This window comes from Mustela nivalis (assembly GCF_964662115.1).
Source record: "Mustela nivalis genome assembly, chromosome: 12".
NCBI lineage: Eukaryota > Metazoa > Chordata > Mammalia > Carnivora > Mustelidae > Mustela > Mustela nivalis.
In genome coordinates, this window is record NC_139031.1 from 3,920,615 (window position 1) to 4,350,570 (window position 429,956).

Genomic DNA, 429,956 nt, shown 5'->3' on the forward strand with positions numbered 1-429,956 from the left:
AGGGAAATGTCAGTGTCCCCCTGTGGATCCAGGAATTGCCAAGTTGCCTCCCGGGATAGTTGCTGCTCCTTTGGCTGATTATCTGGGGAAGCTTCCAGAAGGCAACATCATGGTATGATTTCCAATTAAGTCCGAACCCCTCCTGAGACTGAACCTCCACAACTCCTACTTTGGGGAAAGGCCCGGTTTCCATGGCAAAGAAAAGAGAAGATCATCACATTGGAGCACTTGTAATTTTCTTCAAAGTGTTTTCTGTATCTATTATCTCATTCTGTCCTCAGAACAACTCTGTGCGGTGGCAAGGGCAGGCTTTGTCCCCAGCTGCGAGAAAGGAAACAGTGAGTTTGCCTTTTGCCAGTTAGAGCCAGGAACACAATTTGCTCCTGGCTCTGAAATCCAGCATCAGAATCAAGTCTTGACACCAGATCAGATTTAAATTCAAGACAGCAGACGAGGTCATCAGACTGTGCACTTCTAACTCTTCCTACGCCTCCCATGACTCCACATGGCGCGTCTGGCCACGGACTCTTAACTGCCACCATCCCCTCCAGGGAGCAAGTGAGTACCCACCCCTGGCCCTTGGCTAGCGCTGCTCCCATCACCCTGAACATTTGGCTGTTTTTCTCCATATCTCTAAAGACGAGCTCAAGTCTGACTTCCTCTGTAAGTCTTTGTACCCCTGCCTTGCTGCCCAGAGCGATGTCCACTGCTGGAAGCTGAAGGCAGCCCTGGCCCAGGTTCTACTCTTGTTATTTCGGTGTTGTTTCAGAGATCAGGCAACCATGTACGCACTGCAGGATGCCCCGATTTCCTTAAAGCACCGGGATTCCAAGAGGGTGGGCCAGGGACCTTCTCCATAACCTACATACACAGAACAATTGTAACAGTTTTAAAAAGTATTTAAATAAGTGCTTAATTGTGTGGAACGAAAATTATGATCTGTAGAAGTCCATAACAGAGGAGAAGCAGTGAGCCATGGTCCTCCGGGAAGATTGTGGGGAAGATGACGCTGGCCACACGTCCCTGTCCGCTTGGCACACCGAACACACCAGCCTCTCCACCAAGAGTGGGCGTGAAATGCCAGTCATTTATTAAACACCTGGCCTTCTCGGATGCTGCAGTCGACACTCATAGAATAATTTGATTGATCCAATAATGACACAAGACAGATAATTACAAATCCATCTCAGAAATAAGGAAACAGAGGCACAGAGAGGCAAGCAAATAGATCAAGGTTGCAGAACTGGTCTGCTGATTTGAAAATCTAACATCAGGATTATGATACAGTGTGAAGTTTTTTTTGTTTTGTTTTACAGAAGGAGAGAGGGAGCATGTGAATGGGGGGCAGAGGGAGAGAGAGAATCCCAAGCAGGCACAACACCCACCCCCAAGCCTGATGCGGGGCTCAATCTCACGACCCTGAGATCATGACCTGAGCCAGAACCAAAAGTCAGACGCTCAACTGACTGAGGCCCCCAGGCCCTCCTGTGAAGATCTGAAATAAGAAAAGACACTCTTCGTCCATTGAAGGGCATCTTGTTTCTTTTTACAGTTTGGCAACCATGGCCATTGCTGCTATAAACATTGGGGTACAGATGGCCCTTCTTTTCACTCCATCTGTATCTTTGGGGTAAATACCCAGTAGTGCAATTGCAGGGTCATAGGGAAGCTCTATTTTTAATTTCTTGAGGAATCTCCACACTGTTTTCCAGAGTGGCTGCACCAACTTGCATTCTGCATAACTGTTCACCGCACGTCTGGCCACTTCTCACTCGTACGAGATCACCACAAACCTGTATCTCCAGGCCTGATTCCCCTCTGATTTCCACACACAGGAAGGAGACAAGACTTTAAGAGTCAAACAAATACTGGTTTGAATCCCAAATCTTCACTTACTAATCCTGTAATCTGAGCGACAGGTTGGAGTTCTGTGAGCCCCCATGTCCTCCTCTGTGAGATGGGAGTGCTGACCGCTTACAGGCTCTTCCTGAAGGTTAATGACACGAGTTCTGTTCCCGGTACCGGCTACTGTGGGTGCGTTCTCTTAATTACTGTCGCTAAATGTGGGTAGATATTTTGGTGTGACTGTTCCATTTGAAACTTAAACCCAGAATATGGAAAAGCAAAATGATTATACCTCTAATAAAACCATAGGTGGGGTGCCTGGGGGGCTCAGTCGGTGAAGCGCCCGACTCTTGGTTCCCGCTCAGGTCCTGATCTCAGAGATGTGGGATCGAGCCCCGCGTTGGGCTCTGCACTCAGCGCAGCGTCTGCTTGAAGATTCTCTCCCTCTGCCCTTCCCCCCACTCTCGTGCATGCTCTCTCTCTCCAAAATAAATAAAATTTTTAAACAAACAAACAAAAAGACTACAAGACATAGAGCAAAATGGTGTTTCTATATCCCACGGGATACACTAAGAGATGAGCCATCTGACCCTGCTCTTGGTGACACAGGACCAAGCCTGATGATTGTCCAAGGAAGCCTGGAAAACCACCTGTGCTGGCTGCCATCCCCAGGGGGTCTCTCTCATTATTCTGAGATGAGCCCGGCACCAGGGCCCCAAAATTCCAGATGCCGATCGTCATTCCACAGGCAGAACTGATCCCACTGAGCGAAACCAGTCATTTTTACCAGGAAAAAGTGCTAGCTGAGCTCCCTAAACACCCGTGAATGGTCTTTACATATGAGTCTGAAAGAAAAGAGGAAAATACGCAATATTCTAAAAGACTGAAATCTCACTAAGAAAAGCAGATGTTCCTTGAGCAGGAGAATCGGGTTTTCTGTATGGTTTTCTCTGCTCTCCCAGCCTGCCCGCTGGGGTCCTGGGATAGCCACGGTCACCAAGCCTAGACACAGCTCGCTCCATCTACATGGCCTTAGATGGTTCTGAACATCTTATTTTCATAAGCTCATCACGGTTTTTCCAGAAGATGTTCAAATAGATTACCTTTTAAAGATGACTTCAGCTTTTTTGGATCCAATTTAGGGGACATCTTTGGTGTGATTATTTTATAAACCAAGATTTAGGGGGGAAAACCATGCTTTAGTAGAAGGTGTGTATTTCGTGAGGAGGTAGGAGTAGGGTTTATGCAGTTACATCATCACCTAGATAATTGCCCTTCTACATGCAAGGAAAATGTTTTTGTTGGTTTTGGTTTGGTTTTGTTTCGTTTTGTTTTACACAGTGGGCAGACCAGGTCAGACATGGACAGATCTCTGAAGGAAACCCTTCACTGGCCAACAGTTCTTCCTGATCTAAACAGAAACCGCAAAGTCTGGGGGTTTGGGAGAGGTTCTAGAAACTTTTGCTCAAGCCTCTTTAAATGTTGCACATGCAACAGCGTCAAAGCTTCTGCAGGCAAGTCAGGAGTCCAGGCGGGACCGGTCTCTTCTTTCCCCAGACTATTCCCCGTCTAGCTGGGCGCCTCCAGGTAAGCCCCAAATTATGCGAGCTGTTTGTGTTTTGAAAGGGAATTCATGATAGACCTCTCTAACTTACTTAGACATGCGTGTGGGGTTTGTTTAAGAGAGGAGATTTGCTATGAATAATGTTCGGTCTTTTTCTTGAAACTGCTGGAGGGGAGGCCCCAGTTTAGATCCAGCCAAATCCGAGAGCGAGTCCCATCAAATGGGGCAGGGAGGGACATGGCCTCGTTTCTGAGCTTGGCGCCGTACGGAGTAGCGCAACGCCTTGCCCTCGGTGGGCACATCCCTTTGCTTGGCCACGTTTCGTCCAGGATCAGGCAAGGTCGTGTTCATGCGCTTCGGTAACGGAAACTGTTTCGGGGCGTGGGGAGGGCTCCGCCGCAGCGGATGCAGGAAGGCGCGCATCGTCCTTGGCTCCTGCGGTCCATGCGGTGGGGGTGGGGCTCGCGGCGCCTGCGCCCCGGGAACAGCGATGCTCGCCTCCCCGGATGGACGCCGGCGTGGGAGCCTGGGCTCGCAGACCTCCCCTGCCCGGGGCGCCGTGCCTCTCACCCCCCCGGAGCAGCTGCTCTTCGTGCATGTGACGCACGTGGGCGAAGAGACGCCAAGCCCTGATTCTCCCGTAGCGGTCCCCAGGCCACTGCCTACTGAGACTGCGTTTTCTCCTTCAGTACGTTGTTGGGTTTCCTTCCAAACTGCAGAAGCGATACAGCCTACTGGTTGCACCCCGTGAGCTCAGAGTTCCCCTGCGGAGTCGCAGAGTCAAAGTCCACCCCGTCTCCGGCTCGCCTCCCCTCCCCCACCGCTTCCCAAGGTCATCAGCGCTGGCCCTTCCGTGGACGCCTGCCCTGCGGCTGTCCGTCCTCACTCAGATGCTCGCGGCCACACACACAGAGCACGGAACACACACACGCCCCAAATGCAAAGACTTCTCTTTTAATTCGTACGTATTTCTCAGCAAATTGCCATTTTCCCAATCGTATGTCCTTTGTAGCTGCGTGGTGCTCCACACAGGGTCGCACCAAGGTTAGTCACGGGAAGTCCCAGCTTCTCTGGTCGCCGCTGTCAGTCGTCCCTCCAGAACATCGTTGGTCGCATATTTTTATGAACTAAGGCTCATGTTTCGGGGGAAGAGCGTCCCCAGAGGTCCTTCCAGCGTCAAATTCAAGTGTGATTTTATCTTAATATATGGCTCGGTCAAGTGCATCCGTTTACAGCCCTACCGACAGCATAAACACGTTAGCCCTCCCCTGCCCTAACAGCTCCCCGCTCACTGTCCTCAAGGTTTTAGAAGGATTCAGTATCTGGTTTTGGAAGGCGCTGCTCGTAGCCAGAAAGACAGACAGAACTGCAAACGCACCGTCCCTCCTACTCGTCCCGGCCCAGGCTCCACGGAGGAGCAGCTCTGGTGGGCACGAGGCTACAGCTTGGCTCAGCCAGGAACCAAGGCCTGGCCTCACTGCCTGGCAGCGGGGTGTCCAGACCCCACAGAACCCCCATCAGTTCCCTCCCACCAGCCGTGACATTGACTGTGGCCCCTTGTGCAGTCAGTCCGTGTGCAGCACGCTGGACAGACTACCTCCGTCCTCCCCGTGTGCCCGGGGCAGCACCCAAAACACAGCGCAGACGACGTGGTGCCCACACACCGAGCGGGTTGTACTCCAGGTTTCCATCACAGCAACGAGTCCCTCGGAGCTGATCCACACGACAGCGCGCACGAAAGAATCTCACAGGACCTACTGAAGGGGACAGAGTGCCAGGCCACACCACCGCCCTCTCATGAGTGCAGATGGATCAGTAAAATCAACAAGAGGAACAATAAACAGGTTCAGTGGGGCTCAGTGTGGCCCCACGTCTTGCCCTGTCCTCGCCTCAGGAGCAGAAATGAGGAAAGGTCAATCAGAAATCTTAAAAATTCTCCTGAATCACTTACGATTTGGAGCAACCCTTTAAAAAGTTCAAGGGGAAGATTAGAACCGCAGCTTACGGCCGGGACAGCTGGAGACCAGAGAAGGGACCCAGGGCACGCCGCTTTGCAGAACCCCGGTTTGAGTGGGAGGAACAAGGTTATTTACCATCGTTATTTTTTATATTGAGCACTTACTGAATACTAACATTAAGCACCATTTAAAGGTATTGGGATCCTCTCACTAACTCTCAGCTTGGAAGGAGTCGGACATCCCACAGTTTCAGGAAAACAGAGTAACTTATGCAACTTACTCATGCGTTCATTCTGCAAGTGTTACCTGAGCTTGTCTCGGGCACGGCTGCCGGGCCCAGCGGGCTGGGGGACCCTGAACCCCCCTCCTCCACGGAGCGGGCCGTCTCCCAGCAGGGGTGGACACACACTAATAAACACTCAACTAAATGATGTCTCTTGTTAAAGACCGTGCTGTTCCGACACTTCCTAAATATAAGGAGGCCTGCTCCAGACCGTGGCGCTGCAGACACACTGCGTTCAACTCCGAACAGGCGTGGGGGTTACCGCCAGGCCGCAGTGGGTGATGGAAAATCGTTAAGGGAGACATCGAAGGTAGGGGGGTTCTTGCCAAACCGACCTAACAGGAGACGGGCTGAAGGCAGTGAAGGTGGCGACAGCAGACCTTGACCTTGTCAAGGATGGGGAGTTCCCGCTAAGCGGACTTAGCAGGATTCTCACTCCGTCAGCCCGTGCAGGCGGCTGGGAGGGCCCAAGGACAAGTCCTCCTTGAAAAGAGGGTCAGGGAAGTCTGTGGACAGTTTGCTCAAGGCTGAGAGAGAGAAACAACAAGTTCTCCTAGGCCACAGAAGAGTAGCGGGGAGTCATCCTCAGCCTTTAACTATAGTTTGTTGGAAGAAGCAGAGGATCTGGAACAATTTTTTTCTCTTTTTCAATTTTAATTCCAGTAAAACTAACACACAGTGTTACGTGAGTGTGTACAGGAGAGCGACTGGACACGTCCGTACGTCACCCTGCGCTCATCAGGACACGTGCTGTCCGTCCTTCCCGTCACCTGCCCCCCGTGCCCCCACCCCACCCCCGACTCCGGTAACCAGCCGTTCGTTCTCTAGGGTTAAGAGTCTGTTCCTTAGTCTGTGTCACTCTCTCTTTAAATCTTCTTTGTTCATCTGTTTTCTTTCTTTTTTTTTTTTTAAGATTTTATTTATTTATTCATGAGAGACAGAGAGAGAGCCCAATATGGGACTCGATCCTAGGACCCTGGGACCAAGACCCAAGCCAAAGGCAGCCACTTAATGGACTGTGCCAAACCTGTTTTGTTTCTTAAATTCCACATATGAGTGAGATCTTATGGTGTTTGTCTTTCTCTAACTGACTTACTGCATTTAGCATTATGCCCTGGAACCCATCCACATCATTGCAAATGGCAAGATTTCATTCTTTTTCATGGCTGAGTAGTATCCCACTGTGTATGTGCGTGTGTGTATGTATGTATGTGTGTGTGTGCGTGTGTCTCTGTCTGTCTGTATCTCACATCTTCATCCATTCACCAGTCAAGGAACACTTGAGCTGCTTCCATGATTCGGCTGTGGTAGATAATGCTGCAATGAACGTAGGGGTGCATCTTTCCTTTTGAATCAGTGTTTTCATATTCTTTGGTTAAATACCTAGTAGTGCAATTCCCAGATCATAGGGTACTTCTATTTTTAACTTTTTGAGGAACCTCCCTATTGTTTTCCACACTGGCAGCACCCATTCCCAGCTTGCATCCCCACCAACAGTGCAGGAGGGCTCCCCTTTCTCTGTGTCCTCGCCAACACTTGTTCCCTGTGTTGTTGATTTTAGCCATTCTGACAGCTGTGAGCTGATGACTTATTGTGGCTGATTTGCATCTCCCTGATGATGAGTGGTGTTGAGCATCATTTCATGTGTCTGTTGGCCATCTGGGTATCTTCTGTGGAGATGTGTCTGTCCATGCCTTCTGCCTGTTTTTTTAATTGAATTATTTGTTTTTTGGGTGTCGAGTTGCATCAGTCCTTTATACATTTGGGATACCAGCCCTTTATCAGAGCGGTCATTTGCAAATATTCCTCCCATTCTGTAGGTTGTCTTTTAGTTTTGTTGATTGTTTCCTTCGCTGTGCAGGAGCTTTTTATTTTAATGTCATCCCAGTAATTTATATTGGCTTTTGTTTCTCTTGCCTCAGGAGACATATCTAGAAAAATGTTGCTATGGCCGATGTCAAGAATTATTGCCTGCGGTCTTTTCTAGGACTTTTATGATTTCAGGTCACATATTTAGGTCCTTAATCTATTTTGAGTTTATTTTTGTGTGTGGTGTAAGAAAGTGGTTCAGTTCTAGTCTTCTGCATGTAGCTTTCCAACTGGAAAGTCTCTTCCCTTGAGGAAACTTGTCTTTTTCCCCTTGGATATTCTTTCCTGCCTGGTGAAGATAAATTGACCATATAATTGTGGGTTTATTTCTGGGCTTTCTATTCTGTTCTGTTGACCTGTGTGTCTATTTTTGCACCACTACTATACTGTCTTGATCACTATAGCTTTGTAGTATAACTTCAAGTCTGGAATTGTGATGCTTCTAGCTTTGTTTTTCTTTTTCAGCATGGCTTTGGCTATTTGGGGACTTTGGTGGCTCCATAAAATTTTAGGACTGTTCATTCTAGTTCTATGAAAAAATGCTGTTGGTATTTTGATAGGGATTGCAGTAAGTCTGTAGATTGCTTTGAGTACTGTAGACATTTTAACATAATTTATTCTTCCAATCTATGGGCATAAAGTACCTTTCCATTTCTTTGTGTCATCTTCACTTTCTTCCCTCAGTGTTTTATAATTTGGGGAGTACAGGTCTTTCAGCTCTCTGGTTAAGTATATTCCTAGGTGTTTTATTATTTTGGGTGCATTGTAAAGAGGATTGATTTTTTTAGTATCTCCTTCTGCTGCTTCATTTTTAGTGTATAATATAAACTATTTCTGTATGTTGATTCTGTGTATATGGAAACTTATTTCTGTATATTGATTTTGTATCCTAAAACCTTACTGAATTCATTTATCAGTTCTAGTAATTTTTGGTGGAGTCTTTAGGGTTTTCAATGTATAGTATCGTGTCATCTGCAAATAGAAAAGTTTTACTTCTTCCTTGCTGATTTGAATGTGTTTTATTTCTCTTTGTTGTCTGATGGCTGTGGCTAGGACTTCCAGAGCTGTGTTAAATAGAAATGCTCAGAGTGGATATCCTTGTCTTGTTCCCGACCTCATGAGGAAAAGCTCTCAGTTTTTCCCCACTGAGTATGATGTTAGCTGTGGGGGTTTTTCATACAAGGCTTGTTCCTTATAAACCTACTTTGTTGAGGGCTTTTATCATGAATGGATGTTGTAGTTTGTCAAATGCTTTTTCTGCATCTACTGAAATGATCATATGGTTTTTATCTTCTCTCTTAATGATATGGTGTATCATGTTGATTGATTTGCAAATCTAGAGCCACCTTTGTGTCCCAGGAATAAATCCTACTTGATCATGGTGAATGATTTTTTAATGTGTTGTTGGATTTTACTTGCTACTATCTTGTTGAAGAATTCTGCATCTATGTTCGTCAAGGATATTGGCCTGCGGTTCTGTTTTTCTGTTGTCTTTCCCTGGTTTTCATATCAGAGTAACAGTGACCTCATAGAAGGAATTTGGAAGTTTTCCTTCCTTTTCTGTTTTTTGGAATAGTTTGAGAATAGGTATTATCTCTTCTTTAAATGTTTGGTAAAATTTGCCTATGAAGCCATCTGGTCCTGCACTTTTGTTTGTCAGAAGTAGATCTGGTCCAATTTAAGGTAAAAATTGTCAGGGTCTGCTCGTGCACACCATGTCAGACTCTCAGAAAGTTTTAGACAAAGTGACTCATATTAAGTTTGCAGAAAATAAGAACAAATGTTCTCATCTTGAATTCAGCAAACAAACTATGGCCAAAACAAAGGCGAGAGACTGAGAGAAGGAGCAAGAGGAGGAGGACGAGGAAGGAACCGTGGGAAACGAAGAAGCATGGTCCATAAAAGAGAAAAGGAGTTAATTCCTTCTTTTTTATGACTAATATTCTCATATATATATGCACACCACATCTTCTCTATTCATTCCTCTTGTCGTTTGCCCGGATGTGGATGGAGCCAGACAGTATTATGCCAAGCAAAATAAGGCAGTGAGGGAAAGACAAACACAATGCAACTTCACTCATATGTGGAATTTAAGAAAGAATTCAGATGATCATAGGTGAGAAAAAGGAAAGGAGCAAAGCATAAAATAGATTTCTAACAAAAGAGAGCAAGCGGGGGGTTGCTGGAAGGTAGGTGGGGGGATGGGCTAAGTGGGGGATGGGCATTAAGGAGGGTACTTGTTGTGATGAGCCTTGGGCGTCACATGTAAGTGATGGGCCACTAATTCCATCCTTGAAACTAGTATCACACGGTATGTTAACTAACAAGTTTAAATAAAAAGTGGAGCACTGGGTGTGGTACATGAACAGTGAATCTTGGAACATAGAAAAAATAAAAATAAAGTTGAAAAAATAGAATAAAAATAATAGATTTGCGGGGGGGGGGGGCATAGAATTAATGCTTAGAAAAAAGTATCATCCGGAGCAGATATTGCAAGAATAATGGTAGCCATAAGGGTAGCGTAAAACATAGAAAAAAGGAAGATGTCATAAAATAGAAAATTTTGACTTAATAGAATCTCAATAAAATTTAAAAATCACAGATTAAGTGATCAAATGTATAGATGAAGTAATTAAGTGATAGATTAAATCATAAGAATATGATGAAAAGAGAGATAATAGAGCTAAGGAAGTAAAGTGAGAACACAAACTTCATATCTAGTCAATAAACTAGTAGATTCAAGTTCTCTACTTTTGGGAAAGCAGCAAGGCAAGAGACAGGTATCCTTCCCATTCCGTGACAGTAGGAACCACGCGTGTGCAGTCTTGGCTGTTCCGTCTTTAGAGATGTTAACTTTGCACACTTGGTAAAGGTGGTGTCTGCCAGGTCTTTCCCATATGTGACTGACTTTTCCTTTTGTAAGTAATATGTAATTTGTAAACAAATGTTTGAAGATGATACAGATATTTCTAACTTATCAAACTCTCACAAACTTTAATTTTAGTATCAACCGATAATTCTTAACTAATTCAATATTTACTACGATGTCCACAAAATGATTATTTCCTAATTCCACGGCTCCCACACGAATCAGTTGATGTCCTACTGTCAGGAATAGGTATCACTCCCTCCCTTCCTTCTTACTATCATGGAATCCTGTTTCATTCAGTGGGTTATGATTATGCACCAATATTCTTTCAGTGAACACGTGCCCCCAGCTTTGGCCGGTGATGGCTCCTGTGTTGGCAGGACGTGGCCCCATTTTCCTCTGACCCCTCCTTCCTTGCTGGCACAAAAAGCTGTTTCAGGCTTGTCTTGGACTTTCTTTGCTCCAGACCTGGAATAAGTGATTTCTCCAGGAAGCCCTAGGTAATTTAAATGGTAAATAGTATTCGCAGTGATCTGGGTTTTAGATGTGTGGACAGAGCTGTTAACACTTTCCCATTCTGTAAGTTTGGACGTTTCTAGTTGGGAAGTGCATGATAAGATCAGTGGACCCCACTGGCTTATGCTCATCACGGCACTTTATTGGCTATGAACCCTCCCTGGGACTGTGGTAAGGTTGCATGGCATATCAGGAAGTCTATGACACAGCAGTGCTGGTGGCAGAGAAGGAGAGAAACACCCATATCCAGAGTAATCCTAAAAGCATCTTCTTGGCCACCTCCAGAATGGAAGAGTTCTGATTCGATCTACCTGCCACCAAATGGCTCATGGAGAGAAGGTACCATCTCAAGGGGTCAGCATTGGTCTCAGCAACTGACAGTCTGGGCATTCAGGTGTGACAGTAGCTTGACTTGCCTTAGTGAGATGGAGCCAACGGTCTTCTTTCATCCGAAGTCTCTGCAACCATGGCTGCTGCATTCATGGGCCCATTTGCAAGTTCTGCAGTAGTCAAAGAAGGGGTCTGGCGGACGTCCCTTGGTCGGACCATCATGTTCAGTAAGTTGTGTTAGTAGCTCTTCTGCAGCAAGTCCTCTCTGGTGGGTACTAATGTGAGACACAAAACTCTACACACTTTGGGTTCGTTTCATGCGCCCACACACATACCCCAGAATTACTTTTTCCTAACTTCCAGTCATATTCCTTCTAGGCCCCATCATGGTTTAAGGCCTACAATTAAGATCGAATACTATGTACTGTCTTGACATTTGAATCTATTAACCATCATAAGAGATCTTAGAAGGTCAAGGCACTCTTCTTACCCATTATGGTAACTATATCCACTTGGCCTCTGACCATACATGCTTCCAGTAGGTCTGTGCCATTCTGGAGTTATCCTCCTTCATTCTATGGAGTCCACGTTCACGACAGCACTTTCCACTCTTGCTTAATGAGAATAACCATGCAGAAGAGCTTCTGAAAAATCCAAGTGCCTTCCTGTAAATGCTTTCCTTATTACCTTAGTGAAGAAAAATGTCCTCTGGGTTCTATTGGGAAACATTTTTAGTGCCAGGTTCCCAGATCTTACATAATAAATCCATCCTAATATTCCCTTTCCCTTTTATATTCTGACTCTTCTTCCGTGCTAAGTCAACATCTTCATCTCATTTACTGTAGGATATTATCATTCTCAAGCTTCAAGGAGCCATCTCAACAGATGACTACATGACCTACAGATGTCCTCGCCAGAGCATTGTCTCCTGTGGGTTACAAGCATCCCCAAGTCAACAGTATTTTTCCCTAGCCAGATTGATCCCACCCACAATGGTTCAACATCCTCAAGATCCACTCGCACACACATTTCCCCAGTTTCTGCTGGGAAAACTAGCCGGCTGCCATATTCCCTTTTAGTATATAATCCATTCACCTCCTCCAGACTTATTAGTCCTTGGCACAATGCAATCTAGGAAGCACAAACACTGCTCTGCAATGTAGGAAGAGAGGCGTTGCCTGTTTTAATAAAACTTCAGGGGGAGTTGTGCTGTATTCTTCCGGTAAGGAGAAGCTTCTTTTCTCTGACAGTTGAGAAGATGCTGCTCTTGCATCCTGAACATTTGGGTGGGTAGAATTTAGGATTTAGATGTCCTTAGGCTCATCTATCCAGATGTCCTCACCCTGGATCTCACGGTGCCCCTACTTTCCCTTCATCGACTTGTCAAGATTGCACATTTCGTCTCTTTTGCACCCGGCCACTTCACAGTGAGATTGTGGACCTCGTTTTCACCCATGTCAACTGTTCTGTCCTAAGACCACAGCAGGTGACACTTACCAGGTGGAATGTTACGGACATGGTTTAACTTTCATCTCTGTGACGCTCTCACATCTTAAGTTAACATTTTGCTGTCCTGGGCCTATTATCTACTTTTTGAAATGTTTCCAATGTGGTTAATAAATCTGGACCACTTCACAATTCTCAGAAACGTTATTTCCCCAATACTACATGCTACAATCCCCACATGGGCCTATGACTCCCCTTCCCCCATGCCTTATCCCAGTTAACCTCGGTGGGGCCGCCGCATGCCTGGGATTCCGAGCATATGCCACTGAGATCCTTCCTGCCACCAAGAAGCTCAAAAACACCAAAGCACCATTTTGAGGATCAGCTTTCCTCATGACCAAGGGCCACTTCTGGCACCCATATCATAGAATGAATCCAACATTAAAAAACAAACAAAAAAACAGAAAACACCTGAGGCCAGAGCTTATGCGCTATTACTGTCTGAAGAAGTACACTTCCAGAGAGCTCAAGTCGGAACATGATCAGGTAGGGAGGGTAGGGGAAGACAATGTACAAATGTGTCATCCAGCGGCCTATTTCTAAGTGCGAATTCTTGCCTGATTCATAGGCATGTGACCCCAAGAAATATATAAACTGCATCTCAAGATCACCCCTGTTCAGAGGATGGTGGGAAAATAAGGAACCATCTAATATTGGCTCTTTTTCCATTGGTCAGAAATGGAACTCTCCAGAAGGTTCACTTCTTGCACTTTTGGGTCACGTATGTGCCAAGTAGGATCATTGGTGTCATCTGCAGAGGATCTGAGACTGGGAGCTGAGATGCACAACGTGACAAGTAGTGACACACGGTCAGGTTATTTCTTCCCAAGATGGATCCCAGCCAACGCAAAACTGCAACAGGGCATAAGTGAGGCCAGATAGATCTGAGTGGACCGTAAGAGCCGCTGATTCCCTGATCTTCCTTGGGCTTTGAATAAACACAGAGAAACTAGTTCCTAAGGAATGAATGAATATGTATCTGAATTTGAACTCTTCCTTAACTTTTTTTCCTCTTAATAAAATCAAGGATCAGAAGCAAGACAGAGGATCACAAGGGAAGGGAGGGGAAAATGAAACAAGATGAAACCAGAGAGGGAGACCAACTGTAAGAGACTTTCAGGAAACAAACTGAGTATTGCTGGAGGGGAGGGTGGGGGAGGGTGATGGGGTGATGGACATCAGGGAGGGCATGTGCTATGGGGAGTGCTGTGAATTGTGTAAGACTGACGAATCACAGACCTGTACCCCTGAAACAAATAATACATTATATGTTAAGAAAAAATAAAATTTTTAAAAATGTAACCCTTTGGGGGCACCTGAGTGGCTCAGTGGGTTAAAGCCTCTGCCTTCGGCTCAAGTCATGATCTCAGGATCTTGGGATGGAGCCCCGCATCAGGCTCTCTGCTCAGCAGGGAGCCTGCTTCCTCCTCTCTCTCTCTCTCTCTGCCTGCCTCTCTGCCTACTTGTGATCTCTCTGTCAAATAAATAAATAAAATCTTAAAAAAAAAGTAACGCTTTTAAAATTAAAAATTATATATATGGTCTGAACCTATATTTAAAAATCCCTAACTTCCTCCTCATCCTTCTATTTACATATCTGAATAGGGAAATATGTGAAATGATATTCACAAAATGACAACACTAGTGTTTTTGAGGACTTGAGGTGATTTGTGACTTTCTTAATACTTTTCTGAATTGCTCAAGTGTTTTATAGTGAATATGTATCATTTTTATAAATGCAATAAAGTCATCATTCAAATAATAATGTTGGGACCATGATCTTTGACGTCGCCATGGGTAAGTGAATCTTTGTTTCATTCCTATCCAATCATGAAATTCACCCAAATTCATTCAGAGCAGGAGAAATTCACCTACTACATACAGTAACAGGTAGTGTTGCAAGCAATTTTCCAAAATTCGCCCCAAATGCGTAGAAACTTTCTGTGATGTTGGGGCAAACAGCCAGACTAAAAGGTCAGAATGTGTGACTTACAAAGCAAATACCCATTATTCCAATTCCTTAAAATGCTCAAACTTAGGATGGGAACTACCTAGTAAGCTTATTAGAAGAACAAAGTTGTATCCAGCTTTCCATTTGATGGATGGAGTTAAGACATATGCCAAATCTGAAGGGATAGGCATCAATTTCAGAGTAAGGGAATTCCTCTTTGAAACCAAAATGTATCCTAACTACATACCAACTAGTCTCAGAAGTGCTCATCATCTGTATCAGCTGGATATGGTGGCACAATCAAGCCTAAACTTAGTGACTTAGCTACTCACTTGTTATCTCTTAGAGTCAACAGCCACCTGGGGGTGATGATCCACAGGGTCTCATGCATCTGTGATTGGCAAGGGCCTTGAGTTGATCAGCTGCTTGCTTTAGGGGGGCCTGGCTGGGCTGATAGGGCTCTGCTCCAAAGGTCTCTCATGCTCCAACAGGCCAGCCTGGTGTTCTGACATGAAGGGGAGAAAATCAAAGCATGCAGATTCTCTTGGGGTCCAGGTTTGGACCAAGCACACCATCGCTTTCTCCATTATGTTGGTCAAAGCAAGCCCCAAGGCTGGCCCAGAAGCAAGGGGGGAGAATTAGACTCAGCATGTTAGTGGGAAGAACTGTAAAGATGCAGTGTACCAGAAAGGGAAGAATTGAAGACACATTTACATCCACTCTACCGTAAAATGTGAAAATTGGAACGCTCCGAAAGGGTGCCATGGAAAGGCCATTCCATGACAGATGGGGAAACTAAGCACCAAGTAGCTCTGTCGCTTCTCAGCATTACAGAGCTAATGAGGGAGAAGCGGAACAGCAGTCGGTTGCCCTACTTAGGTAACAACACCAGAAGGCTGAACTATCTTATGTTACTTAAAACACGGATGCAGTGCCCAAACACCCAAGTCCAAGTAGATGTCCTAATAATATCTAATGAAGAGAAGTCCTTGATGGCCCCCACTCTTCCAAAGGCTCATTTATTTTGTTGCCTGGCCTTCTGCAGGCCTTCACCTTACTCACAACTGCGCAGAATTCTTACCCCCCTCGGCACGCGTGGTGACCACTTAGCATTGACCCATGCTCCTGACTCTCCTCCCCCATCAGTGTCTGTCTCTCCGTCTCTCTGTGTCTTCAGGACCCTGTTGTATGTGTGAAACAGCAATAGTGCCGTGAAATCAGGGCATGCCTTCAGGCCTTGTGGTGGTCGAGGACACGAGGCTGTGGGCCAATGTAAGGTGGTGGGTGACTTGTTCTTGCTGGAGAGCAAGTCCTCCTCCCTTGAAGCAGCAGGATTGGCAGAACCATTCTGGAAGATGTTCAGGAAGACAGCATTTCACCGCAGGAGGGTCGAACAGTGGGAAAGGGGACTAGGAGTGTGGGAGGGGCACGGGATAGGTTCAGAGGAAACATGTTCTCTCCCTGGGAGGGAGCCCAGGGAATACTTCCCCGCAATCCTATCACACTTTTCCGTGCTGGTAGTAAACAAACCCAGAATTCGATGATTGTGGTCTACCCATTCGAATAGCAGATTCGAGACTGGTTTGTTTGTTATTTTGAATTCCATTCTCTTTAATGGTAGGTTTGATAAATGGCGACTTCCATAGATACTATAAAAAAGGATAATTGATTTTGTGATGGTTTTTAAAAGTAGTTCATTCACATGCAAATTAAAATGTGTTACAGCTGCTCTCTCACAAAGAAAACTAGGTTCAGAGAATTCAAACATTAATTTCCTATTCTGCCAGTGTCTGGCAGAGGCTTTGACCTCGGCCCCGACCCCAGCTGCCTCCCACAAGCCATCAGGACAGAGGAAAGCTTCCCGTCCTGCCCTGGGCCATTCGGGAATCCAGAGCTCCTTTCCACTGAGGACACTGCCCTGGGTCGTCTCTCCTTCCCCAGCCGCGAGGCCGTCCTCTACGCATCCCAGGCCCCTTGTTCTGACTTTGGCAAAAACAGACAGAGGGGAGGATCTCTTTACTCAGTGTGGGAGAGGCTCAGAATCAGGCTTTGAATGAAAAAAATGAGTGAAATGTGCAAGCAAGAGCCATCGTATGTGTTAATGCACAACATAGTCTAGGCGTAAGCAAACACAACAGGCTCCTAATCTCCTGGGGTTTGTATTCTGTTTGGGAAGACTCTGAAACTATGAAGAGAGGCTGCGATGTTAGACAGTGAGATGTTAGATAGTGACGTTACGACTAAGAAAACAGAGCAGAGAAAGGGGACAGAACGGAAAAGGTGGTAGGAGTTCCCTGCAGCTGGAGGCCTCTGGTTCTCGGATAGTTTTCTGTGTCTGTAGGGGGGGTGGTGTCCACCCGGAGATGAAGACATAAACCCGTCTGTCACCCAGCCCTCCCCGTGGGGCTTCCCTGAGGGACCATGTTTCCTCACAAATGAGGTGCTAGGGAAAAACCAAACGTGCAGGCCATTCAGAAAGTTCCCCCAGATGGACGTGCCTGCAGTGAGAATGGGGTCGGGGTGTCAACAAGATGACCACGTCCCAGGAGGTGGCTCGTGACCGAAGAGGGCCTGGGGTTCAGTGAGGGTCTTCCCTGAACGCCTCCATGTCCTGGTACCTGCTGGTCATTACGGGTCACGGTGAGCTGTCCGCGGGTTTGTGTAGGACAGAAACGCCACAGAAAACAGCATCCCCTGTTGCAGCGCCAGCTGTTCGCACGAGCGTCCTGGAACGCGAGCGGGGCTGCTCCGAGCTTTCCCCAGACGAGTCCGTGACTCGGGCTGGAGGCACCTGCGATCTGCGAGCACCCTCAGAGAGAGAGCACGCATCCAGCCGGAGGGGTCGAGCCTCAGTTTCCCGCAGGCTCTTCGGAAAGCTCAGAGCTGCCGCCCGTCTCAGCGCACAGACAGGCCCCATTAGAAGGGGTGGGGAAGCATCCCGTGAAATCTCTCTCTTCCCCATGAAGTATACGTGACATTTCTAAAAATACATCAATTTAAAGGTAACGTGTTGCTAGTGTGTCATCCTTTCTAATTTGAAATAACTTCAGATCTACAGATTCCAAGCTTCGATGTTTGCAGAGAGACTGTCTGTCAGATTGTACCTCCCACTGCATCTCAGGGACGGTCTTGAGCCGGGGACCCACGGTGTTGGGACTTTCATTATCCCGGAAAAGCCAACCGCGCTGACCTCGGCTGAGTGATAGGTGAGGGCAGGGGCATCGGTGCTGTGTGACGTATCACTCTAGCCCTTTGCACGAGCATCTCCCAGAGGCTTATGATTCATCTTATTTGTACAGAGGACCTGGAGGGGATTATGCAGAGTGAAGTGAGTCAAGCTGAGAACGACAATTGTCACATGTTCCTCTCATGTGTGGAGCCGACAGAAGAGCAGGGAGGACCACAGGGGAGGGAGATGAACCATGAGAGACCGCGGACCCCGGGAGACAGTCTGGGGCTTTCAGAGGGGAGGGGGCAACGGGGTGATGGGCCTCCAGGAGGGCACGGGAGGCGCCCCGGGTGTCGCGTGTAACTGATGAATCCTCGACACTGCATCACAACTAAGGACGTCCGGTACAGCGTTGGACTGGACGTAATTAAAACAAACAAAAGGGCACGGTGGGGGGTACAGAATTTGAATGAAGTCCTACAGCTAATCAATGGTGGAGCCAGATACGAACTCCAGCAGCCTCGTGTCAAGGATTCGTGCCTCCTCCCCAAGCCAGACCAGTGGACAAAACTACTCCTCAGGGGGAGCGCCGGAAACCCCCAGACGGCACCCGGGACCGCGACGGGGTTGGGGCTGCGGACAGCAGGGCAGTCCTGACAGCAGCGACGCAGGGAAAACAGCGACTTCTTTGGTTTGTTTTAGCAATGAAGTTTCACACAAAATTTGATTTTTTAATTTGTTTATTTATTTATTTGAGAGAGGAAAGAGAGAGCAGGAGCCGGAGGGGGCAGGGGAGAGGGCGACACAGGCTCCCCGCCCAGCAGGGAGCCCGACGGGGGGCTCGATCCCAGGACCCCGGGATCCTGACCCGAGCCGAAGGCAGACTCTTAGCTGACTGAACCACCCAGGCGCCCCCACACGATATTTTATTTGAATAACAGTTCTAGGACTTAAAAAGTTTGAGAAAAGTTGGAAAGAGCTAGAGAGCTGCATTTTCTCTGACAATCCTTGCTTATGCTGCTGTCTATAGTGACTACATATAATTTTAAGTTGTGTTAAATTTAGTCAGTTGAATTGTTACAATTTATGTCCTTGAAAAGAAACCACAATAATTACGTCAACATAAAATGCCATTTTTTCCTTTATTGCACTGTCCCGGGAGACACGTTAATTTCCAGTTAGCAGCAAGCCTTGCCTGGAGATGTTAGACTCCTATTGTTCGAACCCCGACGCATCTGCCATTTGAAAAACCAGGGGGCTTGAGTAGGTGGACCTTCTGGTTGAGTGAACATTTTGCTTGATGCAGTCCTGGGAGAAAGGCTTTTGTCTAGAGCTTTTGAATTTGTTACTCTGTCTTCCTACATCAGAGCCCAAACCCAGGGACCTTAGGGACATGGGACTTGCTGCCCTCAGCACGTCCCCTCTTTGCCAGAATCCCAGGGGCAGCTGTCGAAGGCAGAGATCTTGCCCAAGGAAGCCTAAGCCCCGGCACGCGGCCTGGAATGTAACGATGCTGGTTTATTTCATTTGCTTTAAACACGTGCCCGCTATTTGCTGCTTTAGGAAGTGCCACCATCATAAAAACAGAGTTCGGTTTTAGAGAGAAAAAGCCTTTGGCTACACGACAAGGTCAGCTACGCATCCACTTCCTTCCTGGATGGCTAACATCTGGTCTGTTCGCTGTTCCTGGCCTTGAGGGGCTCCAGGCTTAAGGATCAAGGGAGGGGAGCTCCCTGGGGAAGCTGGAGCCTGACCCCTCTGCAGCCCCCCCCACAAGAGGTCCCCGTCCCTGCTGCACACCGGAGCCCAGCTGATGTCAGTTGTAGACTTGGGCCCTCAGTAGACAAGGTCAGGAAGCAAGGGCAGAGGGAGGACACCAGGGGCATGCTGGGAAGATCCCTGGAACATCCCAGACAATGCCGTCCTCCTCATAAGAGTGTGTGTGTGGTTGAGGGCCGTGGCCGGGGTGGTGGGACTTCTGTAACAGAAGCGAGAGAGCCACGTTCACCACGGTGGCTGATGCCGTCTCCGCAGAAGCTCATCTATCACGAGAGAGGTTGGTCCCCAACCAAGACAAGCGGAGAGCTCCTGCTGGCCACACGACAGACAGACATGGCGCGTTTGCCACAAAAGCTCACTCTGAGAAAACTTCCCTCTTTCTGCACCTTTCTCATTGGCACGGACACCCAGGAACGCCCCGGTTCTGGGGCCCGAAGCCACACTCATTTTTTTCCAGGATCGTCTTCTCTGATCATCTTATTCTTGTAAGAACAAGCCCCGAAAGAAACGCCTGATATTCTTGCTCATAGAGATAGACTCATTAGCAAACGAAATGCTGTTCATTAAAAACAGAAGAGGACCACGTTAGGAAGGAAATCATTTCACTTGCTACGTTTTGCAGGAATATTATTATTTATAATACAATTCAAGAGAAACAAGAAAACAAAAGCTGCGTGCTTCTGGGGATTGTTGTGATCCCATAGGTTCTCTCAGAGAATCCCATGATAAAGCCCATGATAAATGCGGTAACAGGTAGGGGGGTGGGGCTGGCCACAGGCTTCTTGGGTCTGAGTTTTGTGCATCGAGGTGGCCGGATGGCACTAGGCCTCTTCCCGCTGTGGGGGTGGACCCAGAAATGAAATGTGGGGATACTTCTTGACAGAGGCTCTGGAAGACTTGGAGCCACCTGGTTCTTGTTTTTCCCTGGTGGTTGATTTCTTGACCTATTTGGAAGCACGGCCAATGGTCACATTAGGCTTGCTGGACGGTAGTCTTTCTTCGTGGTTAGGGACCAGAGCCCATAGGAGCCACGACTTGGCGTGATGGCCTCCGAGGTGTGAACGGGCCATCTTGGGCTGATGCAATCTCGTCCCTTTCCTCCATGCTTCCCACAGGCTGATGGCAGCCTTGGTCTCTTGACGGGTCAAGGGAACAAGTAACACAGAGAAAGCATTTCCGACAGGGACACGGGAGGCTGGTGACTCAGACCTGCTGTTCTCAGTGTCCGTCCATGCCACCGTGATGGTCACACCTGAGTTCACACCCATCAGCGGCACAGGGAGGTACAGACAAGATCAAAGGGGTCAGACTGCCACGTAGACGGCAGATGACGCTCGCAGAGAAACCGTGTCCCCTGCAGGGTAACGCAGGGCAAAGCTCAGGCCTCACGCACAAGGGATGTCCTGAGACACACCCCTGTCCCGCAGATTGATCAGAGAACCGGAAAGGGCGGGCTGTCTGGGGTGAGGTGCTCCGGAGTGCGGGGACGCACGATGGTAAGGGCTTAGGGGACACCAGAGGGTTGCTGGGCCCCTCGTGGGCGGGAGGCCCGCCTCTGACTGCATTTCCATTGCTCAGCGCTGCCGAGGCTCGGATGCACATCTAGCCGAGGAATTCCTTCCCTGAGCGACGTGCCAACATGTGTGCTTGCTTCCCTCCCGAGGTGTGGTTCCCGCAGTCCAACAGATACTATGGGGTTGTAAGTATTTTGTCTTGGTGCAGTACAAGCCTGATTTGTTTTGTTTTGTTGGACTTAAGATATTTCCCTGTAACATCAAGCTTTCACCAGGAATTCACCTTATATAAAGAAGCACCTTGCGAAATAGCTGCTTCGGATTTCCATAAATGATGTGTAAATATCTGGTGGGTGCGGGACGCTGTTCTACCGGCTCCGGAGCCGGACTCCTGCAGAGATGGGACCAGGAGGGCTCGTGCCATCGGCCACAGGGGAGTTCCCTCCTGCCCCGGTGCCCTGCTCTTGCCTTCTTAGAGCCGTTGACCGTGGGTCAGGGGGTCCCAGGGACATCTCTCACCCCCTCCCCGGAGCACCATGAACGCCTTGAGAGCAGGGGACCTGCCTTCACCTGCGTTTCTGTCCCTAACTCCTAGCGCAGCACTAGGAACCCAGTGGAGACCAAAGAAATGTGTTTTAACTTGAAACGAATAGAATCGTGGCTGTTAAGAGAATATTTCAAAAACATATGAAAGTATATGCTAAACAACGATACTCCACATAAATTATATAAAGTATGAATAAATGATCTAAAATACCAAGTGTCATAATGATATGTAATTTACCCGACTTGTAAGGGGATCTCATGTGGCTGGAGATGTTCCTTCCTTTGATATTTCATGAATGCGCACGTTCGAGGTGCAAAGGCATGAGCCGAGAGAGATCACCCAAATACATCATCAAAAATCACTTGGAAATTTCCAGAATGGATCCGGCAACCTCAAACTGTAGAGGGAAGTAATAAGTACTGGGGAAGCATTTTTCTTTCTGAAGGCAAGCACAGCGAGGACCCCTTCCCTGCGCCCACAGCCGCCTCCGTAGAACGGTGAGAGGGGAGCTCGGGCCTCAGACCAGGTCGGGTCAGCGCTTCCTGCCAATCCACGGGCCGGTCTCCCACGCTCGCTGATTCAAGGCCTAATGTGGGTAAAGCATCGACTCGAGGGAGGGGAACATTTAAGTGAAGCCGCCGCATACGGACGTGCTGGGTTGTGCAGCACCGACTAGGGAGGCCTGGAGGCGGTGCAGCGGGGGATGGTCCCGGCGGGCGGGCGGGCGGCTGGAGCCCGGTCCCGAAGAACGAGTGGACCTGAGCGGGGAGGGAGGAGGCGAGTGAAAGCCCTCTGCAGGGGTGAGGGAGGGTGCGGGGACGGGCAGGGAAGGAGCGGCAGCCGTGGAGGGGGACCTTGACGTCAAGAAGAAGAACGTATTGGAAAGCGTAAAAACCAGGCCCCTGGAGAGGGGGTTCGGAGGGAGCTTCCCGAGGGAAGGTGGCGTCGGAGGAGCCTCCGGCTGAAGCCAGAATTCAGGCTGCGGAATATTGACCGCATCACGTGTGTCGTTACTGATGACACCCGTTCCAACGGCAGCAAACCAGCCCCGGCCTGCCCGGGGAGCATCCCGACCCACGCGGGAGGGCCCTCCATTCCTCGGTCGGCGTCAGCCCTACGAGGTCCACTCAGAGCCCCCGCTCAGAAGGAAGTGGGTTCATCATTCCAGGAGTGTTAGGTACCGTCTGCTCTCGGAGGATCTCACGCCACGGAGAGGAAGAAATGGTACCACCACACGTTCCACTGGCGAAGCCCGGGTCAGGAGAGCCACGCCCAGAGAAGAAGGTGGTCCGGAAATCATCCGAAAGAGGATAAATTGGAACTACCTGGAGGCACCGTGTTCCTCAGCATCCCTGGGAGCCAAAGACGAAAGAAATGAAAAAAGGTCGTGATGTGGCCTCTTGTCATTAAAGGCCATGTGCTTGTGTGCAGAACGTGCACACTTGTGTTAACCAGAATCGTGTGTGACATTTTCACGAGTCCCTGGAGGCCTCACTGCGTTAGGGCTATGCCCTGGCCCCTTCCAGTCACACACACGCTGACTCCTGGGTCACCTGGGTGTGAAGGACACACGTGCACTAGGACAGGCACGAGCCCAGCTCACGCCCGGCCGCTGGAGCGGCTCCCATGACTACGTGTTCGGAACCTTCCCGTTAACATTACACTTCTCTGATGCCCCCTGGATCCCGTAAGCGGGCGCTGAGCAAACGGACCGTGGGTCTGACGGTGCATCTCTCTGTGTGGGCGCTCGTCAGAGTTTAACTCCTTTAAAGCTCAGCCTGTTCTTCAATAACTTCTGCCAGCGAGAGAAATAACGGAGCAGATGTCAACCGTAGCTCAAATGTCCCGCCCCTCATTTACCTGCAAATGGAGTTGTGTCTCCCCTTTCTCTGCTGGAAGATTTGGGGGGATGCCACTCCCAAGACCGATGTCTGCCCCACCATGGGCACGCTTGTCTTGCCCAGGTGAATATGACCTGCTAAGGGGTAAGCTTTCCTCATGCCCTAAACACTCAGCACAGTGAAAATTGTGGACACCCCTTAAGATACAAGCAGCGTGCAAAGGTAATTTGTGGTCATGATTACGTTCATACGCCAGAGGGATTTCAGTCCGTCATCTCAGCTCGAGAGACCTTGTCCTATGCATGCCTCCGAGACACCGGAAAGGAAGGAATGGGAAGATCTGTTCGTATCTGAGGATGCAGAGACTCCCCAGCCAATCATTAGCCCATTTGTACTTCAGTGAAAAATCCCTTAACTAAAAGATGTAGGTAATTAGTTTATCCTATGGACGTCATTGGAGCAGCTGCTTTGAACGAGGCACCGAACCACACCAAGCAGGGGCTAGGGGTACGACCGTACATAAAATTCAGAACCTGCGCTCACAGGATGGACCGTGTGGTTGGGAGGCGGGTCTAGGAAGGGCGCATTCAACATGCTGTGCCGGACGCTGCCTCTGCTGCCCACGGGCCCCCGCGCGACCTTGGGGCTGCAGGGAGAAGCTGGAGGACATGTGGGCTCACGACGGGGTGGGCGGGAGAATGCGGGGGGGGGGGGCTGCGTGTTCAGAGGAGGGGGGGCTGTGTGTTCTCGAGCGGGGGCTGTGTGGCCGGTGTGCTTTCTGCTGCAAGGAGGCCCCCCTCCTGTTTTTCTGCCGTGGGGGGAGGATCGGGACAAGGTGGAGTTTTTCAGGAACTGTTTAAACCATAACGTGAAGGCAACCTTTCCTCTGCCTGTGCTCACGCCTAACGCTGAAGAAAGTAAAACCATGAGACCTTAGCACTAACAACAGAAACAAGAGAGCCCAAGCAGGGAAAGAGCAGGGAGGGAATGAGCATTTATTGGCTGCCTACCACGCGCCAAAGGCTGTATTCATGCTGCATATTTAATCTTTGAAGCAACCCCCGAGTTATCTCCACGTTGCATATTTAAGACAACGGAGGCTCCGAGATGTTAATTAGCCAGGCCAGGATCATAAGGCTGTTCGAAGAATCAGATCTCTTTCTGTCTGTTTGAGCTCCCCCTGATTTTTCCCCCACAGTATCTCTAACTTCTAAGAATAAAAGCATCAGATGAAGTTTGCAGGCCTGGCAATTCTTGAGCAAGGCCTGTCCGCCCAGGGGAGGCCGGCAGCGCTCTTCTTTCTACACACCGTTGGCTGCGCCAGGCTCACCAGATCAGTAAGAAGGGAGGACTGCCCAGGCCCCAGCCCTCCTAGTCCCGGAAAATAATCTCCCTAAGTAAGATTGGAATTGTTCTCGAAGCTTCTTCACTGGAAAATGCAGAAAGAGGCCGCGGAAGGGCATCCGTTATCAGGTGCATTCCTAAGATCCTTATATTGTTTCTACTTTGGATAGCAACATTTCCGATACCGAAGTCAGTCACCGGGATTGTTTTTAGATTAATACCTCTATGTGTAATGCATACGCTGTAATTTGTGAACAAAAATGTATTTGCAACACGTGGTAGATTATAAAGGGGGAGAAAATACTCTGTAGCCACCCCTGGTGCTGTACGACTTTCTGATCATCCGGTTGGGACGTGGCTGCTGTTGTCCCTCCCTTTGAGTCCGAGATGGGCCTGGGACTCATTTTCCCGAACAGAATGTGACGAAAGAGATGGTTTGCCCCTTCCGAGAGGAGAGCTCAGGAGCCTTGCGTGGTGGTACCTCACCAATGCTTAGTGAGATAAAACTGATCACAAAGTCACGGACGAGGCCAGTGGCGACCAGAAATGCTGTCCAGCTGAGCTCCGCCTAGTGTGCCAGCCCACTGGATCGTGGACTCAATAAACTGCTGGGTTTTGAAGTGAGTTTTTCCGTGCAGTAAGAGCTGACAGATACATTCTTCAAACTAACGACGGAGTATCTTCTGTCCCTCCAGAGCTGAGTTTCGGGATATTTGGACAAAGGTAAAAGGAAGCAAAAAGCAAGATTGAGTCCTCCCTGAAGCAGCATTAAAATTAGTTAAAGAGAACACACACACACACACACACACACACACACACAGACTCCCAATACCTAATGAACCAAGCAAGACAGTAGATAATTATGTGATAATCTGTATGGACGAGGAGCCCCGAGAAGGCAGAGATAAGTAAATGGAATAAACCAGCTAATTTTCTTACCTAGAAGTTATTCCATTTCTGCCAACATGGATTTTTCCAGGAGCCCAACTGTGTTCCTTTGGGGAAAACTTGGCCCGTAATGACATCATTAGTAACGGCTACCTCAGTGATTTCCAGCGGACGACGTTATCCACCCAGTGTCATTTGCTTAGGTCTGGCAAGAAGAGATAGACTCAAAGTACCTAGGTTAATAAATATTAATGTAGAGGAATTTTAATCCATTATTTATTCCTCGCCATCTGCATAATGCCCTCTCAGGTAAAACTAATAAAATCTTCATAGGATTTGCAGTTCGACAAAATCTCCAAGCAGAAATCCAGTGAAAACAGGATAGAAGCTACCCAGAGGGAGAACACTGACTCTTTTTTCCAATAAACCTCAAAAGAATTTTCAAAAAATGTGACTGAGGCAACCAAGGCCCAGCAATCCATCCCACGTCCGTAATGGGTCCTGAAGAGAGAAAGCTCCATCTTTTTCCGCGAGAAGAGCTTCCTTCTTTCTTATTCCTCCCAAGGCCGTGCTGTGGTAAAGATGTGCTGCCAAGCCCATCCAAACCCCCACATGAATGGGACATTCCAGGAGCAGCTCCTCACCGATTTCAACAGGACACTCATATAACCCCAAAAAACGAGGAGCCACTGAGCCAGTATTCAAGGCCATCCACTTATCATGATGGACTCGAGGATTTCAATATAGGATAAATTTTACAGAAAAAGCAAGCTTCACAGGGTGAGAGATGTTGTGTGTGTGGGACACTCGTGTGTCCAAAATTCTGAAAATAGTGTCAAGCCAATGAGAGGCACACAGAACACTCAATCCAGTAACTGAAGACCACAAAAGCCACCAAACTCCTGCATTCAGTAAAGCTACGCTATATATTTCCCTCTGTGAGTTGCTAGAAGCTACGGTTATTTGGAACTTGTATTTCAAATGCCTAACCAGGTGGAGCATTATTTTTTAAATCGTTCCTTTCAAAATTCATTTCTTAAAAATCACTTTTACACATTTGTATTTTCCCCTAGTGTGTAAGGGTGCTCAGTATGTGGTGGAGAAGAAATGGGTTAATAATAAATAGCCTTAAAAACAGGCTAGCCATCATCAAAGGAGAATAAGACTCTATCTCTACCCCATTTCTCACATAGAAACAAGGCATCGCAGGATCAAGATTAAAATTAATGCAACCCAAGAGAACAAAATCGATATGTTGATAATTTTGATTATGTTGCTGAATCTGAATTACATAATCCAACATCTTCTCATATCAAAAAGTCAGAAAACACTAAAAAAGAATTAATGAATTTGAGCATAACAAAATCTTAGACTTCTATACAGAAAAACTGCAATGAGAAAGTTAAACACAAATGCCAACCTGCAAAGAAATTTGTATTTGATGGTTTCTAACTCACTGTCTGTTGTACTAGGCTTCATACAGATCAATTAAGAAATAAAAGCTGAGGTTACAAAGTTGAAAAATGGGCAAAGGATTTGAATGGGTAATTCATCATGAAATTGCAATTGGTGGATAAACATATCGTATTTCTTTTATCATTGGTAAGGCGGAAAGTTGCAATGATGTTATTTTACCTATCAGATTTGCAAATATTTTTAAAAGTGACAAAATGCAATGTTGACCAAGATATAGGCAAAAATACATACCTGCACTGTCTTGGGAGCACAAACAGAATCTTTCTAAATTACACACTATTTAATAACATTTTAAATGGTCGTACAGTGGCTCATACAGAGACACAAACACGGGCCCTCAAACCTCCCAAGGAAAACATTAATTACAGGAGCTCCAAGAGGAAGGAGAAGTATATTTCCAAGAGCCTCCCAGTGTGCAGGGAGCCCATTACTCAAGGCAATACAGTCAGTTCGTGTCTTGCTAACTAATGGCGTTGGTTTCTTTCCTCCATTTGTGACTTAGAAGTTGTGCCCTTCGTTCTCGGAGGATTGAGCAAGTAACCCATGGCTGTTCAGTTCATGCGTCTTTCTCTCTTTATCCACACAAAACCCCAGGTTAGTCTTTTTGTTTGTTTGTTTTTAACTTTTTATTGAAGTATAATATACATAAAAGAAAGTGTAAATATGTCTTAAGTGTAGAGCTTAATATAATTTCTGTAGACTTATAGGGCTTCTAACAGAGTTTAGTGAGCTTACTCAGTAAAGTAGCAGATAAAAGCAAGCACAGCCACTCACCTTTACAACAATGTGGCAGGAATAGAGATCTGAGTTCTGTGCGGCGGTGGTGGTGCTGGGAGGCAGGTGCCTGCGTCCCCAGGAGCCATGCATCCCAGTCCTTTGTCACATGTCGCCATCACGGGTAATGAAATGCGAGCAGAAACATGTGTTCGGTTTCGAGACCAGTGCGGTTAAGAAGCAGGAGTGCCCTCTCCGCTCTCCCTCTCCCTTCTGTGGAGATCTTGGGGATCACATGGAGTTGCCAGCACCATGGAGATGGAGGTGTGTGGCAGACGTTGACTGGGCGGGGGGGTGCCCACAGGAGCAACTCCTGGGCGGGAAACAGGAGGCAGGGAGTGGGACGCAGGCTCACCCAGAGCTGAACTGAGAGAAGTCGTTATGGAGCCCACGGCGGACCCCTCGGGGATTTCTGGGGCCGGAGGGCACCCCAGAGTTTTCCTGAATTCAGTTCTTGCTCTCCTGCTGTAACAAGGACTTGTAGACAGCGAGGAGCTTCTCCAGTTTTACGACCAGCTTTGTATATAACGAACTTCCATATCCAAATACTAGTTTTTGTCCAACCACCTTGCAAAATGTACAATCCACAATGTAAGTTATTGAGTAATACTTAAGACACTCTCCCCCCATTGTCATGCCCTTTAAGTTCTCTTTGTTGAGAGCAACCAGCTAACATAGTGCCCCCTTTCCTTTGCCTAAATTAGCACAGGGCAGGCGGGCGGAGCTCGGACGGACGGCGTGCATCACCCAGATGTGGCAGAAATACGCTACCAGAGTCGCTCCTGATTCTTAGAGAACAATGACATGAGCTTGGAATTCTTTAAATGTCAGGTTCTCATTAAAAGGCAGATCGCATTTTAAATATTGCACAGTTTGGTGGACCTGTCAAATCAGAAGAACTAATTTAAATATCTATGGAGAGAGACTGTGAAAAACCTCTTTTTTTTTTTTTTTTGGTGGCATGGATAATTCATGCCATCTGTCTATTGGATCATAGATAATAAATACCTACAGAGTAACTTCTCTGTACCAGAAAGTTTTTTGAAGATTTACTTATTTATTTGAGAGAGAGAGGCTGAGAGGGAACAAGAGAGAATCGTAAGCAGACTTAGTGCTGAGCGTGGAACCGAGGCAGGACTGGATCTCACAACCCTGAGATCATAAGTCAGCCCACTGAGCCCCCCAGGCACCCCCAGAATAATATTTTTTGAGATTCTTCAGAGAGTTATTCTCTTTTTTTATTTTTAACATATGACCTCTTGTGACATTGTCTTCCTCTTCTCCAAGGTCTTATTTAACCTTTGTATCTTTTGGGAATTACTAATCTAAAGGCATATATACTTGGTAATTTTTCAAAGATGGTTTGGGATCTACTAAGTAAAAGAACCCTTTGGCCATCTTGGCACCGTGGACTACTTAAGCTTACAAAAAATCACATTTGGACATTCAGTGTTGAGGAAATCATAATCTTATTATGTCAAGTCTGGCATCTGGGACTCCGAATGGATATGTGAGTGCTTTCCATGGACTTTATTATTCAATCCTCACAACAGCCCTGCCAGATAATTATTAGGATCCCCATGTTTTCAGGTGAGGAAGTAGAGACTAACAGGCAGGATGGTAATTTGTTCAAGGTAATATATTAGGCTATTAGGCTAGCCATTATCTTTTATGCCCAAGTGGGCCCGGTGGTGAAACTTCCTATACATAAGAGCGGGGAGCGGCACCTCTAAAAAGAATTTCCAGGACAAAATCAGAATGTCTAGGGAAAGAGATTTTGCTGATTTAACCCTGAATTACGGCCCGTATGACCTCTGCTTCCTACCCAATCCCAGTCATTAGGGATGGTCGACAGTCTCATCTACACATATGCTAACTGGATAATCTATATAATACTTGTGATTATTAAATACCCAAACCCCACCCTATTTTCCCCTAACTGCCTTGGGGGAAAAAAATGAAGTAGCCCTTGGAATTAGGAAATAGAAAACCCTTCGAATTCTAAAAGCCACACAGAGCCAATCAGAAATAGGCTCTGCTACATAGACTTCAGGAGACAAAATGACTCTCCAACGGGCAAGGCAATAAAATAATCTAAAAAAATAAATCAAATATAAATAAATAATCATGCATAAACAATGGATCTTGGAACACCGAAAAAATAAAATAAAATTTAAAATAAATAAATAAATAAATAAATAATCTGTGAGATATCTAGCCAAGAAGGTTCTCTAGCCAAAGGTCGGGTCTCCCACAGAGGCCATGGGCAAGGAGAGATTTATATCACAGATGATACATTTCATACAAGATGAAATAGGCAAGTGTGTGTGTATCTGTATACAGACAATGTGTTATTGTTGGTTTCCCACTAGCAAGGTTGCCCATGTGGCTCAGATGTCTCAAGATTCTTTAGTTGAGCAGCAGATTTTAATAAATGATTTTTTTAAAAGATTTTATTTATTTATTTGACAGAGAGAGATCACAAGTAGGCAGAGAGGCAGGCAGAGAGGGGGAAGCAGGCTCCCTGCTGAGCAGAGAGCCTGATGTGGGGCTCGATCCCAGGACCCTGGGATCATGACCTGAGCCGAAAGCAGAGGCTTTAACCCACTGAGCCACCCAGGCGCCCCAATAAATGATTTTTGTTAAAGTAATGCTTGAATGTATACTACAAGCCATGTAATAGGAGTATGAAAAGTCCTAGGACTCGTGCAATTTGGATTCTTCTTTAACTATTCCCATATTGTTCAGTAGTATGCTGAATCACTATTGCTTGGTTTCTCATTGACTGTTGGTTGTTAAGAATTAAGGGTTCAACACACCCAGACTGATTTCCATCTTCTGCTCCTTCCAATTGTTCTAATTAGGTCACTATTTTACTTTCCCCTAATCGGCCTCATTTTAAGCTTAAATCTTTTATTTTCAGTCCATTTCCCCGCCTTCTCTCTCTCTCTTTCTCTCTCTCTCTCGGCCAGTCTTCATCAGTCTCTTTTTGAACCCACTTGATACATGAGTAAATTTGCACCTCTCTACCCTCAAATTCCATGCCACGTACTTTCATGTTTCATGAAGATCGATCATATTTACTTTCTCTTTGGTATCTACACTGGAGCCTTCCAGGCTTTGTCTATAACTTAATCCTAAATTTTGAAAAAGCAATGTGTTCATACTACTACAAATAGGAAATAGTATTCCCTGCTTTTCTAGAATTCCAGTGTCACAGTTGCTGCCACGGAACACCAGAACCCACAGGATCAAAGTGAGATGCTGGTCTTTATTCTTCACAGGACAGGAAGAGATTAAGGTCGTCGTGCTGTGTTTTCGTTTAGACTCACCGTCATGTGCGCTTTCCCAGGAGCTTCATATGGAATATGGGACGGGGCGGGGGGGAACATGTCACCGTGTCCCGCCCTGCTCTTCTACACGCTGTGTAGAGACCATTTCTCTTAGAGACCCTCTCTGAAGTTCATCTGGATCCCCGCTCTCATCTGCACATGTTTCTCTCGAGGACAATAACCAAGCCGCCATCCTAGGATTTCTTTCCCGTGAACAAGCTGCTTTTTCTCTTCCTGATGACCCACAGCCTCCCCCTCCTTCATTTTCAGATCCGTTTTGCTGGCGGATGAATTCAAGAAACTTCCCCTGGAAGGCTTTGGAAGGCCATTTTTTTCTCTTTCAGCGGAAAGTGACTTCATTCTTTTCTTAGACGTGATTGAGGGGTTTCCTGGTAGGAACGAGATTCAGAGTCATGTTCCTGAAAAGTTCTGAGGGTTGATTGAGATGTGAGGATTAATTCGTGTTCATGGGTCCTTGGTGAGGAGACATCGGGGCCAGCTGGAACCTCTGTTCTCTGTGGGTAACCCGGGAAAGTTGTTCTCTCTAAGCTTTTATGGCTTCTCCTTATCTGATAAGCTAAGAGGCCCTAAATGCCCACCTAGATTTGGGCACCTTTGCATTAACTGACTTGATTCTTGATGGCCTGTCAGGGTGAAGCCTTGCTCTCATTTGGCCCAGGGTAAATATCTGTATCATTTATTTGATGATGTGTTCTTTCTGCTTCCTTTGGTCTCTCTCTAACATCTACTAATTCAATATTAGACCTTCTGGATTAAAAATCTGGCCCTCATCTTTATTCATATAATTCTCGATTTCTGTGCCCTAAATTCTCAAGGATCTCTTCCGACTTTCCTTTGAACCTTATATTGAATAATTAGCAACACACCCCATAACACACATGGTTCTGTGTTAACTCCTAAGAGCTAATTCCCTTTTTCTGGTTGAACCTTTCTAATACCATATTTCTTTATTTTTGCAAATGTATCAGGTTGTGCCTTCATTTTCTGACAGAAAATGTTAAATGTTTCTTTTATTTCCCTAATTCCCTGTTTCTGTTGGTGGTTCTGCTTACCTCAATTTTTTTTTTTTTTTTTTTTTTTATGACACAGGATTTCCACAAATGTCTAGTTGGTTTTGTTGTGTTTTTCCTTTGTAGAATGAGGCAGATAGAGGTTCAGACTAAGGTATTTGGAGCTCATGAGGAAATGTTGCTAAATGAGAAGCAGGAAGGGGAGGAGAGAATTTGGAGGAACATCTCACACGTGGACCTTCCATTAACTGCCCTCTACCAGTTTGAGCCACACTTTCGATGGGAGGCCAGAAAGACTCTCTTAGCACAGAACCCATGGATGTCCCTTGGCTGGGGTGACATCAGCTGAGCAGTCAAGTGAGTCCAGACGCCACTGTGCCCTTTCCTGAGCCCCCTCGTCTAGATACGGCTCTTCCTTTCTGGCACCCTTCCAGAGACTCACATTTTCTTCAGGAACATGGGGTCTTGTTTTAGAGATTTTTATTACCCTCCCACAGCCAGTCGAGTGTTTTGCACAGAGTAGGTCCTTTGTAGGATGGTCACGGAATGGATTAATTAATTAACAACAAGAACTAGGAAGGATTCCATGTTTACTTGTCATTTTTCTGAAATGAAGAATTCTTTGTGCATTATTGCTTTTCACTTAATGGACAAAACTGTTATGTTTAACAGCAGATAGTCTTCTAAAATACAAGGCAGGCATTACAATAGGTACCACAAACATTCTTCTCTCTTTTAAACCAGAGACTGAACTCTCTTTAGGTCCCCAACTCAATAATTAAGTTTAGTAAAAACAGAACAATATAAAGAGTTTACTTTGCTTAAAACAGTACAAACTTTGGAGACAAAACTTTTATAATTTTTTAAAATATTTTATTTATTTATTTGACAGAGATCACAAGGAGGCAGAGAGGCAGGCAGAGAGAGAGGAGGAAGTAGACTCCCCACAGAGCAGAGAGCCTGATGCGGGGCTCGATCCCAGGACCCTGGGATCATGACCTGAGCCGAAGGCAGAGGCTTTAACCCACTGAGCCACCCAGGCGCCCCAAAACTTTTATAATTTGACATCATACTGAGATTTAATTATCAAGGGCTCCCTAGGTCTGGACAATATGGATAATAAATCTGGGAGACAGAGTACATTTAAAATATTAAACCCCCGTGCTAGCCAGTCTTGAGCACACATTCCAGCGGATCGCTCTACCAGCTGGGGAAAGTAAAGGGCAGAATCGGACACGGAGAGAGGGACGTCTTTGCTCAGTCATCTGCACTCCGAGCTCTCAGGGTGTTGGTGGCAGGCCAAGGAACTGAGCCGTTGTGACGGAGCAAGTCTGACTGCACAGTGTGCTTTGGAAGGAGACTCTCCATTGCGGACGCTGTCCTGGGTGCCTGGCCCATCCCAGCTCGGCTGCTGTCCTCCCCCGACGTGAGGGTCAGAGCTGTGACTTCCACCGGCAGAGGCAGGCTCCGGCGCAGCCTTTCAAGAAGGAGCCTTTGCAAAGCCATTCCTGCCTTTCTTCTTATTTTTAAGCAGTAGGTCTGGGGCGGAAACAAGCCTCTCCACGTTCCCCTAAAGTTTTGCCCAATGGAATCACAGACCTCCCTAAATAACACTTGAAAAAGCCTCACCAGGAGATGAGTTTTGTCTCCTCAATTCAAAACAGAAAGGAGCATCCGGAGCGTCGGAAGCCTCCAGGGAAGAAATTCAATCACCTGCGGAAGCACAGGCACCCGGGCCGGGAAGGAGCCACGGCTGTGGAGAGGCCAGAAGGCGGCCAGGGATGAGCGGATGGCCAGGGGGGTGACTGCGCTCTCTGGGTTCTCTCTGGCTCGCTTCCCCACTGGTGCCATCTGTGGACCCCACAGTTGGGACCTCAGTGTGCGGAGAGCTGAGTGCCCGTGCGGCCGCTCTCTGGGAGTTGAGTCCCACGGTGGTGGTGGTGAGGAGCCCCGCAAATCCCATGGGGTGCTCCCAGCAACCGTGGTTCCCAGCCCCGGCCTGTGCTCCGAGCCCCCCACGGCAGTCCTGGTCTTGGAAGAATAGATAATGCCTCTTCTATCATGGAAGCTTTTTGTTTGTTTTGTTTTGCACACATTCAGCTGTGATGGGCGACTCCTGAATTCATAACCACCTCAGAAGGGTCAAGTTTCTCAGTTAGTTATGCACTCAGAAAGACAACTGTGATAAATGACCCAAAAGACCCCTGTCTTAGAAGTCACAGTGGGTAATCATGGAAGTGCTGTGGTCAGAGAGGTATGAAGCACCAAATTAATAGGAGAGAAGCCAGCCCAGGTCAGGAATTATGAGGGGGGGGGGGCAGTGAGAGCTGGGGGAGTGTGGGGGGGGGTCGAGCAGTCCCTGACTTAGGGGTTGGCCACCACTGTAGCCCCCTTCGTCCCTAATGCACTTGCCCTGGGGCCAAGGAGACAGCTGAGAGCTCCTGCGGGCTAAAGGCACCAGAAAAGGCAAGGACCTGGGCAGATCCTCCCCCCGCCCCCCCCAGAGCGCCGCAGGACAGCATCGGGGACACACACCCTCCCGCTCTGCGACCACAGCTGGGTGTCGCGGGATCTCCCCGCCCACCGTGCTGGTGTCTCCTGCGCTCCGCTCACGTGGTGGCCGTGGGAGTCACGCCGTGTGCAGGACATCACGGATCAACCAGGGGACCACACGGGGCCGTACACCCTTGTCGCGAGGAGCTTCGCCTGCAGCTTTGGGCCTGCACGCTGTCTCCCCCGGCAGAGCTCCGACCGGACTTTGTTAGGACGCGGCCGCGGGGCCCACCTGCTTCTTGAGGGCGGAGCCTGGGATGGCGTCTTGTCCCCGACCCACAGCCATCGGCCCACGGGGTGAACCGGGCAGAGCCAAACAGAATCCGCACATTACTGAAGTGAATAAAAGCCGTGAGAGGGAGGTTTGTGACGGTCGATTTCATAGGTCGGCTCCACAGGCCTAAGGGCGCGGGGCATGGGTGTTTCTGGATGAGGAAAGCAGGGGTGCTCCCCAGTGGGAGCGGGTCTCACCCCCACCGTGAAGGCCGGATGGAAGAAAGGGCTGAGTCTGCCGCAGACAAGCGGGGCGCCCCTGCCTGACTGCCTGGAGCTGGCGCGCAGCATCTTTCCTGCTTCACACTCAGTGGAAACACGAGATCTTCTTGGGTCTAGAGCCTGCCCTGCTGGACCAGAACCACACCATGGGCTTCCTGGGTCTGCAGCTTGCTGACTACAAGTCTTGGGATTTAACCGACTTAATCCCGTAATCACCATGTCCGTCCATGTGTGTACACACACACACACACACACACACACACACATCCTATTGGTTCTGTGTCTCTGGAAAACCCTAATCCATGGGACCCTCATCCTTTTGCGTTATGGGCTGTGAAAGTGTAGGTTTGGGGCTCATGCTGGCCTCTTTCCTGCCATAGGAAGACTGGCTCCCATTCATTGGTAAGGAAATAGGAGCCCGAGCACGTACACTCTCTACTACCTTCACGTTTTTGTCTGCGTACCTTGGCATCGATCCAGGTGTCAGCATGCCCGGGGAGACACCGGTCACCACGGCCGGTCAGGATCCCCGCAGACGCACACGCCGCCGCCCCAGGGACCTCACCGTTGGGCTCGGGGGCGTCCCGTTCTCCGTGAGGGGCCTGGAGAACGTGGTCACGAGCGGCTTGGGCTGGTGACACGCACACCCCAGTATTAGCTGGACTCCGCTGCCCCGGATGCAAGTTTGGGAGGGAGGTGAGCACGCAGACCCCCCTGCCGCCTGCAGGAATCGTCCTCCCGAGAACCGAACCGCCCTCACTGGCGATCCGGGGGCTTTCTGATGGGGAAGTGTGCCAAGAACCCCGAGCCAGCGCAGACACGGAGCTGCAGAAAGGTCATGGGCAGGATGGGGATGGACAAGAGGGCCACCACCACGGCCAAACTGTGGCTTCCAGGCTGCTGCTCCAAGGGGAAAGGCAATCCGCTGCCTTTGCTCCTCCCCTCGGAGCCCACCCGCCAAGGGCTCCTCACCGGCCCGGCTCCAGGCGGCTCCACATGGGGAGCAGAACCTGCCTTGTGGGCGGCGTCACCCCTGGGCGGGGGCGGGGAGCAGGCAGGGCGGGCCCCCCTACCCGACCCGTGCGGGTCGGCCCTGCCTGGGAAGATGCTGGCCCAGACGTCCCTCCACGGGGCTCATTCTTTCACCTCTTCAAGGGCTGTGAAAACGACAGCTTCTGGAGACATCTGCTGGGGGCCTCGGTTCCCGGTTCCTACCGGAGCCGCCTCTCCCTTACAGGCCTTCCTCACCTGCTGCGGCCTGCCCTAAGTTTTCCCGTGGCCTTGACCCTCCTCACACGCTACGTCCATGTATGTACATGCACACACACGCTCGTGTACACACTGTTGCTAGGAATGCGCTACGTGTACTGCACACGAAATACACCGTGTGTGACACACGTACGTCTGTATCACGTGTACACGCACACTACAAAGTCTTTATCGTGATTTTGTATATAAGATCTTTCTTTTGTTTTTCGCTGGTTGCCTGTCTCCCGCTGGACTGAGGGCAGGGATGTCTAGGCGACGTTACTGGATCCCAGCCCTTCCTGGGGTGCTCGACACAGAGTAAGCCTTCAAGGCCCATTTGCGGAATGAGGGACCCAAGGCAGCCTGTGGGGACGTAACCTTCTAAGTCCGAACGGGACACCTCTCCGCGTGCATTTCTTTCTTATCAACATGTCCCGACCACTGAGTAGTTCCAAACTCTCTGATGAGTTCGGAGGAAATGAAGGAAACAGTAACCCAGGGGCAGATTCTGGCCGTCATGACTGTTGGGACGCCAGGAAGCAGTGGGGATGTCCGTCCTTCCGCCGGCCGGCCGGCTGCTTGTGTCCGCGTCCTTGTCATGTGCCCGGGCTGCACACCCAGTGCCCCATGCACCAGTGCCCACAAGTTGGTATCGAACTGGTAAAACCCTCAAACTTTATATTTTAAAAAATTCAATAGTAAAATAAAGGAATGATGATCATTTAGTATAATTGTTGTCTTTGTTCATCTTTACAACGAGATGTTGTGGAATCCTCTGGAAACGGCATGATGTTCGTCCCGGGGAGGCTCTGGGCCTCCCTCCTGTGCCGAGCCCGCGGTGCAGGAGCATCCGGCGTCCCCATCCTGCTGGACAGGCCGGCTCACACGCCCCAGACGAGCCTGTGGAAATGCAAACGGACCGCGTGAATCGTTCACGGGACTCATTTTACTGAACTACCTTCAACCAACTGGCCAAAGGTCTGAAGGAGCTTGCTAAGCCTGGAAGCGGAGGGAAATAAATTGTGCCCATAAAACCACACAAAGGGCAATGCGTGTGCATGTGTCTGTGTCACACCGTGTGGTGTGTGTGACACGCATGTGGTATGTAGTCATCGTGTGTGTTTAGAGCATGTCGTGTCCTAGGTGCCGTGTGTGTGGCGTCGTAGAGCATGTGTCCTGTGCGTGTAGAGTGCGTGGTGTGTGGATGTGCGTTTGGTGTGTGTGCGGCATGCGTGTGACCGCACGTGGCGGGGAGTGTGCGCGGAAGGGGACCGTGGAGGCCAGGCGCCACCTGGCCCCCGAGCAGCCAGCTCACAGGTGGAGACGCTCCCTGCTCGAGCCTTGGCATTGGGCCGCAGCCGGCCCACCTGTGCATGGGGCGAGCTAGTGCCAGAGGGGACAGGCTTGGCCACGCACAGACGGCCTCACAGGTGGTCAGCAGCGCAGCACTTTGCAAAACAAGCTTACAGGGAGGCGTCCAGCGGAGACGTGGGCAGGCAGAACAACCCGGGATAGAAACATGGGGCGCCTCCAACCTGGGGCCCGTGTTCTCCCAGCTGGTCCGCAACCCCAAGTCCACACACCCTGCCTGGCTCCCCCAACCCTTGGGACAGGCCCCATAAGTCTGTCCACCCTCGTGCCCCCCCATCCCAACCGAACATCCTGCACTCCCAGGTCTGAATTTCCACTTCATCTGGACTTTTCCGGTGACCTCCCCAATCCCACCTGTGCTCAAGGCCAAGGCTGGTGTCCCCCCTGCCACCGAAAGCTGGGCAGTGGGAGGACTTTTCTGTGCTTCCACTGGCAGACTCTCCCTGCTGCCCTTAGGTGCATACCGGGGGGCACGACAGGCGTCTGCCCTATGACCCACTGTCTCGCCTCCCTGGTTACAGAAGGAACGTCGGGGAAGGGAGTTAAGCCTCTAAGTGTTTCTATGGCCCCACAGCTCCTCCGAGCCGAGTGCTGAGCCTGCAGGTGCAGCGGAGTGTGCGGGAAGACATCCATTCGTCCTCAAAGCCCACAGCAGCTCGAGCAGTAGGTCAGTCCTCTCCCAGGGTCCCTGGGGGCCGCCAGGGCAGGGAGTCCCCCGAGCAGCAGATCCCCCCACCTGGGCCTGGAGAACCTGGTGCCCCGGGCTTGTTTGCCCACAAGCCACACAAGCGAACAACACTCTGGGAGGCTCGTCGCCCCGTCGTCCTGGAAAGTTGCGTCCACAGAAGGGAAACGTGCTAATGGAGGGCGATCGGAGGCCCCAGGTGACCGTGGGACAGGAGGCTTGGCGGGGTGTCAGGGGGAGTCAGCCTGAGGTTCCACCAGCTCCGAGAACCATCACAGAGAGAGGGCCCCAGGCCGGGGGCTCAGTGGGAGAGGGAGTCTCACGCTGCATCATGTCAGCAGCCAGGAGCAGGGGGTGGGCGGAACCTCGAGGGGACGTCGGTACGGGAATAAGGGGGAGCTGCCTGCAAAGGACGAGCCTTGAGGGAGGTGCTCCCTGAGACCGGAGTGCACGACCCCTCAGGGCGATGGGGAAGGACCCCTGGTCTGGAGGGAGACATGGCGGCTAAGATGCTGGAGGTGCAGACTCTGCCCCTCCCCCGCCGCCGAGGCCAGGGCACAGGAGCCCAAGTGACCGCTGCAGAGCCGAGCCTGAAGGTGGCGCCGGCACTTCCCCACACTGGCACTGTCTGGGTTCCTGATCCTGAGGTCCCGAACTGTGGCCACGGCGGCTGGCCCCGCAGTGAACTCACACGGAGTTTGAGGGTTCACCGCACACCCAGCCCACGTTGCTCTCCCAGAGCTGGGTGTTGGAGGTCACGGTGATCAGAATCGGGTACCGTGTGGAAATCCGCGTAGGAGAAGGGACAGACCCACCTCACTCTGTGGGGAAAGGCCCAAAGTGCCAACACCCCAAACTGAGTAATTATGGCTGAGGATAATAGCAACAGTGTCATTTTTCTGTGTGTGTGTGTGTGTGAGAGAGAGAAAGAGAGAGAGAGAGAGAGACTCGGTCAAATAGATACTAAGTAATCAAGACATAAATCCTTAATAAATTATTTATTAATAAATGGAACTGTTGGTTATTTCTTTTGGCCTAAGGGGTCCATGAAATGTACTGAGACTCAAGGGGTGCCCTCCAGGGCTTGGGAGATGCTGCCACATTTCGGGAGGAGGGCACTGTGGCTAATCCTTCCCTTGGCCAAATTACAGATTTCTTCCGACTACACTTTTTCTCCAGAAAGGCCCTCTCCGGAGAAATCGGGGCAGGGAAGGGGAGGTGGGGTCATGTCACGGTGAGAGAAGCAAACGTGTTCGGCACCGACTCCCCAGCATGTCCCCGCAGCCCTCCTCCATGAAGGGGCCGACCCTTCACTGCTTGGGACAGTCACGCCTCAATTCCCACCTGCACCTGCTTTCCTCCCCGCCCGGGCTGACGTGCCGGACTGAGGGAGCTCTGCTACGGGCGGACCGTGGGAGGCGGTGGGGCCTTTGACGGTGATGAGGTGACAAGGATGGAGCCCTTGCGCGTGCGATGGGTGCCCTTACAGAGGAGACCACAGAGGGCTCCCTCCCCCTTCTATCATGTGCGGAGAAGACCGCCGTCTATGAGCCAGGAGCAGGCCGCGCCAGACTGCCCAGCACCTCCACCGCCCGGAGCACGAGAAGTAAGGGCTTGTTGTTCACACCGCCCAGTCGCAGCTCGAACAAAGACAAGCGCCTCCAATGCACAGGGCGAGTGAGATTCTGGGGATACGAAGAACAACTCCCCAAGTTCGAGACAAAACAATGCCCTGGGCTGGGGCATCCTGAGATGGGCGTGGGTCTCCGCCTTCTCTGCCTGGCACTTGCGCTCACGCGGCCACAGGCTTCTGCTCTCCAGGCCTCCCACGGCCTCCCCCACTGCTGTTCAGAAACTGCTCTTGCTGGAGGCCGGGCTGCCGCTCTGCACCGCGCCCCGCCCCCATGTTCAAGGGCGTGAGCAGCCTGGAGCGTGGACGGGGCCATCCCGCTGGGCGCAAGTCCCTCTCGCAGGCGTCCTGTTGGGGAAACAGCCGTGATTATGGGGACATTCAAAGCATGTTCCTGCAGGGCGTCGGGTTCCACGTGCGCCTGCCTCTTCCAGTTCCGTCCTCCCGTCCACGAGTCCAAACCTGGAGGCGAGCAGTGGACAGAGGCAACTGGTATAAAGAAAAGCACACTTGCAAACTGAAAACCAGAGCCTGAGCTCGGTGTGGCTTTTTGTCCCGCACAGCAACTAGCCTGTTCTCAAAACAACACATTAGGAAGTGACGTCCTGAGCCGCTTGTTACATGCTGTCCTCAGGGACCTCCTCTGAACTAGCAGGGCCTCGTGGACTGGGACTGAGGCCTCATGTTCTGCACGATCTGCCTCGGTGAGCCCAGGAGGCAGACAGATGTGCAGCCGACCGTCTACACCAGCGGGCTCAGCTGAGGCAGTGAGTGGAGCCGCTGTTGGAGAAGCCCTGCTTGGGAGACACCCCTAGAGCCAGAACCCTGAACTAGGGGCCCTTGAGAGAAGATGCCACACCCATCACTGGCGTGGGAGCCAAAAGCTGACGGGGACTTTACATCTCTAGGTCACTTTGTCTATTTCCTGATTATGCTTGTAACTTGCAAGGCCTGTCCAGAGTCTCCCACGGTGACCCGTGGGCTCTGAACGCGTGTGGACCCAGCACTGTCGCAGGCCGCGGCAGTGATGGCAGTGCCCCCAGGCAGGCGCCCACAAACACACCGACAGCCCCCGGCAAGGTGCTCCCCTCCGCCTGCTTCCTGGAGAGGCTCCCTCGGCTTGCTCCCGACGAGCACACCGCACGGCAGGCTGTTCTGTGACTTCGGCGACTGGGCCAACAGCATCTCCCCATTAGGGGCTGGTTCCTGTCCCTGCTCCTCCTGAACACTGGCCCCAACCCCCCACACACACACTGCAGTGACCCCGGGGTCTCCCGGTGCAGAGCGCACTTGCGGGGAGAGAGACAGAGCCGGGTTTGAAGGCACAGACTCTCAACACTTCGCAGGACTCGGAAGCTGGCCACCTGCTCCCTCCTCCCTCACTGTGTGTGACCACAGAGGCCACCAGTCACAAGGGCACTGAGTCCTCTGAACTCACACTGGGGAAGGAACGAAGCGGTGGGGACAAGGGGGCCGGCAAAGCCAGGGGAGCCTGGGGCTCTGACTGCAGGGTACTGTGTCTTCGGTCGTGGCCGCGAGTGCTGTCATGCGCTGACCTGTATCCCCCAAAAGTCATATGTTGAACCCTAACCCCAGGACCTCAGAATTCAACTGTATTTGGAGACGGGTGTTTAAAGAGTTGATTGAGTTAAAATGAGGTCAGGAGGGTGGCCCCGATCCAATCTGACAGGTGTCCTTATAAGAAGAGGAGGCCAGGACACAGACACATGGAGAGATGAGTGTGTGGGGACCCAGGGAGAAGACAACGTCCCCACGCCAGGGAGAGAGGCCCCGGGAGGAGCAAGGCCTGCCCACACCTGGATCTCGGACTCCCGGCCTCCGGAAGTCTGGCCTCCCCTCGCAAGCACCTGGGGCTGGGGCACCCCATAGGGTGCTGGTCTCTGCCTTCTCTTTCTAGCACCTGTGCTCATGCGGCCACAGGCTTCTGTTCTCCAGGCCTCCCACCGCACCCAGGCCAGCTTGCTTGCGAAGCAAATTAAGCTCTGCAACTGCTGGAAATTCTCTCCGCGTGATAAAGGAGATTCCAGGCAGGGCCACAGGTCTTTCAGGAATGTTCCTGAGGTCTGAGGTGACTAAGTGACCTTTTTTTCCCAAGATAGGTGTGTCTTGTTCCTATGGCTCTGGCAAGGCGATTAAGAACGTCTCCTTTCACGCTCCCACCCTGGTTTGGATAATAAATTATTTGACAATGTTGTTCTACATACTTTTGCCTACAGGTGCTTCTAAGGACCAGTTCCTAAGTTAATAATGAACAGGGACCTCACTGTCTGCGCTCACCGAATGCCAACACTCGGTCTCTCCGCGGGCGTGGTATGGGACATCGACCCATACCAGTTAGAAACTCTGCTTTCCAACATGCCGTTAGGTCTGCTATCGCAACTGAGGTTCATGCAAGTCCTCTACGACCAAGAAGACAAATCCCTCTTTTCTAGAAGAAGATTCTAGAACGAGAACATAGGGTCCTTCTAAAGTCATTGGGGTCTTCAGTCACACAGTAGCAGGGTCCACGTGGAATTTTTTGCCTCTTCCACACTTTCAGAATAGTTAGCATTAATTCGTCTTCCTTTGCAGGGTGCGTGGGAGGCAGCGGGAATCAGTGTTTTCTTGTTTTGTTGGTTGGTATTACAATTTGAAAATAAATGATGGGAAACCCAAGATAGCAGCTCTCACCCCGATAGACTCCAAGGTAGGAGGATGACTTCTCCTCTTCTTCTCCTAGAAAACAAAGGAAGAAGAAAATCCACATTTCTCTGAAGCATGAGACCAGACCCAGAATTTACCGATTTTTCCCTTTGCCTCCTGTCTCACCCCTGGTTTTACATCTTGATGCCCTATGGACCATGCACCTGAACCTTGATCCGTTCGGGCCTCTGAACAAAAGAACATAGACTGGGTGGCATAGAAACAACAGAAATTGACTTCTCACAGTTCTGGAAGCCACGAGGTCCATGATCAACAGATTCGATGTCTGAGGAGGACCCGCTTCCTGGTTCACAGACACCTTCCTTCTGTGTGCTCACGTGAGGCAGGAGCAAGGGAACTCTCCTGGGCCTCAATAATATGGCCTCTGATTCCACTGATGAGGGCTCTGTCCTTACAACCTAATCACGTCCCAAAGGGCTCACCTCGAAACACCATCACTGGGTCTTAGCTTCTCGGCACAGAAATTCTGGGGGGTTGAACATATTCAGTTCACAGCAGACTCTGCAGCGTCCTGTTGGAGAGCTGAAAGCCCTTAACGGCGCCATCCTGCCATGGGCCCTCTGCCACGTCCATTTTCAGAGGGATGAGTAAGGTCAGTTTACATTAACTCCAAGTTAAAGAAGGAGCCCTGAATGAAGGGTTAGAGATGGGGTGGCAGGCACGGGTCGCTGACGTGCTCTACCTGACGAGGCTGTGAAGCCAGGAGAGACAACAGCTGTGTCACCTTGGTGATGGATGGCCCACGAGCGCTCAGACATGGAAGCCGGCTGGCAGGAGACACGGCCTTTGACAATAGTGATTAATAATTACTGGAAGGAAAGCAGTCTCCAGAATGAGGAACATAATGTTGTAATGAAGTATCAGGTACCTATGAACTTAACTAGGCACTGAACAACAAGGCTCTCCAGAAACGGGTGGAAAATCTTCAAGACCAACAAACAGAAGTGAGAGAGAATAGGATGGTGTCAACGGAAGAAACTGAGTTCAAGTTACAGCAACAAGGTGTGTTATGTAAAAATTATAACAGCTTTATGACAGTGTGATTTAAGCCCATCTTAACCACTGCAAGTGTAGAAGCCAACAATTTTATTACATTTGTAGCTGAGACATTATTACTATAATGCAGCTTGAAAATGTTCCCATCATCCCTAAAAATTTCCTGTGTGTGTATTTGCAGTTGATCAGCACTCCCATCCCCTTAACCACGAATCTGCCCTCCGGCTCTGCAAATTTACACTTAATAAGGAGACTTCGTGCCGGGCTTCCTTCAATTAGCCTGACATTTTTGCGGCTCATCCAGTTTGTAGTATGTTCCCGTAATACATTCCTGTTTATTAACAAATAGCACTCCATTATATGATTATACCAGTTGATAGACATTTGGGTTGTTTCTATTTGGGGATATCATGAATAATGTGGCAAAGAACATTCATGTACACAAGTCTTTGTGAAGACATACATTTTTATTTCTCTCAAGTAAATTCCTAGAAATCTAATGGGAATTTTAATGGGTGTGAAGAGGTTTTAATTTCATTTCCCTCATGAATGATGGTGCTCAGCCCCTTTCCATGTGCTTATGAGTCATTTATGTGTCGTCTTTAGAGAAATGACTACCATTTTTAAATTGGGTTGTTTTTTGTTATAATTGAGTTGTAAGTGTTCTTTATATATTATGTATTTTTAAATTGGGTTGTTTTTTGTTATAATTGAGTTGTAAGTGTTCTTTATATATTATGTATACCAATCCTTTATCAGAGAGATGATTTGTAAATATTTTCTCATGACTTATATTTTAACTTTCTTAATGTTGTATTTAAAAGTACAAAGTACAAAAATCTTGTAAAAATTGTAAGTTTTTAAATTTAAGAACAGCTGCCAGCTGTTGCTAGTCTCTATGTTGTCTTGCTGTCCTAAGTTTGGTTCCTTAGCTTTTTCTTTACCAAAGTAAACAATTTCCTCTATTAAATTCCTTTTGGTTAAGACAGGTGGGGGCACCTGGGTGGGTCAGTCAGTTACGCATCTGTCCTGGGAGCAAGCCCTACTTTGAGCTCCCTGATCGGTGGGGAGTCTGCTTCGCCCTCTCCCTTTGCCCCTCCTCCTGCTTGTACTCTCTCTATCTCTCAAATATATAATTAAAATCTTTAAAAATAAATAAAATAGATAAATAAAATTAATTAATTTATCTAAAATTTAATTAATTTATCTAAAAAAAGTGACAGGTGGTTTCTGTTTTTCCAGCTGGACCTTGACTAACACACCTTTCAAGTTCTGATATTTTATTTGCTAATGATAATATACCTCTCTCTGTTAGGAATGATCTCTCCAATCGCTTATGCCTTCCACTCACCTCATCCCAGGCCCCCCACACCCTTTGCCAAGCAAACTTATTCATTATTCAGATTTCAGATCAAAGGGCATTTTCTTCCCATGTCTTTTCTGACACCCAGTCTAAGTCTGATTTCTTACTTTTCCATAAATGTTAGCTCCACGAGAGGACTCATTACATTCCCCATCACTCAGCACAATGCCTGGCACGCAGAAGCTCGATAAATCAGTTTTTATGCATGAATATGGCAATAGTTCACTGGGCCACTGAACCCATTACTTCATAATATTTAAGAAAATCAGAATGATGGAAGGAGGTATTGAGACAAGAAGAGCTGATAATTCTCTTTAATGAAGTAAAAGGAACCCTCTCAGGGCCAGACTGTTCTCATGTTAGTTGATTAATAATAGCCTCTGGAAAGCCTGGATGACAGAAATGCTGAAGGACGTGGGACTCTGGGAATCAGAGGAGAGGAGCCCCTCAAAAGCATGGCAGTGAGCCTTGCTCCCACTGTGGATAGAATAAGACAGGGAAGAGAGTGTCCATTGGCAGACATGTTGAGTGGTTCCCCTGGTATCTAGAATATGCCTCGGTTATGGTCTGAATGTATGTCTTCCCCCAAATGCATCTGGAAACCCTACCCCAAGTGTGGCTGCATTTGAAGGAAGAAAGCCATTAGGAGTGAATGAGGTCATGAGGATGGGGGATCGGATCTGAAAAGATTAGTAAGAAGAGGCAGCAGAGAGTGAGCTCACCCCCTCCCCACTCCCGTGTGCACACACTCCACAAAGGCCGTGTGAGGAGAGAAAGAATGTGGCTGAATATGAGCCAAAAGAGAGCTCTCACCAGAAACTGAATCAGCCAGAACTTTGATCTTGGACTTCTTGCCTCCAGAACTTGAAGAAATTTCTGTTGTTCCAGCTGCCCAGCTTACGGTCTTTTATGGTGGTCAAAGCTGACCAAGGCTGCCTCCCTTTCCCCCAACCTTCAGGAAATTCCATTATAGACAAAGCTTGGACTCAGGAAGGGAGGGAGTCTGTGTCTCTGCTTGAGTGACAAAGTGAGGAGAAGACCGCACTCCGCAGAATACTGCCAAAGGCAGCGAACACTCACAGAGCCCTGGGTAAGCCCGGGTCCTTGGCCCAGGGCTCTACATGCTTCAGCTGGCTTAACTTGCCCAGCAGCAAGGGATAGGATCAGGAACCAAGGCCCAGAGGGATTTCTTGTTTACACAAAGTCGTACAGTTCATCAGAAATAGGGCTGAGGTCCAAACTTGGGCAGCCGGCTTCCAGGGTCCTTGTCTGGCTAGGTTGCAGTGACTCTCAGAAGCACAGACCAGAAGGGGGCAGGTGCCAGGGACTGGAGGACTCCAGAGCTGGAGGGGACGAGGGACTTAGTTCATTGAACTGTGATCCCCCTGTTTGCTGAGACAGGTTTGGCATGACTGGAAGAGAAAAGGTCAGTTTCAGAGTGTTATCAAAGTCTGTCCTGTGTGTCCCTGTGTCTATCCAGCAACCACCTCAGCTCCAGCAGCCGTGGAAACAGATGTAGGCCTACCAAGTGAGTGCGAGCAAAGGCTATTCGTTCAGAGGCTGCCTCAGCGAGGGAGTCAGTTATTTCTCTGGGGCTTGGCAGACACTCAAAGGCAGGCAGAGGGGTGAGACAGGCTTGTCGTGGGAAAAGGGAAGGCTCAGGTATCCCCTGCGATTAGTGAGGGGTGCGTATGTGGTTTTCTCCCTTTGGTATTAAGTTGGAAGTGGGAGCAAAAATTGGCCAGTTGTTTCAGGGGGTGTCGTCTGGGGTCCCAAGTGGGTCACTAGAGATAGTGCTCTGACTTCCTGCGAGTGTGACTCATGGGTGGTAGGCTGGATTCCTGGTCAGGCCACTGTGGATTATGAGCTAATTTACTGAATGGCTGCTAGAGAGTGGGTCAGGGTTCTAATTTTGTATGTGGCATGGCAATTGTTCACAGGTATTCAATCTCTCAATGCCAAAAGAGCTATTGTTGGGGACTTTGCTTTGGTCCAACTTCTTTGGCCTTGGGTGGGCAAGGGCTCCTTAAATCAGTCGTTTTTTCATTTTGTTTTTTTTTTTTAATGTTTTTTATTATGTTATGTTAGTCACCATACAGTACGTCATTAGTTTTTGATGCAGTGTTCCATGATTCATTGTTTATGCACCACACCCAGTGCTGCATGCAATCCGTGCCCTCCTTAATACCCGTCACCAGGCCAACCCATCCCCTCACCCTCCTCCCCTCTAAAACCCTCAGTTTGTTTCCCGGAGACCACAGTCTCTCATGGTTCATCTCCCCCTCCAATTTCCCCCAATTCATTTTTCCCTTCTTTCTCCTAATAACCTCCATGTTATTCCTTATGCTCCACAAATAAGTGAAACCATATGATAATTGACTCTCTCTGCTTGACTTATTTCACTCAGCATAATCTCTTCCAGTCCCGTCCATGTTGCTACAAAAGTTGGGTATTCATCCTTTCTGATGGAGGCATCATACTCCATAGTGTATATGGACCACATCTTCCTTATCCATTCGTCGTTGAAGGGCATCTTGGTTCTTTCCACAGTTTGGCAACTGTGGCCATTGCTGCTGTGAATGTTGCGGTACAGGTGGCCCTTCTTTTCACGACATCTGTATCTTTGGGGGTAAATACCCAGTAGTGCAATTGCAGGGTCATAGGAAAGCTCTATTTTTTATTTCTTAAGGAATCTCCACGCTGTTCTCCGAAGTGGCTGCACCAACCTGCATTCCCACCAACAGTGTAAGAGGGTTCCCCTTTCTCCACATCCCCTCCAACACATGTTGTTTCCTGGCTTGTTAATTTTGGCCATTCTAACTGGTGTAAGGTGGTATCTCAATGTGGTTTTGATTTGAATCTCCCTGATGGCTAGTGATGATGAACATTTTTTCATGTGTCTGTTAGCCATTTGTATGTCTTCATTGGAGAAGTGTCTGTTCACGTTTTCTGACCATTTTTTTACTTGATTATCTGTTTTTTGAGTGTTGAGTTTGAGTTTTTGATAGATCTTGGCTATCGGCCCTTTGTCTGTGGTATCATTTGTGAAGATCTCCGATTCCATGGGTTGCTTCTTTGTTAGTAGCTTTCAGCCAACACTGCATATTAGGCTAACCTGGGAGGTGAAAGAAAACACCAATTCGCAGAGCCTACCCTGGGCTGATTAAATTAAAATCCCTGGATTTTAATCCAGGAGTATGGCTCAGACTTCAGAGGTTCTAAAACCTCTCAAGTGATCCTAATTTACAGGCAGGAGTAAGAACCACTGCTCTGAAGGCCAAAAACAGATGCTGAGTTAGAAAAGAGTTTCTCAAAGTTAATGTGCAAACAAACCACTTGGGGATTTTTTTCTAACAGGCTGATTCTAATGAAGGGCGGGACATTGATTCTGCATTTCTAACAACCTCCCTGGTGACGCTGACTCTGTTGGTCACTCTACATAGCAAGGAAGCAGCATTAGGCTCAAAGAAGAAATCAGTAAAAGAAAACTACGGATGGATCTACATCCCCTCCAGAACAGTCTACCGAGAGTTGCTGTTACCGGTGAGATGTTATAGAGAAGTCAACAGTGGTGCATCAGCAGATCTGAGTTCCATCTTTGGAGACATAATAAACTCTATCATCTTGAGTAACTTGTATAAGCATTTCAACCTTTAGCTTTCTGATAAAGTACATAAGTCGCTTATAACAGATAATCAGAGAATAAAAAGAATGGTAATTAGTACTTTAATGCTTGCTACGTGCATCCAGTATGCCAGGATTTTACTATAAGAAGTATTTAGGGTAATGAATGCAACATCAGTAGTGTTCCCAGATTAAATACAGGACACCTAGTTACACTTTAATTCCAGAGCAACAACAAGTTAATGTTGAAATTAACTATGCCCCATGCAATAATTGGGACATACCTTTACTAAGAATGGATTCATAACTTAATAGATCATCTTATACTTTTATCTGTTAATTCAAGCAACCCAAAGAGGTCTTACACCCATTTTAAGAAGACTTATTCCAAGATGACCCAGCCAATTAGCAGAGGACTTGGTATTGGAAGGCACAGAGTTTCCCTTAAAGCCCAGACTCTGCTGCTAGGCTCAACCCCTTCAATTGCTAACACTGGTTAAGGCTTAGACACATGCCCATGGGACAGGGGACAGTGGTCTATGGCTGGTCAACCTCTGCTCCTGTTTCCTCAACAATGACTAGGTTGGGCCTCTTTTCTGTCGAAATCAGGGACTGGGTATCACTCTGTCTCTCTCTAGTCCTCTGCCTGCAGGATCTGATGTGGAACCCTCTCTTCTCCAGATTTTCGCTGTAGGCCAAGTACAACGTGATCCTCATTATTGGGGTAATTTTTACTTCAAGTCTGGAATGCAGTTTTTCCTTGAGTTTGTTTCCTTTAAGAGACGTGTGTCTTCTGTTGCACAGAAGAAACACAGGAGGCTGACCTTGCTTTGCGAAGCCATATCCAGCGTCGGTTCCTCCTCACTTTCAGCGCCCCAATCCTCACACCACCCAAAAGAATCCCTACCTCCCAACATAAATGCCTCAAGGACTTTCTTCCTCATTCCCTCCCACCATGCCTCACTCCTCCCCTGATTCTAGCATAGACATCGACCTGACCCACAGGTCCCGTTTCTTCCTGCTAAAATAACGGGTATGAGACCCATGGTCTGGAGGCAAGAAAGATCCAACCCCCTTTGGGAAATTTCTCCCTTCTAAGACCTTCTATGATTGGCTGGTCCCTTATAACAACCCCAGCTACGATGCCCTCTCTGCATCTTCCCTTGGTAGTGGAGGATCTCAGGGCAATACAGGTTGCTTTAGGCGGGGTCTTTCTTTCCAGTAATCTCAAACAAACATTTCTGCAACCATCCCCGAGTCTGGAAGAAAAAGGCCAATCAGCTTTGGACTCAGTGCCCAGGGTCTTCCTAGCATGGCTTCCTGATCTGACCTTGCCTAATGTTTTTAATAAATGCACTTTTGGCCTTTTCCCATTCTGGGGGTGGGCTGCGGCCACATGTTTATGAAAGTGTTTTGTAAACTCTGAACCACCCTTGTATCTAAGCGTTGTTGGCTGGATCTCTGTCCAGCTGCATTGAGACAGCCAGTCTCAGCTCTCTCCCATTGGAACAAAAAAGTAAACACATGGATAGAGAGAGCAGAAAGTTTGGAGGCAGAAACACAAGTCGATGCCTTTCTCTTTTGCCTTGGTAATGAAGAACCAAGAACCAAGGAGGATACAATCAGTTATCAGAAGTCAAGAAGTTTTCACAAGGCCATAAGAGGATTGCTGTAATTTAAGAAGTTTTTTGTATTCTACATTGTGCTTCATTTTTAAGATGTCTCAGAACTGCATCAGTCCCAGAGGAAGTATAAATTCTAGTCAGGATACAAGAAATAAACTAAGATAATGGGCAAAATAAAAGTTTTACAAGCTTGGTATCTCAGCCTTAGGGGATGATAAGAAATGTTTGCCTTCTCAAATCTTTTCTGTTTCCAAATCTTCTCCAGTGGATGTATTTATCAATATGTCTATCTGAAATAAAGATAGGCTTCTAGAACTGGATATTAATTTTTCAAGATCCGGTTCGAGTTTTATGCCCTCCACAAACATGTCCAATCAAATTCAACCCACAGTGATTCTTCAGGCTTGGGACGTTATGCAGTAACCGTGTCTGCATCTCAAGTTATCTCGCTCAACGCGAGTCTATATTTTATTTGCCATAAGCTATTTGAGAATAGAAATTATACCTTACTTTTCCTTTTTATTGTAGATATATAAAGTGTACCATGTGATGACGGCACATACATGTACATCATGAAATAATCAGCACAGTCATGGCAAAGAACCCTCCCACCACCCCACAGAGCTACTTTTCGTGGGTGTGAGAACAGGTACACAATGCGGAGCGTTGCCTACAGTCTCCACGCCGCCCATTAGGTCTCCGGAACGCATTCACCTCACACAACTGAAATCCTATACCCCCGACCGACATGCCCCAGGTCTTCCTCCCCCCACAGCCCCTGACAAACACCATGTTCTTCTCGGCTTCTCCAAGTTTGGCCACAGTAGATCCCGTAGATGAGATCACTCAGTGTCTGTCTGTATGGGTCTGGCTTCTTTCGCTTAGAATATCGTCCTCCAGGTCCACGCCTGTGACACAAACGCTGGGACTTCTGTTTAAAGGCCAGATCCACAGTCTGTACACACCAGTTTTCTTTTTCTTTTTTCAAAGGTTTTATTTATTTATTTGACAGACAGAGATCACAAGCAGGTAGAGCAGCAGGCAGGGGCGGGGGGGAGAAGCAGGCTTCCCGCTGAGCAGAGAGCCCGATGCGGGGCTCCATCCCAGGACCCTGAGATCATGACCTGAGCCGAAGGCAGACGCTTAACCCACAGAGCCTCCCAGGCGCCCCCCGTCACTGAGGGACATTTAGGTCGCTTCCATAGCTCCGTCACTGGGAAGAATGTTGTGAACACGGGAGCACAGGTAACGTCTGAGACCCTGATTCCATTTCCTTTGGATAAATACCCAGAAGCAGGATTGCTGGACCGTACGGTATTTCTATTTTTGATGTTTTTGAGGAAAGCCCATCCTATTATACTCTTTTTAATCATAAGACACTTATCCTTTTTTTCCCCCAAAAGAAGCACCCGCGCTGGTGCGGTTTATTCGCAGCTCCCTGGTGACGGACATCGCGTTCTTCGGTGCTCGCGTCGCTCCAAGGCCCGTGGAGCGGGTAGAGCAGTCACAGGTGCTTCAGGAGCTTTGCTGGTGTGAACTAATGGTGTGCGAGGTCCCCTTTAGTCCAGAGCTGTCTGCTCACCTGGGCCCAGGACAGAGTCAGGGGTCCCGGGTCCCCTGGTCACACCATGTGGTGTTCTGGATGGACACTGGGCTGACCGGTCCAGGCGGGCAGACCTTGCTGTAAAGCGTCGGACTGAGAGTATGACCGGCATACGGAGCTGGTTCCTTCCAGCGCCCACTTACTGAGGCTGACTTTGGTGCTGGGATCTCAGGAAACAGGGAAGTACAGGGAGGAGCATGTGACCCCCAAAGCCCAGATTCTCTCTGTGCCCTCTCATCAGAAGCCAAATTAGGAAGGACAAGCAGATGGAGCGCGGCAGCCGGGAAGGGCGGCAGAAAAGCAGCTTTGTCACCATTGCAAAGCCATCTGTCCTCCACCTGCCGCGGGCGCCCCACAGGGAGCCACACAGGTTCAGATCCTCGGCAACAGGATCCCAGGAAAAACCAGCTCAGGTAGAGGACAGCGTTCATGTGGTCACACCATCTGCACTTGTTTCTAGATGGGGACGAAAGACAGAGCAGCAGGAAGGGCGGGCACTGTTTGTGGTTCCCCTGCTGCGGGCACCCGAGATCGGGGGGGGGGCCTGCAATATTGATAAACAATCGCCGATGCTCCAGATGACTGACTGGATTAATCTGATGGAAAACCGGGTGTTTCCTCTTCTTTAACAAAATTGTCTTTTGAAAGGGACACCTGTGTGGGGACCTCGGTCCCACCTCTGGGGACTGGTGTGGCACCTAGAGGAGTCACATCAGAGAGTGCGAGCTACCACTTACTTCTCTTAGCCTTAGTTCCCCCTCTGCAAAAAGGAAAAAAAAAAAAAAATGTCCCCGGGCTACTCTTCTGTTGTTGCATGATGACCACACACAACACCTGTCACTTAGCTCTCTCCCAGCTCTCTGGGCCTCAGGCATGCACAGCCAGTCTCTGCTCAGAGAGTCCGCCGGTCTGCGTCCCCAGCCGGAGCCTCAGCAGAGGTGACAGGATGCAGTTCCTGGTGGTTGCGGACTGAGGTCCCAGCTCTCAGCTGTACTGCTTGTCGTGTGGTTCCTGCCATCTTCAACACCCTAGAGGAGAACTTCTCACACATCAAATGCCCTTCATGCTTTGAATCTCTCTCTCCAGCAACAGAAAGGCCTTGTTTTTATTTTGTTGTTTTTTTTTTTTTAAGGGCTCACCTGGTTAGGTCACCTTGATAATCTTCCAGTGTTAAAGCCAACCGTTCTGGGCTCTTCTGGAAACCCCTTCAGAGCAGGACTTGGATTAGTGTTTCAGTAGCGGGAGAAGCTGTGTCTTCACCTAAGGACCTCGTGGGCAGTCTCAGAATTCTGTCCGCCGCAGTCCCTCATGGACCCACGTCTGTTGTCCCAGGAAAAAATACAGACAGGATTTTCATTCATCAAAAAACAGAGGTGCAAGAGCTTTCCACGGAAGGTTTAAAACTCGATGTGCGGCGGGCAGGAAGGAGGGGTGGGATCCTGCAAGTCTCTCGTGAACACGGGCTTCTCATATGTTGACCTAATACTCCTCAGTGTACGCTACGGGAACATTCCCAGCGGCCGTTAATAGCTGCGGCATAAAACAGTAGCCATAGTCAGATAAGTTTCAAAAATGAGAAATAAAGGAAAAAAAAAAAAAACGGAAGAGGACTAGGACTAAGTAAACATGTTAAGTGATCTGAGAATTCCTGCAAGGGTGTGGGTTGCATATTCAGTCTTCAAAACAGGGAATAATGATGGTGATAAAGATACAATTCTGAAACATACCACTGTTTACATATTAATATTTCGGAGGCTGTGTCTAATTAAAGTCGATAGGTGCATAATAGACTGTGACATCCCCCCAGGTGGCTGGTTAGTTGAGGACGCTGCTGGCAGCAAAGCTGGCCCTGCAGGCACAGTGAGGCAGCGGAGGGGTGGGGGGGAGCAGCTCTGTAGCGGTGGGGCCCCGGGCTACTGAGCACAGAGGAGAGGTGGTCCTGGCTCCCCAGCCCCGGTGCGCATCCCACAGACCTCAGCAAGAGGCCAGGGTGGGGGTGCAGACTACTCTTCCTTGCCCCTGAGCCAAGCAAGGGTGCGGCTCCCCTCTTAGAAGGGGTGGCCGGGTAAGCTCCCGCCAATGCACAATGATGTCTAAGGGACAATGGCAAAGGGAGTTTTGAGCTCAAAGCCACAAATAGACCCCCATTTGGGGGGTAGATTGGGAGTGCTGCAGAGTGGGAGTTGGGGGGGGTGGTCAGGACACATGATGTAGGGACCAGGAATAGCTCGACTTAGAATATGAAAGCCGGTGGCCGCTTTCTTGCAAACAAGGTCCGCTGTACCAATCAGGAAGCAACCGAGCAGCAGAAAGCTAGGGGCTTCCCACGGAGGATCTGGCCAGCCACTCAGGAGGAGGCGTGGTGGCCCATAGGCAGCGACACCAGGGCCCGACAATTTTGGATCAACTGTCTAGAGTTCGGCTTCCAGGAACTGCACCGAAAACGAGTCAGGTATAAAGAGGACGGAGGCAGAGCCATCAAGGACAGAGACCCCAGCGGCACCGAATCCAGCAGCAGCGCAAACCACCCCGTCACTCCCAAACCACAGGCTCCAAGTGCTGCTCCAAGTGCAGCAAGAATCTGAGATCAAGGTCTGGGAACTGGAGTCAAGAGCTGGGACCCAGGGTGAGACCCAGCAGAAGACCCGGCGGGACCAGGGGTCTGACTCACTGCTCAGCTGAAGGTCAGGGAGGAAAGCTCCCTGCTCTGCTCTGCTCCAGACTGTGGCCAAGTTTCAAGGGGACCCACGCGGAGACGGTCGATTGCATACTGCTGCCAGGTAGAAGGCGCAGCGGTGAGGGGCAAGGAAACCTGCACGAGGCTCTGTGACCTGCGCAAGAGATGGTGCAGCCTGGCCTCGTGCGTGGAATGCAGGTGCTGGAGGTGACGAGCTGTTGACCAAGCTTGTCCCCCAGTGCAGAACAGGGACGTGCACATAGCGCTGGGTAGCAATGACTCTGGAATCAGGTGATTCATCAGTGGCCGGTACTGTGTGCCGGGAGCCAGAGTTGTCCAAGCCCACCGAGTTTCTCAAACCTTCTTCTGTTTTCCCAGTTCAGGCTTCAGATGGCCCCTTGGGCCGAGCGAAGCCGGCCCCCACCCTCCCCCGCGCCTCCTGCACCCCCTCTGCCCACCGTCTGCATGGAGAGCGTCTCCTAAATGTAAATAAGGAAATGAGCACCAGGTACTCCCTATACATAATTCATCTGCACAATAATTGAATGAAAAGCACACAATATTTAGCCATTAAATTTTCATGGGATGCGGTAAATATGCATTTCTGATTTTTAAAAATACATTCTCATCACTTAAATCACATTTTTATGGTAACTTGGAGGGATGCCTGATAGATAATATTCAAATTGTCTTTTATTTTTTAATAAACTCCATGATTCAATTGAAAAACTAATAAGAAAAAAATTCTGGACTGTGTAACGGAGTTTAATTCAGAGGCTAGTTCTCGGCTCTGCTGCACAGGGATAAAGTTGCAGGGTTCCTGTCATCCCAGATCACCCCCCGCAGGGTTGAGGATGAGCACATTTAAGTTTTGTATAACAATTTCCCGGGAAACCCTGTTGTCATAGAAGACGACGCAATGACCCCCGACTTTGAGTAGACGGGTTCACCTGCTTTGGAAGGGCCTGGCTGTCCTTGGGTTCCCCTAAGGCCCGTCTGTCGTCAGTGAGAAGCTTCGTCGTCAGCCCACCCGTGGCGCACCTCACCCAGAGCACCTCCGTCTTCACAAATGCAGACGCCGACCCCTCCGAAGCTCTGTTCGCTGCCCCCTTCCAGCTCCTGTTACAGGTCAAAGAGCTGGTTCTGGGGGTCTGGAGAAGTTCACCATAGGCTACTCCTCCTCTGGCCCCTCTACAGGCCAGTGCCTGCCTGATCTAACCCATGCGTTCAAACCATCCTCAGGGGCCCCAGCTTGTCCATAGACGAGGGACTCAGTGGGCCGTCCTCTGGGTCACACGTGCCAACCTAGGCACACCCCCAGCAGACGGCCACCCTTCCCCACAGCTGGGGCTGAAAGCCCAGAAGGATCCGCAGCCAACACTTTCTGACCCCTAATAATTGTCACTGCGCCCGGCATCTGAATCAAGAAGATCCAGTGTGACTGGACTTGGGCCAAGGTCATTTCCATGGGGTCCTTTCCCCATCACGGGTTTCCTGGAAGTGCTCTGGAGGCCTGGGGGATGGCCACGGGGCCCTCTAGCTGCTCCTCTGCCCACACTTGCCACTAAAGTGGTCTGGGTACCCCGGAAATGTCAACCCCTCCTCTGATTGCCAGGGAAGTGAGGGCAGTGCTGATTTTCAGGAAAGAGTATTTTTATCACCCTTTGATATTCATTACCAAAAATTGTTTGAAATCACCTAGAAGCCCATGACAAGCCCTTAGCCAAGGACAAGGTGCATCAGATGGACAAACAAAGCGTAAGCCATAACATCTTAGTGGTTCTCACCGTGAGCGGCTCTGCCCCAGAAATTCGCTTTCCTCCGCTGCCCAGCATGTCGGCGTCACTTATAGGCAGTTGGCAACATCTCACCCCAAAACGTGGTGAAGGGAGCTGGACCCAGCTTTCTCTTTTTTTTTTAAATTTTTATTTATTTATTTGACAGACAAGATCACAAGTAGGCAGAGAGGCAGGCAGAGAGAGGAGGAAGCAGACTCCCTGCTGAGCGGAGAGCCTGATGACCCTCGATCCCAGGACCCTGGATCCCAGGACCCGATACCAGGACCCTGGTATCGACCTGAGCCGAAGGCAGGGGCTTTAACCCGCTGAGCCACCCAGGCGCCCCGGGACCCAGCTTTCTACTTGTTTCTATGTGTGTTCATGCTGCTGGTGAAGCTGTTGCCAATTAAGCAATGCTCGGGTTAGCTGTAGAAATGCAGAGAAGAGGCAGAGGAGCGGCCGCAGAAATGAGACGCGAGGAAGGAAGCCTACAGAACGCTGGCCTTGGAGACATGGGCAGACCCTGTAGCAATGGCCTCTCCGTGACGCTTCCTCGTGCATGGATGGATACCAGTTATGTTGCGAGGATCATGAATAGTCTCAAGCACACCGAGAGTAAGAGAAGAAGCCCCCACCGTGTGCCCGCCCCGGGGTGGGCACTCCCATGCCTCAGAGCTGCTCAGGCAAACTTCACAGCCATGCCCGGAGAAGACAAAGGGAGACCCGAGACAACACGGCCACCGATTCGCTCGGGTGTGGCCTGTTGGGTGTGGGCTGGAATGCGCAGCTATGCCCTGATTACAAGTTTCCAAAACACAGATAATTAAAATTAAGATACGGAATTTAAAATAAAAGCACACGAAAAGATGGAGCAGGCACCGATTAAAAATGAGCGAGGGCTTAGAAAGAGCTGGTGGTCTGGGCTCCATCACCATGAAAGCCTTCTCCTCAAAATGCGTCACGAAGAAAACAAAACAGGCAAGTGTCAGAGGGGGATGAAATATTTTCAAATTATTTATCTTATAAAAGTACACTTAGCCAAATATCCAACAATTTCACTACTAATTATATGGCCAAGAGAAAAATCTGCAGCCACACCAAACCTTGGATGTGAGTGTTCATAGAAACATCATTTGTAACAGCCTAAGCCTGGGAACAACCCAAATATCCATCAGCAGGTGAACAGATAAACAAAATGTCGTGTGTAGCTCTGTCTGGGCTGACAGCTCTGTGTCTATCTGCGATCAATCTATCACAGAGCACTACTCACCGTTGAAAAGAACGGACTGTTGATACACCGCAACCTGGATGAATCTTCAAATAATCATGTTTGTTTGTTTATTATTTAAAAAAATAGTCATGCTGGGGCACCTGGGTGGCTCAGTGGGTTAAAGCCTCTACCTTCAGCTCTGGTCATGGTCTCAGAGTCCTGGGATTGAGCCCCGCATCGGGCTCTCTGCTCAGCTGGGAGCCTGCTTCCTTCTCTCTCTCTGCCTGACTCTCTGCCTACTTATGATCTCTGTCTGTCAAATAAATAAATAAAATCTTTAAAAATAATAGTCATGCTGAGTGACATCAGATGAAATAAACATACTGCTGGTTTCCATTTATATAAAATTCTAGGTTATATGAATGAAAACATGTTGGCAGTAATGCCAGTGGTTTTGTGTGGCTGGGAGGGGCGGGGACTGGTGGGTGGACGGAATGACAGGGTGGAGGCGGGGAAACGGGGGGTGGGGGAGACAGGTAGAGAGGTTGGGGCGACAGGGCTGGGCACCATGAGGTCCCTGGGCGACAGCCTGAAATGTATCCAGTAACAAAACTTTAAACATGAGCAATTCATTGTATGTTAACTTTACTTCACTAAAGTTGCATAAAATATACCTAAACATGAACAGAGGAAGAAAAATTATAGCATAAAAAATTAGACACAAAAAAGGCAGTAAAGAAAGGGCAAAGGAGTTAAAGTAGGTGAGAACTGCAGAAGACAACAGCGAGACGAAATACAAAACCAACCATGCCGGTAATTACAGTAGACGTTGTTAAAACCCAAAACAGACGGAAACCAACCTTGAAGATTCCCTGAGCAGACAGAAACCAAGTCAGCCAGACAAGCAAAGCTTCGTTTAGCAAAACTAACTTGACCTGGGCCGTTCCTTGCTTCTGCCCCTGAAAATCATAAGCAAAACTTGCAGTGGTTCCCAAGGCTGGCAGGAGGTCATTGCTAACCAATTCCCTAGCATTTAAGAAGATTCTAATGTTATGACCAGTCACCGTGGAGAATGCACGGCCACTGTCTTCTCACCGGCTGAGCACCAGGCAGCAGCCCCTGTGCCTCCTCGCGTGGGGGGGGTTAGTGCTTCTGCTTTGCAAACTGTCCTTTCGGTGTGTGCGCCATAAACTCCTACCAATTACTAATTCATTGGTTTTACTTGTGTTATTTATGAACTTTTGACAACGTGAACATTCTATACAATTTAATCCAAAGACACAGAATCTCAAACTTGATGAAAAGAAAAACCAAAATCCAATTATATGTTGCCAACAAGCAAAACACTTTAGATTAAAAGGATGCAAATAGCTTGGGCATGAAAGGATGAGAAAAGATATTCTCTGCAAAGAGTAATTGTGAAGGAGCTGCAGAGGCAACATCGCAGAGAAGAGACTCAAAGACGGGAAATATTGCCAGAGTAAAGAGGGTCAGTTCATAATAAAAAGGGTCAATGCACTAGGAATACATAAAAATTATCATACAAACAACTTACAACACAGCCGCACAGCCAGTGTGAATCAAGGGTAGGAGACACAGCGTGTGTAACGCCGGCCTCCCGCCGTGCCCCATCTGCTGCCGCGCGGGGCAGGTACAGACGCAGCTGCACAGATGGACGGATGGACGCGAAGACCAAGCAAACCAAGGAAGCGGAAGGGCCACGGAGCCATCAGGACCAGGGCCGGGGAGGGCAGAGGAAGTGCTCTGTCCTGCAAGTTCAGAAGCCAACGTCCGCACACTGGCTTGACGCCGGCAGTACTCGGGAAGAAGGAGGGACGGGCATTGTCACCCCCATCCCATGCACAGCTGAGAAAGCGGAGACCCTCAGGGGTGACGGACGGGCTGCCCAGGAGTGAGCTTGTGACTGAACCAAAACCCGCCTTCTTTTCCCCAGAAGCCGAGACCGGCGTCCGCTGCCCCAGAACACACCGTGCTCTGCCTGAGTGGTCCCTCCTAACTGTCCCTCCCGCGGTGATGTCAGACTCAGGCCATCCCTCCAAAGGCTCCTTATGTAGCCTGAGACGCAGGACATGCCTCCCGCCCCCAACGTCTGTTAGCCGAGTGACGTTTGTTGGTGGCATGTCAAGGGCCCTGGGCAGTGCGGACGCCTGTCTCCCCCACATGCCCATGGGTGTAGCCTGTCTAAGTGACGTGACCTGTAGGAATCAGCTCAGTGAACGACGTCTCTGCCTCCGACTCGGGCCGTGTGAGAGGAGCAAAAGAAACAGAGGTGACAGCAGACAGCCCCCGGTGCTCAAGACACGTTCAGAAGAGAGAGCTCCCTCCCTTTCCCTGTGGACGCCCTTGACCTTGGCAAAAATAAGACGAGAGACAGAAGTGAGAGTGGGCAGAGGCTCAGTCGTGGAGACTGATGGCGTGAGAATTCCGACAGCCCTGACCTTGGCCTCCTGGCCACAGGCTTCTAGGGAGGACCCAGAGGCAGCTCCAGCAGAAGCCCTCCAGCCAGACGGTAGCTTCAGGAAACCACATGGGGTGGGGGTGGGGGCTCCACAGAGGGCCGCACAGGTGACGGGGAGAGCAGGCCAAGTGCACGCCGGGAGGTCTACCCGGGAAGCAGGGAAGCGTCCGCACCTTCAGCTACACACGTTTAGGCAAGTTACTGGAGTTCTCAATGCTGTAACTCCCATTTGTAATACGTGCACGGTAGAGGTACACGAATTCTGGGAAACACACCGGATGCTTCCGGTAGTGCCTGGCTGCAGAGGGCACCCAGCACACGGCAGCCAGTCCCAGCAACCTCTGAACTGGCATCCCCGGGGTCAAAGCTTTCCAACTGGTCTGTAAAATTCCTGAACTGTAGGTAGGATATGCTTTATCATCAGTCCTATACCAGAAACCCGCTGATGTAAGTACTGCCGGTCATTTAGCTTCTATACTCAGAACACACGGACTTCCACAGCAGGGGGGTGGTGAACGGTGGAATGTTCTGGAATTGACTGAACCCTGGCTCAGCCTGTTCTTGGCACCATGCCCTTAGCCTGCCATGACCTCCCTCGGCTGAGGTGTCTTGCCTCAGGTTAGGACACTCATCGGCTTGTTGGAAAGATTAAATGAGCTTCTACTATTCACACCCTTTGTTCTGGAGAAGTCCTCCCTGTGGAACGGCGCGTGGATGTCGGTGAGGAGGGGGCAGGGACAGAAGCCGGGCGGGCAGGGAAGAGACTCCCCTTTATTCCTGGGCCAGTGAGGAAGCCAGCTTTGCAAGGTGCTGGTCGAAACCGGGGCTCACCTGGATCTCCGTTTCTGGCCCAGAGCACATCGTTTGGACTGTCACAGTGGCCCTCGGAGTATAGGGCCCGGGACTTGGTGAGAGGAGCCGCAGGAGCTCTCTGCCCCCCGACCCACCCTGACGGAGAGACTGTGAGTCTGACCCCACGGCAGGTGCGCCTCGGGGCATCGCATGCGGGGGCGAGAAGGGGGGGATGAAAATGAGCTGAGCAATGGGCCACGATGCTTTTAATCCGTGTCCACAAATTTTTGACATTCCTCCCATAATAAAGGAGGGCCCTCCATCACTTCTCTGCCCAGGCACGTCATTTTAGTGACCTGCTCCTAATGAATAGGACAGGTCAGAAGAGACCCCGCGTGACCCCCGAGCTTGGGTCTCACAAGTGAGAGGGCTTCTGTCTGGCTGGCTGTCCTTGGGACCCTCCCTGGGAACCTAGCAGTGGCCGAACCCACATCCCCAGAGAGAACGGCCCGTGGATCTGACCCATCACTAAACAGAAGGGGTCAGGTCGTTCCTCTGGACAGATTTTCCTGAAGACCCACGGCAGGTCCACAGCTCCCAGGCTCCTGAGCCAAGCCAGGCGCTGCTCCTTTCTGGTTCCTTCTCTCGTCCTACTACCCCACACAGCCTCCTTACCGTGACTTTGCCACAAGGGCTCTGCCGTCCGATCACACCACGGACCTTGGTCTATGTACTTTCCATCCGGGACACCACTGACCACCGCGAAGTCCACACTGACTCATCCCTGAGTTTTCCAGGACAGCGATCACTCAGTGAGGGGGAAAGCCCTACCCTTACGAGCGATGTTCGTTTTGGTAGTGCCTCGTTCCCAGTCATTCCCGGGGTGTCCTCTCGTGCCGGTGAGCTTTCTTTGTGGCCGGACGCGGCTCCCCACCACACCGAGTGATTCATCTTTGCAGCTGAAACCATTTAACTGCCAGACCGAGACTCTGGCTCCAAGCCTGCCCTTGGAGGGAAACGCTTGGGGTCCTGGAGCACGGAGCCGGGAGGTGAGCCGGCGGCACCGAACTCTCCATTCTAAGAACGCACCCCTGCAGGCAGGCTTCGGTCCTCGCCCTGGACAGCCGGCTCCAGGAGCGGCAGGTTCTGCGAGCCCGGTGTCGGACTCGCCTGCCAGGGTCCGAGACTCTACCGCGTGGCCACAAACCGCCCACGAAGGCCTGAGGTCTCACAAGGCCCTCCCCTCCCGGTTAGCAGCTGGAAGGCTGTTGGTGAGATTCGGTCTCGGCGACTGCTGCAAACTCTTTCTGCGTCACAGGGGCCACTTGCTCATTCTCTCACCTACGGTCGAGCAGACTCCCGCTGTCTGCCTTACGGTCGTGGCTTTTGAGATCGGCTTTACAGAATCCCCTCGCCAGGCCTCACTCCGCGCAGACAAAGCCCTTCTTACGGGGCGGAGGTAGCACCTAGAACGTTCCCCCGGCTCCTGTGACCACCCCGGAAGCACTGCGGAGCGAGGGGTTACGGCTTTTCCTAGGTGAGCGCGGGAGGCCAGCAAGGGCGCCTCCGCCCCCCGCTGAACGCCCGTCCCATCCCCGCCCTGGTTCACGATCAGCTTCGGCCCTCACTGCCGAGGGTCTGCAACAGCCAAGGAGCCCGAGTCAGCCGGTCCCAGAGCCACACTCCTCCTCCCGCGTCAGCTGCCGCCAGAGCGAACGGGTGTGATCTCCTGAGAACACTTGACGAAGGTCATTAGGAGCTAAAAGCATTTGTCGCCGGGCTTCCAACCGTGGGGGGGGGGGGGGGGGGCGACGTCGAGATTCACTCCTCCTCAGTAACTGGGCAGCAGCCAGATTCCGTGACTAACAAATCATTAGAATCCAGATCTGCTCGGAAGGGAGGGGAGGCCCCATCACTTACCAGGTCGCTCAGACCACAGATGAACACAGGAATCCTGTTTTCCCTCAAACCCACATCCGATCCAGGGGGACGCTCTCCCGGCCTGATCTGCAAAGTGTGTCCTGAATGTTGAATCCAGCCGCTCTATCCTGCTCCCGCCACAGCGGCCCGGCCCTGCTCCTTCCTGGCTGGCTTCGCAGCTGCTCTCACAGGCCCCGAACCTGCCTCTTTTTCTGTTTCCCGCAAATGTCCTATCATATGGGCCTAGTCCCTCCACGGCTCAATACCCACTCCCCATCAGATGACATCTTGTACCCAGGAGACATCAGATGACATCTTGTACCCAGGAGACAGTTCTCTGCCGTCAGTTCTTACAGCCCCTCCAGCCCCAACAGGACTCAAACATTTTGCTGTTTCCTGAACTGCAAGATCATTCTCCCCTGAAAGCACTCGCCAACATCTCATGGTTCCAGTTCCTTCTTGGAATCTTCCTGTGGACTTAAACTTTGTTCTGTATCTGGAATCCATACAGACCTCTCTATGAATTACGCCTCGTTCCTTGGGGCCAACAAAGGAACTTTTGCCAACCCCAAGCCTACACTACAGACTTACAAATAGTTGAAATCAGGGGCCTTGTTTTTCTCGGTTCTTCTAAAGGTTCCACTTCCTTCACTTCCTCATGTATTTGAATCTCTTCATTCTTAACCCCCAAACCTGAACACACTACTCCAAGACAGGTGAGACGGTCACCTTCTATGTACTGGAACCACAGTGCAGCCAGAGACCAAATTAGCTCATGTGATTAGAACAATATGTTGACCGAAGATTCATGCATTTACGGTAGATGACCACCACCCCCGCCGGTCTTTCTCACTCACGCATCGCTAAGCCATGCCTCTCTTTCCTGCCCATGTGTTTCAAAGTAGCCTTCGACACTTTGCCTTCAGTTAAGCATAGCATCTAATTATCCAACCTGTACTGATGGCCTAGGACAAGCACGACCAGGGAAAAGGGGGTGGGGACGCCAAGGTCGAAGGAATGCGGGAAGTGTGGTGGTTCGTGTAATAAAGACACAAACCAGCTAAAGGAAAGGACTCTAAGATGGGTAGCTGAGGTCTGGAAAGAGCTTAGACCCAGTGTCATTGCCACTAGGAGAACCCAGGTCAGTGAACACTTGACGAACACTTGACGAAGGTCATTAGGAGCTAAAAGTGAGAGGAGATCTACTCAACCCGCATCCAACTGTGTTGTGAGTGGGGAGTGGGGTCTTGCTACAACAGAGGGTTAAGCATCTGGGGTTTATTTGCTACTGAGGCAGAGCCTGCTCTGCTCTAACTAATAGACATTAGGTATCTCAGGATATGGCTCCGAGGCAGAGAGACAAGAGAGGATGGAGCCCGGATGGAGAAAGCAGCAGGCGCCAAGGCCATGTTAGTAGGACAGAGCAAAGCACTTGCGGGAAGTCACCCGCACTCTGAAGTCACCCAGAATAATTTTCGCCAACGTTGAATCTTCAATTACAAGCTGTGAATCATTTTTGCATGTTATTCGTCCTAATGATTTTACAGTCTAATGTGTTATACTTCATGCGTCTCCATCAAATGTCAGCAAGTGAAATGTCAGATTCTGAGTTGTTTGGCATCAGCAGGGCGAAGACGTTATGCACAAAGCCTACCAGCTGGAAAAGAGCTTTGGACGGGGGGGCCACAGTGTCCTTAATCCCAGCTCTGGGCCAAGGTCACTACCACATGGCAGTTGGGCTGTTACCATGAACAATGAAGTCGGAAAAGATTATCTTAACGTTTTCTCTAGTTCTGACAATGTGTACTGTTGGGATTCTCACACACTGTGGTGACTAGTATCTCCACTACCAGTCATTGTAAAGGAGTAGTGAGCGTTGCCACTCTGTGTTGTCCAAGAAAACTCAACAAAGCCAACTGACTGAACGCATCTGCAGCGACGTATTACCAAAGCTGCCGGAAAGCCTGCCAGGAGATTCTCACAGCCTTGGACGTGGTGGGGCACTGGGAATGCTGGCTTTGGCCTCACGAGATGTACTGAAGGCAGCCTTGGCGATAGATCTCCTGAGAGAGGAGCATCTTTTAAGTTTGCTCATAAGAATGTTCTGGGTCAGCCCTGTAGACATCTGGCCCCACGACCTGGTCCTTGGGCAAGTCACTTAACCTCTTGGAGCCTGTGCTTCCTCTGTAAAATAGATATAATAGGGTCCACTCTGTGTGATGGGTGTATATATTAAATGAAGGTCTATGTATGAAAACCAATTTCGTGGAACAGGCCCTTCCAAAGTTCAATGAATAGATGTATGGGTGAGTTGGTGAGTAGACAGACGGAAAGTGTGTTTTCTAACACTGAACCTAACTATGTAGTAGGGGGATATGAAATGTTTCAGGAGCCATGGTTATGGCTCAATTGGGGCACCTTGTTGGCTCAGTCCATTAAGTGCTTGACTCTTGATTTCCTCTCAAGTCACGATCTCAGGGTTGTGAGATTGAGCCGCATGTACGGGCTCCATACTGGGCGTGGAGCCCGCTAAGGGTTCTCTCTCTCCCTCGCCCCTAACCCCATTCTTCCCCATGCTCTCTCTCCCTTTCTAAAAGAAAAGAGAAGAAAAAGTTATGGCTCAAACTAAAACATTGCTTGAATCTGTTTGCATTTTATTTGTTGCTATACCACAGGCAACGACCTCTCTAACTGCTGCCTAAAGAAGTCTTTTTTTTTCTCATTATTTGTCCTAAAGCTAACTATTTCAAACTATCCAACAGGCCCTCTTGTTCTGCTATTTTTGGATTTTGAGATGTTCATGTTCAGCATTTCCATATACTTCATGACCTCACAGACTTTGATAGGCTTTACTTCTCAGCCTTTTTCTTCTAGCGTGAAGAGTTTTGCTCTTTTTAGTTTATCCTCATAAGACAGCTTCCTTATCCTCTTGATCACTTAAAATGTTCTTCTCTGGATCATCTTCAACACCATTATGTCTTAGTTAAGAAGAAGCCCGGACTGTCAGTTTAGAGACAGAGGATGCGAGGGAGGCAACCCAGGGAAGATAAATGAGATGTGACACTGATGTTCTGAAAATATGAGTAACGTGTTAATTGCCAACTGAGTGGTAGACACATGCCTGTGCGCCCTTCCCCGATATTCTGATAGAGTGTTAGAAGGGGGAGCTTCCTTACAGGTCTTCTAGTGAGCTTATTTGTGAGCATCACCTGGACCCCTTGCTAAATTACAGATCCCAAGGCTCTGTGTGCACCTGTGCCATCCAATATGGTGGCCACGGGCCACAGGCTCCATTACACACTTGAAATGTGGCTACTCCCAGTTGAGTTGTGGATGTGAAAATGCACACTGGATTTTGAAGACTCAGTACAAAGAAAAAAATGCAAAATGTCTCATTATTATTTTTACATCGATTAAATGTCAACATGACATAATTTTAAATATACAGGTTTAAATAAAAGATACTAGAATTAATTTCACTTACTTACACTTTTGTTGTAATGTGGCTGCTAGAAAATTTGAAATTACATGTGTGGGTCCTATTATACTTGAGTTTGACAAGTCTGGTCCAGACACGTTGAATCAGAGTCTCCATGGGTACAGTTAATGCCTATCAAGCACTCTTAGTGACTCTTATGACTAAGACCACTAGGGTAACCCAGACATTTGGGCTGTTTTGTTCTGTGCTGTTTTACTCTGTATTCTAAGCACTGTATTGCCAGTGCTTAGACCAGTATCTGGCATAGAGCTCCTTATAAGTCTAGATTGAGTAAAAGAATGGATGAAAGGGCCACAATGCTCATGGAGCTACACCCACCATTTCAACTTGCCTGCAGGCAGGGCTGCTCCCTTCTGTTCTCAAGGCTACGGAGAACAGGAGCATTGACCTACAAGGAAAAGCAAAACACACATCACAGGTCATCCAGGAACTATCCATTGCTTACAAGAACGCAACGCAGCCCTCATTAGCACCTTTGCGTGCCAACTTGGCGATTAGGTCATCCTTTCAGTAAGTGTCCTAAGAATAATTTGTACCTCCAAGACACATGATCACCATCATAGGTGGTTTTTTTTTTTTTTTCAAGTGCCACTTGCTGGAAATACTGCCTCTTCTCCCCAAAATGCAGAGGAGAATGGGTTTTATCTAAACTACCTAGCCAGAGGATCCACTCATAGCTCTTTCCGGGGCTCACGGTTTCTATTTTTAATCACTGCTGTGAGCACAAAGAAAAAGCTTTGAAATAAGTTGTTTTGCAGAACAGTAAACTTTCTCTGGCTTCTGCATGTGGATGTGAAAGGGCAGTGCACTGTTCAGAAATCAGGAATGACAAAGAAACAACTGCATCTGAATCACCAGGCAGTAACAACAGCAACAAAAACCTAATTACTTTCCTGATCCTCTGTGCCCTATAAGTTACCTGGGAGGCAGTTCCAAGTAGGAAGCACCATTTCATAGCATCATTACCAAGTGATGGAGGGAATCTTCCGTGTGGGCAAACATTTAGTAAGACGGGAGGGTGACTCACAGACCACTCAGCCCGTCATTAAAATCAGTCCCCACCTGCCTCTGTGCAAGCCAAAATAAGCCGTCGTCACACCCCTGCAGAAAAATCTAATTGCAGCTTTGGTCCCCAGCCCCTCTGGAATTGCTCACCCGCAGACCCAGCTTTAATTTGGAGGAAAAACGCAGAACAGACGAAGCCAGTGTTCAGCTTTTAGTAAAATGGAAATGTGTCCTTTCGGTCACAGGGACGGCCTGTTCCCAGGGCTCACCCCACAGTGTCCAATTACACTGAGTGGGAGATCCAAGCATCCGTATGGCTCGGTAAGCTCCCCCGACTGATGCCTACGCCCAGGAAGCTTTGAACATGGAAAACGACCGGTCTAGAATCATGTCAGTCACGATGAGTTTTGTTAAAGCAAAGCAGAACTACAAGCACGTACAAAGACAAGCCTCCTGTTCTTTCCCTCTCCCGACACGAAGCCTTTCCCTCACCTCTGAAGTAGCCAGGATAGTTCTGGTGGGAGACCGATCGGTGTGGTGGCGGGGCTCCAGCGGGCGGGCTCGCCGAGCACCCCCTTCCCAGATTCCCTGATGTGGACCAAAGCTTTGCAGCTCTCCGCGGGCGTTCTGCTACTAAGCACCGTCGGAATCAAACCGACCCAGTCATGCCCCTTGGCCTCCGAGCCCTCCCCGCTCTGCAGAGCCTTCACAGATAACCGTTTGGTGTCCTTGTCTAGCACAGGGTAGTGTCCCCCAGTCTGTGACCCCGTGTCCCACTCCCGGACAGGCTGGTGCTCACCACAGGGGAGCGGTCCAGGCCATGGGAACCGTCCAGGAAGTGCTCATCCCTGCGTGCGTCGTCTGAACCCACAGGTTGACGGGAGAGGGGAGGGGAGGGTCACCCAGGCATAGGCTATAGAAACAGTGTTGGCATTAGGACCCTGCGTTACATAAACAACCAGATAATTCATCAGTCTCTCCGTCTCTGGTCTCTGTCTCTCTCTCCGTGTGCCCGCGTGGGTGTGTTCTGTGCCTTTTCAAGACTCTTTACCAGGAGCTCCAACTTCACCGGATTTTCAACCAGGCAATGCCTCTCCTCAGCTGGTCTTTACAATCTGCGCCTCACCCCTGAGCTCCTGCGACTGCCTCTCTCTGGGGCCCCCACTCCCCCCCGAGAGGTCCCCTTAGAACGGACCGGTTGTAAGATCAGCCCACGCATCCGTCACGCAGGGAGCGTCGAGAGAATGGGAAGCTGCGCTTCTAATCATGGAGGCCCAGCCACGTGCCGCTGCCTTTGAGCCTCCCCGTCCCGGACCCCAGGGAGAGACCAGATCCAGACTGTGAGGCACATTGCCAGGGACCCGCGAAGTCTCCTTGCAGTTTCCTTGAGTAAAAAACCCATCCCCATCATCACGATGGTGGTCCCAGGGCAGAGTGGGGGGAGGGGGGAATGCCGGTGACCCTGACAACCTCTCCAAGGGCATTTCGTCCCCACCCCCTTCTACCTCACAGTGTCTTAGAGCCGGAGATCGACAACTAGCTAACATCCATTAAGTTTAAGTTCATTCCTCAAGCAACTGCGAGGTGAGCCGGCTCCTCTCTTTAAAATGCCGGATGTTTTCTGTGTTCCCAGCCTTCGGGGCCTCAGCCAAAACTAACAAGAGGCTCGTGCTAGTGTCCTGTTTCTCGTATACAATTATAATTTAAGGTGGTGTGAATTCTAACGGAAACATGTATTAATTGCAACAGAGTTATCAGGGAACCTAGGGGCAAACGTAGGAGGGACTGTCTCCCCTTGTCTGGGACAATGAAGGAGATCTTCGCAGAGGGAGTGACATCGGAGCGGAGTCTGCAGGTTGAACAGGAGAAACTCGGGCTCTGGGTGGAGACGGGAGCTATTTCGGGTCTGACACAGCGAAATACGTCCCTCCCGTGACAGCTCGTGTGTTTGAGAAGGATTCGGAAACGATTTCTAGAGCCTGCCACACCGTGGCGGTCGGGTCGTGTGCGGGGAAAGGCGAGGGGGATGGCATTGATCAGGGCGACTTTAACAGCTCAGACAGGGGAGTGACAGCCCAGCACACAGACACGCAGGATGCGGGACTTTAAGACGCTAGTATCGTCCCGTGTCGGCGTGTGTACTGCACGTGTGTGCTCATACATACGCATGCCATGGGTTTAGAATCTACTTTTTGGGCCCCTCTATCGAAACCCAATATGTTTCTGATGCACGAGAGAACCTTAGAAGAAGGAAGAAAACGATGAGTATGAAGCCCAGGAATTTCCAGCTCACCGGAGGCCGACGTTGCACAAAGATTCCTGAAGGCGCCGAAGGAGAGAAAACGTCCAATTAATCCTGGAGAGACGTGCGGCGCGGGAGACGCGCTGCGGAGCTGCAACAAGCTGTCTGCGGGCCCCGGGGGGATGAGACTGCCCCCCCCCCGCGCGCCGCATCTCCTGGAGGCGGGTGCGATGGGCTCTCCCGGGCCTGGAGACCCAGCCAGGGCTGCCTTCAGGTCCTGAGCACCAGCGGCTTCTGCGAGTGTCGCTGAGGCCCAGAGGCGGGGTCCGATCCTGAACAGCCCCTCAGGCCTGGGGAGAGGGGCGAGGGGGCCGTCGTAGAGGTGAGTTCGCCCCGCTCACTTCACAGATGAGGAAACCGAGCGCAGACGCGTTCTGCTGTCTCACCCCAGATCCCTCGTTCGTTCCCAGCCACACAGGACCAGAGCTCGGGTCTGTGCCCTTCGGGAACCAGGGACAAGGCCGAGGTCCCGGCTGCGTATGGCCCAGGACGCGCGTGCCCCCCCCCACCCCCCGTCCCCGTGCAAGCCCCGCGGCAGAGAGCGCGAATGCCGGCCGTCAGGTTAGGGACCGGCGAGGGCAAGGAGACCCACAGAAGGGAAGAGGCCCGACGGGGGATGTCCACGGACTTCTAGAAGAGGCTGAGCAGACGCGAAGGTGATAAATAATAGATCAGGGTGGGGAAGGCTGGAGCCTCGTCTCCTGCAGAGGAGAGCCAGGCGACTCGCACCACTGAGCTGTGGAAAGGCCTCAGGCACTGAACGCCCCGGGCTGCCGGGGAGTCGGGGCAGCGGGCGGCAGCTGCAAAGAGGCGGCAGAGGCTCGTGGGAGGAACCCTGAGCAGCCCAGGGCCCTCTGTGCCTTCCCGAACGCGGGCCTCCTCACGTGCACGCCCCAGAGGCCCAGCGGACACACAGCTTCTTTGGGAATGGGACCCCGAGGAGCTGGGGTGAAGGGACCCCAGAAGCAGACAGGGAAGGAGGGGGAGTCCCGGGCAGGACGCATTCCGACCCGTGTCGTGGGCCACTGGTTGCTGGTTGCCGTCAGGCTTTCTGGGAAGGTCTGTCCAGGGGCTCTCGGGCGCTCTGCCCTGGGGGGCTGGGGACAGGCGGGCCTGGTGCGTCACCTCCATCTCCCAAAATGTGACGGGTCTGCTCACCGGCTGGTCCGGGTTGCTGGTGGGCAAGTGCCCGCCCAGTTTCCCCTCCAAGGCACCTGGGAAGCTTGGGGTCAGAGTCACGGGTTGTCGGCCAGGGGCCGTCGGGGTGTAGCTGCGTGACACCTGGTCACACCAGCATGGAAGCTGTCACGACAGCAGGGACTGGAAGAAGAAAGGCGAACAGAGAGGATTTAAATCACTATAAATTCTCTAATAGGATTACCGAGCTGGAGGCTTTGGGGCTGGGGGTTCCAGATGCTGTGGAAGGTTTTAGCAAGGGGCTGAAAATGAGCTTTAATTGAAACCCCAGTCACTTTACAGACATTTCCCCAGCCCATATCCCTTGATCGGGTCTCTGGAAACCCACAGCCATATTCAGACCCTCAGGCAGGAGACAGGAGAATCCTCTCGAGAGAAACAGTCTAGGATAAGATAAAAGGCCCCCAAATACTGGTATTTCCAGGTCTCTGCAACCGAATGACCAGGTCCCAGCCCAAGAGCCCTATAGGAATCCCACCACCGAACCACGCACGTGAACCTTCTGGTCTTCCCTGACCCTCGCTCTCCAGTAAGAAGGAATTGGCAGAGGCTACCAGGAAATGGAGGCAGACCCGTAAAAAAGACAGCTTTTGTTTTTAAATTTCTCTCTTACACACATGGACTCTCTTCTCCTCTGGTGCATTTTAGCCTTTGGCCGTGGCTGTTAACAGTAGCCTCGGGGGGAAAAGCATCTTGGCATTGGAGAGGCGGCATCAAGACTAGAAGTGCTGGAAGATACCAGAATCAGATAACAGATAGTGTGAAACTGGGAAGTCACTAGACACAGCTGTCGCTCGGTTTTCTCATCAGCCACGTGAGCAACTGGTGCCTCAGATCTCTGAAGAAAGAGCTCGTGTTGGTGGAGGGCACCGTTCACATCAAGTGCACAACACGCACAACCGCACGGGGAAGCTCTGTGCGGCAAAGCGACCTGGGAACGTCACAGGGCTCCACACGCCCACGCCACAGTGACAGGACCCGAGACGCACATGCCCTGCTTGCTTCTGGAGAAACCCCCTCCTCCCAGCTCCGGCTATGCCTCGCCTCACCCCCTGAGTCTGCCAGATGCTCGCTCCGCACCCTTCACCGTGTGTGAGCCAGCCACTGACGTCCCAAGTTGTCCCTTGTCAGCCAGAAAGGCACCCCACTGGGCTTTGTGCGTCTCTGAGCCCTCTTGCCTCCACAGAGCCCAGATCCTCCTGCGCCTTCTAGAGCTCAAGGTCATCCGCATAATCTTCTATACCACGACGTCCTGTACAGACGTCCCTATTCTGTTCTCCTGCCGCATCCTGGCTACCCGTGGAAGATTCCGTGTCGGTCCTTCCAGACCTCGAGCTGACCGGCGGGGACGTAAAGCAGGTGTGTAGCTCCTCATTGTGGCTTCTAGACCATCCTCCCTCCCTCCTTACGAAATGAATCTCGTTCTCTGAAGCCTGCGCCATTAGCTACCTGTTGTCATGACTGTCATTTATGAACCACGGGGCCAATCCCCTCTTTCCCTAAGACCGCTGTCTGTCTGTCTGTCTGCTTGTGTCTAAGGACAGTCCCTCCCTCCACCTGTGCACTGCATTCAGTCCCCTCCAGTTTGCTAAAAGATGTCATGGTGGCATTTTTCCAACCTCTCTTGCATCTTTCCCTTTCTATGGATTCCTCCCGCGATCACACGAAGAGCCTCCCATCTTTACAAACAGGAATTAAAGAAAAGAAACTCCCCTGACCTCACCCGATTCTCGCTTGTTCTTCACTTGTCCACTTCCCTTTATATCAAGACTCAGTCAAAGAGGATCTGTGATCCCTGAATTCAGATCTTGTCCAGCCATCACCTCCCGATACTACTCAGGTTAGACTGTTATCTCCACAATAACACCAAACCCACCTCCAGCAAGGTCAATTCATGTCATTAAATCTAATGGTCATTTCACCACGATACTCTGCTCAGCCTTTGACACCAAAGGTCCTCTTCTCAGCATGCATTTGCCTTCATCTGGTCTCCGGGAAGCCACACCCTCAGCCCTCCTCCCATCACACTGGCCACCCCTCCTCTCCGTCTCCACACTCACGTCCCCACCAGGGGACTCCGTAAACCGCTCCACCCTCCATTTATGCAGACCTGCTAGGTCATCTCATCTGCTCTGGCTTTAACTTCCATCCACACCCAGAGTTGGCCAAACATGTAGGTTCGCCCCCTGATTTCTTCTCCTGGGAAGATGGCGTCTCATTAGCATCTGACTGGCTCTCAAACCTAAAAGTCTAGAAACATAACTCCTGATTTTCCTTCCAATATCGGCCACTCCCATGCTGTTCTACAAAACAATTAATGGTGAAGTCCGTTCTCCCATTTAATCAGGTGAAAACAACTCAATTCCTCCTTCTCTGTGAGAGTAACTCCAGCGTGTATCTATCCTTCACCATCTATTGTCTATCTTCTGTCCAGATCTAAGAAGCTCATCAGGGAAAGTAAAAAACTCTTTGCGTTTTTACTTATCAACTCTGAAACTCACTCCTCAATGAGTCAGAAATTAGCTCTTGGTATAACTTCTCTCAGCACAGATCTCCCACTGGTTTCAACAGAGACACTTGAGTGTAAGTCGGATGAGGGGAAATGCTCTCATCAAACAGCCCTGATCCAGAAATCCCACTGCTGGCTATTTCCGAAAGAGCTGACATCAGGATCTCAAAGAGCATTTGCACGCAATGCACGAGCATCGCAGCATTATTCACAATAGCCAAGATCTAGAAACAACCTAAATGTCCGTTGATGGAGGGATGGATGAATAAAGAAAATGTGAGATAGATAGATAGATAGGTAGATAATGGAATATTATCTAGCCTTAAAAAGAAGGAATTCCTGCCCACGGTGACAACATGGATGGGCCTAGAGGACATTATATTCAATGACTGAGAAAGGCAAATACAGTATGACCTCACTTATATGTGGAATCTAAAACAGTCAAACTTATAGAAACAGTGAGAAGAATGGTGGCTGCCAGGGGCTGGGGTGGGGGGCAGTTGGGATGGGGAGGTGTTGGTCAAGGGTGTCAGATGAACATGTCTGGAGGCCCACGAGACAGTACAGATTCTATAGCTAATAACAACACAGTCTATACCTAAAATTTGCTAAGAAGGTAGATCTTATGTAAAGTGTTCTAATAATAATAACAATAATAATGGCAGAAGGAAACTTTAGGAGTTTCCTAGGGACATGTTTATGGCCTCGATGCTGGTGACAGTTTCACAGGTGAAATACTTATCCCCAAACTTATTGAGTTGTATTCTCAAATTATATACAGATTTTTATGTATCGATTATGCCTCAATACTTAAAAAAAAAAGAAGAGGACTACCCAATTAGAGGACCTGACTCAACACGTGCTCTATCGCACAGGCAGAAGCGGGTGAGGGAGCCAGTCCACCTTCTTCCTTCCCTCCCCTGCTGCCAAGTCCAGCAGCCTTGTTGGGTCGACCAGTTGATGAAGACCATAGCACCCCTCTGGTTGGGTTTCTTCTGGGCCATTCTGAAGTTCCAGAGTGTTGAGGGGAGCTATGGAGAGAGTCAGCACAAGAGTCCACTTGTCTGGGTCTCTGTCATTTGGGACCAATTTTAGGATTCAAATAGGCAAAATATATGTTGGGATCTCTTCGACGTCATACACTCAGTAACTATTTCCCAAGCACACCCATGTGCCGTGCCAACCTTTGTGCAGGTGCGGGGAGGGAGACTGTGGCCCTGCCCTCTCGGGGCTCACGATGCCGAGGGGAGGCATTCACACTAGTTTAAAAAAAAAAATACCTTCATATTTTATTCTCTTTAACCCCTCTGCCCAAACCTACTTCCGCTGACCACCCTCCAACTACCAATATCCAAAGCCCTGTCTCCTCTGCCTACGTCAAGCCGACCTCGGCTGCGACCGGGGATTCAAACCGCAGATTAAATGCTCTCATTCTTAGGCAAAATGATTAGGAGTCTACTTTAAACTCCTCTGGCTTTCGAATATAATAATGCTTTTTATATTAAAATAAGAATCAGTATTTTACACTTCGAGAAACTATATATGTACAAAATTTTATTCATTGAAATGGTCTTAAAGCAAATAAGAGGCTTTTCATCATATATCTATTTTTCTTCAAAGACTTAAATTCTTTCTCGTTGTAGTCCCTTGCAACAGACAGCAGGACCCAACGTTCGTTCAAACACTTGCAGGGAGTTTCACGGGCTGTTTTGTGTTTCCCCTGCATTTCTTTTTTCCACATTAGAGTACCCCACGCTGTTTCTGTAAATTGTGTTTGCTAAGTGCACAAGGTAGCAACAGAATAACTCTCTGAGAGAGAGTTCAGAAGCAGGAACCACTGTGTTGGAGAAACAATTGATTACACTTTGGGCTTTTCGATGTTATTATTTCCAGAATCTGAATTCTGAGAAGCCACGGGGGTGTTTCTATTCAGTAATGGTGCATCAGTAACTGCTGGAGTTTCATTTGAAAAAAATAAAACAACCAAAGAAAATTCCCTACGGGCTCTACAAAAGACCAATGTCTTGGAAAAAAAAACAAAAACAAAAACAAATAGAGCCCAGAATTACTGTTTTCTAGGACATTTTTGGGGTATAAAGGCATGGACCCATCATCATCTCAAGTTCTTCTCATCCTCAGGGCTCCTGGGTGATGTAGTGGGTTAAGCGTCTGACTCTTGGTTCCGGCTCAGGTCATGATCTCAGGGTCATAAGATCGAGCCCCACATCAGACTCGGCGCTCCGCAGGGAGTCTGCTGGAGATTCTCTCTCCCTCTCTCTGCCCTTCCCCCCGCATGTGCTCTCCCTCTACAATACATAAATAAATCTTTTTTTAAAAAGGTCATCTCATTCTCAATAGCTCCTACATATTCGTCACTTGATCTAACATGTTTATCTTAAAAAGGCCATTGCCAATGAATCACATTCCCGGTTTGGGGTGTATGTGAGGCAGTGAATTCCTTGGGCTGGAACGCCCCCCCGGAGAGGTTCCTCACCTGTTCCTCCTCCAGGCTCCACCCGCTCTACCAGCAGACAGTCGAGTCCAGCCCTGGGACAGTCTCCGTCTCCCGCCATCACTTCAGCCTCCACACTGGTGCATCCGGACCCGGTCAGCTTCTCGCCACCTTCACTGCCAGCTCCCATCCGGGGTGGCCGCAGCCCTTCCCCTGAACGGAGGAGAGAGGGTCCCCTCAGGTGTCTCATCTTAAAGGATTTGTGTATCACGTCCTGGTCAAAACCCACACAGGCTTACGTTTGCAAACAGGATATCACACAGAATCCTTATCAGGGGCCGGAGACCCTGTGTGATCTGGGCCCCCAGCCCTCTCTTGTCTCAGCTCACTACTTCTGTCTTCTAGTCTTCTTTCCATTCCAGCAAGATCTTTACCAAGAAGGGCCTTTGCATGTGCTATTGCCTCGGCGGGGATGAAGTCAGAGCAGCCCATGCAAATTACAACCTCAACTGTTGAGTCAGGGAAGCGCTTCTGAGACTGAAAGATTGAGCAGACCACCCCGTGATACTGTCTCACAGTACGGGCCCCTGGATATATTAAAGGCACACTGATTGCATAATTACAATGATTTTTAGCCTACCTCACCATTACATATAAGCCCTGTGAAAAGCATATGTCTCTTTTCCCATGAACGGTATCTTCTTTGCTTGGAGCTCCCCAAAATAAATAATCACCGACTCCACACATGTTTGTTAAAGGATAAATTAATGCTATTTTCTCCTTCTAAAAGCTGGTCTGCCCCAGAATGTGTCACTTTTTAATGTAGATTTTTTTAATAGAAAAGACTATTTCAGAGAAAGAGAGAGCTCTGTCTGAACATCATTTGTTGCAAAAGAAATAAATCTTTGTGTTTAGCTGTTACCTGTTTTAGAGTTCTCTCTCATCCACATAAAAGTCAATGTGAGCATTCTGGACCTGCAGGGGGCTTCCCTTCTCTACAAGCAAACCCAAGCTCAGCTGGGGAGACTCGCTATTCATTTGCATCAGGGCAGAAAAGGGGGGCGCAGGAGGACTGGGTGCGAAGGTGGTGCCCCTGTCTTACACTCCCCTGCAATCCGATCCAATAGGACTCTGTGTCTTGGCCAGGCCCAGCTGTGGGAGAGACTGGCAGCCAGGTTCTGGGACAAAAACAAGGAGAAATTTCTTAATGGTCAGCTCCAGGGCGACTCCAAACTTAAGAAAGGGTTGTGTTTCAAGGATTCCTCTCCTTTAACTAGGCTTATGGGTGGTGACCATTTTGCAATATGTGCAACATCAAATCGCTATGTTGTCCGCCTGAAACTAATATAATGGTATGGATCAATAGAGAGAGAGAAGCAGCGTGAAACGCACAAGAATAGAATCAGCGTCAAAGTCCCAAGGGCTACTGAGGTGGCACTGGGTGAGAGGAAAGGTCATAGGAGCTTTCCTTTCCCAGAGGGTCGGGGGTAAAGACACACCAGACAGATTCACAAGGCAGGCAAACAGCCTGTGTGCTGGCGTGATTGTTGAGGGGATCTCTAGGGCTTTGATTGACAGCTCATGCATTTAATTTCTTTTTTTAAAAGATTTTATTTATTTATTTGACAGAGAAAGACACAGCAAAAGAGGGAACACAAGCAGGAGGAGTGGGAGAGGGAGAAGCAGGCTTCCCACTGAGCAGGGAGCCTGATGCGGGGATTGATCCCAGGACCCTGAGATCATGACCTGAGCTGAAGGCAGACGCTTAACTGACTGAACCACCCAGGCGCCCCATTTATTTTTTGAACTGCCTAAACTGACCCATTTCTCTACCTTCTGGATGAATACATAAGAAAGCCCTTATCCATCTTCAGACAATTACATGAAATCAACATTTTTTATCTCTTACTGAAACATATTTGACCTATAACACTGTAAGCGCAAGGTTCGCAGCCTCTCGCTCTGACACATGTACACACTGTCATCCGGCTGCCGTCGTCGGGACAGGGAGCACCTCGAGCCTGTCCCGGAAGTACCATCTCTCTTTTGTGCTGGGAGCAAGTGGGTCTCGTGTCTGAGCAGGTTGGGCGCTTCTGGTGCGATACTGTCTGGGCTCCCTCCACTGCGCTTCAGACTCTGGGACTTTTCCACCGGGTGCGGCTTTGTGCCACTGAACATCTCGGAGACGCTCCGGCCCGGCCCCTGGCGACCACCCTGGCAGCCTCAGATGCCCGCCAGGCAACACCACGCGTGCCCCAGCGCCCAGCACTCACTTCAGCTCTTTGCCTTTTCCACTTTCCAGCTCTCTTTGACTCCTCTTTTTCTTTCTTTCTTCCTTTCTTTTTTTGTTTTTCCTTTTCCACTTCTCCCCATCGCTCACTTCTTCAGTTCTGGACCCTTCCATTCCCCCATCTCCTCTCTCAGTGTCAGACTCGGGGCCCCGATCCTCTCGGAGGAGCCGGTCCAGCTAATTTCCCTCTCACGCTGGGCTGCAGATGCCACACGTCCACCCTCATTTCATCTGTGATGAATCAATCCAAAAATAAGGACTGAGTGTGAGTATGTGCCAGGCAGCCTTGGGCATGGCGGGGCAGAGGATTTTGTGGGCGGGATGTCAGAGAGCTGAACAAATGAGCGGAATTCTAGGGTCGGTATAGGCTGTGGTGTGACCCGGAGCCATCTCTGAGCTCCGTGGCGTCAGCGGCAGTGTTTCCCTTCTCCCTGCCTGCGTTTTCCCATCCGTGAGATGGGCTTTATACGAGAGCCGGCAACGGACGGTGGCAGCAGAAGGCACACACGATGATTTATAGGAAACCTTCACTACGGAGGGAGCTGCGTGGCATGAAGATGTCCATCACCTCCTCAAACGCGTGCTGAATGAGCACAAGGACAAGGCCGATCGGCCTGACATCTGTGCAACACGTGACGGGTTTTCAACTCATCCGCACGGCAAGGCTGACTCCCAGAGCTCCGGTCGGCTCCCACCTGCCGCCATCCCCGGCCCCCCGCCTCCTGCTGAGTGAGAAACGTGTGGCTTGCACGTGCCAAGGAGGCAGCAAGACGGTCTTGGGACTCCGGTCCCCATGTCCGTCTGCCTAGTTTTAAGTCCCAGGGGCTGGGGAGGGTGATGGTCCCCTGGGCTGCGCTTTGCCGAGCTGTGATTTTAACCGGCGATGTTGTTTATGGAGGCCGGCGGAAACGTCCGCCCCCAGCCCCAACAGCCGGGTGCCCGGGACCTGCTCACACACCACCAACACGGATGGCTGCCCCAGTGAGGTTTCGCTGAGAATCCTGTCTTTCGGAGACAGGCTCCTGGGGAGAGATTGCTCTGTTTCGTTGTTTTGCCTGGAGATGGGAAATCCCCTTCCTGCAGTGATGCAAAGCTGGCTTTTGAGCCTCTTCCAGAAGCGCACAGATGCTCGCGCAGCGTCCCTCCTCCGGGTCCCCGAAGCTGGGCAGAATCCGTGAGTCACCGGCCCCCGGCTGCACGGGGACATTAACGCTAGGATGATCTGAACGATTCCCTAACTTTCTAAAATGCTTTCTGCTCGGCTCTTATTTCGTTCTCGAGCAAATGTGAGAAGCGAGCCCTGACATCACTGTTCCTTATGTCACCGAGGAGGATGTGGTGGCCCAGAAATGCTGATGTTACAGAGCCCGCAGGGGGAGAAAAAGCAGACCGGCACGCTGCTCCCCCGAATTCTGGTCGTGTTTTCTTGCTGCCCTCTGAGCCCGTTGCCTCCCTGCCCTCACGACGGAATTGGCACTCTGCTCTCTGTCTTCAGGGCAGAATCACCCTTCCCATACTTTGGTTGTGACGTTTCCCTGATTTGTTCCCATCTAATCCGGTCCCGATCGTGCACGACGGGCCTCCCCACGTCTTCCCTGCTCCCACTCCCTCTTCCTCCAGCGTGGATCCAGCCGCATTAACCGCACTGTCCCTCCTGAAAACAATCTTCGAGACTACGGTCTATGAAACAAAACTGAACTCTTCACTCCACACAAGAGGCCCCTACGGCTTCTGTCAGCTCGCCCCCAGGAAGAGCCTTCCGTCTGGGCGGCTCCCGGACCTGCCGCTCTAGGAGATGCCTGGGCACGGGCCCGAGAGCTGGCCCTGACCCCCTTCCCAGGGACACCCCCAAAAACCTGGTGAGTCTTGCTTTGCTGCTGGACCTTCTCCGGCCTCTCCAGCCGGCAGCAGCCTCTCCCTCTCCAGCCCACCCACCTCTCCCCTGCCGTGAGGCAAATTCTGCCTTATGTTCCACGGGCACCCTTCTGTTGTTGGCTCTCCCCACTGAGCTTCAGAACCTCGAGGCTTCAAACATGTGCTCCGGTCGTCGGTGCAAAGAGACAGTGTGTCCTTGGGGGCTTCCCGAGCTGAAGGAGTGTTCCAGAGCCGGTGGGAGAGGAGAGGCAAAGGGATACGGGCACAGCCAAGAATTCGCCGTGAGACCCCCCGCAGCACAGCAGCGGTGCTTAGAAGGCTTTCGTCATGGAGGTAAATAGTTTCGTCTCCCAACGAACCGGGTTTTGACACGAGGAAAGAGAAAGCCATGGAGCAGGCGGAGACGTCAGGATAAGAGAACAAGCTCCCTGCGGTCCCTCCGGGGCATCTTCCGGAGGCGCACCGCGTGGCTACCGGCTGGCAGAGTCTGCGACAGGAGAGGCAGCCGGGGGCCGTCGAGGTCTACGATCGTGTTTAATGCGAATGCGGACTTCCACGTACCCCTGCCGGCTCCGCTCAAACACCCTGCTGCGTGTAAGGGTCTCTGTAGCCAGAGCGACCCCATCTCGGTTAAACAGCCGTTTTGTTGTCTGTGCAGCCAACGGAAGCGGACCTGCCCCCCTCCGCCCAGAGAAACTTACTTAGAAACGAGTCCGGGAAACCAGTCAAATGTAGTGGGCCAGTTCCTGATAACGGAGCCCGGAATACAAGGACGAGTCAGGCCAGATGGGGACACCCGATCAGTACGAAGTACTGTTTGTAACAGTGAGAAGGTCTCGCCCAAACCTAAATGACTCCATCTTGGGAAGGACGACCACCCTGTTACTCACACTGAGTCTGTTAGCTGACTAAGCCTTCCCGGGAAGTACTGTTATTAACGGTTCCTGATATGGGGTAATCTTGAATAACAAGTCACCAGACCGCATGGAACTAGCCAATCAGCAAGAAACACACAAACCTGGTGGGTTGAGATACTGAGATATGAGTTGCGGTTTTACCCAATAGAAGGTGGCCTGTAAGATGGGAAGGGGTCGCTCTCTTCAGAGGCGGCCCTGACCGGTCAGTCAATTCTTGAGCCTGTGATCTGGGGATGGTCGCTCTCTTCGGAGACGGCCCTGGCTGGTCAGTCTGACTTCTCATGCTTGGCATAGAATAGAGCTTTGCATAACTTTCACTTTGTTTCAGTCTCGTTCCCCTGGCCGATCAATCTGACCTCTAACACTTGTCATAAAATAAAGCTTTAAATAACTTTCACTTTGTCTCAGTCTCGTTTCGTTTAATAACGGACCTAACTCTGCGCCCCATGACATTGCCCGGGGGAGCCCGCAAGCCCCGTGCGACAGGCAGCGCCGCGCCGGCCGCTGGATGCTCCTCCGGCAGGCTGGGGTCCGCGCTCTCGGGAAGAAGAGCACAAAGGTGGTGGCACTGGGTCCTCGACGACTACGTGTGTCCCTGGTGCCGTGAGCCTGGTCACCTCTTCCAGGCCAGTTCCTCACTCACCGCGCCGGGGCCCAGAAGCCCGGGCTAGCCCCGGGCGGTATCTGTCGCTAACGGTCTGCCTGGGACGTGACTGTCCTGAGACCCCGAGCACAGCCGCACCACCTGGTTTCGCCAGGACGTCTTGGGGACCCATCCTTACTCAGAGTCTCCTCAACAAGTCAAATGGTCAAGGCCATGTCCAATATAACCTACCGGGTCAGTTCGGGTTAACTGACGGCACTGCAGCATGAGGTTGGCGACCCGAGACGGCTCAATTACACGTTCAACTAGACCGCAACTGTTTTAGAAAAACCAGCATTTACACCAGGCAGGGAATGTTGGCTAGAGGCGGGTCTAGAGGGCTCCGGATACATCGTCCTGATCAACAGCTGACCTCTGCAGGCTGCTTACTACGCACCTGGTGTCGTGGGGGCTCTGAGTGTGAATCCTTGCCTCTGACCTCCGAGTCGGCGTGGCTCCCATCTGACAGAGGAAGACACACACCGTCTCTCTTTCTCGTAAATGCCCGCACTCCACATTTCTAGGCTCTCCTGCCCCTTGCAAAAGGATTTTGTTTCTGCCATGGAACACCGTCTGTAAGGCATCACTTTAGTGCTGGGGAATTTGGGATTTAAGAGGGTCTTTGCTGTCTAGAATCCAAATATTCTTAAAGAATGAAGCAGCATCTGAATTCTAAGCCTGACTCAGCCATGAATTGAGACCGTCTTAGGATGTCCTCTAGGTCACTGGACAAAAGGCAAGTGTGGCCGTCACTGAGACAGTTATGGCCTGAATATCCAGTGTGTTCTCACTCCAGACACGGTACAGGAGGGATCCAAGCAGCATAAGACATCAGCCTTGTTCTCGAGAGGCTTAGAATACAGACACGGAAGCAAAATCCACATGTGAAATGGGCAGAAAGCTTTAGTGGGAATGACCAGGACCTTAGAGCTCCTGCAGAGCTCGGAGAGGCTCACACTGGAGCAGAACTGGGGGACTTGAAGGGGGTCGGAGTGGTGGGCGTATGAGAAGGATGCCTCTTCCGGGCACCAGGAAGGGCTGGGAGAATGCTGGACACGGCATCTGGGGGTGATGGGGACACGGTGTCACAGCCCTGGGCCGGTCACAGGAAAGGAGGCGCAGGGTGGGGGATGGGGAGGGTCCCTGGAAGGGGACTCCGGGTGCCCCCGCTGGTCTGCACACACTGAACCTCCCAGGGCTTCTGACCTTTGCTTGCCTTGTGCCTCAAAACCTCCGTCCAACCAAGGACTAGGCTTCCTTGGTCTTTATCACTTTCCTTTCCTCGTTTCTTGTCCTCTCTGTCCTCCGACCGCCTTCCTACTCATCGACAGGTTTTCTTCTGCTGTCCGGAAGCCATAAACTCCCCCACTGGTCAGCATATGTACAACCTCCCTCTTAAGTGTTTGCCGGCCCTCCCCCCGGGAGGACCCTCCCCACCGCTGAGACTCCAGGCAGCAGCCACACGGCGGCGACCCCTGGCCCCCAACCCCCACCCCGGGCGCTGTGCAGGGAGGACCAGGCTGAAGGCATCTGTCACCACTGTCCAGGCTCCCTATAGTGACCTGGCAGTGAGCCTCCGCTGTGCTTCCTGGGGGTGGAAACAGCAAACACTAACCCAAGGGCAGATCTTCCCACCATCTAATTTCCATCCTTTCTTCTGGAAGGAGCCGGTGTTAAAACTCCTTCCGTATGTAACACTCAGCATCAGGCTGGGGCGTCCTGGACCCGGCCGCCGGCAGGTCTCCTCGGGAAGCCGTTCCTCTCGGCAGCTCCAGAGCAGCCCGGAGAAAGGCGCCCAGGAATCTCCCAGGAAGCCTGCGTGTCTTCCCAAATGGGGATTTGCCGATGGAGAATCTCCCCCCAAGGGATGAAGGAGGTTCAACAGGGTCGCGCTATGAGGGCTCCTGGGGTGTGAACTGCCACTGAGCCGGGGGGGTCCCAGAGTTCTCTCCCTGGGTAACAAAGACCTTCCCTCTTGAATGATCCTTTCTTTCCACAATCTTTCCTCTGTCCCTGTTTCGTTGGGTCTCTTGTCCCAGATGACCTGACTTCTGCACGGCCTGTGGTCCTGGAGACAAGGAGTGCGTTTGTTCCGTAACTGTGTTGAGTTTCCCTCCACAGCCCCTGCTCTGTCCCCAGCGTTCCCCAGGTGGCCCACTGTGCCCAGCTCTGGGCTGGGCCCTGAAACCATTTACACGATTCAGAGAAACTGGGCCGTGAACCTGGAGGGATCCTAGCAGTCACCTCATCCAAGCCCCCGCTTCCAGCGAGAAGCCCGACGTCCGCTCCAAGTCCACACAGGCCTTCTCACCATGAAGCCGAGAAAAGGACTGAGCTCCCCATAAATCTCCGACTGCGGCTGGAGAACCGGGTCAGGAGGTTTATCAGCGAAGGTCTGATGAAGCCGACGAAGTTGGCATGGCCGGTGGAGATGTCTCACTGGTCGGCTGAGGTCTTCAGGGTCACTCGTGTTCACTGGACGATGCCTGCCCTGCCGATCCCAAGATTTCAGTCCACAGACAGAAATCCTTCCTGGGACACACAGTCTCTGTCCGGCGCGTGGAGTGGCGCGGAGGCGGCGGGCAGAGTCGCATCTCCCACGGCTCTGGGGGAGCAGCGGAGATGCGCCGCCCCCGCCCCGCCGAGCGGCGGGAAGTGTCCACAGCAGCTTCGCCTCCTCTCCACATCGGACGAGAGGAAGATGAGCGCCCAAGCCTCTCACACGCGTCCGCCTCCGCTCTCCTTCCCCACGCCGAGCGCGTGACAGAGCCCCGGGGCCTGCTTTAAAATTCTCCAACGGATGCATTCATCTGTAAGCACCCAGGACAGGAACACGGAGGGGAAACCATCCCTCAGAGAGCGTAATGAGGCGAAACAAAACCACCGACAAATAACAAAGCCGAATCGCTGGGCCAATCGTGACAAACTGACAACAGTAACTGAACGTGAAAATGTTCTGCCTTAGGATACGTTGTGGCCCAGAGGAGGGCCTGAGTGCTCCGATCCGGGAACGGGGCGCTTCCAGATGGTGAGAGAGAGAGCACAGGGCCCGCGGGGACGCAGAACAAGACGGTGGTGAGCTCGCTAAATGGGGATCCCCCACAGGTCAGTGTGGGAAGGTCCAGAGTCTCAGCGTTGGGAAGAACCTCGGGATTTTTCCATCTCAGCTTGCAGAGAAAAAATGGGCTATAGCATGGGCTTTCGGTGACTGCTGGTTATTTTCTAAATACCAGCAAGTCATTAATCTGGACGTTCTCAGTGTGTTTCCTAATACTCTTTCTTTTAATCCTGTTTTATTGGCGCGACCACCATGCTATGGAACGTGCCGTACTGTGTGGGTGTGGTGGTGGGTGCGGTGCAGAGATGTCCCTGGCCTTGCCCTCAGGAGCTTACAGTAAAACAGGGAACGTAACACACTTTTATATTCTTGAAGAGCTTATCGTTTCTTCATGAAAGACCTTTGTCTCTTGAAAACCCCTCCCCCTATATAAATAACCCAAACAAGTGGGAAGTCAGGAGAAATTATAAACAATTCCCAAGTCAACCCACCACTAGTACTCCTAAGGTCATCTGGCTTCGATCCTGGTCATCTGGCCAGAATCCAACAGGGTCTGGGAGTGGAGAAGGTCTTTTTCTATAGAAACATCATCATGGGTTTGAGACAAGTCATGTGTTTGCATCACAGCTCCTTCTGAGATGAAATAGGAGACATGCAGGAAGAGGCTGGATCAGAAACCAAGGAACCTAGTTTGGGGGAAAGAAAGTAATGACTAGAAAAACACAACAAAGGAATTTCCAAGACGCACTGTGTAGGAGAAGCAGAAAAGAACAAGACACACACCCCCCGGAGACAAAGTGAAAGCTCTCACGAGAAGCGTTGTCAAATAGGGCATGAGTGAGACACAGCAAGGCACAAAGGAAAGCAGGACAAAGGGGCAGAAACAAATATTACAAAATGAGCTGCAAAAGGAAACGATCAATGCTTAGAGATTATAATTTAAAAATAATCTCGACAGAGACAGAAAGATGAAAACAATTAAGTTAGAAAAGGAATCTTTGTAGATTTTAAAATAAAAAGAGGGGCGCCTGGCTCAGTGGGTTAAAGCCTCTGCCTTCAACTCGGGTCATGATCCCGGCATCCTGGGATCGAGCCGCGCATAGGGCTCTCTGCTCAGCAAGGAGCCTGCTTCCCTCTCTCTCTGCCTGCCTCTCTGCCTACTTGTGATCTGTCTGTCAAATAAATAAATAAAATCTTTAAAAAATAAAATAAAAGGAAAGGAAAGGAAAATCCCATAGGTTAAGAATTCTGCAAGTGCTTTGGGGTATAGGGTTAGACAAAGAAATACAGTTGATAATGAGAACTAAGGGTCTCATTGTCAGAGAAAGAACTTACAAGTAAGAAAAGAGAGAAGTCTACAAAAATTCTGTGGTGCTGGATTGGAGTTGAAGGTGTCAATGTGGACTTACAATTTTATTTTTTTTACTATGTTCTATTAGTCACCATACAGTACCTCCTTAGTTTTTGATGTAGTGTTCCATGACTCATTGTGTGTGTGTACCAAAAAATAGATAGGGGTCCAACTACAGGTGTGTGTGTGCCTGAGTTATATGAACATGTGTGCTCTCAGCTCTACCCACTGAGGGCAGCTGGAAGCAGCAATGACAGCCCAGTATCAACAGGCACAATTATCACCCAGGACTTGGCTTCTAAATACTATTCTCAAAAAACAAACAAACAAAACAAACAGGATGCCACAACAAAAAAGGAACCGAGGCTCTTTAGTTGAAGTTGTCGGTTCTGAGACTGAAACGAAGAAGATTCAAGATGATCCTGGAGCGTCTCGTAGAGCTAGAAAATCAGGAAGCAACCAACAAAAGCACAGATGCAACCGGGGCAGAGACCAGCCTGAATGAGCTCACGAAGGCCAAAGTCAGAGCAACTTGAGCGCATACACAAGTAAAGTAAATAACAACAGTATCGGATTATAACTCAAAGAATAAAATAAACGTCTATTGAGTTCACAAAAATCAATAACCAAATAAACAAAGGGACGAATGGAATGGTAATCGCTCCCTACAGCGGAATTCTAATTAATAAATATAGGAAGGAAGAAACCAACTAAAAGTCACCATTAGAACAACAGTAACATTGGTACAGGCAAGATCCTCTGGTCAAGGCTAAAATTTGTGCGTGAAAGTTTTAGCAGAAATAGGATATCTAGAGAATCCTAAGGTACTTTCCTCAAAATATTTAGGATAAAAGATTAACTTCACAGCTGAAAATCATGGCAGACACCACTTTGGCCAAGAGACCAAGGCTGACATCACCAGTAACATGCACCGAGAGGCTGTGCCATCTGAGAAGTGCCCTGAGGGGGACAAGGACATGTCGCCTCATAGTATCCTTCAGGATCGAAACTCAGGCACAGTCTCGATCTGATCATGAGAAACAAGAGGAAAACGCAAATGTCTCACCAAAGTACCAAGGGCATGAAGTCAAGGAAAGACCAAGGAGCGGTCACGGACTACAAAGAGACCAAACAAAGGACACTCGTGAAAAAACCAGGTGAAACCCAAGTCAGTTCTGTCGTCCCCTCAATGGCGATCTATGAAGGTTCACTTCTCAGTTTGGAGAACTGCTCTGTGATGATCTAAGATGTGGACTGACGGGGAAGCCGGACAAAGAGCATATGGAAACTGTAGGATTTTCGGAAGCCTTCTCTAAGTCTAAAGTTATTTCAGAATAAGAAGCTTAGAAGACAGGAAAGCCCCACTGATAAAAATCATAAAAACGGCGGTCGTGGTGGGTACTGTGGAGGGCACGTAGTGCATGGAGCGCTGGGTGTGGCGCACAATGAATTCTGGAACACTGAAAAGAAATTAAAAAAAAATAAAATTTTTATTTTAAAAAGGTAGAGGAACCATTAGGTTAATTATAGGATGTATTTTTAGAAATAATAAATGACTGACAAATACAGAAAAAAAAATGGTGATCGTACATTAACGGCGTCCGCCCATACTACACGGACTCCTTAGCACGCCCTGGGAGACAGGGCCTGGCCAAACAAATGTCTTCATGAAAGACAGTGCGGAAGGCCCTGTTTTCCTGGCCGGACAGCTTCCTGCGGGGAGCTGGGCGCCCTGTGCGGGGTCGGCTCTCAGCTTCTCCTCTCCGAGGCCCCCGGCCCTCCTCCACCCACACCGCGGCTCCACGGAGGGGGGTGACGACTCGGGCCAGACCCTTCCTCTGCGGTTATTTCCCAAAGGCAAGAAGCAGAACGATCCAGTCTGAGGGGCTTCCCCGCATCCCAACTGGAGCCTCGGCTGAGGGCAGATCGCGCTCGGAGGGGAACCTCTCATTCCGTCTGCCGTGGGCCGCGATCGCAGACGGCGCGGGACCTGGTTGGATCCCGAGTCAGTGGGGGAGGATGAGGACGGGGTTCTCGCTCGAGCCAGGACTCCCGCGAGGAGATGGCTGTGCCGTGCCGTCGGCAGCCTCCCGAGCCGGGCTCTGGGCTGGGCAGCTGCGTCCTCTTCACAGGGTGCCCAGTCCCAGAGAACGAAAGCCTGGCTCGTCGGGGCCTTCTGGAGAGATGGACAAGTGAAGGGACACATTCTGTTCACTGCCCTTCGCTGCTGTTTCCTGCTGAGAAGCCGCGGAGGACATTGGCGAGAGCAGAAGACGAGGACCAAGGAAGCGTCCCGCTGTGCGAGCTCCTGAGCAGCTCAGAATGGGGATGTGGCTGCCCCTGCCACGGCGCGCGAGACCCTTCAGAGGATTTCCCATCTGCCTCCTGATGACAGCCTCACCGCAGCCTTCCTCCAGACGAGGAAATTGCCAAGCACATCTGTAACCCCGAGCCGACCGATGGGCTGCCACGTGCTCAACCTGGGCCAGGGACCCGGCCCTCGCACCCGGGAAGGAAGGGATCAGCCGTGGCCTCTGCCCCTCTGATCGCCCGTCGGGGAGGCAGACACCGACGGCGTCCCCCTGCCCTTGGCCCACTCCCACTTTCCTTCGTAAGGCGCGGTGCTGGCAGCGGAGCCTGACGGGGAGTTGCCCAGCCGCGGAGAACGAAGCGTCCAGGAACGCGGGTCCTTGGGAGAGGCTGAAACAAAACCCGTGACGCTGGGACAGAACAAACAAGTGTGGGTCGCGCAAGAGGAGGTGAGAAATGACAAAGCCACGCCGGGAGGGCCTCCAAGGCCACATTAAAGATTGGGGTTTTAGCCCAGGTATGACGGAAAGCCGCGGGAGGGAAGCTTGATGCGGACGGAGCGCGCGCGTCGTTCCTGCACAGGGTTTCAGGGCAAGGCAGGCAGCGGCTGGGATGAGAACCAGGGTCTCCTGACCGTCAGCCCGTGTCCTTGGCCGATTGCGTCCCTGCTGATGAGTTCAAGAGTGTATAATACTCCAGGCAAAACCTCTAGGTATGCATGTCGGATCAGCCTGGCTATTTATTTCCCTCAACCCCAAAGTGCCAGTAAAGGAATAAAACTGTGTTAAATCCACAGATAAAAACCACGATGAGAGGCCACCTTACACCAGTCAGAATGGCAAAGATTAACAAGACAGGAAACAACAAGTGTTGGCGAGGATGCGGAGAAAGGGGAGCCCTCTCGCACTGTCGGTGGGAATGCAAGTTGGTGCAGCCACTCTGGAGAACAGTACGGCGTTTCCGCAGGATGTTACGACTAGAGCTACCCTAGAACCCAGCAATTACACTCCTGGGTATTTACCCCAAAGAGAAGTAGTGAAAAGAAGGGGCACATGCACCCCAATGTCCATAGCAGCGATGTCCACAATCGCCAAACTGTGGAAGGAGCCGAGATGCCCTTCAGCGGACGAATGGATGAGGAAGATGTGGTCCATATACACTATGGAGTATGATGCCTCCATCAGAAAGGATGAACACCCAACTTTTGTAGCAACATGGAAGGGACTGGAAGAGATTGTGCTGAGTGAAATAAGTCAAGCAGAGAGAGTCAGTTATCATATGGTTTCACTTATTTGTGGAGCATAAGGAATAGCACAGAGGCCCACACAGGAAGGGAGGGAAATCTGAAGGGGGAGAAATCAGAGGGGGAGATGAACCATGAGAGACTATGGACCCCGGGAAACAAACCAGGGGTTCAGAGGGGAAGGGGTAACAGGATGATGGGCATTAAGGAAGGCACGTGTTGTGATGAGCACTGGGTGTTCTATGTAACTAATGATCATCGAACACTACATCAAAAATAATGACGTACTATATAGCGGCTAACTGAACATAAAAAATCCACAGATTAAAGAGAATAGAGGAGAAAATGTACAAGATAATAAATAACAACATAAGAAATTTGTGGATAATGAAAAGCAGGCGGAAGAACAGAGGCAGAGGAAACCCAAGTGTATCCACAGAGGAGTGCGAAGCGGACGGTGGACAAGGAGCAGGTCAGTTTCCATGGGATCCGGAGCTGCTCAGAAGCGGGGGGCAGACGTCTCAGGCTCAACAAGGTGGGGCCGCGAGTAGTCTGTACAAGGAGGAGTTCAGTCTCAGCACGCCTTTCCTCTCATACGCAGGACACGGAAGAGGGATTTTGGGGGAAAACTCCACCAGAGTCTCCAGGAACAGCAGACACCGTCGATGGGGGTGATGGGGACCACCACCCGCTTCCGGGTACCGGTTAGGACACTGGGCCCCCTGCCCAGTGGGAGAGTGGAAAACAGCCCGAGATGAGACCATGGATTTAACTCTGAGGGAAAGAGATGGTCCCAGAGGAGATGGCTTGATTAACACTCCATCAGTAAAATTTTTCCAGTTAAAAGAAAGAATCCCTGTGGTGGGCAGAATAATTACCCCAGAGGTGTCAGCTTCCAACCCCCAGAACCTTGTGGCCGTGTTGTCTTATGTGCCATACATGTGATTATGTGAAGGGTCTGGAGATATGGGAGAGTAGCCGGATGGGACCAATGTCATCACCAGGGGCCTTAAATGCAGAGAATCGTTCCCAGCTGTGGAACGTGGAATGTTCCAGAAGGAACATTCCTGAGCCAAGGAATGTGGGTGCCTCTAGAAGCCGGAAAGGGCCAGGAAAATGACCCCCCGGGAGCCCCCAGGAGGAACCAGCACTGCAGGCACCCGTGTGGGACTCTGGGCTGCAGGACTGTAAGATACTAAATCTGCTGGTTTAAGCCACCAAGTCTCTAATAACTTGTTACAGCAGTAACAGTAAATACAAATTATTTTAAAAAGAACAGTAATTACTATTATTGTAGTAAAAAAAAAAAAAAGTCACCAAGATATGGCAAATGGCATGGAAGTCACTTTTGGGGGTAACCGGTTGGAAGCAGTAGGCTCCGGGCAGTGACCGTCAGGGCTCTGTTCTTGGTCAGCAGGCGTGTTCCTGCCTGATGTCTTGGCTCTCTGCCACTGGGGTAAAAAACGCGCTTTTCCATTCTGTTCAGCCAGCACCGTGTCCCCTGCCATCCTACGGGAATAACAGGATCCCACGTGACGCATGAAATGGAGTTTTGTGGCTCAGACCAGAGGAGGAAGAAAATGAATTGAAGCTCTCTCCCCATGGGGAGACGGACGCTTTCTCTCCTGCTCTCACTCATGCTCTTCTTTTAACTTGGTATTTCGTGCACTATTTGCCGTCACGTCAAGGGCAGCAAATGCTATGGAAGGAATGTCTCCGCCTGCTGCTGGCGTGCCTCCCTCCCTGGACTTTTCAGCCTGTGCCCCTCCTCAATGGGGCATCTCCCGGCTCTTTGACGCCAAAGAGTCACAACAATCTGCTAGCAAGTGGGACAAGCATCTTATATCCATGGGATAAGCATTCAACAGATACATGTTAATTCTCTATCACCGCCTAACAAACCACCCCAAAACTCAGACTTACAGCAGTCAACACTTACTATCCCCCAGTTCAGCAGGGGTCTGTAGCACGAGGACCATCAGGAGTTCCTGTCAGATGAATCACGGGAAGACTTTTCCGAGATGGCTCCCTCACAGCCCTGCCGAGACAGTGCCGACTGCTGGTGGGAGGCCGGTTCCTCACCATGGGGACCGCTCCACAGGACGACTTAAGTGTCCTCGCGAAGTTGTGGCTGGTTCTCCCCAGAGCAGTGATCCAAGAGAGAGCAAAAGAGAAGCCACAATGCCTTCTATGACCCAGACTTGGGAATCCAGCCCCACCAACTTTCACAATACCCTCTTGGTTACAGGCCATCCCCATTCTCTTGGGGAGGCAGGGGCTGGACACCGGGAGATGAGAATTGTTGGAATCATGTTGGAACCAAGTACTCTAATTGTAGAAAAAGAAAAGAATGACAAAGCTTGGCTTTGAGTTGTTTGTGAGTTGCCTGCACAGTAGTTTCATGTTGACTTGTCCTGTGGACTTGTCCTGAAGCCTTTGTTATCCACCCGCTAAGCCAGTCTTGTGCTCCATCCTCCTCACCCCCAATCCTTGCCTTTTGCCTGTGGTCAGAGATTACAATCCACCAGTGGGAAGCTGCTCTCATTGATACGTGCGGAGGCTTTGTTGATGAGTGATTGGAGTCACTGCGAAGTCAATTTCTCTGACCTCCACATTTCTTCTCATACTCAGGGTTCTGGGACCACCCCAGCAGACTTTACGAGAGTCAAGAGAACTTATACATGACTCACACACAGCAGACTTCATCTGGGAAGTTGGAAGGCCTCCCAGAAATTCGATTTGGTGGGTCACTTTGACTCGAGTGCTGCGTTCACTCATCTGTTGAACAAGAGTAGAAGAGATCAGTGGTTCTTGAATTTGACTGATTATCTCATTCTTCCGTGTTAAAATCAGATTTCCAAGCCCCATCCATGAACATCATGATTCTATGGGTATTTGATGAGCTCCCAGGATTGACATCTTATATAAACGACTGTAGATGGTCTGATGGGCTAGGGATCATTAAGCTCAGCTCAGATTTTCTCGGCTGGAGATGGAAGACCCTTTTACTTTGGGGAGAGGAAAATGGTGAGTGTTTGTTTTTTTTTTTCCTTGAGAAGAGTTTTTACATTATAGAGAATGGCCTAAAGGACCATGGTCTTCTAGCTATAAATAGCTAACACTTCATGCTTCTAGGTAGAAAAAAAGTTTGTGTACAGTGGTACAAAATCTTATACAGAAGATCCGGTCTAGAGAGGCGGGGAGGGTAGCAGATGGAGGGGAGGCGTAGAGGGAGGGGAAGAATCCTAAGTAGACCCCCTGATCAGGGCAGAGCCGGACTCGGGGCTCGATCTCATGACCCTGAGATCATGACCTGAGCTGAAACCAAGAGTCAGTTACCTAATTGACTGAGCCCCTCAGGTGCCACTGGACTGCATTGCATCTTAAAGGTTTTTTGAATATTAGGTCTCTAGAAGCAATGTGGGCCTGACACATCTGGTTGGTCTCATTGGAGACAAATTAAAGCAATAAGATAATGCAAGTCAGGAAGAGAAAACCAATTAGCAAGTTCATTTTATGCCCTGTCAAAATTTAAAAAAAAAAAAAAAGGAAGGAAAAGGGAAAGCTAATAAATGCCCTAAAAAAATTGTTATTTAACCCCGTGAACCAGATATTTCCTGGAGTCCAAGAACTGAGAGTTCCAGTGGTAATTAGGGGAAGACAAATAAGCTATTCAAATTATAAATAGGAAACATGCTTTCTAACCACCGGCTACTTTCTCCATATTATTTCAAGGGTGACCAATTCCAGTAATAATCACAGGAATATCTAATTTGGTAGAGATCCCATATGGATTGTAAATTATGGTTTTATGACAACAGAAACAGGCACTCACTACACAGCTCCATGGAGACCACCACCACAGAGCAAGGAGAGAGTGAAAGAGTTTATGATGTTGGGTCCGGAAATTGCCACCTTGATTCCAGACCCCTCGGGCAGCTTCATGCCGACAGGGAGAGAAAACTGGAGCCCTTGTCCAGCCTCACAAGAGTGACCAGCTCCTGGCCTCTGTGTCGGCATTGACCTCCACCAGGCTGATGTATGGACTCTTGACAGGTACTTCTAATCCTGAGCCGCCCTCCACAGACCTAGGAGGACCCCACAAATCTGGAGGACAGTCCACGCTCCTAGGAGAGGGTAGAAAAACACACTGTCTTAGAGTCTTGCCCCTGGTTTCTGCCGGAGGCTGTGGGGGCTCAGCTCTGCTGTATTTCTGCTTCTTGAGCTGCAGAGAGAGCTTCTGAGAAGAGGGACCCCACCCTCTCCCCACCATCCTGCCTTCTCTCCAACTCCTCCCTCCTGCCTCCTCAGGGAAGAAAGAGTGCCCAGTGCAACTGGCCAGCACTTGACAGGTTTTGGACCGTATTTTTAAAATAGGTGATGTCATTGTATTCCAAGCTTGGGCACAGAATGCTCCCTCGCCCTCACCTCCCTTCTGTTCCACGGTCTGCCCAGGCAGAGAGAGCACTCCCCCCTGCCTCCCTTCAGGGGGTGAGAAAGGAGATACCCTGCTCTGACCAGCCTCCGCCCTGCTTTCTCTCTCTCTCCGCCTGTCTTCAAATGAGCTCAAGGGTCCTAACTTCTTGTCCATGTAGCTGATTGAGAAAACAGACTTGGAATCCACGGACCTCGATCCTGCATGACCAATGATTGCAAGCCTACACTGGGTCATGGCCAGGTTCTTGGTGGTAGTTCAGTCCTTACCTAATTTATAAAATGTAGGTGAATCCACCATTGTTCCGAGCCCTGAAGGACAAAAAGAAGAAGAAGAGGGAGAAGCAGGAGGAGGAGGAGGAGGAGGAGACGTACAGGGACCCTCGGTAAGCAGCACCCAAGGTCTGTGGTTTCTACAGCCAACCCCCTCGGTCTGGATGCCGATATTGTTCCTTCCAGGTTCTATGACCTTGAACACACATTCACCTTGCCCAGCCTGGTCCTCCTCTGTATGTGAGGCCAAATGATGTTTGCCAACTCAAAAGATTATTGTGAAGATTAAGTGAGTTAATACATGTGAAGCATGATGTTCTAAGTGCCTGGAACATAGTCCAGACTAATTGTTTTTGTTATTTTTCCATGGCTATTGACATCAAAATAAGAAGTTATCCCTTGAGGAATCCATGTTCGAGTTGAACAATGCGTGGCATCTCTAGAATTATAAGGGCATGAAGTAGATACGTGGGGTTTAGTTGACGTTTCGCTCAATGTTCATCAACAACCACAAACTCGAGTCTGTCGTCAGACAGTCTCAGTAGAAGCACATGACCCAGACTGAAGAGGACACCTCTCCCTGGGGAGACAGCAGCTGGGACAGCACCCCTCCGTAAGGCACTAAACTAAGGAGAATTAGCAAGTGGCAGCACGGTCCAAGGACAGTAATCGGGATGCCTGATGCTGCCAAAGACAGCGAGTTGGAAAATCTGCACATTTTTAATCCAGAGAGGAGCGGAGCATGGGCATATGCTCTGCACTCGTGGGCAGCCCGATCTAGGAACGACCATTACACTGGGGGCCACCCTGAGCTCTACTCGTGCCTCCTGCGTGACATGCTGTGGGACCTTGGGTAACTTCATGCATCCTGTCGATCTTAATTTTTCTCATCAATACGATGCAATGGCTCCCGGTTCTTTCCAGCTCTGATGTTCCAGGATGCTGGAGGGAGCCCTGGACTTGGATCCCAAACCCCCCATCAACCGGCCCCTCCCATTTCCCTCCCAGAGCTCTGGCTGCTCCAGTAGAAATGCAACCAACCGCGCCGGACAGGAAATGTGAGAGTAGCTACACCGGTGGCAAAGTTGTCTGGGGAACAAAGCTTGGCTCTGACATGGAAGCCACGGGTGCGGCCACGTCTGCGGCCCCTGGACTGAAGCCAAGGTCACAGATCGCGACTGATTTACAGACCCAGCCACAGGCCGCTGAGTTTGAACTAGGAGGAGTCCAAGTTCGTACAAGGGCCTAACAAGAGAGAGCAGGGGCAGTGCCCCCCCCCCACCCCGACAGCGTGATTCTCTAGAGGGAAGACAAGCTCCTTCCACTCCTTGGAACATCATGGTCTTGCCTTTGTCTGAGTCCCTTTTCTAGGAAAATGTGATGACGTAATGGCATCTCCACGTTTCTCTGAGACTCCAGAGCAAGCTCTCCGAAGACCCCGTGGCTTCTTACTAACGTGTGACATCAAGTGCACTCAGATCTGGTGCGTCCGTCACGCAAGCTGTGTTCCTGGGTGCGGCGTGGCTTGAAGGCCGATCGGAAGGGAAGCCTAACGGACCACCCTCCTCTCTGAACCGGGGAGAAGGGACGAACAACAAAATAAGTTATTAAACCTTTAAACAGAGACTCTTTTCTCTTCCACCTCGTTTATAGAAACGCTTCCTAACTATTTAAAATTCTTCAGTCTTATCACGGTTCAGTGAAAGAAATAAAAATCTTGGAATGGGAGATGCAGAGTTATTGACGGTTGCTTCCAAGAGACACTTGGGTACAAGATCTCTCTCGATCCCGCCGGCAACCTCACGATGTAAACAGCATTGGCCACATTTCCAAATGAGGGAGTGGAAGCTCTTCTTCAAAGAGCTGCTTTTGAAGGGGGTTTTTCTGATTCTAAAACCCATATTCAACGTGACCACGGTTTCCCTGAGTCAGGAAGGCGCATCTCACCGCTCTCCGCACAGACATGGAAGAGAAGCTGCAACCGAGGATAAGCGCACCCACGGGGCACCAGACCGTCTCCAAACACGCGGCACACACGCAGCTTTTGGAAGCAAATCCAAACTGTAAAGTGCAGTGCCCACGCATGCCCTCGCAGCCGACGGGAAGGGGGAGCTGACGTCCCAGGCTCCAGCACATCACGCACACATCTTGGTATCCTGAGTCTCCCAAAAGGAGTTTGAAGAGCGAAGCTGTTAGACTGCCTGCATCCTAGAAAACGTCATAGTGAGCCTCGCACGCTGCCCGCTGTCGTTTCCGGTCAAAACAAACCCACTTGCTAGAAGGAGAGTGGGGCTCCCTTCGTCGAAGTACAAACGAGGCTTCTGACTCTATTACACGGTGTGATTATCCAGCAATTCAGAAAACTTACAATACAATGAGTTACAATGCCACGGATGCAGGAAAATAGCCCGTGTGCGCGGCAATGGAGGTAGCTGAGGTGCACAGATGGGGACGTCCCGTGTCTATCCGTGACCCACTCAAGAAAGTAAAATGCCTTCACGGTCTTCATCTCAGTCCCGCTGTGCAGTAAGGGGTAAGAAATTCTGGGCTCCAGGGGAAAGGCAAGAGAAAGCGCCAGCACTCTCCTTTCCAAGTCTACAGTCATCACAGCCGTTCCCATTGCTGATCAGGATCCAGGGTCATTTCCCAGAAGGGTGAGCCTCAGCCCTGCTGCTCTCTGCCTCCTTACTCACCGGCATCCCCCTTCCCTTCATCACTGGAATTAAACCTCCCTTGTGTTCCATTCCTCAGCGACGAGAGGGTTCTCAAATTACCATGTATTGGTCTCAGCCTCCAACTAAAAGAAACCATTACTTTCTCTCTGAGTTTCTAAAATCTCTAATTCAGCAAAGTCCCTGGTTAGCAGAGCAAGAAATAAAAGCTCACTGCCCATGGGTCTTCTGATGTAACTCAGGACCCTCCTCTAATGTGTGTCGTTCGAGTTCGAGACCAGCGCATTCCGCTGTGACGGAGGAACTTGACTGCGTGTGATTCCCTGTCTCTGGGTTTATGACATTCGGAAGGACAGCACCTAGCTTCCAAGGTAAAATCCCCTTGGCATCATATCTAAGTTTTTAAGAGCCCATCTCTTACTAGCAGGTCAACAGCTTCTAGATGACACACATTCCGTAAGCCCACGGAATCTCACCAGCATCCACTCATCATCTTACTTCTTTTGCTATAAGGAAAATCCCTTTATAAGGACCAAACATTTAGGAGTTGACAATAAGTATAATAAGGGAGACCCGTGACCGATGGGAAAGGCCACATTCCCTTCTCCTCGGTTCTTCAGAGAGAGCTACGACGCCAGAGCATCTAACTGATGCCAGCGTGTCACACGGGGTCCCCCGAGCTGGGCATTCCTCGGGGTCTGTGAGTAACCTCCCCAGAGTGCCGATGTTTGCCAGGTGGGGGTAGCCGTGCACGAGGGCCAGACGCTCTCTTTGTAAGAGAGGCCCTCCTGCAAGTGCTCTCGCCTTAGATCCTGCCACCGCAGGTGCACAAATATCATTTCCATCTGGGGACAGAGAGCTGTTGGACAAGCCCAAGCCACGCCCCATTACTGGGTTCTTGAAGAGTGCGTTAGGTCACCTGGTATTCATGGCTTAACCAAAGGGTCAGCTCCTGTATTTTCTAGAAGTGATATTTAACCATGTAAATACATACACACATACGTACCTACGCATATACACAGCCTGTGTCAGAAAAACATCCTTATCTCTAGAGCTATCTAGTTGATTTAATATAGAGAATGCGATTTCATGACATATTCCGAAATTACCAGAGCATTGAACAGCATGTACAATACGAACAACATGTTAATATATATTCAACACTCACAAACTCATCACCTGGCTGAAGGAATAAGGGCTCTGCTCAAATGGCCTTTCCCGCCTCCGCTTCACCATGGCAACGCCCCAAGGGAAACCACCAGCCTGATTTGGGTGTTCATGGATCCCATACATTTCTTTCTGTAGAACCACACCTGCTTTCTCACGCCGTCTGCAGCCGGGTACTCAGTAATACATGTAGTGAGTGGCTCAGTCCCTCTATTTTTTAGATAATATCTGATAACTTGTGGTCGGTCTTACCGGGTGGGGAAGGTTTTCCATGTGAAGTTACTCAAAGGTACTCCCGCAGCACAGACGAGCACTCACATTTCCTACCCAGATCTCCGACTCCCTTGATTCCGATCTGGAGTCAACGTCAGCATCACCGAGAACAGACTTCCCAAATGATCCTGATTAATATGTCGCTGGTAATCAGATAATGGATCACCAATTCCATGATGTCATTTATCGCTAAAGAACAAAAGCCACCACCCACGTCCCCTGTTCCTGGCAATTAGCCCTTCAGCAAATATTAGGAACCCAGCATGTGTTCAAAAGCACATGTTGCGCTTTCAGACTGGATATCAAAATCTGCAGTGCGAAAACAACACTCCCTATCGTGTTGACCCGACAACTGAGAACACGGAGTTGTTGAGGAGGTTCCACACAGGAAGCAGGATTTGAATTGAACTTGCAAAAGGTGTCGATTTGGGGGTAGATCCTGAAAAACAACCACATGTTTTCAAAAACCTCAACCTTTCCTCAATGTAGCAGCATCCTCGGGCCAGGTAAGTGGAAGAGGGGGGAAAAAAGGAAAAGAAAGAAAACAGCCCTAAAAATCACGAGCTCATGCTGGTTCACTCTAGCAAGTGCATTTGGGTATTTCAATTTGAAGAAAATGTTGCCTGGGCATTGAGCCCTTCATTCATTCTGTCTCTGCTGTATTACATCCTTTGTCTTGTGCCAACCACACACTTTATTTCTCCAAAGCTACAAGGCTTAATGGATCGTGCCTGACCCACACATCATCCTACATTTCTTTTATCTTAAGGTTCTCGAGCACTGTCCAAAAGATCCAAAGAACACCACCACGCGTTGGCAGGGTCCTCTCTGTCCTGTTTCCAATAATAAAATATACACCCACATATGTGCCCATACAAAAAATTTTAAAACTATTATATCTACAAGCTAAAATAAGGTCACAGTGTTTATTTTGACCAGAAAGGTCCCTTACCCCATTCTGTATTTGCAAATCTCAAACCCTTGCCACAGACCTCTGTCAGGAGACCTGGATGAAAACTAGCTGGGGGGGGGGGGGATTTTTAAAACTAGAGTTTTAGGTCAAACATGAAAAATAATCTTTATTTAGTGGATATGAGGTGACATTCAAAAATCTGGATTTAGAAGATGATAGTCTTTCCATGCATTACTTTCATGAGATGACTGTCCTCGGGTACTCAATCAGACACGAATCTAGGTGATTTTGTGGAAGTATTTTGTAGGTGTGATTAAATACTGTAATCACAATCACTGCAGGCCCCATCTGCCAGCAGCAGAGACCAACACTGAGCGGCTAACATGGCACCATTCCCTGGGTGATCAGCCAGCTACCCGGTGGAGGTTTGATTGCCCTGGACCCTTTCCACCCTGAAGAAGCAACATTTTGTTCTTATTAGAATAGCACTTACTCTAGATAGAGATTTGCCTTCCCTGCATGCAGTGCTTCTGCCAAAACTACCATCTATGGAGTTCCAGGATGCCTTGTCCACTCTCATGGTATTCCACACTGCATTACTTCCAGTCAAGGAACTCACGGCACAGAAAATAAAGGATGGTCACGGTCCCGTGCTCATCCATGGGTCTGACCATGGTCCCCACCCTCCTGAACAATGATGGCCTTCTGAAGACTCAGAGCACCAGCCGGGCGGCAATGGTTTGCAGGGTGGGGACAGGGTTTTCCAGAAGACTGTATACATCCTGAATCTTTGTCTAATGTATGGTGGGTGCAGTTTCTCCCATTGTCAGGATTCACCTGTCCTAGAATCGAGACCCAAAAATAAGAGTGGCCCCAAGAGTTCACCACAGTGATCCACCAGCAAAAATTTTGCTTCCCATCCTTGTGACCTTCAGGTCTGCTCATCTAGAGGTCTTAGTTCCAAATAAAAGGTGGCTCCCGTCAAGGGGAAAAGAAACAATGATTCCAATGAACTAAATGTTGAGATAGACACCCAGATACTTGGGGGTCCTCATCCCTCTGAATCAATGAGCAAAGAAGATTACTGTACTGCCTGGGGTCAATGACCTTGATTACCAAAGAGAAATGTGGTAGATACTCCAAGGAGAAGAAAACAAGAGGCCATCTGGAATACCAGGTAGCACTCCGTATACCACTTAGTACAATCCTGCCCTAAGATTAGAGTCAATGGAAGACTACAACCATTCAGCTCGGAGGGGACTGCTCATAGCCCAGATGCTGACAGTCCAGAAGACTTCACCAGGCACAGAACAAGGACCAACTGAAGTGTTTGCTGAGCGTGAAGGCAATATGGAATGGGTAGTGGAAGACGTAGTTGTTAGGACCAGCTACAGCCATGTACGCAGTTGCCGACACAAGGGCTATCATAGTTGTAAGAATTTTGTCCTTATTTTGTTAGGAGTATGTATTTGTCTTCACCAAATATTTTCTTGGTTTTCTTCCCTATCTTATTTTCTTATTATTTAACATAAGGTGTATGAATAGCAGTTAACTTTACATCACAACATTTATGTTATGGATATCAAGGGAGTAAAGTGGACTTCACCCAAGGACTCTGCATCCTTTTCTGGGGAAGGGGGGGCTTGTTTTAGTTGTACTGGGTCTTGTCAAGTAGAAGTAGTACAAGTGTGTGGTCATCTCTCTTTAGAGGCTAATTCTGGCTTCAAGAGTTGTGTTTGGTGCCAGGTTCACAAGGGGGTAGATTGGACTGTGAAGGTCTGCTTCAAGAGTTGTGTTTGGTGCCAGGTTCACAAGGGGGTAGATTGGACTGTGAAGGTCTGCTCATGCTGGGTTAGCTCCAGTCCTGTTCTCAACAGTATGCTAGTCCGTCCAGCTGTTCCTGTGAAGGTATTTTGCTCACATTGTTTTAGCTGGTATCATTCCTAACTACTTTCTTCTACTATGTGAAAACTTTTTTCTTTTTTTCAAAATATTTTTCAACCCTCAACCTCAAGTTTCACTACCTCAATAGCCCTACAGCTGGGGTAATTCCTGAGTTATCATCCTCGAATGATAGCAAAGAGGAAGAAAAAAAGACTTTCTCAGAACCATACAGACGCAGACGTAAAAACAATGAAATATACCCCTGTTCCCTCAGCACGTTTAGCCAAACTTGACGGAAACGCTGTGACTCTCCTTCCCTCAGGACCCTCCTCACGCCCGATAGTCTCACGACAGCGCGTACTTTCCTTGACATCAACGATCCTCCAGAAACATTTCTGTGTAATTAATAACCTTTAACACTCACTTCTGTTGGCTACAAAACCAAATGACTGTCATTCGTAACATTTAGTCTCATCAATTCTGACATTCTCTTGGGATTCGATTTCTGTAAGCGTCTGGTGACAAATGGCATTAGATAGAGAACGTTTATGTAACGAGGCAGCCGAGGCTGGGATCACGTTAAAACGGACGGTTCTGAAGGTAAGAGTTTGTAAAAATAGCCTACGGATCCAAGAAATTGCAGAATTAAAGAGTCAGGAGGAGGCAAGGGAGTGGAATGCAAGGTGGGAGATGTCTAGTAAAGGAGAGCCGCTCATTCTAATTTGGGGACAGGTATTGACACAGAAAATCAGGAGAGAGCAGCAAGTCGGAGTAAGCAGGCAACACTCCTATAAATATGGGGTCTGGCTGGGGAGCCGGGGTGGCTCAGTTGGTTGGACGACTGCCTTCGGCTCGGGTCATGATCCTGGAGTCCCGGGATCGAGTCCCACATCGGGCTCCCTGCTCAGTGGGGAATCTGCTTCTCCCTCTGACCTTCTCCTCGCTCATGTTCTCTATCACTGTCTCTCTCTCAAATAAATAAATAAAATCTTAAAAAAAAAATATGGGATCTGGTGGAGAACAAGAAGTGCAAAATTGAAGCTGGTGCTCTTCCTGCTGAAGAGACAGCCAAGTGACAGCTGGTCAACTCTATCCCTTGAGCCTGGGGACGTGAGGTGAGCAAGGAGTATACGTGTGGGGTACCGGGCACACGATGAGCGTCGGGCAACTAACTTATCTCCGCACTAAAATTCCCTAGACAGCTGGGCACACATATATGAGAGAATTATTTCCAGATACTAGACACTGACAGCACAGGAATAGGACTTTGGAAAGAAGGGAAAAAATATGCGCCTGCCCATCACCCTGGGTGACAGCCCGGAGTATTTCCTAGGTCGCAGCCTGCGAGGGGAGCTAGAGAGCGTCTGGGTAGCGGTGGGAACACCGTTTACAAATGGGAGATTTCAGAGGATTACGTGCACCCCACGAGTGTGTGGGAAAACTGGCTAGCCCACACCAACTCTTTAGTTCAGTTCGTAGTATTGTCGTAACGTTGCTTTTCCAGTTTTAATGAATATGTGTGGTTCTGTGAGATGTTGTCCCCTGGGAAGCGGGCAACGGGTCCGCAAGAACTCTCTGAGTAAAATGTCCAACTTCTGTGTGAGTGAAAAGTTACTGCCAAATATAATTTTTTTAAAAAATAGAGACCAAAGACTTTTTAGAAGAAGAAATATTAAGAGAATTCATTGCCATCAAACTTTTACTATAAGAAACACCAAAGGAACGTCATCTTCTGAGAGAAGAAAAATGGTACCTGATCGGAATTTTCCTATACAGAAATGGAAGACACCATTCACAATGGGAAATACATGGTTAAACATGAAATAATAGTTATAATCTCCATAAAGGTTGATTGCTTAAACCAAAAATAATAAAAATAAAAGTGAGTTTATATTAGATCTTTGTTAGTGCATTATATGCTTACACTGAGCACTTGGCTTAAAATAGCAGACGTTAGTTATCTCACAGTTACGGAAGGTCAGGAATTTGGGAGTGGCTCAGATGAGTGCTTCTGGCTCGGGATCTCTCATGAGGTTGTGGTCAGGCGTCGGGGAGGACGCCGTCATCTGGAGGCTTGATGGGCAGGAGGATGGGCTTCCAAGATGGCGCCCCCCCATGCCTGCTGTCAGTCACCTCGGGACTCAGTGGATGTTGGCAGGAGGCCTCAGTCTCTCTCTGGATGGGCAGCTTGAGGGTCCATCCCCTATGGCAGCTGGCTTCACTCCAAGTGCGTAACCCAAGAGAGAAATCAGGACAGAGGGTGCAATGACCTGGTCTCAGAAGACGCACATTGTCTGAGATCCTAATCCCTACAATAAAGTCACTCAGTCCAGGCCATGCTCAAGGGAGGTGGCTGACACCCATCTTCTGAGGGAGAACTTCAAACAGTTTGAGAATATGTTCTAGAACGATCATATGTTCAAGGAAAATGTCTAGCGGCAGCAGCACAGAAGACGGGGGTGGGAAAGGGAAGTTTGCAGTCCTGGAGCCATGGACTACGAGTGAGACGGATCACGTTACAGGAGGGCAGACGGCCGCAAGGGAAAACCGTGTGCTGTAAACCCTAGAGAAAGCGCTGAATGAAGAATATATTACTAATAAATCGTTAGCAGGGATAAAAATGGATCCAATAAAAATGCCCAAGTAATCAAATAGAAGGCAGCGGAAGGAGGAAAAGGGGAAAGAGCAGACAGGACGAACAGAAGAGACATCGCAAGATGGTACACTGAGACCCAGTCACGTCCGTGACTCTACATCGCGTGCACGACTGAACCCGCAAAATAAAGCCAAAGATGATCAGCTTGGATTTCAAACGTAAAACTAACCAGGCGCCAGCCACAAGAAACACACTTTACATTGCGGCTATATTAAAAACACAACACAAATAGAATAAAAGTAAATATCATAAGAAGACTAATCAAAATAGAGCTGGAATGAGTATGATCATGACTGACCAAATGGATTCCAGAACAAGGAATATTGACTGGGAAGAAGGAGATTTCACAATAAAACAGTTAATTCACTCTTGAAAAAATCCTAAATAGGTAGGCATCCAATATGAACCTACAAACAGATTTAAAATATAGCATGCCAATGTGGATAGAACAACAAAACAATAGAAATGAACACGGCCAAAATTATCATCGGAGGTCCGAGCGCTCCGTCGAGGAATTGTTAGAACAGGAAGCCAGAGAAAATAACCAGGAAGGTTAGAGAAGGCTTGAAAGACACCATCCCAAAGCTGACCCGTGGACACTTAGGGAACATCCCATCCAGTGACCGCAGAATAAACATTTGTTTTCAAGTGCAGACTTGAAAACTACACTCATACATTTCAGGGCAGGAACTTGCAAGCCACTGGCCAAATCTAGTCCAGGGCCGCTCTTTGGAGATGAGGTCTCATTGGGACACAGACACACTTGTTTATGTATTACCGAAGCTGCTGTCACACTGTGGGGGCAGAGTTGTATGTATGGTGGCAACAGCGATATATATGGACCCATAAAGTCTAAACTCTTAACCATCTTGTCCTCTACCGAAAAGGTTTCCTGACCCCTATTTAGGAAGATTAAGATCATAAAGATCGTGTTATCTGATAACAGAAGTAATCTATATGCCAGTAACAGATTCCTAGAAAATTCTCAAGTATTGTAAAGTTAAAGAACACATTTCTACGTAAGCCATAGGTCAAAAAAGAAATCACACATCAAAGTAGGAACTATTTTAAACTGAATGAAAATGAAAACAGTACATAAACATGTGTAGAATACAGTTAAAACAGGACTTAGGGTTAACTTACGGCATTACAGCTTATGTTAGAAAAGTAGAAATGATCTCAAATCACTGATTCTACATTAAGAAACTAAAAGAAGACAAAACAAATCCAAAGCAAGCACTGTCTAACTGGTACCCTAAGTACCATGAGGGTCACTCCCCATGTGCAGCCACGGCGGGCACTGACCGGGTATCTCGCCTGAGGAAGTGAACTTCAGCAGCGGACAGCCCTGCCCTGGGGGCCGTGCTCTCCTCTGGTCCCGCCTCCGTCCCTCCCCCTGGTCCTCCTGCTCTCGAACCCTGACAACCAGTGAGCATCACTGCCAGCCTGGACGGTCTTCCCGGAAGCTCTCCTCTCCGACATGAGGACGGTGGCCGTACACAGAAGCTGGCTAAGATTGAGGACACCGGAGAGCTGGTCTCCGTTTTGCTGTTTCTCATAAAAATCATGTAAAAATTCTGCCTCTGTTTCCACATTTGTCCGTCAGGGTGGAGTGGGGAATACCATCTATTTCGTGAAGATAAACTGATCAGAAAAGCCTCCCGTTTTCTGGGAAGAGGCGCGGGCAGCAGCCCCCCAGCCCCCAGCTGCAGCCCTCTCCCTTCTGGACGACTTCCAGGACAAGCCACAAGGGCGTCTCTGGTTTCCTCAGGTATCCGTATCTGAGGCTCCGCTATTTTCACCCCGGCCACCGCGGTCCGGGAGTCCCATCGACCGGAGCCACTGCTGGACGGCCCTTGTGGTGGGGGCCACGCTCCCACCGTCTGTGCCCTTGGCTCCTTTTCCACGAACAGCCCCGGGCAGATCCCTGACTCCCCTGCAGAGAACCAGAGCGTGCCCGACTGCTCCTAGATCCCAGCCATCGCACAGAAGAAAGGTGTCCCTTGGTCTCTGTGGCCACACCCAGCTTCCCAGCTTGTCTGCCGTGAGTCGCCAGGCCGCCCCACGTCACTCATCAGTGGTTCCAAAACCAAAGTGGCGAGGCCTGGGGTGGGGGGCGGCAGCCGGCAAAAGACAGCCTCCCTCCTGCCCTTGCCCAGGGAAGCCCTGACCCGGCCATGGCTCAGGGTCCCCCGAGGGCTCGGAACACAGCCGGGGCTCGAAATCAGCCAGGCTGGAATTCAAATCCTCGTTCGGACACTTGCTAACCAAGAGACTTGGGCCAAGTTACTCACGAGCCTCGATTTTCTCCTCTGCCAGAGGGGACGCATAATACAATTCGCAGCGTATTAGGTAAGAGTTTAAGCCCACACCAATTTTCTAGGATAATTTCTGAGACCCAAGTAGATGCCCCTCAACTCCCTATGGTCTTCTGTCACGCAGGGGCTGGATGTCTGAGGCCAGCCCACGCCCACCCCACAGAGCCACGGGGATGACGAACGGTAAATGGCAAAGCTCTCAAGCACCCCTCATGGACGCATGGGTATAGCCCAAGGCTTCTCGAGATGCGACCAATCTCTTTTAAGCCAACGTGGAATCCAAGGACTGGGTAAAACTAGTGCGTCTAACTTTGAAGCATGATGCTCCCTGCAGACAGCCCTCCTGTCCTGCGTCCAACCGGCCCACATCCTCTTCACCTTCTTCCCTAAGTCACCTCCCCTGCGAGGCGAACCGCTCAGAGTCGATTCTGAATTCAGGGTGGGTGCCCAGCCCCCCGCCGCCCGTCACGCCTCCCTTCCCTTCCTTAGTTTCGGGGACAGGAGAGACCAGGTAAGACAATGACCCAGAAGAAGGGTAAAGGCTGCTGTGCAATCACTCTCGTGCTTTCAAATATTTTTCATAAACTCTATTCTCACCCTCGAAAAACTAGGAGATGCCCCAGAACTTCCTTTGAAATGCGAGCAGGAGCCCACCCTCCTGGCTGGAGTCAGGGGCCACAGGCATTTAAATCTGAGGATTAACTCAACCCTGCCTTTTAAAAGGCAAAGCATGACCAGGAGAAAAGGTCCAGATTTCTCTTTTCTAAATTATATACTTAGAATTGTAGATAACCTAAATTGTACCCTGATGTGTTTTTTAATCAGAAAAGTGAAAACCACTTTCTTCAGATGATTCTTTTCTTAATAAGAGGCTTCTGCACGGGCAGGTAGAGGACAATCTCCGCTCCTGTTCAGTAAGTAGAAAGCAGAGTAAACCTCATTCTCCAGGGGGAAAATAGAAGCTTTGGGAAATCGCCTTACTCGCAGACTGTGAGTTCGGGCGACACAGCAGTGACCTCCTTCTCTTTCCTGGCGCTGCCCTCGCCACCCCCACCCCCGCTCCAATGTCACCAGGACCCCCCACTCCCCCAGTACTCCACACTCACGCACGCCGCTTCTCCAGCTGCAGAAGGCGAAGGGCATCACAAGCAGAAGACGCGTACAGCTTCTCATGCTCGCTCCTACTCGTCCTCCCAGAGAATGCTGGAGCACCTGGGGGGCCAGCAGCAAAGGAGGGGGTTACCATTCCCAGACCCAGAGGACCAAGAAGAAACTGCATCCTGGGAGAGCAGGGGACTGGGCCACCTAACAGAGCAGAACTTGGGGGAGAGCTCAAGGGAAGAGCCACGATCGGAGCCAGAGTCAAAAGCCGGGGGAAGAGCAAACAGACCCCCGTGTCCCCTCTCTCCCGGCCATGACTTTGTCTGAACCGAGTGGTACTTCAAGGCAAGCCGGCACACCCAGGAGAACACCAAGACGGTCCAGAACGGAGAAGCTGGCAGGCGTGAAGGCTGATCACAAATGGATATATTTCTAGAAGGTATATTTGATAGGAAAGCCTGCTAATTTGCCTTCTGTTCTATCTCTTCATCTGTCACACTCACCAGAAACCTAAATTCAGACTCAAGGAATAAGCCAAACGCACCCACGTTTGCCTAATTAGAGGAAATGCCTGGACCAAGAAAATAGAGCGAGTCATCGACTTTTGGGGCGGGAGCTATGAGACACGAGAGGAGGAGAAAGGGTGTGACACCACAGTCTCCTGTCCGACCCTCTTAGCAGCAATTTGCTTGGCAAAGCCCTGAGTTAGCACCAGATCTGTGTCGTAACACCCTCCAATCAAAATGAAACAAAAATCAAAAATAAGCTGTACTGGCTTAGAGCTATTTAAATGAAGCAGTTTGTTTTTTTCTAAACCATGTTTACAAAAATGCAGCAGTGGGGCTGGCTCCCCCAGGGAGGAATGTCATCCCAGAAGGCTTAACCTGAACCCCTGTTCTAGACAGGAGCGGCGTGACCCCGGGCCACACGTGTTCCCAGGCCACGGGAAATGGGCTGCATCTCACGCCAGATCTCAGCCGGGTCTCCTGCCAGCCTCCACGGCTCGCTGCCGGCGGGGTTCCCTGGCCACCTTCCCCCGGAGAGCGAGCCCCACTAGAGCAAATCGTGTCTCTTCCCTCCCTGTACCGCTCACCTAGAGCAGCACGTGGAAGGAGTGCGGAAGTCATCGGCGAACAGACATGAACGCAAGGTCAGTGAGACCTCCAGGTCTAAACAAGACACCGTGGGTCGCCTGTGTTATAACAGATGCGGGGCTCATTCCCCAGACCCCCACCCCCCCGCGCTGACGTCCCTGATTCCCACCCTTGGGTTCACGTGACCAGGAGCCGCTGTCCTCTGCGCCCAAGTTCAACCTTCGCTCCTCCTCAGACCCGAGAAGGGCCTGGAGAATGGACGCGATCAGGCAGCCCCAGCTGTCTCGGGACGGGTCAGACGCCAGCTCTCTACCTCTCCACAAGCCCGGACGCCAATTTCACCAAGATGACATTGCGACCATCTCGGAAGAGGAGACACTTACTCAACAATCACTGAGCCCCGCTCCGGTAAAGCTCTGTGTCCCCGGGGGACCGGCCGCCGGCCTGGCTGGAGGGAAAAGGCAAGTACAAAAGTGATCCTGACACCACAGGGTCGCGAGACTAATGAGGACCGCAGTCGATGAGCACACGGATTTCCGATCCCACACACCGCACACGGAGGTCCAGAGTCATAACAGAAGCGGGGCCCAGAGGTCCAGAGTTCGACCCTCTCCCTTCGGATCGGCCTGGTACGTTTCGCGTCAGTACATCTACAAAGACAATAAGGAGACACACCAGTATGTTCCTTTGCAGATGTAATTATGTCAGCTTCTGGCAAACAAACTCTGAGCTAATGCAAAACTTGTTTTCAAAATGGTTTTTTCTCTTTCTGCCCAGAGCAGGCTTACAAATAAATACAGAGTGTGCCAGGAAGTTGCTCAATTATTCATGTACTAAACTTTTTAAATGTAGCTGGGAAAGACAATCTTCTCGAATTTATCTACTTGCCCGAAAGCAACGTGTTACTCATTGGCGGAGAGATGCCTCTGGATTGATCTTACTTACCTGTCAGTAGTGTCTCCAGGTGAAGTATGTGGAAATGCATTTTAAAACACTTAATTCCACTCCAGTTAGTGTCTGTCTTTCCCAAGCCCAAATTCAAAGGATTCTGCCCCATCAGCTCTGGGAGCCAGGGTCAGAGAGACACATCATCAGCACCCGGGAGCTGACACCCATCCAGCGTTCCCTCCACAAGTCACGGGATACGAGGAACAATGAAGAAAGGGCACTGCGGTCAAAGACGAAAGATCCTATTTCTTGCCAAGTACCACCACGTGTCGGCTACATGACCTTGGCAAGCATTTAACCCCTCTGGGGCGCAATTTTCTCTCGTGTTACCACCAAGGCCTTAGGAAAGCGGTGTCTGCTCTGCCTGCCTCACGAGACTGAGACGGCACGTATTAAAACGTTACATGCGTTGAAGAGACGATTTTGTGGATGTTTGTGCTTCTGAAAATATCTACATTCCCTAAAGTAGTATTTCTGTGCCTCTGCCGGAGAGCAAAACAAAACCACCCCTGGCTGAGATCGTCTTCATGGTCTCCAGTCTCGTTCCCAGCGGCAGACCCCAGGGGCCCGTCCTCCAGCGGGTGATTTCACAAACATTTACTTGAACGCTCTGTGTGGCCAACGCGTGAAGGGCACCAGGCGTCCGGAGCTATTTCCTGCTTGGTGAGCGGACAGAATGGTCGGTGCGGGAAACGAAAGAAGAGAAGCTGGGTGGACGGCAGGTTAGCTATTCCGAGATTTCAGACCGAAAAACAAGAGGCTATGACATCACTAAAGCAGGGGAATGGACAGTGGAAAGCACCGTGGAGATGAGAGGGCCAGTGGCGTCGGGCGGTGTCTCTGGCGTGGATGGGACGGTCAGCTCGACGGCGGCCGGTGGCGGGGATGTAAGGGAAGGAGCGGACTGAGATGAGCGGAAGGTACAGACCCAAGGTCTCAGCGGAGGTGGTGGAGTGTGCAGAGGTTGGCATGGCGTGCGCTCCCAGAGGACACGGCCCCACAGACCCAAACGAGGCCAGCAGTTGGTAGAGGAGATCGAACGAGAGCTAAGCCACAAGAATCCTTCCATCTAGAATTCCAGTCCCCTGAGGGCTGTCAGGGAGGTTCAATCCAACCAGTCCGGCCTTTCGAGGGGCTGGCCGGCAGGTCCCCAGTCTGAGCACATGGGCAGCTGTCCAGGGTGCGGCTTCGGCGGCACGTTGGCCACTTTGCACCCAGCCTGGAGGCTCAGCGAGCAGATCTCTGTGCGCCGTCCCGCTTCCTCCACCCAACAAGGTCGGACATCGCAGAAGAGGAGGGGCGCTGGGTGGCTCAGGCGGCTGACCGTCCGATTCTGGACTTTGGCTTAGGCCCTGATCTCACGCTCCACGCCTGACTCTCTCTCCCCCTCTCCCCTTCCCCCACCTCCGTGGGCGCCCTGTCTCTGAATCAATAATACATAAGAGAAGGTCATGGCCATCTTTTCCTTGCAAACATGTGCATCTCCAAGCAGGGCCGGCATGCCGGAGACCCGGATCTCAGGTCCGTGGGCAGTGTCAAGGCTCCGTCCAGGCCGCGCAGCTGAAGTCGCCCGTGGGCCTCCAGAGGCAGCATGCGGGCAAGCGTCCGAGGCCCTGCTCCCCCATTCGATGCACAGGCTGGTGGCCGAGGGAAAGACCGCCCGGAACATCGCAGGACACGGGAACGCGTCGGCGCTGCGAGCAGCCTGGCTCTTCACGTCAGGAGGCCTGAAGAAACCCTTGATTTCCTGCGTCCTCCCGGTCCCCACACTCCACACAAGCGCTTGCCACCCGTTCCGGCTCCCCTCTCCCTTCTCCCCTCGGTCACCCTCCATCACCTGGTCACCCTCCATCACCTGGAAGAGTCTGGAATCCGCTCTTCCCAGGTGGGCCTCCATCCCTGAGTCTGAGAAGAGGCAACACTGCCTCCTGGTGGCCAATTCTAGGCTCTGCAGAGGGGCAAGCCAGTCGGTGCCACCTTCTCCACACGCAGTGGGAGAGGAAGACGCAGCTTCAGGCCAGTAAGGACGGAGGGGGAGGACGACGTGTGAGCGCACCTGGGACGTCTGCAGAGGTTGCCCCGCGCCCGTTCTGATGCTCAGCTGCCCTTGCGGAGGCTGTGGTGCCCACCCCCCAGCCGGGGTCTCCTCTCCGCGGGACAGAAACCTCTCCGGGAGGACCGAGAGCCGTCCCTGCTGGCTTGCTACTGAAGCCGTAACGCATGCGGTTCCCACCGGCAGAACTCGGTCTTGTGTACACCTGTTTATCTATCTACCTGTTAGTATAAACAAGAGGTAAATGACATTAACGTCGATCTCTCCGGGCAACTCTCAAAAGTGGTTAAAGGTCATCCAGCTTCTGAACCCAACAGCACTTCCCACGGCCCGTTTTACCTCCTCCAAAATGCTCCGCCACCCTTCCCCTCGGTCCGGCAGCTTCATCCCCCGCACGTTCTCAGATGAACATAATGACCTCCCCTCCCGCGCGACCCATTGCAGCCCGTCTGGGTCTGTACTCTCCCATCCTTCCCGCCTCTCGCTTCTTCCTTTTGGACAAAGCCCCGTGGCCTAGGACTTTTCCTCCTCCTTCGGCGCCAGTCCTAGGCGCCTGTCTCCTCCTTTGCCTCTGCTCACGACCGGCTGAAGGCCCCACCGGCCTGGCAGACACTCTCGGCGGTGTGGAGAAGGGCATGAGACCATCTGAAATGTCAGGGCCCTGGGATGGGCCAGCGGGAGGCAAGCCCGGGAATGCTCTCCAGGAGGTTCTCGAAGCCTACCCCCTCCCCCGCTCCAGTGTGCCATGTGCCCTCGCTGGGGCCTCTCCTGGCCTCCTGCACGTGTGTGGCCACAAGAATATGCAGGAAGCGATCTCTAAACCTCATGACTGAAACCTGAAAGCATATCACAAGGATGGATACTTACTGGCCAAAAGGAAGACAGAGAAGCCCCTGAAGGTATTTGCTTCCGCTCTGGGCCGAGGCTAATTATCAGGTAAGCTAATGAATGTGCCCCCAGGAGGGTTTGTGGATGTCGAGCAACACATGTCCTCAGCTTGACACTCTGTCACAGGGAATCCAGAGAACAGTGGACACCCCCCCCCCAGAGTGTAAGGATGCCTCATCACTAGCAGAACCCCCACGCAGATTCCCTGACCTGTGGAATGAGGGCTCTTAGAGTAGGGAAAGCCAACAGAAAGCTCTGGGAACTGCCTTTCCTTTACCAAAATTGTAAACCCAAACCGATACCACATGCCTTAGGCATCAGTGCTTCTGCCTTTCCTGTCCGAATGCTGAGAACTCCAGCTGACACAGAGGGAAGGACGCTGGTCACCGCACCTTAATCAGGGGCGCTGTCCACCCTCGCGGTGGTTCTGAACGGGCACCTTCACTGAAGCGAGCCAGCATTGCCCCAGCACCCAGGGCGTGGACCTGGCACGTAACTTCCCCGTTTCTCTTAGTCAGGAGGCTCAGAAACCCGGCGGTTCTCATGGATTGAGCGTCAGCCCACTGTCACGCTCCTACCTCATGGCTGTGCCAGCTCTCCTGCTTTCTCAGAAGGTCGACCAGAGGGAACCTGAATGTCTTCATATCTCAAATATCGCGTTACCTTGAGGACACTGTACTCACGGGATCTGACGAGAGGAAGACGCAGGCATGAGAAAAGGTGAGGGAGAAACCTCTCCAAAGCTTGAAGACCTACCACATCCACAGTGTCCTACCACATGGACAGTGTTTCTAGAGGCAACAGCTGAGAAGGTCAGGAGGGCCTCTAAAGTGGGAGAGATACTGTTACACTTTGTAGCAGCCATTTCCAAGTCATAGACACAACTCTCCATGGACTTTTTACATCTTGGAGGCTGCAAATCGGATATATAGTCTGCTCCTAAATACAGTTACTGAATAACCTTGAAGATAGCTGGTTTCAGGGCAGAGAGGTTTTTTTTTTTATTAACGTACAACGTATTATTTGTTTCAGGGGTACAGGTCTGTGAATCATCAGCCTTACACTATTCATGGCACTCACCATAGCACATGCCCTCCCCGATGTCCCTCCCCCACCCACCCTACCCCCTCTCTACCCTCCCTCCCCTCCAGCAACCCTCAGTTTGTCTCCTGAAACTAGGAGTCTCTTATGGTTTGTCTCCCTCTCAGGTTTTGTCTTGTTTCATTTTTTCCCTCCCTTCCCCTATAATCCTCTGTCTCGTTTCTCAAATTCCTCATATCAGTGATATCATATGATAACTGTCTTTCTCTGATTGACTTATTTCAGTTAGCATAAGAGCCTCTAGTTCCATCCATGTTACTGCAAATGGCAAGATTTCATTTCATTTCTTTTGATGGTTGCATAGTATTCCATTGTAAATATATACACCCCACATCATCTTTATCCATTCATCTGTTGATGGACATCTAGGTTCCTTCCATAGTTGGGCTATTGTGGACATTGCTGCTACAAACATTGGGATGCAGGTGCCCCTTCGGATCACTATGTTTGTATCTTTGGGATAAATACCCAGTAGTGCAATTGCTGGGTCATAGGGCAGTTCTATTTTCAACTTTTTGAGGAATCTCCGTGCTATTTTCCAGACTGGCTGCACCAGCTTGCATCCCCACCAACAGTGTAGGAGGGTTCCCCTTTCAGGGCAGAAAGTTTTAAAAAGCAAAAAGGTCTACCGCCTAGACCTCTGTGTCAGGTCAAGGCAGTAGTTCTAGCCGTTTTGTCCTGGAGGGTTGTGCATCGATGCATGCAGTGCTATTTCCTGTGGGATATAGACAGATGATGCATTTCATAGAGATTCTGACAAATCCCAGTGCAAGATCACTGCATGGTCCCCTGGGCCTGGAAAGGAGCCTTGTCCTCTTCTGCCAACAACCATCTCAATTTGGTAAGCTGTTCCTGGCCTCCTATTGACCTTGGTAGAAACCTCATTTAACCATAAGACACCAATTAATTGTGCCACCTGAACTGTCCACCAAACTGTGTTTTTTCTGGTCAACCAAGTCATGAGATTGGAGATTAACTGTAATATTCAATTATCCATGGAAATGGTATGTATCAGAACAGGTGTGAGCTAGGTGTGTAGCTAGGTGCTAGTGGTTCGTTCACTCACCTGGCAATTGTGCCTATTGTTGTGTGTACTGCTTTGCCCTCAACAAATACCTGTGGCCTCATGGGGGTTCCCGATGAAAAGCTAACAAAAAGGGTAACCTTGGTTTACAGATGGGTTTGCAAAATATACACAGAACCAGCCAAATGTACAACAGCCCCGAAGAGGAAAGGCTATAAAACCCAACAGCAAAGGGAAATCCTCCCAGTGGGCAGAATCCAGGAAGTCAATTTGCGTTTTGAAAGCATTTAGGAAGAAAGATCAAGAGCAGAAAAGAAATAGAATAAAAATTTCTTACTAGGTACCAAGACATTATAAAACAGTAGTAATTAAAACACTATCAATGCCAACATAGCTAATGGAAAAGAATAAAGAGTATACAGAATTGCCTGCTAATAGATAGAACATTGATGAATGACATTACAAACCAAAGAAATACTAAAGCTTTTCAATACACAGTGCTGGGAATATTGATTATGCATATGTAAAAAGGCTAATATCCACATCGCACCATCACTGAAAATAATTGTGTAATGAGTTAACTACCGTATATAAACAACAAACCCTGAAATCTTACCCCAAAATGGAAGACGATGCCTTGGGGTACCCAAGGAAGTATTAACAAGGCACGAAAATCACAACCAGTAGAGAGAAAGATGGGTATGTCTGCAGAACTGTGCATTACGTAACTGTAGAAATGCATTTGTTCATTCAACAACTGAGCGCCTCCTACAATTCGTTCATAACCCTTGGCAGACGGCACAGCGGACTACACCCCACAGCCTCGGCCCGTACTGTGTACTGCCCAATAAACAAGAAAGCTTAACAATGCACACTAGCTAGCACAATGAAAACATTACTTTTAATATCATCAACTCCATCATAAAGGATCTTTACTTCCAGACAAATTATTAATCAACGTATCAATGCAGTTGTGGTGACAGACGGCAGACCAGGAGGTAACGGTTTCCCCGAAGGCATCTGCCCGGCTTGCTTAGTCATTCAGGAAGTATGTCTTGAGTGCCAGACACTATAATAAGCCTGGGATACAAGATGAATAAGAAGTAATTTCTCCTCTACCCATGAGCAGGAAAACACTGAGACCAGTGATGGATGGAGTCTGAGGGAGAAAGCAAAAAACGCAGTGCCGGGCAGCAGACATCACAATCGGGGGAAGCTGCCGTTTCCATGGGGATATACCAAAGCATCTCTCCCACATCCCTCAGTGAAGGCAAAGAAAATATTTTAATTCAGGTAATTGGGTGAATCTTAAGTAAGTCAGAATTCTAAGTGCATGCATTGCTATAAAATTATGATCATGTGTTACAGGCTGTTGTTCCCATTACCAGCCAATGATGTTCGGAGGCTCAGAACAAAACCAAGGACTCCGGAGCACCCAACGGCAGCAGGTGCTATGGCAGGGGTCCCCGAGGGAAGGGCAGTGCACCAGCGAAGGGGTCTTTTGGGGGAAAGCCAAAACTAAGTGGCAAAGAACTTGAGTTCCATTCCTGGTTTTGCCACACGCTAACCGATGAAAGCCTGGAGTAAGGCATCTATCCTCTCGGAGTTTGGGAATCACATCACAAATGTGATGCATTTATTGTGACCACGAACCCGCCTGTGGTTAATAAAGCAGCACACGCACACGATTTCCAAGGGACGTGCGCTCCTGAAGCATTTCTCTTTGTTGAAAAGTGCGTCCTTTCCATAATTACTTCACTCTGTTTTCACTGAAGTAAGTTCTCATATAATAAAATGCACACATTTTAAGTGTATCGTTCACTGAAAATGGCAATTGTATGCATCCATTTAACTATCAAGAAAATAAAAACGTAGAATCCTACCCTATCCAGAAAAGAGCCTCTTTTCAGGAATTAATCTCACCCAAAAATGCCCCCACACACACGCACCCCCAAACCACCACTGTCCTTGCTTATATCAGCATGGCTGTGGTGGGCTGTCGTCCGGATTTTCTTTTCTAGAAACGTCCCGGTGAGGTTTCCGGTCTCATGCTTGTGCCAGCTTCATAAAAATCATGGGAATCACTTCCTCCTCCTGCCTTTTCTGGAAGAAAAATGTACAAGGGTAACATTTCTCTTTAAGTCTTTGATGGAATCCACTAGTGAAGTCAGCCGAGCCTCAGACGGTCTTTGTCGAAAGATCTCTCTGCAAACTTAGACATACATGCATGCACCGGCTTCCAGACCTCCTTTCTGCTGGTCGTCATCTTCATGAAGGAAGCTTGCCCCTTCCCCTGTTACTGTGGACTGTGCCGGCATGTGTTGTCCCTGTATCGCATTTCATCTCCAGATTGTCTGTAATCGATTTACTGATAGTCCTGTAAAATCTTCTCACACTGATTACCTGTGCCTTGTTTCTTCCTTCTTTTTTACTGATTAATCTGGCTTGGGGTTCATCAATTTCGTAAATCTTTTCCACGTGTCCCCTTCTGGTCCTCGGGTCCATCAGCTGTCTCTGTTTTACTGATTTCTGCTCTTACCTTAATTTTTTTCCATCTTGGACATATTTCGGGTTCCCAAGGCTCTTCTTTTCCTAGCTTCTCGACAAGGAAGTTTGTACAAAAAGGAAAAGGTAAGAGATCAACGCTGTGGGTGTACAGGTTATTGTAGCACTGGCTTGACTGTGTTGGCACTTGGTATGTTGAGTTTTCACGGTCATTCAGGCTCTAAATGTTCTGTTTTCCTTTGTAAAACCCTTTGACTCACAGATTATTTTGGGGTTTTGTTTCTTTTTTCCTTTTGCTGCGTCATTTCCCATTTGAGCTTTTCCAGATATCATATTATCGATGTTTTTTTTTAACATTTATGGTCAGAGTGTTGCAGGACCCCAAAGTCAAAGGCACAGGCCAGCTTTTATCGGGGCTACAGGTGAGCTGAAGGAAGACACAGCATGGACCCCGAGCAGTCAGCCTGGCCTCCCGGGACAGAGGGGAGACCCTGCTTATACGGAGACAGTGCCTGGGAGGTGCCTACTCTGGTCCCATATGCTAATGATGGAAGAGGGAAGGATTGCCTCATCCTGATTGGTTGGAAGGGCTTCATCCTTTTTTTTTTATTTTTAAATTTTTTATTTAAATTCAATTCAGTTAACACATAGCGTATTATTAGTTGCAGAGGTCGAATTCAGTCATTCTTCAGGGGCTCGTCACATCACGCGCCCTCCTTTGTGTCCATCTCCGTGACCCCATCCCCCACCCACCTCCCCTCCAGCAACATTCCGCTTGTTTCCTGGAGTCGAGTCTCTTATAGTTTGCCTCCCTGTTTTAACCTTATTTTATTTTTCCTTCCCTTCCCCGTGATCTGTTTTCTTAAATTCCACATATGAAATCCTATGGTTGTCTTTCTCTGACTGACTTACTTCACTTAGCATAGCACCCTCTAGTTCCATGCAAAAGGTCATTCTTTTTGATGACTGTGTAGTATTCCATTGTCTCTCTACACCACATCTTTATCCATTCATCTCTTGATGGACACCTGGGTTCTTTCCATATTTGGTCTGCTGTGGACATTGTTGCTATAAATAGTGGGACGCATGTACCCCCTTGAATCTCTTTTTTTGTATCCTTTGGGTAAAAACCCAGTAGTACAATAGTTAAAAAAAACTCATAGAGTAGCTCTATTTTCAACTTTTTGAGGAACCTCCATGCTGTTTTCCAGAGTGGCTGCACCAGCTTGCATTCCCGCCAACAGTGTAGGAGGGTTCCCTTTCTCCACATCCTCACCAACACCTGTCGTTTCCTGACTTGTTAATTTTAACCGTTCTGACTGGTGTGAGGTGGGATCTCATTGTGGATTTGTCTTTTCCTGATGGAAGGGCCTCATCCTGATTGGCAGGTGACCCAGGAAGCTCCCTGGTGCTTTTTGGAGCTGGGGTCCTCTGTTTTAGTGGGGCTTATATACAGGGTCGCATCCCGGTCCTGGTCTGTGAGAGAAGCAGTTTAGCAAGAACATTCAATGGGAAGCGCCCCACATGCAGCGTTCTGGGGCTTGGTGCCCTGGTCCTTAACGGACTCAAGAGATGCACTTTCTATGACGTCACTCTTTTATTTTTTTTTTAAGATTTTATTTACTTATTTATTTGAGAGAGATCACAAGTAGGCAGAGAGGCAGGCAGAGAGAGAGGAGGAAGCAGGCTCCCCACTGAGCAGAGAGCCCGACATGGGGCTCGATCCCAGGACCCTGAGATCATGACCTGAGCTGAAGGCAGAGGCTTAACCCACTAAGCCCCCCAGGCACCCCAACGTCACTCTCTTAAGAGTCTCATGCTCTACCGACTGAGCTAGCCAGGCCCCAACGTCACTCTTTTAAAACCACTACGGCTGCTGTTGGTAAATGTCTGCAAATATATTTGTATCTTGTGAGCAGCGTGGGTGTTAGTTAGGCTAAGATGGTTGACAGTCATGTTCAAATCCCCTGTATCTTTATGACTTTGCCTAGTTATTTTTTTCAATTACTGAGAGGGATGTTGAGAAACTCCTGCTCTGATTGTGGATTTTTATATTTCTCCATTCTCCAACAGAGACTGACTTCTGCTGGTGTTTGTCTCACATGCTTTGGAGCTCCTAACATTACGAAGTGCATACAAATGAAAACAGTTCCTAGTTAGAATTTCCACTGCTTTTACTTCTCTGCTGAAATTCTCCGTCTCCTTCTATGTAATGTTCATCTTTCCCTTTCAATCTCCCAACACATTTCCTGGGGTCACTTTATAGCCCATGCCTGCTCATTCCATAAGCTATGTCTCTGGGCATTTTTTTTTTTTTTTTTTCTGCTAATGGATCACGTTTTCTTGCCTCTGCTTGTCTCTTTAGTTTTTCAAATCTCATTCTGTACTTTTCATGTAAAAGAATAATTGAGAAGCAAATAGATAGTATTTGTTCCTTGGAAAGCGTTAGAAGCTGAACCAAACACATCTGTGACCGGGCTGTCTGAGCTTTGTTGTGGCTTTAATTGGATTCAGTTCACCACTGGCTTCGAATGGTTTGAGGGCTGGAGCAAGACGTTCCTGTCAGTGAGGCTTAGGATCTGAAAACTGGTAAGATTCTGAGCTTCTCTCCAGGATTTACAAGCCAGCAGCCTGGTTCCTCAGCCTCAGGAGCCTGGGCTCCGTCCTTCTACAACAGACTTTGACTTGCTGCTGCCTTGCCTAGGTAAAGGCTGCCTTGGGAGAGTGGCTCGCGGTTCTGCCCTCCCCGAAGCCTTCAGTAGGACCGTGCCCTGTGTACCCTGGGGACCCACTCTACCCTCCTGGCCTCCCCTCAGCCCTGGGTGCTGCTACCATGCTTTCAGTGAAGGGCTCATGAGAAAGGTTTGGGGGGTCCGTGTGGATTCACTCTGAGACCAGGCATCCTGAGGTCCCTCAGAACCATCACGTCGGCCCCACATGGCGGATGAAAGTTTAAAAGACATTTGGGAGCAGCAACGCCTGGGTGGCTCAGTTGGTGAAGTGACTGCCTTCGGCTCCGGTCATGATCTCAGGGTCCTGTGGGGAGCTGCTTCTCCCTCTCCCTCTGCCCCTCCCCCTGCTCATGCGGTCTAATAAATAAATGAAATCTTTAAAAAAAAAAAAAAAAAAGAATGTTTGAGAACAACATCCTACCATTTCTGAGGTGAAGAGAAATGTGCCAAGGATAAAAGCAGCCACGGCTTCTCTTTGTTCTAGGAAGGGCTTGTCTCTCACTAGAATTTAGTTCTGTTCTTACTGGGATTTAGCTCACTTAGGTTTTCTCTGTAGGGCTATGTTGCTTTTAAAAATACCTAAAATTACGAAAAGAAAATGAAACCGTACGATTATGTAACTTACCCGAACTGTCCTCACTGTCAGGGTAGGTGTATGGTCCCTGCAGTTTCCTGCCGCCCGACGGGTGATGCTCGGCTTAGTGTTCAGGCATGGATGGGACGGGAAAGAACCAAATGTAGATTTAAATTGTTACCAGGATAAATTTGAATTTCGATCTATTTTACGCAGCACCGAAAATAAAATTCTTTGCTACCTAATGTGCACCCATTTTTAAGGGCTTCCACGTGAAGAGAGGTAGGTGGCGAGCTGTTTCCAAGTTTCCGAGTTTCCAAGCCAAGGGGACAAGCACAGGGAGGGAGAAGCAGGCGCCCCGGTGAGCAGGGAGCCTGATGTGGGGCTCCATCCCAGGACCCTGGGATCATGACCTGAGCTGAAGGCAGACGCTTAACTGACTGAGCCACCCAGATGCCCAGGAGAATCTCTTCTTAATTCACACAAAGGCTCCACTTACAAAGGCTGGCCGTGGCCCCTGTATTACTATTCTCTGTGGCTGAACAAAGTCCTGCTCCTAAATAATAAACAGGTGCCACACTTCTCTCGCCTGCCGTGTCTGCCCGTCCCTGCAGAGCATACACATCGCAGTGCACAGATTAACGCGCGTTCTGCTCCTTCATCATCCCACGTCCCCAGACTTCCAACGCAGACTTCCATTCGTGACTGACGTCCTCCCGAGTCAAAAACAAAGTGGGAAATGCCTGAAGAATCCTGGCATAATTTGGGTGGGGGGGAGCTGGACACCTTTTTACTCCATGCTAATATTTATCTTTATGTTCAGACAGAAATTCTCTGCTGATTTTCTTGATTGGGATGTATCTCATACACTTTATTTGCCGAAAAGGACTCCAAGCAGGCACCTTTGCTGTTTGCAAGAATGCTGCCCGAGTTACCTAGAATAACTGGTCGTATACCAAGGCCAGACACTAAAAGAAAACACGGCAAAGGTAGAGAGAGGGCGTCAGCCACTAATAGATAAGCCACTGCCTCTTGGGGAAGTTTTGCGCAGTGTAGTAGGAGAGACCTCTCAAATAAAGTTCTTTTTCAGTAAACTTCCTGATAATTACTTTGCAATTTCATTCCTTTACATGAGGGTGAGTTTATCCTACTTCTATATTATTTGGAGTATAATTCAAATAACCATAACATAAGACCTGAACCAGAATGTCCACTGAAGTCCATTTATGAGTCTGTGCACATTATGAGACTGTAGTTCATTTATTTATTTATTTATTTAATTGGTTCTATCAAAAAATATTTATGGAGTCTTATGATTTTTTTATTCACTGTTGTCATCCCAGTGCCTGGATCATTGCCCAGCACACAGAGTCCTCTGCTCATACAGTCTGGTGAAGAGAGACCAAAGAACAATATAGAAAAATAAGTGTCATCTCTAGAAGTGATAAACATGGTATCTGCATCATGTAATATCTAAGCCAGACACTTTTGAGAGTAATTGATGATTACACCAGGGAAGCAGGCACCACGAGGCACTGCCTGCGAAGAAACAACAGCGCTGGTCATCTCAGTGAAAAGTTCTATGAAGGTGAGTCAAGGTTCTGGCTTGGCATCTCCAATAAAGGGGACAGAGTTTAAGTGGGTGGGGAGGTCACTCGGGGGCTCAAGGGAAGCCCCGAGCAAGGGCTGGCCTTTGACGCTGGATCCGAGTGCTGAGAACGAGTCTCCCTACAAAGACTGGAGAAGAGGGGGCACGGGGGTGTCCCAGATGGAAGGTCCTGAGAAGGAAACTCAGCGCCCTGTTCAAGAAACAGAGGGAAACACGGCAGCCACAGTCGAGTGGCCGAAGGAAACAAAGTGGCAGAAGCCAGGAAGGACGGGGGAACAAGGCTGCCACCCTGCTGACCGCTGTCCACGGGGGCCCTGCCGAGGTGGTGACTCGCTGAGGAGGTAAGTGAGTGGGAACAGCTTCAGCTAGTTAGAGGGAAACAGCCATGAAGGTTGTGTGCTAATGTAAGGCTCTGAAATCCGTCTAACCTTGTTCATGCACCAACTCGCCATTTTGCGAAATGTCAAGATAGAGGGTTTTTTTTCCCTAATATGAATTCTTTTACATGAATAATGTGTTACTTTTCGCACAAGTTTTCATAGAGTGGCTACGTGGAAGTACACGTGTGTGTGTGTGTGTGTGTGTGTGTGTGTGTGTGTGTGTGTGTGAAGCATTATCCTGGGGTATTCCAAGGCCAGGAATTACTCTGAGGGCTGATCTGGGTTTCTAGGTTCAGCCTACGTTCAGCACAGAGTGCTGTGAAGGACCAGAAGGGCGATGCTGTTGCAAGTGCGAGGAACCAGGACCAGTAAAAATGTCATAGGTCAGAAGAGCATCTTACTCGTTAATAGGAAGGCCTGCATTAGGTTCAAAACATCAGTTGCAGGACACAACGCAGGGTATGTGGCTTGACAACAGTCAACATCAACCAAGAACTCCCCATTTCCCGGCAGTGAGGTCACAATGTCATAACGTTACTTCGCAGTCGATGTCATCTCAGAATGCAGTCATAGGTACGTCATTCCCAGAGGATGAGGGAAGGTCACGCACTCTATTTCGCTCAGACCAATTCTACAGTAAGGACTAATTAGAAAACCAGACTGAAGAGAATTCTGGAAATCATGCCACTGGAGAAAAGGTGGATGAAATCGGCTGTTTTGAACTCAGGAAGAGAAGGTGATGGAAATGTGGGTTGTTGGCTTCCCATTCAGATAGGGTAGCTGTGTCTACCGTATTTCCCCCAATGGCTCTAAACCAGTGTCGGCACACTTACCCCAAAGGCTACGTAGGGGTCTTCAGCTTCATCGTATGCCCTGCAATCTTCCTTCGGGGTAAAATATTAGAAATGGGCTCCCATAATGCTACTTCTCAAAGGTCTATTCCCAGCAGATGGAACTCCTCAGGGACAGGAACTAGGGGAGGGAGGAGAGCCACGGGCGAGTCCCCACTCCGGTCTCAACAGTAAAGTGACGGCCAGCACTTTACGTTCTACACCAGCCCTTTTCGGACACAGGCGTGTGCAGTAACGGAGCAGCCCCACGAGGGGCGGTCGGCATTCGCAGACAGCCACATCAGGAGACTTCTCCATGTCTCCATCCTGAGCTGCTCCCTACAGATGGGACCAAGAGAAACACAGGGTCTCCCAGCTGTCAAGAACTCTGAGAGCAGGGAAACCTGCTGAATGACCGACAGGTGCCAAGACACATAGGATAATAATGAGGATGAAATAAAACTAATAACATCAGCGGCCACCAAATAGTTCTGATGCCGGGTGTGGCGCTAAGTGCTCTGGGCTATCGTTCATCCTCGTGGAAGCTGTCAGCGGCTTCTATCACTGCGCTTTTCTATGGATAAGGAACGGTCAGGGCACGTCTGCGGAGAGGGGAGGTGAAGGATCTGGGCTGTCGGACCCCCCGGCTGAACGCTGCACCGCCGCAAAATGGAGCGTCCCTGGGGGGACGTACAGCTGAGGACGGAAACCGCGCTGACGAGAACGGCCGCAGAGAGCTCCGTGGGACGCCGCGCTGACGAGAACGGCCGCAGAGAGCTCCGTGGGACGCCGCGCTGACGAGAACGGCCGCAGAGAGCTCCGTGGGACGCCGCGCTGACGAGAACGGCCGCAGAGAGCTCCGTGGGACTCCGCGCTGACGAGAACGGCCGCAGAGAGCTCCGTGGGACTCCGGGCTGACGAGAACGGCCGCAGAGAGCTCCGTGGGACTCCGCGCTGACGAGAAGGGCCGCAGAGAGCTCCGTGGGACTCCGCGCTGACGAGAACGGCCGCAGAGAGCTCCGTGGGACGCCGCGCTGACGAGAACGGCCGCAGAGAGCTCCGTGGGACGCCGCGCTGACGAGAACGGCCGCAGAGAGCTCCGTGGGACTCCGCGCTGACGAGAACGGCCGCAGAGAGCTCCGTGGGACTCCGCGCTGACGAGAACGGCCGCAGAGAGCTCCGTGGGACGCCGCGCTGACGAGAACGGCCGCAGAGAGCTCCGTGGGACTCCGCGCTGACGAGAACGGCCGCAGAGAGCTCCGTGGGACTCCGCGCTGACGAGAACGGCCGCAGAGAGCTCCGTGGGACTCCGGGCTGACGAGAACGGCCGCAGAGAGCTCCGTGGGACTCCGCGCTGACGAGAAGGGCCGCAGAGAGCTCCGTGGGACTCCGCGCTGACGAGAACGGCCGCAGAGAGCTCCGTGGGACGCCGCGCTGACGAGAACGGCCGCAGAGAGCTCCGTGGGACTCCGCGCTGACGAGAACGGCCGCAGAGAGCTCCGTGGGACTCCGCGCTGACGAGAACGGCCGCAGAGAGCTCCGTGGGACTCCGCGCTGACGAGAACGGCCGCAGAGAGCTCCGTGGGACTCCGGGCTGACGAGAACGGCCGCAGAGAGCTCCGTGGGACTCCGCGCTGACGAGAACGGCCGCAGAGAGCTCCGTGGGACTCCGGGCTGACGAGAACGGCCGCAGAGAGCTCCGTGGGACTCCGGGCTGACGAGAACGGCCGCAGAGAGCTCCGTGGGACTCCGCGCTGACGAGAAGGGCCGCAGAGAGCTCCGTGGGACTCCGCGCTGACGAGAACGGCCGCAGAGAGCTCCGTGGGACTCCGCGCTGACGAGAACGGCCGCAGAGAGCTCCGTGGGACTCCGGGCTGACGAGAACGGCCGCAGAGAGCTCCGTGGGACTCCGCGCTGACGAGAACGGCCGCAGAGAGCTCCGTGGGACGCCGCGCTGACGAGAACGGCCGCAGAGAGCTCCGTGGGACTCCGCGCTGACGAGAACGGCCGCAGAGAGCTCCGTGGGACTCCGCGCTGACGAGAACGGCCGCAGAGAGCTCCGTGGGACTCCGGGCAACCCGAACACGCAGGTGTCTTTGTCTCCCACTGCACTACCTTCTCTGGAAGGCCAGAGGGATTTTTAAGTAATTCTGTTTCTCACTAAGGAGGCAAATACAATAATTTCTCAGGAGAGAAGCTCTCACGATTTGGAAGCCGGTGGATACTAGCGAGGATTTAACGCAATCACCGCTGTCCTTAGGGAACTGCGCGGGCCAGCTAAAAGCAGATATTTCATATGTATCTGATAACTTATCTAGCAAACCTAGTTTTCAAGACTGTAAAAGCTTTGTCCTTCATGATATGGCCTTGGCTGGATTTTAAACAAACATCAAAAACCTATGCAGACTTCCACTTACAAGATTAATAAATTCTGGAAATCTAATGTACAGCTTGGTGATGTTAGCTAATAATGCTGTATCATGCACTCGTAGATCACTAGGAGAGTAGATTTTAAATATGATCACCATGAAAAAGAAATGGTAATTATGTGACATGATGGAGGAATTAGTGACACACTATGGGGATAATCATTTTGCAATCTATAAATGTATCAAATCCACACACTGTGTACCTTAAACTCACACAACGCTATAAGTCAATTATATCTCAACAAAGCTGGGGAGAAATAAATAAAAATTCAAAAAGTAATTAAATACATAAGTAAATACATAAATACATATATTAATTAGAGAGAGAGAGAAAGAGAAGTGTGCAAGAAGGCACCACCAAAAAGATGTTTGAGCAGGTGCAAATTTTGAAAAAACTACAAAAAGGATACCTAATCCATACTCTGAAGCAATGATAAAGCATTAAAAATGGCAGCTTAGATTGGAAGCATGTGTTTTCTCTAAATGGCTGAAAAGGGTATCTCCCGTTCTAAATGCACCTGGAAAACCCGCCCGCTCCCCAGGGAGGACTAGAGCTGCTTCCTCTGCCCTTGAACCGAAGCAGGCCACTGACTCATCTGGAACCAGCAGACCCACTTAGAACCAGAGGATGCGATGGAAGCCGGGAGGTGGTCTTTTGCCCCGAGACAGATAACTAGAGCTGTAGGTGTTAACACTCTCTCAACAGATACAACAGAGAAAGGGAGTAACTGCTCCAGGGACACGAGGTTTTATTAGATGCCGGTTAGAAGCCAGATCTCTTGACACTTAATCCAACATTATTTCCACTGCAGCCTTGCTCCCCAATGGACTCCCCTCATCCCCGAGGTTGACCACTGAATTAACTGGATTTCAAATCAGGCTGCTTGGTTGTTTTGGCAACATATTCTCTGGTCACAGTTTGCCGGCTGTGTGTAAATCTGGTGCAACGAGAGTCCGTGTTAAAAAGTGGGATTAGAAAATACCCACCATCGCGTTTGTGCTGCTGTACATTCTCCCCAAAAGAGAACCATGTCAACAATTCATAATAATATTAGCTCTGTTTTGCCTTTATTGTGGATCCAGTTAGTGGCTATTAATTTTTTAAAAGCAAGAAATTAACCTCTCACCTTTTGAAATGAAAGAAATGGGAAGGAACTCCAGGACCGAACATGAGCCCACTGGAACTCATTAACGAGACTGTGAATAGGCTGGGCTTTCACAAACCTAATTTACAGAGCACAGCTGACCAAAACGTGTCATTTCTCTCTGTGGATTTCTCCCTTTCTCGAGTCCTTGTTCGGGAAAAGGAGGAAACACTGGAAAGGGAGAAATAGAGACTTAAAAGGTGAGCTGACTGTAGGCAAAGCTGCCCACTGGTTCGTGATGACAGAGAAAACCACTCCCCAGCAGCAGCCGAGGCGAAGCCTGGGTTCTCCACCTTCCTGCATCCTTCCTGCCTGAGCACCGTCCCTGCTTCCAGTGCCGGGAAAGCTCCAGGCTCCAGCGGGGAAACACTCTGCGCCTCGGGTCCTGTTCATGACCCACTGTTGTTCCTGCCCGCAGTGCGAGGGTCCTGTTTGCGCCTTTCTTTTTCTGCGCCCGACCCAGCTCAGCACCCTGGACAGCAGAAGCTCAGTAAACATCTGCTTGATGAGTTCAGAAAAGTAAGATGTGGCTCTCTCCTCTATGGTGTTTGGCTGGACACTGACCCCTCAGTAAGGGTGGAGGAATAAAGTCATGGCCAGACCGGTCTCCTCACTGGCAGCCCACAAAGAACACCTCCTCCCCTCCCAGTCTCGCTGCTTCTCCAGCTCAGAGCCTTTCCGCGCTCACTTGGAGAAGAGGACCGCAGCTTTGTGATCTTAGAAATGAGGATACTAGGATGCTGCAGCTCTAGGACCCCAAGCAAACCGCACATCTGACAACTGCTTAAGGAATCTGTAGTTCCCTGAAGATATATAAACATAAAGAGAATGTATGTAGAGTATATGGGGGAAAAAAATAAGAACACAGATATCCTGCAATTTCCTCCAGTTGGCTACATGTCCAAGAGATGAAAATGAGGGTAAAACCCTAATCTACCCTTATATTCCTTATCTGCTGCTCCATTATGTACCTAAATAGACATCGTAGAGGAGTCTTACTCACCTTGGAAAGGAGATCATCACAGAAACTCCATGGGGTGGGGTGGGGGGAAAGGCACAAACAGAAATTGAATCTTCTTTTTAAAGTCATTGCATTTGTTTCTGAATCCTTTGGCATTATCAGTACACTTGCAATTAACACGTTATCATGTCCAATTAGTTGGAGAAGATGGAAAATGGTTTCCCTAAGCCCATTATATTAAATTCAACATTTTCTATCTAGTTATTGCAGAAAGCAATATTATTTATACCAACCTACATTGTATCCAATTAATGGGGTCCTGCAACATCTCCAAGTAGGGGGAAAAACTCCTTTGGAGAGAAAGTGGAAGCATATACCTGTGATGGAACAGCCACCCTGATTATATTTCCAGAAGAAAACATTTCACTTTCTTTAGGTCGACAGAAGCAAGATTGTGCATTTCTTGGAGTAATGAATCTCGTCTCCACCTGCCAGATACTCGCCTAAAAGGGTAAATTTTCTTTCTTACCATAAGCTCATAGTGACAAGGCAGCATAATGAGGCCAGGAGAAATGCTCTAGTGGATGAGAAGCGCCGCAGAGTGGGAGGTGAGCTAGTCTTAGCAGAGTCCTGTCGTCCGAATGCTAGCCGGCTTCGCTGCTCGCTGGTTTTGCCTCCACCCTGATTTTCACAATATTCTTCTTACCGTTTCCCTACCCACACTTCCTATTTTCACCTTTCTTTTTCAAGTTCAGTGTTATCCTGTATTACCTTGGTCATGAACCCAAGGATACTTTTCCAGCATCTCTGAACACGGCTCATTTGTATGAGACATTTTTAATTCTGTAATATCCCACAATATCAACATCATTCCTCAGCCTCAGCCATTCTCAGCTTCCCTTAAGGAACGTCAGCAAATCCTTTCTTTACTGAGGCAAACTCGATCTCGTGAACTTGGAACAACTCCAGCCCTGCCGCCATGTTGCTGAGGCAGCTGGCGAGGCAGGAACCCCCAATAACAAGAATGGTTCAAGTTGAGGCTGAACAGCCATCTTTCAGGGGTGCCTCAGAACTCTTCCAAGAATGGAAGCTATTTTTCAGTACATACCTCCAGAGGTGGCCTACTTCTCACGCTACGGCCCTAATTGCCTGTTATGAATCACAGTTTTATTTAAATTCTATGTTTACTTCATAGCCACACTTAGGAAGCATAATATCCACAACACTTTGTGGACTGAGACCCCCCACCAAAACAAAAAAGGAAAAAAGATTCTTTAAGCTGACAAAGGAATTAAGAGTTTGGGGACACATGGTATTCCATTCAGAGAAGCTGACTCATGACCTCCCCACCACATCCCACAGATCACCTTATCCCCAAGCTTGGAGCTCAGAGAAGTTCAGCAAAGCGACATCACCGACCCGTGAGATATCTAGCTTCAAGCAGGCAGCCTCTCCTCTCTGGGCTCAGAGACCCCTTCCACACCAGGTTATAGATGAGGAGATGAAGCCCCCCCACCAGTTCCCACTGCTTTGACTTTAGGATGGAGGTGTTCTCCTGGGCTGGGGCTATAAGCCCAAAACTCATTTGAGTGGTTTTGCTAAAGGCGTATCTCTGGGCCATTAATCTTTGATGAGGCTTGGCCCCCACTTCCCAGGACTTCACAGTGTGTGGGGAGGAGACAAGCCACTTAGAAAGGACAGAATTAACACCATAAATATTAAATGCCATGGCTGTGGTATGTGGAAGAATTAACCACCTGGTCAGTCTTACAGGAAATCAAGAAGATCTCCTTGTCAGGACTATAAAGCAGGAGATGGAATTATTTTTTTACTTTCAAATGAGAATTTTATCTCCACTCTACTCCCTAGCTCATTTCCTGTGACTGCTTATTCCCATAAAACCATACATCTCATTTTACTTACTCTGTTCCCTAGAAACACCTGGAGGACCCTCTCTCCATCCCGTCAAGTAGACCCTAGTCTTCTTTGGAAGCCTAGTCCAATATATTCTACAAATAACGCCTATAAATGTTGTCATGATTTATTTCGGCACATAGTGCTTTTCCCTCTCTTCAAGGTACATAGCACTTAGTAAACGTAATATAGTCACATTATATTACACATCGTATACATATGAAAGTTGGATCAAAGATCCTGGGATAAGGTCCCTTTTGATTATTAAATCAATTAAATATTATTTAATATCTGAGCTTTATCGTTCCCATTTCAAAATGGAGAAGGCAATAGCCATTTCAAATATGTGAAAGGGGTCAAAAGGTATTAACTTCCACTTAGAAAATAATGAGGTCCGAGGGAGGTAATATGCAACATGGTGAGGGTATGTAATGATACAGTATCGAATATCTGAAAGTTACTGAGACAGTAGATCTTAAAAGTCCTCATCAAAAGAAAAAAAATTTTGTAACTACGTATGGTGACTGATAGTAACTAGATTTATTGTGGTGACCATTTCATAGCATATACAAATTTTTAAAAATTAATTATTTTTTAAAGAAGCAAGGCAAGGGGAAAGCGGTTGGCAGAGTGGACTAAGAAGAAATGACCCAACCATACACTGTCTACAAAAAAACTCTATATACAGAAACTCACTTCAAATATACATATATAGGCAAGCTGAGAGTAAAACATGGGGAAAGAAATACTAAGAAGCATTAATCAGAAGAAATCACAAGTGGTGGGGCGCCTGGGTGGCTCAGTCCGCCAAGCGTCCAGCTCTTGATTTTGGCTCAGACCATGATCTCAGGGTCCTGGGATTGAGCTCTGTGCTGGGCTCCCTGCTGAACACTGAGTCTCTCTCCCCCTTGGCTCCTCCCCCTGTTTGCCCTTCCCCACCTTGAGCTCTCTCTCTCTCTAACAGGTGAGTCCTTTCTAAAAAAAGGAAATCATGAGTAGCTACATTAATATCAGACATTAGTAGACCTAAGAGAAAACAGAATTCACAGAGGCATAGAAAGACATTATGCCATGATAAAAGGGTCACTCCACCCAGAGGACACAGCAACGAACAACAGAGCGGCAAAATAGGTGAAGCAGAAACTGACGGAACCCAAAAGGAGAAACAGACAAGTCTGCAATGGCAGCTGGAGGCTCCGCCATGCCTCTCTCAACAGCTGGCGTGACGAGACGGAGTCGGAAGGAATACAGAACCCAGTGACACCATCAACCAAAACCTGCTCAACAGCCCATCTAGTAACAGTAAGATACATTCTTTTCTAGTGTCCACAAGAAACATATGCCAAAATAGACCTTAGCCTGAGCCATAACACAAACCTCAGCAATTTTTTGGAAGATTTTATTTACTTATTTGAGAGAGAGAGAGACAGAGCAGGAGTAGGGTGAGGGGCATGAGGGAGAAGCAGACTCCCCGACGAGCAGGGAGCCCGACGTGGAACTCCATCCCAGGACCCCGGCATCACAACCTGCGCATAACCAACTGAGCCACCCAGGAGTCCCCAAACCTCAGCAAATTAGAAGAAGGAATAATAGAATGTATCCTCTGACCACAATAAAATCAAACAAACAAAAATAACAGATAAAAGGAAAATCTCCGAATACTTGGAAACTAAACAACACGCTTCTGAATAATCCATAGGTAAAAAGGAAGTTGCACCTTCTCTGAGGGAAATGGAACAAATCAAAACTTGCGGGATACGGCCGAAGTGGCGCTGAGGGGACACTCGTGGCCCAAACAGCTACATCAGAAAAGAGGTAAATAAAGTCTCAAATCAATAATATAAACTCGCACCTCCAAAAGCTGGAAAAAGAAGAGTAAAACAAACCCAAAGCAAATGAAGGAAGGATATAGTGACTCAGAGAGTAAAAATTAATGCAACTTAAAACAAAGGAAAGCAATAAAGCAAACAGAAGAAACAAAAAGCAGCCAGGGCGTGAGTGACAGGAACTTCTCCGGTGCTGGTGAGAACACGAAGCCGCACGGCCACTTCGGAAGACCACGTATCGGCTCCGAGGGAGGCTGAGCACAGTCCTGCCAGGATTCCGCAGAGGCTCCAAGTGGACGGGAAAGCACGTCCACACAACAACCTGCCCGTGACGTAGGAGATGTTTATGTATAATCACCAAACTGGAAACAACCAAGAAGCCCTTCGACACACGAATCAATAAAGACACATCGGCCCCTCCATCTCGTGGAATATTATCACCGACACAAGGAGGTGGGCCTGAAAAGGCTAAAGAGTATAAGACTCTGTTTATATGGCATTTCGGAAAAGACAAAGACACTGACGATGTATGTGAGTGACAATCGGGGCTCAGGGGAGGGTGAAAAAGTGAGCCACAGGGGGCTGTTGAGGAAGGTGAAACTGCTCAGAAGGCTGCTCTAAGAGTGTGTTTGATACACAATCATCAAACCCCCGGGTAAAACACAGTAAATCTGAATGTACACAGATTTTTAAAAATCTTTTAAGAGGTGTCCCTGGATGGAGCGAAGAAAATGACCCAAGTATTCTAACCATATTACAAATGTATGAACCAGCTTCACTGAGGAGCTGGGGAAAATGTAGCCTTGAGTAATGCTGGAAATGCACAAAGTCTTTACAACTAAAGGCAAAAATGAACCAGCCAAGGAATGCAAGCTGGTGCAGCCAGTCTGGAAAACACCATGGAGGTTCCTCACAAAGTTGAAAATGGAGCTACCCTATGACCCAGCAATCGTGCTACTAGGTATTTACCCTAAAGATACAAATCTAGTGATCAGAAGGGGCATGTGCACCTGAATGTTTATACCAGCAATGTCCACAAACAAGGAAAGAACCTAGATGTCCATCAACAGATGAATGGATAAAGAAGATGTGATTGCTTGAGATATATTATATATATCACACAATGGAATACTATACAGCCATTAAAAATGAAATCTTGCCATTTGCAATGACATGGATGGAACTGGAGGGTACCATGCTAAGTGAAATAAGTCAGTCAGAGAAAGATAATAATCATATGATTTGTCTGATATGAGGAATTTGAGAGGCGGGGCGGAGGGTTGTGGGAGGTAGGGAGGGAAAAAATGAAACAAGATAGGATTGGGAGGGAGACAAACCACAAGAGGCTCTTAATCTCAGGAAACAAATGAGGGTTGCTGGGGGGGTGGGACGCAGTAGGGATAGGGTGGCTGGGTGATGGACACTGGGGAGGGTATATGCTACAGTGAGGGCCGTGAATTGTGTAAGCCTGCTGATACACAGGCCTGTACCTCTGAAGCAAATAATACATTATATGTTAATTTTTTTAAATAAAAATTAATTAAAAAAGGAATAATAAATGAACCAGCTAAAAGCCCTGTCCTGGGCTTGATAAAGGTCTTTAAGAGCCCACATTACAGGTCAACAATTCTGAAGTCCCTATCCATGTAAACTGGAATGGGACACTTACAGAAACGGACAGTGGCTGGCAGGAGTTCGTTTTCTTACAGTTGCGGTGGGAGGTACTGATGAGAGAAGAAGGTAAACTGATCCACGCGGTGATGGGTCAGAAGTGGGGACCTCAGTATGAGCTCACAGTTAGCACAGTCTAGACACGGAATGGTTAAGTGCAGAAATATTTATAAATACCTGTCCATGCAAGAGTTAGCATAGACACCATATTTTTTGTTCTGTCTGATGAAAGGGCCAATAGCAATGAGACCCCAGCAGCAATGAGCACAGCTAGCACCCAGATCTTAGTTCTGACACCGTTCTTCGATACGAGAAGCCAGAGTTCCATGGAGAAACGGCTAATTCTAGGATCGGGGCAGGAAATATACTAGATGAGCCCAGAGTATCCTGGAGTACCAGAAAGTAATAAAATGTTCCCCTAAAAAATCCATGTTGATAAGGGGTATGTCAAAGGGACACAAGAATCAAATAAAAGAACCCCCAAGAGGGGAAATTCTGAACCAGAGAAATAAAGTAGTATTAGGTTATAACCCAAAGGACAAAAAGATCTGAATATTTGAGTAAACGAATAGCGGGAGAGAAGAGACGACTCCTGCACAGGATATTCTAAGTCATTTACAGAGCCGTGCCACCGTCAAGGGTGAGATCTGAGTTACCCAAAGGTAAGGGCGTGGGGTACTTATCGGCCCAAGAGAATCAAGACGGGCTCACCAGAATGTAGGCTTAGGCTTTCATGACCTTACAGATGCAACTACTACATTTCCAAAATTAGAACATCCTACTTAAATGAAGGGGTTGAAAAGGGCACTCTCATGATCCCAAACTCTGAATCACAGAGTGTCGAAGATCTACACTGGTTTCCTTACGTCTGCTTAGTGCGCACGGCGGAATGAGCGCCACCAGCACCTGCTGCTTGACCTCCCTTCCAGGCAGCCCTTCATGAAACCCAGACGTCGGCATGAAAGCCAGGAACCGACATCCCACTACGTTAAACACGATCCACATCCATGGAAAACCTCCTACCAGCTTCCCAAGAGATAACTAAAACAGAGCAAAACACAAACACGTAAGAAATAACCGGTCAAGTTGGGCTGTAAAATGCTAAAACATACTGCGAGGTAATCACTGACATGATTGCTAACAGTGATTTTTGATGCAATGAAGGTGTTGGCACACGAACACCGGACAAGCGTGATGCTCTGCCCACACTCACCATGATTTTCAGGGCATCCACAAGCACTTCCCACATTCTACCAGTTACATTTGGGATATGACTTGAAGCTGTGCCCGTACAACATTTTGCAAAAATATACACATTGAGTTTCGGAGGCCATAAATATGTATTTATCTATATATAAATATTGTTGACAACAGCAACGAAATCCTTAGTAGTTAGAGACATCTGTTCTTTGAAGTCTGTGCAATAAAATAAAAATAAATAGATCACCCCCCCAACATACACACACACACACACACACACACACACACACACACACACGCACGTTTATCTGATTTATGGAAAAGGCGGCCTGGGAACACAGTGGGGAAAAGCATGATGTTTTCCATGAGCAGGCTGGGACAATTTTACACTTATATAAAAAAAATATACTGACCCCATCTCACAATAGGGGGAAAAAATCAGTACCAGATGGATTACATATCTAAATGTACATGGTGTAACATAAAGCTTTTCAGAGGAAACAGAGAACATCTTCTTGACCTTGAAGTAGGCAAGCTTTCTTTAAAAGGACAAATGAAGAAATAATCATAGAAATAAAAGTCATAAACTAGACCATGTTAAAATTAAGAATTTCTATTCATTAAAAGAAAACATCAAGAGAGGGAAAATACAATCCTCAGAATAGTAGAAGAAAATCATATTAAGATACATTCAACAGAGGACCAATATCCAGAATACTAATGATCCCATACAAATCAGTAAGAAAAAAGAGAGAATCTAATTTTATAAGGGGCAAGCGAGGGGCCTGGTTGGCTCAGGTGGTTGAGCGTCTGCCTTTGGCTCAGGTCATGATCTCTGGGTCCTGGGATCCAGCCCCGCACCAGGCTCCTGCCTGGCTCAGTGGGGAGTCTGCTTCTCCTTCTCCCTCTGCCTTGCCCCCTGGTTGTGCTCTCTCTGCCTCTCTCTCTTGAATGAAAAAAATAAAATCTTTAAAAAAGAAAGACGAGGGGCAAGTGACTTGAGCAGACACTCTAGAAAAGAAGAGATCGGAAGAGCCAATAAACATAAAAAGGTGCTCAGCTTCCCTCGTCAGCAAAATTCAATGCCACGTCATTCTTGCTAGAGCTAAAATTTAAAGTACTGGAAATACTAAGTAATGGTTAGAAATGGAAAGCAAACAAAAATCTCATCTATGGCAGGTTGTGGTGTACATTGGTCTATCACTTGGGAAAACTGTTTGGCATCATCTACTAAAACCAAACCTGCTCATACTTTATGACCCCGCAGTTCTGCTCCCAGGTTTGTACCCGCTGGGAATACGCACACATGTCAACCAAAACATAGGCTAGAACGTACCCAGCAGCAGTGCTCACAGGAGCCCCAAACCAGAAACTACCCAAACGCCCACCAGCTTCGGAACGTGCAGATGAGCTGTGCTGCGTTCGCCCGGCGGAATGACAACAGCTGGTCCCCGAACACAGGTCCTCACAGAGTGCAACGTCATGAACTTAATACTGAGCCGAACACCCCAACGCGAAAGACGACAGAAATATGGCACCATTTATATAAATTACAAAGAGAAAATGTATATGGTTAGAAGCGAGACAGGTAGTTATCGTTGGAGAAGGCAGTTTCCGGAAGGTTGCGTGAAGGGGACTTCTGGGGCAGAAACATGTGCTGCTTCATCTGAGCGGGTTATGTGGGCGGCATCTGTGCAGATCCATCAAGCTGCCCGCTGATGATACGTGTACAGAGACATATGCGCACATACACATACATATGTAATGCTTCCATAAAAACTGCAGGGAAATATTTTAAAATCGACTGAACAGAGTCTTCAAAATACATTGCCATTCTTCAGTGAAAACAAGAGAGTCTACATGTTTAAGGTGAAACTGTCTAAAACTGCAGAAACTTAGAAGCTTAGACACCAGCTTTATTTTTTTTAAAGATTTTATTTATTTATTTGACAGAGAGAGAGAGAGAGCATGCACCAAAGGGGGGCTGGGGGGGAGGGAGAAGCAGACCTCCACAGGGACCCCCATGTGGGGCTCATGACCTGAGCTGAAGGCAGACACTTCACTGTCTAAGCCACCCAGACGCCCCACGGACACCAGCTTTAAAACCTGAAATGACTGACCACTGCCCTTGAATAAAGTCTGAAGCCTTCTGTGTCTCACACATGCCCTTTCTGGGCCGGCCCCTTCTGCCCACACCCCTACCCTTTGGTCCCCTGCTGCAGCCCCACCCTTGGGGGAAGGATGCTCCTCCCAGCCTGGCGGGGCTTCCCCGGGCACAGCTCGGTGGCCCTGACCCCTCACCCCACACCCCTCTCCCTGCCCCCCTCAGCCTGCCCCCCCCGCCCTCTGCCCACACCAGCTTCCCCCCTGTCCTCCCCCCCACCTCTCTCCCCCCCGGAAATGTCAGCCTCCCTCCTCGGCCCTCCTACCTATTTGGAGAGCCCCCTGCCCCAGATTTCCTTCCAGCAGGTCCCCCTTTGACACCTGATCACCCCATCCCCCCACTCTGTTTACATTTATCAGGTGGCGTTTTTCTCTGCCAACCTTCCTTTCTCCACATTTATTCATGTATCCGCCTACGTCTGCTTGGACGACTTCCTACTTTACAGGTAACGTGGACGTTACAGTGTAGTTAGTTTAATGGTACTGTCCCAGCTTTGGCCAGTGGGGGCCCCTTCGGGTCGGTTTCTCCGTGGTTCGGCAAGTTCCTCCTGTTCTCCGAGCTGGGTCTTGTTTTCTGGTGCAGTGATCTGCTTGGGTCTCGTCTGCTTTTCCCTGCCCCAGACTCTGCCTTTGCCCCAAGGAGCCTGGTTCTTTCCAGTGCCGGAGCCAGGACTGGGGCACGGGGCGGGGGGAGGGGAGGCGGGGGCTTGCTGCTGGTGTGGCTCCGCGGCTCTCCTGCCTTCTCTGGGGTCAGCACCAACACTTTCAATACCAGTCGACACTACAGGATTCTTCCAGAAGTCTCCCTTTCCGCCTTCTCTGATGATGGGGAACGTGGCTCCCCTGCCCTCCATGAACTTACTTGTTGAATCCACATGTCCCAAGTGAGCCATCTGCCAGCACCTCCGTGAGTGTGAGCCCGGGGCCACCTCACCCCGTGGGCTCCAGTCCCCCGTCCTGGGATGTGGGGGACAGACGTGGTGGGAGAGAACAGAAGATCAAGGGGACAGAACTAGGAGATTCGGAAATAACGAAGGACAGCTCTCCGTTGCCCCAGAAAAGACGGAAGTGGAAATCAAGGAGGCGCCTGAGTTGGAAGGAGTGAGCCTCTGGAGCCCCCGACCCTGGGCTTGGACTGGAGGGCGGGAAGGTGAGCTGCGGTGGGCTCTGCCCCCCAGAGACGACCCTGCAGCTGAGCTCGGTGTCCTGCTCTACCTGCCGCACTCTGTTCACTCTCATCCAAAATAAACGCCCAATTAGAAACCCAGTTCCGAGGATTTGCATCTGTGTCACTGGGGTGCATCCCTCCTGATCCATCCCAGCGGCCTCTGGCTGCCCTTGGCAAATAAATCTCCGTCTTTAAAACGTGGCAAAATGGGTGGCTCAGTGGGTTGAAGCCTCTGCCTTCGGCTCAGGTCATGATCTCAGGGTCCTGGGATGGAGCCCCACATCGGGCTCTCTGCTCAGCAGGAAGTCTGCTTCCTCCTCTCTCTCTGCCTGCCTCTCTGCCTATTTGTGATCTCTCTCTGTCAAATAAATAAAATCTTTAAAAAAAAAAAAAAGTGGCAAAAGCACATCCTGCTTATAACTTTACTTCTGTCTCCTAAACAAAGGGCACTTTCAAGAGCCCCAGCTTCTTCCTCTCCTGCTCCCAGACCCTGCCAAATGGAGGAGGACGGAGAGAATGACCCGTATTAGAAATGCGGGACCTACGGGGGTCAGCGGGCATCTCATCAAGGTGCCTCCAGCCCTGGCCGGGAGAAACTGCAGGCCTGCGGCCAGACATCCCTCATCTAATCGGGTGGGGGCTCATAAATAGAAAGGAAGTCATCAGAGAGCTGTGAGACCCTGCGGGCTGTGGTGCGCGCTGGGGAGCGGTAAGACGGTGGACTCCGCAGACAAGCGCACCAATGGCACCACGGATCCGTGCGGGAGCGAAGGGGCACGGTCGGCGGCCTTCCGGCTCCGGTTCTGTCCCCGACACAGATAAGTGTGTGCAGGCTTCGCAGCCCTATTTTTCAAAGATATGCCAATGACTAATGGCTCCCAACACTTCAGAGAGGCTGAAGCGAATTAGAATTCTTCTAACTTGTGTCGTGGAAGCAGCAGCACAAGGGCTCGATCGCCTTCCGGAGGTGCGGGGCTCCGCCACCAGTTAATGCATAAACCAGCACGACCGGTGAGCAGAGCGGTCTTCCCCTGCCCAGACCTCACCTTGGCCATTCTCTCCCTCTTGTTACAATTCGCAGCACAGCCCCAGCTAGGCTCGCTAGAAACCGCCGCCTATGGTGAAAAGTAAGAAATGGAGGAGCGCAAGCAACAAAGGGTCATGTCGGCGGAGACACGAGCCGGAGCCTGGCGCTCCGGGGGCGGATGTTCATCCTCGAGAACCTCGTCCACCGTGAGACGTCGAGCTGTCCGGCCCCACCGACCCTCTCCGGACAGTCACTACCGTGCTCTGGTCGTCTGCAAAACGCCACCAGCAGCAACTGCTGTTTCTGACCAGGAGGTCGACCTGCCTTCCCTTAGCTAAGCCTCAGGAAGGTGTGCGCAGAGACCGTGCCCGGCCCAGCCCTCCCTGTGACGCCTCCTTCTAACAAAGGGTCATCGTGGGGACCGGGGAGGACTGAGGACCATGCAAGGGACAGAGCTGGATGGCAGGGTCAAGCGAGGCCAGCAGCTGCCCGTGCGGCCCAGCGTCCCGAGGAAGGCACCAGAAGGAGGCATCTCACGACAGGCCCAAGCCCGTCGATCCAAGATCCCCCAGTGAGCCAGCACGTGTCCCAGACACGAGGATGTTGGCAAACACTTCGTACAGAACGCGGGTGTCTACGAGGTCTCCGCAGCCCGGGTCAGACAGGGACCTCCCGCAAGCACCCGGGCAGCAGGGGCTGCCGGGGCTATTTCCTCCCTGGGACACCTGCTGCGGGACGCGGGCTCAGCGCGCTGAGGTATCAGCCCCGCACCAAGTCGGGAGCGAGCGTTCGGGTCTGGCTCCCGCTGACAGCCAGATGCAGCCCGACAGTCTTACAGCACAGCACACGCCTCTCTGAGGCGGACGTGCCTCCCTGTCACGCAGAGTGAGGAAGCGCCCGCGGCTGAAGCTAAGTGGGGAATGAGGGGTGTGCGTCAGGCCAGTGTTTGGCGCGTTTCTGAGTTTCCGTGACTGAGGTCCGCAGTCGCTGGGTAGAGCCGAGAGCAGCATTAGCCGCAGTCCGGGAGGGGCATGGCTCGGTCCCTTTTGTCTTCTGTGTCTCAAACCTTACAGATACTGTGTATCTGCATGCCCTCGGCACAGGACCCAAGCCTGCCCCCTTACTGGAATTGGGCATCACGGGGTCTTCTAACTGGGTGATGCTCTCCCTGACCTCCAAGTGCCATAAGCTGAGTTGTGTCCCCCTCCCCAGGAGTTAGATGCTGGAGTCCTGACCCAGCACCTCAGAATGGGACTGGATTTGGAGGCGACGAGCGAGGTTAAATGATGTCCTTCCTGTGGGCCCGTATCCGACCCGACCGGGGTCCTGAGAGAGAAGAGATGTGGACCCACAGAGAGTCACCCCAGGGATGCGCGCGTGGAGGGGGAACCACACAGGGACGGTGGTCTGCGGGCCCAGGAGAGAGGCGACTGGGGTTTCGTTTCCAGAGAGAAGAAACCGAGATTGCCACGCGACCTGCTCACTGAAAGCCCCTGACGTTGCCCCAGCAGGTCTGAGCCTCTCCTCCTGGAACCATTCCAAGGGGCACGTCCCCCCACAGTGGACTGGAGGGGCACGTCCCCGCCACAGTGGACTGGCGGAGAAGCCCTCCGGAGGACAGGACTTTCGGTTGCTCGGCTTCCCTCCGCGCGACTCCTGTCCCTGCGGCTGCCACTTCTCTCTCCATCCCGCGGCTCTGGGGCTCCTTCCTGCTGCCGCTCGCAGGTGGCATTTCTGCTTGTGGCTGAAATTTCGGTTCTGGAGGGACACTCTACATTTTCACCAAGTTTGCCTAAAATCATTTGAAGATTTTCTCCTGCACTGGTTACCTCTGGGCTTTCATACGGGGCCCTTTCTCATGGACACGAACATGGGTAACTGGTTTCGTCCCCTGTCGCTTGTTCTCACGGAATTCGGAAGCACGAAGGACTTGTTCTCTCCTCTCGCAGACGCCCAGAGGCCAGCGCTGTGCTCAGGTGACAGCCCGCTCTCCTCCAGCAAAGAGTCCCCTCTGTTGCTGCCAGACCCGCAGGCCCACCACCCCTGCACCCCTGCACCCCCTGAGCTGGCCACACGGTGCTCCACCCAGCCACACCCCCCGCCAGCCCAACTCCCCACGACCCCACCCTTCTCACCCAGCCTGCCTCCCCCTACACCCAGCCCGCCCTCCCGAATACCCAGACCACCTCCTCCCACACGGCCCACCTGCCTCCCACCCCTGCCAGCCCATCTCCCCGCACCCCACCTTTCTCCCCCAGCCAGCCTCCCCCCTCGCAACCCAGCCTCCTCACTTACAACCCTCCCCAGCACACAGCTGCTCCCCCCGAGAGCACACGGAGCCCTCCGTCAACTCTGCGGCAGCGTCATGGGCGTCCAGAACTAGTCCATTTTCTGGAATCCAGGCAACGTGCACAGGGTTTTCTCTCTGACTCAAGAGAAGCACGGGCCTTCGCCCCAGCACCCACGGCATGACCCCTCACGTCGCTTCCCTCCCTTCTGTCACAACACGGCCGAGAAAGCGGAAAGCAGCCAAAGCATCTGGTGGCTTTACTGCTTGCCCAGAACACAGGACTCTTAGCAGGTGTGATGAGATAAAAGTCATCTCGAAGAATTATGTTTCTTGCTTCGCTTTTTATATTAAAGGGGAAAAAAGAACTCTCCTGGCTGAGATTTGCAAGGAAAGCAGCCTGGTTCTCCCTTCCCATAACCACTTGAATAATTAAGACGTGGGAGATAAATACATTAACATTTCTTCAGGCCACTAGGCACCAATGAGTATGGAGAAATGATTGTTTTCTGAGATCCTCAAAGGATCTTAAAATTTGAAAGGCAATTATTTCTGAGCAGTAACTTCCAAGCCGATACACAGTTAAACCTTGATTCTGCATGGATGTTGCCAGAAGGAGACGTTGTATCTCCGCCGGGATTTATGGCAGAGCTCACACCAGTCACGGGCTCTGGCCTCGGGGTCGCGTGGCCCCTGGAACACAGACTGCGGGGTCAGATCAACGCGTACAGACCCGGACCCTGGGCAAGTTCCTAACCTCTCTCTGGGGGTAACAACAGCACAGGCTCTAGCAGCCCTGACAACGCCACAGTGGAGCTCGACACAAATCCTGGGGCCGTAAGAATGAGCTCAACGAAACCCAGGAGGGCGCGTGCAGGCGAACAGGAGCGAGATCACGAGGCGTCCCCAGGCCCAGGAAACCAGGAAACACCAGGAGTCACTGGGTCTTCGGGGCTTCCCTTTTCCCATCTGTAAAATGAGGCACTGAACTGGAAAACGTGGAGTTTTTGTGGCTTTTTGAAATAGGGCGATGCCCTGCGACTCTCAAGGACGGTGTCCCGAGGACGTCTGGGGGCGAGTGTCAAGGGAGTGCTGGCGGCTAGTCCACGCGCCCGCGTTCTGACCGGGTACGGTCCGGCTCGACCGCCGCGGACTGACGCGACACAGCGGGTATGCAGGAAAGAGGCTGGGCTGGGTGAGCTCCTGCTTCCTGGCCGTCTGGAGAAATCCATAAAGCCATCAAGCAAGCAGGTGGCGGAGGTAGAGCGTGTCTTTGCCACACGAGACGGCGAGCTCGCACGCGTCTGACGGACGGAGTTCTCCTCGCGCACACCCTATCCTGTGTCCACCTGTATCCCAAGTGTTCAGTTTCACACCTGCAGACCACTTAAACATGCTAGAAGCTTCTGGTGGGACACGGAGAGGGTTAGAAAGACCCCTCAGGTCCCTCAGAAACTCCACTCCGAGGAAATAGAGGGACTGGGCAGCCGGCTTAGGTTATGAACACAGAGAGAGGTGCCTGCGAGTCACATGAATAAAAATTGTGTATTTTGGCACACTCTGAGTGATTGCTAAGTAAAAACAATTCAACGCTTGCTTTCAGAGGGCGCCGCACTATTCGGCCACTCGGGATGCCCACATAACAAACCCAGGCCTCACCTGCTTCAGTGGCTCTGTAAATTTCTTGGGTTGTTTTCTTTTAAATCTGAAGCTTCCAAACTACTTAAAGCCCCAAGTCCAACCTTAATTAAACCTATTGAAGAGCAAAAGGAAATAAGCTTTAAAGCTCCCCTGTTTGGCTCATAAAATCTCAGCACAACAAACCAGGGAATATTCAATTATTCCTGGGACGCCATAAACATTTTATGGCCTGACCCTGTCATTCCTCCTCAGTCTCTCCCCGGCACGGACGTCTGGCCCACGCCGCACCCTCCTTCTCTCTCCTTGCATTTGATCTTTTTTATGAACTTGAAAGACGAGTTTGCTTTTCAATTTACTCTCTCTCCCTTCAGTCCAGTGCCTTTGGGAAGGGAGGCAGGGAGGCTGGTAAGTGGCTGTTAGCGGCCATGTCTGTGTGGCTTTCACTACAGAAGACCCCCTGACCCCCGAAACCGCACACCAGGTGGGGAGGAAGGAACCAACACAGGCCAGGCAGGCACGTCGCTCACTGCGGCCCCAACAAACCAGCAACACGGCTCCTAAGAAAAGCCTTGCTCTGAATCATGCTCTGTACTCAGATTTTCTCTCTGATTCTATACCCCGTTCCGCGTTTCCTGCCAGCCAGCCTCTCCCCAAAGCCTTGGGCTAATTTACCCAAAGTCAGTGACAAGTGAAGGAAATCGAGTTAAATCATTAAGTAACAACAGCGAGTCTGACTGGCCTCTGAATCGGCCTGAGTTTAGGTCTTTAGTCTAGCTCCTGGGTTTCGGCTTTGTTCGGAAGTATGAAGAGCTAACACCTCCGGGCCAGGTAATGCTCGCCTGTGTTCTAAACACTGTACACGTGTCATCTCCCGAAATCCTCCCAACGACCCCATTGGACCTGCTCCTGAGCTCGCCCCCTGCAGGATCCCACCTCTGGTGACTGGGTCTGTGCCGCACTGCCGTTCCCTAATCTGACGTTTTTTCTTAAGGTCTCGAGACACCACGCCCCCCTGAGGTCCACCTTCCTCCCGCCATCTCCCTTTGGGGAAGAAGTCCTTGCCTCGAGTTTCACCCAGACATCTGGGAGCCTGTTCCCTTCCGTCCCCAAATGCTTGGGGGCCCGGCGTACTAACAACCATGTGCCAACCGCCTTCCAGAACCACCGCACTTCCCACCGTTAGATGTCCTGACGCCCACGCTCCACGGTCATCACGGTCCCCAGGTGATGCGGTCCACTTTCCTGAGTGGTGTGCGTGCCGAGCCGACTAATGAGGGCTCCCTTAGAAACAGCCCTGACACAAGCAGGGCTTTCTGTTTGCTATTCCTGAAGTCGCCCTGGGGTTTTTCTAAGCACCCAGACAGACCTCCAGAGACTCCCTCCGCCTCCACTCGCCAGGAACCCTGGCCCCGCTGTGGTCTCAGGAGGACTGCGTGGCTGCGGGTGCCAGGAGGCGTGGGCTCTCTCCGAGCCGCCATCCGGGACCGCATGGAGTCACCCTGGGAAGAGGTGGCTGGTCTCACATCAAGGTCCCGAGGGAAAAAGTCAAAGCTCCCCTCTTCGTCCTTGCTGGGTAAGCGTCCTCACTGCCGGTTATGGGATGTGAGATGCTACACGGGCACGGGGCGATGCACGGACACGCTAGACACTGTGGCAGTGACCCCGGCCCCGTCTGGATAGGCTCCAGCAGCCCGGGAGAGGTCTCGGGGCCGGAAGGCCCCCCTGGCTGCTGAACGCGCCGTGGGCTTCCGCTGCCCATCCTCTCCCATTTCCGAAGGCCGCCTGGGGGGAGCTCAGTTGGAACTCCTTCAACTAAACCTTCCTCCCGAGGAGGGAAGGAGAGAAGCGTGTTCTCTGCCACACGAGGACACCGTGAGTGGCGGCCAAGCGGGCAGCAGGTCCTTGCCAGGCACCGAGGCTGCCAGCCCCCGGATCCCAGACCTGTGTGGTCTCAGAACGGTGAAGACTCAATCGATGTCCGCAGGTCATGGTACTCTGTTACCCGCCAGCCTATCACCGGAGCCCTGCCCCCTCCGCACGGAAGAGTGTGTAGTCTGTCCCCCACCTTGACCTGTGACCCGGGACCCAGCAAACGCAGCCTGAACCTCGCTACCTGTGGGGCCGAGTGTAGGCCTCTGCCCTGTGCAGGAAGCCAGTGGCCCTGCTCTCCCAGGGGCCCTGGCTGTCCTGCTCGGCACGGTGTCCTAACACCCGCAGCAGCCCCGAATCTGAATGTGGTCTCGGTAACTGACAGATACAGAATGGAAACAGACATCGTCAGAGCATGGCAGAAAGGGGGCTGTGCAGAAGGGTGTGCAGAGATCGGGGTGTGCCCCCGGGGGGACGAAAGGGGGCATCTGATGGGGGGCATGTGGGGGTTCTAGGAAGGACACAGGACGGCAAGGGTGGAGTCCATGGTGGGGACTGCGGGGTTGGCTTCGAGGGACGGGTCCTGCGTGAGATCAGGACACCCAGGACCCCCACTGCTCAGAAGCTCGTTATTTGTACGGACCTTGGGCAAGTAAATCACAGCTCACTTCAGAGGTCTCCAGTCACTAAAATTCTGCAAGCCTAAAAGTTCTAAAATATTTTTCAAAAATTATATTCCCTCCCAAGCGTATTTTATGTTTGTCTCTTTTTTAAATCTCAAATTTCATTTTAATTCTATTGTCCTTTTTTAAACCAGCCCAACTCACTGATGTGCAGTCGGGGGCACCCACTTGACTTCACGGAGTCTGTGGCCACGGGTCCACCTTGCCCTGGGTTGGAAGGTAATTCAAGGAAGGTTTCTAGAGAAGAATTATGATACATGCGAATTTTAGAATGACCCATGGGGAGCCTTGTTTTAAAAAACATTATGCATAACACGTGTGGGAAACTCCCCCTCCATGACATAAACACTTAGAAAAGCTGGCTAAAATTTAGCAAAGAATGTAGAGCTGAAGGTCTAATTTTAAAAGAAATCTGAATCCCTAGGGACCTGCAGCACAAAGAGCTGGAAGAGGGGGGCCCCCAGCTCTGGTTCTAAAACAGAGGAGGGAAAACTCCCCCCCGGGGGGGACGGGAAGGGGCTGAGTGGGATGGAGAGGGGTCCCCACAGGAAGAGAGTGGGCAAGCATCTCCCAGCATGAGAGTCACGAGGGGAACATTTCATCAGGATGGTTCACATTCAGCAGAGCTGGTCAAATACTTAAAAACATTAAGCATCAGAACCTTTCAGCCATAGGGAAGGGAGGAAGAATCCCGGAAGGGAAAATACTAGAATAAACCCTATGAAATGATGACTCAGAATCAAAAGAATCGATCCGAGTTCATGGTTGTTAATATATCTACAGCAGGTAAATAGACATATGGACGCAAGCGTGTGTGTGTACATATGTGAGCACGTGTGTGTACATGTGTGTGTACCTCCTGTGTCCACAAAGCAGCCTGGGAGAACTGGGCTCCCATCAGCGCTGAGCACTTGGTGCCCAGACCTCAGCCTCTCAATCTCCCCCTCCACCATAAGAAGTCACGGCTTCTGGTGGATACACCAGATTCTGGGTTTGGGGTCTTGAGCCAGAAACGGGACGTGGTCAAAAATGGCAGGACACATCAAAGAACGGGGATTGGCTGAAAAATGTTCCCACTGACCATGTTAGGGATGATCTGAACACAAAAGTAAACAATGCTAGTAAGGGATTAGAACTCCTTGAATCCACATGTAGTGAACAGAAGGGCCATCTGCACCCCAACGTTCATAGCAGCAATGGCCACAGTCGCCAAACTGTGGAAAGAACCAAGATGCCCCTCAACGGACGAATGGATGAGGAAGATGTGGTCCATATATACTATGGAGTATGATGCCTCCATCAGAAAGGATGAATACCCAACTTTTGTAGCAACATGGACGGGACTGGAAGAGATTATGCTGAGTGAAATAAGTCAAGCAGAGAGAGTCAATTATCATATGGTTTCACTTACTTGTGGAGCATAAGGAATAACACGGAGGACATGGGGAGATGGAGAGGAGAAGGGAGTTGGGGGAATCGGAGGGGGAGATGAACCAGGAGAGACTGTGGACTCTGAGAAACAAACGGAGGCTTTTAGAGGGTTGGGGAGTGGGGGGGGGGGGGTGAGCCTGGTGGTGGGTACTAAGGAGGGCACAGATTGCATGGAGCACTGGGTGTGGTGCATAAACAAGGAATCTTGGAGCACTGAAAAAATAATTTTCTTTTAAAAAGAACTCCTTGAATAAAAGAGGAAACCATGATTTTCTGCTGCCATCATTAATAAACCGAAAATTTGATGAGAAAGGAGATCCTTTTACAGACTCAAATATCTCATCACAAAGTACTTCTTAATCCTAAAGAGAAGAAGAGCGGCATCACAGCAGAGAAACCTGGCATGTAAGCTCCACCTTACGGGACCGCAGTGGACATCCTTCATAAAGGGACAAACCAGAATTATGCATGAGCTGCTGGAGTGCAATGAAAAAAACTCACGGCGCTTCTGAGGTACGATCATATTCAAGGCGTGTGTCTTTGAGTCAGAGTTAGGAAATACTGGATAAACCCAAGCTGAGGGGCATTCTGTGAAATAACTGGCCTAAAATCTTCACAAGTGCCAATGACACGAAGGTCGAGGAGAGAGGGCACCTGGGGGCTCTGTCGGTGAAGCGTCTGCCTTCCGCTCAGGTCATGATCTCAGAGTCCCAGGATCAAGCCCCGCATCGGGCTCCCTGCTCAGCGGGAAGTCTGCTTCTCCCTCTGCCCCTCACCCTGCTTATGCGCTCTCTCTCTTTCTCAAATAATAAGAGCCTAAAAAAAATAAATAAATAACCCATTCAATGGGTAACCTTTAAAAAAAAAAAAAAGGTCAAGGAAAGAATGACAGATACTTCCAAATTAAAGAAATATGACAACTTAAATAATCTGCAATTCCAAGTTGGACCCTTTCGTTATAAGGGAAATCACTGGAGCATTGAGTAAAAGCAGAATGAGGTCCCTGCTTCAGACGGTGGCAAAGCAGGACAGTGCTGTGCGGACTTTCACGGCCGTATTTCGGTCCCGTAGGATGTTCTTGTTTGCAGGGAATACACTGTCAGTCTTAGATAATGACGCTGCATCCGTGCTCTCTGTGCTGGAATTGCAACTTTTCAGAAAGTGTGTGATCAAAAAAATGTTTTTAATTAAAAATTAACCTTGGGGCGCCTGGGTGGCTCAGTGGATTAAGCCGCTGCCTTCGGCTCAGGCCATGATCTCGGTGTCCTGGGATCGAGCCCCACATCGGGCCCTCTGCTCAGCAGGGAGCCTGCTTCCCCCTCTGTCTCTGCCTGCCTCTCTGCCTACTTGTGATCTCTCTCTCTGTCAAATAAAATAAATAAAATCTTTAAAAAAAAAAAAATTAAAAAAAAAAACAAACAAACAAAAAAAAAAAAATTAACCTTAACCACTACAAAGAATAGGAATAAAATGTATAACTTCAAAACCAGTGGAGGGAAAACAGGAACTATAGAAATTTGATTCATTTTCGATAGGCAAAGGGTACGGGGGAGACAAATGAGCAAAAGTCAAATAAACAGGAGGCACAAAGCACGGTTGTGGGTTCAGGCCCCTATAAAGTAAACCGACACAAGATACGTAGTTGGATTAAAACTCCCACCTAAAAGATGGTTTTCATCCAGGATGACATACCTAACACCTCGCTGTGTGACGTTGCCCAGAGACATTTCTAAAATCTGAGATTGAAAATAATGTAGGAGACAGACGGGACAGTCGCCACCCCAGAGAGAGTGGACAGTTCATGGCCGGAGCCAAGCCCCGTGCCGCCCACGGAGCAGGACAGCCGGATCGCCCGGAAACTCACATGGTTTGAACGGGCATGGAACGAATGTCGCTTCAAAGGGAACAAATTAAAAGTGAAAGAATAACATGGAAAATGCAGCAAACCTAAAATAGGAGTGATTTTTATACGATGAAGCACCCCCAAAAGTGAAAATGAAGAACAGAAGTTGAACAATCAAATCGCAAGGTCGTTCTAAAGGACACGCACAGAATGCGGCACCTGGAAATTCTTTCTGGGCACACGTCACACGGTTCTAAAATCAAAGATCAATCACGTGCTGAAACACAAAGAAACAAATCTTAATAAATACGAAGGAATCAGTACTACAGAGCCACAGATCTGAATGCAGGGGAGTATCGCCCTGCCCTTCCATCCGGGACTAACAGCAGGCAGAGGAGACAGACCTTCCTGATGCCAGAGAGGTCACACCAGAGGGCCTGTCCCGCACATTCTAAAGCAGCTTTTCTTGTCTTGGTGCTAGAACAAACCCTGGGTCTCTAGAGAACCCCCCAAATCTTTCTGCTGTGAAGTCAATGTCTTTGTTATCCCAAAGCGGTCTGAAAAAACCCAGCCCAGGCTGAGAACACCGTCACACCCGACCGCTGTGTGTTCTCGAAGACTTGCCGGGGGCTGGCCCTTCTACAGACCACCAGGGTCCCTCCAGCTGCCCCTCAGATTTGGACTTATCATTTAAATTAATAAATATGTTTCTAGAAAACAGGAATAAGCTTAAGTGAAGACATTTGATTGAATGTTTTTTTTCTTCACCCCCAAGTTGTGCTTTTGACAGAGAAGGAAATGATTAGAGTCTGGAACACAGGAAGAGAGGGTGTGTGTGCGTGTGTGTGATTGCATGTGCATGTACACGCTTGCACAGAGTGTGGAACCCACACAAGCACAGAGCAGCCCGGGGCTCTGGGCACCAGGTGGGACGATGGTTTCCAGCAAATGTGAAAGAAACACAAAAATGGACACAGCGGCCCTGGAGCCAAACTTTCCCTGTGTCATAATTTCCCTAAATAAACAGAAGAGAGCTTGTCTCAGTGTTATCTTCAATTCCACGGCCCCGATCGCGAAGCAGAGCCAGGGATCCTGCAGGGCCAGCCAGGGTGGTGGTCTCCGGTGTCCACTGCACCTGGACGGCGCCTGGGACGAAGCAGGTGCTCGGAGAACCTTCAGGATCCCTTTTAAGCCCTGCCCGGCTCTCAGGATACTGCTACCTGCCCAGCACGAAGGCCAGCCATTCCCTCCTCCTCACCTGGTTTTCTTTGTGGGGGTGACAGCGTCAGACACAGACACTGCCTCCAGCTCGGACTGCTCTGAACTAAAATCTCCCGTGGACCCACGGCTGAACGTTAAGACCGCCATCTCTCAAAGCGCTGACGCGGTGGATTGGGAGTTAAGGGAAAAGCCGGGGGTGTGAGTTTGTGAGTTTCGGTGTGATTTCTGCACACTCTGAACTACGGAAGCCTCGAGCTGGCCACCATCTCTACCCAGATCTCTTTCGGGCCTGCAGGCAGGAGGCTTTCTTTCAAGATGCATATATCATAAACACCTGGCAGTACGTGAACTGGCCGCTAAAATAGGCCGTAAGCGGATGATGAGGAGATGACACCAATTTGCTGACACTATTTCCAGAAGAAAAACTCCCGCAGAATTGTTAATGAGACAGTGTGAATGCAGAGAAGCCTCTGATAAACGCTGCCATGCTCTCCAAAGGCCGCGATTTCCCCCAAACAACCGTTCGGCACATTAAACCGAACACCGAAAGCATAGTTTCCAATTAATCTTCCAAGTACACAGAAGATAACAGTTTGATTTTTATCTGTATTGCGTTTTCAAGGTAACACAAGCACTTCATTTGCTCTTGGCTCCGGAGGGTAGATCAATATGATAAATAAATCACATTGAACAAGGAGTTTATTGGTATTTTGCTGAATATTAACAGGCTCATTTGGTCCGTCTCATCCCGTGTGCAGGGAGGACTGTGCTCGTCAGGCTGAAGGACTCAGAGCCCAACTGCCCAGAGTGACGAGGGGCGGGTTATGCTGAGCACTTGAGGGAAAGGGGCAGCACAGACTTCCAGGACGGACTGAAGCGTAAGCGGGACTCCCCCACTTTAGTTTTCTCATCTTTCCTTTGCTATACACGCCCATCATTCCCAGCCTTTCAGTCTGGCAGCGCCCACACGACCATGGGGGTTGGCCATGGCTCACTAGGGAGCACTAGGTTAGGGTAGGGGGCTACGGCTGGACAAGAACCGTCCGTGAACTCTGACCCATCTCGCTCTTTCAGTTCTGCACTCCTCTCTAAATCAGAACAGAGAGAGAGGACAGGGATGCTGTAATAATGATCTTAACAAACATCCCTTCATCATTTTTTAATTTTTTTTCTTCATCATTTTAAAATTCTTCTTTAAATCACAACTATTTTTTTTTTCCTTCCATGACCCTCAGCATAAGCCTGTAAGAGAAAGTTCAATGGGGATTGCCTGTGCATCTTCTAGCTAAGGAAGCTGTAGCTTAGGACATCAACAGTAAAAATCTCCAAAATCAAAAGCTTCTGCACAGCAAAGGAAACAGTCAAGAAAACAAAGAGGCAACCCACGGAATGGGAGAAGATATTTGCAAATGACAGTACAAATAAAAGGTTGATATCCAGGATCTATAAAGAACTCCTCAAACTCAACACACACAAAACAGACAATCATATCAAAAAATGGGCAAAAGATATGAACAGACATTTCTCCAGTGAAGACATACAAATGGCTATCAGACACATGAAAAAATGTTCATCACTAGCCATCAGGGAGATTCAAATTAAAACCACATTGAGATATCACCTTACACCAGTTAGAATGGCCAAAATTAGCAAGCCAGGAAACAACATGTGTTGGAGGGGATGTGGAGAAAGGGGAACCCTCTTACACTGTTGGTGGGAATGCAAGTTGGTCCAGCCTCTTTGGAGAACAGTGTGGAGATTCCTCAAGAAATTAAAAATAGGGGGCGCCTGGGTGGCTCAGTGGGTTAAGCTGCTGCCTTCGGCTCAGGTCATGATCTCAGGGTCCCGGGATCGAGTCCCACATCGGGCTCTCTGCTCAGCAGGGGGCCTGCTTCCCTTCCTCTCTCTCTGCCTGCCTCTCTGCCTACTTGTGATCTCTCTCTGTAAAATAAATAAATAAAATCTTTAAAAAAAAAAAAAGAGAAAGAAAGAAATTAAAAATAGAGCTTCCCTATGACCCTGCAATTGCACTACTGGGTTTTTACCCCAAAGATACAGATGTAGTGAAAAGAAGGGCCATCTGTACCCCAATGTTTATAGCAGCAATGGCCACGGTCGCCAAACTGTGGAAAGAACCAAGATGCCCTTCAACGGATAAATGGATAAGGAAGATGTGGTCCATATACACGATGGAGTATGATGCCTCCATCAGAAAGGACAAATACCCAACTTTTGTAGAAACATGGACTGGACTGGAAGAGATTATGCTGAGTGAAATAAGTGAATTATCATATGGTTTCACTTATTTGTGGAGCATAACAAATAGCATGGAGGACAAGGGGAGATGGAGAGGAGAAGGGAGTTGGGGGAAACTGGAAGGGGAGATGAACCATGAGAGACTATGGACTCCGAAAAACAATCTGAGGGTTTTGAAGGGGCAGGGGGTTGGGAGGTCGGGGTACCAGATGGTGGGTATTATAGAGGGCACGTATTGCATGGAGCACTGGGTGTGGTGCAAAAATAATGAATACTGTTATGCTGAAAATAAATAAAAAATAAATTTAAAAAAAAAATAACCTCCATATTCGGAAGGAGCACTGGATACGCTCCAGCCCGAGATGGAGACTTGCTACTCGATTCTCAGTTCCTTAGATTCCCACGATAACCCTGGGTGCTAGGTCCTGTGATGACCTTTATTTTATTTTATTTATTTTTTAAAGATTTTGTTCATTTATTTGACAGAGAGAGATCACAAGTAGGCAGAGAGGCAGGCAGAGAGAGAAAGGGAAGCAGGCTCCCCACTGAGCAGAGAGCCCGATGCGGGGCTCGATCCCAGGACCCCGAGATCATGACCTGAGCCAAAGGCAGAGGGTTTAATCCACTGAGCCACCCAGGTGCCCCACGGCCTTTATTTTAAAGATGGAGAAACTGAGTCCTAGACTGACAAAGCAACATGACGGAAGTCACATCACGAGCCCCTGAGCCAGGATTTATACAAAGCGCTCTGTTCCAAAGACTGGGCTCCTGACCACTGCTATCCTGCCTCTCAATTTAAGTGGCCGCCACCAAAGGCGCATCAAGCTGGGCCTCCAGACGCAGAGTCCAGGTGTTTTCTCACCAAATTCTATCTCACTGCTCTACAAACAAAACCCTCAGAGGCAAAAAAAAAAAAAAAAAAAGAAGAAAGAAAGAAAAAGAAAAAGTCAAAGGGAGTAGCTAAGATATCTGTGAGTAGGCTGTGCAGAGTTGATGCACGGAGGGCACTGAATTTATTCTGTCATTTTTTTCCCAGTAAGGATCCCGAGGACTGGTCCCGCTGAGCTGCGTCCGTGCCCCGTGGCAGAGGTCCGGGCACTTGACAGCATTTTCCCACCTGCACGCAGTCTGGAGGGGGGCCGTGCTGCCCCCTCTCTGCCAGCCCAGGCTGCCCCACAAAATGCCCACTCTGTTTGCTGAATGAGTTGGTGAGGGCTGGGGGAGGAGGGAATTGTAAAGCTCCTGAAATGTTTAAATCTCTACACCTAGACCTTCCATGTATCTTGCCACGGTATTCTTACTCATCGTCTATAAAGGCATCTCTCAATCCAGAAAACAACTCTCAGTTTATTTGCCACATTTTCTAAACATTCAACCATATTTCAGTATGGAGATGGATTGTGGGACCAATACCTAATGTGCCAGTAAATGTGTGTAGTTAGTGTTTCTGCTACATAGAACTTTGAATTTCTGAGGTGTTGTAATTACATATTATATAAACCTGGTATTATAATTTGAATTCACTTTATCATCCAAGCAACAAAGACACACCATCATGTGACAGGGACACAAACTTGGGTCAGGAAGGCTGGCCCCCTGTGGCCAGTGGAGTCATCGGGGACAAGCCACTTGGGAACTTTAAGCCTCAATTATGTCATCTGTAAAATGGAAACAATTAAACAAACCAGGGAAAAGTTTCACTGAACTTTAAAACTTAAAGCAGGAGAATTCTGGCTCTTAATAATTACTGAGATGCCTAAATTACAACCATAACCACTATTTCTGCTTCTGTACCTTCGCTTGCTAACCCAGGAGGAGATGGAAAATTACCAGCAAACTTTCTAAAGACCCTCTGTAACCACACAACCCCTGCCCAGAATCGAACCTCGCAGAGTGGCCGCTCCCGGACCCCCACCCGGCTCTGGGCCGAGAGATAACAGCCATCTGGCGCCAGAGAAACCCCCACCCAGAATTGGACGTGACAAAGTAACTGCCCCGGACCCCCCACCCAGCTTTGGGTACGGGAGATAATAACCATCTGGCACCCCGCGGCTTGACAGGGAGACCCCGGCCAATCCTGAGGGGGCACGTGCCCTAGCAGCGCCAACTAAGCAGTTTAAAGAATGACAGCCCTGTGACCTAACCAACAATCTATTCTCAGCTTTTTCCCGCTCTGTAGCACACCAGTCATATTATAGAGTTGCTGTTTGATTTTCCCACGCTATGTAGTGATTTGTTACGAGATACTATGATGTATGCTAAGTCCCTGCCTCCCCAAAATAGAGTATAAAAGTGCTGTGATCCTGAGCTCAGGACCTCTTAGCGTCACCGGCAACGAGTGCGCGGGGGTCCGGGTTCGAACTCGTAATAACGACCCTTGCTGTTTGGCTTTGACTCTGGACTCTGGTGGTCGTCTTTGGGGGGGTCTCGGAATCTGGGCACAACATTACTACCCCCCAAAAAAAGAAAAAAAAACGCATATTTGACTATTTTGGTGAGCTAAGCTGGATAACCACAATAATTTCTCCACCCACCATTGCCGGCTACCCTCTTTCACGGCTTTCAGAACTTGATGACCGAAGTCTAGAAAAATCTAGGAAAATCAGTGCTAGAGTTGGCTTGTGTCTCCTGAAAAGCAGCATGGGTAGCAGGTTCATGCTGTTTGGGGAGGCCTGGACCTTGCCTCAGCTCTGTTCCCATTTATCCGGAGTAAAGTCACTGCTCCTCATGTCCAGGCTTGAGATTTATTTACTCCTAAGTGCATTCCTATGAGATCGCTTGTCAGCAAGTCACCTCACCTCCCCCAAGCTGCCCAAGGAGAAAATGCCTCCCCTTATCATTGGGGGCGGGGGATGCAAAATAATAGGAAAGTGCTTTCAAAAGAGTGATTATTCAGAAAAGTTGGAAGGGCCTGTCCTGGCAGGCCCAGCAGGGCTGCAGGTGGGAATGGAGCCTTCCAGAAGGAGCTCTGACGGGCCAGTGGAAGCACGTCTCTCCACATGGCAGCACCCACAGGCCAGACTTAAAGGTCTCCCAAAGGACTCATCTCCCCACTTGCCCTGAGGATGGTCAAGGTGATGAGGGAGCAGGTGGCTGGCTGAGGACAAAGCAAGAGCTGGCGCCTTGCACCCCCCCCCCCTTCATCCGCTCCCCTCCATAGGTGTAGCATTCCTCAGGCACCCCTGACTGCCATAAAAGTTAAATAGTTAACTTGCTGAGACCACAATCCTTCAAAACAGGAGTCTCCCTTGGTTTGCAAATGTCCTTGAGATTACAACAAAGAAGTTACCTTATCAATAGCCCAATTTCCAAGGACACAAACTCAGTTTCTCAAGCCAAATGTCACCCTCCCCTCCATAAAACCTAAGGAGGCGGAGGTGGAAGGAAAAGTAAATAAAGTTAAATTTCTTCTAAACCTAAATCTCATTAACAAGGATGCTTGATAGCAGGAATGTAACATTCCACCAGGAGACTCCCAATTGTCTTTACTTGATAACAACTAAGCCTTCAATATCCTGATAGTATTCTTTGCCCCAATAGCCCTTCTGAATACCCCTTTGTCCTCACCTACCCAACTCCTGTGTATATAACCAACCACTCCTCACAACCCGGGGCGGCAGCCGCATCTCTGCCTGCCCACGGGCCCTGTCCCCGTGCTCTAATAAATCACCTTTTGCACCAACGACGTCTTAAGAATTCTTTCTTTCGTCGTCGGCTCCGAACCTCCTCACCCCACCGAACCTGACTTAGGTTCTGGGACTTCATCAAAGGCACCTGATCTGGAACATTCTAATTGTATGAAGGCATGGAGTTCCCAAGAATCGATAATTTATTAATAGCTTCTTACTTAATATTATTATTTTCATCCCTTTATCATCTAGTAGACAGGGACCCTGGGAAAATGGGATAGAAGTAGGTGTTTTCCCAGGGAGAAGAGGAAAGAAGAGTTCTGAGACACGGCAGTGACACGGAGGGGCCATCTGGTGAAGGACCCCAGGGTAGGGAAGTGCCCTGAGCCCCAAGGAGGGAAGGAGAACCCTGTGCAGAGCTGGAGATGCTCAAGAAGTTGGCTGGGGTGTGCCTGAATTTTGTTAGAGATGGTTCTTGCCAGACAGAAGGGACTGAGATCAAGATCTCTACCTGGATGAGCCCTTCAGGGTCCAAGTCCCACTCCCCGGGCTCCCACAGGTCTCAGACACCGCTGGTCCTGAATCACCGGTGGTGATCTGTTCGTTCAGTCTTGCCTCCATCTGGATGGTCCAGTAATGGAAATGCAGCTGATGTGTGTTTGTTTTCTGGACCACGCCCCGTCCCCAGTGCTGTGAGATCCGGCCTGCAGGACATGACCAGAAGTCCAGTGACTGTGAGCTCGCACAGCCCCATCAGACTTCCTCTCGCCAGAAACTAAAACAGATGGGTCAGTGCCATCTAGCTAACCAGCAAGTCTCCTTTAGTCTGCCATCCAAAGTTCACTGATGGATGTCTTACCTTTTCATTTATTTTCCCACTTGGCCTTAAAAAGACAGAGGGAAAGAGACAGACAGAGGGAGGGAATGAGAGAGCACATGGATGTTAATGTCCCATTTTCACAAAGCTGCCCTAATATGGCAGGGGAAGGAGAGCCAAGGTCTACTGGAGGAACACAGAAAAACAAGATTTATTGACCCATAACTGCATTCCTATTGTATCATTTACCCAATATGTTTGTCTTGCTGAACTGTGACACATCCAGGGAGTAAAAACCCGCAGGATATATAGCAAAGTGCCAGGCATGACAATTGAATTAAGTAAGCATAATTTACCAGTTCTAATAAAATCACTTTTATCTGTGTGTGAGTATTAATGTGTTCTGACATGCTCCTAATTTCTATTTTGTTATTTATGAAATAGAAACCTGAAATTCACTAAATCATCATGAGCAATTCCTTTAAAAATCTGTTCCATTTGCTGGACACACATTATTTTTACTTAAGAATGGCACTGGGTTTCAGTGATTCAAAGTTTACAATAAGGTGTAAACAAATCAGATTGACTGCCTAGTGACATGAATGAAGGGGTCCTCACCAAATTATTACTCCGCTATTGCTGCCCCATGGTGCCTAAAATTCCACCATCTGTGTTACTCATAACAGGGAGGTCCTTCTACCAACCTGGGTCTTCATCAAAACCAGAACACTGAGTTTTAGGGAATTTGAGGAAAGTTTCTTTTTGCTAAGGAAGAGGTTTCCAAGGCCCAGAAGGCAAGGACTTTTGTAGGGTCAAGGGACACAACAAGACTCCACAGAGAGAAATAAATACCCTGGAATTCCCAGAGTGGGATAAAAACCCTGAGCCCCACTTCCCCACTTCTGATCTCTTTCAAGGGCTTTTCATGTGATTTGAACTTTAAGTTTGACAGAGGAAATTCATTGTCATTTGTAATCCTGTGTCCTTCTAAGGAGGGGCAATCCCCAAGGGCACAGTTTAACTACTGAGAGCCACGTTAATGAGGTTGGTTTCCTCAACCAAAGTTTAATCTCCTTTAGGGCAGACTCTTTGTGTAGTCCCAAGAGTGCCTTCTGTGCCAAGTTTTACCTCAATAAATATTGGCTAGTTGATTACAGGGTGAAAAACGAGTCTCATTGGAAGTGACCAAAAAAATTATAAACTATTTTATATATATATTATATATATATAATTATATATTATTATATTATATATTATATATAGTATTATATATAGTATTATAAACTATTTAATAACATGGGGGCAGTTTTTGCTGTGCCGAAGGGAGAGCTTAAGAGATTTAACGTGAATTTCTTAATTTAGTTTAATAAAGAGACACAGCATTCCCTTTGTGGTCTCAGCTTGAGTATTAACTGGTGTTTGAGCATTATCATGAGTATTTTTTATAGAAGGAACAAAAACAGCTCTCAGTCTATCCCCTGGTCTACCGATCACCGATTAGAGGATTCTGAATAAGGAAGGAGCAAACCTGCTTCTGAAAACGGATTTAAAGCCTCTGGTCTGAGCGGATGAGATTTTACTACAATCTTCAACACAAGGTGGTATGCCCGAGTTTTTGCGTCCGAGAGACCACCAAGGAGCCAAGCACCGATGCAATCACACGAGGGTTTATTTGACGAGCTGAAGCCTGGGCCCAAGTATACCCGACACAGCGGAGTAGGGACTTGGACCCTGAGCCAGATTATAGTCAGAGTTTTTAAAGGCAGTGTAGGGGTGGACTCGATGGTGGGTGAGGACAAAGGGGGTGTTCAGAAGGGCTCTCAGGGTAAAGAAGACTGTCAGGATATTGAAGGCCTGGTTACTATCAAGCCAAGGCCATTTTCCCCTGTAATGAGGCACTAGCATGAAGACAATTGGGAGTTTCCTGGTGGAATGTCACATTCTTGTTATCAAGCGTCCTTGTTAGTGAGATTTGGGTTTAGAAGAAATTTAACTTTATTTAGGGCTTGAGGAACTGAGTTATTTGCCTCTGGAAATTGTGCTATTGTTAGATAGCTTCTTTGTTTGTAGATCTCTAGGACATTTGTAAACCAAGGGAGACTTCTGTTTTGCAGGACTGTGATCTCTGCAAGTTAACTATTTGTTTTCCTTTTAGGGCAGTTAGAGGTGGCTGAGGAATGTCACACACACTGCCGAGGGGAGGGGAGCGGGAGGAGAGGGGGTGCAAGGGGCCAGCTTTTGCTTTGCCAAGATGGCTGTACTTATGTCAGGGCTAGACTCGAGGGGAGTACAGCCCTGTTTTTCTTGGCCTCCACAAAGGAATTCAGCCAAACCCTGAAAAATAAAGTTTTTATAATCAGATTTGCTCCATAAAAATACTAGAAAGACCAGTTCTGGGAGGTAAATAAAAGTTGGAATTTAGCAAAATAAAGGAGATTGACCAGTGACTCTGAAAATAGTCCAGATGCCCCAAACTTAAGCATCCAGCCCCGATGACCCCCCAAGTCCGTGGCTGGCTCTCAGTGCCCCTCTTCTGCTTTCTGCATGGTTTCTCCTAGCTACACAAAGAGAGTTTCTGCTAATTATTTCAGCTCAATCATCATTTTTTTCCCATAGAGCAAGAAAATTTTCCACTCTCTCTTGCAATTTTATGCCGCTTTCTTTTCTTCTTCGACTGATGGAGTAGACAGAACTTGAGCTGATTTATTTCCATCTCCTCGGGATATTCAGGATATAAAGCAAGCCCATTAAACAGCAGACATGTGGCAGCTGCATTAGGAAAGCAACGGAAAGTTTCCATTAAATGTCTAGATAGAATCATCGCAAGTTAGAGGTACAAGGATCCTTAGAAACCTCCTCATTAAACCATGCACCAGCAGCATAAAACAGAGTAATTCAAAGCATTAAAAAGTCCCTGCCAATGTCCTTCTTCTCTCGTCCGTTTTACAGCTTCATCTTCCGGCGCTGGCCCTGAGGTCACCGTCCTGCTGGGATCCATGCTCCTGCTTCCAGGCTAGGTCCCAGTTTTTCAGAGTTTTGCAAAACTTGGGACCTTGGTATTGATGAGGGAGCAGGAGGCTGGCTGAGGACAAAGCAAAAGCTGGCGCCTGGCACCCCCTCTTCACCCTTTCCCCTCCATAAGTGTAGCATCCCTCAGGCAGCCCTGACTGCCAGGAACAATAAGCAAATAGTTAACTTGCAGAGCTCACAATCCTGCTAGACAGGAGTCTCCCTTGGCTTACAAATGTCCTAAATCTCACTAACAAAGACGATTGATAGCAGGATTGTGAGACCCCACCAAAAAGTCTCCCAAAGATCTTAATGTTAATGGCTGGTCTAAAGACAACATTGATCCAGCAGCAAGGGCAAGGCCTCCGGCAGGCCTGGGACATCCTGGCACCTTGTAGGCCCTCTTTAGCATATGAAAACTCCACTGAAACCTCCCTTCCCCTCACCTTCCCCCAACAGCAGGGTACAGAACCTGCCATCCCTCACAACCCGGGGCAGCAGCTCTTCCTGCCCACGGGTCCTGTCCCCGTGCTTTAATAAACCACCATTGTGCACCAAAGATGTCTCAAGAATTCTTTCTTGGTCATCGGCTCCGGACCTCAGCCCACCAAACCTCACCTAGGTTCTAGAACTTCATCAGTATCGACCTTCACTCTTAGAACCATCCAGACCCATAATACATCCCCATGTATGTCCATGGGCTTCAGAGCAGGGAGATCTTGTCAGGGAAGCATCCTGAATTCCCTCAGCCCGCGGAGAAGACACCAGGCCGTGTGATCACTTCTCCCTCAGCTCTTCCGTCTCTCTCTCGCTTTAGTATTAATTCCAGCAGGGCCGTCGCATCTCCATCCTCTTTTCATCCTTTGTTATAGAAAACCAAGAGGTACGGAAGTCCCAGTGTGGCTGGGACCCCAGCCTGGGACAGGCACTCTGGGGGCCCTCGGCATGACCAGAGGCTGGAGAAGCAGCCTGCAAACACGTTCTCCCAGAAGTATTAAGGAGATCCCTAGTGAAGAACTCACTTGGGCCGAAAGTGAAAATTCTCAAGCTGAGTTCCCAATGAGCGTGATGAGGGAGCACGAGGCTGGCTGAAGACAAAGCAAAAGCTGGCGCCTTGCACCTCCCTCACCCCCCTCTCCATTCCTCCCCCTCAGTCATGTGTGTAGCATCCCTCAGGCAGCCCTGACTGCCATGAACAATAAGCAAATAGTTAACTTGCAGAGCTCACAATCCTGCTAGACCAGAGTCTCCCTTGGCTTACAAATGTCCTAAATCTCACTAACAAAGACGACTGATAGCAGGATTGTGACACCCCACCAAAAAGTCTCCCAACTATCTTAATGCTAATGGCTGGTCTAAAGACAACATTGATCCAGCAGCAAGGGCAAGGCCTCCGGCAGGCCTGGGACATCCTGGCACCTTGTAGGCCCTCTTTAGCATATGAAAACTCCACTGAAACCTCCCTTCGCCTCACCTTCCCCCAACCGCAGGGTACAGAACCTGCCGTCCCTCACAGTCCTGAGCAGCAGCTCTTCCTGCCCACGGGTCGTGTCCCCATGCTTTAATAAACCACCACTGTGCACCAAAGATGTCTCAAGAATTCTTTCTTGGTCATCAGCTCCATCACCTCAGCCCACCGAACCTCACCTAGGTTCTAGAACTTCATCAAGCAGGCATTGCCCAAGACTGAGAAAGAAGAACCCAACTATAATGCAATGTCTCTCTCTGCAGCCTTGACTGGCATCAACACATCCTTGGCCTGGATGGCCAAAACCACAAATCTCCGAGTAAGAAATGGAAGGGACAGGATGTCTGCAGAATTGGTTCCAGCAGCTCTGGCAACGGCAAGGGCTGTCAGTGTAGACACGAGCCCTCTGACATCTGACATTGGCAGCAGCTCCAGTGAGCGCTGATGGCACAGATGCTGGTGTGGCAGTGGGAGGTAGGACCCCAGTGGGTCAGAAAGGGAGAGTGGGTAATGTCCACTGACAGCCAGGGAAACCACCTTGTAAACACGTGAGAATTCCAAGGACAGCTAATGGATTCTTTCTTTTTTTCCCAGCTAATGGGTTCTTGTAATGCTTCCTAGACAGGTAAAATGTGCCTCTTTGGAGATGTTTCCTCTCCCTGTGCCTTTTTTTCCTTTCCCCTTTTTTTTTCTTTCTCTTTTTTTTTTTTTTTTTTTTTTTTTTTTGTCCCCATATAATTTTTTTTCAGCTAGAGAAGGCTCTCTTTAAAACAAAAAATTTATGTATTTAAGTAATCTCTACACCCAACGTGGGGCTCGAACTCACGACCCCAAGATCAAGATTCGTACACGTTTTTGACTGAGCCAGCCAGGTGCCCCAAGAAGGCTTTTGAATCATTTCTAAACTAAAGTTACTGTTGTTGTTCATTAAGACCAACCGTGCATCGTCAGTGTGCTGGCCCCCGAACTCTACCTTTTTTATATTATGTCCATCGCTTAATTAATTTTGATTTAATTCTAAAGGTTGTATTAGCTACAGTGAAGCAGCATAACACACCACTATAAAATACAAAGTTGCTTAAAACTTCTGCATTTTTTACTGGTGAGGCTACTGGACACGCGGAGCACCCTGCTGGAGGCGGGGGTGAGCTGGCGTCGGCTCCAGGCCCTTCCTTCCGTTGCATTGTGTCTACGTTCTCTTTGGACCACAGCCTTCGGAGGCATGTTCTTGTCACGATGGATCCCAGGGAACACGAGACCAAGCCCACCGCTCACGCACAGCAAGTTCATTACAAGTCCCCTGACCCACGCTAGTGTCCACGCCCACGTTGTTTACAGGGCAAGAAATACGCCCTCTGCACTCTGGCACACGGGGAGACCACGCGTCAGAGGGAAGGAGGCAAGAAATGAGAACAAGGAATCTACCACAAAAGATTTAATTATCAGTTACTACTTCAGTAGAAGCAGGAACATCTTTTTCATTAACCTTTTTATGAAAGCACTGTTTGCTAGCTTAGCCATTCGTTATGGTAACTGGCCTGGCACAGAAACAGCTCCGGGAATGCCCGTTGGATACACGCAGACATCAGAGGGAATGCTGTCACTGATTTTATTTCCTCCAATGTTTCATTTTTTTCCCTATTTGGTTTCCTCACTTTGAAAATGCCCTGCTGCATTTTCCAACTTCAGCCTAACTTTGGTCATACTCCCTTGGGGACAGAGTAGTTCACTGACAAATATTATTCCCACCTGACACCCGAGTCCATCCAAGGTCAGATTCCAATTGAGCACGCTCCTGGTGTAATGCCGAGTGCGTTGTATGCCCACCTTAAAAGACCACCAGAGACGCAAGTCCAAGCCAAACAGCAAGGGTCGTTTATTACGAGTTTGAACCCGGACCACTGTGCACTTGTTGCCGGTGACGCTGAGAGGTCCCAAGCAGAGTAAATGCAGGGTTTTTATAAGCAGGTACAGACAAGTTTTGGGAGGAGTACAAACAAGTTTAAAAAATCATACCTGGTGTTGGTTGATTGGTGTTGGGAGCCCGCGCGGGCATCAAGCAAGCATTCGAACAGAAGCGAAAGTAGGTAGTTAGCCGGCGCGTTGAGCAAGCACTTTTACAGAAGCAGAAGTAGCCGGTTGATAACACTTTCGGGCGTAAACAAGTTTAGGGTGGAGTGAGGTTTGTCCAGGCCTTTCACTGGTTTTCAAATCCTGCTTTTCAAATCTTGCTTTTCAAAAGGGTAATACCCTCTTATTTTTTAATGCGAGGACAGGTCTTACAAAAGGCTTCATTTGTCTTCGCTGACTCTCGGGTCTCATCTTGTAGAAACCAAGCCCCGTGGGCGAACGTTACTACGCAGCTCAGGAGCAGGGGTGCTGTGAATGTGTGGGGGACCAACAAGCCCAGTAACGGCCCTCTAGCTCCGGGCATTCGTCACCTTCTCCACTGGGGAAAGGCAGGAGTAACCAGGAGGCTGAGTGTCTGTAAAGCGAGGTCATGGAACCCCTCCTCACAGAGGCTGTGGAATGAGGAAAAGAGAACAGATCTAGCAAATCCATATCCGCTGTTTGTCTAAATGGCTTATTATACCCAAATTCTACGTCTGTAGGACCCTCGCAGTCTCCACTTCTTGACGGATAGCATCACGCCATGAGGGTTTGCGTTTGCTCATCAGCCCAGAGATGACTGCTTCTGACTTCTCTGTGTGCAGAGAAGAACTAATGTGATTAGCCCGAAAGCCGGATCTGCCACCACCGCTGCCAGAAAGGGACGTTGCTAATCTATTGCCATCAGCTGTATCTGTTGTTTCTGAAAAAAATGCCCAGCAGCGCAGGCAACGTTGTGAGAAGTCTCGGCCCCTAGTACAACCCAACACAATACAGCAGGGAGTTTTCTGAATTTTTTATTTCCTTACTCATTTTCCCGATATCTATCATTCATCTAATCTGGAATCCTACAAAGCTAAAGAAAGGGGGTGAGGACGGATGGAGACAGGGGAGCAGCAGAAGAGAAGACTTAGATCCAAGTTGGCAATAAAGGAGACAAAACTGGCAGGGCCCAACCTTTGTGGGATCCGTGAAGCCACTGATGGCTGGGCCGCGTTCTCACACCTCCCCTTTCTGGAGCCAGTTCCCTCCCTTCCCACTCATTCTCTTCTTCTCTGTCCTGCCTCAAGAAGGGTCCAGCCCACTGGCCCGAGAAGATCCACGGTCAGAGATGTCACGCACACGCACACAGAGGCAGGGGAAGGTGAGGCCCTTGTCTCACCCGGTACAGGAGCATGTGAGGAAAATGGATTCGGTTCTGACCCCGTGGAAGCAGGACGGGCTTGCGCTGGACAATCCAGCCACAGGGAACTTTCCCATCCTGACTCCGAAGGCGCAGAAGCCCGAGGACTGTCCTCGCGACGATGCGCTGCGCACTCCCACCCGGAGGGCTGTGGACAGGCTCAACAGCCGTGTTTCTGGAGTCACGTCTCCTCGTCTGGCAGCTGCGGACGGGCTCTTCCTGTCCCTGGAGGATGGCCCATGGCCCCGAACAGCAGGCCTCACCACCCACTCGTTTGGTGTCGGGGAAGAAGCATTTCCTGCGAGAGGACCTTCTAGCTGGCATTTCCCGATGGTGTGGGAATTGTGAAGTGTGACTTCAACCATCCCACTGGGAAGTTATGAACTGCCTGTGGCCTAACAAACGGTGATTATGACCTCTGAAGCCTCTCACTGGCATCTAAGGGGAACATGAGTCCACGAAACGTCAGCAAGGGCGAAGGGGAGAAGGAGAGACGCGACGAGGGACACTAGCAGCTCCGGAGGGACTGGGTCTCCGGGGCTGCAAACGTGTCCAAGAAGGACCAAAAGTCTCATTCTCTGCAGTTAAAGCAGCATCAGGGGTGAGCCCTGGTCCTTCTGGAACAGTGTGAGATACGACTCAGCTTCAGCCTCTCGGCCAGATTCCCCCGAGCCACCAGAACGGCCGCGGGCTTCGCCATCTGCCCAGAGCCATGCTATCCACGTTCAGGACGTGGCGGAGCAAATGTGTCCAATTCCAGAGTCCTGATGCGGGGAGAGGGGAGGGGAAACCGGGCACTGCGTCATCTTCACCTCTGCCTTTGTCCTGTCATTTCTCTGGTCTCAGAGAACAAAACACTTCTTTTGATTCCTGCTTTACCACTTATTTCTTGCAAGATGAAGCAAGCAGGTTCCCTCTGCTCCCTACTGCCCAGTACCAGGGCACATGCACCTCTCCAGTCCCCACAGTATTACACACTCATGTCCTCAAGACCCAAAGAAATAGTCGATGTTGCAACAATCGCACTATTACACATACATGATGAGAACTCAAACCCTACACAGACATTACAGTAAAGGACCAGCATCTTCTGCCTTTGCTCCCACCTCCTCGCTCAGCGTGTTCCAAAGCTGATTGCTCTGACAGTTTCCACTCGGCGTGATAGAGGTCACCCCCGGACCACCTCATCTTTATAATGCTGCTTGGGAATGGGGACCCTGTGTGCCGTGGACCGCGTGTACGAGAGCACGGGAATGTACGCACAGTAGCTCACCGTCCCAATGGCGACCCTGGGAGGCAGCCCCACACTGAGTGGCTGGAGGGAGTCTGGAACACAAGGAGTCTCCCTCTCTAGCCCCTCAAGGGTGTGTTTGTCACATATTTCTGATTCATGCATTTTTTTAAATTTTTTCAAAAAGATTTTATTTATTTATTTGACAGAGATCACAAGTAGGCAGAGAGGCAGGCAGAGAGAGAGAGGAGGAAGCAGGCTCCCTGTTGAGCAGAGAGCCCGATGCGGGGTTCAATCCCAGGACCCTGAGATCATGACCTGAGCCGAAGGCAGAGGCTTTAACCCACTGAACCATCCAGGCGCCCCTGATTCATGCATTTTAAGCAACGCCTGCCACCTCCCTAGCGGGATGGCAGCTTGCGGTCTTCCCTTCTACTCTTCCTTCCCCGGGGCCCTTCTCCCAACGTCATCTCTGCCTCCCTCCTGCGACTGATTACTCTGGAACATAATTCTGAGTCCCCCAACTTGGTTATCTCTGGACTATCCATTCCATGAAATAAGGAATCTGATGCCTCTACCGTTTCTTCCTTCACTTCACTTCCCAATGCCACACAGAAACATAATTCCAATGATAAAGATCAATAACTGGAAATACAGGACAATACCTAAACGTTGTCTTCCGTTCTGCCTTTGGAAATTGTATAAAACATAAAAATCAAAACGGCACCCCTTCCCACCCTGATGGTACGAAGACTACCGCACGACCGCGCAGGGTCAGCCCTTGAACAACAGCCACCGCACACACAGTCGAAAATCCAAGTATAACTCCTGACCCCCAAAACCTTACCTACTCATAGCCCAGTGGTGACAGAAGTCCCACCAATAACATGAACAGCCAATTAACACCTGTCTTGTAAGTTACGTGCATTATATATATATATGTGTGTATAATATATATATATTATATATACACGGCATTTTTACAATAAAGGAAGCTATAGAAAAGCAAATGTCATTAAGAAAACCAGAAGGAGGGGTGCCTGGGTGGCTCAGTGGGTTAAAGCCTCTGCCTTCGGCTCAGGTCATGATCCCAGGGTCCTGGGATCGAGACCCCGCATCAGGCTCTCTGCTTAGCGGGAAGCCTGCTTCCTCCTCTCTCTCTGCCTGCCTCTCTGCCTACTTGTGATCTCTCTCAAATAAATAAAATCTGAAAAAAAAAAGAAAAGAAAAAGAAAACCAGAAGGAAGAGAAAATATATTCCCAGTACCGTATTGCGTTTACTGAACCAAATCCGCATGTAAGTGAACCCACGTGGTTCCAGCCCACCGGGCCGCTCCAGGGCCAGCCGCCCTGCAGAGAGTGGGGGTCGGCCACACCATCAGAACGGGGCCACCCAAAATAAACTGTTACAAGGATCTCCCATAAGCGAATTGTCTTTCCTTCCACTTGGACCTGCCGAGACTCTGGCCACATTTAAGTTTGCTTCAAATGTGCGGGGATAACTTCCTGCGAAAGCTATTCCAGTTTTCCTGGAGATTTTAGGTAAAAACAAAGTCCTGACATCACTTGTCTGTAAGATCCGCAATTTCTTCACCTCCTTCCTTGCTTCGGTCTTTAAACTTTCCCCGCAGAGCTGGAAGAACTGGCCCCGAGCCCCTGAGTCTGCGGGAGCCACGGCTCTTGCAATCACGCGCGTGCTGCGGGACCACAGTCTTGGTCATTTTTTGTGGCGAAAGAGCACGTGAGAAAAACTGCTCCGAGATTTTACATGACTGGAAAGGCCTTCATTCTACCTTATCACTGACTATTTTGACTGGCAACGACTTCCAGGTTTTAAGTCTTTTCCCTCTGGCTTAGCAGCACTGGTCTCCTTCCCGCCCCCCCCCTCCGCCCCCACCACCCACAAGAGGCTTCACACCCACATCATCCTTCTTCTTTGTAGAAAAGCTGTTTGCTCTTGCTTCTATCCTCCCTGAGGTTTTCAGAGCTTCTCCATGCCTGATTCCTCACATGTTAATGAGGATGTGTCCAGCTACTGGATTCTTCTCCGCTCTTGTCGGTTACTGTTTATGGACCCTTTCAACTCAAGTGTCCATCTCTCTGCAACTCGGGGACATTTTCTTCTGCCATTTCTCACTTCCTCCCTCTTTCCTGAACTCCCCTTTTATAATCAATCCCATAAACCGATCTTCTGGCAGCCACTTCTCTGCCGCACGTCCCATCTCAGCCTTTCTGCTCGGCGCTCCAGAAGACTGTCACCGCGTCTCTCTCCCCCCGTGCACTGGATTGCCTACTCCAGCAATCATATTCTCCAACACAAGAACCTCACCCTTGTTCATTGCATCCTCTTTGTACTGATGCAGTATTTCTTCGACATAAATTCAGGCACCGGAACACATTAAGAACATTTCTCTCAATAGCGTTCTCAAAGAGTCCCATTTCTTCCACAGTTAAATATCCTCTCTGAGTGAACTAAGCATCCCCAGAGAAACCAAGGTGAGCAAGTGTACGGCAACCTGTGGTTACCCACTCACATGCATTAACAAATGACCGGTAACCGCCGAGAGTCCCACCTGCTGCTGCTTTCTGCCTTAACGAGAGAGCGGCCATGAGCTTGCGTGTGGGACATGAGGTGGGTTACACAACAGGCTTAGCAGGCTCCACTCCAGGGCACCAACAGGCCAGCCTTACTTTCAATGGCACAAGGAGACTTCGCACTGGGACCCAACACCCATTCCAGGAACGTCAAAGACGCAACACCATAAGGACACTCTGTGTCTCCAGGGACTTGTGACTGGTTTGCCCTGGGTCTTGGCAGGTTCAGGGCAGGCCAGCGGCCCAGCTGGTCTGCAGGCAAGAGGTCAACTCTTCAGTGTGACTTGTGTCCCTGCCCACTCGTCTATGCACACCTGTGGATCCCATGCTTGTACCTTGCCTGGATGCCCTCCATGTCCATAATTTCTCCTCAGCTCATTCACAGTGAAGCTTCCCCTGCTTTGTTGACCTGCCAGCCTCTCCCCGTCTCTCAGGAAATCCCCCAAATCTAACCAACTTCAATGAAAAACACTAAAGAATATTTCTGTCTTCAAGAATTTCTGACCCCCCAAAATGTAAATGTATCTTAGAATCACAACCACTTGTGGCCTTGTCCCTGTTGGCGTCTTAGTGAAGGCCGGAGCGGTAATGAATGGGATACAGGACCCAACCCCCTCTAGAGGGTGCACAGGGAGAGGGAAAGGAAGACAGCCGTGTCTGAAGAAAAAGAAAGTCAAAGGAACTCTAAGACCAGATTCATTACAGAGAAGTAGAAAAGGGCATTGGTTTGGAGCAAGCTGCAATTTAAACAGAAATCCACATCATAGAACCACCCCTATGACACCTGCTTTTTAGATCTGTCATCTACAAAATGGATGGGACATGAGAATAAAATGACATTACTGATGCCAGATGTTTCTAAAGGTAAGAATAACTTTATATTTGCAGGTGTTTCACCATGTCCGTTTTGGTAAGTATGTCCCTTGAACTAGAACTATAGTTTCTGTCTCATTGGGGTAGTACAGAGAATGTCACTTAGATAAAATCTTAGTCCTTTCAGAAGCTTTGGATTAAGTTTAAAATTCAGGGTTAACCATACGGCTTAAACAGATGAGCTCCTCTGTGCTACAGTCCACATTCTTTAAGAGAAGAATTGTCTTGCATATGGTAAGACTTAATTAAAATCACTGCCCTCGAGATCTCACGGCATTTGGAAGAAAAGGCAAGCAGAAACGAACAGATGTGTGGAAAGGACTTTTTTCTTCTGGATTTCTGCTTCTTTTCCTCTAGTAGGCTGAGATTCAAATCTTTGCTGCAGAAACTCACTTTGAATCCAGTACTTGGTTTGTTTCTACGGGCCCCTCTCTACTGCTTACTCTTTAATTTGGATTTTTGATTGCTTTGTGTAAAGATTTAAGGTTGTTCCTCATTTTGAAATTTGAAAGTATCTTTTTTCCTTCTCTTGATTATGTCATATTACACTTTTCATTAAACAGAAATCCATGACTCTTACATGGTGTCCATAAAAGTAACCTAATCTCAGGAACCTTTCTTCTGCTTAGGTCTCCTGACACAATTTTTCTCGAAAGTTCTCCTCGGGGCACCTGGGTGGCTCAGTGGGTTAAAGCCTCTTTGGCTTAGGTCATGATCGCAGGGTCCTGGGATGGAGCCGCGATTCGGGCTTCTTGCTAAGTGGGGAGTCTGCTTCCCCCCGCCGCCTGCCTCTCTGCCTACTTGTGATCTCTCTGTCTGTCAAATAAATAAATAAAATCTTTAAAAAAAAAAAAAAGAAAAAGTTCTCCTTTAACAGTTAACTCTAATATAAAGGTCAAACTATTTTCTGTATTTATTTTGAAGCCTCCTGGCTATTGTATTGGTGGTGAGGTGCTGACTCCACCCAGCGCCACTTCTCAAGCACCTCCTACAGGTGAGGCGCAGTGCTGGGAATTCGCAACATTAGTGCTCATCCTCACCCCAGATTCAGTAGGGGTAACGACCGACCCTCGCTTCACGGATGAAGACAGTGCTTCGAAGAGGTTAAGGAACTCGCCTGGGATCCTACAGCTACCAAAGGCAGAGCCAGGCTTCAAGTCCACGTGCGTCTGCCTGGAGGCTCCTGGCTCCTGCTCCATGTTGGAGGGCCGCCGCATGGAGCAGGTCTGTTGTCCTTACGGGGCGCTCAGCACGTCTGGTTCCCACACAGGAGATTATCGTTTCATTCAAAGAAGCCTTCATCATTCAAAAACCATTGATTAGTCACTGACATCCATTTTAGCTCTGAAACTTTACATGCATTCCTCCTGGTGTAGTGCCATTTTAGAAATGTTTCACAAGGAAATGATCCCCCATAACTATTCTGTTCCAGGATTAGAAAATAGCATTTTTCACTTTCAACTTCCTTCCCTCTCAAACTCATAGCTCTCCTTGTAGATGTCAGAAAGTCGTTACCGGATCTCAGACTTTAAAAAAATTCTAGATAGTTCTGTGGAACCATTCCTTAAAGAGGACACAACTGGAAATGTATTCATCTTGTATCACTGAAATTTTATACCCGTTGATTAGTAATTTTGTATTTCCTCCCCCAGGCCAGCCCCTGGCAACTACCTCTCTCTGAGTTTCTGTGAGTTTCTTGGCTTGCGTGGGAACCGGAGGTGCTGAGCACCCCGTAGGACGACAGAGCTGTTTCACGCAGCTCCAATATCGCAGCAGGGCCAGGAGCATCAAGTCAGACATGCGCGGACTTGAAGCCTGTGTGTTCCGGGATCTGGATTAGGAACGTATTCAGTATTTTGGTGTGATGTGATTGTCTGAAATGTACTACCTCTGTTAAAGAACATTATGGATAGTTTCAATCTTTATCATTACAAAGATTAAATTTCTACAATCTTTATCATTATATGAAGACATGTATAAAGACGTAATAAAAATCCTATAAAATAAAAAAGCAACAGCAGCATTAACCTGGCAGCCGAGGTGGTAGCAAGAACACAGTGAGTTTTGAAAGGAAAGCAAGTTGTTTCGCCGTCACTCAAGGCGGAGGATACGAATTCTTAGATGGCATTTATCATGCTTTTCTCTTTTTTATTAAGACCCAAGTGGGTTTTCTATTAGAACAAAACAGATTCTGTAGTCATATCACACAATAATAACCCGCAGTGTTACTCGGAACAAAACCTCACAGGCGCGCATGTCTTTTAATTTGCCACACAATATATTCGAGGTAAAACATGTAATAGTCAAAGGGGATTCAAATCCCTTAATACAAAGCGAGATAAGCAGGTCATCTCTAAGCCCGTCATCCAGAGAGAATGGGTTGAAAACCCTGAATGTATAGTGAGTTCTGGCTCCAAACAAGAACAAACACGGAGAACAACTCAGGGCAGTTAAAATTTTTAATCTCCTGCCTTTTCTAACTTTCTCCCAGCTTCACTGAGACACGGCTGACATAGAACATGGTGTAAGTCCAAGGCGTACATCGTGCTGATTTGACACATTTATCGACAGCGAACCAATGACCTCCATGCCCTCCTCTGATTACCGTTCCCCTTTCCATGGTGAGAGCACCGCAGATCTATTCCCTCGGCAACTTCTAAGGACACGACACAGTATTATTAGCTACAATGGCCATCTTGTACATTAGATCCCAAGAACTTGGTAACTTTGTAACTGAAAGTTTGTACCCTTTGACCAATATCTCCCTGTTTCCCCCACCCCCCGGTCACCACGACGCCACCCAGTTCAGTTTTGTAAGACCCCAAGTGTAAATGACGCCATGCAGTGTTGGTGTTACTTATCTCACTTAGCATAATGTCCTCACTCTGGGGTGATAAAAACATTTTGTAACTTGGTTACACGGGTTGATTACAAACTGGGTACATCCGTCAAAGTTCATAGAGCTGGTGCACCCCCCAAAAGGTCAATTTTACTGTATATAATGTGTACCCCAGTAAAGCTGAATTGCAAAGATATATACTGGTCATTGTTATCAGGAAACACCTTGTTCCAGAAATGTTCGCAAAACATGGAGAATACAATGTCTGCTCTGGGAATGGTTAATCTGTGTGTTTCCTGAGTTATGCAGATTAATGTCCCAAAGAATCTATCTCAAAAAGAAAGCCTGAGAGAAAACAGAGAAGACAGTGGCTGGGGAAAACAGAGGCAAAGATGCGGTTTGGTTAGTTTTTCTGATGGAGGACATTTGACGTCTGAATGTTGGAGCAACGATGATTTGTTATGTTACTGAGTGACCTTGAGACAGTCACTCAGCCTCCTTGGGTCTGGGTTCCTCACCTCCAAATGCTCAACCTCTCCAACTTTTTCTTCCTCAGAAAGCTGTTACGAGGGTCAAACTAAGTGCCTCCTGTGAAGGCACCCCAAGAAGGTGAAGGGGCCACACGAACACATGCTGGTAGTTGTTGAGTGATAATTTTATTATCACCGTTATCAGTTACTTATTGTCATTTTATGTCATAAAGAAAACTCTGGGCTGAAACGTGAGGAGTTTCAATAATGAAGGGGAAAACAGAAACGCAGCAACTCGACGAAATAATTCAACTAAATTCACCCTAATTCAACTATTGCTCTCTTCGAGGAAGTATTATCCTGAAAAATAAGCCTACGCTAACTTCTGACAACAGAGCTCCCCGTCAGACGTGAGCGAAGGCTGATGTGTTTTGGAAGAGATTCTATTTCTGCGAAGGCATTAATACCATTGTGGAAAGTGCGTACCATGTGACGGCCTAGAGAAGGTGACAGAAAGCTTATGGGCCCAGCAAAGGAGGGCTCCTTTTCATCAGAGAAATAAAGGCTCCCTCATTTGAATCAAACTGCATGAAAAATAGATGAAAAGCAGCCACACACACACACACACACACACACACACACACACGCAACCCGGAAGACACACAGCCGTCTTAGCTCCGTGCCCGCCCCACTCTCACAGTCCTGCCAAGTAACACGCCCCGTAAGCGAACAGCTAAGGGGCTGCCTCTCCCGCACCAGGCAGAGTCTGATCAGGGCCAGGAGGTCGGGGCAAGGTTCCCCTGGGGACGCAGAAAGCCCACCGGGACCCAGGGCCTTCCAGGGGAGTCAGACAAGGTATGCCCCAGAGTCGTGGAAACCTCCTGTTACTAAACCGTCTCTGCAAACACACCCCGGAGGCTTCCTGTGACGCAGCACACGGCCGGCCGGCGGGTGGGGACAATCAAAGCCACAGAGAGAGAGAGGGAAGGAGACCAGACCAGAAACAAGAAACTAGTTCCCCGAATAGCACATGGCGGTATCAGTACGGAGTGAGGATGCCCAGACCATCCCAGGGGGCCCAGGCGACTCCGGATGCAGAGATGCGACGTCGGTATTTTTCTAATGATCACGGATGAGCCAGGCCTATTGTAGCACGTTCAGACTGAACAAAATCTCACAAACCCAAACAAGCTTTGAAGAAAGATTTCGTTTCTTTCTAAGTGAGCTGGAGACTGGTTAGAAATCTCGCGCTGTTCCTCACGTTTCTATATTCCAGAAAAGGAGTCTGGCCTTTTCAGATATTTTCGCAAGAGTGGAAGGCCAGGCTTGCTAACCCTCTGAGAACCTACTTGGTGAATCAAGGGCCCAACTGCCTGTTAGGAAGAGTAAGCCAAAGAGGGGAAGTGGTGCAGTAACACGGCGGGCTACGGTTACGGACACTGGTATCAGGGAGAAATCCTCACCTTGGCTCCCTGGGTCGTCAGTAAACACCTGTGCGAGGCTGCGGACCTACGCTGGCCTCACCCCCGGGGGTGAGACTTCCTTCTGGGACTCCAAAGGGATCTGTATTTGCAGCTGGCCAGCCTAACACCACGTGAAAATAATCAGCCGCCACTCATTCATAATTAAACGCACGCGCTCACCTGCTTCTCTCTTTCATGGGAAAAAAATTCCAAGGACTTTTTAAAAAGAAATTTGGCTCTGAAGTTACCTTCTCTCAGTTAGACTCATGAAACACCGTGATTGTTCTCAGAGCTTCAGCGCTCTCAGGCCACTTCTAGTTTGATAATTATGGTTTTCATCACACCTTTATGTTTTGGGGCCATTTGCAATTAGCGCTGAGGCCGGTATACTTTCCTGTCCATGTTGTAAAACTGAAGACACAAAGAGACAGTGGCCAGACCACTTATGACGTCAGACTCTGACCCTCCGCCAGGCGGAGAAGCCAACCCACAGCCTCAGCAGTCACCCGGCCAGATGGCAGGGATTGGTCAGGAACTGCCAACTTCTCTGTCTTTTGTCCAGTTTCCAACTCTAGGCCATCACAGAAACCCCAGTGTGCCCCCAAACTAATGAAATAAAATGTCATGTTTCTAGTTAGCCAACCTCCAGCTTTCCTGGGCCGACAACCTCCCCTGACAGCATAACTTCTTCTTTTTTTACTATAAAACTTTCTCTCCTGCCCACCTGAGTCTCAAGCAAAGGCGTAACGATGGTTGACCTTTGCTGTAGCAAGCGCTGTTGGTTCTCATTTGGGTCTTCTTTCTTTCCACAACGTAGAAGCTCATCTTCTCTCAACTGATTTGTTAAACACGGTTACCATTCTCAGAGAATGATTACCATCGAAACACTTCTGGGTAAAGGCCTGTTTCCATTCTATGATAAGCATTACTTGAATGAGGTAAAACCACTCTTCTTCCAGAAGCAAGTATGGTTTTGAAAAATAGTTTAAGACACTGAACCAACTAGATAGCTTACTTATTAAAAACTAACAAGTTAAAACCAACTAACTTGCTAGTCAATATTGACTTCTGGAATTCATCTTACCATGCCTGCCATCCCAAAGCTATCAGAGACGCTGTCTAAACCAAAGAGTTGCCCTCCTGGTAAGGTCCTTCTTAAATCACTCACGCAGACTCCCTCCCTACCCCGGCTTCTCTCTTATTAGACCCACTTGCGCCTGGGTGGTTCAGTCAGTTAAATGCCTGCCTTCAATTCAGGTCGTGATCTCAAGGTCCTGGGATCAAGTCCCACATCCGGCTCCTTGCTCAGCAGGCAGCCTGTTTCTCCTTCCACTTGTTGCTCCCCCTGCTATGCTCTCTCTGATAAATAAATAAGTAAAATCTTAAAAAGAAAAAATAGTGTTCTCCCTCATTCCAGTAAGTCTAATAAATTGCATTTTGCTTATTCAACACATACTATGGTGGTCTTTTTCGGAAACTGACAGTAGATAATCCTGGAGATTTTGCCACCATCCAACCAAGACCTTCGTGCTGCAACAGTTCTACAATCTCTCTTCCGAACAATCTCTACTCTGAGGCTCCCAAAGCTGCACACACAGGGGTCTGGGCTCTGACTTCTCTCGGTCAAGCTCCCAAATGCCAAGTGTGCTTCATCTCCCCGGGGAGGAGTAGCTCTTTTTCGGGATTCTTTCCTCATCTGATCCAATCTGAAAACTCTTACCTTTGGTAGACACGGGTCTTCTTGTTCTGCCCCTCCGTTTTCTCTCTGTTGTTGCTTTGTCTTGAGTCCATAAGAGGAAAGTCACCGGGAAGAAAATCGGCATGACTGCGGCTGGCTCCAAGGCTGGTGAGTTACAGAGAAACTCTGACAGGTGCTTTGGGTCACTTACACTGGTCTACACTCACCAAGGCTGGTGAGTCTTACAGAGAAACTCTGACAGGTGTTGGGTCACTTACACTGGTCTACACTCACCAAGGCTGGTGAGTCTTACAGAGAAACTCTGACAGGTGTTGGGTCACTTACACTGGTCTACACTCACCAAGGCTGGTGAGTCTTACAGAGAAACTCTGACAGGTGTTTGGGTCACTTACACTGGTCTACACTCACCAAGGCTGGTGAGTCTTACAGAGAAACTCTGACAGGTGTTTGGGTCACTTACCCTGGTCTACACTCACCAAGTCTGGTGAGTCTTACAGAGAAACTCTGACAGGTCCTTTGGGTCACTTACACTGGTCTATATTCGGAAGAAGTGCTGGTCTGTAGCTTTCCTTCCTTGTGTTACCTTTGTCTGGTTTTCACATCGGGGTAATCCTGGCCCTGAACAATGAGTTGGGGAGTGTTCCTTCCTCTTCTATCCTTTGGAAGAGCTTGTAAAGAATTGGCATTAATTTTGCAAGTGTCTTGTAGAATTCTGGGATTGGGCTTTTCTTGGTGGAAAGTTTTTCATTAATAATTCGTTTTCACTTGTCATAAGTCTTTTCAGATTTTTTAATTCTTCTGAGCAGCTCGTTTGGGCACTTTGTGTCTTTCCAGGATCTCTTCTATTTCATCTAAGTCAGCTAACTCATCAGCATATGATTAATTGTTCATATTATTCCCCTGTCATTTAAAAAAATCTGGTTTTACAAATTTGAATCATCTCTCTTCTTTTCTCATTTGACTGAAGATCCGTTGATTTTGGTCTTTTCAAAAAATCAAAATTGCTTTAGTGAATGTTCTCCATTTTTCTCTATTCTATTAATGTCCACTGTAATTGTTACGATTTCCTTCCCTCGAGTGCCTTAAGTTAGAAACTTAGATGATTAATCTGAGAGATTTTTTATTTTTTTGACACAGGAATTTACAACTTTTTCATTCGCTTAAAAGTATTTTCTAACATCCTTGTGATGTCTTTCTTGACTCATTGGTTCTTTAGGGACTACGGCTTTCAGTTTCTTCTTTCTTTCTTTAAGATTTTATTTGTTTGTTTGACACAGAGAGAACGTGAGAGAGCACCAGCAGGGGAAGGGCAGAGGCAGAGGGAGAAGCAGGCTCCAGCCAAGCAGGGAGCCCAACGTGGGGCTCGATCCCAGGACCCTGGGACCATGGCCTAAGCCAAAGGCAGACGCCCAGCTGACTGAGCCACTCAGGCGCCCCTGGCTTTCAGTTTCTATGGTACATCCTGCATAGGAACAAGAACATTTCATGTGCTCTTGAGAGGAATATCTATTTTAAATTGCTTGGTCAAGTATTTTATAGATCGATGCCAGGTCTTACTGGTTTATAACGTTGTTCAAGCCTTTTTTTTCTTTTTTCATCTCCTGCCAAATTGTTCTATCCTTAATTGAAAACTGGGTATTGAAGTCTCAAGCTATTCCTGTTGAACTATTTTCCCCTTCGATTCTGTCAGTTTTTGCTCTTTATATTTTGGGTCTCTGTTGTTACATGTATATGTGTTTATAATTGTTGTATCTTCTTTTTTACTTAAAGTCAATGAACTAACATAGAGTGGATTAGTTTCGGAGGCAGAGCTCAGTGATTCATCAGTTGGATGCCGCCCCTGCTCATTCCGTCATGTGCCTCCTTCACGCCCGTCACCCACTCATCATTACTAAACATCTCTCATCGCTAGTAACACATTTTAAAGTCTAATTATCTGATACAAGTATAGCCACTCTAGGTTTCTTTTCATTGCGTTTACATGATTTATCTTTATTTCATCCTTTACTTTTTGAGTCAAAAAGTGTGGCTCTTGGGGCACCTGCCTGGCTCAGTCAGAACAGCATATGATTCTTGATCTCAGGGTCATGAGTTCAAGCTCCACATGGGGTATAGAGATGACTTAATAAAACTTTTTTTAAAAGTGTGTCTCGGGACGACTGGGTGGCTCAGTGTGTTAAGTGTCTGCCTTCAGCTCAGGTCATGATCCCAGGGTCCTGGGATTGAGGCCCGCATCAGGCTCTCTGCTGGCTGGGGCCTGCTTCTCCCTCTGCCTCTGCCTGCTGCTCCCTCTGCTTGCACTCTCTCTTTTGTCGTGTCTCTGTCAAATAAATAAATTAAATCTTTTAAAAATTAAAAAATAAAAATAAAATTAAAAGCATGTCTCCCGTAGACAGGATATAGTTGAATCTTGTTTGTATATCCGGTATGATGATCTTTCTTTTGATTGGATTGTTGAATCTATTCACATTTAATAGTATTATTGATACAGATGGATTAACATTTCTCATTTTATTTTTTTACATATCTCTTATCTTTTGTTTGTGTTCCTATGCTCTTCTTTCACTGATTTCTTTTGCATATAGTGAGTACCTTCCAGTGTAACGTTTTAATTCCTCAATGATTTCTCACTATATCGTTTGACTTTCTTAGTGGTTAATCTTACTGGACTTCCCATGTGTGTGTGTGCAAGCGTGTGTGTGTATATAACCATTTTTCTCATTTTCAAAATTTTCTTTTTATTTGGCTTTTGATAGTTGATTATGATATGTTGAGATACATAGTTTTTTGGGGGTTTTTTTGGTTTTTTTTCCTACTTGGAGTTTGTTAAACTTCTTGGATATACAGATTTACGTTTTTCATTGAATTTGGGAAGTTTTCAGCTATTCTTTCTCTGAATATTTTTCTGCTCCACGTTCTTGCTGCCCTTCTCTAGGTACTCCCATGATGCATACGTTGGTGCACGTAAATATGTTCCTCATTTTCCTGAGGCTCTTTTTCGTTTTCTCTTTCTTTCAGATTATATAATCACTGTCCAGCTATGTTCGATTTTGGGAATTCTGCCAATTCAAACCCACTGTTGAGCACATCTTAGTGACTTCTTCATTTCAGTTCTTTTATTTTCAATTCTCAAAGTTCTGTTTGGTTCTCTCGTATGATCTCTGTCTATTGACAGTCTCCGTTTGATTAGACCTTGTCGTCATATCTTTCTGCACCTCTTCAAGCAGGATTTCCCTTAGTCTTTGAACGTGTCTATAATGGCTATTTTAAAACCTTGATCTGTGAAATGCGACATCTGGTTCCTCTCACAGGTAGTTTCTATTGCCTGGTTTGTTTGTATGTTTTTCCTCCTGCGTATGAGTCATACATTCCTTTTTCTTTGTAGGTCCAATTGTTTTTTGTTGATAATTGGACATTTTAGATAACTCTGGAGTATTGTCCTTTCCTCCCTCTCTAATGCTTATCATCGCTATTTGATCTTGTTTATTTGTTAAGTAACTGGCTTGAATTATATGAAATCACAGCCAAATTGGCCACTGTATTCAACCAAGACTGTTGGCTACCCATCGGTCCTCACCTCACTTATCACCAGCCTTATCCTGGCAAATCTCCAGAGAGTGGGACAGGGATAAGAGCCCAAGCCCCAGGCTCTCTCTGGACGTGTGTGCGTGCCTTGCACTCAGCCACCTTCCACAGCGGGTTTTGGACATTTCCTGGTCATCGTTTGCTTATTCTTGGGATAGTCTGATGCTTCTTCTTGCCAAAGAGATATAGCTCTTGCAATAGTAGAAACTTTATTTGATCCTTTGTTTTCAGTTTGGGGAATTCCAACCTATTGCTAATGAAATCACATTAAAAGGTGTGCCCCCCTCCCTAGAAAAGTTTTGCAAAGCCATACCACTTACACATTGCCTTCAATCTTAAGAAAATATAGAAATAACAGGTGTATTCTTAGGCTAATGTTTGCATCGTTTTCAGAGACACATGAACTTCTACCACCTAGGTGTTACCTTTGACTTCAGTGACAATGTAGACAACTCTTTCTGGGGCCCAATGCCACTTCTGAATGAGTTAGTAGCAGGTCCACCCATTCCTGTAGTAATTTTATCTCTGATTCTAGACTGTTCTCTCTAGGAAGCAAACTTGGACAATTACTGCAAAAGACTCCCATAATAAATCCAGTCTTATCATCCATGCACATGCACAGCCTTTGCTCAGTATCCTCCTAAACAAGACCTGCATAATGTAAAACCTGGAAAATTGATTTTCTTAAGAGACATCTGAGAGAAATGACCTTCAAAACCTTATGGACATGATCTTAGCAGATACTGTTAAGTAGCACAGCAGGAAAATCTCAAAGGTTTGATCCTTGAATATATACTCGCCTCCCCCACCCTTGAAAAAAAAAAAAAAAGACATGCAACATTTTCCAATCATTGAAAATCTGTATACAGACCTCAAGATTAAGACTATTTGAAATTCTCTAAAAGTGCATAACCACCGGAAGAAAATAGTTTCTCTCAAAGACTTTTGGATTGAGTAGACATCTGCCTGCAGTCGGCAGACTCAACCCAAGAGACACAGAACAAGATTCAGAAAACTGGAGCCACAGATTCTCAAACTTTAATCTGAATGCTTTTATTATTTTATTTAGTCTTTACATACAGTAAGGTTCTGGGGATTATTAACTGACACTTTTTGTCCGTTAACTCTGGTGCCTATAAGATCCTTATCAGTAATACATAATTTTGCATCCTTAATCACTCTTTGGTATGAGTCAAATACAGAAATATAATTTATTAATGATGTAGCCAAAATATATAAGAAAATGAGCCATTTGGTTTATATTCACTTTTCTTTCTGTGCTACCATCTTCCTTTGGTAGCACTTTCTTTTAATAAGGCAGTCGGATCTCTTGGTAATTGGACTCAACGACTAAGTATTTTTAAGATTGCAAGCAACACAACAGGACAGCCAGACAGAAATCTAAAATCCTCTGTAATATTCTACATAAAAGGGGAATTTTCTGTCTCCCCAGAAACAGCATTCAAGCGCTTTTCATAGGAGTTGCCTTATATAATAGAACTTTTACAAAAAGAAAGTCAGTAAAAAAGCAGGAACAGTTGCTGTATATTCCGAAGCTATCTCACTTTTACAGACCTTATGAGAAAGCAGAGGTGCCCTCCTTAGGCTCAAACCTGTGCTTTTCTGCTTGAAATCTATTTTGCTTGATCTATATTCTAAAATGTCCACCACCTAGCTTAGAACCACACTTGATGAGTGGTTTCAAATTTTATCAAGCTCTGAGATGGTAGCCTATCCCCAGTTATGTTTTGGCTGGAATATATCATTAGATTGTCCCTAATGACTGGTTTGGGATTTGTAGCACAAAAATCTATTGGCTGTGACCCATAAATTGTATAGGACTCTGTTTTCTCTGTACACTGATTTATGTCTTCAGGATAGTCTTGACTCAAGAGGAGTTTATGAAAGTGCATGGGTAGTGGTTCAAAATAGAGCTGTTTAGATGTGACTGGCCTCTCAAGGTAGAACTTGTACTTACTGATGAAAAGAATATTTTGCTTACATACCTACAGATCTCTCTTGGATTTTTCTAAAAGATTTTTTATTTATTCCTTTGACAGGGCAAGAGAGAGACTGGGGGGTGGGGGATGAAGCAGAGAAGTACAATCACTCTCCATGCTGAGTGTAGTACCCAACCCAGGGCTCGATCCCAGGACTCTGAGATCATGGCCTGAGCCAAAACCAAGCGTTGGACACTTAACTGACTGAGCCACCTAGGTACCCTTCTCTTGGATTTTTTAATATGACCAAAAGTTCTGGAAAAGAAAAATAATCATAAAATGAACTAATTGAGGGAATATTCTCATGTAGCTCTTCAGACTAGGGATGAGATCTTCTTTTCGTTTAACTTGGTTATATGGTTTAATTTGGCTTTGATGTGGACTACACACTCTGACCACAGTCCTTCTCACAGTGTTTGCACTGCAGGGCTCAGGTGTGTGGTCTCCAGTTTTTAGGGCTGCTACACAGCTACTATCCAATCAAAGGATCCAATGAGCGATCTTCTAATGAAACGCACAAGCACCTTGGACATCTACAAAGGTTGGAATGCCTCCTATGAGATACTCTAGCTGTACCCATGACACAGGAAACAGTGGTACAGACCAGGATTGATCGTGTCCCCAGAAGACTGTGGTTTATCCTCCAGCTAGGCTTAAAAACTATCAAATGGGGAAGAGAAATAACTGAAACCAACATACTTTATTGCTGTGCCAGACAATTCTGAGAATAAACATGTTTTACTCTTTCTGGGCTAAACATTTGGAAGAAACATACTTTCTCATTCCTGCTGAACAATATGTTAGCATCAAGCGAAAATCTATCAGACGTTTGCTCCGAGGAATCACTGCTCCAGGAACACAGCTCTGCAAACCAACCATAAAAACTTAACTTCTCAGGACTTACAGTTTGCCCATTAACACTCTCTTCGAGACCTTCGGCTCTCTGTGCCCACCAGTCTGAAGTTATTATGATATAAACTTGCCCCATTACCAGTCAGTACCCTGTAGGGTGGGCTGTCTTAGCTAGGGTTCTCCAGGGAAACAGACCCAGAGGAAGTGACGAAGAGATGGCGACAGCAGACAGATAAACAGATGGACAGACAGAGAAGATATTTATTATGAGGAACTGGCTCACATGATTATGCAGGCTGAGAAGTCCCCTGTCTGCTGTCTATGCCCTGGAGACTCAGGAGAGCTGGTGGTATAGTTTAGCCCCAATCCAAAGACCAAAGTATCAGCGGCGCTCATGGTATAAATTTCAGTCCAAGGGCTGGAAAAGAGGAGGGAAGGTGCCCCAGCTCAATCTACGAGGCCAGTAAAAAAGGGACGAATTCCTCCTTCCCCTACCTCTTTTTATATCCAGGCCCTCAGTGAAACAGATGGACGAGGGGGCAATCTACTTCACTGAGTTCACTATTTCAAATGTTCACCTCAGGCTGCCTGGGTGGCTCAGTCGGTTGGACGGTTACATGAGCAACTCTTGATTTCCGTTCAGGTCATGAGCTCAGGGTCCTGAGCTTGGGGTCGTGAGACTGAGCCCCCGCCTGGAGCCCGGCATCTGCACTGCGCTCCGTGCTCAGTGGGGACTCTGAGATTCTCCCTTCCTCTCCCTCTGCCCCCCCCCATGTTAATCTCTCCTGGAAACACTCTCACAGACACACATAGCAACAGTGTTTAATTTGGATCCCCCCTGGCCAGTTGAGTTCACACACAAAATTAACCATCACACAGGCCCACTTTAAAGTCGGCCAGCCTGGGTACTCAAATCCTATGAAAATCCTCCCTCGACGATGTCCTTCTGAGACCATACGAGACTGTCAAGATGAAGCTCTGAGTGCAGGAAATTTAATAAGCTTCACTCTTCTGGTTCAACACATTTTACTGAGAGCGTTTTGAGGCGTTGACAGCTGACAGCTCGTGCCTCCCTCCAACACATGGGAATCTGCATCCACACCCAGCACAGATCCTCATTCTAAAACCATCCCTTGCTGTATGAATTCTCTCTAAAGAAAATTCAGAGGTTTCACCTATAATCTATAAGGCCCACCTATAATCTATTCTTTTTCACTGGAAATTCAATGGGAATTTGGATTGCTTCCAGTTTTTTCGTATTAAGAATAGTGCCGCTGTAAATATTTTCTCCAGGCACACATGTCAAAGCATTTTTCTTGAGTATAGATCTAAGAAGAGAATCACTTCTGATCAATCACAGGATATGTAGATATTCAAATTACAAAAAAACATGAATGTTGTTAAACTAAAGCAATCGTGTCAGATAATGTTCCACCAGCAGTTGAGTCAGACAAGTTCTTGGCTCACATCCTTCCTGCCATGTCATATGATCAGGTTCCTGAATTTTGCCAGTCTGATCAATAACGTAATGGACTAGGTCTGCACATGTTTATTGGCCACTTCTTTTTCCCTTTACTGTAAATTGTCCCCATCTTTTGCCCATTTTTCTACTTTATCTTTTTATTGTCCTGCAGAAATTTTAAATATATTTTGATATTAATACTTGAATCATTATGTGTGTCCTAAATATCTTCTCTCAGTTTGCGATTTTTAAAGATACTTACACTGTCTTTTGATGGGTAGAAATTCTTAACTTTTAGGGCACCTGGGGGGCTCAGTCAGTGAAGCTTCCAGATCCTGGTGTCGACCCAGGTCATGATCTTACGGTCATGGGTTCAAGCCCTCCATCAGGCTCAGCTCTCAGTGGGGAGCCTGCTTGAGTCTCTCTCTCCTCCCTCTTCCTCTCCCCCCACATGCCCACACGTGCACCCTCATGTACACACTCTCCCTCAAATAAATCTTTTAAAAATTATTAACTCTAAAACAATTAGGTGTATCATTCTTTTATGTTGATCATTTCTGGTTTTTGTTTAAAAAACCTTTTCCCCGGACGCCTGGGTAGCTCAGTCAGTTACGCATCTGCCTTCGGCTCAGGTCCTGGGATCAAGGTCCTGGGATCAAGACCCACATCAGGCTCCCTGCTCAGCAGGGAGTCTGCTTCTCCCTCTGCCTGTCACTCCCCCTGCTTGAGCTCTCACTCTCTCTCTCTCTCTGACAAATAAATAAAATAAAATCTTTAAAAAAATAAAAATAAGTAAAAAGCCTTTTTCCTAATCAAAATAAAAAAGATACTATATATTTTCATTTCAAAAACGTTAAACAGTGCCATACTTACGTTTTGTGGATGGTGACAATGAACCAGAAAGAAATCCTGGGCTCCGCTGCCCACCTGGACCCCACAGGAGAGCCTCAATGATGCCTCTCGCAGAGGTGGAGCGTGAGTAGGACTTGTCTCAAGCCACAGACTGAAGTGGGGGTCCCTGACCAGAGCCCAGTGTCTGCCTGACCCTCCGAGGTTAGAGGAGCTCCGCGATGGCCCGATACAGCACAATCTGCAGTCACCCCAAGTCTCCCCTCTTTGGAACTTGAAGCTTTATGTATGGGTGACCGGATCAAAGCAGAGAGATTAAAGCTGTGTGTGCTTCTGCCACCTGGTGGCCACATCATGCACCAGATCAGCCCCAAAGTCCCTCAAACCCCCCGCAGATGGCAAAGGATGGGAAGCCATGGGAAGCGATGTTACTTGGCAAAGATGGCCGTACGGTGGGCCGCACGTGGCTTACTGAAAAGTCTACCAGCAACTAAACTCAAAATTTTACATTTCCAGCTGTTTTAAACATAAACCAAATAAGCATATTTTCAGCCACAGAGAGCCTGTCTGCATTGTACACCCCACAGCACTGCGCCCAGAGTCTGCTAGCCACAGACGAGACAAACCCCAGGCCAATCAAGACCCCAAGCAGCTGCTGCTCTTTGGAGGCACAGACCCGGAGACTCCCCACTAAGCTGCCGAGCCACACCCCTGAACATGGGACCCCCTCCCCCTAGCCTCCCCCCAGCTTCCGGCTGGTGGCCCCAATGTAGCTTGGGAAGGTCTCACGCCCTAAGGGACTTCCCCACACACAAACCTCCCAAAGCATCGCCCACAGAAAGGCGTGTGTGACCCTGCCACCTCGTGGTCACCTCTTGCTCCAGGATCAGAGGCGGCAAGAACGGGAAGGGTGTCAGGTGAGATGTTACTTCCCTGGGCATTGTCTCCTGAGCCCTGAAGTGACCCGAGATGTCATGCTTCTGGGACAGGCCGTGCGGGGGTCGCACTCCTCAGGGCAGGAGGGGAAGGAGAACAAATCTAACCTGTCCCGACGTCTTCTGTTTCCAACTGGTCAAAAGCCACCTGGAGAGGAGTTAACACCTGTGCAGCCGCTCAAGACACCGGCAGTGACGTGAGGAGCCAGAAACTCGGGGCATGCAGTTAGCCGGGGCGGCAGAACCGTGCGAGGCCAACAGAACGTGCAGGCCGCTGAACGGGGGCGAGCAGTGCGGACCCAGAAAGCAGACAACGGAACCTGAGAAAAAGTTAAATACACCAGATACATTTATTTGGGACATAGTGTTGAGAGGAAAAGGGGAAACAAATTGAAAAAAAAAATTATAAAACGACCATCTCCATGTTGGTATGTGTCCTTTCCGTGCTTTTTCTAAGCACAGGAAACCTGTTTCCAGTGATTAGCCTGAAAATGGGGGATTTTACACGGTTATTCTCTTCAATTTAAAAAGGGACGTGCCTTTACCCAATTTTTAAAAACTGAACGTGTGTAAAGTGACAGTAAAGACCGCAGTTCAGTTTGTAGGCACTGGACATTGAGTTCCATCAAACAGAGGGTATGCCTGGACTTTTTCAAAGGAAACAGTTAGAGGACCCCTGCCCGGGGCCTCCCGCATCAGTCAGTCTGCGGTGAGACATCGAACACTATGACGCTTGCTGCCCGTGGTTACACATGTCCCTTCGCTAACAGGCCTCCTGCTAGAGGTCAGTGGCTCCACGATGAACTCTATGGCACTTGCGACTGACCTCCGCAGGGTGAGCCAGGCCTGCACGGTGGGCAGAGAATTCTCTAAAATAAAGCATCAAGAAACAGCCAGTAATAACTTTCTGGAAAGTCTAAGGGACCAGGTACAGAGCTTTGTTTTCTCGGGAATATATTTGGAGAACTCTCCCTCAGTCACGAAGCAATCTCGGGAGGAAAGAATCCTGGAGGCAGAGAAGTTCAGGGTGGGCTCCCACAGGGGCAGGCTCTTGCCACCTGGGCCACAGAAGAGCACAGGAATCCAGACGCCCTGGTAATGGGTTTTAATGATGAACTTTGGCTGACGACACATGGACTCTGGGGGTAGGGCTGGGACAAGCCAAGGCTTCATTTAGACTCGGGTACCCAGTGCTCCCCTCCAACTGTGTGTCTCATGGACCAACCCCCACCCCCACCCCGGCAGCCCCTTAGCCTGGCTCCGTGGGGACCGCCCACAAACAAGGGCCCCTGGGTGCGCTCCTCCCACACAAAGAAACCAAGTTTCAAAAAGTAGACATTTCTCACCTGAGGTTACCCAACCACTAAGCGAGACCCTGGGGTTAAAACCCAACGCTTATTGCAGAAGTGCTACTAATGACTGTCACCAAATGTTCAGAGGGACGTGAGTGGGGTGAATGGCCAGAGCCTGGAGTGGGCGAGGGGTCACGGCCTCGCTATCAGTGTGTGAAGCGGGGTCAGGAGCCCGCACTTGGCCATGGCCATGCAGAGCAGGGGAGAGAGGAGAGAGGCTCTGCTGAGAGGTGCGGAGATATTCAGACGGAAGGTGTGGAGGTTTTGGAGACGGAGCCGTAGTACATTTTCAGACAGAGTTCTATTTTGATGTTTTCCAAGCCCTCCTTGAAGCTAGTCAAGACATACAGCTCTCTGCATACTGAATGTAAAACAGCAATGTGCTCTCACGCTCGGTGAATACGCAATCCCTGGATAGTGACCTCCACTCCCTCCGCGGTTGTCCCAAAGTGTGCAAGTGGGCTCTCCCCGTGGGGAGGTCACGGCACGCACACGCTCGGAGAGAGGAGGCACGTGGGGTCTTGGAGGCACAAGGGTAATGAACAATTAGTCACAGGAAGGACCAAGCCCCTGGCCTCTGGGACAGCACCTAGTTTCTATCTACTATAAACTCAGGGCTATGTGTCCTCCAGTGGTCTGGAAAAGAGACACAGAAGACACTCTGCCAGAAATCAGGAATGGCCCAGAGACAGAAGAAGAGTGAAAGGTCACGGTCAGACCAGGAACAGAAGACGGGCAGAGTTGGCTCGGCTCAGCACTCTGGCTTGAGGTATCTGAGCCCACAGTGGTTTCCATTCTCTATTAGAGAGGGTGAGCAAATAATTTATTGGGGACATTTCTGAGAACAAAAGAAGAAGCTATAATAATTACCCAGAACAAATCTGTCCAGGGCAAATCTGGACACAAGTCACCCTCCTATCAGATCCTGTCCAGTCTCTCCTTCCCAGTGAGCAGAGCCAGCACCCCCCACCCACCCCTGATCCTGCTGCACACTCCCTGGCCTCAGGCTGGCTGTCTACGATACCAACGACTCTCCAGAGCTGGCTCCCCTGTCCTGCCAACACTGCACACGTGTGTGTCTGCACAGACACACGCACACACTCACACACATGTGCGCTGGACACATCCTTCTGATCCCAGGTTCTCTGACACTTTCTGGAGGTCTGTGTTCTCCGTCGGAGCCAGCCCGACTCCCCCACGTCGTTCACAGTGGACCAAGTCTGTCCCACTGTGCTTCTCTCTGCTCTCCAGCGGAGCTCTGGGAGGAGCTGTCCTCCGGGCCCCAGCTTCCAAACCCACAGGGCGGGAGGAAGAAGAGCCGGAGGAGGTGGTAACAGATGCCCTCCTCCCCGACAGGATGTCAAAATCATTTGCATTTTGTCCAGTCTCTCCTGGAGAGAACTCTTTCTTGGCCTGGGCTCCAACCCCTTCTCTGCTGTTGGCTTGGCTCTGGTTGCACCACCACCTACGCCCTCCCCGGATGGCAGGTCCCTGGTCCCGCACACAGCCTGGCCTGGAGCACCCTCTCCCGGTCCTGTCCACTCTTGCTGTTGTTGGCGGAGCTGGAAGCAGGAGCGTGTCCCAGGCCCCTGCTCCTGTCCGGCCCCAGAGACCCGGACCCGCTCTCTTCCTCTGTAAAACGGGTGTGACTGGCCCGGCAGACCTGCCTCTAAGGTGGTTGGGGGAACGAAGCAAGAATACAGGTGATGCACAGACAGCTCATCTGCAGCTCGGAAGCTTCTAGACTGAGAGGCTGATCGCCCGCCCACTCCAGCCTCTGCCCCATCCTGTCCGTTCCCTTTCTGGCCTCTGCCAGACACCCTCCGCAGCTGCAGCCCCCTAGCTGAGGTGGCTGGCTGTCCCGCAACCCCGCTCCTCCCAGTGGTAAAGTGACCAGCCCGGCCACACCGACCCCTCCAGCCCCTCCTCTGCGAGCGGTGCCTTCGCTGCGTCTCCCCAGCTGAACCCTCCCCGCCCACAGCCCCCGCCCCGCCAGGAGCCCACTGAGGAAGGCACAAGTGTGCCGGCTCAGCTGGTGGTGATCAGCCTGAGGAACACCAGCTCAGTCAAGGCTCTCGGGAGGGAAGTGAGAGCAGTAGGGAACCGGGCTGGATTCGGGCCACCGTGGCTCCTGCTGGTTTCCCAAGGGCGCTCCCACTTTAGTCCTCTATCATCGATAGTCCCAGCAGAATCCTCCCTCTCAGTGGTGTCCCAGTGTGAACAGGAAAGTTCAAAGAGAAAAGCAGCCCCCAGGAGCCGGCTGATGCCCCGCGGTGTGGATGTGGTGTGGGCACCGGCATCACCACCACCGGGCAGGCCCTGTGCGAGCGGCCGGAGACGTGGAGACAGAACAGGGCACTCCGTTAGCCTGTCTGAAGCCAGACCAACGCCCCTGCAACACACCTGCTAGGACTTGCGGAGCTTCCCAGCCAGTGAAGACGGTCAGCCTGGGGCTAGTCTTCTCTCTCCCGAGTACGATCTCTTAGGCTTCCACTCACTCACTCCCGCTTCCTCCGACAACATCCCCAGCGAAGTGTCACTCCCGTAGCCTATCCCCAACACCAGCTGGCACGGGCCCACACCCTAGAAACCCTTCCTGACGTCCCCTTAGCCAGACGCCCCCAGTTCTGCAGCCAAACTGCGCTCTCAAGCCGGTTCCAGCTGATGCGGGAGCAGAAGGCACTCGGAGGACAAAGTCCGAGCTGCCCCCACAACCTGCCCTCCTCACGCCCAGGTGGGATGTGTGTGACTTTCCTCCAGGGAGCCCCCACCTGTCTGAATGTGAGTGCTCTCCGGGAGGGGAAACAGCCTCAGCTGGACAGGGTCCCAGAGTCTTCTTCAGCAGATGAAGGTCCTTTTGGACACGTGCCCAGGTCCCTACCTCCCCCAGACCCCACGTACTCAATCAATCACCCTCACACCCCCGGGGCAGCAGCTCTTTCTGCCCCCAGGTCCCGTTCCCATGCTTTCATAAAACCCCCCTTCTGCACAAAAGACATCTCAAGAACTAGCAGCAACGGCCACGGTCGCCAAACTGTGGAAAGAACCAAGATGCCCTTCAACAGATGAATGGATAAGGAAGATGTGGTCCATATACACTATGGAGTATGATGCCTCCATCAGAAAGGACGAATACCCAACTTTTGTAGCAACATGGACGGGACTGGAAGAGATTCTGCTGAGTGAAAAAAGTCAAGCAGAGAGAGTCAATTATCATATGGTTTCACTTATTTGTGGAGCATAACAAATAGCATGGAGGACATGGGGAGTTAGAGAGAAGGGAGTTGGGGGAAATTGGAAGGGGAGGTGAACCATGAGAGACTGTGGACTCTGAAAAACAATCTGAGGGTTTTGAAGGGGCGGGGGGTGGGAGGTCGGGGAACCAGGTGGTGGGTATTGGGGAGGGCACGGACTGCACGGAGCACTGGATCTGGTGCAAAAATAATGAATACTGTTATGCTGAAAATAAATAAATGAAAATGAAAAAAAAAAAAAGAACTCTTTCTTGGCCTGGGCTCCAGGCCTCACCAACCACACTCCTGTAAAAACTCCACTCAGGCCTCTCCTGGCGCCTCCGGCTGCAGGGCTGGGACAGTCTGCTCCCACTCGCTCCAACCATGCAGCCGGAGGACCGAGGCGGGGATTTCAGCCACCACAAACACTTGGCCTCAGAAACGGCAAAGCCAGTGCCAAGAACTCCAAAATCAGGCTTGCTTACGCGTGCCGCCGTCGGCCTCCAGGCTGTTTCCCTGTCCGGATCCTCTCCCCGAGAGTGGCCACACCTGAGCCTCCCGTTCCTGCACCTGCTGCAGCGCTGGAAGGAAAAGCCCCGAGCGGATCACCGAGCCCCACAAAACACCCACATGAGTGCGGCGGATTCCGCCCACGCGCGGCGTTGCGCACACGTGGTATGTGATGATAAGCGTTAATGATACTCTTCCCTCACAATCGCGTTCCAGCTGCAAATTAGATCTAGAAGACAAGCAAGATGCCAACGGCTTCTGAGGGATGCGGAGTCCCTGTAGTTGAATCATTACATTTTCCAAAATACTTAACATAATTCAGTTTTGTTCAGAGAGTAGCTCAGATATCCACTTGGGACCATTTATGACTCATTGTAAAGCTAGAAAGCTAAAGGTTGGTATTTTTGTTTTCTAAATCATCTTGTATCTATACCAGTAGGTCAACATGATTGAATTATCTGGCCTTCCTTTTTTCTTTTTTTCAGCCCTGGGCACTGAAGTTGCCCATCTCTGTGCATATTTAATGGTGGCCGGGACCCAACTGACAATGTCTGGCTAATCAGGGATGAGTGTCTCCTGCAGAGGACAGGGGACAGGAGACAGGAGAAGGCAAAGCTACCACCGTCCTGGCAGTGTTACTATTGCTGTGGGAGGGACCTGTCTGCACCTGGCCTCCCAGCACTCCCCTCCCACGGGCCTAGACTTCAGGCCCTTTGCTGCATAGAGAAGATACCCATCCCCACGGAGTCAGTCCGGTAGGGGAAACTGTGTGAGCTCTGAATCTGGCACATGCAAGTTGGATTCCTAAGACAAAGAGTCAGGCTCAGGAAGGTTAGCTATCTTGATATGATGGAGCAGTAACACCGACCTTGAAACACCGCTGTGATGATTAGGTTGGAGAAACAGCATTCAGTGACGGGCTGGTACACGCAGATGCTTGACAAATAGTAGTGTCCGCTCTACTGTTCTTTTCCTAAGACAATACAAACTCGAACCAGCACTGCTGGTTTACGTTTTCCTGCTTTATGATGAGCGTCTGCAGGGGGCAACACAATTTCCATAGCCTACTGGCTCGCTGGCTGCCCACAGAAAGTGAGAGGTTCTGCACAAGGCTAGGGGGACTGGGTCCTACTCCTGATTCTTTTGTCATTTCAGAATGGAGATCCTGAGCGAGTGGATTCACTTGCTAAAAGGACAAGTCAGAGTTTCCAAAGAGGGAATATCGGAGGTAAGTCATTTTTCCAGTGTACCCCAACTTCTCCCCGTGGAGCAGAGGTTCTCAGCAGGGTCCGGGGGACAGTGATTGTGACCCTTGGGGGATGTGTGGCAATGTCTGCAAACACTTTTGGTCGGCACACCTTGGGGAGAGAAGAGGGAGGTGCCGGCGTCTGATGAGTGGAGGCCAGGGAGCCTGCAGTGTAAGGAAAGCCCTACAACAAAGAATCACCCAGTCGACGAAGTCAGCAGTTCTCAGGTAAGTGACGTGTGATTAGAGGCGGTGAGAAGGATGTGAAGGCAAAGACTGGAGAGCTTAGCCAGAAGAGGAGGAGAGCATGCCCTCAGCAGAGCCAAGCCCCGGGGCGGCGGGGTGGTGAACAGAAGAACCTGGGAAATGTGGAAACAAGTTTGGAGTCATCCCTTCTCCACCTGCTACTCTTTCACCGTTTTCCTCAAAAGTTCCAGGAAACCCTCCACGGAGGGAGAGAAGTACAGGAGTGGGGAAGTTCACTTTCTACTTCCGCTCCTGAATACACTGCTTTCCCTACAGGGTGCAGGAATGTTGGACATCCTCCTTCCAAACGTCACGTGGATATGGGTATCATGAGGAAAAGAAACTGTTCAAATAGGGCTCCTTTCAAAGACATCTGGTCTTCGGGGAGGCGTAGAGCGTCACATGAAGAGGCGCGGCTGGGAGTCGCACAGATCTCCTGTATCCATTTGGTCACCATTCGGTGACTGTAACGAATGCACAGATCAAACTGGCTTGAAGCATACAGATCATTTTACCGGTTACTCAAACTGTGAAGTGCACACGCTTGCCTTGAGCCAGTGGTTCAATGGAGGCCTCAAACATCTCTCTACTCTGCCTTCATGGAATGCCAGCTCACCTCCTGGTCATGGGATGATGCCTAGTAGTTTCCAAGGGTAGGACATGCAAGTCACCCTAACTCACATTCTAGAGACGTCTACGAGGCTTACTCTGGTTGTTGCCTTTGGTCATCTGCCCCTCCTGAACCAATCGTTGTCGCCAGCAGAATGAGCTTAACTGACTGAGGAATGGTCAGTCCCACACCAAGCACATGGTGGGTAATGGTGGAACCATTTTGGGCATTATTCTGTATGATTAGTCCCAGGAAGGCCAGGAACAGATGCTGAGCAGCAAAAATCAGATGAACGCTCCACCTGCCAGGTTCAACCAATTAGCAGTTCTGTGGGCATCCCTGTAGTCTCCTCGGTGTGGCGCTCTGGGCAGGGAGTACAGCCTCATGTAAGACATGATCGACAGCCTCAAGAAGTGTAGCAGGAGAATTATACAAGAGCTCAGAAGTTAACTCAGTGCCAGACTGCATGGCACAGGCTGCAAACGGTAGAAGGTCAAAAAAGGAAGCTCTGGCTTCCAAGACAGGACATCAAAGTTGGCCTCAAAAGGTGATATTTGTATGGAAAGCATGAAAGATAAGAAGTGAATGGGACCAGAGACTTGCCCGCCTAGCGCAGAGAGAAATCTCCCCATCCCCCCAGATTGATTTCCTCTACTAAGCACCTGGCTTCCACCATCCACAGTGACCATGCCTTCTTATTTATTTTGACAAGCTCATTTAATTTGAGCAGAGAGAACATCTCATTGAAATGGAAAAGATTTGGGTAGTCAAACCCTTTATCAGTTTCTCCTTCCAGCAGAAGCATTCTACCTATCAGTTCCCTTCCTCAAAGCCATTAGTCAATCAGCAAGAAAGGGCACTAGCGGTTTTGCTGTGTGGGCTGGTGACAAATGAGAGCATTAATTTCCCTGAGCAGGCACTCTGGTTTGCCATTTGCCTAACCAGCGGCAGACAAACACTGTGTCATCGATGGTGTCTCTAAGATTACCGTGGCCTTTGATGAGAGAGAACGTAGAGAGATTGGAAATGTTAAGCCTGCGACTTAAAGAAATCAGCCATGCAGGACTGCTTGTCTATGAACCCACAGACTGACTGCAGGCATGGGACAACACACCTCCTCGTATTCTGCTTAGGATGAAGGACAACCACGATTATGTCTTCTACGGACCTCACAAACTTCCTTCCCCTACTCAAGGGCATGCGGTGACTCCCTGCCCTGCCGGAACGCAGGCAGAACATCTCAGCTGAGATTCACAGTCTCTGCAGGCGAATGTCAGCTGCGAACTTCAGATCCTCCACTTACCAACCCATGCTCCTCCGCTCCTTACTCGGGTCCAGCTGGTCCACTCTTGCCGCCCAGGAAGACCATCTGCAGATCCAAACAGTATAATGCGTAAAACACTGGCCCATGGAGGGTGAGAGCGGGCACGGCAGAGCAATGGTGGCGACAGCTGCAGCAATGTGGGTCATTTCTTTGGAATTCTCAGGTGAAAACGTAGCAGATAAGTATGGTTAGCTTCCTAAACCTAGAATTTCAACAGTTTATCACAATTTCACATGGAAGTGGTTGGTCGGCTTCACTTTATCTGTGGAAGAAAACTTCATAAAGCCTCCAGCTAAATTTCTTAAGACCTGGAAGCTCAGTCCGTTCCCCTCAGCTCTCCTGTAGGGCGGCGGCAGCTGCTCCGTGTCCTCAATTTTAATGAAGCTTTAACCACAGTTTACCGACCTCGGTAGACTTCCTAATCCTGGCCGATCTTGGTAACACTGCCGAAAGTCACAGGGCCTAGAGGAAATGCATCATGCCTCCCAGGGTGCTCGGGGAACTATTCCCAGACAAGGGAATTATTAATCCTTGTGTAGGCAAGACATCTTGGAAGTATAGAAAAATGCAAGGGAACACGTGAGAACTCCACCACCCAGCTGTTCCCCCACCCAGCCCTCAGGAAAGAATGTCCTTTCCCTGCCAGCCCCCCAAGATCAACAGGGTTCCACTCTGTTTTATTGAATTAAGTTCCTCCAAAAAAGATGTTTATGATGATTACGGTGGGCCAGACTTCTCCCCATGAGCACGGTGACATGGGGACACGGAAACACACATGCACACAGAGAGGCCATGGGAAGATGAAGGCAGATGTGGGGTGGAAACATCTACAAGCCAAGGAATGGCAAAGACTATCAACATCTTCCAAAGCTCTTGGAGGGGCGTGGATCAGATTCTCCCTCCTGGCTCTCAGAGGGAACCAATGGTGCTGACCCCTTGATCGCACACTTACAGACTCCGGAGCTGAGAGAAAATACATTTCCCTTGCTTTAACCACCTCGTTTGGGGTCCTTTGTCCTGGCAGCCCTAGAAACTCACACTCCTATCCTACCATGGTTCACAGGCTGCTCCAAGAGTCTCTCTCTTCCCCCTGGGATCACTCACTGTGGGAGAAGCCCTAGTAGGAGAGGGTCACACACCAAGGAAGCAAGTGCCCCTGCGCACAGCCACAGGAGTGAGCCTGGAAGCTGACCCTCCAGCCTCAGCTGGAATGACCACAGCCCTGGCAACAGCCTGACTACAACCTAGTAAGTGCCTGACCCAGAGCTGCCCAGCCAGGTCAAGCCTGTTCGTGGTTAAAGCTGCTAAGATTAAAGTAATTTAATTATTTTTAAGATTTATTAATTTATTTATTTGAGAGAGAGACAGAGTATGAGCAGGAGGGAGAGAAGAAGAGAGACTCTCAAGCCGACTCCACGCTGAGCATAGAGCCCCACCAGGGGCTCGATCTCACAACCCTGAGGTCACCACCTGAGCCAAAACCAAGAGTCGGATGCTTGACTGACTGCACCACCCAGGAGCCCCAGACTGGAGTAATTTCTTCTGCACCGACAATTAACATACATGGCTTTTAGGATTTCAGACCCTGGGATGTTTTCACACATATTCCTCATCAATAAGCTCCTTTGGAAGGCAGCACAGGATTGAGTCATTTTATCAGGAACGGAGCTATGTCAAAAATCAATGTGCTTGAGCACTGGAGAGTGAAGACCAAACACAAAGATGATCACACAGGGCGTGCTGGTCCACCACGATGCCCTTTGCAGGACCACTGCGTTTGGACTCAGCCGCTGGTGATCTGGGCTGAGGACTGGAATCATCCTCAGTCGCATGGAACCGCTGTGCCTACAGTCATGACCGGTCCGTGACTTGCTAGTGCAGGGATCCAAAAGATGAGCCCCTTTGCCGCACACTGGGGTGATCTGTAGACACAGCCCAGCTCCACCAGAACTGCGCGGGATCAGCTACAACTGCATGGCAGCCACCTTTCCCTCGGCCCAACCCATGGGGCCTCATGCCCCTCATGTTACAACTGTTAGCTCCCTTTGTCATTTGTTTTGTGCTTCTCTGCTTTCTTTTTTCCAGCCAAGTGAGGGAGTGCTTTGTGTATTTATTAGCTTTGCAAAGCCAAGAGGGTTTCAACTGGATACAGAGTGTTCTACATTAGTCTCTGCTTTTAACTTAACCACTCCCCTCCTCAGGCTCATTTTTGGTTTACTTTGCTGCTTATTTCCCTGGTTTTTTAAACTGATACTTCATTTACATTCACTCATTTTTTTTTATTTTATTATGTTATGTTAGTCATCATACCATTAGTTTTTGATGTCGTGTTCCATGATTCATAGTTTGCGTGTAACACCCAGTGCTCCATGCAATCCGTGCCCCCCCCCAATACTACTACCAGGCTCACCTTACCCCCCATGCCCCTCCCCTCTGAAGCCCTCAGTTTGTTTCCCAGAGTCTATAGTCTTCCATGGTTCATCTTCCCCTGTGATTTTCCCTTCTTCATTTTTCCATTCCTTCTCCTAATGTCCTTCATTCTATCCTTATGCTCCACATATAAGTGAACCCATATGGTAATTTCGTTTTTATTGATAAGACCTACTACTGTGAATTTCCTTCTGATTACTGCTTTAAATATGTCATGCAGATTCTGGTATGTAGTTTCTATCATCAGGGTTTGCAAATTCTGCAACGGTAATCTGCATTTCCCCCTCCATCCAAGAGTCGTTTAATAACATGGTTCTGGGAGGAAGTGCCTTTTTCCTTTTGGATTTTGTTGATAATCTTGAGTTTTATTATAAGGTAATCACAGAAATGTGTCACATGTCCCTTCTGGGGACTCACAGGTGTTTGTTAACGTTTACTAATATATAGTTAAGTGGGCGAATGGGCCACACCCACTTGAGAAGAAGGTGCTTTCTCTACTACCAGGACATCTCATTCAATACGAACCCTAAGATTTCCCTTGTCCTTGCGCGTGGGTTGTATAAACTTACTGATCTGTCCTGCATGGAGAGGGGGTGTTGCTGGGCTTCTGTCCAGGTCTTCCGTGCCCCAGAATTCAGTTGCACGACCGCAGTTGCTAGTTGGGCTCATTGTTGCATACATACTCAATTTTGTTACATCTCCATCACATACTGTGCTTTCACACCTGAAAATGTCCTTGCCTGTCACATTTAATGCTTCTAGAGAATCAGATCTTTAGCCACTATTATTCTCAGTACCGTGATAGCAGGACTGCAACCTCGTCTTTCTGACTGCTCCCACCAGCCTTGTCTGCCTCCACAGGTCTCCATTTTCATCCTGCTGAATCACTTAGTTGTAGGTGGTCTCTTGTTAGGTAATTGTTATGTTCCACACAAGGGAACAACCTAGGAATCCTCATCTTTTCAGTTAGGTTCAATGCTAATTATTGATACAACAAATATTAACTTGGTCATAATGTTTTATGAGTCTTACGTTATTTTGCCGTATTCCTTTCTCAGTATGACATGTATGCATTGCTCTTTATTTTTAAAACCTTCATTCTTTTGTATTTAGGGGTATTTGTATTTTTGTTACAGTGCCTACCTTTGTTCCTGTGTTCTTTCTGGTGCCCTTAGTTTGCTCTCTTTATTTAATTTCTTACTATCTGATCTATCAGCACTTACTGGCATCCTTCCTCTCCCGTCTATGTCCCAAGAGACAATACATTTACTTACTTTTCTTTCCTTTTTCCTTCTACCTTTTCCTCTTGGGTTCCAGTCCCATTATTTCTGTCCCTCATAAAGCGCAACAATTGAGTACCAGTCTTTCTGCTTTGTCTCCACCCTTGTCCTAGCCTTCTCTACACTCAGACAGACCACCGCACACATCACTGTCCTCTCCCTGGAGTTTTCCTAGTGTTCTTCTGTTCAGATGAAGGTCGCCCTCTCTGATTCCTCTAGAAGGGGACACGGGCACCCAACTCCCCAGCTCATTGGTGGTCTATAGTCCTGAGGCTTCACAGCTGGACTGAAAACAAATGTTGTTTCCACTTTTTCACTGGGTTTTTTGAAATTGTCCCATTGTTGCTTTGCTTTTTGTGTTGTTTCTGAGAATTCTAATTACAGATTCTTTGGCTCTAAATCATTTAATCTTTTTAAATCTGAAAATTTCAGAATATTTCTCTTTCAAGCCTAATACTTACTGGGGTACATCATGAAGTTACAGTGCCTCTTACTTTCCCAGCTACTCAGTGGCCCCTCATGACATGAATTCAGGTCTTTTAGGTTCATGAAGTTTTCCTGGGTTACAATTTACATAGGAGTTCTGTTCGACTGTTTGATTTTCTACATCAGCAGCTTCAATTATATGTACATTGTTTCTTCTTTGTTCATCTCCCCATTCGACCTCGTACTCTTTGATACTTTTTACTTTTTCCTTTATCTTATCTTCGTGTGTTGGTTCCCTTCTTGCCTTTCTTCAGTTGCCCTTACTGCATTTCACTGTAGTCATCCTCACTTCTGAGATGGTCTTATCTCTTTCCTTCATTCTTTACCAAGTTCAATTCTCTCTCTTTTTTTGTTTTTGTTTTTGTTTGTTTGGGGTTTTTTGTTTTGTTTTGTTTTTCCCTCTACTTTTGTTTCCAATTTTTAATTTCTGATTCAAGGTGGTTCTTCATATTATAAATGTCTGTTTAGGAATATACTTAATTCACTTGGACCACAACTTACAGTTTCCTTTTGCATCATGATTATCTTTAGAAATTTCAACAGCTGACATATTGATTCTTATTTTTCACATCATTCTGGGAACTTCCTATAGAAACGTTCAGTTTCACAATATTTAATCTGCATGTGTGATGCTCTAGAATATTTCTACTCTAGGAGCTGGTGTCCTCTTTGTCTAAAGTGTTGTCCAGTTTCTTTGGTGGGTGAGTTCTTGTTGATGCAGAGTGCTGTGGAACCTCTGATTTTTATAGAAATTTCATCTTTGAAGACCTTAATTTTTCTTTTTTCTTCCTTTTAAAATTACCTGTCCCTTATTTTTTGTCTTTTTCTCCCCAGAAGCTATCCTTTTTGAAGTCTCCACCTGCAATCATATTTTTAAGTTGCTTTCCTCTAATTAGTGCTGTAGTCTACTAACACAATTCCTCTAGTATTTTCACAAGCAGGAGAACTCTATCCTTCCAGTGGTGATTTTAGAATAAGTTTGTATCTACACTTGCTGCTCACTCCCCTCTTCTTTATTCTTTGCAGCATTTTTGGTTTTTAAATCAGACTGCCTTTGCCTGTAACAAATCTTTGCAAAAAAAAAAAAAGTCTTAGAGATGGTTTAATGAGATTTCTTTATCTTTTTAAACTTAAAAGCAACCTGAAGTTTGTGCATTAATTGTCTTCTCATTATGCCAGTGTCTGGGTTTGTGTAGTTTTGTGGGTTCTTGTTTTGTATTGTGGTGAGACGGGGATTTAGACAGCTGCCACTCTCCCCAGATACCTGGAAGAAAACAAGTATTTTCTGAGAGATATTGATCATCTTGACTTAAGCTCTGAATTTGCCACTTAACTGAAGATAAGACATTTAGTGTAAAGCAGTGAATTTAAAGAGACAATAAGGAAACAAAACTAGCCTGATCAAACCTTTATAGGGACTTGATAAGATAAGGATTTTCTGTGAGACAAGAGACAACCTATTGGTTGAGAGGGAAGGCTCTGAACTCAGATGGAAGCCGGCTTGAGTTAAATGCCTGCTACATACCAGGTGAGCAGTCCCGGGTGAGAATCTGGAGCTCATCTTGCAGAAGAGGAAGCTGAGGTCTAATAAAACTAGTCAGATACCCGCCCTCAGAGGATGCTAACAGCTAAGTGAAATAATGCACAAGGGCTTTAGCCAGAGCAAATGTATGAAGTGTTAGCCCTTGTTATTAATAAAATAATAGAAGAAATGTGGAAAGATTCCTTGGATGAAATGTGCTTAATTTGTACACTAAAATTGAAGCAACAATGGTGGAGGGTTTCTTGGGAGAATGATAACATGAGCAAAGATGTAGGAACGGTCCCCCGGCTGATATATTAGCGAGAGGTGGTGGCAGATGGAGATTCAGAACAATGAGACCCCCTCGTCCCTCCTGAAGATGTAGAAACGCAGTGGTTGGGAAGGTTAGATGGATTCATGGACCTGGTCACGGTCCTTAATGAGTCTGAGGACTAATCCACAGTTTCTGGAGAAACAGGCCCAGATAGTATCAATAACATACCCTGATTAAAAACATGTTCTGTGTCTGTGTACACTTGGAAATAGTAGGTTGACTAAAGCTAAACTCATTTCTTTATGTCAGAAACACGCTCTGAGCTTCAACATACTGGTCTGCATTATGAATCTTCAAAATGGGGATACCGTATTCAACCATCTCTCAAATTTGACAACTGTTTGTGACTCCCTAGTGCAAAAAATAAAACAAAATACTCAGAACCCAGTCTGAGGAGGGAAGACATAGAACTCAAGCCGGCCTGACATCAGGGCCTGCTCAAGGATGCTGCTGGGAAGTGGACCGTGGTGGCTTCACCCTGAAGAGAACGGAGATACTAAGAAGATATGAGACCTGGTTGCCAGGGCAGAGGCGTCTGACCTTCTAGAAGCCTCCTGCCACTGGAGGACCACTAGCTATTGCTCTGTTCCTGCACAGGGAGCTCGGGAGGAGCCAGCTGCTAAGTCATCTGTCTGTAACTCCCTGTGGTCACTGGTCCACGCAGGTGTGTATCAACTATGTGATTAAACAGGACAAGAGGGATTTTGAGAAGACAACCCATTTCTGTGCCTTGGTCACCTCCTGCAGTAGCTGTGACCCTCAATCCTGAGAGGCCAGTCATCAATCAGCAAACAACTCTCCGAGCAATGAGATTCATTACTTACCAAGGTCCCCAGACCACCAGAGCCTCATGCTTTTCAGGGTTATCCCTCCTCCCTGTGGCTCCCCCAGCTCACGGTACCCCAAAGTGCCCAGGCATCTGTGGAGGGAAGGAACCCATCCTCCGCCACCATCCACACAGATTGTTCCTGAGATGTCCCCCTGGGATGTCCCCCTGGCCCTGTCCCAATGGGATGGAGGTGTCCTGAGAGTCTCAGACCTCAGATCGTTCTAGATGGGCCATGCAGCCGATTCTCTCTGGGTCCTTGAAGTATCTCTAGCAGAGACTCTGAGAAACAAGAGTCCCAGCTCAGTTTGGGTCTCAGTCTTGGTCACTCCCTCCTCCCTTCTCCCCTGCTTCCCCTGCCTTCCCTTCACCCCTTCACCCCTTCTGGAAACCTCATTCGGGTTTCCTCAAGATTCTTGGAGTTCTCCCCAAATTCTCCTAATCTCTGGGCAGGATGATGGGAGTGGTACATGGGATTTCCCCTGGAAATCTCTCTCCCCAAACACACTTTCCTGGAGACCATGAAATGCTGACCCGCTCCCCGCTCCCCTGGGTGGACAGACAGAGAGGCTGACGTAGAGAGGAGTGAGGCAAACACTGACACTGCACAACAGTGCCCGCTGTGGGTAAACTACCCCAGTGAAAGAAAAGAGACACAGACCTATTCCCACACCGGGACAGCCACCGGTCACCAGGGCTGACGTCCTTCCATGAGTGAGGGGAGAGAAAATGACTGGTAACGCTCGCCGTCGAACCTACACAGAAGTGTTCTCTGCGGGCCCCCAGCACTCATCCGTGGTGAGGCATGAGGGCTGCCTGACCACAGCGGTGAGGAGAAATCAGGGGTCTGCCCTCCCCTGCTGGGAAAGAAGAAAGGGGTCCTATCGCAGAGGAGTCCTGGAACCCTACAGCTCAGCGCTTCCGACAACACTCAGGTCCTGCGGGGTGGCTGTGGCAGGACACTTGCTGAGCCGTGGTCACAGACACACAGAGCCTACTGGGGAGAGGAGGAGGGGGAGCAGCAAGAGAAGAAAGGCAGGAAAGCGGACACTCATGCCTGGACTGTAGCTGCAGAGCCTGGAGCACGACGCCCGCAGGACGGCCCTATAGAGAGGGGAGGTGGCGGAGTCCCACCCACATATGGGACGGGGCTGATCCCAGGGCATCAACTCTCCAGTGCCTCCAGCCTGCCCTGCTCACGTGCAGGGGGTGCAGGGGCCCAGGCTCCCTCCCCAGGCCTCTGGGATAGGGCTGTCACCACCAGGTCACTGGCAACCAGGGCAGAGCCACACGGTGAGAGCTGGGGAGAAGACAGGCACCCAAAGAAGGGAAGAGTCACAGGGGAGGGTGCCTCTGTCCCACGTAACGGGGACAAGGTCAAGGACCCCCGGGTATGCATTCCTTCCACACGCTCTGGCACTCCACACACGCAATCAGTGTGTGGTCAAACACACCTTCCACACAAAACAACAAACAAGGTGTATCTTTAGTTGTGCCTGCTACTGCCGAAGTCGTAACAAATGTGTGTGTCACTCCTCGGGTAAGAGCGCGGAGTCTGGGCCCCACTGGCCCCCGGAGCCGGCTCTGGCCCTCCTGCTCTGTCCGTGGATGAGGCTCGGGACCTCTCAGTGCTTCAAGTTCTTCATCTTTGGACCGGGGAGGGGAGAACCTACATCCTTAATCCCACATACACGGTTCTGAAGCCCAAGACCTCTGAGAAGTTGCTTTGGGGTTGTTTTTCATAACTTTTTGGCAGCACTCCTAACCTACACTAAAATGAAGCAATTCAGAGTCTCGATTTTCCCATTTATTATAAAGATTCATATATTGCTGGAGAGAAATAACAACACGTTTCCTTACAGGGTGCACCGAGGATATAACATCACATGCGATACAGGCACTGTAAACCGCTAATTGGGCAAAAGAGACTGTACTCCAAACCACATCCGGGCTGAGGCTTTGGATGGAGGAGTGCGCAGCACCTACCACGGGCCGGGCGCTCTCCCAAGCCACTCATACATACTTGGTTATTTATGTGTTGCTTGACTCTGCTGACATTTGCAACTGAAATCATCACCAACACAGACTTTCCAACCACACCACAAGTGGCTTCCAACAATGTGGGCAGGAAAAAGCTCATGAATTAGAAGCTTTGTGTGTGTCTTATTAGGTTAAAAAACACATAACAGTGAAATGTGTAAATCTGGTGATTCACAGACCTGTACCCCTGGGGCTACTACTACATTATATGCTAATTAAAAATTTTAAAAAAAACACATAACATTAAATTTACCATAATAATCATTAGGTGTGGGGCGCCCGGGTGGCTGAGTCATTAAGCATCTGCCTTTGGCTCAGGTCATGGTCCCAGGGTTCTGGGATTGAGCCCCGCATCGGGCTCCCTGCTCAGGCCTCTTCCGCTCCCCCTGCTGTGTTCCCTCTCTCACTGTGTCTCTCTCTGACAAATAAAATCTTTGAAAAAATAAATAATCATGAAATCCCAATAGTTCATTTTTGCCCTTGCTTCCCTTGCCTTTGGCGTTGTTCCTAGGAAGATGTTGCTGCGGCTGAGGTCGAAGAGGTTGCTGCCTGTGTTCTCCTCAAGGATTTTGATGGATTCCTTTCGCACATTGAGGTCCTTCATCCATTTTGAGTCTATTTTTGTGTGTGGTGTAAGGAAATGGTCCAATTTCATTTTTCTGCATGTGGCTGTCCAATTTTCCCAGCACCGTTTATTGAAGAGGCTGTCTTTTTTCCATTGGACATTCTTTCCTGCTTTGTCGAAGATTAGTTGACCATAGAGTTGAGGGTCTATTTCTGGGCTCTCTATTCTGTTCCATTGATCTATGTGTCTGTTTTTGTGCCAGTACCATGCTGTCTTGATGATGACAGCTTTGTAATAGAGCTTGAAGTCCAGAATTGTGATGCCACCAACGTTGACTAAAGCTTTTGCACAGCAAAGGAAACAGTTAACAAAATCAAAAGACAACTGACAGAATGGGAGAAGATATTTGCAAACGACATATCAGATAAAGGACTAGTGTCCAGAATCTATAAAGAACTTAGCAAACTCAACACCCAAAGAACAAATAATCCAATCAAGAAATGGGCAGAGGACATGAACAGACATTTCTGCAAAGAAGACATCCAGATGGCCAACAGACACATGAAAAAGTGCTCCATATCACTCGGCATCAGGGAAATACAAATCAAAACCACAATGAGATATCACCTCACACCAGTCAGAATGGCTAAAATAAACAAGTCAGGAAATGACAGATGCTGGCAAGGATGCGGAGAAAGGGGAACCCTCCTACACTGTTGGTGGGAATGCAAGCTGGTGCAGCCACTCTGGAAAACAGCATGGAGGTTCCTCAAATTGTTGAAAATAGAACTGCCCTATGACCCAGCAATTGCACTATTGGGTATTTACCCTAAAGATACAAACGTAGTGATCCAAAGGGGCATGTGCACCCGAATGTTTATAGCAGCAATATCCACAATAGCCAAACTATGGAAAGAACCTAGATGTCCATCAACAGATGAATGGATCAAGAAGATGTGGTATATATACACAATGGAATACTATGCAGCCATCAAAAGAAATGAAATCTTGCCATTTGCAACGACATGGATGGAACTAGAGCATATCATGCTTAGTGAAATAAGTCAAAAAGAGAAAGACAACTATCATATGATCTCCCTGATATGAGGAAGTGGTGATGCAACATGGGGGCTTAAGTGGGTAGGAGAAGAATCAATGAAACAAGATGGGATTGGGAGGGAGACAAACCATAAGTGACTCTTAATCTCACAAAACAAACTGAGGGTTGCTGGGGGGAGGGGGTTTGGGAGAAGGGGGTGGGATTATGGACATTGGGGAGGGTATGTGCTTTGGTGAGTGCTGTGAAGTGTGTAAGCCTGGTGATTCACAGACCTGTACCCCTGGGGATAAAAATATATGTTTATAAAAAATAAAAAATTTTTTAAAATAAATAAATAATCATGAGGTGTTTAGCTCAGTGGTGTTGAATACATTTACATCATTGCAAACAGATCTCCAGAACTTCTTTATCTTGTGATACTGAAACACCACACCCACTGAACACACGCTCTCCCTCCTCCCACCGCAGCCCCTGGCAACCGTTCTGCTTTGCTTCTATGACTTGCACTACTTCAGATTCCTCACAGAAGTGGAATCACGCAGCGTTTGCCCTTTCGTGACTGGCTTATTTCTCTGAGTGTCGTGTCCTCGAGGTCCACCCAGGCCACAGCAGACGTCAGGACTGCCCTCTTCTCTAAAGCTACATAAGAGTCCGCCATGTGTGCAGACCACATTTTGCTTTTCCATCATCTGTTGCTGGACATTCTGGGTTGCTCCCACATCTTGGCCACATCTATGAAAATGCTGTAACAGAACCTGGGCAGGTAAGTCTCTCAGAGATCCTGATGTCAAGGCTTTTGGATGAACACCCAGAAGTGGGACTGCTGAATCATGTGACCATCCTATTTTAAGTTTTCTGCTGAACCTGAACCTCCCCCCCAACCTGTTTTCCACGCCTGCAACAGTGCTCGGGGGCCCCGGCTTCTCTGTATCCTTGCCAGCACCTGCTGTTCTCTGTCCTTTGGACAGTGGCCTCCTGTCGGGTGTGAGCTGACAGCTCGCTGGGGTCTGGGTGTGCATTTCCCTAGTGATGAGTGATGTGGAGCATCTTTTCATGGATTTGTTGGCCACTGGTGGATCTTCTTTGGAGGAACGTCTATTCTTGTCTGTTTGCCCATTTTTTAATCAGACTATTCTTCTGTTGTGGAGTTGGACAAGTTCTGTATGTATTTTGGATACAAACCGCTCATCAGATATATGAATTCCAATTATTTTCTCCCATCCCACAGGTTTCCTTTTCACTGCTGACTGTTTGGGGGCTTTTCTTGACACACAGAAGTTTCTAACATTTGATCTGCTCACACTTATCTATTCTTTATTTCGTTGCCTGTCATGAGTTGGAGGGTTTCCAGAAACCTAGAAACTGACTTGGGGAGACAGTGGCCTCGGGAGGAGTCAGGAAGAGGAGAGAATCAGCAGCACGTGGAGAGCAAGTCGGGGCCCAGAGCCCCTTCCCCACGGACGCAGTGGGTCGTGATGTGCCAGCGGGCGGAAGCCAGGCCACAGGCAGCTGACTCCCAGCCAGATGAGGAAGCCTGGCCCGGAAGGAGAGGCGTGTGGACAGGCGAGGGAGGCAGATGGCCACACCGGCGGGGGATGGCAGTTCAGAAGGCTTGAAGAACTTTTTGACTTTAAATGACTCCCCTTAGTCATTGTTGAGGCCCAGGACAAGTACTACCTGGGCTCACTTACGAGGCTACAAAGGGAATGCAAGTGTTTAGGACTCAGGGGCAGAACAGGTTTCTGAAGGCCTCTCGTTGATCACCAAGTAGTCCCCAGAATGTGCTCGCTACTGACTTCCTTTCTGCAGCTGTGAGCTGGAAGGTGGGTGTGGAGGGAGAGCAGGTCTGCACGAGGCAGCTCCCAGACCCCACCAGCTCAGACGATCTGCCCAGACACGGGAATCAACATGTTAGAAAGAAAGAGGAGAGGCACACCTGCCCGGCCCTGTGCAGCCAGGGAAAAGGAACAGAAACAATACAGGAAAGTGTATGCTTGGCTGCGTTTTAAAACCTAGATCATGCGCCTGGGTGGCTCAGTGGGTTAAGCTGCTGCCTTCGGCTCAGGTCATGGTCTCAGGGTCCTGGGATCGAGCCCCACATCAGGCTCTCTGCTCAGCGGGGAGCCTGCTTTCCTCTCTCTCTGCCTGCCTCTCTGCCTACTTGTGATCTCTGTCAAATAAATAAATGAAATCTTTAAATATATATATTTAAATAAATAAATAAATAAGACCTAGATCATCGCCCTTACCACATTTTCTGTAACGTCGAGAAATGCAGCAGGACCTGGCATGACATTGGGTCATCTTATAGTTTTCAAACTTCTCCTGGATGTTCAGGGGCCCGCACTGAGCTATGACAAGGTGAGCGGAAGCGGGGTGGGAGCAGAAACAGAAATAACAAGGATCCCCCAGTATGTAACGACTAAAGGAAGAAAGAACTTCAATGAACAATTAATCCTAATCATGCCAGAGAAAAATTAAAACATTATCTGATTTTACTGATGCTGACAGCAGAGTAAATAATCAGCCACAACTAGAAGGGGTCTTCTAGGCCTTAGAAGGTGCTCAAGATTAAACATCTGAGTTGAATTTACTGGAAGTAAAACACCAGCCTTGCCCCTGAGACCGGGAGCGTGTACTTCGCTGGGTAGAGCAGAAAGGACAGTAAACCAAGGACAAGTCATGGGGCCGGAATCCAAACACGGGTCACGCAGTTACTCGGAGACCTACAGACTGCTCGGAAAACCTCTCGTCATGCAGAGCTCTCGATCGACCCGAAGCGAAAGCACACGGCACACACACAGATGCTCAGCCACTCTCCTGTCCAGCTCTTCAGTCGAAACGTGAATCATTTAATTCAAACCGGCTTTCACTGCAGGCTTGAATGAAATGCTGGTTTCAATTTCCAGCTGCACCTGTAGGGGATGGACGATTATAAGGTGGCGCGGCTGAAGCCTGGCTTCCTGTCTCGGAGTCTGGACCACTTCAGAGCAAACCCTCCGAGAGACCCCGGACGCGTCCCTCCGAGGGTCAGCGGCACTCGGCATGGCCACGGGCCTGCTGCGGCCTCTCTCGTGGCACTGAATGCTCGGGAGACATTTAGAAGCAGCTGAAAGTCACTCTGCACTGTTTTAAGGTATAAAAACCAGACCCCATTTCTGGTCAAAAACTAAATTAAAACTGATCTGGCTTAAATGGTTTCATAAAAAACACCTAGCATTTTTGAAGGATTGAAGCCATTCTTTTTTTTTTTTAGCTAAGTTTTGGAAATCCAGCAGCCTCCCAGAGAGGACACTTTAAGAACTATCGTTTCTTTCAATGCACAGTTCTGCTAGGACGAGAAGCCCCGCTGCCTTATGTCTCCACGCGGGGCCCGAGGCCCGCCGCCACAGCTCTCTGTTCAGGGCAGCCTCCCTCAAACGGCCCTGCACACAGGCGTCCATCACCGGCGTCCCTCCCCAACAGCAAGAGAGCGCTCACGTTTGCTAGGTTTCCTCTTCACTGCTGCCAGTTTTTATGTGAGCCGAAAAGGGGAGGAAAATACTCACTTAAAATAAATAACTCACACCATGTCACTCAATTCCATAAGCCCCGTGTGATCTTTCACGAGCACAGACCATCCCAGCTCCGTCTAGGTGAGCCAAGCTGTTTCGATCTTCTGTAATTAACAGCTTAACGTTTACAAGGAACACTCACACTTGCTCACCAAACGCTACAAGCTAAGCTTCTAGGCAGCGTTTATACCTGGTAGCTAATTGCATTGATACCTGTAGGGAAGCTTTTGGTTATAGCCTGGCAAGACCTGCTTTAAAGATTTTTAAAAACAAATCTCTGAAGCAAAGAGGGAAGGCAGAGTCTCCCCACTAAAGGTAACCCCCGAACACAACCCCCCACCCCACATTCGGCAGTTGTCGTGTATAAGCCTGAAAGAGGTGTCCGGGGCTGGAAGAGTAATCGTCTCTTCTTTAACACACTTGATTTATCGTTCTGCTGTGTTTCAGGCAAAACTCTGAGCAGAAGATGTTTATCATGGGGGAAGGAAGACAGGCAAGGGTTTACCTTGCTTGTTGTCTATTTGAGTTAGGAATATCATTATTTTCCATTAAGCGTGATGCTCTCGGCTATAGCCTGGAAGTGAATTTAGCACTTTGGGAAATCATATGTATTTCTGCAACCAACTACGGCACGATTTAGTCTGTTACTCATCCAAAGCAATAAAGATAGCCTGTGACAGTTTTCAAAATTCATTAGAATGGCATTAGATGTGCTTCCACACGCTTCACATTTATTACGGCAAGGTTCGCCTCACTCCCAGGCCTCACCGTGCGATGGCTCGTATTTCTAGACCAAGAGAGAAACAATTCTCACCACCTAACATCTACATTCCCAGTACTTAACGCAGAGCCTGACAGCAGTAGGTGCCCAACAAACAATGCCTAGAATGACTTAGTGCAAGATACTGTCCTAGAGATGGACACAGGCGGAGAGGTTGAAGGTGCAAAGCATAAAATCAGGTCCCTGCTCTCAGGAGCTCATGATGCAGCTGGAGAAATAAGGCCGCATACAGGTAAAAATTACTGTCATATTTTCCCTAGATATTCTCCTCTAGGCCCAGGGAAAAAGAACCTGGCATATTTAAGAAAACCATGGAGACTGGCTGCAACACTAGCCTGGCCAGTGCAGAATTTGGAGTCTGAAACAGGGAGGCATGGGGGCCGTGGGGGCACAGTAAAGAGCTTTCTTTTGTTCTAGTGTGAAGCTTTGACCTGCTGTAGCAGGTGAGTGCTGTAAGGCCATGTGGCACGTGTTGATGAGAAGTCAATGTGCTTGCTGGTAGAGATACAGTTGGAGGGGGGCGGTGAGCAGGGACAGGAAGCAGGGAGGCCGGTGAGGGAGTTACTCCATCACTCCAGGGACAGGTGGGAGTGAAAGGCTGCCTAGAGCAGAAAAATGGAGAAAGCCAATGGAACACTGATGGATTCTGGAGGTGGAAGTCTGGCTGGCTTTTCAGACAGAATGGGTGGTCAAGTAAAAGGGGAAGAAGGGGCGCCTGGGGGGCTCGGGGTGTTAAGTGTCTGCCTTCAGCTCAGGTCATGAGCCTGGGGTCCTGGATCGAGCACCACATCGGGCTCCCTGCTCAGCAAGGAGTCTGCCTCTCCCTCCGCGTCTGCCCTTCCCCCACTCCTGCCATGGCCCCTCTCTCTCTTGCTCTCTCAAATAAGCACAATCTTTAAAAAAGAAAGAAAGAAAGAAAAGAGGAAAGAAAACCAATTAAGAGTGTTCAGTGACTGTTTAACTCGATGACGATTCCGCGCCCCATTTAGACCCCGGGCGGGCTCTCTCCAGCCCGTCCCACCTCAGAAAACCGGCATCGTGCGGCACCCATGAACTTCACCTGCACACGTCAACAGCGAGATGCTTATTTACCCAAGCAGGGCGTTCATGGAGAATTCAGAGTAACGGGCAAGACTGGAGACCTTAGCATCCAGAATTTTAAAGCAACAGAGCTGGATGAAACTACGTAGAGAATTAGTACAGACAGAGATGAAATCCGATCTCAGGATGAGGCCCGGGACCCTCCGACCCTTCCGACGCCGGCGGGAAAGAAGGAACCAGCAAGGAAGACCGAGGAGAAGAGGCCAGAGAAGTCGGAGAAAACCCTCTGAATGTCACAGACAAAATAAATTTCAAGGAAAGAGCAAGCAGCTGGGTCGGGGGCTGCTCAAGTGCCGTGAAAAATGAAGAACACGTGTCAACGACTGTGCAAAGACCGAGGTTGCCGGTGATTCTGACAAGACCAGTTTCCACGCAGTGACAGGAATATAAGCCACACGGAAACGTTCTCAACGAAGCAGACCCCAGACCCCCGCCTCTGCAGCCATCGGCAAAGAAAGCAAAGGCACAGAGAAGACAGCGCCCTTTGCCCGAACACAGTCTTAAACTTGCAGTGGCCTGTGAACACGCTGTTTTCGCCTCTCTTCAGTATATGTGGAATGAAAGCCCCAAAAGTCAAAAGCAGGTCATGGGACGCCATCATAGGACAAAACCCCGATGCATAATGTGACTTCCAGTTCCCCCAGTGCTCATTAGGTGTGCATACTCTGTACTGGGGCTCTTGACCCAGGGCCCGTGGACCTAGGAGTTTAAGAGAGACTATTGCAGAATTATGCAGAAATACATTTTTCTAGTGAAAGGATCTATAGCTTTTATCAAATTCTCAATAGGTCCACATCTACCCCTCAAAAAAGAACAATTAAGAACTTTGTTCTACACCAAAGAAGCCATACAGCTCACTGGACCAAGAGAAACCTTCTCTGAGATCAAGCTCCTGGGAGAGCGTCATTTATCATCATCCGGGGCCCCAGGCAACATCTGCACCCGCCGTCCAGGAAACTCCAGATGGCCCCGGAGCCCCTTCGATCAGCCCCATCACATCGAGCATTCCTCTGAGCTCAGAAAGGCTCTGGTTCCAGGGAAATGTCACTTCTGGGCACGGAGCTGCGGAGGCAGATTAATGCTTGAGCCCTCCATCGGCGTGGGTGAGGGCGGTGCCGAGTTGCAGCAGGAGCACACGAGCCCCGGAGCACAGAGCGCGCGGGGTGTCGGGCGAGCGCCCTCCTCGTGCAGCTCCTGACAGCAGCTCCCAGCGGGCTCAGACGTGGAAGCCGGCTCGTAAGGGACACTCGGCCTTCTGAGAGGTCGAAGCCATCTCGAGGGCTTCACCCCACTTTGAACGCAGGCATCTGCTGCTAGAATGTTCAGCGGTGAGACTGAACCTTTTTCTTCCGAGCTCATAAAGGGATCTGGGGGCACCTGGGCTCGTGCCGGAGGTGGAGCACACGCTGGCCGGCTGTGCCCTCCGACCCGTCCGTTCCTTGCAGGACGGCTCCAGTCAGCTGCTCCAAAATCCCAGCCTCGCCTGAAGTGCGGGTTTAACTCCTGCTGCCATCGCCACACCGGGTCACTCCAGAGCCACAGCTGAAGTCTAATTAGCTTCACCCCTGACGGAAACGTGGCTGTCTATCCTCTGAAAGCCCCTTCCCGGGGAGCACTCAGGCCTGCACCGGCAACGCAAAGATGCCGAATCTCCGATGCCCGGGGGGCGCGGCAGGGGCTCGAGGTGGGAGTGAGGCCCTCACGTTTCCCAGTCACTAGATTTTAGGACAACAGATACTTATTCTGTTACTTCTCTGTCTGGTTTTTAAATCGCTGGCATCTAGCACAATGCCTGGCACGTGAAGCAGCTTTTTTTTTTTTTTTTTTAAATCAATACAAGAATTGTTGAGAAGGAAGATGGACACTGTGTCCTTCAGGGTCCGGTCAGAAAGCGGAAACCAGAGTAGAATTTCAAACAAAGGGGATTTGACACAGAAAACAGACACGGGTATTGGAAGAACTGACATGCCCAAAGAGGGCGATGAGGCTGCTGGGATCTGAGCAGCGGGTGCCCCCGGGGTCAGGTGGGCGTCCCAGGGCCCGGAGCAGACGGAGCACCGGGCTGGGGCCAGAGCCGGAACCGCAGGGGGAGGGGCTGCCCCCCCCCCAGAGCAGGAGCACGAGGAGATAGGAAGATAGGAAGGATGGAAGATAGGAGCATGGAAGACAGGAAGTGGGTGCGGACACCTGCCCTCCCTGCCCCCCAGCCCTCCGCCCCTGCCCCTGTGGCGGGGGGCAGGGAACGGCACCTCGCCGTATCCAGGGCAAAGAGCAGGGCGCTGAGCTAACAACTGAGGCACACAAGGCTCTGAAGACAAGAGGAGCCCAAGGCTGAACGTCCGCCGCTGGGGATCCATAGGACGCGCCTCTTCTAAAGGACTAAAGGACGCTGCATGTGTGTGTCGGCGCCCAAGGACGCTACGAACAAGGGGCTCTCGAGTGATCCAGAAGCCGCAGCAACACGGCTGCTCCCGGAAGGAAGGCCCGGGACGCTCACGCTGCCTCCCAGGACGCAAAGGTCGTTCTTCCAAAATACAGCGGGTGGTCCCGCTGGTGTAGACGGGAACGGATTGAAAGGCTGCGCAGAGGATGCGGTAGGAGTTCTCGTCTTGCAAAGGTGATGAGAGTCAAGCGGCAGAGGAGGACGCGGACACTCTAGAGTGCAGAAGCGGACACGAAGCGCAGAGACAGAAGCCACATCGGACCGCGTCGCCACCAACACTGGGCGTGGACGCTCGTGACTGCGGGGGTCTCCACAGCAAGACCGTAAAACTTTCTGGAGGTAGAAATGGTTCTTCGTCACCGTCTCCTCCTGAGCCTCCCAGTCGCACAATCATGGATCAGCTGTCGGTGTCCTGTCCTGTCATCTCCCTCGGGATCCGCGTCACCCACCCTGTCACCTCGTTCATCAGTCCAAGAAGGTGGACCGTTTTTACCTCCTCCTCTCCGCATCCCTCGGAATGAAAGAGCTGTAAGATAAGAACAACCCAGATGTCACTGGGAAGCAGGAACAGCGCCAGCGTGGCAAAGGTCTTTGAGAACCTTCTGGATAGTGAAAGGTGACCGGTGGGTAGGGGATTCACGGGCAAACAGCGCAGCCCACACAGCGTCAGCTGGAGGGTGCGGGAATGGGGAGGGGCCCCCCATGTGCTTCAGCTCCCACACAAGACACTTCCATGTCCCCACGGTCACCAGCGAGAGCTCCCTGCGGTCCTCATCCCCTTTCGCAGGGAGGACGATGTGATAACGTGGCTGGCCAGGACCGGACACTGCTACCTTCTTCGGGCTCAGAAGCAGGAACACGACAGGCATCTCCCGCCTCCTGAGTCACAGCAGATGCCCCCGCCGGGCTCCCTCCACGCGCCCTTTTCCGCCCACACGTGCCAGCCGCCGGCGGGCACCTCTCTCCCTGCCAGCTTCTCTGCTCACGACAGCAGCAACACAATCATCAGCTCCAACGCGGGCTCCTCAGCTCGGGCTTCAGTTTCAGGGAGGCCCACCTACCTCCAGGGCTGGCCTCCTTCTCCAACCCAGATTCTTCCTAACTCTTCCACAGAGGTATTATTATTATTCAGAAAAGTACACATTTTGAAACCATTCTAACGAGCCTTTGGGGCTTACTGGACACTCTCGTCACATTAGATGAAGCGGGTGTCTGTTCTCTGTTCAACCAGCCTTTCCTCTGTACGTGAGTCTCAACGGCTGAGAGCGGGAGGGGCGGAGGGGGGCGGGGGGCCCTGGAGCCCCAGCAGGAGGGCCCGTACCCCTTCCCCCACCAGCGCCTGCAAGGGAGGGCTTCCTCTTTACCGGAGCGCCTTCCCCGCCGGGGTGAGGTTCGCTCTGGGGAGATGCAGTGCTGACTTCTACAGCTCCCGAGATCATCCACACCAGATTAATCTGGATACGTAATAAAAAAATTAATAGGCAACAAAGAATCGCCAGATACTAGCCTAAAACAGACGCCATAAACACAAGACTGATTTCACAATATGCTCCGTCACAAAGACACTTGACTGACATCCAGAAAGTTGTGGATAAATTCGTAAGTCTATTAAGCCAGAGGTGTGTGGGCTCGCGAAGGGGCAACGAACGTTTTCTCGGCCATACGTGGTGCCTACAATTACAGCCAGAGACGGCACCTGCTCGGTTAAGTGAATGTCATTGCTACCCTTAGTGCAAGGCTGAAGAATCGACTTCTAAATTAACACTAATAAAAGAAAAAAATCAGTAACTAAAATCCCGAGGGCCTTATAAGAACACCTTTTGGCAGGGGGTGGGGGGGTGGCTCAGACTGTTAAGCGTCTGTCTCAGGTCGGCTCTCAGGGTCCTGGGATCCAGCCCCACATCCAGCCCCGCCTCCGGCCCCCTGCTCAGCCAGGGAGTCTGCTTCTCCCTCTCCCTCGGGCCCTCCCCCCTGCTCTAATGCATTCTTTCTCTCAAACAAAATCTTTGGAAACAAAACCTTCCCAGGGTAACTGGAGAGAAGGCGCGCTGAAGGTCCCAGGAAGGTAGCTGTGGATTTTGTGTAGGACGCTGCCTTCCCTGTTGATTGCTGACTCTCCTTAAGCTTCGTGCATTGGTGGATATCTTTCTCTTTCTCTCCTCTAGTAATTTCGAAGTTTCATATCTTATTTTCATTGACTACTGGTTTTCCAAAATGTAAGCAGAAGACCTAAAAAAATGCTCACTGGAATAACTCAGGACATATGAGAAAACGTAACGGGTTAAATTCCCCATTAACAGGCTTATTCTGACAGGTGAAGAGCACGTGCTGTGTACGAGAGACTCACCCCAAACCAAACGACCCAGGAAACACTGGCAGAAGAAGGAATGGATGGGGCGCAGGAGAAAATGCCAAGAGGCGGCAGGCGTAGCAAGACCAGCATGAGAATTCAAGGTGAACGTCTTAAGTGGAGCAAACAAGTAACCTCACCTCGGGTAAAGAGAATTCATAAAGAAAATACAACAGTTACATAGCCTCAAGCACAAAAAAAGTACCAAAATACCTGCAGCAAAAGATCCATAAATTCAAGGAAAAAGTGGGAAAATCATAGCACATTTCTCAGAAATAGATTAAACAGAAAAAACAATGAGATCTAAGAATTTGCATAAGACAACCACCTTAGTAAAATATTTAATAACTATGTATGAAATTTTTACACCCCAAACCAGAATATACATTTTTAGAGTACTCAAGGAATAGCTAACAAAAATTTTATTAGTTAATAAACATAAGCTGTGTATGCTCTCCATAGGACAGAGATCATTCAGAACATAGTGTCTGACCACTGCTCAATAAAACCAGAAAAGGGCAAAAAGAGGAGAGTCCAAATAAATCCAACCACTTAGAAAGCATAAAACTTTCGAATAGAACCTTGGAGTGAAGGAAGAAATCAAAGTAAAAACTGCAAACCGTGGGTTAAAACAACACCGACAAGAACCGAGAACCTCCCAGGCCACGACCAAGGCCGTTGGCTGGATGTGTTTGCTGGTCTAGGACGTGCCCGCCCGTTGCACCTGCTGACCCTTCCTGTGGGTCCTCCCCACCTGCCTAGCTGCAGGGAAGCAGGGAAACCAGCCTCTCATCACAGGTGCTGTGTGTGGGCTGCATTGTGTCACCCCCATTCCGACTGGTGTTTGAGGTGTCCCGGCACACAGGGATCTCACGTTTTCACGTGGGCACAATGGCCCATCTTTCCTTCAAGTGTTCGTGTTTCTAGTCTTACTCAAGCACATACACCTCTTTACTCCAAAATATAAAATGACTGTCCTAAAATGTATTTGTAAGATTATCAATATTTCTATCTTGAACACATTTGAAATTTATTTTAGAGTATGATTGGTGTCGGAGGGCAAGGTCCTTCTGATAAAAGGCCAGTTGTCTAAGACTGATCCCAAATGGGGTTCTTTCCCCCCTCAATCTGAATGGCAGCCTTTACCACGTATCGCCCACGGGCTCCCTCCACCATGTTTACGGATGTCTGTAATGACGCAGGGTCCACCTGTACAATCTGACCTCTATTTTCAGGCCAGCTGGTTAACACCCTTAAGTCCATCTGTCCCCCTTAATTCGCCACATTGTGTAAGGTGACACAATCACGAGGTTCCCTGGATGAGGATGTGAACATTTTCTTGCCAACCATGGAGTTATGGACGGGTCTCGCCCTCCTCTCTCTCTGGCCCTACCTTCCAGAAGTTAGGGCCAGCCCGGACCTGACGGCATGAGATCACACGGGGACTCTGCCTGAGCCCATGGGCTGGGAGCCATGGACACGAAAGGGCCTATGACGAGGGGAAAGGCCTGCCCCCGTGATCAGAGCTCAGCAGGGGCCAGCAGGGAGCTGTGGGGCCACGCTTCATCAGAGTCACTCCTCTCCCTCACATGTGCACAAGGATAGAGAAACAGGACTGTCCCTCTGTCTGAGGAGGACATGTACACCCACCACCTGCTCCTCACACTCAGTCCCCTGGCTTTTGCTTCCCCAACTTGCTCTACATTCTAGGAAGCTCCATCTTCCGGCCAACTTTCTGGAGATTTGGGTCAACGAGAGGCACTCATGGAAGGTGAAGTGCTTCACAAGGGAGGAGCCAGGCATACGTCCCTCACTTTGCCTCAGGCCATGTCTCCTTCTGGACTCTCACCCTCCCCCGAAGCTTCTAGAACCTGCCACCTGGCCCAGCTGCTGCTTCTGGCAACACCCTTCCTGCAGGTGTCCCACAGACAAGGTGGGACCCGACAGTGTCTCTGTGCTGCTGTCAAGCTTCCTGTGCGCCTCATCTCTCGATGAGCCTCCATGCCCCTTTCTTGCCGTCTTTGTAACCAGCCTCCTGTGCTGGACTCCCTCCGTCCAAAGGCCTAGCATGGGTTCCATTTTCTGACTGGATGTGGAATATTACACAGCAGTGAACTCCTCGTGAAAACATGAGTGTAAGGGAGGGGCCCAAAGAGTCCAAAGAGCTGTCATCAGTCAAAAGTGAGTACGAATCAATGGAGAGCGTAAGTAGCTCAGACAGCAAGACATTATCAAAGCAAAAAAGCATGGAGACACAGTGAGGTCTGAACTCTCGGGATGGAAAATAGTGCTCCAGCCTCTCACTGATTTCCAATGAACTGATTCAAAGCAACGCAGCTTTGTTCAGAAGCAAAGTTCACCTGCGTCAAGAAATAGTTATAAATGCAGTCACCTGACTTTGGTGGTTACACAAACAGCCTCAGGAGGTGGTTCAAAAATGAAAAGTTGTGTGTCCCAGTTCCAAAAATCTAGATGCTCTCTGACCCTGATGCCGATGCCTTGCGACCCTGAGTGACTCTGGCACAGGCAGGTCATGGAGTACGTGGTGAGAAACTCTGGATAAATCGCTGGCCTCCATTACTCGAATACTTATGGCCTCGGTTTCCCCGTCTGCCATGAATGGACAATATGGCATCAAAGCGATGTCGTGACCATTAACTGAGGCATTACAAAGTACCTGGCCAGGCCAGCAGAGAGAAAAGGGTTTGAGTGTCAGTTCATTTTTGCTGCCTGTTTGTTTCGGGCAAAACCCTTTCTTTGATTTTTTTTAGTTTTGCAACATATGCTTGTGTTTTGAGGTATCAGCATTGGTGACATGGATCTAGACTCAGTACCTGTCCCAAATGCTTTTCATTGATACGGAATAGACAGTTAATCCAAGACTAACATCAATTTAAGCCAGGAAGTGTTGATTTCAAGTAGAATTTAAAAAACTATCTGAATGATAAGAGACAATTTTTAAAAATGTTTCTCAACTTTGCAACTTGGTAAAATAAACTAAATGAAAAGTAAATGACCAAAACCTCAGTTAGAATATTTAATTATGACTAGTTGAATTATTTATGTTAAGGGAGTCAGCTCATAAGAGTGCTTTAGAAGCTGCTTCTTATAAATTTAGTTATAAAATGTTAAAAGCTCTTCAAAATCTCAGCTTTTCATCTCCTGCCTACATGCCTCATCCTCAGAGATCAGCCAATAAGGAACCAGCCAATATACACAAACACAGAGAACTCCTGATAATGCAATACCCAACCGTCACTTAATCATCATTAGAATGGTCTAAAGAAAGTTAACATGCTAATAGCACCAATGGTAACAAGCCCCATTTATTTTTCACATTATGTGAATGATTAGCGAGTAGAGCTCTCTGTCCGAATGGGGCCTGATTGTCTCCCTGGGTGAACACCCTGCGAATTCAATCCCCAGCTTTGGCACACCTTTCTGCAAGAGGACTGGGGGCGGGGGGGGGCAGGTGCTGAGGACCAACTGTCCTCAACTGTCCCGCAAGCGAGCGTGGACATGTAAGAAAGAGGGAAGAGAATCTGGAGGGATCAGAGAAAAGCAAAAGAGCAATCAGCAGGCTTTGACTGGAAACTATGAATCTGCGTATCTTTTATAGCCAGGAACCGTTTCCGGTGGAAAAGAAAGAAATTTAATAGATCAGTGTCTGAGAGGAGGTTGGATCAAAGGCATCAGGAAAATCTTGGGCTGCCCACACACCCCAAGTTTGGAAACAGAGGGTTTAGCAGCTGTGGGGAGGCACCGCAGCCACGAGCTAGGGAGTGGAGTTCCAGGAATGAGGCATTCGGGGCTGTTCCAGGTCCAGCCGGGGTCCCCACCATGCCCACCAGGAACAGGGGCAGACAGTGTGCACAGTGCACCCTCATGGGCCCCGGAGCAAGCTGCTTTGAGGAGTGCGGCAGTGAGGCTGCGGGAATAAGCCAGGGTTGCCTGCCCCTGTCCCTCCCATGGGCTGGAAAGTGGCTCAAGGGACATCCGGAAGCTTTGCAAATTCCAAAACCACAAGTCTAGAATTCCAAAGCCAAAGCCAAGACAGAGAATGTGGATTCCAGTAAGAAACATAAGGCAATTGCTACCAAGAGCTTGGACGAGTCAGTGAACCCAGAAAACTCAATGCCACAGACACGTCCAACCCACCGGCCCACTATCTGTCTGAACAGCTAGAAAGGCGGAACTAGCACAGACTGAGTCAGGATCTACCAAAACATAAATCACTTCTCAGTATCTCACGAGAAACTTAAAGAGAATGAAAGAGAAAGGAAGCTCGTGGGTACCTGTTTTCCAGAAACTCCGTAACGATGGGCCAACATTCAACATGGCGGCCAGCAAATGTCTAATGGACAGTAACCACACCACCAAAATACCCATTTCCGTTCTTCAAACTTCATTACTGAGATAATCCCAAAGATGTGGTAAAGTTATTAAAAGCTATCACACAACTGAGAGTTTTCTGGAAATTCATGTACTGGGTAAACTGTGGGTAGAGCCTGTAAATTCTGTGGCAACAGTCACTTGGGAGACCCAGAAGAAGCTGTGGTAGTGAGGGTCACCCTGCAGAACACAGACACCAGGGAGAGGAAGCTGCAAATTCTCTTCAGTCCAACTACTGATTAAGGTGCTAACCAGTAAATGCTCTTTCTAGACCAAATGTACACATGCTTACAGATACACAAGCATCCTCGCCAAGAGATTTCAAGACCAAGATTATAGCTGAGACTCTTCCAAATGATCGCTCAAACACCAAAATCTGAAAACACAGCCAGATTCTCTGCAGAGACAACGGGTATTTTCTATTCCATATACACAAGTTGAAATTAATGTCATGATTATAACTTATATTATGGGAAGAACTAACGTTTGCTGAGCAATTTCCAGTGCTCCGGGCACTACAAAATGTTTATCTATAATATCTCACTGAATCCTAACAATAAGTCTCTGAAATAAAGCAACTGTTAAAATCCCTGCTCTATCAATAGGCCATGAAAAGTCACGGATCGAGAGTGCCTCAGCCAGGCCCGCCCAGCCGGCAGAGACAGAACAGGACTTGAACCCTCTGGTCTTCTCAGGTCCAGCCCAGGGCTCTGGCCGTAAATTTTTTTCCACAAAATTTTTCTTGATAAACATGTTGGCCTCCATTGGACCTTAGAGCATATATAGGTATTTTTTTTACTTTCTATTTTGAATAGTGGAAGATTCAGAGGAAGAAATGGACGGGGGGGGGGGGGTCCCATGTACCCTTCACCCTTCTCCCCCAGTGGCGACACCTTCTGTAATTAAATATACTGCGACATCACAGCCAGGAAACCAGCTTTGGTGCCACCCACTGAGTTCATTCAGACCTCAGCAGTCGCACACACACTCGCCCAGGTGTGTTTGTGGCTCTGGGCCATTTCACCACACAGGTAGCTCCGTGGATCCACCGCCACAATCAACGTCTTTGTGCGTCCCAGAAGGCTCCCTCCTCGTGATACCCTTTATCACCACTCCTGCTCTGTCCCCCTCATCCCTAACCCTCGATGACCACAGACCTGCTCTCCATTTCTGTAATCATGTCAGTCCCTATTACAAATAGGGCAGCTGTGAACACTTGTGTGCAAACGGCTGCGTGGAAATCAGTTTTGCTTTCGCTGGGATAAATGCCCAAGAGTGTAATTGCTAGGTTGTATGGAAAGTCCACTTTTGTTTCAAGAGGAGCTGCCAAATTATTTTTCAGAGTAGCTGTGCTAGCTTCCATTCCCACCAGGAGTGTACGAGAGCTTCAGTTTTCCTGCAACCTTTGTCCAGGATTTGGTGTTACCACAGTTTTTTTTTAATCCATTTTAACAGATCTGTAGCAGTCGCTCATGGTTTGAATTGCATTCCTGGCTGGCTAAGGAAGCCGAGTATCTTTTCACACCCATGTCACCCTTATATCTATCCTCTCTGATGAAAAGTCAGTTCTTGTTTTTGTCCGTTTTGTAATAGGGTTGTTTGTGAGTTTTGAGGGTTCCCATATTCTAGATACAAGTCCTTTACTGGACATGTGATTGGCCCATAAACACTCTCTAACATTTTGAGTTGGTAACAGCCGAACCGTAAAATCCAGTGCGGGCTTCAATCCTTCAACTCTTCAAAGGATTAAAGGGATTTTCAAGAACTCAGACAGTGGCCCCATGCTTTATGAAAGCAGCAGCAGAGAGCCAGGACCCTGTTTTCATAGAAGAGAAGCTAGAGACGATGGGACACCAGGAATATTGTAGGGTACGAGTGTGAGCCGTGGACAGGACACCTAAGAGGGATCTGCTGGGGGAGGTCCCCTGCAGAGGCTCCTGCCGGTCCTTTCGGGGCCCGGACCTCATCACTGCAGCTCATGCGCCGCCTTGGGGGCTCTGCGATGTCAGCAGGGCTCGGGGAAGTGCAGGTTCCTATTTGCACCACTTACATATTTTCATCCCGCTGTCTCTAGAGGAATTAGCGACACACGGTATTTACTCCCAGTCCCTGAAACGTTCGTTGCAGATGGCCCCTTCCCGGAGGAAACCCCGTCTGGGAGGCACTCACTGCCTTATCCTTTGGGTCTGGTAAAACACCAGAAGGATGAAGCAGGGCAGAGGCACCACCGATGCTTCTGAATGTCATGCTAACACCTCACCAACGAGCCTTCTGGGTCTCCTTGCGGGCTGGCGGGCGCACCCCACGCAGCCTGACATTACAGACCCTGAGAAGGCGTTGGAGAAGACTGTCCTCCAGGATGGAGCTGGGAGGGCACGTCCCTGGTGTGTGCTGCCCCAGCAAGGGCAGGGGAGGCAGCTCTCAGCCCTGTCCCATGTCAGACAGTCGAGAACCCCAGAACCGAGAGCGGACTCAGGAAAAGGGGGCTGCATTTGTTCGTACTCTGAATGACCCGTCATGACGTTACGGGACACCTGTTTGAACCACTGGAAACGAGGAATGTCATCACATTTGGGTCATCTAGCCCTGGATGCCTTCTGACTTTGCGGCCCCAAGACCTAAGCAACAGAAAAGTGGTGGGCAGCGGGCCTGGGGTGGAGGGGAGAGCAGGCGCCCATCCCCACTAGGCCCGCCGGGCAGCTCCTCGGGCTGCCTGCCTGGACCTCTCCGCGCACAGGTCACCATCCGCGGAGACGGTGCAGCAGCAGCGAACCGGACAGTGTCCGCCCACCGCACGGCGCACTGCAGTAGTAAGAACCGTGAAGACACGGAGACCTCCCCCTGCTCCAAGGCTGGAGGACGCGTTACTGTGCGTCGTACCGCAGCGGCGCTAAGAGACACGGACCGCAGGACTCCACCCTGGGCGGTAACGAAGAGCATCGAAGCCACCGGAACACGAGGAGAAGGTGGCTGCCAGGGCCGGGGTGGGAGGGCGCGCGAAGGGGTCGCTCCTGAGTGTGGAGTGGCGAGGAGGAGCTCCCGAGCTCAGCTGCCCCGTGCCTGCCCGTCACGAGGCCGTGGCCTCGTGTTAATCATCCTTACCAGAGTTGAAGAAGTAAACTAAAAAGTAATAATAATGAAACAAGCGAACTAAACTGTTGAATCAGTTGGAAATACTCTTTTTTAAAAGATTCTATTTATCAGCGAGAGCATGGGGGAGGGGCAGAGAGGAGGAAGCGGACCCCGCACTCAGCAGGAGCCCCCGCGGGGCCGGTCCGCACGCCGGGATCGCGACCTGCGCGGAGGCCGCCCGCCAGCCCACGCGCCCGCAGGCGCCCGTCGGCCGGAGGGGCTCTCGCAGCGCAGCTCCTATGTCCGCCGTGACGACGTGCCCCGCACCACCCGCGCGAAGCCCGGACCGCAGCGCGCGCACGGACGGGCCCAGACGGACGCGCGCACGGACGGGCCCAGACGGACGCGCGCACGGACGGGACCAGACGGACGCGCACGGACGGGCCCAGACGGACGCGCGCACGGACGGGCCCAGACGGACGCGCGCACGGACGGGCCCAGACGGACGCGCGCACGGACGGGCCCAGACGGACGCGCGCACGGACGGGCCCAGACGGACGCGCACGGACGGGCCCAGACGGACGCGCACGGACGGGCCCAGACGGACGCGCCCAGAGGGACGCGCCTTCGCTCTCGCAGCGGGAGGGGAGCGCCGAGGACCCGCTGCCGCGCCGCCCGCGTGGCCCAGTCCGCCGGCCAGGACCCGCCGCAGGACGCCGCTCGCCAGCGCTGCCCCGTGGGGCCTCCGCAGTCACGTCCTGGTTCCCCGGGACACCGGCGTCCTCCGCACCGGGACGTCCCGCACGACGTCCCGCACGTGCTCCCCGGACGCCCGAGGTCCAGGGCGCGCTGTGCCAGGGCCGCCGGCCTTGCCCCTCCCGAGCCGCGGCCCCAGACGCTGAGCCCGTGCGCGGAGAAAGCTCGGCCGACAGGAAGGTGCCCGCAGGCCTCAGGGAACCCGAGCGGCTCCGTCCCCCCCCTCCCGCCCCCCCCCCGGCTGCCCCGGCCGCCCCGGCCGCCCCGGGAACCCGCGGCAGGATCTCCCGCGCCCCGAGGAAGGCCCAGGCTGCCCGGGACCGCGGCGCCTGCCCGCCGCCTCCGCTGCCGGGGCCGAAGCTGCGGAGGGCCGGGGGGTCCGGGGCCGGAGCGGAGGCCGGAGGCGCACGGGCGTCCCGCCGCGCCAGGACCGCTCCCGGCGGCGCGTCCTCACGGCGTCTCGGCGGCCGGGCCGACCCCACACCCGCGACGCCCGCGTTCGTGCCGGTGCCGCCGCCCAGCGCGTGACCGCCACACCTCGGCGTTTCGGCGAAATAAAACGTCCTCGCTCGGGCTGCGGCCAAACCAGCGCCGCTCGCCGCCGACTGATGAGGCAGGGACAGGCCTGCGTCCGGCCTGCATCGCTGCCGCCTTCCCGCCTTCCGGCTCCCCTGGGCAGGAAGCGTCTGGAGGGTTCCAGAGAGTTCGGTCAGCCGGCGCCAGGCCCGGAAGTGGCGCCTGTCAGCTCCCGCTAACATTCGATTGGCTAGAACTTGATCACGTGACCGGACCTAACTGCGGGGGCTGCTGGGAGCTGTAGTCAAGTCGCCCAGGAAGAAGGGGACGTCCAGGAGGTGTCACCATTGACATGCCTTTCCCCAGTACGAACTTTTTCTGAGACCATTATAGGTATCCTGGCCTTGCTGCAGGAAAATGGACAGAAGTTTCACGAAGCTCTTCTGAAACCTGGGGTGATGCTCTATGAAATACTTAACTCTATTTTCTAAATTTATTTTATTTTAATTCTAACTCGTTAACTACAGTGTTATGTTAGTTTCAGGAGTACAATGTAGCGATTCAATAATTCCATATACTATCCGGTGCTCATCATGTCACGTGCATGGGGGCAGGGGCGGGGGGCGGGGAGGGCGGGGCGGTGTGCAGGGGTTTGGGTTAAAGAGATGATGGGGATTAAGGAAATGCTTAGTCTTAGAGGTTGGAGGTATCCACAAGTAAACACACAATTTTAAATGTATAGTGCTTTAGAAAAGTTCCACATGATTTCTCAAACATTCCTTCATAGATCTTCTCTTCACTTCTAGCCGTCTCTACAAACCTCGTTCAGACAAGAAGCATTGATTGCCTTTTTTCCCAGGCTCTGGTCTGGGCAAGAGGGATGCTTACCAGACACAAGATGCCCTACCTGCACCACGCCTGCCTCCTGGAGGGGCCATAGATTGTATTCACAAGTAAAACGCAAATCAACAATGTGCAAGATAGTTTCAGATGCTGCGAAGACCCCCAAAAACAAAAACAGGGTAGTGAGATGGAGAGGAGGCTGCACGGGGATGGGTGTTGAAAATGTACCTGAGATTTATGTTATTCGGGTGCAGTAAGATGACAGGTGGGTTGTTTATTACAGCTCCCAAAAGAAGAGGGCCTACTGTGCCCTGCAAGGCCCCACAGAGACGCACCAAGGGAGATGGGGGGAACATGGCAGCAAGCTTTTTCCTGGGTTCACAGGAAGGAATGGGTAAGGCAGAGTAGACAAGCTGAACAAGTGTAGGACTGGATGGTGTAACTAATTCAGGTATAGGGAACCCCAGTCATCTGACACCTAGCCAGGGGGGTGTGGGACAGTGGGAATGTGAGCTTGCGACATGACAGATAAAGAAGTGGTTAGGGTTGCGGGCCTGGTTCGTGCTTACAAGCAGGTTGTTTACTTTCTCTAGGAATTAGCTAGCCCTGGGAGGGATAGTCTCTCCAGGATTAACAAGTCCCCAAGATACCAAAGCATCATAAAGTACAGAAAATAAGAAACATAATTCATACAATAGGACAGTAGGTACCTACACTTGGAGTGGAGGCCCAGCAAAGTCCTCCATGTTGATAATGCAGAGGAGAGCAGAGTACCAAAGAGGTGACCACCAACCACACAAAGATGGGGAGGGAGAGGCAGGAACAAGGTCAGCCCCATCTCAGTGTGCCTGGAGTGGCGAGTATAGACAGGGCAGCAGTGGATGGAGCCAGACTGGCAGGCTCTGGAGGCCATGGCCACTGGATTTTATTCTAACTGCAACAGGAAGGCATTAGAGGGGTGTACAGGGAGCAATGTGGCTGATTTGCATTTTTAAAAGGTCACCCTGACTGCAGGAGGAGAATGGATTGAATGTGGACACTCGTGGGAAGCAGCAAGATCCGGTAGGAGGCAGTGTGCTACAGCATCACTTGGGAGATACAAAGAGCCATCCCCTGCTTTGTTATCTAATCCTGACACCTTGTCCTACCAACACTTTACATGACTTAGCTCCAACATGGCCTTCAGCAAAGACATTATTCATTGATCACTTTTCCCCATAAATCTAAACATTTCCAGTTCTCAAAATGATCCTCACTTTTCTTGCCCATTTGCTACTGCTGACACAAAAAAAGATCCCAGGAATTTCAATCATTTAGCTAAAAACTACCTATGCATTGTCCAGTATATATGCCCAAGTATGGACAACATGGAAAATGCAAGTAAAGTGTAGTTTAACCTTGGCCAGACCAAACTAGGAGATCACAGAGTCTCCATCCAGCTTGCAAACACTGTAGTAATCCTCCGTAATTCACTCTGCGAGTGGTCAGTGGGTGCCCTCCAATGCACAAGGAAGGACAGTCTATAGGACTGCTTCTCATTTGCCTGGGAGAACCAAGGGTCAGTTTGTTATCTGGTGGAGAGAAGCAAGTTTCCTGCCCACAAAATCCACTGCTGTCGTGGCGGTGGTGGGGATGGGGTGTGGGGGGTGGGGCAGGTAGTAGAGAGCCAAGGGGCAGAGAGAGAGCATCCTTGTCCGACCTTGCCATTCTGTGGACTGCCCTCACCGTTGCCCATGCTCTGGCCCAGCCATGTCTGCTCAGCGCCCAGGTGGACGCCTGTCTCCCTAGCCAGCCTCTCTTGGAAGCCTGGGCTCTCAGACCAGCCATTTGCATCACTTAACATCCTCCACTGTCTGTCCCCTCGGGGGCCTGGGAAATGTCTGTGGGTTCAGAATAAAACATGTGAACCATTCCCAGACAGGCAAAAACTCCAATCCAAATCAATGAGCTGGTCATTGTCAGAAAAGGCCAGAGCACTTGGTGGGGGGCGGGGGCAGGGTACAGTTTAACAGCTGGTGTAAACAAATGGGTTTTGATATGCAGTGACCCCGGGTCAGGACACCAGTTGAGGGGACTGCTTGAATCACAGAATTACAGGTGGCACTAAGGGGACAAGCCCCAGTGATGGCAGTATTGACCGCGGGCTTCGTGCTTTTCAGGCTTGCCTTGCCTATTCTCCCCGAAGGCCTCGAGGGGAAGGCCTACAGCCAGTAGTCTTGGTCCCTAAAAGCTTCAGAGAAACCCTCTTTAATAGATTTGCTGCTGTATGGCTGTGTGTACCTGCACTGTGGGTGTCCTGTGCTTAAAAGACACAGAGCATGCTGGAGGGGAGGGGGGTAGGAGAGATGGGGTGGCGGGGTGACGGACATGGGGGAGGGTATGTGCTATGGGCAGTGCTGTGAATTGTGTAAGACTGATGAACCACAGACCTGTACTCCTGAAACAAATAATACATGATATGTTAATAAAAAAAAATTAAAAAGACACAGAGCAGACTCCTGCAGGCAGGAAGGTGAGCCGCCATGCCTCCTCTCAGGGGCGGGCTGTGTACTTGTACGCACTCCACTCGCTCTTGACAGGCTTCAAATCGAGCCTAGCACCCGCCTCATAGGTGCTGATTCAGATTCAGGGGAACCAGATGAAAGTCTCAGAGAAGTAGCTCTGGGAGGACCAGCAACACAAAGGAGCTTGACAAGTGTTTGTTGCGGAGCTAGTCATTCTCTGCCTCCCTGTCTCCTGGAAGTTTCACGGAGCCATTTGATTGAACTTTTGCCCAGCTTCTCCTCGGCATCTGCATGTTTCTTGCAAACTAGCAAAAATTAATATTCATTGAGAAGCCATTACATGTTAAGCATCATTTCTGGTCTTTCTACATTCTTACTTGATCCCTCAAACAACCCTGTGATGTAGGTACTCTATCTCCCATGGAAACACACACACACACACACATTTAAGTAAGTTATTGAGGGCCCACAGCTGGTGTGGTGGGACAAGACTCCACCTCAGATCCATCTCTAAATCTCATATTCTTTTTTTTTAAGATTTTATTTATTTATTTGACAGAGAGAGAGAAATCAAAAGTAGGCAGAGAGGCAGGTTGGGGGTGGTAAGCAGGCTCCCTGCTGGGCAGCGAGGCTGATGCAGGACTTGATCCCAGGACCCTGAGATCATGATCTAAGTCGAAGGCAGAGGCTTAACCCACTGAGCCACCCAGGTGCCCCTAAACCTCATATTCTGTTCATTGTGTGACATTAAACCTCATATTGTAGTCATTGTGTGACTATCTCCCAACCCACCGCTGACCTTGGTCCTGAATTTGGCTCAGAGCCTGGATTCATCCACTCCTTCCAGGGTCCTCTCTCTCCTCTAGGTAGACAGCACGTTTTTGCTTTTGGCCTAATTAAGAGAGAACTGTTAGACACGTTGATGGTTATATCTGATGTTCTCTTACGAAAGACGGGACATCTTGCACGCAGCAGTGACATGCCACAGCTGTGAGTCTGCAGAACCCCAGAAAAACAGGGGTCGCACAAGCAATGAATGCCTTCTCATGGATCCCCAGGCTCCCCGGGATGTGATATGGTCCAAGAGTGGAGTCTTCCTTGTAGCCCATTAGCCTCATGGGCAAGGATGTTCCTGAACGGCATCTATGAGGACAGAGTCAAAATTTCAACTTTGGAAGTAGAAGTATCATTTTTGGGAAATCTGCATGCTCTTAACAGTTCCAACACGTAAAACCAGGGGGCCAACTTCCACCATGTCTATTCCTTCACAGCTGTAGGAAGCCAATATGTACTATATCTGAGTGGCCGTTTCCCTGCTTTCTCAGTTGTCGAGGATGAATATCTGCATTTACAAACTGGCTAGCATGTGCGTCAAGAAGATGCAGGAATTTGAACCCCGCTGACAACCTGTGTTATCAGAGGGGCTATTCCGTGCAAACATTTTGCTTTCCTGTGCGTAGAGTCAGAATATGTTCTTAGAGAACCTCTAACCCAAATCCCTCATTTCTAGAGATGAGGGAATACAATTACAGACAATCATGAAGTGAAATAAAAGTCGAAGTTAGGTATTATTTACAACTCATGAGGAAATTCTTCTGTCTTCCAGAGAGGAACAGCTGGCTGGCTGCAGTTTTCACAGCCCTTCTGAGGAGCGGAGAGAGGAAGTTGTGCACGTGGTAAAGGTAAGTCCATTCTGAATTTTCATCCAGTGTGAAAGGAAAATAGAACTTTGCCTTGAAAGTGATTTATAAATCAACAAGTAGAAGGAATCAAAAACACCTCAAGAGCAACATAGCTCTGTGTACGTATTGCAAAAATTACCTTTGAATGACTGATTGATACCTGATTGACTTTTTCATTACTAAAGTTAGAAGAAATACTATATTACTATATATATTATATTCATTTACCTACTTGCTTTGCCAGTTCCAAAAGGGAATATTTTAAGTTGCCAGTAGCACATCTTGATTTTGACCCTTGTTTGTCTGGATCCCACCAAGTAGTTCCTTCCCAGTTTCTGGAAGAGGCAGCTCATATGTTCCCCATCCTTAAAAATACAGCCAGGTGACTACCCGGGAGAAGGAGCTGTCCATGAACTTCTGGCAGGGGGCTCTTTTCGAACTTACATTGTCGTATCTTCATGGTGAATCAGCGTCTCTTCTCTGCTGGTCTCTGTAGCGTCTTCAATGGCCAGGGGCCATTCTTACATCCTTTGGCATCTCTGGTGCCTGGCACACTGTCTGGCCACAATCCTCCACATCCCACCTCTGTCCAGTACTCGGAAGCCATCCACCTGTCCTGAACCCAGGACCTGGGCAGAGGCGCAACATCCCACTAAGAGATGGGGTTGGAGGGGGAGGGAATCTAATTCTCTAGAGAGTTCCAAAACGACTTATTTCCTGCCTCTTCTGTCTAGATAAAGTTAGTTTTGGTTCAGAGTGACAAGCTGGACAGAATAAAGAGTGAAATGCATGACAGAGTGGTTGCCGAGCGTACTGTTACCACTGCCGCTCGGTGGAGTCCCTGAGCTTCCTGGTGAACGGTTGCTAATGGAATGTTGTTATATTGCTGAAAAATCCTCTAATTACAATAATTTAATACACTCTGCTAAATGAAACCATGTTGGAGTCATATCAGCCTCCAGCAGAGCTGTCTTCTGCAGAGAAAGCCATTAGCAATTTGAGTGGTTTGCTTTCATTCGGTCTGTATTGGGGGCGGATACCCCTTTTTAAGACATTATTTTTCCTTAAAATGAGGCTTTCAAAAATGTGCTTCCCGACCACTAATTTCTTTTAGTGAACACAGAAATTATTCATCTTCAACTTCCTCCTCACAGCCTCCTCCTAACTCTGAGACGACGGAAGAGGTGAGAAGGGGTCTTCTTTGTACGGCATTTTCCACAGAAACCTCCTCCCTGGCCCCCTCTACCAGCAACCGGTGGTCTGTGAAGCAGGCCTAATAGCACCTGTCCAAGGGCTTCCTGCCTCTTGTTCCCCCACCCCACCCCCCGAATTCCATGCCTTAGGAAGAGTTGACCCGGATGCCAAGGTTTTGGGGGTGACCTCATCTTGGAGCAATGGAGAGCGTGTAGGGAATGGAATTTCTCCACTGAGTGCCTTCTGAAAACAGACTGGTTCTGGCTACAGTCCTCCTCATCCTTGGAGCTCACGCGGGCTCCTCCGAGTGGGTTCCCTGTTGTGTCTTTTCTTAGTCCAGAGTCTCATCTGCGAACTGAAGCCCTTTGATTGTTTTCTTCTGTATTTGTCATCCACGGTGTCAGGGCACGAGTGAACGTCAAAGCCGTCAATGGCCATGAGTCAGTGAAAAATCCCTCTCGGTTGCCACAGAGAGACCTGGGATGGAAAGAACTCACACTTCCAAGCTGAGATGCAGGTTTCGGTATTGACTTGACCAACCTTGGAGCCAGCTGCGGATGACTCCGGAAGCGCTCGTGAGTTCACTTTCTGCTGCAGCCTGTCCCCACACGCCCTCAGAACTTGAACTCTGTCCTGGAAAAGTAGGAAGGAAGAAGCCCACACTGATATGCAATTTCTATCACCCTGATGGAATGGTGCTTCAAATCAGAGCTTAAACTTCAAAAAATAAGTTACATTTCCTCACCTGAATTGTAAATCAAAATGTGAACCCAGAATACGTGGAAGCTTCTCTAGAAGGTGCAGGAAAGCTTGATAGCCGTGACCTGGTAAAAAGTTCTACTAGTAGAACCAGGTCCCCTGGAAACAGTGGCTATAACCCAAGATGGACAGCCAGACTCGCTGAGATCATGGCTGGCTTGCACAATCAAGTGACAGAGCAGACAGTGCTTCAGGGTGTGTCTGGGCCCATGGAACAAGGAGATCCAGAGCTCAACGTGACGGCTCATTTTCTGCATCGGCGTAGCTAAACTCTCGTAGTCCCCAGTTGCTTGGCCAAACGTTAGTCTATATGTTGCCAAGAGGGTATTCTGTACATGTGATTGACATCTACAAGCCATTGACTTTAATTACCCTCCTAATGTGGGTGGGCCTTGTCCAATCAGTTGATAGCCCTAAGAGCAAAAACTGATGACTGCTGGAAAAAAAGGAATTCTATCTCAAGACTATAACACAGATGTCCTACCTGAGTTTTCAGCCTGATAACCTGCCTTTCAGATTGCAGACTTGCCATCTCCCATAATCACATGAACCAACTGTTTCAAAACTTACGAATAATACATTTTTAACTTGCCAGTATTTTACAACAAAGCAGCAATTCCTTAAAACTTCTCTCTCTCTCTCTCTCTCTCTCTATATATATATATATATATATATATGTGCACACAGAGATATACCCTATTTGTTCTTTTTCACCAGATAATCCTGAATGATACACCCAGGAGACACCATAGAGACCAATACTTAAATCGGAGGGTGGAACAGAAATGACGAGGAATCTCAGAAACCCTCATGGATGCAGGCGTCTTGTGAGCACAGCGTAACTTCCCCTGCTCCAGACAGGGCCCCGAGGCAGCAGAGACTGTGGCGGCAGAAGGCCATTGAGGGTGGTGTTAGGAATGAGCCTTCAGCTCTCTTTCTGGGCTGATGACACAGCATACCCAAACTAATTAATGCTTGCCCTCAAACTGGATATAATCCTGTTGAAAAGAAAGGGGAGCCCAGAAACTGGGGTGATTGCCAGAACAAGGACTTAGATACAAATTAAGTTCAGATATTTTCTAAGTCTGGGGTCTGAGACTTATATTTACTATACATATCTATGGTTTTTAACCACAAACTGTATTTCCCAATGTAAGTATAACCTAATTCCCCATACACGCTCTATTTGTTGCCATTGATAACAAAAAACTCCAGGGGTATAGCTTAAGAGAGACACTGCATAATGACCAAAGGAACAGATCCCCCCTCCAGGAACGCCCTTGCTCCCCAGCCAGGCATAATCACATGTCTTGCTCTAATTCTGGCCTCTCACTTTTCTGACAGTATAATCTGAATTCTTGAACTTGTGTCACTCAGTGTGCTAGCTGGCATTGTGGTCTGACCTCGCACATTCTCCAGCCAGTGTTCCTGGAGCCACAGTACCGCAAGCTGCCTTAGCAGAAACTCTTTGAACTTGATCTTTGGACAAGTTGACTATAGCATCTACCAGCCCGACCTCATGCCATCCGTCAACCCCACCCTGGTCCCTGTCCTGCAGGACACAGACAGACAAGACTTTGTAAAGTAAGCTCCTGCCCACAGATATACAAAGAACAGGTAGAATAATCCAAGACTGAAGAAAGCAAAGTAAAAGATGGGATTTCCACATTCCACATCAAGCTAGATGAACATATCATCGTTGCTAAGGTACCAACTTAGATATTTATTCAGAGATAGCGAAAGAAATAATTTTCAGTTTCAAAGCAATGGAGAGAGTTGATATGAATAATACATTTTTGTCTGTGCCAATATTTTAAAACAAAGCAGCAGTATCTTATTTGCTCAAATCTGTCTGTGTTTTATATTACATTTGAGCATGAGTGTTTTAGTAGAAGTTCATTTGAAATGTGAAATTGTTTATGCTCCTGATGCAAATTCAAAACAATCTGCCATCTATAGATTTGCCATTGTAATGGATTTTTAAACACATTTATTATCACAGAATCATTGCAGAGAAGAGAGATCACAAATGTCGCACAAGTGTGCTTCTCTTCATGACATTTCCCAAGGAGATTTCTCTTGCAGGGACTGAAGGTCTATGAGCAGTTCCAATCCCCTGAAGAGACCAGGCTCAGACAAAGGAAAGAGAGACTCTAGCTCAAAGCCAAACACTCGTTTGCTTCACCTCTGCTTCAAAGGTTTCCCAGACAACACTTAAATGAAAAGGAAACATACCAGGATCAGGAGCCCAAGAACAAATCTAGAATTCTAAGTGGTTAAATCCCAGTGGTGTTTCCAAACCACTCTCCAGAATGGTCACGTGTCCCACATTGTGTCCAAGGATCCCAGGGAGCTCTGTTTGTACCAGTGGTTGGGAGAAAAGTCCTGTGGACATTCAGGGTCCGGTCATCTTGCCACACTAGTGAAGTTTTATGTGTCCAACAGTCTGGTGCAAATCAAAATATACCCTCCTCCGTAAAAGACAGGTCGTTGCACCCTGTATCTATCACATGCCACAAGAAAGCATGGTGCTTGGTATGCTTCTTCCGCGGCCCTCTAATTCAACTGCTGTTTGGGTAGAACCATGTTCTGATGTCTGACAAAGGCTATTTCCGAAGTCCAGTTCGAAGTGTGTTCTAAAGCAGAGGTTTCTGCCACAAACCCAGTTGCCCTCCCCACTGAGCCACCTGCCTTGCGTATCCAAGTCACAGGGAGCACCAAAAGCTGACAAGTCTCCGGCAAACCCCACTCGGAGAGCCTCGGCACAGACCCCTAGTGAGCCAGAGTAAGACTATGTGTCCTACTGAGTAAAAGTTCCCGATTTGCAAAGCAATGCCCAGCTTTTAGCAGAGACTGTGTGCTTGACCAATCCTGGGGCACTCTGGAGTGGGTATCGCCCATCATGGGAGCCTGTGTGGTGCCATAGAGGCTGAGTCTCTGCAGCCTGCCTCCCTCAGCATAGGAGTGACTCCAGGAAAAGTGACATAGTAAGGCAATTCTCTGCAGTGTGGGCAGGACCTACAGGGGCTGACTGGGGAGTCCGCTCACTGACTACACCCCCCACAGCTGGGCAAAATGTTCTTTTTTGAAGGGGGATCTGGGCAAGAATCTCCATGCATAGAACTGTCCCCCTGAAGAGGTGATTCCTTTATCATTAGGAAGTGTTCTTGCCTTTGATAATACTCCATGCCCCAAAGTCTAATTTGTCTGGTATTCACGTTGCCATTGCGGCCATGTTAGTCTGCTTTGGCTGACATGACAAAATACCGTAAGACTGAGTGGCTTCAACCACAGAAACCTATTCTCTCACATTTCAGAGGCTGAAAGTCCCAGATCAATATGCTGGCAGGGTTGGTCTCTAGTTAGAACTCTCCCCATGGCTTATACACTGCCACCATCTTGCTATGTCCTTACATGGCTTTTCCTCAGTACATGTCTAGAGAGAGGGTCCTGGAATCTCTTCATCTTTTTATAAGAATGCAAGTCCTAGAGAATTAGGGTCCCATCCTTGTGACCTCACTTAACCTTAATTACCTCCTTAAAAGCCCCACCTCCAAACGCAGTCACACTGAGGATGGGGCTTCAACATACAAATTTGAGGGGAACATAATTTGGTCCACAACATCAGCTTCCGTATGATTAATATTTGCATGATATATCCACCTTTGTCTTTTTACTTTTAACCAATCTTTTTTTCATGTTTAAAATGGATCTATTTTTAACTTTTTGAGGAACCTCCACACTGTTTTCCAGAGTGGCTGCACCAACTTGCATTCCCACCAACAGTGTAAGAGGGTTCCCCTTTCTCCACATCCTCACCAACACATGTTGTTTCCTGTCTTGTTAATTTTTGCCATTCTAACTGATGTAAGGTAGTATCTCAGTGTGGCTTTGATTTGAATTTCCCTAATGGCTAATGATGTTTAACATTTTTCATGTGTCTGTTAGCCATTTGCATGTCTTCCTTGGAAAAGTATCTGTTCATGTCTTCTGCCCATTTTTTGCCAGTATGAAGGTTCCTCAAAAAGTTAAAAATAGAGCTACCCTATGACCCAGCAATTGCATTACTGAGTATTTACCCCAAATATACAGATGTAGTGAAAAGAAGGGGCATAGGCACCCCACTGTTCATAGCAGCAAGGGCCACAATCACCAAACTGTGGAAAGAGCCAATGCCCTTCAACAGATGAATGGATAAGGAAGATGTGGTCCATATACACTATGGAGTATTATGCCTCCATCAGAAAGGATGAATACGCAACTTTTGTAGCAACATGGACGGGACTGGAAGAGATTATGCTGAGTGAAATAAGTCAGAGAGAGTCAATTATCATGTGGTGTCACTTATTTGTGGAACATATGGAATAGCATGGAGGACATTAGAAGGAATGGAAAAATGAAGGGGGGAGATCAGAGCGGGAGATGAACCATGAGAGACTGTGGACTCCAGGAAACAATCTGAGGGTTTTAGAGGGGAGGGGGCACGGGGGATGGGTGAGCCTGGTGGTGGGTACTAAGAAGAGCACGGATTGCATGGAGCACTGCGTGTGTGCATAAACAATGTATCATGGGACACTGCATGGTGACTAACATAACATAAGAAAAAAATAAAATAAAACAAGATGGATCTCTCTCAAATGGCATTTACACAGTCTTGCTGTTCTTCTTAGTATCTAAGTTCTTCTCCATTTAATTGGAGAATCTTGTGTCTTTCTATCCCATGCAGTTGTTGCTTCGGTCGGGAGAAGTCTCCTGTTGCCGGGTGCTTTCCATTGGCCTCACCCGTTCTTTCCTTTTCCCCACATTCCTTCCTTCCACTAGGCTTGTTAGCTGGGTTTGTTTTTGTTGTTTTTTTCTTTTTTTAGTACTCCTAAATCCATGTGATTACCTTTATTCGTTTTGGGGTTTTTTTGTTTTGCTTTTTTTTTTAAGTTCTTCAGATTTCCCAACTTGGCACAGGGGGTCAAGGCTTCAGGCTACAGGCCAGCCGAGAGAAAGGGGGTGACCCAGGGCAAGGTGACTACACAGCTGACCACGCCACGGGGTGGACAGGAGCCACCTGTCAGAGCAACGACACATGCAGGAGACGCATCCTTGAGTCTCGGGAGGGATCTGGGCAGCACACATATGTGGAATGTTGTGGGTGCAATCTTGGTTGCTTTAAACTATTCGTTGTCTTTTGAGAATATTGAGGTTTGTTTCACCGGGTAATTAGTTTACTTAAAAATCATCCTGGTCCTTTTGAAGTTCTGAGTCCATGGAGACTGGTGAACGCACTGGTTAGCACAGGACAGCCCCGCTCCCCAGCAAGGAATAATCAGTCCCAAAATGTCAGTAGAGCCAAGACTGAGAAACTCTGGCCAGCAGTGGGCGTTAGGCCGTGGCTAATTAAATCCTCCTCCCAAACCATGGCCTTCCTTGGTGTGTCAGCTGGGTACCCGAAGTGTTCAGCATGGCCCATCCACTCTGACCGGTCAGAACTGTGATGTCTCCCAGGCCTGTGAGAAGGCCAGTGTGCCACAGAGATCACGGGTCACTGGGAGTTGGCTTCTCTCAACAACGTGGACTCTGGCCCCAGGAAAATGCAGCTTGGATTCAGACAGGTGACTCTTTGCAGATTCCCAGAAGTCTCCTCCTAAACAGGTGTATCCTCGCCCACACCTCACCTTGCCAAACCCCTCTCCAGCTGCCCCAAGCCCCCGATCGGTCTGAACGCAGTAAGCCCGATGTGCTCTCTGCCTTCCCCTCCCTAAGTCATGGTCCAGAAGCCCACGAGGCAGAAAGCGAGGCGATTGCAAAGCTCGCCTTGGCTTTTCCTTCTCTCTTAGGTCACAAGCCCTTGCTGTCTATTGTCACATCTGGAAACACTCATTGAATACATTGTGTCCAGCTTCACAGCAAGCAGGAAAGTTTAGTCCGGTCCCTGAGACTTCAGCACGACCAGAAGCCAAGTCTCCAAGTCAGGTTTGGTGAATCTCCTTCTTCTTTTCGTCTCTTGCTTCCCCACTGCACACTTCCCCTTCACCCAACTGCGGGGTTATCAGTGTGTATGTGTGTGCATGTGTGATGTGTGTTTTCTGTAGACAAACATCAGTAAATCTCTCGTGAATAACGAAAACCTGCTCTTGTCACTAAATACAATTCACCGGTCCCCAAATCATAAATAGCAGTCTGGCTTGGGTGCCTGGTGGCTCAGTCATGAATCCTCAGCCTTCGGCTCAGGTCACGATCCCAGGGTCCTGAGATCAAGCCCCACATTGGGGGTGGTCAGCAGAAAGCCTGCTTCTCTCTCTCCCATTCCCCCTGCCTGTGTTCCCTCTCTTGCTATGTTTCTGTCGAATAAATAAATAAAATATATTTTTTAAAAAAAGAAATGTCTCAATCTTGCCACCTTAATATTTTTATTTCATTTAAAAAGTAGGTCTGCACTCATGGAGCCTGCCTTGCTGCCCAAAACGGGCCAACCCCCTGACCCCGCTGCCCGAGACTCTGAATTGTCATGGCATTTTTTTAAACATCAGGTTTGGTCTGTATTCAACACAGGTCCATGCCAGGCACCCCCGACAACCCCTCCCACTGCAGAGGAAATGCCCGCACCCATGGCTAGTGTCCCTGCTCCCCCACACCCGGGATGGAGACATTTGAACGGATCGCTCCACCTGTGGCCTCCCGGGACAATGGACACACACTCCTGGAATTCTAGCAAATGGTTCGCATGTCATGTGAGAGTCACTAGATTGTGCGCCCATCCCTAAAACTCACATTAACCACCTTCTTCAGCTTTTATCCCAGTTCTTTCTGCTTGAGCAGTTTCACATGCCTCGCATGTGCAAGATCTCCCATGGCATTTTCTTGTTCATATACAGAACATACACAGCCTTCGTCACAGCACGGTCGGAACTCCTTCCTGGGTGTGGCATGCTACACTTCTGACGTTTCGGTTAACTCTTCCAACCATCACTGCATTTTTCAGACCGTTTCATCTTCCACTGATTTCCATCAGCTCTAGCCGCTGGTGCTCTTTGAGGAAGCCCATCTTACAGAGATGGAACCGATCGCTGGGAGTCGGTCAGGGAGTATCTGGAGAGGACACGCCCACACGGGGTTGGGAGACGCGGCCATGGGAACGTGTGGACACTGGTGGGCGGCCAGCTTCCCCTTTGGCAAACTGCCTTCCTCCCCCTGGAACAGACCCAGAGCTGCCGAGTCAAACACACCCTCGATAACATCCTGCCACGTGCCTGACCCTCAGGGTGACGCCAGGAAACCCAACTGCTGAAACTCGGCCATGGTGCCTCCCAACAAGCACATATCATCTCCGTGTGCCAGGTGAGCACAAGAATGATAAAAAATGATTTGATGACTTCAAATGAGATCTAGAAGTCCAAGATTCAAAGCAACCCATTTTCTTGAAAGAAGATGAATTGTATCCACTTTGGGTTGAATAATAGGAGAACAAAATAGCTTCATGAGCCCAATGTTCTTCTCTATTCATGGTAGAGCTTCTATTTACAGTTCCTCCTTATTTGGATTATACTGCCCACAGTTCCAACGGGACATGAAATCCTGTCTCTAATAGGCAAGGGCAGCTTTAACAGGGCAGCCGAGGAGCCCCAGGTGTCTGTTGCTTCCCATGGTCGCTCTCCTCAGGTGTCACTGCCGTGCTGATGATCACAGCAGGGGGGGGACTGTCGGGCCCTTCATCTGCCGGCTTGTTCAGCCCAAACCCCTGCATATTTGTTTCTCTAAACTCAATTATTTTGCAGGCTCATATTATATTGAATTACACATCTCACAATATTCGAAATGGCTCATTGGTTCTGGGAATTACATGCCCCTAATTGCATCACAAAAATGCTGACACCCGGCAGAATGGGAATGAAACACGGCACCCCATGCCGTGGTCTCTAGAATGCAGTGCAAGATGGCATATTTAAACATTGCTACAGTGCCGGTCAAGTGCAAAATGTATGGGAGCAAATGCTATTAGGTATAATAATGATTTGTATTGACGCCACTCACTTCTCTGCAGGGCTTTACTGTAAACCTCAGCGCCTTTGGGGTAGCGTCCTATCTCAGTTTAAAGGACTCACTCGGTTGTTCTTTCAAAGGCACCTAACCATTTCCAAACAACCATTTTGACACTGACAGTAGATTACTAAGGAACAGCCCTGACTTCCTATAATAGGCACCATGGTAGGCCACCCAAGTTCTCCTTTGGGGTAGCAGAACTGTTCCCCCAGCAGCTGAGCCTACTGACTGGCCTCCTGGGCTGTCACCCTCTCCAAAACTGTCCTCAGATGAAGGCAGCTCCTTCACTCCGGGTCATGGCACCAGAGGAAGGGGAAGCCCATACCTAATGACCGCCTGACGTGGAAGGAGACCACCAGGCACTGTGTGTCCGGCTTCAGAGCCCCTGCCAGCACAGCCAGCTGGGCTGTGTGCAGCTCATCAGTGCCAACTCGGCTCCTGTCAGTCCTCCTTCCTGGGCTGTTGATTTGGAAGTGCTCCCTGGTCAACTTCCTGCACCCAGTCTGCATGTCCGAGTGTGCCTGGCACCTTTATCCCTTCTCCCTCGAGTTCAAACTCCTCAGCCTGGCTGCTGAGCCCTCCAAGCTCTAGCCCCACTTTTCCCAAATGTCAGTGATTAAAAAGGTCTGACTTCTCACGCTCCCCCATTCAGGCTATATTCATTTATGCTTGGGTCTTTTCATTCTTTTCCAACATGGTGCATTTTGTGCCCTAAATGTTCATGGCTAACCGTAAGACTGATCAACTCAACAAAGACAGACTGCTCAGAGGCCCCTTGGAAACTGATATAAACCAGAATGGAACACGTAAGGTGGCAGCCCGTTTTGATGGGAGAAGAAAAAACGATCTATTGCTGGGACCACTCCTCGGAGAGAGACTCAGGTGCTGCAGGAATATCACGGTGATGATCCGGGATCCGGCTCCGAGCGACATGGAACCAACCAATCAAAAGAAAACCAGAGGGAAAAGGAAAGATGAGAAAGGAGCGAAGATGGGACTATACCAGAGGAGAGGAAAAAACAACTCCACGTAGGCAACAACACTCACCCCAAAATGCCCAGGCCAGTGCCCTCTCCCCTCTGGGCCAGCTCTTGAGAAACACCAGGGGTCCACAAGCTTGAGGAATTTTCCAGGTCTGACGTCTGGTGATGGGTTCACCTTGTGTGGGATGGAGGGCGGCAGAGTTGAGGGTAGGGACTGAGATACTTTTACAGCCTTACACCCTGCTAAGCTCTCAAGTCCACCCTGGCCTCAGAGGCTGGCGGCTTGGTCAAGATCGCAAAGTTAATGACAGCCAATCAGATCTGCCTTTCCCCGCATCATAGGCTGTCTGAGCGATCACCAGGCTGAAACCTACCAGCGCTGTCAGCATGACGGAGGCACCAGAAACCACAATTTAAATTAAGGATTAAATCCGTGATGGTGACATTTCGGGCCACCTGCGGAATTTTAGTTCACATTAAACAAATGCAAATCCTTCATAATCCTTTTTAAAAAATACTTAAAACTGATTTTTCACTCTAACAAAAGCCGAGTTTCCAAAATCAATGAATATAATTCAACACTCTCATCTTAATGACATTTTCTGGAGTATGGCTCATTCTTTCAGATCATTTTCCCGGGGCCTGAAACCTTTAGCACAGGGCTGAGCTAGCACAGGAGAGGCATTGGGGGCTGTCTGGATCTAAGGAAAATTCTATGCAAAATAATCACTGAGCAATGTTACAGAATAGCTCATTTTCAGCCAACACAACAAACGCTGTGAACACATTAAAATATTAAAATATCGAATGCACCGTGAAGTGGACAAATAAGGTTGTCATGCAGAATTTGTAATTTCCATTGTGAGCTCCAGCATGTCACATGAAGTTGGAAGTCCCGCTGCCACTTACAACAAAGGGAAGCAGCCCAGTAAGAAGAACTCATCCACAGACTCGCCGATTTCTGTAATGGATATTTTTAGGACGTGGCTCCTTGAAAACCACCGTAAAGAGCACGTAAGGTTTATTGACAACACTGTATAACAGGATTTTCCGAGGCCCTTATAAAAAAAAAAAAATGATGCCTGTACCCTCCCCAGACATACTTTATAGACTCAACAGGGGCAGAGCTGGAATCTGCTTTTCATCAGCTTCTCCAGATGAACCTGTTGAAGAGCCAAACTTGAGAAGCCCATCCCTAAGCATAGTCCTAAGCTTGGAAAGCAGTCCTTCTCCTGTCTTAGTAAGGTTTTCCTGTCCTAGGAACTCTGGGAATTCTGCCTCCACACCAATCCTGGTATTTATCCAAGCCCTAAGATACATCCTGACGTGCACCCACTCACCAAAATTCCCTACAAGTGAAAGTACTGAAGACGATTTTGCCAACGAGAAGGTCTCCACTTGGATGCCATCCTACATGCGGAAGCTGTGTGGTCGCATTGCTAGGAGGCTGCGTGCAATTAATGATAGTTCGTGCAGGACGGGGGCTCACAGCAATATCAAGGGCTACTCCCTTTTGTAAAAGTGGGGGGAAAAATTACCTGATAATTCAATCACCGTCTGGTTTGTAAATGAAATTTATAAAACAAAATTCTTAAGAGTTGTTTTTGTAAAAAAGATTTTCTATATTTATTTAAGAAAGAGAGAGAGACAGCATGAGAGCATGAGCGAGATAATGGGAGGGGCAGGGAGGGCAGAGGGAGAGGGAGGAGCAGGCTCCCCGCTGAGCAAGGAGCCCGCTGTGGGGCTCGATCGCAGGAGCCGAAGGTAGACACTTAACCCACTGAGCCACCCAGGTGCCCCAGAGTCAGTGTTAACCATTTTGATTTTTATAACAACTAGTAGAGCACACTACTTTAAGGGGAAACAGAGAAGAAATGATTCTCCAGCTCTGCTGAGTGATTGGGGCTGCCCTTCTTGGTGAATACAGCCACATATTTTTGCAATGCTCGGCTGTCAATAAATTACCTTTTTTAAAAAATTCTCCTCACAAAGACTTTATTCCATGATATGAGGCGGAATTTACTTGTGTAGTCCGCTCTCTTCAACAGCGCGAGAGCCAAGCAAGCATCTTTTAACTATTTCAAAAGTTACAGAAATGAGAGACAAAAGCCTCTCTTAAACATTACAAGATCAGAAAGTTCATTGGCTCTCTTCAAACTTTGCTCCCAATTGTGTATAAATCCTCAGCAATGCGCTCTCTCTTGCTCGCTCGCGCACTCTCTCTCTCTCAGAGCATCTGCTTTCTGGCAGAAAGGCACAGGTGGGAAGGAGGAAATCTTAGACCTGAGAACAGTGACACCCTCTGGCCATGGATTCCCAAGAAATGCTAAACTGAAAAGGAAGGGCTGCCCCTGTGTGTGCTGCGTTTATGGCCAGAAGAACGCGAGCAGGAGCTAGGGAGGGACCCGGGACCCACACGCCTGCCACCAGAGACGCCCCAGTGCCGTATCTCCCCCTCAATCCTGCCCGCAGGCTTTGCTTCTGCCTCCGATTAGCATTCAAGTCCTGCTGCTTTCTCTCTCTGTTTCCTTTAAGTTAAAAGGCAGACACCGTTCAACGTGTCCATAAAAGACCCCGGTACGCCATGGGCATTCCTGCTTTGACCACAGTTTTCTCTAATTCTACGTCCACCTTGAATGCGGGAGACTTTGACGGACATTGCAGGGGAGTCTGATGACAGCGTAGGTGACTGTCCTCCTCATGCAGGCTCCTGTTGGATGCCCAGATTCGCATACTGGGATTCAGAATTTCCAATTCCAGGTCCCCCGTTCTGATCCTAGGGAGTACCTGTACTGGGGCTCATTCTTCCCAATGTCCCAAGCCCGGGTTCCCCTGGCCCTGTCGTGGTCAATATTCCTCACAGTCACCGTTGTCTGAGCTGCAGTTTCTTCTCACAATTGTATTCATTATCCTTTCTCTCCCAGAGATGTCCACAGTTCAGACCTTAACATGAAGCATCCACTGGGTTTTTCCAGTCTTACATGTCATCCCTGTGAAAGGAGCTAGTCTCCTCCTCTCCCAGGTACATGGGATACGGCGGGGGTGGACATGGGGGACAGGCAGTCGGTCTGCTTTGTAAAGAAGTAGGGCAGACCTCCAGCTTCATCCTAGGAGTTCATAATCACAAGGCGGCTCCCTGGGCCCTAAAACAGTCTATCTTCTCTCTGACTTTGCAAAACTCTACAAGAAAGGACAGGTCCTTTCCTTAAAATTCAGATACTGAGGATCTCAGCTTGCACATACAGCACCATCAGAAGAATTAGGCAAAGATGCTCCGTTAGAGCAAAAACTTACAGAAGGCATCCCCATTTTCTGGAACAGTCCACAAGGACTCAGGACTTGCGAAGCAGAGGGTGGTCTGAATTCAGCCCTGTTGCTCCATTGGCCAGATGCTGTCATTTGGGGCACAGCCTGTCCACCAGCGTAGTGGCCCCACGAAGAAGAGACACTGGCTTAGACCCAGGCCTCTTGAAAGCAGGGCTTGAGAGCATGAAAGGAAGAGCAAGATAAAAGGGCGGGTCCTGTCTGAGAGAAGAAGGAGACACACCGGAGAAGGGACCAAGGGAGAATCAAAAGATAAACACAAACTTTCTTTAAAAAAAAAAAAAATTAGAGACTCTTAATCTCACAAAACAAACTGAGGGTTGGGGGATGGGGAGAGGGTGGGTGATGGACCCTGGGGAGGGCATGTGCTACGGTGCGTGCTGTGAAGTGTGTAAACCTGGCGACTCACAGACCTGTACCCCTGGGACTAATAATGCATTATATGTTAATAAAAGAATACAAAAAAATTTTAATGATTTTATTTACTTATTTATCGTCAGAGAGACAGTTAGAGAAGAGAGAGCAAAAGCAGGGGGAGCGGCAGGCAGAGGGAGAAGCGGGCTCCCTGATGAGCAAGGAGCCTGATGCGGGATTTGATCCCAGGACCCTGGGATCATGACCTGAGCTGAAGGCAGCTGCTTAACCGACTGAGCCACTCAGGCGCCCCCAAACATGAACTTCCATCTGCTGAATAATTTCATATCTGGAGTCTGACTGGGAGAAGTAGGGGTTCCTTCAGGAGACTCGGGTGAATATTTCTTTGTATCCCTGAGATTCCACTGGAAGTATTACCACAGTAAGTCTTCCATAAGCTTTTTGGTTGATAAGAATAAGAGGGGTGACGAGCTGGTTTCCAAGTGCCTAAAGGGTTAGTTAGAGCCACGTTTGGTTAAAAGTTACAGTCCACATGAATATGCTCCAGCAGGCCATTACTTAGCAAATGTGGTTTAACTGGGTCATCAATTCAAATATTCGACGGGAAATAGGCACGCACATACAGTGTCACACGTCAGGGACATAAAGGACACAAACAAATCCTCATGTGTAATCCTTAAATGGCAAAGGGGAAAAAATACACCCCTGCCTCATCAATTACACCGAAGACTGGAGAACACCGAGCATCAGGGTGATTTGGCTCCTTGCTGTGGTGTCTTTGACATACTGGTCTACCATCAACTGTGAGGTAAAGATCAATAGCTAAAATCTCTACAAATAGTGAAGTCTTTAACCATTTGAACAGAATACACACATGACTTAACATTTCAAGGGGCTATATAGTACCGTTATCATAAAACCCCATATAAACTCTGGCTAGACTAAATCTCTCCCTAGGGCACAAATAAAAAACAATAAATTTGTCTCTAGGGTGAGGATTTAAATCTATAACAGGACTACTGGTCCAAAGGCATTTGTTAATAAAAACTCACAAATATTCATGAAGCAAGAGCAGCAGCTCTAACAGTGCCTTTTGTCCTATGGATCAAGAAGGTGTAACAAAAATGCTGCGATCCAAATATTTAAAAGGTAATATTGGGGACTTAGTGTCATACATTGCAAATAAAGATACTAGCGCTAAACCTTCCCATGAAATAAAAATGGTAATTTTCAGCCCACACACCAGTGCAGGAAACAGGGGAAAAAAAAAAAAAAAAGAAAGAAAGAAGAAGAGTTTTATTCAGTACGGTTCAGAGTTGCCGTTAGAGGGAGAATTTTGGCATGGTGATGTGAGGAGCCCAGCGACCGCTGTCCCTGGAAAATCTACCACTTGACTAGTGAAAACTGTTTTGTAAAATAATCACCTTAGATCTCTGGGAATTGTCCTAAGGGAATGGAGAAATATTTGTTTGAGAAAATGGAGGAATATTTGTTTGAGAAAATCTCCTAAATCTGTGTAAGTCTATCACACAGAGCCGGGTGGCCTGGCTCAGGCAGGTGCAGACACCTCGCCCCCAGTCTAGAGCTACGTTTCACTTAGGGATACCACAGGCCCTTGTCATACCCCCAGAATCCCTGGCAGGCATGGCTGAAAGGGTGAGGCTTCATTTCCCTCGCCAGCCCTATCTTATAGGGCAGAATGTCTACCCCAGGGACAGGAGGCTGACAAGACTGAGACCCCAAGTGACCCCATCCCAGCTCATTCATAGGAGGAGGTTGCACACCAGGAAGACAAGCCCAGAAGACCAGGGGCTGCCGCTCAAACCCGGCACCTGCTCACACGGCGGGCGTGCCGTTCCAGAAGAAGAAAGGATTAAGAAAATGGATTAAGCAAGCCAATCAAAAGACAGTTTGTCAAGCTGGATTAAAGAGCAAGACCCAATGATACATTGTCTATAGAAAACACGCTTCGTATTCAGAGATGTACAGGGTTGAAAATAAAAGGATGGGAAAACCTATATAAACAGCATCCATGAGAGGGAGAGAAGTGGCTGCATTAATATCAGACTACGTGTACTTTAAAACAAGAAGTTTTACTAGAATTAATGAAAGACATTTATAATGATAAAAGGGTCTATCCATCAGGAAGTTATAACCATTATAAACATGTATGCACCTAACCAAAAGGCTCAAAACTATGTGAAGCAAAAACTGACAGAATTGAGAGGAGAAATGAAAAATTCAACACTAATAGTTGGAGACTTCAGTGCCCCACTGATAATGACGGGAAGGACATCTATGCTTTTTGTCAGATTCATTCTAGATTCACTGCGCACGTCTTAGTGCATGGTGAGAACTTCCTTAGAGTCCTCAGAGGCACGGCGAAGGTAAAGACGACGGGAAGAGGCCAGTGGGAGTGAGAGACAAGAGCAGAGAGGGAGGGGGTGGGAGAGCCCAGGGGGATGGTAAATTACTTTAAGATAACAACTCTTCCTTATAAACTCACATAACAGGCAGCACACATCTCCCTGGCATTATCAACACAACATGAAACAGTACAATTTCTTTGAGTATAGAGTTGCCAAATAAATACAGGATGTCCCATTCAAATTGAATTCTGGATAAACAGTGAATAGCATAGCACAGGCGTACCAAAAACACACTAAAACGTGTCGTTTACCTGAAACGCACACTTCACTAGGTGTCCTGTGGCATTTTCATTTGTTCATTCTCCCAACTCTACTGGAGAGTCTATCTCGTATGTGAGCTAGCGCTTGCACTCAGCGTAGGGGCCAGCTGTGTGCAGCTGAGTGTAACAGACAACACTAATCTGACAACACACTAACAAACAACACACATCCTGTGTGTGGACAGGATGCTGGGGGAACTACCAAGGAACTGAGGGGTGGAAGGTGGTGGGTAGCATCTTGACCTTATGAAAGTGTCAACCTCAGGAAGTGAACACGTTGTTGGCTCCCTGGAGGGGGAAAAAAAAAGGATCACCAGAATTTTGGTGAAAAGAACAGCTTTTTCAGCTCCGCCTGCCGTTATTACGATGATTGTAAGCACCATGGGAGACACTTGTGGAACATGGGAGATGTTCAGCATATTATTTGAATGGGCACCTGCTGAAGTCAAGGAAGGCTTCATAGAGGAGGAGTTGGTGCCCGACATCAGAGATGACAGGAGAGGAAGTGCACACACCTGGGCAGCAGCAGGCAATGTGGTGGCACCATGTCCATCCGCCCGGCCTGGGAATGGTTAGCAGCCCTTTCACAGAAGGCAAGGCCTGTTCCCATTGTTCTGTGCCACATGCTGCATTTGGAAAGACCGCTGGGGACAGCTGCGTCTATCTCCATAGCACTGAACTAAGGTCACCATTCCTATCACGGCACGCTGTCTGCAGCCACATGCTCCCGACTGGAAAACAAGGGCTCCAAGGGACCATGTAAAGGTTTAAGGTACAGACAATGACCAAAACAGGATTAGCCTGGGTGTATAAGCCCGTCAAAGCTTTCCAGAAGAAAAGTTAGCCTAGGTGAACAAAACCTCTAAATCCTTCGAGCCAGCAATTCCTCCCCCTCTGGGAATCGAGCTTTATAGAAGAATCGTGAACGTGCCTGAAGATTTAGAAACAAGCATGGTCACAGCTCAGTGCTCCCAGTAACAGGCAAGAAATAACCTCAATGTCCAAAAGTGGGGGATTAATTAAAACCAGCCTAAATCGCTTTCACAGAGAACATTTAATACAAGAAATCGGTTTCCAGCAATTCCATCTCCCAGGTAATCGCACAGCGGACGAGTGAGTGATGAGGGTGAGTCAGGCCCCTCCTTGCCCCATCTCAGGCCGACTCTGAAGGACCGGCCCAGAACCAGAGCGCCCTTTGGAATCAGCGAAGGCAGCCAGCGTGGAGCAGAGCGCAGACAACCCGCGTGGGACTGTCACCAGCATGCTAGATCCAGGGAACAGAACTAACTACCAAGATGGCACTAGCTTCATGAAGGAGGACCCAACACCCCGCGGAGGCCTGGCAGACATCGCTACTGTGCTGTCTTAAGGTGGGGCTCAGTGTGGGCCGCTGCTGTCTCCAGGTTGTTGCTGATGTACAGCCGGCAGGATCACCGCAGTAGGCGGTGGTGTAAAGGGTCAAAAGACTCAGAGACCTGGCGTGCTAGGAGGAGCCGCGATGCAGGCAAGAAAACCCACGAGATGCTAACACTGCAGGGGAGGACCCGGAAGACATTTCTTACAGTAAAAAATAGCACAGCGGGGCGCCTGGGGGGCTCAGTGGGTTAAGCCGCTGCCTTCGGCTCAGGTCATGATCCCAGGGTCCCGGGATCGAGCCCCGCATCGGGCTCTCTGCTCAGCAGGGAGCCTGCTTCCTCCTCTCTCTCTGCCTGCCTCTCTGCCTGCTTGTGATCTCTCTCTGTCAAATAAATAAATGAAATCTTTTAAAAAAAAATAGCATAGCATAACATAACATAACATAACTAAAAATACAATAAAATAAAATAACACAAAATAATAATAAAATAAAATAACAAAATGAAATAAAAATATAATACATAAAATAATACAATACAATACAATAAATTAAATTAAAATAATAAAATTGAATAAATTAAATAAATAAAATACAAAAATAAAATAAAATACACGGTGGAAGGGCACCAGGGCAACTGAGGAGTGAGGTAGCGGCTGCCCCCAGAGGCCAGGGCTGCTGGTCGCCGATGCCCGCGGAGCACCAGCCTCCGTATTTGCACTGGGGCTGAGCGGCACCGCCCGTGAGCAGCAGGACAGGCCAATCCCAGTGAGGAGCAGGGTCAGGGCCTCTGGGAGCCCGGCCAGGAGAGAGCTATGGGGATGGGTAGCGGGTGAGGGCACCCCTGGCAGGAATAGGGACGGGCCCCTAAATTCAGTACTCCGCACCCACACAACTGGTGGAAATTAGATGTGGTTGACCGGGAAGTGAACAGCTGCCCAACAAAACACGAGGATCTCTTGCCCTGCTTCCTCACTAAGCCACTTCTCAAACTGGAAACACATTGACTGAAGGAAGGCAGGTCCCGATGGGAAAGGACCTGCAACACCATGGAAAGGACACCCAGGGATAATTCCCCCGGTCCCTCCCCAAAGGGACCACAAGGTCCAAGTTGGCCTAGGTATGTTTGCTATAAATACAACAGGTGACTCAGATCTACTCCATTTGGCTTCACAGATCCACGCTCCACTCTGCCCGCTGCCCCAGAAGTCTGACTTGCACAAATTTCACCGACGGGCTCTCTTACCCTCTGATGTGGTGGGATTCAGGCAAGGGGTCCCCTAGCAAGTGTTCAGAGACAAACAGTCAAGTGCAGACGGGCTATCAGTCTCCTGGCTCCATCCCTGCAAGGCTGCTTGGGTTTGGATACGTCCCCCACCCCACCGCCTCTGATCTTCTACAAGCCGTCTGCCTAAGCGTCTGTTATTCCAGCATCCAGGTTCTAGCAAACGCGCCCTCCCTGCGTCCCTCTGAGGTAAGGGTGGTAAAGGTTTTGCTGCAACTCCCTTTACCCGGCCCCACTTTTATAGCCCCGGTATTAGATTAACCTCAAACTACCGCAAGGTGAGAGTGTCCCTTCTCCTTGGAACCCTGCCTGGTGTCGCAGCCCAGACCACACCTCAGGAAGGAACTTCCACATCCGTGGGGAAAGGCTGAGCCAGCCGCCAAAGCCATCTTGCACAATCACTCCCTGCCTCCCTCCTCTCCTATCCTAAAGTCCTACACACCTTTGTTCATTCTGCAGAAGCAGCACGCCCTAAAGTCCCAATGATTGCAAAGGAAAGTCCTTTTGAGGCAGGATTGATTGGAAGTCATTAATCCAATTGTATATACGAGAATACCAATAACACAATATAAAGCATTACTTTTAATTAACAAAAGCAATTAGCACTAATTAAAAAGCTCTCACATTTGTCAAAGAGCCATTTCACCTTAATTGCTAGGTGTGCTAAATAGGCAATTAAAAACAAATTAAAGTGAAGACCACAGATAAAAGGGAGGCAGGCAAATATGTCTGTGACAGTACACTGCCCTCTGCTTCCAAACACGCACAAGTGCTTTCCGTCCTCATTAGGCCAACGGCTGCCCAGATGCTTCCTGAGACAATCATAAATACATGTCGGGGAAGTGCGCTAAAAATATAGAGTAAGCAGGCTTGAATTCTGACCTGGGAAGATAAAGTGCTTTCTGGAATTTTGTACAATCTACAAATGAGTCCCACTTGGTGTCTCCTCTGCCACCTTCCACAAGGAGCATGGAGGCCATCTCGCGCTCCCAGGGCTTAGACAGAGGTTGTCTCCTCAGACACGCTGTTGTCAACGTTCAGGTGGATGGCAAAGATGTGATGTTAGTAAATACACTCAGTAAAAAAGCTTGGTAAAGGATGTCATACCAGACAGAATTTAAAAGAACAAGTAGAATTTACATCAGTCCTTGAAATCTGTGTCGGAAATGTTTTTGGTAGGAAGAAAGAAGCGAAGGTATTCTAGGCAAATAGAACAGCCCAAACAGAGGCTCCGAACCTTGGAACTGAGATGATTGGTTTTACATGTGTCCCATGTGTTCAGTAATATTATAAGATATGTTGATTGGAGGTATGTCTATTAACTGAGTTGCCCCCATAAGGGAGAAATTGAATATTTTCAATAGGATAAGTCATGCAGTATTCTTGGTAACATGACGCTAATGGGCCCAGCGATGGCTGGCTCTTCTCTGAGCAGCAACAAGAGAAGAATTCTCTAATTCTCCAAGAAGCAACGAGCTTCCAGAGAACAAGCCTGCCCACATTCATTTAAATGTGTGAACATCTGTGAGGTACCGCATCTCCGAAGCCTATGTCTGGGGGAGATGGGACAGTGACAGCAAATTACCAGATTAATGGAAGATAAAGTGCGAGCATACCAAGTTCTTTACACGCCTTACAGAAATAAATCACAGTCAGTACTATTGAGCTGCTGTAACTTCCCTGATGGAAGGGCAAAGTTTGGAGGCATTAAACTCTGTTTCAGTGGCTGATTTTAATGAAAGTGAGAAAATTCAAGACTTCATTATTTTGAAAGCACTAATACTACAAAAGGTCTTGAGTTGATGTTGCCGTCCCAAATGAAAAACCTCTACCCTCGGGGATTTGTGCATCTTTCAGGAGCATTGCAATTAAAAACAAGGGTGAGGCAGATGTGTGGTTGGGGGAAATCACACACACAAAAAATAAAATAAAATGACAGGTATCTTGAGATTTCAAGTCCAGGGCTCAACAGTTTTTACCCTGAATGATGGGACAAACAAAGCCAACGCATTTCCATATCACTTTAATCCTAAGTCAATTTCAATGACCCAGGAAAAACTGAAGAGTAAAAAAAGTACAGGGAGGGGGCGCCTGGGTGGCTCATCGGGTTAAAGCCTCTACCCTCGGCTCAGATCATAATCCCAGGGTCCTGGGATCAAGCCCCGCATTGGGCTCTCTGCTCAGCAGGGAGCCTGCTTCCTCCTCTCTCTCTGCCTGCCTCTCTGCCTATTTGTGATCTCTGTCTGTCAAATAAATAAATAAAATCTCTAAAAAAAAAATTTTTTTAAGTACAGGGAGGAGGGAGTCACACACATCTCTCAAATTGTTCCCAAGCTCTGTTCCTGAGAAGATATATCCATCATTTGCCAAACCCATGGATATTTTTTAGTGGTTGACAAAAGGGAGTAGCTAGAGGTTGGTACCTACACCAAGAGAACATCTAGAAACTTTAGGGGTGTGGGGTTATTGTTTGGGACAGAATGGTGGGGAAAAGTTGATATTAGTGTGAGGGAACCACAGATGTTAGACACTTTGAAATATGCAGGCTAGACCGATCCAATAAGAGTTGTTCTGCCCAAAATACCAATAGCATCCCATTGAGGAAACTGTTAGAGCAGCACTGACTCAATTCAGCCAAGTAAACCTGTGCCCATACACTCTGCTTCCTGCTTGCTTCAGTCTCAGTGAAGACAAAGCCTTATCCTGCAAGAGTGAGAACAGACTAGAGGAAGCCACCTGGTAAGGATGTTGTCTTGCTCACATGACTAACCGTGATGTTCCTCTTTAGCAGAGATTCTAGGAACATAGAAAAGATGAATAAGATTTTATACATCCTCCAATGTAAGCCCAATCATCAAATGGAATTCAAATCAGAGTTGGACCAAATCAGTTCTTCCTAAACTTTACAGATTATCAGTATCTAGGGGCATGAGTACTAAAGAGTATGGAGCTTTTCCTTGAGATGATGAAGGCATTCTAAAATTGACTGTGGTGGTAATTGCACATACTTGTGAATATCCTAAAAAAAAGTTAAAATGTACATCTTGAATAAGTGAATTATATAGTGTGTGAATTATATCTCAATAAAGCTGTTTTTAAAATGGAGGAGAAATTAAAACATCTGTAAAACAGAAACTAAAAAGGTTTGTTGTTATCAGAACTGCTCTATTAAATAAATATTAAAGAGACTCTTTCAGACCGAAACAAAAGGACACTTACAGTAACTCAAATCCCCATCAAGAAATGAAGGGAAAAGATAACTACATAGGTAAATATAAGATAGTATAAATATATTTTTGTTTGCAAATCATTTTTTTCCTATTTGTCTTAAAATATAACTGCCTGATGCAATAATTATGAATCAGATTGGTCCACAATATATAAAGATGTAATTTGTGAAAACAACAACATAAAAGAGGCTACAGCCATACAGAAGGGAAGTTTTTTTTTACTATTAAAGCTAAATTTGTATTTGTCTGAACTGTATCTTACAAATCCAGAGGTTAATGGGTGGTCCCCTGGGGCAATCGCTAAGAAAATAACCCAAAAATATACAGCAAAGGAAATAACAGAATTATAATTCTACACAAGAAAAATAGATTTTTATCACAGAAGAAAGCAACAATGGACACAGAGAAAACAAATCTCAAGGTAGTTGGTGCCAATCTTACCTTATCAGTAATTGTATTAAATGTAAATGGACTGAAATCTCAAGTTAAAAAGGCGGAATTAGATTGGCAGAATGGTTAATCTAACACAGTCCAACTATATGCTGTATAAAAAGGATACAAAAGGTTAGGGTTAGTTAGATGGTGAACATCTCTGCCTTCAGATGGAAGAGGAGATGCTTTGCAGTGCCTCAGCAATGGGTATCAATTTCCCATTGCATCCACTACCAGTTGAAAACCAAAACCAAAACAGTACACCAACTGCCTGTTTGACATTCCCCTGAGATGCTAACAGATAAATTGTTAAGTAAATGTGCAAGAAAATAAATTAAAGGACAAAACCACTTTTGCACATAGATACTTTCTAAATTTAAAAAATAGCATGAGTCCAAAATCTGTGTATATATAATAGTCAGTTAAGGTTTGTGACAAGAAGTCTTAAAAAGTCCTTCTTAATATAATTTGCTACTTACCAGATAAAAGGATAAATGAATATGATCATTAATAAGTGAAGAAAAATATTTGATAAAATTAAATACCCATTAATTTTTTTTTTAAATAAAAACACTTGGGGCACCTGGGTGGCTCAGTGGGTTAAAGCCTCTGCCTGTGGTTCAGATCATGATCCCAGGGTCCTGGGATCCAGTCCCACATCGGGCTCTCTGCTCAGTAGGGAGCCTTCTTCCTCCCCTCTCTCTCTCTCTCTCTCTGCCTGCCTGTCTGCCTACTTGTGATCTCTGCTTGTCAAATAAATAAATAAAAATCTTTTAAAAAAATAAAAAATAAATAAATACACGTAAGGAATCTAGTGGCAGAAGAGAAAAGTCATCAAAGTTGATAAGGTTTGTGTATGGGTTTTGGGGGGTAGTATCTTTTAAATCAAATAATATTTCTGGTCAGCTCTTCTGTCCAACATGACATCAGAGATGATAGCCAGGGCAATAAGAAGAGAAAAAGAAAGAAAAGTTACAAACACCAGAGAGAAAGAAATAAAATGTTCCTTTTCTGCAGATGACATATTGTCTGCCCTGCTTGGAAAAATTTCTCAAAAGATTATCTTGGGCAATTTTTCATGTGTCAGTTGGCCATTTGTATATCTTGTTTGGAGAAATGTCTGTTCATATCTTCTGCCCATTTCTTGACAGGATTATTTGTTTTGGGGGTGTTGAGTTTGATAAGTAGATCTTGGATACCAGCCCTTTATCTGATATGTCATGTGCAAATATCATCTTCCATTCCATAGGCTGCCTGTTAGTTTTGTTGACTGTTTCCTCAACATCACTCAGCATCATGGAAATACAAATCAAAACCACAATGAGATACCACCTCACACAAATCAGAATGGCCAAATTAACAAGCCAAGAAACAACAGGTGTTGACGAGGATGCAGAGAAAAGGGAACCCTTACACTGCCAGTGGGAATGTGAGCCAGATACCCACTCTGGAAAACAAGATGGAGGTTACTCAAGAAGGCAGATGTGTGGTTGGGGGAAATCACAAATAAATAATGAAATGACAGGTAGCTTGAGATTTAAAGTCCAGGGCTCAACCCAGCAATTGCACTATTACATATTTGCCCCAAAGATACAAATGTAGTGAACCAAAGGGGCACCTGCACCCCAATGTTCATAGCAGCAATGCCCACAATAGCCAAATTGTGGAAAGAACCCAGATGTCCATCGACAGATGAATGGATAAAGATGTAGTGTACATATACAATGGAATGCTACTCAGCCATAAAAAAGGATGAACTCTTACTATTTACATTGACATGGGGGAACTGGAGGGTATTGTGCTGAGTGAAACAGTCAATCAGAGAAAGACAATGATCACATGGTTTCACTCGTAGGTGGAATATAAGAACCCGTGCAGAAGATCATGGGGAACGGAGGGAAACTAGGAAGAAATTGGAGAGGGAGACAAACCCTGAGAGACTCTTAACTCTAAGAAACAAACTGAGGGTTGCGGGAGGGGAGGTGGTGGGGGATGGGATGCCTGGGGCATGGGCATTAAGGATGGCACGTGACGTGATGAGCCCTGGGTGCTGTGTGCAGTGATGAATACCTGAACTCTACATCTGAAAGTAACGATGTACTGTATGTTGGCGAATTGAATTTAAATTAACTAGCCTAAATTTTTTAAACACAAGTAGTAGTACCCTGGATCTTGATATTCAACAAGATAGGATTCAGGCCTCAGAGCACTAAATGGGAAAAGAAGCGTAATATATATAAATCCTATACTTCACAGTTAATAATGTAACTGATGTAATAAAGTTAATAATGTAACTGATGGCTATGAACCCAAAAACACAGTGATAACACAGTGATAACATCCATAAGCCAGACACAAGAGATAATGGGGAATATGACACTTGGGACCCAAACGGGTCGAGCAGACTAAAAATTAAATATACAGAATGCCTACACAAATAATCCTAACAAACTTAATACTGTATATCATACTTTTAGTAGAAACCCAATTTACAAGATTTTGAGAAAAAAAAGGATGTTTAAAACACTGCATAACAATCTGTGAGACCTAGCTAAAGTGATGCTCAAAGGAAAATTATAGACCTACGCATCCATAATGATATTCAAATATATCCTTCAAGGTCCCAGCTGAATACACACGGTGCATTCAAGGAGTGTGACTGACTATTTGCAATTCAGTGGAGCTGAAGATGTGTGTGGGAGTAGGTGGCCAGCAGGAGCAAGGAGCTTTTACCACACCTACGCCGGAAGTGTCAAGAAGAAAGGTTACTGATCCCAGAGAGACCCCCACATTTACAGTTGTAAGAGACCACTCAGTGAGGGCTGTGGCCAGCCTCCCAGGGTCTTTTAAGTATATATTTTTTAAAATGGGGCGCCTGGGTGGCTCAGTGGGTTAAGCCACTGCCTTCGGCTCAGGTCATGATCTCAGGGCCCTGGAATCAAGCCCCACATCGGGCTCTCTGCTCAGCGGGGAGCCTGCTTCCCCCTCTCTCTCTGTCTGCCTCTCTGCCTGCTTGTGATCTCTCTGTCAAATAAATAAAATCTTAAAAAAATAAATAAATAAAAATAAAAATACCCTTAAAAGGAAAACATGGTGAGCATGAGAGATAAGCTCCTTGACATGGGTCTTGGCAATGATTTCTTGGATTTTACACCAAAAGCACAAGCAACAAAAGTAAAAATTAAAAAGTGGAACTATGTCAAACCAAAAGGCTTCTGCACAGTGAAGGAAATCAACAACAAAACAAAAGATAGCCTACCCAATGCGAGAAAATATTTGCATATCACATTATCTGATAAGAGGTTAGATCCAAAATATATGAAGAATTCATATAACTTCAGAGCACCAATATAATCTGATTTTTAAATGGGCACAGGAATTGAATAAGCATTATTCCAAAGAAGGTATATAAATGGCCAACAGGTACACGAAAAGGTGTTCAACATCACTAGTCATCAGAGAAATGCAAATCAAAACCACAACCAGATACCTCCTCGCATGTGTCAGAATGACTGTCATCAAGAGGACAAGAGATGCCAGGTGTTGCCAAGGACATGGACAAAGTGGAACCTTTGTACAGTTAGTGGGAGTGCAAAATGGGGCATCTGCTGTGGGAAACAGTATGAAAGTTCCTCGAAAAATTAAAAATGAAATTACCGTATGATGCAACAATCCCACTTCTGGGTGTTTATCCAGAAGAGTTGAAACCAAGATCTCTCAGAGACATCTATCCGCACTCCCGTGTTCGTGGCAACACTACTCACGATAGCCGAGATATGGAAGTGACCTGAGCATTCACTGGTGAACGGATGGACAAAGAAGGCGTGGTATATACAATAGAATACCATTCATCCCTTCAAAAGAGTGAAATTGGGCCATCTGTGACAACCTGGATGAATTTGGAGGACATCGTGTCGACCGAATTAAGGCCGCAAAGGATAGATATGGCATGATTCCACTTTTGTAAGGAATCTAAACTAGTCCAAGTCATGGCGCCAGTAGAATGGTGGGCCTCCATCCTCTCTTTGCCACAGGGACTCTGGAGGCTGAAGCCCACTTGTCCTTGTGTTCTCAGATGAGCCCAACAGCCTGCTAGGACCGTGGCTAACCAGATGTAAACTGCAGACCGGAGGGCCGCACACCTGGCTTCCACAGACCTGCCTTCCCAGGCCTAGCACAGGGCTTCAAAGACCACATCTTTAAAACAAAGGAGGAGTGCAGGCTGGCCCATGACGGCTACTCCAGAGAACACATTTGCCTTGACTCAAAGTACCAAGACGGTATTTCTGGCAATCCAGGGGTGGGCAAGAAAGCTGTTTAATAAAGGGTATGTTTCTGGCCGAAGTTCTCATAAATCACATGGGCAGTCACCAGCTCTGATGACGCTCATGGTCAGACGGAGACGGCATTTGACCTTGCAGCCCATTTCCTCTCGAATAAAAGTGCCAGAAGACATTCTTCCACCTGAAGTTACTGTGAAATACAGGCATCGGGCTCTCGAGACTTGAGAGAGCTGGAGCTTACTGCGGAGATTCATGGCCTGGTTCTCAAAAAAGCACAGAAAACCTCTGCACTGCGGCTAGCGTTGCATTAGACCACGCCCGCGCCGGGCTCCCAGGAGTGTCTGCAGAATTCTGGACGCCAGGAACAACCATGGGATACCCAAGGGGAAGTGCGATCAAGCTTGCTCGAGTCCAGTTTCTAACGAGTGTTGGAAACTAAGTTCCTCAAGAAGCCTGACTGTCGGGCTATCACGACATAAGTGCGGCCAGTGTCGTGGATCAAACAGGTTCCCCCTGAACCCCTGCTTCAATTCTGTCATCTCTGCCCAGCCTGTACTACAGTAGGGGTCCCAGGTTTCCCTGGTGAGTTTCCTCGAATTTCTGTGCAGTGCCCAGGCTGCCTGGGGAAGACAGGGGATAGGCGATGTCAGCACGAAATGGGGGATGGAAAAGCTAACAGCTTCCATCGCTGCAGAAGCCTTGCCCTGCCAAGGAATCACCTACCCCAAGGACGATGGGATGTGGACCCTGATGATGTTCCAGCGGTCCTACAGGTGAGCTGCTGAGACTAACAGGTAGGCGGACTTATTACAGAGCCCACCTGGGTCCCATCTGCTTTCTGTGTGCACCCGCTTGGCAAGAAAGGGCCACGTTCCACGTTCGCATGACTCTGGACACCTTCCTACCATGCACGCGCTCACTGGGTACACACACTGCCCTGGACACTGAGGACAGGGCTGGAAAGGGTGAAAAACCTCTAGGCCATGAGCTTTTGCTTCCCTGGGGAAGACAAAACAAGAAATGACCAAGTTGCATGCATTAAAGGTGTAGGTGGTGATCAGGCCAGTAAGTGAAACCCCCAGGGATCCGGACCATGAGGAATGTCAAAGCCTTTCTCCTTATCCAACTCAGTCAGGCTCCTCTCATCCCATTTCCAGTTAGACCTTGCCCTCCGGCCTCATCCTCGCTGGGTGTGAAGAACCTACTTTTTGTAAGAATCCTGCTAAGGTCCTAGAAAGAGAATCCCTCAGCCTTGACCCCTGGTCTCCTCGGTCTGCCTGCAGCCAAGAATCCCATGAGGTCAGCAGCGTACCTGGGCCATCCCCCACCCCCACCCCGACATCCCCTCTTACTCACTTTCCATCCACTGACCCTGCCCTGACCCTGCTGCTTATCCATAAACCCTCACTTGTCCTTGTGTTCACAGATGAGCCCAACTGCTCTCCCTGTTGTAAGCCGGGACCCCTATCGCATCGGTCCTCAATAAGATTTCCTTACTCTTCAACAAGTAGCAGCAGCAATTTTCCACTAACAAAATCCAAGGGAAGAGGTGTATTGTCTTTGATAAGTGGGTGAGGCAAGGCCTCTGTCACAGCCTCTCATAGCCTCATCCTAGAAGGACGAGGAAGGGGGAAGGACAGCAGCAGGAGTGAGGCTGGCTCTGGTGTGTCCCCAAGCGTCACTTGCAGGGCTGAGGCGGAACCGCCTGTGTGATGGGGCCTGGGGGCCGGGAGCTGCTGAGGAGCGGGGCCACGTCTTGCTGGCAGGAATACCCACGGATCGTGGGCAGGGAGAGCCACGGCGGGTCTGGGAGGGGCGGCGTGTCATGCTCCAAGGGCCTCTCCAGGAGAAGGCGGGAGTTAACTTCGGGGTTTGTGTCCACCATCCCTCTGAGGCCAAGCATACACCCCACCCCGGCCCACAGCAGATTCATGGTTTGTCTAAAACTGTTAGCTCAAGACTCCGGAAGAGCTAACGAGCGTTGAAGTTTCCCGTGAGGAGCTGGGAAAGGACGCGGGATAAGGCTACAGCCCAACTCGGAAGCTCTCTTTATTGAACAGTGTCGCGGGCAGCTCGAGGGACCCGGGCTTCATTACCAGGCGCAGCTGTGCCCAGCTCTGTCCCCAGCACATGGCTATTTGGAAGGAGGCCAGATCCCCAAAGAGGCAGAGAAGACAGCGCGTGGGCTTTAGAAAAGCTGAGAGACCCCGCCGGTGCGGAATAGCATTTTCAACACAGCCCGTCCAGGAAGAGCAAAGCAGGGCTGAGTGGAGGGAACGATCAGGACCGGTTCGGTTATTTCCCACACACCCACCTCCCTTTACCCCGCACCTACTCGTGGGCCACCGGGCGAAGAGCAAACCAGGGGCTGGGGCTTCTCGCACCGTAAGAACGCTTCCTCAGACGGTGTGACAGTATGTCGAGGACACCCAGACGCCAGAGCAGCACATGAAAAGGAGCTCGGCACCACTCATGGGAGAAACGCAGGTCAGAACCACAGAAAGATGCCGTGTCACGCCCGCTATGGTGGCTGTAATTTTTTAAAAATGGAAAATAACAAGTGTGGGTGAAGATGTGGACAAGTTCAAAGCCTCATACACTGCTGGTGGGAATCACACGCGGTGCGGCCACTGCAGAAACCAGCTGGGTGGTCCCTTAAAAAATTAAATATAGAGTGGCACCTGGTGGCTCAGTCAGTTGAGCGTCCAACTCTGGATCTCAGCTCAGGTCTTGATCGCAGGGTCATGGGTTCAAACCCCATGGTGGGCTCCATGCTGAGCATGGATCCTACTTAAAATATAGGATATATTTTATATATTTTTATAAATTTATAAATGTTTTTATATAAAATATATTTTATATATTCTATAAGACATAGAATATAGAATTAAATATAGAATACTGTATGATCCAGAAACCTCACTCCTGAGTATATACCCAAAAGAGCTGAAAACGGGGACTCAAGTGCCTACACACACATGATTGTAGCAGCACCCTTCACAGTAGCCAAAAGGTAGAAACAAGCCAGTGACCATCAGTGGATGGACGGGTAAAAAACCTGTGGCGTGTCCACACGATGTTGTCTTCTTCATCCGTCAGAAGGAAGGAAGCCTTCTGTAGGCTATGACACAGACAAGCCTCCCAACCACCACACTGAGTGAAAGCCGTCGTGAAAGATCACTTGTGTGATCCCTCTTCCATGAAATATACACAACAGGTAAAGCACCGGGACGAAAAGCAGACCGGCGCTTGCCAGGGACGGAGGGCAGAAGGGGAGAATGGGAGCTCACTGCCTCATGGGCACAGTTTCCTTTTGGGGTCATGAAAATGGTTTTGCACTGAATGCGGTGGAGGTCACTGAGTGATGGGACGGTACTAGAAGTCAGTGACTCATGCACTTAACGTAATCAATGTCATGTGATGCGATTTTATGTCAATATTTTTTTGAAAGTTTATATTCAGCCAACCCTTTCTGAAACAAAACTACTCCGGCTCAGCCCCCGGTGACTCAGTTTTCAACATCCCTAGGTCGAAAGAGCCCCATCATTCCACAGCGGCTGACCTTGTCCTTGGCCAACCTCGCCTTCAAGCCTGGCCACCACAGGGGTGGTTCGCAGGGCGAAATAGTAATACCTCGTGGTTCCTCTCCTACCTTTGAGGACATGTTATAGGGACAGTGTTCATATCAAGGATTCTTTGAGAACCAAATATGGAAAGCAGTGGTATGATCTCGGGCACTGACTGACCTTGAATGTGGACCCATTAATATCTCTGACCCTAAGGAACCACACCAAACCTTACCAAACCTCGAGAGCTTTTTGAGGACCAAAGGCGATGTTACAGGTGAGTCAGTTCTGAATAGAGTCAAACATGATAAAAAAGGTTTTGGATTTATTCTAATTCTAGGTACAATATCTTCTCTTCCCCTTTCGGATGTGTGACTAGTGAAATATCACTGGAAATCAAATATTCTGATTTATATCAAACTGCCACACACATGAATTACAAATGCACTGGGAACAGACAGAAAAAACACCCTCTTTCCCACTCACAAATTACTGAAAACTGATGGAGTTCATCTCCGAATATCAAGAAGGTGCTTCGTGGTCAGTGTGTGCACCACCAACTGTCCGCAGAAGATGTGGGAAATGTCAGCAGGGATTTGGAATTAACGGGGTGCTGAATACTGATGTGCTTAGAGACACTTTGGTCTATAAGAAAAGACAAAAGCACAATGAATGAGCCATATTTAACAAAAAGCTAATTCCCGGCCCAAGTGTGTACATTTTCAGGGACTTGGATCAAAGCCCCAGCCATGCACTGCCTGTCCCTCTGGCGCGGGACCCTTTTCTTCTCCTTTCATAGAAACCAGAGAAAGAGGACGGCACCGACCTGAAGAAGATTCCAGCAGGGACTTCTTCAAGAAGACAAAAGTGATACCCGCCAAATGCCCACTGATATATTGAGAGGAGATTTGCACAATGGGGAGAGAATTGGGGGTTGAGTTGGCGATAAGGAAAGAACAGCAACAAGGAAAGAACAAGGAGGTAGAAGTGGAGGATGAGGAGGAATGAGGAAGGAAGGAAAGAAGGGGGGAGGGGGAGGGGGAGGGGTAAATGGGGGGAGGGAAGAGGGAGAGAAGGGAGGAAGGAAGCCATCCGAAACCAGAAAGAAAAAGAAACTACGCCATGCCACAAAGCCCAACTCTAAATGGGATTTACATGGTCACAGTAACATGAGCACCAACATGTGAGTCCAGCCCAGTGCAGCTTCCCCAAGGTGGCCACGGGGCGCCTTCACGTTCACAGAATAAAAGGAGGGAAAGTAGCAGAGACACAGCAAAACTCCATTAAGGTGAACTTGCCCCTAATTCCTTCAAGTTATTGATCAAATACTCGGCAAGAAGTATAACTTTAAAAGCTCCCAACCACATGCAATAACTCAAGCCATTAACAATGTGTTGCCAAGTGGAAGGCTCTTGAGCACCTGCTTTAATGAAAATAATTATAATTAGCAAACTGATTACAGTCAAGAGCTGCTACTTGAAAGCGGTCTTTCTGAAATAAGAGGAGCCTTCCCCCGGGCATTCTAATCATTATTAATCTGCTCAGACTTAAAGATAAGGCCTTCCGAACACAGCTGATGTGGGGGGCGGCTTGCAGTGGGCACTGGATGTGTTGCCTGCCCAGGATCCCTTGTCCCTTTTTCTGGTAAAGAGTGAGTGGCCTTTTGGAGCACCGCCTTTCCCCCATGCTGCGTCCCTTGCTCGGATGTGGCTCTCTCCACCTCTGCTGCCGGGTGACATGCACCTAGGCCTGGACAACCCAAACACCCAGTCCCTAGGCAGAATGACACAGGACCCAGCCTGGTTCCAATTTAGGGACCTAATGATGGAGTTCAGGGCAACAAAATCCTCTTTCTGCTGAAACTGCTGACAGTAAGAGAGCCAGCACTAGCCTCCACCCACCACGTTCTGTAAAGCGCAACAGCCCAAACCTACAAAAATAAAGTCTTTGAAGTAAAGAGAGACAGGAGGGAAATGGGAAGGGAGACACCGTGAATGGATTAGTTCTGTGAGTTCCTGGATCCAGCCATGCCTGACTCTATCCCTGGAAGCTTTAGTCAAGTCACCTAATAGGTTACCATTTTTAATTAAGGCAATTAAAGTTGGAGTCCCATACGAAAAAGAGTTCTGGCCAACACCACTCCTTTGCTTCGCCGAGAAAGTCAACCTTGACAATGGTACAAATGTGATTTCCAGTAGAGCTCTGTGCAAACTGGAACTAACCTCTCCTGAAGAAGGAATAGATGGAATGTTTGATCATACCTCCTCCTTGGAAAGAAATAGTGTTTATATCCTGCAGTGGGTTCAACCAAGATCGGCATTCGCCTGCAGAGACTTCCTGTCCGGGGCCACACAGCCAACTTATCGTGAAGTCAATTAAGAGCAGCGCCCTGCTCACCGTCGAGAGCAGTGTTTGGTGGAAGACACGCGAAGCAACAGAACCGTGTCTCCTCCTCAGCCGTACAGTCACTTTGAAACTTGGGACATGCAACCTACCTCAAAAAGACCTGGTGATACGACCGGCAGCCTAAGCTAGTGGGAGACAACCTGTATTTGTTTCCAGAATTGCATTCTCTAGTGGGAAGTATCTCATTGGGTCTCACATATAGTACTCCCCTGGGACAAAGGTCTGTACAAGCTGCGCCCTCAGGTCCAGCCTATGCATATTTGTCCTTGGCTTAGGTACCGTCCCATTACGTCACTCAAAGACATGACAACAAAAGGCAGAAGCACAGCAACCTCATACCATGTTTACCCTTGGGGAGCTGTTTGTTCAATAGACAGTGCAGCCTTGCTCCTGGGGCTCCACGCCACAGCTCCTCTACCACACTCATGAGGTTCACAGAGCTTCTGTATCTGACATGGCTGCCCCTCGCGCCCCCGGCCTTGCCAGGGTCAGTGGCTCAAGTGACAGGACAGCCTTCGCCCTGTCCCGGACTCTCAGCTGAGCCCCCTGGTGACAGTGACAGCCTCCCCACTCACCCAGTTCCTGGGGCAAGGAACATTCCTCAGAGTGTAACGTGCCGCGTCCAAACCCCGAAGAGGCGTATGAAGTCCAGTGCCTCTTTCTCAGCCATAAGGGTGCCACGGTTCAAAACTATTCATCCACCTTACAGGAGAAATCCCACAAACTACACTGATGTGGCAGGCCCCAAACATTCGTGGGGCTTTATCTCTTATCTTCTGGCTCCCATGTGAGCTACTGGGGCATTTAGGGAAATGGCTCCTTTCCGTTTATCAGATTCAATGAGCATTTTGTCGTCAATATTATGGACCAGCGTGGGGTTGTGCTGAGATGTTTAAAGTCTCTGTGGAATATATGAGGACAAACAACTGAAGAGTCCACATGTCTACGGGACAAAACAGAGAATGAGAGCTGCTGTCCTCACTTCCTGAAGGTAAGTTGGTTTTTCCATTCCTTACTGATGACCCAAGAAGAATGTATTTGGTTTCACTCTGAGGTATACACCAAAGAGAAATGAAAATATGGCTATGCAAAAACTTGTACAGAAGTGCTTATAATAATGTGTTATTTATAAGAGCCAGAGTGGAATAACCTCAATGTCCAATCACTGATGAGTGGATAAGCCAAGGCGGTACATCCGTACAGTGGAGCACCATCTGGCCATAAAAGGAGCAGAGCACTGACACGCATTAGGACATGGATGAACCTCGGAAACGTGCTGAGTGCAAAGAAGCCCATCACCAAGGAACACATGCTTCATGGTTCTCTTTATATGCTACGTCCAGAACCAAGAACCCTATAGAGACAGAAAATAGACTAGTGGATTCTTAGGGGTTTGGGGGGGGGAGGGTCGGGGGTTAGGGAGATGGAGGGCTAACAGATCCAGGATATTTTTCTGAGATGATGAAATGTTCTAGAATTGATTGGTGATGGTTGCACACATCCATGAGTATACTAAAATCACTGAATTAGGGGCATCTGGGTGGCTCAGTGGGTTAAAGCCTCTGCCTTCAGCTCAGGTCATGATCTCAGGGTCCTGGGATTGAGCCCCGCGTCGGGCTCTCTGCTCAGCAGGGAGCCTGCTTCCTCCTCTCTCTCTGCCTGCCTCTCTGCCTACTTGTGATCTCTCTGTCAAATAAATAAACACAATCTTTTTTAAAAATCACTGAATTAAACACTGTCAATGGGTAAGTTGTACAATGCATGAATTATAGCTTAATAAATCAAGTCAAAAAGGAGGGGGAGAAGAAAACATCTGTAGGTCAGCAACCACATATCAAAGCCAGAGGCTGTGCGGGTCCCCTCCATGAAAGTCCCACAGCCACTGGGGTGGGGCCACCACCCAGTTAAGCTAACAGCTGCCTACAACGCCTGCCATGCCGCAGGTCAAGAGAGGTGGACTGACCAGCAGGTGACTGGTATCGCCATTCAGCCCCCTTTGATTTTGGTGCTGCTGATCACAGCAATTACTCCCAAAGTGAGTGGGTCTCAACAGCTCCCCGCCTTGTCCCTTCCTCCATTGAAGATCAGAGATCAGGGAAGCAATCACAGGGCTTTCTCCGGGGCGGAGCCTATCCAGCCCGACTAGAGTCAGAAACCGTTCAGCTGCCATGTTATCATTGGAGTTTGGGCCACGTAGCATCATTTCAGTGATTTCAGTCTTGTTGTCTTCACAATATATTTTACTCTTCTCAGAGGAGCTCAAACACCAGGGAGCTAATGAGCGATGGCTGGGGAGACAGTTGTAGGATAGAGAAGGTCATGGTTGCCTTTGACAGTGAGTATCTCCAGGACACTCCTGGTAGGCTCTGATCCAGTTCAGTTCCATTACGAGGTAGTGATCAATGCATCCAACAAAAAGTAGCAGGACTAGGGGCGGCCTGGGCGGCGCAGTCAGTTTAGCAACTGACTCTTGGTTTCAGCTCTTGTCATGATCTTAGGGTCATGGGATTGAGCCCGCATCAGGCTCTGTGCTCAGCAGGTGTCCACTTAAGGATTACCTCTCTCTCTCCCTCTGTCCCTCTGCCAACACTCTCCTCTCTCTCTCTAAAATGAATAAAGGAATCTCTTTTTTATTAAAAAAAAAAAAAAGGTTGATATCCAGGATCTATAATGAACTCCTCAAACTCAACACACTCAAAACAGGCAAACATATCAAAAAATGGGAAGAAGATATGAACAGATACTTCTCCAATCAAGACACACAAATGGCTATCAGACACATGAAGAAATGTTCATCATCATTAGCCCTCAGGGAGATTCAAATTAAAACCACATTGAGATACCACCTTACACCAGTTAGAATGGCCAAAATTAACAAAACGGGAAACAACATGTGTTGGAGAGGATGTGGAGAAAGGGGAACCCTCTTACACTGTTGGTGGGAATGCAAGTTGATACAGCCTCTTTGGAGAACAGTGTGGAGATTACTCAAGAAATTAAAAATAGAGCTTCCCTATGACCCTGCAATTGCACTCCTGGGTATTTACCCCAAGGATACAGATGTCGTGAAAAGAAGGGCCATCTGTACCCCAATGTTTATAGCAGCAATGGCCACGGTCGCCAAACTACGGAAAGAACCAAAATGCCCTTCAACAGACGAATGGGTAAGGAAGATGTGGTCCATATACACTATGGAGTATGATGCCTCCATCAGAAAGGATGAACACGCAACTTTTGTAGCAACATGGACGGGACTGGAAGAGATTATGCTGAGTGAAATAAGTCAAGCAGAGAGAGTCAATTATCATATGGTTTCACTTATTTGTGGAGCATAACAAATAGCATGGAGGACATGGGGAGTTAGAGAGAAGGGGTTGGGGGAAATTGGAAGGAGAGGTGAATCACGAGAGACTATGGACTCTGAAAAACAATTTGAGGGGTTTGAAGTGGCGGGGGGTGGGAGGTTGGGGTACCAGGTGGTGGGTATTATAGAGGGCACGGACTGCATGGAGCACTGGGTGTGGTGAAAAAATAATGAATACTGTTTTTCTGAAAATAAATAAATTGAAAAAATTAAAAAAAAAAGTAGCATGACAGTATTCAAAATAATTTTCTTAAACCCCACCTACCTTAAACAGTAACAACAATCGGCAAGATGTCCACACATCCTGTCTACTCTAAGGTTTACTTTATGGGTTTAGGTTTTTGCCTCTGGATTAAACTTCCATTCACACTAAGTTATATGTTACTGGTAACTGAAGCACAATACTTTATTCCTTCTAGGGATGTTTGTGTCCAAGGAAAAAAAATTCTGGATGAAGTCCTGGGCTATTTTGACCGAATATAGAATGTAAGGCAGTGGTGAGGGTGTGCTGGACCTTGGCGTCCGTATCACACAAATTTCTACCTACGCCACGTTCAGGGGTCACAAACCTCAGCTGGATCATTATTTGGTGCTGCATCTTTCTCTGCTGTGGGACACAGAATCCCATGCCTGGAGCCTCAAGAGAGAAGGAAAGAGAACAGAGCAAAGAGAGAGACCAGGGAAGGGAGCGGGGAAGCAGCTGCATGTGTTTCCCACGCTCATACGGCCACTTCTGTCCTCCAGGAGCAGATGCTGAGGAGGAGTCAGGAGTGCAAGAGATTTCTGGAAGCACAGGGGACGGAGGCTGCCCGTGGAAGGCAAACTACAGAGAGGAAGACAGACGGACGGAGTATTATCTCCAATTGTGACGCAGATCTGGTAAATCTCAGCCAAGCCAGTGAGGGGTTTGGAGCAAACACTGCCCCTCAGAAGCATCCGGCAGAAACTGTATGCTCGTGGTGCCGAACAAGTTCCTTCTGGAAGGGAGGTTGTCCTAGCGAGCGGGACACCTTCACAGCGCTGCAGGCACCTGAGGAACCTCCATCCATGTTCAGGAAACATCTCTGAGGTTCCATGGGCCTCTTCTGGGGGGAACTGAGAAGGAGGGAACAGACCATGTCCTGTCCCTGCAGTTGCCCTTGGGGTGCTGCTCCCTTGGGGTGGGAATGCAAACTCAGGACTCCCCTCTTCACGGTCATGTATAGGTTTCCCGCCCCCTCAGCCACCGCCTCTGCTGCTCTCAGGGGCTCACTTGGTGTTGTGGTTTGAATTGTGCCTCCCAGAAAGATAGATTGAGGTTCCTCACTCCAGGCACCTGTGAATGTGGCCTTATGTAGAAACAGGTCCCTGCAGATTGATTAGGTAAGATGAGCTCACAGTAGGGTCAGGTGCGCTCCGAGTCCAGCGTGACTGTTCTCAGAAGAGGAGACACAGAGACAGGGAGAAGGCCACGTGGAGACCAGAGCAGAGCCTGCAGGGCTGTGCGTGCAACGCTGTGATTGCTGGGACCCCCAGAAGCTGGAAGAGACAAGGACGGCTTCTCCCTTTGAGTGGACCAAGAAAATACAGCCATGATGTCACCTTGACTTCTAGCTGGGGCCGCTAGCGCTGTGAGAGAGTGAATTACTGCTCTTTCTAGGCCCCCATCCTAGAAGGCAGTCCCAGGATCCTAATCCATGAGTTACCACTCAAATGCTCATTTCCAAGGAAACGGAGCCCTGGCAACCGTGTGAATTTTAGGCCGGGCTGGCCATCCTTGCGCACTCACGATCACAGTGGGGCAAGGCGGCTCCAAGAGGTGGCCACACAGATCACCGCACTGCACGCGTGTCCTCCCCGCCCGGCCTGCTGTGAGAGCAGCCTGTGTCCTGCTGCCCGGGGCCATTCACCCTTCTCATCTTCGAGCCTCTGGCACAAGGACTCCAAAGCCCAAGGGGACCCTCGCTAGGTCTCCCAGAAAGGGTCTACCCTTTGGGGGCCAAGGTCTCCAGTACAGTAAAGCCAGACTTGAGATGACGGGAAGCAAAACGTCCCAGTCCAGGCCACTTGCTAATGACCAGGAAGACATGTATGTAGCTCCCCTCAGGCCATCCCTCCTTCCACACAAGTGGACAACCAGGTAGATGCCACACTGTCCACTGGGAAGACTTTCCATGGCGACTGTCCTTCACGGCCACGCTCCAGTGTGGCTATAATGTCGCTGCACCCACCTTGGGCTTGCTCCCAATACCAACCCGTCGGAAAACCAAGTGCAGGCTTTCTTCTCCCTCCGCTACTCCTAGGAGACCCCCTCAGATGGTGCTAGCTACTAGCTGATGGATGACGAGCCAGACCTGCTGGTGCAGCTTCCTCACGCCTCCAGTCCTCCTCAGGCTCATCCCAGATAGGGCGTCTCCAGCTGATGTGAGTCGCCTCCGGGCTCGTCTGTGCCCCGGGATTAGTGGGTCTCCCTGAGCTCAGCTCGTGCTAAGCATTCCTGGTACGTAGCTACTTGGCACCCTGTGGCCAAGCGTCCCACCTTTACTTCAGCCCAGGAGCATGGCAGGAACAGTCTGGGGGAAGGTCCTAAGTCCCCGGTGCTGGCAGTCCCAAGCCTCTGCTGATGCTGGGACACCAGAGAGGAGACTATTGACACAGACACAGTCTGCTCAGGAGCCGGAGGAATGTTCCAGCTGCCAGGGAGAGACAACCGGTTCGTGGAAGGTTCTCACGCGGAAGCTTGAAGCTGAGCCAATCCCTGGCCTCACCTTGGGCTTTAAGAGTAAGAATCCCACGTCCCTGAGGAGGAGGTGGGTAAGGTCCAGGAGACCCCTCACCCCCAGCAGGTGGGCTCCTGAGGGCCTAGCCGCACCAGTCTCGCAGGAGCACGCGGTCACCTTCCAATCTCAGCGACGCGTACGCACGAGGATCAGCCCGGGACCATCACTAAACCAGAAGACTGGCGCGTTCTCCGTATGTTGCATCTTGCTAAGGCTCGAAACGTGGGTGCCTCTTCCCCATCCGACTTCTTGCCCCCTTTCCCTCTCTGTCTCTCAACGAAAAGTGTGTTCCTCCCCAACAAATACTACGGAAGCTTTTCAGGTCTACTTTATTTCATTCAGGCTATGCTTACTTTTAAAATAAGCACATTACAAGGGCTCCCTGACATTCTCCTTATTTTGTTTTTAGACATTCAAGGCCTTTTGCCTTTGGGGAAAAACATCCTTCTTTCCCCCTAGCCATACCTTGAGCAGCCGACAGCTCCCCAGAGACCCCTCCTGCTGCGTGAAGCCTGGGGGGGCGGGGGAGGGAATGGTGTGGAATGTCTGCCCAATGACGCGGAAGACGGACCTCGAAGGCTCGCAGTTCCCACTGAAGGGGAGGTGGAGAAACTTTTCTGAAGGGATTTTCACAGGTGATTTCTCCAGTTCCACGTTTCCAACTCCTGTGTGCGGCAGAACAATCTTGTCCAGTGTGGAGAGACAGGGACCCCCGAGGACGCAGAGAGCCTGGGTGCCTCGGCTCAGTTAGAGGTCAGTTCTGGGCCCCACGTGGTGCCATCGTGAGATCTCAGGCACAGTTTTGATTTAAACTGAGTCCAGTAGCCACTCAGGACCATTCATCAAGTTCAATGTGCCTCGAAGTTCGGCCTGTGCATGACCTCTGTCGGAATCACTTGGATCGTTCACTAAAAAACAGATTTTCCGGTTCTTAGTCCAGACCTCCTGAATCAGAAGCTCTGAGGGTGCATATTGTAAGCAGGTTCTCTGTGTGACTCAAAAACACGGCAGTGTCTGAGGACCGTTTCTCTACGAACCGATTACCCCTTCCTCTCCTCGTTCTAGCCTGAGCCAGACGCAACCCTGGCGGAGACAGCGAAGAACCGGGGGTTGGCTGTACCGGCCTGCTGGCCGCACAAAAGGCTCCATGCTCACCACTGCCTTCAGTTATCCCAGAAGCCCTAGCTTTTGTGGGGAATCATATTCAGAAGCCAAACTCAGGCTTGTGAGATTTTGAGGACTTAGGAGGAAACTGGAACACCCTTACAGAGTTTCTCATCCGATGGAATCTGTTTGGAGAGGGCTTTCCGGGCCATGGTGTGTTGGGAATTTGAGACTCCACACAAAGGCCTTTGCAAGGCCAGAGGGAGAAGACCTTGAGTAGAAAGCTGGTACTCCAAGCCCTAACTAGAGTTTTCTGTGAGGCAGGTCTACCTTCCCCTTGATCAGGGAAAACAGCTGGAGGAAACCAAAGGGCGACTCTGCTTTAAGGGGTCTTGCTCCTCAAGTCACAAATGCAACAAGAAACATATTTCCTGGGTGCATGTCTCTGTGCGGTCTTCAATTTCCCTCCGTTGCCAGGGCCAGAGGCTCCACAACAAATCTCATCCCCTCTCTTGCCCCTTCCCCTCGAACGCCTGGTTTTAGTTTCCTATAGAACAAAGTGAAATCGTCCACATCAGTTACTGAAAGCTGAATGCGGGTTTCCATCTCCAGGGAAGAAAATGCCCAGATCACCTTTCCCAGTTGAAACAGGGGCAGTGATCATCACTGAGGTCTTGTAGCACTTCTGGATTTAATGGAAAATCCATTTTTTATCTGAGAGAGGAATGGCCTCGACCATACCTCATCCGAGGACCCCCGTCCTTGATGCAGCCCACGACATCTCTCTCATTCTCATTTCCCTTCCTGAGCGATGCCTATATAAAAGGAGGTTGACATCGAAGGCCACACTGCCCGGGGAGCTTTCTCACTCTGATTGAATTTTGGATTAAAACATACCTCTGGGATTTCAGATTAAGCAGTCATTGCAAATTTAAAGAGTTTCTGATGTGGAACCGGAAATCAACTCTACCAGAATGGAGCGTAGCTGCTCTTTGTATGGTATATAATAAGAAATGAGGCAAAAGAAAACCTAGCGCGATGCTCCTTTTAAATATGCTTTTGACAAAGATGGGCCCACGTGGACCAGTCCAATTTACGATTTGCTCCAAGTCTGGAGCAAGAGGGAGCAAAGCGCGAGCCACTCGTGAAGGGCAGGGACCAACCAGGGGAGCGCAGTATTCACGCTTTCATAGTGCCCCTGGATGACCAGCCACAAGAGGTCCACAAAGGATGGCCTCTGCAAATGGGGAGCGGCTACCCCAACCCTACATCCTGTCTTAGCCCCCGGGACACTGGGCTTCTGCAGGGGTGCGGACAGGCATCCGCCCCTTCTCTTTTCTGGGTTCACGGAACACACATGCCCCTGCAGAATTCTGCCAAGGGCGCCCCAAGCTTGCAGCTGACAAGACCAGAGATGGACTCCTCTCCTCCTTCTACTCGACATCAGAACTTGCAACAGCAAGAAACTCCAAAAAAGAATTCTAAGCAGCCATACCTCATTGTCCCCACACTCGGCACCTGTCCCTTAACATCCCCGCAGCTTGAAAAATAAATAAATAAAACTGCTCGCTGGCATTTCTGGGGCTCATCAATGCAACCGTCTACTCCCGGACTCTGCAACAGAAAAAGTGAAATGCAGTATGATCTCCCTGTTTTTAGGAACAGCAACAAGGAAATCTAATTTTATCTCTACAAAGACATACCCCTGCTGCCCCTTTGACCGGGATTATCCGCCAAGGAAACAGTCCTTGGACCAGAAAGAAGAGCTCTGTGCAGCTCCAGTAGCTTTCAATCTGCTTTCTATCTCATAAATGAGTCTCAACTGAGAAGGCTAGAGGAAGACAACTGGATTTTTTTTTAATGCCAGGAAACTAGCCAGTCTGCAAATGATTGCTAGATACTCCCTACCTTTTATGGTTTACAGACTCCCTAATTGCAATCGCGGTGGATTTGGGGGTATGAGGCCTACATCTCTACCTTTCTGTCCTGCTCCCTCTACACACACACACACACACTTAGTTTACAGAATTAAACCGAGTTTTATTTAGAGGTTTTAATCTCACCTCCAAAATTCCTGATGGAATTGTGAAAGTCAAGGCTATTGATATTTTCATCTAGTCTTTGTATGATTTCTAACAACATCAGGAAAAACACAATCTTTTCCCCTCTTTTCCAAATCCAGAGGGATTTAAATGTTCTTTTCCTGTTGCTTTTAGGGAGGGCATGCAGTTCCTGGAGATATCTCGTGCTTTCCCGATGGCTAATACCACATCTGATTCTATGCCAGGCAGATGCAGAACCCAAAGCTGTCCTTTCTTTTCCGAACTTATGTATGGCACAGAGAAGAAATGACTTGGGGTATTTTAGGCATGGCACCAAAAAACTGAGTCTATTACGGGGTGATGGGCATTAGAAGAGTTTGGGCTGCAAATGGAATAAAATGGAACCCAACCAGAACCAACAAGGAGGAAAGCCCTTGGCTCAACAGTGCCCTTGCACGAGGCAGCCCTTGCACGAGGTTAGTCCAGCAGCTCAAGGATGCCATCAGGTTCTCCCCACTGTGCATAAGGAAGAAGCTGGTCCCCCACCCCCGCCCAGAGCATGCTTCCTCAGAATGGCTGTGGAGAGACCTTGGTAGTGACTACTAATTTTCCCACACAAATGAGAAACCTCCATTTCCGGAGGCTTCTAGAAGACCTCCTCATGTCCCACTGGCCAGAATGACGTCCTTCGCCAACCTATCAATGGGTCAAGGAGCAGAACAATCAGGTATGGGTTAATAGGAGCCCCATCCCTAGAGCGGGTCTCCTTTCCCTGCAGAACTTAAGACTGTGAGATGAAGGGATTGAAACACTTGAACAAAATCTGAGTTCCTTTTAGGAAAGAAAAGGGAAAGTCTTTGCCAGGGACCTGTTGGCAAAGTCCACAACAGGTGCTGAGGCAGAAGAATCATTATCACAGAGGGAACCTTTCAGAACTCCATATAAACAAATGCGTAGACCAGGTCCCGAGCCAAACACCGCGTGGCCCAGGAGGGTAACAAATGGACAAACGAGGTATTATACTCAAGGTACTATAATAAGGAATGGTGGGGACTGTGGCCAACTGGGGTGTGCTTGCTTTCCCAAGACATTCCATGCCGATTAAACAAAGACATATCCCACTGCCAATCTGACCTGAATTACCTACTGGAAAAACAGGGTTTGGACCAGAAAGACTGGCTCTGTGCAGCCTGTAGACAGACCCATGCCTTCTCTTGTGCGATCATGACCTGTCACCTCCCCCTTCTCATCCAAACCTGCACTGTCCCTGACGGCCCCGCTCTCCCGAATCCTGTCATTTCCCATCCTTCACCTCTGGGGTATGCTGCAGACCCACACCCCACGCACCGCTCGGACCCCACCCACCTGCCATGTGGCCTCACCCAACAGACAGTGTGCATGAGCACAGCAGCTAAAAGCCAAACTTCAATAAATCTGTCTGAAAAATCATGAAATTATCAGGGAAAGGCTCATTTGAGATGTTCTTTCGCATGACATTTTGAGTTATTTTTCATTTCTTAGGGCCTGCCGCAGGTTATATTCAACTTCTTGAACTTGATCTAATGAGTCCAGTTGCATGAGCTACACAGGCCTCATCTGTAGTGAATCTATGCTTTGCCGCTTACAAGATACATCACCTTGGGGAGGCACGATTCATCCTATGGATGAAAGACCTGGGCTCAGAGATCGACCCCCTCCAGGTGTTTTCCTGAAGACTCCGGGCTCTGCCGCCCATGATTTCAAGAATACGTCCTTCCGTGGGGTGCCAGGATGACTCAGTCAGTGAAGCTCAGGTCATGACCTTAGGGTCATGAGCCAGAGCCCCACCTCGGGCTCTGTGCTGGCAGTGAAGTCTGCTTACGGTTCTCTCTCTCTCTCTCCCTGTCCCTGTCCTTTTGCCCCTCTCCCTGCTCATGCTCTCTCTAAAACAAACAAAATACTATGTCCTTCCCCACCCAGGAGCTTTGCACGTGGACAGAGGTGAGGCAAAGTTTTGAAGTGTTCTGTTATCTTCTAGCGGGGTCTCCCCCAAGACTCGCGGCTCCCACCCGCTCTGCTTCTCCTGGACCCTCCCCAGCACAAGCCAACGGGAACTCAGTCGCTGCGCGCTGCGGTGACACATTTCCACCGCCCTGGCTCACAGAATCACTTCCACAGCTCCTGGTGCTCCTGGGCCTGGCCTGCCACGGCCCCTTCGAGCAGACAGTTTAACTTGGGATTACGGGGCGCTGACTTTTTCCTGGTCTGAGCACTCGCTGCGCGCCCCTCGGGGCTCTATTCTTTCCCGTCTCAAACATTCAGAAAAGCCTCACGTCTCCGTCATCGTCTTTCAACATTTTCATTCACTTCCATCAAATGTCAAAGTCGTGCTCTAGCGGCAAATGACATTCGAATGGCACCGTCCTCATCCCTCGGGTGACTGGACATCCCTTGGCCCTGGCACTGGGTGCGGCAGGCGCCCCAGGGGAGGCGGGCGAGGGAAACGGAGAAGTGGGACAGAGGAGCCAGCGTGGTAAGCGACGCAGGTGACGCGGGGGACGGCAGGTGAGACGAGAGAGGCGCGGAAGCGGGGAGGCGTCCCCTGCACGGAGGAGAACAGTAGGGATGGGTGGCGTGTGCCAGGACCCCAGCTGGCATCCAAGGTCACACCTCACATTGTCTGTCCTTGTCCTCAGCTCCTCCCCGCTCCAGGACAGGCCGGATGCCCCCCAGCGCCGTCTTCCTCTCACGGCCCCCCTCCTTACAGTGTCAAACCCCATCTCAGCACCTCCCTGTCTCCAAGTCCGTTCTCCTCCCTAGCGCTTCCCACTGACTGAGAACCACCGTGTCCGCTAAGCCCCAAAGGCGGGTCGGTCGGTTCGGGCGCCGTTGTGCTCCCTGAGCCCCGCACGGCGCCGACCTCACGGCAGGGGTACAGGTCCTTGCGGAAGCAAAGGAACAGTAAGCAGCATCGCCCACCTGCTACCGTCACAGCACGGGTTCTGCTTGCCCACGTTAGCGCGCATCTCACAGAGCTTCTGCGCTGTCGCACTGAGTAGCACCGCTGTGTGCCAATTGGAAAACGGAGCCACAAGTATTTGTCGACCGAGCAAGCCGATGCCTTCCAGGCCTGGGTCCCAGCGTCCACCCGCCGCACCACCCGGACCCCCAATTAAACAAAGACATCAGCTGACTCACCCACTGGTGCTGTTCTCGAAGCCGGCGAGAGGCTGAACACCCACCACCCCGCCGTATTCTTCAGGGCTGCCGCAGAAAAGAACCCCACGCCGGAAGGTGCAAACGGCAGAAACCAGTCTGGCCTCACCGTCTCGAGGCCAGAAGTCCAGGATCCAGGTGTGGACAGGACTGGCTCCTTCCGGTGCTGTGACTGGGGTGCTTGCCGTCTCCCAGATGCTCAGAAGGTCTTCGGAGCTCCCTGGCTTGCACACGCATCACCCACTCCCCACCATCCTCGAGTTCTCCCCGTGTGGTCATCCCCAACCCGCTCTTTATGATGACTCTGATCGTACTGGGTCTGTGATGACCCTATTTCTAAATAAGGTCATACTTGGAGCTGCTGGTGGGCCAGGTTGTCAACATATGAACTTGGAGCACACGATCTGACCCATAGCATGGACAGAGGAGTTAGTCATTGCTGACTCAGAGTCTCCTTGATGGGTTCAGCCTCACCAGGGGACACATTCAGAGCCTTCCCTTCTTTCTGGTCATCTTCTCAGCAGTGGGGGGTCTCCTGGAGGATAAAGCTCTTCGGTCTCAGGAGACCTGCCACCGCAGCTGGTTTCTCCACCTTCCAGTTTCCCTGGCGCCGTTCCCGGTAAAGCCGGTCCTGCATCTTCTCTCCGGCAATGCCCTTAGTTCTCCAAAGCTCAGATGTGTAACTGGGTGGGTTCGTGCCATCCAGTAAGTCCTAGAGAAAGATATATTAAAAATGAGCACGTGGGCCGTTTCGCTAAGCCTTGCATCTATAGGTGCTTTAATATCACGGTGAGGGCGGGGGTCCACAGGGCAGTGGATCTGGGCTGTGTGTCTGAGCACTGAGCCCCTCAGAAGGGGACATCATCCCTAGGCCCAGGCATCTGACCCCACTAGGCAGCTGGGCTCATGTGCCTGAAGATTCCAGAAAGGAAACACAGGCTTGGCTCTTTGCTCTGCTTGGCCTCTGAGTCAGTGACCCATCCAGATGCCGACGTCGCATCTGCTGAGCGGCCCCACCCCGAGCCCTGCCAACCACACTCCCTCTGGCGGGTCCACGAGCCAAGCAGCCTCATCGCCGCGGGGACCAGGAGCAGCACCTGCTTGGTGGTAAGTGGCGGGTCCAGCCCCCGACCAGCCCGTGGAACCTTTAAGACACGCCAAGCTCGTGCTGCCGTGGGAACCGGGGGCACCCCACTCTCATGTCGCTGTGAAGTCTGTCTCCACCACCTCCGTGGTCCGCAGTGTTCCCAAGTTCGCCCTGCTCCCCACGGTGTGGGGTGTGGGATGTCCTCCCCGACTCACAACCTGTTGGTTCAAATGACCACGCACGGCTGGGACGAGACCTGGGCTCATCTGGCTTTGTTCCCACTCCAACATCTCCGGCTTCCGTGATTCTAGATTCTCTCTAGTCCCTTCTGATCACCTGAAATCCAGGCATCTCATACTCGATGACAGGAAAGCCAAAGGCCACCTACATACACATGATGACATTCTGCCCCGTGAGCTAACAGATGATACTTGAGCGTATTCTCTCGACTAAAAACGAACACGCTGGTTGAAGAGAGTGGGAGTGTGACTCAGCCACAGGGGAAAGGAGCAGGAATTGCAAAAGCAATCCCAAATTTCGAAACACCCCTTCCAAGGCCCCAGACCGGGAACTCGAGAGAAGCAAATGCTTGTTTATTTAGGAACTGCTGGTGATGATTGTATGACATTGTCTCAGGCAAGAAAGATGCTGAAAAGGTAAGGAAGTTATTTGTGGTGTCCCCTACATGGGATGAATATAGGTGCCTACAAATCTCCCAGACATGACTGGACAGCATCAGTATACTGGAGTGAGAGCCCAGCACTAATACAATTAAGAAGAATTAATCCTACAGACCCCGCATTGATCGGCGTGCTGTCGTGTGCAAGCCTTGTCAGCACTTCAAATGCTTGTCAGCTGACAAAGACTGACATTTGGGAAGACTGACCATACATGGTCGGACACCATCTGACAAGATCCACTGAAATGAATCAACCTCCCCACCCCAGAGTGGGGAAAAGGCCATTTAGGAAAGCAGAGAACAGGCAAAGCTCATCAGCCCCGGACTCAGGAAAATGACCTCCCAAAGGCCGGTGATAAGAAGTGACCCCGAGGGACTTGCCCATGCGACCAGAAGTGCTGGTCTCCAGCCACGCCCTACTGACCGCTGACCGTCTGCAAACCGCCGGCTCTCGAGGAGCGGAGCTCGGGCCGGAGCCCACTGTCCGCTACGCCCCGCAGCACCGCTTAGCCCGGCTGACGTTTTCTCTTCACGGCGAGGGGCGCAAGTGAAGACGAGAAGCGAGGCAGGGCTGCCTTCATCGAGAAACTCTGGCCGTGAAAAGAAAAAGCCGAACTAAACGGCATTCCCTTACACACACACACGCACGCACACGCATGCACGCATACACACGTGCAAAGGAAAGGCAAGTTTGCCATTGTCTGACTACAAGGTAGAAGCAGCACTGGAAGGTCTTTAAGGTCTCCAGGCAGGACAACCCGAATTTCCCTCCCGGCAAGTCCTCCACACTGCGTCTCGCCCCCCCACGCACACTTCCCAACCCCCTTCGCGTGCTCACACTCTCTCTGCCAGAGACGCTCCACTCGTCCCTCGACGCTCACCCACGCCCATTCATCATGAAGGTCTTCCTCACACGTCTTGTCTTCAGGAAGCTTCCTGGATGCCGTCTTGTCTCCCCCGGACCTCAGACCACAAAACCATCGCCCCTGCGCCCCTGCGCCCCTGACGTTGCCCCTCGGCGTCCTGCCTCGTTTAGGCAGACCGGCGCCCCCTCGTCGCTCACTACTAAGTGTGGAATTAGGCCCCTGGTAAAACAGACACGCACTGCAGGTTACAGTCGTGCATTAACACCGACTTTTCCGCAGGAATTGGAAGACCCACGTGCCGCACTCAAGGCTGAAGCCAACTGAAGGGTTGCGTTGAACCTAAAGAGAGAATCCAGCTCCCCACCAGCCCCCCGACTCTCTCTCTCACACACACACACACACACACCCCAGAAGCTCCATTCCCCATCCCCACCGTGGTTCTCCGAGCCGTCTACAACCACTCACCTTCTGATGCTTGACCTTCCTCGCTGACTCCCACCGTCCAGAGCCCATGGGCCATCTTCGGCCGGCCCGTCCACTCTGCATGGGCCCCCGGCCAGAGCCCAGGGGCTCTTTCCTCAGTGGCACACCTTGTCCAGACACGCGCATCTCCGTGTGCCTGAGAAATCACGTGTTCCACAGCGAGGCAGGGAGGGTCCTTTCCTCCGCTCTGTCAAACGCCACCATCTGCTCCCAAGCACCCCTGCCTGACCCAAGTCTCCGTCTCAATAACCTTCACGAAGCAGCACCTTTGCTCCTCTCTCCAGCTGTGTGCGTGTGCACGTGCACCTGCGTGTGAGGGGAAGTCTGGAGGAAGGAAAGAGGAGACACCTGTGAGATCTCTAGACCTAGTTCCTGGGGCAGACACCCAAGAAATAAAATCAGCTGATGGGGCACCTGGGCGGCTCAGTCGTTAAGTGTCTGCCTTCGGATCAGGTCATGATCCCAGGGGCCTGGCATGGAGCCGCCATTGGGGTCCCTGCTCAGCAGAAAGCTGGCTTCCCCCTCTCCAACTCCTCCTGCTTGTGCTCCCTCTCTCACGCTCTCTCTGTCAAATAAATAAATAAAATCTTTTGTAAAAAGAAAAAAGAAAAAAAATAAAATCTGCTGTCACCTTTTAGTGAACAGAATAAGTTCTTTAAAATATAGGAAATGGAATCCCTGCTAAGATTCTGGGGGCGGGGAACCCAAAAATCTTAAGTACCCTAGAACAAAGAATATACTTCATACTCCAAATTATGCTTTGGGTCAATACGTCTGACACTATGAATATTAACATCTGTTCTGGGAATGAATTTTAACATTAATCAAGTAATATTCAAGTCAACCACATACCGGACAGGATTCCTCCTTGAATATTTTGAGCAGAGTAGACAAGTAAAAAGATTAGTAGATTTGAATACCTTCCAGAGTGACAGCGTCTAATAATTATTTACATAAACATGAAAAACAAAGTCTGGGCTACTGCGTACTTCAGGCAACAGTGTATCTTTTAGTATCCCCATGTCCTGGCACGAGTCTCTTTATAGTGCCTCATGCCGAACCTAATCCTGGGTCAGTAGCCTCCCCTCGAACCCCTCGAAGTCTGATCGCCACAGTGTAACTTACTAGATATGGACCCAACGGCAGACCACGGTGGTCTGAACTCGGATATTCCTGATGAGTGAAGTCAGGACCTCCCAGTGAAATGCTTAATTAAAATACCCCTGAAATTCAGCAGGCGATCAATCAGTATTTATTAAATAAATGAGTGCCTATGCATGGTATTTTGAGAACCAAAGGGGGAGCAGGGAGGATCTTTGGAAAGTGAGTAGGGGGCAGGGTGCCCACCCCAGGAAAGACGGGCAGTAGAAAATGAGCACTGTGAGAAGCTGGCAAAGTCACGCTGCCCCCGCCGAGCTCCCAAGCTGGGGTCGGGCTCCCTGCCCCGCCTATCCAGCCCCACGCTGCTACCACACTACTTCCCAGGGGCCGTGAGGTGCCCGCCAGGGAGAGCTGAGCTGCAGAGCCCCCCAGGGAGAGGTGATGGCCCAGCAGAGCATGGCGAGGCACTTTTTCTGAGGGCTCCTAGAAGGATGATGCCTCGGGAATGCACGACCCCAATCTCTGTCTTTGGGGCCCCATCCATCCTCCATGGTCTTCCTTCTGTGTGTGTGTCTCTGTGTCCAAATTTACCCTCGTAGAGGGACACCAGTCATACTGGTTTAGTGGCCTCATCTTAAGCCGATTACCTCTGCAAAGACCCAATTTCCAAATAAGGGCACATTCTGAAGTACTAGGGGTTAGGACTTCAAATTATCTCTTTGGGGGGTGGGGCTCAGTTCAACCCACAGCAGAAGTGATAGAGACATGAAGGTCTGCAGACACAGTCAGAAGGGCATCTATTTGGGAATTAATGCTGAAGTAGCTGCGTTTTTGTTCCCAGGCCAGCAAATTCTGGAGGTTTCAGTGACACAGACAGAGCAGTGGTCTTACTGCCGAAGGGGTGATCCCCAGACCAGCATCTTCGGCATTGCCGAGGAGCTTGTGAGAAATGCAGAACCCCAGGTCCTACCCCGCACCCCCTAAGTCATGGTCTGCATCTAACAAGAGCTCCAGGGCATTCGGGGGCCCACTGAGGTTTGAGAAGCACGGCAGTAAAGAAAGGCGTGCTCTCTCAGAGCTCAGTGGAGGGTGCACTGCTCACCGTTAGACTGGCACTGGCGGGTGAAGACGAGTATATCCCGCTAGGAAACAGAGACGTCTCCTTGAGAGGTAAAAACAGATTTTTGCAGACTGTATGTGTAGCAAAGAGTGGAGGGTTTCCCACAAAATTGTTGACGTAGGCTTGCAAAGCGAGTTACCTAAAAGCTAACTACCTTCCAGAAGCTTGTGCTGGGCCCTGTGGGTCTATGAGGCCAACTGGGAATGCAAAAAGCTTGCAGACACAGGGAGCAGATGCCCTGACGTATTAAGAGAACTGCTTGCCACTTCTAGCTTCAAAACAGAAACATTGGTCTCAGAATACATCTTTTTCCCCCAAATAAGTTATGCCCAAAATTCTCTGCAATGTCTTTATACCACTTTTGAGAAACAACACGTTTTCCAAGACTTCAAGGACCAAAAGAACAGCCCTAACAACCACCATTAATCTTGGTTACTCCAGTATAGAGGGAAGGAGGGAGGCAGGGCTGGAGAGGTGAGCGGACGGAGGGAGGGAAGACAAAACGGCTGAAATCAACAGGGCAGGCGGACAGACAGAGGGACGGGGAGCGCGCCTCACAGAGCTGCATTGTTAAAAGTAGAGTAGGACACCCAGATGCACCAGGGGCCTGTACATAGGTCTGGAACATAATACACCATTACGTCAGTTAGTGTTGGCCATGTAAATAAACCCATACGACAATAACCCTATGAAATGAGTGGTTTCTGTGCCCACTTTCTGGGTGCAGAAACTGAGGCTCGTGGAATCTAGAAGACATGTTCAAAATCACACAGCCCGTAAGCATGACGGTGGAGATTCAAATCCGTGTCAGTGCGTGCCCCCTCCCACAGGGCGGCAAGGCCGAATGACACTGCAACCGCCTCAGGGCCCTGATGTGACTAGCTGCATCCTGATTTCTCAAGGACATCTCCAAGTGTGAGAGTGGGAAGGTGAGGGGGACGTGGGGAGAGATTTTTGTCTTTTTACTAAGGTTTCATTTACTTTGTGGTGAAAAGAATCCATTTCAAAGAGTCTTTCCGTCTTGCCCATTAAATCATGGCAGAAACAAAGCTTATTCGTGCATTTTTAAGCTTTCATTCTTGGAGTTCTTGAATTCATAAGAAGGCAATAATTGTCTTGCTCTAGGCTAAGAGAGCTCTTTATGTCTACATTCTCAACCACGGAAGGAGTCGCCAGGAATGTCACTAAATATCATATGTCTTTCTTCTGTGACATGACAATCTCTATGCTTGAAGAACCGTCGAGCTGATGGGGGGCTATATTCTTCCTTCCTCCGGGGTGTGAACAAAGCCTGTGCAAACACCTTCTGTGCTAGTGTGTGCCTCTGGCATCAGAGGAGAGAAAGTGTAGGCTCCAGGGGAATGGAAGGTTCTGAGCGCAGGAGAAGACCGAGAGGTTACAAGTTCCCTCCCAGCATACACACAGAAATCCCAAGAGTCGGGACCGTTAAATTGGGACTATGAACAGGCCAAGAGCTCTGCAGTGGGAAACAGACACGCGTCCTGCCTCCTTGGACACCACGCCCCCTGCCTCCCATCATGGTTTGCCTCAGCGTCCCCCACACCCGTGGACCCTGGAGATCCCAACCTAGGGTGACGGTGACTCTCTTGGCTTCTCTCCCCAGCTAACCGAGGATGAGAAATAGCTCATCTCTCCCTGGTTCTTCAGGCTGTCACCTCTCAAAGAATTAGAAAGACGGGGACGGGATACAAGACGAGCTCCCATCTGGCCTCATAGACAGCATCAGGGTAAGTCCAAGGGTGGGGGGAACACCCCGCTTGGGTGCTCGCCAGGAAGCAGCACGGGGGGCAGAGAACAGAGTAAGGTCACGCTCCAGGAGGTATGAAGCTGCTCTGGGAGAGTCAGAAGGATGAATTCCCGGCGGACACTGCCCGACCGGGGGCCTGAGAAAAGTGTCCGGCACCAAGAGACAAATTTAGGTGTGGAACAGTGCTTGCTGGGCCAACTCAATGAGGGTGCTCTCCAGAGACACTTTTTTTTTTTTTAATATTTGTATTTATTTATTTATTTGAGAGAGAGAGAGCACACGCAGGGGGAGCGGCAGAGGGAGAGGGAGAAGCAGACTCCCCGCTGAGCAGGGAGCCCAACTTGGGACTCGATCCCAGGACCCTGGGATTGTGACCTGAGCCGAAGGCAGACGCTTCACCCACTGAGCCACCCAGGCGCCCCAGACACACTTTAAAGACAACTGGCCTGCTTCGGATACTGGTAACTTTCTCCAAGCCAAGGATTTCAACTTTCCCCTCAATCCTAGGAGCAGAACTGCTAGCAGGAAGCCAATAGACAGAAAAATTCTCTCTTCTTTTATTTTCCTGCAGATTATTAGTGGGTGATTTGTGCATCATGGAAGACCCCGCAGGAGGCTACAGGAGAATCTAACGTTCCTTGGGAGTATTTACAGACACATACTATTTGCCAGGCACAGTACTAGGTGCGTCTAAGGACACAAAGATGAGAAAGACAAACCCATACCACCAAGGAAGCTGTCAGCGAATAGGTTGGAAAACACATTCCTATAAAGCATTCCAGCGCTCTGCCAGCCGAGCTCTCCCTGGCCCTGAGGGTCTGGCCAGATCAGGGGCTCCACGCTGCTGCCCGTGGAGGGCGGGGGGCACCCTCCAGTCCCCCAGGTCCTGCCCACCCCTCTGCAAGCCATCCTTCCAGTCAGTCCTCCACTGCTTCCCACTGTAGATGTGCCTTCTGTTTCCTGCCGGGACCTCACCAAGACACCTTCCTGGTGGATGTTTTGGGGTAATTTCTTTGCAAACGATTTCATCAAACCATTTGTTCCAGACCTCACAAGTGAGAGAGCCCATTAAGTCTTCACTTAATTGCTAAGGAAACTTTTAAGCCTTGACTTCCCCCACTGTGTCAGGCACCTGCTCTAGGAAGATAAAAAACGAACAAAGAAATCACTTCTTCCCGAGAGGAGCTCACGGTCTGGTGGCGAAGACGGTCACTGCAATGTCGCTTGCAAGAGAGGGGACTGCTCGGTGCGATGGGGACAGCCCAGGGGTTCCCGGGGAGCAGAGCTCAAGGACCAGTCTTGGTCCGAAGAAGCCGGGAAGGGCTCTCGCAGCAGGTGAAGGGCTGAGCTTTCGGGAGTGAGGGGGAATGAGCCTGAGCCCAAGCGAGGGAGCCAGAAGTCCGAGCCTGCGGACCCCCGACCAGCCAAGGGAAGGTGCAGGAGGAGGTGGGGGCCCCGTGCGGAGCCGAGGGCAGGTCTCAGGACACTGGCAGGGGTCAGAGCCGGTGAACACTGTCCTGGGACGCGGAGCCCGTCAGGGTGCCTGCCACCTAACACCGAGGGTTCGCTGAGTTATCCCCTCTGCCACTCACCCCCAAGCATCAGGGATGAGTAGGGGGTCCCCCCAAATGTACCTGTAAAGCCTCAGCATTCAACTTCCCAGACCTCCCAAGCCTTTGCAGGAAGCTTTCTTCTTGCGGCTTTTCCAAGGAACCTGAAATACGAGGAATCCATCTCGCTGTCTTAAGTGGTCTACGCGGCTTTTCCCCGGAGGGAGCCATCTGTCACTCGCCCAGGAAGGTGGCCCAGAAACAGATAGATCGGCGAGGCCGTAATTCTCAGGCCAGCCTCACGAAGCCCCCCGGTGGCCACAGAGAGACGGAGGGCTAATGGGCAGAGAAGGTGCGATAATTCTCTGCTCGGCACGGGCTCGCGCTGGACAGCACAGACGTGTGGCTGCCTCCGACCGGCGGGACCGTGGGCGCCCCTAATACGTCCCCGTGGCGGGCGGCGACACGGGGCTTGATGGGCTCATTTGTCAGGGACCTGTCTGATCCGCCATTAGCATATTTAAACGGCTTTCGTCCGGCTTCATCACTGATGAAAACTGCTGACAAGGAGGGAACGTTCTGCTCTGCAGGGTGAAGCACGGCCCCCAACACGGGCAGCCGCGGGTCTGTGACCCGGCAGGCTGGTACGGGGGAGGCGGGCCCCCCGGGCCAAGCACACCCCGCAGGCACCGCTCTGCACCCCCGGCCCGTGCCTCCCACGGGGGTGTCCCACGGTCTCCAGCTACCTGCTCTTTTTACTCAGTCCTGCCTGCCTGCACAGGACCCCCCGGTCGAGACCCGTTGTCACACACTTACGTCACTGTCTCTCTGCAGAAAGAGGGGGGGCAGCAGCCGCGGCTCAGTGGCCGGGGGACTCCCCCTTTCGCACGTGACCTTCTCTGCACGCCCCTCCGGCTCGCCCCTCCCCCACCGTCTGCACCCCTGTCGTGGCCAGGCCCCCCCCCTCACAACCACTTCCTTCTGCCGCGGTTACGTGAGCGGCACCAGATGCCTTTGGACGCCGGCACTTCTTCTGCGCGTACACTCAGGGGCACTCGCTGGCCCTTGGGTAAATGAGGGAACCGATCTGTGAACGGGGGAGCGTCCGAGCAGCCACACCCGGCGCTTGGCGGTGGCAGAACCAGGGCTAAAGTCCAGGCCTCTCGGACTTCCAAGCACAAGCTACTCATGTCCCTCACAAGACTAAAAACTGTTCTTTCCGGTTTTAAAAAGTTGTGTCTGCTGCGTGCGCTCTCGCTTGTACCGTCTGGCTCGGCCGCAGCCTGTCACCGGCCCGCCGGACCGGGGTCTCTGCCCACGTGACCTCTGCCCAGGAGCTGGGGGACAGGGAGAGCCGGGGACCCAAGAGAGCAAAGCAGACGTGGCCCTGCCCCGAGAATGAAAGAGGCCAGGAGGGGGACAAAAGATAAGCCTGAAAACAAGCCAACAAACGAGATTCCCCGGCAACTGTCCACTGACGAGGATCCAAAATTAATCTGAGAGGCAACAAGGGATTTGCAAGGAGCGAGCCATGCCGGGCGACTTGGAGGGTCTGGTCACCCGAGAGGGGAGCGGGGCAGGAGGAGGACCGGCGCTGGGCCGCAGACACCTCTCTGTCGGGCCGATGCCCCGAGGCCACCACGGGCCGCTGTTCCTTCAGAAGCAGCCCCAGCGGTTTGGAGGTGAACAAGTCGCAGAGCTAATACCGGGAGGCCTGCGGGCTACAGCTGAGAACAGCGCCCTGGACGCGACTGTTGCGGAGAAGGAGATCCCAGAGTTCCCGCCACAAGAAAGAACTGGTCGTTATGTGACAGGACACAAGAAGCCGCTCGGGGGTGAGCCTATCGTAACAGGGAACCACACCCCCAGCTCACTCAGCTAATCTCACGGAAGCGGGAAAGAAAGAAGAGCTTGGGTGTCGGCAACACAAGCCCACGAGCCAGGGCTGGCCCCGGGGCAGAGACCAGAGACGCAGGCAACACCGGCCTCAGCCCCGCAGCCTCTCTTCTCTTCCCACTCTCCCCTCCTCACTCCGGACTGGGCTTCCCACCTGCCTCTCCCCCCTTCCCGCATCCAGCCCTGCTCTCCAGCAGTAACCAGTGCCGAAAAGATCTCCCAACGGGGAGTCCACCTGGAGCTGAGATTCCAATACCAGTTGGGGAAAGTCATTTCACCCCTCAGATCCTTCTTTGTTCTTTCTGTTTGAATGAAGTCCACGCGTCAACACCCGCGGCGGGGAGGGCTTGCATGAGCCGCACCGCGGCGCTCCGGAGCCGGTAGACTGGTGCTGCTCATGGGCCCCGAGCTCGTTCCGTCTCTCGGATTCTAGATGCCTGGGACTCAGGGACGTCCCTCCCTTGCTAGCTGGCATACGCGAGGGATGAGCGCTTCGGGGGAGCTCAGAGCCCTGGGTGGTGGCAAGAGGAAGGGAAGGCGATCACCAGTTTCTGAAAACTCGAGCCGGCCCATGTGCTCCCGGTGGGAGAGTCTGGGTTGTGCGAGTGGAGCTCTCGGTTCTTGGAGTCCCCACGAAAGACCTACATGAGGATCCGTGCCCGGACGCAGACAGCCAGGGGAAAGGAGCCGCGCAGAGCAGCATCGTCTCGGGTGGGACAGCGGGCAGCTGCCCTGAGGCTCCAGGGCTCTTTCCTTCTATGTGAGTGGCTCTTGGGTCACGGACAAAGTGGTCTCTAAGGGAGGCTGCTTCCAGTCCTTGGGGGACTCCTCCCACAGGCCGGGCAGTGTACGATGTGTACTGGAACTCTCATGGGCCTGCCCCCATGGGAGGGGGCTAGAACCACAGTGCAATGCAGTAGCGCAGTCTAGGGGTTTCCTGGGGCAGGGGTGGAAGAGGACAGCCCATGTTTTGCACCCGTGGCTCTTGGTCTATTACCCCGAGCATCTCAGAAGCCGCAGGCCACAGTACGGAGGGTCTTAGAAGCTGTAAAGTTAGGACAGTGTGCCCCTGGGCTCCTGATGTGGGACCTACTCATCACCATTCTTGCCTCCAGCTCAGGACTAACTGAGCGCCTACCAGACACACCAGCAAGAATCCCATCTTTGGTTCCTTGCAAGAATGACCACCAAGCAGAACTGGGGACCCCGCAGTGATTTGCAAACACGTCAACGCGACTGCAGGACGAGCGGAGAGTCTGCAGGCTGCGCCAGGCTTCCAAGCTAGCAGGGCGCGCTCACTGCCCCGTGCGGCGCAGGACCCTCCCTGGGCTCTCCTCTGGTCCACCCTCCCCTCTCCTTGGCCAGTGAGGACCTGACCCAGGGCTTCCACTTCTCACGAAGGTCCAAGCAGGACCCAGGAGATGGGCATCTTGTCCCCTCCGCCCGGCTTCGGAAGATCTCACTGCTAGGGCTCAGGACAAATTCTTTGCGGGGAGGGGGGCGGGGTGGGCGGGTTAGTGCCCAGGGACTGGAGTGACCAGGACAAGGTCTACACCGCTGAGTCTCATGGCGATTCTGCTGCATGTGGTCACGTGTCCCTTATAATGTACACTCTCGCACCATCTCCTTCTGCTCGGTCTCACTTTTCCCAGCCTCCCCGGAATTCACGGACCTGACATGCCTTATCTACTGATTAAGCTAAATGCATGCTCTGCCTCTAAGGAAACAGATTGCCCTTCGTTTCAGCACAAGCGAACATGAATGAGGACCGGGAGGCTCTGCAAACATAAAACCGCTGAAAAGCAACCGACCGTTGTATCAGTCTTGGTCTTTCTGTCAGTACAATGCACGAGTCGTCCCGGTCTACGGTGGACAGCCTGACGGTGTACGAGTGCGTTTCTGTGTCTGTGTGTGTGTCTGTGCGTGTGTCCACCACTCAGCTCAAGACTCAGAGACGCTTCTAACACCCCCAAGGCCCTCGTCGCTCCCGCCCCGTTCACCACTATTCTGAATTCTACCCCCACTGAGTTCCTGTCCTTGTTCTTGAACTTCCTGTACAGGTGGCATCACACGGCGTCTGCTCCTCTGTGTCTGGCTTCTTGGTCTCATCTTTGTGTCTTTGCGATTCATGCAGGCGGCTGTACTGTACGTGTTAGCAGCTCCTTCTTCCCTGTCGGCATGTCTGTGCTGTAACTTTTCATCCTTTCTCCTACTGGAGGCATCTAGGAAGCTTCCACCTTTTGGCCGTCATAAATCCAGCGGCTAGTATCCTTGTACATGTCTTTCAGGAGACACGTGCAATCATTCCTTCCAGTATATGGCCAGGAGGAGATGTGCTGGGTCGTGAGGTACGTACAGGAAGTTTGCACACATTCTGCCACCAGCGTCCTTGCGGGCAGCTGGGCACCTTCGAGAAGCTTCTCATTGTACAAACTCCAGGAGAAGCAGCCTCCCCTTCCATCCTCAAAGGTCTCCATGTGTCTAAAATGTTTCCACGCTAATAAAGGCATTTCAATCTAGAAGCAAAAAGAGCTGAGGGAAAGAAAAGCACTGACTTTTCATCTGATCACAGAAAGGAAAAGAGAGGGGGGAGGCCGGATAGGAGGGAAGCACAGGAAGCCTCTCGGCCTTAGACCACCTCGTTCTGTAAGGACACACCCTGAGCTCATGGAGGCTCCAAGATTCCCCTCTAGGTCAAGTCCATAAGCCCTGATTTTACCCACTAGATACTGGCTGTGTGTGGAAGTTCAGATCAAGAAGATCGTATTTTATATCAGCTAAATTACAATGTGAAGATTTGTGAGGAGCGCGTGTTCCCCACAACTCAGGCTACACAAGAAAGCAGGTGATAATAAAACATAATGGATGTTCATCGTTTCATTTTTTTCATTTTGGGACACTGGCTGGCAGTTCCCACTCGCACTCATACGTCTGCTACTCTGGGTCTATAATCTGGTCCTTTGCTTACTGCCTGCTGCCAGGCCCCACGGAGCCAGGGGGCCAAGGGTCCACAGGCCAGAATACCGGAAGGCAGGCAGGGAGTTGAAACCACAAAATTATACCGAGGAATAAATGCGTGTCGCAGAAAGATGCCCAAGCTTCTTATCTTACTGCTCTCTCTGGAAACCAAATCAGACAGCCTGTGACTCACTGGGATATCATCTTTCTGAGGACGTCAAGGAACTACTGCTAACTCAAGGATACTTCACCGAACCTACCCTTGTGCAGCCACTCTGTTGGAAACCATGGCAGTTAGGGAAGACATTCCATGGACTGTGATTTCTGCTGGGTCCCCAGCATCGATTAATAGTGTCGTAATTTAAGAGGATTTTTTTCCTAAGATTTTCTTGCTGCTTCTAATGAAATCCATTACAACCTTAGGACATGGGGAGAAAAAGGAAGAGTAGGATTATTCCCAAGAACAAAAGCTGCCGGGTGGAATCACATGTTGAACTTCACTCTGAAGGTGGGAGAGAGTCACGGCCACCAGTCACGGGGCCAGAAGGATCCGCCGTGGGCGTCACCCTCCATGCTCTCTGGGTCTATACCAGAACTGCTTCACCTCCCGCTCTAAGCCTGGCTGAAAGTAGCCATCCATGACTCTGCTCCCCTGTAAGGCCCATCCTGCAGAAACTTCTTCCAAGACTGTCCTCTCTTTGGTTTTGTGCATGTGTCATTTGCTTGTACACCGCTGTGTGCCAGATGCTGGATCCACAAATGTGGGGATCTACTGTGAGGACAGGCTTCCAGAAGGTTCTTAGCAGGGCCCCAGTGCCTCTTCTTTGGGCTTTCGGAGGTCCATGTCGACGCACCTTCACTGGTTCCCCGTCGGGTGGCTGGTGCCTGGAGCTGACCTCAGAAGCCGGTAAATCCCCAACGAGCATTCTTCCCTCTGTTAACCGATGAGGCTAAGAGACAGATCACACTCCACTCGGGCCGTTCTCCCTCTGCTGGGAAACCAGGAGGGTCCTGAAGACGTTTACCAGGCCCTGGTGACTCCAAGTGACTATCAGGGACCCCAGCGACGGGCGCTCTGCCATCGCGGCTTTCAGACCCCTCGTTGCTGCTTCAAGCCTCTGAGATGACTGAGAACTAGAGATCACTTCAGCTTCCATGAGGCTACTTCATGGAGTGGGTTGAGAATTCGCCCTTATTTCATTTCGATCCCAAATTGTAGTTATTATATTAGTCAAGATAAATTAGGCTAAGCAGAAGTAACAACCACCACAACAAAATTCCAAAACCTCATTAGCTTAGCACACAAAGATGTATTTGCCTCACACACAAAGTTCTCTGTGAGTGTGGGCAACAGTCCAGGGCCAGGGCCTGTCTTCCCAGGGACTCAGCCTCTGCCAACTCAGCACCAGGCCTCCCGGCTCTCAGACAAGGAGCTGACAGCAAAGCTCAAAGGTCACCATGTCCCCCTGGAGACAGCACAGTCAGCCCAGCTCACAGCTCATTGGCTAGAGCGAGTCACGTGGCCCTGGCTGACCGCAGAGGGTTTGGGAGGTCTAGTCCTCCATGAGGCCAAGGGGGAAAGCACCGACACCGATAAGCACTGGTGTGTCTCCCAGTGAAGCTCACGTGCCAGCGACAGCCCAAGCAATGCATGACAGGTCCAAGACCCCTGGTGTGCTCCACCCAAAACCTTGGACAGGGGACAGGCTGCCTTGTAAAAGCCCAGGTCCTGTTCCCATGAAGCGTTTCAAATTCCTGAAATGAACCTCCTCTCCCCCCAACCCCGTCCGGCCCCTGTTTCCTTTCGTTCATTTTTCTGTTTGCTTCAGCCGGAGGACTGCTGCTTAGGTCTCTGGGTAACACCTAAGTTCTTCTGCAGCAACTGCGGCCCCAAGAGCTGATCTATGAATCAACTCCAAATTCGAATTACTTCAATTCCAGGTATCCTCTGTGCTGGCATCAGGGCCCTTCCGCTCAGAGCCGCCTAATGCACTTGAAATCAATCCCAAGAAACGCACACCTTAAAGGTTTTCCAACCTCAAATTAAAACGGTCCTGGGTGATGGAAAAATCCAGCGCTCCCACTACAGATCCCTGGCCTTCCTTTCTTGAAGCCCCTGCAAATTTGTTGAAGAAAATTTTGTATATGAATCCCCAACTGCCAGGAGAGGCTTGCAAGGCATCCTGGTCACTACGTCACCATGGAAACAGAGCGTAAACAGCAGGAGGAGGCAACCCGCAGGGTGAAAGGGTGAATTGCTCCCTCCACCTCCTGAGCCCGGCTCACCGGCACCCTATCCCTCCGGCCCCACTGCCACAAGCCAAGTCTGATCCACGCTATAGAATGTCCTACAGGGGTGATCCTTGCCTGGATTTTTTTTTTCCTGGTAGGACAGTTAAGGAAGAGACATATTCAGTAAAGTCAAACAGGAAGCCTCGGGGAATGGTGGAATAAATCTCTGCAAAACACACTGATCACATCTGACCCCTCTCTTTGCACCCCTCTGAGCAAGCATGGCCGCTCCCTCCCAGAACTTGCCATTTCCCGTTCTCCGGCACTTTCTCCACTGCTGCTTCTGAAGGAGATGATGCCTTGGAGCTTTTTAAAATGCCAGATTATTGCTGTAAAATGTAATGCAATACAAGGACAGATCAAATTTATGGAACGTCTTTTATGAGACTATCCCAAAGGGCTCTGTCTAATGGCTATAAAATGGTGAAACACATTGTGGAACAGATTTAATTTTTAAAGCAGCTGAAAATATATATTAATGATTTACCATCATTATTCCTCATCAGAGGTCTTTAGGAATACTAATAAAATGACTCTACCTACAATTATTTCCATCCAAGTGTTTCTTCATAGAATTCAATCTGATCTCATAGCATGTAATTGGCCAATCTAAATAATGTCCTGTGGGGGGCCGGAGGGGGGAGCGTGGCGTTGTTTCAACCCGAGAGCTGGCCAATTTGTCGTGAGTTTCCTCCTACCTCCTTCCCCACCTGCTCAGCCTTCACCTGTCACTCAGCTCTGGTCGGCTTATGGTTATGCACTGCCTGAGCAACATTAGAGTAATAGATTTGGTGGAGATTCGTCTGTCTTTGGGTTCTTGCTACACCACGCTGGTGGGTCTAGGTCTGTTGTATAATTTGACATTTCCAAATCCTACCTGTTCCTTAAGCACCAGCTCAGGTCCCTAACCATTCAGGTGTGATCCCATCAGAGTGCAGGTCGGGATATTTTGTAACAAGTCTGGGAGGCCACACCCTCTCTGGCTGAATATGCTTAAGGAAGCATGTTGCCCTAACTGCTGCTGGCAGCCACTTTGTAACCACGGGGCAAGCCAACCCAAGGACAGAACAGAACTCGGAGAGGGGAAAGCTAAGACAATCACAGAGAAAGACACAGGAATCTCACCGAACCATAGCCAAAATCCAATCTGCTTCTGTTTTTCCCCCCTGGTTCCATGGCTCAAAAAAGCAAATAAATTGTTTAGATGAGTTTGAGCTGGATGTTCATTATTTGTAACCCAAAATATCCCTTGATGCTTCTGCCCCAGTGCATGCAGTAATGCTAGGCATGCGGGCGAATGAACAGAGGAGAAAGCCGTGGAAGGGGAGGGGCAGCTCTCTGGTCGTAGGACTGGTCCTCTCCCCGACACCACACAACATACACAGCGGCCAGGGGTCCGGGTGCTAGAAGGAATGGGAAATTCAGGCCCAGTCAAGACAAGGGGCGTGTCCAATGGTCCGATCTGATGAACAGGACACAGAATCGGGGTATTTTAGTGAATGCCAACATTGTGAGGTTATATAGCTGAACCTTCCGTGCAATTTCAGATCATCTATATGGACTCCAGCTGACATATCGCCCAGGCAGACTGGATAATGGGCCCAAGAGAGTTGGGAATATTTCAGCACCTACTTGCTAGTGTGGGAGGGGTCCTCTGACCCTGCTTGCCTCTGGCAGTATTTGTCCAGAAACCATAGGTGGTTAAGCTTTTGAGGTCTACACATTTGTGCCCACAACTGGCCAGTCCTGGAGACGGCAAGGCTCACGCTCTGGGGAGTACAATTCAATTCAACAAGACTTGAGCACCGATGCACCCCAGAATCACTTGTGGTGAATCCTGCTCTTTGTACCCAGGTAAAGCACACTCAGGAACTCTGCTGGGCGAGTAAGTACCTGGAGGAGACTGAGTGTAACCAGGCAGAGCTCCTGGAAAGAGAGCTGGGGGCAGAAGCCCACCGGGCAAGACACCCAGGCCCAGAGCAGAGGCTGCCAGGCTTGGGGATAGGACAGCCTGGGAGCAGGAGCCCTGGCTAGAGCCAGCACCCTCTGGTCTCCTGGTGGGGCACAGACAGACTTCCGTTCTGCTGACTGGCCATGACCACCATGCCCGGTCCCGACATCTGCCTGTGACCCGCACCGAGTCGGGGTTCGCACAGCTCACCCTGTGCTTCCCCACACCTCCTGACCCTGCCCTGCGCCTGGCATCCTGCTGCCTCTCGGACACTCCTGGTAGCCACTGACCCGTGCCTCTATCTCCAAAAAGTCCCTCATCCTTCTGCCCCGGGGAGAGCCCATTCTTCCCGGGGACTTGTCCATCCTACCACCACGGGTGTTTTCCGTCTCTGAATACTGCACTTTGCCTGCTTGCTGGAAGGCCTCCCGTCCCCTGCACCCCATCCACAGGTGTGCCCAGGCTCACCTCCGACAGCCAAGAGTCAACCCCACTTCCCGTTAAACAACCTCTATTGATATCAGTGCCCCTATGGCCATGATCTACAAACAAATATAAACAGAGGAAAATCAGCACCTTCTTGAGAAATAAGCCCAACACATATGGCCTCTCCTAAACGCCTAAGTACCCCCAGGCCACTGACACCTGCCTCAGTGTAGATGGACTTTGCTTGTGATGGAGCCCAGGCCCTGAGAAAGTGCGCAGAGAAGGAGTCAGGACCCCCCTCCAGTCCTGGCTTTGACGCGCACCTGCCATGAGCTTTGCCGGGTGGGCCTTCTCCCCTTCCAGCCCTGAGGGTCTGGAGTCCTCCGTCTCTTCTCAGCGAGCCCAGCAGAGGCCACCCCCCATGCAGACGGTCTCGCCGTCCCGCCCTGGGTTTACAGCCACCATGAATACAGAACACAGACGTGGCATTGTCCAAAAGGGTGATCACCCAGGACCACTTTGTCTGTCACATTTTCATGTCACCCTTTTCCCTTCTCTCCGGTTCCGTGATCCTGTAACTTTCCTGGCACACTGCTCCCTGGGCATTCGCTAGTAAAATGTCAGGGCTGCGTACGGCTCTTTTCATTGAGAGAGGGAGCAGAGAGCCTGACTAGGCACGACCCAGGGAAAGAACCCCACTGTGTTACTTCCATCTCTTCCCCATGTGGTTCAGTCTCCATTTCCAAGGCCAAGAGCGGATACAAAACATCACTAATTCGGGAGGCAAGACACCTGGGTTCTATTCATTGCTCTCCCTGGAATTTGCTGTGTGACCTCAAGCAAGTCAGTTAAACCTCTCTGGTTCTCTTACCTGTAAAAGGATGTTTGGGGCTGGGATTCTTTCTGAACTCCCAGCTTTTATATTTGAAAACCTGCAGGTAGCAAAACTGCACAAGGCTTGATCATTTTTGACTGATCTCATTAATACAAATGAAGGGAAGGAATCTGGCATTTTAAGAAAAGCAGCCAAGAAGCCAGACAGGGCTATACTCGGGTGATAAGTTCAGAGAGCCCAGGAAGAGAAAAGCTCCTTAATGCTTAATCCCCATCTCTCCAACAAGCCAGACATCAAATCCACTAATCAAATCAAGCAAGCTCAGCTAAGCTGCAGAATGGGGCTGGGAAAGAAGGGTGGTGTTCTCGGCCCCGACCCGGGCGCACCGCCGCCTTCTGAACCTGCTCCTCCGATGCCGGGAGAAAAGCAAATACACACCATGAGGGGGGTTGAGGGAGCAGAAGCCACTTGAACACGGGAGCAGACTAGGCTGACCCTCTCTCTCCTGAGACAGGGGCTGACCTCACTGCGGGTTGGAGGCTGAGGGGCGGGCGTTGAGGAGGACCCCACCCGGGGGCAGGGCAGACATCAGGGCTGGCTACCAGGGCTCAGGAGAGAGAAACTGGGACTGAGGCAGGAATGTGGGTGACGGCACAGAGAAGGACTTTAACGACCAAGAGGTTGGATGACCTGTTCCGTGGATACCCAGTCAGCCTCTGTCCCCAGCCACCCCGTCTCTACCCAATGGGCTCATGAACAGAGTGGCCGCCTTGGCAGGGACCAAGGTTATATGCAGGCTCAGCCACACAGACCTCCACTCCCTAAGGCTGACCGGTCTATGGCCACCACCGAGTACCCAACATGGCACCATTCCCCAGCGTGACCATCACCTGTCCAACAGCAGGCCGATCGCATTGGCCCACTTCTGTCACGGAAAAGGCAGCGTTTTCTCCTTACTGGAATAGACACTTAGCAGAGATACATATTCTCCTTCCCAGCATGCAATGCTTCTGCCAAAACTACCACCTGTGGACTTCCAGAATGCCTTACCTACCAAGATGGTGTTGCTCCTGATCAAGAAATGCACTTCACAGAAAAGAGCTGTAATGGGGTCAGGTTCTTGGGATTCACCGGTCACTCATGCTCCCCACCCCCCTGAAGCAGCTGGCTTGATCTAAGGGCAGAAAGGTCCTTCCAAAGACTCGGTTCTCGCAGGGCTGGGGAGAGATCCTCCAGAGGGCTGTGTAGGCTCTGAGTCAGTGTCTGTTATACGGTCCTGGCTCTCCAAGGCCAGGATTCGCAGACCCAGTCATCAAGGGGTAGGAAGGGGAGTGGTCCCACTCACTACTACACCAATGACCACTAGCAAAATGTTTGCTTCCTGTTCCTGTGACCTGATGCTCTCCTGGCCCAGAGGTTCTAGCTCCAAAGAGGGAAATGCTTCCACCGGGAGGAACACGTGACTCCAATGAACTAGAAATTCAGGCTGCCACCCGGCCTCTTTGGGGTCCTCAGGGGCCTCTGAGTCAACTGGCAAGAAAGGAGCTTCCTGCACTGTTCAGGGTGACTGATCCTGCCACCAAGGGGAGACTGGACTGTTCCCCCACACTGGACGGGAGGAAGAGTGTGTCTGGAATATAGGACGCCTTCGGGCATCTCAGGATTACCATGCTCTGTGATTAAAGTCAATGGAAAACGACAGCGCCCAACTCAGGCAAAACTACCAATTGCCCAGACTACTTCGGGAATGGAGGTCGGGGTCACCTCCACAGGCAGAGAATCACAACCCGCTCAGTTGCTTGCTAAGGGCAAAGGGGGCCCAGAAGGGAGTTATAAACACCAGCTCCGGCCAGGCGACCAGTTCCAGAAATGAGGGCTGTAATCGCCCTGAGCATTTCCACCTGAGTTAGTTAAGAATGTGTCTACGTGTGTGTGCATGTGTGTGTAGACACATAGATTATGCGAATATCCTTGTCTCTCCCTCCATTATTCCCTTGTCATGTAACGTAAGATGTATTGACCTTACCTCACAGTATTTAAGTGTTGTTAATGTTACATCCTAGGATTTGTTACAGGAAACCAAGAAGAGTGAGCGTCACTCAGGGGCTTCACCTCCTCTTCTGGAGTCAGAGTCGTCGCACTGTCATGTACACTCGGGACAGGGATCGTGTTAGGCAGAGTTACAACTTTGCTATTGTCTTCACGTAGACATTAGGACAGCTTAAGGAGAGGTGTTTGAGTGACCATGGGTGGACATGTGATGGTTCATTCTATGTGTCATGTAGCCCAAGCCACGGGGTATCCAGACAATCGGTCAGACAATATTCGGGGTGTCTCTGGGAGGAGGTTTCTGGATTGGACTAACATTTGAATCAAATTAAGTAAAGATCGCTCTTCCTAATGTGCATGGGCCTTATCTAGTCAAGGGAAAGTCTGAATGTAACAAAATGATGAGTACAAGATCGTTCCTTCCGTCTGACTGCCTTTGAACGGGTACATTGGTTTCTCTCCTCCTTGGACCAGAGCAGAAATGTTAGCTCTTCCTGCATGCCCAGCTTGTTGGCCACAGACCATGAGACTTGTCGGCCTCCGTAGTAACACGAACTAGTTCCTTGTTTTACACATATACACACATGTGCAGACACACATACAAGTACATCCTCCTGGTTCTGGTTCTCTGGAGAACCCTAGCATAAACCGCTTGTATGTTAATTGCTAGAGTCCCTCATACGAGGTCAAGTGAGCCTGTTTTCTTCTTCTAATTCTGTTCCGTGAAAACTGCTGTAACTAAGGCTGTGTGTGGGGGCGACTCCCAAGTTGAGACAAACATTGAGCATTGGCCCCATCTGCATAGCAAGTGAGTGGAATGAAGGCTTACCCAGTGTTGGGCGACCTTTGGATCCTCCTGCAGAGGCCCTGGAGAGCTACTGTGTCCCATGGGTAAGGGGCTCCCATCAGTGGGATGTTTCTACTCCCATGGCTGACTGTCAGTCGCCCCTTGACCAAGGCCTTGGGGGTCAAGGCAATGTCAAGTGTAACAATTATAATCCCAGTTTCTTGCTATGTCCTCATGCTTTAGAATCGCATCTATTCAAAGTTATTCAGGGCCCAGAGCCCCCAGGAACGGCAGCCCTACCTTGTAGTCAGCATTCCCTGGGCGCTCCGTGCAGCTTCGAGCCAGAACAGAGAGGTTAAGTGCTCGGCACTTTCCTTCTCCCAGGGCAACTGCAGTCAGAAGCAGAGATTCATGGCGACCATTTCAGGCTCTTGTTGCATCGTTTGTCATGAAAATGAGGTATTAGAATTTCAGGGCCTAATATGCTTCCTGAGTTATGGCGGAGTAGAGCTGCTCCTTTGGTATTTCCGATAATATGTAGCTTTGTCAAAGTCTGATGGCAAATGATCAGTACAGAAGTGCCTTGGAAAAGCACACTCTTCATGTCAAAATGGCTTACATTGTGGAAAAATTTACTATCAGTAAAGATGGCACACAGGGAGAAGCTCACAGACCTAGAGGAAGCCATTTTAACCCTCAGAAAATACTTGTAAGGTGACCTCTCCAGACAAGGGCCAGAGAACCTCCCAGAGTCTGGCCTGGGGCTCTCCTGCCTGTGGATACCCAACTCCGTACTGCTCTCTGAGACCATCAGGTCTGACCTTGTGTGTGAAGGACAAAGCAGGTGTCTAGAGGGAGCTATCTGAGGGCTCCCCAGAGAACGTCCATCTGCCTGAAAGTATCTCCCCTCCACCCAACACCGTGCTCAACGTCATGACCATTAGACTAACATTTTTTTTAAGTTTATTTATTTATTTGACAGAGAGATATCACAAGCAGATGGAGAGGCAGGCAGAGAGAGAGAGAGAGGGAAGCAGGCTCCCCGCCGAGCAGAGAGCCTGACATGGGACTCGATCCCAGGACCCTGAGATCATGACCTGAGCTGAAGGCAGTGGCCCAACCCACTGAGCCACCCAGGCACCCCTAGACTGACTTTTTAAGCGTAAGCTAAATCTCTATCCCCTTCGGGAAGATAATGCATTCGCTACTTTGTAGGGCTTATTTGGAGGGAAAGACTAGGGCAAATGGCTAAGAGCTCCAGGGTAAAAGATTTTAATTCAACTCAAACCCAAATGGAAAGGTTCTTGGCAAAGGGTTCTGCCATTGGAAAAATTCGGGTGGTAAGTATCTAGGAGGTCTTCCTCCTACAATGGATGGCGAGCTGGACAAGGTGGGCATTCTGCTCCAAATGACCCAGGTGTCTGGTAATTTTATCAGTAACTCAGAATCAGAAGAATAAAGTGATTCTCCATTCTTCTTTGAGAAGCTTATTAACAACGTTAGTGCATCACTGGGCAGGGGAATCTAGGTTCTGGTCTCGACGCCATAGATCTCCAGTGATATACACCACTGCTCCAGGGTTTCTTACCTATTCAGTAAAAAGGTTGCCCTCAATCTCTAAGTCCCCTTCCGATTCTGATATTCTGCAGTTCTCTGAGACTGAGTAAATCATAGAATCCTCCTGAATACTTCAGAGTGGCAGAATAATGATGTAAGATCCTAGTGACAAAGACGGATCGTGTCTTACAGAGATTCAGAGTGATTGGGGGCTCCTTGGAGCACCGGCTGAGGAAAGGTTCTGAAGCCAAGTCCAGAGACGAGGGGGAGGGACTCCCACAGGCCGGCAGGGAGATCTGCCAGCGGCTCTGGAGTGGGAAAATGGCAACAAGAAGCTCTCTATTTGCTATCCCTGCGACAGACCCTTGAAAAGTCAACTCTCTCCGTGTCCACAATCACAGGTGGCAGGACCCAGGATGTGCCCGAAGAACAGACAGTGGCTGGGACAGGTTGAGAGGCTGAGTGGTCACAGGCAGAAGAACTCTCAGGCCTTGGGATCTAGCATCTTCCTCTCCATGGGGCTCCGTCATTCTCTGCCTGCCGTGTCTTAAGTTACGCTTCAAACCTTTCAAATTCCACAGAATTCCATCTTAGGAGGGAAACGATACACGTTGGATCTAAAGAGAAGTCCTCTAGGGGGAAAAAGATGGCTCCTAAGTGTTAAGGGCTGAGTACAGAAAGCTTCCGTGGGAGACCAGAAGGTTTAAGGCGTGAGCTGAAGTAAGATTGACAAACGTGCTTTCTGAGGTACAGAGCTGTACAGTTGTAAGGCACCACTGCCAATACTGTTAGGAATTACTTGTCCTTCATCTCATCACAAATGGCACCTAAATATACTTTGGAAGATGGACTTCCACCAAAGAATCCACCCTAACATCAAGAAGCCTGATCGAGAATTAATGTTTAAAGACCTGGCGAAAACTGGGTAAAATGGAAGAATCCTGAGTCCGTGGGAAGTGCACCATACACCCTCCGGTTTCCTTTCATCTCCGTTCTTTTTCCCTGCCTCATTTTTTCTATACTTCTAAAATAATGCACGGATTAAGAATAAAGAAACTGGCTGAGCACAGAGAGGACCCTGAACTCTTCAGCTGTTCCGTGGACTACCGAGCGGGCCCAGGCGACGGCAGCAGCTCTGCATGGACCTTGCCAACAAACACTCCATGAATGAGCCTCCCACGGGGCAACAGGAGGAGGGGCTGGCAGAGAATCTGGAGTTGGACCCCAAAGTAGGAAAATGAGCTTGGCAACTAGGGTCACTATATTCCCAAAGATAAGTCCTAGTTTAAATTTCTTGGTCTGGGCTGGTTTCAGTCGTTCCTGGCCTGAATGTGAAGGGGGGAAATTACTGACTCAACATCTGAGTGCATCTCCCACACTGTATTTAGAGGGATGAGGCCACCCACATTACAGGCCTCATAACATAAGGGAAACTCTCCTTTACTTAATGTCATCCCATTGCAGATGGGAACCACATCTAAAAATAGCCCATAGTGATGGCCCATAGCGTTTGATTACATCACCGTCCATCAATCAATCAATCAATCAGGCCCAACCATGTTGGTTCCTAAGACTAACGACCAGTGTTGTCAGGACCCTTGGAAACAGAGGGAGGAAGACAGGGCGGTGAGCCCAGCAGGAGGACGTTGTGGGGGGCCTCTGGCAAACGTCAACTGTTTCCTCCTCTGTAAAGATCAACTTCCCACGCATTTATGGTTGGAAACAGGAAAGAATTTCAACGAAGAGCGACAAGGATGATCGTAGTGTCCCTCAGCAAGCACAGCCGACATGTAAAGACATAGTCGTAAGCATTTTACATGCAGGACACTCACAACTACCTACGAGAAAGACCCCAGCATCTTCATTTCGGAGCTCTAAAAAATAAAATTAAGAAGTACATGGTATAAGAATTTGTCCAAAGTTAGAAAACTGGCAGGAAGCTGAGGTGATAACGAAACAAGAGGTCTGACGAGAGCCTGTGGCCTGACTCTTCCTCTCCCACCCCGTCTGCACATTCCTGTTCACTTGGGAAATACCTCCCTGCCGCAGCCGGCGCGGGCTGCTCAACGAACCATCCCAGGCTGGGCGCTTGAACTACAGATGCTCCTTTCTCACGGTCTGGAGCCTGGGCGTCCAAGATCAAGGTGCCCACCGATTCCGTTTCTGCGGAGACCCTCTTGGTGGTGGGCAGCTGGACCCTGTCCCGTGTCCTCACATGGTGGAGACAGAGCGCTTCCTCTTCTTCTAAGGCCACTAATCCCACCCTGGGAGCCCCACCCTCATGACTTCATCTAAACCTAATTACCTAAAAAATTTAAAAATTTAAAAACAAAATGAATTTCTAAAAATTTAAAATAAACCTAATTACCTCCCAAAGGCCCCAGCTCCAAATCCCATCACACTGAGGGTTATAGAGCTCCAACATATGACTTTGGGGGACACCTTCAGTCCATACCATTCCCAGACGACCCAGGCTGCGCACCCCGACTCCCTACCGTGGCCAGCCTTCACCGAGCGGCTCTCCAGCACCCTTAATATCCCTCTTCCTGTCTCCTCAAAACCAACCTGTCCTCAGTTTTATTCCTTCAAAGCCCTCGTTGTGGGGTTTGGCTGGGCACAGCCCCCTGGAGCCAGCTGCTCAGCCTGCACCCCGACTCTATCTGCTACCCAGGGTGTTGCCAACCCCCGGGACTGGTGACAAAATGGCAAGGGGGAGTGACGGGACCGGAGGGCACACCGCACACTCGGTGCTGCGCTCGGGGTAGGTTTCCGCTCTGAACCCTCACGCAGCACCCGAGACAGAGAGCCCTCACGCTGCCTGAGCCAGGGCCGGAGGGCAGGGGGTGCTCCGGGTCCAGGCACCACCACTCCGGGGGAGCGCGGCTCCCAAAGCCTGCTCCCCACCCTCTCCTTTCCAGCCCGTTTCCCCCAGAGGGGTAGAAGCAGCCACCAGCGACTCCCACGGGGGCGGGGGGGCAACATCCCTCATCTGGGCCATTCTAGTCCTTTCCATGGGAAGAGAAGAACTCACCTGAGGAAGAGCAGAAAGAAAGGCAGACAAGGGATCCCGTCTGCGACAGGGAGAGCTTCGTCAGGTGCTCAAAGACAGAACGAAACGCAACGGGCATTTTCATCCCGAAACAGCAAGTCTCCTCACCCAGGGCCGATCCCCAGCCAGGGCCACGGATGCGAAGGCCGCCCCTTTCCTCTGTGCTCCTCCTTTCTTAGCTCCCGGGGACCTTCCGAATCTCCCCTCCTCTACCAGGAACCACCTTGCTCGCAGTGGTTCATAGAACGGACTCGAATCCCTCCTTGGCCCCTTCTTGCCTTGCGACCCGGAGCACATAACCTCATTTCTCACGTGCAAAACGGGGATAATCAGAGTCGCAGCCTGGCAGGCGGCTGTGAGCATTGAGGGAGCCGCGCACATCCTCGTGTTAGGACGGGGCGGACGTGTGCGATGCACCTGCTGTCCGAGGGCAGCAAAGAGGCTGACCGGGGGACCGAGGGACCACACACAGCTGTGACCTCCCGTGTCCTCCAGATGCGGCCATCGCTGGCCGTGCAGCTTTCTCCTCCTTCCCCGGGGCTGTGGGATAGGGTTGCCTGGAGCTGTCCCAGGGCTCCTTCCCTGGGGGGCACATCCACTTCCCCATGGAGCCACTAAAAGGTTTCCTGCCAAAACAGCAAAACGACCCCTCTCTCTGGGCGGCCGTGATCCCTGAGTTTTCATCAGTAAACTCATCAGTAAACTCACCGAATTAATTGGCCTTTGGAGATATGCAATTTAATGGAATAAAAACATAATATACCCTAGAAAGGGGAAAGCACTGACAACTAGCAAAACAGCAAGGCTTCATTAAGCTAATTAATTTTTTCATTTTTCACATGAGACTATTTTGTGTAAAAACAGAACACTGCATAAATTTGAAATTATCTTCTCCCCTTTCCTCATCCTATTATTCTCACGCCCTACCCGGAACTAGTTACCATGATGAATTTGTGTATCTCTTTCTAGTCGGTTTCTCATATTGCTACTACCTATATCTCTTTGGGTACTTTTGAAGTCATGTAAATTTTGGCAAAATTTACACACCACCTCTCATAATCGATCCAAGCCAACCTAGCTCAGACCTTTTCATTGCCGCCCGATAATTCACCATGTGCATGCTTTCCATAAGTGAATGCAATCTTTTTATTTTTATTGTGAGTATTGAATATTTGGTGCCATCCTTACTTTATTCCTCCTTTGCTGCTCTAACCTGACCAACTTTTCATTTTTCCTCGAGTAGTTCCGATGTTTAGAAAGTATACATTCTATTCCATTCTGTCCAGGGTTCCCTGAGAACCAATCAATGTAGCTTTTCCCAAGATATAAACGCCTTAGAACTCATTTGCTTCAATCTCCTCCTTGTTACGTACCAGAGATTTTGTTCATTATTTTAATACTAACTTTTTATTCCCGAATTATCCTTCTAAAAATGCTTAATTGTGTTTTTACATGTTTTGCATTGCTCCCTCCTGTTTCTATGCAGCCCACTCTTTCCATCGAGATCACTGCTCTGTTGACGGACACCTCCGGGGGTTTTTCATCAAGAATTTATGAACGACAAACTGTTGTTGACATGTCGGAAAGTGTCTTGATTTTTGTTTGCCTTGTTCTTAAATGATAGGCTAGCTGAGCATAAAATTCTAATTGAAAGATGTTATCATTCTGCACTTTAAAAGTATTCTATTTTTCGGGGCACCTGGGTGGCTCAGTGGGTTAAGCCGCTGCCTTCAGCTCAGGTCATGATCTCAGGGTCCTGGGTTCGAGTCCCGCATCAGGCTCTCTGCTCGGCGGGGAGCCTGCTTCCTCCTCTCTCTCTCTGCCTGCCTCTCTGCCTACTTGTGATCTCTCTCTGTCAAATAAATAAATAAAATCTTTTAAAAAAAAAAGTATTCTATTTTTCTCTACCGTCTTGTGTTGTTAATAAGAATTCCGCTTACAACCCGTTTTTCCTTTGTAGGAGGCTTTTCGGTGCCTTCTCTCCCCTTGGTGGTCCGCGGCGTCCCTGGGATGCGGGCGGGCGTGGCTTCTTCTCATCTTCTAGCTCGGGACTCGGCGTGCTTCTGAGCTGACTCGGGTATTTGCTCCGTTCTAGAAAATACTCAGCAGTTATCTTTTCAAGTCTTTCTTCTCCTTCTTTCTATTCGTGCCCAGTGGATCTACTGTTGGCCAAGGATTCCGGCGTGTACCCCTCTTCTCTACAGTTTTGTAGCTTTCTCTGTCTGTGTGTGACGTGAGAGATGACCTCCTCCCATCCTTCATGCCCTCCGCGCCCTTCCTCCCCGCCTAGTGCTCACGGCTTAGTGTAACTGTGTCCTCTCCGCGAGCCTTTTTAATGTTAAGACCTTTTGTTTCTAGGATTCTTTTTCGGTTATTTTTAAAGTAAGCCTATAGTGTCTTGTAACATCATGACCCTGCTTTCAGGTTTCGTTCTTTTTTCTTTTATAGTTTTAAGTACGTATCACGAAGACTTGGTGTCTTCTGGTGCCTGCAGTGCAGATCTGCCTATATTCCCACTGATTCTTCCTCATTAAAAATAGTTAATTTCCTTATTTGTCTTTAGCTATTTATTTAAATTCATGTTTAATGTTGACCGTTCTCTGTGTGTGCCTTGCATTACATGGAAACATTCATATGGAGGAGGAGAGGTTTGGTTCTACCAAGGACCACTATAGGATCCATGTAGGGAAAATGAAAGGGAAGGGGACATTTCTGTGTCAGCTCAGTCTGCCATATCAGTTTGAAGGCACCGTGATGAGCTCTTCAGCACCCACTATTACCAAGACAGATCAGAATCCTTGGGGGTAGAACCCACAAAAATGCTTAGTCCTTTATTAGAATAAGGGTGGTAGGAAAGGTTTAGAGGCTGACAGCGGGACTCCCCGTTACTGAATTCGTTTAACCGATAGCTTTCAAAGCTTTATCCAGCGAACGTTCCCATCAACTGGCTACCTCTATCATCTTGTTTGCTGACATTTCCACCCAACATCAAAAGCTTTCATCGTCTGCAACATGTGAATCACTACACAATACCTCTGAAGCTAATTTTGAGATAATTTTGTAGGCACGGTCTGCTGAGGCTCTGAAAATGACCCCAGTAAGCTAAAGAGCCGTTACTGTCTGGGGGTAATAAGGTCGCACACAAGTCCCTAAACCCTAGGACAGAGTCTATCAAGCACTCCAAAACAGAGGCCATGTGAGCGCAGGCAAGGGGCAGGGCTTCCAGCTGAGGAGCTATGGAGAGCTTCTGGGAGATGGCAACCACCTGCACTGTGGCCAGGAGTGCCTCCTGGAAATGGCTGGAAGGTCAAACCAAAAAAGAGAAACTAAAAAACAAAATAAAATGAGAGCAAAGGGCTGAAAGGAGAAGTGACCGGGATGTCCTGGGAGCGGAGGACAGCTGGGCTTCACAGCAGGGAAGGGTCTCAACAGGGAGAAAATAAGAGGTGCCAAATGCAGGACCCCTTGGAATTGCAGGAACACCTCGGGACAGCAGCTGCGCTCTTCTGTTGATTAAGGAACACATGCGGCTAGCGCCTGTGGATTTAATGAATGCTTTAAATGGACAGTTAACTGAGCCCCACACTCCCTTGTGCATGCTTTTTAATTTGGGTCAACACAGGCAAGGTAATTATTCAAAGACAATGCTTGCACTCCAAGTAGTAACTCCCCAGCCCTTCTTGGGAACACTGGTTTTTGGAAATTCTAGAATTTACTCTGAGGCTCCCTGGCAGAGGGTTTGGCTAAAGCAGTGGCTAGAGTTTCAGGCAGGGCATAGAGCAATCTTTAAGCTGCAAGACTCTCTTTTATCCTGCCAATCGCCCTGTGTCACCAGCACTTACAGCCGTCCCGCCCTCTCACCAGTCAGGGGTGGGAACAAGAAAGAAAGAAAGCAAGAAAGCAAGCAAGCAAATAGGACATTGCTTTGGGAGTATACGACCAAGGAGAAGGCTGGTGGAAGGTTGGAGAAAGGAATTAAGGCTGTGGCCGGGTCCTCATAAGGAACACTTGCTATCCCTCCCAATCGGGACCAGGACGGGATCACAACTCTCCTCTCCACTCATTCCTTGACTCCCATCTTTCCAAACGACCCTTCCCCATCCTCTCTTCTCGCATCAACACACACGCACAGACAGACAGACACACACACACACAGAGGAACTCTCTACTCACTCCAGAAATGCTTGGGTATTCCATATCAAAGTAAAACTAGTTATGGTCACACATGAGCTGCTTATCATTCATGTCTAGTTACCAAGTAGCATAATCACCATGGTGCATGTAATGAATGACATGTTTGATTAGCTTTGGCTTAGGTTTTGTTGATACCAAAGCTGAGCTCTGTCTGCGAACTCAGCCTTCGGTATCTGGAGGGCTGTGGTTGCTGAGAGGTTAAGGAAGGGCTAAAACATGGGAAGTCACCCCCAAAGGAAACAAACCAGCTAAATGGAATGTATTGATGGAACCAAGGAATTAAGCGTAATTCTAGAGATAGGGAACAAAGCCAGGGTTTTGGAAAGCAGGTGGCCACCAAAACCAACAGAGAGAGTAGAAGACATCATTTAAGCCAGGATGGGGCGGGGCGAGCGCAGGCTGAAGGGGAGTCCTGAACAAAGGCTGGCAGAGCGAGGGCACTGGACGGAGGGGTCGAGTTAAGGTACTGAACTTGATATGGGACCCATGCGACAAACGTAGTGCACCTGGGAGGGCTGGACAGGGCGGGCGTACATTTCAAGGATGAAAACTAGAGGGATTACACCAATGCTCATATTCACTATAGGCAAAAGGTGGAAACAACCCAGTTGTCCATCTAAGCACGAATGGGTAGACAACGTGTGACCCAACCACAGAATGAGATACTCCTCGACCTTTGAAAGAAACGAGGTTCTGACACACGCTATGGCATAGAAGAACCTGGAGGACAGTATGCTGAGAGAAGTAAGCTGGACACGAAGGACAAACCCTGTGTGATGCCAGGGCACGGGGCACCTAGAACAGTTCCACTCAGGCTACAGAAAGGAGAGCAGTGGCTACCAGGAGTCGGGGCAGGGGACACAGCAGCCAGTGTTGAAGGGGACAGAGTTTCGGTCTAGGAAGATGAAAACGTTGAGCACAACAACGTGAATGCGTTGAATTCTACTGAATTGTACGTTTCAAGTTTTACATTCGGTATATTTTACCACAAGGAGAGAAAAACCTAGACAAAGTTTGGGGTGGCAGGGAGGGGGGTTACAGGAGGCGAACCATGCTAAGGTTGTCCACGGGGGTTCAGCTTGGACCTGTCCCAAGGCGGCCAGCTCAGGCGCCCACAAGTGGGGGAAGAAGCTCAGCAGCTGTGTGTCTTGCAGGGTGGTCTGGCTTGCTCCCACGGTGCGTCTCCCAGACTCCCAGACTCCCAGAGTCTATAGACTCTATGTCTGTGGGTAAAATGGAATGAAGTTCTAGGCTCAGAAATTATAAACAAATTCTCCAGTTTTTTGAGTGAAATTTGAAAACCACGTTAATGAGGCATCTTGTTCTTAGACTGTCCTGTCCTGCCCGTCGAAGGACATCCCTGGATTTCCTCCTCCTAATGACTGTGTTTGGGATTTGCAAAATACCCTGGAGGCGGTGGTAGCCCCGTTGTCAATCTCTAACCCAAACGAAAAGGCCCAAATATCTCCTGTCCGGTGACAGACTTGCTCAGTGCCGGCTTACCCAAACGACTTGGGGCACAGGGGAACCCAGATTCTCCTCCTGCTGCAGGACACAGAAGGAAAGAGAAGCTGGCAGATAGGTTAGGGGTCACGCTCCCATGGCATGGGCCAAGGTGCAGCTGGCAGGGGACTGGGCAGGAGGCTGACGTCAGCCCAGGTCCACTCCCAGGAGCTCAGGGGGGCGCCTCTCCTGTCTCTGTCCTTGGGACACCACCTGGGGAGTGGGGAGGAGGCAATCGAGTGGGAGCGTCTGCTCCAAGGATAACGGCTCTTTTCTTCAGGGTACCTCTGGGTGCAGGCATTACTGGGAACGCGTAAGACAAGAAGGGAATGTTTTAGGAGGTGAGAATTCAGCTTTTGAATTTGGGAAAGGCAATGTTTCATGACTAGTCTACGATTTCCTTAGGGAACTTGAAACTCTAGCAAGACAGTTCTCACTTTTTTCTGTACTAGAGAATGGAATGATTGTCCTGGTCTAATGCGTGGAACACTGGGTGCAGGAGACCCACCCCTGGTCTGCTCCGGCAGCTAGAGGGGAGTCCGGGGGAGCCGGGGGGAGAGAAAGCGAGAGGGGTGGGGGGGGGGAGGTGAAGCCAATCCCTTGTGTGGGAGTAGCTGGCCGCCTTTCAAGACCACACACTCCTCTGCACTCTTGCTTTGTGGTGACTTTTTTCCTTCAACACTGCCCTTAGTGCACGCCTGGCACATAGCGGTGACCTTTTACAAGGTTCTTTCGAGGGACAGAATGACCTGGGTGTTGGTGTTATGCAGCGTCCGCAGACAAAAGAAGGGAAGAGGGGCCCGGCAGCACAGGGGTTCCAAGCCCGGGCCCCCCGCTGGCCGAGCCACATTCTCAGCAGCACAAGGCCTGGCGCGGCTGGGTCCAGGAGCCTGCAGGCCCCGGAACCCGCCTGCCGCACGCGGGAGCTGCTGCTTACTGAGGTCCCCGTGGTGCGCATCCATCACGGCCTCTGCCTGGGCTGCACGTAGCTCTGGGAGAACAGTAAGTTCACAGGAACACATTAAGTGCTGGTGTAAATTAAAAGCCAAATCATTCTATAATCAAATAGTCATTATTCCAAAAGGAATTGCTCGCTCAGAACACTTTTATCAGTATTTATTGCTCTGTTGTATTATAATGGGCTATTTAATAATAAAAAATACATTATATTGATTCAAATCTAGCGTTTGATTCAGACAAAATCGCAGAGGTCCTGTGTATATTTTCATTCTTCCTATAATTTATCCCTCACTGCCCTACTTCAATTTCATCCTGGTCTGTGGGAACAGCTAAGGACGCGTAGATAGATCGCGCTCTGTGCCAGGAAGCGGTGCGATGAGGACTGAATGAACCAGTTCTCAGCCGGGCACCATCCCCTGCTATACTTCTGGAAATGGACGATCACGCCTTACACGCACCTCTGAGTTCCTAGGATTGGAAACAGCGTCTGCGTGGTGGAGAAATCGGAGTTTCCGCCTGGTAACTTGCAGGGGGTGGTGAGCTCCGGAAGGGTGAGGGAAAGGAGACAGAAGGACGTGGGGAATGAAAGGAAACAGAAAGGGAGACAAAGAACAAGGGACAGGGAGGGAAGAGGAGAGAGGAGGGAAGGATGAGGGAGGAAGAGGCAGAGCAGGCGCCCCAGGGCCAGGCAGCGCGGTACCAGGGGGTGAGGGCATGGCCCCCTCCCAGGGACCTCCCCAATGCCACTCCTAAGTCACACGCCAGCTGAGGTCAGCCAGTGCACCTGCCAAGAAAATAGGGCTTCAACGCAGGTGTGCTCCCTTTCTAACCCCACCGAGCGAAAGCTTCCCTAAGTTCCTGGTAAAAAACAGCTCACAAACATCGTGAGCCCATGTCAAAACTTTAAACTCACTAATGAGGAAATTAAAAACTGCAGAATCAAAGAGCTGACCGAATCGGGACATGAAAAACTGGGACCCCACCTTCAGTAGGAAAAAAGAAATGCCGAAATAGGATTTCTGGAGCTCTATGTTTTTACAGCCGGCGATTACCCCATAAATTAACCATAGCCTTTGAGATCGTCTTTTCTACTGGTCAGAAAAATATCACACTTCCTTCAGTTTTCCACAAATTAACCCCTAATTTTACAGGGTTGTAACACATCTGGGTCTCAATCGACTGTTAGTCAAATACAATTGTATTCCCCCCAAATGTAGGCAGACTCTCAGAGGGACTTACTAGAAAACACTTAAGTGTGATTGTCAAGGTCATGAAACCAATTTTTTGCCTGCCTCCAAGTACTAAACTGTTTTTCTCAAACTCCTCCCATTAAAAATTTGAACTCCTTCGCTGAACCTAATGGAAGCAACTTCAAGTAGACCCCCGTCCTCAAGACAAGAACCATTCTGCTTTCCTGAGCAGTCAAAACCCTTTTACCGCTCCCCTTCTGTGTAGTAAAGAATTCATTTCACCTGAAGCGAGAGCTGGGTTTTGTTAGTCACGGGGGCCCGCTCAGGCCACCTCTGGTAGTTCTCCCTCATGAGGTGACCCAGGGTGAGGACAGCTGGGCGTCTTAGTGGTGGGCTGGCCATGCCAGAAAGGTCCACAGCGTGATAAGTGACCTGGGCTTTGAGCCACATGACATCAGCCCAAAATCTGGGGACTTGGGGCTGGGGACGGAGTCCAAGCAGGCAAACAATCAGTCGGTCAGTTGTGCCTACATGAGGAAGTCCCAGAAGGGTCTCTGGACTGGACACTCGGATGAGCTCCTGGGTCCCAGTACTCTGCCCTCTCATGCCTTCATGCTGGGAAGGCCATGTGTCCCAAGGACATGGAAGCTAATCTGTGTCCTTTTGCTACAACCAAACTCTAAGTGTGGGGCTTTCCTGAGTTCTGAGTCATTCCAGGAAATTATTGAACCTGATGGTGGTGTGGGAACCCCCAAACCTGTAGACCACTTGCCTGAAGTGAGGCTGGCCTTGGGGACCCCAAACTTGCTGGTGGGGTCAGAGTCTGGGAAGATGTGCAGGTCTTGGGGCACCTGGGTAGCTCTGTAGATTAAGTGTCTGCCTTTGGCTTGTGATGATCTCAGGGTCCTGGGATCGAGCCCCATGATGGGACCCCTGCTCAGGGGGGAGTCTGCTTCTCCCTCTCCCTCTGACCCTCCCCACTGCTCATTCTCTATCTCTTTTTCTCTCTCTCTCTCTCTCTCTAACAAATAAATTTTAAAGATCTTTAAAAAAAGATTTGGTGGTCTTAAAGGACCATACCTCAAGCGTGGCTAACCCTGGGCACCTTCTTCCCTGGAATAAAAATCAGCAAAAGTATAGTGACTTAAACAACACTTGTGCAGTCTCCATCTCCCTTGGCGAGGAGCTGAGCATGGCTCAGCGGCCCTCCACTCGGGGTCCCACTGAGTGGCCATCAAAGTGTTGGCCAGGGCTGGGTCTCCTCCCAGGCTCCCCTCTGCTTCAAGTTCACCTGGTTGGTGACAGGATTCAGTTCCTGGTGAGTCAGGACCTAGACCACAGCTTCCCCCTAGAGGCCACCTTTTACCCCTTGTCGTGGGAGCCTCTCCACAGGGACACAAATCCATCCAAGCCAGCAGAAGGAGAACTGGTGGAGAGTCTACCAGCAAGACTGAAGACATGGTCTTCTGCAATGTTGTCAGAAGTGACATCCATCATCGTGTTGATGAGAAGCACTCCCAGTACCACCCACACTCAAGGGGACAGAGGACATAAGCCACAGGTCCCAGGAAGTGGGATGACAACAACTTATAGCAAGAGAACTCCCGGGCTTGAAGACCTTCTACCTATCTTCATTTAAACCACTGAAGGCCCCAAAGAAAGCCTGAGTGTGCAGAGTCAAGTACGTTCAGTCAGTCCTGTCCCACCCTATCTGCTTCCTCCATTCGGCCCTGCTCCAAGGCCAGCAGATCTGTAAGCAGGATGAGCACGAGGATGGGGCTGGAGACACAGCCAAGCCACCACCATCAAGGCTACTGTTCATGTCCCATGCTCCATCCTGTTCTCAGGGCTGAGGATGCGAAGATTAATAAGACACAGTGTCCACCCTTACAAGGCCCAAAATACAGACATCATGCCAAGATACACGGCCTGCAAACAGAGGGATGATTGGATTTACTTTAGAAAGAGAATTTCAGGGGCACCTGGCTGGCTTAGTCGGTAGAGGATGCAACTCTTGATCTCAGGGTTGTAAGTTCAGGCCCCACATCGGGGGTAGAGATGACTTAAAAATAAAATCTTCTAGGGTACTTGGTGGCTCAGCCAGTTAAGCATCTGCCTTCAGCTCATGTCATGATCCCAGGGTCCTGGGAATGAGTCCTGTACCAGGCTCCCTGCTCAGCAGGAAATCTGCTTCTCCCTCTCCCTCTGCTGTTCCCTCTTCTTTGTCAAATAAATAAAATCCTTAAAAATAATAATAATGAAGTAAAATCTTTAAGATAATTATTTAAGAAAAAAGAAAAAAGAAAGAGAATTTGGTTGGCAACATGTAGGATGGAGACCACAGCATTTTCCTCCTTTTGTGATTCTTGAGAAACTTATTCCCATAATCACACCAAAGTTCCTGAAGCCAGGAGGGGCTGGCAGCGGAAAGAGCGAGTCTTCCTTCATGCTATCCTTCAGGAACAGAGGAGCACAACTGAGCCCTAAGCTCCAGGGCTCTGTCTCTTTCTGGCCCCTTCCTGGTGTCACTTAGCACAACTGCTTTCCCAAGCTGGCATCCCCACGGGACAGCCTCTCCATGAAAGACACGGTCAAGACGGAACGACTCAATGTCCCACTGGATGCCAGGAGACATGCAGTCCATCCTTCTCTCCAAAGATGACTTTAATAAAGAAATTCTCAGAGCCAAGTGGGGAAGAAGAGGTCAGTAAGTCCAGCCCCTTACAGCCCCCTACAGACGAGAGATAGAGGCCCAGGCAGGAGAAGCAACTGGCCCACGGTCACCTGGCTTGATTCCTGAGATGTGTCTACAGGCCAGTCCTCCGGGCTCTGGGTCCAGGCCACTTGCCACATCTTTATGATAGTAGATGAGTCACTGCCTCTTGCTTTGGCCCTGATTTCTCTGACATTAATATCACAGTTTTGCTGGACACGTCATACACACTCAGTTGGGCACATGGCAGCATCAAGAAAGACCACATGAAGGCTACATGGTAAAGTGATCCTTTGTAACATTCCGTCCGCGTGGCCTCTTCTCTCTCTTTGAAAAGAGAGCAACTGTAACCCCCCCTTAACCTCCTGCAGAAGACCCCACATGTGCTCACCAAATGAATCTGTGCCTTTTTCTTCCCTAGTAGTTTGTCTTCCCCTCTTGATGCCTCTTTCTCCTTGTTATAGGCTGAATTGTGTCCTCCCCAAAATTCATAGGCTGACATCCTAACCCCCAGTAACCCAGAACCACACTGTATTTGGAGGAAGGGTCTTTAAAGAGGTGATTAGGGTAACATGTAGTCAGTAGGGTGGGCCCTGACCTGGTATGACTGGTTTCCTTAGAAGAGGAGGAGACGAGGACACAGACTTGCAGAGCGGGGCCATGTGAGGACACAGCAGGAAGAAAGCATCTGCACACCAGGCTCAGAAGAAACCACCCCTGCAGACACTGAGATCCTGCACTTGCTGCCCCAGCGCAGGGACTCTGCTGTGCGAGGCACTCGGTCCCAGCCCTGGGCTGCAGCTCTAGGCAACGAACCCACCTTCTCACTCTCTTTCGCTCTCACGCTAGCTCTTTGGCTTCCGTTAACTAGTCACAATATAGACAGGAGGCTAATTTTAACTATGTGTTCACTACATTTCATACCTATAATTTTTCATTTTATAAACAGAGAAGAAAATGTTTTGGACTTATCTCTTTTTAATATACTTTTAAGGGGTTTTTTGCCTGTAAAATAAGCCATATATATTACAGACCATGTTCTTAATTTATTATTTATTCCCTGAGGCTTAATCATCTTGATAGAAAAGAAGGCTCCAATCCAGCTCCTGAAAATTGACACAGAGGTGTTTTCTACTGAGAATGAATGCATTTATCAGATACTTTCCTAGAACCACTTATTTATTCAACCCACAACAGTGGACGAACTGCCTGCTGTTAAAGCCAAAAGCTTACCCCATAGACAAGTCTTATTTTCAAGAACAATTTTCCTTGGAGACAGCAGATAAAGCCTAGAGACCCTCCTGTCTCTAGGAAAGCCTAACTCACATAGGATACATAATACAAAATCAAATGCTATAAGAAAAAGGCAAGAAAAGAGCAATCAAAGGTGTTAGAAAAATAACACTAACCAGAGAAGTTTTGCCGTGGAAGAAGTAAAAATAGCGGCCTAATACCTCACACACATTTTTTTTTTAATCTTAAAAATTACCTCTTAGGAAGAGCATCAGACATGCAATAATTCAGGAAAGAGAATTAGGAGGTGAGGAAAAATGAATCATTGGTGGGCAAACTGGAAATAAATCAGAGAACAAATAAAAGCACAGAAACGAAGGTTAAATTAGAATAAGAGTGAAGGCAAATAAGATACTGGCATAATCTCTAAGTGATGCAAGGGACACATTAAATAAATATTAGCAAATTAAATAGAATGAAAACAAAGCCTGCATTTTAAAAATCTGGAGAGAATAGGATGCACATGAAAAATGAGCAAAGGAGAGCCAACAGATGCATAATCAGATTTTTTTTTTAAAGAAAACTAAATGGATGGAAAAAATTAAATTTATAACTTTAGAACTCTTTCCAGAAATAAAGATTTATATATGCACATTTATAAGAAGCCCAATGTACCAGAGATAATTAACCCAGAGTTGTTGGCCCTGTGACATATGCTATTAAAGTTATCAAACTTAAAAGATAAAAGAAAACATGTTCTGGGCTGCCAGACAAAAAGATAAAGTCACTGCTAAGGGGTAGAAATTGGGCTTGCCTCAGCAAAATTCAAAGTCAGAAGATGAGGTCCTCAAGTAAGGAGTGTAAATCAAGCATTATATATCCAGCCAAACAGTCCTTCTCTTCATAAAGACTACAAATAGAAGTTGTTAAAAGGGAAGAATTCAAATACTATTTCTCCTGAGTCTTCCTTGAGGAAACCTGGAGAGCCTAGGTTTCAGCCGACCTTCTCACTGATTAGGAAAATGAAAGCCAGCGGAGGCACGAAGGGCTTCAGCAACATCTACCTGTCGAACAAAGTCGAAAACAAACACGAGCATTACAGACACTGTATAAGGCTACATGTCCAATGATGCAGAAACAATGCAACCAACAACAGAAAAATAGATTAGCAATAAAGGGATAGGAAAAAATACTAACCACCTCAACTATAAGAGCTGCAATTCAGAAAATATAATTTAAAGCTAACAAATCAAGTAACAAAAAGAACAAAGACAAATATTAAGAAAGATAACATTAGCTACAGTTTGCTGGTAGAGGATGGAGGAGGGACAGCAGGTATGATATTCCATCACAGCTTTTGATAGGGAGCAAGGAGGTGAACTCACGTGTGGAGGTGGCGGGAGATAGTGCGGAGACAACGGTTTCTTGAAAAATAGTAAATAAATATCAAATAAGGATTACAATTGTGCTAAGTGTAACAGAACAGGTGTATGGTGCCCTGGGAGCTGAAATGTGGAAGATGTGTCGAAATTAAGCAGGTCCAGCTACAGACAGATCAGCACACACCGGACTCACATTGTGGGATGGGGAGAAGGCTCTACGTACAGTCCAAGCAAGCATTCAAGGGGAGCCTGGTGTGCATCACCACGTTTAATAAGATTGGGCAAGAGGAAATGGAATCATGGAAGGTAATTCTGATAGGTTGAAGGCAAAGAGGTGCCACACATGACCTTGGGTTGTTGAGGGGCCAAGGAGAAGAATGACCTCACTCTAGAGGGCTCACAGTCCCGCCAAAAGCCTGCTGACTTCCTCTCACCACCCAAGGAAGAGAGGAGGACTCTCAAAAACTAAATAAATATGCTTTTTGTATTGCTAGATGGATAGATAGATAAGATGGATGGACGGATGGATGGATGGATGGAACAGACAGATGAATGGATTGATGGACAGATAGATGGATAGATCAGATAAATGATAGGTAGATAAATAGAAAGACCGATAAGATAGATTATACATAGATAGATGAGAGAGAAAGGGAGAAATCGTGGGTATCCCAGATTTGAAGGAAGGGCTAAACAGACTGCCGGAAGACAGGGCCAGCGTTGCTCCAGGACCTCGGCAGGTGCTACCATGTAGCCTGAACCTCAGGTCACTGTGTCAATGTGCCTCAGCTGCAGCCCCCTCCAGGCTCACCACCACAGAATTAATCTCCCAGGAATATGAATAGGATAAGCCTGATACGGGACTGATGCTTTGCCCCAAATCCATCAGCAATAGCAAGTCAGCGGAAAGCATCCCCGGACGGTCTGGTACACCCTACGTAAAGGCTCACCTGAAGTCCTACCCTCTGCTCAAAGTCAGTTGTTATGACACGTATTGCTATTTTCCTACACAAGTGTCATAAAGAGGGAAAGCGTGATCTTGTGTCATGCATGCAAGGGGCTGATCTGTAGGAGTAATGTTAAGTCTGGACTTTCAGAAGTAAATTTGCTCTTCCTGCGAACTCACTACTGGTCTTCTGGAGGTCTTCTCTAGACTCCATGCCCCAGCCCCAGAGGGTACCAAAATGTCATACCATCAACCAGGACATGGCCTCATCTCTGAGCCACTTCTCTCTAGGAGCTGATGAGGACTGTCCCTCAGTATCGGTGCGTAAAATGGCCAAGACTGGACAGAACTTGTTTGGTTCAGAGCCAGAGTCCTGCTGGCTTTTCGGGCCTAAAAACATCACCACCAGTGTCAAGGGCAACCATCTCCGGCAGAGAAAGCCAGGGCATTTCCAGTACTTTCTCACCCTGTAACAGCATTACTTCCGATAAGTCATAAAATGCTTTTAAAATATGTCTAAGAAAATACTGAGAATGAGCTGCTTTCTAAGTTGGGCAGTGGTTAAAAAGAGAAATTCAAGAATGGAAGTAACTTGCGTTCACATGGAATTGTATAACATTCAAAATGCCAGAATAGAGTAATTTCCCAGGGTGGCCCAGTATATTACTCGAGGAAGTAGAGCTGGAACTCTCTTTCTTTTGACTCAAAGTCCCATCTGCGGTCCTTCCTCTAGACCAGATACCCCTGTGGAACGGCTAGAACTTGACGCATTGAGAATGAATGAACACGGCCTATTTGTACGCCTTGATTCTGTCGGGTCGCCTGCCTTCCTGCATAATCCTGAAAGTCATACAGAAGCCCTGGGACACAATGCCCCAGTGGGTGTCCAGCACGTCCCTCTTATGGGGTCAGCGGATGTCCCACTTCTGTTCAAAGTCCTTGTTTCGTGGTGAGGACATAATCTGTTCATCCCAGGTGTGAGTCCACAATCCGAGCGTCCCGGGTTGAGGTTCTACTCACTGTGGGGGACTCTGAGTACCTGAGATTATGCCACTCAGGATGCTGACGGGTAACATCACACCCAAATTCACTCAGTGAAGAAGTCTGAGGAAGGGGTATTCCCCAGGTGGGTGGCAAGGTTGAGAGAAACCAACAAAGGAAGGTGAATGAGTCCAGAAGTGACAACATTAGGAAACGCCAACTCTGCTTGCCTCAAGGGGAAAGACGGGGGCTGGCTGGACGGACCGGGGACAGCGGTCACCGCAGGAAGGGCTTGTCCACAGGCAGAGAAACACGAATCCTGCCAGACCACAGCCCAGAGACGAATGCCCAGGGCAGCCAAGGGCCTGACCTGTCTGCCACCTTCTGGTCCTGTCTGGGCCTCTCGTCCGCAGAGAACAGCTGGAAGGCGCAGGACAGGGGGGAGGGGGAAGCGGGGGCGGGGGATGCCGTCCTGGGGGAGTGGACCAGGAGGAGCAAGCAGGGCACACAGGCGTGACACCGAGGTCCCCAAGCCAGCTGAACTTCCTTTATCCAAGTCCCCATTTCTCTGGGCCTCTGTTTCCTCATCTACACAGTGCAAACCATGCAAGGGCCCCTCGCACAGCCGGTGTTGGTTGAATGAATGAGTGAAAGGATTAGATGGCTCAGGTCATGATCTCAGGGTCCTGGGGTCGAGCCCCGCATCGGGGTCTCTGCTCAGTGGGGAGCCTGCCTCTCCCTCTCTCTGCCCCTCCTCCCCGCTTACGCTCACTCACTCACTCTCTCTCTGTCTCAAATAAATAAACAAAATCTTTTTTTAAAAATTTTTTTAAGTCCTTCAATAAATTCAGCTGCTTGCGTGTCTTTTCCTGAGGACCAGCAGGTGGTAAGGAGGCCACGCACACCTTTTGAAGGGCCGGGGAGAACCGGCCGGGAGGTGGGTGACCACAGGGAAGAAGAATCCCTTTCATTTGGTTCTTAAATTGTTCCTCTGTTCACTCAACTTCCTCCTGCCTCCACCTGTGCAACGTCAGTGTTGTCTGTTACGAAGCACCAGGCCACGGGTCAAGCAGGGGCTAGCAGGTGTTCAGACACACGGAGGGGACGGCGGTCACCCTCACAAGGGGCCGGTGGCTTGTCGAGGAGGAAAGGGCGGGCTGCTCGGAGGAGACAAAGCAGCAGGCATAGACCTCCGGGAGCTGTCAACTTAGACAGAGGTGGACCTGCCCCTGCGTTTCCGGAACAAATTACCCAAGACAGAGGATGTCCACAGCGATAGGACATTCTGGTTTCCGGTGTTAAAGAAATGGCCCTCGACATCCACGGAGGACTCGGGATTTCTGCTGACGCAGCAATGTGGGCCTTTTGCACTGAGAAGCTGGGGAGAGAGCGACCTTTCTGAAGTCGGACAACACCTGTCGTGGAGACTTGCCCATGGAAGACACAGACCAAACACACACACACACACACACACACGTGCGTGCGTGCACTCACAAGCACACACACTCGTGCGCACACACACGCACTCACAAGCACACACACGTGCACATGTACTCACAAGCACACACACTCGTGCGCACACACACGCACTCACAAGCACGCACTCACAAGCACACACACCCGCGCGCGCACACACACGCACGCACTCACAAGCACACACACCCATGCACACACGCACGTTCACAAGCACACACACTCGTGCGCACACACGCGCACTCGTGCACACACGCACACACCCACACCTTCCCTGTAGGACAGCCACCGCGTCTCACTCCCTTCCCTGCATTCTCGAGGCAGGAAAGGGCTGAGGTCCCGGAGACCCCGGACCCCCCTGACTCGGCTCGCGCAGGGGCCACGAGACCAGGCTCACAGAAACGCCACATGCGGAGGAACGCTGAGAACAAAACCGGACGTGAGGAACAGAGACCACCTGGCCGGGATGTCAGGAAGGATATTTTGGGGGCAGTTCCTTGTCATCACAGAAAATGGCCAGACCCCGAAGAAGTGAGCCATGAAGGGTCTCCAAAGCTCTTGCTCAAACCACCGGAATCTCTAGGCCCCAAGCTTCCCGGTCAGCTCTCAATAAAACACCTGACAGCCGCCGTGGCCACCCATTCGGGACACTTCTCACCCGAGAGAGCTTGTTTTCCTTCCTTTCTGCTCTCAGCTTCGTGTCATGAACGTCCACTTCCCTTCATCCGTCTGTGACCACGAGATTCATTCCTCGACTCCGGGAGACCGGAACCCTGCGATCCTGTCCGCCTCTGCCCACAGACAGACTGGAAGACAAAGATCTGGTATTTCTCTCCTTCTTCTACGGGAGAGGGAGGCTCTGCTTTCTTTGAGATTCCTCAGAGAATGCTAGGAAATCCTACGAGAATTTCCCAAACTCAGATGCTCAGTTTCAGATGCTGAACAGCTGGACGGAGTGAGCCTGCAGGTGGCACTACTGTTGCAGCCCGACTTGGCAGCGGAGGAGGCTGACGCTCCCAGACGCAAAGAATTTGCCCCAAATCAGTCACTAAGGGGGAGTCTTTTCACCTGAACTACTGACTCTGGACAACATGCCTGGTCTTCCCCTGGGTCTGATGTATGTGGGATCTTGAAAGAGAAAATCTCCCCACCCAGAGAAGGATCTGGCTAGTGGTCAGGCAGAGCCTAGGACAGCTTCCCACATAGAAGAAACGCCAAAGTTCTTACAAAGCCCTATAAACCCCTAAATTCTCTCACCTCCTCTCGCTCTGACCCCACTGCCTATTCTCATCCCCACCCCCAAGTCCATCCCAGCCACACAGGCCCCCGGGCCATTATTCCAGGAGCAGGCCGGCAAGTCCTACCCCAGGACCTCTGCACCTACTGTTCCCTCTGCCCAAGTAGTCTGTTCCGTGTATGCACAGAGTCTGCTCCCATACTCCTCCAGCTCTCCGCGCAGAGGCCAACTTGCTCAGGCTTCACGGACCACCCCACTTTCCGTTTTCCTATTTTATTTTTTTTTTTTAAAGATTTTATTTATTTATTTGATAGAGAGAAATCACAAGTAGATGGAGAGGCAGGCAGAGAGGGAGAGAGAGAGGGAAGCAGGCTCTCTGCTCAGCAGAGAGCCGGATGCGGGACTCGATCCCAGGACTCTGAGATCATGACCTGAGCCGAAGGCAGCGGCTTAACCCACTGAGCCACCCAGGCGCCCTTCCGTTTTCCTATTTTAAATAGCACATGACCCACCCCTGCGGTCCTCAGCCCTCTTCTCTGCCTTCTGTTTATCCAGAACATTCCCTGCCATATAAACCCTAATGATTATTTATATACTTATTTATACCAAATAACTTATTTCTTAGTCCCTTGCATGGTTCCACCCCATAGAGCATGCGCTCTGTGACAGCAGGGGTCCCTGCCAGTCTTGTTCGGGTTCTAGAACAGAGCCTGTGCAGGGCAGGCTCTCACCCAACAGTTGCTGGGGTCACCCACAAAAGCAAAGCCTCTGGGCAGTGACCAACTGGCTGCTAGAAAGACCCCAAGAAAAGAGAAGGCAGATGGAGGCGTGGCCTTGAAACCCTGAAGACCTGTGCTGGGATAGTGGGGAACTGAATCCTTTGAAGTCAGGAGGGAGACCCACAAAAACCAACAGCCACTGAGTCTTGTGGCCTCGGGGCGCCAGAGACAGAGGCAGGTGTGTTCAGCAGGGTGAGCCGCTCTGAGAGAGGCAGGCCACGCGTCATCCCCTCGTGACACCCGCCAAAGCTCAGAAATGTTTCCTTAAGGAGGGAGGGAGGGAGAGAGACAGACAGAGATAGAGAGACAGACAGACAGAGAGAGAGAGAAATGGGAGGGGAAGGGAGAAGAGAAGAAAGAACAGAGGGGGGCGGAAATCTTCACAAACTTCTGTGTCATTCCCTGAGAATATATGTAACAAAACAGACCACGTCCACCCTCCAGGACACACACCAGTTAGCGGTCAAGAAATACCTTTAATAATGATGATTTTAAGAATGTGATAAGCATAGTGGCGCCTGGGTGGCTCAGTGGGATAAAGCCTCTGCCTTCGGCTCAGGTCATGATCTCAGGGTCCTGGGATCGAGCCCCACATTGGGCTCTCTGCTCAGCGGGGAGCCTGCTTCCCCTCCTCTCTCTGCCTATTTGTGATCTCTCTCTCTGTCAAATAAATAAATAAAATCTTTAAAAAAAAAAAAAAAAACAAATGTGATGAGCACTGGGTGTTATGCACAACTGACGAATCATTGAACATTGTAACATCGTATCAAAAACAAATGATGCACTATACGTTGGCTAATTGAATTTAAATTTTTAAAAAACTATAAAGTTTTGATAAAACCTGTTGTGTGCCCACAAATTTTGCCACCACGTGGGGACCAGAGGGCCACAGTTTATAGGGTAAAATTCGTCTACAATTTAGATTCAGTGACTCATCTACTGAGTGCACATACGTGCATAGAGGTCCTACAGCAGAACTCAGCCTCGGTGGTGGGAAATACAGAACCTTCTAGACCTCGGTTCCTACCAGGTTTTCTGCACGGCAGCACCACCCGTCCGAGCTTGCTGGGATGGGCTGGTTGACTGGCTGATGGCTGATGGGGCTAGAATGGGGGTTCAACGAGGAACACACTGATCCCTAAGAACATTCCCCTGTCCCGGTTCAAAGGGTGACAGAAAAATGGAACCAAATGTAATTTCCAAGAGCTTTCATTTGCAAAGCAAACAGTCTGTAAAAACAGAGTTATTTGGCCACGTGCAACAGCAGCTATCGTGCAACAGCAGTTCATCGAGGGAGAGGCTGTTTGCTCATGACCTTGCTCAAGACCCCGTTAAATCGGGGGCAGGTCCACAGGCATGAAAGCACAGGGCTCTGGAACTACCCTGACTGCTCCCGCCCAGACGATGCTGTGTCCTTCAAGTTGTTATGCCCTCAGGGATGGTGGCAGGAGAACATTCCACACCTAGAACCCAGATCCTGGGGAAGGAGCCAAATGGGGGCTGGAGTGGCGCTTGGGGGGACACCTGGCTCTTGCCCAGGGAGCAAGCCCGCCGGTGCCCCCTCCCCCCACCAGCTATATCTTCCTGATGATGGGTCTAGTCACGGTGGGCTGGTCCAAGGGTCCCCACAACCTGGTCACTGTCGGAATTCCTGGTGCTCTCTCGTGGGAGAGGCCCCCTCGGCTTCTCTCACACCAGGCTGGTCCCTGAGCTGGGTGTCACTCTATCTGCCCAGCGCCCCTGCCCTGTCCTTCATCTCCTGAAATCCTATCTAAACAAGCGGGATGTGACAATGCTTGCTGACCCTCAGCACCTTCTCCCTGCTAAGCCCTCCCCTGTACGGGAAACCCCATCTCCCAAACTGCCTTTCCACTCGGGTCCCGATAGGATCCCCTCAACAAGGGCACTCACCCGGCATCCATCGCCAACCAAGCAGCAGTGGGGTCCGGTCTCCCCTCTCGCTGGAGCTGGGCTGAAGTCATTACCGGCACCTACAGGCATCTCTGGGCACCTCCCAGGATTCCCCCACCCCCCACCTGAACGCTTTGGTGACACTTCCGGCAGTCTCTGCACCTGGCGACTTCCTGAAAATGACCTCCCTGACCTTCACTCCCTCGGCCTCATAACAGCAGTATAACCCCAAATTCTCCACAGTGAGTCTCCTCCTGCTTTAGATATTGAATTTGCTTCTGCCTTCCCGCTGATGCTAACGGATACACTGGAGGAAACGTTAACCTTTTTAATAGCTGGCTCAGAAACGCTTATAGAAGAGGAAGTGTATTTGCTTGGAGGAAAAAAACTTCTTAAAAAAAAGATACTTAGAGTAGCAGATGGGACCATCAGGGACAGATGTGTAGACAGAATCACATCTCCAGCAAGGCAGGGGCTGGCGGGGGGCAGGGGGACACTCAGGCCAGAGCCCAAAGATGGCATCACTTCCCCGCAACCTTCGAATCTTCAGGGAAGTTAGAAATCACTTAACTCAGAAAGCGCAGGTTTGCTGGAAGATCTTTCAAGAAGGGCTTTCCCTTGGCAGCTGGAGACTTGGGTCCCCAGAGCATTGAGCTGTGTAGATAGCTCCTGAGCATGGCGGAATGATGACAAAATGTAAAGGGAGACAGTATTCACAATGGAGGCCACCGACTGAAACAGGAGACATCGCCAACCAACGAGGTAGCTCGCTCAGACGCACCTGCCTCGCGGCTCCCACGGACGCACTTCCCCCAGCCCAGGGGCTCCATGAGCCGCCTAGGTGAGTGAGTGAGAAATCCTTCCACCAGAGGGACACTCCCACGGTCACTAGCCATGGGGATTCTTTGCTCTCGGGAAGTCGGTTCTCCCTGGATTGCTTCATCCTGGTGGGACCAGCACTGCTGGCCTCCCCCGGTCCCTGCTGGCAGAGAGGGAGATGAGAGGAACCTCCGCGCCCCCAGCGCACTCCTTCCCAGACTCTGTTCTGTGGCACGTTTTCTATGAAAAAGAGATTACCAATTCAAGTAAGTTTGGAAAATACTGCCTAGCTCATCTTCCTTTCACTGATTTACAACATACGTCAGCAAAAGAAGGATTAGAGAATTCAGCAATAAAGAAACCCTTTTAAACTCCATTTAATCTAGTGAGCTCCAGATTTTTCTGAACAATAAATCCTTTCTAAAGCGTCCGGTGAAACAGTGATTCGGAGGAGGGCTGCTTGGGAGACTCTGCTCGGGATGGTACAGCCAAGGCTTTGTCAACCCCAGCGCCCCAAATATCTGGAAAGGCTGTTGAGAAGACGGGCTGGTCAGCAGAGTAGGAAAACAATGTCTCTACTAATTCCAGGCAGCTTCTCCCTCATCTCGAGACTGGGAATCTGGCAGACTGGAGCCTTTTAAGACAGGACACCCACTGAACCCCATCTCCTCTCATCCCCTAGAAAGGCTGCCCTTCACCTGTAGATGCGAGAAACTGGCCGGCAGCCCACAGCGGATATATAACGAGAGCAGCGAGCCGCATACAGCACAGCGGGGCGAGCACTGTTCCAAGTGCTTTACCTACAGATGTCCTGTTCATCCTCAAGGGAACCCTAGAGTTATCTAGGGTTGTCAACTCTATTGCCTCCACTTGGTAGATTATGAATCTAACTTGCCCGAAGTCACACACACATGAAGACACGTCGCAGGGACCTGACCTCCAAGTCTAGCTTCCAGACCTGTGCTCTCATCACTGACGGTCTTCCCACAGCCTTTGTTGGTATTCAGACCCGATGACTCACCTTTTCCCCTATGCTCCTAGAGATATTATTTATATGCCATCTAATTCACCCGTTCGAGGTGATCAGTTTTATTAGCTTGGGGAATATATAGTCATATAACCACCAGGCCGACCCACACATGGAATATTCCTATCCCCCCGAAGTTCCCTCGCACCCGTGTCCAGACAAGCCTGTCACCTGACCCCCGGACCAAGGTAACCACCGATGTTTCTGGCTCTGTAGTTTTGCCTGTCCCCGAATTGCCTATAGATGGAATCATATTGTGCTTTCGGTGTCCAGCTTCTTTCACTGATGCTTTTGAAATGCATCTGTACTGGGCGCCGGGGTGGCTCAGTCAGTTAAGCATCTGCCTTCGGCTCAGGTTATGAAGCCAGGGTCCTGGGATCAAGACCCATGTCCAGCTCCCTGCTCAGTGGTGAACCTGCGTCTCCTGTCTCTGCCCCTCCCCCCACTCCTGCTCACTCCTTCTCTCTTTCTACTGAATAAATAAAGCCTTTTTAAAAATTAAAAGAAAAAAAAAAGAAATGCATCTGTGTTGTTGTGTGGTGAGTAGCACATTCCCGTTTACTGCTGGGTAGCATTCTACATCGTGCGGCTGTACTCGAATTTCTTTCTATGTTCTTCTGTTGAGAGAAATATCTGGGCTATTCCCAGCTCGGGCCATTACCGGTAAAGCTATTAGGAACATGCACACACAAGTCGTTGTGTGGACATGTGTTTTCACATGAGTCACATGCTAAGTGTATTGGTAACTTTGGAAGAAACTGCCAGATGGTTTTCCAAAGTGGTTCCACCGTTTCCTGTTAGCGCAGCAGCATGAGCGCCCCTCCCCCGCACACGGCCGTCAGTCTTCTTATTTCGGCCATTCCCCGTACTATCTGGTATACATCACCGTGTTTTAATCCATACACCCCGGTAACCAGTAAGGCCCAGTGTCTTCCCATGTGCGTGTTGGTCATTCCCGTATCTTCTTTGGTGTATAGTCTATAAAAATCTTTTGCCCGCTTTACAGCACTTTTTCTTTTTTAAGAGAAGGACCAGGGAGGGGCTGAGGGAGAAACTTAAACAGGCTCCTCACCCGGAGCAGAGCCCAGGGTGGGGCTCAGCCTCACAACCCTGAGACCATGACCTGAGCCAAAATCTCCAGTCGGACGTGTAACTGACTGAGCCACCCTGGTGCCCCTATGCTATTGACTTTTTAATTACTGAGTTGTATAAGGTGTTTTTTTATATGTTTCACGCAAAAGCCCTTATCAAATACATGTTTTGCAAATATTTTCTCCCAGGCTTTCATTTGCCTTTTCACTTTGTTAACTGCACTCTTCTTGGGCAGTAGATTTTATTCATTTTTTTCTTTCATGGTTCATGTTTTCTGAGTCTTCTTTAAGAAATCTTCACCTGACCCAATATAACAAAAATCATCTACATTTCTCCAATAAGTTCAATAGTGTGTGCTCTTCTGACTCGTTCTCATTCAGCCGCTTACGGTCATTTCAACCACTCCTGTATGAGCACATGCAGAGATCTACTGTGGAGAAAAAGATTGAGCAATAACTGAGTTACACATTACAAGCGTCCAGATCGCAGAGGCCCACTGACCACAACCATGGATGCACAAGTCAGCCGCAAACTCTGCTCAGTGCACAGGTTTCGTCCGCTTCATGTCTCTTCCCTCCTCCACCAGCTAAGTGACAGACAGATAAAGACAGGATGCATTTCAAATAGGATGACTTCTTTTTTCACAAAACCTCTCCAACTCCCACTCCATATCCCCCTCATCCCATGGCTATGGCATGATTAACGGGCTCTTGGCGATCTCTGAAGGAAAGACCTTACAAAACAGCAGGGCTGCAATTAAATCATCAGTGATGGAAAGTAAGAGAGTCCATGGGTGCCGTATACATCACTTAACACTTACAACCACCAAGAGACACTATAAAATTGCTATTTGTAATTGGAAGAAGATTCTGTTTAGAAGATTAGCTTATACCAAATCACTGTCCCCATCTTTGACCATGGCCCTTAGCCTCTCGGTAGCTTCAAACACAAGTAGGAACTCAAACCACAACAACAAAACTAATGACCTACATCATTTTAAGCACAATTCCTTGTTAACTGACCTAAGCATTGTTGAACATGGAATATACAGAACCCTCTCTTTCCTCTCACTTCCAGTGTCGCATGAATGTCAGACCAAGCACTGGCCCTGAAGATAGGGTCTTTAGGGCGTCAGTAGATACTTTGAGGGAGGTGACACAAGTTTACATAAAGACCAAGCCATTGGCAGATGCCTGTTTCCACCCCAACCAGCAGATAGTCTGGTTGTGGCAAGAAAGGTTGAGATTTAAGAAGTGTGCGGGAGGGCGTCCCTGGAATATTGGTTCTTCATCATCTTAAAAATAAAGATAAGAGCTATTCACTGCTACAACTATATCCTCCCCAGCAAGAGAAAGAAATTCAGGACCCATCAAGTTCGATGTGCAAAGGACAGCTAGCCAGTGAGACACCTTAGCTGCGACAGGTGATCTCCAGGGTAGCTGGGACTGTCTCCGACATGTGCTGATGGCGAGATCACCGCACAGGTGATGCGCTCTCCCCCTCATCCCTCCCCGAGATGTGTCCTCCCTTTAATTGGCTGAAGCGGTTCTACCCAGACCTAAGGACAGAAGGCAGGACATGCGCTGTGAGACCTTCCACCCAGGACACTTTCATGGTACGCCCCTCACCCCCATCTGTGCTGTCTCTGGACTCCTGCTAAAGTGCTGCCCAGAGACCCACATCATCACTGTCACCTGGGAGCATATTAGAAACGCAGACAGTGCAACGGACAGAGCACTGGACGGAGGTGGACAAGCAAAGAAGTCTTTGTGCAACCCTCACAGGATGAGTCAAGGCAATTGCAATAGAGGAGACAGTTGCTCCACTGAACAAAAAGCAGGAGAGTGTTTAGCCCTGGGGTGAGCTGCCAGAAAATACTGGGGGACAGTAGGCCAGGCTGGTGGGTGTGGTCGGGCCCTGCGTGTTTGCTGATTGACACTCACCGAAGGGAGGCTTCCGCCCCCCCACCGACTCTGGGAAACAGGGCCCCTATCTTTCCTGGTGATGACATTTCAAAGGGACGGCTCCCAAGTCCTTGAGAATGACATGCCTGGGTTGTTAAACTGGCAGAGCCTGGAGGAAGACTGAATCTCAAGGGGAAGAGACAGAATTTACAGTTACAAGTTTTCTACAGTAAATACCCTCAGAAAAAGGGAAATCAGGGGCCCACGGGAAGAAGGAAGCAACCTATCGGAAGTGGAGTGCCACGGAGCCGGCAATGCAAGGCTGTCCTGGGCCTCCCCCACGCCTCCTGATTCACTCTGCGCAGAGGGGGCCTAGGAATTTCCCCCAAACCTTTCCCAACTCTTGGGTCTAAGAACCCGCGTAACTAGAAACCTGGTGTATCCATTTGCCGAGCTTAACAATGTCATTTTGAGGAACTAGCACCCCTCAAGACAAAGCAGGTCGAGGGGCAACACGCAGCAGTGGGACCTGCACGCCAGCCTCAGGGAGCTCATACCCAGCCCGGAATTTGGAGGAGCCTCGGTGTTTAGCTTGGGTTGTTTTGTTCCGGTGAGAACCCAACCAAGAAAATTTACAATCATTCAAATAGGACTTTTCCTCGAGACCCCTGATGCCCATACTTTGATAAAGGCAATTCTTTTTCCTTTGTTCTGTATGGCTTTCAGTACATTAAGGATATTGCTTTCCAAGTGCTATAGGGAGATGTACTTTATGGGGCCAGTAAATCACAGGATAGGAACTAATTGAAACTTGCTTGCTATGTACCTTTGTGGGCTGAGTCCTGCAGCAGGAAAGCAATCAGCTGGCAATTAAAATGCTAATACAGGCCTAACCCCCAGTTGGGTTCTTTCTCCAAAATGCAATGGGCAGCTCCCCCAGAATTCATAACATCCAGCCTGGACGGGACTTCATTTAGAAGCCATCGACTGATCAGAGCTGCAAATAACAGTCTGAGAGAAGTTTTGCCCGTGGAAAATAACAACAACAAGACAAATAATAATAATTATAAAAGAACTGATTGTTACGAGGCAGACCAAAACCGGACTTAATTTAGAAGCCACTGATTGACAAGAGACACAAATCACACTACAAAAAGAGAAGTTTTTTGTAACTCCAGGAGATGAATGTTGACACTGTGGTTGGTCCTCGTTTTACAATTAAAAAATACCAAGTCATTATGCCCTATACCGTCATCAATCATACGTATGTCAATTACATCTTGGTAAAACCAGAAGAAAAAGACACTGCAGGAGGTGTTTCGCTGATGGAAAACGACAATAAAAATAACAATAAAAGAACCGATAGTTGTAATGCCCACCAAATGATTCTCAATGATCTGACTGCAGTCAGCTTGGTGGTTTGGAATTTAGTGCAAATAAAACCTGTGAGTTAGATCCAGTCCCCTAAGGCCTGCTTGCTGGGGACACCCCCTGGGAAAAGTGTCAGGTACCACACACACACACACACACACACACACAGACTTGGGACACACCAACCGGGACTGAAGCTTGTGAACACGCGTTGATCTTCTGGACTCAGGAGCTGAACTGACCTCCGTTCCCATCCTGACTCTGCCCCCTGCTGCTCCCAGTCTTTGGCAAGTTATTTCTGCGCTGTCTACCCCTCAGTTTCCTCTTCCATACGATGAGGACGTTACGCATTCCCACCTCTCAAGGCTCCTGTCGGAGTTCAGCACGACTACAGCCGTTAACATGGTGCTGCACAGCAGGACTGTTTATACGGGGCTTTACTATTTTTTTATAATTGTTTTTATTACGTCAGTCACTATACAGCACATCATTAGTTTTCGGTGTCGTGTTCCATGGGTCAGGGTTTGGGTATAGCGAACACCCAGTGCTCCACGCAACGCGCGTCCTCCTTAATACCCCTCCCTGGGCTCACCCCCCCCCAAGCCCTCTCCCCTCGGAAACGCTCCGTTTGACTCCCAGAGCCCGCGGTGCGTTACTCTTCCCGCCGCGCCGCTACTCCCGCTGCAGAATCCGCCCTTCGCGGGCTCCCACCTCGCTCGCTCTGCGTTGCTGCCTGTCCTCGTCCCTCTGCTGCACACCTGGACTTGGGTTTCCCCCAAAGCCCCCGTCACTGTTCCCTCGGGGCCCTCAGCTCCCACCTCACGGCGCATGGGGTAGACCCAGGGACCCCCTCACCCCGCTCTCTCGGAGGCAGGAAGGTCAACATGTTCCCACCACACATGGTGCTCTTGCCTCCTCCTGAGGGGACCTTGAGAGCAACAGACCTACGTACACTCTATCCTGACTCAAAAATACACATCCAGTGTCGGTTAAGGGAAAGGCACCATGATGGGTGCCGTGTTGTTGCGCTCACTTGGTTCTCTACTCTGACGCTGGATGAGCAGGAGCAGATCAGTGTCCGGCCCGGAGACTTGCTCTGGGCGGGACGGGCTCATCCCCCGCACCTTCCAGTATGTTCCCTTGCGTGGCCAAGGGGCTTCCCAGATGTCAGCGAGGGCACTCTAGACTAGGGTTGGCCCTTCATCCGATGATTGCTGACCTCCTAAGGAAAGAGAGATTTGGAGACGGGGAGAAGGCCGTGAAATGTCGGAGCAGAGACAGGGGTGAGCAGCTGTCAGCCGAGGAAGGCCAGGGGTCGAAGGCACTGATGTGGAGCGCCAAGGCAAAAGGCAATGTCGATAAAATGAACCGTCCGTATCACCTGCAGCGCACTGACAAACACCTGAAGCGGGCAGAGTATAAATTCCTCCAGGAAGCTCCCAAGGGTCTTCACATTAATCCTTTACTAAAAGGAAAAACCACCTTAGTGACAATAGCAGGCCTTGGATAGGCCTGCATAGGAAAGTCCTTTGGAACTTCCCTATCTTTACTGCTCCCAGTCCCAAGGTATCTAATCAGTTCCTCCTCACAATCCCAGTAGCATCAGGGAGCAGCCCTTTCTAGGCCTTGGCTAGACCTCAGCAACACAACTCCAAAAACATATCAGCACCCCAGAAGCCGAGAGAACAGGAAGGTCTTCGAGAGAGCATGGCCCTGCCAACACCTTGATCGCAGACTTCAGCCTCCAGAGCTGTAGGAGGATTAACGCCTGTGGGTTACACCACCCTCCAGTGGTACTTGGCAATGGAAACTTACCAGATTCCGATGCTTCCCGACGCCAAGCTTCAGAAAATGCAAGTCCCTTGTTCCAGCTGCAGCAAGCTCAAGGCAAAGACTCCATCCGCTGCTCCGCGATCGGGAAGAGCCAGAGTGGCCAACGCCACCCCCAGGGCCCAGACGAGGCCTCGGACTGCATAGTCCTGCCATTTCCATCCAGAAAACTGCCGGGTCAGGCAATCAATCAGCCTAGTTAGAGAGCAACAACTCCTCGGAATGGAGCTTCAGGACGGAGGGACGCAGCTGATGGTCATGCTCTCCCGTCCCACCAGCCTCAGCTCTCTCCACCTCACAGACAGAAACAGGCTCCCCTCCTGGGGTTGAGGGTTAAAAGACCCACACTGGCCACCAACTAGTAGCCTTGGATGGATTTCTTAACCACGCTCCTGGGTTTCCTCGATGACAGCCTGTCTGCCTGAGGGCTTGTTATAAACATCAAGTAGCAGTGCTAGTTTTACAGCCATTAGTTATTTCTTTTATACCCTTCTACTCTAGATGGTTCTGGGAATGGAAAAGAAATGCAATCAGAGGGGCACCTGGGTGGCTCAGTGGGTTAAGCCGCTGCCTTCGGCTCAGGTCATGATCTCAGGGTCCTGGGATCGAGTCCCGCATCGGGCTCTCTGCTCAGCAGGGAGCCTGCTTCCTCCTCTCTCTCTCTCTGCCTGCCTCTCTGCCTACTTGTGATCTCTGTCAAATAAATAAATAAAATCTTTAAAAAAAAAAAAAAAAGAAAGAAAGAAAAGAAATGCAATCAGAGATGATACCGGAGAAATTATGGATCTGTTCCCTAACCAAAAAAGTGATTTTCAGCCCCTCCCGGCGCTTTGACTCCACAGAGAGTTCCTCACCTTCCTTCCCCTGTCCAAGCCCACACCTTGGGGTTTCCTCCCTTTGGGGACCTATGATATATAATCAGTTATAAGAGTCAATTATATTTTAGTCAATATGGTCCTCCAAGGTAATGGCAAGAGATCCTGGTGGGGGGCCAACCAGTTGCTTAACTAAAAAAAGCCTCTGCCAAACCATGAGGGGCTAAGCAGTGAGCCCTTCCCATCACACCTCCCTCCTGGGCCCCGGATGTTGCCCCACCCTATTCCCAGACACATGATGGTCCATACAAGGTACTACTTAGACCATTCATGTTGGTTCAGGAAAGTCTCTTTGAGAAGCTCAGTGGGTTCTGTTCTTTTACCCAAGGTCTCATGGGATGTGTTGTCAAAAACCTTCTTCCTAATAATAGCCCATTGTGTCGATTTTCTTTTTAAGTGATAGATGGGAGGCAACCCCAGAACAGATTAGCTCTAAAGGCAGACACATCACTCTGCCAACTCCTGTTGAAGTTATAGCCAACAAAACACAAAAACCGTGTATTTTTCACATCTGATATTGGTTCAGTCATATGTCTCCTATTCTCTACTTGTACAGCTGGATTTTTTGGACACAGAAACAAAACTTTATATCTGTCCCCATTAAACTTTATTTTTTTAGAACTGGGCAATTGTTAAAGCCAACTGACATCAGTTGGGGTCTTGATTCTGGCATATCCCATAGTCACTGCCCCTGAGAAATTTCATACCACCCAAAATATTAAGTCAACCAGCCATCAATATCTATAATACCCAAATTACCAATAAAAGACAAGAGAGAGGAAGAACCCTACTATATATCTTTGGGGACATCCCTCTGTACTAGTACAGGTCCATTAAACAATACTTCTCCAGTATTTTTGTAACTTTGAATGCTTCTCATTGTACCATAGAGCCTACTGTTTGTAGGGGAGACAATTAGCTCAGTTCCAGACAGGCCGAGTTTCTGTAACATTCAAGACAGATTATATATGCAGGAGATGAGGAAATGGCTAAGCCTGGGTTTATTTCTCTCTGTCTCTCTCTATGTGCATATGGGCGTGTGTGCATGTGTGTGTGATATCAACATAAGATGTTGGGCCGAGTCATGGAAAAGGACATGCGCACCCAGAGAAGGGATCAGTGAAAAGAAAGGACTTAGGGATCCTCACTAAGGGAAAGAAGGAAAGAAACCTGATGAAAATAGAGAGGCCAGGGTAAGATCCAGCTAAGAATGGTGTCACGGAATCCAAAGCAGAGCTGAAATCACACATGAATGAAGCTGGAAGAAACCAAACCATCCAGTGCTACAGAGTTTAGCGAATAAGAGACAAGATTTCAGTTTTGGTTTTTAATTAGTGCTTAAAAATGAGGGAGCCAGGGCACCTGGGTGGCTCAGTGGATTAAAGCCTCTGCCTTCAGCTCGAGTCATGATCTCAGGGTCCTGGGATCGAGCCCCGCATCGGGCTCTCTGTTCAGTGGGGAGCCTGCTTCCCCCTCTCTCTCTGCCTGCCTCTCTGCCTACTTGTGATCTCTGTCTGTCAAATAAATAAATAAAATCTTTAAAAAAAAAAAAGAGGGAGCCAGATCAGCAAAACCAATCATGTTACACAGAGGATCACAGAGAACCTCGCCAAGGCATATGCCACCAAGAAGCTCATACCTTTGTGACTTCTCCATTTTAGCTATGGAAGCCAAAAATCATCAGCACACTGGCCCAACACTATCCTATATCATCTCCTCTGAACGTCATATACACCCATGCTTGCCAATAATGTCTCTGCCCTCCGTCGGAGTCCGGCAAATCGAGGCCCATCGTAGCTGAATACAGACAGAAGGGCTGGGCAGACATCACCAGGGAACCTTAGCTGAACTGTTCCCAGGAGCTAACCTAATAAAGCCTCCTTCCGCCATAATCCCCACTTGCCTACTTCCTGGAGAGAGCACAGAGACATTGGTAATCCCACAGATGACCTCAGGCTAATTAAATCAATAGTCCTTGCAAATTAGGTTTTTAAATGAAAGTGTTTTAAAGACCTTTAAAAAAAAAATCAGGTTCCTTCCTACTGGGGATAACACTGGAGGATAAATTAGCAAGTAGAAGAGTAAAGGAAGGAACCAAAACTGTCCTCCATTGTCTGAAAAGTCAGTTACGAAAATGCTAAACTGAGCATATCAAGAGCCTTTCTATCCCACTGAACTTTTACCTGCCTAAAGGTTTCTCAGTAGCCATCCAGAGAGCCACGCAAGAACCCACATCAAGGGAAGGGGCATCTGTCTTTCCACATTACATGTGTGTGCACAGGTTCCTGTTTCTCAAACTGTCGTGCACAGCAATGCTGCAATGCATCTTGTCTCCATCAGAAGAAAAACCAAATCAGAGTGATTGTGCTGCTGACTCTGGGCCGCAGGTCAATGTCCCTCTGCACGCTCGACCTTGAACAAACCCCGTTCCCTTCTAAGCTGTCATTTATTCGTCACACAGTAAATAACAGTAGCTGTAAGAAGGGGCTCCCAGAGATGCTACACATGAATTTAAAAGTGCACAAGCTTAAGGAGAGGCAGTACAGTCTAGCAGTCCTAGCAGGCACACTTTGTCACGTGATAACCTCTGCGAAGCTGAGATTTCTTATGATCCTGCCCTCACCCGGGCGCAGCTCACGAGGCAGGGGCCACTGCCCGTCCGCATGCAGAGCCCGTCTCGACAGCCCGCCCGATCTCCCTTCCTCCGAGTGGGTCGTCCATCCTCCTCGTGTGGCTTAAATGTCTGCAGAAAAATCACATGCGGAGCTCACGGGAACTCTGCACCTTCTCTGCCCAACTGTTCCGTAAACTGGAAACAGCTCTTCAACAGAAGCCTGTCCGGGACGTTATGATTCTACATTAACACAAAGCATTACTGGGCACGCAGAAAGGTATGGCAAGAGGCGTCAAGGAAAGCCCACGGGATGTGGCGGTGCACTTTTTTCTAGAATGTGCCATCACAGCCCACAGGACACACTGTGTTGCCCAGCCTGGAAATGAGGCACTGCGAGTCCAAAGGAAGCAAGGGTCAGCCTCTGAGTAAGAAGACGTTTGGGGACTGTCCCTCCATTGTACCTAGATTTTCTTTATCAGACAGGCACAGAGTGATAAGCTAAAAAAAAAAAAACACCTGTCACAATAGGCTAAAATATCTCTTTCAATAAATAACCACAAGGTAAAAACTCGAGAAAAGAATTGTGTTACTGTTTAATGGGCAGGTTACTTTCTTTCTTATGGAGGCACAAAGTGCCAGGCTTCGCGCAGCGTGTGGCGACCTAAATTCCGTGAAATGCGCCACACACACACAGACACACACACAAGCGAAACTCAGAGTCACGCCCCACGTGGGGTCTGTTTGCTTCCATGAATTAGCTTGTCTTTACCCAAATTTTAATCCAAATGGTAACAACAGCTCCGTACCTCAACTAAACACTGGACTTCAGAGGCAGCTGGGAGTTGCCTATCGCCAAAAACCAGACTCACCGTTAGCTGATCGAGTGGCCCTCACTGAGGAGACTTAAAGGCTCTAAGGGGACGATGTAACTCGTTTCTAAGCAATGGCAATAGGGTTGGGGTTACCATGCAATATCCCCAAAGGACATTTGACAGGGACAAAATCTGCTTGCATACCTAAGTTCTAACCTGTTTTTTTTTATTTTTTTTAAGATTTTATTTATTTGTTTGAGAGACAGAGATCACAAGTAGGCAGAGAGGCAGGCAGAGAGAGAGGCAGGAAGCAGGCTCCCCGCTGAGCAGAGAGCCCGATGTGGGGCTCGATCCCATGACCCTGGGATCATGACTTGAGCTGAAGGCAGAGGCTTAACCCACTGAGCCACCCAGGCACCCCTAATCTGTTTCTTTAAAAACTGATCTCTCAGCATCATACGTCTCCCAGAATGGGGACCTGTCACACATGCCGCAGAATGGGGACCTGTCACACATGTCCCAGAATGGGGACCTGTCCTGACGAGCCTCCTACCACCCGCCCTCCTCAGTGCTTTACTAAAATCTTCTAAGGAGCACAGAGGGCAGGCTGCCATCTGCAGTCGCTATCCACACCCCAGCCCCCGCCAGCCCCAGGCAGCTGAATGTGGCTCCCGATTGTTAATTAAAGCCAAAGCCATAAGCAGTGGAAATGGCTTATTTATCATCAGTTAGATCATAAACATTATCTGAAGAGCAGCAGGGTATTCCTTACAGTGACGCCGCGTAAATAGATATTCTAACTCTCTGTGTGAGTTTCCTGCTGCTTCTCTAACAAATTATCACAAACTTGGTGGCTTGAAACCACACAAATTTATCCCCTTATGGTTCTGGCTGTCAGAAATGTAAACTGAGTTTCACTGGACCCGACCAAAGTGCTGGCAAGGCCACGCTCTTTCCCGGCTTCCAGACCTGTGCTTCTGCGCTCGTGGGCCCTTCTCCCTCCGCCAGCAGAGCCGGCAGCAGTACCGGCTGGCTCCAGGGCTCCTTGGGGCCGTTGTCTTCTCCCGCCACATGTCCTGCCGCCTGCCTCTTGTACAAACACTGATCTCAGTGACAGCCCATCCACACAACCAGGGTAACCTCCACAGCTCGACATCCTTAACTTAGTCACACCTGCAAATTCTCTTCTGCAGGATAAGGTGACACGTACAGGATCAGGATATTTGGGGGGGAGGGCCTTATTCTGCAGGCCACACTATCCTACAAGACTATGAACTTCACAGGGGCAAAAGTACCTTTTAGACTCTGTTTTCACAGGCCCAGCACACTGCCTAGTAATGTAAACGGTGCCCAACAAAGCATGCCAAGTGAGCGATGGGCCGACCTACCCTTACTTCTACAAGGGCTGTCTTTGCTCTGAGCTTCCATGGCGAGTGCCTGAACGGGTTTTTATGCAAATGTATCATGTGCTTTAAAACTTGTTTTGCAAATGGCTTAAAAAATTGTTGGCAAGACAGTCATTTTTCCATGCGCATCCTTCAGACGCTGGCCTTGACTGGTTTCAAGATGGAAATTTATTTTGTCCATTTCCGTGGCTCTTCCTGATTCTTCCATTCGTGCTATAAATTTTCTCGGAACACCTGGCCACGGTCACGGGGCCCTGCTGGAGGAAGCCTGCCCCGTCCCACAGCCCCACCCCGTCAGGATCACCCTGGATCCCAGTTTAATGGATCCGCCTCTCCCCAGTTTAATCATCCCGCATGTCTGCCGAGTTTGGCTTCTGGATAAATCAAAGCAGCTCTGCAGCAAGAGTCAGGGACAGACTAACTTCCAGGGAAGAGCTTCACTCTGCAAATTTATTACTTTCTCAGCCATAAACAAGGTCACCCACAGCACCTTTCACCTTGATGAGAAATTCAAAATTTCGGAAGGAAAAATTGCCCGGCCAGTGGAGAAATCTTAACTCGTCACACAGTCTCTCCCTCTCTTTTTTTTTTAAACATAATTTCTCCATCATAAATTTGTCCTGGTTAACCCAAGAAGACCTGTGGTTTTTGATTTGTGTGAGTAAACATCTTAAATCTCACTGCTAACTACAGATCCCTAAATCTAACTGTTTTTGCTGACAGGAGAAGAAAATTTGGAAGGCCCAGACTTCACAGACATTTTTCTTGGCTTTGGCATCCTCTGCCAGTGACTGTCAAGTTGATGTTGTCACCTTTGATCACTTCGTTTGTGGGGACACGAGAATGGGAGAAAGACAACTTGTGCCCCAGCCATCCTGAGTCTCAGCCACCGTAGGCAAAGCATGGAAAAGAGGGAGCACAGTCAGAGCCAGGAGGGGCAAGATGGAGGGTGGGGAGCAGGTTGAGGGAACAGGGAGGGCCACCAGGACACCTGGGGCAGAAGGGAGCCTCCAACACCGCCTGCAGCAACACTGCCGTCTCACACACACTTCCCAAATCTCGCCGCTCCCTTCGAGAGGGGAAATCGATTCACACTGAAACTTCAAGGGATTCTGTGACCTCCCAGTGAATAGAATCCAGGGGAAGTCAAGCTGTGGGCCTTCCAGGGCTAGGTCAGAGGACAATCCTATCTCCCTCTCTCCTTCTCTCTCTATCTCTTACTCTCTCTCTCCCCCAGCCGCCATATTTTTGGGAAGCCCAGACCACGTGGAGTGGCCCCATGGGGAGTACTACATCCAACTTAGAACTTCAGCCAAAATCCAACATCGAGCACCAGACAGGTGACGGATTGACTGACTGATGGACTGACTGAAGATGCCAGCCCCTAGTCTTCAGCGCCCCCTCAGCTGGTACTGAATGGAGGAGACAGTCCTACATGCCTTGCAGATCCATGATAAAAATATACATTCAGGGTCTTTTTAAGTTATGCTTGGGGGTAGTTTGTTAGACACACAGAGTAAATGGAACAATATGGAAGCTAGAAACCAGGATTGCTCAGAATTACACAAATGGCCAGGACCAAGGGACCACAGAGAACAAACTGGAAGGCAAAGCAGGTCAAGAGTGCTAAAGCCAACACCAATTCTGAAAGGTCATGAGGTCAAGGACACTCTTGTATTTCTCCAGCTGTAAAAAAAATCATTTTCATGCTGGAAATCTGTTTTCACAATTAGTGGCTGTCCCTACTATGATTCTGGATTCTCTAAGTCTACAAACTTGAGTTTTTCCTTTAAATGATCAAATAGTCAGTTATTCCAAAGGCCAGGATTACAATCTGAGGCCATCAGTGTAGCACAGTTCCCACTCTGAAGCTTCAGATGAGATCTCCAGCTGCCCGATCCTTAGGTACTTCAACTCTAGCACATAAGGATGAGCTCATCTTCTGATCTCTGTACCTGTCAAAACTATTTGATGTTCTGCACAAGCCTCAAGGTAATTACAAAATTAGCAGACACCAAAGTTAAAGAAAAAGAGATCCCAGCATAACATTACAAAAAAAAAAAAATCATCATCAAATCACAAAGGTAGAGGGGCGCCTGGGTGGCTCAGTGGGTTAAGCCGCTGCCTTTGGCTCAGGTCATGATCTCAGGGTCCTGGGATCAAGTCCCGCATCGGTCTCTCTGCTCGGAAGGGAGCCTGCTTCCCTCTCTCTCTCTCTCTGCCTGCCTCTCCACCTACTTGTGATTTCTCTCTGTCAAATAAATAAATAAAATCTTTAAAAAAAAAATCACAAAGGTAGATAGCAAGAGAGAAAGAAAAGAATAGAGGACTACAAAACAATCAGGAAACAATGAAAAAATGGCAATGGGAAGGCCTTACCTATAAATGATTACTTTAAACGTAAATGGATTAATTTTCTAATCAGAAGACATAGACTGGTTGTGTGCGTTTAAAACACACACACACACACACACACACACACAAGATACAACAAATATGGTTCCTGGCAAGAACAGTTGGAAGGTGCTCCCTCGCCCCCCTAATAACAAAGCAGCAACTTGTGGCTAATGACTTGGAACATAATCCTAATGGGGGCAGGAGGGCAACAAAACGACCCCACAGAGACTTTTCCTGCCATGAGCCTTTTTCAGACAACAAAACTCTCCACCAAACCCCCAGGAGTCTGCAGAGGCTGTGATTTTATTTGTCCTCCAACTTCTCGAGTGTAAGAAAAATTGCCCCTTTTATGCAAGTTTACAGAGGGTGTCCCACACAGGCTTGTGCTCAGAGTCCTCACTTCCCTTCCACTAGGCAGGCGGCAGCGGATGTGAGGATGTAGGCTCACGAGTCAGCATGGATGAGCTTCATTTACCAAGTGGGAAGGGGGGCAGAAAAGGGGGATGGGGATTCTCACAGCAGAAGATACCTCTCAGGGGTCAAGCCCATGACCCAGCTAATTACACTCACCTTGCTGATCCGTTCCCTTTGCCACATTTCAAGAGGCACTGGAAATAGATGTCCTGGCGCTCCGTTCAAAGGCGTTGTCTTATTCTGTTTGTCCTCTGACTACATGGGTTGTTCCTACTCCAACAGGATCAAAGCTTCCCAAACCTTGTCAGCCTCATAGGAAAACTCTCTTGCTGAGACAGCAGGGAAACCTAACCCTAGTGTTCCTGCCTGCCCTCACCAGGCTTTTGCTTCCCAGTGTGGTAAAAGGGACGACAGCCCTTTCAACAATGGAGAAAAGAGCCAATGTCTTTTCAGAAAGATTACTCAGGTAATAAAATCACCACCGCTATCGTGGAGAGCATTAAGTGGCATATAGAACTGTTGAATCACAATGTCCTACACCGGAAACTAACATAACATCGTATGGCACACCACTCCAATAATCAAAGTTAAATTAAGTTAAAATTAAATTCTGGGTTTTTTAAGATTTTATTTATTTATTTGACAGACAGAGATCACAAGTAGGCAGAGAGGCAGGCAGAGAGAGAGGAAGGGAAGCAGGCTCCCTGCCAAGCAGAGAGCCTGATGCAGGGCTCGATCCCAAGACCCTGGGATCATAATCAGAGCCGAAGGCAGAGGCCTTAACCCACTGAGCCACCCAGGTGCCCCTAAAATTAAATTCTTAAAGAAATTCAGGAAAGAAAATCATCACCTGTACAGTACCTAGAGTCAGTGACGTTGATACAACTTTTGTGTCAGGATCCCACCTCTGTCTCGGTTCATTCACGTTGCTATAACAAAGCACCACACAGGGGCTCCTGGGTGGCTCAGTGATTAAGCATCTGCCTTGGGCTCAGGTCATGATCCCCTGGGATCAAGCCCCAAATTGGGCTCCCTGCTCAGTGGAAAGCCTGCTTCTCCCTTTCCCACTCCCCCTGCTTGAGTTCCCTCTCCTGCTGTCTCTGTCTGTCAAATAAATAAATAAAATCTTTAAAAACAAAAACAAAGTGGCACACCCATGTAGCTTCAGTGACAGAAATTTAGTTGTTGCAGTACTGGGGGCGGAATGCCCGAGATCAGGGCATCAGCATGATCGGGAGCTGGTGAGAACACTTTTCTGGAGTTGCAGACAGCCACGTTCTGGTCCTGTCCTCATGTGGCAGAGAGCAGAGACCAGAGGCAAACCTTCTCCTGTCTCTAATCCCGTTCCTGAGGACCGCACCCTCATGACCCGATCCCCTCCAACGCCCCACCTGCTAACACCATCACACCTGGGGTGAGAACCTCAGCACATGAATTCATGGGGGACATATATATTCTGTCCATAATAACCTCTTGAAATTCTAAATGTTATAAATTGGTGACTTTCCCCAAAAGAGTAATTATTTTATCAAAAGAATATAGTTTACTTTTTTTATAACTATTACATTTTAAAGATTTTATTTATTTATTTCACAGAGATCACAAGTAGACAGAGAGGCAGGCACCGAGAGAGGGCGTGAAGCAGGCTCCCAGCTGAGCAGAGAGCCTGATTTGGGGCTCTTTCCCATGATCCTGAGATCATGACCCGAGCCAAAAGCAGAGGCTTAACCCACTGAGCCATCCAGGCATCCCAAGAATATGCTTTACTTCTAAAAGTTAAAGTTTTTCATGGTGAGGTCATGTGGTGAAGTTTAAGTGATTCAATTTACAGACCAAATCTTCTCACAGCTAATCGTCTGACAGCCCTCCTCCCCGCAGGGCACTGGACACAGCAAGTGCCCTATCAGTAGCATTAAATAACACAATGCTAGCTCCTAGAGCTGGGTCATCTCCCCTATTCCCCCAAACCAAGATTGCTTTAAAAGACTTGAAGTCAACTTGTCTCAAAGCAAGGTTCTTAAAAACCATAGTACTTCAAAGGGCTTCAAAAAAAAAAAAAAAAAAACATTTCTCTTAAAAAAAAAAAAAAAGGATCATAGCAACACTGTTATTTTAGGAACATCCCATAGGGAAATCCTCTAGTTAGGGATTTAGCTGTGTAAGGGGCAGGGAGGGGGTAGTTCTTATTGCTGTGGTTACCCTGGGTCCAGCACAGGCTCCAGGGTCCTCTGGTGCTGCCGTGCGTCTGTGCTCGGGGCTGGAGTCAGAGGGATCTCTGGAGTTATGCCGATGTCTTCTGTTTGTCCTGGCGCCCCCAGGTTGCCCTGCTCTTCCCTCTCCCAGCATAGACGGCTCTGCTCGTTACACACTGCCGGGCAGGATGGTGACAGCGGGACACAGCAAGTACTGTTTCTGCTGTTCTCCTTCAGCCTAAGTCTGAGGGAAGCACCATGTCACTAGGTCTTGGGAGAGGGCTTCTCCATGATCTGTCCCACTCCTAGGGGAAGGAAACCCCTCGTGGTCTCAGCCAGCCCCTCCCTCAGGGGAAGGGGGTCTCCTTAACCCTCCGGTCTCCCCGAGATGCACTGGTCTTCACTGGTGTTTCAGGGGTGGTAAGTTTTCCCATTTTTTTCTCCAGTGGCTGAAGGCTTCTGGTCCATGGCAGAGATAGAGAAGAGGATCCACACTGGGGTTTAACAATTCATTAGAAATTTCCATTGATTTTATTTCTTCTAATGGGCTTGTATGGTGTCCCATAGCATCTGGCCAAGGCAAGCAAGTGTTCCCACCCCAGATCTCCCGAGATACTCCTGTCCTCCCACGGATACAGTCAGCTGGTTACCCGGGACTTCAGATCTCAACTGAATTCAAGAAACACTGGGGATTTGGATACTGTTCAGCAATCCACTTTTATGAGGTTGTAGGGTTGGGAGTAATGTTCTTTCCAACCTTGCACATCCTGAGCAAAGCTGGGGACAGTCTTCAGGGAAGACTTCTACTGAAGACAGAACAGTCTTCACCACAACTTACGGGAAAAGAAAGAAATGCCAAAAATCCAAGTGACCGTCCATGGGAGCAGTTGAGTGAATGGTGACTTGTCCGTGCACTGGAGACCTACCCCGTGCAGGACAGATGAGATGGGACATCTACTGGCAAAGAAAGATGCCATGCTACATAAGTAAGCAAATAAAATAGAGCAAAGGCACACAGGAAGTGTGGTATAACCCCCTTTAAAGAAAAACAATGTTCGTGCATGTGTGTGGGTGTGTCCCTTGGTTAACACCTGTTAGGACATGATCAAAGATATTAACCCTCCGGCCAGTTCTGCTAGGTAAGGCCTGCTTTTAGAGCACATCTTGCCCCAGCGTGTGTAATAGATTAGGAAACAACCTGAGCCTAGTGAGAATTTTGCATTTATTCACAATGTTGTCCATAAGAACCCCTAAGTGAATGCAGAACTCTGACCCCACTTAACCGAGCACCGTAGGAATATGGGACGTGGGCACAGGCACACACAGGAGCACACGCAGGAACCCCCCGACCGCCCACCAGCGACTTCGGTTCTCCACGTGGGCGGTGAGCTATGCCCTCCACACCTCGGGGAGTTCCTTCACCTTCCAGGAACGCTCCTTCCACCTCTCCCCAAGAACTCACCAGCTGCAATCTTTCTGACCTTAGGTCTGCCAGTAAAACCCAGAGCTTCTCAGGTGCCGTATTTATCAAGGTATGCGAGTTTTGGCTCACTACCTAATGTGTGCACGACAGAGCCACTGTGTTTATTAGATGCTGATACCTGTTTTGCTATGTCGCTGATGAAGTTAGGGGGTGTTATTTCTCTAACCCCTTTTTCATACAAGCCTCAGCTTTTACTGCACGATTTTTGCATCGCAGAGTAATTTCTGGGGCTGTGCAGGGCACATTGCAGCAGAACTGACCTATGCGTTCTGGGAACGAACTGGAGGAGGGGGCTGGACAGATCTTTCACTTTTGGACACAAGTCCACGTTGTATGGGTAACATAAAACACAAACCCAAATAAGCTGAGAAATAAAGGAGAAATGAGCGGAGCCTCCAAGGGAGCACAGATTGTACGGACAGCAACGCGGCCGGGGCCCCTAGGAGCATATCAGGGCAGCCCTCTGAGTCTGGGAAACTGTGTGGCTTTGAAATACAGTGTTTAGGGCCCTCCTCTTAGAGACTGACAACACCCACCCATACATTAAGGCTCAGGGACGTTCTTCAGCCCAGAAACCTGTCTAGCTATAATCGACTAATCGACCTAGGGTCTCTAAAACATACGACCACAGGACACTTTCTGTTGTAGCCTCCTTAATATCCCCTGGGAGAGAATACATGCTCAGCCTAAATCAACACAGAAAATAAAACCTGTCCTCCTGTTATTGAATGAAGCAGCAGCAGACCGAGTGTGTTTGGGCAGGAGGAAGAGTGCATTCGGGTGGGATTAGGAAGGAAATCGGGGAAAGAGAAAGAGAGTGGAATCTGACGGGGACGGTGTCACCCTGGAGACTCAGGGTCTTCCTCTGCACACTTACTTTCCAGAACCTACTGTTCAGCTCTGCAGGACCACAGAGGATCCGCTAAAGGAAGTGCCTCCGCATCGGACTTAGGCCAATGGGGCCACGAGGGGCAACTCAGCCAATCCGTGTCTAGGGACCAGCTCCACCCTTGCTGTCAAATCAAAACGTCGTTATATTAACCTGAGAATTCCCGAGTCACCTCTCATGTTCGTTGAATTTGCAAATTTATGAATTTTAAAATTTTTAGGAATTTTAAAAGACGAGTTTTCTCTGAGAGCTTAGTCCCAACATTTCCACAAATTGATGATCCAAGATCCTTCTGATGCTTTATGAAATGTTAGCCTTGGTAATAATAAACGCCAAACAGAATATTTTTAAATGAAGCATGCAGGCTGAAGGGGAGATCGAGCTTTGTGGGAAATATGACAGGCATGGCCAGCCCTTACCTAGGAGGAAAGTAGGCAGCATTTCTCAGGCGATCAGCTGAGCTGGTTTTCCCGCCCGGAGGAGGGAACTGAACAGAAGTTCTAGAGCTTCGAGAAGCTAAAAGTCCGTTCCACGGCCCACAGCTAAAGCATGAGGGATTCTCTCTCTATGGTCTTAGCTTCCGGACTTAGGGATCTGGAGTGAAACCTTCTCTTAGAAGAGGAAACTGTTCCCGTGAGGAGTCTTTAAGCCTGAAGAAGCCTTAAATGTTCTGCTTTAAAGCTCGTGTGTCGCAGGTCCCAGCAGGGGGGACCACAGCAGGGGTCGTTCCCGTCCTTGTCTCCAGCCCCAGCCCGCCCCCCAGACCCCAGGCCAGAGCTCACGCCCCACAGGTGCTGAGTAAATGTTTGCAGAGTAAGGAGACAAATGAACGCTCCAGAAGATGCCACAGACTGCCCCACAGACCGCCCCACAGACCGCCCCACAGACCGCCCCACAGATCGCCCCACAGACCGCCCCACAGACCGCCCCACAGACCGCCCCACAGACTGCCCCACTCACTCGTGTCGCGAACAATAACATGGGTCCTCTTTATGCTTTTCTTAAGTAAGCGTCACACAAGCAGGGCGTATCTTGGAGGACGCAAACAGGGTGTACCTTGGAGAGCAAGTCAGGTCCCATCTTGGTTTGACCTCAACTCTTTCGGCAACCTTGGAAGGTTTGCTTAAATCCCTAGGCTTCAGTTTCCCTGTCTGCAGAGAGTGAACAACAGTAGCAGCCCCCTCTCTGGGCGGGTGGGCAGAGGGCTTGCACTGTACATGGGAAGAATCTGGAAAATTCCCAAAGCAAGCCGGTTCCCATCAGGGGGGTGTAACCAAGTAGCCAATGAGTAACCAAGACTCAAACCCACACAGACTGGCCACAGTCTGCTCCTAACTACTGTCTACTTGACCTTTCCAGTGATTTCTGCTACTTACTTCAACCGATCTGATTAAGTTACTGCACACAGAGAAGATGCTTTGATTTTGTTTTTATTACTCAAGAGGGGGAAAAAAGCCGGTATCAATAAGGGTCACGCTTCTGAGCGAGGGAGCTGCTTTCCCGCGTGACCTCAGGAATCAGGCCTTTCACAAATGGCACTAGACCCTTCCTCCAAGGAATCACACAATTTCCTGAAAAGAAATAACATGCTCAAAGTAATTACTGTGTTTCTAAATATACCCAGAAACTGTCTTAAGTGAGTTATAAATATTATTTTTAATCTTCGTAACAATCCTAAGAGATAAGTCTCACTATTATCCTCAGCGTATAGATGAGGAAAGCCAAGAACAGGGAAATTAAATAATTTCCCCAAGGTCACATAGCCAATGAGTAACCAAGACTCAAACCCACAGACTGGCCACAGTCTGCTCCTAACTACTGTCTACTTGACCTTTCCAGTGATTTCTGCTACTTACTTCAACCAATCTGATTAAGTTACTGCACACAGAGAAGATGCTTTGATTTTGTTTTTATTACTCAAGAGGGGGAAAAAAAGAAACGTATTATTTTCAGGCATCAGCCAGAGCTTAGAAAATACGCCATCTGTTTGTGCCTCAATCCAGTCAGGAAATAACAAAAAGAAATTCAAAAGATGGGGGAAACACTTAAAATGTTTGATTGCCAAGAATTCTACATGGCTTAAGAAAGCCTCCAGCTAAAAAAATAATCTTTGTATCTAATCTTCAATTACAAAGGAATAAATTAATTCCCCCCAGACCGCAGTAAAACTTGAAAGTATTCCCACTTGTCCCATTATTTTTCAATCTGTTCAAAGAAAAACAACCAAAGACCTACAAGGAAATAATTTCAAGGGTCTTACTGTTGTGGATCCAACCACATTAGAAGATCGATGCTTCTTCCGTGCACGTATTTCAGAAAGGCATACTCTACCACAGCCTTGCTCACTCAGCACAGGGGAGAGGGTCGCTAGATACCAGATGTCCAGTCAGGAATCACGCAGAATGGGACGGAATAAACTTCTGGAGCCCACGGCGCAAGGCTATGCTCTGGTCCTTCTTGGAAGTCACACACAGGCGTTCTAAGGATCGATCCATCCAGGAGCAGGACACGGGGAGCCATGGGGCCAGGAATGGGAGGACCACACATTGCAAGAAAAACGGGTTGAGAGGAATGGCAGGCAGGACTCAAGCATCCTTAGTCCAAGCCCCAAATGCCATGTGCAAAGTGTCTATAAAAAGCAGATGAGAACAGGTGGTGAGGACAGCTTCCCTCATTCATTAGAAATCCTATCTGTTCCTGTGCATTACGTTCCAGGGACAGAGCCAGGAGATGGTTCAACCAAGCAAGCCAGTGGCAGAGATAAAGATAGAAAGTCAATAAGGATTCAGAAATCCTAAAGCTCATTGAAAAGTCAATCATTTAGACAAATCCGTTTTCCCAAAAGACCAGAGTACAAGGCAAGACGGGCAGCACCAGGGAGCAAGGCGGAGGGAACTGTTTGTGTTTGGCTGTTATTTGTCATGTTTTAAGTTAATGTCCCGACTTGCTCTTCCTGCCAGACGGTCCCTCCAGACGGAAGCGCGTCTTGAGCTGACCCAAGCCTACACAGAGTAGACACCCTCTCAGCTCAGGATGGTGGACGGGGCAGTGGACGGATGGAGAAATGCATCTGCAAACCAAGGACTGAAGGAAACTGGGCCAAGCAAGTAAGACCAGACGCGGCCCCTGCACGTCAGGGTCAGGGTAGACCCCGCAGCCCACTTGCTGCCCAGCGCCAGGCAGTTCTGGAGGCCCAGGGTTTCTCAGTGTTAACAAGGAAACAGTGACGACATCGGATTGCGATGAGGAGTAAAGGCAATGATGTATCTTCAATGTTTCCAGAGGGTTTGACTCAAGGGAAAAGCTGGTAGTGGTTACGGTGGCTCCAGGAGTCGTGGCGGGCATCGGGAGGAGATGGTGGGGGGTGTGGGGTAGCGGTCAGGACCACAGCCGTAGCAGTCATGGCGGCAGTGGTCATGGGAATGGTACAGTGGTCCTAACGGTGGTGGCAGTAATGACAATCATAGCAGTAACGGTAGTGGTGGTAGCAATGGTGGCCGTGGCAGTGGCGGTCATGGTCGTCATGGCTATAGGACTGGCGGGAACTATAGGGGTTTAGCAGTGGGAGGAGCAGGGGAAGGGGAGTAACTTCCCCGGGACTCTCCCATCACCCCGACAAGGGGCAGGTGCGCCCTTCAGCCGAGGCCAGCCCCCAGGTTGGTGGAAAGTGTGCAGAAGAGGGAAGAAGTTGTGCTACTCAGAAGCCATAGAGACAACTGCCCCAGCCCCCCCGCCCACCGCGACTGAGGAAAAGAGCAAGGACGTACACGTACAAAATCTATTTCAATCCTGTTTGAATTTTTTTAAACTGTATTTTCAGATCAGCTTTCTACCCCTTTCTGTCTAGTCTCCATCTCTACAAATGTGGGGAGGGGGGTGGAATCTTGTTCCCAACCCGTGGAAGCAGAGAACCCACCCCGACCCCGGTGCAGGTGAAGATGCAGAGAAGCGGGTGGTCTGCTGCACCATGTGCGGCCTGGACCACAGCGGGGCCGCTGCTTGCGAAACCGAACACGCTTACCGTGGAGCCCAAAGCACACCGTCGCCGGCATTCACCTGCACACGGACACAAATGTCCATAGCAGTTTTATCCCTAACAGCAAAAGACAGAAATGCCTTTCAATGCCTGAACTTCGGGTTCACAAACCTGGGTCACCCGCGCAGTGAAACAGCCCTCAGCCATGGAAAGCAGCAGACCTGCTTGCACAACGGCCAGGACACGTCTCCAGGGCTTGGTGGGAAAGCCCGTCTCTGTAGGTCACAGACGGCAGGTTCCACTCAGACAACATCGTCAAAAGGACACAAGTGCAAAGACAAAGAACAGATCGCTGGTTGCCAGGGCACAGGGGTGGGGGGTGCACGTAAGAGGATACACTGGGCTGTCCTTCGTATTGATGGAATATTGATTTTGGCAGAAGTTACGTGAATCTCTGCACGGGGTAAAAATGCACAGGTCTGTACACAAGGACAAACACGAATGAGGGTATGAAAAGTTATTGAATTCTTCGAGCCGATGCAACGTGGTCTGGACTCTGGCCCCGGTTCACTAACAAACATCACTGAGCAGGAAAGCCGGGCGCTTCCTGTGTGCAGAGACTGGGGAGAAAAATGGAGAAAAACCAAGGCTTAATTTCAAGTCCCAGTGGGAATATTTTTTGAAGCAAAAAGGGTATGCATTTAATGGGACGCTAAGAGGCTATTACACACAGAGAGGGAAAAGGTTATCTTAAATAGGTCACATATAGATGACACCACGAAGGGCCACTGAAACCGAAAAAACATAGTGATTTCATCGGAGAGCCTTGTAAGTGCCTCTGCTGAGTTGAATCTTTGGCTTCAGCTCCAGATCAAAGCCAGAATCATCCAACGCTTCCCGTCTTGAGCAGGATCGCTCACAGCACCTCCCCGACCGGCCGGGCGGAGCAAGCCCCGGGCTCCCATCACACTCCACACCGATCCTCTCCCTGGACACAGGGAGGAAGCCAGGAAGGGCCAAATTCAGTAGCTCGCAGAGGAAATGCAATGACACCAAATGTAGGGTTGGTGGGGAAAAGCCTGCACAACCAGCACCAAGCTGCCAGGAGGTAGTGATGAAGCCACCAGCTCCAAAAGGGGTCTCTGTCCCCAGCTATAATTTGGTCACATAGTGGCCATTGTCCTTTTGGATTCATTATTAACCAGAACAGTTGCATGTCCTGTAGCTGGCAGGTACTTTTTCCAGGACAGCAGGGATAATCCCAACTACTTTTGAATTTTCACGCCCCATTCTATAGAGAATGAGACAGACAGACAGACACACACAAAAAAGAACTCAAAGGAGCCACGAAAATATTGGGGCTATACAGACTCTCCTTCCGACTCTCTGTTTCTGCTTCCTGTCTTCCCTCAGGCCATGCCAAGGTCAAAGTCAAAATCGCACTGAAGCGAATCAGGCCAGGAAGATTGTATTCAGGATGATTGCCACAGGGGAGAGAGGTCAGAACTCCGTCTGAGCTCCCCTTGGCTGGAGCAAAGGGCAGGGGCGTTTCTGGAGCTGGAGCAGGGGATGTCTTATCTGTCCGAGCTCCAACTGCCCTGATCCAAAAGGATAGTAAACCTCATCTTCAGGACAGCAGGCAGTTCTACAACGTGGAGCAAGGGGCCCACAGAAATCAGGCTCAGTGCTCCCGTGGAAACAAAAGGCGGGGTGCCACCCTCCCAGAGGCTTACACTTCAAAGAGGGGGCTCCAGGTCCCTGAGAAAGACAGACCTGGGCTGTCAATCTAGCACAAGTCTCTGCAAAGACGTGCCTCTCGAGTGAGCAGAGAAATAGTCCCCACGTGTCTAAGTGAATGGTCTATGAAAGGGAAGGCAGGGCCAGCGACCAGGGAGAAAGCTGTCTGAAATGCAGTGTCTCTCGTGCTTTCCTAATAGGACCAGAGAACCTGTGGGGCTCACCCCACCCCAGGAGGGTGGGGCGGGGGTGGGGAGAGAGGGGCCCGGCGACGGCACCGCACCCTAAGCTGTGCCATCTGGCGCAGGTCAGCCAGCCTTGCACTCTCTCTGCCCAGCTTGCACCTGCCAGCCCAGCCGGTCTCACGGAAAGGGTTTGGGAGCCGGTGCTTTCCCCCCAGGGCCTCCCATCGCCTCACCCCTTCCCACGAGGCCTCCTCAGGCATCCCAGAGCTCTCAGCAGAGAGGTGAGAGGGAAGCCTCCATCGCGAGGCACCACTCCCCGTGAGTTCCAGCACCATGGGGTGTCGCTCCCTCTCCCATTTGTGCAGAAATGCGAGCATCCCCAGGGCGGAAGCCAGGGCGGAGCTGACATTTCGGGAGAGCCCAAAACCTATGACCCAGTCCTTGGCCGTGACCATGGCTGGACCCCGAGGCCCAGCCTGGGGGAGGAGAGGTCACCCACAGAGGGTGTCTCCCTCAGCTGGGATTGATAAACTCGGCAGACAATCCTTCACACTGTAGGGACCCGAGAGACATGGCGCTAAAGCTGCACGTGGCAAAGCAAACAGGAGGCTGGAGAGATGCAGGGAGCTCCAGGGGCGGCGGCCGGTGCAGGAGGGAAAGCTCCTGGGTCCTCCCTCCGGGTCCTGCTGGGGCAAGACTGTTGCCACTGATCCCCTGGGACAGTCTGTCGTATCCCCACTGTGCAGAGGGAGGAGCCCCGTGGGAGAGGCCGGCGGGCGGGCTGTGTGCACACAGAGCCTGGAGATCTAAGACACCTTGGGAAAAGGGAAATTAGATTTGCCTAGAAGGTGGTCTAGTGTGGAGGAGAGGGAATGAACACACACACACACACACACACACACACCCCACGTAAGAGATGGTCTTTGCTCATCAGCTAACACAGACTGAGCCGAGGACTAATACTTAGCCGAGAACAGTGGATTAAATATGAGAACACCACTGACGCTACCCGTAAGAGCGGTCACAATGCTTCCCAAGTCAGCCCAACAGTGGCCTCTCGGTGTGTGATCCGAGAAGGGGAAATTGCTAGGACAAGCATTTTTTTTCTGTTAATTCTTCTACAGGAAATAACTGAGAACACGTCGAGCTCTCCCTCTAAAACATTCATCTCAGGCACGTGCTTCTTGGTAAGATACCCCGGCCTGCAGCAAAGCAATTATTTATTTTACCATTTGCATTTAAACCAAATGGTATTAAAATTGTTCACGGCTCCATCCCTGATCATACAAAACCGAGGCCAACTCCTTCTCAGCGCGGGTTCTGAAGCAATCTGTCCTCCAAATAATGAGACACTCTGGTCCAAATTATAGCCGACTTTATTGTATTTGCCATTTAGATACGTTGTAACACCATTAACCCAAAAAAATGTCCTACGGTATGGCTTTCTGTCAACAGGAAGTCAGCCTCTGGCGACAGTAGGCCAAGAAGATCCTCTCTGCTTTAAGGACACTGAGCCCATTTTGGTGGGTCAGGTATTTGGGGGCGGGGGTGAGCAGGTTCTAAATAAAGCAGCCATTCCCACAGCCCCACACACACAGTGTGCGAGGGTCTCGGCGGTGAGAGGTCCTCACTTCCTTCCAGCAGAGGGACTGTCTCCAGAGTCTGCCTGAGCCCAGGAACACTTCACATTCAAGGGAACCCTCCCTGGGTGAACTTTAATTAGTGGTGAAATATGAGCCCAGATAAGTCAGAGAGGAGGACAGTTCACGCTTGTGGGACTCAATACCCCGGGACCTCCCAAGGAGCCCGTAATTCGCACACATCGTTTAATTGCTTCTGTTCCAGGTCAACCCCAGAACAGTCCTCGGGAGGAGGGAAGGGAGGAGAGCTCCTGCTCTTCAGAAAGCAGCTGGGAAACGACATGGCCCGTGTGTCACTTTGTCAGATGATGCCCCCCCACCCCAGTTTCCATGAGCGTCACTAGGGCCGCGCTCCCCCCTGGGCAAGCAGCGAGCGTCAGCCATCGCCTCCCAATCCCCCACGGGCTTCGGCAGCTCTTGTTTTCTCTCCGGCACATGAGAATTGACCCAGGAGAACAAGGTACCCCATTTAAGACCGCTAATGATTTTTCCCCGGCGGGCCACAGGTTTGTTTTGTTTTATTTTGTTTTTATTTATTTTCAGCATAACAGTATTCATTATTTTTGCACCACACCCAGTGCTCCATGCAGTCCGTGCCCTCCCCAATACCCACCACCTGGTTCCCCGACCTCCCATGCCCCCGCCCCTTCAAAACCCTCAGGTTGTTTTTCAGAGTCCACAGTCTCTCATGGTTCACCTCCTCTTCCAATTTCCCCCAACTCCCTTCTCCTCTCCATCTCCCCATGTCCTCCATGCTATTTGTTATGCTCCACAAATAAGTGAAACCATATGATAATTGACTCTCTCTGCTTAACTTATTTCACTCAGCATAATCTCTTCCAGTCCTGTCCATGTTGATACAAAAGTTGGGTATTCGTCCTTTCTGATGGAGGCATCATACTCCATAGTGTATATGGACCACATCTTCCTTATCCATTCATCCGTTGAAGGGCATCTTGGTTCTTTCCACAGTTTGGCGACTGTGGCCATTGCTGCTATGAACATTGGGGTACAGATGGCTCTTCTGTTCACTACATCTGTGTATTTGGGGTAAATACCCAGGAGTGCAATGGCAGGGTCATAGGGAAGCTCTATTTTTAATTTCTTGAGGAATCTCCACACTGTTTTCCAAAGAGGCTGCACCAACTTGCATTCCCACCAACAGGGGAAGAGGGTTCCCCTTTCTCCATATCTCTCCAACACACGTTCTTTCCTATCTTGCTAATTTGGGCCATTCTAACTGGTGTAAGGTGGTATCTCAATGTGGTTTTAATTTGAAACTCCCTGATGGCTAGTGATGATGAACATTTTTTCATGTGTCTGTTAGCCATTTGTATGTCTTCATTGGAGAAGTGTCTGTTCATATCTTCTGCCCATTTTTAACCCCCCAAAATGAGGGTATCCCTGAGATAGCCTCATGTCCATGCGACCCTGACGGGCCACTTGGTCTGGGTCCCTGCTTCCTGGAGGGTCCCTTTGACCCAGTGCCACTTCAACTCCTCAGCCCCCTGGTTGTCAGACCTGCTCCGTGTAGGAAGGAGGAATCCGCCCAGCTCAGTGATGTCAGGACATAAATGAGAGCCAAATGGGCCCCTTTCCCTCCGGCCCGCGCTCGAGAATCAAGCTCTCATTTCTCAGACCTTACTCACTCAGAATTTGTGTCCATTGGCCTTGGTCTGAGCTGCTAAAATACTAGCATTAATTTTTAAATTAAATATAAAACTTGGGGGGTGCCTGGGTGGCCAGCTTCAGCGTCCAACTCTTGACCTCAGCTCAGGTCTTGATCTCAAGGTTGAGAGTTCAAGCCCTGCGCTGGGCTCCATGCTGGGTGTAGAGCCAACTTAAAATAAACAAACAAATAAATAAATAAATAAAATCATATGTATGTATATATGTCTTAGCTTTGAGTTTTCTGGAAGTTTTAAGGAATATATTAATAAATGTGAAAGAGGCTCTCTGCTCAGCAGGCAGCCTGCTTCCTCCTCTCTCTCTCTGCCTGTCTCTCTGGCTACTTGTGATCTCTCTCTCTCTGTCAAATAAATAAATAAAATCTTTTTAAAAAATAAAAATAAATGTGAAAGAAACATTTGCTTATAAATAGCATGAACAAGATTGCAGGGCACATTTAACCTAATTTCACAGAATAAATTATTTTTGGATACAGAGAAGGACCAGTCAATACACAATAGGCCAAAACCAAACACGAGGCATCATTAACAATTCATTCATTTGCTAAAGCAGAGCTTGGAGCTTGCAGGGCGACCAGTTGCGATCTTGCGATCCTGGGCATCTCGCCAGCGTTGGGGGTGAACTTGAGGGTGGAGCCGTGCAGCCGTGTAAATGAGCGCTGTCGCCCAGGCCGCAGACGCCTTCTGCTCAGGCCGCAGACGCCTTCTGGCCTTACCCCGTGAGTCGGAATCATGAGTCTCGGCCGTATTGACATTTGCATCTACCTAAAAGACAATGTTCCTCCGGGAACTCCTAACTCAGCTCAGACATGCGTGCGCTTAGGGAAAGCTGAGAACGGTAGCAAGCCTGTTAGCAGCTCAGGGACCCAAAGCTCCCAGAGAATTCTGTGTCTGGGCAGCCAATTGAAGTCAGAGGGCAGGTTTTCAGAAACAGGACCAGTCACCTGGGCCCGCCGTTTGGGGAGAAACCTTTGCACAGCGAAAAGTTTGAGGAAAATGGGAGGGCTCGGAGGGGAGGCAGGGGAGGTCGCTCCAACGGGGCAAAGACCACAAGTCTCTGGGCCGATGACGGAAGAAGAAACGGGCTGGGGGAGCGTGTCCCTGCAACATAGCCCCGCCCCAAACAATTTCTGTGGTGCCTTTTAACAAAAGACATGAACACAATGAAAATCCTTAAAATCGGGTAAAATGACAAAATCGACCCAATGAAAATGGAAAAGTAAAGTAATTTTGTGGCCCAGGAAATCTATTAAAGAGAAATGCAAACCTTAGCTCTGAGTCTCTGGACGCGATAAAAATACTATAAATATGAAGAATTAAGGAGGGGAGGGAGGCCCAGGCCTCTCGCCTCTCCCCTCTTCCCAGTGACCATCACCGTAAGACCTGCGGGCCCCGGGCGGCACCCGCCCCCTTCCTTCCCCTGAGTCGCCCAGGCTGGGGGCGCGGGTGTGGCCTCGTCTCCGTGCTGCTCCGAGTCCCGGCTTCCCAGTCCCGGCCACACAGCTGGGGAGATCACTGACGCGATTAGAGATCAAGGAAATTTTTTTTTAAGATTTTACTTATTTATTTGACAGAGAGAGAGAGAGATCACCAACAGGCAGAGAAGCAGGCAGAAGTGGGGGGGAGGAAGCAGGCTCCCCACTGAGCAGAGAGCCTGATACAGCGCTCGATCCCAGGACCCTGAGATCATGATCGGAGCCAAAGGCAGAGGCTTAACCCGCTGATCCACCCAGGTGCCCTGAGATAAAGGAAATTTCTAAAGGACTTTTTAATACTTTAAGGTATAAACTGACTTACAGATCCTCTGGGTTGAGCTAGAATTGCCTTTTGCCCTTAGCAAAGTATTAACCTTAAGGCAGTTGAGTTCCTTGGGGACTCAACTTTGGGGATTAGGTTTCAACATACAAATTAGGGGAGCGGGGACAGAAACACTGTCTAGAGCACCCACCTTACTCCTCTGTAGGGTGTTCGGTGCCCTCATGGGGCCCCTCCCCACTTTGCTCCAAGAGAAACTGCTTGCAGGGAAACAAGCAATCCAATCATTTTCTGCTCAGAACTGAAGCCGCCTGTCCTCTCCCTGGGGACACACAGTGGCTCCTCGCCTCTTACTGCAGGGAGAGGATCCAGGCATCGAGGGAGAGGGCGAGCTGGCCCAGCTTCTCCTACACTCCCTCCCCACCCCGACCGCACCAGCCCCCCACCCAGGACAAGACAAGTGGGAAGCAGGGCCGGGGGAGGTCTTTAGCCAATAGTATCTGCACACTGGCCCGAGAGGGAGGGGACTGGGTCCCGTAGGACAGGAGAAGCCGATCAGAGCAGGTTTCTACAGCAAACATAGTAGAGGCAAATCACCAATGGCCAAACGGCCCCTGCCACTGCTTAGAGGCCCAGTACTCAACATCGACACACTGGGCACCTGGGGCGGCTCGGTCGGTGAAGCGTGAGAAGGTCCTGGCTCTTTCACGTACACAGTCCTGCAGCACACAGAGAGCCCCTGTATGGGGGAAGGGCTCACCCCTCCCCAGGCTGAAGCCCCCTGCCCAGGTCCTAGCTCCTGAAGATGCTCCGTGGGAAGCAGGTGCTGCCTGGAGGGGGCGAGCTGAGAACACACACCTCAGCCAGGGACGCAGACCCCACAGTCACTACTTTGTTGACACCATCAAAACAAACAAACAAAAAAGCTATTTGTTACCGGGCTTGCTTGGGAATCACTGCAATAGGTAATTTGCTGCTGTTGGTCCTCGAAAACCCATAGAGGGAATTTATCAATCAAAATCGTTTGCCCATGATAATTGCTTTCATTTGTGTGGATGGCTTTAGCGTTTCTGAGATTTCTCCCATGTACACACGTGTATGACCCTGTAACTCTGGTCCTGGGTGTGCACTGCTTTCCCTCCTGACCACTTTGGAATCTCCAGCTGAGTTTTGGACGAAGGGGAGTGAAAATACACACCCTTGGGCTTAACCAAACACTAGCTCCTGGTGAGACCATGCACGTCCTGAGAAACGGCCGCAGCACTTTGTCCGGACCTAGCACTGCGTGGACGAGTTGCTGTGAGTGATCGTGACTCGCGCTCCCACAAGGAGCCCCCAGCCATGACCGAGGGCAGATGGCCAGACGGCCAGACGGCAGGAGGGCACGATTCACTACCCCAGAATGCCCACTCCTGGGAACAGGTGAAGAGTTAGGCATGAGGTGTGTTTCTGGGGTGCTTTGTGGACTCCAGCGGACACCTGTGAACATAGGCTCTGACTCCAGGCCCCTGGTGAAAGGCAGGTACCCACCAGTGATACCAGGAGAGGCCCAGTTTCCTTGAAACCTCAGTGCATGGAGGACCTTCCAGTTAAACTTTAGCTGCCCTCTGTCTCAGTCTGAGTCAGAAACAAGTCTCCCCCATGGGCCCCAAGACACGAAACTCAGAATCGCTAACCCTGAGCAGTGCTTTGCTGCACTGAGAAAAATCCCAGATGCCAGAAAACCACCGTGAACCTTGGAGGTCCACATGGGATTTCCTGGGGTAATTTCTGAGCCAGCTCCTTGAGGAAGGGGAAATGGACAGCTCTCTGCCTTGCGAGGCTTCTCTCGATAGCGCTGCCCTTGTATTCAGCTGCTGTCTAAGAGGCTCGGGGCCAAGGGCACAGTAAGAGGAAGAGCACCTTCCCCCGCACCAGCCAGTGGTAAACACCAATGTACGCTTGCGGGACTCAGAGACATATACTTGATTCCTTCACAGGGCTAGTGAGTCATCAGGCTTCTCCAGAAAAACAGAACCAAGAGAAGAGAGAGACAGAAAGAAGGAGAGAAACAGAAACAGGGGTGGGGGGGAGGTACTCTGGGAATTGGCTCCTTCAGTCAGAGAAGCTGAGAAGTCCCACATTCTGTTGCTTATAAGCCAAGAACTGGGAAAGCCAGTGGTAGTATGAGTCAGTAAGAGTCTGAAGACCCAACGTCTAGGAGCTCCCATATCTGAGAGCAGGAGAAGATGGCTATCCCGGCTCAACAACAGAGAAAGACTTTGCTTTTCCCTTGCCATTTTGCCCCATTTGGGCCCTCGGGGGTCACACAGCAGTGAGGGCCATCCCCTAACTCAGTCTAATGAATCCAGTGCTAATCTCTTCTGGAAACACACTCACAGACACACCCAGAACTTACATGTTACCAGCTATCAGGGCATCCTTTGACCAAGTCAGGCTGACACATAAAATTAACCATCACGATGTGTCAATTAACCTTATTGGGACAGTCATTTCACAGCAGATACATGCATCGAACCCTCCCATCGCACAACTTAAACTTGCATGATGCCATATGCCAATTACATCTTCATAAAGTCAGGGGGAAATTAAACATGACAGCTACTATCCCATTTCCACTTTTCTTAGAGGTCAGACAAACTCGATCCTGGCCGCAGGTGTGATAATGCCTAACAGTGGGGCCTTGGAAAAGTCACTTCACCTCGCTGAAAAAGTTCAAGGGTAGGGCTCAGTTAGGAGTCACAGCTAAATGTCCTCAGGGGCTGGACAGGAATAGCACTGTGTGAAGAAGGCAAAGTGTAATACATAAAGGAATGGTGGGGTCTGGGGTAAACAGGAGAGCCTACGGGCACATCTAAAAATATTCAAAAGAAATGTTAGTGCAGCTCACAAGAAACACTTCCACGGGTTACAAACCCGCACCCCCAGAACTGCATGTCTCTGAAGTTGGCCATCTGTACAGGTTCTCGGCTCTAAGATCTGAATGAGGCAGGAAACATTATTCCCCAAAGGCATGATTCAATCAGGATATATGTGGTGGTCTGAAATACGCACCCCCACAGCTCTCTCCAGGAAACGGAATTCATGAGGCAGTGCTAGGCTCCAGGAATCCCAAGAGAAGCTGAACAGGGCCAGGGTCACCTCCAGAGACCCCAGGGGAAGGATTCCGTGAACCTTCAGTTTCATGCCTCACCAAGGATGGGACGAGCTACCCTACAACGCTTGGCTTCTTAGCCATCCCTCCGCCCTCCGCTCAGTCTATAAGTGCCCACTTTCAGATTCCAAGGGGAGGAGTCTTCGCACCTCTCCTAGACCTGATGCCTGGCCTTGGCCAAGCAGCCATGGCCAAAGAAGTTAGGTCACATGGTTCAATCACAGCTCAGCGAGCACTGCTCTTCACGAGACCATGGGTGGGCGTAAGCAACAGAATGTCCCAGTACATGTCAAAATGGAAAGCATTGATTTTCCCAATCATGTTTTCTCCTAAACATTTCAGATATTTCCTAATGGCTCCATCCTCCTGCTAGTTCATGGACAAAATCTCTCCTGTCACCTTCTTAGTATCTTTGCTTCCTACCAGCATCACAAGGAGCTCCCCGCCCTGGGCCCTCCCTGGAACCTGTCATCTGGGTGGGAAGGAAGCCCCAGAAGCTGAGCATATGGATAGGACATCCTCCTGTGAGCAGGAGGGAAGAGGTGGCAAGCAGCTCTGTCTCCACGTCATTCATTCTCGGTGCATAGGAGATGTCATGGGGCTTTATGAGTGCTAAATCACTTTTATTGGCCATATGATTTGATTGATCTTGTTAGTCTTGACAAGAAATCAATTGGAAAAAAATATATGTACCTTCCCGGAATGGGCTTTCCATCTTCAGGTAGAAGGACAATCTAACAAGTGCAGAGGGAGATCCAGGGAGCGGCCTCAGTGAAGTATGACCAAGCCCAAGACCCTGGGAAGACGCTGCTCTGTGGTCTCCAGTGCGGAAGGAAATGAGGAGGGAGACACATGAAAGTTCAGGAATGTCACCTCGGGACCAGCCTCAGAGCCCTCATGGAGACTTCTAGAGTGATGAAAAGGGTAAGACTGTCTTGGGTCCAAATCGTCCTGACTCCGCCATTCTCCAGCTGGGGCGACTCTCCATTCTCTGCCCCTCAAGGTGCTTATCTATTGAATAGCGGTAACAGGACCAGCCACATGAGACCACCATGAAGAAGGGCGTGAGGCTGGCATGAGCAGAGCAGAGCGTGAGCCGAGCACCCACATGGCCCTCCACACCTGGGGGCCCAAGGTACACCCCTCGCTTGCAGTGACCTCTAGTTCCAAAGGCAAACCCAGCGCTGGATCAACAAAGGGTGGAATGACTCAGGGGCTACAGAAGCCAACAGATGCGCGTTCGAAGATTGATTCCAACAACACAACCCTCTGTGATGTCTTTGTTTCCTTGTCTATGAAAGGACCCTGCCTCAGAACCACTTGGAGTTGTCTAGTCGCCTGTCTGGCTGCCATAAGGAACAGCGCACAAGGTGGCTTCAATGTCAGAAATGGCTTCTTCTCCAAGAAAACGGCAAATGGCCAATGACATTGGTGCTGCAGGAGGGCCTGGAAGGTCCAGGGTCCTGGAATGGGAGTCTTTGCAGCAGCACCCACAGTCATGGCCGTGGCCATAGCCGTGGTTGTGGTCATGGTCATGAATGAGGCCACAGAGCTCACAGAGGCAAGACTGAGAACAAGCGGGGTACTTGGGTGGCTCAGTGGGTTAAAGCCTCTGCCTTCGGCTCAGGTCATGATCCCAGGGTCCTGAGATCGAGTCCCACATTGGGCTCTCTGCCTGCTTCCCCCACCCCCCGCCTACCTCTCTGCTTACTCATGATCTCTGTCAAATAAATAAATAAAATCTAAACAGAAAAAAAAAGAAATTCTTATTAAAAAAAAAAAAAGACAGAGGACAAGAAGGGGATCCCCAACACCAAACTGGGCTGCCTAGTCAAGGACATGAAGATCACGTCCCTGGAGGGGATCAGCCTCTCCTCCCTGCCCATCAGAGGATCTGAGATTATTGATTCTTTCCTGGGGCATCCTTCAGGAATGGGGTTTTGAAGCCTCTGCCAGTGCAAAAGCAGACCCATGCTGGCTAGAAGACCAGGTTCAAGGCATTTGTTGCCCTTGGAGACGACCATTGGACACGTTGGTCCGGGTGGTGGGTGCTCCAAGGAAGTCGTCACTGCCACAGGTAGGGCCATGATCCTGGCCACATCTTTCCAGCATCTTGTGCGGCGAGGCTACTGGGGGAACAAGACCGACAGCCCCACAGTGTCCCGTGCAAGATGACAGGCTGCTGTGGCTCTCCATGCGAGAGCGTCTCCTCCCCGCCCCCTGAGGCCCTGGCATTGTCTCAGCCCCTGTGCCCGAGAGGCTACAGATGACGGCCCATCTGAAGACAGCTGCCCCTCGGCCAGGGACTCTACTGTCCCTCTGGGCAACTTCATCAAAGCCACCCTGACACCATCCCCAAGACCCACAGCTGTCTCTCCCCTGGAGATATCCCCAGAAAGAGACCCTGTTCACATCTCCTTATTAGGAATTTGCCAACAACTTTGAAAGACCCACAACGGAATCTCCATGCAGAGGACCCAGTCTCCAGTTGGGGCCACCACTTAGTGTTACACAAGACAAATAAAGTGAATTCAAGCCAGTTTTCAAAAAAAGTCAGATATTGGCTTTCCCGCAGTTCTGGAGGCTGGAGGTCCAAGATCAAGGTGCAGCCAGTTTGGTTTCGGATGGAGCTGTCCTGGTTTGCAGACAGCCATCCCCTTGCTGTGTCCTTATGCGGGGGCCGGAGAGGCAGCGAGCTCCTGTCTCTTCTCATAAGCCACTAATCCTACCAGATCAGGGCACCACAGTTTTCACCTCATTAATCCTTAATTGCTTCTGTAAATGCCCCATCTCCAGGTAGTCAGAACGTTCGGCATTAAGGGCTTCAACGTATGAATTCGGGAAGAACACATATCGGTACACAGCAAGGGCATATGAAAAACACAGATGTCCGGGCCCCACCCCGGGCCTGCTGAACCGAAGCCTCTAGAGATGGGACCCAGGAAGGTGAATTCTTAAGAAGCTTCCGCTGCCTGAGCCCCCTTCTGCATGGTGCAGGCAGGCCTGGACTGCCCTGTCCCCTTCATAATGTCCGCTCAAGCCCTTGGTGAGCCCTGAATTACCAAAGGGGCCCTTGTAAGACCCCAATGCACCCAGCATGTGTGTGATGGTCACCTGCTCTGCTCTCTCTTCCAACCTGGGCCTCCCCGGGCTGCTGCCACGGGGAGCTTCAGAGACCCTTGAGATTCAGAGGAGAAATATGGGAAGAAACCGACAGCCGCTTGCCTCGGGCCGACGCCCGTCACCCTGTGACCGCCAAGACTCTGCCACACTTACTCAGTTTTTTTCTACCTTTGAATCATTTTGGTCATTTAGGAATCATCCAATCATTTAGGAATTCACCCTCGGATGCCAGTAGGTCCTCTGTGCAGGTGAGGAAACGGAGGACGAGATCCAGGAATTCCGGCTTGAAATCAGTTTGGGTCTCTAGCAGCAAAATTCAGATGGAACAAAGGAGAGCGGAATTTCCAGAACGGAAACAGGGAGGGCACGCCAAGGTTATTCGTCAATGACACATTTTGTGAATTGCGTGAACAGAGCACCTTCTGGTCTCACAGCCCCGAAGCGACAGCCCGGGTGGCGGGTCGGCGGGGGGCGTGAGGGGGCAGCTGCCGGGCGCACAGGCTGCTTCTCATGACGACGGCGGGGCAGTCACCGGGGGGTAGAAGGCAGGTGGGCCGGGGGGTGGGACGGGTGCAGGGAATGAGGGCAGGACGGACCCGGAAGAGAACCTCATCTGTGTTTCTGGATCGCTGCCCTTGGCAACCACAAGATCCCACCACACACCGACCAGGATGGCAACACCCCGAGCACAGACGGCACCCAGTGCTGCTGGGGATGCAGGGCGACGGGGCTGCCCTTCTTGGCTGGTGGCGACACAGAACGTGACCGGGGTGCGGTTTCCTACAGACTGAAGACACTCATCACGCGGTCCAGGAATCGCGCTCCGCATGGCATTTTGTCCCCCGCGGCTGCCGCGCCACCGTACTGCTGGGGTGCCCGCAGGCTCAGCCGGTGCCCTGGGGAGATGGGGCCCCTCTGGTGGCCTGGGAGTCAGGAGAGCCTGGCCTTCCAGAAATGAATGGGACAGAGCCGATGTCCCTGCCCTTTCCAGGACAGCGTTCGCACCTGAAACACAGAGACGCCAGGCCGGCGGCTATCTGCAGCTCCTGCCACCTCTGGCCTCCACCATCCTCAGCCCCTGGCCAGGTTCAGCAGCGCGCACAGACCTCCGTCCTGGACCAGACCCCACGTGGTGTGCACACACAGGCACACTCACACGCACACACATGCACACTCACACCAGCTCTCACACATGTGCACACTCACACGACTCTCACCCATGTGCACACTCACATGCCGACTCTTACCCATGGGCACACTCATACACCAACTCTTGCACATGTGCACACTCACACGACTCACCCACGTGCACACTCACACATCAACCCTTGTGCATACCTGAACACTTGCACACCATGTCGTACACCAAGCTCATGCACAGAAGCGTGCACAAGCACACTCAGACATCAACTCTTACACAAACTCACACACAGAAGCACACACATACACATCCCTCTGGGAGTCAGACCTGCTGAAGGTGGACACCAAGTGCTCTGGGAGAAGCAAAACCTTTAAAGCGCCTAGAAAGGGTTTTCCACTCCAGCCCCCAAACACCCCCACACTAAATGGTGTTTGGAGAAGCTAAATTTATAGCAAAAATACAGTCCGACTTGTGCCCCCAGAGCAGCCAGCCTCCACCCCAAGGCTCTGCAGCCCACACAGGAAGCTCCCGCACCCGCCTCCTCCATCGGCCCCAGAGTCCCCCGCGCAGGGACGGCTCCTCGGCTTGTACCCCTCTCCATCGCTGACCGACTCCCAGACAGGGAGCTGCCCCCCACGAGCATGGCGGGCCTCCCCCTGCGCCCAGGGCCCCGGGGAGCCAGCCCCACACGCAGCTATGGCCTGTCTCCGGCAGCCGCGGCTGAGTTTACCAGACCATACGGTGGATGTGATTTTCAGCCAATGTGCTCCGTCACAGAGATATCCTTCACTAAGTGACAATATATTTCAGTCAAGGGGTGGTCACCGATTTAGTATATTAGCGCCAGGGGTCTAAATCAGCGGCCATGCGTCTGGGCAAGGCAGTGATATGTCAGGCTCGGCGGGTGACAGATGGGAGTCGGCTTGACAAATCGGGTTTAGCAGGTGATCGACTTCTACTTCCAGCTGGTAATTATGCTTTAATGCATGATCTATCCCTTTCTGGATGAGGTGTATTAAATCCCCGATAACTGTGTATTTATTTCGCCATGTTATGTATGCACACAGCCGTTAATACACATTTCAATGTTTAATGCGTCCGCTCCGGCCGTATATCCCCGGCTCTTTCTGAAGTGCGGGACTCAGCGGCACCTCATAAAACACCACTTCATTAAGAATCAACAGGAATAACCCAACCAGAAAAATTTTTTATTGATGAAGGTTGAACAGAGAGATATCAAGTTCACTTATCACTTCTCACTGGGGAACGAGACAATGAAATCTTTATTGGAGAATTCTGGGTGTCGGGAACGTACTCCATCTTGTCAGGGACAGCACGGCCGGGAGAATCTACGGCCCGACGTGAGCGATCGCCGTGGGAGAAGCCCAACCCGAACGCCATCCCAGCAGTTTCCTGGGGCTTTTGTGTCAAATGGCTTTGACGCTTTCATCCCTAAGTGGTTCTCTCCGTCAGGAAGTCTTTCATCCCAACCACTCTGGAAGCCCTTGAGAGCTCAGAGCCAGACTTCCAGCACACGCCACTCCCCAGTCACAGCCCAGCTCCACGGAAGCCAGGGTGAGCCTTTGCTGCTGAGGCCACTCGGTCACCAGGACCAATCCAGGTCCCCTCCCTGAAGGGAGATGGGGTGACCATCTCCCGCCCCCCACAAGGCACACAGAACCCACACCATCAGTGCCTCTCGGGAGACTCCCTCCAGGAAGTCCTCCAGCAATCCCACTTCCTTGACCTTCATGGTTTACAGAGAATATTCTGCTGGGATTTAGGTAAAGGTCAAGCCAACTCCTGGTGGGTGAGGCAGGTTTAAGCACCCCGATTCCCCTTCCTGAGCAGTTTTCCATAGCATCCCAGGACGCAATGCAATTTTAGAGTCATAATCTATCACAGCTGAGCAACCTCTCAACCACAGTCAATCAGATGAGCTAGATTTTGCTGGAATTACAATCAGTTTCAAACTCTCTCGGTGAGGTTGACTTGGTGCTCACTCGAACTCCACTGTGGGTCTGGAGTCTACAGGCAGCTGTCCTTGGCGGACGGCTCGCTCATGCCCAGCGTGGCCCCCAGAGTGGGATGTCAGGGTCGCTGCCGAGCGGGAAGAGCATGTGGATAACCACATGGTGGTTTTTACCTGCTCCCCGGAGTGACAGATGCCCCTTCCTCTTGCAGACCAGTGGCAGAAGTTGGTTGTCACCATGGGGCCAATAAACATTTCCCACATGTCCAAGAAGGGAGGAAGCACAGGAAGTACCATGAGCCCGGACGGTAGGTGAGCTACGCTGAATTTACCGAAAGTGAATTGTTCACTCTCATTGCTGACCTTTATTTCCAAGAGCCAGACTTCTGTGAATCAAACTCCCCAGTCCCCATAGGGGTTCTCAGTTACTGAAATCATTGATCTCAATCACAGATGATCATCAGAGCCACTGGGGGTGACACTCAGGTAGTCTTGGGCGGAACCTAGGAATCCACATTTTTGAAGGTTTGATTGATTGTTAACCAGCCAGGTTTGGGGTCCGAGACTTAAGTCACAGGTAATTTTCAAGGGGATGGTGACTGATGGCCCTGATTTCCAGTGATCCGTGACAGGGTTCCAAGCTCAGGGCTGTGGGTCCTTGCTGAGAGCATGGGGAGTAATGACATGGAACCCACAACTCTGTGCTCAGCAAACCCTGGTTGAACACTGAATAAATAGTACTGATTGTGCACCCAGGTTGGGGGGAAATGTGATGCTGTTTTGACTTATAAAATATAGTGCACTCAGTACCTTCCCAAAGACCATCTATTTCTGGTTTTATGAGTTGTCTCAAGATAGAGTATGTCCATCAGGGTCCCAGAAGGAAATGAAAGGTACACTCAAAGGGCATGACCAAAGAGCTTAATGAAAAGACCATGAATTCACAAAAACTGAGAGCATAGACTGGAGCTATTTCTTCACGAAACATTTCAAAGAATTCAGTAGTGGCGCCGTCTGGGTCTGGGGCTGTCTTCGCTGGAAAGCTCTAACGTTAATGTTCACTGCACTGTGTTCTGGGTGTCCTTTTGTTATTTGGCTGAGTTGTCGTTCCTTCAGGAAGTCGTTCTGTTCCGTGTGAGCACACTCCAGCGGGTTGGCACGAAGTTGCTCTCACGGTTAAGCAGGACATCAGCTGTAGGTCATTCGGGCATTCTCTTGATCAGGTTGCAAAAGCGCTTGTATTAATACTCACCAGAAGTTCTGGTCAGAAACAGACCCTGGACTTCGTCAGATGCTCTTTCTGCATCTGTTGAGATCATTGTATGGTTTCTCTTTCGTAATGCGTTAATACGGCAGATGATGCCTAAGTTCGAATGTCACATCACCTCGCGTTCCTGGGATAAATCCCTCTTGGCCATGATGCATTATACACACACACACATAAGTATGTGTTACATACTTATGTATGTATATATTTTGTATATATATATACATATATGTACATATTTTTTAAAGATTTATTTATTTGAGAGAGAGAGAGTCGGGGGGGCGGGCAGAGGGATAGCATCTTTAAGCAGACTCCCTGCTGAACGCAGAGCCCGACACAGGGCTCAATCCCGCAACTCATCAGATCATGACCTGAGCAAAAACCAAGAGTTGGGTGCTTAACCAACTGAGCCCCAGTTTGTATGTCTTCTTTTAAGTAGGCTCCATGCCCAGTATGGACCCCAGCTCAGGGTCGAAACTCAAAACTCCTTGCTACAGAAAACCCTGACTATTCTCTTAAAGTTAAGAACAATGTTTGCCATGGATAATTGAATTCACTTACCAACTTGTTATAATTAACCCAGTAACTTTGATTTGACCAATCTCCTACGAGCAAAACTACCTCTATATAAACTGAATAAATGCTCTTACTAGCTTACAAAATACCTCAGGTTACAGATCTTGACCTTTCTTCTTGCCAACCAAATCGAACTAAAGTTAAAATGGAAGTTTGAGGGGGCGCTTGGGTGGCTCAGTCAGTTGAGGGTCCGACTCTCGGCTTTGGCCCCCATCATGATCTCAGGATTATGGGATCAAGCCCTGCAATGGGCTCTGTGCTCAGCAGGGAGCCTGCTTGAGATTCTCTCTCCCTCTCCCTCTGTCCTTCCCCACCACTCTAGCTCTCTTTCACTTGTTCTCACTCTCGCTCTCAAATAAATAAATACCTTTTTAAGCTTTTATTTATTTATTTGAGAGAAAGAGAGTGAGCACAAGCAGGGGAAGAGGAAGAGGGAGAGAGAAAGGGAAAAGCAGGCTCGCTGATGAACAGGGAGCCCAACACAGTGCTCGATCCCAGGACCCTGGGATCATGACTGGACCTGAAGACAGACGCTTTACCAACTGAACCACCCAGGCACACCAATAAATAAATCTTTATGAAAGAATAAGAAGAAGCTCTAGTGCCAAGAATCTACATAGGGTTTCCTCTTTGCCATTAAATTTAACGTTATCAAGACTTATGAGCAGAGGAAGTCAGGCAGGTTTTGCAAGCCCCCAGAGGGCAAGGGAGTCTCGGGAGGGGAAGACTTGCCCTTGTCTTTGCTTGTGGGCACGTGTGAGCTTTGAGAAGGCACAGTGTCTCTTCCTCCAACACCACTGTCTCAACGATGTCATCCGGATGTGTTCGTGATGTCCTTCTCCTCCTCCCCTCCCCTGGGCCTTTGGCCTCCACCCGCCACCAGTCACCACCCACCTTTACCTCCAGGATCACCCCCATCCTTCCAGAAAAGCTGACCCACCTATAAGTCTAAGAGAAGCTGCACATGTATTTCCTTACGTCTTTCAGCTCCTAGGGAACATCTTAAACTGAAAATCATTGGGAATTTATAATGAGCCAGGCACTGTTTGACATGTAAACACACTTAATTCTCAAACAGCATTAGGAAGTGGATACTACTACTACCCGATCTGATAGGCGAAAGAAGAGAGGTATAGAGGAGGTGCAGTAACTTACTAAAGATCTCTTGACTAGGACGAAAAGAGCCGGAGTCAGGTCCCAGCCCGCTCCAGAATCTGTACTTGGACCCTACACTGTGGACTATTTATTTTCAGTTACTTAGCATATGCTATAATTATGTATAATTGTTGAAAATATTATATTGAAGATCATTTTCTTTTAACACCACAAAAATAAATTCAAAATGCATTAAAGACCGAAATGTGAGAACTGAAACCATAAAAAATCCTAGAAGAGAGCACAGGCAGAAATTCTCTAACATCGACTGTAGCAACGTTTTTTAGATCTGTCTCCTGAGCAAGGGGAACAAAGTGAAATAAGCTCTTGGGACTTCACCGGAATAAAAAGCTTCTGCACAGGGCAGGAAATAGCCAGCAAAACTAAAAGACAATCTATGGAATGAGAGAAGATATTTACACATGATGTATCTGATAAGGGGTTAGTATCCAAAATATATAAAGAACTCACACAATTCAACACCCAAAATTAAAATGATCCAGTTAAAAATGGGCAGAAGACATGAACAGACATTTCTCCAAAGACGACATCCAGATGGCCAACAGACACAGGAAAAGATGCTCAACATCTCTCATCATCAGGGAAATGCAAATCAAAACCACAGTAAGATACCACCTCACATGAGTCAGAATCACTAAAATCAGCAACACAAGAAACAACAGGTGCTGGTGAGGACATAGAGAAAAAGGAACCCTGTGCCCCGATGCTGCTACTGCAAACTAAAGCAGCCACTGTGGAAAACGGTATGGAGTCTCCTCAAAAGAATTAAAAATAGAGCCACCTTACAATCTAGCGATCCCACTACTGGGTATTTACACAAATAAGGCAACAGGGATCTCAGTCCTACTGCCACCTGCAGGACAGGACCAGCCAGAGGTCTCAGCAACCTCGGATTTCTTGTTACAGCGACAGGTCATAGCAACACAGACTATCAGAAGAGCCAACGTTGGCTGCTGTAGCACACAGCAATCGAAAGAAAGAGTAACTCAGAGTCACGCTGACTTACAAAGGTCACCCGCCCTGCTTGTCATGACACCAACCTCCTAAGTTCGGTGCCGCTCCCAGCCTGTCACACTGGCTCACTGCCCACATCCCCACATCCTGAAGTGAACAGGGGACAGGTGGGACCAGTGGCGAGGAAGGGAACAGAGGTTAGGCAGCCTGGGGGTGGTGAGGCAGCATGGGGGCTAAGGCGGGGAAGTCAGAGCTGCTAAAAGTCTCCTCTGCACATTATAGGGCATTCGTAATGGGCCACAAACTCACCTTCAGAGGCATGATGGCCTCCCCAAAGTGAGGCCATCTTATCAGATTGGAGCTGCAAACCTCACTTGAGCAGAATCTTCTAGAATACTGTGGCACCTGAAGGTGGGCCCCACACCCCACCCACAGACACACTGGGGTGCCCCACAGCCGACGCCAAGGTGTGGGCAGCATGGGCAGCACCCGGCCTCCCAGCACTGGTCCAGGGACTTGGGAAACCCCCACCCTTCCTTACATGCCCCCACAAGCCCCTCGGCTGTTCTTCCGTCCCCTTGACCGGCTGGCCCAGGTTCTCCGAGGCCCACTTCACCCCCCAACAGGGTGGGCATGGCTCTCCCCGGGCCCCCCCCAGCCATCCTGCAGGAGTACACCTGGGCCTTGCCCAGACCTCCTCTGAGCACCTGCTCTCCTAGTCTGCGCCTGCTCGCTCTCCTCCACCCCCCCACCAGCACCTGCTCTCCCCTCTACTCCCAACCCTCCACCAGCAGCTATAGCCAGACACAGGATTCTCTCTCATTTCATTTCAACATACTTCGTGGTCAGAGAGGGTAACTATAGCCTGATGAGACTCTTTGCCCTGTAAACTCAGTTCTCAGCACCTCTTCAGAGATCTCCCAACAGAAAACTCTAGAAGCATATATTCTACAAGGGAGCTACCAAGTTGTCTTTTTTGGGAGCTGGTCAAGTAGACCCGTGCTCTGGTCCAAAACTCAGGCACCAGGAGCTTCTCTGATGATGCATGGGGCCCCCAGAGTCCCAGGGCAGTGGAGGCAAGAGCCAAGTCCCCGGTTGATTTGCTCTCATGCCTGGCTCAGGGCTCTCCAGGGGCACCCAGGCTGGTTTCTACAGACCCAGTCCTAAATGACTCCTCCTGAAAAACACCTTCAAACTGTGGCCCCACACTAGAAACTCTGGGTGGGTCATATAATTTCTAAAGACAGTCCAGAGAACACTGCCAGATGGTTTCCAAAAGGAAGAAACCCAATCTGCAAACCTCTCCCTAAAGCCAGGCAGCCTCCTCCCTCATGAACCAGCCGCCTGCATCCCCGTGGCAGAGTCGTCCAGGAGAAGCAGCCCTCGAAGTCCCCACACAGGCGCCCCGCAGGAGGGAGCACCTGTTACCATGGCAAACGTCCCCTGCCATCTCCTTTCTGCCCCCAGACTGGACGCCATGAACTGGGCTTGAGCGAGCAGGTGTCTTCACTTAGGAAAGCACAGAGTGACCTGAATCGCACAATGGGACGTGTGAGCAGTGCGCTGGGCAGGGAGCCTCGGGGTCGGAGACAAAGCGGGGTGGAGGGAGTGTGCGTCGGGGTGGAGGGCACGCAGCAGGGCCGCCTCCTGCTCTGTTTCTAGCATCCGGCTTCATAACACCAGCGCAACTACCCTAACGAAACACCACCGCCCACCGACGTGGTCGCAGGGGCTCCCCTGTCACGAATACAGACCCACATGCACACACGGCGAGAGGCACACGGACCGCGCCCCCGGCCGGCTGCTACCCGTCGCGCAACCGATCTGCCGGCGCTCCGGCCCCGGGACCCCGCAATGCGCCGTCGCGAGTTCCCAGAACCATCAGAAACGCGGGGCGCGCGGGGTCCCGGGAAGGCGGGGGGTGCTGAGCGGGCGGGGCGCCCGGGCCTGGCGCGGGGAAGCCGGCGGCCGCGACGGACGGAGCGCAGGAGTGCGCGCCCAGCTCGGGGTCCCCGCACTGACCCAAGGCTCGGTCGGGCCGCCGGGGACCCGCAAGCGGCAGAGCCGGAGACTCACCTTCCTGCTCTGGGAGCGGCGGGGAGCCCGCGGCAGGATCCGGCGGGGCTCGGAGACGCCAAACGGGGGACTGGGCGCCAGAGACCGGGACGCTGGGTCACCGGCCGGGGGAGCTCAGAGCGGCCACAGCCCAGGGAGACCGGAGGGACCGAGCGCTTCGCTCCGAGGGTGCCCTGAGGGGCGGGGCCGGCGCTCGTGGCTCCTCCCAGCCGGGGACCAGGCGGCCGCCATCTTGGCTCCCCGCCTCCGCTCTACGGAGAGCGTCAGGGAACAAATCTCCCCGGAGCGAACCCCCGCGGATTTCTTAGCCCGGCCACTGGCAAGGGCGGTGCGGTCCCGCCTCGGGCACAGACACCCGAGAATCCCGGCGACGGTCCCCTCCTCAAGAAGACGAACAAGAACATCCAGCCAAGACCCGGGTCTCCGAGCAAGGACAGCGGAATTCCGGGGAAGGGGAAAGCGAAGCAGGGAATTCATGGCTTTCTCCCCAGCATTCTCTAGTCTTGCAAAATTAATTAAATGTTTTTAATTTTATTTTTTTCTTATTCTATTTTTTAAAGTTTTTTTCTTTCCTATTCTAATGTTTTTAACGATTTTATCTTATCAATACCTTTTTTAAATCTTTTTACATTTTTATTGTTATAGTCATTTTTTTATCTTTTCATTGTATTTAACCTTATTTTTTGTACACATACAGGTTTTTTTTTTTCTTTAAAATTTTGGGATACAATTTCTTCTCATCAAAATATACCCCAAATCTAGCGCATGGGTTTGTTCTAGTCTCCAGCCTGATCACATTCTTTCCTTTTTTTTCTTTTCTTTTTTCAACCAACTTCTTATCAGTTCCTTTTTTAAAATCTTTTTTAATCTCCATCTTTACAGTCATATCCCAACCCTTCATCGTGTTTACTCTTATTTTTGTGTATATATACATATATATATATATATATACACACAACTTTTTCTTTCTTTAAAATTTGGGGAGATAGTTTCTTCTAACAGACCAAAATACACCCAAAATCAAGTATGTGGCACTATTCTATTCACCCCTCTTATATATTTTTTTCCTATTTCTTTTTTCCCCCCTTTCTCCTCCCCCCAGTTTCAGTTCTCTTCTCATTTGGTTAGTGTATATTCTTCTGGGGTCATTGTTGCTCTTTTAGTATTGTGTTCTCTCATGCATCTACTCTTACCTGGACAAAACGACAAGGCGGGAAAACTCACCACAAAAAAAAGAACAAGAGGCAGTACCCAAGGCTAAGGACCTAATCAATACAGACATTGGTAATATGTCAGATCCAGAGTTCAGAATGACGATTCTCAAGGTGCTGGCGGGGCTCGAAAAAGGCATAGAAGATATTAGAGAGACCCTGTCTGGAGAAATAAAAGAACTAAAATCTAACCAAGTTGAAATCAAAGAAGCTATTAGTGAGGTGCAATCAAGAATGGAGGCTCTCACTGCTAGGATAAATGAGGCAGAAGAGAGAATTAGTGATATAGAAGACCAAATGATGGAGAATAAAGAAGCTGAGCAGAAGAGAGACAACAACTACTGAACCACGAGGGGAGAATTCGAGAGGTAAGTGATACCGTAAGATGAAACAATATTAGAATAATTGGGATCCCAGAAGAAGAAAAGAAAGGGGGGCAGAAGGTATATTGGAGCAAATTATAGTGGAGAATTTCCCTAATTTGGCAAAGGGAACAACCATCAAAATCCTGGAGCACAGAGAACCCCCCCTCAACATTGATAAAAATAGGTCCACATACATGCACACGAGGCAGGAAGGCAGGCATTCACATGAAGGTGAAACGGTCATCCACACACCACGGAGAGAGGCCCCCAGGAACCAGCCTGGCCCACGCCTTGATCTTGGACTTGAGTCTGCAGAGCCATGAGATGATAAACCATCTAGTCCACGACAGACTTTTATGGCAACCCTAGCAAACTACACACTGGCACATAGTAGCTCCTCAATAAGACTTGAAGATTAAATAAATAACAGTAGACACTTGAAAAACCCCCAAATGAACAGAAGCTTGCAGACTTCTTATGTCATCCTTTCTCCTTCCTCCAGAAGAAGTCAGAGCTGACCCATGTTCTTAAGCAAGGTGCACCCAAAGGCCAAGAATCTTGCTGGTAGGCAGGCCCCCAAACACCAGCTTATCTGCTGAGCACCATTCCTTTGGAGGGAAGCCCCATGTGTTCTTTCTGATCGGCACAGATTAGAGAGAAGAGAACCCCGTAACTAGATCTCTCTGGCATGCACAACTTCTGCCCAGAGAGAAGTAGCAGGTGGGGCACAAGGTCATCACAACATCACAGAAATAGACAAAACCCCGATCTGCTACTGCCGGCAGGTGGCTGGACTTCTGTCTGCCCACAGCCTGCGAGAAAGCCCTCTGTGCTTGCCCCCTGGGTCTCTGTGTGCCCCGCCCCCAGAGCACAGCGCTGCTTGGATAACTGGGAGCCCCTGCCTGGAGGCAGGCCTGAGAAGTAGAGGGAGCCAGAAACTGTGTGAGCCTTGCCCTTGACAGAGCATGAAGGGCGTTCCAAACCCCTCCACCAGTTTCTACGATCTTGTTCTCATTGTGATGAAAGGAAGCCAAGGCATGATTCAGTACATCCTAGGTACAGCCAAGGTCCACCCTGTAATCCGTGACTTTACATTGCGGGAGTCTGCGGACACAGGGCGGCGTCCTGTGACACACACCAAGGGGTCTGGCGACATTGAGGAAGATATAAATGTCTGTTCAAAGGAGATGGGATCCCAGCTGTATCTCCGAGTCGGCAGAGGGGAAACTCTGGGAGACCCAGCCGTCCACAACCCCCAGCCCAGCCCCGTTCATGCACTGTCCTTGCAATAACCGTCTTTCTTGTATAAAGATACACTCAGGTTCCTGCAGTGCTGCAAATGTTCCCGTGGCCTCCACTGGCGACAGAGTAGAACGCCAACACCTGAGACTCCACATGTCCAGTCTGGTCTCCCCACGCCCCCTTGTCTGAGCTGCTCCCACTGTCACCTCCCCTGGCACGGTCTCTGTGACCTTGCCTCTTCACACAGGCCATCTGAGAGAGTCCTACAACCTTAAAAATCCCTAAAGTTGCAAGTCTATGTGACCCGCCCCCCAAGAGATGCTTCCATGCCTGAGGTTTTCCTCCTGCTGCCCTCTCTTCAGACCCCCCCTTGCCCCAGAGGCCAGGTGGCCATCACCTGATCACAGGTCTGTCTCCCTCGTAAAATCTGCAGGTGCTTTGTCAGGATGGCTCCTGGGGAGCCAACTCCGAGGGGATTAGCACACACAGCTTTCTTGGGATGCACTCGTGGGGAAGGCACGGAGGGAAGGGGGCAGTAAGCCAGGGGGGACGTTGCGGGGGGAGGGGGGCGGTGCAGCCTGAACAGAGACCTTAGCCGACCCTGGGCAGAGACAAGTCAAGTCAGGGGGAGAAACGGGGACCAGGAAGTGAGCGTGGCGTGGCCTTGGGGGTTTCTCCGCGGCGGACGCATTCCTGCGGGGCCTTCAGCCAAGAGCTGCCTGTCACAGTGAGTCCTTCACTACTGCGGGGGTGTAGGTGGCACAGCCCTGAGCGCCCCCGAGTGCACTTCCGATGTCCGCCTGTTACCAGCCACAAGAGCATTAAAAATGGCCTCTCACACAGACAAGTTCATTTCCTTGCATTAAATACCCTGCAAGTAAGGGATCTCCTCATCTCTCAGTATCTTTTGGAAAACAGCACGTTCCTCTGCCGTGCTGGATGCCCTGCGGCTGGCGACCAGCTCTGCAGACCTCTTATCTCCAAATGCCCAGTGCAAGGAACAACAGGGTTTCCTCGGCCGCCCGCCGTCCCCGGCTCTGGAGCCTGCTGGGCAGGGAAGAACATTCCAATTTCTCCAGATCACCAAGGGTAAGACGGCGCCAGCCGCGGCAAAAATCAAGCCGTTCTGCATCTATTTCCAAAGCCACATCTCTGTGCCTAGGACGTGTGCATGACGGACAAGAGCCAAGAACCCGCCCCGCCAACTTGGCTGGTTTCCTGTTGCAAACCGGATGCAGGCTAAGCTCGCTGCGATCTGCTGGCCAGGCTCGGCCTCCTGCGAAGGTGACACGATGGAGACGTGAGACAGGAGGACATACTCAGGCGTCAGTCCCTGCCGAGCATAAACACGCAGACGCTGAGCTTGCAAAGCTGTAAAGGGCTCCGCGGGGTGAGCAGCGGATGGACGGGGCTGCTGGCGGACGGAGGGGCCCTGGCCACTGTCAGTAGTCGACACTCCACCTACCCGCTGCTCCGCCTGCCACACTCGGTGTCCAGCACCCTGTGCCTGTCACGGGGCCCGAGAGCCGCCTCCTCGGAGCCCCCAGCCCGGCCTCTCCAGCTCCGTTCTCGTGGGACACAGGGGAGTGCGTGTGCACAGGTGAGCCCAGGGCCGCACGGAGAGAAGAGAGACGCAGCCGAGAGGGCGCACAACCGCAAGGGGCCACAGTCCTGGCCTTGCCAGGCAACCCTACGCCCTGCAGACTCTTCTCCAGGGCTCGGAACAGCCAGGCTGCCCCAAGAGGCTCCCAGGTGTCCCCATCTGCCGCCCCCCACACCTGCCGCCTCTCCCCTGGGGAACCTCGGCGAGGGGAGGTTCTGGTGGCCCAGCAGGGACCTCCACCCCCACACGCCCAGAAGTGTGAACGGTCACTGTTGCCACCCCCTGCCCCCACACGCACACACACCAGACTTCCCGGGGCATCACCTCTCCATCCCCACCCCTACACTCTCCAACAACCAGAAAGCGTTGGGGGAAATATTTTTAAAACCATTACCACCCACTAAACCCTACAAAGCACAGGAGACTTTCATGGAACCCTGCGACAGCAAACCAACACGGCAAATTCTCAGGGTTCAAGGTGTTGTCAATAAAGCAGACAGCACCGTCGGGGACATTTCCAGGTGACGTTTCCAGGTGACTCGGTCGGCTTGCTCACGCACCAACACCTTGTGGGAGCCGCGCTTACCTCAGCACTTTCTTCACTGGCACCGAGTCTTCACAGCAGAGTCGGCCGTGAGCCCGGATCACACTTGCGCCCCATCACTGGGCACCGTCCCGTGCACACGAACTGAGCTGGTTTCTTCCTTCTCGGCTGTCGAGGGAGGGTCATGGCCACAGCTGGAGGGCAGCCCTGGCTTCGCCCCGATCAGCTAGGAGGCTGGTGGGCTGGGTTGTCTGTCAGGTGTGCGTGAGAAGCTGGGGTCTCAGAGGGAGCTCCGGGCCTCCAGGCCTCCTGGGTTCAGGACCCACCATCTAGGCATACCCCACCGGCTGAGGCCCCAGGCCCAGGAGCAGCGGACAGGAGCAAGGGCCCTGGACGCCCCGGAGAGCGTCTTACGGGCACATTCACCCTGAAGGGACAGTTTTCTCTGCCTCCTTGCATCCCGCTGGTTCCTTACAGCTGCACGCAGTGACTTTAAAGGTCACTTCAGACTGCGACTCAGAGCAGACCCTGGCGGGCAGCGCGAGCCCTGCCCTTCAGAGGCACCTGCTGGGCTCCTCCGCGCTGGCCAAGCAGGCGGGCGGCGGTGTGGGGCGCCCTCTGGCGTCCTCCTCTGGGATAAGCAGCTGCAAATTGCTTCCAGAGCCAGACCCACCGTGATCGCTGACCACCCATGGACCCGCACTGGCCCATCCCAGCCCCTTCACACCCCTGCGGCCTTTTCCTCTCCTTGAAACCCTGACAGCTCCAACCCCATCTCTCCTGATTGGGAGACCAAGACACTGAGGGTCCAAGAGGTGGAAAAACACAGTGAGATTCATACAGTTAATAACTGGGACCCAAGATTAACACTCGCCTCCACATCCTCAGGTCCAGGCTTATAAACATGATTATGAATTATGGAGATGGAGGCGAGCCCAGGGCAGGGTTCAGGGTTGAACCAAGAGGAGAGTCAGTGGTTTGGAGAACAGTCCATGCGCTGGCCCTGGCAGGATGCTCACTAGTAAAAGGAAAGGAACACGCCACCTCGTAAGCACCGCACAAGGATTAGAGGATGTCGTGTATAAGGAAGGCATTCCGCTCAGTGGAGTGACTGTTCAAATGTCTGTCTTCCACACAAATGGCTAGCAGACCCGTGGAAAAATGCCCATCATCACTAGCCATCAGGGAGATTCAAATCAAAACCACATTGAGATACCACCTTACACCAGTTAGAATGGCCAAAATGAACAAGGCGGGAAACAGCGTGTGTTGGAGGGGATGTGGAGAAAGGGGAACTCTCTTACACTGTTGGTGGCAATGCAAGTTGGTGCAGCCTCTTTGGAGAACAGCGAGGAGATTCCTCAAGAAATTAAAAATAGAGCTTCTCTATGACCCTGCCATTGCACTCCTGGGTATTTACCCCAAATACACAGATGCAGTGAACAGAAGGGCCATCTGTACCCCAATGTTCATAGCAGCAATGGCCACGGTCGCCAAACTGTGGAAAGAACCAAGATGCCCTTCAACAACGAATGGATAAGGAAGATGTGGTCCATATACACTATGGAGTATGATGCCTCCATCAGAAAGGATGAATACCCAACTTTTGTAGCAACATGGACGGGACTGGAAGAGATTATGCTGAGTGAAATAAGTCAAGCAGAGAGAGTTAATTATCATATGGTTTCACTTATTTGTGGAGCATAAGGAATAACACGAAGGACATTGGGAGATGGAGAGGAGAAGTGAGTTGGGGGAAATTGGAAGGGGGAGACAAAGCATGAGAGACTGTGGACTCTGAGAAACAAACAGAGGGTTTGGAAGGGGAGTGGAGTGGGGGGATGGGTGAGCCTGGTGGTGGGTATTCAGGAGGGCACAGACTACATGGAGCCCTGGGTGTGGTGCATAAACAATGAATCTTGGAGCACTGCATCAAAAACCAATGATGTATTTTATGGTGACTAACATAACACAATTTTTAAAATGTCCTGTTTTCACTTGTGAAATAGATGGTTTTATTGTGAAATTGTAAGTCACAGATTAACGTACCCAATCAATCAGTAAGTCACACAATTCCACAACCCCTTAGACACACCATACACATCTCCTCCAAGTAATGACCCAAACCACTAGCAAATATTATTTGCTATATTAGCCAAATAAAAACACAAAGCATCCAGGTAATTGAATTTCAGATAAACAAGGCATCTCTTTTTTAGCATAAGTATGTGCCATGTCATGTTTGGAAAGTATCATCGGTATTGCATGGGACACACTTGTGCTAAAAAAAAATCTGTATTATTTATCAGAAATGTCCACTTAGCTGGACGTCCTGTATTTTATCTAGTAGCCCTACTGGAAAGCCGGTAGGGGCCGCCTTCAGGGCCCACAAGAGCAGGTGTGTGTGCAGGTGTGTGAGGGAGAGAGATGGGGCTCCCAGAAGGTGGAGCGGTGCAGAAAGAGAGGTAAGAGGAAACATCAAGGAACACGAGCCTCGGAGCCAGCCCAGCTCACAAGTGAGACGGCTACACAGACAAAGGAGGTCATGTGTTATGCCCAGAAAATTAGTACGACGGTGTCCCTTCTCAGCAAGTCTTCATATCTACTGTATATTCAGTGGAAGCAGGAAAAAATGACTTTTCTATTAATAAATATTTCATACCTCTTTGTATTCAAAATAAGACATTCATTAAGTGCCCCGAATGTAAGATAATACTTCACCCTATGTGGAATTGGTGGTAATGAAGCTTTAATGGATCTACTTCTGCCTACATGGGGCTAAAAACGTACCCTTTGTCCGTTATGTTGGACATGGGGAAGTTGGTACTGTGTTTCTGGGTCATTCAAATATTGTCTAATATGTATTACATACGGATCAGTGCCTCGGGCAGCTTCCCAGCAAACCCTTCCCTTAATCCAGATGTGAGCGGTCTCTCGCTCCCCGGAGGACCGCTGTGTCTTTGTTGGGCAAGACATGGAAGAACACAAACACGGCGGACGGCGGGCGCGGTTTCCAGAATGTTCACTGACTTGTCTCCGCCCCGTTTCCTTTCCATCACCACCCCTGACTTAAAAGTAAGCGAGTTTCCAACTTTCATGCATGAAAGAATTATGAGCCTCTCCCCCACTCACCCACAAAATCATCCAAACACCGACGAGATGCTGGCCTTCCCACCAATCTTAGAGATGAGGGCCAGAATTATTTATTGGACTAGGGGAAAATAACACAACAGAAACAAGAAAAAAATATATTTATCCTTAAGAGCTTTTCAGGCACAAAAAATAAAAGCGACATTGTTTATTAAGTACCAGCCAGCAACTACCTAGTTCACACCTCAGTTTCCAAGTCTAAACACAGGGCATGACAACAGTAATTCACAGAGTTTTGGGGGAGAATCAGAGGAACTGACTCACGGAAAGCATTTAGAACCATGCCTGGCGTTGTACTCACGTAAGCTGCCCAGGGTCATTACCAACAGTTCACACCTGCCAGAGGGGGTCCCAGGGAGGATCTCTGTCGGAAGGGTTAGCACAGTTTTGGTCTCCCCCTCTCGTGCAAGCTGACGAGGCAAAAGCCAAGAACCCTCCACCTCCAAGATCGCCGGTCAGTTCAGGGAGAAACATCATGGGACATTTTCACAATGTGGCCGAGTCTTTGAAATGGCGCAGACCTCGGGCTGTTGTGGCCAAAGTCAGTGTCCTGCTGTTTGGGTTTGGCCGGGCAGGTGCTCACCTTCGTGAAGATTTCAAACGCGAGCTCTGTACTCGTTGGCTAGGGCTGTTAACGAACTCAAACTGCGCCGCTTAAAGACAGAAATTCTTAAAGACAGAATGGAAGTCCGAGATCCAGGTGTGGACGGGGCTTCTGAGGGCTGCTGGGGGGAAAGGGGTGTAGGGGGAAGAGGCGGCTAATCTGCAGCATTCCCTGGTTGGGGGGGGAGTGTCACCCACCTCCATCCTCGGGGTGGGGGGTCCCCCTGTAGTGCGTGCCCTGCACCAGCTCCCTTCTTATAAGGACACAGCCATGCTGGAACCGGGTCCACCTTGCTCCATGACCTCCCCTTAACTAGCTATCTACTAATTACGACAACCGCTGTCACCAGCTTTTACAAAGTAGAGCACGGACCATGGCAAACCTCAAGCCATTTAAAGCAGCAGGGGGTCAGGCACAAACTCACAGAGGGGTCGGTCAGGCTAAATCCTCCGCTGGGAGACGCCTGGGCACAGAGAGACATCACGGTCAGGAGGAGACATCCTGCAGCTGAGGTAGATTTGCACAGAAGGGGAAGGGGTCGAAGGACTTTAGGAAGCTAGAGGCCACGGTCAGTTACCAAGGTTTAAATGGCGTGCTTGAACAGAGATGAAGAAGGAAATTTTTATAAGCTTGGAGTTTAGGGACAAAAAACCGCAGTGGCTAACAGCCCACAATCCCAAACAGTCCTGATCGATGAAGGACGATGCATCCAAGGACCACTGCTCACGTTGTCCAGCTCCCAGAACTGCTGTCTCCAGGCTCCTGCATCCTTTGCCGCTTGTACAAGCTGGTGGCAGCCCCGACGATCACCAGCCACCACCTGAAAGGCGGGTGCGTCCGGGAGCATCTGGTCGGTGCAGAATCCCTGGCCCTGGTGCCCCGTCAACACCAGCCACAGGGTGGGAAGGGGGGCAGGGGGAGGGCCGCAGGGGACAGGGTCCCTCTCGCTCTGATTGCCTTTCTCTAGTCAGCGAAAGATGACTACTTGGGTTCAAACAGCAAGCTGGCTAATTCCGCTAGTGCCAGAGCTGTGTGGACGCGAGCCCGCTGATCTACGTTTGCCTGGGACGGAGCGTGAGTTCCCTTATTGGCCTCTGTCAGTAAGCTTTTCTTGCAAGGTCTTCATTACTTCCTAATTGTCGGGATTCGTTTGCTTCATTTTTCTTGTTAGGAAACATTTAAAAAATTAATCTCCAATCTTGGGCTGCTGTTAATTTAAAAGCTCCTCCTCATTTATGAATGGCGTCATTTGTCATTTCAATCGTCCCCCACAACCGCCACAGCCCCCCACATGCACCCACGTCCCACTGATACAAAGTCCTTCCCCTGCCGTCTCCCCTTTCTGGTTAAAGACTCGACTTTCCGTCTGCCCAGTGACTGCTGTGTCTGTTGTATGTAGGGGACTGGACGGGGCTGCTCGATGAACATCAGCTTCCAAAACCGATGGAGTGGGTGGTCCCAAGTTCACGGCGCCCATGACCCACTCCCACCGCCCCTTCAGCGATGCCACCCAGCCCCCCTCATCGCGGCTCCCCGACTGCGGTAAGCAGCGGAGGTCCCGGGAACTAGTGAAGCCATCGCCACCTCGGCCCCTTCCCCAGCCCTGCCCACAGCGAGCTCCCAGCCAGGCGTGTGCCAAGAAATGCTCCGCACTTCAGCATCAGAGACCCACCGATGTTACTGAAAAATCAATTAGAAGGTACTTAATATGAGAACAATCTGGTTTTATTACCCCACAGCCTCAAAGAGAATCCCCTAATGCCAGAACAGCAAACAGATTTCCTCTGTATTGCCAATTCTGAACGACTGTGTTCATCATGGACTCTTCCAGAAGATCCTGAGGTTGCATTTGGGATGGGAAGGAAAGAGCACGCCAGCAGTTACCAGAACCCCTGGCTGGAGAGAGGGGGCTGGTGGTTCAGGTGTGTCCGGGCATCACAGAGAGCAGATCGAATAGGACACAGACATGGATGTGATGTTATTTTAAGAACTTGGCTCGCACAGTTGTAGGACCTGGAAAGTGTGAAACGGGGAGGGCTGGCCAGCAGTCTGGAAACCCAGGTAAACGTCGGTGTTGGGAGTCCTGAATCGCAGGACGCAGGCTGGAAGCTGAGGCAGGAGCTGCTACAGCAGTCTTGAAGCAGATTTCTTCTCGAGGAACCCTCAGTCTTTGCCCTTAATTAAAGCCACCAGCTGATTAGATGTGGCCCACCCACATTATGGAGGGTAATATCCTTCGCTTAGATCGTATGGATCTCTACAGAGAACTGGCCGGAGGGAAGGGGACATGGGGGAGGGGGAGGTACAGGCTCTCAGTTACAGAACAAAGGAGTCACGGGAACAAAGGCTCAGCATAGGGAATCGAGTCAGTGGGATCATGATGGTGTCATACGGGGACAGACGGGAGCTACGCATGTGAGGAGCACAGCCTGACGTTCAGAGACGTCGAATCACCATATTGTACGCCTGAAACTGATGTTACATTGTGCCTACTATACTCAAATGCTAAGATTTTAAAGACAAATAACTATAAAAACCAAAGCCAACTGCTACTGTTCATCCAAGTCACACCCAAGTACTTTCCTGATAACATCGAGACTCCTGCTTGACCAAACGAGGTACATAAAATCACCCTGACTTCTCCAGGCTTTAGAAAGTGCCCCTCTCCTAGCCTATACCCCCCTGACACCATCTGCACCCCTGAAACCAGGCACCAGCCATGCGTCGAACGTGCTCTCCACACAGGACCACTCCCCAACGTGACATTTTTTTTAAAAAGATTTTATTTATTTATTTGACAGAGAGAAATTACAAGTACACTGAGAGGCAGGCAGAGAGAGAGAGAAGGAAGCAGGCTCCCTGCTGAGCAGAGAGCCCGATGCGGGACTCAATCCCAGGACCCTGAGATCATGACCTGAGCCGAAGGCAGCGGCTTAACCCACTGAGCCACCCAGGCGCCCCACCAACGTGACATTTTAAAGCTCATGCTTGATCATGGAATTTAGGAGCCTTGAGGAACTTTGTGATGTGACCATAAAGCTCCCTGGGCGCCCAAGAACCGTATAGTGAGCGTCTGGCTTGCTCCCCTGCTTCCCACAGGGTTCCCGCGCCATCTCTGAAGACCTAGAGGCTCCTTCCCGGCACCGAGAGAGGGAAGGAAGGGAGAGGTTTAAAGAAGTGGAGTTAATATCCAATATGTGCTAATAGTTTAATAAGCTGAAATACATTGATTTTCCATTAAAAGCCAAAAGCCAGGAGTCAGACTAAATAGGTCTTCTCTTGCTTATGGCCTGGACTCGTGGTAATATATGGCTGCAGTAAGACTTAATGGGTTTTGTTGGGACTGCATGGAAAAAAAATCACGGAGCCCAGTTGCTACCACTAATGAGAATTGCAGAAAGTGCCATTGCGGAAACAGATGCCCCACTTCCTCGGTCATTTTCCAATCTTCTTGATCCAATGGATGCTCCCGGCCTGCCCAGATCCTCCCCAGAGCAACTCCCCCCCCCCAGGCCCACCCATCAAGGTCAACCCGGCAGGTAGCCAAAGGCTCTCAGCCCCGGCTGATGGACATGGGGCAGCTGGTCCCTGAGCATCTGCCTTAAGTCTCTAACTCCAGGGGCACCTGCGTGGCTCAGTGGGTAAGTGTCTGCCTTTGGCTCAGGTCATGATCCCAGGGACCTGGCATTGAGCCCCACATCAGGCTCTCTGCTCAGCATGGAGTCTGCTTCTCCCTCAGCTGCCCCCCCGCTAGTGCGCTCTCTCTCAAATAAATGATGTCTCTTCCTCCACAGAAGCCTCCGCAGCCACAGAGCCCACATAACCACATGCTGTGCTGACCCCTGGAACCCCTGGCATCCTTTGGGTCGTGGCTTGAATGTCTTGCCTTAGACCTGCAAATGTTTAGAATGGGGGCCATAGGTCCCATTCTTGTGACACTCCCGTACGCAGACATCAGCCAAATGTGAGCACCAGCACACCAACAGTGACTCTGCAGAAGGCACACAGTATCCTCACTGATTCTCCAGCGTCCCTGCAAGGTAAGCCACCAGGTCCTCGTGTGGTCAAGGAGGAGACCGAGTGCCAGGCCTTCGGTTACACCGATCGCAAATGTCCACACGAGGCTCATCCTTTGGCTTCAACCTACAGAATCCAAACTCTCTTCCACATGACGCCGTGAGGGTCTGACTCCCGTCCAGGTCCGAGTGGGCAGGGGAGGGTCAGCATGAAACTCCCCATGCGGCAGAACCCCAAGGGACCAGAAGGGGGCCGTGCCTGCCCCTGGCTTCCTCCGCCCCAGTTCCACAGCCCCCCTCCCCAACCCTCCTGGAGGAAGGACATTTGTCATCTCTCACTTCAGTCTTCAGTCTCAAGCTAATCGCTTCAACAGCTCATTTGCATTTTGGGTGAGTTTCTAATTGTTTAAAATTTACAACTTTGATCTGTTCAACATTCATTCAGAAGGAGGTACTCTGGACACCTTAAACGTACCCACGATTGCATGGCAATTAGACTCAATGAAGCTGGGGGGAAAAATAAACAAAAAATAACTAGTCACCTTGGTGGGTTCCACGGTGTGAGGGGTCAGGATGGTGGGGCACCTCCTTGCCCCCCAGCCCTCTCCTAGTGTCCAGGGCCCCACACATTCCTCCATCACTCTTCCCCAGGCCAGAGAGAACTCAGCCCCAAAGACACCACCAGCCCCCTCAGCCCCTCTGCTCCTCTGGTCAACCACCTTGGAGTCCGGCCCAAGGAAGCACCCCGCCCCGTCCCTCCCCACCTGTCCTGTCCCTCGTCACCCCGCCCCCCTCCCTCCCCACTCTGCCCCAGTTCAGCTCTCTTCCCTTCAGCTCCCATGAGAACTTCTCAACCATTAAATCAGCAGCCTCTCCGAGTTTAGCCAGGGATCCTGCTTTGCTGGAATTATCAAAGCATGTGAGGTTCAGGCTCTCTCTTCCCTCTTCCCCCGCTCTACTCTTCTAGACCTGTTTCCCAAACGTGGTTGTGCACGCAAAGCACCAAGGACCCTATTAAGCACAGAGTCTGATTTGGTGGGTCTGGGGCAGCACCTGGGAGGCCACAAGGCTCACCAATTCCTGGGAGACATTGATGCCTCCAGTCCAAGGAGCACCCTGTGTGCGGCAAGGACCCAGTCTTTTCTGGACAATCATGTGGAGAGCCAAGTCTTTTAGTCCAGGCCTCACATCCAAGAGTTTTTGGAAAATTGGATCTCTCAATTTCTTTTCCTTCTCATTTTTCAAGATCCCTCCCGGTGCTGCTGGAACCAGCAGAGAATTTAAAAGCTGGAGCGTGTAGAGGAATGATATTCCCCTACTTAGTGCACAGCCGGGTCAGTCTGAACAGGTGCTGTCCGCCAGCACCAGAGAGGCTGGCAGAGCGGGGCGGTGGGAGGCACCAGCCCCCAGCGTGGATGTGTGCAGTAACGGGCTGACCCGTGTCCTCCAAGAAGCTAGGTTGAAGTCCCAACTGCTGGTCCCTAAGAATGGGACGTCATTTGGAAACAGGGTCTTTGCTGATGAAATTCAGATGGAAGTTAAGGCGAGATCACCCTGCAGTAGGGTAAGCCTCTCACTCAGAATGACAGGTGTCTTTATTTTATTTTTTTATTAGACAGAGAGAAATCACAACTAGGCAGAGAGGCAGGCAGAGAGAGAGGAAGAAGCAGGCTCCCCGCTGAGCAGAGAGCCCCATGCGGGGCTCGATCCCAGGATCCTGGGATCATGACCCGAGCTGAAGGCAGAGGCTTTAACCCACTGAGCCACCCGGGCGCCCCGACAGGTGTCTTTGTAAGAGCAGAGACACGTGCGGACAGACACACAGAGGACTGCAGGGATGCAGCCACCAGCCCAGGGACCCCAAGGAGCACGAGCCTGCACCAGAAGCTGGCAGAGGGCACATGGCCCCGCCAACACCTGATTTCAGACCTCCAGCCTCCAGAGCTGGGAGAGAGCCCACTCCTGCTGATCAAAGCCCCCCGCCCCCAGCGTGGGTGTTACATGCAACTGATGAATCACTGACCTCTACCTCTGAAACTAATGATGTACTGTATGTTAATTAATTGATTTTAAATTAAGGGGGAAAAAGATATCTTGGGGACCATTCTACAATTGTGCCTACTGCAGAAGGGATAAAAATCTTCAATAAATGTTCGGGGGCGGGGGAGAACAAGAAAAGAAACTCTGAGGTTAAAATGAAGGATTCCTCTCGGTATTTCCATGGTCTCATTCCTACTCCCAGGGGGCTGTGCTCACAGGAGTTCAGCGCCAGCCCTGCGCACCATCCAGGTAAGGGCCAGGTTTCCTTAAGATCAAAGATAAGAGGAACCCCTGGGTGGCTCAGTTGGTTAAGCAGCTGCCTTCGGCTCAGGTCATGATCCCAGCGTCCTGGGATCGAGTCCCACATCGGGCTCCTTGCTCAGCAGGGAGCCTGCTTCTCCCTCTGCCTCTGCCTGCCATTCTGTCTGCCTGTGCTCGCTCTCCCCCCTCCTCTGATAAATAAATAAAATCTTTAAAAAAAAAAAAAAAGAAAAGAAAAGAGCCCTGGAAACCTTCAGTGCACCTGGAGGCTGGCCAGACGGACTCCTGGGGAACGGAGTGGATGTCAGCGCCCCTGAGACCACAGGGCAAGGCCGCCTGGAAGCCCACAGGCCAGGAAGAAGGCTCAGCACCGTTGTCCCTAGAGTCCTCAGCCCACCCTTTTTACAAAGAAATCTATAAAAATTGATCCTTCAACTCAGCTGTGGCCAGAGACCACTCATTACTGCCCAACACTTCCCTATTCCTTTATAATAAACCACTGATTCTTAGTGAGGCCCATGGCCCTCCAGCTAAATAACTGTTTACCACCCCCCTGCAGTCGGCTGTTGCCATGTGATCAAGTTCTAGAAGGTGTGGGATGGCGTTTCCATGAGGTATCCTAAAAAGGGAGAAGCCATGCTCTTTCTATCACTTCCTTCACCAGCTGGCGGGAACGCAGAGGTGTCGGCTGGAGCTCCAGCCACCACTTTGGGCTAGGAAAACAGGAGCTTCAATCTAGGGCTGGAAGGTCGGAACACTGCAGGGAGCATGGGTCCCTGAGGTCTTCAGGGAAAGCTTGATGGTAGCCATGGTTAGCTACAGGAGAAAAACAAAACCAAAAAACCAAAAAAAAAAAAAAAAAAAGGTATTAAAACTACCAACAATGCAGTTTTCCATCACATGCGGTCAAAAATAGGTAGATTCTTTTATTTGCAAATAAAAATTCCACCCTTATATCAGCCCAATAAATATGTGGAGGGAAAAAAAATTAGGTCGATTAACTAACCTTCCCTATCCCTGGAAAGCTTGTTTATAAATAATTAGATTCATGAAATGGGCATAGTTTCTGACTTGCCTGATAGGAATCATTACTTACCCTCGAGGAGAGGTTACAGAACTTCTAGAATAAGAATCACTTAAATTACTTCTTGTTGGTTTTTTTTTTTTTTTTTTTGCTCTTACCCTTGGATTCGTCTTATGCTTCAGTCGAACAGTAAACGTGGGCCTCGGTCTTCAGCTGCCCTGGGTTCTCTCTAGTCCTGGTTCATAGTAACATTCTGATTTCTAAAATTGTTCAAAGAATTGGATCCTACAGAACCTACAGCTTGATACTGGCACGAGCGTTTATCTGTGTGTCCCTCCTGATGGTGGGCACGGCCGGGCCGGCTACTTCCTCCCCGACAATCTCTCTCTTCCAGCTCTCCTGTCCCTGCACAAAGGATCCCGATGGTCCGTGTTCAGCCCGTCCCCATGTGCTTTTCGCCACTGCAGACACAGAAGTCAGACGCACCCACCCAGGACATTAGGCAACATACTCAGCATTAGACTGGGGACAAATGAAGATTAAAAAAAGAAGAAGAAGAAAAAGAGTAAGGGTCTGAGGAAGCCCGAAGCAAGCTGGGCATTCCAACTGCCTTTCTCCAAGGCCGGAGAACGAGCCACTTACCTGGGGACACCACCCACCGGATATCACCTACCCAACAGGGCACCCCCGACCCAGCAGGCAGGGGGAAGAAGCTTCTTCCCGACACACTTCATAACCCAGGGTGACCCCGGAGCCTGGATAATCAACTTGTACCTGACCAAAAGGAAAATGAAATTGAGTGGAGAAACTGAGTGGGTCCATCGCTGGGCGGGGCTTTGTGCCCGATGCTGTCTCTGTCCCAGGGCCCCAAGCCATCAGCCATGCACCGTCTTCTGTCGCCATCAATCTCCACCCTGGCTAAGAATTGTGATTCTAACAGACTCTGAACTAGAGAACACACTGGTGGTGACCAGAGGGGAGGTGGGCAGGGGGACGGGGCGGGGGTGGGGGGGACACGGGATGGGGTCTAAGAGGGCACGTGCTATGAGAGCACTGGGTGTTGTATGGACGTGTTGACTCACTGTATTGTACGCCTGATTCCAAAAACAATGCCTGATAAATTAAAGAAAAAAAAAGTTTGTGATTCTAGGGGCACTTGGGTGGCTCAGTGGGTTAAAGCCTCTGACTTCAGCTCTTGTCATGATCCCAAAATCCTGGGATCGAGTCCCGCATAGGGCTCCCTGCTCAGCGAGAAGCTTGTTTCTCCCTCCGCCTCTCCTTCCCCGTCTCCCTCTGTGTGCTTGTGTGCACGTGCGCTCTCTCTGTGTCTCTCTCTCAGATAAATAAATAAATAAGTGTTTAAAAAATAAATGAAGATTATGATTCTAGAGCGCAGGACTATGTACTATACACTCTCAATAAATGAAGATTATGATTCTAGAGCGCAGGACTATGTACTACACACTCTCAATAAATGAAGATTATGATTCTAGAGCGCAGGACTATGTACTACACACTCTCAATAAATGAAGATTATGATTCTAGAGCGCAGGACTATGTACTACACACTCTCAATAAATGAAGATTATGATTCTAGAGCGCAGGACTATGTACTACACACTCTCAATAAATGAAGATTATGATTCTAGAGCGCAGGACTATGTACTACACACTCTCCAGAGGCCACAGGAATTTGTCCATCGTGAACAAACACTAAACATGTTTTAATAAATGAGTGATTCAGAAAGAAGAACCCTGCAGGGAGTATCATTTTTACTGGACAATGAAGAAAGTTGTAACGTGCCGCCGGGCGAACTGTGACAGAAGCCAGATCACGGCTTCGCGCTGACCTTAAGCCTCACGTGTGTGCGCCCAGCTCTGAGCCCAGCCGGGGACAAAATGAAAGGCGGGAGGTGTGTGGAAGTCAGGAGGCCCTACTTACCAGTCGTGTTTACCTGCAGGGGCTGCTCACGGAGGCAGCAGCTTTATTTAGTTTAAAAATCAAACTAAGCCCCCAGTCTCCACCGTGACCAACGTCCAGAGCACGACTGGCCCCTTGCCCTCGGCAGGGCAGCTCAGGAGCCCATCCCAGCAGAGGGTGCCAGTGTCCACACGCCTGTGCTACGGGCTCCTCCCTCGGGGCTCCCCCACCGGCCCCCTCCTGCGTGGCCCAGCAGACCAGGGGACCAGCGCACCCAATCCACACACACCCCGGGGACCAGCGTGCCCACCCGCCCCCCACACCCTGCGCTGCCCTGGCCCCAGGCTCACTGGCTGGTGCTCAGGGACTCACCCACCTCATTCCAGAAATGCATGAAATCAGACATCCTGAGGGACAAACTGTACCAGCAGGGAAGGGGTGCAGCAGGGTGGGGGGGAAGTGGGGGAGGTGGGGGGCAATGCATAAATGCTTCATCCTTCCCGGCCCAGCAGTGATTCTGAGACAGGGCAAATAGATTCCTGGAAATTCGTGGGATTTGGACCAAACAGTCTAGTCAATAGGTCTGCAGGGCTTCGGAGGGCGGGGGATCCCCAGGACCACCCTCGGTTCTGGCAATTCCCTGGAAGGGCTCCCAGAGCGCACTGAACCCCGTCCCGTTCATGGCTACGGTTCAGGACAGTGAACAGACACACTCAGCGTCAGCCAAGGGACAGGCTCCAGCCGGGCGAGGGCGTTCCAAGCTGTCCCCGGCCCAGGGCTGTGGACCGCGCTACCCCCTCGCGGCCTCCCGGTGTGGTGACGCTCACAGAGTTCTGCCGACCAGGGAAGCTCACGGGGCCCCAAGTCCTCGGCTCAGGGACGTGGCCACGACCCTCCACCAGGCACCGACCTTCCGTGCCCAGCCACTCTGGAGGTCACCTGACTCCGTGTGGCCCAGGCCCCAGGCGAACAAAGCCGGTCCGCCGGGCAGGACGCTGCCGCGGCCCAGGGATCAGGGCAGAGGCGGGGCCCCTCTCCGGGCCGCAGCGACAGGTGACCGACGGTAACCGACGCGGGGCGCTCAGCGCGGCGGGGCAGGGCGGGGCGCGGCAGGACGCGGCCCTGAACGCGCGGCCCTGAGCGGTGCCCCGAGCGGTGCCCAGAGCGCCCCGCAGCGGCACGAGGCTCGCGGACAGCCCCACGGCGGCGCCCATCTTCATCATGAAGCGTGACGGCTCCACCTAAGACATCGGAATGTTTCTCTTCCCCTCGGCTTTGCCAGAAGACGCGGGAGCCCACGAGCACCGCGGCGCAGACCCCCGCGCACGTCCGGCCGGGGGCTGCTGGCCCCGTGCCCCTCCTCGGAGCGGACGCAGCGCTGCGGCAACGGGCGTCGTGAGAACTCGGGGACATAGTCCGGGCTGGAAGCAGGAGCCCCCAGGACGGCTCGGGGGAGGGGGCCTGCCTCTCCCTGTGGGCCTCAGTCGGAGGTGGGGGGAAGGCGCGTGGCCACAGAACTCCAGCCCGCGACCCGCAGCCATCAGCCCCCGGTGGCCGGTGCGATCAGCCACGGCCGGCTGCCCCGGCGTCCCCCACCTCCGACTTGGGGCCAAGGGCGAGAGCCAAATCCACGCCCCGACCGGTCCGGAGGCTCCTGCTTCCAGTCAGCCGCCCTGGGCATCCCCGCGCCCACGGCCCCCCGCGGGGCCCGGCTGACCCCCCCCCACCTCCCGCCGAGAGGCTGCCCCGCCCGCGCCTGCGGTTGCGTCCCCGCCGAGCGCACGACTTACGGTGTCACGATAATTTGCAAGTTATTTCTCCCGGCCTAGAAGGAGAGCAGTTTTCATTTTAAATTTTCCTCTGCGTTCTCCAGAAGAGATGCTGTCGGGACAGAAAAAGGCCGGAGGGCAGGGGCTACGCATCTGAGTGCCAGCGGCTACCCGGAGCGCTAACCGGGGAGCTACCCGGAGCGCTAACTCGAGACTAACCGGAGAGCTAACCGGGGAGCTACCCGGGGAGCTAACCGGAGCGCTAACCAGTGAGCTAACTCGAGACTAACCGGAGAGCTAACCGGAGCGCTAACCAGAGAGCTAACTCGAGAGCTAACTCGAGAGCTAACCAGAGAGCTACCCGGGGAGCTAACCGGAGCGCTAACCAGTGAGCTAACCAGAGAGCTAACTCGAGAGCTAACCAGAGAGCTAACTGGAGCGCTAACCAGAGAGCTAACTCGAGAGCTAACCAGAGAGCACTAACCAGAGAGCTACCGGAGAGCTGACCCAGCCTCTGAAGTCACCCGTCGAGAACACATCACAGGGCACCGGGTGGCTCCGTGGGTTAAGCCGCTGCCTTCGGCCCAGGTCATGGTCTCGGGGTCCTGGGATCGAGCCCCGCATCGGGCTCTCTGCTCAGCAGGGAGTCGGCCTCCCCCTCTCTCCCTCTCCCTACCCTTCTGCCTGCTTGTGAGCTCTGTCTGTCAAATAAATATAATCTTTAAAAACAAAAACAAGGCGCACAGCGGAGCGGAACGCCGTCCCCGCTCCCCGCCGTCCCACAGACACGGCGCCCGCGGGAGCGACCAGGCCCGCGACACCGTCGTCCTCTCGGAGCGCCCCGAGCGCAGGCCTCGTGCGGAGGGAACCGGGGGCGAAGGCTCGGCCGGCAGCACCGTGTCCTTACTCGACCCCTACTCGGGAAAGGGCTGTCGCCGCGGAGAAACGGAGCCTGGACCCGCGCCGCGCGCGGCCGGGGCTGTGGGAACCGCCGGCATCTCCGGGCGCCTCCCCGGCGGCGTCTGTGCGTCACGGCGGCGGCGTCTGTGCGTCACGGCGGCGGAGCATGTGCGTCACGGCGGCGGCGCGGGTGCGTCACGGCGGCGGAGTCCGGCCCACGGCGCGGCGAGCCCTGCGCGGGGCGCCCGGAACCAGAGTGGCCGTGCGCGTGACCTACACCGCAATTAACAGTAAAACCTAATGAAAAAGGATCTCCTGGCGGGCTCAGCCGGAAGAGCGTGGTTGATCTCGTGGTCATGAGCTCAAGCCCCTCGCTGGGTGCAGAAACTATGTAAAAATTATGTAAAAAAATAATAAAAATTTTTAAAAACTGATTTTTTAAAAAAAAGTTATCCAACAGTCAATCAACCAGGACATAAGCTCCATATTTCTAGGAAACCTATAATGCCGCTGACCTTCGCCATGAGGGGACATGAGGCTGAGTGCCGTATGGTGCTAACATTCGCACCCTCATTCAGAAAGCGGCATTTGTTTTATTGTCTTTAGTGACGTGTAACGGATAATTAGCCCCGGGTTCAGGTCCGTGGATCATCAGGCTTACACACTTCCCCGCACTCACCATCGCACACCCGCCCCAGGGTCCATCACGCACCTGTCCCTACCCCCCACCCCCCAGCAACCCTCAGTCTGTTGGTGAGGTTAAGAATCTCTTACGCTTTGTCTCCCTCCCGATCCCATCTTGGTTCATTTTTCCCTCCCCTACGCCCCACAACCCCCCTGCCCTGGCTCTCAAATTCCTCGTATCAGGGAGATCATATAATTGTCTTTCTCCGCTTGACTTACTTCACTCAGCACAATACCCTCTAGTTCCATCCACCTCGTCACAAATGGGAAGATTTTATTCCTTTTAATGGCTGCGTAGTATTCCATTGTATATATATGTGCCACCTCTTCTTTGCCCATTCATCTGTTGATGGACATCTAGGTTCTTTCCATAGTCTGGCTATTGTGGACATTGCTGCTATAAACATTCAGGTGCACGTGCCCCTTCAGATGACTACATTTGTATCTTTAGGGTAAATACCCAGTAGTGCAATTGCTGGGTCGTAGGGTAGTTGTATTTTCGACTTTTTGAGGAACCTCCTGCTGTTTTCTAGAGTGGCTGCACCAGCTTGAGAGTGGCATTTCTGTCATGCCATAGTGTTTCAATTACCTATAAAATTTAATTTACTGTGAACATAAGACCTAATGAATGAATGTTAAAACATACTAATTTAGTTCAAGGAAACGGCTGCATAGTCAGAAACCCAAGTTCATATGCAAGCCCAGCTGAGAGGGACCCATTGGTGGAACAGCATCTGTTAGTCATTGGCACTGGTACAGCTCAGAATTTATTTCTCTAGATAGCTGTTTTTTTTTTTTAAATTTATCTATTTGACACAGAGAGAGGAAGAGAGAGAGAGACAGCAAGAGAGGGAACACAAGCAGGGGGAGTGGGAGAGGGAGAAGCAGGCTCCCCATTGAGCACGGAGCTGGATGGGGGGCTCGATCCCAGGATCATGACAGGAGCCAAAGGCAGATACTCAACTGACTGATCCGCCAAGGTGCCCCTAGCTAGCTTATTTCTAATTATTATGAGGAGTCCGTTCTCTGCACTGTGATGTTATCCAAAATGCTTTGATCACTCTTAAATATCACAGTAGATTTCTCTGCAAAAGAAAAAGAGCACCACACTGAGGCTTCAAAAAGACCTTGCTAGTTCTAAATACAGCCGGAGAAATTAGCGTTCTGTTTCAAGACTGAAAACCGCATCCACCAGCTATGTATTTTATTATCCCTAAACTTCAAAACGTTTGCTCCCTACCTTCATCTAGAGATCACAGGATTTGGCCATTCTGTTTTCTGACTCCCTTTGGACACTCCTAATCGACTCTGCCCGTTGTTGTACAGACTCAGACATAAAGCTTCCAGCTTCTCCTCCCTGGCAGAGCCTCCCAGGCCGTCTGGTCTCACACGGACTTCTCCGGAGCTGCCCATTCGCGAGCCCAAGCTCCAGAGAAGCATTCCTTCCCGTCCAGCTCACATCACCACCCCCCTGACACCCCACCATTCCAGGTCCACCCCATGACTCGGGAAAAGCTACAGCTCTTGGTAGAGACTCCCAGGCATGTCTGCACAAATCTGAGAACCCCCCTGTACTTGCTTAAGTGCTTTATTCTTGAGAGAAAGGCCACAAATTCTCCCCCAGCCCTGCCTCGGACACCCTCATCTCCTTGCTGCCCTCCACGCCAGGCCATTAGCGCTGCCTTGGAAACTGCCACGGTAACCGCCCCCTGGATACCTTCTCCCCACGCATCCTTCACTAACCTGCTTCCACGCACCCCTGGGAACTCGGCTGCCACCGCTCCTTCAGAGCCTCCAACCCACCCCCTGGCTCCCGTGCTGGCTCCAGCCCTATGTGCCCGCAGACCGGCACCTGGCCCCCAGGGCCCCGCCGTGGTCGGTCACAATCTGACTCTGTAATTAACGTCTATCTGTCCCCCAGGAGGGGACGTTCCAGTCCGTCTGCACCGCAGCCCTGGCTGGCACACCATGGCTCACAGGCACTTCGAGAAGTAACCTGGGACTCAGGGGACCAATGGTCAGCGGGTGCACCACTGGGCTGTGTCCTCGGGATCTCAGACGACCTGTTCTGTGCCCCAGGCCCCCGGCTCTGCTGTACTACTGTAAGCCAACAACACAGCACCCTCGCTGACACCCTGTAGCATTCGAGCACCACTGCCAAGTACGACCCAGAAGCAGGAAGAAAGATTACTCAAGGTCAAGGAAGGTCTAGTGGGAAACTACTCAGAATGTATCTGCCAGTAAAGTACTCCTGTGGCCAAGGGTGAATTAAATGGAGCTCTGATCAATTATCCCTGAATATTGAAAATATGGCCACAGCATATCGTTTATATTTTGACATTATAAACCCTTAGGTTTGTAATGATTAATTTTTTAATAAAGTTACAGTCTTTTTATCAATTAAAAAGTTCTCAAATTTTTCGTAGCAAATCCTACTAAACTAATAACACTTATTAAGGTGTGCACACACATAGTCAGAAATCATCCACAGCAGCCCGGCCTAAAGACAAAAGGGTAAAACCTGAGAAGTCAACCAGGGAATAAACCGCTTCCTTCTGAGACTTAACACAGGGTAGTAAGAACGAACATCCCAACATTAGAAAATCCTTTCACAATACCAATATCAAGCTATAGTTTCTTTTCTCCTTTTCAAAAAGATTTCTTTCCAGGGCACCTGGGTGGCTCAGTGGGTTAAGCCTCTGCCTTCGGCTCAGGTCATGATCCCAGGGTTCTGGGATGGAGCCCCACATCGGGCTCCCTGCTCAGCAGGGAGCCTGCTTCCCTTCCTCTCTCTCTCTGCCTGCCTCTCTGCCTACTTGTGATCTCTGTCAAATAAATAAATAAAAATCTTTATTAAAAAAAAAAAAAGATTTCTTTCCATCTGACCATGTGAAATTGACATAATTGCCAATTAGGGGCCCATACAATTATTTTGCCAATCAATTTATATTTCTACTTAACAAGCCTGACAGCAACTTTTAAAGGAAACATTATGAAATATTCTTCAATTAAGTAAAGAATTATTTAACAGATAAATATTCTTAATGGGTCTCTCGTGTGGTTTTCAATAAGCTGTGCACTTGATTAACCTCCCAAGCCTGTTTGGCACAACCGTAATTTTTACAAATGAGATAGGATGGAGAGATCGTAAAGAAGGAATTAATCACACAACGGTCGGTGCTTCAGTCACATGAGAGCTCTTAATTCCTATTAAGTCGGAGAATGAACCCGCTGTTACCACCATAAAATACTCTCGGTATTCAAGGGGTCTGCGGGGCAGTTTCTTCCACTGGACTCCCGTGGGTCACCGTGCGGATGCTCTGAGATGTGCCATGGCATCCCTCGTCCACCTTCCGGGTACATGGGATGTCTATCGGGGTCACTATGTAGAGCTAGATTTTAATATCATTGCAAGTCTTAAGGTAATGATAGTTAATTGGGACATTACATTACAACCAGCTCTTGTACAAGCTTCCCTGAACATGGAACACTTCTCAGTACGGAGCTCAGGCAGCCCAGAAACCCCAGGCAGGGAGTCTCCATGTGAACAGGAATTCGGTTCAGTATTTACTGTGCCAGGTGTCAGGAGGTCCTCGGGGTGCAAACATCAGTCCCCCAGTTCCAAGGACCTTAGTCTGGGGCAGGGCACAGGGCATCAGCGGGGCCTGGGTGAGAAGATGGCTCAGTGTGGATTTCATCCACAGCCGGAGCACTCCGGGGAAAGGGAACCCTGCTGGGGCTGCTCACTCCAGGATGCTGGCGCCGTCCTGCGCCGAGATCAGCGGTGATACCAAATCTCAGCGCGTTCGACTCCGTTTGCCTGCGGAACCCGTGTCACCGGAACCAAAGCCATCGCGTGCTGGTGGTGGAGGAGGGCTCACAGCTCGGAGCTCGGTGGGAAGGCGGCAGCCGCGCCCCCAGCAAAGGGTGGCTTTTACGTGAATAAAAGTGACTCAATTGTATCTGCAATTTAATACCGAGAAAAACCCGGGTGAAGTTTAGATGCTACCATTCTATACAGAGAGCTTTTTAAAATATGTTTTCTTACTGAAAGTTCTGAAGGCCATTTAGTTCATGAACCTAAAATTCTCCTCTCCCACCGAAAGTATTTTTTAACGCAGTTGTGATGAGCACGGCTCCCGGGGCCCGGGAACAGATGGACAATGGCCGGAATTTACGGAACACGTACGATGGGCCCACGATAGCTCTAGGCGCTCCGTCGAACAACTCTTGTATCTTACTTGTGAAATACAACAACATCGATCCGTGTGACAAAACATTCACTGGCAAAGCATTATGAAAGAAAATGAAAACAATTCCACATCCAAGTCCTAGATGGGTAGCTTCCTAGACACATTCCTTACCAAGGGATTTGGATTCGAGGGGAAATACTCCGTACCTACCCACGGCCATTTCCAGACTCTTCTTACTCGGGTATCTAATGGAATTCATTCCGCAGACTCCTGCCGTCGGGCGGGACCCCCCACCGTCCCCCCCGGTTGCTGTCTTCCTCCTCCTCTTACGAGGACGGAGGAAGCACACGTTAGAACAGACGGGAGGCACGCTCTGCCTCCTAGCCGTGCTCGTGGGCATGCGCTGAATCCCTTTCAGCCATAGTTTCCCACCTGGAAATCAGGGATCACAGTCCTTCTGACTTAGCGTGTTGTTGAGATCAGGTCACGTGCAGCTGCACTTAGCCAAGTCCCACCACACGCAGTGCTCCTGCTTCCACATGTCGATGAAGGCAGACACACAGGCCCAGAACACCGGGCAGGAACGTGGCTGGAGAAACCAGGAGAAACTGAAACAGTCCAGTGATCCCAAGAACCAAGTGGTCTGAGACTCTCCCGTTGGGAGACCAAGGGTCTGGGGTCACTGACGATTCCTCAAGAACAAGCAGGGACTGCCTACAGCATGGAAAACTCACATTTCCCCCACTATTCTCTGAGTGGAGAACTGACATTATTATTCTCATACCCGATTCTAAACTTAAATAACAAAACTAAATGTTTCTTAAGGCAAATTTTCAGAGAATAAAACCTACTTCGTGACTTAGAACAAATACCATAAGCACCAGTTTAGAAAGTAATGTCAGTATCACACGAAAAATGGAGAACACTGAATGTCTCAGTTCAGCCAAGTACCTTTCAAGCCAGCGATCTACTCAGCAAACGTCGGAGCAGTTACTAGAAGCCGCTGGCAAGGATTCTGAACTCCCAGGAAGGGCTGCTGGGAATCCGTAAGAGACTCCGGCCCCACCCTGACCCCAAAACCCATCCCACGGCACTTCCTGGACTCCCGGACGGGATGCAGCGGTCACTGAAGACAGGAAGTCCTCTTCAATCTGGGAAATTTCCTTCCGCAAGCTTGGCACCAGTTGCCAGTTGGGCACAGAGCGGACACCCGAAAGACCAGCACAGCACAACAGGAAATCTTTATAAAGAGTCTAACTGCTTTTATTACAAGGGTGCAAGGCAGCATTTCACCCAACACAACCAAGAGCAAACCAGCGTCTTCTATAAAACAGTTCCAGAAAGTTCAAACAGGAAAATGGGAGGTACATTATCAGTAATGATTCTCATACGACAGTGTTTAAGGTTGAAACTTCATGTCACTCCAACAAAGTGTAATCATTTTCTAGCAAACATGGCCAAAAAAAGTCTGCTGTTGGATTTTGTTTGCCTACACACGTATCAGAACATGCCCACGATGAAAAACGTGTTCTCACGGCACTCCGTGACACCAGCATCTACCCGCGCTCAGATTCAGCCAGTTGTACCAAATACCAGAAAATACAAAATGATAGGAAATATAAACATCAATTTGTATTTCAAGTTTATAACATTTTATTTACAAAAATAGGCTGGGAGGAAAAGGATTTGCAGCCCCATATTCTTTCCTGGGGGGACTATTTTGCGTCATCTTCTGGGTTTTTTTTCCTAGCGATTTTTCAAGTCGCAGGTGAATTCCTCCAGACTTGGATTCGCCCACTAGAAGCTGGGGAGGCACGGAGGCGAGGGGCGGGCTGGGGAGGGGCGGCGGGGGAAGGGCCGTCGGACAGCGGGCACACGGGTGACGTGCACTGGACTGGCTCATGCACTCGGCGATGCAAGCACGCTTCTCGACATCGACACCAAACGCCACTATTTACAGGAGCTGCGGTCTCGTCCGAGCCCCGACGGCACCTGCTCACCAGCACGACGTGACCGGGGGACCGTGGCAAGGCGGCCGCTAGGACATGACTCCGAAGACGGGGTTGTGGCGGCAGATGCTAGGGCCGTACTCCTCGTAGTCCTTCTTGGTGTGGCAGACCTGGAAGAACTCGGGCTGCGGGGCGGCGGTTCGAGGGGATCTCGAGACCCTTCCGAAAGGAGGTCGGAGTCCTACCCCAGGACACCGGCCGGAGAGTCCTGCCCCAACACCCCACCCCTCAGCCAGGCCCCTGCGGGAAGCTCCGCGCCCCTCCAAGGCCCGAGCTACAGACTGAGACCTTATTTCATTTCTTTAAAATGGACTCGGCCCCCTTTACACCAGCTACACGCTCCCCGGAATTAGCATTTCACTAGCTACTGGCAAATTTGAGGAGAAAAAGGAGTTGTCACGTGAAATGGTTACAGGAATTAATGACTAAAGCAAGGCGTCTGGGTGGCGTCTGGACTTCGCCTGCCGTATCGCCTGTAACCTGACCGGCAGGGCTCGCTGCGCAAGGGAAACACCGGAGACGGATGTCAGCTCTCCGGGACCGAGTGCCAGGCACAGTGCGGGCGCGCTCCACCCACCCGGGACCGGAGGGATGTGCTCCGGCCCCACAGAGGGCACAGGCAGGAGACACGGAACGGCCTGGGGAGGACTTACCGTTGAGGCGAGCATGGAGCCCCCGAACCACACGGCGTACCGCTGCATGTGGTGCGTTATCACCTGGACCTCCACGGGCTTGGGCTGGAAAGCAGACGGCGCACGGTCACCCGCCAGGGCCCACGATGGGTCACCGCTCAGCTCCCGGCTGACTAGACACCCGCTCCGAGAGCTGGCAGTGGAGTGTCCTCCCACCACTGGCACGAGGCCCGTCCCCTGTGTCCGAGTCCCTCCGTGGGGATCAGCCGCATGTGGCCTCCAGGAGGAAGCGTCTGAGCCGCCCCCCACCCCGGCGCAGTGGTGCTGAGGAGGCCCCTGGTCAAGGAGGCCCGGCGCTCACGAGGCTAAAGGCCTTTTAAACAGTAAACAATCCAAGCAATTAACCCAACTCGTATTTTTTTACAACACAAATTAGCTGTTTTAGCACCACAGAGCTAGATCAAGTGTCCCAAACCACTGTGAGAAGTGACCCTTCACCAAGAGTACGATCCACTGGGCTGAAGCGTGCGTGTTTGCTCCCATTTTCCCCACGCCAGAGCCCGGTCCCGCCTGGAAGCTCAGGGAACACACCAGCGCATCCGGAACATGACCTCAGAAGGGGCACCCACAGAAACTCGCTGCTACAGCTAGTTATTTTAGTTTAATGAGAACGTTTGCAAAGAACGTGGAAGACCCTCACTGCAAACGGACTCCTCTCCCTGGAAGCTGGTCGTCACACAACAGGCCTCATCTCTTGTAAGACAGAGAAACTGCCGGCAGCCATGGGTCAGCGTGGGCACCAAGGGGCTGTGGCCAGCCCAGGGGCCGTCAGCCTGAGCTACACTCTTGGAAGGAGTTCAGGCAGCGCATCCCCAAATGTAGTCTCACCGAGCAGCTGAGAAACCAACCAGTTCCTCTTTCAGGCCCCGGCCACTGGTCCACAGGAGGGGGACGCCGTGGGTGGGAGCAGGACCGGCTGTGCACAGGGAGGGGGGACCGGCTGTGCATGGGGGGTGGGAACCGGCCGTGCATGGGGGGTGGGGACTGGCCGTGCATGGAGAGGGACCAGCGGTGCATGGGGGAGACCAGCTGTGCTTGTGGGGGGGGAGCATCCCGGGAGGGAAGGGGAGCGGCGGCGGGAAGGACCGGAAGCGGCCAGGCTGACGCGCCCGTCCCACCCGCCCCTACCTTGATCCGGCCTCCGCTGAGCTCCTCGCTGAGTCTCAGCCGCGCGTCCACCACGCGTTTCAGGTCTCGCTGCAGTCGACGTCCGAAATCCCTGAACATCGTGGAGCCTCCTGAAAGAACGACATTCTACAAGACACAAAGCAGAGGGGTTTGCTTTGATGAAATCACCCACCCGCCCTGGCCTGGGCACCCGCCCCACTGCTCCCGTGACGACACATTCCACCGCGTGGGCAGACGCGTCGAGGCGAAGTCCATGCTATCAAAATTCTGCCTCCCGGGAGTTCTCCTCAGCGATAACCGAGCGGGCACAGAAATTCTGCCCTACGTGTTCCTCTGACAATGGGACAGCTCCGCAGGGTCCAGGAGCCCAAACACACTCTGAACCAACAAACTGACTTGCTAGAATGACCCAAGGCCAAAGCAACAGGAGGTCTGCAGCTGTTTTGCCTTAATAATCACGGTGGGGGGGGGGGTCCTTTCAATTAATACTTGAACCTTTTTCAAAGGGTGAGGCCAGGGAGGAAGCATGGCTTTGGGGGTTCCGGGGAGAGCCACCGCGCTGCCCACGGGCCTCCACCACGCACGTCCTGCTCAGCGGCCAAGAGAAGGGGGAGGAGGGAGATTTACTAAATCTCTTATCGGATTCCGAGGAGGCAGATGTCATTCTTTCAGGCTACAGGACATTAATTAGGACAATGAAAGCAAAAGTAGGTACATCCTGACAATTTTTTTTTTACAGAAAACATTACCTGAGAAAACTGTAGACAAGGAAAATAAAGTACCCACCCCAGAGCCAGGAAGCCCTACTTCAAGGCCCTGTAGCGACACGACACGTGCGGGGCCGGCCCCTGCTCTTCCCAACCCCGGGAGTGGCGGAGCAGGACCCCTCCGGTAAGCCCCCTACAGCCAACCCTCCCCACACGGCACAGAAGGGGAAGTGCACCTCCCTGTCCCTGCTCACCCAGGGCACCGGCGACCTGACAGGATATTACAATACCCCTTTCCAGGCGGCCAGCACGGAGCAACAACCGACTGTTCTTTCTTGTTAACTCCCAGAATAGGCGCCCCAGCACCCACGCAGACTTGGGGCGAGGCAGGCGAGCTCAGAGCCGGGAGGCAAAGGAGCAGGGGCCGGGCGAGGCCGCTGGTGACCCTGCCTCCTACCTGGGACCCACGCCAGTTCCACCCCTGAGTGTCTGCCCGGAGAAATGCCACCCTCATGACCTACCAGCAGACTGCCCGTCCACCACGCACTCTCCGTGGCTGGCTGAAGAGAAACGCCAGAGGTGGAGGCTTTCGCCGGACCTTAGCTGGGGACGGGCCAGGACAGCACCTGGCTGCAAGCGGCCACCAAACTGAACCGACATTTTCTATCACCTTCAGAAGTCTCGTGTACAACCCACTTCTAAGAGAGGATCTGTGGGCGCCCTGGTGGCCCAGTGGGTGGAGCATCCGACTCCTGATTTCAGCTCAGGTTATGATCTCAGAGTCGTGAGATCAAGCCCCACACCAGGCTCCACGCTCAGCCATGAGTCTGCTTGAGATTTTCTCTCCCCTCCCCCTCTGCCACTGTCCACTGTCTCCCTCAGCCACTTGCGCATGTGCTCTCTCTCTCTCTCTCAAATAAATAGGTCAATCTTTAAAAAGAGAGAGAGAGGCCGCCTGGGTGGCTCAGTGGGTTAAGTCCCTGCCTTAGGCTCAGGTAGATCGAGGCCTGCATCAGGCTCTCTGCTCAGCGGGGAGCCTGCTTCCTCCTCTCTCTCTCTCTCTCTCTCTCTCTGCCTCTCCGCCTACTTGTGACCTTTCTCTGTCGAATAAATAAATAAAATCTTAAAGAGAGAGAGAGAATCTGAACTTGGCCTTCAAGGCCAGGATGGGGAGGATTCTGATTTACGGCGAGAACCCAGAGCCCTGACCTATGCCACAGGGCTGCCCTCGCCCCCCGCCTTCCACTCTCCTACTGAAAGGAAGCAGCACTGCGCACCGCAGACCCCTGAGCAGGGAAGCCCCCCTCGGAGGGCATCCAGGAATGACCACAGCAGATAGAGCATCCCTGAAGTCTCTCCACCAGCAGACCTCACACTCGGCCAGTCCTCACCGGCGTACTTGATTGGGCGCAGGCCTGACTGCTCTCGGAACAGTGTGGGCTCAGTCCCCGGGAAGCCCAGCCAGCGGCCACTTCCATTTCCTGGGGGCAAACTTCTACTGACAGCCGCCCCCAACACAGAGACCATCAGACACCCGTCGTCTGTCTGTCCCTGACAAACTGCGAACCCAGATCTTTCAAGCCGCATCCTATCCCCGGATCAACGTCGTGAATAATCACTCCCGCGCTCGGTCTCCTTGGGGAGAACTCTCTGGGGAACAAGAGGAGAGGGTCCGGTTCCCGTCGGAGTCAAGGGGGCAACACACGGAACTGGGGGTCACCCTGGGAGCTGACACGCGAGCAGGACACCACCAAGAGGCGAGAGCTGCAGGACCGAGTGCCAGACGGACCAGATGAAGTCAAACCCACCTCCGCCCAGAGAGGTGCTGTCACCTGCGGACACAAACTGTGCATCTGTTTGCTGGTAAGAATCACAACTTAAAGGCATTCTTGATGTGTTGGTCATCATACCCTTGAACAAGCCCCACTGGCAACTGGTCCTGTTTTCTAAATGCTGGTCAGACCAGCCAACTACCTTCTGGAAGGAAAGAATCCAGCAGGAGCCGGGGGGCTGGCGGGGAGAAAGACAGCACCCGGCTGCCATCTCACATCCCTAAGTGTGCTTTTATTTTCAGTTTTTTGCTGCTGTTTTTCACTCACTTTGATTTCTCAAACCCCACCACAGACAACTCCTCTGAAACCTTTACAGGCTAAGATGACCATGACCCTGCTCCGTGGCCTGAACTCAAAGCAGCCACCTGTCGGGCAGCGCCCCGTGGGTTCCTGAGGAAGCCCCCGGATGGCCCCTCACAGGGTGGGGCAGAGGGCCACAGTGGTCATCTCTCAAAGTCACAGCAAGACTGAGTCATCCCCCCCTGAAATGACTGTCCACAGACGTGGAGCTGCTTTTAGCTGGATACCCAAAACCATGAACCAAGAGTCGTCCACTGCTGCATCCGCAAACCGCGTGCGGTTATTCTGAAGGACGCGGTGAAGGCATCAGTGTCACTACTACAGCAACACAGGCCATCGGAGAGCTACCTGCGCACTTTGCCTCTCGGTACCCACCCGAAGGACCATGAATCTAGGCTCCCCGCCCTCAGCATGGCTCCAGACAGAGCAGTGAGAAGTTCACTGCCTCTTGCAGAGATAAGTGGAGAAGTGACCTTCACAGAGAGTGAAGGTCAAAAGCAGCAGCTTGTCCTAGGTCTCAGTGTCAGGAAAAGCCGGGCCTCTCAGGCAAACTCACTGGTTTCGATCACATCTCGGAGGCCCTGTGACTCCCATCACAGATTACGCCATCCCTCTCTCCTCTGGCGCCCGGTCCTTCCTGAATGGCTGGATAGAACCGCGCTGTGCTCCGCTGTCCTCGTCTTGCCGGAGTCACTCTGCTACCCCTGTTCTCCCTCGCCCAGACCGCTCTTACATGGGACGTATTTTCCCGACTGCCTCAAACTCTGCACACTTAAGGATGGGCAGGTAGACAGGGGCAAGTTTCTAGGGGCAGACAAATAGGAAAGCTGAAACACATTAGAACTGGCTTCTGGGGCGCCTGGGTGGCTCAGTGGGTTGAGGCCTCTGCCTTTGGCTCAGGTCATGATCCCGGGGTCCTGGGGTCAAGCCCCACATCGGGCTCTCTGCTCAGCGGGGAGCCTGCTTCCCTCTCTCTCTCTCTCTGCCTGCCTCTCTGCCTACTTGTGATCTGTCAAATAAGTAAAATCTTTAAAAAAAAAAAAAAAAAAAAAAAGAACTGGCTTCTGACAAAATAGGGCAAAAGGCTGAACGAGACTGGAGTTTATGCAAGAATGCTTCGTCTTCATTCTGAATTCCTTCTTTCTGTCCTTCCTTCCCTGCACAACAAACCTCCACAGCCTGGAGTCGGCCTGATTGCAAGACAACCTCCTAGTCCCCTCCACGCTGTTGTCACTGGTGCCAACAGAAAAACCTCTGGAGCCCCTAAGAGCAAAGACTGTCTGGATGCTGCAAGTTCACTCACAGGCTGGAGGAATATGTCCAAATTCCAGGAATCTAGAGATTCCCAAAGGGGCCTAGAGATCTCAAAAAAGTTAGAAAATATAAAATGAAAAATGAAACTTTAAAACACAACTTTCTATCACTGTGAAGATTTACATTTTAAAATGTTAGTATTTGGAATCTCCTAAAAGCATTTTAGAGCTGCTCATTTCAGATTTTTCTCTAAAAAGAAACTGCTTGTTTCCTGCAGAAGAAATTGCTCTGTGCCTGAATCTTGATTCTCTTGAGAGGTTCCCAGGAAGGTCAGTGCAAGGGTCCTTGAACTGGTAATTACTGGGCATGGGAAGGAGAGTCCCTGCACAGGTGGCAGGACTCGACCCAAGTGCCTGTTTACCACCATTAATGAGAGCTACGTACATGCACCCACTCCACTGGCCCCTGAGAAAGAAAGGAGGCATCTGGGGAGCAGGTACATCTCAGGAGAATCCATTAGGCAAGGTCATACCCAATGACAGGTAAGAGACAAATAACCCTCTTTTCCACTGCTTTGCTTTTTACCCAGAACTATTTTGTCCTCATTGTGAAATGAGTGTGAGCTTTAAACCACAGGCTGGAGCTCCATCCACACTGTTACTACACTCTGTCGAGGTCGGCACAGTTAATATGGTCAAAGACAATGAACTCGGACACAATGCAACACAGGGAAACCTGACGAAAACACCAGCATGAATCCTGGCAAGATTCAAGATGGCCCTACCCACCAAGAAGATTCTGGAGAGATCAGAAAGCTTAGAAAACAATGTCATAAGCTTAGATCGTACTCAGCAAATGATAGGAACATGGAATAGGACAGATAGAACAGCAGAACTGAAAAGACTAAATTAGACGTGGTCTGAATCCAGGTTGTAATGAGATTTACTTACACAGAATACACTGTGAGCAAATGTACAAACTTCACTGTGTGAGTAGAGATGAAGAACTGACCATGGCAGTGAATAAGTCAATTAAGATGCTCAGAGGGACAAGTGGTGAGATAAAACATCAATGGGTCCTCCTTGTGGACAAGATGGCCCTCACTGAGCACAGCAAGTGGACAAGATGGCCCTCACTGACCACGGCAAGTGGACGAGATGGCTCTGACCATGGCAAGTGGACAAGATGCCTCTCATGACAACAGCTAGTGGACAACATGGCTCTCACTGACCATGGCAAGTGGACGAGATGGTTCTGACCAAGGCAAGTGGAAAAGATGGCTCTCATGACCCCGGCAAGTGGGCAAAATGGCTCTCACTGACCGCGGCAAGTAAACGAGATGACTCTCACAGATCATGGCCTGTGGACAAGATGGCTCTTACTGTCCGTTGTGAGGAGACAAAATGGCTCTTACGGACCATGGTAAATGGGCAGGATGGCTCTCATTGACCAGATCAAGCAAGCATCACTTTTCAAGAACCTACTGGCTGCACTGATTTCACTCTAAATCCTTTCCCGTTTCTGCCCTAGAACAGATCATCTGTGTCTGGCAGATTATAAGGCTTCTTCTATTCATTTTGTTGTGGCAGAAATGGATCAAATATAAAACAGTACTTGGTGAAACACAGCTGTGTTGACATTCAGTCCCTGGAGGGATGCCAGAACTTAATAGTGACCCCGTCTTCTTGACTAAGACATACACAGGGATCTTGTGCATGGGGCTCTTAATAATCTTAAATTACTCACATCAAACTTGGCACTTAAAGATATTGTAAGAAATAGAAAATACCAACAGAAAAATTTCAAATAGGCCCGTTTACCCAACAGAACTCATAGCTGGATTTCAGAGACAGAGAATTTGCAACATAAGCCAACATCATAAAATATTTAAAAAATTGAGTAGATTACATCTAAAATGGCCATTTATTTTTCAAGTAAATTTCTATTTACATTTCAAACGAGATAAACACTGTAACCTAGTTTTTTAAAAATCACCACTAATGGCTCTTTTAATACATTTAATCCTACTTTTTTGGAAAACGCAAATATTAACAAGTTGATGTAATGGATTTTTTTAAACTTTTTATTTGAAAAGAAAGAAGTTACCATTTGGAAATAAGTAATTTCAAGGTAGCAAAAGCGGTACCCCCCTTTATTCAGACTTAGCTGCTGTGAACACCTAACCACACCTGCTCCATGGTTCACACTTTCTACGCTCACACACACACACACACACACCCTTCTTTAATCATCTGAGAGTAAATCATATGCGTCAAGGTCCTTCATTCGTAAACACTTCAGTGTGTCTAACTAAGAACAGGGACATTCTCTTATGTTGTCACAGCACAACTGTCAACTCCGTGAACTTACATGAACACAAAACTTTCATCCAACCCGTCACCCCTGCTCCAGTTTTGTCACTTGACCTAGTAATCGTCTTTACGGCATTTTTATCCCTCCAGCCCAGGGTCTGGTCTGGGTTATTACAATTATTTGTCATATCTCTGTCATGGATTTTTTTTTTTAGATTTATTTATTTGACAGGCAGATCACAAGTAGGCAGAGAGGCAGGCGGGGGTGGGTGGGAAGCAGGCTCCCTGCTGAGCAGAGCCTGATGTGGGGCTCGATCCCAGGACACTGAGATCATGGCCTGAGCCCTAAGCAGAGGCTTCACCCACTGAACCACCCAGGTACCTGTAATGGATTTTTTAATTAAGAAATAATTTAGCCAGGTACGCACATGAACGTTCACCGTGAACTTCAGAGCACTGCAAGAATCTCGGGTCGCCTTCAGAGAACTAACACGTAAAATCCATTCGAGCAATAAAAGTGCCACGGTATATATGCAGCCAAATGACGTTAGACATAGTGGCCAAGTACTTCAATAGGGGAGGGAACACAAATGAAGCTAGAGGAACAGATGCCATGGGAGGAGGGTGTGGGCACCCACTACCAACCTTCATACACACGGTGTGACTCAACATGGGTCAGATGTCAATGCAAAGCTAAAACTAGAGAATCTCTAGAAGAAAATTGTTTTAATCTTCATGAATTTGATGTTGGCAAAAAAATTTCTTTGATGGCACACTAAAAAAGTATTAACCATAAAAGATGAAAATGGGTAAACTCGACTTCATAAAATGAAAAACTTCTGTTCCTCGGAAGAGACCACTAAGAGGGGTGCCCGGCGGCTCAGGGAGTGGAGCGCGGGACTCCTGATCTCGGGCCAAGAGAGCCAGCCCACGCTCGGTAGAGACTGCTTAAGAACAAACAAACAAACAAACAAAATATACCACTAAGAAAATGAAAAGACGAGCCACAGACTAGGAAAAAATATTTGGAATATACATATCTAACAAAGGACTTGTGCCCAGAATAAAGAAAACAACCCTTACACCTCAGTAAAACAAACCAATGAAAAAACAGGCAGAAAGTTTTAGACACTTCACAAGAGAAGGTGCACAGATGACCAACAAGCACACGGACAGACGGCGGACGGGGCCTGTGACGCGGGCCGCACCAATTAAACCCATCACACAGCAAGTTCAGGTTACGCGAGGAACAGACGGCACAACCGCTCTGGGGAGAGTCTGCGGGTCTCTGTCAAGTTAAGCACACGCACACACAACCATGGCACCCTGGCTATTTGCCCAAGGGGAACTACACACGTATCCACACAGACTTGCACCGAGATGTTCACAGCAGGTTTTTGTCGTAGCCAAAACCTAGAAACAAGCCGAATTCTGTATGGGTGGGGGAAGCCCCCTGGGGGGTCGCATCCAGCAGTGCTGACTGGCACAGACAGGGACGGCCCGTGCTAGCCTGCCGCTCCGAAGCACAAGCTGAGGAGAGGGGACAGAGGACGCCGTGTATGACCCCACGTGCGTGCAGGCCCAGAAGGTCAGGTCTGACGAGTAGCGACAGAGAGAGGTCCGCGCCCTCCAGCAGCTGAGCTGAGGGACAGGGACGTCGTCCAGCAGAGAACGGGGACCGTGTGCGGGCGATGGTCACGTTCTCTGCCTGCACTGTGGCAGCAGTTCCGCGGCCGTGTAGACTCGTCCAATCTCCTTCAACTGTCCTTAAAGTGGGTTTGTTTTATTGCAAGTAAATTCCACCCCCAGCGGAAATTTGTGACCAGGGCGACGCAACAGAAGGCTGGGATGAACGAGGACCCGCCAAAGGGGCAGGCTCTGCTCGGAGCGGCGCGGCGGGAGGAAGCCCGAGGGACCCGCACTCTGGGGGTCGGGGTCTTCCCTGCCTTGCCGCGCTCTGCCCGTGCGAGGAAGCGAGCACACGGCCAGATCCACGAGCATTCAGCGCTGGGCTCCTCCCAGGTGCCGCTGCTGCGCACGACGGAGGAGCAGGCCTGCGGCCCGGGCCCTCCCTGAGAGGGAGCTCCAGTCCTCACCCCCATTTCAAGCCTCGCTCAGAGCAGAGAAATGCTGAAGTGACCCGGTAATCTCGTCAGACTTAGAGAGGACCAACCCTGACCTCCACCCGCTCGCCCACAGGAACTGTTCACTCTGCTCTTCAGCCCCTGAACTCGGGCCATCTTCCCGGACCCCCACTCTGATGGCACCCGCCCCCCCCAAGCAAGCAGCTTCCTTCACACGGACACACGATGCAGCAGCCCCAGGGGAAGGTCTGCAGGGCCCAGCCACAGCCTAGGCTTCTGAGCACGACAGCTGGCAGGGACACATCCACGAGGGGTCACAGACTGTAAACCCAGGCGAACAACGTGGCCAAGAGGCAGCTGCTGGGCTCCTGTCGGCAAATGCTCCCATCAGAACTGGCCGCCTCAGACAGCATCACTGAGGACATGCCGCCGTGAGTGTCAGATGAGGTCCGGGGAAGAAAGAGAGCTTGACCCCAGCTACAAAATACCAAAACCCTAATTGTAAGAAAAGAGTTGGATACTAAAACAGACACAGGACAGAGCATTAGATCCCATTAAAAATCCGGTTTTTGAAGAATGCGGATTACTCAAGAAAATGTTCACAATCGTAATGCCAAGTGAACACACAGGATGCAAAACAGACGCGCAGCAGACGGAGCCACCACTCCTGTCTCAAAACCATGACAAAGAACGGTGGTCACAGTGATGATACGCAACGATCACAGAGGAGCAACCTCGGTTTTATAAAAGATTTTGGGATTTCTCAAATTTTCTAAATGCATTTCAAGTTGGAGATAATCATCTTTGCTCACCTACAGAGTCGATGTTTTCTAGACTAAAGCTGCACCTTACGACGCGGAGCCCTGACTTGCTGAATGGCCGTGAGTGCTAACGGCGCGGTGCTCCGCTCACTCTGCAAGGCTGTTCCACCTGCTTCCTCGGGCCTCCGGGCTGGCTGGAATTCTCACTGGCCTCGGCAACCACCGCTAACGCCTCACCTGGCTGCACAAATGTTTGTTTCGTGGTGGCCAACAGAAGTCTCCGTTACAGAGCCCCTCACAAACAGAAAGGTCCTTTCTCTACACCAGGAAAGATGAGGGCGGCACATGCCGCTGTCGACACCACCCGCAGCCTGTTGGCCACCCGAAGCCCAAGTCAGAAAGACTTGAAATAAAGTATGTCACAGCCAGTACGTTCATTCAGCGGACACCTAACACGGCACGAGAAATGGCAACAACTCCCATTCCTGGAACTCCTGGACGCCAAGCAGATTCTGGGCGAGAGACTCTGCTTACTTTTAATCGCCTTTGACAGACATACACTGCCCCCTGCCCACCGTGCTGTGTAACTTTAACGCGCTTCCCGGGTTCCCTGTGGTGCAAAGTGCTTGTGGGGGAGTGTCCCCCCCAGGCCAGGCTGACAGCCCCATCAGAAAGTCCTGGGACCCCTCTCCCCCCACACTGCAGTCCTGAAAGGCTGTCCCTTTTTAGGGACAAGAGCTTCTCGCCTCTCAGGCAGGCCCCAGAGACAGCAAACCCAGCCAAGCCTGAACAAGCCGATCTCTGAAAGGTGGGCCGCAGGACGCACAGCCCCGGGCCGCACAGAAAATGCAGGTGAACCTCCAGGGCCGACGGTAAACAGCTGCCCGATTTGGGGGATGAAACGACTAATGACAAACGTCTCACAAGAATGTCTGCACACCCCCTTTCCCTCGTGACCCCTCTTCTTCCTGCAGCTGCTGTGATCGGTCCCCGCCCAACTCCCCCAGGCCGCTCGAGCCCCTCCTCCCAACAGCCACTTCTCCGCCCTCACCCCACGGGGCCTCTCTGCATCACCGGTCAGGGCGGAGGACAGCTGTCTTCCCTTGGCCTCCGGAGTTTTCTTTCTTCTTTCTTCCACTGCCCCCCTTAGCTTCTGTGATGGCTGACGTTATGCACTACCTGGCCTGGCCTGGCCGTCACACCCAGGGATCTGATCAACGTTAACCTAGACGTCACTGTGAGGGCATCTGGCAGATGTGGTTAAGTACCGAGGACCCTCAGGGCTGTGAGTGAAGAGAAGGCCTGGCTGAAGAGAAAACCTGAGGCTCCCATGTAGAAGGAATCCTGCCCTGAGGCTGCAGTGCCCACCCCGCCTGGGATTCTAACCTGCCGGCCTGCCCGCAACCTTCTGGGCTGGCCAGACTGCAAGCAGGCCAATTCTTTAAAAACATGGAGAGGGAGAGCAAGATCAGATAGGCGCGTAGAGAGGAAGGAAGACAGAAGATAAAGATACAGAGATACGGAGAAGACAGGTAGATACAGAGACACAGAATTAGCAGGGGAAGAGCCTATTGAGTCTTCTTCAGGAGACCCTGACTGATGGCCTCCGTGGCCTCCTTTCTCTGCACAACCCTTACAATCGGACCTTCCTGTGCGCTCGACCCGAAGCCTTATCATCTCGTCACCTGTATACTCTCCCTCGGTGACAGTCACATCGATGACCCTAGAAAGTCTCAGGTATTCCTGACCCTCCAGCCCGTGTATGCAACTGAGCATCCCCAAAGCTGGGACTCCCCTGACTCCTGAGCGGGCTCTCCTTCCCCGGCAGTCCCGGTCCTAGTCAATGACATCCCCACCTCCCCGACGTGCAAGTAAGACCCGGACCTCTTCCCCGCTTCATCAAAATGCCACCAGACACCGCAGAGCCTGTCTCTCATCTCGCTCTGCGTCTCCCGCCACCTCCGCAGCCCGGGCACCTCCCACCCGGCCTGCAGCCTTCCCGGTCCCAATGACCTCCTCCGGTGCTGTGCTTCTCAAACTTAAATTGGATTGTGTCACCTCCCTGCACAGAACCCTCAGCGTCCTTGGGAGGAAAACTAATTTCATGTCTCCAGGCGGACAGACCACACCACCCCCGAGCCCCGTTTAGTACCCGGCAGCTCACACCGCCCCTGCCGTGGGCCCGTGCACACCCCAGGCTCCACGCCCGCGACTCCCATTCACCCGTGTCAGGTCTGGAGACACTGAGTGCCTTCCAGACCTACACATGCCGTCCTGCACCCCAGCCCTGCCCTTTCCGCGAACCAACAAACCTTCCCCTCCTGGTGCTGCACGCCCTGCTCTGACCGGAAGTCCCCAGCCTTCAGGACACAGAGTGGGTCTCAGTAGTCCCATGTGACAGCCATGAGCCATATGTGGCCACTTATGTTTCAAATTAAGGTCAACAAAATTCTAAACGCTATTCCTTGGCTACACTATTCACACCCCAATGGCTCTGCGGCCACACCTGCCTCGTGGCAGCCGTATTAAACCACACACAGACTGTGTCCGCCATGACAGAAAAGTGCATCAAGAATGAAAAACGCTCTCCCTCCCAGCCCTGTCGGAGCGAGCGTCCCCTCCGTGCCCCCCCACCTCACTGCCCATCTGTGACCTGGGGCCCTGCAGTGACGCCTGGCCTCCTGCAGGTGCTCCGTGCACGTCTGCTCGGCGTTGTCAACACAGAGGACGCGCCACTGACGCCTTCACCGCTCAGGTTACAACGAGCTTCTGAAAGCCCTCGTCTCGGCAAGTCAACGTCCTGTGCTGGGCCTCCCCTGGCAGACATCTCTGCTTCTCCCAACTGACCCGAGAACCGTGTAGTGCCAGACACATCAGCAGGATGTGCCACGGAGAGTTACAGGAGATCCAGGCATAAAGTCAGGCTGAACCAGCACAGTTCTGGAACCTTCTCTGCCCACTGCCCTGCCCCAAATAGAGCAGCTTCCCTCCCATCTGTTCACATGTCAGACCTGAATCAGGATTTCATCTGAATAAAACGCTTATTTAGAAAAGGGGTGGAGGGGCGCCTGGGTGGCTCAATGGGTAAGCCTTCTGCCATCAGCTCAGGTCACGATCTCAGGGTCCTGGGATCGAGCCCCGCATCGGGCTCTCTGCTCAGTGGGGAACCTGCCTCCTCCTCTCTCTCTGCCTGCCTCTCTGCCTAGTTGTGATCTCTCTGTCAAGTAAAAAAATAAAATCTTAAAAAAAAAAAATCACTACTCACCTTTAAAAAAAAAGGGGTTGAAAAAATATCTTAACATGTGTATTTTTCTCTCTTAAATACTAAAGATATTTTAACTTACTCAATATTAAAAATAAAAATAATAAATATAATTCATTTACTCTGCAACATGCTTCTCTGATTTAAAAGGCGATTCTGGGGCACCTGGGTGGCTCAGTGGGTTAAGCCTCTGCCTTTGGCTCAGGTCATGATCTCAGGGTCCTGGGATCGAGCCCGCATCGGGCTCTCTGCTCAGCGGGGACTCTGCTTCCCCCTCTCTCTCTGTCTGCCTCTCTGCTTACTTGTGATCTGTCAAATAAATAAATAAAATCTTTTAAAAAATAAATAAAAGACATTACCATAATTAAAATACGTACACCCAATTCAAGCCATTTGTTACAGAAAAATCATTCCTTGAACTATATCAAGATGTGTTCACATCTGCTGACAAACATAATGAATAAGACTTTTTAACAACTCCCAACCCACTGTGTGCTAAAGCACGTTTAACAGTATTTTATTTCTGGCCCTGCCCTCCGTCCCAGACTTGCTGCTGATGACCCTCAGTGCCATCTTGGAATCCACCCCAAACAGACCTCTGAGACGCCTGTCCCACTCCCCCACCGCCACCTGTGAAACTCTGTCCTCCCGCTCACCGTAGCCCCCCCACCCGGCCAAGCCCTCAGGACTCTGCTCAACCACCCCCTTCTGCAGCCTTTCAGGACCCCCTCCACGAAGCGCAGTCTGCCCCTTCTCTCAATGACCGTGATTTGCACAACTCGCTTTCATGACACTCAGCTTGTGGTGGCTCCACCAGAATTACTGATTATCTGTAGCTTTCGTAGAAGCTCTTGAAGACGAGAACCACCTCTCACACACACATCGTCTAATTTAGCAGCAAGAGAGGGCTGCAGTTAGTGGGGCACTGATGTGACCAAGGGAACTCAGGAGCAGAAGACACCTAGCTACATCACAGAGCAATGCAAGCTTGGTCTTGCCCTCAAGTAGAGCATAAAGTTACTAAACACTGACTAATCCCGGAGCAGACTAGTTGCTGACAGGGTAACACGGTTCTCCATTCAGCTGCGCGTTAGAATCCCCCCGGGGAAGCTTTTAATGTCCACATGCCCAGGCCCAGCCTAGCTCCATCAGAATCTCCAGGGTGAGACCAGGGCTCTGCCAGAGGTGTGGCTATTTTTAAGCCCCCAGGGCCAAAAATTTCCCATTTCCGGAAGCACCTGCTCCTTGTAACAACTTGGCCTTCTGGGGAAATCACTGGCCTAACCAAAACCGGGGTCTCACTCGAGTCCCCCCACCCAGGCCCCACTTCCACAATGTAGCAGCTGAACAGAGGAGGAGGCATGTAAACACCTATCCCTCTATCTACACACCAGAAAGAAATAAAAATTAGATGGGAACTACTTTCATCTAAAAAATTATGGGGCGCCTGATGTGGAGCGTGCGACTCTTGATCTCGGGGTTTTGAGCTCAAGCCCCACACTGGGTGTGCAGGTTACTTAAGAATAAATACCTTTTTTAAAAGATAAATAAATAAAAATAAAAATGAAAAGCTGTTCTGCTTCTATAAAGATTCTAAGTGCTTGTCCGCCCACCATCCCTGCTTACCTGTCCACAGGCCTGACCAGGGGTTACTCAAGGGCCGGGAGCGCCTCGGGTATTTTCAGCAGAGCCTCGATAGCTCACAAAGGGGGCACGGGGTGCGGTCCCCTCTGTGTCTCTGTCTCCCCACAGCGCACAGAGCCTGGCCCCACAACAAAGCAGAAAAGCCCCATCAACTGCCCCATTAACCCAACTGAAGGTCTAGCCGCCTGCAAGGCTGCCATCGCCACACAGAGGCCACCCCAGGAACACCGGCGGTGACGCGACGGAGCCAAGACCACCTTGGCACCGACAACTGCGGCCCAGCCAGCACCTTCCCCACCGCCGGGAGAGACGACGGCCCTCGGGATGAGGTGGTCAGGGACAGGCCTTCCCTCGTTGCAAAATCATCTTCCTTCCGCATGTGTCGTGTGTCGACGGACGTGGGACGAGACCCTGAACCCAGCCGCCTGGCTCCGCAGCTACGTGACCTCCCCCGCACTTCGCTCCTCCGATCTGCAAACAGGACCGGTTTCCTCAACAGAAGGGTGTGAGGCCTGAAGGACCACGTCCCTGCCCACGACAGGCCTCCGCGGACACAGCAGGGCCACCGGGAGCCAGCAGCCCCCTCACGACAGCACTGTGCGGGACGCGTTTCATCTGTTCTTGACACAAATCAGCACCCAGTCAATGAGCTGTCGCCATTTACGAAGCGATCTGTTAAAGTCTGTGAATAACGTGATTTGTTCAAGAGAAATCTGTTCAGAGATGAAGACACTTAAGGTTGTTTCTGAACAAGGTCAGGGGCATCCGGATAGCAATTAACCACAAAAAGGAAATCTGAAATTTCCTATCATTTAAAAAATTACATTTAGAAGCTCAACCACTTCCTCCAACTTCCTGAGCACAGGACTGACAGAAATCTGAGACTTTAAAAATGTGTTGGGATGGGGTACCTGAGGGGTTCAGTTGGTTAAACGCCGCCTCTTTGTTCTGGCTCAGATCATGATCTCAGGGTCATGGGAGCCAGCCCCGAGTCGGGCTCCACGCTCAGCAGAGCTGGCTTCAGATTCCTTCTCTCCTTCTGCCCCTCCCCCCACTCACTCTCTCTGAATAAATCAATTAATTAAACCTTTAAAAATAAATAACATTGGGAAATGCAAGTAATTGGGTTAAAGCCCTTGCATTAGGGCTTTAGTCCCATCCTCAGTCCTAACCCACCCCCACCTCCCCGTCCCAGCACCCAACCCTCTACACCAGCTCTGCACTGACCTCTCCCAGCCTGTGGCCCAGGGAGCAGTGTGCACAGCCACCAGCACCGAGGGAAGGTCTCTCCACCTGTCTCACCCGCCTTCACCCCACACCCATCAGGAGGAGGACTCTGAGGCCAAATGACCCGCTGGTACCTCTTCACTCTCACTGCAGGAGCATCACCGGTGTGACCTGCCTGGGGCTGTGGCTGAACCGGGCCCACCCTTCCAATCAGGTGATGACCACAGGGAGACAAACTGTCAGCCCCGCCTGTGCACTTATCGCTTCTGTGGTGGCTACGGAGTCACCTGGGAGCGTCTAGAAAGCGGACAGAATTGGAGGCTGGACCTCCCGAGTGGTGAGGGGGCAGAGAACCCGATCGCAGCGGCTGCTGCAGGAGACTTTCTCCTCCCCAGCCCCCAGAACTCATCTTCCCTCCCCCGCGTCACAAGCCATATCCTCTCCCAGCTGCAATCCTTCTGATGACTGTGCTCCGAGCACACTGCTGTTAGCAACTCAGACTCTGCGCTGGAAATGGCGTCCCAGTGCGATTACTGGCCGGACAGGAAGGAGCAGGCCCCCCCACAAGGGGAGAGACAGGAGGCCCACTCCTCCAGCGAACCCGGGGCAGAACACGGTGGAAGGAAAGACACTCTCCTCTTGGAAGCAGCAGAGACTGTCCTCCCCACCCAGCCTTACCAGCTCCCGTCACCAGGGCTAAGGAACCCGTCCCGTGACGAGAGACGTGAAGCAGGACCAAAGACAGCCTGACGGGCAGCGGCTCCACGTGGCCCAGCACCCCTAGCTTGGCCTCCTCTACCCATCTCTGGGCTCGGTCCACACAGCCTCCAAGACCATCTCTTCTAGAAATGAATCCTAGAAATCCACTGAGCGTGAACTAGTGTCACCAGAAAGACCCCCCGCCCCGGAGCAATCTGCGCCGCTGGTGGGAGCTGTGCACACCTGCTCTCACCCTCGGGGACCAGGAGACACAGCCCGCGGCTAGTGAGGGTTAGGAAGGGGGAAGGGCACGTGCGACTCTTTCACTCAGTAAGAAGTGAGGAAACCCCCCCTCACTCCCCCCCCCCGTCGGTCATCAGTTTCGCTCTTGCACATTTTACTTGAGAAGATACGCAACAAATAAAAATAGAATTTTAAGGGCGCCTGGGTGGTTCAGTGGGTAAAGCCGCTGCCTTCGGCTCAGGTCATGGTCTCAGGGTCCTGGGATCGAGTCCCGCATCGGGCTCTCTGCTCATCGGGGAGCCTGCTTCCTCCTCTCTCTCTCTCTCTGCCTGCCTCTCTGCCTACTTGTGATCTCTGTCTGTCAAATAAATAAATAAATAATATAAAAAAAATAGAATTTTAATTTGTTTCCACCCATAAGAAGTTATCTACATATGAATTTTTTCCAATAATAAAAATAACATTTGTTAACTATGGAATCTCCCATACTTTTAAAACACAAACAGTAGAAAGTAAAACCTGTCCATTCCCCACCCGGAGGACACCGCACATTCAAGTCCTCTTCTACGCCCACGCGAGCTCTATTTCTACATGAAACGCCGTGACAGTGTGTGGAAGTGGTATGACTTGCTTTCTCACATCTTTTCATTTGAACTCACGTGGATTTACCTCACTCTCCTTAAACTAACTGCATAGTATCCCGCTGCACAGATGCTACAGGACTCAGCAGCTGTCCTCCCTGAGCCCGATTCTCTCCCTGCCACACGCGCCACCTGCGTCCAGGGGAGGCAGGCCGGAGCCACGGGCCATGGCTGACAGTGTGACGTGCTCAGGCAGAAGCCACTTTACCGTGAACGCCAGCAGACCTCTACCTTCTGCTTTCGACATGGGGCTGTCAGCAGTATTTCCTTTATCCTACAGTGACATGGCTAGCTTTTCCTCATTTCAAGGTCCAAAATACCTCGCAATCAAAGAATTCTGGAGAAAATGTTATATGACCATTTTCTCTTTGACTGTTTCATCTCAGGCTCTAACTTCTTCTGGCTACACCACATTTGGCACCAAACCCCAGACATGTATGAAACAAGACCAGTGGATCTCATGGAAAGCAAAAGGGGAAGTATCTTCTTTCAACCAATAAACATGGTTGAGGTCCAACTTAAAATATAGCTTGCCAGATAAGAACAGAAAATCCTAGCGTATTTAAATTCAGTATTTCCAGCTAACTGAGTCATTATTTCCATATTTAAGTCACCCCCAGTCTAAGAAAAATATTTTACCATCACACCAGCCTTTAACAAAGCCTATCGAACAAGAGTGGAACGGGAATGTCTGTGAATTCTTTAATGCTGAAACGAAATCGAAGCACCTAATCATACCTTATATAGCGGACGGCGCACATCGATGGGGCAGTTCTGGATTACTTCGTCAACGACATCGGAGATGGATTCCATAAAGTCTGGGTTGGCAAACTATATTTTACAGAAATATAAAAGAAACATTATACATTTCTCTCAATACAACAAAAAAAACCCCTTTTTAAAAAGTAGCTTTGACAGATACGGGATTTACCGTACATTTCAAAACTTCACACTCATATCGGTGTAATTTGCCAAATGAACCCCACATGACTTGGGCAGCGACGAAGACATATGTCCCCTCAAGAGAGGAGAGGGCTGGGTCTAGTGAAGGAAAACTAGCAAACTGATCAATGAGACCAGTCCTGTGTTAGGAATATGCGATGTATCGTGCTGATAAGAGACTATGATACCTAACCAGAAACACCAGGAGAACATAACAAGCATAACACTTACAAATATTCACGTCATGAAAGAAATTAGGCAAGACATAACCAGAAACACCCCAAGGACAATGAAAGATCATGGTAGCGGGCTAGAAGACGGGTGGAAGGCTGCGCGATCTGATGATGGTGGTTTGTGTTTTTTAAGCAGTCTCCACGCCCAGCACATCCATGACCCTGAGCTCAGAACTCACCACCCTGAGCTCAAGACCTGAGCTGAGATCAAGAGTCGGACGCTTTACGGACTGAGCCCCCTGTGCCCCAAACTGAAGACGGGGTCTTTAAAATGACAAAACCGAGACGGTGTTGATCAAGCTACCGAGTGACCAATCTTCTACTTCATTCTCTGAGTTAAATACACTAAAGTATAAATAATTCAATTACATCGTAAGCAGATTTTAAAAATCAAGAGAAGCTTTAATGTACACTAGTCTCAAGGAAGAAGAAGGTAACATCCAATTCTCTGAGCTGTTCACCAGACCCTGCCCGTTTCACGTCTGTTTTAGGTATCAGTAAAGGCCTGCGTGAATGAGCTCGATGCTGTTAGAGGACAGTAACTCGGACATCGGCGCCACTTCCTGGACGAAAGGGGCATAGACGCATCCAGGATAGGCCGCAGTTTGTCACCTAGTGAGTATAAACGGAATTGGGCAGAAATATATACCAAAATACAAATGAAATGCCTTTTATTGAAACCTTAAAATTTTGCCTCACAATTACTCCTCCTGCAAAAGTAGTAATTCTTTGTGACTAATAGTTAAAATGGTGACATCTGTAATTCTTAGACTACGTAACTGATGGAAAGGCTAGTCCTCCTCCAACCGAAGCTTCAACTGCTCTGCAGAACAACGTCCTGGGTTAAACCCTGGGAGCAGGAAGGATGGCCTCCAAAGACGGAGAGACCCTGTGTTACCCCACTTTTAAAAAGAAGGAGCTTTCATTTGGTCCCTGAGGCAAACTAGCTTTCCTAGCAGTGTGAGACTGACCTTAATCCCCTGACCTTCCCCTGCTCTCCCCAGCCACCCCGTGATCAGTCATTAACCATCTAACCAGCGGGTGTGCGCTGAGACACACTGAACAGCCACCCTGACAGACGGCAGGGGCCCGGCACCGGGCAGGGCCGCCGGGGACTCCAGTCCTCCCGCACTGCTCTCCAGGCACACTAGGTGGCAGCGTCGCTCCACGGACGCCTCACTCTGGCACAGTCCAAAGCAGACCTCTTACCTCGGGGTGAAAGAAAATCTCGGGCCCCAGGAATCTTTCGTAGCCCACATCAATGACAAACTTCCTCTGGTTGATGGCGTTGATACCCGTGTACTGCTTGATCCACTTCCGGGGATCCACGTCGTATTTGGCAAATTCCTTGACTATGTCGGGGCAAATATAACAGTATTTCTCCTGCAGACGCGAACACAAAGACGGCACCAGGCATTAACTAGGCAGAGTCTGTTCCCTCCAACACAAGTACCCAGTGACCCCCCGCACGAAACACGCCAGAACTCCAGTGTGGACGTGCCGTCGGGCCTCCTGCTCTCCGCCCTCACAGCAGACAGCACTGTGCTTGGATTCTGGATACGGCAGCCAGCTTTCTCTGCAGCTCAGCTGTAAATCTCAGCCTTACTCTCTCAGATTTTGTTGCCCTATTACCTGAAACAATGTCCAAATGTGTCTACTAAGTGTCCTGTCTTGGGGTGCCTGGGTGGCTCAATCGGTTAAGTGTCTGCCTTCAGCTCAGGTCATAATCCCGGGGTCCTGGGATCCAGCCCCACGTCAGGCTCCCTGTTTAGTGGGGGGCCTGCTTCTTCCTCTCCCTTGATCTCTCTCGCTCTCTCTCAAATAAATAAAGATCTTTAAGTGTCCTGTCTCATCTTCCCTTACTTCTCTGAGGTCCCCAGACAGCACTGACCCAGGCACTGGACCAGCAGACCCTCACGCCTACCATGATCAATAATTCAGCTGTGAGCCTGCTGTGCAGTGTGACACGGCATGGTCACGGGCTCTGTGACAAGTACGCACTGAGGGCCTAAGCACATGGGCTGTGCAAAGGAACAAACACAGAGACCCCTGCCCACTGGAACATACGCTCTGGCTGAGAGCTGGACAGTAACCGATGGCCATAACACACAAGTAAACGATAGTGTGCTTCGAGGAGGGAGATGCTGTGAACAAACAGAAAAGGCAGTGTAGACGGGAGCACTGAGGGCCCCAGCTGCTGCCGCCAGGACGCTCTTCGCCCTGGCGTCAGCAGCCAACCTGAGATGTGCCCGGCATTCCCTCAGCATCTGGTAGCGTGTGACAGACAATCTGTGGGTGGCCCCTCTGTCCCCACAGCTGACCTCAGCTAGCCGGCAGGTGGCACTGGGGTACCAGCTCCCGAAAGTAAGCTTCCCGTGGGCGAAGGCCCGGTGGGCTCTGTCGGTCTGGCACTGTCGGGTGCACAGGGGGTGTACCCAGTCCCGAAGGACCTCTGCAGGTGTTTTCCTAATACCGAGTTCTACGTTTTTTAGGATCCCCAAAACCTATTCTAATAGCATCCTTAACACACTCTCACAAATTAACAAGACCGACAAGCCACGGTTGTTACCACCACGTGTGCCCTGACACTAGAGGGGGTGAGTGGGGCCACGCGACTTGAAAGCTCCCAGGCCGGACAGGGGCGGTAAGCAGTCAGAGGCCTGGTCAGCTCCCTGCAGCCTCCCTCATACCGGAAACGCCTCCACAGACCTGGCTGGAGGGCAGCGCTGTGAGTCTTACACTCTGGACTCCTGCCGCACTGATGCTGTGTGCCTGCTCGTGGCCACGGGGGACGGCCACAGGGCCACCACGACACTGGGGTGCCTCTCAACCACTCTTTCCAGAACCTCCTCCTTCACAGAAAGCAGAGAGGAGACAACCAACAGCAGGCTACGCCACACAACGGGGCCCGCACAGCTCATCCGGGGGGCACGGAGGACTCGGGGCGTTCACCGCCGAGCAGGACGTGGTCACAGCCCGAATGGCAGGCCCCAGCTGCCGGGTGACAACCGGTCCCCAGACAGACTGTGAGCAAAGTGGACCCCACTGCAAGGACCAGGACAGCACACTCAGAAACCTTCACTACAAATGGAACTCTCATACTCGCCAGAAAGAACCCTGAGTGTCAGGGACAAGTAGTTCAATCCTGAATCACATTAGTAACAGATGCGGGGTGACGAGGGAACATGGATCAAATATCCAAAGTTCTTTCATTGAAGAAAGGCAAGGAAAAAAGGAAAATCTTGGGAAATATTGTAATCTAAAAGAAAGTCTTAGACTACTTCCGTAAACTCTGCCCCCGGGTTCACCCAGGGCAAACTATTCTAGCCCTGGGAGTACCCAACCCCTGACACGCCCGTCCCCGGGACGCTGGGGCAGCTGGCCATCCTCCCAGCAGGAGCCCTGGCCTCCACCAGTGCACTCTGTCCCGACAACGCCAGTTTTTACCAAGAGCGGCACACAAAATGTGAGTCCTCTCTGATGACGCTCCTTCGATCAGCCCACTACTGGGTGCTCAGATGGGAGCAGGGGCTTAGGCTCACCTCCCCTTAGCCAGCCCATGTTCCATGAAACAGGAGATGCTCGTGGTCACATGTCGCACGTCACAATCACACTCCTCTCCAAAAACAGACAAAACCCTTCCCTCTTCAACTATATGACAGTTATCCTTGCACTACTAAAAATCTTCTTGCCTTTTGGCTAAAAAAATAATCTGCCCTGATTTTGAAACCTAAAAAGTGAAATCCCTTCAGAAAGGGTCTGTCAGCTGCTACACACAGAGTAATACAAAGCTGAAACTGATGGGCCAGGTCCCGTGGACAGTTTAAGGACCAGTGAGCCATTTTTCTTCTAATCCTACTGATTTACACGGTCAAACCTCCTGCGACTTCTCCCGCACGGTACCCAGAGCCTAGGAGATGCAGGAGGATGTTGTTTCATGGTCTGAGACCCCAGAACAGCGTCATTCTCAGCCGTCGTTCCCAGGGCACAGAAGCTCAGCCGAGCACCAGCCGTCGGTCTGAGGACTGGCCCGCTGCTCGGGACGCCCAGCTCTGCTGTGCTGGTGCTTGCGCCTCTTTGCAGAAAGGAAGCACAGAGGCAGATGCGGAAGGCACATTCAGTTAATTGAAGGTTCCATCTAATTAGGCTCCAATTAAATGATGCTGTACTACGTGCGCCTGTGCTCAGTACCAGTGATCAAGCTGTTTGCGCTTACAGCGGAGCCTCCACAGCATTTGCGCTCGGAGAAGGCGAAGCTTCCAGGCTTTCAGTCCCTTAGCTCAGGTGGTCAACGAACAAGACCCACAGTCTCCCCACATTCTCTGGAGGGGAGAGGAAGGAGGGAGGGAGCAGGGGTGACGGCGGCAAGGGGAAGTGTCCAAACACCGTTTCTCCCCCCCAAACCGGCCCATTCCCCGGCCCATTCCCCGTCTGTTTTTACCTTAATGGCTTTTGCGGTCTCCAGTGACTGCTCAGGAGGGATTCCCACCTCCCTCTCCCTTAGCAGCTGCTGAATGAAATACGTAATGTCTCTACCTGCAATCGGGATGTGTTTGATGCAGCTTCCGATGACGTAACCCTCTGCCTGGGGAGGAAGAGGAGGCAGAACGGCTGGAGTGAGTGACCCCAGCGGGCAGCTCCCGGACGCTGTGTGTCCTGCCCCCTCGGAGCCCAGCATGTCCTGCACCCCCAGTCCAGGCAAAGCTCAGGACAGGAGGCCTCTGAAAATGACTGCGTGCACAAGCCCATTAATAGAACCTGAGACTCTCTGCAAACAACCAAAATGATTACATCAAAAAGTGAAGAGAAAAACCAGTGCATTTCCAAAAAGTTGTGCCACCTGTGAGAACAGGAACAAGGGAAAAGCTTTTACCTATAAAGTGGGAAACCAGCTATGAACCTACTGACATTTAGGAGTCAACAATCTGGCTAAGTACACGGGGATTAGACTCAGACAACCTGGATGCAAATCCTGGCTCCGAGACAGTCCGCTGAGTGACCACGCACAAGCCTGTCAACGCATGTCAGCCCCAAAACCTTCCTCCACAATATGGGCAAACAAAGCCCACACGCAGTTTACAACAGAGACTTGGTGAAACACAGTAAGTCAAGCACATAGCACTGTTTTGGGGCACGTACTTGGTACTTGATAAACGGTCCCATTTATGGTACCAAGAGCTGCACGTGTTAGGACGAATTCTGGTCAGTTAACCCTGTGCAGCTGGAGAGCAGTGCTGGTCAGGAGCGGGGCCGCTCTGGCAAGGCAGGCTGTGTGCCTGGTCGGCCAAGCACGTCTGTGGGGCCCGGACAGGGAGCAAGCCAGGAGTTCACATGCCGGCCGCACCCAGGCGGCCCCAGCCCCTCACCAGCTGTCCTGGGGGCACAAGTTGCCCCAGAAGCCATGGTTCTCCGGTGGCTGGTGGCCAGAGTGGACGGCTTCCTACCACAGTTCCAGCCGAAGACAGGAGATGCTCCAGACTCCACATTCCAGCACCGGCTTCTATGCCACATGCCCACGGGAGGCGGGGGACAGCGGTGACAGCCGACCTCACCTTATGGGTGGGTTGGAGCTAAGGGTTACCAGCACCAGACACACTGGCAGTTAAGCTGCAAGGACAGGTGCCCAAATTCCTCTCGTGTGCTTTCTGATGGGCCTGAACTCTAGAAGTAAAAGATGTGGCCTCTCCACAGTGTCCGAGCTCTTTGTGAAATATTTTGAGATGGAAATAAAAGATGGTACAAATTATTAAAGTAATGAAGATTGACCCAAACTCACAAGAATATTAGCTAACATAAACAACTCACAAACTAAATTATCATATTCTATGCATTACATGTAACATTTTCTAAAATGAAGTTGACCAGCATTAAGTAAGTATTGGCTTAAAAAAAAAAAAAACCCTACGTGTCCAACCACGGAAAATAAATGAATGGGTTATCCCGTACCCACACGATGGGCTACAATGCAACTATTAAATATTTCTTCACAGAATATTTAACCATGAGAAAAAATATTAGGAACAAGCCAATATGCAAAACATAACTTCAAGATCAATTATACAATTAGAATACATAACCAGACACAGAATATCCCAGTTTTGCCTAAAACATGCATCCTTGTGCACCTAAGAAAAAGAACTGGGAAGGTTCTCCCAACAAAAGTATGATGTGGTTCTCTGGGCAGGTTTGTGGGTCATGTTACTTTCTGTTTTACAGAAACTTTGTACAACAAAGGTAATTTCTATAATCAGGAAAAAAACTGATTAAAAAGCATAGATAAAACGTCTAAAACCACTTCCTCTGTGGACCTGTACACTCTGTGGAATCTGCTCTCTCTACTTCTCCTCACTGGAGACCGGATGGACTGAGCAGCAGCCCCTCTGGCACCCCTGCCCCCGGGGCTTGGCTGCACTGAACTTGGAGGGCACGACCTCAGAGACAAGCCCAATGCCAGAATCTCCCCGTCAGTGTTACACATCGAGTGGCACTAACACTTCACGATGACCCAGAAGAGGAGTAAGCGTGCTGAGGGGGCCCTGGTGCTCCCAGCCCAGGCTCCGCAGGCATCAGCCAGGCCTGCCGGATGCCTCCTTCCCCCTCTCCAGCAGGGACCCCCTGATGGAGCACGGGACAAATCTGGTGTTTCTAATTCCTGACTGCAGATGTCTCTTGAAGCCTGAATTAGGAATCACTTCTCTAAGGTTTTAAAAATCAAAACCAGAAAATGGCACTGCAGAGCACTCCGCAAGTCAAAATGTGCAATCTCTCCTTCTTCGTTCTTGACTCCGTTTTTTAAAAAACAAGACACAATTCCTCGAATGATTCCTCTAAAGCATGAGAGGCTCAAAGCCATACACACCCGGTCCCAGAACACAGCAGTAACCCTCCACGGGGTCGTGCCCCAGGCCAACAACCCGTCTCCACGATGGCATCTACCCAGCAGCTCCGCACGCAAGCCGGGGAAAGTCCACGGGTGACGCCACCCCGGGAGGAGCACGCGGAGGCCAGGGAGTCCGAACCGCCGCTCACGCCCCAACTGCGGACATCTGTGGCTACAAAGTGAAAACCACCAATGCCATGGCGAGGGGACATCTGTCCTTCCCATATACCTGGGTTAAAAACCTCTTGTTACCTTTTCTAAGTACAGCCATGACTTTTAATGTGATATTTTAATTACAGAAGGGGTTTTCTCTTTCATTTCTTCCCTTACCTCAAAATTAGGTGAGGCCTACAGAGAGTGAAGCATTGACTATCCTGCTTACCACTGGGATGGCATGAGTGACCCCGTCCCCGCTGTCAATGACGATCCCTGTTAACGTACGTTCACCAACTTGTCGAGATGTCCAAGATGCAGCCAAGGCCAGCACTGCCTGCATAAAAGACGCAGAGAGCATGAGCACACGGGAACTGTTTCTCGAGTGTTCTGCCTGCATGTTCTCAGGCTCATTGATAAGCTCTTCCTTGGCTGCTCCAAGCAAATCTCAACCTGCCCTATCCTCCACCCTCCCCCCACCCCCACCTCCCCCCCACCTTTGGCAGGCTACCAAAGCCCCCACTGCTCCAAAATTCAAATTCCAAATTGTATAACACACAAATTTAGTACACTTAAGCTGGATGGGTCAAGTTTTCAATACAATAAATCGACGTTTACAAAGGAAAACCCGTGAGAGAGGAACTTCACTATGGAGGAAGAAGATTTTAATCTCTAAGGCCCTAGTTCTCAGTGTGGTCCACAGATATGATAAGATCACTTGTGGAGTTAAAAAAAAAAAAAAAAAAAAAACAGATTACTAGGCCTCACACCCAGACACTCTGATCTGGTAGGACTAGGGCAGCTGTGCTCAGACGGGGCAAGGTTGCCCCCCAGGAAATCTCTGCAATGTCTAGAACCATTTTGGGTTGTCCCTTGGAGAAGAGGAAGCCGGTGGTGGTGTTTCTTCCAGTGGGGAGAGGCCAGAAATGCCGACCGCCCTGCAACACACAGGTCAGCCCCCACCACAGAGAACTGCGCATTCTGAACCACTGAGGTTGGAAAACCTTGGTCTGAGACGAAGCTTGAGAATCTGTTCTTACATAAAACCCTCTCCAGGCAGCCTCAAAGCACTTGGCTGGGGTTCAGTGTTTCCTAAAGTGTCTCCCTACTCCATGGGATGTAAATAACTTGGGGAAGCGGAGATTTCTGGTTAAATAAATTTGGAAGTGTTGGAATGAACAGATTTCTTCAACGCAGGCATTCTCAGGGCCTTTACTCTGCTACTCACTGTGAATCACCACCAGCAGGCTACAGCGTGTGGGATCTCCCAAGTTATTTTCCTATGCAACTCCTCCTCCTTTTCCTTAAAAGGGACTAGTATGATGCAGAAAATATTTTGGGAAACACCTGCCCCATTATTCCCCCAAATTTCAACCAATTCCTTTATATAGGATGGCAGAGAAAAAACCACCCAAACCAACAAATACCCCCGCGCTACGAGCAAGAAGCTTCAGAGGAAGTTGTCGGTTCAGGGAACCACAGGAGCCTGGAATCCATAAGGGGGACCCTCTCAAGCTATTTATTTTCTTTTTTAACAGACTCTACGGCATCTTTCCTCTATTATGATCAGGAGTGAAAGAACCAAAAAAAACAAAAAAACCCAAACAAACAAAAAAAACCCCACACCTACTTCCTGATCTTGTCATCCGAAGAGAAATACAAGAGATTTTAATGCACGTTCTCTACAATGTTTGAGTTCAAACCCGAGTGGGGCCAGGGTGTGCGCTAAGGGAGCGGGAAAGGCAAGGACACACCGCACGGTCTTCCCACAGACAGCCTCTGGAATCACCGTGCCGTCCAGTAGTGGACAGCTAAGCTCTGCTGGGAATTGTAAAAATAACTTTGTTTTTACCTGAACCGCAATGTAGAGTCCTGGTACGTTAAATGATTCAAACATAATTTCTGCAAGATATTCTCTGTTTTCTGGCGTATTCAGTGGAGGTTCTGTCTGTAAGAAAACACCGACTATATTTAGCCTTTGCCCAAATTTCCTGTAATTACATCACAGCCATAAAAAAAATTAACCTGAAAGCATATTAATTAGGGTGCTGTACCATTCCCTAATTTTACAGATAGAGCACACTTACAGTGATTAATTAAAGAAATCGGGCGTGGGTCCTGAAAGCTTGAAGATGGCAAAGACCTCCCAAAACATTTCTGCTTTTATCAACCACACCAAAACAAGAACAAGTTACAGAGAAGGAGGTAACACCTAAAATACCCTGAAACTGGAAAGACCTATTGCAAGCTGCCAAGGGCAGTAAAAACTCAACCGAGACACGTGAAGATGGACACCAAAAGGGAACACCAGGGACTCTGATCCCAGGCAAAGAGCAGAGCTCTCCCCAGAGGAGCAGAAGCGTCAGCCCTGGCTCGGAACCAGAGTGTCCATTTGAGCAGAAGAGCTGGAGATGCCTCCCGAGCCCCGAGCCCCACCTGCCCTCAGAGCGCAGGAGCCAAGGTCAGGAAACACCTTTGCTGCCAGGAAAGCGCAGGCGAGAGGCAGCCTCACCTAGACTCCGCCCGGCCCCCCAGCCCAGGCTGAGGTCAGGCACTCAGCAAGTGGAGGAAGAACTACTCGGAGGTCGGAGGTGAGGAAAGAGCGCACGGAAACCAGCCAGATGCCATATGGAAGCACCAAAAGAAAACAAGAGGGAAAGAGAGAAAATAGGAAAAACAAACAGCAGACAAAACACACATGCCCGGGGAGACACAAATCAAGACCAAGAACAGCTCGAAAAATTCGAGTATCCATTTTAAAACAATCATCGTTATCAAATAGGAAGATTATAGAAACATAAAAAGAATAAATAGACCTGCTTTTTGTCACTCAGCAGTATGCTGTGAACATTTTCCATGTCAATAAATACGGACATACATCCTATATCTAATGCTGCAAAAAGAAAAAAAAAAGAATAAGTAAAAATTCTTTGGGCATTTTGGCCAAAAAAAAAAAAAAAAAAAGTCCACACTACCCTTCATTACAGACCGAACTGTGTCCTGAAGTTCTTATGCTGAAGCCCAACCCCAGTGACTGTATCTGGAGATGGCGCCTCTAAGGCGGTGGTCACAGTTAAATGAGGGCCTAAGAGTGGGGCCTTAATCCGCTAGCACTGATGCCTTTTTGAGAAAGGAGACACCCGAGAGCTCTCTCCACACGCCAACAGAGGAAAGGCCGCGTGAGCACACAGCGAGAAGGTGGCCGCCTGCCAGCCAGGAAGAGAGCCCTCACCACACACGACGGGACAGTGCCGGGCTCTCACACCGAAAGCCTCAAACACTGTGACAGCACAAATGCCTGTTGTGTAAGACGCCCAGCCTGTGGTACTTTGTCACCGCAGTTTGCACACACTCTGATATCTGTCAAGCGGGGAAAGTACAGCCACCCTGGGCAGACACAGAGCTTTTAACACTGGGACACAGGGGGCCATGCATACAGTCCTCTGCGCAGGAAGGTGTGACCCAAGAATTCTACGTCTGGTCACACTGCTGGTCAAGCCTGTTACAAAAATGAAATTATCTTTAAACGTACAAGAACTTGGAGAAGTCCTTCGGGAATTAACTCTACTAGAAGATAAAGTTCAGCCAAACAAGAAGAACGCACCAAATACAGCCGAAGACTTACAGGCGCCATTAATCCATGCAGGAGGTAGAAGGAAAGATGGCTCTTCCCTGGGACGCACAGAACAGCATGCCAATGTTGTAAATTAAAACAGCAGAAATAGTGTCAAGCTGAGAGAATATAAAGACAGTGATATCCTCTTGTCATGGAATCAAACACACTGTTTTAGACTGATCAGGCACGGGAAGCACTGGCACACACAATGTTATGCATGTCGACAGTGGAGCGTGATCGGTAACCACCCATCCGGAGCAGGGGGTAGAAGAGCAGAAGAGGAGGTAAGAAAACGTGCAAGTGTACCTACGTGCTCACTAACCACAGTAATTCACCCCTAAACAAATACCAGGTAAATATATACAGCTAGAGTTGTACGGAAATAACTATATATGTATAGTTACACTAAAAAATGTTTTAAAAATACCCAATTATTAGGAAGAATACACACTTGTTACAAAGCAAAGAGAAAACCAAGCCGAGTTGCTTTTTTTTTTAACATTTTATTTCTTTAGTTGAGAGAGAGAGACAGAGACAGTGACAGAGACAGCAAGAGACAGCACGAGCAGAAAGAAGAGGAAGGAGCAGGCTCCCTGCCCGGGTCCATTCCGGGCCCTGGGATCCTGACCTGGGCCGAAGGCAGACGCCTAACCAACTGAGCTACCCAGGTGCCCCACCGAGCCAGAGTTTTAAGAAAAATTAACACATAAATAGGATACACTCAACAGAGAAAGCTTAACATAGTGTAAAAGAGCTCATCAGAGAGCACGCAGGATGGTCTCGCCGGAGCAGCAGCGGCGGCAGCAGCAGCAGCAGCAGCAGCAGCGACCCGCGGAGTTCGCACGAGGGTTCTGAGTCCTCGCCGCGGGGCTAGACCCCAGCCTTCGCTTTCGCTGTCTGCAGAGCGAGCCCCTCTGTCTGCGGGAACCAGAGGCGGGAGATGGACGGGCTGTAAGTAAACGGCACGGCGGCGCCTGCCACACGCAATGGGCCCATGAAAGTGAGTTATTTTTACTAAAAGCTTCCGCAAACCCAAGTGAGAAACTCCGCTACTGAAAAGTAAAGTCTGTCTGTAGGACCGGGAGACAACATCCAGTCACCCCGTAGGCAAGAGCGCCACCCACCCAAGATGCTCCAGAAGGGCGAGCGTCCGCAGCGCTCGCGGGAGGGGACGAGAAGCCCCCGCGCCGTCGTGAAGGCCGCGAGGACCGAAGTCACGCCGTGTCCACGGACCAGAACACGCCGCGGCCGTCAGGAGGAGCGAGCGGGCTCTGAGCCGCGGGGACACAAGCCGGGAGAAGCTGCCCCCGGAAAGAGAGAGGCGTCTCCGAGTCATACACATGCTCAACGGATCTTCGGGGTCCATGATTTGTAATGAAAACCTTCTAGAATGCGGAGCGTGGGGAGAGATGGGGAGCTGCTCCACGGGCAAACGCGGACAAGGACAGGACAGGAGCCCCACCCGCAGCGACGTGAACCGGGAACACGACCGGACGAGACATTCACAAACCACTGGGAGGGCGGATCTCACATCACACGTCTGTCGCCACATCTTTACTTTCTTCAATAAAAAGAAAACAAGGTGTACAAGAGGTAGACTTGGTTACCGTTTGTAGTAAAACAGAAGTTCACACACAATCCATCTGCCTGCTCACAGTTCCCTCTGGAAAGAGAACGACGAGCTGGTTAAGAACTGAGGAGGGTTTAAAAGGCGCCTCCTCCTATGCGGAGATGGAGAGGAGAAGGGAACTGGGGGAAACTGGAAGGGGAGGTGACCCATGAGAGACTGTGGACTCTGAGAGACAATCTGAGGGGTTTGAAGGGGCGGGGGCGGGAGGTCGGGGAACCAGGTGGTGGGTATTGGGGAGAGCACGGACTGCATGGAGCACTGGGTGTGGTGCAAAAATAATGAATACTGTTATGCTGAAAATAAATAAAAAATAAATTAAAAAAAAAAACTGAGGAGGGCGGTTTCCTCTTGGAGGAGGGTCTGGGGACCCGAGCAGAGGGGAGAAGGCAACAGACTCCAGCACCTTCCGCCTTCTGCGTTGCGTGCATGTCACCTCGTTAAACAAACCAGCCGACCCGCCGGCTGCCCCCTTCGGTTTCGACCCCAGCACCACAAGAGAACAAAGCTCAAACGTAGCGTCACCAGAAAGTTTTATCGCCATAATCAGAAGCAATACATTCCCTGGATGGGCGGAGATGGCAATCTTAAAACACAGGAGAGAAATAAGGAAGTCATCCACAAAAGCAGGTCGTAATTAGGGACCTAAAAAAATCACTCAACAATATCTGACTTATGTTAACGTGCGCCCGCACCGGACTGTTGGACCCGTGAAGTGCCCGGCACACACTTCACACGGCAAACGGTAGTGTCTACTGCGACAGACTTCTCTTCTTGACCGCACAGGGTCAGCGGCTGCAGAGTCCAGCGTGTCGGCTGCAGGGCCTCTCTCTCCCGGAACCTCCCACCAGTCTGAAGAATGGGGCTAGGAACTACCTACCCACTTCAAGGTTGTCATGGAATGAGATGAAGGAGTTAATACACGTAAATACTTGGGAGGCGGGGAGCCTAGGCATAGGGCACGTAGTCAAGAAATGCAGCTGTGATTATCCATATATGCTATTCAGACCAGCAGAAATAACATGAACTAAAGAAAGCTATCCTGTCTTCTCACCTTGAACAGGAATCCAAGCACTTCAATAATAAGTTTATTTTTAAAAAGCGGGAAGCCAGGGGTGCCTGAGCGGCTCAGTGGGTTAAGCCTCTGCCTTCCGCTCGGGTCATGATCTCAGGGTCCTGGGATCGAGCCCCTGCATCGGGCTCTCTG

The 429,956-nt window shown here is 49.9% G+C and overlaps 2 protein-coding genes and 1 long non-coding RNA gene across 10 annotated transcripts in view; 1 reads left to right on the forward strand and 2 right to left on the reverse strand.

Moving 5' to 3' along the window:
• Positions 1-39,741: 39,741 nt before the first annotated feature.
• LOC309845441 (uncharacterized protein) lies at positions 39,742-343,742 on the reverse strand. Of its 6 annotated transcripts, XM_082693411.1 has the most exons (7): positions 343,613-343,742; positions 277,573-277,914; positions 185,151-185,362; positions 162,914-163,419; positions 120,472-120,543; positions 43,060-43,104; positions 39,742-40,830 (listed from the first exon to the last, which is right to left on the reverse strand). In XM_082693411.1, exons 4-7 carry the CDS (start codon positions 162,951-162,953, stop codon positions 40,283-40,285), a joined length of 705 nt encoding a protein of 234 aa, XP_082549537.1. In that variant the 5' UTR covers positions 162,954-163,419; positions 185,151-185,362; positions 277,573-277,914; positions 343,613-343,742; the 3' UTR covers positions 39,742-40,282. The 6 variants fall into 6 exon arrangements, 1 of the variants encoding a protein (XP_082549537.1); XR_014301295.1 differs by lacking the exons at positions 120,472-120,543; positions 162,914-163,419; positions 277,573-277,914; positions 343,613-343,742 and adding an exon at positions 274,458-274,568; XR_014301296.1 differs by lacking the exons at positions 43,060-43,104; positions 162,914-163,419; positions 277,573-277,914; positions 343,613-343,742 and adding an exon at positions 274,458-274,568.
• On the forward strand, positions 228,031-231,087 carry LOC309845443. The gene is made up of 3 exons (XR_014301300.1): positions 228,031-228,100; positions 229,699-229,869; positions 230,771-231,087. It is a non-coding gene; the product is annotated as an uncharacterized lncRNA (long non-coding RNA).
• A 52,000-nt stretch (positions 343,743-395,742) lies between the features above and the next one.
• The window catches only part of ACTR3B (actin related protein 3B), a 73,806-nt gene continuing 39,592 nt past the window's right edge, over positions 395,743-429,956 (reverse strand). For all 3 annotated transcript variants that reach the window (XM_082693406.1, XM_082693408.1, XM_082693407.1), the window contains 8 exons: positions 425,359-425,454; positions 423,736-423,843; positions 420,915-421,058; positions 417,683-417,856; positions 416,037-416,129; positions 398,333-398,458; positions 397,166-397,249; positions 395,743-396,637 (listed from right to left, as the gene is read on the reverse strand). In XM_082693406.1, the coding sequence (XP_082549532.1) occupies positions 396,542-396,637; positions 397,166-397,249; positions 398,333-398,458; positions 416,037-416,129; positions 417,683-417,856; positions 420,915-421,058; positions 423,736-423,843; positions 425,359-425,454 (921 nt within the window). In that variant the 3' untranslated portion in view covers positions 395,743-396,541. The remainder of the gene's footprint in view (positions 396,638-397,165; positions 397,250-398,332; positions 398,459-416,036; positions 416,130-417,682; positions 417,857-420,914; positions 421,059-423,735; positions 423,844-425,358; positions 425,455-429,956) is intronic.

Bases quoted from the DNA above. Each gene is read 5' to 3' on its own strand.
- LOC309845441 (XM_082693411.1), bottom strand. From the start codon at position 162,953: ATGCCCGCGCGGGCTCCCAACACCAATCAACCAACACCAG. The intron at 120,544-162,913 runs GTATGATTTTTT...CTGAACACTAAG, and splicing joins CACCAATCAACCAACACCAG to CCGAGCATCACCCGTCGGGC. The intron at 43,105-120,471 runs GTAAGTTACATA...TTTGTTTTCTAG, and splicing joins TGACAGTGAGGACAGTTCGG to GAGAAGAAGAGGAGAAGTCA.